General features: G+C 45.7%; 8 protein-coding genes, 3 long non-coding RNA genes, 1 other non-coding gene and 1 pseudogene across 39 annotated transcripts; 5 read left to right on the forward strand and 8 right to left on the reverse strand.

The window, feature by feature from the left end:
• Positions 1 to 4,685: 4,685 nt before the first annotated feature.
• On the reverse strand, positions 4,686 to 37,470 carry CMC2 (C-X9-C motif containing 2). The gene is made up of 4 exons (XM_015126682.3): positions 37,316 to 37,470; positions 27,623 to 27,738; positions 10,712 to 10,783; positions 4,686 to 5,067 (listed from the first exon to the last, which is right to left on the reverse strand). Exons 2-4 carry the CDS (start codon positions 27,701 to 27,703, stop codon positions 4,981 to 4,983), a joined length of 240 nt encoding a protein of 79 aa, XP_014982168.1. The 5' UTR covers positions 27,704 to 27,738; positions 37,316 to 37,470; the 3' UTR covers positions 4,686 to 4,980.
• Positions 17,857 to 26,322, reverse strand: LOC144338252 (uncharacterized). The gene is made up of 2 exons (XR_013412239.1): positions 26,106 to 26,322; positions 17,857 to 19,151 (listed from the first exon to the last, which is right to left on the reverse strand). It is a non-coding gene; the product is annotated as an uncharacterized LOC144338252 (long non-coding RNA).
• Positions 36,855 to 67,127, forward strand: CENPN (centromere protein N). 2 transcript variants are annotated; one of them, XM_001111333.5, is made up of 11 exons: positions 36,855 to 37,852; positions 42,493 to 42,673; positions 44,718 to 44,763; positions 47,832 to 47,891; positions 48,271 to 48,347; positions 50,998 to 51,174; positions 53,491 to 53,592; positions 55,619 to 55,682; positions 57,493 to 57,605; positions 60,973 to 61,099; positions 61,369 to 62,112. In XM_001111333.5, exons 2-11 carry the CDS (start codon positions 42,503 to 42,505, stop codon positions 61,449 to 61,451), a joined length of 1,020 nt encoding a protein of 339 aa, XP_001111333.3. In that variant the 5' UTR covers positions 36,855 to 37,852; positions 42,493 to 42,502; the 3' UTR covers positions 61,452 to 62,112. The 2 variants fall into 2 exon arrangements, with proteins under 2 accessions (XP_001111333.3, XP_014982167.1); XM_015126681.3 differs by lacking the exon at positions 61,369 to 62,112 and adding an exon at positions 66,628 to 67,127 and having other exon boundaries at positions 37,639 to 37,852.
• C20H16orf46 (chromosome 20 C16orf46 homolog) lies at positions 38,947 to 109,883 on the reverse strand. 17 transcript variants are annotated; one of them, XM_001111481.5, is made up of 5 exons: positions 109,269 to 109,394; positions 100,049 to 100,138; positions 97,474 to 97,721; positions 94,651 to 95,568; positions 87,646 to 87,810 (listed from the first exon to the last, which is right to left on the reverse strand). In XM_001111481.5, exons 3-5 carry the CDS (start codon positions 97,681 to 97,683, stop codon positions 87,787 to 87,789), a joined length of 1,152 nt encoding a protein of 383 aa, XP_001111481.3. In that variant the 5' UTR covers positions 97,684 to 97,721; positions 100,049 to 100,138; positions 109,269 to 109,394; the 3' UTR covers positions 87,646 to 87,786. The 17 variants fall into 17 exon arrangements, 6 of the variants coding, with proteins under 6 accessions (XP_077843078.1, XP_001111481.3, XP_077843075.1 ...); XR_013412229.1 differs by lacking the exon at positions 87,646 to 87,810 and adding an exon at positions 89,441 to 90,169 and having other exon boundaries at positions 94,053 to 95,568; positions 109,269 to 109,883; XR_013412228.1 differs by lacking the exons at positions 87,646 to 87,810; positions 109,269 to 109,394 and adding exons at positions 89,441 to 89,610; positions 108,919 to 109,030 and having other exon boundaries at positions 93,910 to 95,568.
• Positions 70,187 to 81,532, forward strand: ATMIN (ATM interactor). Of its 3 annotated transcripts, XM_077986946.1 has the most exons (5): positions 70,187 to 70,218; positions 70,298 to 70,548; positions 75,697 to 75,822; positions 76,621 to 76,820; positions 77,501 to 81,532. In XM_077986946.1, exons 2-5 carry the CDS (start codon positions 70,519 to 70,521, stop codon positions 79,308 to 79,310), a joined length of 2,166 nt encoding a protein of 721 aa, XP_077843072.1. In that variant the 5' UTR covers positions 70,187 to 70,218; positions 70,298 to 70,518; the 3' UTR covers positions 79,311 to 81,532. The 3 variants fall into 3 exon arrangements, with proteins under 3 accessions (XP_077843072.1, XP_014982169.3, XP_014982171.3); XM_015126683.3 differs by having other exon boundaries at positions 70,187 to 70,548; XM_015126685.3 differs by lacking the exons at positions 70,187 to 70,218; positions 70,298 to 70,548 and adding an exon at positions 71,527 to 71,804.
• A 5,063-nt stretch (positions 109,884 to 114,946) lies between the features above and the next one.
• On the reverse strand, positions 114,947 to 128,255 carry GCSH (glycine cleavage system protein H). 3 transcript variants are annotated; one of them, XM_077986954.1, is made up of 7 exons: positions 128,079 to 128,255; positions 126,828 to 126,864; positions 123,746 to 123,825; positions 119,601 to 119,664; positions 117,018 to 117,149; positions 116,325 to 116,500; positions 115,399 to 115,535 (listed from the first exon to the last, which is right to left on the reverse strand). In XM_077986954.1, the coding sequence occupies exons 2-7, from the start codon at positions 126,853 to 126,855 to the stop codon at positions 115,527 to 115,529; spliced, it is 489 nt and encodes a 162-aa protein (XP_077843080.1). In that variant the 5' UTR covers positions 126,856 to 126,864; positions 128,079 to 128,255; the 3' UTR covers positions 115,399 to 115,526. The 3 variants fall into 3 exon arrangements, with proteins under 3 accessions (XP_028696820.1, XP_077843080.1, XP_028696819.2); XM_028840986.2 differs by lacking the exon at positions 126,828 to 126,864; XM_028840987.2 differs by lacking the exons at positions 116,325 to 116,500; positions 126,828 to 126,864 and having other exon boundaries at positions 114,947 to 115,535.
• A 4,873-nt stretch (positions 128,256 to 133,128) lies between these two features.
• LOC717465 (polycystin-1-like protein 2) lies at positions 133,129 to 259,912 on the reverse strand. 6 transcript variants are annotated; one of them, XM_077986940.1, is made up of 43 exons: positions 239,271 to 239,716; positions 235,455 to 235,616; positions 234,273 to 234,458; positions 226,652 to 226,762; positions 225,644 to 225,791; positions 220,655 to 220,875; positions 216,772 to 217,176; positions 213,393 to 213,470; positions 209,673 to 209,722; positions 207,541 to 207,658; positions 206,416 to 206,623; positions 202,317 to 202,437; positions 200,792 to 200,933; positions 198,954 to 199,130; positions 196,750 to 196,895; positions 195,880 to 196,074; positions 192,663 to 192,794; positions 189,699 to 189,881; positions 187,970 to 188,094; positions 186,773 to 186,899; positions 185,724 to 185,855; positions 182,756 to 182,978; positions 181,683 to 181,876; positions 178,917 to 179,147; positions 176,271 to 176,372; positions 175,995 to 176,173; positions 173,792 to 173,938; positions 171,724 to 171,923; positions 169,864 to 170,081; positions 169,038 to 169,254; positions 165,044 to 165,272; positions 163,231 to 163,435; positions 161,172 to 161,268; positions 157,773 to 157,910; positions 154,656 to 154,841; positions 151,437 to 151,764; positions 149,317 to 149,450; positions 146,888 to 147,015; positions 145,063 to 145,223; positions 143,789 to 143,999; positions 140,724 to 140,825; positions 140,093 to 140,224; positions 133,129 to 133,541 (listed from the first exon to the last, which is right to left on the reverse strand). In XM_077986940.1, exons 1-43 carry the CDS (start codon positions 239,569 to 239,571, stop codon positions 133,380 to 133,382), a joined length of 7,392 nt encoding a protein of 2,463 aa, XP_077843066.1. In that variant the 5' UTR covers positions 239,572 to 239,716; the 3' UTR covers positions 133,129 to 133,379. The 6 variants fall into 6 exon arrangements, with proteins under 6 accessions (XP_077843066.1, XP_014982175.3, XP_077843069.1 ...); XM_015126689.3 differs by having other exon boundaries at positions 220,655 to 220,884; XM_077986943.1 differs by lacking the exons at positions 133,129 to 133,541; positions 140,093 to 140,224; positions 140,724 to 140,825; ... (22 more) ...; positions 189,699 to 189,881; positions 239,271 to 239,716 and adding exons at positions 192,009 to 192,525; positions 251,604 to 251,667; positions 254,448 to 254,528; positions 259,348 to 259,912 and having other exon boundaries at positions 220,655 to 220,884.
• LOC114674558 (U6 spliceosomal RNA) lies at positions 137,660 to 137,765 on the reverse strand. The gene has a single exon (XR_003725703.2). It is a non-coding gene; the product is annotated as a U6 spliceosomal RNA (small nuclear RNA).
• BCO1 (beta-carotene oxygenase 1) lies at positions 259,903 to 313,133 on the forward strand. The gene is made up of 11 exons (XM_015126692.3): positions 259,903 to 260,302; positions 267,564 to 267,692; positions 282,393 to 282,522; positions 284,565 to 284,712; positions 287,076 to 287,223; positions 290,459 to 290,682; positions 292,702 to 292,959; positions 303,129 to 303,234; positions 307,684 to 307,778; positions 309,391 to 309,502; positions 312,341 to 313,133. The coding sequence occupies exons 1-11, from the start codon at positions 260,239 to 260,241 to the stop codon at positions 312,568 to 312,570; spliced, it is 1,644 nt and encodes a 547-aa protein (XP_014982178.2). The 5' UTR covers positions 259,903 to 260,238; the 3' UTR covers positions 312,571 to 313,133.
• A 1,414-nt stretch (positions 313,134 to 314,547) lies between these two features.
• Positions 314,548 to 337,290, reverse strand: LOC144338251 (uncharacterized). Its single transcript, XR_013412238.1, has 2 exons — positions 337,252 to 337,290; positions 314,548 to 317,654 (listed from the first exon to the last, which is right to left on the reverse strand). It is a non-coding gene; the product is annotated as an uncharacterized LOC144338251 (long non-coding RNA).
• A 146-nt stretch (positions 337,291 to 337,436) lies between these two features.
• GAN (gigaxonin) lies at positions 337,437 to 402,019 on the forward strand. Of its 2 annotated transcripts, none has more exons than XM_077986947.1 (11): positions 337,437 to 337,750; positions 374,838 to 374,970; positions 377,409 to 377,759; positions 379,800 to 380,017; positions 380,235 to 380,356; positions 384,953 to 385,065; positions 386,554 to 386,703; positions 386,978 to 387,114; positions 387,340 to 387,468; positions 399,059 to 399,168; positions 399,255 to 402,019. In XM_077986947.1, exons 1-11 carry the CDS (start codon positions 337,584 to 337,586, stop codon positions 399,434 to 399,436), a joined length of 1,812 nt encoding a protein of 603 aa, XP_077843073.1. In that variant the 5' UTR covers positions 337,437 to 337,583; the 3' UTR covers positions 399,437 to 402,019. The 2 variants fall into 2 exon arrangements, with proteins under 2 accessions (XP_077843073.1, XP_014982177.1); XM_015126691.3 differs by having other exon boundaries at positions 374,856 to 374,970.
• A 3,323-nt stretch (positions 402,020 to 405,342) lies between these two features.
• LOC144338253 (uncharacterized) lies at positions 405,343 to 408,728 on the forward strand. The gene is made up of 2 exons (XR_013412240.1): positions 405,343 to 407,756; positions 408,542 to 408,728. It is a non-coding gene; the product is annotated as an uncharacterized LOC144338253 (long non-coding RNA).
• A 45,862-nt stretch (positions 408,729 to 454,590) lies between these two features.
• Positions 454,591 to 454,691, reverse strand: LOC114674538 (U2 spliceosomal RNA; annotated as a pseudogene).
• Positions 454,692 to 460,098: the final 5,407 nt, after the last annotated feature.

The following is a 460,098-nucleotide window of genomic DNA, read 5'->3' on the forward strand; positions in this document are numbered from 1 at the left end:
AGGTGGAAGTTGCAGTGAGCCGAGATCACACCACTGCACTCCAGCCTGGGTGACAGGGTGAGACTCTGTCTCAAAAAAAACCAAAAAACGAAAAACAAAAAAACAAAATCATAAAATCTTAAAACCATTTGGGGTGTAATTTAGCAACTTCTAGTAAGTCTGAAAATGCATACCTTACAGCCCAATAATTAAAATCCTAGGTTTATACCTAAAAACACTCTCCGAGATTGCACAAGAAGGTATGTAAGAACTTTCATTGAAGTTTATAATAGCAAAGACTGGATATCTAAGTGACCATCTACGGGGAAACACATAAACCTTGGTATAGTCCTACAACGAAGTGCTATATAGCAGGCAAAACAAATAAACAAAAGCCTCATTTATCAACATATTTTTTTTTTAAAAAAAGGTAAGCTACCAAAGACTACACACATCATGACCTCTCCTAAGTAACATGTCTAAACACGCAAAATAAAATATGGCTATGGATACTGACATATATATATATGTGTATACACATATATGAAATCATACATGGGAATGAAATATATTAAAGTATAGTAGGGTAGTAGTAGTAGTAGTTACCACCAATAAAGAAATAAGTGGAACAGGCTTGGGGTGACAAACACAGGAGGCTTTAGCCAGTTTTGTATTATTATTTTTTTAAACCTGTATTTTTTAAAAGTATGATGAAATATCAATAGACTTAGATAGCATCTATGTGCGTGTTCATATTATTCTGCATAGTTTTCTGTAAACTTGAAACATTTTGTCACAAAAAAGAACGGCATTAATAGCACAAAAAAGGTCCTTTACGGGATTTGGGCAATCTTCCCTTTCCCTCATTTCAGACGTGGTATACACTCAACCAGTTTCTTTTCTCCAAGTGAAACTCAGCCACCTGTCTCTGCTCTCCCCTCCCTACTGTCAACCTTGTCCTCCATCTCCTGTCCTCCCATGTGACCAGCTGCTGGTGAGACCAGACTAGAGCTTAGAGGACAGAAATGGCCCCACAGGTCTCTAGCTCAGGCCACCTGCTTCATCTGACATCAGAGGCAGGAGACCCGTAACAATAAAGCATACCTTTGCTTTCCCTTCACCACTTTCTGCTATGTACTTATCTCCTTTAGTGACCTCTCTAGGGGAGGCAGGAATGTCTACGGATTAAGGTAGATTCCAGCATAGCTGGTTCCCTGAATATGATATCATTTAAGGGGCACCAATTTCAACATCAGGGTGCAGTGAAAGGAGCAACTCCCTTGGGACAGTGAGTTTTTTTTTCCTAAGAACAGAATGATTTGTATGTCCACCAGGCAGGTCAATGGCATAATTTGGTTCAGCCTAAGCCCTTTCTACAGAAAACTAATTGTGCCTGGAGCTAAACACTCCGTGGAGATTAATCTGATTTTAAACCTCATTTATAAAAGGTCAGAAACAGCTCAACGTTCTATCCTCACTCTTAAGTAAAATTGTGTAGTGCTTCCTAAAATAAACCATTAATTCACTGTCACCAGAGCATCAAGGTTCACAGCATTCTGCAAAACTAGATTTCTCAGGAAAACCTTGGCCTAAGCTCTTCAGCTCCCAAGAGATGGTCTCTTGTGACCCAAAGGTGTACTTACCGTCTGCAAGTCAACAGTAACTAAGTATCTTCCTTCACTTGGAATCCTGCACAGACCCTACAATGCCTTCCTGTTGCCCTTAGTGGGAAAGCCAGACTCCCCAAGAGGACACAGATGGTCCTTCGTGATGTGAACCGTCACTAGAACCACATCCATCTTATTCCATGGTATCACCTGCACCCAGCACAATGCCTCATGCTTCATAAAGGCAAGAAGACATGGAACCTCTGCACCTCCCAACCCCATTCTCCCTCTAGCTTCTTGGGTTTCTACTGCATGTGGGAACTTAAAGTATTTGGAAATCCTCAGGAAGAAGTGTGCTTGCTCTAGACAGGAGAAACAGATTTCACTCTGATCTACAGTAGGCTGGGGAAAGTCAACAAGGCTGACGAGATGTAAAGCATGGAATAAGATGCAGCCACCCCTGGGACTGGCTTCCTCTATGGAAAGGCAGGATCTACAGGGAGCCAGAGAATGGGGCCGGCTTGGGATGAGTTATAGAGGCCTGGCCCTTCCTTCTGCCTCATATTAAGCCCCTCACCCCTCGACCCCCTACTCCATCAGCTGGAGCCCCACTCAAATGGTATCACCCCTAGTGATTTGGTGCATTCTACCAAAGTACACGGGAAGTGTTTCCAATACTCCCATTTGGGTGCACTTGAGAGAATAACAATATTGAGGGGGCCCTTACTTTGTGCCAGATAATTCATTACATACGTCTCAACCAATCCTCACAATAACTCTGACAGGTACTGTCACTGGGTTGAACTGGTTTAACCATAACTATTCACTGAATAACCAGAAAGATCTTTATAAAATATAAATAAATGAAATCACAACCAATCCCTAAAACCTTCTAATGGTTTTCCATTACCCTCCAAATAACATGCCAAGTTCCCTGAGGTGGTGTCCAAGGCCCGCGTGTTCTGGCCCTGCCCACCTGTGTCCTCAGCTCATGCTACCCTCTCCCTTGCTCACTGTGCTCCAGCTCACTAGCATTTTATTTCTCAAACTCCCTTCCTAGAGGGAGCTGGAAAGGTAGATCATTGCCATAGCCTTGAGTGTGTACTTTATTCTACAGGGATCAGCAACAGCTGGAATACAGAGTGTAAGATGTAAAAACATTAGGTGGTTTGAATATCCCCAAAAAATGCACTCATATATTACTAATAAAATTTTTAAAAATTCATTTCCAAAGTTTCATCCAGCTCTTATGGTCAATTACTGACACTGGCCTACAGGGCCTTAGCTGGCATCTGCATGCAGACATCTCCCAATTCTGTTCTAATCCAGGCGACTCTAACGAGCTGCAGACCTAAATACCCAGCAGCAACCCGGAAGCCACCTCCCCCTGGATCTTTCACACACACTTCACCTCCCCAGTACTCCCTCCCACACAGGCACAAATCCAATGCCTGAGACATCCTAGATGCTTCTTTAAACCCTATACCTAGTCAGCCATGCTGACTCCTCCATGCTTGACTCGTCATTCCTCTTGATCCCCAAAGCCACATCTTTCATTCAGGCCCTCATTTCTAACTTCAGTTAGGACAAAAATCTAATTGGTCTCCCTGGGCATAATCGTCCTTCCCCTCCAATTTATCCCCCAAATTATAACCAAAAAAATCTTACTAAAATACAAATTGAAATATATCAGCCTTCTAACTAACTCCTCTCCCCAAATCCCTAATCACCATATTAAAATCTGCAACTGGTCATCAAAGCACTGAAAATAAAATTCCAACAGATTTCAAAGCTGTTTGTGATCTTCCTCCACTCTAAGCTCCCATATTCTAGTCATGCTAAATGACTTAAAGTGCGCCTCAGAATGTATCCCATTTTCACTCATTTGTCAAAGGTCATCTTTGCTAAATAGCTTTCTTGGAATAGCTCCTTCTTCATGAAGACTGAACATGAATGTCCTCTGTCTTCTATGACGCCTACCTAATCATGGCACTTTGATGATTACAGGTGACTAAACGTCAACTTACCAGTTTACTACAAGATTCTGAAGGCAAAAACGTCTCATTTCTGTATTTCTACTGCCTGACACTAGGGGCACTGAATAAATATTCATACACTTTGTCTTGGAAGGTACTTCAGAATTAATTCTGGTTCTTTCCCCATCCTTCCACTGAATGTCTGTTATGCTCTGTAATTGACGTACTGAAAGTCCAGCCTCTTGAACACCTCCTGTGATGGGGAAATCACTTATTAAACACCGACACCAACAAGGCCTCATGCTGGACATTATACATAGAACTCCACTAGAAGGAGCCCACAGCTGAGTCTGTTCCCTGACACCTGACAAGATGATCAAGCCCCTGCTGTGGCTGCAGCTAGAAGCTGCTGACTTCCAGATTGTCACAAGTCTCAGAAACACTTGGCAGAAGGAACACTGGTGAGATGACTGCTAGAACTGGGCACGGGAAGAACAGTCCTATACTCAACAGAGAGGAGACACACTGGCCTAAGGTTAACTGGCACCTCGAGTGGGCACATTCAACCAAATAGGAAAGCAAAGTCTGCTAAGACTCAATTCCTGACCAGATGCAACTTTTCAATGTTACATATAAATATTTAATCTTTTAGTCTGGGTACAGTGGCTCACGCCTGTAATCCCAACACTCTGGGAGGCTGAAGTGGGTGGATCATCTGAGCTCAGGAATTTGAGATCAGCCTGGTCAACATGGAGAAACTCTGTCTCTACCAAAAATACAAAAATCAGCTAGGCATGGTAGCCTGTGCCTGTAGCCCCAGCTACTAGGGAGGCTGAGGCAGGAGAATCACTTGAACCCAGGAGGTGGAGGTTACAGTGAACTGAGATCGCACCACTGTACTCCAGCCTGGGCGGCAAAGCAAGACTATGTCTCAAAAAAAAAAAAATCTTTTTTAATCATTTAGAAAATCACTCTTTAAAAACAATAAAGTTGGAACATTTTCAAATAGTTAACACTGATGGTATTTCCCCAGAACTCTTCAGTGTCATGTTGTCAGAAAGAAAAAGCCTAATGGCATCATTTGCCCTAATGCCAGGAGACTCTAAGAGAAAGGAGAAAAAAATTATTTAAATAAATTATTTTATTGAGGGAGATAAGTTACTCAGATATTAACTGGCTGTAGGCAAAGGGAAGAAACACGGTGAAGTCAGGTTTGCTGGTAAAGGGGAGACAGTACTAAACGCCCTGCCCAACAAACACTCAGAATCCAGGGTTTTCATATTTCTCCACGGTTCAATCTCTCACAGGTCACCTTCCATTCAAAGGATTATGGAGACCAAATAAGATAGGATTCTTTCAGGTATCAACCCAGAGTCTTTAGGTCTTCTCTCAGCCAAGGCATCCAGTGAAAATGCAATTTATTTTTCGGATTCCTCTGGAGTATTAAAAAGTTTCTTTCGCATTGCAATGCCATCCTCCCTGCTCTTGATCCTGTTTTGTATGTACTGAAAAATAAAAGGAAGAAGGGGGGAGAAAAGAGACAGCAGATTATGTCACTATTTATAGCAGTATATTATTTAGAAATATTTGCAAAATATAAATGTTCTTTGAGGTTAACAGGGGTTAAATTTTTTAAAAATGTTCTGACAAAATTCTTCTTTTATTGAACTAAATCTGAGATTGGAAATAGTGACCTTAGAGAATATCTCATATCTAGCACAACTTAATTCAATACAGTACAGCATCTACATCCTAATAGGTGCACAATTGTTTGCTCAATTTCCTCCCAAAACATGAATTCAGTAAGTACTGAAGACGAGCAAATTCTGTCCGTGTTCTCCAGGGGCTCACAGTCTAACAAGTCCTCTAACTTCTGCTGAGTACCTCTAGTGGAGGGGCTCACCTCCTTGAAAGGTAGCCTAACTGCTGGTCAATTCTACTCATTCCAGAGATTTTCATTTTAAACCAAAAGTGCTTCCCTGTAAACTCCATGAGAGGTAGTTTGTCTAACTGTTGGACAATTCTACTCGTTCCAAAGTTTTTCATTTTAAACCAAAAGTGCTTCCCTGTAAACTACCACCTTTTATTTCTTCTTGTCTGCTGTAATGTTCAAATATTTGATTACAGATAACCCACTTACTACCTTTTGGGCTGAACACTGCTTGTTTCTACAACTGCTGCACAAAACATAGCCTCTGTCTTTTAATATCGAACCTATAAAATGACTTTTATTGACTTTTTATAAAGCACTTTAATATCAATGCCCCTTACCAAAAAAAAAAAAAAAAAAATCACAACCAAAATTGAATACAGTGCTCCAGTCACAATGACAGACATGGACTACAGTGGGCCTAGATGTTATGACCAACTCACATTGTATTTCTTTAGACATTATCAAAAGAGTAACTGGTTCTTAGCAACCTGTCCTACTGACTCATATAGAAACACATAGCTCAGCTTCCCAAGGTTTCTTCTCATGAACAGTTAACAAACCTGATACTCCTCAAACCCTATGTTTCGTAATCAGCTACATACAACTGCAGTTTTCACCTCAAGAGGTTTTCGGCCTAGTATTCTGATGTGGCCGGCAGGTTAGAAATAACAGCAGACACGAAGCCTGGCACTTAGATTTTCTTAAATAGTTAACCTACGTTTAAAGCAGAGAAACTTAAAAGTGTTTTTATATGTATATATGTACAAGCTTACAATATATATACCAAACCAACACACTTTAAAGGTGAATGACTGTGTTTTCCCCTGGGCAGAAGGGGAAAAGGGTAAAAGTAAATTCCAATAGAAAAAACTGAAAACATGTGAACAGTTAAACATCAAAATCTTCTAGGAGCCACACATCTGGAGAGCAAGGCCACAGAAATTAAAGATTAGTGATACCGAGCTCATCACGGATGAACCCCGCCATCCGAGAGTGTAATGTGGGGATTCATGACTTTGAGTTACTTCACTCTTCTGGGCCAGTAACTTCAAATATAAGCAGGTGGGCTAGACAATCTTTAAGAAGTTTTCTAGATCAAAAGTTTTGACTGAAGGATTCTAACATATCTTCTGGAATGGTAGTTTTCAAACTTTTTATTCCTTCCTTGTCAAAAGGCTACCTCAGGCCAGGTATGGTGGCTCACACCTATAATCCCAACACTTTGGGAGGCCAAAATGGGCAGATGGCCTGAGGTCAGGAGTTCATGACCAGCCTGGCCAACATGATCAAACCCTGTCTCTACTAAAAATATAAAAATTAGCTGGGCCTGGTGGCACGCACCTGTAATCCCAGCTACCCAGGAGGCTGAGGCAGGAGAATCACTTGAACCCAGGAGGAGGAGGTTGCAGTGAGCCAAGATCACACCATTGCACTCCAGCCTGGGTGACAAGAGCGAAATTTCGCCTCAAAAAAAAAAAAAAAAAAAAAAAGGCTACTTCAAATTACACATGAAGCACGAGGTCCCTTCAAAGCCATTCATTTTATCTATCATGCATTCAATCTACTCATAAAATTGTTTGGGAAAAAATCAAAAAACACTATTCTAAAACAAGGAGGGATACCTGCTGAGAAAAAGCTTTCACATCTACCTTTAATCACATCTACTGGATTGCCCCCAGCAATCAGGTTGAGGAGGGTCTTAAGGGAAAGTCTTCAGAATACTTTGTAGCAGGCCAATAAATAACTTACAGGGCAAATCAAAATACAGTGTACATTAAAATATGTTAAGACATCTCCAAAGGAAGTCAAGATCGTCCCTGAATAAAAGGGGGGAAAAGAATGAATATGAAGTTACTCACAAAACTCCATCAAACAATAGACAGAAGGCCAATTAACCCCAAACCAAACAAAACAATTAAGATGGACAAAAGAGGATGCCACAAAAGTATTATTAGTGTTTTTGTTGGTTTGTTTCCAAGAAGAAGAAAAGGCCAGGTGCAGCGGCTCACACCTGTAATCCAAAACTTTCGGAGGCCAAGGTGGGAGAACTGCTTGAGCCCAGGAGTCTGAGACCATCCTGAGCAACACAGCGAAACTCTATCTCCCTAAAAAAAAAGAAAAAAAAAAAGAATAAAAGCAGTGACACAGCAGAGTCCCAACAAGAAATGGCCATATACATATGCTTCATGGAGGCCAGGTGCAGTGACTCACGCCTGTAATCCCAGCACTTTGGGAGGCTGAGGCGGGCACATCACAAGCTCAGGAGATCGAGACCATTCTAGCTAACACGGTAAAACCCCGTCTCTACTAAAAATACAAAAAATTAGCCGGGCATGGTGGTGGGCACCTGTAGTCCCAGCTATTCGGGAGGCTGAGGCAGGAGAATGGCGTGAACCTGGGAGGCGGAGCTTGCAGTGGGCCGAGATCCTGTCACTGCACTCCAGCCTGGGCGACAGAGCAAGATTCTGTCTCAAAAAAACAAAACAAAAAAATGCTTCATGGAATGAAGTAATCAGATGACACATGAAGCAAAGAGTAGCAGGAAAGCATCTGAAGCAAGCATTAAGAGTAGAGAAGAAACACATGAGTGCAGACTCAGAAATTAGTGATGGGCGAGCAGACAGAAAAACATCTACAAATTAGAGAATAAAATAACATACAACTACACAGAGGACTTAGAAAAGAAATCAAGGAGAAAACATAAAACGTATAGGAAAACAAACTCAGACAAAGTAAGAAAAATATCTCCAACAGTCTACTAAAAAGTCACTAACAAATCTCAGGCCAGCTGAGAAGACAATTTCATATGAAGATCTAATTGACAAAGCAGTGGCAAAATTTCTTAACCATGGGGGGAAAACATCTAAAAACGCAAAAAAAAGCTACGTTATACAGCTGAAAGAATGTAAAAAACAAATAGCCATACCAAATAAAATAATATGAGCTATATTTTTCCATAAGCTATCTATTTATCTACCTATTTATTTATTTATTTAGAGACAGAGCCTCATTCTGTCACCCAGGCTAGCTAGAATGCATTCATTTACTTATCTATCTATCTAGAGACAGAGTCTCACTCTATCTATCTATCTATCTATCTAGAGACAGAGTCTCACTCTGTCTATCTATCTATCTAGAGACAGAGTCTCACTCTGTCTGTCTATCTATCTATCTATCTATCTATCTATCTATCTATCTAGAGACAGAGTCTCATCTATCTATCTATCTATCTATCTATCTATCTATCTATCTATCTAGAGACAGAGTCTCACTCTGTCACCCAGGCTAGAATGCAGTAACGTGATCTGGGCTCACCGCAACCTCCGCCTCCCAAGCTCAAGTTATTCTCCTGCCTCAGCCTCAGCCTCCTGAGTAACTGGGACTACAGGTGCCCGCCACCATGCCTGGCTAATTTTTTTGTATTTTTAGTAGAGTCGGGTTTCACCATGTTTCCTAAGCTGGTCTCGAACTCCTGACCCCAGGTGATCTGCCTGTCTTGGCCCCCTAAAATGCTGGGATTATAGGCGTGGGCCACCACACCCGGGCAATACTATTTTTTAGAGACAGGGTCTCACTCTGTCACCCAGGCTGAAGCAGAGTGGTGACCTAGATAGCTCACTGCAGCCATGAACTCCTGGGCTCAGGTGATCCTCCTGCCTCAGCCTCCCAAGTAGCTAGGACCACAGGTATGTGTAACCACACTTGGCTAAATTTTAAGAGATTTCTTACAGACAGGGTCTCACTATGTTGCCCAAGTTAGCCTCAAACTTTTCACCTCAAGGAATCCTCCTGCCTCAGCCTCTCGAATAGCTGGGATTACAGATGCCAGCTCATAAGCTTACTATTAAAACAGAAACATTGTCCTACGTGTAGTTTTCATGTAAACTGGTTTTTTCATATAAAGGACAAATATTCATAATAAATCATTTAAAAACACTAATAAGGCTGGGCATGGTGACTCATGCCTATTGTCCCAGCACTTTGGGAGGCCAAGGTAGGAGGACTGCTTGAGGTTAGGAGTTTGAGACCAGCCTGGGCAACACAGCGAGACTCGCATCTCTACAAAAAAATGTGTAAAACCTTAACCAGGCACGGTGATACGCACCTATAGTCCTAGCTACTCAGGAGGTTGAGGTGGGAGGATCACTTGAGTTTGAGGCTTCAGTGAGCTATGATCACCCTACAGGGTGGCATGTACCTGTGGTCCTAGCTACTCAGGAAGCTGAGGTGGGAGGATCACTTGAGTTTGAGGCTTCCGTGAGTTATGATCACCCTACTGCACTCCAGCTTAGGCGACAGAGAGAGATCCTGTCTCAAAAGAAAAAAAGAAACAAACTATTACTCTTCAGTCAGAACTCCAAACAGTTCTTCAAACAGTAAAGATGAGTGTCACACTGAAAAGGGAATCCAGGAAGGGAAAATCAGCCTGAGCAGAAAACAAAATCAAAAGAAAGATGCTGGACAACTTCAAATATTATATTTAAACTTTTCAATCTGAGGCAAAAAAAAAAAAAAAGTTCAAAAATAACAAAAATGGTATCTGAAACGCAAAATTTTAGCCATCGTATATTTTAAAAAGTTCTGGACAAAAAAATCTGATGTACGACACAAATTGAATCAAATTTCTTTTCAAAAGTTTAAAATGCACTCTGCTTATCTGGCAGTGCCTGGAAAAAGACAATGAACTGTGTACGGTGGCTATTTGCCCAAGTCCAAGTCATGCCCTAAGTTCAGGAGATGAGTGTTCCAAAACAAGTCAAATCAGATCCCTATGGCTTACACAAAGCATAACTACAAAGAAATTCAAAATGTTAAAGCTGAAAAGAGCCTAATTCTAGCCTCCTCAATTTATATACGGAAATTGAGGCCCAGAGAGTTTTAATTACCTGCCTATCAGCTAATAGGTGACTGATATAAGTCTTTCTGCCGGCCAGAGATACAACTTCCTAAACCATTAAATTCATCCAAATGACCTACAGTAATCATCACAAGGAAGTTGTCTTCCTCATTTGTGCTCATGGCCAAAAAGCTATGTTCTAAAACTGTCCCCAGAAAAGCTTTCATTTCTTCCCTTAAACAGAGGAAGGTCATACACATGTAAAGTCAATTTTCTCCATTACACAAAAATTTGGGAAAAATTCAATAATGGCAGTAATATACAATATTCAAATATGTTCTATTGTTCAACCATATCCATCCTTTGACACTTTTCTTACCTCCTTTCTCAGGCATTTTCTCACCTCCCGATCAAAATCGTTACAATAACCAAAAAATTTCAGAATGTTGTGCTAAAAGGAAGAAAAGGAGTAAAATATTTCATCCCATAATATGCCAAGGTTTAGGGAACATACAATTTAAATACTACAGAAATTAGTTTATAGTGTCACTTTGTTAATAAACAAGTAATAGTTAAATCACATGTATGAAGCACAGTTGGTCCTTGAACAACATGGATTTGAACTGCGTGAGTCCACTTACACGTGGATTTTTTTCAATAAATATATTGAAAACATTCTTGAACATTTGCAACAATTTAAAAAAAACTTGCAGATGAACCACCATAGCCTAGAAATACCAAAAAAAAAAAAAAAAAAAAGTACAGCATAAATGCTTAAAACATGTAAATACCGGCGGGGGCACGGTGGCTCATGCCCGTAATCCCAGCACATTGGGAGGCCAAGACAGGTGGGTAGATCACCAGATCAGGCGTCAAGATCAGCCTGGCCAAGATGGTGAAACCCTGTCTCTACTAAAAGTACAAAAAAAATTAGCTGGGCGTGTTGGTGGGCGCCTGTGATCCCAGCTACTCGGGGAGGCTGAGGCAGAGAACTGCTTAAACCCGGGAGGCGGAGGATGCAGTGAGCCGAGATTGCGCCACTGCACTCCAGCCTGAGCGACGGAGTGAAACTTCGTCTTAGGAAAAAAAAAAAAAAACGTAAATACTATTTTGTCATTTACTACCATAAAACATATACAAATTTTAAAACGTTAAAATTTATCAAAACTAACCCACACACAGAACATATATAGCACCATTCAAAGTTGAGAGAAATGTAAGCAAATGTAAAGATGTATCAAATCACAACTACATAAAATTAACTGCGATATATACTGTACTACCGTAATAATTTTGAAGTCACCTCCTATTGCTATTACAGTGGGCTCAAGCGTTACAATTATGCACTTAAAACACCCTGTGATACCAATAACATACACAGGAAGCAAGTCATGTTTACTGCAATAACCATAAACCTTGAATAACACCATGGGACCCATATGAAGCGCCACTAGTAATGCTGGAAGTGCTCCCAAGAAGCAGAGAAAAGTAATCACATTACAGGAAAAAGCTGAACTACTTGAAATGTACTTTAGATTGAGGTCTGCAGCTGGGGTTGCCTACCATTTCAGACTGACATACATCATCTTGTAAACAGATGATGTAAACTTACATATCAATAAATACAATACCATACTATAAATGTATTTTCTCTTCCTTACGATTTTCTTTTCTCTAACTTACTTTATTGTATGAATACAATAAATTATACACATAACATACAAAATGTGTTAATCAACTATTTATGCTGTCAGTAAGGCTTCCAGACAACAGGAAACTCTCGGTCAAGTTTTGGGGTAGTCAAAAAGTTATATGTGGACTTTCAACTGCATGGTGGTTAGTGCCCCGAACTTCCAAGCTGTTCAAGGATCAACTGTATACAAATGAACAAATTATCCTGGTTTTTCTTACAAAGAAGGAATAAACATTCTACAAGTAGAAACAAAGATTTAAAGACTTTTTCTTGATGAAAGGGAAGCCTACTTACTAACTCACCAAAACCTCACAAAGACAGTGTAAATGTTTTATCATAACCTAACAACCTTTTCTTAAGGGAAATGTTAAAATCAGCACAATCCATTCTCTATTACAGGGAGTGGTGTCAAGCTGCAGCGTGGCCACACTGCCATGGGCAGAGTAACTTCACTACCAAACACTGTCCTGTAAGAGTTATCTTATTAATAAATGCTTAGTGCCAGAGCCCTTTTCTCATTAGCCCCCATTCAAAATGTCACCAAAATACATTAAATACATAACACAGCCATAAACGGTGGCTCACACCTATAATCTCAGCACTTTGGGAGGCCAAGGCAGGCGGATCACCTCAGGTCGGGAGTTTGAGACCAGCCTGACCAACATGGAGAAATTCCATCTCTACTAAAAATACAAAATTAGCCAGGCATGGTGGCACATGCCTGTAATCCCAACTACTCCGGAGCTGAGGCAGGAGAATTGCTTGAATCTGGGAGGTGGAGGTTGCGGTGAGCAGAGATCGTGCCATTGCATTCCAGCCTGGGCAACGAGAGCGAAACTCCGTATCGGGGAAAAAAAAAAAAAAATACATAACACTATCATTAGATGCCCTACAAAGATCATATAAACAAGCCACTAATTTACAATACAAGGAAATCTGCCTGAAGTTCAGTTTGATTTAAAAAATAAAATCTCCTAGCTGTTTCTAGTCCTGTGAGTATCATCGTGGCAGAAAGTATGAGTGTTCTCTGAAGCAGGTTAAGCTGAAGCCTGAAGTTAAGAACCTGAATTTCAGTAGGAACATAATTAGTGTGTTTGCACTTCACGATTTTCAAGGGTGGGTCAGATAGCACGGTGATCTGTTTTATAATGACAGGTCATATATGCTGAACTTGGTAGTTGTAATAATAAGCACATCTTTTCCTTTTCGTTCTAATTAAGACTTTCATGGAAACCAGACAACACATAATTAATAAGCTATGCCTCATGCTATTTCTTTTTTTCCTGCTTCACCACCATTTTAAACGTATGTTTCAAGTCCACAGTGAGTAAGTGGTCAGTTTTTCCAGGAAGCATTTAAGATAGACTAAAGTCTCCTGTTTGTTACTTAATGACCTTTCCAGAATAAATTTCTTAATTTAAAAAACTTTCTGTACTTAATTTTTATTTTACTTTTTTCTTTCCTCTATCATTCCCAAAGAATAAGTATTTCCTGTGTATTTTTCCTATACTACTTCCTTGACAACAAATAAACATGACAACGAATTTTCACCCCTTCTAGTCAAGCAGTTTTCAAATGTTAGACAATATTTCAGAGTTGACATTTATTCATATCATTCCATATATGTACATCTTAATTCAAAAATCCATGACAAAAACTAATTTATATGCTTCCTTTTACCTAACTAAGGTAAAATGAGAATTATACTCTTGTGATGTTAACATGAAAAATATGAGACCCAAATGCCTCAGAGAAATTGGTAGAAGAAATTCTCGCAGGCTACAAGTTTCTCATACTTATATAGAGTAAGTCTCTAGTGCCTGGTGTCAATTTCTTAAGAACCAAACCAACCGAGCAATTGATTGAATAAGTGAATCAATAGATATCTGCAAACCTTCTATATAAAGAACAATGTCCCAGGCACCAGGGATGCAGAAGTGAGCAAGGTGGATCTGGGCCCTACTCTCACAGTACATAGAGGGAAAAAGACAAATAAGAAGTGATTGCCATAAAGCAGTGGTTCTCAAAGTGTAGTCCAGAGACACCCAGGGGTTCCTGAGACCTTTGCAGGGAATATAGAAGGTCAAAACTATCTTCTCAATAACACAAAAACATTTGTTTTGTTCATTTTCATCCTCTCACAAGGGTATAGTGGAGTTTTCCCGAGGCTATATGAAGTCTAACATTACAACAGATTGAATGTAGAGGCAGACATGAGAATTCAGGTATATTTTATTAATTCAGACATTAAAAAAATGAAAAGCGATGTCATTCTTTTCCCTTTGTTCTGGTTTGAAAAGTAAGATTTTTGTGAAAAATAACTATGCTAACATGTCATCTGACCATGTAAAATTATAATTTATCATTGTAACTTTAAAATAATTTTTTTAATTTCTCAGTCTTCATTTCTAATCCAATAAATATTGTACATATCACCCACATAAACAATAGCTCCCAAGAGTCCTCAATAATGTTAAAAGAGTGTAAAGGAGTCCTGAGACCAAAAAGTGTGAGAACTGCCACGAAGCAGAAAGGTATTATGTATGATGCTACTCAGAGTGACTGTACCAGGAGAATCTAGGCCAGGAAAGGGAAAAGGAAATGACCAACTAAGCTGAAGAAAACCTGATGGATGATAAAACCTGGTTTAGAAAACAGTAAGTGGAGCCAGAAGGAATGCACTAAGTTCAACAAAGGAAAAAGCAAGTACAAAAATGGAGGCTTGGAAGACAGAAATACCATTCTCCCACGTACCTGCCAAAAAAAAACTACCACAGGAATGAGGGGGAAGGAGCTGTGGGAGAGTGGTGAAGACTAACAGCTACTTAAGGATGAGTTTCATTAAGGACTTGAAACACAAGGCAAGACATTTATAATGCATTCTATAGCCAAAAGGATCTATTAAAAAGATGACAATGAGCCAGGCACAGTGGCTCATGCCTGTAATCCGAGCACTTTGGGCGGATCACCTGAGGTCAGGAGTTTGAGGCCAGCCTAGGCCAACATGGTGAAACCCCGTCTCTACTAAAAATACAAAAATTAGCCAGGCGTAATGGCGGGCGCCTGTAATCCCAGCTACTCGGAAGGCTGAGGCAGGAGAATCGCTTGAATCCGGAAGACAGAGGTTGTACGTGAGCCGAGATCGCGCCACTGCACTCCAGCCTGGGCGACAAAGTGAAACCCTGCATCAAAAATAAAATAAATAAATAAAATGCAGATTCCTAACAGCTGCAGTGAGCTGAGATCCCACCACTGTACTCCAGCCTGGGCGACAGAGTAAGACTCCACCTCGGGGGGAAAAAAAAAAAAGGTAACAATGATTAAACTTATTTTTGAAACATCACTCTACATCCAGGGTGGAAAACTGATTTAGACAAAAAAGAAAACAAAACTGCCAGGAGATTGGACAGAAGTCCTTTACAGGTGGCCCCAATAAAAGTGCTGGCACGGACTATGGCAAGGGCCCTGGCAAACAAGAACAATGGTTCAAGAGAGATTCGGCAGACAACAGCACCTGGTAAAGGCTCACAGGAAGAGGTGAGGCAGATGGAGGAATTAAAGATGACATTGGCTTTCAGCTAAGAATGACAGTGGAGGTTTTAAAAAGAGATAAGATAAATTTGTATCTGGACATGTTGAGTTTACTGGTGGAACACTTAAGTCCACTGTCTAGCTGAGATAAACAGACCCGGAACTCAGAGGAAATCTGAGCCAGAGATACAGATTTGAGAGTTACTGAAACCAGGAAAATGAATGATTTTTTGCAGGAAGGTATGGCCTGGGGTAGCCTGAAGAGTGGCCAAAGAAACTTAAGGAAAACCAGGGAAGAGAAAGTTATGGTAGAAGCCTATGGAAGAGTGTTTTGATAGGGAATCAAATGCTGCTGGGAGAAAAGTGAGGTAACTACTGAAAACATCCACCAAATTTGGCAGCAGGGCAGTCATTAGTGATCTTGGTAGTTCTGGGACCCTAGTGAGGGTAGAACCCAAACTGAAAGAAGAAAGCAGTATTCTTTCAAGAGTCAGCTCTGAAACAGACGCTACCACAAGATACCAGAAGGCTGGGATTATGGGAAGGAATCTTATGTATTTTCTCACGATGGAAAAAATGTGGGCATTTCAAAATGCTAAGAAGAAGAAGAGAAAAAGGCAAAATACAAAAATTTTTAAATGGTGAAAAAATCCAGTTCTTAATGAGTTTATCTCTGGATGGTTGAACAAAAGGTTAATTTTTGTTTGCTTTACACTTTCCTACCTCTTTTATACTATCTAAAATGATATGTATTACTGACATATTACTTTTATAAATCAGAAAAAATACATAAGGAATTCCAAGTAGCTTTGAGGAAATCAGCTGTTCTAAATTCTGTATTTTACCTTCAGATGGAAAGAATATCTAAGTCTTGCTGACAAATGTAGGCAAAATAGGCCAGTAGATCAGAAGTCACCCACAGACACCTGAAAGCTGTGGAAATAACATTTGTCTGCAAAGATCACAGCAGAACTAAAAAAGCACAGAAAGAATGATAAAAGCACAGCAAGGTAGGCTATTTGGAGATAAAACACTCAGGCACTTCAAGCAGACTGGAGAGCACTGCAGCATTCCAGCACAGACAGGGGCATTCAGAAAGACGGACTAATCAACAAAAAAAGACTAAAACAGAATTACACAAACTCAGGGCTAAAAGACATCTTAGGTAATATAATTCACTCAATTTATTAATTAAATAACTGGGATCAGGGCAGGCACAGTGGCTCATGCCTGTAATCCCAGCACTTTGGGAGGCCAAAGTAGGAAGACAACTTGAGGCCAGGAGTTTGAGACCAGCCTGGGCAACACAGGAGAGCCTCTCTCTAAGAGGGGGAAAAAAAAAAAATTGAATTATCCAAGCATGATGGCACACACCTATAGTCCCATCTACTCAGGAGGATGAGGCAGAAGGATCACTTGAGCCCAGGAGTTCAACGCTGCTGTGAACTTTGATAGTGCCACTGCACTCGAGCCTGGGTGACAGAGTGAGACATCCTCCCCATAAACTTTTTTTTTATTTGAGACGGAGTCTTGCTTTGTCGCCCATCCTCCCCATAAACTTTTAATTAACTTTTTTCCCCCCAGATCTGGACCTGCAGAATTACAGCTGTTTTAAGTCACTAGGTGGTGGTGTTGCTGTTGAGAGACACAGTCTGGCTCCATTGCCCAGGCTGAAGTGTCGGAGTGACACCACTGCTCACTATACCCTCAAACTCCTGGGCTCAATTTAACACTTAAAAAGTGCAAGTCTTCAGAAAGATCACTTAGGTAAAACTTGATGACCGGAGATGTCTTTAAAAACAATTGTCTATTTCAAACTTGAAGAAAAGTTGCAAGAACAGTGCAAAAAATTTCCAAATAGTAACATTTCACATTTGCTTTATTCTTCTAGCTCTTACATACACACACGAGCTTTTCTTCTGAACCGATTAAGTTGCAGATACAATGCACATTTCCTAAAAAAACAAGGACTTAAATTTAAGTCCCTATAGGATTACCAAAATTAGAAAATTAACATTAATACTAGTATCTAATTTATAGACCTTATTCAAATTTCACCAATTGGCCTAATAGTATCATTCATGCAAAAGGCAAAAAAGTTGGGTTTTTTTTTTTTCCCGGTCCAGGATTGCTATTGCATTTAGTTGTCATGTCTCTTTCATCTTTTTTTTTTCTTTCAGCTCTTACAGTATTTTTCTTATCTTTTAATCTTTTATTTGAAACAGCTTGTCTCTTTTTTCTTTCATTACCTTGACATTTTAAAGAGTACAGGTCAGTTATTTTGCAAAATGCTCCCCCATTTGGGTTGGTCTGGTGTTTCTTCACAACTTGATTCAGGTCATGACTTTTTGGCAGGAATACCCTAGAAGTGATGTTATGTCTTCGGTGTACCACATCAAGAGGCACATGGCAATTTGTCCCATTATTGATGTTAACTTCTATTACCTAGGTAAGGAGCTACCTGCCAAGTTTCTACACTGTAAAGTTATTCCTTTTTCCTCTGTAATTATTATGGGTACACACTTTGAGACCATTTAACTATCCAATTATTTCCTCAAACTTTTCACCCACTAGTATGAGGATTTATTAATGATTACTGACTAAATCAATTACTATTACAACAGTTAACAAACAGTGATTTTCTAATTCTAGCACTCCTCTTATATTTTAGTTGGCATTCTACTGTAATGGAAACTTTCCCTTTTCATCCATTTATATATTTATATGAGTTTGGACTCATGGATCCTTATTCAATTGATTATATTATTTTCATCACTTTGTTGTTCTGTCCCATTTTTGGCCAGCAGGAATCCCTTCAAGCTGGCCCCTGTCCTTTTAACCGCCCCCATTATTCTTTGATAAATGTCTTACTTTCTGGTACAAGATGTTGCAGGTTCTTCTTGTTTTTTCCCAGCCCTAGCCCTACAATCAGTAATTTCTCCAAGGATCCCTGTTACTGAAGAGTGGTATTCAAAAACAAAATCTGGGCAATACGTATGCTCATTGCTACAGGAAAACATATATTGAACACATGTATGAAACAAACATAGACACACATATCTATCTATTCTACATCTTATATATACTGAAAACCATGAGTTCACACTGATACCTCTAATTCCAATCCAACATCACAGCATACATCCTAGCCTTTCCTCTTCCATATTTATGACAGTAAGAAACCTGTCTCTTATTATCTACAGTATGTTTACTTATTTGCTCAGTCTTGGAATACACAGAATACTCAGAAGCCAGTTTCAGAACTGCCAATCCATGCCACTGCAAAATCCAAACTACTAACAACAGCTCTACCTTGTCTTTAGCACATGTTCAAATTACTTGGGTTAGTTCGTTTTATCCTTTAGTGTAATTAGATGACTCATTTGAAGTAAGTTTGTCTGGTTTTGCTTGTATTCCATTTTTGAGTTTTCTTCCCAACCCTGCTCATCCCTTTTTTATCCTTTTTTTTGGAGTAGATGAAACGTGAACAAAGTTCAAACAACATGAATTATATAAAATATGTAATTTTTTTTGTTTTTTGAGACACAGTCTCACTCTGTCACCCAGGCTAGAGGGCAGTGACAATCTCGGCTCACTGCAACCTCCCTCTCCCAGGTTCAAGTGATTCTCCTGCCTCAGCCTCCTGGGAAGCTGGGATTACAGGGGCCCATCACCACGCCCAGCTAATTTTTTATTTTTGGTAGAGATGAGGTTTTGTGATGTTGGCCAGGCTGGTCTCAAACTCCAGGACTCAAGTGATCCACCCACCTTGGCCTCCCAAAGTGCTGGGATTACAGGCACGAGCCACTGCCCCCAGCCAAAAGATTCTGTAAAAGTGTCACTCCTCCACTCTGCTCCTACCCACCACTCAGAAGGTAATAAATCTCATTAGCTTCCAGTTATCTTGTTTCTTTTTGCACAAATGAGGAGATACAAATACGTTTTGCTTATCTTCTTCTTTATACAAATGCTAGTATACTATAAATACTGTTTTGTCCTTTGATTTCTTCAAGAAATGTATCCTGGAAGTCATTACACGTCAGTTCAAATTTTTTTTCTTCTTCTTTTCAGAGGCAGGGTCTTACTCTGTTACCTAGGCTGGAGAGCAGTGGCACAATCACGACTTACTGCAACCTCGACCTCCCAGGCTCAAGTGATCCTCCCACTGTGTTCGGAATTGGTGGGTTCTTGGTCTTGCTGACTTCAAGAAAGAAGCCGTGGACCCTCGCGGTGAGTTTTACAGCTCTTAAAGGCGGCGCAGCTGGAGTTGTTCGTTCTTCCTGCTTTGTTCCTTCAGATGTGTCCGCACTTTCTTCCTTCTCGTGGGTTCGTGATCTCGCTGGCTTCAGAAGTGAAGTTGCAAACCTTTGCGGTGAGTGTTACAGCTCACAAAGGCAGCGTGGACCCAAAGAGTGAGCAGCAGCAAGATTTATTGCAAAGAGCAAAACAACAAAACTTCCACAGTACTGAAGAGGACCCTACCGGGTTGCGGCTAGCTGGCTCAGGCAGCCTGCTTTTATTCCCTTATCTGGCCCCACTCACATCCTGCTGACTGGCCCATTTTACAGAGAGCTGATTGGTTCATTTTACAGAAAGCTGATTGGTCTGTTTTACAGAGAGCTGATTCGAACGTTTTGACAGGGTGTTGACTGGTGCATTTACAATCCCTGAGCTAGACACAAGAGTGCTGACTGGTGCATTTACAATCCTCCAGCTAGACATAAAAGTTCTCCAAGTTCCCACTAGACTCAGGAACCCAGCTGGCTTTACCTCGTGGATCCCGCGCAGGGCTGCAGAAGCAGCTGCCCACCAGTCCCAAGCCGCGCCTGCACTCCTCAGCCCTTGGGCGGTCAATGGGACCAGGTACCATGGAGCAGGGGGTGGTGCCCATCAGGGAGGCTCATGAAGCAGGGGGCGGTGCCCGTCAGGGAGGCTCGGGCTGCGCAGGAGCCCACCGCGGGGGGGGGGGGGGGGGCACGGACATGGCAGGCTGCAGGTCAAGAGCCCTGTCCAGCGGGGAGGCAGCCGAGGCGCGGCCGTGCGGGGCCGCTGAGCCCGCCCACCCAGAACTCGCACTGGCCCGCGAGAGCCGCGCGCAGCCCCGGTTCCCACCCGCGCCTCTCGCTCCATACCTCCCCACAAGCCGAGGGAGCCGGCTCCAGCCTCAGGCAGCCCAGAGAGGGGCTCCCACAGTGCAGTGGTGGGCTGAAGGGCTCCTCAAGCGCCATCACAGTGGACGCCGAGGCCGAGGAGGCGCTGAGAGCGAGGACTGGTAGCATGTTGTCACCTCTCACCACCTCAACCTCAGCATCCTAAGGAGCTGGGAGGGACTACAGGCATGTGTCATCTAGTGACACAATTTTTTTAAATTTTTTGTAGAAACAGGGGGTCTCACTATGTTGCCCATGTAGGTCTTGAACTCCTGGGCTCAAGCAATCCTCCCACCTCAGACTCCTAAAATGCTGGGATTACAGAACTGAGCCAGCAAGCCTCGCTTTTTTTTTTTTTCTTTAACAGCTGCACTGTTTTTTAAAAAAAGCCAACTGAAAGACTCTCAGGGGCCAAAGCTGGAACAATGTGAAAAACAAAACAAAGTATACTGGATTATAACCTAAGGTATAAAGTAAATATACATGAGTCCATACTGGCATAAGTAAATAAATGGGGGAGAACAAGTAACTCTCTAGAACAGAATTCCAGAAGATTATGTAGACACTCCACCACCTTGGAGAAACAGGGTAACTTCCCAGTCCTTACCTGTAGGTTGCACACAGTGGCTTCCTTCCAAAGAGTTATGAAAAGGGAAGAAAAGAGTAACTTCAAAGTGGAAAAACCTAGCCACGCGCAGTGGCTCACGTCTGTAATACCAGCACTTTGGGAGGCTAAGACAGACAGATTGCTTGAGCTCAGGAGTTCAAGACCAACCTGGGCAACATGGCAAAAACCTGTCTCTACAAATATACAAATACAAAAAATTATTCAAGCATGGTGACATGCCCTGTAGTCCCAGCTACTCGGGAGGTTGAGATGAGAGGATCACCTAGGCCCAGGAGTCTGAAGCTGCAGTGAGCCAAAATGACACCACTGCACTACAGCATGGAAGACACAATGGATCCTGTCTCCTAAAAAAAAAATTGTAGAGAAACCTAACACATACCTCAGCCAGGTGATGAAAGTCAACATCAACAGTGATAAAGTATGTTGGAGTATGTAGCCTTGATGAAAATATAATTTACCTCTGTGGTCTTCTTCCATAAACACATGATCCCAGTCCAACCATGAGGAAAACAAGACAAATTCAAACAGAGGAGCATTCTACCAAATACCTGACCATTATGCCTCAAACCTTTTCGGGTCATCAAAAAAAAAGAAAATGTCACAGATAACAGGAGCCTAAAGAGTCACAAGAACTAAGTGTAATATGCATCCTGGATGAAATCCTGTAACAGAGAAAAGACATTAGGTAAACACTAACCTGTAGCAATCTGAGTAAGCAGGGACTTTAAATAATCGATATTGGTTATTAACTGTAACAAACACCTTATCAATGTAAGATGTTAATAATAAGGGACACTAGATGTGAGGTATATGGGAACTCCCTGTACTGCATTCACAGTTTGTCTGTAAATCTAAAACTGTTCTAAAAAAATGAAGTCTATTTAAAAACAAAAATTACAAAACAGCTATATAGTGTTCCATTGTGTGGATGTACCATAGGTCGTTCAACTACTTTGTTGGGAAAGGGTGTTCTGAACATTTTGCAATTGCAAACAACATTGCAGTAAGTAACTTTGTGCATACATTTTTTCATACTGTTAGAGTTATACTTTTAAGATAAATTCCTACATGTGCCGGGTGCGGTGGCTCAAGCCTGTAATCCCAGCACTTTGGGAGGCCGAGACGGGCGGATCACGAGGTCAGGAGATCGAGACCATCCTGGCTGACATAGTGAAACCCCGTCTCTACTTTAAAAATAAAAAAAACCAGCCGGGCGAGGTGGCGGGTGCCTGTAGTCTCAGCTACTCAGGAGGCTGAGGCAGGAGAATGGCGTGAACCCAGAAGGCGGAGCTTGCAGTGAGCTGAGATCCGGCCACTGCACTCCAGCCCGGGCGACAGAGCGAGACTCCGCCTCAAAAAAAAAAAAAAAAAAAAATTCCTACAAGTGGGACTGATGGATTAAAAATCAAATATACTGCAGTTTTGCTACACGGCAGCAAATTTCTCTATAAAGATTATAACAATTTGCAGTCCCATCAGAAATGTATGAGGGTATACAGCCTTGTCAACAGAATTCCCTGTCACACTGTTTAATTTTGCCTCCCTGCAGACAAGGAATAGTATGTTCAGTATATTTAATTTGTATTTCTCTAATTATTGAGGTTGAACATCTTTTCATGTTTAAAGGCCATCTTTTCTCTTTTTGTAAATTATCTCTCATGCTTTTGCTCATTTTTCTGATTTTTGGCCTCTTACTCCCTTTTTTTTTTTTTTTTTTTTGTAAAGACAGGGTCTCACTCTGTCACACAGGCTGATGTACTGTACTGCAGCCTCAAACAACTGTGTAAGTGATCCTACTGCCTCAACCTTCCAAGTAGCTAGGACTACAGGCATGTGCCATGCCCAGGCAATTTTATTTTTACTTTTTGTAGAGGCAGGGTCTTCCTATGTTGCCCAAGCTGCTCTGGAACTCCAGGCCTCAAACGATCCTTTATCAATATTTTACTTTATTGCCTCTGGAATTCAGGGTCCTTACTTAGGCACACCTTCCCCACATCTAGGTTATATAAGAATTTATCCAGGTTTTCTTAGTATTTGTATGGTTTCATTTTTGACATTTAGATGTCTGCCCTATTAGATGATGATGAAGTTGATTCATACGTATGGTATTTTAACTTTTTCCAAACAGCTATATAATTGTCCCCATGCTATTTACTTAAAAATCTATCTTCCAGACTTCTGCTTCTAGCCATGAAAGAATAAACTGAATATACAAAACAACTATTTTCAGATATTGGGACAACAGACTACGGGAGCGTGACACCTGAAAGAAAGAAACAAAACCAAGTGAACCCTACGTTCACCTAGTTTTCTACCTACAGACAATTTCTAAACCGTGTAGCAGAGAAGAGAACTCAAGACGACAATGGTGGTTTCACCAAGCGGAGGAGGCAAACATCAGCGTTCGGGCAGGTTGGGGCAGCTGGAATTTGTGAGGTAGAGATAAGCAGCAAAAGAACTCCAGACATCTACATGGAGCTGCCTTGAGTCACTGACTGAGTATTCACTACATATGTGTTGGGTGAACTTTCACAATGCCACAACCACTACGAAGAACAATTACAGCAGCTACAAGCTGAAAAACGCAGAGCTCACACAGGGCTGGGAGTCAATGGAGTCCTTATAAGCCAAAGTAGAGATCTCATTGAACACTCAAGTCAATCAGCAAAGAATCCTATTTTAGTAATTAGGCTAAACTAACTCTAGAGTAAAGGCTATGCCAGTCATGCCCTAAAAATACGTAAAAACACGAACTGCCTGCTGATACAAAAGATAAAATCCAAGTCATTAACAATGTTCAGCCTCAAACAAAAACCAGTAAATATGTTGTTTGTAGAAATTGACAAGCTGATTCTAAAATTAATATGGAAATGAAAGTACCTAGAATAGCCAAAACAACTTTGAAAAAGAACAAAATTGGAGGATTTATACTATATGACTGAGACTCACTACAAGGCAACAGTAATTAAGACAGCATGGTACTGGTGTTAAGAATAGACATATAAATCAGTGAAACAGACTAGAGAGCCCAGAAATAGACCCACTCACATATGGTCAATTGATTTTTGACAAAGGGACCATGGTAAAACAGCAGGGATAGAACAGTCTCTTCAACATATGGTGTTGAGACAACTGGCTACCCACAGGCAAAGAAAATCAACTTCAACTCACACCTCATACCATACGCAAAAATTAACTTGAAATATCAGATAAGAATACACAAATATCAAAGGAAAAAAATGAAATTAACTTTAAATGAATCATAGACCTAAATGTAAAGCTAATACTATAGAACTAAAAGAAAACACAAGAGTATCTTTGTGACCACAGAATACACAAAGACACAAAAAGCACAAACCATGAAAGAAAAAAAAAAAGAATTCATCAAATGTACAAGATAGATACTCTTTGAAACACATCCCAAAGGAAGTAAAAAAAAGAAAAGCCACAGAGAAAATATTCACAATACACTTATCAAACTACTTGTATGCCAAATGATAAAGAGAATGCTTATAACTCAGTCATATTTTAAAATATAGGCAAAAAATTTTATATGAATGGCCAAACAAGCACATGAAAAGCACATTAAAATCATTCGTCATCAGGGAAATACAATTTAAAACCAAAAGGAGATACTACTACATATCCACACAATGGCTAAAGTTAAAAAGTTTATAATATTAAGTGCTGGTGATGGAGAGTGGCAAGAATGTAAAGTAGTACAAAATGGAAAACAGTTTGGTGGCCTTTTATGAAGGTAAATATACACTTACCACATGACCTAGTCATTCCATTCCTAGGTATTTACCCAAGAGAAATAAAAAGATGTCCACACAAAGCCTTGCACATGATGGCTGGGCACGGTGGCTCATGCCTATAATCCCAGCACTTTGGGGGGCCATGGCAGGTGGATCACCTGAGATCAGGAGTTTGAGACCAGCCTGACCACCATAATGAAACCCCATCTCTACTAAATATACAAAAATGAGCCAGGCATGGTGACACACGCCTGTAATCCCAGCTCCTCGGGAGGCTGAGGCAGCAGAATTGCTTGAACCCAGGAGGCAGAGGTTGTAGTGAGCCAAGATTGTGCCCCTGCACTACAGCCTGGGCAACAGAGCAAGGCTCTGTCTCAAAAATAAACAACTTGTGCATGAATGTTCATAGCAGCTTTATCCAAAACAGCACAGCTGCAAACTGTTTATTTGCCTAAATGTCCATCAATAGGTAAATAAACTGTGGCATATCCATACAATGAAATACTACTCAGAAATAAAAATAAATGAACTAATGACATGTGCAACAGCATGTATGAACCTCAAAAACATATCATGGTTCAAAATATAGGAATATACAATATAGGCTGGGTGCAGTGGCTCAAGCCTGTAAACCCAGCACTTTGGGAGGCCAAGGCAGGAGGATCATCTGAGGTCAGAAGTTCGAGACCAGACTGCCTAACATGGTGAAACTTATCTCTACGAAAGATTTAAAAAAATTAGCCAGGTGTGGTGGCACACACCTGTAATCCCAGCTACTAGGCAAGCTGAGGCAGGAGAAACACTTGGACCCAGGAGGCGGAGGTTGCAGTGACCCAAGATTGTACCACTGCCCTCCAGCTTGGGTGACAGAATGAAGCTCAATCTCAAAAAATAAAAAAGAATATACAATGCAATGTACATTTCTAACAAATTCTAGAACTGCAAAATTCATCTGTATCAACAAAAAGTAGATCAGTGGTTACCTGGGCAAGAGGTACGGGTTGGGGACTCACTGCAAAGGGGCACACGAAACTCTGATAGAAATGTTTTAGATCTTGACTGTGATGGTGGTTGCATGGGTGTCTATATTTGACAAAACTCATCAAACTGTACACTTAAAATAGATGCATTTCCTTACATGTAAATTACACCTCAATAAAATTAATTTTTTAAAATCCATCTTTAGTTCCAGTGATTCAAGAAGAAATCCATTTGAAAGAAAGAAAAAAATGTTTAAATAGATTTCAATTTAAAATAGTCATGGATCAAAAAGCAACATACAAATATAAACATAAAACAAAGACTACTTAAAAGCAAGGATTGAAAAACTCTGGCCCTTAATTGGATTAACCTAGGAAATAAATATGAAGAGATAATATCCTTATTTATGTCCAGTATTACAGAAAGCACAATATACATCTAAAGGGCTATACTGGCAAAATTCTCAATAGCAAGACTGAAATGTTATTCCACAGAGTCTCTCTCTCCGCTGTGCCTGTTGCCAGATCCCCTCTCCTTTTCTGTCTCTGACTGTAACTGACCAGAGACAAACTGAAATATTCTACTTTAACACAAATAATTAGTTCTTGTTCTGTAAACAGTGAACATTTTATATAGTTTTTACTTTAAAAATCGAAACTTTATGTTTTACTTATGTAGTCTGGCTCATTTTGATCTATATGTATAGTGAAAATAGCCCAAAAAATATTGTCATCGACAACATTCTTTGAACCAGTAAAAATATCTGACTTCACATTTTATAAGTACTACTTACCACCTTACTTTTGGTCTATAAATTTTACTCATTTAAGTGATACTTACTATTATTATAATTTGATATATCTACAGTTTATGGATATCATGAGAAAAACTATGCATCATGCAAGGCTAAAGAAAAAACAAATGCTTCTTGTAACAACGGTGTCATATATCAAACATATAAGGAAAAGCTAAATATTCAACAGCTATAAAAATATCAGCTTGATTTAATGCATTCCAAATATGGATGGGCTCCTTTTCTATTTTGGTTTTAACCATGTAATTTTACTTCCACTCCACTAACTACTAAACACATCAGATTAAGCCAATCATAAATCTAGTTAATGTCTAATTATGTAACACATTTCTATTACCATTAAACAGAATGGTAGCCATCAAAGAGGAGATACTCTTAGAACAATTCCATTATAATCAGAAGAGTCAGCACTGAATATAATTGTTCTAGTGCCCTATAATTAGGAAAGAGAAAGCATTTTATTGTAAGAACATGGATTCCAACTGTTACATACCAGTTCAGACGTTACCTAACAAACTACCATGTTTGATTTTTACTAATCATAAAAGGAGGTAGTTTGTGTAAAAAAAAAAAAAAAAAAAAAAAATTCACACATATCAACTGCTTATCTTGACTAAACTCAGACTCCTTACTAAGACATTATCATTTCCTTCTGTTAACAGAGATAACATTTTACATCAGTGTGTTATACCTAAGTTTCATTTTGGCTGTACAGTCGTTTTTCTGAACTCTTACATTTTTGTGACATTCCTTAAGCAAGTTAATCAAGACGTTGCATTCTTCAGTATGCAAGTGTGGAGATAAGTCAGGATGCATCTTTAGGAGATGATGATGGATCACAGCAGTGCAACCTGTGGATACAAGAGTGTCTTGAATATGCATAAATACATTTGTTATGCCACCTAAAAGTATCTTCAGTAAGAACCTTCAGTGACCTTTATCAGAAAAGTATGTTAACCATTAACCAGCTGTGTGACCTCAGGCAAATTATTAAACTTCAGCCAAAGCTTTCTAAATTCAATGATTTAACATATTCAGCAAGTTATCAGTAGTGTTTAGAGAACCTGCAGGTTCAGGAGAAAAGCAGGAAGCCTCAAGAGACGCAATCCCAGAAATAAGTGCTAAAGCAGAAATAGCTTGCTTATATTAATAAGCATGACTTCAAATATTTTTGCCACATTCCCGAAATTAACAATTCATTTTGTTCAGATTTGTTAAGAGAATTGGCTTATTATTTTAAAATGTATATTATTCTGAGGGTTAAGGGGTCATTAGTCTCATATTAGTGTGAAAATAGATTGCTTTTTCCTTAATAGCTGGCTGAAAAAAAACTTAAACAATGAAATGACACCAGAAGTTGTAAAAAAAAAAAAATTTCAAATTTAACAGATATAGCCATAAAACTAATTATTACACTGAAAACATGAAGCTGAAATCTCTGAACGTAAGCTTAACTGGTTCATTCACAAAGTGGAAAATTAGCAGCCAAGGTCAAAGGAAAAACATTATGGGCAGCTGTTCTTTTTTTTTTTTTTTTGGTAGTCAGAGGTCTTGCTATGTTGCCCAGGCTGGTTCCAAACTCCTGTCCTCAAGTGATCCTCAGCCTCCCAAAGTGTTGGGATAGGCATGAGCTACCGTGCCCCACCTGGGCTTAATCTATTCTTTCTAACTCAAAAATGATTACCAAAAGAAAGAACCTACAAGTTGCTTTCATTTTTTAAAAGCTCCAAATAGAAAACAGGAACCAACTCACATCCATTAGGATGGCTAATGCTGAAAAAACCCAAAAAGTAACAAATGCTAAAGAAGATGTGGAGAAGGCCAGGCGCGGTGGCTCAAGCCTGTAATCCCAGCACTTTGGGAGGCCGAGACGGGCGGATCATGAGGTCAGGAGATTGAGACCATCCTGGCTAACCCGGTGAAACCCCGTCTCTACTAAAAAAAAAATAGAAAAAACTAGCCAGGCGAGGTGGCGGGCGCCTGTAGTCCCAGCTACTCGGGAGGCTGAGGCAGGAGAATGGCGTGAACCCGGGAGGCGGAGCTTGCAATGAGCTGAGATCCGGCCACTGCACTCCAGCCTGGGCGACAGAGCGAGACTCCGTCTCAAAAAAAAAAAAAAAAAAAAAAGAAGATGTGGAGAAACTGCTGTGGAGAAACTGAAATTCTTGTGCACTGTTGGCGGGCATGTAAACTGGGATAGTCACTGTGGAAACCAGTATAGCAGTTCCTCAAAAAATTAAAAATGAAGTTACCATATGATCCAACAATTCCACTTCTGGCTATATGCTCAAAAGAATTAAATGCAGGATTTTGAAGAGATATTTGAACACCCATGTTCACAGCATATTACTCATAATAATTAAAACATGGAAGCAACCCAAGAGCCCAACAGACAAGGGATCAGCACAATGTGGTATACACATACAATGGAATACTATTCAGCCTTAAAACGGAAGGAAATTCTGACATATGCTACAACATGGATGAACCGTGAGGACATTCTGAGTGAAATAAGCCAGTCAAAAAACATATATATAGGGTTCAACATATGCAAAATAAATGTGATTCACCACACAAACAGAATTAAACACAAAAATCACGCGATTATCTCAACAGAGAAAAGCCTTTGATAAAATCCAACATCCCTTCATGATAAAAACCCTCAACAAACTAGGCACTGAAGAGTAAACCTCAAAATAGTAAAAGCCATCTATGACAAACTCACAGCCAAAATCATATGGAACAGGCAAAAGATGGAAGCATTTCCCTTGAGGACCGGAACAAGGGAACAGGATGCCCACTCTCACCACTCCTATTCAACACAGTACTGAAGTCCTAGCCAAGGCAATCAGCCAAGAGAAAAAAAAGGCATCCAAATAAGAAAAGAAGTCATTAACTGTCTCTCTTCACTGATGATATGATTCTATACCCAGAAAACCCTAAAGACTCTGCCAAATGACTTGAGTAGCTTCAGGATACAAGATCAACACAGAAAAATCAGTAGCATGTCTATACACTAATAACTTTCAACCTGAGAGCCAAATCAAGAAAGCAATCCCATTTTCAATTGCCACCAAAAAAATAAAATACCTAGGAATACATCTAACCAAGGAGGTTAAAGATTTCTACAGGAAGAACTACAAAACACTGCCGAAAGAAATCACAGATGACACAAACAAATGGAAAAACATTCCGTGCTCATGGAATGGGGGAATCAGTATCATTAAAATGGCCATATTGCCCAAAGCAATCTACAGATTCAACACTATTCCTATCAAACTACCAATGGCATTTTTTCACAGAATCAGAAAAATCTATCCTAAAATTCATATGGAACCAAAAAGGGGCTCAAATAGCCAAAAGAATCCTAGGCAAAAAGAACAAAAACCAAAGGTATCACATTACCCTACTTCAGACTATAAGGCTACAATAACCAAATCAGCATGCTTCTCCTACAAAAACACACACATGGAACAGAACAGCCCAGAAATAAAGCCATACACCTTCTGATCTTTGACAAAGTCAACAAAAAGAAGCAATGGCAAAAGGACTTCTCATTCAATAAATGGTGCTGAGATAGTTGGCTAGCTATATGCAGAAGAGTAAAAGTGCACCCCTACCTTTCATCGTATATAAAAATTAACTCTAGATAGATTAAAGATTTACATAGAATGCCTCAAACTACAAGAATCCTAGAAGAAAACCCAGGAAACACCATTCTGGACATTCGCCTTAGGAAAGAACTAAGACTAAGTACTCAAAAGCAGTTACAAGAAAAACTGAAACTTAATTAAAGATCTCAAAACAGCAAAAGAAACTATGAATAGAATAAACAACCTACAGAATGGGAGAAAATATTCACAAACTATGCATCCAACAAAGGTCTAATATCCAGAATCTATAAGGAAATTAATTCAACAAGCAAAAAATAAATAATCCCATTAAAAAGAGGGCAAAAGGCTGGGCGCGGTGGCTCACATCTGTAATCTCAGCACTTTGGGAGGCCGAGGCAGGCAGATCACAAGGTCAGGAGTTCGAGACCAGCCTGGCCAATATGGTGAAACCCCATCTCTACTAAAGATACAAAAATTAGCGGGGCATGGTGGCAGGCACCTGTAGTCCCAGTTACTTGGGAGGCTGAGGCAGGAGAATGGTTTGAACCTGGGAGGCAGAGGTTGCAGTGAGCCAAGATGGTACCACTGCACTCCAGCCTAGGCAACAGAGTGAGACTCCATCTCAAAAACCAAAACAAATACAAAAAAAAAAAGTGGGCAAAAGACATGAACAGCCTCTTCTCAAAAAGATATACAAGTGGCCAAAAAACATGAAAAAATGCTCAACATCACTAATCATCAGAGAAATGCAAATCAAAACCATAATGAAATACCACCTCACATCAGTCAGAATGGCTATTACTAAAAGTCAAAAAAAACACAGATGCTGGGGGAGGCTGTGAGAAAAGAGAATGCTTATACGCTGTTGTGGGAATGTCATTTAGTTCACCCACTGTGGAAAGCAGTCTGGAGATTTCTCAAAATAATTTAAAACAGCTACCACTTGATCCAGCAATCCCATTACTGGGTATATAGCCAAAAGAAAATAACCATTCTACAAAAAGAGAAATATGCACTCATATGTTCTTTATAGTTCTATTCACAATAGCAAAGACATGGAACCAACCTAAGTGTCTATCAGCAGTGGACTGGATAAAGAAAATGTGATACATATACACCGTGGAATACTAAACAGCCACAAAAAAGAATGAAATCATGTCCTTTGCAGCAACGTGGATGCAGTTGGAGGCCATTATCATAAGTGAATTAATGCAGCAACGGAAAGCCAAATATGGCATATTCTCACTTATAAGTGGGAGCTAAACACCAGATACTCACAAACATAAAGATGGCAACAAAAGACACTGGCGACTAATAGAGGGTGGAAGGAGGGTAAGGGCTGAAAAACTGTTAGGTACTATGCTCACTTACCTGCATGACGGAATCAACTGTACCCCAAACCTCAGCATCACCCAATGCACCCATGTAAGAAACGTGCACATTACTTACCCCCAAAATCTGAAATAAAAGTTTGAAACTATACATTTTTTAAAAGGCAAGTGTTTTAACATTCCACTTATATGAGGCACCTAAAGTAGTCAAAATCAAAGAGACAGAAAGTGGAATGGTGGTTACCAGAGGGAGGTGGAAGGGCAGGAGGAGAAGAATGGGGAGTTACTGTTTAATGGGCAGAAAGTTTTACAAGATAAAAAATATTATGGAGATGGACAGTGGTGATGGTTGCACAACATTATTAATGTATTTGATACCATTGAACTGTGCATTTAAATGGTTAAGATGGTAAATTTTATGTTATGTGTATTTCACCATACAAATTTTATGGTAGGTAAATTAACACCTCAAGCTGTTAAAAAAAAAAAAAAAATTGTGAGAAATTCAAAACTGTCCATCCACCTCCCACTCAACAAAAACAAAAAATTGGCAGAACAAATAATTCCAAAGGATTACAGCATAGCTACTATTTCAATTGCAACTTATAAAAATGCAGTAGGTCCCTGTTCTATTCAGTAACTACTAAACACACACACAGTTGAAGACCACAAATAAAGCCATTGCACCCAGCTAAGTATTTATTTGCAACGAAAAAAATGCAGCGAAGTTCAAATTGTTTGCCTGCCACTGACCCCAAGATCCTTCCAATGACATCTATTTTTTGCCTTAGAAAAATTAAGTTTCATACAGTTCAACAATTTAAGCCGTCTAATATCATACCAATATTATGCACCTACATTTATGTGAAGTGTTAGTTACCTGGTTTCTGCTTTATTTTTTCCTAAAGAAAACACACTGGTATAGGCCAGGTGCGGTGGCTCACACCTGTAATCTCAGCACTTTGGGAGGCTGAGGCAGATGGATCACCTGAAGTCAGGACTTCAAGACCAACCGGGCCAACATGCCGAAACCCCATCTCTACTAAAAATTTAAACAATTAGCCTGGCATGGTGGTGGGCGCCTGTAATCCCAGCTACTTGGGAGGCTGAGGCAGGAGAATCGCTTGAACCTGGGAGGCAAGGTTGCAGTGAGCCAAGATGGCACCACTGAACTCCAGCCTGGGCAACAGAGCAAGACTCCATCTCAAAAACAACAACAGAAAACAAGCATTGGTTTAATCACTAGAAAATGTCTCTAACATTTTCTAAATGTATTTGACAAAATATTTTTGCACTTTTCTATCAACCGGCACTCAAATATGTGCCTTTACAATTCAGAAACAAGCTTATGATGTACCAAAATGACTTCTTTAATTGACAAATACCTGAGAAGACACTGACTAATATTAATAGATGCAAAGATGTATATAAGCCTAAGTACATAAAATGGTATATATTTTCCTCCCTCTATAACAAGTTTACCTCAAATATGTATGCTATTGTCGATCTCGGTGGTGTACCAGTAAAACGTCTTCCCTTCTAATTCTCATTATTTAGTTTTACTTTTAATTGACAAATAATAATTGTATATATTTACGAGGCTCTTCTGCTTTCTTAGCTTAGATGACTATGTCAAAGAATAAAATCATTTAATTTCATTTCCTTTTCCTACTCTTGGTAAGAAAGTACTACTTAACCTAAAGCTCTGAACACTCACCTTATCCCTTATCCAACAGATTCCTTGCTTTCCCCATCACTCCTTTCTTTCTTCTACCATATATTTTTAGCTGGATAGGCTCTTCCTCCCCCTGCCTTCTATATACCCGTCACCTATGCTCCCTTCCATCCACTTTGTGTTACTTGGCTTTACCTAAATGTTGGTGCATACACAGATGTACTGCTGTATTCTGGGGTGTAATACATGAGGTACAACTGTAAAACAATGGCAATGTTCTCTCCGAACACATGGAATTAAGTGCTGATGTCTTCCAGTACTCACCTTTAAAAGACTATTCTAGTAACACAATTTAACTCAAAATACATTTTACAAACTAAAGAAAAGCTAAATATGTATTCCATACTCTTATTCTTAAAATTTCTTCAAACTCATAAGAAGGTATCATTATTAGTTTAGAAAATAATTTGTTGAACACTTGCCACGTGCTAAGCACAAGTCTTGTAATGCAACAACCCTATGAAACAGGTAGCCTTTTAAATTCAGATGAACCATGAGAAATTGTCTTTTTACAGGTCAAAATATGCACTGCCCACATTTTCATAGAGAAACTAAGCCCCAGGTCACACAGCAGTTAGCTAAAAAGTTACATACAACCCAACATAATCTCTAACCATGACAGATTTTTTAATCCATGTTCAAAATAGGAAAGACATGCCTTCACAGCAGTTTGTGAATGAAATAAATTCAAATGGAAAAAACTATTCCCAAAGAGCTTCTAACTGACTACAAGTTCAACAGGTAGTCATTCTAGGCCCAAGTTCCACAGCAGTCAACATAATATTATTTTGTAAGGGTGGAAATAGTGAGTCTGTCAAGACACACACAAAAAGAGAAGAGTATTCTATTTGTCATTAGTCAGCTACTCACAAGTTATGTCATTTTGGTTACTAATCTGAGACCCGAGTCTCTCTTCCATAAAATGGAATTTGCTCTTGACCTATATCTCAGTGATGGCATGGGTTTAAAATAACTTATGTGAAGCTGGAAGCAGTGGCTCACGCCTGTAATCTCAGAACTTTGGGAGGCCAAATCACTTGAGGTCAGGAGTTCGAGACCAGCCTGGCCAACATGGTGAAACCCAGTCTCCACTAAAAATACAAAAATTTGCTGGGTGTGGTGGTGGGGTCCTGTAATCCCAGCTACTTGAGAGGCTGAGGCAGGGGAATCGCTTGAGCCCTGAAGGCAGAGGTTGCAGTGAGCCGAGATGGCACCACCTTCACTCCAGCCTGGGCGACAGAGTGAGACTCCATCTCAAAAAATAATAATTACGAACATCAGCATGATGGAAACGAGAGTGAAAGAAACATAAGACCTCGTTCTTGGATGTTTCCAGTGAAACAGAGAGAGAGGGATAAATTCCATTCAAACTGTTATTATTTGAATAGAGTAATAATATTTAATTCCAGTGCAGACCCCATGCCAGGCTGCTCCAGGGTGTGACCCCAGGGGCTGCCTGGGGAGAAAGGCTTAACTACTCTGACTTCCACCAAAGAGTTTGTTAGTCTCATCTTTACACTGGCATTTGAGAAAACATCAAAAGGGTAAATGTGTCACGATTTCACCACCTCCCTCCTCAATCCAGCCCCATCCACTGCGTGTATGCACACAATACCAAAGAGTCCACTGAAATCCCTTAAAATTTTCAGCTGTCAAATGTAGTTTGATAGCTAGCTAAGGGGCCCATCAGGGCAATTTTAACTTTTCCTGGGGAGTAAGCTGAGAGGGTAGAAGCGGTAGGGTACTCTTAGTGAAGATATAAAAAATTATAGCTTTATTTCACTCCTTCAACCTTAGTCTACCAACTCTGAGGTACATATTTTCCCCAAGAGCAGTCTAAGACAGAGTTCAACCACCAGGTGGCACAATTTTAGAACTAGAGCGCTGTATTAACTCTAGTATAAAGAAAACGGGTAAGCATTCTAGTAACTCACTTCAGCAAATCTATAATCACAAGGAAGAACCCTGTATTTTAATGCCAGTTGGCTTTTCTTCAGAAAGATTTTCCTACTGTGCGGCTGCCTAGGAAATTTACACTACAGTTGTAATTTCTAATGTTATTGCAAAACATGCAAAAAACAAGGCCAGAAAAGTCTGTTGTTCAGGGTCTGAAGAATCTGTTCTCCAGAAAAAAACTGTAAACACTCCGCTTTCTAAAATACATTTTTTTAGGCTGGGCGCGGTGGCTCACGCCTGTAATCCCAGCACTTTGGGAGGCCGAGGTGGGCAGATCACTTGAGGTCAGGACCAGCCGGGCCAACATGGGTGAATCCCCGTCTCCACTAAAAGTACAAAAATTAGCCGGGCGTGGCCTGTAACCCTAGCTACTCGGGAGGCTAAGGCACGAGAATCACTTGAACCCGGGAGGTGGGGGTTGCAGTGAGCCGAGATCGCGCCACTGCACTCCAGCCTGGGCGACAGAGCAAGACGCCATCTCAAAATAAAATTAAAAAAATAAAAATATATAAAAATAAATAACATTAAACATTTTTAAAGCCTACATTTCGGCCCTGGTATCAGTTAAATAATTATTTTTCAACTTTTCAAACTATGAGCCACACTGCAGCAGAGGTAGCAGACAGTCAGGGACTGCCTCCCCTGCCCACTTCCACTTATCACATCGACTTCTCACAGGACCAATTCTGAACCCATACCACCAAGAACGTGACTGGCGCTAGTACTGTAGACCCCATGCCAGGCTGCTTCTGAGACGGACCCCGGGGACTGCCTGGGGAGAAAGGCTTAACTACTCTGACTTCCACCAAAGAGTTTCTCAGTGAATGCGACCTCGCAGCTTTCCCTGAATAAACATTACCAGGGCTTACAAGGTGCCGAGCACTCTGCCAAAATCACGTGAATTTCAGAGAAAAATACTCGTTTATACAACTCAAGGAACGCACAGGCTCGTGAGGGAGTATTCTTGCAAATGCACGTGGTAAATGCCCAATCCATGTTCGCTAAATGTCGGAAATTGACAACTAGTTCGGGCCTCAACGCAGCAGGAAAAGGATGAAAAAGAAACTCATTTTAAATCAACTAAACAAGTGCAAAAGGCATGCATATACAGGAGAGGAGATACGAATGGCATCACAACACAATTCCTTTGCCATCGAAAACTTCCATGCCTTTAAGGTTTTCAATGAAGACTTCCAAAACTATTTAAGACTCTACATAAAACGCCTGATCTTTAAACCCAAGAAAAGAAAGGTGAGCGTATTACTTTCCTGGGGGAAAAAAAAAAAAAGGTACTAAAGGGGAAAAAAGAGTAAAGTGCACCGACCGGCACAGGGCACTGCAGCTGAGACGTGCTTGAACGGCGCCCGTTTTCTACCTGCAAATTCTCAATTGCTAGATAAACAACAACACTTTATTGGGCGCTCATCGTGTCAAACCCTGTGTTGAGGGCTCCATTCCTCAAGGCCCATTTTACAGGCGAGGAAGCCCCGTCTCTGGGAGGAAAGGAGCGCGCCCAAGGTCACCAGCCAGTGAGTGGCGGGCGGATTCCAACCCCGAGCGACGCCCAAGGCCGCTCCCAGCCACCAGCGTGTTCCAGCTAGCGCCCAGCCATCTCACTCGCAGCCTCCCCAGTGCAGCAGCCCGGCTATCGGCCTGCGGCAGTCGGGTCTTCCGGGTCCCCATCTCCTGGGGCCGACCGGCGGCAGGAAGGGGCTCGGCGGGACGCGCTGTCAGGGGACCTGAGGACGGACAACGGACAGCGCTTGGAACGTCCCGGACTCCCAAGACTCACCGGACTCGCAGCCACACCGGGAGAACTGAAGCGGCAGTCACCGACGGAGACGCCCGACCCGAAGGCCGGCTGCAGGGGACCCGAGAGCTGAACCGCCTGCCAAACACCGAAGGCTAGTGACGCCCTCCACCGCTCCACGGCGGTCCGGGTTCCCCGCCCCCGCTGCCCGCGGGCCCCGAGGCGCATGCACCGCCTGGCCTGGACGGGCCCATTTACGTCCGTCGTGGGGGGAGGCACAGTGAGTCCACTGAGGCACGACAGCGTCTAAGTCACAAGCCGAGCACACAAGCCAGACGCTAACGGAGCCTATGTGTAAATCCACTAGTGGTGCAAGGCTGTACACTTGTAAGAACAGCGGCACGGGGGCTCGGCGACCTTCGCTTCAGTCGCTCCCCCGTGCAATCCCCTGTGCCCAAGACTGTTGCTTGCGCTCCGCTGGGCGGGGCTTGGAGGCGGCGGGAACTGCAATTGGTGGCTTTGAAGGCGCGGCGGGCGGGAACAGCTGCCGAAGAGGGAGACTGAAGGAGATGAGGGCCGGTAAGAGAGCCCCGGGCGGCATTGCATCGGGCCCGGGAGGGTGTGGGGCCTTGAGCAAGCCAGATCCCAGGTCTCGGGGAGCGGCTTTTTCTTAATTGTCGCACGTTGTGAGGCTCAAGATTGGCGCTGGGTCTCGGGCTCGGGGCGGGGAACTACGGTTCGAGCCGAGGTGAGGGGGCGGTGACGCTGTGCCGGACGTGACGTCACCTCGCCCGCGGTGGGGCGGGTCGAGCCGTACGTAGGCACGCGACTGCGTCAGAGGCGGGCCGTGTGGTCATGTGACCAGGGGCTCTGCTCTCCGAGCCTGGGGTTGCTTCCTGGCCCAGAATTGGGGTTTTGCTTTTCTGTCACCTCGGCTTCCGTCGTTTTTCGTCCGTGTAGCTTCTTGCGTTGCTCCTCGGGCTGCCTGTTGGAGCTCTGCAGAGGTGTGTGGCTACGGGAACGTTACTTAAAATGGATCTTTTTGATCATGCGTTCCACAGACCTTGAGTATCTACTGTATGCCAGGCACTAAAGCGCTAGGAAGTACAAAGAAAGTTTAAAAATGGGGCCGGGCGCGGTAGTTTACGCCTGTAATCCCAGCACTTTGGGAGGCCGAGGCGGGTGGATCACGAGGTCAGGAGTTCGAGACCAACCTGGCCAACATGGTGAAACCCCCGTCTCTACTAGAAATAGAAAAATTAGCCGGACGTGGTATCAGGTGTCTGCAATCCCAGCTATTTGGGAGGCTGAGGCAGGAGAAGCGCTTGAACCCAGGAGGCGGAGGTTGCAGTGAGCTGAGATAGCGCCACTGCACTCCAGCCTGGGCGACACAGCGAGACTCTGTCTCAAAAACAACAAAAAAAGGAAAGTTTAAAAATGGTCACAGGGGTAAACTTTTACTAAAGTGATTTCCATCTTAATTGGTGAGATTGAGTGCGGTCTACCAAATTTCTTTAGACTGGCGTTCTGCAAACTTTACCCGGAATTAATCATCTGACGTACTCTTTAAAAGATGCTAAATCTCAAGCCTTCCGTGCGCCCTTCCCTCAGTTTAATTTGATAGGGCCCAGGAATCAATTTTAACAGCCTTGCCTCGCCTGTGTGTGTTTTGGTTTTTTTGGTGTTTTTTTTTTTTTTTTTTTTTTTTTTTTGAGACGAGTCTTGCTATGTCGCCCATGTTGGAGGGCAGTGGCGCGTTCTTGGCTCACTGCAACCTCCTCCTCCCGGATTCAAGCGGTTCTCCTGCCTCAGCCTCCCGAGTAGCTGGGACTACAGGTGTGCGTCACGACATCCAGCTGCTTTTTGTATTTCTCGTAGAGACGGAGTTTCACCATGTTGGCCTGGGTGGTCTCGAACGCCTGACCTCAAGTGCTGTATGGTGCCGGGCGCGCTCCTGGCCCCTCGCCCGTGTTCTTAATGGGAGAGGTGTTGATTTGATGTTTCACTGACTGTTGAATCCCAGTTCGCCCAGGTTGTCTCCTCAGGCATTCATTCCACAAGTATTTATCAAGGACGCTGTAGACTGTTCTTGGCTATAGTGACGCCTTTCTGGTCTAGGAGTATAGCTGTGAATAAAAACATCGTCCTGTCCTGGAGCTCAATTTTAGAAACAAGAAAATTAAAAAGATAATTTCAGATAGTTCCATAAAGACAATTAGCAGTGGATGGCCTGGCGCAGTGGCTCACGCCTGTACTCCCAGCACTTTGGGAGGCCGAGGCGGGAGGATCACTTGAGATTGGGAGTTCAAGACCAGCCTGACCAACATGGTGAAACCCCATCTTTACTAAAAATAGAAAAATTAGTTGGGTGTCATGGTGCACACCTGTAATCCCAGATACTCAGGAGGCTGAGGCAGGAGAATCATTTGAACCCGCGAGGCAGAGGCTGCAGTGAGCAGAAATCACACCACTGCACTCCAGTGTGGGCGACCAAGCAAGACTGCATCTAAAAAAAGGAAAAAAAAAATTAGCAGTGGAGAGTGGGGAAGTAACTTTTGGTTGTGTGGTCAGGATAAGTCTGAGGAGAAACCATTTAAGCTAACACCTGAATGACAAGAAGTCACTGGAGAGAACATGTGCAGGAAGACCCTTCTAGGCAGTCGGAACTGCAGGCACAATGGTCCTTCTCCAAAGAGATTATTTAACTAAGAGACTAGTGTAGCTGGAGCTCAGAAAATCAAGGAGAGGGAAGCGGGGGCCACGCAACACGGGGCCTTGTAGACCATGGTGAAGGCTTTAGATGGTCCAGTAACTACACAAAGAAACAAATCCGACTCCTGTTTCATGATCCTGATTCTGTTCTTACGGCCTTAATTCAGTTATTTTTCTCTTTCTAAACGACTCCTAATCCTTCCTCTTTATCTTTGTTTTACTATCATTTTCAGTATATTTTTAAATACAGTTAACTATATTTCTTTTCAGAAGTAGACAAGGATAATTTTTCAGTTTTCAACAAATAAGCCACAGCCAGGACTCTTGTAGGAAGATACTTCTTTGTCCCTGGAATTCCCAAAGTTGTAAAGGAAACAGATAAGACTACAGGCTTGTGTCTTAAACACAGACACCCAAGGTCTGTGTGTGCCTTCCTAGAAGATACACTGTTAAGGGACATTAAAGTATGCAGGTTGTACCCTGCATTGTTTAAAAATCATGTTTGCAGACCGCACGTTGGCTCACACCTTAATCCCTGCACTTTGGGAGGCCGAGGCGGGCAGATCACTTGAGGTCAGGAGTTTGAGACCAGCCTGGGCAACATGGTGAAACCCTGTCTCTACTAAAGACACAAAAATTAGCCAGGTGTGGTGGTGCACGCCTGTAGTCCCAGCTACTTGGGAGGCTGAGGCAGGAGAATCACTTGAACCAGGCTGGGGAGGTTGCAGTGAGCTGAGGTCGCACCACTGCACTCCAGCCTGGGTGACACAGTGAGACTCTTATCTCGAATGAAAAAAATAAATAAATATCAATGTTTGTTTGCTTTTTTGTTCTGTATTTGAAGAGAGAGAGAGATGCTCACCGGTGTCCCCAAATAAAGTAGCAGAGGTGAGATCAGCTGTCAACATTGGCTCACAACTTCTGCCCAGAGGAAAATAATAAAAGAGCTCAGAATCTTCCTTATTCCTTCAGCCGCTAGGTCATTCCTCTGGAGATTATATCCCTTGCCTATTGATGAGGGAGCCACACTGGATTTGGGGCTCAGGACCTTATAGACAGTTGAGGAATCTCACCTTCAGGCATGGGCAGGAGAAGTGAGGGAGGAAAGAGCTCTTTGTTCACAGGCAGTGCATAAAAGGACTGAGAGACAGCAATCCACTGCACCGCTAGCTCTTAGCATGTCCTGTGGACTCACAGATCCAACTGCTTATTCAGTATCTCCTTTGGACTCTCATCTTTATCTTAATATTAACAGATTGAGAATAGATTTCCAGAATTCCTGAGCTTTCTTCTTTCCCTGTCGCAGTCTTGACCATCTCAGCTAATAGTAACTTTGTCTTTTAGTTCCCTGGTAAAAACCTTGGTTTCATCTTTGGTTCTTTTCTTGATCTAACACCCCACATGTAATCCATCTAGAAACCCCGTGAGTTCCCTCTTAAAAGTGTATCCAGAATCTGACCTCTTCCCCTGCCTCACTAACCTCCAACCTCTGCCCTCGCCTCCTTACAGTGTGTTCTCAGTACAGTAGCCAGATTGATCCTGGCAGAAAAGGCAAACAAGAGCATGTCCTGCCTGTGCTCAGCACCTTGCAGAGTGAAAAAAGCAGTGATCCCTGCAGTGGCTTTCAGGGCCTTCCATGATCACTGACCTCACCTCCTTCTCTATGCCTCCTTCCTGTCTCTGCTGTGCCCTCACTGGAGGCCACCCTTCCCTGTTCCTTGAAGGCCCCAAGCAGGCTCTTGCCTCGGGACTGTTGCACATGCTGTTCCTTCTGCCTGGAAAGCTCTTCCACCACATGACTCCTCCTGCAAGGATTGCCCCAAAGTCATAGTCTCTATGAGGCCTACTCTCTCCAGCACTCCCACCCTCAACTCAGCCTGCCAAAATTATTCCATTTTCTCCAGCACTCCTCACTTTTAACATAGTTTGTGATTCCTCTGTTGTTTCTCTCTCCCCACTAGAATGGATGCACCATACTGGAACAGATGTTTGTCTTTTTGGCCAAAGACATATCTATCCCCAGTGCCTAGAAAAGTGCCTGGCATGCACAGGTCCTCAGTAAGGGGTTACATGAATCAGTGAATGAATGAATGATTTATGTATCGTCGCCATCAAAACATCAAAATACTCTAGCCAGAAAAGGAGAGAGCGCACTAATTTTTAAACTCTAAAACATTTAAATATACATTAAGGAGAAAATAATTAAATGCTTATGCTAAAACACTGCAGAATAGCTGAAAAAGTGTAAACATTTAGGTGTTTGACCTACAAATCAAAATTCCAGCTAAATATGCTGATGGCCAGGCGCGGTGGCTCATGCCTGTAATCTCAGCACTTTGGCAGGTTGAGGTGGGTGGATTGCTTAAGCCTAAGAGTTCAAGACCAACCTGGGCAATGTAGTGAGACCCTGTCTCTATTTTTCATACGTGTGTGTGTATGTGTAAATAAAAACAGACAAGTATTGTATTTGGTTAATACTTTGTTGTGCTGTTTTTGTTTTGTAAAAGCGCCAAAGAGATGGATGAGACTGTTGCTGAGTTCATCAAGAGGACCATCTTGAAAATCCCCCTGAATGAACTGACAACAATCCTGAAGGCCTGGGATTTTTTGTCTGAAAATCAACTGCAGACTGTAAATTTCCGGCAGAGAAAGGAATCTGTAGTTCAGCACTTGATCCATCTGTGTGAGGTAACGGTGTTAGAAATGATGAGTCTTGAACAGAGTGATACCCCTTTGGGTTTTTCTTTCTTCTATTCCTTACCCCAAAAGAGATGTAAGGTAGCTGCTAAACTATTAGTGAAGTGATGAGGTCTATATACAGCTGCAGTGGAAAAAAACCTAATTTTTAATTGACCTTTTCATCTTAAAAGAATGCTTACAAATCAATAAGATGGAAAAAGTAAATATCATAGGAGAAGAAAAAACAGTACAAATTAAAATAACAAGCAGTGTTTTTTGCAGTATTTTTTTAAACCTATCAAATTATCAAGGATGAAAAGACAACAACACCCAAATGTATTGGCAGAGTTGTAAGGAAAGAGACTCTGTCTTTCATGTGTGTTTATCGACTTAATTGCTTATTGTTTTAAAATGTTTTAGTTGCAAATATAGTTCAAATAATTTTCTTATTCCAATATACCCATCCCCCCTTCACTTCTATTTATTTATTTGTTTGTTTATTTTTGAGACAGTCTTACTCTGTCATCCAGGCCAGAGTGCAATGGCACAATCTCAGCTTACTGCAACCTCTGCCTCCCAGGTTCTAGCGATTCTAGTGCCTCAGCCTCCTGAGTAGCTGGGAGTACAGGCACGCACCACCACACTGGCTAATTTTTGTATTTTCAGTAGAGACGAGGTTTTGCCATCTTGGTCAGGTTGGTGTCGAACTCCTGACCTCAGGTGATCCACTCACCTTGGCCTTCCAAAGTGCTGGGATTACAGGTGTGAGCCACCATGCCTGGCCTCCTTCACTTTTAAATAAATATACTTTTTGACCTAGCAATTCTACTTACAGAAATTTATGATGAGAAAATAATAAAAAATGAGGTATGTATAAATATTATAATTGATAAATATTTAGTTATATAAATCAAGATGCATTGTAGCATTGTTTTAAAAACAAAACACGTTCACATAAAAATGTGTGTACTAATGTTCACAGCAACATTATTCATAAAAGCCACAAACTGGAAACAACCCAAATGTCCATCAGCAGGTAAACAGATGAACAGATTGTGATGTATCCATACAGTGGATATACTCAGCAATAAAAAGGAATGAAGTATTCATAGATGCTAACATATGGATGGATATGAAAATAATTGTGCTGAGTAAAAGCCAGACCAAAAAATGAGTACATACTTATGTTAACATTCATAAAAACCTCTAGAAAATGTAAACAAATCTGTAATGACAGAAAGCCGATCAGCGTTTGCCTTAGGACTAAGGCTTGGGAGGTGGAGACATGGGAACCAAGAAGAGTGGAAGGAAGTGGGCGGTGATAAGAAAGGGACACAAGATTGGACTCAGTGGCTCCTGCCTGGAATCCCAGCACTTTGGAAGGCCAAGGCAGGCAGATCATTTGGGGTTAGGAGACCAGCTGGCCATCATGGAGAAACCCCTTCTCTACTAAAGATACAAAAATTAGCTGGGCATAGTGGCACACGCCTGTAGTCCCAACTCCTCAGGAGGCTGAGGCAGGAGCATCACTTGAACCTGGGAGACAAAGGCTGCAGTGAGCTAAGAGTGCACCTTTGTACTCCTGCCTGGGCAATAGAGCAAGACTCTGTCTCAAAAAAAAAAAAGAGACACGAGAAAATTTGGGAGGCAGTGCTGGTGGATATTGTCACTGCCTTCATTGTGGTAATGGTTTTGTGTGTATATTCGTAAGTCAAAATGTATCAAATTGTATACTTTAAATATATTTAAAATATATATTTAAACAGTTTAATGGATGATAATTATACTTCAATAAACTTAATTTTGTAAAAATCAAGAAGTTAACAGTGATGAATGAGGAATAAATTGTGAGAGAAGGTTGTGAATGCCTGGACTAAGACATGAATCAGTCAGAATGTCCATTGGTTAACAGGAGAACAGATTGGAGACAGTTTGTCAGTAAAGTACTGAGAACGTACAAATAGTCTGTTCTAACCAATCCTAAAATGTGTTTTAAATGGGATAGAACCAAATCTATCACCACGGTTACTAAATAATTTGTTTTCTCTTTTAGGAAAAGCGTGCAAGTCTCAATGACGCTGCCCTGTTAGACATCATTTGTAAGTTTTAGTGATTGGCATTTACACTTAACTGATCAGTTTCATCAGAGGCAATTTTGTCGCCCAGGCTGGAGTGCTTTAACGTCATCTCAGCTCACCGCGACCTCTGCCTCCTGGATTCAAGTAATCCTCCAACCTCAGCCTCCCAAGTAGCTGGGGCTATAGGAGTGCACCACTATGTGTGGCTAATTTTTTGTATTTTTTGCCACGAGGTTTTGCCATGTTGCCCAGGCTGGTCTCCAGCTCCTGGGCTCAAGTGTTCCTCCTTCCTCAGCCTCCCAAAGTGCTGGGATTATAGGGGTGAACCGCTGTACTTGTCCCAGAAGCAATTTTGTATATAAGGCCTCAGATTCTAGAGTCGAGGAGACCTTGTTTCAAATCCCAGTATGTCACTCAACCATATGTTGTTTGACAAGCTGCATCACCTTTCTGAGCCTCAGACTTCAAGCAGAGATAATAGTACAGTATCGACTTCACAAGATTCTTGTTAGGATTCAATGAGGTAGAGCCTGAGAAGCTGTTAGCATGGTAACTAGCATAAAGTAAATGTTAGGCTTTGTATTACTCAGGTTGCCAACTTACAAAAGCTCAACTTAAAATTTTTCAACCAGTATGAAAGCAGCAGACATTCAACAGAAACCATACTTTGAGTTCCCATATGACCATTCTTTTCTCACTTTCATATAGTATTTAGTAAATTACATGAAGTATGCAACAGTTTATGATAGAAGACTCTTGGATGATTTTGCTCAACTGTAGGCTATAAGTGCTCTGAGCACACATAAAGTAGGCTAGGCTAAGCTAAGATATAAAGGTTAGGTGAATTATTTTCACCTCAAGGTGGATTTATCAGGCATAGCCCCATCATAAGTCAAGAAGCATCTGTACTATTACTATAGGATTTGAAAATAACTTTCTGAAAATTTGTTCCTATTACAGTATAGCTTCTCACCTCTCCTCCCTTCCATTTCATTGATTTTTGTTTAGCTTGCCTGTCTGTACTTTTTCAAGATGTCTGTTTTTTTAATCAGAAGGCAGCATAATGTAGGGGCTGAGAACACAGGCCCTGGGGCCAGATTTCTTGGGTTCATTTCATGGCTCCATTACTGCCTCCCTGTGAGCCCTGTAGGAAGCTGGTTAACATCTCTGTGGCATACCAACATCTCTGGTATTATCATTTGACCCATCTGTATAATAGTGATAATATCACACAAGGTTATGGTGAGAATTAAATAAGAGTACAAGTTAAATACTTAGAGCCTGGTATTAACTAACTGCAATCATTATGTATTAGCTGTTTTCTGTAAGTGTAACAGAAATTATCTTTAGTAATACTTTGTTCCAACTCATGGCATGCTCCAATTCATGCTATTGCTGAATTTAGAGCATCTGCCTCTGATTTAGTTTATCTCATTTTCAGTGGTTGGATTCTCTCAGGCATAAAAGGTGGATCCACACCATTCCCATTTCTCATACATTCATTCAAAAATTCATTAAGCACCTGGCTAGACACAGTGGCTCACGCCAGCACTTTAGGAGACCAAGGCAGGTGGATCACCTGAGGTCAGAAGTTGGAGACCAGCCTGGCCACTATGGTGAAACCCCATCTCTACTAAAAATACAAAAAATTAGCCAGGCATGGTGGCAGGTGCCTGTAATCTGCTACTCGGGAGGCTGAGGCAGGAGAATCGCTTGAACCCAGGAGACAAGAGGTTGCAGTGAGCCAAGATCGCACCATTGCACTCCAGCCTGGCGACACCAGGAGACTCTGTCTCAAAAAAAAAAAAGAAAGAAAAAGAAAAGAAAACCTGGTCTGAGGTCCAAGAGACACAGACAGGTCAGGGCAGAGAGAGTTTTAAGCCAGAAGGAAGAAGGGATATGGTTGAACTTGCTAACTTCCTAGATCATTTCTACTCCAAGATACTCCAAGTGTGTAACTCCTGAAAGGTGTTTTCTGTCATATACTTAGTCATTCATTCGTTCATCAAACATATACGGAAGCCTGTTGTGGTGGTGTGGGACACCTGGGAGGCTGAGGCAGGAGGATCACTTGAGCCACGAATTCAAGTCTAGCCCAGTTAACATAGTGAGACCCTGCCTCTTAGAAAAACAAAACAAATACTGAGTGCTTGCTTTATGCCACACAATTTAGACCTGGGACTACAACAGTGAACAGGTCCCTCATTTCCATCAGAGTCTAATTGGCAAGACAGGCAGTGTACAAATGAGCATCTAAATAAATAATGTGGCCGGGCACAGTGGCTCATGCCTGTAATCCCAGCACTTTGGGAGGCCGAGGCGGGTGGATCACCTGAAGTCAGGAGTTTGAGACCAGCCTGGCCAACATGGTGAAACCCCATCTGTACTAAAAATACAAAAAATTAGCCGGGTGTTGTGGCAGGCGTGTGTCATCCCAGCTACTCGGGAGGCTGAAGCAGGAGAATCACTTGAACCTGGGAGGCGGAGGTTGCAGTGAGCTGAGATTGCACCATTGCACTCCAGCCTGGGCAACAAAGAGTGAAACTCTGTCTCAAAAAATAATAATAATAATACATACATAATGTGACGTCAGGTAGTGATGAGTCCTCCAACAGGAACTGGGAACTAACACAGAGCGTTTGGGGTAGGGTGATCACGGTGGGGACTACTCTGAGTAGAGAGCAGAATGAGGTGGGGAGTGGGGTGTGTAAGGAGCTAGGAAAAGAGGCTGCAGGCAGAGGAACAGCTGGCTCAAATGTGGGTCCTGTGGGGCACAGCATTCCCTGTCGTGCCAGATTAATGTGATATTCTGTGGGGCAGGCTTATGTGGAAATAGAATAAATGGGCTAACAGAATAAATACCAAAACTGAACTGTATCATCTAAGTCAGTTTAATTGAGTAATTATGATTTGCTTTATTTATATGAAGTAAATTTAATCCATATAAAGTTTATATTTTGAACACAAATCTGTATAATCCAATTTATGAATTACTGTTTTCCCCAGTTTTATAGTATAGAAATATCTATAGGCATATTAGTTCAAAGTTCTATGATATGCTAATAGTAAACCTTTCTTCCCTCTCTCAGATACGCAATTTCATCAGCACCAGAAAGTTTGGGATGTTTTTCAGATGAGTAAAGGACCAGGTAATATTTTCTGTTTACAATTGCACATTTGTATTTGATAGTTTGGCTTGGACTCAGGAGGCAGAGGTTACAGCGAGCTGAGATCGCACCACTGCACTCCAGCCTGGGTGACAGAGCGAGACTCCATATCAAAAAAAAAAAAGAATAGCAGTATGTTCCTCATTTCTTTAAAAATGAGGTGATTATTTATTACTTACTTATGGAAAATGAGAAACATATTTCTTGGTGCCATGTCAGAAGTACTAGCAGCATTTGTTTGATTTAATCATTATTACTCTGGAATTATACAAAATGCTTAGTTTCATGGTACTTTGCAAATGTATTTACTGAAAACATTGTAGCTCTCTTGATTTTTCTTTATTTTTTTTCACTTTGGCAGGTGAAGATGTTGACCTTTTTGATATGAAACAATTCAAAAATTCATTTAAGAAAATTCTTCAGAGAGCATTAAAAAATGTAAGAATAAAATTCATCTTTTACATAAAATTCAATGTCATAACATCTGTGCACTTAAAATTTGCTACTATCTTAGTTTTTTTTTTTTATTTGTAAGAAATTCAGTTAGTAATAGTTCATACTGTTCTACTCCATATCAAAAACACACTGTAAATATTATAAAAACTTCCCTTTCCTCTCTCCTGTCCATTCAGGGCCTGAGGCTGCTTTTTCTGGAGGAGCTCAGTCCAGCAGAGCTCTCTGCAGTGATGGAAATGCTCTGTATTGGCATTGTACAGTTCAGCCACATGTAGCTGCTGAGCACTTGAGGCTAATGTGACTGAGCAGCTGAAATTTTAATCTTTTTGTTGTTGTTTGTTTGTTTGTTTTTTGAGACGGAGTCTCGCTCTGCCTCCTGGGCTGGAGTGCAGTGGCCGGATCTCAGCTCACTGCAAGCTCCGCCTCCCGGGTTCACGCCATTCTCCTGCCTCAGCCTCCCGAGTAGCTGGGACTACAGGCGCCGCCACCTCGCCCGGCTAGTTTTTTTGTATTTTTTAGTAGAGACGGGGTTTCACCATGTTCGCCAGGATGGTCTCGATCTCCTGACCTCGTGATCCACCCGTCTCGGCCTCCCAAAGTGCTGGGATTACAGGCTTGAGCCACCGTGCCCGGCCATGTTGTTGTTGTTGTTGAGACAGAGACTCTGTTGCCCAGGCTGAAGTACAGTGGCGAGATCTCGGCTCACTGCAGCTGCCTCCTGGGTTCAAGCAATTATTCTGCCTCAGCCTCTCCAGTAGCTGGGACTACAGGTGCGCACCACTACACCCAGCTAATTTTTGTATTTTTAGTAGTCATGGAGTTTCTCCATGTTGGCCAGGCTGGTCTTGAACTCCTAACCTCAGGTGATCTCCCTGCCTCGGCCTCCCAAAGTGCTGGGATTACAGGCGTGAGCCACCGCACCCAGCCTGAATTTTTAATCTTATTTAACTTTAATGATTTTACATTAAATAGCCACATGTAACTAGTAGTTCCAGTAATGGTCAGTGAAGACCTGAAGCACCCTTGATTTTACAGATGTTTTTGCTTTTGTAATGTGAAACAAAGAAGCTGTTCAGAATAAGACGATCTTCCATTCAAGCCAGTAGAGGCCCACTGAGCACGTGATTGGGGCCAAGCTCTGTGCTGCTCACTCAGGAAAGTCAGACAGCTCTACGCCACCATACCCTGGACTGGGGAAACTTTATTGTCTCCTGCACTGAGGGAATTTGGAAAAGCTGGTAAAGAATGGGCAGAATTTGCTAGTGCCACCGTAACCACCCACTTTTCCTAGAACAAGATCTCAGAGGGAGGAAACAGAGACTTTGGCAAGCCAAGTGCATCTCACTCAAGTCCCTACTTTCTAGGCTCAAAGCTTTAAAGGGAAGCTGAATCAGAGGGGAGCTGATAATCCAGGAGCAGGCTATTAAATTCCAGACCAATTGGCAACCATATTTAAAAGTTTGGAAAGGCCTGTATTTTATTCATGAAATGGATACAAGGTAGTACTACTTCCTTTGGTCTCGCCATATAACATTCCTTTAGAGGAGTTTTTAGCTTCTGAGCTAAATGCATAAGAGCATTAGGAACAGTATATTTTCAAGCCCATTATGACACAGAAATCTCTTTTCTTCTTTTTTTTTTTTAGACATGGTCTCACTCTGTTGTCCAGGCTAGAATACACTGACATGATCTCGGCTCAGTATAGCCTAGACCTCCCAGGCTCAAGCCATCCTCCCACCTCAGCCTCTTGAGTAGCTGGGACTATAGGCACATGCCACTGCGCCTGCCTTTTCTTTTTTTTGGTAGATAATGAGTTTCACTGTGTTGCCCAGGTTGGTCTCAAACTCCTGGGCTCAAGCGATCCTCGTACCTCAGCCTCCCAAAGTGCTACGATTATGGCTTGAGCCACAACACCCAGCCTAATTACATAGAAATCTTACTGTTAAACTTTATAGTGTGTGCTAGGTCTGGGTTAGATGCTAAGAAGGCTTCATTATAAAACAAGTATCTCATTTGTAAGGCTGCCTTACCTTATAAACTCTTAGAGATGGAAGAACAGTTTTCAGGACAAGTCCAAGAAATTATTGAAAAAACAATCACCTCTACAAAAAAACTTTAAAAAAAATTAGCCAGGCATGATGGCACATGCCTGTGGTCTCAGCTACTAGGGAAGCAAGATGGGATCGCTTGAGCCCAGGAAGTCGAGGCTGCAGTGAGCGAGCTATGATCATGCCACAGCACTCCAGCCTGAGCAACAGAGCAAGACCTAGTCTCAGAAGAAAAAAGAAGAAATGAAAAGGATGTTTTTTAAAAAAAATCACAAAATGTTTTCCCAAAGATTCCCAAAATACTCACGAAAAGCAGAAAAGACTGCCAGGCCTCAGCCTGCATACACGAGCATAGGGACATCATTGTTCACCCCTAAAAAGACTGCCACGTCTCAGCCTGCATACACGAGTGTACGGACATCATTGTTCACCCCTAAAAAGACTGCCAGGTCTCAACCCACATACACAAGCATAGGGACATCATTGTTCACCCCTAAAAAGCACCTGGAGTTGATGCCACAATGAAATTTTAATTAGGAAATTATGCCTTTTTTTTTTTTTTTTTTTTTTTTTTTTTAAATAAGGTGACAGTCAGCTTCAGAGAAACTGAGGAGAATGCAGTCTGGATTCGAATCGCCTGGGGAACTCAGTACACAAAGCCAAACCAGTACAAACCTACCTACGTGGTATACTACTCCCAGACTCCGTATGCCTTCAAGTCCTCCTCCACTCTGAGGCGCAATACACCGCTTCTGGGTCAGGTATGGAACAAATTATTACAAGCTATAATATTTTATTATCCTATCTCAAAGATCTATATAGATTTTAACTGCTCAATAAGTATTTGATAGAGAATGCCAGGCCAGGTGCAGTGGCATGTACCTGTGGTCCCAGCTACTTGGGAAGCTGAAGTGGGAGGATTCCTCGTGCCCACGAGTCCGAGGCTGCCGTGAGCTGTGATCACAAGACAAAGCAACACCCCACCTCTAAAAAAAAAAAAAAGACACAGAAAACCACATGTAATTCTTGTTCTCCTAAAATAAGAAACAGAGGGTGTTGTTATCTGCAGATGGGAACATGGCATAAGATACTAGATTGGAGCTGTACTTTATTGTTTTTTGATCTAGAAATAATGCATACTTAATATAAAAAATGCAACCGATACAGAAGTCTCTAAAGATAAAAAGTCTTCAAAGCTTCATACCCCTTTTCCCTATTCCATTCGTTCAGAATAACTACTGTCAAAGTTTGCTATTGCCTTTGACAAGATAGTTCTCATAAAAGCCAGGGTAGACCAGGCACGGTGCTCACGTCTGTAATCCCAGCACTTTGGGAGGCTGAGGTCGGTGCATCACCTGAGGTCAGGAGTTTGAGACCAGCCTGGGCAACGTGGCAAAACCCTGTCTCTACTAAAAATACAAAAAAAGTAGCCAGGCGTGGTGGCAGGCGCCGTAATCCCAGTTACTTGGGAGGCTGAGGCAGGAGAATTGCTTGAACCCGGGAGGCAGAGGTTACAGTGAGCCCAGATCGCGCCATTGCACTCCAGCCTGGGCAACGAGAAAGAAACTCCATCTCAAAAAAAAAAAAAAAGTAACATTTCCACATGGTTACAAATAAATATACCACATTACTTTTTCATAATTGTATAATTTGCTTATTAATAAACATTATTTTCCTTTGTAACCATTTCTCCCACATTCTATACACAAGGAGACTGCTTCCACATAAGATGTAGCCTCTGTTCAGAGCCTGCTTCTCTTTATGGTTCTGCCTTTACTATCACAGGCTTCCTAGCATCTTTCCCCAAATTAGTTCTCCCTAAATTGGCCTGGCACTTGCTGCTGCCACTATTAGCATTCACAACCACAGTGGCACCTTCAGTTGGTTCCAGAGCTGCCACGTCAGCTGGTTGTAGGGGGCAGCTCTGCCATCCTGGCTGCATCATGTCCTGTCACTCCACAGCAGAGTTGGGTGGAGGTGCGGTGTGGAGTACCAAGGACTCCACTGTTGTGACCAGGCGAGCCCTAGGGTCTCTGTGACTACTTGCTTGTCATTGAAGTTTTTTGGTGGTTTATTGAAATGGCAAAGACTGCTACTCACTTCTATTTCCTTAAAATACTTCTTTACATTTGGGGTCTCCTCCTCCATGATACATAGTGGTCTTTCATCCACTTACAGCCAGGTGAGTACACCTTGCCACAGGTAGTTTAAACATTACCCCAAACGCTAATGTTCTTTTTTTTTTTTCCTGAGATGGAGTCTCACTCTGTCACCCAGGCTTGGGTGTAGTGAGGCAATCTTGGCTCACTGCACCTTCCTCCCCTCAGGTTCAAGCGATTCTCCTGCCTCAGCCTCCCAAGTAGCTGGGACTACAGGCACTCACCACTATGCCTGGCTAATTTACTTTTCTATTTTTAGTGGAGACTGGGTTTCACCATGTTGCCCAGGCTGGTCTCAAACTCCTGACGTCAAGTGATCCACCTGCCGCGGCCTGCCAAAGTGCTGGGATTACAGGCATGAGCCACCGCGTGGACTAATATTCATTTCTATTGTGTATCTTAAGGCGTGCTTGTCTCTATTCTCTAGATCTGGGTAAACATCTTATCCTATCATAGGAATTCTGTTTCAGTCTTCTTTTTCCCTAATGACAGGAAACTCTCATAAGCTATATTCAGTATACACTTTTTTCTTTAGTATTTGTCCTAAAGCATACATATCTGCATTTTTGTATGGCAATATCATTATAGTATTAGATGACTGGTATTCAAAAACAGTAACATTTTGAGTATTTATTGTTTATTCCTAAGTCTGAACTTGATTTATTAGTAACTTCTAACTTTAAACAGGATCACTTTTCTAAAAAATTGATACAACAGACTGCATTTATCAGAATCTTAATGGTATTAACCACTTTGTTTTTGAAGCTCAGTAACAGGCTATCAGATTTTTCTCTAGACTTCTTTTTACATTTATGAGGAAACTATTCACTAATTGCTGCTCTTACATTTTACTTCAACAAATATTACAAACACAGAGACAGTAATCCTAATAATGGTCTTGCAAATTTTCATTTCAAGGCGCTGACAGTTGCTAGCAAACACCATCAGATTGTGAAAATGGACCTGAGAAGTCGGTATCTGGACTCTCTTAAGGCTATTGTTTTTAAACAGTATAATCAGGTGAGCCAATCAGTGACTCTCTTTAAAGGTAAATCTTTATTTTCTCTTTCACACAGGAGTTAGAAGCTACTGGGAAAAGTAGTTACTGGGAAAATCTACCTCTGACAAGAGGAGATCACTTTAGATATTACTGAAATGAAGAAAGCTTACAATTAGTGAACATGAAAGGAAAATAAAAATTCCTCACAGCCATCTTTTTACAATTGTACTGTGTTTTATACCAGTCATTAGTTATTGGAGTCTATGTTGTAGATCTCAGCTTCCAAATCAGCTAATCACACTAGAATTTGTTTTCTCTTTAGAGTAACTTCACATTGTCTTTTGAAGCTAAATATATTATTCTGTCAAACAACAGAAAAGAAGAATTAACTTTTTGTCCCATCAGTCTAGTAGGTTATACAGGCACTGGAATTAAAGAGAAAAGCAGTGGTTTTTTAAGTCCCAAAGTTCATGTGTTAAAATTATTTGAATGTTAATGTTCCCCTCTAATGACAAATACAGATCTGTCCTTATAGATGCAGGGGTGTTTTTTCAAATTATGCATGGCAAATGTCTGCATATGTGTTGACACTCCTGTGAGTGGATTGTTAATGCTCTGTGTATATCTTTGAGCCACTAGAGATGTTATACTTCTGTATTTTCATCTGTTCTAAGCAGAAAGAAGTGATGGCTCTGTGCAAGCAGTCCCTCCTTAAGGAAGAACTAACATTAAGAACTTACATCATGAGGCCAGCCACAGTGGTTCACGCCTATAATCCTAGCACTTTAGGAGGCCAAGTGGGAGGAATGCTTGAGCCCAGGAGTTCGAGACGAGCCTGGGCAACATAGGGAGACCCCGTCTCTACAAAATAAAAGATAAATAATATATATATTTTTTCAAGTTAGATCATGATTTTCTTCTCTAGCCATCCTCTCCTACCTACTACCCTCTCACCAAATTGATATAAACTGTTCTGCTATAATATGACAGTAGTGGCCAAGCACGGTGGCTCATGCCTGTAACCCTAGTTCTTTGGGAGGCTAAGAAGAGCAAATCCCTTGAGCCCAGGAGTTCAAGACCAGCTTGGGCAATATGGCAAAACCCATCTCTACAAAAAATACAATAGCCAGGCATGCCAGGTGCAGTGGCTCACGCCTGTAATCCCAGCACTCTGGGAGGCCGAGGTGGGCAGATCACGAGGTCAGGAGATTAAGACCATCCTCGCTAACACGGCAAAACCCCGTCTCTACTAAAAATACAAAAAAATTAGCCAGGTGTGGTGGTAGGCGCCTGTAGTCCCACCTACTTGGGAGGCTGAGGCAGGAGTATAACGTGAACCCGGGAGGCAGAGCTTGCAGTGAGCTGAGATCGCGCCACTGCCCTCCAGCCTGGGCAACAGAGCGAGACTCCGTCTCAAAAAAAAAAAAAATAGCCAGGCGTGGTGCCACGTGCCTTTAGTCCCAGCTACCTGGGAGGCTGAGTTAGGAGGATCTCCAAAGCCCAGGGAGATTGAGGCTGCAGCAAATCATGATCATGCCACTTACTCCAGCCTGAGCAACAGACTGAGATATTGTCTCAAAAAAAAAACAAAGACAGTGGCATTCTTAGGAAAATCCACGTTGTCAAGCACTAAACTATAAAAACAATGGATTCAGTGGGTGAAGGTAGGAGAAGGGGTTCAAGAGATTCAGACTTAGAGAAGGAAAGTTATTTTTCCAAAAGCAATCTCAGTAAGTTTTTTAGGGTTATGAAGATTCAGCACTGACGACGCTGAAATACCACAGTACAAATGCTTCCATAGATTCCCTGGGCTTTGCACTTGCCAGATCCATTTCTATGATAAAGCACAGAGCTCCTCAAACAGAATGGTCGAGTTGCAGGCTCAGCAGCCTCCTTGTCAGTGTCCTGCTCAGTTGAGCCAGGATATGGCCTTGGACCTTTCCGTTGTAAAAAAATAAGCATTTGGCATACTTTAATATACTAAAAAAAATTAATATGTGTACATCAAGATGTCAAAATTAGTAAAATACTTTTTTTTTTCCCTAGACCTTTGAAACTCACAACTCTGCAACACCTCTACAGGAAAGAAGCCTTGGACTGGATATAAATAGTATGTGTGTGTTAATATAAAACTGAATTTTGGAAATGCATCATTCCCTTATAGATTTCTTTCACTTGGTAAAACGTGTATACTAGGATCCTAATTCACAATTTTCATTGTTTTCAGAAAAATTGAAAATGAAATATCTGTTGAAGGAGGAAAGCTAATCTACCATAGGTCTCCTTTAGGATTTACTAGGATAACAATAAACAACAAAACAATAATGACAAAAACAAAAATTAGCTAATAGTTGTTGAGCATTTCTTGTGTGCCAGGCACACTAAGATGTTTATATGTAGCCTTTCCTTAATCCTCACAAGAAGTCCCATGAATAAGCACTATTCATCAGGAAACTGGGTTTCAGGGAGGTATGGTAACTCTCTAGGCAAAGTCACACAGCTAAGGAGTGGCAAAACCAGGAGTGAAATCCGGGTATGTCTGGATCTTGAGCCCATGCTCTTAATGCACTGGATAAACTTCTAGAACCATCAGAATCATGACTATTGCTACTCACAGATGTCTGAAGTCTCTCACTAGAAAACCCAAGAGAAGAGAGTACACAACTACTAGATTTACAAAAGTGGTGGGGTAAAATATAAATCCATAAAAAAAGAAAACTTGCCTATCTCTTAGTAGAGATTTGGCAATGAAATGTGCCACTGTTACAAACTCAACACTGCTATGGTTTTCCAGTGTCATAGGAACTGCTGTTGATCTCCTTTTAGGTAAAAAAAAGCAGGATATAAAATTGTGTGTCTCTTACAATTCCAGTTTTAAAAAGACATAGGTGAGGCTACGAACAATGGTATGCATCACTGGTCCTGGCTACTTGGGAGGCTAAGGTAGGAAGATCGCTGGAGCCCAAGAGATCCAGTCCAGATGGGGCAACATAGTGAGACCCTGTCTCTTTTTGATTGTTTTGTTTGTTTGTTTGTTTGTTTGTTTTTAAGACAGTCACTCTGTTGCCTAAGCTGAAATGCAGTGGCATGATCCTGGCTCACTGCAACCTCTGCTTCCCAGGTTCAAGCAAGTCTCCTGCCTCAGCCTCCCAACTAGCTAGGATTACAGGTGCCTGCCACCACACTCGGCTAATTTTTGTATTTTTAGTAAAGATGGGATTTCACCATGTTGGCCAGGCTGGTCTCGAACTCATGACCTCAAGCGATCCTCCCGCCTTGGCCTCCCAAAGTGTTGGGATTACAGGCATAAGCCACCATGCCCGGCCGAGACCCCATCTCTTAAAAAAATACATATATAGGCTGGGTGCCATGGATATATAGGTAGATATATGTATATCTACTAGATATGTGTGTATATATATATATACACGCACACACAAGAAATTATTACAGCCAAGAGAAGAAACAGTAAATATTATTTTAAAATTATACAAACAGCCGGGCGCGGTGGCTCAAGCCTGTAATCCCAGCACTTTGGGAGGCCGAGGCGGGCGGATCACGAGGTCAGGAGATCGAGACCATCCTGGCTGACACGGTGAAACCCCGTCTCTACTAAGAAATACAAAAAACTAGCCGGGCGAGGTGGCGGGCGCCTGTAGTCCCAGCTACTGGGGAGGCTGAGGCAGGAGAATGGCGTGAACCCGGGAGGCGGAGCTTGCAGTGAGCTGAGATCCGGCCACTGCACTCCAGCCTGGGCGGCAGAGTGAGACTCCGTCTCAAAAAAAAAAAAAAATAAATAAATAAAAATAAAATAAAATAAAATTATACAAACAATTTGAAGGGTTAGGAATGAAAGGAGAATAATTTAAGGATGAAATATATTCCTAATGGCTGTTTTATTTGAAATCTTCCACCTATAGTGGATTCAAGGATCATACATGAAAACATAGTAGAAAAAGAGAGAGTCCAACGAATAACTCAAGAAACATTTGGAGATTATCCTCAACCACAACTAGAATTTGCACAATATAAGGTAAGACGTCATAATAAATATTAACTACAAGATATCAACATTTTTTAAAAAGAACAAAAACCTTAAGTGGAAGACAAATCTAAGAAACTGTTCCTTTTTCATTTGTCACTTAAATTTCATGTAATAAATTTATGAATTAAATAAACCTCTTTATTGTATTTATAAGTTCCTGTGTGAGCAAAGGAGACTTTTAGAAATTATGAATTTGGGCCAGGCGTAGTGGCTCACACTTGTAATCCCAGCACTTTGGGAGGCCAAGGCAGGCAGATCACCTGAGGTCAGGAGTTCGAGACCAGCCTGGCCAATATGGTAAAACCCTGTCTCTACTAAAAATACAAAAAAATATCTGGATGTGGTGGCACACACCTGTAATCCCAGGTACTCAGGAGGCTGAGGCAGGAGAATCACTTGAACCCAGGAGGCGGAGGTTGCAGTGAGCCAAGATCACGCCATTGTACTCCAGCCTGGGCGAAAGAGCGAGACTCCATCTCAAAAAAGAAAAAAAGAAAGAAATTATGAATTTGCCTTTTCGTTTCATCTTACATATTAATGCAGTTATAACTGGGAGTAATCTGTATATTTGAGGGGGAAAAAATGTAGATTATACCATTCTAGCCCATCCACAACCTAGGACAGTATTTGGCACATAATAGGCACTCATAAATACTTGCTGAATAAAAGAAAGAATAGGTATGTCATTACATATTCCAGCCGGCATCACATGGAGAAAAGCCAGTAACCTAGGCAGTACCACAAATGTGGCTTGTTCCAGAAGTGTGCCTTCCAGACATGTGCTGCTGCCCACCGGGAAGGCCAGGGCAGGGGCTACAGGTGTTTAATGCAAACCCACTGCCACCACTAGGAGAACTTGAGGCTTATATTGTGATCACTCTAATTTCAGTCCATGCTCATACTCAAAACACCTTACTGCCTGCAAGCCTTCCAATAAGTTTTTTTCTCTTTAGCCTTTCTATAGCTACAGGCCACACTTTAAATCTGCCATTGATCTGCTCACTTAGGCCTAAAGCCTGTTTGATATGATTTAGTTTTAGTGGGAAAAATGGATTGACACCTTTCAAGTTGGGTCCCTTAATGGCAGGCTTTACACTAGTTCCTTTAAACAGGCGATAAACTACAACAGTGGTTCTCTAAGCGTAGTCCCTGGATTAGTAGTATCAGCATCACTTGGCAAGGGGAAGGAAATGCCAATTCTTGACCCCACCCTAGTCACTAGGGGAGGTAGGAGCCCGCATTCTGTTTTCACGAGCCCTCCAGCTGAGTCTGCACACGCAAGCATGAGAGCCACGGGTCTAGCATGCAGAAAATGTGCTTTCTAAACTTCCCTTTATACACATCTCAGAATGGCACTATTCTGTATGTCAAGGTACACATTTATTCGTAGCTTCTACTAATTTTTTCCTACCTTTTCTATTTTGAAAAATGTCAAATCCGGCCAGGCGCAGTGGCTCATGCCTGTAATTTCAGCACTTTGGGAGGCTGAGGCGGGCAGATCACCTGAGGCCAGGAGTTCAAGACCAGTCTGGCCAATATGGTGAAACCCCATCTCTACTAAAAATACAAAAATTAGCCAGGCATAGTGGCACACACCTGTAGTCCCAGCTACTCAGGAGGCAGAGGCAAGAGAATAGCTTGAATCCGGGAGGCAGAGGTTGCAGTAAGCCGAGATAACACCACTGTACTCCAGCCTGGACAACAGAGCAAGACTCCTTCTCAACAAAAAGGGTCAAATCTTCAGAAAACTTGCAAGAATATTCCAATGAACATCCATTTTTCTTCGCTTCAGTTCACCAGTTGTTAACAGTTTGGTGCATTTACTTGAACCATTTGAGTTATTCGCAGACATTACTCATCCACCACATAGTTTACTATATTGCCTCTGAAATGTAATGATCACTTTTAAAAAAAACTGAAATTTAGAATTTCATGGATATTTGATGATATCAGATGGTATGGTAATGGTATTGGGGTTCACTTCTTGTTTTTTTTTTGGAGACGGAGTCTCGCTCTGTCACCCAGGCTGGAGTGCAGTGGCACAATCTTGGCTCACTGCAACCTCTGCCTCCCAGGTTCAAGCAGTTCTCCTGCCTCAGCCTCCTGAGTAGCTGGGATTACAGGTGCCTGCCACCACACCCGGCTAATTTTTTGTGTGTATTTTTAGTAGAGACGGGGTTTCACCATGTTGGCCAGGCTGGTCTCGAACTCCTAGCCTCAGGTGATCCGCCTGCCTCGGCCTCCCAAGGTGCTGGGATTACAGGATTGAGCCACCGCGCTCAGCCACAAGTTGATAATTATTTTACTTGGGTGATGTGCACATGGGGCTCATACCATGCTCCTTACTTTTGTATATGTTTAAAATATCCCATAATTAGAAGTTAAAAAGAAATCTCAGCTGGGCACAGTGGCTCACACCTATAATCCCAGCACTTTGGGAGGTGGAGGCAGGCGGATCCCTTGAACCCAGGAGATCGAGACCAGCCTGGGCAACATAGCGAAACCCTGTCTCTACAAAAATTCACAAATACAAGGCGTGATGGCATGTGGCTGTAGTCCCAGCTATTTGTGCTGAGGCAGAAGAATGGCTTGAGCCAGGGAGGTCGAGGCTGCAGTAAGCCATGTTCGTACCGCTCCAACTTGGGCAACAAAATGAGACTCTCAAAAAAGAAAGAAAGAAATCTCCGTGTGTCTCAAAAAAAAATGTGGTATTTTTACATTGAAGTTACAGATTGCAAAAGAGAGCATTAATTTTCCATTAAGAATGCAAACTGTAACGGCACCTGAGGGTGGAACTGACAGTCAACATCTCCCATGTGGCAGGCACTGTGCATGCTGGCATTTTGCCTTGAATGTTGTTAGATATACCAGTTGCCCTCTATGTTTTGTTTTGTTTTGTTTTTTCTGAGATGGAGTTTCACTCTGTCACCCAGGCTGGAGTGCAGTGGCACCATCTATGGCTCACTGCAGCCTCCGACTCCTAGGTTCAAGCAATTCTCATGCCTCAGCCTCTGAGTAGCTGGAATTACAGGTGCCCGCCACCATGCCTGGCTCATTTTTGTATGTTTAGTAGAGACGAGGTTTTACCTTGTTAGCCAGGTTGGTATCAAACTCCTGACCTCAGGTGATCCGCCCACCTCGGCCTCCCAAAGTGCTGAGATTACAAGCATGAGCCACCACGCCTGACCTGCCCTCTGTGTTTGCAGATAGCAGATTAAATGGTTCCCACCCCTGTTAAATCTTTTATTTCTTCAATGACAAGAATTAATGAAATGTTATTCTGATTTCATTATATTTTAGCATTCGTATTTGTACAATACGTTTAATAGTCATTTACAAATATGTTCGTTGACAGCTTGAAACGAAATTCAAAAGTGATTTAAATGGGAGCATCTTGGCTGAGAGGGAAGAACCCCTCCGATGCCTAATAAAGTTCTCTAGCCCACATCTTCTGGAAGCATTGAAATCCTTAGCACCAGCTGGTGAGTGGTCAGCTTACTCTATAAGCTAGAAAAATTAACAACATGCCTCCATTCCGTCCTTATAATCTGCTCATTACTTCGGAGCTCTCCCATCACCCCAGTCTGCTAGCCCATCATGCTGTCTCTTACGTATTCTGCTTCTGTGCTTAATGGGGAAGAGGGGCATCTATGATCTACCTCTAATCTCAGCCATTTTCAAACTGACTCAAATCCCATCCTCCTATGATGACTTTTAATTTTATTTTTTCCTTTTTTGTTGTTAATTTCAGGTATTGCAGATGCACCACTTTCTCCACTGCTCACTTGCATACCCAATAAGAGAAAGAATTATTTTAAAATTAGAGATAAATAAGACGTGCGTGGTTTCATAAGCACAGCTCCTCCTTCTTGATACTGCACATGCACTTCAGTTCATGGCTAGCTGTATAGCTTCTGTCTGTAAACTTGTATTTTCAAGAATCCTTGGTATTGAATTTTTAGAAATGCTCACATAATTGTTGGGAGTGATTCATTCCTCCACGATATGCCTCCTCTCTCCGATATCCTGCTAACTGTAGCCGCTGTAGCATTTGAGATGACAGGACATATATATATATGGCCCCACACTTGACCTTGAGTCTGAATGCTCTGAAATCAAGCATATGGCACAGCGCTTGAGACTTTTGGGTTTGTGTCCTTTCTTCTATGGCTGTCTCTTAATTCTGGAGAGGTCTGTTTCCACTGGCTGGTTTGCAGGGATTGATTCTTAAGCACCGGATCACAGAAAGAAGCAACAAGAAACTATACTGAACTCAAAAGTTTTTAGGAGAATCATGAAATTGGTCCATTCAAAGGATAGAGTTGAGTCCATTGTGTTATTGTTGCAAGAGGTTGCATATTTGGTGAGTCCGTTATATAAAATAATGTTCTTATTGTAAATATGATACTTTTCATAATCTATTTTACCATGTATGTAACATTCAAACTGACAAATATTATACTGACGTATGAATAAAGGTGTCAAAAAACTGGCACATCAGTTACTTTTGATGAAAGTCCTTCAGTGATCGTCACTAAATACCCTATCTTTTTAAAAATTTTTTCCTATTTATTTATTTAGACAGGGTCTCACTCTGTCACCCAAGCTGGAGTGCAGTGGCATGATCACAGCTCACTGCAGCCTTGACCTCCCAGGCTCAAGTGATCCTCCCACCTCAGCCTCCCGAATAGCTGGGATTACAGACATGCTCCATCATGCCCAGCTAATTTTTTTGTTGTTGTTTTTTGTTTTTTGAGACAGAGTCCCCTTCTATCGCCCAGGCTGGAGTGCAATGGCACAATCTTGGCTTCCTGCAACCTCTGCCTCCTGGGTTCAAGCGATTCTCCTGCCTCAGCCTCCGAGTAGCTGAGACCACAGGCATGCACCACCATGCCCAGATAATTTTTGTATCTTTAGTAGAGATAGTTTCTCCATGTTGCCCAGGCTGGTCTTGAACTCCTGGGCCCAAGCAGTCTGCCCATTTTCGCCTCCCAAAATGCTGGGATTATAGGAGTGTATTAATCTGTTCTCATGCTGCTAATAAAGATACCTAAGACTGGGTAATTGACAAAGGAAAGAGACTTAACTGACTCATATTCCCACAAGGCCGGGGAGTCCTCACAATCATGGTGGAAGGCAAATGAGAAGCAAAGCCATGTCTTACATGACGGCAGGCAAGAGAGCTTGTGCAGGGAAACTCCCATTTATAAAACCATCAGAGCTCATGAAACTTATTCACTACCATGAGAATAGTTGGGGGAAATCGCTCCCATGACTCCAGTATCTCCACCTGGCCCTACCCTTAACACATGGCAGTTATTACAATTCAAAGTGAGACTTGTGTGGAGACACAGCCAAACCATATCACAGGCATGAGCCACCATGCCCGTCAGCATGTCTTTTTTAAACATTTTAAAATCGATTCTTTATCTTGTTTCAGAGAGGATTTGGAGTTATAAAAACACATTAGACTGGGCATGGTGGCTCACATTTGTAATCCCAGCACTTCCCAAGGTTTCTCCTAGTGTACTCTCACACTTCTGATACCAGATATGGCAGTGGGGGGGGCAGTTCCCCCACACATTAAGCTAGTATGAAACATGATATACAAAATGACATCACTCTAGGTTGGGTGTAGTGGCTCATGCCTGTAATCCTAGCACTTTGGGAAGCCGAGGTGGGCGGATCACCCAAGGTCAGGAGTTCAAGACCAGCCTGACCAACATGGTGAAGGTGAACCCCGACTCTACTAAAAGTACAAAAATTAGCCGGGCGTGGTGGTGTGTGCCTGAATTCCAGCTACTCAGGAGACTGAGGCAGGTGAATTGCTTGAACCTGGGAGGCAGAGGTTGCAGTGAGCCAAGATTGCGCCACTGCACTCCAGCCTAGGCGACAGAGTGAGACTCCATCTCAAAAAAAATTAATTAATTAAATAAAATAAAATAAATGACATCACTCTGGTTCAGAGCTCTAAAATGGGAGGAAGCCATTCTAAGAAGGACACCCTACATGACCTGCAACTTGAAAAAAATAAAAGCTCAAAAAAAAAAAACAATACAGGAACTTACCTTGAACCTTTGAATTGGGCCAAATTGCAATGACCAGTGCATCCTGGAAAGCTGAATTTCACCAGCACTACAACTCAACAGCACCAACCAATAAACTATGGATTTTTGTACTAAGCCAATCGCCTCTTTCAAAACTTGTCACCTTGTCTAATCACCCTCAGCTTTTTTTAAAAACCCCCTCCTCTACCCTCTCTCTTCAGAACACAAGTGGCTTCTAGCTGAATCTGTCTCCCAAATTGCAATTTCTAAGACCTCAATAAAAACACCTTGTCTTGCAGCTTTGCATTGTGGTCTTTTGCCCCTTGGATGACATTAAATGGTGTCAGAACTGAGTGGGACAAAGAAGCGACTCTCTTCTTTGTTCTGGGGCGGCCACGGATTCAAGCACAGTTCCTGCAGGAGGAACCCCTTGTGTTCTACACGCCTCCCATGGCCACAGACCTGTTGATGAGTTGTCTCATTCCCTAACCCCCTACCTTGGTTGAGGTTCTTTTTCCAATGTCCTTGGTTGCCAGCTGTCCGAAAAGGGATTTTCCCTTTTTAGTGAGAACCTATGGGGACTTTTACTTCTAAGTGTATAGGTGCCGAGTCCCCCTTCCAGAACCCCTGCTGGCTTTATGTACAAAAGTGACAGTCTTTCGTCTTACAGATTTCTTTCTTAGTGAACCAATATCAGTAAAAGTAATCTGGAATTACAGTAGCCAACCCAGAGATGCTTTTATCTCACAAAACATGTTTTTCTTCATGTGCAATTAAAAGGGCTAGGCTGGGTGCGATGACTGGTGCCTATAATCCCAGCACTTTGGGAGGCTGAGGCGGGAATATCCCTTGAGCCCAGGGGTTCGAAACCAGCCTGGGCAACATGGTGAAATCTATCTCTTTTTTTTAATTTATTTATTTGTTTGTTTGTTTATTTTTGAGATAGAGTTTCACTCTTGTTGCCCAGGCTGGAGTGCAATAATGCGATCTCGGCTCACTGCAACCTCCACCTGCCAGGTTCAAGCGATTCTCCTGCCTCATCCTCCCAAGTAGCTGGGATTACAGGTATGCACCACCATGCCTGGCTAATTTTTTGTATTTTCAGTAGAGGTGAGGTTTCCCTATGTTGGCCAGGCTGGTCTTGAACTCCTGACCTCAGGTGATCCACCGGCCTTGGCCTCCGAAAGTGCTGGGTTACAGGCGTGAACCACCGTGCCCAGCCCCCCATCTCTAATAAAAAATGAAAAAATTAGCCAGGTGTAGTGGCAAGTGCCTGTAGTCCCGGCTACTGGGGAGGCTAAGGTGGGAGGATCACTTGAGCCCAGGAGGTCAAGGCCACAGTGAGCCATGATCGCACCACTGTACTCCAGCCTGAGCAACAGAGTAAGACCCTGTCTCAAAAAAACAATAAAAGGGATAAAAGGAAAGATTAAACAGCTCGACGGGGATGTCTACTGTAATTTGGTATCTTGAGGTATCAGAAAGACTCCAGGAATCTAAATTACCATCCCTAAGAACAATGCCAACTCAGAAACTCTAATGAAAAACTCAGAACAAATCAAACCTGGTGACAAGCAGATGTCTGTCTGATTGTGCTTGTCCTGTGTCACCTTTCCTTTGTAGTCCTACTCCTATCCCAATGCCACCTCTGCACCCTATTTTTCTTTTTTTTTTTTTTTTAAGAAACAGGGTCTTACCATGTTGCCCAGGCTGGATGCAAACTCCTAGGCTCAAGCGATCCTCTAACCTCAGCCTCCCAAGTAGCTGGGACCACAAGTACAAGCCACTGTGCTCAGCATTTTGATTAAATATTTAATTTTAAACCTTTGATATTTGACAGGCTTACCAAAATCAAAATTCTTTTTTTTTTTTTTTGAGATGCAGTCTCGCTCTGTCACCCAGGCTGGAGTGCAGTGGCACGATCTTGGCTCACTGCAACCTCTGCCTCCCAGGTTCAAGCGATTCTCCTGCCTCAGCCTCCCAAGTAGCCGGGACTACTGGTGCTTGCCACTACACTCGGCTAATTATGTTTTTAAGATGGAGTCTTGCTCTGTTGCCCAGGCTGGAGTACAATGGCACGATCTTGGCTCACTGCTCAGCCTGCCTCAGCCTCCTGAGTAGCTGGGATTACAGGCACGTGCCACGATGCCCAGCTAATTTTTGTATTTTTAGTAGAGATGGGGTTTCATCATGTTGCTCAGGCTGATCTCGAACTCCTGACCTCAAGGGATCCTCCTGCCTCAGCCTCCCAAAGTGCTGGGATTACAGGTGTGAGCCTCCATACCCAGCCAAAATTCTATTCTATTTAACTTGATTTTTCTCTTCATGGCCAACTCACTATTTCGTTTGTGAAACTTCTAGGGAAATTTCAGACTAGAGAATACTGAAGCACAGAAAATGATGGTACTTGGGCATGCTGGGTGCTTTTGAAAATGGAAAGGCCTGAGAAACAAGCCTGAGAGTCAAGGTCCCTCTAACCTTGTCTTATTCTTGTCTCAACCAAGGGCAGAGAGGAACTCCCTCTGGAATTTCCTTGTCTGACTAAGAAAGCTTCTTACTAAAAGAAACACAGTTGCCTTCTATTCTGTCCTTCAAATCTCGTTATCTATCAAAGAAATGAAGACTGAGAAATACAGCCACACATGGATAGACCTTTTCATAAGGCCTGCCCCTCAGGCTCATTCAGATTCCAAAGAGAATCACTTACAAGTTAATTTCTGTCTCCCTAGTCCTTTTATTCTCCCTGATAATAATTTACTGCTCCTCTTATACACGTTCCCCATCTCCTTATTCCCCTATGAAAAAGGGTATATAAACATCCACACCCCATTGGGGGTTGGGGGATAATCACTGTGATTTCTCCCCTTCCCGCCACCCCCCCGCCAGGCACATTAATAAAACTTGTATGCCTTTTCTCCTATTAATCCATCTTTCATCAGTTGATTTTCAGTGTATTTTTTTAGCACTTTTTAGCAGGATCCAAAAGCTGCTCTGCTATTCTGCAAGCCACAGTCAAGGGACCCAGGACCTGAGCAGCTGTATGTCCCATTGTATACAAGATGTTAAAATCATGATTCACAACATTTAGACATGGTTAATCAAATGTATGCCTCTCCTGATATACAGCTAACTACTATAGACTAATGCAGGCCTCCTTGTTAAAACAGACCCCTTGTTACTCAAATTTGACCAATCTTGGAAGCTTGGATGTGCACCGACTTGACAACCGCTCTTTGTGGGACATGACACTCTAGACACAGGTGTTTCTAGCTCTAAGGGAAATATAACTAGTCTATGGCCAACCAACCAACAAGCTATGCTGCCTCGGATCTTGATCAAAAGAGGGAAATGTGAAAAGTGATACACAAAATGGCGTAACTTTGGTCCAGAGCTCTAAAATGGACTTGCGAAGCCATTCTAAGAAGGACTGCCTGCACAACCTGCAACTTGCAAAACACAAAAACGAAAAATATGAACTTGCCTTGAAGCTTTGAACTGGGCCAAAACTGCAGTAACCACTACTTCCTGGAAAACTGAATTTCACCAGTGCTACAACTCCTGAACAGCGGCAACCAATCAACTATGGATTCGTGTACTAAGCCAGCCACCTCCACCAATGATAATTCTTTCAAAACAACTTGTTTATTAACCCTCTGCTTTCTTTTAAAAACCTCTACTTCTCTCCTTCTTTTCAGAACCCCATTTGGCTTCTAGGTGAATCTGTGTCTCCCAAATTGTAATTTCTTTTTTTTTTTTTTTTTTTTTGAGACGGAGTCTCACTCTGTCACCCAGGCTGGAGTGCAGTGGTGTGATCTCGGCTCACTGCAAGCTCCACTTCCTGGGTTCACGCCATTCTCCTGCCTCAGCCTCCTGAGTAGTTGGGACTACAGGCGCCCGCCACCAGGCCTGCCTAATTTTTTGTATTTTTAGTAGAGACGGGTTTTCATCATGCTAGCCCGGATGGTCTTGATCTCCTGACCTCGTGATCCGCCCGCCTTGGCCTCCCAAAGTGCTGGGATTACAGGCGTGAGCCACCGCGCCTGGCCCCAAATTGTAATTTCTAAGACCCCAATACAAATGTCTTGTTTGGCCAAATGTGGTAGCTTGTGCCTGTAATCCCAGCACTTTCAGAGGCCGAGGCAGGTGGATCACTTGACCCCGAGCTGGCCAACATGGCGAGACCCTGTCTCTTTTTTTTTTTTTTTTTTTTTTTTTTAATACCTTGTCTTACTGCTTTGCAGTGTGGTCTTTCACCTCTTCTTTTTTTTTTTTTTTTTTTTTTTTGAGACGGAGTCTTGCTCTGTCACCAGGCTGGAGTACTGTGGCACGATCTTGGCTCACTACAACCTCCATCTCTCGGGTTCAAGCAATTCTCCTACCTCAGCCTCCTGAGTAGCTGGGATTACAGGTATGCACACCAGACCTGGCTAATTTTTGTATTTTTAGTAGAGACAGGGTTTCACCACGTTGGCCAAGATGGTCTCGATCTCTTGACCTTGTGATCCGCCTGCCTCGGCCTCCCAAAGTGCTGGGATTACAGGTGTGAGCCACCGCGCCTGGCCCTTTCACCTCTTCTTGGTTGACATAAGGAATCAGTTCTACAGCAGATACCAGATGGGTGTACTCCAGTTCAATTCCAACACTACCTGGAGATATCATCAGGCCCTATAGGTTAAGGGCTCAGTCCCATAAAACTACCACCCACTTCTGAGGCCAGTTGCCAGCCCCAGGTTGTTTCACCTGCACTTCTGACTAACCAGCTATAAATTGCATTTCCCACAACCCTTTCTTCATGTTCAATTAATTTGCTAGAGCAGCTCACAGAACTCAGGAAAACACATAGTCTGACTTCGCAAAGGGATGTTACAAAGGATTCAGATGAAAAGATGCATAGGGCAAGTCTTGTGGGAAGGGACATGGAGCTTCCATGCATGCCCTCTTTGAGTGTGCCTCCCTCCAGGAAACTCCATGCGTTCAGCTATCTGGAAGCTCTCTAAACCCAGTTCTTTTGGGATTTTATGGAGCCTTCATTACCTAGAAATGATTGATCAGCTTAAGCTTCAGCCCCTGTCTCCTTCCCAAAGGATGAGGGGGAGGGCTGAAAGTCTCAAGCCTCTAATCCTACCTTGGTCTTTCCAATGACCAGTCCCATCCTAAAGCTACCTAGGGACTGCAAGTCATCAGTCAACTAATTAGCGTAAAAAAGACACTTATCAGTTTGCTGATTCCAAGGATTTTAGGAGTTGCATGCCAGGACAAAGACCAAATATATACTTCACATTATCACAGTTATCTTGCAAGGCAAAGGCACTTGGCAGTTGGAGAAATTATCCTGGATTATTTGAATGGGCCCAATGTCATCACAAGGGGCCTCAAGAATAGAAGAGTCGGATCACTACTGAAGAAATCAGAGTGATGTGATGTGACGAAGACTCAACTCACAGTTACTGATTCTGGAGATGGAGGAAGGGGCCATAAGCCAAGGAATGTAGGCAACCTCTAGAAGCTGGGAAAGGCAAGTGAACAGATTCTCCCCTGGAGCCTCCAGAAGAAATACAGCCCTGTTGACACCTTGATCTTAGCCCAGCAGACTCATTTCTTCTGACCTCCAGAGCTGGAAGATAATAAATTTGTGTTAAGGCAATAAGCATATGGTAATTTGTTAATAGCAAGAGAAAACGAATATAGCTGCTAGTATGTAAAAGCTGGAAGTTTTCACATAAAACTCTAGCCATGCCAAAGATGAGTGGCAGCTGCCCCCTTTTAATAAAGGATGTGTTTCCAATTTCACTGCAGTCCTCACCCCTCCCTTTTGTCTACCCCAGCCTCCTATGTCCATTTACATGACCTACCTAGTCTAAGTATTTAAGTTTTGGAATCATATACTGAACTACAGTGTCTCCCAAACAGTAATCCTAATTTCAGCAACTAAAATAGAAGCAAGCAAATCCTGCTTCCCTAAAATGATTAACCCCATCAATTATAACAATCCTTTCATCTGTATAGTGTGGTCTAGGTCAAGTTAATTTATATAAGCCTAAATGTCATTCTCTGCACACGGTGGGGCAAGTTACAGTACATACCCGCTACAGTCGTTTTGAAGACAAAATGAGACACAGCATGAGAAGTGTATCCACTAGACCTCCCTGGTACCCAGCAAGGCCTAGGTAAAAACGGCGGAAATTACTGTACTTCTGCCTCACCTGCCACTAGATATTTGGGTTGTTTCTAATCTTTGGGAAGTAAACGCATTGCTCAACGTATTGATTTTTCTTTTATCTGACTACTGCCTGAAGCCACGTTCCTAGGAAGAATGGATCGATTAGAGGGGCGGGGCAATACCTTTTACCTGCTGGCAGGTGAAATTTCGCCCCCTGGCGGCCTCACCTAAAGTCCTCTCCATCCAAGGCGCGCCCTCCGCAGCCGGCAGGAGGCGCCGCGGCCTCCTGGGCCCGCCGGATGCTAATGAGCCTGGCGGCCCCGCCCCCTGCCGGAAGTGGCTGCGGCGGGGGCGGGGCCTGCAAGCTGGGCCCCGCGTCCGTGCGGGAACCATGGCGGCCTCGGAGGCGGCGGCGGCGGGGTCAGCGGCTCTGGCGGCGGGTGCCCGGGCCGTCCCGGTGGCCACGAGAGGAGCCGCCGCCGCCGCCTCGGGCCCGTGGGTGCCCCCGGGACCCCGACTGAGGGGCAGCCGGCCGCGGCCCGCGGGGGCGACGCAGCAGCCCGCGGCCCCCGCGCCGCCGGCTGGGGAGCTGATCCAGCCGTCGGTGAGTGAGCTGTCCCGGGCCGTGCGGACCAACATCCTGTGCACCGTGCGCGGCTGCGGCAAGATCCTGCCCAACAGCCCCGCGCTCAACATGCACCTGGTCAAGAGCCACCGCCTGCAGGTGAGCCCGACGCGGCCGGCGGCCGGCGGCCCGGGCAGCTGGGCCTGGCTCCAACAAAGCGCCCGGCGCCGGCGCGCGAACCCGGCCTCGGGGGGACGAGCGCCCTGCGCGCCGCCGCTGCCCCGCCGGCGTCTGCCCGCCCCGGCCGGAGGCGGCTGTCGAACCCTCGCGACTGGCCCCGCAGGTGCGGCCTCTGGCGGGGAGGAGGAGCCGGGAGCCCCGGGTCTGCCACACGCGCCGGTTCCCTGGCCCCGAGGGTTGTGCCGGGCGCCGGCCCAGGCATTTTACACGTTTTTGCCCGTGACTTCTCACTGCAGTTTGGCGACGGACGCGTCGTCTCCATTATATTAATGAGAAACAGATTATGCAACAACCTAGGTGATGCGGGGCTTTAAACCGGGGCCTCTGGTTCTGAAGCCCTGTGCTTGCCACCACACCCACAATTCCGCCCTTAGGTGCTGCCCAGTGGACTGTATGTGCCAAAATAACTAGAAGAGAGGGTTTTAAATGTTCTTACCACCAAGAGACAATACGTTTGAGGTCAAGGACACGTTAAATACTCAGACTTGATCACTGTGCAATGTGTATGTGCATCCATGCTGCACACTGCGCCCCATCAGTAGGAATGATTACTGTGTGTCGATTAAGAATAAAAAAATGTTTTAAAGGGGCGGTAGGTTTGCCTCTAAACACCATCGGTCAGTTTCACGGTGTTGGTAAGATCAGCTCAGGATTGAGACCTAAGGGAAATTGCCCCTGTGGCTCTTCTCTAAGAGGGGGACACAGTAAATACACCATGACAATAGTCTGAACAACCCTCCATGTTATGCAAAACGGGGCTGTAATTTTCAACCCCGGGACACATCTGTGACAAGCTTATTAAAAATCCAGATGTCCAACCCCACCCCAGACCTATTAAGTCATAATCTCTCAGTCATTACAATGGCAAGTTTCCTTCCACCACTCCAGGCCAGCAGTGACGTAATTCAAAAGCGCAAGTCATTGAAAGCAGTTCTGCGAATATGTAGCTTTTGATGATCAGGAGTAAATTTAGAGTACCCAGAGTATTGCATGTTCTGTCTGCGCGTAGTCAGGCTTCTGATAAGAATTTCACAGCAGAAAACTCTGAGGTTGTAGTCTCTAGTAGGACAGATGTGTCGCCAATGAAGGGTGATCTGCTCTTACCACCATCTAAACTGAGGTACAACAACGTTCTCAAATGAAGATCAGGGAGCCAGTCAGGAAATGTACTTGAGGTATGCTGAGGAAGACCCTGCAGGTAGGGCTGAATTGTTGGACTGAAAAGCTCTAGGTTTCTTTCAGCACACAAGTGTAACTCTGGGAATGGCTTTCAACCTATTGTTTTGTTTTCATACTAAATTTTAACTGAATCCTTTTTTTCCCTGTTGTTTTTGTGTTTTTTTTGTTTGTTTTTGAGACAGAGTCTCACTCCATCACCCAGGCTGGAGTGCAATGGCGCCATCTCAGCTCACTGTAACCTCCACCTCCCGGGTACAAGCAGTTCTCCTGCCTCAACCTCCCTAGTAGCTGGGATTACAGGCACCTGCCACCACACCCTGCTAATTTTGTTTTGTATTTTTAGTAGAGACAGGTTTCACCACGATGGCCAGCCTGGTATCGAACTCCTGACCCTCGGGTGATCTACCCATTTCGGCCTCTCAAAGTGCTGGGATTCCAGGTGTGAGCCACCGTGCCCAACCTAAATCCTTTATTTAATCATAACTTAGAATGAACTATTTCTTAATAGTTTCTGTTGTTCCTTTCTGTGGACTTGCTGTTAGGAGCTCTAGCTGTTTAAAAACCCTGGTAAACATCTGTTGAACATAAAGATACCATTTACTTTTCAGGACTGGTTAGTATACAGTAGGTTTGTTTCAATTATGTTGGGTTTTTTGTTTTGTTTTGTTTAGACAGTCTCACTCTGTCGCCCAGGCTGGAGTGCAGTGGCGCGATCTTGGATGACTGCAACCTCCGCCTCCCAGGTTCAAGCGAGTCTCCTGCCTCAGCCTGCCTAGTAGCTGAGATTACAGGTGCATACCACGACGCCCAGCTAATTTTTGTATTTTCAGTAGAGATGGGATTTCACCATGTTGGCCAGGCTGGTCTTGAACTCCTGACCGCAAATGATCCACCCGCGTCAGCCTCCCAAAGGGCTGAGATTACAGGTGTGAGCCGCTGCACCCAGCCAGGGAAAACTTTCTTTTTTAGCAGGAATTATATCTCACCAGATCCATCACTTTTTTTCTTGACAAACAGACTGACTTTCCTGTCTTGTCCTGGCTTTCTAACCACAGTGCCCAGTGGCCCCTGAGCAGCTGCTGTCTTGGTGTCTTCCTTTAATGAAGGTGGTCTGTGTGACACAATAGCCATCTATATGATGGTGCCCAGTATGGTGATCCGTACCCTCAGTCTGGTTACTACATAGAAGGCTCTTGAGGGTCTTGCTCTGTTACCCAGGTTGCTGTCAGACTCTTGAGCTCAAGTGATCCTCCTGCTTTAGCCTCCCCAGTAGCTGAGACTATAGGCTCTGCCACCATACTCTGCCTCAAACATTGTTTTTTGTTGTTGTTGTTTGAGACAGTCTCACTCTGTCACCCAGACTGGAGTGCAGTGGCATGATCTTGGCGCACTGCAACTTCTGCCTCTCAGGTTCAAGCAATTCTCTTGCCTCAGCCTCCTGAGTAGTTGGGACTACAGGCATGCTCCACCACGCCCGACTAATTTTTGTTTTATTAGTAGAGACAGGGTTTCGCCATGTTGCTCAGGCTGGTCTTGAACTTCTGACCTCAAGTGACCCGCCTGCTTCAGCCTCCCAAAGTACTGGGATTACAGGAGTGAGCCGCTGCACCAGGCCTCAAACATTATTGTTGATACCTGTTTTCAAAGTACTGGAAGGAGGGAGAGGTAAGGACAAGGAACCGGGAGGATGCCTGGCTGGGAAGCTATCTTAGGTTTTAAGAGCTGTGTTGACCAGAGACTCCACCTACATTCTGCCCTGAGTATCTCATTGGCAGGTTTTCTTATAGGCAGTGGAAATTTTCAGTCTTGGTTACAGCTGCTTGCATAATTTCTTTCATTGTTTATATATTTTCTAGATTATATTTTCTTCCTCTCCCCACTAGTTGCTGTATGGTTCTTATTTTATTCTAATCTTTCTTCCCAAAACACCCCACCCGCAACCAAATCTTCCCTTCTTAACATAAATGATGAGCAAGCCCTACAGAAAGAGGATGGGTGAGAATGAGGAATTGGATTGCAAGCTGTAGAGTATGTGCCGCCTTCTGGTTTGATGTGGGTGCCTAAGGTATATGGCCATATTCCATGTCTGTAAGGAAATCCAGAAATCTAGCCCAGCCTTGTGTACGGTGGGATTCATGGAGAAATGAAAGCTATGAAGATTCAGGGGCAGGAAGAATAGAAGTAAATGCACATTTTTTTACTACTAGAAATTCTTTTGTTCCTTGCATATGAAAGCAGTGAGTGGACAGGCGGGCACTTAACCTCTTATCAAGCAACATTTCTATTTGTAAAACATGGCTTAGAGGATTTTGTGTTATTTTTAGTTCAGAGGTTTGCTTTTAATGATTTGCCAGAAATTTTTTAAGGAAAGGAAAGGTTCCAAGTTGCTCTATAGACTATATTGTGCAAAGATTTCTAATTTTAAATTTAGAATAAGATGACAAAGCAAACCGTTTCCTTCTTGGATGCTTTCTCGGAAGGCAGTCAGGTGGTGCTAAAGTAGCTAGAAAGACAGTTTTTCCTAGTTTTTGCTATAGTTCTTACAATCCTTTCTCTTCACCCTCTACTCTTCAACTGTGTGTTCCTTTTCCTCTTGTGTGTTTTCTTTCTGTCTTGTTACTGGATTGTTTCCTCTCATAGGTTCTTTATTCAGTTATGCGCACAAAAGATACAGTACAAAAAGTCTAGTGCATTTTAGTCTTGAAAGTATATAGAACTTCAGAATAAAAACACCACTTTCTCACTGAACTTCCATTTTATCATGCCATTGCCATTTCTCATCTCAGCCATCCTACCCTTGAGCTTATTCTCTGAGGACAGAAATGGGAAGAAGGCTCCAAAAGCAGCAGGTGGGGCTGGGAGGAGGCTGCTGTGCTGGCGAGTGGTGGGGTGTTGGCTCTCGGAAAGCAGGAGCATGGGCAGTGTCAGCTTGTTGCCATGACAGTGAGGTTATTAACATCCACTTTGACTGTCTTTAGTGGTCTCTTCCCCAGGCATGATAGTTTTGGCTTAGACGGCCACCTGAAGAGATTCAGTATAATGCTACCAGTTTTTATTGAACATTTATTCTGTTCAAAACATTCCCAAAGGCAACAGAAGATACAGATAAATCCCTGCCCATGAAAAGGTGTGGGGCATTAGAACGCATTCTCTTAGGTGTCATGAAGTAATGAGAGAAGACAAAGTAGTTTGAAGCTCCGGAGTAAGGGACTTCGAGTATCCCAGGCTCAAGAAGTTGGGACTTGAACAGTACGGGGGTGCTGCTGAAAACGTTTGAGGGAGGTAATGACATGATCGAAGCTATACTTGAGAAAGGTGAATCTGATAAAGTATGAGTGAAAAAGAGACTGAAGGTCTAGAAATTAGATTAAGAGGCTAATGACAAAATCCACATAAATAGGAGGACTTGAATGAAGGGGCACTGACAAAGAAGAGGACAGGAGATAGTAAAAGGCATTCAACGATGAGAGCACACACTACGGGGGAGCATGAGGGAGGTTGGAAGGGATAATGAAAGGATTACTGAGCATCACTGACAATGTCTTCAAAATGAGCAGGAATCTTGTAGTGATCCTAATCTGTGGTTTTATGGAGCATTTCACAGCCTAGGAACATACAAGGGGGATATCTCCCTGGAATGTAAATTGACTAAGAGGAGTTCAATAACGGTCAAATGAATGCAGGATTTTAGAGTCTTGCTTAGTATTCTCACCGCATTTCATTTAATCTACTCATAGTCTTTTTCTCTTACCGCTAACACTAGATGGAAAAACTATGTTAATTAAAAGTATTTCACAAAATGTGCTTGTTTTCAGTCATTCTGTTTCCACTCCAGCCTGTTGTATTGGTTTTTTGAAATAATTATTTAAAGTAATTTTCATTTTGCAGGATGGCATAGTCAATCCAACAATAAGAAAAGATTTGAAAACTGTACCGAAATTCTACTGTTGTCCAATCGAAGGCTGCCCCAGAGGCCCTGACAGACCATTTTCTCAGTTTTCTCTCGTAAAACAGGTACTATATACTTCTCTGAGGATGAGATACAGATGCTATAAACCTATTGTGCATTCTGATTACTTAGCAGACATAACTACAGAATCGAGTAGACAGCTGCTTGTGAGAGGAGATGCCTGCGTGTCTCCCAGTTGGTATAAACCTGAGTATGCTGTCACACAAGTGGAAGGAAAAGCGGCTTGGTCTGGAGGGAATATGTCTAGAAGTGAGTTAAAATAGAGAGAGAGAATAAACCAGTTCAGCAAAGAATGAGAACATGTTTGCCCGCAGATTTCCTCTGTGAGTCTGCATACCTCCGAGGGCCGAGAGCAAAGGCACAAAGGAACTCTTCTTCCCAGGGGAATAAGAACCTGCAGAATCCAGGAAAAGAATCGTTTTGGAAGCCACAATCTTAAGAGGAGGGAGGGCCCCAGTGACTGGGACAAGAGGTGATTCAGAACTGGAAGAGATTGGCATCTGAAATGTTCCCCCGCGGGTCTGCTGGTGGGTGTCCGAGAAGAGCATTGGAAAGACATGTTTTTCCTGCCCACAGCACTGACAGATCAGAGTGTAAATGCTGGGGACCATAGTTGTTTCCAGAACAATCCCGTCACTTTTCACAAAGCAAAGCAACAGGAAGAGGCATATATATAATTTTAACTGCAATGTGCCTGCTTTTACATTCTTTTGACTTGGACTGCTGTATTTTCTATGTTTTTATATTAACAGTGTAAAATCATTATTTGGGTGGATGATGGTTTCTGAACTGTTTTGACCAGTTGCTGTTTTTCATCTTAATCCCTTCTGTGTTCTTCCTAGCACTTTATGAAAATACATGCTGAGAAGAAGCACAAATGTAGTAAGTGCAGCAATTCATATGGTACAGAATGGGACCTGAAAAGACACACAGAGGACTGTGGCAAGACCTTTCGGTGCACATGCGGCTGTCCCTACGCCAGTAGAACAGCATTGCAGTCCCACATCTACCGAACGGGCCACGAGATCCCTGCAGAACACAGGTAAAGGGAAAGAAATGATGGCACAAAAGTTAGTAGCTACGCGAAGCATTTCAGATGAAACATCCTGGAGAGCCAGTGGTGTGGGAAGAAAAAAGGAATCCTAGAAAATGTGTGACGTCAAAGAAGGAAGCTTTTGAAAATGGAAGCAGGTCTTGCAAATGACCCATGTCTGGGCCTGAAATTTTGACTCAGTTTTTTCCCGTTTTTTCTGCTAACCCTCTTTGAGGGTCCGTTGTTATTTCCATTTGAAAATCTCGGCTTCTAGAATTTTCTATTAGAGGGAACCAAACTGCCAACAAATAAATTTTATCATGAAACTACTTCATTTAAAGGTCAAATTTTCATTTAGTGTGATAGCTTCCTGCCTTAGAAATGATAAAACTTGCATCATGTAAGTCTTTTAGCTTCTTTTGGCTTAAAGATCTGAGTTGAGTTCTAGTACTTAGATCTTAACAAAAAAAAGGTATGCTTCCCTCTTTTTCTGTTTGCATGTTTCTGAACGTTCACCTGCCATAATAGGACCAACTCCCAGAGTTGCGAAAGAAGGGATTTATCTTGTCTGGGTTGAATATGACCTCTGCTATAGAGGGAGGAAATGACATTTGTCAGTGAGGATAGAGTGTCATGGTCAAAGAAAGTTGTATTTTAAGGTTTTCTTTTTGCTCTGTCATTGTTTTCAGGGACCCACCTAGTAAGAAAAGGAAAATGGAAAACTGTATGCAAAACCAGAAGTTATCCAACAAGACCATTGAATCATTGAACAACCAACCAATCCCTAGACCAGACACTCAAGAACTAGAAGCTTCAGAAATAAAACTAGAACCATCTTTTGAAGACTCTTGTGGCTCTAACACTGACAAGCAGAGTCTTACAACACCACCGAGATATCCTCAGAAGTTGCTTTTACCAAAGCCCAAAGTGGCTTTGGTTAAACTACCCGTGATGCAGTTTTCTCTCATGCCTGTCTTTGTGCCTACAGCCGACTCCTCAGCCCAGCCTGCGGTGTTAGGTGTTGATCAGGGCTCTGCCACAGGAGCTGTGCACTTACTACCCTTGTCAGTAGGAACCCTGATCCTCGGCCTAGATTCAGAGGCTTGCTCTCTTAAGGAGAGCCTACCTCTTTTCAAAATTGCTAATCCTGTTGCTGTTGAGCCAATAAGTACTGGTGTTCAAGTGAACTTGGGTAAAAGTCCATCTAATCCTTTACAAGAACTGGGGAACACATGTCAAAAGAACAGCATTTCTTCAATCAACGTGCAGACAGATCTCTCTTACACCTCACAAAACTTTATACCTTCTGCACAGTGGGCCACCGCTGATTCCTCTGTGTCATCTTGTTCTCAAACTGATTTGTCGTTTGATTCTCAAGTGTCTCTTCCCATTAGTGTTCACACTCAGACATTTTTGCCCAGCTCTAAGGTAACTTCATCTATAGCTGCTCAGACTGATGCATTTATGGACACCTGTTTCCAGTCAGGTGGGGTCTCCAGAGAAACCCAAACCAGTGGGATTCAAAGTCCAACAGATGACCATGTACAGATGGACCAAGCTAGAATGTGCGGAGACATTTTTGAGAGTGTTCATTCATCATATAATGTTGCTCCAGGTAACATTATAAGTAACAATTTAGTAGCAGAGACAGTAACTCATAGTTTGTTACCTCAGAATGAGCCTAAGACTTTAAATCAAGATATTGAGAAATCTGCACCAATTATAAACTTCAGTGCACAGAATAGTATGCTTCCTTCACAGAACATGACAGATAATCAGACCCAAACCATAGATTTATTAAGTGATTTGGAAAACATCTTGTCAAGTAATCTACCTGCTCAGACATTGGATCATCGTAGTCTTTTGTCTGACACAAATCCTGGACCTGACACCCAGCTCCCATCTGGCCCAGCCCAGAACCCTGGAATCGATTTTGATATTGAAGAGTTCTTTTCGGCCTCAAATATCCAGACTCAAACTGAAGAGAGTGAACTTAGCACCATGAACACGGAGCCAGTTTTGGAGTCACTGGACATAGAGACTCAAACGGACTTCTTACTTGCAGATACCTCTGCTCAGTCCTACGGGTGTAGGGGAAATTCTAACTTCTTAGGCCTTGAGATGTTTGACACACAGACACAGACAGACTTAAACTTTTTCTTAGACAGTAGCCCTCATCTGCCTCTAGGAAGTATTCTGAAACACTCCAGCTTTTCCATGAGTACCGATTCATCTGACACAGAGACCCAAACTGAAGGAATTTCTACTGCTAAAAATATACCTGCTCTAGAAAGCAAAGTTCAGTTGAATAGTACAGAAACACAGACCATGAGTTCTGGGTTTGAAACCCTGGGGAGCTTGTTCTTCACCAGCAATGAAACTCAAACAGCAATGGACGACTTTCTTCTGGCCGATCTGGCCTGGAACACAATGGAGTCTCAGTTCAGCTCTGTAGAAACCCAGACTTCTGCGGAACCACACACAGTCTCCGACTTCTAAAACTAACAGTGGAGTCCGTGTGTGAAACAGCATCACTCCTCTGGAGTAAAACTATGGACTAGGGACAACAGTATTAATTCGATTGAATGTAGTTGATGCAGTTGCTTAGCTTCTTTGCGATTCTTTGCCTTTTGAACTTGTAAACAGAAATTTGTGTATAAATGTGAGTATATTATAAAGTTTGAGATGTTGATCTAAATTGTTTTTGTGTTGCCTACATTTGCCTTTTCACAGCTAGTCTTTTCATGTTAAAAAAAAATGTATTTCATACCTTTAAAACCTATAGCCATTTAGCTGAAGCCCAGCTTACCAGGTTGAAGGGTACAAACTTCTCAAATCTTCAAAACATTTTAGTCAAAGTGCAATATACTTAAATTTCACCTAAAATATCTTTGGCGTGCTTGTTAGAAATTCCTGATTCCTGTTACTAATCACTAAAGAAATGGGATGCTGCCACTGTAGGATTTAAGCAGTGGTGCTTCTGTACTCTTAGACTTCTGCTGCCTGCACCTTCGTCAGCTTTGACGCCTCTTTTCTGATTTAAAGACACCAAGGAAAACTACAACTCTCTTTAGCTTTGAAGCAGTTTTCATGTAATCAATGCCACCTCTTCCCTACATGAACTATTGATACCAGCATACAAGTGTATAGCACTTTACACACAAGAGGTTTATTGATGTAAAATTGTCAGCTAGGGAAACAGCAGCGGACCAGGCATGGTGGCTTACCCCTGTAATCCCAGCACTTTGGGAGGCCAAAGCAGAAGGATCACTTGAGCCCAGGAGTTCAACACCAGCTTGGGCAACATAGGGAGACTGTGTCTCTGGAAATTTTTTTTTTTTTTAATTCGCCAGGCATAGTGGCATGTGCCTGTGATCCCAGCTACTTGGGAGGCTGAGGTGAGAGGATCACTTGAGGAGGCTGGGGCTGCCATGAGCCATGATCATGGCACTGTACTCCAACCTGGGTAACAGGGCAAGACCCTGTCTCAAAATTTAACAAACAAAACCCAGCAGCAAGCACCTAGTGTAGTGTTCCTGCGAAATAAGAGTAGGTTATCCAAACCATGAGAACAGGGAGTTACGGAAACAGGCCTATGACCTTATCTTGCCTGTGAAGATCCTTTCTGCTCTCCACAGTAGGCCAGAGTTGGGGGCTCTGGAGCTGTTTCCCAAAGTGCACCCACAGGCTGGATCTGAGTTTTGTCACTCAAAAGCAAGAAGAAAAGTGGGAAAGGGGCATCCCCCATTAGATTTCAATACTTTGCACTTCTACTAAGCTTGATAGGACAGGAGTGCAATCTACAATTATTTTAAAGTGAATTTCCTTCCATCCACCATTCTTTATCTTTTTCTTGAATAAGAAAAGATATCTAGCAAGGATATTACTTGTGCCTTGAGGGTAGCAATTACAGGATAGATTCATATAAAATACGGTATTCTGTATTTTTTTAAGAGAATAATACCAAACAGTCTTCAAAGAAAACAAAGAAGGTGAAGACCTGTTGCTTCAATGATCAAGAATGCTTTCTGTGTTTTGAGGTGGGAGCATGATCAAGTATACTTTGGGGATTTTCTGTATTTAGGAGATCTTGGATTCTTAATTGTTGGCTAAGTTCCAGTCAAATAGGAATCAGTGCAGTCTGTAAGTTCGCCACATTCACACACACACACACACAAATGCTCCTTTCTGTGGTACATGCTTGTGTTACTGAAAGCTAAATCCTCAAAACCTCGTAAGGGGACTAATGATTCATTAAAGTAAATTGATGGTTTTGCTACTAATTCCTATCCCATACATTTGATACAAAAGAAGTGTTGGTAATGGATAAATAACATACCCTGGGCAGATGAACTCAACCTAGTAGGTGAGAGTTTGCTTTGGTCACAGTTGCCTATGAGTGTGGGTTTCAAACAAACATAAAGCCTTAACTTAGAATTTCATTATGTTTTAGAATCATCACTGCCTTAATATTCAAGCTTCTATTTAAGTCCTCCTAATAAAGGAGAAATGCATGTGTATGGCTGTTTTGTAAATATAAATGGAGTGATCTATGGCTTAAAAAATTTTTTGTTTCTGTGATGTTTGTAAATCTAGCCAATAGAGTTATTTACAGAAAAAATTGAGCATGTAATAATACAAGAACTGTTTCCCCTCAAAACCTGAACTTGAATTATTTGTAAAAACTGAAATTTAGTGATTAAAGAGAAGCCAGAATTGTACCTTTTTTGTGAATTCTTGAACCTACTCATAAATATGACTTATTTTATTGCCTTAAGTTTTCACACTCATTGTCTTCTGAAAGCCATATGATAAAATGATTTTATTTCATCATACCCAGTTATTTTCACTATTGTTTTTCTTTTGTTCATGAAAATATGCTAACAATTTTCCTAGAAAAGACATTCCAGGTAATACCAGCCGGATAGCTGACTATAGGTCCCTAATGCTTGTTGCATCCATAGAAAAGGACCAAAAGAATGAATAAAATACATTTTGACTACAGTATCTAAAAGAAAATGAGGCCTGGCACGATGGCTCATGCCTGTAATCCCTGCACTTTAGGAGGCTGAGGTGGATGGATCACCTGAGAACAGGAGATCGAGACCGGCCTGGCCAACATGATGAAACCCCATCTCTACTAAAAATACAATAATTAGCCAGGCGTGATGGTATGCACCTGTAATCCCAGCTACTCGGCTGAGGGAGGAGAATCACCTGAACCTGGGAGGCAGAGGCTGCAGTGAGCCAAGACTGCACCACTGTACTCCATCCTGGGTGGCAAAGTGAGACTGTCTCACAAAAAAAAAATGCTGGAGAAGGCCAGGCACGGTGGCTCACGCCCGTAATCCCAACACTTTGGGAGGCTGAGGTGGGCCGATCACGAGGTCAGGAGATCAAGACCATCCTGGCTAACACAGTGAAACCCCATCTCTACTAAAAATTAAAAAAAATTAGCTGGGCGTGGTGGCGGGCACCTGTAGTCCCAGCTACTCAGGAAGCTGAGGCAGGAGAATGACGTGAACCTGGGAGGTGGAGCTTGCAGTAAGCCAAGATCATGCCACTGGACTCCAGTCTGGGCAACAGAACGAGACTCCATCAAAAAAAAAAAGAAAAGAAAATGCTGGAGTATGTCAGGGGAGTGGTGGAGAACCTGTGGTACGCAGAGACTCAGGATGGCCACAGAGAGAAGGACGTGAAACACCCTGCTCTGCCACCCCGTCTCCCCAGTCAGGATCAGCTCAGAACCAAGACGGATTTCTGTCTGGGGGAAAGAAAGGCAGAAGGTCGCCAACAGGTCCCATTGCCACCACAGACACCTGTAGTCTTTTCTGCTGGGGAATCCTGCAGTTCTCTCAGGCCCTGAGCCCAGTTTAGAGAGCTGCCTCAAATTTACATGGCCGTGTTACTGCAGAGAAGAAGCCCACATTGTGACCCAAGCTGCTACAGCATGGCATCATTTTCAAACTGGACCCACTGCTCTAGGGGACAGTAACCACTGCATCTCTCCATCCCTGAGGCTCTGCTGTCACTGTACCATCTCACACACAGTAGTGCAGCATCCCCCAGCTGAGGTGCTACAGCTCCCTACTCCTTGGGAACAAGCTGCCCAAGAGGTGCTCCATCTTACCCATCCTAGAGGCAGCACAGTCCTGAACTCAACTACTCAGAACCTAGGCCTAGCAGAACAGCCATGACCCTAGCACCCAAGCCCATGCAATGCCCTGCCTCCAAAGGAACAGGAAGTCTTGCTCAGCGGCGAAGCCAAGCTCAAGCCAGTGGACCAGCCCAGCATCCCTCAGCATGCAAAAAGCCTGATACTCCATCCACAAAGGAGCCATACTCAACCCAGTATGCCAGCCACACAGTCTCCTGCAGCCTAGGCCATTGAGGCACTTGCAGGCATTGCTGACATTGATTACAGCTGAAGAATGTGCATGAAGACCACACTACTACTGTACCCATGCAGAACCAAAGCCAATGTGCCTTACTCAACTGATACTTAGGCCCCATCTGCATGTTTAAAGCCTTTCCCTATGAAAGCCACGCTATAGAACTGGAAAAGGCAGCTGATCCATCAGCTGCAAAGGAATCAACATAGGAACACAAGAAGCATGAAAAAGCAAACAAATATGACACCAACAAAGAAACACAATAATTCTCCAATAACTAACCCCAAAGTCAGAGAGAAATGTATGAATTTCTTGAAAAGGAATTCAAAATAATGATCTTGAGGAAGCTCAACAAGACATAAAGAGAATACAGATAAGCAAAATAATTCTTGATCTGAGTGAGAAATTCAAGAGAGATAGATATATTTAAAAAAGAACTAAACAGAAATCTTTGAAGAATTTAACGAATGAAATAAAAAATACAATTGAGAGCTTCAAGAGCAGCCTAGATCAAGCAGGAAAAAAAAAGGAATTTCTTTCTTTTTTTTTTTTTTTTTTTGAGACGGAGTCTCCCTCTGTCACCAAGGCTGCAGTGCAGTGGTGCCATCTCAGTGCACTGCAACTTCCACCTCCTGAGTTGAAGCAGTTCTCATGCCTCAGCCTCCTTAATATCTTGGATTACAGGTGTTTACCACCACACCTGGCTAACTTTTGTATTTTTAGTAGAGAGGAGGTTTCATCATGTTCGCTAGTCTGTTCCTGAACTCCTGACCTCTGGTGATCTGCCTGCCTCAGCCTCCCAAAGTGCTGGGATTACAGGTGTGAGCCACTGCATCCAGTCAAAAAATAAAAAGAATTTGTTAACTTGAAGACAGCACTTTTGAAATAATGCATTCAAAGGAAATAAAGAGAGAATGAAAAAGAGTGAAGAAAGTTGACAGGACTTATGGGGACATCATTAACAGATACACTATGAGATTTTCAGAGGGAGATAGAGAAAGGCACAGAAAGCTTATTTAATGAAATAATAGCTGAAAACTTCCCAAGTCCTAGAAGAGATATATGGACATCCAGATCCATCGGACTCAAAGAATCCCAAATAGATTCAACCCAAAGAAGTCCTCTCAGAGGCACATTGTAATCAAACTGTAAAAATTCAAAGACACCGAGTTTTAAAAGCAGTAAGAGAAAAGCATCAAATCATATATAAGGGAATCTCCATTACACTATCAACAGATTTCTCAGCAGAAACTTTGAAGCCCAGGAAAGAATGGGATGATATAGTCAATGTTCTGAAAGAAAAAAAAAAAAAAAAAAAACTGTCACCCAAGAATGCTATACCCTGTCATTAAGAAATGAAAGTGAAATAAAGTATATTTCAGACAAGCAAAAGCTGAAGGAATTCATCACCACTAGACTGGCCTTACAAGAAATGGTATGGAACTACTTCAACCAAAAGCAAAAGGATGATAATTACTTTCATCATTTTGTGTGTCATAAGAAAACATATGACAGTATAAAACTCACTGGAAGAGGTAAATTCATAATCAAATTCAGAATATACCATTACTCTAATGGTGGCATATGTCTTTCAGATCTCTAGTATGAATAACTACAGCTATAATAAACACTGTTAAGGAAAACACAATATAAAAAGATGTAAATTAAGACAAAAATTTTTTGTGGGAGTATCTGTACGGGACCAAAGTTGTTAATCAGCTTTAAAAAGTCTATTATATGTATAAGATTTTTCGTGTGAGTACCTTAGTAACCACAGAAAGAAAAATTACCTCAAATACACAAATGAGAAAGAGAAAGGAATCAAAGTTTAGCACTGCAGAAAACCACCAAAACAACAAAAGAGGAAGAAAAGAACAAAGGATATATAAATCAGAAAATAATTTTTAAAATAGCAGGAGTAAGTCTTTGCCTATCAATAATAACCTTGGGCTAGGTGTGGTGGCTCACACCTGTAATCCCAGCACTTTGGGAGGCCAAGGGGGCATGGATCACAAGGTCAAGAGATCGAGACCATCCTGGCCAACGTGAAACCCTGTCTCTACTAAACATACAAAAATTAGCTGGGCGTGGTAGCACGTGCCTGTGATCCCAGCTACTCAAGAGGCTGAGGCAGGAGACTCGCTAGAGCCCGGAAGGTGGAGGTTGCAGTGAGCTGGGATTGTGCCACTGCACTCCAGCCTGGCAACAGAGTGAGACTCCTCCTCTAATAATAATAATAATAACCTTGAATGTAAATAGATTAAATTTTCCAGTTAAAGATATAAAGTGGCTGAATGGATTTAGAAAATAAAACCTGCAACACCATCCAACTACATGGTGCCTGCAGGAGACTCACTTAACATGCAAGGTCACACAAAAACTAATGTGGAGGGATGGAAAAAGTTATCCCATGCAAATGGAAACCAAAGGAGAACACGAGTAGCTATACTTAGATAACACAGACTTTAAGTCAAAACTGCAAAAAGGAAGTCATTATATAACAATTAATATAACAATTTTAAATATATATGCAACTAACACCAGAACACCCAAATACATAAAGCAAATATTATTAGATCTATATGGAGAAATAGACTGCAATACAACAATAATAGGGGATTTCAGCACTCCACTTTTGGCAATGGACCAATCATCCAGAAAATCAGCAACATTAAACTGCAAAATAGACCAAATGGACCTAACAGACATTGACAGAATATTCCCCCAAAACACAGCAGAATACACATTTTTCCTCAATAACGCATGAAACACGCTCCCGATCAGGCTAAAGGCTTGCTATTGTTCCCACACAGCTAAGTGCCCAGGTTCATCCTAATCGAGCTGAGCACTAGTCACTGGGTTCCACGGTGACCCACGGCTTCTAATAGAGCTATAACACTCACCGCATGGCCCAAGGTTCCATTCCTTGGAATCCATGAGGCGGAGAACCCCAGGTCAGAGAACTGGAGGTTTGCCACCATGTTGGAAACGGCCCACCACCATTTTGGAAGCTACCGGCCACCATCTTGGGAGCTCTGGAATCAAGGACCCCCAGTAATAACAGTATCACTTTGGGGGGTTTAGGGAGGCAGGCTTTGAAGTACTATGCAGTTTTATTTTCCTTGTCTCTCACAATATATCCATGTGTGTTGTCCTCTGAAGTGTGTTTAAGTGGCATTAATTAGATTCGACAACTAGGAGGGGACAACATATATGCCTTCATACTCTCAACTTCTAAATGGCTCTGATTTGTTAAATGACATGAATTTTATGTATGTATGTATGCATGTATGTATTCATTTATTTTTGAGATGGAGTCTCGCTCTGTTGCCCGGGCTGGAGTGCAGTGGCACAATCTCAGCTCACTGCAACCTCCACCTCCTGGGTTCAAGCAATTCTCCTGCCTCAGCCTCCCGAGTAGCTGGGACTACAGGCATGTGCCACTATGCCAGCTAATTTTTTGTATTTTTAGTAGAGACAGGGTTTTACCATGTTGGCCAGGCTGGTCTTGAACTCCTGGCCTCAGGTGTTCCACCCACATTGGCCTCCCAAAGTGCTGGGATTACAGGTGTGAGCCATCGCGCCTAGCCATGAATTTTAATCTAGTTTCTTCAGCAAAGTGTTAGCCAGTAAAATGTTCTTAAGGCCAAGAAGATAACTACATTGTTTTCAATGTTTAAATCCAAAGGATTCTCTCCGTTGTTGGAACAGTATTTATTAGTAGATATACTGATATTTTAGTTTACATATTCAGAGAAGCAGGCTAAAAAAACAAACAGAGATGGCTCTCTGATTGTCCGTGTTCTTGACGTTTACAGGGGCACTGCGCTTAAAAATCAGCTTGCTTGAAAGGAGCAAGGCCCCAACTATGCGAATAAGTAAAAGCCGAACTGTCTATGCCATACTTGAGCTGGAACACTATCAATATTCAGTTTCTTCAACAAACTCCAGAAAAAATTCTAAATGTTTTATTGCCTCACTAATAAATAACAAAACAAAAACTCATGAATATTAGTAAGATAATGTTATTTATTGCTTTACTAATAAATAACAAAATAAAAACTTTGTTCCAACTCCACGCATTCCAAAATAGTGAAGTTTGATCCATGAGTGACCACAGCCATGGCCCCTCCATTAGCTTTTGATACTTTACTTGGAAGCAAGTTACTATTACAGAACATTAGGCTGCAAAAAAGAAACCACAAAAAATTTAAACAAGTGATACTCTTTTTAGCATCCGTGAAATAGTCCAATATATCTGAAAATGAAAAAGAATTGTTTTGAAATTATCTCCACGGTGACTTTGTTATTCTCAAAAGTACATATATTATATTACCTCTGCATATAACCTTTTTTTGAGGGGCGGGCTGGGGAGACCTAACACAGCGAGCTGATGACTATGGCAGGTTTAAATAAGACCTTGCTCCAAGCGTGGCGTCGTCTTACTGCTTCTGCTTGCGGCGTTTGACTCTTTGCTTTCTGCTGATCCACCGCTTTTCCATGTCCTGGGTGAAACATTTGCTTTTATGATTACATCTCAACCATGTTGCTGCTTAGGACTGAATGTGAAACTGACCCCTCTCCTACTTTATCTTCTTTTTCCTGTGCTGTAACGAGAAATTTAGTGACTTCAGAAAATGGAGAGCCCATGCTGCAATAAAAATGTGGCAGAGTCAATGAATCTGAATTATGACAAAACAATAATCAACCATTAAGACTCCCCTCAGTAACTTTTTCCTTGGTAGATGAAACTAGTCTCTAAAAACCAACAAGCAAACAAAAAAAAACAAAAATAAAAAACTTTTCTTTTTAAAAAGTGAGCCCACCAAAATTAAGATTTTAATTTTGGGAAGTCATCACTTCAGCAAACTATGCTTTAGGAATTTTTTACTCTATATTGTCTTATTTCAGCTCATGGAAATTTTAGTTTTGTTATATTTTAGAGTCAATACTATTAAAGAACTGCAAGCTGGTATCAATTTTTTTGCACCTTCTTTTTGGTAACATGAGATACATATATCTATATACATGTTGGCCAGGCTGGACTCAAACTCCTGACCTCAAGCAATCCACCCACCTTGGCGTCCCAAAGTGCTGGGATTACAGGTGTGAGCCACCACACCTGGCCACATGTGATATATTTTTTTATTTTTTGAGACAGAGTCTCTCTCTGCCACCTAGGCTGAAGTACAGTGGCGTGATCTCAGCTCACAGCAAATTCCACCTCCTGGGTTCAAGCCATTCTTGTGCCTCAGTCACTCGAGTAGCTGGGATTACAGGTACGCACCACCATGCCCAGCTAATTTTTCTCTTTTTAGTACAGACGGGGTTTTGCCATGTTGGCCAGGCTGGTCTTGAACTCCTGACCTCAAGTGATCCACCCGCCTTGGGCTCCCAATGTGTTGGGATTACAGGCATGAGCCACTGTGCCCGGTCAATGCCATTTATTTTTAAAGAAACTCACAGCCAAGATGTGGTATATTTTAAAAGCATTTAAATCACTATTCTGTTACAAGATATGTGCTTAACTAGTAAGAACTCTTCAGAGTTAAAGTTCCCTAACTACCAAAATACCAAGTATTTCTCTGACATCCTACTTTCCTGAAATTTAGGGAAGTCAGTCATGAGGATTTTGTTGAACAGCCAAAGAAATTAAAATAGAGTCATGAACAGTAGTAAGGCCAGTAGTATTTATCCCAAATTCAATATCGGATTTCTTTTTACCTTCAGAGGACATGCGGATTGGAACAAATGAAATCACTAACAGTTCTTTCACGTTTAGAGGTTTAGCGATCATGGTTATTCTCGGGCAGATAAAAAGGAAAAAAAAAAAAAACCAGAGGCTTAGTGAATCGTCAGAACCCTTGTGTGGTGCTGAAAATAAGAAACTATATTATGTTTTCAAGCTAGCTCTCCTCAAGTTTTAGTAAGTGGTGAAACTGGTTGGGCATGGGGGCTCATGCCTGTCATCCCAGCGCTTTGCGAGGCCAAGGCAGGTGGATCACTTGAGTCCAGGAGTTTGAGAGCAACCTGGGCAACATGGCAAAACTCATCTCTTAAAAAAAAAAAATTAGCTGGGCCTGGTGGTGTGTGCCTGTAGTCCCAGCTAAGAAGGCTATGGGAGGAGGATCGCTTGAACGCTGGAGGCTAAGGCTGCAGTGAGCTGTGATGGTACCACTGCACTCCGGCCTAGGTAACAGAGTGAGACCCTGTCTCATAAAATAAGTACAGAAACTGTTTCTTTTTTTTTTTTTTTAATTGTTTCGAGACGGACTCTTGCTCTGTCGCCCAAGCTGGAGTGCAGTGTTGGGATCTCAGCTCACTGCAACCTCTGCCTCCCCAGGTTCAAGCAACTTTCCTGCCTCATCCCCACAAGTAGCTGGGATTACAGGCATGTGCCACCACACCTGGCTAATTTTTGTATTTTTAGTAGAGACAGGGTTTTGCCATGTTGGCCAGGCTGGTCTTGAACTCCTGACCTCAAGTGATCCACCCACCTCAGCCTCCCAAAGTGCTGGGACTATAGGCATGAGCCATCATGCCCGGCCAACTGTTTCATTTTAAAAGAAACACAGGGGAGGAAGATTTGTAGTTTAAGCTAAACAAGAGAGAAAAGCCACTTTGATATATACATATGAAGCACAGATTGCCAGTGCTTGCTAAGTTGTATCCCACATAGTATTGGCTGCCTCTTCATATTTACACCCGTTCAGCCCAAGCAGTGAGTGTGGAAAAGTGAATTGTTAAACATTAGAGAACTCTGAATATTGGCATTAAATGTAAATACATTAACTTAACATCTTCGACTTATCCTGAAAACCTTGCCAAACTGATAATGCACATTCTCCTGAAGACAGGAAAAGAGAACGCCCACAACTCTTCCTGTCACTCAGGGTCCTGGCTGAATGGACCCTCCTGTTATTCTGACTCTTCTCAGAGAAAAGCAGACTTGGCAGGGTGCAGTGGCTCACACCTGTAATCCCAGCACTTTGGGAGGCCGAGGCGGGTGGATCGCTAAAGGTCAGGAGTTCAAGACCAGCCTAGCCAACCTGGTGAAACCCCGTCTCTACTAAAAATACAAAAATTAGTTGGACATGGTGGCGGGCACCTGTAATCTCAGCTACTCAGGAGGCTGAGGCAGGAGAATCACTTGATATCACTTGAACCCAGGAAGGGGAGGTTGCAGTGAGTTGAGATTGTGCCACAGCACTCCAGCCTGCGTGACAGAGGGAGACTCAGTCTCAAAAAAAAAAAAAAAACAGACTTATGGTTGCTTCTTAGCTTCTTTCTAGAAGGGACCTAGGCACGTGCCACCAGGAGACCCTAGAGGACCAGCACAAAATGGAAAGCACATGTGCCTTCTGGGATGCAGCAAGCTGGGCGTTCTCCCAGCTCCCTTCACACTTGTACCAAGGCACCTGCTTGATCTGTAAGTAAAGCTGTCAGAGAAGCTGCAGCAAAGGCGGTGGGCTCCAGATTCCTAATTCCCTAAAGCAGTGGTTCTCAGCTAGGGTATTTTGCCCTGAGGGGGCATGTAGGAAAGTCTGGATACATTTTTGGTTGTCGTGACTGGGGGTGGTATTGGCATCTAATATGTCAAGGCCAGGGATGCTGCTACACATCCCGCAGTGCACATACAGGCCCCACCACAATGATTCAGCCCCAAATAGGGCCAACGTTGAAAAGCCCTGTCCTAAAGATAGTCCAGGTGATGGGGTGGCTTTCAGCATTGCTGTAAATACAGCACGCACCTGGGCCATTCAGTCCTCCCATTCAATCCTCTAAGAAGTTATGTATATTGTTTAGAATGTATTGGGGCTGGGAGTGGTGGCTCACTCTTGTAATCCCAGCACTTTGGGAGGCCAAGGCGGGTGGATCATTTGAGGTCAGGAGTTCGAGACCAGCCTGGCCTACATGGTGAAACCCTGTCTCTACTAAAAATATGAAAATTAGCCAGGCATGGTGGTGCACACCTGTAATCCCAGCTACTTGGGAGGCTGAGGCAGGATAACTGCTTGAACCTGGGAGGCAGAGGTTGCAGTGAGTTCAGATTGTGCCAGCCTGGGCCACAGAGCAAGACCCTGTCTCAAACAAACAAACAAACAAAAAAAGTATGTGTTGATAGAGAAGGTAAGTCCCCATAGTCTTAGGTTAAAAAAAAACTAAAATTTCTTTAGGGTTTTTACCATCATCATCTTTTGAAAGGTATAAACTGAAATTCACTTAGTATTTTTTTTTTAATTTTCACATTAGAAAATCCAGGATCCAGAGCAAGACTGATCAAAACCTAAAACAGAAACAACTGTCCACCATGTTGAGTCTCTATAATAACAACTTTTGCAGGCAAGTTAAATGCATTAAAATGACAGAACTATTAAAAATTTCAGACATCACTCCCTCATTTTATAGGCAAAGGCAGAAATGCTCAGTGGCAAAGTTGGGGTATTAAAAAATATACATCCTAATGGTTCTCAGCTCCTAGGAAAAAGGAAGATGGTTCTTATTTTTACTTATTGCAGTGAATACTGGATTTATCCTGAGAATGTGTCCAAGAAAATATACAGATGCTTTTTGATCTAGGAGATTGAACTTGAAAAGTTTTTTTCCCGGAACACCTCTGTATGCACAAATTTAGTACAAGAGTCAAGCCTTAATCTGCACAGTGATGGTGTTTAGACTGGTACAGTGGAAATACAGGCAAAACCGGATGAGGAAAAAGGCAAGGGAATTATTAAGATGGACTGGACCCAAGCAAGGAGCACCTTAGTTGACAAGTTGCAAAGGTAAGTTCTGAGAACCCATTCAAGAGTAAAGACCCATCATCAAATATCCAAATGCCAGCTCGCAGGCCAAAGGACTTCCATACAATTTTGAATAGTCAGTCATTCATTAGAGGGAAATTATCCAGCTTGTTATATTTGATCCGCTCAGTACATTCAGGAAAAACACAGATCTCTGTTGGAGTTCAACATACATTACCTGGTCATCTGCACCACATCCTGTGTCTGAAAATTGTTCCCGTCTTACAGGAAGAAATGACATTCTTGAGCCCTGCTTCCTGCAAATATCACATGATAATTGCCACCTAGTATTTCAAACGTCCCCAACCTGTGAAATATAGTTTGAGCCTTCAGAAACCCAGGCTACAAACCTTAATGCTGTCCTGAACAAAACCAACCCTCTGTTGAACAATTTCTCCTTGGGTTAGAGGAGGAAAATGATCCCTGATTCCCATGCATACATGCAGGATTAAAAGAGAATGTCTGGGAAGAGGCCTTGGATTCTTATGTTATTTATTTTTTTTAGACAGAGTCTTGTTCTGTTGCCCAGGCTGGAGTACAATGGCATGATTTCGGCTCACTGCAACCTCCGGAAACCCGGTCTCTACTAATAATACAAAAATGAGCTGGGTGTGGTGGTGGGCATCTGTAATACCAGCTACTTGAGAGGCAGGGGCATGAGAATCACTTGAATCCAGGAGGCAGAGGTTACAGTGAGCCAAGATCATTCCACTGCACCCCAGCCTGGGTGACAGAGCGAGACTCTGTCTCAAAAAAATGAAACAAACAAACAAAAACCCCTAGGCAAACAGACAAGACATTACAAAGACCACTATGGAAGCAGATATTTACAAATACAGTCATATATTCTGTCTACTCCATCGTTTAAGAGACGGGAAATCCAGAGCTCAAGTCCAACCTACCTTAAGCAAATTCAAACTATGTCATTACAAAGCAGCTTAATGATTACTCATATCACAGAACGGTTCATCAGGACATGTTGTCTACATAGCAACATCAGTTGGCATTTAAAATATAACTCATTTACAAATGTTATTTAATTTAGATACAATTGTGGGAATATGAGTTGGGGTAAAATGAGGGTAGAGGAAGGACAGAGGGAGAAAGTAACAGCCCCTTTCCAAAAGTGTCTGGGGTTGAGGGTTTCCGAATATTAGATGCAAAGGCCAGAGGAAGCATCTGAGGTGATAATCACAGTGATCTTCTTATTTTTTTCCCAAAAAGTAATGTTTTGTTTTTTTTTTCTGAGACGGAGTCTCGCTCTGTCGCCCAGGCTGGAGTGCAGTGGTGCGATTTCGGCTCACTGCAAGCTCCACCTCCCGGCTTCACACCATTCTCCTGCCTCAGCCTCCCGAGTAACTGGGACTACAGGCGCCCACCATCACGCCCGTCTAATTTTTTGTATTTTTAGTAGAGATGGGGTTTCACCATGTTAGCCAGGATGGTCTCAATCTCCTGACCTCGTGATCCGCCCACCTCGGCCTCCCAAAGGGCTGGGATTACAGGCATGAGCCACCCCTCCCGGCCCCAAAAAGTAATTATTCTTAACCTGCTTCCCAGGCTGGATTTTGTAGCACTGTGGCTAAAACTTCCAGACACAGAGATTAATATGAGGGTGCAATCTGAGGATATAGCAATCTGAACATGCAGGAAACGACAATGTATATGCATGGAAACAATCTGAGGGCGTGACACCCTGGACACACAGGGTCTCTGATGCCTCGGACATCCTAGACACAAGCTGGAGTTTCCTTTTCCTTTTTTTGAGGCGGAGTTTCGCTCTTATTGCCCAGGCTGGAGTACAATGACACAATCTCAACTCACCGCAACCTCTGCCTCCCGGGTTCAAGCGATTCTCCTGCTTCAGCCTCCTGAGTAGCTGGGATTACAGGCATGCGCCACCACGCCCGGCTAATTGTGTATTATTTTAGTAGAGATGGGGTTTCTCCACGTTGGTTAGACTGGTCTCGAACTCCCAACCTCAGGTGATCCACCCGCCTTGGCCTCTCAAAGTGCTGGGATTACAGGCGTGAGCCACCGCACTCGGCCTGGAGTTTTCTATTAAAGCAATTCTTTAGATCTTTGTTGCAAGAGCAAATGAGGCAGCAGATAGCTACCTGCTTCGTTCAAAAGATCAGGAGGCAGTTTGGTCTAAACCAGTCCAGTATACTTAGTTTGAGGCACGGGGGTGGGGCCGAAAGGGCACCTGCCAGACAGCTCTGGGCTGGCCTGGGGCCAGCATGGAGGGAAGGAGGCCCTTTGGATTCCCCACCTTCTGTGTGGCTTCTGCTGGGTGTGGACATGAGGCAGGCAGAGGCCAGGGCTGGCATGATCAATTGGCATTTTGTGAATGGCTAAGTAGCAGAAGCAGGTAACACATGAATATGGTGTTTTAGAGAATAAATCCCAACCCATTCACAGAGGTTCAGTTTTCTTCGGTTGTACTACAAAAAAAAAAAAGGAGGAAAAGAAGAGGAAAAACAGACTGACGGAGAGGAGAGAAAGAAAGAATCGGGGGTGGGTGAGAAGTGAAAGAGAAGAAAGAGAAAGGATGGCTGCATCTCACGCAGCGCTTATTCCCAGGGGTTCTCCCATGACCGCTCAGAGGATCCTGTGGGTAGAGACCGGAATGACAACTCTGCTCACTGTGAGGGATGGCAAGAGAGGTCTTGTGAACACTTTGGTCTCCAGCATCTGGGGCCTGTTTTCCTGCTTGGCCTTTTGGGTTATCACAGGAGGTCTTGGATCCTTGGCTTGGAATTTGGATTTGTAGTTTTGCACTCCCCGTTTCTGCAGAAGCTGCAAGGCAGCAAGATAGCGAACGTTACTGGAGTCTGAAGGGCACGCCAGGTTTTTCTCAGACAGGAGGGACCAGTGCAGACAGCACTGCTCCGGATCGGCCAGCAGGGATGTCCGGGCCGCTGGGGAAGGGGAGGATGGCGTGTCGTTGACCACAGTGTGTTTGGCCAGCTCACTGGGTCTCTTTTCACCTTTCCCATCTGCTGTTTTCAAGCCATATGCACAAGCCAGACACCCATCCTTTTCCACACTCAGCACCTTCTCTTCTGACTGCAAGAAAGAGTTCTTACTCTTCTTACCCAGAACATCCAAGGCATTTGAAAGTGAAGCCTTCAGGGGTGGCAGAACTAGGAGGGCCCTGGAAGTCAGGGGGCCTGGGATGGACAGCCCTCTGTGGGCCCCTCCACTGGGGTTCCGAAGGGCCTTGCTCCTACTACTGTCCGGGATGGCCCAGTCTTCGGTGCACCAAATAAACTCCTTGATTTGCAGACTTTTTTTCTCTGTTCGAAAGTAGGTGGGAAAGCAGATGTTGCTAATCGCCCTGGAAGCGGTGCTGGGGCCCTGGGGGGCTGCCTGAGTCTGGGAGGGGCTGCTCTGATCCTTCTCTGGGCCCCCCTCCGTAGGAGGCTTGGTCTCGAGGCTCCTGTGGGCCAGGTTAAGACACACCAAGCAGTCACTGCAGGCACCTTCCCCTACCCTCGCCTTTTTTGGTAACTTCCTCGGCCAGATGCAGGCAGCTGGAGAAGTCCTTCCCCACCCTTGGACCTGCAAATAAAGCAGCATGTTACTCCCCCAGCCAAGCGGCCCAAACTGTCCCTGCTCCAATTTTGGCCACATTCCTATTTTGGCAGTCTTACGTGAAACAATATTCTTATTTTTATTTTTTTTTTTTACTACCCCTTCCCCTACCAATAACTTTCTTAAAATTCATTCACTTAAAAAAAAATTCTTCAAAGTTTCAAAGCATGAAAAAAAAGTGTAATATCTTACTTTCACCCCTACAAAGTAATAACAGTATTTGTAATAGGATTTGTTAATCCTAAATATTAGCAATGGCATTTGTTAATACGAAAACACTAAGCAATAGTGTTTGTAAATGGCCACTTTGAGGTGCTGACTATATTTCTTTTCAAATGCACATTTAAATTCGAAGCTATTAAAATAAAACGAAAACCGCTCATACTTGGCCCACCAACAAGGATTTCGAGCACCGCCAGTCTCTGCTTCCCATACCTGGGGAACACTGTTGCTTGGAGAGGCTGGAGGGAGACCCGGGAGCAGAGGCAAGTCCTGGAACGCAGAGGAGCCCTGCATACCCAGGGACACCTACTCCCCATCCACGCCCAGAGTCCTCTGGCTGATCTTGTCACAGAGATCACGGTTAAAATAGAGTTGCAGCTGGGCGCGGTGGCTCAAGCCTATAATCCCAGCACTTTGGGAGGCTGAGACGGGCGGATCACAAGGTCAGGAGATCAAGACCATCCTGGCTAACACGGCGAAACCCTGTCTCTACTAAAAAATACAAAAAACTAGCCAGGCGAGGTGGCGGGCGCCTATAGTCCCAGCTACTCGGGAGGCTGAGGCAGGAGAATGGCGTAAACCCGGGAGGCGGAGCTTGCAGTGAGCTGAGATCTGGCCACTGTACTCCAGCCTGGGCGACAAAGCAAGACTCCGTCTCAAAAAAAATATAGGGTTGCCAGATAAAAACACAGGATCACATTTTGGACATACTTATACTGATAAATGAGGTGTTATCTAGTAATCCTATGTTTAATCACTGGATTAGACCAAGTTTTCTTATAGTTTTATGCCCTTTTTTTTTTTTTTTTATTCTTATAGTTTTAAACATAGGATTCTATTATTGATTCTAAGAATTGTTTAAGAGCAAGCCTGCAGACCAGGTGCAGTGGCTCAGGCCTGTAATCCCTGCACTTTGGGAGGCTCAGGTGGGCAGATCACCTACGGTCAAGAGTTCAACACTAGCCTGGCCGATATGGTGAAATCCCGTCTCTACTAAAAATATAAAAATTAGCTGGGCATGGTGGGCACCTAAAATCCCAGCTACTCAGGGGGCTGAGGCAGGAGAATCACTTGAACTCAGGAGGCAGAGCTTGCAGTGAGCCAAGATCGCGCCACTGCACTCCAGCCTGGACGACAGTGAAACTCTATCTCATCGCGGGGGGAAAAAAAAAAGCCTGCAGAGTTCTGAGTAGGAACCATTAGGATAGAACCTCAGTTCTCTCAGGGAGTTCAGCATAGCCGTTAAGAAGTCAGGGTTCTAGAGTTCAGGAGAACTAGATCCAAGCCCTGCCTTGGCCACTTACTAGCCGGGTGATCTCGAGCATGTTACTTTGTCTTCCAGGTGACTCAGTATACTTATCCACAAAGCAAGGCTGGGAATAATATTTGCCTCATATGGCTATTGAGAGGGTAGATGAATTAATGTATCCAAAGCACTTAGTACTGTCCTGTCCACATACTAAGTGGTCATAAATACACACAGTAGGTGCTGCTATTATCATCAGTAATATTTTACCTCGATTCCAGGGTTTCTACATGTCATTGATTCTACATTTTTTGGTAATATTAACTGTTTTCGGAAAAAAGAGGCTTGCACCAAAACACTGATGTGCAAGAGATAGAAAAGCTGTGACTCAGAAAGATACTCACTGCCTCTTCCCATCCCGTTCCAATAATAAACTCTTCGGCTTTTTCATCTTGTTCAAGCGTAATGTCACTGATATCGAGAAGACAATAAACATGATTCTTTTCACTTCTTCCATCTGGACAAGTACAGGTTGGTTCTGTTTCTTCTGTGCTTTGAATTTCATTATTTTCACCATTTTCTAAGTCAGTCTCATTTTTCTGACAGAGATCCATTACTACGATGGTTGCTTAAAGTTTTTAACATCTTCTTGCTGTTTGAAAACATGAATGGAACTTCGTTTTTAATATTAATTTTTTTTAAAAAAAAGCAATTCAATACTCAGGTGAAATATCTTCAAGACACATTCAGGAATATGGCCAGCCGCGGTGGCTCATGCCTGTAATTCCAGGAATTACTTTGGGAAGCCAAAGCAGGCAGATCACTTGAGGTCAGGAGTTTGTGGCCAGTCTGGCCAACATGGTGAAACCCCATTTCTACTAAAAATATGGCGGGCGCCTGTAATCCCAGCTACTAGGGAGGCTGAGGCAGGAGAATCACTTGAACCCAGGAGGCAGAGATTGCAGCGAGCTGAGATCGGGCCACCGCACTCCAGCCTGGGTTAAGAGAGTGAGATTCCGTAAAAAAAAAACAAAAAAGGAAGGGAGGGAGGGAGGGAGGGAGGAAGGAAAGAAGGAAGGAAGGAAGGAAGGAAGGAAGGAAGGAAGGAAGGAAGGAAGGAAGGAAGGAAGGAAGGAAGGACGGACGGAAAGAAGGAAAGAAGGAAGGTAGGTAGGTTGGTTCAGGAAGAGACTGAGAACAAGTATTACAAAACCATCCACTGCCAACCACTGGCACTATGAAAGATAAGGTAGCCAGGAGCAATGGCTCACACTTGTATTCTCAGCACTTTGGAAGGCTGAGGCTGGTGGATCACCTGAGGTCAGGAGTTTGAGGACAGCCTGGCCAGCATGGCGAAACCCCATCTCTACTAAAAATACAAAATTAGCTGGGTGTGGTGGTGCGAACCTGTAATCCCAGCTACTCAGGGGGCTGAGGCAGGAGAATCACTTGAATCTGGGAGGCGGAGGTTGCAGTGAGCCGAGATCGTGCTATTGCACTCCAGCCTGGGCTGCAGAGCAAGACTCTGTCTCAAAAAGAAGAAGATATGAAGAGACATAGGGAGAAGATGGCCATCTATAAGCCAAAGACAGCAGCCTGGAACAGAGCCTCCTCTCACAGCCCTCAGAAGGAACAAACCCCGCCAACACTTTGATTTTGGACTTTGCGAATCCAGACCTATGAGGTAATACATTTCTGTGGCTTAAGCCACTCAGTCTGTAGTACATTGTCATGATGTCCCTAGCAAAGTAAAATAGTAGGTGATGGTGATAATGATGGTGATAACCCTATCTACCATTAATGGATGTTCTTCTGGAAAAGGCACTTGGCATTTAGAATCTAGACAAAGGGTCTGCAAAGTTGTAAACCTGATCAGAGCCAAAGAGCTGAACAGTTCCAGGCCTATTTATTGGCTGTGTCTCTGGAGCAATGACTTACTTTTCTGGGTCTGTTTGCCCATCTATAAAAAGGGCAAAAGTGGCTGGGCGCAGTGGCTCATGCCTGTAATCCCAGCAGTTTGGGAGGCTGAGCTGGGCAGATCATTTGAGGTTAGGTGTTTGAGACCAGCCTGACCAACATGTGAAACCCTGTCTCTACTAAAAATACAAAAAAGTTAGCCAGGTGTGGTGGTGCACACCTGCAGCCCTGGCTACTCAGGAGGCTGCGGCAGGAGAAATGCTTGAACTTGGGAAGCAGAGGTTGCAGTGAGCCAAGATTGCGCCACTGCACTCCAGCCTGGGCGACAAAGTAAGAATCTATCTCAAAAAGAAAAAAAAAAAGGGCAAAAGCATAATACCTTCCTACAGATAGGAGCTCTTCCTGTGGACCCCACAGGCTGCGGAAATTAACTGGAATACATGAGCAGTGACCACCAACGCTCTGGTTTGAGTGCTGATAAGCACCCATTGTCTTCTCAAGAAGTTCCTTGCTTGTGCTGAGAGAGAAGCCACAGGGGACACCCACTCCTTGCTTTCTCTCAGCCGAACATGACCCATGACAGAAAACTAGTTTTTTTCTTTTTCTGTTTAGGAAGAGATCAGTACTTCTTATAACAAATCTGTTTAATTACCATTTTGACTTTTTCACATAGGCTTACAGTAGTTTTTTTGGTTTTTTGTTTTGTTTTGTTTTGTTTTGTTTCTTTGAGACAGAGTCTCACTCTGTTTCCCATGCTGGAGTGCAGTGGTGTGATTTTAGCTCACTGACAAAATGTACAGGAGTAAATTTTGTATAATTTTAGGTTGGAAGTTGTACCTCCGCCTCTCAGGTTCAAGCAATTCTCCTGCCTCAGCCTCCCGAGTAGCTGGAATTACAGGTGTGAGTCACCGTGCCTGGCCAACACTACATTTTTATAAGCACTTTACTTATGTTATGACGGTTCATGAGGAACTGTATGGATTCCTTGTGACTCAAAGCTAAGAATCATCCCTGAGTCAATTAACACAGTACTATTAGTCAAAAGGTCAGATTACTGCATACCGGATCACCAGATGCACCTTCAGAACCCTGGTGTACTTCACGCAGAATCAAGACGCTCCGCTACTAAAAGAGAATGCTGGTGGTCTTTTCCTAATTAAAAAGAAATTCAGTTAGTGGATAGAAAAGCTGTATTTTAAGTTTCCCTTCTCAAAACTTACTACCAAGTTGTTGTCTGTCTCCCTCCGGTCGCCCAGGCTGGAGTGCAGTGGTGTGATCTCAACTCACTGCAACCTCCGCCTCCCGGGTTCAAGCAATTCTCCTGCCTCAGCCTCCCAGGTAGCTAAGACTACAGGCGCCTGCCATCACGCCTGGCTAATTTTTTTGTAACTGTCAAGTTTTATTACCCATTCTTGTCTTCCAGCTCATGTTAGCAGATGACACACAGAAACGTACAAGAATCAATAGAAGATCAAAGAAAAGAGTGGATGTGTGATTCCTTGCAATTTGTATGCAGTTTTACTTTTATGTTGGAATGCAGACATCTATATTCATATAATATTTTCTGGTAGTAAAATTATGCCTGACTTACAGATTTGACGTAAATCAAGAGCTCATGCCATCCCATTTCTTGGCTTTCACTGAACTTTACAACCTGATTCCGTTTGAGAATCACCAGGATAAAGCATACATCAAAGTCCATACTAACGTTTTCCACCACATCAAGAAAACACAAAGATCACAATGAACATGTTGCCATGGAGACGCATTTGCTGATACAACTGTAAAATTGGATTTAGAGTACAAAGCAGGAAAGCTCAAAGATGTAGGCCAGAAGGTATTAAACTCTATTACACAGGCTATTAAAGTGATTAGAACCAACATGTACAAAAGAAATAGTTGACTCAGATCCAAGCCCCCGAAGTGCATGTTTGGATAAACAAGAATAAACCCAAAGAAAGATTGATGAAAGAACTTAATATATTTGGAAATGAAATAAATGAGAGCCTAAAAAATATAGCCTATGGAAATTTACCATAATCCAGAAAATATCTTTTCTAGCAGCATTTAAAGACAGACACGAAAAGGAAATGATCAGCCAAAGAACTGTAAAGTAGTTTATTTTCTTTTACCAATAATATGATTTGCTTCAAAATAATGTGAGGTTGAGGTTAGGGAGGGAATAATGAAACCAAAGTGCCCTTAAGTTCTGTTTGTTGTAGATGGGTATGAGGACATGGAGATTAATCGTACTATTATATTTTTATGTAAGCATGAAATGTCTCATAATAAAACTTTTAAAGCCATGATGTTATCGGAGAGCTTCAAGAAATGAAATGTGGAATAATGATAGAAGCCAGGGTACAATGAATTTTGACCTTAAGCAAACTGAAGTAAATGTGGTTTTTTGTTTGTTTGTTTTGTTTTGTTTTGTTTTGAGACACTTGCTCTGTTGCCCAGGTTGGAGTGCACTGGTGCAGTCTCAGATTACTGCAACCTCTGCCTCCTGGGTTCAAGCGATTCTCCTGTCTCAGCCTCCCGAGTAGCTGGGATTACAGGCATGTGTCACCATGCAGGGCTAATTACTTTTAGTAGATCTATTTTTAGTAGAAACGGAGTTTCACCATGTTGGCCAGGCTGGTCTTGAACTCCTGACCCCAGGTGATCCACCCACCTCAGCCTCCCAAAGAAATGTATCAATGAACGGATAACATGGTTTGTGTAATTTTAAGTTAAAGACCTCGAACAAGGACTTATTGAAAAAAAAAACACAGATGTACAAAAAAGATACATCAGATAATAGGATTTATAAAAGTGATTCAGAGGAACTCCAGAAATATTTGTCCAATTATTCTTAAGTCACAGTACACAAGGCCTTCTCACTGAATTTACTGAACGGCCAAAGGAACAGGTGTAAATGCAGAAAAGAACAGACGTTACTATTTGGATCTGTGACACTATGTTGAGATCGTGTAATTTGTTAATGAACTGAGAAGTACACAGACTATCAAATGCTCCTTTGTTATACATCTGACAAAGTTAACGTAGCTTTAGCACCTTAACCAATCTATAATTCAGAGTACTTACTCCTGAAATGGATAAAGACAACCATTAAGCTAGCACAGTCAACAGTAGAGGCATACCAGTTGAATACAGCAAAAGGACATGTTTTCTGTCATGTGTTGTATAAAAGTTAAAGTTGGAAAAGACGGGGAGAAATCAATGTAAACTGAGAACAATGAACATATCTCCTATTTACAAATAAGTAACACTGCCCAAAGAAAAATCTGTGTGGAAAGAGACCACCCGACCAAGAACATAAAGGAATTTCCAAAGGCCTGGTAGCTGAAAAGAAGTGAAGGGATAGCAGAAGAAATGACCATGCCATGCAGTACAGAAAGGGCCTTTGAATTTCTTTATATATATATTTTTTGAGATGGGGTCTCACTATATTGACCAGGCTGGTCTCAAACTCCTGGCCTCAAGCGATCCTCTCATTTTGGCTTCCCAAAGTGCTGGGATTACAGATGTGAGCCTAGCCTTTCTTTGCATATATATATAAATATACACACACACACACACACACATATATATACACACACACACACACATATATATACACTTTTTTTTTTTTTAGACCAAGTCTCGCTCTGTCACCCAGGCTGGAGTGCAATGGCATGATTCTGCCTCACTGCAACCTCTGCCTCCTGGGTTCAAGTGATTCTCATGCCTCAGCCTCCCAAGCAGCTGGGATTTCAGGCACATGCCACCATGCCCGGCTAATTTTTTTTTCTTTTTTTTTTTTTTGAGACAGAGTCTCGCTCTGTCGCTCAGGCTGGAGTGCAGTGGTGCGATCTTGGCTCACTGCAAGCTCCGCCTCCCGGGTTCACGCCATTCTCCTGCCTCAGCCTCCTGAGTAGCTGGGACTACAGGTGCCCGCCACCACGCCTGGCTAATTTTTTGTATTTTTAGTAGAGATGGAGTTTCACCACGTTGGCCAGGCTGGTCATGAACTCCTGACCGCAGGTGATCACCCTCCTCGGCCTCCCAAAGTGCTGGGATTATAAACATAAGCCACCATGCCTGGCCCTTCATATTGTTTTGATAAAGAAGGTAATAATGTGGCTACTTTATTATTTTAATGAAAATAAGATTAGAAATGAATTTATTAAAAAAAAAACAGAACTCTGATTTTGTGTTTGCTTGTTTTTGATTTACGTCTTTTTTGCCCCAGATAGGACTCAAGCTGCCAGGCTCTTTTTGAAGAAGGCTGCAGTGGGTACACTTTGAGTTAGGAGGAGTACTATCCATCAGTCTTGACTTCCTAGCATTAGTCAAGACAGGCAAGGATGGACTGCAACAACATGCAGCCCTATTTCTTTTCCAGTGGTTAAAAAAACATAGGCTTCTTTCTAACTCATGCTGTAGATTCATTGTATGATGTCTGGGACTCTGTTCCACATTGTCCTCACTCCTGAATGTGAACTGACGGAGGCTGTGCCATCGGAAACCACAGCCCACTGTGATGCCGAGTGTGATGGCAAACATGGCTCTTAGATGTTTCTTCCTGGAAGTCACTCATTTGACTTCAGTTCATATGTCATTAGCCTGGAGTAAATCACGGACATTGCCTAACTTTAAGGAGAAGCAGGGCTAATACTTCCTTCTACATCTCCAGGAGGAGTAAGAAGCCAGATTTTGGTGACTTCACAGAGCCTTGTGACTAGCCTGGTCAACAGACTGTGAGTGGAACTGATGTGTGTCACTTCCTGGATGAGGCAGTGAATAGGTAACATCCTCCTTCAGTTCTCTCTTATCTTCCCACGATGACCTTGGGGGTCACATGTTGAGTTAGCAGCACCACAGAATGGAAGAAGCCTAGATTTTGAGTCACAGCTTTGAGAAATGCCCCCATAAACCCTCATCAGACTGTGCATGGATGAGAAAAAGCTTAATGACTCCAGCCATGAGATTTGAGGAACTGCTTGTTGCTATACCACAGTCTGTCCTATACAGGTAAGTAAAGTTACTGAGATTGTGTCAGAGCTGAGATTACAAGGCCAGGTGGGACTCTGACTGTGAGGGGTTGTTCATGTCATGATTATATCTGATGCAAAAAAAAGAAAAAAGAAAAGCAACTAGCTATAACATACCTTTTATTTACTATTTTTTTTATTTTTATTGAGATGGAGTTTTACTCTTGTTGCCCAGGCTGGAGTGCAAGTGTGCAATCTTGGCTCACTGCAACCTCTGCCTCTGGGTTCAAGTGATTCTCCTGCCTCACCCTCCTAAGCAGCTGGGATTACACACATGTGCCATCATGGCAGGCTAATTTTGTATTTTTAGTAGAGATGGGGTTTCTTCATGTTGGTCAGGCTGGTTTCGAACTCCTGACCTCAGGTGATCTACCCGTCTCAGCCTCCGAAAGTGCTGGGATTACAGGAATGAGCCACCGCGCCCATCCTACTTCTTATTTTTTTATTTCTATGTTTTTGAGACAGAGTCTCACTCTCTTGCCCAGGCTGGAGTGCAATGGCATGATCTCGGCTCACTGCAACCTCTGACTCCCAGGTTCAAGCAATTCTCATGCCTCAGTCTCCTGAGTAGCTGTGATTACAGGCATGTGCCACCATGCCTGGCTAATTTTTGTATATTTTTGTAGAAACGGGGTTTTGGCATGTTGGCCAGGTCGATCTCAAACTCCTGACGTCAAGTGATCCGTCTGCCTCAGCCTCCCAAAGTGCCCAGCCAATTATAACATACTTTAAAAAATAACTGAAGAGTTACATACTAAAGGGAACTAGCTAAATAGATTATTTAGTCCTCTAAATTATAGCTACCATATAGGAAGTCACATGATGCTAGCAGAAAAGGACTAGTTTCAGGTGAAAAAGGAAAATATAGTTGCTGTTTCACAATAGGAAAATATAAAACATAAACTATTTTACCACTATAGAAGGGAACAGATATCTGTAGTTATTACGCTGTGTAAAGCCAGATTGGTATGTACCATAAATTCAGGCTAAAAGGTGACTATTAGAGATTGAAAGTCTCAGGAATACAAGTTCCATGTCTTTGGAGGACTAAAAATATGCTTAATTCAAAGATACAACTCTGATTAGAGGCAGAATAGTATATAAAGTTAATTTATGATCATGGAGAGAAAAATGGGTAAAAATACCTGTTGCAATAAGCTCTTCTAGAATGTTCCTGAAAGATAATGTGGTAGGCAGAATTCTACAAATTCTCTCCCCTCAAGATTTCCCACCCTAATCCCTGGGTGAACAGGATGAAATATAACATCCACAAATATTTTATATTACATGGTAAAAGGGACTTTGCAGATGTAATTATGGTTATTAACCAGTTGACGTGAAGATAGGAGATTATTTTGGATAATCCGGGTAAGCCTAATCAAATAACATAGTCTTCCAAAACAAACTTGTCTTAGCTAGCAGCAGCAGAAGTCAGAGATACAAAGCACAAGAGGAATTCAATGCATTGTTTCTGGCTTTGATGAAGTTGGGGGGTCACATCCCAAGGAATGTGGATGGCATTTAGGAGCTGAGAGAAGACCCTGGTTTACAATGAGGAATTAAACGTGGATCTCAGTTGCACAACTTTAAGAAACTGAATTCAACCAACAGTCTGAATGATCTTGGAAGTGGGTTCATCCAATAAGAGTCCAGACTGGATGACTTAGGAGATCGTAAACAGATAACACAACAACAATAGAAAACTAATACAATAATAATTCAGCTTAAATACTTCTGCTTAAGTACTTTCAATGACTGAGTGCTCATAACTTGACAAGAATTTTTTTCTTTCCATTGGAAGCTCTAAAGATTTGAATGATCTCAAATTAAGTCATCTGCAAATCTGCACATTTTGTTCCTCAGTTCTGGGTATTCTTCTCAAACACAAATCTGAAAACATCTGAAAACAGCTATTATTTTGTCAGATACAAATCTTAAGTTCCTCATTATCTTAAGAATGCAAAATTACCTGTCTCTTAAAATGTGGTGCCTGGAACTGAAAGCAATACCTCAAAAGTGGTCTGACTAGAAATGTCTGCTTTGAAATCTGACTCCTTTTGATCTGAAATCTACATCTATTAATTAAACAAAGTTATTATATTTTTTAAAAAGTATAACCCAATCTTTTTTATTTCCTTTTTTTTTTTTTTTTTTTTTTTGACAGTCTCACTCTGTCACCAGGCTGGAATGCAGTGGTATGATCTCGGCTCCCTGCAACCTCCGCCTCTTGGGTTCATGCAGTTCTCCTGCCTCAGCCTCCTGAGTAGCTGGGACTACAGATGCGCACCATCACACCCAGCTAATTTTTGTATTTTTAGTAGAGACAGGGCTTCATCATGTTGGCCAGGATGGTCTCGATCTCTTGACCTTGTGATCTGCCCGCCTCAGCCTCCCAAAGCGTTGGGATTATGGGCATAAGCCATTGCGCCTGGCCTTTTTTTTTTTTTTCAGACAGTCTTGGCTCTGTCACCCAGGCTGGAGTGGGGTGACACGATCTCTGCTCACTGCAACCTACTGGGTTCAAGCAATTCTCCTGCCTCAGCCTCCCAAGTAGCTGCGATTACAGGTGCCCGCTACCATGCCCAGCTAATTTTTGTATTCTTAGTAGAGACAGGGTTTTGCCATGCTGACCAGGCTGGTCTCAAACTCCTGACCTCAGGTGATGTGCCCGCCTCAGCCTCCCAAAGTGCTGGGATTACAGGCATGAGCCACCACACCCAACCCTATAACCCAATCTTAATTAACACTGAGCTCGAGGTGAACTACAACTTCTAGATTTTTTTTTTTTTTTCACATGAATGGCTAAAAAGTCCTGTCTTCTTTACTCCATAACCATGCTGTTGATTTTCTTTTCTCTTTTTCTTTTTCTTTATTCTTTTTGTGTTAGATGTAGACTCCAAATGCATCAGATCCTTGTAAAATTTCCCCTTTTGTTTTTGGACCATCATTAAACCTGCTCAGATAGTTCACAACCTAACTCTGACTTCCCACAGTTTGACCATTCCTTCTTGCTTGATGACGTCATTAATTTGACGAGGATACCTTCTGTATCTCCATCTACATCACGAATAAAGATGTTGAGAAGGACGGGTAAAGGATACTCCCCTCTGGATATCCCTTTCACTTGGACATTTGCTAATTATTCAAGTGCTGCAAATTCACCTTCACCTTACTCCCTATGCAATGATCTGGCCTATGTTTCTAAATCTTTTCTACAGGATTCTAGATCCATCCATTTAGATAGTTTTTTTTTTTTTTTTTTTTTTAGAGGAACTTACCAAGAGTTATAGAAGTTGATCTCTCTCTCTCTCTCTCTTTTTAAAACACCTATTGTCTAGATCAGGGATAAAGAATACATTCTGGCGGAGTGCGGTGGCTCACACCAGTACTTTGGGAGGCCGAGGCCAGTGGATCACTTGATGTCAGGAGTTCAAGACCAGCCTGGCTAATATGATGAAACCCCATCTCTACTGAAAATACAAAAATTAGCCAGGAATGGTGGCTCATCCCTGTAGTCCCAGCTACTCTGGAGGCAGAGGCAGAAGAATCGCTTGAACGTGAGAGGCGGAGGTTGCAGTGAGCCGAGATCGCACCACTACACTCCAGCTTGGCTAACAGGGTGAGACTGTCTCAAAAAAAAAAAAAAAATTCTGAAATGTCACCTCCAAACGAGTAGTGGCTACCTAGAGCGTTGTATTGAGAAGGATCTTACGATTTGACTACAGCAGGAAAAATTTCTGGGGTTGATTAATTATGTCTACCAGAAAATAAAGAGTGCCACATGTTTGCCAGTCTGTCTATACAATCAGATTACAAATATCTTACTGTAGATTCCTATACCTGGTTGACAGATTCCTAATTCACTAAGGGCGGGGAAATGTTGATGGACCAGAAGAAACCAAGGCCCAGGGTATTAAGTCAAACAAAACTGTTTATATCAAAAGCAGATAGATGGAAATCTTTCAAAACTCCTTATCAGCTTGCCCCAGCTTCTTATTGGCTCTGCACTGTGCCACACACCCTCATCTTCCTAGAAGCTATAGATTTAAAGGAATCTTAAATTCCAACCAGAGAAAGATGAGTTTCTGGCAGCCTCATTTGGAGTTTGAATGAACATTCCTGTGGGTCAGGTCTTTAACGACCTATGTTGAATGAAGGAATAATCATTAGAAATACTGTTAGCCATGGTGGAAGTTAAGTTTCTTAATACAAGACCAATCTTCACTTGTATGAACCAGTTAAATAGGTCCTGAAGACTGACCTGGGCATCCTGATCATGAACAACATAGTTTCTACAGGAAAATGAGGTGGGAGTCGCATTTAGAAACACACTGGAAGAAACCGAAACTTTGTCTCAAAGTTAAGCACCTGCGCCACCCAATTTGCACAATTTGTTTATATTTTCAAGAGCATAAATTTTATCCTCCTTGTTAATTATATATGCCTTCTGCTTATTATATGCCTACAGGTCACAGGAACCTCAAGTATTTCACAGAATGATGCCAAGGAGCGCAGTTTCTACACCATCCCTCCGGATCAGACCACATCTATTCCAATCCCAGTCTCAAACACTTCCCCTTTTTCAACTCCCATTAATGAATTCACTAAGTACCTAGCACTGAGAATAAAAAATTAAAGCAGCACCCGTCTTCTCTGCTCTTACACAGCTTACAGCCCACAGCAAAGCACAAGTCAGCAAACTCACGCGCTCCACCTGCCACCCCTAAAACCCAGGCTCATCACGCTCGGCTCCACCTCTTCATCTAGCTCCGCCCCTTCCTGCAGGCCCCACCCCTTTCCCATCAGGCTCCTCCCCTCATTCCATGAGCCTTTTTTCCTCATTCCATGAGCCTTTTTTCCTCATCCAGCTCTTCCCCTTCCTCCGCCAGTTCCTACCGTGCCACAAAGACGCCAGCCCTTCTTTCAAGCTATCCCATTCAGAAAAGCATTCTCGATTGTCCTTTCGAACTCATCCCTGTCCTCCGTCTACCCGCCCTTAAAGGGATCCGCCCTTAAGGGTCCGCCCCCAACGGCTCCTCCTCAGTCCCCGCCCACCGCCCCAGATCCCGCCCCCTCCCCAGGCCCCGTCCGCTTTGGGGCAGCCCCAGCCCTTAGTGCCTCTGCCTTTCGATTCCCCGCGTCAGAGGGTCGCTTCCTTTCGAACAAGGCAGGGCCTCTCGCTCTGTCGCCTTTGGAGTGGTCCGGGGCCTTGCCCCAGGGATGGAGAAATGGCCGCTCACACCCACCTGTGGGGCCGAGCGGATGGAAGGCCTCGCGACAGCTAGTCCCGGCCCGTGGGCGAGGGCGACTCAGGTCGCTGCCTGCCCGGCCGTTGCCCTGAGTTACGGCCACGCTGGGGGCGGGACCGCGGCGGAAGTGACGTAGCCCAACAAAGCTAAGCACAGGCGGGGCGGCTCGTGGCACCTCCTACCCGCTCTGGAAGCTGCCGCCGGAAGGGCCAACGTATGAGGGTCTGAGAAGGTGGAGGTGGAGGCCTACCCGGGCCCTCGGGCCGGCGAGTTCCGTGGGAGCGCCCTTTTGCCTGCTAGGATGTTTAGTAGATGCCAGGGTCTCCCTCGGCTCCCTGAGGAACCGCCGTGCGCGTTTCCCATGGACACACTTCACAGGCCCAGAACGTCACGGGAGGACGCGTTGTGAACCTCAAAGAGCCCACTTACGTGACAGCGCCGGGCCGACGGACACTCGCTGAACTTCTGGCCCGGAGCAGCACAGCTCTGAAGTGGGCACTGGCATCTTTTATACAAATAAAGGAAAGTGGCCCCACGTCCCTAAAACAACAGCTTGCTGAAGAGAGATCGCAAGGCATCCTTCACTCCAGCTCGGGTCTGACTCCAAAGCCCTCTGCTTTAGAAAGTGTGACTACTTCTGCTGTAGAAAACCGGTATCTAGGCCGGGCGCGGTGGCTCATGCCTGAAATTCCAGCACTTTGGGAGGCCGAGGCGGGTGTATCACCTGAGGTCAGGAGTTCGAGACCAGCCTGGACAACATAGCGAAACCCTGTCTACTAAAAATACAAAAATTAGCCGGGTGTGGTGGCGAGCACCTGTAATCCCAGCTACTTGGGAGCCTGAGGCAGGAGAATGGCTTGAACCCGGGCGGCGGAGGTTGCAGTGAATTGAGAGCATACCACTGCACTCCAGCCTGGAGAGCAAAACTCAGTCTCAAAAAAAAAAAAAAAAATCGGTATCTGAGTTCTCTAGCACCGTGATTGCTCCAGTGAGACGGATTCATATATAATTCTATTCCAATTTTTTTCATACGTGTAAGCTTAGGTACCTTGTCCACATAAATAGGAAGTTGCAACTAAAAGGGGTTTTATTATAGTAGTATCTCAAGCTAGTAAGTATTAACCAAAAACATTTAAATGTTTTATCAGTTGACAATTTGTTTTGGTCTTCCTTCAGATCTATTGAAAACAGCTGGGCACCGTGGCGCACACCTGGAATCCCAGCTGAGGCAGGAGGCTCCCTCGAGCCCAGGAATTGAAGGTTGCAGTAGGCTATGATTGTGTCACTGCACTCCAGCCTGGGAAACAGTACAAGACCTTGCAAATTAGAATAAAGTTTCTGGAAAGTATACCAAAAGTCTTAACTTAAGATTTGCTAAATGAATATTAATTCAGCAACCTAACAGCAAGTACATGGGGGAAGTTGGAGGATCTAGAAACTGACTTCCTTCACACCAACGACTCCTGCATTTAGCAGGTAAAAGCCCAATAGCATGATTGAGTGGAAACATGAAGGGACAAGGGTTAGGCTAGTTATGTTTATAAAAAGTCAACAGAGATTGAGTCAAGATACCAGAAACTCTACTGTAGTAAGATCCCAATTTGCAAAAACAGAGAAAGGAAGCATACGGAACTGTACCTTCTCAATTTTGCTGTGAATGTAAACTTCCTCTAACACATAAAATTTATTTTAAAGAAAAAAAGCCAGGAGTGGTGGCTTGCGCCTGTAGTGCCAGTTACTCACAGGGGAGGCTAAGGCAGGAGAATCACTTGAGACCAACCTGGGAACTGTCACAAGACCCCATATCTATTTTTTTAAATTAAAGGGGGATGGGTGGGTGCGGTGGCTCACACCTGTAATCCTAGCACTTTGGGTGGATGAGGTGGGTGGATCACTTGAGGTCAGAAGTTCAAGACCAGCCTGGCCAACATGGCAAAGCCCCATTACTACTAAAAATAGAAAAATTAGCTGGGCGTGGTAATGGACGCCTGTAATCCCAGCTACTCAGGAGGCTGAGATGGGAGAATCACCTGAACCTGGGAGGGGCAGGTTGCAGTGAGCCGAGATCGTGCCATTGCACTCCAGCCTGGGTGGCAGGAAAGGCCTACTGCAGGGAAGAAAGACGAATTTAATCCTGGTGTAAAGAAGGGCACGTCTCTAAGGATGGGAAGGAAGGTGTGATTTGGTCTGAAAGAATACTGTAAAAAAGACACACTTGTAGTTAGCATAATTCTTTAAATTGTTCTCCTTTTAGTAGCCCCAGAAAATCTACAGAAATTGGAAAAATTCAGAAATTCTGATTTGCTGAGGAACTGATCTGAACGACCAGCCTCATTTTCATAGTAGTATGGCCATGCAGAGCTCCCTAGTGGTTTATTAAAACCTAAAGCTGGCCGGGCGCAGTGACTCACACCTGTACTCCCAGCATTTTGGGAGGCCAAGGCGAGTGGATCATCTGAGGTCACCAGTTCGAGACCAGCCTGGCCAACATGGAGAAACCCCATCTCTACTAAAAATGCAAAAATTAGCCGGGCATGGTTGTGGTCTGGGTGCCTGTATTCCCAGCTATCCTGGAGGCTGAGGCAGGAGAATTGCCTGAACCTGAGAGGTGGAGGTTGCAACGAGCCAATATGCTGTCACTGCACTCTGGCCTGGGCAAAAGAGTGAGACTCTGTCTCAAAAAAAAAAAAACAAACAAACAAACAAAAAAACAAACCCTAAAGTTAACAACTAAACCACCTGGGAGGTGATACCAGAAAAAAAATTTAACACTTCCTGGGTAACCTATTGAGTTTCTCATTTTAGTTACTAGAAAGCTTTCTTCAAAACTTTTATTAATCTGCTCTATTAATGCCAAAACCATTCAAAAGGAATATGAGGTCATGAAAATTAAATTCCCTGGATTCAGTCAATTTGGAGGGCCATTCAAAGCCTGTATTTTTGGCAGGGCTGTGACATAAATGACAGTAGATTTGGCTCTGTGTTCTAAATAGTGGAACAGCAAGTTGCCATATGTTCTACTCTTTGAAAAAGAGTTGTTACAGAGCAAGTATGTGTGTCTTTAGGAGGAAAAAGGAAAATAAACTGCCCACCTTCTTCAGAGACTATAACCACTCATGGACTTTAATACTCTAGAACGGCCACTTTTGCTTCCCACCTTTATTTAGAACATTCATCTTCCCCCTCTACCCAGAGATTCCCATTTAAAAAAAGAATTTTTTTTTTTTTGAGACAGAGTCTCGCTCTGCCCCCCAGGCTGGAGTGCAGTGGCACGATCTCAGCTCACTGCAAGCTCCGCCTCCTGGGCTCATGCCATTCTTCTGCCTCAGCCTCCCGAGTAGCTGGGACTATAGGCGACTGCCACCATGCCTGGCTATTTTGAAACCGTGTGAAACCGTGTTAGCCAGGATGGTCTTGATCTCCTGACCTCATGATCCGCCCGCCTCGGCCTCCCAAAGTGCTGGGATTACAGGCATGAGCCACTGCGCCCGGCCCCATTTAAATATTTTTATAGTAAAATTTGCTAAGGGACTAAGAGTAGACCAGGAAATGTGAAAATCATTACTACGACTACCCAACTATTTAACAAATTTCTTATCCTATCACCTTTCATACCTGTGAAACGATGGTAATAATCGATGTGTCTAGAGAACTTTCAAAACAAAAGGGTAAATCTATGTAATTACTCATCCCCACGTATTTTCTTTTTTTTTTTTTAAGACGAAGTCTCACTCTGTCGCCCAGGCTGGAGTGCAGTGGCGTGATCTCAGCTCACTGCAACCTCCGCCTCCTGGGTTCAAGCGATTCTCCTGCCTCAGCCTCCCAAATAGCTGGCACTACAGGTGCATACCACCATGCCTGGCTAATTTTTTGTATTTTTAGTAGACATAGGGTTTCAGTGTGTTAGCCAGGATGGTCTCGATCTCCTGACCTTGTGATCTGCCCGCCTCGGCCCCAAAGTGCTGGGATTACAGGCGTGAGCCACCGCGCCCGGCCTATTTTCTTTTTTGTTCTTTTTTTTTGAGACGGAGTTTCGCTCTTGTTGCCTCAGCCTCCTGAGCAGCTGGGATTACAGGTCACCACACCCAGCTAATTTTGTATTTTTAGTAGAGACAGGGTTTCTCCATGTTGATCACGGTCGCCTCGAACTCCCAACCTCAAGTGATGCACCCGCCTCAGCTTCCCGAAGTGTTGGGACCGCCCCCAGCCATCCCCATCTATTTTCTAAGCAGACAGATCAATTAACCTGATTGATAATTATACAATATAGATAATCATCCAGGATACCTTGGATACTTTGAGACATGTTCTCACTGTCACCCAGGCTGGAGTACAGTGGTGTGATCACTGCAGCCTTTACCTCCCAGACTGATCCTACCTGCCTCCCAAATAGCTGGGACCACAGGTACATGCCACCATTCCAGGCTAATTTTTGTATTTTTGTAGAGATGGGGTTTCACCATGTTGCCCAGGCTGGTCTCAAACTCCTGGGCTCAAGAGATCCACCGAACTTGGCCTCCCAAAGTGGTAGGATTACAGGCGTGAGCCACCACGCCTGGCCAGTACTTTCTGGATAAGGGTACAAAGATATAGTTCAGCAGTGATATGGCTACTGGCAGAGTCTTAGAACGAACAGTTTCTTCATCTGAGGAGCAGGAAAGATTTGTATGTTATTTACCTACCTACTTTCGCTAGGTCCTTCTATTTGCTGTTTGTTCATCACCAGAAGGTGGTACTATATGAATACTTCTCTTTTCCTCTAGTAACTGAGAAAATGATACAGGAGTTTTTATCTCCTCTCGCTGTGTGTATGTGTATATATATATGTGCATGTTCATATAGACCCCCCCACCCCAATACTGTCAGCATATTACAGTTGGTTAGAGTATGCTACATATTAGCTACTTGGAAATACCTTTTGGCACTCTAAATATGCTTAAGTTGCAAAGAATACTCACTATCAAAGTCCATTATCTGAGCTCATAAAGCTTCAATCTGTGTCCACTTTTATTCCCATGACTTAAGTGGAAACCTGAATGTGGTTTAACTTCTTAAAAATACTATGTGCTGGCCGGGCGCGGTGGCTCAAGCCTGTAATCCCAGCACTTTGGGAGGCCGAGACGGGCGGATCACGAGGTCAGGAGATCGAGACCATCCTGGCTAACACAATGAAACCCCGTCTCCACTAAAAATACAAAAAAATTAGCCGGGCGTGGTGGCGGCGCCTGTAGTCCCAGCTACTCGGGAGGCTGAGGCAGGAGAATGGCGGGAACCCGGGAGGCGGAGCTTGCAGTGAGCCGAGATCGCGCCACTGCACTCCAGCCTGGGCGACAGAGCGAGACTCTGCCTCAAAAAAAAAAAAAAAAAAAAAAAAAGAAACTATGTGCTATACTGATCAAAACTTCCACCTTCCTTTGTCTTTCCTCTTCTTTCTTCGGACCTCACATGATAGAAAATCAAAGTTGGTGATTTATTTTTTATTATGTTAAAGGTGATCTTGGCTTAAGAAAAACCAGATTCGTGACTAAAGGAAACATTTTCTTGGAGCTTTTCATTGTCTGGCCTAAATTTCCTTTAAAAAAAAAAGTAACTTTCCCTAAGTTAAAGTTAGCACTTTCACAAATGCTAGCAGAGTCACTAAATGAAATATTAACATCAAAACAAAAAAAACATGATTAACGAAGAAGTATTTTATTATTTTGCTGCAAAGCTGTTGCTTCACCGTATAAAAATAGCACCAGCAAATGCAGTGTATTGCAAAATCAAGATAGTGGTGTGTCATCTAACACTGTACAAGCAACAAAAACCTCTTCACTCCCAGTTATTTCCAATGGAAAGGTCATTAAGTATTTCATCCCAAATCCAGGCAAGTTACAATATTATATAAGGCTTAAGAATAACAACATTATCTTTGAATTATGTAATTTTTAAAACTAGTTTTTACCATGGATAATTTAATGAATTCTGAACACTAGAGCCTAGTCTAAAATCTATAATCATTACAAAGTTAAAGGACATTTTCCTTCATTAGCAGCGTTAACAGTAGTTTTTTTCTTCCCCACTGGTAATGCTATAAGTTGCTATTCTAAGTCTTCTATCCACCACTAATTTAAGACAATCTGCTGGGTTGTGGTATTTCATACTAGTTTATTTAGGGGTTCCATTTTCACTCCTCAATAGATTTGATGTATTTCTCATATGCTTCTTCACTCATAAGTTCATCTAGTTCTGAAGGGTTACTCAGTGTCATCTTGATCAGCCAACCTGCAACCAAAAAACAACCTTATATTCCACATTAACTTTTTAAAAAGTCAGATTCATCCAAAATGTAAAATAAATTTGAGTGCCTCAATCTCGTATTCTTTACAAAAACTATACATATTTGTTCATGGAACTTTAAATTTTAGCCTTAAGAATTAAAATACTTGTATATAACAAATGAAAATAATTATAGCTAGAATAGATTCCACCATAATAAATTAAGAACTCTTAGGTTGTAATAAGTATCAGACAATGACATTTAAATCTTTAGGGGCTGGGCACGGTGGCTCACGCCTGTAATCCCAGTACTTTGGGAAGCCAAGGCAAGCAAATCACTTGAGGCTAGGAGCTCTGGACCAGCCTGGCCAACACATTGAAACCCCATCTGTACCAAAAACAGAACAATTAGCCGGGCATGGTGGCGGTTCCCTGCAATCCCAGCTACTGGGAAGCTGAGGCAGGAGAAGTGCTTGAACCTGGGGAGGTTTCAGTGCGCCGAGATCATGCCACTGCACTCCAGCCTAGGCGACAGAGGGAGACTGTCTCAAAAAAATAAGTCCTTAAATATATGATCCAAATATAAAAGGCCAGGCATATCTTTAACAAATCGAACACTAACTACTGAGGTTAATGGGATTAGAAAGCAGTAGTAATTAGAAGGACTAGGTGACAGGCAAAAGAGAACTACAATCTAATCCTAACTTTGCCATTTATCAGCCATGTGACCCTGACAGATAAATCCTTTGGAGCCTCTATTCATCTACAAAATAGAGAAAATTGCTGTTAGCTTACCTCATTAGATTGTAAGGATGAAAATGTGAGAAAACCAAAAATTAATGTAGAATATATTATTATTTTGTTATCTCCCATGTCCGTGTCACACAATATGAGTGGCTGCTTTATGTCTGAAAAAGTACTTTGCAGGTGTTTACACCAAACCAAAGAATCTACAACTGATATCAAGAACCCTGCAAAATAAGGTAATGCTTTTATCACCAGAGATCTTTTTTTTTTTTTTTTTTTTTTTTTTGAGATGGTCTCGCTCTGTCATTCAGGCTGGAGTGGAGTGGTGTGATCTTGGCTCACTACAGACTGCAGCCTTGACCTCCCAGGCTCAAGCAATTCTCCCACTTCAGCCTCCCTAGCAACAGAGACTACAGGCACATTCCACCACAACCAGCTAATTTTTGTCTTTCTATAGAGACAGAGTCTCACCATGGTGCCCAGCTGGTCTCCAACTCCTGGACTAAAGCAATCCACCCACCTTGGCCTCCCAAAGTGCTGGGAGCATGGGTGTGAGCCACTGCGCCTAGCCAGAAATCTTAAACATAACTTTATGTATTCAAGTAACCTCTGTTTTCCTTTTAAAGCAGAACATCTCTATTTAGTACCAAGAAGTAGAAAAAGATGAAGTCACAATCAGCTAAGCTTGCTTTAAATTCTAGATAAAATATTAACTGTGAGAAATTTCTAGCAAAAGCTTACCATCTTCATAACAAGATTTGTTTACAAGTCCTGGATTTTCTGCAAGAGCTTCATTAATTTCAGTTACTTCTCCTGATAAAGGAGAATAGAGTTCACTAGCAGCTTTCACACTTTCCAAAGCACCAAACTCATCTAAATGGGGAAAAAAAATAAAGAAAACATGAAATGTTAAAAGTCAGTGACCAGAAAACATAAAATATGGAAAAGTAGATTCCTGTCATATAGCTATGATTTTAAAATTCCAAATTTCTTTTTTTTTTCTTTTTTGAGACGGAGTCTCGCTCTGTCTCCAGGCTACAGTGCAATGGCGCAATCTTGGCTCACTGCCACCTCCGCCTCCCAGGTTCAAGCGATTCTCCTGCCTCAGCCTCTCGAGTAGCTGGGATTACAGGCCCACACCACCACGCCCAGCTAATTTTTATATTTTTAGTAGACAGGGTTTCACTGTGTTGGCCAGGCTGGTCTTGAACTCCTGACCTTGTGATCTACCCTCCTCAGCCTCCCAAAGTGCTGGGATTACAACCGTGAGCCAATACGCCTGGCCTAAATTTCTTTAATTAAAAATAAAACCATACGTTTTGTCAGGCTGTAATAACCCACGAGAAGGGTATGTATTGTCTCAACAAAGTGGACCTATCTGTGTGTCCCGGACACAGTGAATAACAAATGGTGATGTGCCTGAATGCCAGATGTGTGTAGGTTCAGTAAAACTCAATGTTCTTGCAACTTAGCTGTGGCTCAGAAAAAAACAAAATGAAAACTTTAGAATGTTCCAGTGACAGTGAAGTACCTTGTATCAGACCACCTTCCTGCAGATAACAATTATAAGCTCTGGACCGGGCGTGGTGCAGATAACAATTATAAGCTCTGGGCCAGGCATGGTGGCTCATGCCTGAAATTCCAGCACTTTGGGAGCCCTAGGCAGGCAGATCACCTTAGGTCAGTAGTTTGAAACCAGCCTAGCCAACATGGTCTCTACTAAAATACAAAAAAATCAGCTGGACATAGTGGTGGACGCCTGTAATCCCAGCTACTTGGGAGACTGAGGCAGGAGAGTCGCCTGAACCCAGAAGGCGGAGGTTGCAGTGAGCAGAGACCACGCCATTGCACTCCAGCCCGAGTGACAGCATGAGACTCCATCTCAAAAACAAAAAAACACTATTATAAATGTTAAAAGTCAGTGACTTGAAAACATAAAATATAAACATATATGAAAACATAAAATATGATTACAGTTAGTAATCCCAGCACTTTGGGAAGCCAAGGCAGGTAGATCACTTGAGGTCAGGAGTTCAAGACCAGCCTGGCCAACACGGTGAAACCCCGTCTCTATCAAAAACTCAAAAAAAAAAAAAAAAAAAAAAAGTAGCCTGGTGTGGTGGTGTGTGCCTGTAGTCCGGCTACTAGGGAGGCTGAAAAAGGAGAATTGCTTGAACCTGGGAGGCGGAGGTTGCAGTGAGCCTGTATTGCACCACTGCATTCCAGCCTGGGCAACAGAGCAAGTCTCCATCTCAAAAAAAGAAGAAGGAAAAAAAGAACAGTTTAAAAAAAGGCTGAAAAGTTAACAGTCTTAGGGACCTATAGGACAGTATCAAGTGATCTGACGAACACATCTCAAATCAGAGAAGACAAAAGGAATGAAGTGAGAAAAGAAAGAAATCTTGACTAAAAAAAGAAGTCTCCAAATTTAATGGAAAAAAAAATTCAATCTACAGATTCAAGAAGCTCGGTAAACCCCAAAAGCGGCCAAAGGTAACACACACTGTGTGATTCCTTTCAAATAAAGTTAAAGAATAGGGAAAATTAACCTATGGTGTAGAAACGAGAGAAGATGTCATCTATTTGTTGGGAAGGTTTATTCAAGTGTATACATTTGTTAAAACTCACTGAATTGTACATTTCTGGTCCATGCATTTCACTGTATGTAGATTTTACATCAAGTTAAAAAACTACCTTTAGCAGAATGTCTTAAAAGGGTACTCATTAGTTTAAGGACATTATCTAACATATTGATATTAATAGACTTTTTTTCTTTTTCTTTTTTTTGAAGCAGTCTTGCTCTGTCGCCCAGGCTGGAGTGAAGTGATGGGATCTCGGCTCACTGCAACCTCCGCCTCCCAGGTTCCAGCAATTCTCCTGTCTCAGCCTCCTAAGTAGCAATTACTTTTGCACCAGCCTACTACTTGGGTCAAAAGCACTCTAATTGGCTGGGCACGGTGGCTCACACTTGTAATCTCAGCACTTTGGGAGGCCGAGGCAGGTGATCACTCGAGGTCAGGAGTTCGAGACCAGCCTGGCCAACGTGGGGAACCCCCGTCTCTACTAAAAATACAAAAATTAGCTGGGAGTGGTGGCACATGCCTGAGACACAAGAATCGCTTGTACCCGGGAGGCGGAGGTTGCAGTGGGCCGAGATGGTGCCACTGCACTCCAGCCTGGGTAACAAAGTGAGACTGTCTCAAACAAACAAACAAACAAAAACACTCTAATTAATCCAGGGTACAAACAATTTACTATTCAATGTAAAGATGAGGTAAAGAAAATTCATGGCATGGATCATTCCAAGATCCTAACAACACTCACCTTGTTTGTTCAATTTTGTCCCAACTTCAGGTAGACTACAGTAAACGACATCTCCCAATGCTTCCTAAATAAAACAAGACAAAACCAAAAATCTCTAAGAAATTAAAACTAAACCCTCCAGTAAACAGAACAAGCAAAACACTGAATCCCCTATAATTAAGATTTAGTACATATTTTATACTTGAGGGGCTACATTCTTGGGTTTTCCTTAAAATCCTTTAAACATGTAAAAACTACTTGGTCAGGCATGGTAGTTCATGCCTGTAATCCCAGTACTTTGAGAGGCCCAAGGTGGGCATATCACTTGAGGTCAGAAGTATGAGACCAGCCCGGTTAACATGGTGAAACCCAGTCTCTAATAAAAATACAAAAATTAGCTGGGCGTGGTGGTGGGCACATGTAATCCCAGCTACTCAGGAGGCTGAGGTAGGAGAATCACTTAAACCTGGGAGACAGAGGTTGCAGTGAGTTGAGATTGCGCCTCTGTACTCCAGCCTTGGCGACAGAACAAGACTCCATGTCAAGAATAAAAATAAATGGCTGGGTGCGGTGGCTCGTGCCTGTAATCCCAGCTCTCAGGGAGGCAAAGGTGGGAGGATAGCTTGAGCCCAGGAGTTCGAGACCTGCCTGGGCAATATAGCAAGACTGTTCTCCAAAAATAAGTAAAATAAAATGATTTTAAAAACTATTCTCAACTCAGGAGCTGCAAGAGACCAGCCACCAGCCTGATTTGGCTCACAGGCTTTAGCAACATGACAAAAGCCACATGCTCCAGACAACACTGCTAGCTCTTTGTTTTGTTTGGTTTTGAGACAGAGTTTCTCTCTTTTTGCCCAGGCTGGAGTGCAGTGGCCTGATCTCAGCTCACTGCAACCTCTGTCTCCCAGGTTCAAGTGATTCTCCTGCCTCAGTCTCCCAAGTAGCTGGGATTACAGGTGCCCCCCACCATGCCCAACTAATTTTTTAAAATTTTTTGCTAGAGACGCAGTTTCACCATGTTGGCCAGGCAGGTCTTGAACTTCTGACTCAGATGATCCACTTGCCTCGGCCTTCCAAATGCTAGGATTACAGGTGTGAGCCACTGCACCCGGCAAACACTACTAGCTCTTCTGAGCATGAACATATTTGGTGTTCTTCCACCTCTGCAGTTTTATGTACACCATTGCCCCCGATGCACTTGCTGAAATCCTGCTCACTGATTCTACAAATCACAGTCCTCACGCCTTGTACTCCCTGAAGTCCTTGACTCCAGAAAGAAGCGGTCTCTCCATCAGGTAGGTGAATTACAAGCCCACCGTTCCGATGTCACCATGTAATGTGTGCGAGTCATTCCCGTGGAGGTAGGTAAATTACAAGCCCACCGTTCCGATGTCACCATGTAATGTGCGCAAGTCATTCCCGTGGAGGTAGGTAAATTACAAGCCCACCGTTCCGATGTCATCATGTAATGTGTGCGAGTCATTCCCGTGGAGGTAGGTAAATTACAAGCCCACCGTTCCGACGCCATCATGTAATGTGCGCAAGTCATTCCCGTGGAGGTAGGTAAATTACAAGCCCACCGTTCCGATGCCATCATGTAATGTGTGCGAGTCATTCCCGTGGAGGTAGGTGAATTACAAGCCCCCCGCTCCGATGCCATCATGTAATGTGTGCGAGTCATTCCCGTGGAGGTAGGTAAATTACAAGCCCCCCGCTCCGATGCCATCATGTAATGTGTGCGAGTCATTCCCGTGGAGGTAGGTAAATTACAAGCCCACCGCTCCGACGCCATCATGTAATGTGTGCGAGTCATTCCCGTGGAGGTAGGTGAATTACAAGCCCCCCGCTCCGACGCCATCATGTAATGTGTGCGAGTCATTCCCGTGGAGGTAGGTAAATTACAAGCCCCCCGCTCCGACGCCATCATGTAATGTGTGCGAGTCATTCCCGTGGAGGTAGGTAAATTACAAGCCCACCGCTCCGACGCCATCATGTAATGTGTGCGAGTCATTCCCGTGGAGGTAGGTGAATTACAAGCCCCCCGCTCCGATGCCATCATGTAATGTGTGCGAGTCATTCCCGTGGAGGTAGGTAAATTACAAGCCCACCGCTCCGACGCCATCATGTAATGTGTGCGAGTCATTCCCGTGGAGGTAGGTGAATTACAAGCCCCCCGCTCCGATGCCATCATGTAATGTGTGCGAGTCATTCCCGTGGAGGTAATGCCCCTCACAAATACACTCTAGGAGGTAAGGACGACATCTTACACAACAGCTCAAAAAATACCCAATACGGAGCCTCACAGTAGGTATACAGAGATGCCAAGGAAGATAGAATCGTCAGTGATTCTCAACACAGAAGAATCTTACATGTCTGAGGAATTTTGTACAGTCACATGCCGCCTAATGGCGTTTTGGTCAACAACAGACCACATACACGACAGTGGTCCCATGAAATTGTAATATAGTTAGTATCACTTATCCAAAATGCTTGGGACCAGAAGTGTTTTGGATTTCAGATTTTGGAATCCTTGCGTTATACTTAACAGATGAGCACTCCTCATCCAAGATTCTGGATTCCAAAATGCTCCAATGAGCATTTTCTTTGAGAGTCATGTTGGTGCTCAAAAAGTTTCAGATTTGGCCGGGCGCGGTGGCTCAAGCCTGTAATCCCAGCACTTTGGGAGGCCGAGGCGGGCGGATCACAAGGTCAGGAGATCGAGACCACAGTGAAACCCCGTCTCTACTAAAAATACAAAAAATTAGCTGGGCGCGGTGGCGGGCGCCTGTAGTCCCAGCTACTCAGGAGGCTGAGGCAGGAGAATGGCGTGAACCCAGGAGGCGGAGCTTGCAGTGAGCCGAGATCGGGCCACTGCACTCCAGCCTGGGCAACAGCGTGAGACTCCGTCTCAAAAAAAAAAAAAAAAAAAAAAAGTTTCAGATTTTTGGATTATTTCAGGGATTAAAGATGCTCAACCTGTACCATATTTTTACTGCATCTTTTCTATGTTTTGATAGACAATTGTGTTACGATTGACTACAGTATTCAGTACTGTAACATGCTATACAGGTTTGTAGCCCAGGAGCAAAGGCTGTACCATACAGCCAAGGTGTGTAATAGGCTGTACCATCTAGGTGTGTGTAAGGGCACCCAGGAGGCTCACAAGGACGAAATCCCCTAGGAGGCATTTCTCAGAACACAGCTCCATCATTAAGTGACACATGACTATATTCCCATCAGTTAACATCCCCCTTCCCCGCCTCACCCAATACATACATCCAGTTGAAAATCACTGACCACGCTAGTATTTGGCTTCTCATTTTCTCTTAAACATTATCGCCATATGGAATTGAGGGGAATTTACAGAGAAAAGATGGGCTAAATAAAAGCCTTCCCTTTGTGTAATCTGTGCCTATTGAGGTTTTCTTTCTTCCCATCCCGCTGGTCATGTGTGTATCACTGGACCCACAAAATGCTGGTAACACCCTGCTCTTCTTTTTCTTCTTTCCTTAAATGCCCAGTACAAAACACACACATTTCCTTCTTGAATAAGATGTTTCCTACTTTTAGTGTTAAGCTTGCAACATCTCTTAAAATACCACATAATGCCCTAACTACGTTTTACTTAATTCAACTCTGGTTGGTTTTCTTTTTTTTCTTTTTTTTTTTTTTTTCTGAGATGGAGTCTCACTCTGTCACCCGGGCTAGAGTGCAGTAGTGTGATCTCGGCACACTGCAACTTCTGCCTCCCAGGTTCAAGTGATTCTCCTGTCTCAGCCTCCTGAGTGGCTGGGATTACAGGTGTGCACCACCAGGACCAGCTAATTTTTGTAATTTGCAGTGACATGATCATGGTTCACTGCAGCCTCAACCTCCTGGGCTCCAGCAATCCTCTTGCCTTAGCCTCCTGAGTAGCTGGGACCACAGGCATGAGCCACCATGCCAGGCTAATTTTTTTTTAACTTTTGGTAGAGATGGAGTCTTACTATGTTGACTAGGCTGGTCTTGCACTCCTGGCCTCAAGCAATCCTCCTGCCTAAGCCTCCCAAAGTGTTAGGATTACAGGCCTGAGCCATCTCACGCGGCCTAAACACTTTTTTAAACACAGAGATAAAGCAAATTATGCAAGAGCATACTGTCACAAATATTTCAATATAATCCAATACCTGTGCAAAATTGCTGATTCCCACTGTTCCAATACCATTTTCTGTTGTTATCCATTCATGTTTCTCTGTGAATTTACGCACTAAAACAGAAGACCAATATTTCAGAAAAGCAGCAGCATTACTTCTTAAGAAGCACTTTTCATTATCATTCCTTTCAAAAGACTTTCCCAGAATTTGTGTCTGACCTGTTGACACTACCTTTAAATAGTACATGGCCCAGGAAAGAACGAAGATCGTGTATAGATCTGACGCATTGAAACAGCAGTACCATTTAAGCAAAGATGGCTTGATCTGAACGCCGTGTGCATCTTTTGGAGACTGGATTATTTGCTTTAACATTACTTAGCCTAAATCACAAAAGAAAATTTTGGAGCATATTTCAAATGTATACTTAACTATTACTGGTCTGTCTTTCAGAAAAAAAAAAAAATTCTGTCCCTCTGAAGACAGATTTGGGGTGATGAGGTTTAGGGAGACAGCATAAAGATGGCTCATATAAGAATCTATTTAACCGAAGAAATAATAACAATAATAAGGTGCCTCTTTAGGCAGAGTTGACCTAAGAGGCCTTCACTGCAGCTTGGGTTATAAAGTAAAATTTTATAGGAATGAAACTGACCTCCTGAAACAACTATAATATGACTAAGTTCTTAAAATTCTACTTTAATCAAATTCAAGCCTGACCTTGAAGACAGTACTACCATCACTTAAAGAAGAAAACTAACATCAGAACTCAACAGTCTCCTCAGAGCTAAGCCATGAGTTGGTGGAAAGTGAAGCTCTGCTCATCATTCACTGGACAGGTTCAGCCCTTCACTTACTGAGCACTTCTCTAAAGATATGGTCAAACGATTCAGGGAATCCTGAAAGAAAGGCCGCCCAGGCCGGGCGTGGTGGCTCACACCTGTAATCCCAGCACTTTGGGAGGCTGAGGCAGGCAAATCACAAGGTCAGCAGTTCGAGACCAGCCTGGCCAACATGGTGAAACCCCGTCTCTACTAAAAATACAAAAAAATTAGCTGGGTGTGGTGGTGGGCACCTGTAATCCCAGCTACTGAGGCAGACTGAGTAGCTGTAATCCCAGCACTTGGAAGACTGAGGCAGGAGAATCGCTTGAACCTGGGAGGCGGAGGTTGCAGTGAGCCAAGATTGCGCCACTGCACTCCACCCCGGGTGACAGTGCGAGACTCCGTCTCAAAAGTAAAATTAAAAAAAAAAAAAAAAAAAAAGAAAGGCTGCCTAATGTTTAAGAGATGTAAAAAGAGTTATTTAGGATATAAAGTTCAAAGTACTTGCCTTAGAGGATATTTTTTAAAAAGCATATGCTATATTAAATATATTTCATATTCTGACACCAAGTATTTTTCCAAAAACAACGTGACATAAGTTCATAGGAAAATGGTTAACTCAAATACTGTTTTAAAAAGGCCTCACTGGCTCATTTTACCCCTTACCCAAAAGATAGTTGTACTCAAAACAGCATTCAGTTGCTTTGGTTACAGCTTTGATATGCAGCACAACATAAGTAGAGTGTATAATTATTTTTATTTTTTATTTTTGTAGAGATGGGGGGTGGTCTATGTTGTCCAGACCGGTCTCAAATACTGGGCTGAGTAATCCTCCCACCTCAACCTCTCAAAGTGTGTGAGCCACCGTACCTGGCCAAGTATGTAATTTAATATTGCTTTCTTTTCCCCCTAATTATGAAACTTTATTTAAAGTTCATACCCTTCAGTGGAAGAAGTCAAAAAAGGTGTCACTAAGAAATTTACTTTGTTTCATTCCACTTCAAAGAACTGAATGTTTCAGGTCAATCTGATGTTCAGGTAAGAAAGTTTAAGACGTGTACACTGTGTTCTGACTGAAAGACTCTCCCTACCACCTTTACTAACTACTTCAGGTCTAGATTTGGAAGCCCGTTCCTGCCCAAAGGCTTGTCTAACCAAGCCTGGGTTCCTGGGCCAGTCAGCATGCTCTCACAGTACCTTACACCACTATTCCCCACCACACTCACAGTGCTGAACATGCTAGAGAGTTCATCTGTCAGTCTCCCCAGGCAGTAGACTGTGTACCGAGCAAGAAACAGCAGGGTTTATCCTATTTTCATTTGTTTTCCCAATTCTAAATACAGTGCTTGCCACATAGCAAGCACTCAAAAGCTGAGGGAATGAAATAATTTGTTTTCCCTTAAATTATCATGTTGCAGGCCAGGCACAGTGACTCATGCGTGTAATCCCAGCACTTTGGGAGGCCGAGGCGGGCAGATCACCTGAGGTCGGGAGTTTGAGCCCAGCCTGGCCAGCATGATGAAACCCCATCTCTACTTAAAAAATACAAAAATTAGCCAGCTGTGGTGGCACATGCCTGTAATCCCAGCTACTTGGGAGGCTGAGGCACGAGAATTGCTTGAACCCAGGAGGCAGAGGTTGCAGCCAAGATCACGCCATTGCACTCCAGCCTGAGCAACAGAGCAAGACTCGGTCTCAAAAAAAAAAAAAAAAATCGCTGGGCATGGTGGCTCACGCCTGTAATGCCAACACTTTGGGAGAAAAATAATTTTTTTTCCCCTTAAATTATCATGTTGCAGGTCAGGTACAGTGGCTCATGCCTGTAATCCCAGCACTTTGGGAGGCCGAGGCGGGCAGATCACCTGAGGTCAGGAGTTCGAGACCAGCCTGGCCAGCATGGTGAAACCACGTCTCTACTAAAAATACAAAAATCAGCTGGGTGTAGTGGTTCATGCCTATAATCCCAGCTACTTGGAAGGCTGAGGCAGGAGAATCACTTGAACCTGGGAGGCGGAGGTTGCAGTGAGCTGAGATTGCACCACTGCACTCCAGCCCGGACGAAGAGCAAAACTTCGTCTCAAAAAAAAAAAAAAAAAAAAAAATCATGCTGCAGAATAAAATGATCTTTTAAAGTTTATTAAGAGGATTCTGAGCAAAATAGATGGTATACAGTTGTCTATAACACTTAATTCTCTCTGTTACAAGTCTAGAACTCGCCAGTTATATGCCAATTATGAGCAGTCTGAAGCTAATACACCTTTTCAAAGTAAGTGCCAGACCACTATAAATATTACCTGAGACTACCATCTTTGACCTTGCCATCTTGCCCACCTGTGAAGATAATTTTAGGATTAAGGCTGCTGTGACACTCATTTTAGCAACCGAGCAACCCCAAGTTTAGAGGGAGACAGCAACATTACTAAGCTCAATACCCCTCAGTCCTGGCCAGGCGCAGTGGTTCTCGCCTGTAATTCCAGCACTTTGGGAGGCCGAGGCGGGCAGATCACCTGAGATCAGGTGTTCAAGAGCAACCTGGCCAACATGGTGAAACCCCGTTTCTACTAAAAATACAAAAATTGGCCAAGTATGGTGGCGGGCACCTGTAATCCCAGCTACTCGGGAGGCTGAGGCAGGAGAATCACTTGAACCTGGGAGGCAGAAGTTGCAGTGATTCAAAGTCCTAAGTCTTTATTTTAATAAGCATGCTGTTTAGGCTAAAGATAATGATTAGTACAATTCTCCTTTAACCCTTGGCCCGACAGAAAGAAGTGGATAGATTAGGTAAATAATTACTTTCTTTTTTTGAGACAGAGTCTCACTCTGTCGCCCAGGCTGGAGTGCAGTGGCGCGATCTCGGCTCACTGCAACCTCCGCCTCCCAGGTTCAAGTGATTCGGCCTCAAGTAGCTGGGATTACAAGCACATGCCACCACGCCCGGCTAATTTTTTGTATTTTTAGTAGAGATGGGGTTTCACCCTGTTAGCCAGGATGGTCTCGATCTCCTGACCTCGTGATCCGCCCGCCGCGGTCTCCCAAAGTGCTGGGATTACAGGCGTGAGGCATCGCGCCCGGCCTGGTGCTTTAATTTTAATAAGCGCTTCTGCTTTAATTTTACTTCGGAGTTCTCAGTAACGGTCCATTTAGTAAACTAAAGGCCTCCCCATTTGGGGTCTCAACGATGCACGCAGATGGGAGATAAACTAAGGCCACTGAGACGCTTAAGCGACACGTGCCTGGCTTCTGCAGCAAGCGGCCGACCTGCCCGCGGGACCGGCCGGGCCACCCCAGCTTCGGCGTCCCGCAGGCCTCCCCTCCCGGGGGCAGGCAACCCCTAGGGCAAAGGCTGCTCGCGGGACCTCCCGCTACTTAAGAGGGAGAAGCGGCCGCAGAGCCGGGGATCCCAACAGAAGAAAAGGGCAGGGTCCATGCTCGCTCCGCACCGGTGGCTCAGGAGCGGGGCCCAGGCGTCCTCCGAGTCCAGCTGGGCCCGGGACAAGCAGCCCAGGCGGGGAGGGAGCAGCCGCCCACTTGTCCGCCGCGCTTACCCGAGAGCAGAGCGGGTCGCGTGCGCAGTGTCCGGACGGCGCCCGCCCCCAACTGCCAGGGCCTCAGCGGGCAGGGCGCGGCGGGTGACCGGACCGCGCGCAGGGTGCAGAGCAGGTCCCGCACGCTCCGCACCACTCGCAGCGCCATGTTCGCAGGGACGGGGGTCGCAGCGCTACGCCTCGGCCACCCGCGCCGGGAGGCGGGGCGGGGAGGGGCAGTTCGCGGCCGGAGCAAGCCGGCTGGACAGAGGGGCGGAGGCGGTGCCGTGGGGGCGGGACAGAGCCTGATTGGGCAGAGCGCGGAGGGCGGAGACTCCCAGACGAGGGGGCGAGGCAAGGTCTGATTGGCCAGCACGCGGAGGCCGGAGACTCCAGGGCCTGGCGCGACCTCGGATACGGCGACGCACAAGAGGGGCGTAAGAGGGGCGTGGATATGGGGGAATAACCTGAGGCCCGGAAGAGGCAGCACTGAGGGGCGGGGACTAGCGCGGCGGGCCCGGGTATGATTGGGCTCCCCGGAGGAGGGGGCGGGGCCTAGCCCCAGGCGTGGTTTCCTTTCCACATGTGGATCTGTTTCACTGTCTCAGGCATAATTTTGCAAAGGTAGTTTCACCACCACACGAAGGAATTCAAGAACAAGTCGGAAAATCGTGAAAGTACAGAGATTTACTGGAAAGTACACATTCAAGAACGGGCGGACTCAAGAGAGGGCCACACAACGGGGCTTGGGGTTTCCATCTTTATGGGTTTAAGAAATGGATATGCACGAAGGTTTCTGGAATAAGGTGGAGACTTCTCAGAACTGTGGTACCACCTTTTTTTACACCAAATATGGGTGTTCCCGGAATTGTCATGGTGCCAGTGGGTGTGTGACTTAGTATGTTAATGAGTACCAGGTGAAGCCTAGGTCGAAGCCTAGGTCAAAGCCAGCGCCACATTGGGTCCAGTTGGTTTTAGCCAGCTTAGCCCACACCCTGGTTTTTCAGGGTCTTATCAGCCCATAGCTTGTGTAGCTATTTCAACAGTTTCCTTTTGTTAGGTAGAACTGCAGCCTGGAAGTTTCTATTCTCCTGCAACCACTCTGTATCGTTCCTGTCTCAAAGACTCCCAGGGACCCCAAACAGGACCGGCAGAATCCAGAAGCTTACTTAAAGAGGAATAAAGACTTGTCCAAGGGTCAGAAGTGGCTTCTTGGTGGAGACTGGACCCAAGCCAGTCACTAATGCAAAAATATTCAAAACGCAGAGGGCTGAGACCCAGTGTGCACAACTCCTTGTTTCATCAGCCAGCCGTGTGACCAAAGCCTTCCGAGAAAAACCGAAGTCATCATCCCAATCCAAGAAGTCAGAAAAAAATTAGGTTCTGGGAAAGACCTCACCTTTAACACAGATTTTATAGAGTGGCCATGAGTCAGCAAATAAATACTGTTGTGAAAAACACCTTAAGCTCCACACACACCTTTAAGTACTGTTACCAGAAAGGGCTCCCAACCCAGACCCCAAGAGAGGGCTCTGGGACCTCATGCAAGAAAGAATTTGGGGCGAGTCTATAAAGCGAAAGCACGTTTATTAGAGAAGTAAAGAAAAAAAAGAATGGCTTCTCCATAGACAGAGCAGCAGTATGGCTGCTCAACTGAGTATACTTAATAGTTATTTCTTGATTTTATGCTAAACAAGGGGTGGATTATTCAAGAATTCTCCAGAAAAGGGGCAGGGATTTCCTAGAACTAAGGCTTCTTCCACTTTTTAGACTATACGGTAACTTCTGGACGTTGCCATGGCATTTGTAAACTGTATGCTGGTGGGAGTGTTGTTTTAACATGCTAATGTATTATAATTAGCATATACTGAGCAGTGAGGCCTACCAGAGGTCGCCATCTTGGTTTTGGTGAGTTTTGGCCAACTTCTTTACGGCATCCTATTTTATCAGCAGGGCCTTTATGACCTGTATCTTGTGCCAACCCTAGCTCATCCTGTGACTAAGCGAGGCAGGTGAATCACTTGTGATCAGGAGTTTGAGACCAACCTGGCCAACAAGAAGAGACCCCGTCTCTACTACAAATCCAAAATTTAGCCAGGCGTGGTGGCAGGTGCCTGTAATCCCAGCTACTCAGGAGGCTGAGGCACGAGAATCACTTGAGCCTGGGAGGCAGAGGTTGCAGTGAGCTGAGATCACACCACTGCACTCCAGATTGGGTGACAGAGCGAGACTCTTCTTCAGAAAAAAAAGAAAAAGAAAAAGAATGCCTAACCTCCTGGGAATGCAGCCCACCAGGTCTCAGCCTCATTTTGCCCAGCCCATATTCAAGATGGAGTTGTTCTTGTTCAAACACCTCAAACAGTACCACAGGGTGCACATCATGGAGTGTGTGTGTGTGTGTGTGTGTGTTTGGGGAGCCATATGTTGTTGCACTGAGCTTCTGCCCTGCTATGAACTTAGGGTTGCCACCACATCTATGCAGTGGCTTGCAAGGGCCGTCATGCCCACTTTTCTTTGAGCAAATCATTCCCGTCTATTGAGGCTTTGCTATGTGCTTGGCACTATGCAAACATCTTTTTAATCCTCTCCAAACCTCTTTCTGGCAGATGTTATGCTTATTTCATAGATGAGACTCAGAAGTTAAGGCACTTCCCAGCGGTGGGATCACGGAGGCGTTTTGTGGCTTAAGTAGCTCCTAGGTAGCAGTAGTAGACCTTGGCCTCTACGCTGATTAGAAGGCAATTGTTCTCTTTTTTGTTATTTTGAGACGAAGTCTAGCTCTGTGCAGTGGCGTGATCTTGGCTCACTGCAACCTCTGCCTCCCAGGTTCAAGCGATTCTCCTGCCTCAGCCTCCTGAGTGGCTGGGACTACAGGCACGCGCCACCATGCCCGACTAATTTTTGTATTTTTAGTAGAGACAGGGTTTTACTATGTTGGCCAGGCTGTTCTCAAACTCCTGACCTCATGAACCGCCTGCCTCAGCCTCCCAAAGTGCTGGGATTACAGGCGTGACCCACTGCGCCTGGCCTTTTTTTTTATTTTTTGAGATGAGGTCTCGTTCTGTTGCCCAGGCTGGAGGGCAGTGACAATATCACGGCTCACTGCAGCCTCTACCTCTCAGGCTCAGATGATCCTCCCACATTAGCCTCCTGAGTAGCTGGGACTACAGGAGTGCAGCACCATGCTCAGCTAATTTTTTTTAAAAAACTTTGTAGAGACAGGGTCTTGCTGTGTTGCCCAGTGTGGTCTTGAACTCCTGTATTCAAGCGATCTGCCCCCTTGGCCTCCCAAAGTGCTGGGATTACAGGCATGAGCCACTGTGCCCGGCCAGCAACTGCTCTTAAGCTCTGCTCCACTTGCCTTCATTGACTGGATCACACTGGTCTACGCTGCCCTACAGATCTTGGCTATCTTCTCTAATGTCAAGATTTTGTTTTCTATTGTTGTTTCATTACAAGCCAGTGCAGCATCAAGCCACTTACACCCTAACATATTTATTCTCAGCTCCACTAACTCATGATGGAAAGAAAAAGATCACACATCAACATCAACATATGGGCTACAAACAGGCCCTTCCACCAAAAAATACGAGGTGTGCTTTTTTTTGGTAAGAAGCATTGAAGACAGTCAAATTTTTTTTTCCGTTTCAACCTAATAATCTTTGTAACCTCCTGGTTTGAGATTTTAAAGGTCATCTCATTGCCCATTTAGTATAAGCACCGGAAAATTGCAGGTGGTTTTTTTCTTCCAGGTGTTTTGAGAAGGGCTCATTCATCTCTTTGAGCTGATAGACATCTTTTCCTCTTATAACAATACAATAGACTGGGTGCAATTGCTCACGCCTGTAATCCCAGCACTGTGGGAGACCTAGTGGGCAGATCAGGTGAGGCCAGGAGTTCAAGACCAGCCTGGTTAACATGGTGAAACCCCGTCTCTACAAAAAAATGCAAAAATTACCCAGACATGGTTTTGTGTGCCTGTAGTCCCAGATGCTGGGAAGGCTGAGGCACAAGAATCACTTGATCCCGGGAGGCAGAGGTTGCAGTGAGCTGAAATCATGCCACTGCATTTCAGCCTGGGCAACAGAGTGAGACCCTATCTTAAACGAACAAACAAAAACAGAAAACTTTTATAACCCAGTATTCCCCATATTTATTTGACCCAGAGATATTTTTGGAGGAATGACACCTGTTCTGGATTGAATTGTGGCTCCTAAAGAGATATGCCAAAGTCCTAAGTCCCAGTTCTTCAGATGTGACCATATTGGAGAACAGGATCCCTGCAGATGTATTATAATTAGTTCAGATGAGGTCACCCTTGACTAGGATGGGCCCCTAATCCAATATGGCCATTGTCCTGAGAAGAGGAGAAGGAACACAGGCTCTCAGCAAGCTTCTTCCCATCTGGGAGTGATGCATCTAGAAGCCGGGGGATACCAAGGCTTGCTGGCCAACACCAAAAGCTGGAAGAGGCAAGAAGGATTCTTCCCTACAGCCCTCAGAGGGAGCATGGCACTGCCAACATCTTTTTTCCTTCTTTTCTTTCTCTTTTTTTTTTTTTTCTTTTTTTGTGAGACAGAGTCTTGCTCTGTCACCCGGGCTGGAGTACAGCGGTGCCACCTAGACTCACTGCAACCTCCGCCTCCCAGGTTCAAGTGATTTTCCTGCCTCAGCCTCCTGAGTAGCTGGGACTACAGGTGTCTACCACCACACCTGGCTAATTTTTGTATCTTTAGTAGAGACAGGGTTTCACCATGTTGGCCAGGCTGCTCTCAAACTCCTGGCCTCAAGTGATCCGCACGCCTCAGCCTCCTAAAGTGCTGGGATTATAGGCGTGAGCCACGGCGCCCGGCCACTGCTAACATCTTGATTGCAGACTTCCAGTCTCCAGAGCCGGCACAGAATACATTTCTGTTGTTTTAAGCTACTCAGTTTGTGACACTTTGTTCTGGGAAACTAATACAGCATCCATTAGCATCTCTCGGACAGTTTGAGAAGCCCTGAACTAGAATCATTCAAAAGCAATCCCCAATGGACCAAAAAGACGAAATAATTAGTCTGTGGAGGAAACTGTTTTCCCAAACTCCAGGTAATATTTGTTTTATTCCTAATAAGAGGAAATACATTTGAACAAAGAAGCTCTCATAGTATTGGCAATTTTATATATGTCTCTGTTATTCTAATTTTTTTTACTTGCTGGGCTTGGTAATTCTTCAATGGACACAAAAGCTATGACCTAGAAAGACTACAGAGTTACTGGTAAGTGCAGGTCCGAGGCCCTGGGCGTCCCCATTCATAGACGGTGGCGTGTGAACGAACAGCTTAGACCTTGGGCAAAGCTTGTGCTGGTTGAGAGCGGCGAGTCTGGGACAGGGACCCAGGCTGCTCCCTGCTGCTTTCAGGCTCCTCTCTCTTACACTTAATGCCCAGGAAACTGAATATTTTCATCAGCAGCAGATCTACGATCTCCCCTTCCTCCGATAGCTGCAAGAGAGAAAGAACCAAGCAATGTACACAGAACCATCTTCTTTGGGGGTTTTTCTGTCTAAGGCGAAATCACAGTTTTTATTTATTTATTTATTTGTTTGTTTGTTTATTTATGTATTTTTATTTTTGTTTGAGACGGAGTCTGGCTCTGTCACCCAGGCTGGAGTGCAGTAGCGCAATCTGGCTCACTGCAACCTCTGTCTCCCGGGTTCAAGCGATTCTCCTGCTTCAGCCTCCTGAGTAGCTGGGACTACAGGCGCCTGCCACCAAGCCAGGCTAATTTTTATATTTTTAGTAGAGAGAGAGTTTTACCATGTTGGCCAGGCAGGGCTCAAACTCCTGACGTCAAGTGATCCGCCTGCCTCGGCCTCCCAAAGTGCTGGGATGATGACAGGCTTGAGCCATTGCATCGTGCCCAGCTCAAATCAGTTTTATTGTCCAGTTTGGTCCCAACCTAGGTCCCTTCACTGTTCAGAGCTTTTTTAGGGTGGGAAGGCCTCCCTCTAGGAATCCCAAGGGTGTGTGCTCCATCCTTTATCCTCAGAGGGTCCCTCCTCCTCTCTGTTGAGGATGACTGGGTTTTCACGGCAACATTTCAAATTCCCAAGCCAGCGCAGAGTAAGCCTCGGCTGGGCGGCTGACCCTGAAGTTAAACAGCACATGGGCCCCCTTCTGAGATAAGCGTCTCCCCTTTTCCTGTAGGTCAGAGTGTTGGTGGTGGCTCCTTTCATTCTTTTTTTCTTTTTTCTTTTTTTTGATACAGAGTCTGGCTCTGTCACCCAGGCTGGAGTGCAGTTGTTCAATCTCGGCTCACTGCAGCCTCTGCCTCCCGGATTCCAGCGATTCTCCTGCCTCAGCCTCCCGAGTAGCTGGGATTATAGGCACCCACCAACATGCCCAGCTAATTTTTGTATTTTTGGTGGAGACAAGGTTTCACCATGTTGATGGAGCTGGTCTCAAACTCCTGACCTCAGGTGATCCACCCACCTCGGCCTCCCAAAGTGCTAGGATTATAGGTGTGAGCCACCACACCCGGCCCTTTAGTTCCTTATTATTATTCCTTCTGCTTGCTGTGTTTATCCTCTGGCCTGGCTTGGTATGGGAGGAAGTTCTGGGAATGAAAAACTCAATAGGTGTTTCTCTCCGGACACTTCTCAACCATATATACATATTTAAGAGTGACTTAAAGCAAAGAAAGAACAAATTTTAGGAAACAGGAATGGCAGACTTCACATAAGGGATGTAGGTGCCAAACAGGCATGTTCAGTAAACTGGTCAGAAAATGCCCTCTACCACGCCAACAGAGGCTGGGGTGGAATTTATGTACAGGCTGAGCACGGGGGCTTATATCTGTAATCCCAGGATTTTCGGAGGCCAAGATGAGAAGATTACTTGATTCTAGGAATCTGAGTCCATCCTGGGCAATATAGTGAGACCCCACCTCTACAAATAACTTTTTAAATCACAGCCAGGCATGATGGCTCACACCTGTAATCCCAGCATTTTGGGAGGCTGAGGTGGGTGGATCACCTGAGGTCAGGAATTCAAGACCAACCTGGCCAACATGGTGAAACACCGTCTCTACTAAAAATACAAAATTAGCCGGGCGTGCTGGGCACATGCCTGTAATCCCAGCTACTTGGGAGGCTGAGGCAGAAGAATTGCTTGAATCTAGGAGGCAGAGGTTGCAGTGAGCCGAGATTGTGCCATTGCACTCCAGCCTGGCAACAAGAGCAAAATTCCATCTCAAGAAAAAAAAAAAAAAGTTTAAACATCAGGCCAGTGTGATGATTCACACCTGTAATTCCAGCACTGTGGGAGGCTGAGGCAGGCGGGTCGCTTGTGCCCAGGAATTTGAGACCAGGCCAGCCAACACGGGGAAACCCCAACTCTACCAAAAAAAAAAAAAAAAAAAAGGCGTGGTGCAGTCCCAGCTACTGGGAAGGCTGAGGTGGGAGGATGGCTTGAGCCCGGGAGGCCGACATTCCAGTGGGCCGAGATTGCACCACCGCACTCCAGCCTGGGTGAGAGAGCAAGCCCCTTTCTCAAAAGCAAGCGAGCAAACAAACAGAAGAATTTATGTACACAGGTCCTGCGCATTGCTGCTGGGAATCTAAAATGGTACAGCTGCTTCAGAAAACAGTGTGGCAGGTCTTCAAACAATTAAAGAGTTACTGTGTAACCCAAAAATGTCACTTCTAGGTATATGCCCAAGAGAAGTGGAAACATATGTCCATAGGAAATCCTGACCACAAATGTTCATAGCAGCATTGTTTATAAAAGCCAAAATACAGAAACAACCCAAATACCCATCAGCTGAGGAACGGATAAGCACATTGTTGTTATATCCACACAAAGGAATATGACTCAGCCGTAAAAAGGAATGACATGTGGATGCATGCTACGGCATAGATGAATCTTGAAAACATGATGCTAAATGAAATAAGCCAGACACAAAAGGCCACGTATTGTACGAGCCCATTTATATGAATATGAATTTCCAGAATAGGCAAATCCAAAGAAATAGAACGTAGTTTAGTGGTTGCCAGGGGCTGGAGGCATGGATATGGAAGGTGATTATTAATAGGTAGGGGGCTTCTTTGTGGTATTGAAAATGTTCTGGGCCCAGCTGTGGTGGCTCACACCTGTAATCCCAGCACTTTGGGAGGCCGAGGTTAGCAGATTGCCTGAGATGAGGAGTTCGAGACCACCTTGGCCAACATGGTAAGACCCGTCTCTACTAAAAATACAAAAAATTAGCTGGGTGTGGTGGTGGGCACCTATAATCCCAGCTACTCGGGAGGCTGAGGTAGAAGAATCACCTGAACTCGGGAGGCAGAGGTTGCAGTGAGCCAAGATCACGCGACTGCACTCCAGCCTGGGTGACAGAACAAGACTCTGTCTCCAAAAAAAAAAAAAAAAAAAAAAGAAAATATTCTGGAATTAGTGATGATGTTTGCACAACTCTGTGAATATACTAAAAAACATTTAATTGTATGATTTAAAATGGTTAATTTTATGGCATGTGAAATATATCTTCATTGTTAAAAATATAATTTATTTACAATGGATGAGTTGAGTCTTCTGGTAGAAGGAACCCACTCTGGCTACCTAATTGCATCTCCAAATTAAGGTACAGTTGGAGTACCTGGGCATCAGACCTAGCAATGCTCTCTGCTTCCTTGCTAAAATGGAAATATTTCCCCAATGCCACAAAATTGTTTTTGATATATCAAATCTTTTTGCAGGACAAAGGCATTGTGGTATAATATGAACCATATTTGGTCTTTGACCTTGGTTCCTGTCACAGAGCTCCTGAAACCCTTAGAATTTACTAACAGGAGTATCTTTTGCTATTCATAATGAGCCCTCTTTCATGACACCTGAGTTTTTGCTAATGAGTGACTTAGGGCAGGCCCCTAGATAGCTCCAGGAAGGGGCAGGTCACAAGAAAATTCTCAGATGGTCAAGTCTCTGATAAAAAAAAAAAAAAAAAAGCCATAATATTTACATATAATCCACACACATTCTCCTGTGTACTTTAAGTCATCATCTATAAGTACCATTAAGTACTTATAATACTTAACACAACGTAAATGCTATGTAAATAGTTGTTATACAGGTTGAGTATCCCTTATCCAAAATGCTTGGGATGACAAGTGTTTTGTGTTTCAGACTTTTTTCAGATTTTGGAATTTACATAATGAGGTATCTTGGGAATAGGACCTAAGACTAAAGAGGAAATTTATTTATGTTTATATACACCTTATACACATAGCCTGGAGGTCATTTTATACAATGTGTATTTTTAATTCTTATTTGTTTATTTTTTAAAGATAGGGTCTTGCTGTGTCGTGCAGGCTAGAGAGCAGTGGTGTGATCATGGCTTACCTGGGCTCAAGCTGTCCTCCCCAGTAGCTAGAACAAGAGGGACATGCCATCAGGCCCAGCAAATTTTTGTATTTTTTGTACAGATAGGGTCTTGCTATATTGCCCAGGCTGGTCTTGAACTCCTGGCCTCAAGTGATTCTCCTGTCTCAGCTTCCCAAAGTGCTGGGATTGCAGGCGTGAGCCACTGGGCCCAGCCCAGTATATATTTTTTTTATTTTAAAATTTAAAATATGAAACACTTCATAAATTTGCATGACCTCCTTGCGTAGGGGTCACACTGATCTTCTCTGTAGCATTCCAATTTTAGCATATGTGCTGCTGAGTGAACACTGGCTCAGTATTTTCAATAATTTTGTGCATGAAACAAAGTTTGTATTAAGTAGTTATGTGTGGAATTTTCCACGTGTCACCTCATGTGAGCATGCATACAACTTTGGATTTTGGAGCATTCTGGATTTCTGATTTTTGGATTAGGGATGCCCAATCGGTATAAGATACTCAGTTGGTGTCTGCTGGAGAATTGCTTGGTGTGTGGGGAAAATCTCCACACATTTGGTCACAGAAGTGTTCTGTGTTTAGTGAGAGTTTAGTAGAAGTAAAAATTTGTGTTTCCTTTCCAAACACAGATCGGGGACACACATTACAAGTGTACCAGAGACCATTTAGCAACAGAGGAGGGGCAGCATTCTTAGCATTCTTGAATCCTGTGGGCAATAATTTCCTGGTTTCCAGGAAAAATAACTCTTTAAAATGATCCTTTAACATGATGGAGTATGTCACCTTTAAGAAATCTTTTGCAATTTAGAAAAACAACAACAATACCAAATTGCTGCTCTTGTATAGAAATGGAAAAATTCAAAGAAGAGTGTCTTAAGGGTTTCTTTGTTAGACAGGCAGATTTTTCCTTTTTTTTCTTTTGAGACAGGATCTTGCTTTGTCACCCAGGCTGGAGTGCAGTGGCATGATCACAGCTCACTGCAGCCTCCACCTCCTGGGCTCAGGTGATCCTCGCACCTCAGCCTCCTGTGTAGCTAGGACTGCAGGTGTGTGCCACCACACCTGGCTTAGGCATACAGATTGAAAGAACCTTTCAACTGGGATAGGAAGGGTGAGCTGCATAATATGTCACCCTTCACACAGCTATACCTCCAGAAGGGCAGGAAAAAAACAAAACAAAACCATACATCCAAGTCAGACAGACCCAGGTTGAAATTCCACCTTTCCTACTTTCTAGCTCTGTGGTTCTAGGTAAATGATTTCAACTCTGTGAGCCTTGGTTTCTGTCTCTGTAAGTTGTGAATAATTATACCTACTTCACAGAGCTGTTGTGAGGATTAAATAAAATGTGCAAAGCCTTCAGCACAACTTCCATTGTGAAGAGAGTGCTCTGTGGGTGGTGCTGGTGGCTGTTATTAATCTGCAGTCTATGTGCTCATATCCCTCTTCCTGCAGGGAGTTCAGCAGGCCAACTGGAGAATTGCTTGGTGAAAATCTCCACACATTTGGTCAGAAAGTGTTCTGTGTTAGAGAGTTTAGTAGAAATAAAAATTTGTATTTTTTTTCTGTGAAAAAAAAAATGGATGTGAGGTTGACCATGAGTGCCCAGCTTGCTGCCCTCTGAGCCATGAAGACGTGGGTTGAGGTTTTGGAGTGCAGTATACGTTCTCAACCTTGGGTGTTCATTAACATTAAAATTACCCAAAGAGAGGACTGGGTGTGGTGGCTCACGCCTGTAATTCCAGCACTTAGGGAAGCCGAGGTTGGTGGATCACCTGAGGTCAGGAGTTGAAGACCAGCCTAACCAACGTGGTAAAACCCTGTTTCTACTAAATACAAAAAAATTAGCTGAGTGTGGTGGCAGGTGCCTGTAATCCCAGCTACTTGGGAGGCTGAGGCAAGAGAATTGCTTGAACCCAGGAGGTGGAGGTTGCAGTGAGCCAAGATTGTGCCATTGCACTCCAGCCTGGGCAACAAGAGCAAAAACTCCATCTCAAAAAAAAAAAAAAAAAAAAAATTCCCAAAGAGACTTCAAACATACCAAGGGCTGGCTCATTACCCCAGAGGTTCTGTTGGTATTGGTCTCTGTTGGTGTTGGTCTCTGTTGGTGTTGGTCTCAGTTGGTATTGGTCTCTGTTGGTATTGGTCTCCTCTGTTGGTGTTGGTCTCTGCTGGTGTTGGTCTCTGTTGCTATTAGCCTTGGTTGGTGTTGGTCTCTGTTGGTGTTGGTCTCTGTTGGTGTTGGTCTCTGTTGGTATTGGTCTCCTCTGTTGGTGTTGGTCTCTGTTGGTGTTGGTCTCTGTTGGTATTGGTCTCCTCTGTTGGTGTTGGTCTCTGTTGGTGTTGGTCTCTGGTGGGGCAGCCGTTGTTTCCAAAAGGCCCCAGGTGATTCTAAGGTGCACTCAGGGTGGAGGTCGCTGGTGTTGTGAACAGAGTCCCAAACTGGGAATCAGGAGGCCTGGCTCTGACACCAGCCCTGGCCCTCACTTGCTTGTGATTTTGGAGAATTAATGTCCTCCGTCTATGCCTCAGTTTCCCCTCCTGTGAAATGAGGGCTCTGAGCTACAATGATCTCTCAAGTCCTCTAAAGTCTAATGCCGCTCCAGCCTCTTCATAGTTCAGCATCAATGGCTGATCAGGAATAGGACAAAGCGACTCACCTGATAGTATTTTTGCTCCTCACTGAAGGCCACCAGGATGACAGAGACAAACAGGTTCAGCACCACAAATGTCATAAAAACGATGCAGGACCCAATGAGGAAGGAGCCAAGCACTGGGCTATGGTCCAGGACCTGTCAGAAAGAAAGCCAGGGTCATCGAGTGTCCTGGGTCCCAGCAGCCACTTCCCCTACTGGAAACCCTCAGAGGGAAAACGGTCCTCAGAGCTAGGCAGAGCCTGGAGCCAGGAAGGTCCCCTCTGCTTGAGGCTGAGAGAGCTGGGCAAGGAGGGAATGGGCAGCCCTTCACTTTCCACCGCTGCCACCTCCAAAGATGCTGCCCTTTCTGCCCAGGGTAGGGGGTGTTTCCTTTGGGAGACCCCTCTACAGCCCTCCCCTGAGTAGCCAGTGCCCGATGTTCCTCTGTGAGCAGGGGTCCCAAAGGCAAGCTGAGGGCTCTAGCAGGGGTGTCCACCTAGGGGAGGGAAAGCATTTCTGTTTGTCCAAACTTGCCCGATGCTTGCCAGGTCATGGGCCCAAGGGATGGCACGGGGTGGGGTGGGCAGGGAGTGCTTTTTCTCATCTTCATAGAGGCTCAGTGTAGATGGCAGCACCTGTGCCCTCACCCCATTACCTCCTCGTAGTTGAAGATTCCCAGCTGAAGGCTGATCATCGTCTCTGCCGCATCAAAGAGGGTTTTGTAGGAACGGAGTTTCCAACCAAACATTAAGTTCGACTGTCATGGAAAGAATTCTCATGAACAGGGAAGGAGGCTGCCAAGGAGCACAAAACCTGCTGTTTCACAGTGGGGTGGGTAGTCTGTGTCAGCCACAGCCCTGGCCGGGCTGGTCAAGCTACTGTACCTAAAGGGGTGTGCAAGTGGGTGTGCATACACAACTGGTTTTTGTTTGTTTGTGAGACGGAGTCTTGCTCTGTCACCCAGGCTGGAGTACAATGGTTCGATCTCAGCTCACTGCAGCCTCCGCCTCGTGGGTTCAAGCGATTCTCCTGCCTCAGCCTCACAAGTAGCTAGGACTACAGGCACACACCACCACGTCTGGCTAATTTTTATATTTTTCATAGAGACAGGGTTTCTCCACGTTGGTCAGGCTGGCCTCGAACTCAGGACCTCAGGTGATCCACCCGCCTTGGCCTCCCAAAGTGCTAGGATTATGGGCGTGAGCCACCGCACCTGGTCCACAACTGGTTCTATATGGCATGCATGTGTTTCTCTCTGTAGGTCTGTGCGTGCAAGGCCACACATGTGTCTGTGTGACAGTGTACATGTACATGCCTGTGACCATCAATATCTACACATATGCACTTGTGTGTATGTATGTGTATATATGTGTATGTGTGTGCATATGCATGTGTATATGTGTATGTGTGTATCCATGTGTAGTGTTTGTGCGCATATGTATGTGTGTATATTTGTATGTATGTGTTTACGTGTGCGTGTGCATGTGTGTATATATGTGCACGCCTGTGCACATACATGTGTATGTGTATACGTGTGCGTGTGTATGTGTGCACATGTGCATGTGTGTGCATCCATGTGCATGTGTGTGCATGTGTGTGTCATGTTTCTGGAAGTGCTGCCTGGATGACCTTGTCCAGAACCTTTGCTGTGTCCACGGCCTGTTGATGATGCCCATCTTTGTGTGCATCAGGATGAGAGAGTGCCCAGGGTGCCTCTGGGACTCACGCAGGCACCTGCTAAGCCACCTGGCTGTGTTCTCCAGATGTGGCCCAAATACCTGGCAATGAAACTGGGCACTCTGTGGCTCCAAATTCTTCGCTCTGGGGAACTGGGTTGAACGGATGATGGGCTTCTGCCTGGGGGAGGCCCTCCCCTCACCACATTTTCCCTCACCACAACTCCCCACTCCCAAGACTTTCCCAGGGCTGCGGTGTCAGAGGGAGGCCCAGCAGCCCTTGGCTCTGGCTCTGAGTTGGTGACTTTTGGTCCCATGGGACACTGCACTGTCCCTGCAGCCCAGACACTGCATGGAGGGCTAAAGAAATCCACATTAGGGTTTAGACGGGAGCTTTCACCAAAATCACAGACTCCAGCTTTCCAGAACTCACCCCCATCACTCCATCAGTGCACCCCACCTGTTTCCGAGGGTGGGAGAGGAAGATGGGGCGGCGCCGGGGATGGAAGGCGGTCAGGGCTGCGGTGACAGAGAGGCAGAGCTGGGTGAGGGTTGGGGTGGAGTGGGGACTAGGATGTGATGGGCTGGTGGATGGGATGATTGGGAAGGAGTGGAAGGCAAGAGACGGGATGGAGCCAGGGTGAGAATGGGGAAGGCCCTGGGGTAGGGTGTGGGCCAGGATTGTGCTAAAGGCCAGAGATGAGTGGAAGGCCGGGGCTCGCATGGGAACACGGTGGGCAGTACGGGGCGTATTTAGAAGGACATCAGGAGGTGGTGGAGGCCAGGATGTAAGAGCGTCTTTGTTTCTCACATTATCATAAAAAAGAATTGAAAATTTAATGTTTTTGGCTGGGCACGGTGGTTCACGCCTGTAATCCCAGCACTTTGGGTGGCTGAGGTGGGCAGATTACCTGAGGTCAGGAGTTTGAGACCAGCTTGGCCAACATGGTAAAACACTGTTTCTACCAAAAATACAAACATTGGCTGGGTGTCGTGGCACATGCCTGCAGCCCCAGCTACTCGGGAGGCTGAAGCAGGAGAATCACTTGAACCTGGGAGGCAGAGGTTGCAGTGAGCCGAGATCGTGACACTGCACTCCAGCCTGGGCAACAGAGTGAGACTTTGTCTCAAAAAAAATAAATAAATAAAAATAAATAAAATGCCAGGCACAGTCGCTCATGCCTGTAATCCCAGCACTTTGGGAGGCCAAGGTGGGTGGATCACCTGAAGTCAGGAGTTCGAGACCAGCCTGACCAACTTGGTGAAACCCTGCCTCTACTAAAAATACAAAATTAGCCAGGCGTGGTGGTGCACACCTGTAATCCTAGCTACTCAGGAGGCTGAGGCAAGAGAATCGCTTGAACCTGGGAGGTAAAGGTTACAGTGAGCCTAGATCGTGCCACTGCACTCCAACCTGGGCAGCAGAACAAGAATCCGTCTCAAAAAAACAAAATAAAACAAAACAATGTCATGTTTTCATTTATGTTTTTCTGGTCACACAGGGCCATGCTTGTCAATGTGCTCTCACTGTTAAAGTGCTGAGTGAAGTGGCATCGGCCCTCCCAAGTTCACGAGTCACGTCTTGGACAACAAGCACTGGCATGGCCTGTGGATGTATCTACCTTCACGTCCCACCTCTGCCCCAACTCAAGGACGTGGTGGCCCCATCCATCCCCCAGCATGGCAGCAGTGTTCTGTGTGTGTCTAGGAGTTAGCCCTGTGCCTTCTGACCAGCTGGGAAGCCAGGAGAACTGGCACATCCAGGAGGGGTCTAGAAGCAGAAAGGAATTCTTCCTGAACCTGGAGCATTTCAGCACTAGAGCCTATCTATGCCTCCTCACCCTACCCACCTGAGCTCTCCAGCCTTTGCCATTTGAGATGACTGGTGCATGAGCTCACAGCAAAGAGCCCCTGTACTCAAAAGAGCCACCACCTTCCTTGGGTTCCCAGGGTCTCCCTAACCCTAACTGTCCACTTCCCACCACCAATTAGCCTTGGCTTCTGCAGAGACCCGCCCCAAGCTTGTCCCAAAGCAGATACTTACCGCGATGGAATAAGCCAGGAGCATGGTAACAATGACAATGATAAAGCCTGAAATGTCGCCCCAGGCACGGCGTAGGGCTGCCGTGATCATGTTCATTTTGGGATTCAACCTGAGCAGATGCCAAAGCTTCCCTGTGGACAGGAGTACCAGGAAGGCGATGATGTAGCCAAGGGCGGCATCGGCTGCTGCTGTCTCACTGAAGCTGACGGCTCTGTGGGATCAAAATGGGATGGCTGCGTCTCAGAGACCTTGAGCAGTTCAGCTGGAACTCATCTGGATGCCAGATTACACTGATCGGCATTTCAGGAGGTGGGATTAGTTTTATCATCATCTCATAGGCTATCAGTTCCAGAAACAGGTCTGGGAAAGAGAGGCGTCCCAGTTCCCCCAGGGCGGTGATGATGATGATGAGAAGGAGGAGGATGCTGGGAATTACGGTGTACACCTGTAATCCCAGGTACTCGGGAGGCTGAGGCACAAGAATAGCTTGAACCCAGGAGGCAAAGTTTACAGTGAGCTGAGATCACACCACTGCACTCCAGCCTGGATGACAAAGCCAGACTCTGAAAACAAAACACCCTAAGTGCCTGCCCTCAATGTCTTTGTTAAATGAGGCGATGATAACACTGACCTTCATCAATTCTGATGATGCTTCCTCAGGTGCATACATCCTGCCTACCACATAGTGGACATTTAGTGTCCTTCCATTGGTCCTAGGGCTGATCTAGGCTTGCATGATCTCAGCTCACTGCAACCTCTGCCTCCTTGGTTCAAGTCATTCTCCTGCCTCAGCCTCCCCAGTAGCTGGGATTACAGGTGCACACCACCACACCCAGCTAATTTTTGTATTTTTTGTACAGACGGGGTTTCACTATGTTGGCCAGGCTGGTCTCAAACTCCTGACCTCGTGATCCTCCCACCTCGGCCTCCCAAAGTGCTGGGATTACAGGTGAGCTTACTGGGGCCCTAATACTTGCAAAGGGCCTCCCCCAGAGGCCAAGAGGAGCCTAAGCAGGATGCCACATGGCCCTATGTTTTGGGAAGATTTGCACAAGATGTTCTATTTTGTCTGAGTCATCTCCAATCGTACTCACTTGCAGCTGGCCCGACACCTGAATCTAGGTGGCAGCTAGAGTTATGCCTGCTAGGCATGCCCCGTTATCCCCTGAGCGTCCACAGCTTCCCAAAACCTCCTTCTGACCCCGGGCCTCAAACAGAGCTGTAGGAAGAGGGGCCAGTATGGGGAGCCGGGGGCTGAGGAGACAGCCACTTACTCCTCCCTGTGGTTCCGGCAGCGCTGGAGATCCCTTTCAGCCAGGACAGCCCTCTTCACAAACACCGCCAGGGCACTCCAGCTGGCCAGGATGATGGCCAGCTCCAGAAGGTTCCACTTGCTGCGGAAATAGCTCCACGTCTGCTTTCTCATGCGCTTGCCCTGGAAAAGGAACGTGAGGCTGTGGCCATGACTGCCCCCATCCCCAGGGCTGCTCCCTCCCCACCCCAGAGGGCCCTCTGGCGGGAGGCTCCCCCAGCTCTGGCCCCCCATGCACAGAGTGCCCGGGCCTCTCCCCAACCTTGTGCACAGACCCACTGAGGTTGGATAATAGGGCCTGGAGGCAGGGAACATAAGAACAAAATCAAATGGAAACACTTCAGCTGTGACAGGAAATATCCTCTTCATTTACATAGGGTGTACCCCGAGTAAATGACTTTGTAACTCCACTTTAACCTCTTCATTTACATAGGACGTACACCGACTAACCAATGGAAACCTCTAGAAGGTATTTAAACCCCAGGAAATTCTTTTTTTTTTTTTTGAGATGGAATCTCACTCTGCTGCCCAGGCTGGAGTGCAGTGGGCCCCATCTCGGCTCAATGTAACCTCTGCCTCCCAGGTTCAAGCGATTCTCCTGCTTCAGCCCCCTGAGTAGCTGGGATTACAGACGTATGCCACCACATCCAGCTACTTTTTGTATTTTCAGCAGAGATGGGGTTTCACTTTGTTAGCCACGCTGGTCTCGAACTCCTGACCTCAGGTGATCTGCCCGCCTCTGCTTCCCAAAGTGCTGGGATTACAAGTGTGAGCCACCACACCGGGCTGGCTGCAGTTTTGCAACATGAAAAGAGTTCATCCTTCTGGAGACGGACGGTAGTGACAGTTGCACAATGATGTGAGTGGACCTAATGCCACTAAACACTTAAAAGTGGTTAAAATGGTAAATTTTATGTTATGTATATTTCCCACAATTAAAACTAAATAATTTAGGCTGGGCACAGTGGCTCATGCCTGTAATCCCAGCACTTGGGAGGCTGTAGCTGGAGGATCACAAGGTCAAGAGATCCAGACCATTCTGGCCAACATGGCGAAACTCCGTCTCTACTAAAAATATAAAAATTAGTGGTGGCGGGTGCCTGTAGTCCCAGCTACTCAGGAGGCTGAGGCAGGAGAATGGCATGAATCTGGGAGGCGGAGGTTGCAGTGAGCTGAGATCGTACTACTGCACTCCAACCTGGTGACAGAGCAAGACTCTGTGTCAAAAAATAATAAAATAAAATAATAAAAAAATATATAACTAATTTTAAAAATTGCTGAGCGTGGTGGCTCACAACTCCACAACACTTTGGGAGGCTGAGGAGTGACAATCACTTGAGCCCAGGAGTTCGAGACAGCCTGGGCAAAATCACGAAAACAGGCCGGGCACAGTGGCTCACGCCTGTAATCTCAGTACTTTGGGAGACCAAGACAGACAGATCACTTGAGGTCAGGAGTTCGAGACCAGCCTGGCCAACATGGTGAAACCCTATCTCTACTAAAAACACAAAAATTAGCAGGGCATGGTGGTGCATACCTGTAGTCCCAGCTACTCAAGACGCTGAGGCAGGAGCATCATTTGAACCCAGGAGGTGGAGGCTGCAGTGAGCCAAGACTGTGCCACTGCATTCCAGTCTGGTGACAGAGTTAGAATCTGTCTCAAAAAAAAAAAAGAAAGAAAAAATCCCTTTCCTATCCCACTTGCAAGGAAGGAGAGAGGTGTTGGTGAGGCACCAGGCATCCCTGCACCCCAAACCCTGCTCATGAGCTATGAGCATGCTCCTTACCTGCACCACCATGTAGTAGAGGAGGAAGAGGAAGTAGATGAGCTCTGCCGCCACCACGAAGGGGTGCCAGCCGTCGGTGAAGGGGTACAGGCGGAGGCTCTGCAGGGCCGTGTGTGTAAAGAAGGTGCCTGGGGAGCAAAGTGCGTTCTGCTCACTCGGGGCCACCTGCTCTCTCAGAGCCATGGCTTCTGACCAGGAGCCATCAGGTCAGATGACTCAAGCTCAACCCCTTGAGGGCTGGCTGGGGCCAAGGAAAAACCAAAGTTATTTCAGACCCAAAGGACTGAACGTGGACACGTGGTAGACACCGAAGACAGCGGATGCACCAGAAGGGGCGGAGGGGCTGCAGTGGAAGGTCCTCCCCTCCCCTCGGCATTTGGTGTTGGCCTTTGGGCACAGACACCTCTAGATAAAGCACATCCGCCCATATAATGACGATTGACTCCCACTTGGTTCATTTAAAGCCATTTTGGGCCGGGCCCAGTGGCTCATGCCTGTAATCCCAGCACTTTGGGAGGCTGAGGTGGGCAGATCATAAGGTCCGGAGATTGAGACCATCCTGGCTAACGTGGTGAAACCTGTCTCTACTAAAAATACAAAAAATTAGCCGGGCATGGTGGCGGGCACCTGTAGTCCCAGCTACTCGGGAGGCTGAGGCAGGAGAATCGCTTGAACCCAGGAGGCGGAGGTTGCAGTGAGCCGAGATTGCGCCACTGCACTCCAGCCTGGGCGACAGAGTGAGACACCATCTAAAAAAAAAAAAAAAAAAAAAAAAAGCCAGGCGTGGTGGCTTATGCCTATAATGCCAGCACTTTGGGAGGCCAAAGCGTGCAGATAACCTGAGGTTAGCAGTTTGAGACCAGCCTGACCAACATGGAGAAACCCCGTCTCTACTAAAAATATAAAACTTAGCCGGGCATGGTGGCGAATCCCTGTAATCCCAGCTACTCGGGAAGCTGAGGCAACAGAATCTCTTGAACCCAGGAGGTGGAGGCTGCAGTGAGTTGAGATCATGCCATTGCACTCTAGCCTAGGTGACAGAGAAGGACTGCATCTCCAAAAAAAAAAAAAAATAATAATAATAATAATAAAATTTTTAAAAAGATACACAAATAAACCCAAAAAGGATTTGGAAGAAACTATTAGCAATGGGGAATGACAACAGAAATTGAATGCCCTTCACTTTTCACAGTTCTGAATTAAAAAAAAAAAAAAAAACACACATACACACAGACACACAAATATATATTCCTTTTTTTTTTTTTTTTTTTTTTGAGATGCAGTCTTACTCTTGTCACCCAGGCTGCAGTGCAATAGCATGATCTCGGCTCACTGCAACCTCCACCTCCTGGGTTCACATAATTCTCCTGCCTCAGCCTCCCGAGTAGCTGGGATTACAGGTGCCCACCAGCATGCCCAGCTAATTTTTGTATTTTTAGTAGAGACGGGGTTTCACCATGTTGGCCAGGCTGGTCTTGAACTCCTAACCTGGTGATCTGCCCCCTTCCCTCCACCGGCAATGGCCTCCCAAAGTGCTGGGATTACAGGCATGAGCCACCACTCCCAGCCTATATTACTTTCATAATTAAAAGTGTAATCTAATATTTTCTTAAAGTTTGGTATTCAATGGAGAGGAGGTTGGCTGTTAGGTAAATCGACCATTAGCTGAACAGACTATAAATTGGTTTTTAGTAGATTGTGATCAGCATTTTAAAGGGGGGGAAGGAGGCATGAAGAAGAATAAATAGAATAGAAGACAAAATATGAGAGCCCATCACATGTAGTTTTTTGTTTTTTAAATTTTGTAGAGACCAGGTCTCACCATGTTGCCCAGGCTGGTCTTGGACTCCTGGGCTCAAGGAGTCCTTCCACCTTGACCTCCCAAAGTGCTGGGATCATGGGTGCGAGCCACCACGCCCGGCCTCATGGAGTTAAAGTACATGTTATTTGTGAACATTTCATCTTGGTTGCATGTGTGCTGGATTATGATGTAAAATGTACTTTGTGCTGTGTGCTGATGTATGGTGAAATATTATATTAGTTGATATGATCTGTTACCAGGTCACATTCTCCCTTGCCCATCACTGCCAGCTCGCCACCGCCAACCCCAGCAGACTGGGAAGCTCGGGATTAGGCAATGGATAAGCTGCCTTTGGACTCTCAATAAGCTCTTTTAGGATAACTTGGGCAACAGGCCAGAAAGATGGGGAAAATTAGGGTGGAGGACCCTAATGCTTTGCCTTCGGGGACCCCAGGACTCATGGCTGCAAGGATAACCAAGACCCACACCTAGATTCACTAAACAACTATTTGCTCTGGAGCTGTGGCCCTGGGGTGGCTGCACCCAGGTAGGTCAGGAACCCCAGCCCAGGGGAAGGAGTGTCTGTCTTCTGGAGCCCCGCAGAGGGTTCCCAGGCGAGGCTGCCCACCCAGGGCGCTGGTCTCTAGCGTCAGCGTGACAATGCAGAACAGGTTGACGTTGGCGTTGTAGACAGTGAACTCCACAAACACAGCTCTGGTCAGGGCGTCCAGCCAGGTGTTGTCAAAGAGATAGCGGAGAATTCTGCGGAAAAGAGTGGCATTGCGGCACTTCTACCCTGCAGGGGCTCCATGTTCCCGCAGCCCCTTGACCGAGGCCAGAGCTTCCTGTCTCAACTTCTCCCTCTGCTTCTGCTCTGCTCCCTGGGCCACCAGGCCACCAGGGCTGCTCCTGGGAGTGGTCACATTTTGTAGCCCATGCTGTGATGTGGTGGCACCCCTCATCTCCTGTCCATGAGAGCAGAGATTCTCGAAGTGTGGTCCCCACACCAACAGCATCAGCATCACCTGGGAACTTGTTGGAAATACAGATTCTCAGACCCGCCCTAGACCTGCTGAGTCAGAAACTCTCAGGGGAGCCCAGAATGCGTGTTTTGATGAGCCCGCCAGCATTCAGATGCTTTTTATGGTTTGAGAGCCATGGTGTTAGAAGAAACATAGTTCAGGTGCAGTGGCTCATGTCTGTAATCTCAGCACTTTGGGAGGCCAAGGTGGGTGGATCCCCTGAGGTCAGGAGTTTGAAACCAGCCTGGCCAACATGGTGAAACCCCGTCTCCGCTAAAGACACAAAAATACAAAAATTAGCCAGGCATGGCCAGGTGCGGTGGCTCACGCCTGTAATCTCAGCACTTTGGGAGGCCGAGGTGGGTGGATTATCTGAGGTCAGGAGTTCGAGACCAGCCTGACCAACATGGTGAAACCCCATCTCTACTAAAAATACAAAAATTCGCTGGGCATGGTGGCGCATGCCTGTCATTCCAGCTTCTCAGGAGGCTGAGATGGGAAGTGCTTGAACCCAGGAGGCAGAGGTTGCAGTGTGTCAAGATCATGCCACTGCACTCCAGCCTGGGTGACAGTGTGAGACTATCTCAAAAAAAGAAATAAAGGGCCAGGCATGGTGGCTCATGCCTATAATCTCATCACTTTAGGAGGCTGAGGCAGGCAGATCACCTGAGGTCAGGAGTTTGAGACCAGCCTGGCCAACTTGGTAAAACTCTGTCTCTACTAAAAATACAAAAAATTTAGCCAGGCGTGGTGGCACGTGCCTGTAATCCCAGCTACTCAGGAGGCTGGGGCAGGAGAATTGCTTGAACCTGAGAGGTGGAGGTTGCAGTAAGCCGAGATCACGCCAATGCACTCCAGCCCAGGCAACAGAGCAAGACTCTGTCTCAAAAAAAAAAAAAAAAAACCAAGAAAAAAAGAAGGCCAGGCACGATGGCCCACGCTTGTAATCCAGCAGTGCCAGGGTTTCAAATCTAGGTCTCTTGTGTCAAGGGCATGTTGAGTCAGACTGCATGGACCCTGAGCATCCCTGCACGTTCTTACTGGGTATTCTTGGAATGCAAGACTGTGCTTGTGCTTTAGCCAAGTCACTTCTTAGGGCTGTATTTGCAGTGTGCAACCTTGTGGGATGAGGTGATGCCTTCCTTTGGACAAAGAGCAGGCTTCTTTCTGCTGCTGCAAAAGCATCAAATGCCCCAGGCTCAGTATTGCAGGCACAAGCAGGCATCTTTCATGGCCCTTTGTTGCGAACTGACTCAAACCAATGTAATGTTCTGCTATGACTTTTGCTGTAACAAAATCCTTTGTCTCTGACCCAGGAATCTTGTGTCTTCTGCCAGCATCCATGAAACAGTTAACAGGTTAGCTTGTTGGCTTACAACTAGGGTAAAACCTCAGACTTTGCAGAATTCTTGACAGATCCTTAACTACTTCCCTCTTGCCTAAGGGCGGACTGCTTTGAGTGGTAGTGAGCTCCCCATCTCTGGACTGGCTCTAGCAGAGGCAACCAGGCTGTGAATGCTAGAGAGAGACTTTCCTTCCAATTCTGAGATGGCTCAGTTCCCAGGTACCTGAAAATACAACCTGCATGATTCTGAATTCACCAGGCCCTCCCACAAGGACCTGAATGAACTTGGTCCAGCGCTGTTTTGAAGACTACATTCCCCAAGCAGATGTGGACTCTAGCAAAAGACTTTACTCAGCTACAAATAAATCAAGTCAACCTTACCTTGACGTGCTTTGGCGATCAGTCCCCAAGGGGACCACGTAGCCTCCTCCCCGATACACAGTGAGTTTTCCCCAGATGGGATACCCTTGACGTTGGTCCTGGCTCTGGTACTGCCAAGCGTGGGGAAAGCTACTGCCATTACCGAGGGCGGTGGCATTCCAGCCTTCCCCGTAATCTGCCAGGTCTTCAGCATCCAGGGAATATGGCGCACGGCATCCGTTGAGAGATGCCTGCAGCTGCTGGGCAAGAGGGCAAGAGCTTTCCCGGACCCTCACTTGACGAATTTGGGCACTGCCAACCAACTTGGAGTTCCCATCAGTGATAAAGCCTAAAAAGAAAAACCAGGTGGGTAAATCTAGCAGTCAAAATAATCTTAACACATTCCAAGCTCCCTGGCCCGAGGCTAATGTGAACTTCAGCATACCCATTATAGAGACAGCCGAGAGAAGTTTATGGCCAACTATAGGCTACATTTATCCAAATAACCTCACCATCTCTCCAACTGGAAACTACTGTGCGTCCTGCGCAACTTCTCTTAGGGAATGGAACCCCACCACCCCATCATCAGTCTGGACATGCCTGTGCCCTTTCTCCTCAATCCTCTATCCCGTGGTTACTACATCCTATCCATCCTACTGTTTCCATGTCTTATGTACCCATCCCTTTCTCTCCATCACCACTGTCCCTAGTCCCTACACCAGCCCTCATCCTGTGTTCTCAGCATCCTAACTTGCCCACCCCCTCCCCCCACCTTTTTTTTTTTTGAGACAGAGTTTCACTCTTGTTGCCCAGGCTAGAGTACAATGGCGCGACCTTGGCTCACTGCAACCTTCGCCTTCTGGGTTCAAGCGACTCTCCTGCCTCCACCTCCCAAGTAGCTGGGATTACAGGCACATGCCACCACACCTGGCTAATTTTTTGTATTTTTAGTAGAAATGAGGTTTCTCCATGTTGACCAGGCTGGTCTCAAACTCTTGACCTCAGGTGATCCACCCACCTCGGCCTCCCAAACTGCTGGGATTACATGTGTGAGCCACTGTGCCCAGCCAACTTGCCCACCCTTTATTCCAACTTCCAGATGCTTCCAGAGTGATCCTTCTATACCACAGATTTATGCCACAGCTTCATGTAGAAATTCAATGGCGCCTCATTTCCTCGAGGATGAGATACTCACTCCTGAGATCCTTCACGATGTGGCCTGTTCATCTCTCCTGGTTTGCTTCTCACTGATCCTTAACTCACACCCTACACGAGAGTCACAACACGCTGCGGTTCCAAGAACGTGTATCCCATGGCGTGAGAGGCTGGGCTTTTCTCATGTTGTTCATTCTGCCTGGCACACTGTTTTTGCCTAGCTGGTTCAAGCTCTGTTATTACTCACTTAGGAGGTTCTCCACTCTTCATCGGAGGAAGGGAGGTGGAGAGTCCCTGCTTGTGTACACCCAGCCTTCTGAGAGTCTCTCCTTCATAGCATCTGATACTGTGGTTATTGATTGGTTTCCTTCCTTCCTTCCTTCCTTGCTTCCTTCCTTCCTTGCTTCCTTCCTTCCTTCTTCTTCTTCTCCTCCCTCCTCCTCCTCTTCTTCTTCTCTTCCTCCTCCTCCATCTTCTGCTTTTCCTTCCTTCTTTCTTTCTCTCTCTCTTTCTTTTTCTTTCTTCTTCCTTCCTTCTCTCCCTCTCTCCTCCTTTCCTTCCTTCCTGTTTCTCTCTCTCTCTCTCTCTCTCTCTCTCTCTCTCTCTCTCTGTCTCTCTTTCTTGACAGAGTTTCACTCTTGTCACCCAGGCTGGAATGCAAGGGCACAATGTCAACTCACTACAATCTCTGCTTCCCAGGTTTAAACGATTCTCCTGCCTCAACCTCCTGAGTAGCTGGGACTACAGGCATGCACAAACACACCCAGCTAATTTTGTATTTTTAGTAGAGATGGGGTTTCACCATGTTAGTCAGGCTGGTCTGAAACTCCTGACCTCAAATGATCCACCTGTCTCGGCTTCCCAAAGTGCTGGGATTACAGTTGTAAGCCACTCCTCCTGCGGTGTTTACGTTTTCTTTTCTTTTCTCCTTCCTTCCTTCCTTCCTTCCTTCCTTCCTTCCTTCCTTCCTTCCTTCCTTCCTTCCCTCCCTCCCTCCCTCCCTCCCTCCCTCCCTCCCTCCTTCCTTCCTATCTTTGTTTGTTTGTTTGTTTGTTTAAGACGGAGTCTCACTTCTTCATCCAGGCTGGAGTGCAATGTCATGATCTCAGCTCACTGCAACCCCTGCCTCCCAGGTTCAAGCAATTTTCCTGCCCCAGTCGCTCAAGTAGCTGAGACTATAGATACGCGACAACACACCCGGCTAATTTTTGTATTTTTAGTAGAGACGGGGTTTCACCAGGTTTGCCAGGCTGCTCTCAAACTCCCGACCTCAAGTGATCTGCCCACCTCGGCCTCCCAAGTGCTGGGATTACAGGCGTGAGCCACTGCGCCCAGCCTCTCTCTCTCTCTCTGTTTTTTGTTGTTGTTGTTGTTGTTGTTTTTTAAGACAGAGTCTTGCTGTGTCTCCCTGGCTGGAGTGCAGTGGCGCAGTTTTGGCTCACTGCAGGCTCTGCCTCCTGGGCTTAAGCAATCCTTCCACCTCAGCCTCCTGAGTTGCTGGGATTACAGACATGAGGCATCACACGCGGCTAATTTTTTTTTTTTTTTTTTTTTTTTTTGAGACAGAGTCTCGCTCTGTAGCCCAGGCTGGAGTGCAGTGGCCAGATCTCAGCTCACTGCAAGCTCCGCCTCCCGGGTTTACGCCATTCTCCTGCCTCAGCCTCCCGAGTAGCTGGGACTACAGGCGCCCGCCACCTCGCCCGGCTAGTTTATTGTAATTTTTAGTAGAGACGGGGTTTCATCGTGTTAACCAGGATGGTCTCGATCTCCTGACCTTGTGATCCGCCCGTCTCGGCCTCCCAAAGTGCTGGGATTACAGGCTTGAGCCACCGCGCCCGGCCACATGCGGCTAATTTTTATATTTTTCGTAGAGGTAGGGTCTCGCCATGTTGCCAGGCTGGTCTTGAATTCCTGGCCTCAAGCAATCCTCCCGCCTCAGCCTCCCAAAGGGCTGGGATTACAGGTGTGAGCCACCACACTCGGCCTGGTTTTCTTACGACGCTGATGCTGACAGTGCTCTACGTCTGTTCCTAGCCGGGAGAAGGCACAAGGAGGCTGACACAGCCCCAGGGCTGCAGGACTTACCTGGGGGGTGACCATACAGGTTGCTCACGAAGGTGGTGTTGGCCCACTCGAAGAACTCTCGGAAGCCCAACACACCTGAGAAGCCCCTGGTGAAGCTGTGCTCGAGGTGCCTGTTGAGGTGGTAGGCGCTGGGGTCCCTCTGCCCATAGGCCACGAGCAGTAGCATCCACAGGAAGCCCAGGTATGCTGGGGAGGGAGGCACAGCCCCTGGTCAGGCAGGATCCACAACTCCCACCCAGTCCAGTTCAAGAAGTGGAAAGGCTTCCTAGACCAGCCCCTTGCCCCTGTGGTGACAATGGAACCAATCTTTATAGAGGCAGCAGAGAGGAGTAAAGTCACAGACCATGGGATCTCCTGCCTGGGTCCAAATCCCAGCTCTGCCACATCTCATCCAGGTGCCCTTCACAAGTGACTCTACCCCTCCATGCCTCGCTCTCCCCATCTATGAAATGGGAATAACAATTCTGTGATGAGGGGATCAGTTACTATTAGAAAGCACTGGCCGGTGTGGTCGCTTGTGCCTATAATCCCAGCACTTTGGTAGGCCCAGGCGGGTGGATCACTTGAGGCCAGGAGTTCAAGACCAGCCTGGCCAACATGGTGAAACCCTGTTTCTACTAAAAATACAAAAATGAGCTGGGCATTGTGGTACATGCCTGTAATTCCAGCTACTCAGGAGGCTGAGGCAGAAGAATCGCTTGAACCTGGGAGGCAGTTGTTGCAGTGAGCTGAGATCACGCCACGGCACTCCAGCCTGGGTGGCAGAACAAGACTCCATCTCAGAAAAAAGAAAAAAAAATAGAAGGCACATAAAGCTGTGTCTGCAGGCCGGGCACTGTGGCTCATGCCTGTAATCCCAGCACTTTGGAAGGCCGAGACTGGTAGATCACCTGAGGTCAGAAGTTCGTGACCAGCCTGGCCAACATGGTGAAACCCCATCTCTACCAAAAATGTAAAAATTAGCCGGGTATGGTGGCACACGCCTGTAGTCTCAGCTACCTGGGAGGCTGAGTCAGGAGAATTGCTCGAACCCAGGAGGCAGAGGTTGCAGTGAGCTGAGATCGCGCCATTGCACTCCAGCCTGGGCGACAGAGCAAGACTCCGTCTCAAAAAAACCACACACACACACACAAAAAAAACAGTGTTTGCTACATTATTTCTTAAATAGCATTTTTTAAAATGGGGCACTTGCCACTTTGCATGGCTAAGGGTATGATGGTGAAGACAAACACGTTCCTGCCCCTCATGGTGCTCACCTGTCTTGCTGGAGACAGGTGAGTGTGACGTAGAGGATCTTTTGGGTGCAAATATTTAGCGTGGGAGGCTGGACATCACAATCACATGAGGGATCAGGTTCCTAGTGAACCAGAACCTCTGGTTCCCAGGCCTGGGAATCTGCATTCCAAGACCCTCCCCCTTTACTCCAACTGTCTCAGAAGACTTGAATGGACACCAATGAGTAGGACACCGTAGGGGCATGCACTACACGCTCTCTCCAAGGTCCCAGTGGGACTGAATCCCAGCGGCCCACCTAAAACCCACCTGTCAGGCACCCTCTGTCGGCTTCCTTCCCTCTCCACTGCCCTCTCTCCTCCAACCAGTACTTTCCAGGACCACCTCCCAATTCAGCTACTTGCACCCAAATCTGCTCTGGGAAATCCAGACTCAGAGGCTCCCTGAGGTGTGAAGGCTTTTGACCAGAGGGGCCGGGGAAGCCACACTGCAGACACAGTGCTTAGGCTGAGATTTAAAGAATACGAGGAATTAGGCCAGGTGCGGTGGCTCACACATGTAATCCCAGCACTTTGGGAGGCCAAGGAGGGCAGATCACTTGAGGTCAGGAGTTCAAGATCAGCCTGACCATCATGGCAAAACCCCATCTCTACCAAAAAAACAAAAATTATCTGGGCATGGTGGTGTGCGTTTGTGATCCCAGCTGCTCGGGAGGCTGAGGCAGGAGAATCGCTTGAACCTGGGAGGCGGAGGTTACAGTGAGCCAGGATTGTGGCACTGCACTCAAGTCTGAATGACAGAGTAAAACTGTATCACAAAAAATAAAATTAAAAATTAAATGAAAAATTTAAAAATCTTAGGCCGGGTGCGGTGGCTCACGCCAGTAATTCCAGCACTTTGGGAGGACGAGGCGAGTGGATCACCTGAGGTCGGGAGTTTGAAACTGGCCTGACCAACACGGAGAAACCCCGTCTCTACTAAAAAAAAAATACAAAATTAGCTGGGCATGGTGGTGCATGCCTGTACTACCAGCTACTTGGGAGGCTGAGGCAGGAGAATTGCCTGAACCCAGAAGGCGGAGGTTGCGGTGAGCTGAGATCACGCCATTGCACTCCAGCCCAGGTAACAAGAGAGAAACTCCGTCTCAAAACAAACAAAACAAAACAAAACAAAATTTAAAAATCTTTAAAAAGGCTGAACATGGTGGCTCACACCTGTAATCCCAGCATTTTGGGAGGTCAAGGCGGGCAGATCACCTGAGGTCAGGAGTTCGAGACCAGCCTGGCCAACATGGTAAAACCCTGTCTCTATTAAAAACACAAAATTTAGCTGGGTGTGGTGGCGCACACTTGTAATCCCAGCTGCTCAGGAGGCTGAAGTGAGAGAATGGCTTGAACCCCGGAGGCAGAGGTTGCAGTGAGCCGAGATTGTGCCACTGCCCTCCAGCCTAGGTGACAGAGTGAAACTCTGTCTCCAATAAATAAATAAATAAGAAGAATAAAAGGAATTAGCCAGAAGAAAAGCTGGGGAGGAGGACTGAGCAGACTCCAGGCTGATGAGATGGAACTGCCTAGGCAGAAGCCTGGGGCAAGGACGGGGTGCAGGTCCCAGGTGCTACAGAAGCCAATGTGAGGACAAGGTGGGGCACTGGAGCCGGCAGCAGGCACTTGAAGCGGGTAGAGCCACAGGAGGGGGTTTGGGTTTTGTCCTAAGGGTCATGAGGGGCCACTGAAGGATTTTAAGAGTAGGGGAGAAGCTGGAGTGTGCAGATTTCCAGGGAAACTGAGGCCCAAAAGACAAGCGGGACTTATCAAAAATAGCACCGTAACGGTGTCTGTCTGTTTCAGGCTGTGCTGAGAGCCAGCGAATTGGAAGGTTGCCTACCCAGGATTTCTCTGATGAGGGCAAATGCTTTCTGTTCCTTGAGGTGGGTGGTTTTCATCTTCTCAATGGCAGCGGTGAGAGGTGGCTGGTAGACGTCCCTGCTGCTGTTTCTTCGTGCTCGGAACAAGGCATAGGGGTCTGTGGAGGGAAGGACACCAGGACAGCCCCCAGGTGGGCAGAGGACAGGCTCTGCGTTCGCAACCATAAGGCCCGTCTCTCACCCACGGCAATGGGCTCCGCATTCCTCTTCCTCCGGAGTCGTTTCCCAGCCTACCCTCCACACCTCCGTCCAGGCTTCCCCAGGGCCTAGCGTCCCACGCCTCCTCCGTCTGGAGGATTCTCCACAGGGAGAGCACGGAGGCGCCTTCCCCGCCCTGAAATCTTTCTGGCCCCTGCACTGCCTTCCGCGACACTCCAAAATTGATGGATTCGAGGATGAGGGTAACAAATATCTCAAAGTCCTGTCATGTCTGTTACCTAGTATCTTCATTTTTTAAAATTTAATTTTAATTTTAATTTTTTTTTTTTTTTTGAGACACATTTTCACTCTGTTGCCCAGGCTGGAGTGCAGGGGCACAATCTCGGCTCACTGCAACCTCCACCTCCCAGGTTCAAACAATTCTCCTGCCCCAGCCTGCCGAGTAGCTGGGATTACAGGTACGTGCCATCATGCATGGCTAATTTTTATATTTTTAGTAGAGATGGGGTTTCGGCATGTTTGCCAGTCTGGTCTCGAACTTCTGATCTCAAGTGATCTGCCTGCCTCAGCCTCCCAAAGTGCTGTGATTACAGGCATGAGCCACCGTGTCCAGCCTCATCAATTTAAATTAAATTTTTAAATTTTTATTTATTTTTCATTTTAAGGCCAGGCATGGCCACTCAAGTCTGTAATCCCAGCGTTTTGGGAGGCTAAGGCAGGCGGATCACCTGAGGTCAGGAGTTTGAGACCAGCCTCACCAACACGGTGAAACCCCATCTCTCCTAAAAATACAAAAATTAGCCAGATGTGGTGGTGCACACCTGTAATCCCAGCTACCCAGGAGGCTGAGACAGGAGAATCATTTTAACCCAGGAGGTGGAGGTTGCAGGGAGCTGAGACCATACATACCACTACACTCCAGCCTGGGTAACAGAGCGAGACTCTGTCTCAAAAAATAAAAAATAAAATAAAGTAAATTTAAAAAATAAAAATAAAATGTTTTTCATTTTACTTTTTTTGTAGAGACAGGGTCTTGCTGTTTGGCCCAGGCTGGAGCACAGTGGTGCAATCACAGCTCACTGCAGCCTTGACCTCCTCGGGCTCAGGCAATCCTCCCACATCAGCCTCTTGAGTAGCTGGGATTGCAGGCATGCACCACCATGTCTGGCTATTTTTTGTATTTTTTGTAGAGAAGGGGTTTCCTCATGTTGCCCAGGCTAGTCTCAAACTCCTGAATTCGAGTAATCTGTCCACGTCAGTCTCCCGAAGTGCTGGGATTACAGGCATGAGTCCCTGGGCCTTGCCTCCTGTTCTTTCGAAACAGGCTGGGCACAGTGGCTCATGTCTGTAATCTCAGCACTTTGGGAGGCCGAGGCGGGAGGATCACTTGAGGTCAGAAGTTTGAGACCAGCCTGGCCAACATGGCAAAACCCCGTCTTTATTAAAACTACAAAAAGTAGCCAGGCATGGCGGTGGGTGCCTGTAAGCCCAGCTACTCGGGAGGCTGAGGCAGGAAAATCGCTTGAACCCGGGAAGTGGAGGTTGTAGTGAGCTGAGATCACGTCATTGCACTCCAGCCTGGGCAACAGAGCGAGACTCCATTACACACACACACACACACACACACACACACACACACACACACACACATCATAAAACAGATCATCATTCTCCTATGTAAAGCCCTCCCACATCCCAGCCTTGCCCCAGCTCCTATAAGGCCCTGTCAACCTGCTGCCAACCTCCTCTACCCTCATCTCTAACCATTCTCCCCCACCCCCAACTCAACATGCTCCAGACACACTGTCAATGGTTGTTATAAAATGATTGCAATAAAATGACACCACTGTCCCACCTCAGGGCCTTCGCAGGTGCTCAGTGTGCAGTCCTTCCCTTCCCCCATTCTCAGCAGAGAGGCTAGGCACCACTGCAGCAGAGAGGCCTGCCCTCTCTTGATCTTCCCCAGCCCTCCGTCTCCCCATAATTCACACTTATATGTCTACTTGTGCATTTACGTGGTTGATGCCGTCTCCCCAAATGGCCTGTTCATTCCAAAGGCAGCAACCTGTCCCCTGCAATCACTGCTGTGTTGGCAGGGACTGGGGTTGGAAGTGGGGATTGACTTTAAATGGGCAAGAAAGAACCTTTTGGGGTGACAAAGCTGTTCTAAATGTGAATTGCAGTGATGGTTACATAACCCTATACATTTACTGAAATCAACAAATTGTGCACTTACATTGGGTGAATTTTATGTAAATTATATTCCCAAGCCATCACAAGGCCTGGCCAGCAGCCAGTGCTCCTGAGGACTTGCCAAAGGGTTGACTGAATGAATATTTAATGGTCTGGAGCCTGGCATCTCTGTGGAGAATTGAGAAGATTTTAATGGACCTCTTGGATCTGCAAATCTAAAACGCTGTCCTGGAATGGAACAATATTGGCCCTGAAGAGGCAGCCGCACTGCACTATGAGGCACCTGCATGGCATTTGGTTTGTTTGTTTCTATTTTATTTTCCCTGAAAGTCAAGACCATTGCCTCAATGATTCCACACTGATTCAGTTTCATTTGCATGTTTGTTTTGTAATTATTGTCACCACCCTTGGGAAATTTGGTTCAGAAGTGAGAAGTCAAGCTGGGAGGTTGGGGACTGGCCAGTGGCCTCCTAGAGCAGGGGTCAGTATCTGTATTCCAACAAACCTCTATTTACAAAAACAGGCAGCAGGTGAGATATGCCCCGCTGGCTGCAGTTTGCAGAGTTTTGTCCTAAAATTCTTAATTTACGGCTACTTTCTGCAGCCCATCTGTAAACCGATTCTTGTTTTAGTTTTTGTTCTAAAGCTCAGGGCCCTGAGTCTCGGAGAAGAAAGCTGCTTGCTTGGAATTACACAGAGAAGGACCGCCCATGTGTCCAGCTTTGTCCCTGAGGCACGTCTTCTAGGTGGCAGGTCATACTTGGGTGTCAGGGAGAAATGCCAGGGAAGGAAGAAACAAAGATACTCAGGAGACAATGGAGTCACTTTTTTCCTGGCTCTTTTGGGGATGACTCACAAACTGGGGGTGAAAGGCTGATGGGGAACAAAGGTCTGGTGAGCTGGCCCAAGGCCCAGGACCCCCGACAGGCTGCAATTTGCAGGGCTCGCTGAGCCTCATCAGGGCCACAGCTAGCCAGACCCTGCCTCCAGCCACTGAGGCAGGTTACCTGGGCCCAACAGATGTCCTGGCAGCAGGGCCACAGTATCCTCCTCGTCGTCCACTCTCTTCAAGACCAGTGCAAAGAAAGCAGCAAATCCCAGCACCTGAAAAATACCCAGGGAGATCCTCAAGCCCACACTGGTAACTCTCAACCCCTCATCTGCAAGGGCGCAGGGCTTGGGGCCATGTTTGTGTGTCGGGGAGGGCCCTGCACTTTGGGGGAGTGCAGCTCCCTTCTCCAGAGACGGGAGATGATCATGAAGCTGGAGCGCAAGGCCTTGGCTCCCAGACCAGACAGGGGACTGGTCAGTCCTAGAACTCCCCTGAGCCTTCCCACCTGCTGCTGCTCACCTGCCCGAGGGGTCTCTGATCTCTCTGCAAGGAGAATTGCTCTCCCCCTGGGCTTCACCTGCTCCTTCCCTTTCCTCCAATATTAAGTAATGTGCTCAGGTGCATGGTCTCAGCTGCAAGGCCTCAGCCACGTGATCTCTGCATCTGCTCTGCGCAAACACAGGAGGATCCTGTGGTTCGGTTGGGGAACAGAAAGGCTCAGGATGCACCCCTGTTTTTAGCAGCCTGCGAACCTAGTGCTGAGGGTAGGTATCGGACGTTTTTGAGTCTTATGATAAAGGCTGTTCAGGGAAGAATGGGGGACCAGCAGGGATTTGGCAACGTCCCAAAGGGGTAGAGATTAACTTTTTTTTTTTTTTTTTTTGAGATGGAGTCTCGCTCTGCTGCCCCAGCTGGAGTGCAATGGCTCACTGCAACCTCCACCTCCCGGGTATAAGCGATTCTCCTGCCTCAGCCTCCCTAGTGGTTGGGATTACAGGCACCCACCACCATGCTTGACTAATTTTGTAATTTCTTTCTTTCTTTCTTTTTTTTTTTTTGAGATGGAGTTTCGCTCTTGTTGCCCAGACTGGAGTGCAATGGTGCGATCTCAGCTCACTGCAACCTCTGCCTCCCAGGTTCAAGTGATTCTCCTGCCTCAGCCTCCCGAGTAGCTGGGATTACAGGCATGCACCACCACACCTGGCTAGCTTTGTATTTTTAGTAGAGACGGGGTTTCTCCATGTTGGTCAGGTTGGTCTTGAACTCCTGACCTCAGGTGATCCACCCACCTCGGCCTCCCAAAGTGCTGGGATTACAGGCGTGAGCCACCGCGCCCGACCAAGATTCATTTTAAGTATCTCCTCCTTTCTGTGGCTTCCCCTACACCCCAACCCAGTATCTCTTCCCCCTAGGGGTTCCCCAGGGATTGCCTACTGCCCGACTTCTTCCAAGGGAAACCGTGCCCCTGGCCTCCTCTGCTCCATGCCTGGATTTAGGATTTCTTTCTTTCTTTCTTTTTTCTTTCCACCATACCAGGCTGACAGATCGCCAGGAGCTGGTCTCATGGGAGTTGCCTGACCAAGGATTTTTTTTTTTCTTTTTTCTTTTTTTTTTTTTTTTGAAACAGGGTCTTGCTCTGTCGCCCAGGCTGGAGTTCAGTGGCGCAATCACAGCTCACTGCAGCCTGAAACTCCTGGCCTCAAGCGATCCTACCACCTCAGCCTCCCAAAGTACTAGGATTACAGGTGTTGAACCACCATGCCGAGCCAGAATTTCTTCAACTCTAACATGTTCTTTTGTCTAATTTTACATCTCAGGAATAGGAGTGTAGCTTCTAACTGAGGCACATATATAATGACTTGGTGTTTTTTCCAAAGGGAAAGTTCCTTTAAATTGCTGTCTTTTCCTTGCAAGCAGAGTCAGAAAAAGAAAGAGAAAAAAAAAATGAATAACTAACTACATAAATTGTTGTTGTCTTGTCTCAAGATCAAATGGATCTTAACATTGAGGAAATAGGGTCTTATTTATATGTATACATGTGGTCTAGGGCAAGTGTAGCCTAGGGTAATATGAAAGGGTTATTTTTCCTGCCCTGGGCCTGCACAGAGGGGGTGCTCCAGGTTCATTTGTTGAATATATAAATACAGGAATGGAAGCCCAGGGACAAGACTGCTGGTGGAAGGCAAAGGATGGGGGAAGAGGAGGAGGGCAGGTACCTGGGGCAGGGTCCTTACCTTCAGGGGCTGGGTGACGAACACGCTCTCCACGAAGGAGACGGCTATGGAGATGAGCCACCTGAGGGAGCTGGCCCTCCCGTAGTGCAGGCCATACAGCATGGTGAAGAAAGCTGCCACGCCACTGGTGGCCGCCACCAAGAGCCAGCCCACCAGGATGCACCACCAGGGCAGGCCTTGAGGGGGTTTGCTCACCCGTAGAGCGCTGCAAAGGAGGTGGACGTACATAGTTAGGGTGGCCACACCCCCAGGCAAACTCAAGGTCACACCCCACACTACCCCCATCAGCATGACCTTGGCCAAGTTCCTGGACCTCTCAGACCCTCTGTTTCCTTCTCTAATCTATACCTATCTCAAAGGGCTATGCCATAGTCTATGGAGTAAAAGCAGTTACATTTATTCAGTGCTTAGTAGGGGCAAGTCCCCGCACTAAAGGCTATACACAGATTTGCTCTGTTATTGCTCAGGGCAAGCCTAACCATATAATTTTGTTTTAAGTTTTTATTAAGAAAATTTCTCGGCTGGGCACAGTGGCTCATGTTTGTAATCCCAGCACGTTGGGAGGCCAAGTAGGGCGGATCACAAGGTCAGGAGTTCAAGACCAGCCTGGCCAACATGGCAAAACCCCGTCTCTACTAAAAATACAAAAATTAGCTGGGCGTGGTGGTGGGCACCTGTAATCCCAGCTACTTGGGAGGCTGAGGCAGGAGAATTGCTTGAGCCCGGGAGGCAGAGGTTGCAGTGAGCTGAGATCTTGCCATTGTAATCCAGTCCGGGTGACAAGAGCAAGACTCTGTCTCAAAAAAAAAAAAAAAGAAAGAAAGAAAGAAAAAAAATTTTCTCATCATACAAAAATTAGTGAGCACAGTAAACATCCAGGTGCTTATTAGCTGGCAACCACCATCACCCCTTGTCATACTTATTTCATCTGCCCCCAGCCCTGTTTTGTTTTTGTTTTTGGCTGGAAAATTTCAACATAAATTCCAGACATAATACAAAATAATTCCTAATCACTTCAGAATGCATCTCAAAAGTGGCATTTTTGCCAGGCGTGGTGGCTCACGCCTGTAATCCCAGCACTTTGGGAGGCTGAGGCAGGTGGATCACTTGAGGTCAGGAGTTCGAGACCAGCCTGGCCAAAGCAGTGAAACCCCATCTGTACTAAAAGTACAAACTTTAGTTGGGCATGGTGGTGTGCACCCGTAATCCCAGGTACTCAGGGAGGCTGAGGCAGGAGAATCGCTTGAACCCGGGGGGCAGAGGTTGCAGTGAGCCGAGATCACGCCATTGCATTCCAGCCTGGGTGACAGAGCAAGACTCTGTCTCAAAAAAAAAAAAAAAAGAAAAGAAGCCATTTTTCTTACTGAATTATGATACTGTTTTCACACAACAAAATTAACAGTAATTTTTAAATGTCATCTAGTAACCTGTCTGTATTCAAAGTTCACTGGTTATCTTAAAAAATGCATTTTAAGTTTGAATCAAGAGATAGGCATTATCATTCCCATTTTACAGATGAGGAAACTAAGTCTGAGAAGTTGAGGAGCTGGTCCAAGAGTGAAGTGCACAGATAGGAAATAGCCCATATGAACACTGTTGTAACTGTGAAGTGTGGTACAAAGGGCCCTGAGTGCCTTCCAGCAAATAGCCCTGTTCAAACCCGGCCTCCCTGAATGTGTGCAGGAATCCTGCATTGTTTCTGCCTGGGGACGTCTGGGTGGACATCCTTCCAAGGTTGTTCCGAATGCCCTTTCCAGAGGGCCCCAGGCTGGGGCAGGCAGGCACCCACTCGTCACCCAGGGAAGTGGATTACCTGGCATGTGCAGGGGTCCAGGTGCCCGGCTGTACCCCCAGGCAGCCCTTCAGGGTCTGCAGCTGCCTGAGGGCCCGGGCATGGCTGTGGTGCTGAGGGAAGCCTCGGGGCCCCACCAGCTGCAGCCCTTGCTCCACGTGTTCCAGCTGAAGGTACAGATACTGCCTGTAGGCGCTGTCGTTCCAGGGGCCACTCCATGCCGCCTTGGGCTTGGGACACTGCGTTTTCTCTGGAGGACAAAGGAGAAAGCAATCAGCTCGTGCTGAGTCAAGAGCAAACCAGCTGTAATACAAACAACAGCTAGGTGTGGCAGCATGTGCAGGTGGGCCCGGCTACTCAGGAGGCTGAGGCAGGAGGATCGCTGGAGCCCAGGAGGTCGAGGCTGTGTATTAAAAATGGTAGTAAAAAAAAAGTGAGCTATGATGGCACCACTTCACTCCAGCCTGTGCAACAAAGCCAGACCCTGCCTCTCAACAAAACAAACACACCTCCCGCCACAAAACGCAACAGTAATAGTACCAGCTTCTGAGTATGAAAGACTTGCTACGTGCCAAGCCCTGAGAAATCTGAGGTTCAAAGAGACAGAGTAAGGTTTTAGGGTCACACAGCCAGTTAGGATTTGATGTTTCTCTTTTAGATTTTTTATCAGAGACATTCTGAAAATTTTCCTACACATCAAGAGAACAGAGGAGAATCCCACACTCATCACTCCAGCTACCACAATGACCAACATTTGGCCAATCTTGGTCATCTCTTTTCTTCCCCTGGGTTTTTGTTTTTTTTTTTTTTTTTTTTTTGCAATGAAGTCTCACTCTGTCTCCCCAGCTGGAGTGCGGCAGTGTTATCTCAGCTCACTGCAACCTCCGCTTCCCGGCTTCAAGAGGCAATTCTCTTGCCTCAGCCTCCTGAGTAGCTGGGACTACAGGCGCCTGCCACCACACCTGGCTAATTTTTGTATTTTTAGTAGAGATGGGGTTTCATCACATTTCCCAGGTTGGTTCTAAATTTCTGACCTCAGGTGATCCGCCCGCCCCAGCCTCCCAAAGTGCTGGGATTACAGGCGTGATCCACAGTGCCCGCCCTCACCCCTCCACTCCCCCACCCCCTGGCCCAGAGCATTTTAAAGCAAATACTTTAATATGGTAAGACTTGAATGTAAACCCTGTTTTGTCTAGTGCCAAATATAGTGTAATCCTGTCCTGTTGTTGTTGTTGTTGTTGAGATGGAGTTTTGCTCTTGTCGCACAGGCTGGAGTGCAGTGGCACAATCTCAGCTCACTGCAACCTCCACCTCCTAGGTTCCTGACTTGGCCTCCCGAGTAACTGGGATTACAGGCACCCACCACTATACCCAGCTAAAAAAGTCACTTTTTAAATATCAGATCTCACTCTGATTAATTGGACTCTGCAAGTGGCAAGCAGCTAAAACTGCATTTTGGTTACAGTCGGGTATATGCATCTCCAGCACTGACTCAGATTAGGGGTATTGGGTAAATGGCTATGGTGAGGTCAACTCCTACCTTCCTCTGACTCACAGCCTCCTCTCTCACCCTTCTGACCTGGGGCTCCCTCACTGAAGCCTCAGCTGAAGATTCCAAGTCAACACTTATTTTGCAAGGCTTCTGCTAATGTTTCTGAAAGACAACATCACTGCCAATCATAACACCACTTACTGAATACCTGCTTTGTGTCAGGCTGGGATCTAAACAGTTTACATGTCTTATGATCTTACTCAGCCCTCACAATAAGCCAACGAGCTAGGTGGATCAATACCCCTATTTTATTTTTTATTTTTTTTACTTTGAGACACGGTCTCACTCTGTCTACCCAGGCTGGAATGCAGTGGTGCGACACTGGCTTACTGCAACCTCTGCCTCCCAGGCTCAGGCAATCCTCCCATCTCAGCCTCCCAAGTAGCTAGAATTACAGGCATGTGCCACCATGCCCAGCTAATTTTTAACACTCCCTCCTTTTTTTTTTTTAATTTTTTTTTTTTTTTTTTTTGAGACAGGAGTCTTGCTCTGTCACCCAGGCTAGAGTGCAGTGGTGCAATCTCAGATCACTGTAACCTCCACCTCCCAGGTTCAAGTGATTCTCCTGCCTCAGCCTCCCGAGTAGCTGGGACTACCAGCATGTGCCACCACACCCAGCTAATTTTTGTATTTTTAGTAGAGATGGGGTTTTGTCATGTTGACCAGGCTGGTCTTGAACTCCTGACCCCAGGTGATCTGCTCACCTCAGCCTCCCAAAGTGCTGGGATTACTGGCGTGAGCCACCGCACCCGGCCAACACTCCTATTTTCTAAGGGAAGAAATGAAGTCTCAGAGAGGTTGAGCAACTTGTTTAAAGTTGCACTGCTGCTACCGCAGCTGGGAGATCCCAAGGTTCTGGCCGACTCCAAAGTTCACGTTCTTAAGGTCCAGTGTGTCCAGCTGTGAATGTCAAAACCCCCAAACTCAAGGTCAGGCATCTAGTGGAAGTAGAGTCCTGCAGGGATGACCTCCATAAGCAGCCCAAACCCAGCTCTCTGGGGCAAATTCTTTTTTTTTTTTTTTGAGATAGAGTCTTGCTCTGTCACCCAGGCTGGGGTGCAGTGATGCGATCTCAGCTCACTGTTGCCTACACCTCCCAGGTTCAAGTGATTCTCTGCCTCAGCCTCTCGAGTAGCTGGGACTACAGGTGCATGTCACTCTATCGGGGTGGGGCCAAGAATTATGAATTCAAATTGCTTCTTCTATAAGCCACACTTTTGTGTTCTAAACAAGGTTTAGATAGTGGCCACCCTTGTGTATTAAAAATGGTAGCATTCTAAACCGGCACAACTATCCTCCATGTTCCAGAGAACATTTCCATCAGTGTAGAAAGTTCTGTCGTATGGCACTGGTCTAAATGGGAGGATGGACAGGAAAGAGGCAGGGAGGGAACAAGGAGACTAGTTGAAACTGGAATAATATGCCATGCATACATTTGTTTGGTGAAAACAAAACAATGTTACTGGGTTCTAGCTGGATATTGTTGCCAAAAGCTCTGAATTTGAGATCTGTTATCTCTGCCAAACAGACTAAGGAGTGTTAGAGAGGCATTAAAGACACAGTCACACAAAACTGAGACTTTCTCCCATTTTTTAGAGCTAGGGTCTTGCTCTGTCACCCAAGCTGGGGTGCAGTGACACTTGTAACCTCAAACCAGCTCGCTGTAACCTCCAACTCCTGGGATCAAGGGATCCTCCTACCTCAGCCTTCCAAATAGCTGGGACTACAGGTGCCCATTGAGATGGAGTCTTGCTCTGTTGCCCAGGCTGGAATGCAATGCTGCGATCTTGGCTCACTGCAACCTCCACCTCCTGGGTTCAAGTGATTCTTCTGCCTCAACCTCCCAAGTAGCTAGGCTTACAAACGTGCACCATCACGCCCAGCTAATTTTTGTATTTTTAGTAGAGATGAGGTTTCATCATGTTGGGCAGGCTGGTCTCGAACTCCTGACCTCAAGTGATCTGCCCACCTTGGTCTCCCAAAGTGCTGGGAATACAGGCGTGAGCCACCATGCTTGGCTAACACCTAGTTAATTTTTAAACTTTTTGTAGAGACACGTCTCCCTATGTTGCCAAGGCCGGTCTCAAATTCCTGGCCTCAAGCAATACGCCCGCCTCAGCCTCCTAAAGTGCTGGGATCAGAGGCATGAGCCAGTGCTCCCAGCCCTTGATTTAATTAGGAGGACTGAAAACGAATAGAGAAAGGAATAACTTTTCCAGTCTGCACTTCCATGTTCTTTAATGGTTTTTGCTGCCCCGTCCGTGGTCTTGTGTCCTGCCCCACACATTCAGGCAAGGATCGAGTTCAGCTTTGCACCCCAGCACTCTACAGAAGAAGGCACCGAGGTGTCAAGAACGGAGGTCACCTGTCCATGGCCACACAACCGGCTAGTGGCCCCTTTGCTGTGTCTCTGCCCAGCTCTAAAATGCGGCTTCTCTTGGCACAGACATGTCCAGGGCTTACCTTTCATTTGTGATGACCCCACAGTGAGTGTTACGGGGTCCTCTCTCATTTTGGCTTCCTCCCAGAACACCTGCCCTGATGTGTTCTGTGGACAAATGACATCTTCCACCAAGGCCAGGAGACTGTTGATGTCCATCAAGTTCACTGAGTCCCAGCCCGAGGAGGGGGATGGCAGCTTGAGGGCTTTGAAGAGGGAGCTGACAATCCTTGACACATCCTGGTGGGGAAAGGGGTCACGAGCCAAGGTGAGGGGTGCAGCACAGGAGTCAAGAGCACACGCCCTGGGCCTGGCAACCTGTGTAGGGAGCCCTGCTCTGCCCACTGAGATGTGAGAGTGACCTCCCTGAGCTTCCATTTGTCAGCTCTTAAATCCCCCTTCTACAGTTTGAACTCATTCCAGGCTGTACTCCAAAGCGAGGCAGACATTAGGTGCTCAATGAAAGCTTATTGAATGCATGAATGCAGAGCAGGGAGTTCTGTCCATGGGCTTCCAGCCTGGGAGTCTACCATGAAGGCATAATTCTTTGCACATAGTAGATACTCAAAAAGTGTGTGTGTATGCGTGTGTGCACATGTGTATGTACGTGTCTGTGTGTCTGTGTGTGTGTGCATGTATGCATATGTGCCCCTGTGTGTTTGTGTGTGCATGTGTGTACAGATGCACGGGTGCATGCATGTTGCATGTGTATGTGTGTTTTCAGTTGATGAATTTTGGCATCTCATGCTGCCGGGCAACACAGGGCTGCTGGGCCTCAAGCCCCAGGCCTCACCCCGACTTCCGCTGAGGCTAGAGCACCCCCCACACTAGCTGAGGTTGAGGACCTGCCTTGGTCACTGCCTCAGGTGTCAGAAGGCCGTCCTCCACGGGCTGTGGGGAGGGAGTCAGGTTGGGGGACCCCTGGTCCCGTTTCTCAGTGTTCTGCTCCTTAGTGACCCGGGGACGGGCGTTCCGAAAGATCTGAACAATCAGGAGGTTGATGGGGAACATGAGGATAGAGCTCTCCAGGCCAATCATCACCTCCTGCCAGGTGAATTCAATTTTACCTGGGGAAAGGGAAGGAACAGGTCAAAGGGAGAGGCCACCACCCAGAGCCCAGTCCCGTCTGCCCTTTGTGGAAGGTGGCTGTACAGTGAAGGGTTAACCCTGCCCAACGCCAGGGAGGTCACCGCTCAGCCCTTGGAAGGTCCTGACTGCTAAGAATGTCTTTGTTTCCCTGGGGTCTTGGGACACACCGGATGGTTTGTGCTAACGATGAGATTTATGGTGGGGGCCTAGACCATATGGTGTCAGCTTGACCTCTAGAGGGGCTGGAGGTAGAGGCCAGCAATGTGGGTGTCAGTCATGCCTATATGTTGGAGCCCCAGTAAAAGTTCCAAATAGTGGCTGGGCATGGCGGCTCATGCCTGTAATCCCAGCACTTTGGGAGTCCGGGGTGGGTGGATTAACTGAGGGCAGGAGTTTGAGACCAGCCTGGCCAACATGGTGAAATCCTGTCTCTATTAAAAATACAAAAATTGGCCAGGCGCGGTGGCTCAAGCCTGTAATCCCAGCACTTTGGGAGGCCGAGATGGGCGGATCACTAGGTCAGGAGATCGAGACCATCCTGGCTAACACAGTGAAACCCTGTCTCTACTAAAAAATACAAAAAAATACCCGGGCGAGGTTGCGGGCACCTGTAGTCCCAGCTACTCGGGAAGCTGAGGCAAGAGAATGGCGTAAATCTGGGAGGCGGAGCTTGCAGTAAAGCTGAGATCCGGCCACTGCACTCCAGCCCAGGCGGCAGAGCGAGACTCCATCTCAAAAAAAAAAAAAAAAAAAAAAAAATTAGCTGGGCATGGTGGTGGGCTCCTGTAATCCCAGATACTCGGGAGGCTGAGGCAGGAGAATTGCTTGAACTCGGGAGGCGGAGGTTGCAGTGAGCCGAGATTGTACCACTGCATTCCAGCTTGGATGACAAGAGCAAAACTCTGTCTCAAAAAAAAAAAAATTCTGAATCGCAAGGCTGGAGTGAGTCCCCCTGGTTGGCAATACTCCATGTGCACTGTCACACATCGTCAGGAGAAGTCAGCACCATCCACAACACCACTGGGAGAGGATGCTGGAAGTTCTGTGCCTGTTCTCTCCTGGCCCCTGTTCCATGTGTCCTTTCCCTTTGCTGGTTTTAATCTGTATCCTTTCTGTGCTTTTTTGTTTGTTTGTTTGTTTTGTTTTGTTTTTGAGATAGAGTTTTGCATTTCTTTGCCAAGGCTGGAGGGCAATGGCGAGCTCTCAGCTCACTGCAATCTCTGCCTCCCAGGTTTAAGTGATTTTCCTGCCTCGGCCTCCTGAACAGCTGGAACCACAGGTGTGCGCCACCACACCTGGCTAATTTTGTATTTTTAGTGGAGACGGGGTTTCACCATGTTGGCCAGGCTGGTCTCAAACTCCTGACCTCAGTTGATTCACCTGCCTTGGCCTCCCAGAGTGCTGGGATTACAGGCGAGAGCTACTGCACCCAGCTGTATCGTTTCGCTGCCTGTCCAGTAAACCATAACTATAAGGACGATGGGTTCTGTGAGTCCTGCTAGTGGATCACTGAACTGGAGGGTGGTCTTGGGGACTCTGGAATGGCAGTGGCATTGCTGGAGCAGTGAAGGCTCAGGTCCACCAGCCACTAGCCCTGACCTCCGTGACACTGGGAATTACCCAAGTCCATCTTTTGCTCAGCCGGGTCCTTGGGGACCCCCCAGAACATGATGCTGGTCAGCATGGTGCACAGCAGCAGGGAGAAGCAGCAGGACGCCCTCTGGACGCGGGTGAAGCTGCTGCGAGCACAGCGGCTGAAGATGGAATACCAGATGTGTCCATCCTGGAAGCCCGCGGAAGTGTTCATGAAAAACAGGTGACTGCAGGCAGGCAGGGAGAGAAGGACAGGCGTTTAGGGAGACAGGAATGGGGGAAACCGGTCTCTGTGGCTCATTCGTGGGATGAGAAGGAGGAAGAGAGGCAGAGATTTGTTTCTAAGATTATTCACACTTTTTTTTTTTTTTGAGATGCTGTCTTGCTCTGTCACCCAGGCTGGAGTGCAATGGCGCGGTCTCGGCTCACTGCAACCTCTGCCTCCCAGATTCAAGTGATTCTCCTGCCTCAGCCTCCCAGGTAGCTGGGATTACAGGTGTCCACCACCACGCCTGGCTAATTTTTATATTTTTAGTAGAGACGGGATTTCTCCATATTGGTCAGACTGGTCTCGCACTCCTGACCTTAAGTGATCTGCCTGCCTTGGCCTCCCAAAGTGCTGGGATTACAGGTGTGAGCCACCATGCCTGGCCACATTTTTTTTAGATGGAATCTTGCTCTGTTGCCAGGCAGGAGTGCAGTGGCACGGTCTTGGCTCACTGCAACCTCCGCCTCTGGGGTTCAAGCAATTCTCCTGCCTCATCCTCCCGAGTATCTGGGACTACAGGTGTGTGTCACCATACCCAGCTAATTTATTTATTTATTTATTTTTTGTATTTTTAGTAGAGACAGGGTACCTACTACTATGTTGGCCAGGAAGGTCTTGATCTCTTGACCTCATGATCCGCCCACCTCGGCCTCCCAAAGTCCTGGTATTACAGGCATGTGCCACTGAGCCTGGCCCCCTGGTTTTTTTTTTTAGTAGAAGAAACACAGCACCATAGCAGCATCACTTAGAGTTAACAAGGAAGGCTCTGGAAGTTAGATTAGAATCCCAGACAGCCCTCTTCCCAGCTGTGTGACCTCGGGCAAGTTACTTTGTTTTTCCTACCTTAGATGACTTGTCTATAAATTAGGGCAAGTAATAACAGAAGCTACCTCACTGGATTATTGAAAGGATTAAAAGTGATAATTTTGTAAAGCGTTCAATCAGTGTTAGCATTGTTATTTTTGCTATAATTTTAATATAATAATATAGCTAAAATACTATTAGTTTTGTTACAGTTAGATCATTGGAGTACAGTGGTTAAAAGTCCCAGGCATGACAGAGTGCAGTGGCTCATGTCTGTAATCCCAGGACTTTAGCAGGGCAAGGAGAGAGGGTTGTTTGTGGTCAGGAGTTTGAGAATAGCCTGGCCAATGTGGTGAAACCATCTCTAATAAAAGTACAAAAATTAGCTAGGCGTGGTGGCATGTGCCTGTAATCTCAGCTACTTGAGTGACCGAAGCAGGAGAATCGCTTGAACTTAGGAGGCAGAGGTCACAGTGAGCCAATATTGTGCCACTGTACTCCAGCCTGGGTGACAGAGTAAGACTCTGCTAAAAAAAAAAAATATATATATATATATATATATATATATATATCCCAGGCACAGCCAAGCACAGTGGCTCACGACTGTAACCCCAAAAGTTTGGGAGGCTGATACAGGAGGATCCCTTGAGCCCAGGAGTTTGAGACCAGTCTGGGCAATATGGTGAAACCCCATCTCTACAAAAACAGTTGGGCATGGTGGTGTATTTCTATAGTTTCAGCTATTCAGGAGGCTGAGGTGGGGGGATCTCTTGAGCCCAGAAGGCCAAGACCAGCCTAGGCAACATAGCAAGGACTTGTCTCTACTTAAAAAAAAAAAAGCAAGGCACCGTGGTGCATGCCTGTAGTCCCAGCTGCTCGAGAGGCTGAGGTGAGAGGATCGCTTGATCCAGGGGGGTCGAGGTTGCAGTGAGCTGTGATCGTGCCACTGCACTCCAGCCTGGGTGGCGGAACGAGACCTTATCTCAAAAATAAAGAAAATAAACATAAAGAAAAATAAAGTACCTGAATTGTTTTCTGTCTTGCTCCGTGGCCACAGGAAACACCTTGTCGAGGACACAATCTCCAACATTGATGGACAGCCAGGAGTTGCAGAGGAAATACCACTTCCGGTCCATCGCCAGGTCATAGACCAGCACCCGGCTCACATACCTGGAAAAGGGACCCATGGTTTTTAGGATAAGGTGGAGCAGGGGAGGAGGCTTCCTTGGACATCACCAAGGTAACAGCTTTGCAAACATGAACCCAAAGAACAAGAGCTCCTCAAAAAAAGAAACCATATTTTTCTTTGTTCTTGGTGCCTTAATCAAAATTGGCCTCGCCTGAGGAGTTCAGCTACTGTAGAGAGTCAACTCTGGGAAGCTGCCATGTTTCCACAAAGATGCTGCAAAAGGGTGCATTTGGAGACCATTAACCTGTACACATGGCACCAAGCTCAGGGCCAGCATCCAGGCATGAGCAAGTAAAGCCAAATTGTCTAAAGTGTATGTATGTATGTGTTCAGGCAGGTGCAGGCTGGAGTACGCAGAACATGGTCCTCTCTGGCGTTTCTTTCTTTCTTTTTTTAAATTTTAGGCAGAATCTGGCTCTGTCACCCAGGCTGGAGTGCAATGCAGTGATTTCGGCTCACCATAACTTCCACCTCCCAGGTTCAAGTGATTCTCCTGCCTCAGCCTCCCGGATAGCTGGGATTACAGTTATACACCACCACACCCGGCTAATTTTGTATTTTTATTAGAGATGGGGTTTCTCCATGATGGTCATGCTGGTGTAAAACTCCTGACCTCAGGTGATCCACTCACCTCGGCCTCCCAAAGTGCTGGGATTACAGGCATGAGCCACCGTGCCCAGCCTCCTCTCTTGCGTTTCTAACCAAAGAACCACCATCTATCTTGGGCTGAGGACTTTGTGGGTATCTAACCTGATTTAGGTCTTTGAGGTATGGGGAAGAATTGAAATTATCTTGCCTGTCCTGTGATGTCAGATCGAGCAGCGGTTTTCCCTGTTGCTACATAGCCAACAAGAACAGCAATGATGGCTGGGCGTAGTGACTCACGTCTGTCATCCCAGTACTCTGGGAGGCCAAGGCGGGCTGATCACTTGAGGTCAAGAGTTCGAAACCAGCCTGGCCAACATGGGGAAACCTCATGTCTACTAAAAATACAAAAAATAAATAAATAAAAATTAGCTGGGCGTGGTGGCGCACGCCTGTAATCCCAGCTACTCGGGAGGCAGAGACAGGAGAATGACTTGAACCCAGGAAGCAGAGGCTGTGGTGAGCGGAGATTGTGCCACTCTACTACCAGCCTGGGTGACAGAGTGAGACTCTGCCTCAAAACAAAACAAAACAAAACAAAACTGTAATGATAGCAACAGCCACTCTTCACTGAGCATTTACTATATAGTGGGGGCTATGCTAAGATGCTCTCGACATGCATTTTCTCATTTCAGGAAGGGCAGCCCTGTAAGAATGCAAAAGCCACCTCTGTCAAGGTCACAGGCTCTTCTGTGGCAGCTGGCATCCAGTGATGCAGTACCTACAGAGATGAAGACCTGGGTGTTCCAACCCAGCGTGGGACAGCCCCAGAGCTGCCCAGTGGCGGACCGCACTGCTGTTGGGCTGCATCACAGCTCGACTTTTCTGCCATTCTGCCTCCTTCCCTCTTTCCCAGGTGCTGGTCCCAGGGCCCTGTAATAAATACCCTGCATATGCAACTCCATCTCAGAGCCTACTTCCCGGGAGCAACCTACAGCGGCCGCACTTAAGATATTAATGCTTAGTCCCGTAGGTGAATTCAAGTGCTATTGTTTTTCTAAAGCCGCCAGCTACTGACGGGTGGTCAGACTGGACACCACTCATCTGGGTCTCTCATTTTGGCCTCAGAATGGGGAGAACCTTGCTCCAAACTTGCCAGCTGTGTGACCTTGGGCAAGTCACAGGTTGATGCTGCAAAAGGGACAAGGGTGGGGCTAGCACTGAAGGTGAGGCTGGCTGTAGCTTCCAGTCCTTCTCCTAGCTACTGATCCAGTTTGTGTGGACCATGAACCAGTGGGCTTTTCTGACCCTGGGTTTCCTTGTCTATGAAACAGAGATCATTCTATGTGTCTTGCAGAGGCTTGTGAAGATCAGGAAGGAGGCAAATGTCCAGTGCTCAGCCCTGGGCCTGGCACTTGGTAGGTTCTCATGGTTTGTCTGCCCCCAACTCACCAGGATGGCCGGTCCCCTGAGTTGTCATGCCACAGCCGGAGGCTCCGCAGTTCCCCCAGGGGGAACAGGGTGGAGAGAAGGAAGGCATCCACTGCTCCTCGCTCAAAAACTGGAGTGTCGGGATCAGACAGGTGGTGGGGTTCACTCTCTCCATCCAGGCCATACAGGGTGACAGTCACCTGAAATCCAGAGACCAGGAGTGGGCAACTCCACAGTGGCATAGCAGGGCTGGGTGGGACGTGCTGATCAATCAGTGGATCTTGCATGGGCAGGTACCTTTGAGGACGTGGCTGCCCCTCGTCGGTGTCCTGTGTAGACTGTCACCAGGTAGTGGTACTGAGCAAAGGGATCATTGTCTTCCAGCACTGTGACCTTCACCTGAAGAGAAGGGCAGCATTAGGAAGGCCTTGCTCAGTGGGTTCCTGCATCACCCACCAGCCAAGAAGGAGCTGACGATTCGTGACAATCATGAGTTGGGCAAAGCAAAATTACATGTGCCATTTATTCATCCCCTCGGGTGAGAACTGTTCTTCATAAAAGCAGGGTTTCAAGTGCAAAACACTGGGAAAATAAAAACGTGAAGTACGTTCTTTTCTTCCTCCTGTTTTGTTTTGTTTTGTTTTGAGACAGCATCTCGCTATGTTGCCCAGGCTGGAGTACAGTGGCATGATCTTAGTCACTGCAACCTCCGGCTCCCAGGTTCAAGTGATTCTCCTGCCTCAGCCTCCAGAGTAGCTGGAACTACAGGCGTGCACCACCATGCCTGGCTAATTTTTGTATTGTAGTTAGAGACAGGTTTCACCATGTTGGCCAGGCTGGTCTGAAACTTCTGACCTCAAGTGATCCGCCTGCCTAAGCCTCCCAAAGTGCTGGGATTACAGGCGTGAGCCACCACGTCCGGCCCCAAAGTACATTCTTTATAAGATATGACCCCCATGTAGTTAAATTGGAAATGAACTTGATAAGCTGAGAATATTGAATGTTTGACCTGGTGAACCGTACAAACTCTGTACACAATGTATGATTTCTCATAACATTTGTAACCAGGTGGTGTTTCTGAGGGAATTTTAAAGAAATGAAACGTTAAGATAGTTTAGCAACAAATGAACTCATGGAGATAGAGAGTAGAATGATGGTCACCAGAGGCTGGGAAAGGTAGCGGGGGCTGGAATCAGGGGAAAGACGAGGTGGTTAATGGGTACAAAAATTAGAAAGAATGAATACGATGTAGGCCAGGTGCAGTGGCTTATGCTTGTAATCCCAGCACTTTGGGAGGCTGAGGCAGGTGGATCACTTGAGGTTAGGAGTTAGAGACCAGCCTGACCAATGTGGTGAAACCCTAAACACAAACCCTCTACCAAAACACAAAATTTAGCTGGACATGGTGGCTGGTGCCTGTAGTCCCAGCTACTCGGGAGGCTGAGGCAGGAAATTGCTTGAATCCGGGAGGCGGAAGTTGCAGTGAGCAGAGATCACGCCACTGCACTCCAGCCTAGGTGACAGAGCAAGACTCCCTCTCAGAAAAAAAAAAAAAAAAAAAAAAAAAGAATGAATAAGATGAATAAGATCTAGTATTTGATAGCACAACAGGGTGACTGCAGTCAATAATAACTGTACATTTAAAAATAACTAAAAGAGTATAATTGGGTTGTTTGTAACACAAAGGATAAATGCTCAAGGACATGGATACCCCAATTACCCCAATGTGATTATGACACACTGCATGCCTGTATCAAAATGTCCCATATACCTCATACATATATATATGCCTACCATGTACCCATAAGAATTAAAAAAATTTTTTTAAGAATTTGGCAAAAAGAAAATAAAAAGAAATTAGCCAGAGTTGGCCAGAGGCTATAGTCAACTCCAAGATTCGCTGTCCAGATCCCCTCCCACGGAGGGTTCACTGCCTCAGTTGATGGGGTCAAAAATGCAACAGCTACCTCTGTTGAGATTGTGCCCCCTTGGGGCAGCCAGCACCCAATGACCAATTGGCAGAGTGTCTGGGTGTGGTCAAGACCTGGGCATCTCAACTCGACTTGGGACAGCTCTGGTGCTCCCCAGGAGCTGGGCCGCGCTGTCACTGGGCTGCATCACAGCTCAGCTTCTTTCTCTGCCCATGCTGCCTCCTTCCCTCCCTTCCCAGGTGCAGGTCCCAAGCCCCCTTACTACACACCCTGCACACTCTGCATGCTCAACTTTGACTCGGAGTCTGCTTCCCGGGAACCAACCTACAGCAGAGGCACTTCAAGTATTAATGCTTAATCCCTTGGGTGAATCAAAGACAGCAGTATCAATGCTGAAACTATTATCTTATTAAATTTAACCCACATGAAATTCTGAGTGATGCTGCTTCACGGGAAGGGGTGGGAACGGAGAGACTTTCAGAGCTCTGTGACAATGCAACCTTGCATTCATTCATTACCTCTTCTTCAGATAGCCATAAATATTGGCTGAAGTCCTACTATGTATGTGTCAGGCATACTGCATATATTGGAATTTTTTTTTTTTTTTTTTTTTTTTTGAGATGAAGTCTTGTTCTGTTGTCCAGACTGGAGTGCAGTAGCATAATCTCGGCTCACTGCAACCTCCACCTCCCGGTTTCAAGCGATTCTCCTGCCTCAGCCTCCTGAGTAGCTGGGACTACAGGTGCCCACTACCACGCCCGACTAATTTTTGTATTTTTAGTAGAGATGGGGTTTCACCATGTTGGCCAGCCTGGTCTTGAACACCTGACCACAGATGATCTGTCTGCCTTGGCTTCCCAAAGTGCTGGGATTACAGGTGTAAGCCACCATGCCCGGCTGGAAAAAATCTTAAGTAGACAAATACACTCTTCCCGTGACGCCTAATATTATTTGAAAACAATGGAGTTTTCCCCAGGATGGTGTACACAGTACCAGTGGTTCCCAGCCTCACCTTGGCCTGATCCTGAGCGTCCTTCCTCCTCGCCCAGATCACCACCAGCACGTAGACCAGGCACAGGCAGCCCACAGTGGTCACGATCACAGGGTTGTCCTCGAAGGTGGCAAAGAGCTCAGCAGTCTGGTGGATGTCGATGGCATTGGGCATCACCAGGAATGTGCTTCCGAAGAAGGTGAGGTGGTTGCAGAGGCAGTGTGTCTGGTAGGAGCTGGTCCGAGGCCCCACCTGCAACCCATAAAGGGGCCATCAGTGGAGACACTCGGGAAGCTCAACCCCGGCTTGCTGGAGCTCAAGGGAGAACGGTATTCCCTTTGAAGGGTGCACACTATATTGGTGTGTGGAGTGGGAAGACCGCTGGGAGACCAGCTTCAAAAGCCTCTTTTGATCTTTTTTTTTCTTTTTCTTTTCTTTTTTTTTTTTTTTTTTGAGACAGGTCTCACTCTGTCGCCAGGCTGGAGTGTAGTGGAGAGATCTTGGCTCACTGCAATTTCTGCCTCCTGGGTTGAAGCAATTCTCCTGCCTTAGCCTCCCAAGTAGCTGGGATTACAGGCATGCACCACCACACCCAGCTAATTTTTTTCATATTTTTAGTAGACACGGGGTTTCACCATGTTAGCCAGGATGGTCTCAATCTCCTGATCCCGTGATCTGCCTGCCTCAGCCTCCTAAAGTGCTGGGATTACAGGAGTGAGCCACCGTGCCTGGACAATATTTTCTGTTTAATTAAAATATGCAAATAATATTATTTATAATATTTTTGTATCTATCATTCTCAGTGGACAACTGTGTATATGCTGCCAGTCTGCTTTGCCTTTTTTTTTTTCTTCTTCTTCTAAGACAGTATCTCATTCTGTCGCCCAGGCTGGAGTGCAGTGACACAATCTCGGCTCACTGCTGCAACCTCTGCCTCCTGGCTTCAAGCAATTCTCATGCCTCAGCCTCCCAAAAAGCTGAGATTGCAGGCATGTACCACCACACCTGGTTAATTTTGGTATTTTTAGTAGAGATGGGGTTTCGCCATGTTGGTCAGGATGGTCTCAATCTCCTGATCTCAAGTGATCTGCCTGCCTCCGCCTCCCAAAGTGCTGGGATTGCAGGCTTGCACCACAGCGCGGTTCACATCTGCAATACGAGCTTCTTGGGAGGCTGAAGCACAAGAATTGCTTGAACCCCAGAGGCAAAGGTTGCAATGAGCTGAGATCACACCACTGCACTCCAGCCTGGGCGACAGAGTGAGACCGTGTCTCAAAAAAATACATACATATTGCAAGTAAATTTGAGATCCCCTTTGTCCCTCATCCCCTATAGGCAACCATGATCACAAATTTGGCATTCACCCCTATGGTCTACCTGATGCTCATTCACAGGACAAATATTTGTGGGGTGCTAATTCTACGTCCAGCAACAGGCTAGCTGCTGAGAGGACACTGGTGTGACTAACTCATCCAGTTTGCCAGGGCCTTTCCCGTTTTTCACACGAAAGTCCTGAGTCCCAGGAGCTCCTGCAGTCCTGGGCAAGCTGGGACCGTTGGTCAGCTTATGCCGAAAAGCAAAATAACCTGGCGGAACCACAGGAAGAGAAAGAGAAGGATGCAGGTTTGAGTCCTAAGCTGGCATCTCGGCACCGGGAAGGTGTGATGACACTTGGGCAGGTGGTGCCAGACAACATGGCCGGGCAGGAAGAGGAGGGGAGTGAACCAGGGCAGGGGCTGCCATCTGTGCCCGTGCTTCACACCCACGTGGCCACCCCCAATCCCCCGGGAGCTCTCAATCACCCCCTAGGGGCATCTGGTGGGTAAAGAAGATGTTTGGTTTGTTTGTTTGTGACAGTCTTGCTCTGTCGCCCAGGCTGGAGTGCAGTGGCATTATCTAGGCTCACTGCAACCTCTGCCTCCTGGGTTCAAGCAAGTCTCCTGCCTCAGCCTCCTGAGTAGCTGGGACTACAGGTGCCCACCAACACACCTGGCTAACTTCTGTATCTTTAGTAGAAATGGGGTTTCACCACGTTGGCCAGGCTGCTCTTAAACTCCTGACCTCAGGCGATCTGCCTGCCTCAGCCCCCCAAAGTACTGGGATTATAGGCTTGAGCCACTGCACCTGGCCCTAGATGTAAGATTTGGGACTAGTCAGTTGAGTTTCCTGAGCCTTTGTTTTGTCCCCTGTAAAATGAGAGTCACAACTATCTTGCAGATGATTGTGCAGATTTGATAAGCCGATGCAAGCAAAGCATGGAGCCCTGCACCTGGCACAGAACTAAGGGCTGAGCTATGAGTTCATTCCCTCGGAAATGACACCCCGGCCTCCCTTAACAACCTAGAGGCAGCAGGGAGTCCTGAGTCATTCATCGCCTGGGTCAGTGACCATTTGTTCTCAGTGGTGAACAAAGCACATTGTTTCTGTCGCATTGGGGGCTCCCAGTGGACGGAGGGAGACAGACGTCATTTAAATGATCTCATGCGTAGAGGTGAAATGACCTCTCTGTTAAGTGCTATGGATGAAAAGCACTGGGGTTAGATGCTATGGATGTGTGTGCTCTGGGGTTCACAATAGGAAATCAGACTCAGGGAGTTAAGAACAGTTTTCTCCAGGAAACAATGCTTAGGCTGAAGCAAGGATGAGGGAGGTATCCCAGGCACCAGGAACAGCAAAGGCCCCATGGAGAGGCACAAGATGCTGCGCCAGAGGCGGCAAAAGGGGACCCTGCATGAGCTGGGCACAGCCCACCAAGCCGCACCATCTCCTTCACTTCTCTCTCCTTACCTGGCACCCTGAGCCGTCCCAAGCCTCCTGGACCTCATCCCAGAACACACAGTGAGACAGGAAGGTGGTGATGCCCACTGTGAGGTCCCTGCCGGGGACTGGCTCCAGGTCAGACTCAGGGACCACAGTCAAATAGTAGACCCCTTCTCCAAAACGCAGGTCCTGTGGGCTCAGGATCCACGTGGGCAGCTCATCTGTAGGACAGGGGGTTCCAGGTCAGCCTGAAGCCTCCTTGAGATGGGTGTTAAGATCATGGGAGAGGGTGACTGAGGCCACTTGGCAGGAAAGCAGACCCGGCTGGTTTTGCCCCACCCCCGATGTCCTAGGAGCACTTTCTCCTCCTGAGACCAGGAGCATAGAAGAAGGGGCACTCCCCAATCGGGGTGCATGGCTGACTCAGACAGACAACGGCTCAAACACAGATTCTGCTCCTTATTGGCTGTATGATCTCAGACCAGTTCCTTTTCCTTAACCTCTTTGTTCTTATCTGGAAGTAGAGTTTTTGTTTTGTTTTGTTTTGTTTTGTTTTCAGACAGAGTCTTGCTTTGTCATCCAGGCTGGAGTGCAGTGGCATGATCTCAGCTCACTGTAAACTTTGCCTCCTGGGTTCAAGCTATTCTTGTGCCTCAGCCTCCCACGTACCTGGGATTACAGGTGTACGCCACCTCACCCAGCTACTTTTTGTATTTGCAGTAGATACGGGGTTTCGCCATGTTGGCCAGGCTGGTCCTGAACTCCTGACCTCAAGTGATCTGCCTGGCTCGGCCTCCCAAAGTGCTAGGATTATAGGCGTGAGCCACCACACCTTGCTGAAAGTGGAAATTTCGATAATTCCCTCTCCCAAGGGTTGTCATGAGGATTGCAATGAGGTCAGTTCCATATGAGCTTGTAAACTTCCTCGGGGCATATAGTAAGTGCTCACCTAATGTTGGCAAATAGTAACACCAACAAAAAATAAGCCACTGAATGTGTGGGGTGGTTTTTTTTCTTTGCTTTTCTTCCTATGGCTTCTGATTCCCAAGTGAAGCTGATCATACCCCAGGCAGCAGCTCAGGAAATGGTCACAGGCCTACCTGAAGCCGCCGTTGGTACGAGGTAAGTTTGGGCATCGTAGCTGCTCTTGTTGGGGTGGTAGCCGTAGCCTAGGCTGAGCGTGAGCGCGATGTCCGGTCTCCAGTGCAGCTGAATCCCCAAGGTTGCCTCCCCTGAAGTCACGTTCACCCACAAAGCTTCAGGACTGGTCAGGTTCAACACGGTTGGCTGGCTGTGTCCTTGTGAATGCCGGGGCAGCAGGATCTGTGCTCAGAAACAATCCTATTGAAGGGATGCCAGGAAGGCAATGCCAGCCCGTGGGCATCAGGGCTGCTGTGCAGAGCTGTGTGGCCTGAGCACCTGGGAACCGAAATCCAGGCCGGGCTTTGCTCATTGTATTAGTTTCCTATGGCTGCTATCACAAATGACCATTGTGGGAAGCTTAAGACAATACACAGTTGTTATCTTAGAGTTCTAAAGGCTGGAAGTGCAAAATCAGTTTCCCAGGGCTAGGGGAGAACCTGCTTCCCTGCCTTTTACGGCTTCTGGTGGCTGCCTGCATTCCTTAGCTCACAGCCCCTTCCTCGCATCACTCCAGCCTCTTGCTTCTGTCATCAAGTCACTTTTTTGTCTTCTGGAGTCACCTCCCTTTCTGCCTCCCTTTTATAAGGACCCTTGGGATGACACGGAACCCACCGGATAACCCAGGATAATCTCCCCATCTGAGGATGGGCAAGACTCAAGCACATCTGCAAAATCCCTTCGGCAGTTTTGTTTTGTTTTTGTTTTTAGACAGGGCCTGGCTCTGTTGCCCAGGCTGGAGGGCAATGGCATGACCACAGCTCACTATAACCTTGAACTCCTGGACTCAAGTGATCCTCCCACTTTAGCCTCCCAAAGTCCTGGGATTACAGGTGTGAGCTACCGCACCTGACCTTCCTTTTGCATTTAAGGTGACATATCCACAGGTTCCAGGGATGATAACATAGAGATCATTAAAAATTGTTATTGAATTAGGCATTGATGAGAAAATTGTAGAAGACTAGAATAAAATCATTAAAATTTTGAAAAACATGAACTTATATTGTAACATGGCATGTTTATGTTTTTGTTTAACTTTAAAGAAAATCTAACTGGATATTTTATTTTATTATTTATTTATTATTTTTTTTTTTTGAGATGGAGTCTTGCTCTGTTGCCCAGGCTAGAGTGCAGTGGTGCAATCTCGGCTCACTGCAACCTCTGCCTCCCAAGTTTAAGTGATTCTCCAGCCTCAGCCTCCTGAGTAGCTGGGACTACAGGCGCCCGCCAGCACGCCCAGCTTTTTGTATTTTTAGTAGAGACGGAGTTTTACTAAACAGAAATGAGCTAATGCATGTCAAAGTGCTCTGCAAACTGTTTTACTGTTGGCCAGACTGGTCTCAAACTCCTGATCTCAGGTGATCCACTCGCCTTGGCCTCCCAAAGTGTTGGCATTGCAGGTGTGAGCCCTCGCGCCCAGCCTAACTGGACATTTTAGAGGCTGTGTAATGGGAGTGGTTTCTGGAATGAAGATAACTAAAATTCCAAACAACATGTATATATAACCAGGAAAACTCTGGTTATCCAAGGATTGGTGAATGAACATACATTTATAGTTTTAAGTTAAGTACAATGATTAAGCTAGGGTAAGGACCTTTTTTTGTTTGCTGTTTTTTGTTTTGTTTTGTTTGTTTGTTTTGTTTTGTTTTGTTTTGTTTTTGAGATGGTGTCTTGTTCTGTCACCAGGCTGGCAGGCTGGAGTGCGGTGGCATGATAACTGCAAGCTCTGCCTCCCGGGTTCAAGCCATTCTCCTGCCTCAGCCTCCCGAGTAGCTGCGATTACAGGCACACGCCATCACATTCAGCTAATTTTTGTATTTTTTTTTAGTAGAGACGGCATTTCACCACATTGGTCAGGACAGTCTTGCTCTTCTGACCTCATGATCCACCCGCCTCAGCCTCCCAAAGTGCTGGGATTACAGGCATGCACCAGCGCGCCCGGCCTGGTGCTGTTATTTTTTAAACCAATCTTGGTTCACTGCAGCCTCAACCTCCTGGGCATAAGCAATCCTTCTGCCTCATCCTCCTGAGTAGCTGGGACCACAGATGCATGCCACCACAACTGACTAATTTTTGTGTTCTTTGTACAGATGGTATCTCACATTGTTGCTGAGGCTGGTCTTGAACTCCTGGCCTCTAGTGATTCTCCCACCTTGACCTCTCAAAGTGCTGGGATTACAGGTGTGAACTACCATGACTGGCTGGTAAGGATCATTTTGAATGATTCTCTTCTTTAACCATTTTTTTAAAAAAAATTGGCCAACTTTCAATTTCAACCAAGTTTAAAAAGAAGACAGAGGCCGGGCATGGTGGCTCACGCCTGTAATCCCAGCACTCTGGGAGGCCGAGGCAGGTGGATCACCTGAGGTCAGGAGTTCAAGACCAGTCTGACCAACATGGTGAATCCCCGTCCCTACTAAAAATACAAAAAATTAGCCTGGCGTCGTGGCAAGTGCCTATAATCCAGCTACTTGGGAGGCTGAGGCAGAAGAATCACTTGAACCCAGGAGGCAGAGGTTGCAGTGAGCTGAGATCTCGCCATTGCACTCTAATCTGGGCAACGAGAGCAAAACTCCACCTCAAAAACAAAAAAAAAAAAAAGAAGAAGAAGAAGAAGACAGAAATGCGGCCAGGCGCAGTGGCTCATGCCTGTAATCCTGGCACTTTGGGAAGCCAAGGAGGGAGGATTGCTTGAGCCCAAGAGTTGAAGACCAGCCTGGGCAATATAGTGAGAACTTGTCGCTACCAAAACTTTAAAAAAAAAAATCAGCTGGGTGTGGTGGCTTGCACCTGTTGTCCCAGCTATTTGGGAGGCTAAGTTGGAAGGATCATTTATGCCCTGGAGGCAGAGGTTTCGGTGAGCTGAGATCATGCCACTGAACTCCACTGAACTCCCACCTGACTTCTGACGACACCCCAAACTTCTACCTCCATATTCTCCGACAGATTCTTCATAGGTATGAGCTGACCGCTAGGGCTGGTCACACGGAGGCCACCGACAGTCCCGCTGACATCGAAGTGGCTTCGGGCTGGAAAGGGGCTCTTTGGGAAACTCATCATCTGAAACCGAGAGCAAGGAGTGTTGGCCAAGGCCCCTGAGAAGCTGGCGGGTGAAAGGCAAGGTCCTCAGACTCAAGGAGCAGTAGCCCTGGCGTGTGGTGCAGGTGGGGCCTACCTTCCGCTGCCGCTGCTTCCCCTGGCATGTTTCCAGCGTCAGGGCTGAGGCCGCAGAGAGCCTGCCCTAGAGGACCCAGATCAGATTTGCTTTGGCTGAGCAATGACTGGACTGTAAAACCATCCAAGTCTTTTTTTTTTTTTTTTCTTTTTTACACAGAGTCTCGCTCTGTCACCCTGGCTGGAGTGTAATGGCACAATCTCTGCTCACTGCAACCTCCGCCTTCCGGGTTCAAGTGATTCCCCTGCCTCAGCCTCCTGACTAGCTGGGATTACAGGTGTGCACCACCACACCCGGCTAATTTTGTATTTTTAGTAGAGATGGGGTTTCATCATGTTGACTAGGCTGGTCTCGAACTCCTGACCTCAGGTGATCTGCCCTCCTCAGCCTCCCCATCCCAGTCTTTCTTCCCCAAAAGCCAGTAAGTCTTTAAGAGAAACACATTTGCTTTCATTAGGGCTCAGGGAGTACACGGTCAGATGTGCTTTAATTTGCGGATGGAAAAGAGCCTGGGTTGGCCATTTCCAAGTTATGGCACTAAGCTGGAAGAGCTTTATTTCCAGTGACTACCTGAATCAAGGCTGTTGGAGAATTTTGCAACACAATGGAAAGAGGGTGAATCTGGGAGCCCAGAGGTCTGGGTCTGAAGCCCGGCAGAGCCACTTACTTGTGGCTTTGCGAAAATCATTGAAGCTCACCGGCACAGTGGGCACCATCATACTCAACACAAATGAGCAAATGCCTGTGAAAGTGCTCTGCAAACTGTAAAGGCTGTCCCCAAGGACGCTACTGCTGTTGTTACCTTTATATCCACAGGCTCCTGGCCATCCTCCAGAGAGCCGAGCAAGGAGGCAGTGGGCAGCATGAAGGTTGCAGAGTCTGCAGTATCTGTGCGCAGGGAGGAGCCTTGCCAACTCCAGGGTTGTATTCTGGCCACAAGGTGAGAACAGAAGTGGCAGGGGAGGGAGGAGAAAGTCAGTGTCGAGGAAGACCCCACACCTCCTGCACAACTGGGAGCCCAGCTTCACCATCAGAGTGGGGGTGTGTTTGGATCCCTATAGGTGGTTCAGCATGTTTGTTTCAGCAGAAGCAGCACAAGAGGCAGCTAGACTGGAGGCTCCTTGAGAGTGGGGCTTTGCCAGCCTTGTTTACTGCTATACCTCCAATGTCTACAGCAGCGCCTGGCATATAACAGGTAGTCCATCAATATTTTCATTGAATGAATAAATGAGCTTGGACGCAGATTTTTCTCCAGGGTTATCTTCCCTTCCTACCTTGACCTCTGATGCCATGTCTTGACCCAGCCCCATCTTTTCTGGTCTTTGACTTTGCCCCTTTCTGATCGTGTTGGGGACCCCATTTCAGATCGTTCCTCTAATCAGGATACTGCTTCGGGAAACTGTCTCTGAGATCTAAGAGAGAAACCCTGGCAGGAGGAACCGAGGCTTGGGGCACGGGGTCCCAGTGTTGCCAGCAGCATTGTCCAGCTCCTGCTTGTCAGGTGGAAGAATGGATGGTGTGGAGCATCCCAGGTATGGCGTCAGTGCTCGATGAGCCCTGTGTGTGTGTGTGTGTGTGTGTGTACAAGCCCAAGGTAAGTGGATCTTGAATTCCTACAGGCCCAAGGAGCAGCGGCTGGCCAGACACACGCAGGGCATGGTTAACAGAAGGCTGGTCCTATTCATTCAGTCCCCTCGCCTGCACAGCTGCCATGTGACCATCTCTCAGGACTCCTTCAGGTGGATCTAACACTGGGCTTGGCCCCAGGCATGGAGGCAACTCCATGCCTCCCTTCCTGTGCTGTGCAAACACTCAACATGGTGACAAGGGGACCTTCTCTCGGTGGAAAGCCCTTCCCAGCTCTAGGTCCCATCACTTCTCCTTCTCCAAGTCTGGTCTCCTGAGCTCTGCCTAGCACAAGGTTTTGGAGTGCGGGTGTGGAATGAGCCAGGTTAGGGGATGAGCTTTCTTGGGGACCCATGGTGTAGCTGGTTTGTACCTGTTTGTGTACACAGAGATGGAGGGGGTGGCCAGCACGGCTGGAAGGCCCCCCGGCAGTTTTCCCAGCAGGAGGGCGGTCTGCACATGCTCCACGACTCCAAGCAGCCGCAGCACTGTGGCACTCTGGAAAAGCAGGCAGGAGGATATTGCTACGGACCTGCTCCCATATGCCATCTTTGGTTACTGTCACCAGGCCAATGTGGCACCTTCAGGAGGGATTGGGAGAGGACAGAGAGGAGGGAGAAAGACAGCCTCGGAGGTGGCCCAAAAGCAGCACTCATAAAGTTTCCAGACTGGCTTCTGTGAGCCCATTCCGTCCTCACGGTAACTTGGTGTGGCAGGGGCTTCACTAGCTCCATTGGACAGAAGGGGGATGGAGGCACAGAGAGGACAGGAGACTGTGGGAGGTCACACACTGATAAGGGGAAGAGCTGGGACTCACGGCGAAGCATATGGCTACAGAGCCTGTGTGCTGAGCCATCAGGCAATGTGGCTGTCTGGGCTGCTGACATCTGCCAGCACCCTATGGCTTGTTCCAGGGGAAATGGACAGCTGAGAGCGAGGCCATTTCACCAGGTCTCCTGGGCTTCAAATCTGCTCCCCACCCATCCCAACTCCCAGATGAGGTGCATCCTGACACCACGGCTGGTGCGGGGACCCAGGAAGGGCGGGATATTTGCACAGAATCCCTACTGGGGCACAAATCGTGTGTGTGTGTGCATGTGTGCACGCACATGAACACACAAGTGTGAGGGTGATGTCACTGCATGTGAATGGCAGTGTTTGAGCGTGTGTATGTCTGCGTGAATGTGAGCGTGGTCCTGAGCGTGTATGTGCATACGGTGTTTGAGTGTGCATAGGTGATTGCATGATTATGGAGCGTGCAACCATATGTGGCAGTCTGTGAGTACATGTGACTGCATGGCCCTGTGTGAAGATGTGTGCGTGTAAATGTGCACCTGTGTGCAAAAGTGTGTTCTTCAGGCCATGTGAGAGTGTGAGGCCTCTCAGTGTGCGTGTGAGCTTGCACGTGAGTGTGAGCGTGGCCCTGTGTTTTTGTGTGTGAGTGTGTTTGTAGAGATTGAGTGTGTCTGAGTATGTGTGTGTGTGCATCCAAGCATCTTTGTGTGTTGTGTGTCTTTCACTTCTTCCTGAATAGAGGTGATGGCCCCATGTGACAAAGAACTGTGCAACAGCAAGAAATGGGTTTTGTGGCTCTGTCATTATGCCATCTAGGAGGCTATGTCCCCACCAGGATGCTGGGGCCACGTGAGACAGTGCTACAACCTGTTCTTACTCTGGCAGCTGCCTCTCTTCTGTGTTCTTGGTAAAATGAGCCAGGGTTTTACCCAGACCTCCTAGGGGGTCCATATGATCTCTCCATTTGGCAGCTTATTTGGGGTGAAGCAGAGTGCCTTGATTTACACATGAGGAAAAGAGGCTTAGGTAAACTCTGTATCTTGCCCAGGTCACAAGCCTCCTAAGTGACAGAAGCAGGATTCAAACTCAGGCTGTCTCATTCCAGAGCCTGTGATTTGCCCACCACTCCACACTGCCTCCCGGAAGCCCTGCTCTCTGGAAATTTTCTTACAGCTCTCAGGGCAACACCTTAACCTCTGTGCCTCAGTTTCCTCATCTGCAAGATGGGGGGAAAGCTCCACCTAGAAAAGCTGATGTAAGTTAAGCATTCAGAGTGTATGAGGTCTGCATCTGGCCTGGACACCCACCTGGCTGCCGCTGGCCTCGGCAAGTTCTTCTGGTCTGTCACTCAGGGAAGCTTCCAGCACACTGCCCACAGCCTGAAACAGGTCCCTGGTGGCTGCCTGGCGCCTCTGGTCCTCAGGGCGGGCCTTGGCACTCACTGTCAACAGGGACTCACTGGCATGCTGTAGAGCCCAGCTGGCCTCCCACTGGGTTCACCCAAATAAGGAAAAGCAGTATGAGCCCCCGCTTAAGATAAACCATTCCTGTGTCATTCAAGGGACAAGGGAAGCAAGGAGGGGAACAAGCCAGGAAAGAGCTGAGCTAGACCTGGCATACAAGCTCCCTGTATCTCTGGTTTGAGACCAGGTCCTCCCACCTTACAGTCCTCTAAGATCCTTCAGAAAAGTAGCCTGGTCTGCCTCTGAATCCTTCCCAGAGTGCCCTGCACAGTGCCCAGCACACAGTAGGTCTTCAGGAGCATTCAATGACTAGGGGATGGATGGATGGATGGACAAATGAAGGATGGATAGGCAATTGGATAAATGGATGTATGGATGATAGGTGGATGGATGGAGGATGAATGAATGGGTGGATGGAGGATGAATGGGTGATGAATGGACGGATGGATGGGTGGGTGGATGGATGGTAGATGGATGGATGGGTGGATGGTGGGTGGATGGATGAATGGTGTGTGGATGGATGGATAGATGGAGAATAGAGGATGGATAAGTGGGTGGGTGGATAGATGGATGGATGATAGGTGGATGGATGAATGGGTGGAAGATAAATGGATGGAGGATGGATGAATGATGGATGAATAGATGGGTGGATGGTAGATGAATGAATAGGTGGATGGTTGTGTGGGTGGATGGGTGGATGGATGCAGTACATATTCAAATTTTGTAGTTTTATATGTATTTGTGAAATTATTTGTCTAATGTCTGGCTGTCTCAGTAGTCTGAAAGGACCTTAATGGCAGATGCCATGTCTACATGATTGCTGCTGAATTCTCAACGAGTTGCACATTGGCACGTACTTGACACCTGGCACGTACTTGACATTCAGGAAGCATTTGTTAAATGAATGATGAAATTAATGCATGCATGAATGGATAGAAGGATAGAGTGGAGGATGTGTACAGGTACATGTGTATACAGTGTATATGCATGTAAATAGATGGATTAGCAAATGGATGTGTAAATGGAAAGTGTGATATCATGAATAAGCCCCAGAATCAAGACCAGCCTTGTTGGCTTCAGGCTGGAAGATTTTAGGGGCACAACCTGCCACCAGAGTGGGTGGGTCAAAGCCAGGACAGTTCTCTCCTCTTCTGTTTTTTTGTTTGTTTGTTTGTTTTTGAGACAGAGTCTTACTCTGTTGCCCAGGCTGGAGTGCAGTAGCGCAAGCATGGCTCACTGTAACCTCGAACTCCTGGGCTCAAGTGATCCTTATGCCTCAGCCTCCTGAGTAGCTGGGACTACAGGTATATGCCAGTATTTAGGCTTTTTTTTTTTTTTTCTTTTTTTGGTAGAGATATGGTTTCCCTATGTTGCACAGACTGGGCTTGAACTCTAGGGATCAAGTGATCCTACTGCCTCAGGCTCCCAAAGTGCTGACCCACTTTCCCTGTTTTTAGGGCTTCTTTTTATTGTTATTTTTTTCATGGAGTTTTGCTTTGTCATCCATGCTGGAGTGCAGTGGCACAATCACGGCTCACTGCAGCCTTGACCTACTGGGCTCAATTGATCCTCCCACCTCAACCTCCCGAGTAGCTAGAACTACAGGTGTACACCATGATGCCCAACCAATTTTGTTTTGCTTTGTTTTTGTTTGTTTGTTTTTTGAGACTGAGTCTCTATCACCCAGGCTGGAGTGCAGTGGCACGATCTCAGCTCACAACCTCCACCTCCCGGGTTGAAGCGATACTCCTGCCTCAACCTCCCAAGTAGCTGGGACTACAGGCGCACACCACCACGCCCAGCTAATTTTTGTATTTTTAATAGAAATGGGGTTTCACTATGTTGGCCAGGCTGGTCTCAAACTCCTGACCTCAGGCAATCCACCTGCCTCGGCCTCCCAAAGTGCTGGGATTACAGGCATGAGCCACCGTGCCTGGCCTTTGTTTTGTTTTTGAAGGGATGAGGTCTCACTATGTTGCTCAGACTGGTCTCAAATTCCTGGCCTCAAGCAATCCTCCTGCCTCTGCCTCCCAAAATGCTGGAATTACAGGCATCAGCCACCACACCTGGCCTATGGTTTCTATTGGCTGTCAGAACCCTGAGAACATGGTGTTTTAATTTGAGTTCTCCAAGAAGCAGATCCTGGAGCAAGGATTTGAGAGCAAGTCATTTATTTGGAGATAATCCCAAGAAACATTTGTGGGGAGTAGGAGGTGTGACACAGGGAAGGGTGGAAGCCAGTACAGAAGTGTGATCAAGCCCATTACCTGGGATTCACTCCTGCTTGGGATTATCCATCAAGAGGGGTGAGGGAGCTGGGGTATTTATACACCAGCTCTATTAGTTGCTGAACACTGCATGAATTCGCAGCCATATGGGCAGGTAGAGTAGGCTCTGAGGGTCAGAGAAGACCCCCAGAAGGATAAGGAAGGGCAGGAGCTCGCAGCCAGATGTCAGGTTGGCATGCACTGAAGTTGAGAACATGAGCAGTCAGTAGCAGTGACTGGACTCACACTTGGCCACCCAAATATTAATGAGATTCAGTTACTCCCTCAAGTTGCTCACCAGCAGATGGAGGAGTGAGAGTCTGGGCAAACAGGCCCTCTCACCCAGCGTGAGATACATGGGCTGCAGGAGGGGCACCTTCCCATGAATCACTCATGCAGGACCCCTGGAAAGAAGATGGCAGAGGTCTTGGCAGCCCCAGGAGAGCCCTGTGACCAAGGGACCCCTTCAACCTATGCTGATCACCCACCTGCCATGGAGGAGCGTGTCCCACGGTAGCCTCAGTAGATGGAAGCTACTCACCTGGGCCGAGGGTGTGAGTTCCCTACTCCGGCGGGTCACCTCTCTCAGCACCTCGGCCAGCTCCTGCACCCTCTGCATGTCCTCCAAGCTGGCGGTGACTGTTGACAGCGACCCCAGCACATGCTCCCTGACCTTGGCATGCGGGAGAAAGGCAGGGAGAGGAAATGTAATTCCATGGCTCCATGAAGTAGTGTCAGGAAGATGCAGGGTCAGGAGTGGCCAGGCTTATTAGGGGGTTCTGTTTCTTTTCTTTTCTTCTCTTCTTCTTTTTTTTTTTTTTTTTTTTTTTTTTTTTTTTTTTTTGAGTCAGAGTCTCTCTCTGTCACCCAGGCTGGAGTACAGTGGCATGATCTTGACTCACTGCAACCTCCGCCTCCTGGGTTCAAGCGATTCTCAGATCTCAGCCTCCTGAGTAGCTGAGATTACAGGTGCACACCACCACGCCCAGCTAATTTTTTGTGATTTTAGTAGGGACAGGGTTTTGCCATGTTGGCCAGGCTGGTCTTGAACCTCTTTTTTTTTTTTTTTTTTTTTTTGAGACAGAGTCTCGCTCTGTCACCCAGGCTGGAGTGCGGTGGCCGGATCTCAGCTCACTGCAAGCTCCGCCTCCCGGGTTCACGCCATTCTCCTGCCTCAGCCTCCCGAGTAGCTGGGACTACAGGCGCCCGCCACCTCGCCTGGCTAGTTTTTTTGTATTTTTTAGTAGAGACGGGGTTTCACCGTGTTAGCCAGGATGGTCTCAATCTCCTGACCTCGTGATCCGCCCGTCTCGGCCTCCCAAAGTGCTGGGATTACAGGCGTGAGCCACCGCGCCCGGCCTGGTCTTGAACTTCTGACCTCAAGTGATCCGCCTGCCTCAGCCTCCCAAAGGACAGGGATTACAGGCGTAAATCACCACACCTGGCCTCACTGGGGGGTTGTAAAGCCCTGCAGACCTCTGTCTGCCTTGTATGATGTGTGATTAGGCAGATAACAGCCTCCTCAAGATGCCCACATTCACATCCCTGAAACCTGTGAATATGTTACTGCATGTGGCAAAAGGCACTTTAGCTAAGTCATTTTGGAGATGCAATTAAGTTAAGGAATCTGAGATGGAGAGATTATCCCAGATAAACAGGTGGGACCAACGTCATCACACGATCCTTCTAAGAGGAAGGCAGGAGCGTCAATCAGAAAAGGAGATGGGTGATGGAGGTAGGGGTAGCGGGAAGAGAAAGAGAGGGAAAGAGGATGAGGAAAGGGTGGGGAGAGAGAGAGGGAAAGGAGAGGGCTTTGGAGATGCTGCATGGCTGGCTTTGAAGGTAGGAGTCAAGGAGTGCAGGTGGCCTCTAGAACCTGGAAAAGGCAAGGAATGCCTTCTCCCCTGGAGCCTCCAGGTTTGCAGCTCTGCCAACACCTTAATTTTGGCCCAGTGGATCCTGCTCACGGCAGGCCGGGCCCCTGGGGTCCTCCATGCTGTCTAGTTTGTTCCCTAAGCCCTGCGCACACCTCTCTCAACAGAGCCCTTGTTAACATCTTCTCAGCTGCCCAGTGAGAGTTTGACATCTGTCTTGTGCCAGGCCCCGGGCATTGCATGGAGAGACCGTGGGTTAGGCTGTGTGGTCTGCGTGCTTGGGGACCACAGGATGTCCAGGGGAAGTTTACCACTGATACTTCTCAGAGTGAATGCGACCAGGAATGAGAGCTGTGTGTGTGTGAAAGTGTGTGAGTGTGAGTGTGTGTATGTGTGTGTGAGAGCATAAATGTGTGTAGGTGTAAGTATGTGTGTGTATGAATGTGTGAGTGTGTCAGTGTATGTGTGTGAGCATGTGTGTGAGTTTGTATGTGCATGTGTATGTGTGTATATGTGAGTGTGACTGTGTGTGAGCCCCTGTCAGTGTGTGTATGAGTTTGTGAGTGTCAGCCTGTGTCAATATGAGTGAGTGCATGTATGTGTGTATGAGTGTGTGAGCATCTGTGTGGGTATGTGTGAGTGGGAGTGTGTGAATGTGTGTGTGAGTGTGCGAGCATATGTGAGTGTGTGTATGTGTGTGTGTGCATAAGAGTGTGTGTGAAAGTGTGTGTATGTATGTGTGAGAGTTAACGTGTATGTATGTGGCAGAGGGGATGGGGTAGGGAATGTGGAACAAAGGTCTGGGGTAAGAGGGCTAGAGGTGGAGGGGGATCCTCTAACCTGGGTTTGAACCCCGGCTTCACCACTTACCAGACATAGGGACCCAGGGAGGCACCTCTGATTCTCCTACCCTCTGTTTCCTCAGCTGTAACATAGATGGAGGCCTCACCATTTACCTCCCAGGGTTGTAGTGGGGATTACAGATCCATGAAGCCCTCAGTCAGAGCCTGGCAGCTCATAGCAGGTGCTTGATACATGTTAGTTTCTCTGTGTAAGCGATCACAATGACAATCCTGCTTTGTGTATTAAGTACCTACTGGGCCTCCAGCACCACACTCAGTACTTTCCTGCAAACATTTCCGGGGGCCAAAAGAAGTCTTTCTTCTCTTCTCCGTGCCCACAGGGGTGTGTGTGTGTGTGTGTTTGTATGCACACACACATGCAAACTCATGCGGCACGCGCTGGGAGTGGACACAATCGTATGTTCTGCAATAGTTTATCATACTAGGTTGTAACATGGACCGGCCGTTTTTGTGGATTAAAAATGGTTGAATGTTGGCGATCTTATCTAGTTTTTTAGTTGCAGTGATTGTAATTCTTATTTAACTCTTACCACAATTGTATGAGGAGACTAGTATTCTTATTCCTCTTTTCCATATGGGGAAACTGAGGCTTATAAACTGAAACTGTCCCTGGCCTGTGACAATGCAAATGGTAAGTGACAAAGCTGGGACACCATCTGAGGTCCAACCCCAAACCGCTACCCATAGGACCGAGGGCAGTCCCCTTTCTCCTCAGGGGCTCTGCCTTGTCATCTGAAACATGAAGGGGAGAGGGTGATGGGTTCTAAACTCCCCCCATCCCAGAGGCCTGTGCCTCCATGAGGGCCAGCCGAAAAAACAGGTTACCAAGGGAGAAGGCATTTTCTTCGCTTTATGTCACTCACCCAAAAGACCAGAGAGGGAGGTGGTGTCAGCCGCTTGGGAGACACCACAGGTTTCTCCCCGATCCATGAACCTTGATGCACAGCCCAAATGGCCACATGCAGACCCTGGAGCCCCAGAGGAAGGGAATGAAAGGAGCCCCCCCTCTTCCCATGGGCACCTTCTGTCTGACGTCCATGCTCAGTGGCTGTCCTGAGCCCTGGCTTTTGTGCTCTTGGTTCAGCACGGAGGACACGGCCTTGGCCAGCTGGAGGAGCTGCTTGGGGCCACCCTTGCCTTGCAGAGATGTGGAGATTTTCTCTGACACTGCAGCCTGGAATGCTACATCCTCAACCCATGTGTCTCCGAGTGCCACCTGTTGGGAAATCAGAAATGTGCTCAGAACCTGCTAGGAAGAACCTGGCCTCTGAAGTCACATGGGGCCAGAGCAGGCTTGGACGCCTTTGGCCTCACCTGGGAGTCCTTGGGCACTTCCTGAGGCTAGAGGGCACCCAGACCTGCTTGCACCAGGCAGCTGACAGCCACCCAAACCAAGCCTTGGTCAGCTCCAGGCTGGCGCAAGTCATTGCTCTACCACTGGCTACCCTCCTCCTCTTGGTCTCAACCTCTTCCAACTCCACCTGGCCTATGATGCTTGAAATCTTGGGATCTTATCCAGGCCCTTCCTTGAGTCCTTGTTGGCTAATTTTGGTCCTACTTCCTCTGAGCCCTTTGAAGGTGCTGGCCTAACTCATGCCAGAGGCATTCTCCAACCCCCCTCACCCACCAGCTCCCAGGACCCTCCCCCAATTCTAGCCACTAAATCATAAGATCTACAAAGGTAGAGACCATGTCTGTTGTGTCCCTGGCTGTACCCCCAGGACATGGCCCATGGTAGATGCTCTGTAAATATTTGTGGAAGGAATGGATGAAACAGTGACTCATCTGGCTATGCCCCTGGCTATCTTCCATCCAGCCATCCTTTTGGTGAAGTTCATAAGGGTGGAGAATTTTTCTCAGTAAAGAAACAGTGGCCACTGCCACCACCCACCTTAGCCACAGCCTGGGTCTGCTGTGTGTCCCCTGCACGATTGGTGGCAGAAATAACTACTGTCAGCACGAAGTCATTGTTCTCCTTTCCAAGTGGCAGATACACTGATGGGAGGACAGGTTCAGGGCCACAGTGTAGGCAGGAACCTGGCAAGACCAGAAATTGACCAATGAGGGGGCATCTCTAAGCCCCAGGTAGACTGCAACCCACTCAGGGAGAGCCTGATCACAGGGACACAAAAGTCACAGCTCTTGAAGGCATAGTAGGCTCTTGGGATTCCACACTTTCATGTAAGAGACAGTCACATATGCTGATTTGCTGTCTTCTCTAAGCAACTGCAGGTTGCTGTAACTTTGGAATAATTTTACTAAAATCCATAAAAATTGCAGGAAAAATATCCCATTTACAGGTTTGTTTTGTTTTGTTTTGTTTTTTTAAGTCAAGGTGGTAAACCAAATTATAAGAGGAAGAAAAAGAAGGAGGAGGGGGAGGAGGAGCAACAATGACAACTTAAAAATTAGCTCAGGGGTGAGGAGTTCAAGACCAGCCTGGGCAACTTAGGAAGACCTTGTTTCTACAAAAAAAAAAAAATGTAAAAATTAGGTCTCGAACTCCTGACCTCAGGTGATCCAGCCACCTTGGCCTCCCGAAGTGCTGGGATTATGGGCATGAGCCACGATGCCTAGCCTAGGACTCGTTTTTCTGTAGCCACACTTTCCTGCCTCCGTGCTCACTTGGATGAGGCGGGAGAGGTACTACAGCGGAATAGCCTATTGGAATTAGAGCAGCTGTCCTGGCCTTTCCCTCTGGCAGGACGCAGGTTTGAAATAAAATCCACTTACCTTGCTTGAACTTTTTTCTTTCAGACTCAGCCCCATTCACAGCCCTCTTAACAGCGGTGTGTTTCCACATCTATGAGACAGGGCACTGTGAAAACTACACTCCCTTGGGTGTTACAGTAGCTGATGTGCCCTTTCCCTAATCAAGGTGCAATGTTTATGCCATTGTGATGTTTGACGCTGGATTTGGGGGAGCATCCTGGCAACACTCCTGGTACCTGACTTTGGAGGAAAATTACAACCTGACTAGAGCATTTTCAGAGCACAAAATGCCAAAGCCCTCCTGGGCACATGGCTTACATCTGTAATCCCAGCACTTTGGGAGGCTGAGGCGGATGGATCACCGGAGGTCAGGAGTTTGAGACCAGCCTGGCCAACATAGTGAAACCCCATCTCTACTAAAAATACAAAAATTAGCTGGGTGTGGTGGCAGGCGCCTGTAATCTCAGCTGCTCGGGAGGATGAGGCAAGAGAATCGCTTGAACCCGGGAGGCAGAGATTGCAGTGAGCCAAGATTGTGCCACTGCACTCCAGCCTGGGCAACAAGAGCAAAACTGTCTCAAAAAAAAAAAAAAAAAAAAAAAAGACGAACTAAAAAAAGAAGCCAAAGCCCACCAGGTGGAGATAAGGGCTCAGATGAGCCCTCCAAGGACCAATCACTCCCCAAACGGAAGAATAAATGCAATGCGAGTGGCTCCCCCATCTCTCCTGCTAATGCCCTGTGGCTGTCCCTGGATGTGGGTGGTTAGGGTGACAGCAGGGAGACTGTGCAGGGTTTTATGCCTTGTGGATGGGGTCTTCCATGTTTGTCACCTGTATACCTTTGCAAAAACGTTCTTTCAGCTCAGCTCGTCCTGCAGTATCACCCATTCCCTGGGGCTGCCTGCAAAGCAGCATCAGTGAAATTGTTGAAGATTCTGTTAACCAGACCCATCTCTGTCTTCTTGAGTAGCTCCAGGTTTCTTGGAGTCTCAGCTACTCCGAGTGTGTGTGTGCATGTGTGTGTGTGTGTCTGTGTGTGTGGTGAGCGGGGCTTGGGGGATGGTGTCTTGGTGGCCACCCTACATGGTCATAGTTTTGGGTATCCTTGTTCATTTCACTCCATCAATGTCCTCCATGCGAGGACAATGCATTTTGGCTTCTAGTTGTGGAGGAGGTACTGATGAGACCTTCTTCTCATGTCTCGGTGGAATGATGGCTGGGTCAGTGTTTTGGGGCTGGGGTTAAGCTTTAGGGAAGCCCTCATCCTGGCAACCTCTTTCACACACAGAACACATTCTTTGCAGCTTCCATAGAGAACAGGCCCCTGTTCCGCAAGAAGATGAGCCCAGGAGCTGAGGGAAGAGCACAGTCCTCAGCCGGTACCTGATTCCAGACAGAAGCAGAACTCCAAGGGTCCCAGGGCTGTGGAGGCGTTGCAGAAGATGGCGAAGCTCGTCAGAACAGTACCCTCCTCCGGGGCAACAGTGCAGGCAGGCACCTCGGCGGGAGGCAGAGCGCTGATCACGTAGGTGTCCTCCCCATAGGCGTGCCTGGTCAGTGCTGAGAGTGAGGACACATCATGCTCAGGCGGCCATATGGGGCCCACAAACTCCATCCTGCCGTTAGATCTCCCTGTGAGCTCGTTAACACAAAGATTCCTGGGCCCTACTTCAAACCCAGAACCTCGGATGCCTCTGGAGATTCTGGGGAGAGCCCAGAAACGTACATATCTAACAACTCAACAATTAAACCCCCAAACAACTCTCCCTGATGCAAGAGATCGCAGGGCCTCACTTTGAGAAACTCAGCAGAGATAGGGGAAGATCATCAGACAGACCTGAGCTTGAATTTTAGTTCTGCCATTTGCTAACCAAGTGATCCTGGACTTGACCTTTTCTTTTCCAATTTTGTTTTCCTATTTTTTTTTCTTTTTAGCGAGAGGGTCTGGCTCTGTTGCCTAGGCTAGAGTCCAGTGGTACAATCATAGCTTACTGTAGCCTTGAACTCCTAGGCTTCAGTGATTCTACTGCCTTAGCCTCTTGAGTCAGCTAGAGCCACAAGAGTGCACCATTATGGCTGGCTAACTTTCTAATTTTTGTAGAGACAGGGTCTCGCTCTGTCGCCAGGGCTGGTCTTGAACTCCTGGCCTCAAGGGATCCTCCCGCCTCAGCCTCCCAAAGTGCTGGGATTACAGGCATGAGCCACCAGACCTGGGCTGAGAACTTGACCTTTTCGAGAGTCAGTTCCTCATCTGTAGAGTGAGCTGATGATGACGGCTTCCCCACAGAGACCTCACGAGGCAGGAGTATGCTGGGAAAATGCTCAAGACCGTGGAGCCAGGAAAAACCAGAACCAGGATCCGGAAACAGGCTGAGCCCACCCCGAAGCCCACACTCTTCCCAGGCCCCCAGATCGCTGTAAAGAGCCACGAGTGGACCTGCAGTCACATCCCACATCACCTGGAGTAGCCACCTAGGTTTTCAGAGAGTGCATGCCTGGAAGAGCTGGGCGTAAAGAGAATTTTAACCCATAAAAACTCATGCTTTGGCCTAGACCCAATTCAGAAAGTTTGGGGTGGACCCAAAAGCATGCATTTTTAACTAATACTCTAGTTTCTCCTGACGTGCATGGTCTGTGGCCACTTCGGGAAATACGGAAGCAAAGCGATCCTAGAAAGAATCATCACCTCCATTGTTTGTGTGTTTGAGAATCTGTTTCCCACACTGGGCTTGTTTTAAACAAAAAGCCCTGAACAATGCCGGCAGGGCATGCAGGTTGCATGACCCCAGAATGACCTGCTTGTAACATTGGGGTTATCTCATTCATCCTGCAAAATAACCATTCTGAGGCAGGCATTTCGATTACCCCAGTTTACATGTGAGGAAACTGAGGCACAGAAAGGTGAAATCCTCTGCCTAGAGTCTCGCATGTAGAAAGTGGCAGTGGTGCGATTCACACCAGAGCCTGCGCTGTGGCCTCTGCGCTAAGCTGATGCCCTGGCTGGGTGTGGTGATTCACACCTGCCATCCCGGCACTTTAGGAGGCTGAGGCAGGAGGATCGTTTGACCCCAGGAGTTCAAGACCAGCCTGGGCAACATAGTGAGATCCCATCTCTCTATTTCCGTATTTAAAAGAGAAAAGAAAAATAAACTCATGCCCAATATCTGAGTGTTTCTGGGTTTATCTGGGTTCCCTGAGGAGATAAAAGGGAGGCTTCGCACCTGTGGCTCTGATTCGGATGACCTCTCCCCAGGACCGCAGAAAGGAGCTGTTCAGCAACAACGTGGAGGTGTTGCTTTGGAGGAGGGTTAAGGAACTTGGCCAAAATCCTCTGAGTCCGCAGGCATCCGGGAGCGGCTCGGCCTGAAAGAGAGGATCGCCCAGGGCTCCTGACGCTATAGCCAGGCCCCTGGACTGCAGCAGGACAGTGGCTTCTGGGAGCTAGACAGCCTTTCAGATCTATTACTGATGCATGGAGGGCAGGCAGCCCTAGCTCCCCAAGAAATCACCTGGAATATCCACTTTCCAGCCTCATTGGGGTGTTTGTCTTAGGTTAGGCTCCCCAGAAGCAGAGCCTCAGATGGGGATTTGTGTGCAGGTTATTTATTTATTTATTTTTGAGCCAGGCACAGTGGCTCACACCTGTAATCCCAGCACTTTGGGAGGCCGAAGTGGGAGGATTACCTGAGCTCAGGAGTTCGAGACCAGCCTGGCCGAACTCTGTCTCTACTAAACTCTGTAGTTTAATGAAACTGTGTCTCTACTAAAAATACAAAAATTAGCTGGGCATGGTGGTATGCGCCTGTAATCCTAGCTACTTGTGAGGCTGAGGCAGGAGAATCGCTTGTACCCAGGAGGCAGAGGTTGCAGTGAGCTGAGATCGTGCCACTGTACTCCAGCCTGGGTGACAGAGTGAGACTCTATCTCAAAAAAAAAAAAAAAAAAAAAAAGATAAAGAAAAAGAAAATATTTTTGAGACAGAGTCTTACTCTGCTGCCCAGGCTAGAGTGCAGTGGATGATCTCAGCTCACTGCAACCTCTGCCTCCCGGGTTCAAGTGATTCTCCTGCCTCAGCCTCCCGAGTAGGTAGAATTACAGGCGCGCATCACCATACTCCGCTAATGTTTTTGTATTTTTAGTAGAGACAGGGTTTCACCATGTTGGCCAGGCCGGTCTCAAACCGCTGACCTCAGGTGATCTGCCTGCCTCGGCCTCCCAAAGTGCTGGGATTACAGGCGTGAGCACCATATCCAGCCTTGTGTGCAGGTTATTTATTGAAGGAGGGTTCCCAGGGAAAAGCAGTGGAGAGAGAGAAACAGCAGAGAACAAAACAAGGCAAAAAACAGTTACTGGAGGCGTCCAGCCTCAGCCTGGTCGCACGGAGAGCCCTGAAGTGAAATCACCCTACCTGGGGACAGACAGGCTGGTCTATTAGACCCTCCATCCATCAATTGTTGACCAATGGCCAGTCCACGAAAGCTGGAGTTAGGATTCTCCGTCTGGCAAGCGGGACTTTGCTGAGATGCCAAGAGCACTGCTGCAAAGTTTCTCCAGAGCTTTTTACCCTTGTGCCCATTTGCCCTGCTGTCAATTCTCTGATTTTCTCCCCAGCCCAATACCCTGAGTCCCACACCACACGCTCTGAATGGAGTTGACCCAACCCTGGCCCAGTACTGGCCATGTGACACGGGTGTCCTGAAAGTACAAGGGAGATTTCCACTCTGGAGTGATTGTCACTGTGCTCACCTGCTCTGCTGAGGTGTTGTCCAAATACCAGCTGAACATAGCCACTGGGGAGTCCTCCCCCATGGTGACCCTGAGCAGAATGTCTTCACTGGCATTAACTGGCCTGCAGTTTCTCTCACAGCTGAAAGGCAGACAGAGGACAGAGTGAGGAAGCTCCCCCAGGCGTTGCTATCATCTGGATGTTTGTCCCCCGAAACCTCATGTTGAAATGTGATCCCCAATGTTGGAGGTGGGGCTTAATGGGAGGTGTTTGGGTCATGGGGGCAGATTCCTCATGAATGGATGAATGCCCTCCCTGGGGAGTGAGTTCTCGCTCTATTAGTCACCCCCAGAGCTGGTTGTTAAAAAGACGGCCAGGCGTGGTGGCTCACACCTGTAATCCCAGCACTTTGAGAGGCCAAGGAGGGCGGATCAACTGAGGTCAGGAGTTTGAGAGCAGCCTGGCCAACATGGTGAAACCCCATCTCTACTAAAAATACAAAAATTAGCCGGGCACGGTGGTGGGTGCCCGTAGTCCCAGCTACTCGGGAGTCTGAGGCAGGAGAATCACTTGAACCAGGGAGGTGGAGGTTGCAGTGAGCCAAGATCACACCACTGCACTCCAACCTGGGTGACAGATTGACACTCCATCTCCAAAAAAAAAAAAAAGAGCCCAGGGAAAAGCAGTGGACACACTCCCTTCTCTGCACACACCAGGTCTCCTTCATCTTCCACGGCAAATGGAAGCAGCCTGAGGTCCTCATCAGATACAGATGTCCAGTCTTGGATTTTCCAACCGTAAGAATCATGAGCCAAATGAACCTTTTTTCTTCTTTCTTTTCTTTTTCCTTTCTTTCTTTCTTTTTCTTTTTTTTTTTCTTTTTTCTTTTTTTTTGAGACAGAGTCTGGCTCTGTCACCCAGCCTGGAGTGCAGTGGCATGATCTTGGCTCACTGCAACCTCTGCCTCCCAGATTCAAGCAATTCTCCTGTCTCAGCCTCCCGAATAGCTGGGATTACAGGCATGAACCACCATACCCAGCTAATTTATATTTTCAGTAGAGACAGCATTTTGCTCTGTTGGCCTGGCTGGTCTCAAACTCTTGGCCTCAAGTGATCCACCCGCCTCAACCTCCCAAAGTGCTGGGATTACAGGCATGAGCCACTGCGCCCAGCCAACCTTTTTTCTTTATAAATTACCTAGCCTCAGATATTCCTTTATAACAGTGCAAAATGGACTCAGACAGGTATTGTGACCACTGGCCGGGTTTTTTGTCCAGTTCTTCTCAAGTCCTTTGAGAGGGTAGGGAATGGCCCTTTTTCAAATTAAAGACGGAATAAAAGCCGTCCCTGCCCCAACCAACGCCGGGACATAGCCTTGGTTGTGAAGATGGACCGAGCCATGGCCTGACTGAATTCCCATTTCATTCACTGCACAGCGTAATGATATGGAAGGTGAATGAGGCTGAGACAGGACCTCGGTTCTAATCCCGTCCTTGTCGCTTATGAATGGTTACCTTGTGTGCATCACTTAAACTCTTTTTTTTTTTTTTTTTTTTGAGACAGACTCTATCGCCCAGGCTGGAGTACAGTGGTACAATCTCGGCTCACTGCAACCTCTGCCTCCTGGTGCAAGCAATTCTCCTGCCTCAGACTCCCAAGTAGCTGGGATTACAGGCGCTCACCAACACACCCAGCTAATGTTTGTATTTTTTTAGTAGAGACAGGGTTTCACCATGTTGGCCAGGCTGGTCTCAAACTCCTGACCTCAGGTGATCCACCCTCCTCGACCTCCCAAAGTGCTGGGATTACAGGTATGAGCCACCACGCCTGGCCAAATCACTTAAACTCTCTAAGTCTCAGTTTCCTCACCTGCAAAATGAGGGGATAGCCCAGATAATTTCTGTGATTCTTTTTAGTTCTGATAATAGTAAACTAATGCTGTGGTTTGACAGTGTGCCTGCCATGCACACGTTACTCCCATTGTCTTTAGCTTGTCCAATGCTCACAATAGCCCCTATGATTGACATATTAGCATCCCCACATCACAGATGAGCAAACCAGGTCCCGAAAGCTTATGCCATGTAACTTCTAAGTGGGCAGATAGAACCTGAACCATTGTGTCTGGATCCAAATTCTTGGTCTTCTCTATAAAGTCTCTATGAAGGCCAAAGCAACTCCATCTTGGATGCTAATCTGCCATGTTGACTACTGATTAATTCCAATTCCAGGAATCCCTCTAAGATTTCTATTCTCTCTACAGTTCTTTGTGCAAGAGCATGTACTTACTGTGAGTACTGCCCTTAAAGGGATTCACATAGTATTCTTGCCTTTCCCTACAACTGTCCTACACATTCCTTCCCTGTGGTATATAAGCCCTGGTTCTGGGGGGTAATGGTGCCAGCATTCACCATCTTGTCTTGCAGCCACCCTGGACATCATGGTTTCTGTTCACAAGTCTCAATTAAATGTTCCTTTCTGAGAAACTAAACATGTCAGCTTCTTTCTTCGGCCTCTCTGCTTCCTCAGACTTTGGGGGAAAGTTTGCATAGACCTGCCCTCCACAGGACGGTCTCCCAGTTTCCCCTTTGGTCTGAACTTGACGATAGCTCTTGAATCTTCCTGCTTCTTTCCTCATGTCTGTCCTAGTCCAAGTGTGCGGGACATCCTCTATCTGCCTCTCTGTTCCAGTCTCCTCCCACTTGCGGCTCTGACCTGGGAGACTGAGCTTTCTAGACTTGGGTGACTGCATCACCCAAGCTGCCACACCCTCCAGCTTCTGACTGGGTCCAGCCAACGGGAAGCATTGACAGAGGACTGGAGGGTAAGAGGAGAGAGTCTGGGGAATTTATTCATGGCTTTCCCTGCTCTTTTCCCCGATGGGCTGCAGGTGGGAGAGGCTGTGCTTCTCCAACTAAGGCCACATCTCCCATTGGGAGGTCCCTCTCCCACAGCGACAGCTCCCAGGACTTCTAGTGATGCCATCCCGTTATCTTACCTCTGCATTCCTGGGGGTGATAATGGCTTCCCTTGGTTGTATTCTTGCCTTGTTGCCCCTGGTTCATTCCCTTATCCCTGCCCTCACCTGCAAACGGTCCCTTCATCCAGCTCTCTTCCATTTATTCCTGGTTTGGCTGAGCCATTGCTTCCTGCAGGGACTGGCTGATAGGCCAAGTAACCTTGACCTTCTACTTTGACTCCTGCAAGAGCCTGGGCAATCTCCCTGAGTCTTCCCTGGCCCTCTTCCAAGTCATTCTCCACCGAGCCGCCAGAGCATATTGAAGTAACATGCTTAGAACTCTTGGATGCTTGGCTGGGCACGGTGGCTCATTTCCTGTAATCCCAGCAATCTGGGAGGCCGAGGCAGGTGGATCACCTAAGGTCAGGAGTTCGAGACCAGCCTATCCAACGTGGTGAAACCCCGCTTCTACAAAAAACATAAAAATTAGCTGGGCACGGTAGCACGCGTGCCTGTAATCCCAGCTACTCGGGGGTCTGAGGCAGGAGAAAGGCTTGAACCTGGGAGGCGGAGGCTGCAGTGAGCTGCAGTGGCGCCACTGCACTCCAGCCTGGGTGACAGAGCGAGACTCCATTTCAAAAAAATAAAAATAAAAATAAAAATAAAAATAGAAATAAAGAACTCTCGGGTGATTTCTCTGTATCACTCTTAGGAAAAAGGGTAAAATCTTGATATGACCGGCAAGGCCCCACTTGAGCCCTGCCTACACTACCAGCTCCTTCCCACCCTTCTCTTCTCCATCCTCAGGACACCGGCCTCTTTCACTCCCTGATGATTCTCTGCTCCCTCCCTGTGCCCTCTCTGTTCCTGCTCCAGCTGCCCCTTCCCTGCCCTGTGAGTTTCTCCTGAACATCTCTGCTGAGCTTCAGTTCCTGAGAGAAGCCTCTCTGATCCCCAGTCAGGGCAGTTTTCATAGACGTGCGCTGTCTCCCTTCTTCATTCACGCCAGCAGTGCTGATCACCAGGTGGTAGCTAACCCCTAAGAGAACAGAGACCCCCACAGCCAGCCCTGCCCCAAGGCAGCCCCGGCCTTAGTGGGTCCTCGGTAAGTGTCGGCTGAATGAATGAATCAGGACCCTGGAGGAACTGCCCACGCGCCCCACCTGACTCGAGGCCTGAGTTCCCAGGGCGCAGACACGTAGAGGCACCGCTCTGCCCTGTTCTCCAGCTCCTGACCTCTCAGAACAGCCAGGCGCAGGGTGACAGCGGAGTCAGGCGGCGGCAGGCAGGATGCTGGAACCACCAGCTCCCTCTGGTCTGTGTGTAGCAGCTGCCTCTCAACACAGCCGCTCCACTGAGCCCAGCAACGCCCTGAGAGAAATGGACAGACACTGTTATCCATCAGGGGCCCTGAACGTGGCACAGACTGGTTTTGAAAGGGGTCATGAATAATAACATCAGCTCTAAATAAACATTTTAATTTTTTTTAACGTCACTTTTATTATTTATTTATTTATTTATTTATTTATTTGAGATGGAGTTTTGCCCTTGTTGCCGAGACTGGAGTGCGATGGCGCGATCTTGGCTCACTGCAACCTCTGCCTCCTGGGTTCAAACGATTCTCCTGCCTCAGCCTCCAGAGTAGCTAGGATTACAGGCATGCAACACCACACCTGGCTAATTTTTCTATTTTTAGTAGAGATGGGGTTTCACCAAGTTGACCAGGCTGGTCTTGAACTCCTGACCTCCAGTGATCCACCTGCCTCAGCCTCCCAAAGTGCTGGGATTACAGGCACAAGCAACTAGGCTCAGCCCCACCTGCTATTTCCATGGAATTTGCAAGGTCTGGCATGTACAAGTTACACAAAATGTCGGCCATAGGAAAAGCTGGTGTGAAGACTAAGAAAAAGAACAGCAAAGTCTGACCGCTGCTCACCACTTCTTAATGAAACAGGACAATTCAAGAAATCTATCGTCGGCAGTGCGCGGTGGCTTATGTCTGTAATTCCAGCACTTTGGGAGGCCAAGGCAGGTGGATCGCCTGAGGTCAGGAGTTCGAGATCAGCCCGGCCAACATAGTGAAACCCTATCTCTACTAAAAATACAAAAATTAGCTGGGTGTGGTGGTAGGCACCTATAATCCCAGCTACTCAGGAGGCTGAGGCAGGAGAATGGCTTGAACCCAGGAGGCGGAGGTTGCAGTGAGCCGAGATCGCGCCATTGCACTCCAGGCTGGGCAGCGAAACTCTGTCTCAAAAAAAAAAAAAAAGAACTCTATCATCACCTACCACATGACCATTGGAAGCGTAATTCCTTGTCATTGTCCGGCCAGTCCAGGGTCACTGTCGTGAAAGGATCCACGTATGGACCAGGTTGGATAGACACCTCCATATCGCCTTTATCTTTCTGCAAAAAAATGCAGCCAGCTGGTGAGACTCCCACTACAGTTAGCTCAGGCTCACTGTGGGGTGCTGTTGGCATCCCCCTTTCACCCTAGAGCAGTCTGCACCAAAAGCAGCCTCAGTGTAAGGCGTGGAGTGGAGACAGACCCTGGCCAATCCCCCGGCTTCCTTCCCCTCATGGGGCATGGAATCAGTTGCTCAGGATCCCTGGCTAAGTAATGTGATTCTGAGTGTGGGCTCCAGAAACACGGGGTGTTCCTGGAGTAAGTTCTGGTGGGACTTGTTAAACAGCTCAGGCTGTAGAGCTTCTTGCTCAAGCCTCGAAGTCCTGACCTGAAATAACACGGGGCTACAGTGGAACTCCACACCCAGTGGCCTCCCATGGCCTGAGAATAAAATCCAAACTTCTTGCCTTGGCACCTAAGGCTCCGCGTGATCTGGCCTCTGTGTCCATAATCTCCTACATCCCTCTCCTCCACCAGGCTCCAGCCATGCTGGCTTCAGGCCATCGCCTGCCTCTGAGATCTGCCCGCTCAGAAAGCTCTTGTTCTGCTTTCCAGCATGGCTAGCTGGCTGATCTTCACGTGTCCACTTACACGTCACCTCTGGAGAGGCCGTGTCTGACCACATCAGCCAGACCACACTGTACATTGCTATCACTGCACCCTATTGGTTCTTATTCGGTACTTATCACAATTCCTAATTCTATGATAATTTGTTTGCTGGAGTTTTTTTTTTGGGGGGGGGGGTTGGTTTTTTTTTTTTTGGTTTTTTTTTTTGAGACAGGGTCTTACTCTATTACCCAGGCTGGAGTGCAGTGGCACAGCCATGGCTCACTGCGGCCTCAACCTCTCAGGCCCAAACTATCCTCCCACCTCAGCCTCCCAAGTAGCTGGGACCACAGGCATGCACCTTAATGACTGGCTAATTTTTAATTTTTTTTTTTTTGAGAGATGAGGGTCTCACTTTGTTGTTCGAACTCCTGGGCTCAAGTGATCCTCCCATCTGGGCCTCCCAAAGTGCTGGGATTACAGGCATGAGTCACCGTACCTGGCCAATATATTCATTAGTATTACTCAGTAAGCTTCATGAAGGCGGGGACTATATGTGCTTATTCACTATTGCATTTCCAGCCCCTAATACCTAGCCTTGAACACTGTAGATGCACAATAAATCTTCATTATAGAATAAATGCATGCCTGAACGACGTCAACAGCAAGGAGTTGAACTCAGTCTTTGTTATAAAAACTAAAGAGCTTGGGCCAGTTTTCTTTTTTGTCCTGCTTTCTAATATAAGCATTAAAAGTGATAAATTTCCCTCTGAGCACTGCTTTAGCTGTATTCCACAAATTTGCATAGGTCGTGCTGTCATTATCATGTAGTTAGATATACTTTCTAATTTCCCTTGTGATTTCTTCTTGAGCTATTGATTTTTTTACAAGTGTGCTGTTTAATTGCCAAGATATCTAACAGATATCTACATATCCTAGATAGCTTATTATCGATTTACAACCTAACTCTGTTGTGATTAGACAACTTGCTTTGTTTGAATTCAGTCATTTTAGGCCTCTTTTCAAATGGAAGACGCCTCAGGGATTCCTAGTGCTCTGGCCATTGGTACCAACACACCAAAACTCAAAACGAAAACAGAGTGCTTGGACATCTTTTCCTTGTGAGGTTAAACTTTTTTTTTTCTTTTGTTTTCTGAGACCGAGTCTTGCCGTGTTGCCCAGGCTGGAGTGTAGTGGCGCGATCTCGGCTCACGGCAAGCTCCTCCTCCCAGGTTCCCGCCATTCTCCTGCCTCAGCTTCCTGACTAGCTGGGACTACAGGCTCCCGCCACAACGCCTGGCTAATTTTTTGTATTTTTAGTAGAGATGGGGTTTCACTGTGTTAGCCAGGATGGTCTCAATCTCTTGACCTCGTGATCTGCCCACCTCGGCCTCCCCAAGTGCTGGGATTACAGGTGTAAGCCACCGCGCCTGGCCAGGTTAAATGTTTTTTGAAGACAATACTCACATTCTTTCCTTCAGCATTCATCCCAGATGGTTCTTGGAGACTGGAAGGGGCTGTGAACACAGTGGGAAGGGGTATCAAGCTTTGGTTGGAAACCTTATAAAAGGTTGCCAAAAGATAGAGTCAGAGAGTCATGTGGAAAATGCCACCAGGAGCATCAGCCTGTCTTTGAAAATGGTTTAAGGAGGCCGGGCGCGGTGGCTCAAGCCTGTAATCCCAGCACTTTGGGAGGCCGAGACGGGCGGATCACGAGGTCAGGAGATCGAGACCATCCTGGCTAACACGGTGAAACCCCGTCTCTACTAAAAAATACAAAAAAAACTAGCCGGGCGAGGTGGCGGGCGCCTGTAGTCCCAGCTACTCGGGAGGCTGAGGCAGGAGAATGGCGGGAACCTGGGAGGCGGAGCTTGCAGTGAGCTGAGATCCGGCCACAGCACTCCAGCCTGGGCGACAGAGCGAGACTCCGCCTCAAAAAAAAAAAAAAAAAAAAAAGAAAAAAGAAAATGGTTTAAGGGAACATAGCAAATGTTCAGGTCATAGGGAAATGGATTAAAAGTGAGCCATCATGTCCACCGCTGGACTGAAGACACCTCTTTGATAGTTGAGATAGAGGCAGCTGCCAGGGCAGATAAAACACAAGATTTAGAGTCAGACAGATGCAGTTATACACTGCTAATGTGTTGTTGTTGTTGTTGTTGTTGTTGTTGTTGTTGTTGTTGTTTTCAAGACACAGTCTCCCTCTCTCTCTCAGGCTGGAGTGCAGTGGCATGATCTCGGCTCACTGCAACCTCTGTCTCCCGGGTTCAAGCCATTCTCCTGCCTCAGCCTCCTGAGTAGCTGGGATTACAGGTGCCCGCCACCACACCCAGCTAATTTTTTGTATTTTTGGTAAAGACAGCATTTCACCTTGTTGGCCAGGCTGGGCTTAAACTCCTGACCTCAGGTGATCCGCTCATCTCGACCTCCCAAAGTGCTGGGATTAGAGGCATGATCCACTGGGCCCAGCCTGCACTGCTAATGTTTAACTACCAGTAAAGGAGGTGGGAGTGAGGAGCCCTGATTTGTAGCGTTTGTCAATTTCCATGGTATAAATATTCCCACCAAGCTATAAACCTGATGCTACTGAATATGGAGTGAGGAGAGATGGGCACGCTCACCTCTGGCAAGTGGGTGGAGTCGGCACCACACACTATGCTGCTGTCAGATTCTCTTACTGGCCTCCTATTGGCTATGTGAACTGGGCAGGTGAGTCATCCTCTCTGAGTCTTGGTTTCCTCATTTGTAAAAATGCCTGGAGGCCATCCCTTTTTCTTAGGGCTCCAGGAAGACTGAATGTAGTGCTGTTTATAGAATTACTTTGTAAACTATACATCTAGAAAGAATGCTAGCGTGTCAAGTTTAAACAATGGGAAAAGGTACAATCAATTGATGTCTCTGAAAAAATATATATTTTTGAGATGGAGTCTAGCTCTGTTGCCCAGGCTGTAGTGTAGTGGCATGATCTTGGTTCACTGCAACCTGCACCTCCCGGGTTCAAGCGATTCTCCTGCCTCAGCCTGCTAAGTGGCTGGGATTATAGGTGTGCACCACCATACCCAACTAATTTTTGTATTTTTAGTAGAGACAGGGTTTCACCATGTTGCCCAGGTTGATCTTGAACCTCTGACCCCCAGTGATCCACCCGCTTCGACCTCCCAAAGTGTTGGGATTACAGGCGTGAGCCATTGTGCCCGGCCTACTGAAAATATTGAAATATTAATGATTAATGTCTAATTAAAGTATAGTGATTAAGATAGGAACTTACAGTTATTTTGTGTGATTCACTAAGGCCCTGGATATATATATAAGGATATATATAAAGATCAGTAGCACTGATCTTTAAAAAAGTCTCTCTCAGTGAATTCTCATTCACACAACTATAATTCCACAGGCATGTAAAACTATACAAATCAAGGCTAAGATGCCAGATAAAGGGGGCTTTCTTAACCTTAAGAAGGAAGGCAGTCCAATCACCCCGAATGAAAAAATTAGGAGAAATATTTGCTGCCTTTGATCCTGCCATGAATCAGCCGTGTGACTTCTGCAAAGTCAATTAAACTTTCTGGGCCTCAAATCCCGTATCTGGCTGTCGAATTTCCAGGCATCTATGCCTCGCTCCCTTGGTAGCAGCATCTTGGGTGATATTTTCCCTAAGAACCATCCCTCCCCAACTCTCAGGCCTTGGTTTGGGTGAAGCTGACCCTACATTGTACTCCAGGGTGGGCATGAGACTGTGACCTGCCAAACTGACTGCCACTTCCCCGGTCTCAGCAGCTGGTCCAGGAGAAACCATGAACTGAGCTTCAGCCAGCAAGACGCAGCCTCAGGACTTCTACTAGGAATCTCCATCAAGAGGTGCTCTTTCTCCTCTGGGGTTAAGGATCAAAGCCTGGGGCCATCTTACTACTGCCAGAAAGAGAGAATCCAAAAGAAGCCATCGCTGAACCAGAGAGAGAGAGAGGCAGGTTTCTGAAAACATTGTCTGAGCAACGCATCCAGCTGTGTTTAAGAACAGGTCCACTCCCTGGGCTTTTCATTTTCATTTTCTTTTTTCTTTTCGGGGGGGACACCATTGCACATTGTCACCCAGGCTGGAGTGCAGTGGCATGATCTTGGCTCACTGCAACCTCTGCCTCCTAGGCTCAAACGATTCTCCTTGCCTCAGCCTCCCCAGTAGCTGGGACTACAGGTGTGTGCCGCCACGCCCAGCTAATTTTCATATTTTTAGTAGAGACAGGTTTTCGTCACATTGGCCAGGCTGGTCTCGAACTTCTGATCTCAAGTGATCCACCACCTCGGCCTCCCAAAGTGCTGGGATTGTAGGCACGAGCCACGGTGACCAGCCAGCTTTTCATTTTCTGAGCTGATAAAATTTCCTTTTGACTCAAGCCAGTTCGAGCTTCTTTTCTGTCCCTTGCTACTTGAACTGTCCTAGCAAACACATTCAAGTGATCTCTACCTCTGTGATGGCTACTGTCAGCTAGTTCCCCGACAGCCATTACCCCAGCCTTCCTCCTGGCAGCCAGAATCCACCTTCTCCCACAGAACCTGAAAACGCTGGGTATCTGCTTTTCCAGTGCACTTTATAGCTGCAGACATGACCCTACTTTGGTCATGGTATCTGAGGTGATGATTATGTAGAGTGGGAAAGATTTTTCCCCTAATAAAAAGAAGTACACACAAGGAAACCCCTTCTCCCGCTGCTGGATAATGCTGGGTTGACACACAATATCTGGAACTGCAGCAGTCACTTTGATTCCCTGAGCAGCAAGCCTAAGGCAGCCCCAAAGCTCTAAGGATGGCAGAGGAGAAAGATAGACTGAGCCTGGTTTCTTGCTGGCATCGCTGAGCCACCGAACCAACCCTGGAAGTGCTTACCTCCAACTTCTTATGTGAGATGAGAAAGCCCTGAATCTGAAGCTACTTAGGTTGGACTTTCTGTTACTTGCAGCTTAAAGCATCATAATGAATGCAAACTCTCGTTTTAGAATTCTGTATCAGTGGTTAAATGTTTTACTGTAAACATCATTGCCTCCTTAGAATAACTAGAGGATTCTAACCATCTGTAGAACAAGATACATATTCAGAGCCGTGTTTGGAAAGGCCCCTCACTAGAGCCTAAGCAGTTGCAATGCCCTGGACTCCTGGTAAAAGGTTTTATGCCCCCTTGCAGAAACACCTTGCCTGTGATAGTGATGTTCCCGATTTCCAAACTCAGGTTGGAGAAGGCATTCTTCACCAGCATGGTGACCAGAAAGGTACCTGCAATACAAAGGACCCAGAGTCACAGCCGTTGTCATGAATTTGACCAAGAAAACTCTCCCAGCTTGCTTCCCTAGTCCACTGATGCCTCTAACGAAATATTTCACCTCTGAGCATTTAATGAATCCCTGCTGTATGTCAGGCACGGTGCAAGCCTCTGGGGACACAGAGAAAGGAGCTTGGTTCTTGTCCTCAGGGGCCTTATGATGTGTAGACACACAGGACAGTGAACGCCAAACCATGGGAGGAATCGGCATGGGGCACTGTGGGCAGTGGGTGGGGCCGCTTCAACCTCAGGAGAGAAAGAAATGGTTCACAGGATGGAGCCAAGGCTGGAGCTAAATTCCAAAGGAGAAGTAGGTTTTCAATAGATAAGACTGGGGATTCCCAAGAGGGAGAGACATAGCAGTATTGTGAGAAGGGTGGAGAGAGTGGAGAAGGAATTTTTTATTTTATTTTATTTTATTTTTGAGACAGGATCTTACTCTGTCATCCAGACTAGAGTGCAGTGGCACGATCTCAGCTCACCACAACCTCCACCTACCTCCCAGGCTCAAGTAATTCTCCCGCCTCAGCCTCCCGAGTAGCTGGGATTACAGGCTCATGCCACCACGCATGGGGTGGAAGGCGTCAGGAGGAAGGGGCTGCATTTCTACATCTGGGAAAGAACTGCATCTGGCTGGGAGTCAGCCAAGAAATGGGTCAGAATGTTCTGTGGACCAGATGTGTGCCTTGGGGAGAGGGGTGCTGACGAGGGCAGGGAGAATGAGGAGAGTCCAACAGAGAGGGGAGGTGGCCAAGGAGAAGGAGCCAGGGCATGTGGCCAGCTAACGGGGAGGCATCCCCCACCACCCGAGGAGCAAAGGCCTATAAGGCCCAGCTGGGGGCCCCAAGAACCCAGAGAAGCTCCTCAAGAAAAAGGCAGCTTCAAACATTTGCTCAACCTCAAGAACCAGGCCGGCACCACCAAGTGCAAATGTCCCTGCCCTGTCCTGTTCCCCTTCCATCCTTCCACCCACCGCCAGCCCTGGCATCATCCAAATCTGTTGGCCTCAGGGGCAGGAGAAGTCTGTTCATCATCTAACAGAGAGGGAAAGTCACAAGGCATGCGGAGATTTTATCAGACCGAGATCAACTTCCCCTGCAAAGCGACCTTTACAGCCGTGACTTTCAGGGGAGGAGTAATTTTTATAGGTGACAAAGCAAAATCTGCATCTGGCTTATAACCCATGCATGGTGTGATTTTCCAGCTGCAGCAGCCTCTAGATTTTCCCTCTTCCAAGTTGGACCCTTGGTATCTGGCAAAGCCCCGGTGGTTTTCTTCTCAAAGCTATGGTCCCTTCTGCTATCTGGTTTGTGGAGTTGCTTGCGGAGGGCGTTGTAACCCCACACCTGCATAGTGTCACCTGTTTTCTAGCGCACCTCTGAGATCCAGGGGGAGCTGCGGGCAGGTCCTGGATGGGCTGGAGACTCTGCCATTCTCATCACATTTCTGCCTGCTGATCTCATCAGGCCCTCAAGGACTCTCTGTTCCTTACAGATTAAATGCAAATGGGTGCTGTGGCCACCTCCCCTGGCTGGTGCCAGCCAGTCTGTCCTCCCATCAGCATCATTGCAAATACTTCTGAGGTAGACCAGAGATGGGACTTGGACCCCTGCCCTGCCTCATCGAGGACTCTACTTCAAGCTGGTTGGGGAGAGTGGCCCACGGCAGGCACAGACCCCAGTCAGATCATCCAGAGGTTGCACCGTAAATCTTGCTCAAGGTACCTTGCCCACTGATTGCAGACCTCGAGGAAACGAAAATAAACAGCTCCCACCTTAAATCTTACTCAAGGGAGTTAACCCTATAGCCTGCATGCACTGAAGTCTAGAAAAATGACCAATTTTACCCTTTGCCTCCTTATAATACTAAAAATCATGCCCAGGGCAGAGCTTTAACATGCTAATGAGATATACCACACATCAAGAAGCACGTGACCAGACTGCACAGGCGCTGAACATTCCCCACCTCCACATGCTTAAATGTCACCCTTTTCCCACCCCACCTCCTTTAAGAATGCCAGACGCGGTGGCTCACGCTTGTAATCCCAGCACTTTGGGAGGTTGAGGCAGGCAGATCATGTGAGGTCAGGAGTTCAAGACCAGCCTGGCCAACTTGGTTAAACCCCATATCCACTAAAAATAAAATAATTAGTCAGGCATGGTGGTACATGCCTGTAGTCTCAGCTACTGGGGAGGCTGAGGCAGGAGAATCTCTTGAACCTGGGAGGTGAAGGTTGCAGTGAGCTGAGATCAAGCCACTGCACTCCAGCCTGAGTGACAGAGAGAGACTCCATTTCAAAAAAAAAGATAGGCTGGGCGCAAGGGCTCACGCCTGTAATCCCAGCATTTTGGGAGGCCAAGGCGGGTGGATCACCTGAGGTTGGGAGTTCGAGACCAGCCTGGCCAACATGGTGAAACTCCTCTCTACTAAAAATACAAAAAAAAATTATCTGGGCATGGTGGTGCACGTCTGTAATCCCAGCTGCTTGGGAGGCTGAGGCATGAGAATTGCTTGAACCCAGGAGGCAGAGGTTGCAGCGAGTCAAGATTGAGCCACTGACTACACTCCAGCCTGGGAGACAGAGCAAGACGCCGTCTCCAAAAAAAAAAAAGAATGCCTTCCGGACTCTCTGCAGAGTCAACCCCTGAACCTCCACTCCAGTGCTGCCTCCTTTATGTTTGAACACAGCCTCGTCCGTGAGCGTTTCAGTACATCAGAGCCTAAGACCCTGCGGTCGGCAACACTTCCTCTCTCCATCCCCGTCTCTGCCATTCTGATTTTTACCTCTTTCCCCCAGGGCATCACCTGCAGTTCCCCAAACCACACTCTGCTCTAGAGATGTTTGAGGAAATCTGAATATGCCTGGTCTCTTACAGGGGCCCTAAATGGGGGTGATTTTTCCCCCAGGGGACATTTGGCAATGTCTGACATTTTTATCATCATGACTTGGGGTGCTGGTGCTACTAGCATCTAGTGAACAAAAGCCAGGGATGCTGCCAAAACTCCTTCAGTACCAGCCCCCAACTGTAACAAGGAATGATCCAGCCCCAAATGTCAGAAGTGCCAAAGTTGAGAACCGATAACTCGATGATGGCAGATTACACCTGGCTGTTCCTTATCTTGTGACCCAGGCAGGGTGCTGTGAGCTACATCTATGTCCAGGACACACTGGAAAACTGGCTGGCAGGACCCCGGGCACCAAGTCAGAAAGGGAAGAGGAGGGGCACCAGAAGGCGAGCCACTAACCCCATGTACCTTCAACTGGAATAGCCAAGCGGTAAATCCCAAATGGCTCTCCAAAGCTCACTTGCTCGTGGGAGAAGGTTGCATTGAGTCCTGCCACCTCAAAGGTCAGCTCTTCTGGGGTGCCCTGAGCCACTGAGATGTTGATCAATAGGTCCTGTCCAAGTTCCAAATGGTCAGAAGCCCAGGAGGCTTGCAGCCCTGACAGCAGCTCCACCAAGTGGACTGTGATGTTCCCGGAGAGTGCGGAGGAGGTGGTGCTGCTGGTGGCTTGGATCTCCAGGCGGTGCCTCCCAGGGCCCATCAGTTTCTGGGTTTCTGTGTCCAGGGTCAGATTGTATGGTAGCGAGCCCCTTTGGGCGGTGGACTCGGCCAGGGTTATGTCACCCGAAAGCACAGTGTAAGTCACTCCTGTTCCTAGGTGGGGTAAGAAAAATTTAAGAATGTTGGTAACAACCATGCAGTTGATAATACTATGGCAGCTCAGACTCAGTCTCTGAAGCCTGATTCTGATATAGACATGGATACAGACACAGATACAAAGCAATATGTAAGGATGTGCCACTTTCTTCAAATATTAATGGTGATTATCCCTGAGTATTAGGTTAATAACTGATTTTGTCTTTTTTTTTTTTTTTTTAAAAGACAGAGTCTGGCACCGTTGCCTGGGCTGAAGTGCAGTGGTGCGATCTTGGCTTACTGCAACCTCTGCCTCCTGGGTTCAAGCAATTCTCCTGCCTCAGCTTCTCGAGTAGCTAGGATTACAGGCACCTGCCACAACATCCAGCTAATTTTTTGCATATTTAGTAGAGATGGGATTTCACCATGTTGCCAGGATGGTCTCAAACTCCTGACCTTGTGATTTGCCCACCTCAGCCTCCCAAAGTACCAGGATTACAGGCGTGAGTCACCACGCCCAGCCATGATTTTGTCATTTGGGGGTCCTCTCTGTTCATCTGCATATTCTAACTTATTTATACTACGCATGTCTTACCCGAGAACCTAAATATTTGTAATTTAAAAATTACCACATTTAGTTGCCAGAGATGTCCTGGTTGGGGGAGGAGGAGGACTAAAAGGGAGCATCTCTTAAGAGTGGGGGCTAATTTTTACACATAAGAATTAGCTTTGGGTCTTGTTTTAAGCAGGAGCAAGTGAAGCCATTCCTTCAACCTACACTGGTAACTGCCCGGAACCCTGCACACCAACATGAGAACTCAGCCCATTCACGGCAAGATGGGGGCTCCCTTGCAGTTTGCAGATGGTTGTTCTACTGGATGCTAAATATTGTGGTTGACTCTTAAAATCTGACTTAAATCAACAAATGAGGATTCTTTCCAGTGAAAACCAAGCTAGCATAGTTCTTGTCTGGATGATGATGATGATGATGACTACGACGTAAGCCCTATGAGAATGGGAACCCTGACTTTCATATTTACTGCTGCCTCCCCCACAGCCGGCAGAGTAGGCACTCAATTATATTAGTAGGATGAGTAAATAAATGAAAGATTATTTTGTTTCCTCAGGTGCACATATGAGCCGTCTTCATCCAATAAGCACACAAGAACTGAAGGGGTTTCCTGAGCGCTGTGTTAAAGCTCCATTTTTGGCTTCCATAGCTATTGCTATGACAGGGCTCCAGGTGGGATGTGAGGTCAAACCGAGCCACGTGCTCACTGCACTAGCTCTGTGCTGCCGTGTTTACATCAACAGGCCTCTATTCTGATCTCAAATTGGGCCTGGGCTTCAGGAAAAATGCTGCCTTGGGTGAGGATGAGTCTTAGCCAAGAGGGTCTCTATTGAGAGAAGGGGTGATAATTTAAAATATTTAACAACCAACACTGCATAGGCGCCAACCAATTAGAATGGATGCTCTGATAAATCAGAATAGACACTGCGACCAACAAATAGATGCCATGACCAATCAGAATAGACACTGTGACCAATCAGAATGGACACCTTGACCAATCAAAATAGACATGACAACCAATCACAGCAGTCTCTGTGACCAATCAGAAAACACAGGCCGGGCGCCGTGGCTCATTCCTGTAATCCCAGCACTTTGGGAGGCCAAGGCAGGTGGATCATGAGGTCAGGAGTTCCAGATCAGCTTGGCCAATATGGTGAAACCCTGTCTCTACTAAAAATACAAAAATTAGCTGGGTGTGGTGGTGGGTGCCTGTAATCCCAGCTCCTAGGGAGACTGAGGCAGGAGAATCACTTGAATCCGGGAGGCGGAGGTTGCATTGAGCTAAGATCATGCCCCTGCACTCCAGCCTGGGACACAGCGAGACTCCATCTCAAAACAAAAAACAAACAAACAAAACAAAACAAAAACCAAACGACAACAACAACAACAAAAAAAAACCACTGTGGCCAGGCGCAGTGGCTCACGCCTGCAATTCTAACCTTTTGGGAGGCAGATGAGGGCAACTTAACTCAGGTCAGGAGTTCGAGACCAGCCTGGCCAATATGCGAAATCCCATCTCTACTAAAATACAAAAAAATACAAAAAAATAAAATAAAATAACTAGGCATGGTGGCACACACCTGTAGTCCCAGCTACCCAGGAGGCTGAGTCACTTCAACCTGGGTGGTGGAAGTTGCAGTGAGCCGAGATCACACCACTGCACTCCAGCCTGGATGACAGAGCAAGACTCTATCTCAAAAAAAAAAAATAGACACTGTGACCAATCAGAACGGACATGACAATCAATTAGAGCAGTCTCTGTGACCAATCAAAAAACACACTGTGACCAGTCAGAATGGACCCCAGCCATAACAGCTGGCATGGCTATACCAGTGGGTGCAGCTGAATACTGGCCTTGGCCAGGGGCAACTTGATTGTGTGCCCAGCTAGTTGATGCTGGCTGCACCGAGATGGGCTCAGGCCCAGTTGGTAGTAGTCCCAGTGCCACCTCATCCTAATCAAATGCCCAACAGGAAGTGACTTGGAAGTTCGGTTCTACAGGGATGCAAAGAAGGGCCTTTGGAAGGCTGGGAGCGCTCACTAGCTTACTAGCCTTCCGACTCTGGGCAAATGTTTTAACCTTTCTGTGTCTTCATTTCTTCATCTGTAAAATGAAGATAATACTAGTATGTAATGAGTAGGCAAGTTTATGCAAAGCACTGAGAACAGTGCCTGGCACACACTAGGTGCTAAATAAATGAATAAATGCTAGTTTAAAAATGAACTCGGCCAGGCATAGTGGTTCACGCCTATAATCCCAGCACCTTGGGAGGCCAAGGCAGGTGGATCATCTGAGGTCAGGAGTTTGAGATCAGCCTGACCAACATGGTGAAACCCCGTCTCTAGTAAATACAAAAAATTAGCCAGGTGTGGTGGCGCATGCTTGTAATCCCAGCTACTTGGGAGGCTGAGGCAGGGGAATCACTTGAACCCAGGAGGTGGAGGTTGCAGTGAGCTGAGATTGCGCCATTGCACTCCACCTGGGCAATAAGAGCAAAACTCCTCAAAAAAAAGAACTCAGTAGGTGATCCTTGTTACTCTTTAATTTTTTTTAAACAGGGTCTCACTCTGATGTCCTGGCTGGCGTGCAGTGGCATGATCTCAGCTCACTGCAGCCTCGACCTCCCGGATTCAAGCCATCCTCCCACCTGAGCCACCCAAGTAGCTGGGACTACAGTCATGTGCGACCAAACCTGACTAATTTTTGTACTTTTTATAGAAATGGGATCTCACCCTGTTGCCCAGGCTGGTTCTAAACTTCTGGGCTCAAGCAGTTCGCCCGCCTCAGCCTCCCAAAGTGTTGGAATTACAGGTTTGAGCCACTGCACCTGGCCCACTACTTATTAAGGCCTGGGAGTTGGACAGATTTGGAGGAAATCAGTGATTTTATAACTTGCCTTGATGTGCCCAGTTCTGCAGACTCACCTCCATCAAGCTCCACCTGAATCCACAGAGGATCCCCAAAGACAGCCTGGCAGAGGGGGCCGGCTCCAGACTGGGACAGGCCGGAGCATGCAGTCACACTGAGCCTCTCCATCTTGTCTCGCACGGTCACTTGCCTGTGGGCTGTCACATGCCACTCACTGGTTGTGCATTCAGCAAACACGGTGAATTCCCCAGGAGATGTGAACTGGTGGGTCACATTGCTGGACACACTGCCGGCCACAGTCAGGGACGTGACCAGCGTTGGGGAAACACAAAGACACGCATTTACACATGCACTGACAGGGTTTAGATCTGTGCTCCTGCCCAAATCTCACGTTGAATTGTAATCCCCAGTGTTGGAGGTGGGGCCTGGTGGAAGGTGATTGGCTCATAGGGGCGTTTTCTCATGAATGGCTTGGCACCATCCCCCTGGTGCTGCTCTCTTGGTAGTGAGTGGGTTCTCACAAGATCTGGTTGTTTAAAAGTGCATGGCTGGCCGGGCGTGGTGGCTCACGCCTGTAATCCCAGCACTTCAGGAGGCTGAGGAGGGTAGATCGCTTGAGGTCAGCAGTTTCAGACCAGCCTGGCCAACATGGCGAAACCCCATCTCTACTAAAAACACAAGGTGTGGTGGTGCACACCTGTAATCCCAGGTACTAGGGAGGCTGAGGCAGGAGGATTGCTTGAACCCAGAAGGTGGAGGTTGCAGTGAGCTGAGATCGCACTACTGCATTCCAGCCTGGGCGACAGAGTAAGACCCTGTCTCAAAAAGAAAAAAAAAAAAAAATCCAGTGAGTACTAGCAGTAATGGTAACAACTTAGACCATGTAGTTCCTGACCTGAAAACCCTCCTGTTATCCTCTGTAGTGGGTGCTGTCGGGAATCCTCCAGATTCCACCCTTCAAGCCTGAGGCATGCATCCCCCAGTACACCTGTGAGCTGTGGCTGAGGGCTCACAGCTGAATCCATGTACAGGAGTCCCTTTTAGCCAAAGGGAGCTGCCTCGCTCAAGCCTACCTCCCATCCCACGGACATCCTGCACCCAACGAGTACTCAATGCCGATTATAATGGTCTGGCTCTCTGGCCTCAATTGGAAACAACTCTGAGGGCCATGCCAGCTCAGAGGTTTCTGCAGGATTAGCAAGGCCTCTGTGGCCCCTGAATCCCAGTCCAACTCTCCTCTTGCCCATCTTACTACTCCCTTCCCGTGCTCCACATCAGAGTCTATTTCCTGGTTCCTGTGAGACAAAGTAGCAAACTCAAGGAGACACCTGTGCTATTTCTGTTTGCCAGCATCATCACAGGAAGCTCCTGACTTTGCAGTGACAGGCAGCCCTCCAGAACACTTTGAGGACAAAACAGAATAGAGTGCTCTGCTTCCACGTCTCTAGCCTGAGTCACTATATCCCTAAAAAGATAAATGACTGGTCCTTTTCTTACATATAAGATATTGTCTGGCTGGGCGGAGTGGCTCACGCCTGTAATCCCAGCACTTTGGGAGGCTGAGGCGGGAGGATCACGAGGTCAGGAGATCGAGACCATCCTGGCTAACACGGTGAAACCCCGTCTCTACTAAAAATCCAAAATAAAACAAAGTAAAAATTAGCCGAGCATGGTGGCAGGTGGCTGTAGTCCCAGCTATTCGGGAGACTGTGGCAGGAGAATGGCGTGAACCTGGGAGGCGGAGCTTGCAGTGAGCCAATATCGTGCCACTGCACTCCAGCCTGGGTGACAGAGTGAAACCCTGTCTCAAAACAAAAACAAAAACAAAAACAAAAAGGTAATGTCTGAGATGGCTAGTGATTATGCTTCTGCAATCTACAACAAGTTTCTTCTTCTTTCTTTCCTTCTTTTTTTTTTTTTTTTTTTTTAGACAGTCTTCCTCTGTTGCCTAGGCTGGAGAACAGTGAAACGATCTCGGCTCACTGCAACCACCGCCTCCCAGGTTCAAGCGATTCTCCTCCATCAGCCTCCTGCATAGCTGGGAATACAGGCATGCACCACCACGTCCAGCTATTTTTTTTTTTTTTTTTTTTTAGTAGAGATGGGGTTTCACCATGTTGACCGGGCTGGTCTTGAACTCCTGACCCCAAGTGATCCACTCACCTTGGCCTCCCAAACTGCTGGGATTACAGGCATGAGCCACTGAAGCCGGCCAACAAGATACACTTTAGTCATCTAGAGGCAGATGTACTCTTGCACCCAAACTTTGATGTGATTTTCTGTGGACTGAACCTCCACAACCCATACAGAAGTCGTGAACTGAAACACCGTTTTGGAGCAGTCTGGCAGAACCTCTTTGAAAGACTCCTCCTGGGCTGCAGTCCTCAGTCTATGGTCCTCAGTAAGACTTCTGAATAAAACTAACTTTATTTTAAAAGCTTGATTTTTCTTTAGTTTTCTTTAGTTGACAGACCCCACCTACGTTAGACTGTCTAGCATCAACAGCTCTTCAGGACCCGGCTCCTGCTGAGTTTTTCAGCATCTTTCATTTTTCCACAGAGCCCTGAACTCCAGGCATGGCGAGGTGCTTGCAGTTATTTGAATATGCCACACACTTTCGGGTCCGTGCTACTCTCTCTTCTCTAGATCCATTGCTCCTGTCTTATCATTCTGGTTCCCCCAGAGAGGACTTTAGCTCTAGGTCATTCTAAGGCTTGTGTTGTTTTGTGGATTATTGGTTTCCCACAAATCTCTGCACTCCCAACATCAGCTGTGTGCAGAAGCGGCCGATTAATAACAGAAGAACAATGTCAATCCCTAGATTTGCCAGTAGGTGGCGCTTAGCTAACCAACGCTGGATTCGCACAGATTTCACCACATGCAAATTGTTCTGTAAGGCCTATAATACAATTTCAGAGATGTGGAAAATTTTCCATGACAAACAGAGAAACAAAAAAACCCTCCATGCAAACGAATATAAGGCAAGGTGAAAAGGAGCTTCTAAGAGAGAAGTCTTTTGACTTCTATACAATGCAATTCTTCCCAGAAGCTCTTATTATTTATCTACAATGCATACGAAAGGTTTGATTTTAAAATCTCACCTCTTAGACTACTGAGGAGTTAAGAAAAAGTAGGAGGCCGTACTAACACATAAGAGAAAAGCACAGTGATATTTACACCAAAAAATGAGGCTTCTGTATATTCAAAAATCAAAATTCGTGCTATTTTCCATATCATAAACTGAGTTCTGTGGCTGCTAGTATTGATAAGAAGGCGTCAGACAGGCATTTCCCAGTGTTTATAAAAATGATTTTTAAAAGGTGGGTGATGACTAGGCGCAGTGGGTCATGCCTGTAATCCCAGCACTTTGAAAAGCCAAGGTGGGCAGATCACCTGAGGTCAGGAGTTCAAGACCAGCCTGGACAACATGGCAAAATCCCGTCTCTACTAAAAATACAAAAAATTAGCTGGGCGTGGTGGTATGTGCCTGTTGTCCTAGCTACTTGGGAGGCTGAGGCAGGAGAATCGCTTGAACCTGGGAGGCGGAGGTTGCAGTGAGCCGAGATCATCCCACTGCACTCCAGCCTGGGTGACAGAGCGAGACTCCGCCCACCTGCCCCCCAAAAAAGTGGGTGGGTAGTTTCAAGGTCCAATTAATCTTTAATGTAAAGGAAAATGGACTATTTTGGTGGGGCAATGGTGGAGGGGATGCCACCATCTATTTCCTTTGAAAGAGAAAAAAATACCAGTGATTCTTGCTTAGAGTTAATGCCCAGAGAGATTGCAAATGTAAAACAGTGCTCATTGTGCCTTAGATTTTAATCGCACAAAAACTTTCAGAGAGTAATACAACCACCATCCATGGATTCTCCATCCAGACTTAACGAACTTTCACATTTGGTCCCATTTGCTTCTGTTCTAAGCCACTATTTATCACTGAAAAGTCCTATGTAGCTGTGAGTCATAGTGGGGCTGCATGTAGGCAATTTTGACTTATGCTAAATTCAAGTTGTACAAGATTTAGGGACTGAAAGACTGTGTAACTTACAATCTGTTGTTTTCTTTCTAAACTCGTAGCAATCAGGAAGAAACCCACAGAACAATGGCATAGGTATTTGTATCACCCAGACATTTGCCCCCAAAGCATCACTGTGTATGGTTTCTCATTTGACACCACAAAACATTCAAGGCAGCCACGAACATAAATGTGACAGGGGGCTGGCTGCGGTGGCTCACACCTGTACTACCAGCACTTTGGGAGGCCAAGGCAGGTAGATCACCTGTGGTTAGAGGTTCGAGACCAACCTAGCCAACATGGTGAAAACCCTGAACCTACTAAAACTACAAATATTAGCCAGGCATGGTGGCACGTGCTTGTAGTTCTAGCTACTTGGGAGGCTGAGGCAGGAGAATCGCTTGAACCCGGGAGGTGGAGGTTGCAGTGAGCCGATATTGAGCCACTGCACTCCAGCCTGGCGATGGAGCAAGACCCTGTCTCAAAAAAAAAAAAAAAAAAGAAAAAAAAAAAGAAAATCTATGAGGTAGAGTGATTGCAAAAGGAGCAGCAACACTTCCTCCCATCCCTGTATGGCAGCACCTTGCAGTGCGGCTCCAGCTCCTTCTATCAGGTGGGGTCTACTCCTCCACCTCTTCAATCTGGTCTTGGCCATGGAACATGCTTTGGCCAACGGTATCTTAGAAAATGTAACACAAGCAGAGATTTGAAAAAACATTTGCGCATCAGGCTCTGCTGCTAGGAACTCTTTGCCACCGTGTGAATGAGCCCAGGCTAACCTGTTGGGTGATGAACAGCACATGCTTCTAGCTGACATCCGGCTGACCACTAGGCATGTGAGTGAGTGAGGTCTACCTAGACAGCCCACCCCAGCCGACTCCACTCAGACAAGAAAAGCCACCCAGCTCTCCAAAGAACCGTAAGAAATGGTAACTATTGTTTTAAGCCACCAAGTTTTGGGTTGGTTTGTTATGAGGCAGAAAACTGATGATACATACAACCTGGCTCAAGGCTCAGAGATTTCTCTTACCTCGGCGGGTTGTAGGGATCGAAAATGTGGCCGTCTCCTGTACTAATTATACAGGACAGGTTTCCTATGTAGGGTGAGAGAAGCCACGTCAGGGAGATGGTGACATTGTCAAAGATGAAACTCTCACTGGACACCATCAGGTGCAGGGCTGTGGATTAAAACACAAAATGCTGCATGCCCTTGTGAAGCACAATTGCACATTTCTGTTTATAACTGACTCTCTTCTGGCTACCTGTCCAGTATTTTTATGTGGGTCTCTTTTTTTTTTTTTTTTTTTTTTTTTTTCTCACAGGGTGTTGCTCTTTCACCCAGGCTGGAATGCAGTGGTGCAGTCATGGCTCACTGCAGCCTCGACCTCCCCAGGCTCAGATGATCCTCCCACCTCAGTAGAGGCTGAGTAGCTGGGACAAGGGCATGTACTACTACACCCGCTAATTTTTATTTTTATTTTTTGAGACAGGGTTTCACTCTGTCACCCAGGCTGGAGGGCAGTAGCGTGATCTCTGCTCACTGCAACCTCTGCCTTGTAGGTTCAAGCATTTCTCCCACCTCAGCCTCCCAAGTAGCTGAGACTACAGGTGTATGCCACTACGGCTGGCTAATTTTTGTATTTTTTTGGTAGAGACAGGGTTTCACCATGTCGGCCACTGGTTTCGAACTGCTGACTTCAAGTGATCCACCCCCCTCAGCCTCCCAAAGTGCTGGGATTACAGGCGTGAGCCACCACACCCAGCCTAATTTTTATATTTTTTGTGGAGACGGGGTTTCTCCGTATTGCGCAGGCTGGTCTCCAACTCCTGGGCTCAGACTATCCTCCTGCCTCCCAAAGTGCTGGGATTACAGGTGTAAGCCACCGTGCCCAGCCAAGGGGAGCAATTTTGAATGAGGGAGTCTCTTAGAACACAGAGATGAGCCCACGTGGGTGGCTGCTGTCTCTGTTTTCAGGGGAAGCTGGACATGCCGTGAAATAGAGGGAAATTTCTAAGCTTAAGCAAGTTGGGGACTCACCTTCCCAGCACTGGTACTGCACCCACAGGTAGCTGCCCTGAGTCGGACACAGGTTTCCAAAGTAGGTCTCATCTGCTGCCACCTGGCATGCCTGTAGCCCCTGGCACTGGCCTGGGAAGCACCCACATCCCAACGGAAGCAGGAATGGAGTGCAAGACAAAAGAGGATACACTCAACAGAGATGCGCAGAGATGCATGGCCTCTCATCCACTCATCCGTTTACCCACCACCCGCCCAACAAATAGCTTTTGATATCTCCTGAAGACCAGCACTGGGCTAGGTACTCAGGGGACAGAGAAGTAGGATTTCTGTCCTCAAGTAGTTCAGAGTCTAGCATCCTGGTCTCAAACTTCAGCTTGCGCCAGATCCCCCTGTGGGTCCTGTGAAGACACCTCATTCCAGACCTCACCCTCAGCGATTCTGATTCAGTAGGTACGGAGTACAGCTGGAGAATATGCATTTCGAACCAGCTCCTATGGGATGCTGATCCTGACACTGCTAGCCCAGGGACCCCATGTGGAGAACCACTGGTCCAGTAGCATCTAGTCAGATGGCCCCAAATAGAAATCCACACCCAGAGAACCAGCAGAGGGGGCAAGGTTAGGAATCCTGTGCCAATCAGGGTGCCATGTGCCCACAGAAGGAGGAGCAGGGACAGCCCATTCCAGAAACTTCAGGATCATCCAGCACCTCTCCCTCCTGCCCAGTGAGATGTGTTAGATGCCCGCGGGGAAGCCTGGGAGAAAGAAACAGGTCCAGAACACCCACCTGTGCTTTTCCCAGTTACCTGCTAGGTCCCACTTCTTCCGGGCAGTTGGACCTGGGCCCACAGAGCCACCCTCTCACCCTGCCCTGCTTGTGTCACAGGGACCTACACTTTCCAAACTCCCTTGGCCACTGGCTCCCAGGGAGGCTTGGCCAATGGCCGGTACTGGTGAAAGATTGAGTCAGGTGGATCACTTGAAGTCAGAAGTGTGAGGCCAGCCTGGCCAAAATGAGGAAACTCTGTGTCTACCAAAAATACAAAAATTAGCCGGGTGTGGTGGCATGTGCCTGTAGTCCCAGCTACTTAGGAGGCTGAGGCAGGAGAATCACTTGAACCAGGGGGGTGGAGGTTGCAGTGAGCTGAGATTGCACCACTGCACTCCAGCCTGGTCACCAGAGCGAGACTTTGTCTCAAAAATAAAATAAATTAAAAAAAATAAAACTGCACAGATTTTTAAATCTCACAATTCTGTGTGGAGGTCAGAAGTCTGGGTGGGCTCAGCTGGCCTCTGCTCATATCACAGGGCTGACACCAAGGTGTCAGGGCTGTGTTTTTCTTGCTTTCCTTTTTTTTTTTTTTTTTTTTTTTTTGATGGAGTTTCACTCTTGTTGCCCAGGCTGGAGTGTAGTGGTGTGATCTCGGCTCACTGCAATCTCTGCCTGCCAGGTTCAAGTAATTCTTTTGCCTCAGCCTACTGAGTAGCTGGGATTACAGGCATGTGCCACCACATCTGGCTAATTTTGTATTTTTAGTAGAGATGGGTTTTCTGCGTGTTGGTCAGCCTGGTCTCGAACTCCTGACCTCAGGTGATCCACCTGCCTCAGCCTCCCAAAGTGCTGAGATTACAGGTGTGAGCCACTGCTCCTGGCCTTTTTTTTTTTTTTTTTTTTTTTTTTGAGACAGAGTCTCACCATGTCACCCAGGCTGGAGTACAGTGGTGGAATCTTGGCTCACTGCAACCTCTCCCTCTCGGATTCAAGCGATTCTCCTGCCTCAGCCTCCTGAGTAGCTGGGACTACAGGTGCGCACCACCACACCCAGCTAAGTTTTGTATTTTTTAGTAGAGACGAAGTTTCGCCATGTTAGCCAGGCTGGTTTGGAACTTCTGACCTCAGGTGATCCACCCACCTCAGTCTCCCAAAGTGCTGGGATTACAGGCGTGAGCCACCATGCCCAGCTGGCTGTGTTTCTTTCTGGAGGCTCTAGGGAAGGATCTGCTGCCAATCTCATTCTTGTTGGCAGAATTCAGCCCTTAATTCCTAGAGGCCTCTCTTCTGTCCTTCCATGTGACCACTGCATCTCAGAGCCAGCAACAGGGCATCAAACCTGTCAAACACCTGGAATCTCTCTGACTTCTCCTTTTCCCATATCTATCTTCTGCTTCTAGCCAGAGAAAGTTCTCTGCTTTTAAGGGCTTATGTATTTAGACTGTGCACAATTGCATATTCCAGCATAATCTTTGTATCCTAAAACCAACTGATTAGCAACCATAATTATATCTACAAAGTATCTCTTGTTACAGACGTTAACATAGCCGCAGGCATGGTGTCTCATCATACCCACAGCTCCATGGATTAGGATGAGAAATCATGAGGGCCATAATTTTGCCTATGCCAGACAGAAAGAGGTTGGAAGCCAGTGTACTTCTCATCCTGCCTCTCACAGCAGCTCCCCTGTAGCTCCAGCTCCCTCTGGACGGGCCCTCTGCACACGGTCCTATCTCCTACCGGCAAGCTCTGCCATGGCTCTAGTATCTACTGGATGATCCTGACTTCCAATTTTGGTAAAAACATCCCTTCCAGTTATCCTGCCAGCCTTTAGGGGTGGCAGCAGCTTTCCATGGCTGCCAATCTCAGGTCTGCAGCAGCATCCTTTGTTTGGCTCCTCAGCACATTCATGACTTGGGAAACCAATTCCCTGCATTAAATTCCTTCTATTGAAAGACCTAGTTGGATGCTCCCCTCAATTTGAGTTACTCCCATTATGTGTATCCACAGCACTGAACTATAATCTCCAAAAGAGTGTGAGGGTTCATTTTCTTCTTGTTTTATTTGTTTGTTTTTTGTTTTTTGAGACAGGGTCTGGCTGTGTTGCCCAGGCTGGAGTGCAGTGACATGATCTCGGCTCACTGCAACCTCTGCCTCTGGGTTCAAGCGATTCTCCTGCCTCAGCATCCCAAGTAGCAGGGATTACAGGCACATGCCACCACACCTTGCTAATTTTTGTATTTTTGGTAGAGATGGAGTTTCACCATGTTGGCCAGGCTGGTCTTGAACACCTGATATCACGTGATCTGCCCACCTTGGCCTCCCAAAACGCCGGGATTACAGGCGTGAGCCACTGTGCCCAGCGTCTTTGTTTTTTTTAAGCATCTCTTCTCCCCTGCCCCAGCAGTTCCCCCAATGGAAGCTCCGATTAACAGGCAGCTGTCAGCATTTAACTAGATTCAGACCCCGCCCCCCAGGATTCTGATTCAGTCGGTATGGGGTGCAGCTGGACAGTGTGCGTGTCTAACAAGCTCCCAGGGGATGCTGATCCCGCTACTGCTGGCTCAGAGCCAGCTGGAACAGAGCCTGCAGGAATGTCCACTCCACTTGCAGAGTGCGTACAAGGTGCTACACTGTTCCCCCAGGTTCTCCTGACCCTCACAGGAGCCCCATGAAACAGATTCTGCAACTTGCCTAGGCAGCAGGGGCTGAGCTGGAATTTGAACCCCAACTTGCCACCCTCTTGCCATGTACCCTGCTGCCCACATCCCAGGGGGTTCTGCCCCATCCTTGGACTTGATCTAAGCAGTCTGCAGCAGGGCTCACCTTCCAGCTCACAAAATATTCAATATCCACTTGGAATGGGTAAACTGCCTTAAGACGCAGAGGCCACGTCCCTGCTGAGGTTTTTTTCTAACACTGTTGTTATCCAGCGAAACCATCCTGGGCTCTCTCTCCACCATCACCGTTCATACTGCAGTCCACACCTGAGCCTGCCACCTCATGTCCTCACCACCTTGTCCCCCAGCCTTTCTCCTGGCCGGATTCTGCACTTCCTTCACAGCCAGGCTCCTGACGCTGCCCCCGTAAAGCTTTCCTGAGCCCCACCTCCACCCCGTGATCCAGGGAACCCCTGTGATCAAACGGGAACACAAGCCACCACCACATCTCTGTTCTCAGATTAAATAGACTCAAAGAGAGGTCTAATTCCAGAACCTGAGGACAGAGTTTTTTCTGACTCTTCGTAGCCACATAAAATCCACGTAAAAAAAAAAAGAAAAAAGTAAACTAAATCTGATCTAATTCCAGGATTTAGCACACCTTGCAGACAAACTTTAAAACCCCTTCAGGTCCCCAGATGCCTTGCGGCTCAGAATGTGGCCCAAAGACACTTGGGATCCTAAGTGGCATCACTTGGAAGCGAGTTTGAAATTAATTGGGAGGTTTTTAAAATTTTTTGGCTCACTGCTACATCTCCAGCACATAGAACAGTACCTGGCACATAGTAGGTACAAAATAAGTTTGGCATGACTAAATAGAGAGTGTTTGCTCTTCTGGGTTGCAGCATTTATCACAGCATTAGTTAATTGCCTGTGTATTACTGTCTCCCCACTGCGTTGCGAGCTCTTTGAAAAACAGAGTTTGGGCCGGGCGTGGTGGCTCACGCCTGTAATCCCAGCACTTTGGGAGGCCGAGGCGGGCGGATCACAAGGTCAGGAGATCGAGACCACGGTGAAATCCCGTTTCTACTAAAAATACAAAAAATTAGCCAGGCGCAGTGGCGGGCGCCTGTAGTCCCAGCTACTCAGGAGGCTGAGGCAGGAGAATGGCGTGAACCCGGGAGGCGGAGCTTGCAGTGAGCCGAGATTGCGCCACTGCACTCCAGCCTGGGCGACAGAGCGAGACTCTGTCTCAAAAAAAAAAAAAAGAAAGAAAAACAGAGTTTGGGTCAGGCGCAGTAGCTCATGCCTATATTCCCAGCACTTTGGGAGGCCAAGGTGGGCGGATCACTGGAGGCCAGCAGTTAAAGCCAAGCCTGAGCAACATGGTGAAACCCTGTCTCTACAAAAAATTCAAAAATTAGCTGGGTGTGGTGGTGCTCACCTATAATTCCAGCTACTTGGGAGGCTGAGGCAGGAGAATCGCTCAAGCCCGGGAGGTAGAGGTTGCAGTGAGCCAAGACTGTGCCACTGCACTCCAGCCTGGGGAACAGAGCAAGACTCTGTCTCAAAAAAGAAAAAACAAGTGTTTATTGGCTAACTGAATGAATGAGGGACCAGGGCGCTTAGATACAGACCCCGTGGGATCCTCCCTGCGCTCCTCCTCTGACTCCCTCAACAGGGTGCAGGGCTCCCCTCTAACGTGCTCTCTGAGCTGTGGGTGCCACATTTCAGGAACCTGCAGCTGAGCCTTTGAGGAAACAGCCCACCAAGCCCCAGCAGTGCCTTGGTGAGGGAGGTACATCCATCCTCCTGTCCGGGGCCCTTTCTCCTTGCAGGGGCCACAGCCTCAGGAACGCCGGAGTAAGAAGAGTCAGTGAAAACCAGCCAGCCGATTTTTAGCATTTCCCTTCCCCACGCCTGCTGCAAAAGGCAGGAGGTCAGAGGAGCCATTCTCATTTCCCCCAGGCAGGAGGAAGTTCCGGGAGTACTGGCATCCCTCCCTGAATCTTCAAAGGGTCTTTGGGCAGAAGCAGAGGTTCAGAGGAGACTGCCAAGAGGCACAACTGGGAAGGCTGACTCCCAGGACCCAGGGCTCGCAGCCTGGCCACAGGGGGCTGTGTCCTCACTTAGCCAAGAAGCAGCAGACCACCTGCCTTCCTGGACCCTCCAGCGGGGAGAGTGGTGACTGCAGCAGAAAGAAGAGGGTTCCCAGATATCCTGGACCAGGGAGGCCTCTGAGGAGTTTTCGCCTCCCGGCAGGGTGCAAGAAACCCCCATAATCCCGGAAATTGAATCCTGGTCACTGGGTGAGCGCAGCTCAGAAGGAGATTTAATCCGATTTAGAAAAACAAAGCCCTAGAGTAACTCTCCCATGTGAACGAGAGCTACCATCCATCGGGAGCTCGGCTTCAGCGTCATTCACAGTCACAAAGATTAAGAACCAACCTTTCTCAACAGGAGAAGAGACAAATGACGGCACAGTTACACAATCGATGAAACAAATAAAGCAGCACGACATGTATCAAGATGGATAATACATCTCAAAAACATGATGTTGAGCAAAACGCAAGCACCAAAACGAAAAGAAAAACGCATTCTGTAGAATGACACACAATATGATATCATTTACGTAAACGTTAAGACCCTGCAAATATGGTACCATTAATATAAACATTAAAACCCTGCAAAGCGGCCGGGCACAGTGGCTCACGCTTGTAATCCCAGGGAGGCTGAGGTGGGAGGATCGCCTGAGGTCAGGAGTTTGAGACCAGCCTGGCAAACACGGTGAAACGCCGTCTCTACTAAAAATATAAAAAATTAACTGGGTGTGGTGGCGCACACCTGTAGTCCCAGCTACTTGGGAGGCTGAGGCACAAGAATCGCTTGAACCCAGGAGGCAGAGGTGGCAGTGAGAAGAAATTGTGCCACTGAATACCAGCCTGGGTGACAAAGCGAGATTCTGTCTCTAAATAAATAAATAAATAAATAAATAAATAAATAAATTAGTTTTTTAAAAAGCCCTGCAAAAGCAACACTCTGTAGTGTTTAGGAATACGTGCATAGAAGGTGGAAATAAAGTAGGCGTAGTGGCTTACACCCGTAATCCCAGCATTTTGGGAGGCCAGGGCAGGCAGATTGCCTAAGCTCAGGAGTTCGAGATCAGCTTGGTCAACACGGTGAAACCCCATCTCTATTAAGAATACAAAAATTAGCCAGGAGTGGTGGCACACGCCTGTAATCCCAGCTACTCGGGAGGCTGAGGCAGGAGAATCGCTTGAACCCAGGAAGCAGAGATTGCAGTGAGCTAAGATTGGGCCACAGCACTCTAGCCTGGGCAAGAGAGAGAGACTGTCTCAAAAAAAGAAAGAAACTAGAGAAGCACGAAGCATGCATGTGATTAAGAAACACTGAATTCGTAACAGGAACAGGACTGTGGAGGCATCCACAGAAGTCTCCTAGTGTTGTATTCATTTTTCCTTTTCTTTTTTCTTTTCTTTTTTTTTGAGACAGAGTCTGGCTCCATCACCCAGGCTGGAATGTGATGGCCTGATCTCGGCTCACTGAAACTTCCGCCTCCAGGGCTCAAGTAATTCTCCTGCCTCAGCCTCCCAAATGCCTGGGATTACAGGCGTGTACCACCAGCCTGGCTAATTTTTGTATATTCAGTAGAGATGGGGGTTTCACCATGTTGGCCAGGCTGGTCTTGAACTCCCGACCTCAGGTGATCCACCCGCCTCGGCCTCCCAAAGTGCTGAGATTACAGGTGTGAGCCACCATGCCCAACTGTATTCATTTTTCTAATGAGGGATTCTTAAGCAAATGCGGCATGGTGTTCAGATCTGATAAAGGTGGGTAGCAGATTTGTGGGAGTTCATTACAGTATTTTCTATTCTTGTCTATACGTTTGGAGTATTTCAAAACTTTAAAAATTAAGTTAAAAAAGTGGTGTTTCCTGTACCCAGCAGGGATTGAGGCACACCGTGCCCACCAGATCCATGACAGGGTTTGAAGTCGGGGTGGGTGGGCCACAGCCCTCTGCTTCCCTGCTCCGTGCCATGGGCAGGGACTGGCCAGTTTTCCCACATGTTGGAGGCCCACGGTCAGAGATGAAGATTATCAGAGGCTTCTGGAACCCTTTGCTGAGCACAGAATACCAGCAACTGCCCTCTGCTGGCAACCAGAGCTGCAGAGCCCTTGGGCCCTACCTGCCACCTCATCCTTGACATTGGCCCAGCTGCATCCCTGCTCCAGATCTGAGGGATGCCCGGCATCCTGGGTGCAGAAATAGGGGTTCTGGCGTCCGTAGACGGCATCCTGGACCTGGATGACCTGCCCCGAGCCGCAGTGCATGGTGGCATTGAGTCCCTTGCAGGCCAGGCTCTGGCCAAGTCCTGTGGCAAAGGGAAGGCAAGACATTAGGGGGGCTCACGGTTACAGACAGGCAAGTGCTGGGTCACCGGAAGGGGACAGTCCCGAGGGTTAGGCTGAGATGCAAGAACTCAGGAGCTGTTTGGCAGGGGTAAGAAACAGAATATGGTCGTTGGCAGCATTGTGCTGAGCCAGGTTCCCTGGGATCAGATCCAGCCCAGCCACACACTGCTGTGTGACCTTCAGCAAGTTAGTTAGCTTCTCTGTGCCCCCACTGTAATACTAAACCTCATGCAAGCCAGGCTCCGTGGCTCACCACTGTAATCTTGGCACTTTAGGAGGCCAAAACAGGCAGATCACTTGAGGTCTAAAATAATACAAAAATTATCCAGGGGCGTTGGCTCGCAATGTAATCCCAGCTACTCGGGAGGTTGAGGCAGGAGAATCACTTGAACCCAGGAAGCGGAGGTTGCAGTGAGCCAAGATCACACCACTGCACTCCAGCCTGGGTGACAGAGCAAGACTCCATCTCAAAAAAAAAAAAAAGAGAGTGGGAAAGACAGAAACAGAGACATGACAGGTAGGCAGGCAGGACGGCGGGCAGGTGGATGGGGAGACGGCAGGGATGGGCGACGGAGCATCACGTGGCCAGAGAGAGATGCATAGAGACAGGGAGAGAAAGCCGCAGACAGAGGTGAGCTCAGAAAAACACATACAGGTCAGCACTTCAGCAGGGAGACAGAGACAGACACCGGCAGGCCCTGAAGAGCCAGAGGGAGATGGAGAGAACACAGGCAGGAAGAAAGTCAGAGACCAAGGGAGAGAAACAGAAAGAGTTGGAGAAAAAGAGAAGGGGAAGAAAGACCCAGAGAAAACTGAGACAGAGGAGGGGGCAAGAGAAAGAGAGGGTCAGAGAGATGGAGGCAGAAACAGGAGGGATAGGGGAGCCCGGAGAGAGGCCCACAGGTGGGCAGGGAGACAGGGTGGGAGGTGGGGACTCCGGGGCAGGGGCCACTCACGGAACTCGCACACGAAGGCGAAGGTCTGGGCGCAGTCCGAGGCCACCCACTCGGAGGAAGGGCCTCTCCCGATGTGGCCGCAGGTGTCAGGGGCAGCGGTGGCCTGCCCCCCGCGCCAGTTGCTGTAGGTCACATTGGAGGTGTCCAACCAAATACCCGGTCCTGGAAGGACAACACAACCACCAGGCCTCAGCAACTGTCTTCACATTCCATTTATACAAATGCAGGGCTCACCCCTGCTCTGCCGCTGGTGTGCAGCAGGTGAGCAGTTAATGTTGACGGGCTGGAGATCTCTCTCCAGGAGCAGTAAAAGTCTCTTCCTCACTGTCATCTTCAAACACTCAATAGAAGAACTGGAACACCAAATTGGAGAGCTTGCAGAAGGTGTTTTGATTAAATAAATGAGGCTGCCAGCTCCGTCTAACCATAATTGATAATTTACTTATTTTGAGATGGGGTCTTGCTCTGTCACCCAGGTTGGAGCGCAGTGGTGCATTTCAGCTCACTGCAACTTCCGCCTCCCAGGCTCAAGTGATCCTCCCAACTTAGCCTCCTGAGTAGCTGAGACCACAGGTGCAAGCCACTATGACTGGCTGATTTTTTTGTATTTCTGGTAGAGACAGGGATTTTGCCATGTTTCCCAGGCTGGCCTCCAGCTCCTAAACTCAAACTCCATCCGCCTCGGCCTCCCAAAGTTCTGGGATTACAGGCATGAGCCACCGCACCTGGCCCTGACCACAGTCTAAGGAAGAGCCAGGGGCCAGGCCCGGTGGCTCACGCCTGTAATCCCAACATCCCAGAGGTGGGAGGATCGCTTGCACCCAGGAGTTTAAGACCAGCCTGGGCAACCTAGAGAGACCTTGTCTCTACAAAAAAAAAAAAAAAAATTTCAGTCACGCATGGTGCCTGTGGTCCTAGCTACTCGGGAGGCTGAGTTGGGAGGACTGCTTGAGCTGAGGTTGGGGCTACAGTGAGCCATGATCATGCCCCTATACTCCAGCCTGGGAGACAGAGCAAGACCCTGTCTCAAAATAATAATAATAATACAGTTCAGAAGTGGGCCATGGGATGTTTTAACATATCATCTTCTTCATAAGCCAAGTATACCTGGGCAGTGCTGAGTTAAAACATAAGCAGTTATTGTTACTTTGGGCCTCTTCAGATCCTTGAAAATACTGATGTAACTCTTGAAGAGGAGTGTGTGTGTGTGTGTGTGTGTGTGTGTGTGTGTGTGTGTGTGTGTAAAACAGAACCATGCTGAGGACACCAGAGAGCTAGAAAACACTAAATATAAAAATTTACTGTGGGTTGGGCGTGGAGGCTCATACCTGGAATCCCAGCACTTTGGGAGGCCAAGGTGGATGGATCACTTGAAGCCAGGAGTTCAAGACCAGCCTGGCCAACATGGTAAAACCCTGTCTCTATTAAAAGTACAAAAATTAGCCATAATTCCAGCTACTAGGGAGGCTGAGGCAGGGGAATCGCTTGAACCTGGGAGGCAGAGGTTGCAGTGAGCCAAGATGGTGCCACTGCACTCCAGCCTGGGAAACAGAGTGAGACTCTGTCTCAAAAAACAAAAATTTATTATGGGTACTCAAAAATATAATTATTAATTTATTGAAAGAAATTCATGCAAATGAAATGGTTTTTAAAAATCCAAATGGCACAAAGGGTATAAAATGAAAGTATCTTCCCCCTCTAACCTATGGGCTTCTCCATCATTGTTATGTTTCTCATAAATCGTTCCAGGCTGAATTGAATTGTATCCACACATCAGCATTTACTAGTGCCTGAAATCTATTTACACAAATGCCATCTGATTGCACACAGTGTCTGGCCCTTGTTTCTTAAACGACATTAAATATTGGAGGTTGTTACCTATCAGCCTAGTTAGAACTACATTTTCTGCAATAACCACACAGTATCCCTTGAGAGGTTTTAATAGGCACAGCTCCTCTAGCTGGATGTGAATGGATGTTCAATACACAGAACTCGGCAACTGTTGCATCTACACCTCACAAAACCATTCAGGAGACACTGCCTGCAGGGGCGTCTTAAGAATTCAAATCCCCTTGGCTGTGGGTTTTCTTAAATGAGCTTCCCAGTGGCTCATTTATTAAAACACTTCCATCCACTCTGGCGTTGTTCTGTGGCTGTTCAGCACGTACCATGTCACATTTCTCAAACCCAGTAGCTTATATAGGGGCAAAGAGAACCTCTGGGTACCAAGGTGCCCAGTAGGAAAGTCAGGCTTAGCATTGCTCTGACTGGTAGAGACCCCACTGTGCGCCACCAGCTGTGTCATACTGAGCACATCTTTTCTCTCCAGACTTCATTTTCCTCCTCCGTGAAAGGAGAGCAGCTACGCTTACCTCGTGGGGTCCATGTGAGCATGTGAGGCTTGAATGCAAATGTTTTCTTGTCCATTCTCTCTTTCTTTCTTTCTTTTTTTTTTTTTCTTTTTTTCTTTTTTTTTTTTTTTTTTTGAGATAGTGTCTCACTGTGTTTTCCAGGCTGGAGTGCAATGGCACAATCTTGGCTCACTGGAACCTCTGTCTCCTGGGTTCAAGGGATTCTCCTGCCTCAGCCTCCTGAGTAGCTGGGATCACAAGTGTGTGCTACCACGCCCAGCTAATTTTTGTATGTTTAGTAGAGATGAGATTTCACCATGTTGGCCAGTCTGGTCTCGAACTCCTAACCTCAAGTGATCCACCTGCCTCGGCCTCCCAAAGTGCTGGGATTACAGGCGTGAGCCACTGCGCCCAGCCTCCTTTTCCATTCTCAATTGTGTCTAGGTACTGGGAAAACAAAAATGTCCAGAGTATGGTTCTTTCTTTGAAGGGCTGATGGTATAGGCGGGAGACAGACAACTAAGCCATTTAAGCCACACCAAAAGCACTGCCTTGGAATTGTGAACAGGGCTCTGCAGATTCATAGAGAATGACTCACCTGACTGCACTGGGTGGGGGAAGGAGCCTTCAGAGAATAAAGGAGGACAAAGACTTTCAGGACCATTAAAATTAGACTGTTAATGGAACTATGCTAAGCACTTGGTCTGCTTTAGTCTCACAGAAAGTGAGGAAAGACAGGTGGGACACTAAAAAATAGCTTAGTCATTATTTTCTGAGACTCAGTTTTCTCATCTGTAAAATGGGGACATAAGGCCAGGCGCAGTGGCTCCCACCTGTAATCCCAGCACTTTGGGAGGCTGAGGCAGGTGGATCACAAGCTCAGGAGATCGAGACCATCCTGGCTAACATGGTGAAACCCCTTCTCTATTAAAAATACAAAAAATTAGCCAAGCATAGTGGCATGTGCCTGTAATCCCAGATACTTGGGAGGCTGAAGCAGAAGAATCACTTGAACCTGGGAGGCGGAGGTTGCAGTGAGCCGAGATTGCGCCACTGCACTCCAGCCTGGGAAACAGAGAGAGACTCTGCCAAAAAAAAAAAAAAAAAAGTAGAGACATAATAATTTTTCTCATTGTTATTGTAAGAATTCAACATGATAGTGACCATGAAGCACTCAGGATAGTGCCTGGCACTATTCTAGCAAGAACCAAAGCAGTCAGAGTATTATAATTAGGAACAGGCAAAGAAGTGAGCATTTGTAGAGCGTCAGTGATGTGCCAGATTCTGTGCTAGGCGGCATTAGACATGAATTATTTTATTTAATCCACAACACAACCAGAGGCAAGGGTATCCATACCATAAGAATTAGGACATATTAATTTGTTCCATGTTGCTTTAGGTGAGAAGTGATGGCAAGAATTGCAAGCACAAGTTTCTCATAAAACACAGCGATCACGGCACCTACCTTCCATGGTTCCATTCCGTGCCAAGTTCCACATGAGTCCAATCCACCATTCCCTGTCCTGGGAGATGTGCTTCTGCAGAAACCGCTGGGTGTCTTCATCCTGAATGAAGACCAAATGGCCTCCTTGCCCCTCGCACCAGCTCTGGGCATCACGGAAGGTGCGTCCAATTGGCACAAATTCATAGCAAGCATCTCTGAAGGCCACCTGGCTCTTAGAGCAAAAGCTGCCCTCCTCTGGCTTAGCAGTGGCGACCCTAAGCCTCAAAGCAAGCACCAGGAGTACCAAGCCCACTGCACTCATGCTTGAACCACTGCTGGGGCCTCTGGATGGAGCTCGTTCTTGGGACTTTCATATGCGAGTGCCCTCACATCCACCCATCATCCGTCTTCCCTTCTGTCTGTGCATCAAATAACGGCAGCTACCTTTTGTTGAAGAAACAAAAGGCTCAGCGTGACAGTGTCTACAGTTTTGCGTCACCCAGCTCTTTGTTCAACGCCTGCTCCAATGCCTATTAATTTGTCAAATGGTCTTCTCAGGAAAGATAAAGTTGCTATATCACCTGTCTGGTTATCTTTCAGTCAACTGTTAGCGGTGGATAAAAAGTCCTTGCTATTGGTTTTATGTCATTACCCTGAGGGCTGTATGTTTCGTGCAAAGCCATCAGCATGTGGAAAGTGTGTGATAAAAGAAAAATGGCAGGAAGGTTAGAGAATGGCAGGAAGGCAGGAAGATGGTAAAGAAACCAAGTTGCTTTTATATCCAAGCCCATTGTGCCGAGTGGCAGCTGTGCCCAAATGATACCCATTCTCTCCCCAGCATGGCTGAAATACTAATGGATATCTGGTCCCCTCCCTGATTCATCACACTATTCATCACGCATGCCTTCTGGAGAATAAAAATCCCCTAAAAAATTTATTGGATGTCATCACGAAAATCAGCTTTCACTCAAAGCTCAGAACTGACCATCCTTATCCAGTACTTACACCCTCCCGTGGGTTTCCACGGATCAAGTTCAAATTTCTTAACTTTGTATACAAGGCTTAGTATGGTCTGGCCTCTGAGAGTATTTCCAAACACATCCCCCCCAATGTGGGGAAACAGGCTTTCTCTCTGCTTGCTGATGGTAAATTGGTACCATCTCTATTGTGGGCAATGTGATAATATCTAGAAAAAATTTAAAAGCACAAACTCTATAATGTAGCAGTGGCACATCGAGGAATTATACCAACAGGTAAATTCATACATGTGTGAAATGTCCTGTGAATAAGGTTATTCTTGGCAGAATTTGATAAACAGGAAAAATTAGAAGCAATCTAGAAGTCCATTGATAGGAAATGGGTTCACAAAACATGATCTATCATATATAACCACTTTCAAAATGAACAAATTCTTCCTCTACAAATTTGGAAGGACCCCTAAGATGTTTGTTTGTTTGTTTTGAGACAGAGATCTCGCTCTGTTGCCCAGGCTGGAGTACAATAGTGCAATCTCGGCTCACTGCAACCTCTGCCTCCTGGGTTCAAGCAATTCTCGTGCCTCAGCCTCCCGGGTAGCTGGGATGACAGATGCGCACCACCAACCCCTGCTAATTTTTTGTATTTTAGTAGAGATGGGGTTTCACCAAGTTGCCCAGGATAGCCTTGAACTCCTGAACTAAGGTAATCCACCCACCTCGGCCTCCCAAAGTGCTAGGATTACAGGCATGAGCCACTGCACCTGGAGAGATTTTTGTTAATATTAAAAGCAAAGTATGAGATATTGTATATAGTTCAATCCCATTTGCATGAAAACATATCTAAAATTTATTTGTATGTGTATAATGTAGCTCATAAAAATCACATAAGAGGCTGGGCGCAGTGGCTCACGCCTGCGATCCCAGCACTTTGGGAGGCCGAGGCGGACGGATCACTTGAGCTCAGGAGTTCAAAACCAGCCTGGCCAACATGGTGAAAACTGGTCTCTACTCAAAACACAAAAAATTAGTTTGGCATGGTTGTGCATGCCTGTAATGCCAACTACTTGGGCAGCTGAGGCAGGAGAATTGTTTGAACCTGGGAGGCGGAGGTTGCAGTGAGCTGAGATCACGCCATTGCACTCCAGCCTGGGCAACAAGAGTGAAACTCCATCTGAAAAAAACAAAACAAAAACAAAACAACAACAACAGCCAAAAAAAAAAAAAAAAAAAAAAAACACATTTTATACAAGAGCTGGGTGAGATGACTCACACCTATAATCCCAACACCCTGGGAGGCCAAGACAGGTGGATCACCCTGAGGTCAGGAGTTCAAGACCAGCCTGGCCAACATGGCGAAATCCCATCTCTACTAAAAATACAAAAAATTAACTAGGCATGGTTGCATGTGCCTGTGATCCCAGCTACTAGGGAGGCTGAGGCAGGAGAATCGCTTGAACCTGGGAGGTGGAGGTTGCAGTGAGCCGAGATCACGCCACTGAACTCCAACCTGGGTGACAGAATGACACTTTGTCAAAAAAAGGAAAAAAAAGAAAAAAAAAAAAGCCCAGAGTTGTGGTCTGCATAAGAAATTAGTAATCTGAGGTTACAGAGGGAGCCTTACAATGTGGGGAGACCCTGGAGTGTTCAGAAAAGGTGTCAGGTATATCATTCCTCCAGCCAGAGATGTTAGAGAATGCAGTTGTCTAATATTTGGCTTTAAGTTGTTAACCGGCTCTGACATAAGTCACTATTTCTTTCTCCCCATTGTCCCTCCTCTATCCCCTGACTACTTCTAACCTCTAATCTTTTTTTTTTTTTTTTGAGGCAGAGTCTTGCTCTGTCATCCAGGTTGGAGTGCAGTGGCTCGATCTCGGTTCACTGCAACCTCCACCTCCTGGATTCAAGTGATTCTCGAGCCTCAGCCTCCCAAGTAGCTGAGATTACAGGTGCGTGCCACCACGCCTGGCTAGTTTTTGTATCTCTAATCTATTTTCTGACTCTATGGATTTGCCTATTCTGGACGTTTCACCTAAATAGAGTCATACAATACGTGGACTTTTGTGTTTGGCTACTTGCACTTAGCATCATGTTTTCAAGGTTCATCCACATTGTAGCATGTACTTCACTCCTTTTATGGCTGAATTATATCCCATCCTATGGATAAACCACATTTTATCTATCATCAGTTGATAGACATTTGGGTTGTTTTACTCTGTGAATTTCTTTTTTTTTTTTTTTTTTTTTGAGATGGAGTCTCGCTCTGTCGCCCAGGCTGGAGTGCAGTGGCGCGATCTCGGCTCACTGCAAGCTCCGCCTCCCGGGTTCACGCCATTCTCCTGCCTCAGCCTCCCGAGTAGCTGGGACTACAGGCGCCCACAACCGCGCCCGGCTAATTTTTTGTATTTTTAGTAGAGACGGGGTTTCACCGTGGTCTCGATCTCCTGACCTTGTGATCCGCCTGCCTCGGCCTCCCAAAGTGCTGGGATTACAGGCGTGAGCCACCGCGCCCGGCTACTCTGTGAATTTCTTAGAGAAAGGACATCTCTTAATCTCTGTCTATTGCATGTCTGGCTCATAATAAGACTCAAGGAACATTTGCCAACCTGGCCCCATCTCCCAGGTCCCTGGAGATTACCCTGGGACCTCTGTCGTTTTCCTCTGTCTTTTGCCTCTGTCGTTTTCCTAGAAACCACGCAATCCTTCTGGAGTGACCTGCCAGACAGATAATGGTGAAGAGCTAGAGCCCGGGATGGGAGGCAGGATTATTGCTGAGTCAGGCTGGAACACAGGCTGAGCAGAACAGGCCTGTTATCTCTAGAGGTCAACCTTCTAATAACTTTCCTTCGAAAACTATGTGGAAAGTCACACGCAGTGATAATGTAAAGGGTAAAGGCTTAATTTATGTCCCTAATGGAACTTGCTTGGGGACCTTTGATAACAAATGCAAATCTGCAGGCTAAATTCCATGTTCACATTCTTTACATTCTGATAAATTGCAGGCTCCCGGGCAAGTGTTCTTGTTGATGTCAGCTCTCAATGTCCCTTAACCTCTGTGTGCGCATGAAGCTCCACTGAAAGTAGTCAGGACATGGCTGGACCCTGTGAGCATATTTCCAATGATCTGATCCAGCTGCCTGAGCCTCCAAGTGGGATCAACAACATGAAAACAGAAAGACAGCAAGTTTGGTTTAAATAAGGCATTGAGGCTGGGCGCGGTGGCTCACGCCTGTAATCCCAGCACTTTGGGAGGCCAAGGCGGGCGGATCACCTGAGATCAGGAGTTTGAGACTCAGCCTGACCAACGTGGAGAAACCCCATCTCTACTAAAAATACAAAATTAGCCAGGCATGGTGGCGGACGCCTGTAATCCCAGCTACTTGGAAGGCTGAGGCAGGAGAATTGCTTGAACTGGGAGGTGGAGGTTGCAGTAAACCAAGATCGCACCATTGCACTCCAGTGTGGGCAACAAGAGCAAAACTCCATGTCAAAAAATAAAAAAATAAAAATAAGGCATTGAGTCCATCAAAAGAACCATAAAGATAATTATGCCTTGCGGCCCAGACATTCCAATCTGGGGAACAGTCCCATCTTACTTTGGTTCCCTCAGAAGCCAACTGGGACCAAGATTAAGAGCAAGCAGTGCATTTGTTTTTGGGTTTTGTTTGTTTGTTTGTTTTTGAGACAGTCTCACTCTGTCACCCAGGCTGGATTGCAGTGTTGTTTTTGGGTTTTGTTTGTTTGTTTGTTTTTGAGACAGAGTCTCACTCTGTCACCCAGACTGGATTGCAGTGTCACCAACTTGGCTCATTACAGCCTCCATCTCCTGGGTTCAAGCAATTATCCTGCCTCAACCTCCTGAGTAGCTGGGATTACAGGCACACGCCACCACGTCCGGCTAATTTTTGTATTTTTAGTAGAGATGGAGTTTCACCATGTTAACTAGGCCGGTCTTGAACTCCTGGCCTCAAATGATCTGCCTGCCTCAGTCCCCCAAAGTGCTGGGATTACAGGTGTGAGCCATCATGCTTGGCCTCAAGGAGTCTATTTGGGACGGAATCCAGGAAGCCCTGGCAGGAGAAGGGGAGTATATTTCTCTGTAGGAATTGGCAGCTTTATCAATCATATTTAATCTTGGTTCTCCCTTAGATCGTAAAGAGGACATAGCAAAAGAATTCTCATGGTTCCATTACCCCAACACATTTTTATTTCTTCAGGGTTCCTTCATACACCTTGTTCCCTTGAAGACAGGTGTTTTCCCAGGCACAACTGTAGTGTCTGTGATTAGTTCATAAGCATTTCCTGCTTAGCATTAGACAGGAAGGCTTTTCCATGTTGCTAATGGGCTTTGAAATTGACACAGTGGTGGCAGAGCCTCCTTTGACTGACTGGACATTGCTAAATCATTCCCATCTTGCTGGACACATGTGGTTTTTAGTCATCTGTTTCTTATGTGTTTGGTTTTGCTATTCTAGTCAACACAACTTTGAACATCTTCTTGCATGCATGCTTTAGCCTGGGCTGAGTCATCTTTTGAGGACTGTAGCAGACACTGTCAGTGCTCGCCCTAACCCACAAACCTGCCATGCAGGCACCTGTGGCTCTGCCTCCCTCTGCATATGTGGGACAGGATGGAAGTGCCTGGAAGTTAGCATCTGCCAGGAGAAACTCTCAACTGTGACTGAGAAGAATTGGTGAATCAATACCCCGACTCCTGAAGATAACTCTGAGGCGTGTTCCCACCAGCTCCAGGAGACCCCCAGCCAGACTGAGTTTCAGTTGCTCATGATGGTGATAGGCTTGAGAATATATTGTTAACATCTTCTCTCCTCCCTTGTCTTACGTCCCCATTCCCCTGCTATTATTTCCTAGGTTCAAATCTTAGGTTTCTCCAGAGAGACAGGATCAACAGGAGACAGATAGATCAAAAGACACAGATAGATAGATAGATGCATAGATACGCAGACAGACACATAGATGAATAGATAGATGGATATTATAATAATAAAAAAAGAAAAGAAAGAAAAAAAAAAAAACAGGGCCGGGCACATTGGCTCACACCTGTAATCCCAGTACTTTGGGAGGCCGAGTCAGGTGGATCACTTGAGACCAGGAGTTCAAGACCATCCTGGTCTACATAGGAAATCCCTTCTCTACTAAAAATAAAAAAATTAGTTGAGTGTGGCTGTGCGCCCCTGTAATCCCAGCTACTTGGGAGGCTGAGGCAGGAGAATTGCTTGAACCCAGGAGGCAGAGGCTGCAGTGTGGGGAAAAGAAAGATCAGACTGTTACTGCGTCTATATAGAAAGAAGTAGACATAAGAGACTCCATTTTGTTTGTATTTGAGATGCTGTTAATCTGTGACCCTACTCCCAACCTTGTCCTTGCAAGAGACATGTGCTGTGGTGACTCAAGGTTTAAAGGATTTCGGGCTGTGCAGGGTGTGCTTTGTTAAACAAGTGCCTGAAGGCGGTATGCTGGTTAAAAGTCATCACCATTCTTTTAATCTCAAGTACCCAGGGACAGGTACACTGCCAAAGGTCACAGGGACCTCTGCCTAGGAAAGCTAGGTATTGTCCAAGGTTTCTCCCCATGTGATAGTCTGAAATATGGCCTCGTGGGAAGGGAAAGACCTGATTGTCCCCCAGCCTGACACTCGTGAAGGGTCTGTGCAGAGGAGGATTAGTATAAGAGAAAGAAGGCCTTTTGGCAGTTGAGATAGAGAAAAGCATCTGTCTCCTGCCCGTCCCTGGGCAATGGAACATCTCGGTGTTTTGGTGTAAAACCCGATTGTATGTTCTGTTTACTGAGAAAGGAGAAAACTGCCTTAGGGCTGAAGGTGGGACTTGCTAGCGCAAGCTGCTCTTTATGCACTAAAAAGGTTTATGGAGATGTTTGCATATGCATATCAAGGCACAGCACTTTTCCTTAAACTTATGTCACAGAGATCTTTATTCACATGTGTTACTGCTGACCTTCTCCCTATGATAATCCTGTTATCCTGCCAGTTCCCTTTTTCTAAGATGGTAAAGATAATGATCAATAAATACTGAGGGAACTCAGAGACCCATAGGGCGTGGGTCCTCTGTATGCTGAGCGTGGGTCCCCTGGGCCCACTTTTTCTTTCTCTATACTTTGTCTCTGTGTCTCATTTCTTTTCTCAAGTCTCTCGTTCCACCTGATGAGAAACGCCCACAGGTGTGGAGGGGCAGGCCACCCCTTCACTGCAGTGAGCCAAGATCGCACCATTGCACTCTGGCCTGAGTGACAGATGAGACTCTGTCTCAAAAAATTAATTAATTAATTAAAAACAACAATAATAACAACAACAAAAAGAAAAAAGATAGATCATAGATATAGTAATAAAAGAAAAAATTAAAACAATAAACAACAAAAAGAAATTTAAAAAGTAAATATATGATAGATAGATAGATAGATAGATAGATAGATAGATAGATAGATAGATAGATAGATAGATGATAGATACATGAGGAGATTTATGATGGGAATTGGCTCACGTGATTATGATCCCACAATCTGCTGTCTGCAACCTGGAGAACCGGAAAAGCCGCTGATCTAACTCCCCCTCCAAGTCTCAAGGCCCAGGAACCAGGAGCTCTGATGTCCGAAGGCAGGAGAAACAGATGTCCCAGCTCATTTTTTGTTCCATGATGCCCACCCACATTGGGGAGGGTGGGTCTGCCTTTCTCAGTCCACTGATCCAAATGCCAATCTTTTCTGGAAACTTCCTCACAGACACATCCAGACATACTGTTTTAGCAGCTCTCTGGAGAATCCCTTAGCCCAGGCAAGTTGACATGTAAAATTAACCATTACAACCTCCCAAATAAACTTCTTGTGCTTGAATCCTACTTCTGGGGGAACCCAGGCCTAGACAGACATATTTCCAGGACGAGGGCACCTGGACCACAGGGGTGAATGTCTTCATGATTCTTGTTGTAGACTCAATGCCCTATTTAAACCAAAGTAATTATCTTTCCATTGCTCATGTGACAGATTCCTCCTGAAGACTAAGGCTGGTAGATGAAATCCTAGGACGTACCCTCGCACAGCCAAATGGGGTCCTGGGGTCCTGGCTGCTGTCCTGATGGCTTCAATTCTGTACTTGGAGACCATCTTTGAGCAACTGATAGCAACCTCAGTCGTTGGAATGATGAATTCTTGATTATTTATTGATTTATTTTTATTACTTTTAAATGTCATTTTGTTTTTATTTTTGTAGAGATGGGTTCTCACACTCACACCCAAGCTGAAGGGCAGTGGCATGATCATAGCACACTGCGGTGATCACATGTGTGATGTTTTGATAGGGCATGCAATTACAAACAATCCAATTATACCCTTTTATTTTAAGATGTACAGTTAAGTTATTTCAGCCACCCTATGAAAGCAACCAACTAACATACATGAAATGACTTAACTGTACATCTTAAAATAAAAGGGTATAATCGGATTGTTTGTAATTCACATGATAAATGCTTGGGACGGATACACCATTCACTATGATGTGCTTATTTCACATTGCATGCCCTATCAAAACGTCTCATGTACCCCATAAATATACACACCTACTATGTGCCCACAAAAATTAAAAATTAAAATAAATGAAGAAATATACGTGAGCTAACCTGTAGGGTTCATCTACACACGTTTTGAAAAATCAAGAGAAGGGCCGGGCGCGGTGGCTCAAGCCTGTAATCCCAGCACTTTGGGAGGCCGAGACGGGCGGATCACGAGGTCAGGAGATCGAGACCATCCTGGCTAACACCGTGAAACCCCGTCTCTACTAAAAAAATACAAAAAACTAGCCGGGCGAGGTGGCGGGCGCCTGTAGTCCCAGCTACTCGGGAGGCTGAGGCAGGAGAATGGCGTGAACCCGGGAGGCGGAGCTTGCAGTGAGCTGAGATCCGGCCACTGCACTCCAGTCTGGGCGACAGAGCGAGACTCCGTCTCAAAAAAAAAAAAAAAAAAAAAAAAAAAAAAAGAAAAATCAAGAGAAGGGCCAGGCGTGGTGCCTCACCCCTGGAATCCCAGTGCTGGGAGGATCGCTTGAGCCCAGGAGTTTGAAACTAGCCTGGGCAACACAGTGAGACTCCCGTCTCTAAAAAATAAATTTTTTGAAATTAGCTCGGTGTGGTGGCACATGCCTGTAGTCCCAGCTACTCAGGAGGCTGAGGCAGAAGGGTCACTTGAGTCCAGGAGTTTGAGGCTGCAGTGTGCTATGATCATGCCACTGCCCTCCAGCTTGGGTGTGAGAAGTAGGATTCTTTGAAGGCTTCTCGTGTCTTACTGCAGTTAATTGCCACGTCTTCTGTGCCCTAATAGCAGTTTAATGTACTTCCATTTTAGTACCATTTAAAGGTGACAGCAAGCTTTAAAAAAAAGCAAGTCATAGAGAGTACAAGAGAAATGATAAGAACTTGGCTGTAAAAATAAATTCACTTCTAGCCTTTTCTGTTCCCATTTCAAAAGTATGTTGCTTGATGACAATTGGTTTAACATTAATCTCAGAAAGACACATTAAAGTCCTAATCCCTGGTACCTTTGAATGTGACTTCATTTGGAAATAGGGTCTTTGTAGAAACAACCAAGTTAAGATGAGTTCATTAGGGTGGGCCCTAACGCAGTGTCTGGTGTCCTTACAGGAAGAGGAAAATCTGGACACAGAGAACAGGGGGCAGCAGGGGATGTTATGTGAAGATGGAGACAAAGGTTGGAGTGATAAGCAAGTCAAGGGACATGGCTCCAAGTCGAGTGGCAGCCACAAGAAACTGGAAGAGGCAAGGAAGGATCCTCCCCTCAAAACCTCAGAGGACCCAGGACCCAGCAGTACTTTGCTATGGCAGCCCTAGCACATGAATGCCCTGCCTGTATAGCACAATGAAGCCACATGCCATGCCTTTGTTCACTTATTCATTCCATAAATATTTGTTAAACATCTGTTCTCTGAAAGGCACTATGCTAATCTGGATTTCAACAGGAAAATGACATGATCAGGTTCCAATTTTAGCCAGGTCACCTAGTAGCAGCAAAGGTGGATTGGAGGAGACTAGAGGTAGGGAGCCTCACAGGCCTGTTCCCGGAGGTTAAAAATAATGACAGTGGCTGGTGGCTGGAGGAGAGTGGACCAATCTGAAAGATTATTTAGGAGGTAGAAATATCAGGACCTGATAGTTTGGTTTTCTGTTTTGTTTTGTTTCGTTTTGAGATAGGGTTTTGCTCTGTTGCCCAGAGCAAACGTGGAGTGCAGTGGTGTGATCACAGCTCACTGCAGCCTCAAACTCCTGGGCTCAAACAATCCTCCCACCTCCGCCTCCCAAGTAGCAGGGACTACAGGCATGTGTCACCATACCCAGCTAATTTTTTTTTTTTTTTTTTTTTTTTGAGACGGTCTCACTCTGTTGCCCAGGCTGGAGTGCAATGGCATGATCTTGTCTGACTGCATCCTCCACCTCCCAGGTTCAAGCAATTCTCTGACTCAGTCTCCCAAGTAGCTGGGACTATAGGTGCATACTACCACGCCTGGTTAATTTTTGCATTTTTTAAAGAGGCGGGGTTTCACCATGTTGGCCAGGCTGGTCTCAAACTCCTGGCCTCAAGTGATCTGTCCACTTCTGCCTCCCAAAGTGCTGGGACTACAGGCATGAGCCACCACACCAGACCCAGCTAATTTTTTTTTTCTTTTTTTTTTTTTGAGACAGAGTCACTCTGTCGCCCAGGCTGCAGTGCAGTGGTACTCCGCCTCCCGGGTTCATGCCATTCTCCTGCCTCAATCTCCTAAGTAGCTGGGACTACAGGTGCCCGCCACCACACCCGGCTAATTTTGTGTAGTTTTAGTAGAGATAGAGTTTCACCATGTTAGCCAGGATGTTCTCAATCTCCTGACCTCATGATCTGCCTGTCTCGGCCTCCCAAAGTGCTGGGATTACAGGTGTGAGCCACCACACCCAGCCAGCCCCAGCCAATATTTTTTTTAAAGTTTTTGTAGAAATGGAGGTCTTGGTGTATTGCTCAGGCTGATCTTGAACTCCTGGGCTCAAGCAATCCTCTTGTCTCTGCCTCACAGAGTGCTGGGATTAAAGCTGTGAGTGACTGCACCCAGCCTCGATAGTTATTTTTTAAATTGAATTTTTGTCAAGCATCCTTGATTGAACCCTAATTACATACATGGTGGAAATTTGGTTTTCCAGCTCACACATCAGGATAACTTATTTTTATGTATTTATTTATTTATCAGCAATGCCTTCTGTATTTCAGTCTTATCAATTCTTCCTCCTACCCATGGGATATTAGTGTCATATAAGTTATAGCACTTATAATTGTTATTTGCCTTCTTATCTTCCTTGTTAGACTTTGAACTCACTGAGGTCAGGAGATAAGATTCTCCAGTTTTCTGTCTTTAATACTCCACATGACACTAGTGTTAACTGCTCTGTAGAATTGCACAATTAATGAATCTTCTTAAATATTGATGGCATAATTTGTGGTCTTTTGTTAGGTGGTGAAGGTTTTGTTGTTGTTGTTGTTGTTGTTGTTTGTTGTTATTGTTGGTTGAGATGGAGTTTTGCTCTTGTCGCCCAGGCTGGAGTGCAATGGCAAGATCTTGGCTCACTACAACCTCTGCCTCCCAGGTTCAAGCAATTATCCTGCCTCAGCCTCCCAAGTAGCTGAGATTACAGGTGCCCGCCACCACACCCAGCTAATTTTTGTATTTTTAGTAGATACAGGGTTTCACCACGTTATCCAGGCTGGTCTCGAACTCCTGACCTCAGGTGATCTGCCTGTCTCACCCTCCCAAAGTGCTGGGATTACAGGCGTGAGCCGCTGCACCCAATGAAGTTTTTCCTCCAGGAGCCTGAGGAAGGCTGTCTGGTTCTCCGTACTGTTTTCCCTTTGTGGGGACAGCAGCTGCCACCTTTGTGGGGACTTTGGCTGTCACTATGGACACTGCTACCTAAGATTTCAAAGATCTCAGTGTTATCTGGTCAACTTATCACCCTGGCTAATTAGAGGTACCATTTAGAAGTGAACTTAATTGGATAATTGCAAAGTAATTTAAATATGATAATATTATCTCCAAAAGGTTAATATTAACTAATTTTAGGTAATCATTTTGTAACCAGAGATATAGAATTGCAAAATAAGGCTGTTGTGTTTTTAATAGCATGAAAACTTTTTGAACTCAGCTTTTATTTCTTAACCTTATGACTGTTCTATAGGCTCCACCCATCCTGTGGGTGGGACAAGTGTCCTCAAGGAAGGACAGACACCTCTTCCCTGCCCCTTCCCAAAATCACTCAAGGAAGAGGATCCCATGGTCAAATCTCCCACCCTCGCCACATATCACACGGTCTCTCACCTCACCAAGCTTCTGCTGCTTCGTCCATAAGATGGGGATAATAACGGCTCCTGCCAAACAGTGCCTGTGCAAGGATTAGAAGATTCGATGGGTGCAAAATGCAGAGAAGGGGGCACACTCTATGTGAACTCCTTTCCTTCTCCAGCCCCGAAGTTCATGTTCTTCTTCTCCCCAAAAGGAGGAGGTGAAAGCATTCTACTTCCTCTGAGAGTATCTTAGAGCCTCCCAAGGGCTGACTGTGTGTGATTCACCACCCAGCCTTCTGCCCTCCCGATGCAAATCCAATTCTGCCATCTCTGGATTGCTACAGAAGCAGCACTGTCAACTTGTGCAAACATGTGTGCCTTGTGAGGAAGCCAGGAGATCTCCAACCCAACACCAAGGCCAGGAGGGGTCTGTTGGTAAAGGCCTCCATGCAATGCAGACCTCCTTGCAACGTAGACCTCCTTGCTCTGTGTTTCTTCCCAAGGCCTCTGTGCAGTGCAGACTTCCTCCCTCTATGCTCTAATTTTCTTCCCAGTTTCCTCTCAGCAACTCACACCTCCACTCCCACCAATCTGTTGGAAAGTTTCCTGTTCCCTCCCTCCCTCTCTCTTCTGCTCTCACCTTTCTTGCTTCTCTCCCACCACAGCCCTACACAACGCACACCTCTCCCTCCCACAATCCAGAGCAATTTGTGTAGCGGCCACCCCATGTGATATCTTGAGTCTGGGCACAAGCAGTTCCTGCTAGTAGGAATGCTCTTCTTGTCTTCTCCACATGGCCAATGCCTACCAATCCTTCAGGTCTTGGAGCAAACATTAGTCTTTCTGTGATGTCCACTCTCCATTACGCTCCTCCAGCCTTGTACGATGTCCCATACCTTCCTCTGTTGCCAAGCATGCTGTGTTCCATATTTGTGGAACAGATGAATGAAGATGCATGGACTAATTTACATTTTTACCATAGTCAGCCATGGGCTTCCCTGACATTGCACCCTCTCAACTAGCTTTCCATCCAGCCATAACTGCCTCGGCCTCCCTTGGTCACCTATAAGTGCCATCTTAGCAGTTCTGGTAACTCAGCACTGCCAAAAGAACTTTCTGTGATTATGGAAATGTTCTGTGATGGCACTGTCCAATATAACAGCCACCAACCATACAGGGTCACAGAGCCCTTGAAATGTGGCTACTGTGAATGAGGAACTCACTTTTTCATTTAACTTCATTGCAATTAACGTACATTTAAATGCAAATAGCCGAGTGTGCTTAGCAGCTACTGTGTTGAACAGCACAGCTAAACTGTCACATGAATAGCTTCATTGAACATCTTCTCCTAGGATGTTATTGCCTGCAGTATAAAGGTCATATTCTTAGAAACGCTGCACAGTGCAATCCTTAAACCACCTACCAGCCCCAGGTAGTGGAGATGAACATGGCTGCAAGTACAGATTCTAGAGCCAGGCTACTGTGATTCAAAGCCCAGCTCGGGGATACTGAGCAAGTTTCTTAGCTTCTCTGTGCCTCACTTTCCTTATTTTTAAAATGGGGCAAAATCACCTAAACTCAGGATTATTGTGAGGAGGACATGGATTCATATGTGTAAAAGAGTTAGAAGAGGGTCTGGCATATACAAAGCTCTCAATAAATGGTCAATGGTCCTCCTGCCTGGAGAGGCCACAACCTCCTCCGTCCCCATCCAAATACTTCCCACTCTCAAGGGCTCAGCTGTGCACCCCCTCCTCCAGGAAGCCTTCTTTCCTAATCCTCCCCAGCATCACCAAGCTTTCCTTCCTCAGAACTCCTATGATACTTCCTATCTGTGCCTCTTGTTGAACAGCTATTCTAGGCAACTAATTATTACTTACTGTGTGTGTACATGACTTCACAGCCAGGCTAAAGGAGACTTAAATTCCAACGTTCCTATGTACTGGTGTCTATTTTTCAACTGCATGCAAGTAACTCAAAATTAGTATGTTTGAGTATTATATTGACCGGCCATTCCAGTTTTTCTGTCTTTCCCAAGAAAAGAAAGGGGGAAAGAATGCTCTAAGTGTCTACTGTATTTTAAGCACTGTGTGACATACACACTTTTACATTGTTTAATTTAAACTTTGTAGCCACTCAGTGAGGCAGATGTTATCATTTCCATTTCAGAGATCAGGAAACTGAGGGTCTGAGATTTAAGTACGTGGTTCAGACATTTAGTTTGTAAGTGGAAGAACTGAAACCCAAATGCAAATGTGATTGTCGGGGTAGCTAGTTTCCAAAGATGGCCTCAAAGGGACCACATAGCCCAGACCCTATAGTCACAACCTTGAGTGGTTCCTCCTCATGGAATTTTTGCCGGCCCTGTGATTGGCTCTAACCAATAGAGACCCTGTCTCAAAAAAAAGTGTTGCATGCACTGCCTGCAGCGGACACTGTCAGTTGCCTACCCCAGGCCATTCCCTCCTTTTGCCTTGCTAATGGAATTTTGACAAGATGCAGGTGGCAATGATGCCACTCCAGGGGTGACTCAGAGGAAATTAAAGTTCATTGGAGGCAATTAAAGTTCATCAGAGGAAATTAAATTAAGGTTCGTTGAAGGCAATTAAAGAGTTCCTGTTCCTCTTTGCCGGGGATTGGTTAGGGGTGGTCATGTGACACAGTTTGATTCAGCCAATGAGGCACAAGAGAAAATCTGCTCAGAGGATTCTGGGAAAGGTTTCCCTCCAGCATAAAATGAGAGGTCTACAAAGAAAATGCTTCCTCTGTCCCTACCTTATCTTCCTGCTTTTGCATATCTCTATGTGAGGCCATAATTTGCAGGGTGATGGCAATCATTCATAACCAGAACTGAACAAGCCAAGAATGAGAAGCCAACCTTCTGAGTCTGGAAGTGTGGAAGCCCTCACCAGGCGAGCTTCTGAGTCACCCAGCACGCCACCTCTTGATGGCTTGATGTCTGCAATAAATGAGCATCTTTAGAGTTTCAGCAGATGTTCTGTTACCTGCAGCCAAAGTGTCTTCCCTTACTCATTGTGACTTAATGATATTGTTACGAGTTGAATTGTGTTCTGTAAAATTCATACATTGAAGCCCTAACACCCCATATGGCAGAATGTGACTGTATTTGGAAATAGGGTCGTTAAAAAGGTGATTACATTAAAATGAGGCCATTAGGTTGACCCCTGATCCAATTTAACTGGTCTCCTTATAAGAGGAAATTTGATTGGTTACAGTGGCTTGTGCCTGCAGTCCTAGCTACTCAGGAGGCTGAGGCAGGAGCATCGCTTGAGCCCAAGTGTTAGACTACAGTGAGCTATGATTGCACCACAGAACTCCAGCCTGGGCAACAGAGTGAGACCCTGTCTCTTAAATAAATAAATAAAATTTAAAAATAAAAGAAGAGGAAATTTAGACACACCAAGAGACAGCAAGGATGTGTGCACACAGAGAAAGATTATATGAAGACACAGCAAGAAATCAAACCCGCTACCTTGATCGTCCAAAGAACCTGATCCCCCCTTTTTTTTTAATGCCACCATGCCTGGCTAATTTTGTATGTTTAGTAAAGATGGGGTTTCACCATGTTGGCCAGGCTGGTCTTGAACTCCTGACCTCAGGCGATCCTCCGTCTAGGCCTCCCAAAGTGCTGGGATTACATGTGTGAGCCACTGCGCCCAGCGAAAACCTGATACCTTAATCTCAGACTTCTAGTCCCTAGAACTGTGAGAAAAAAAAATTTCTGTTGTTTAAGTCATCTAGTCTGTGGCATTTGTTATGGTAGCCCTAGGAAACTTATACAGATATCTGTTGTTATGCTTAATTTATTACCACCAGTAGGTTTTTTGTGGGTTTTTTTGTTGTTGTTTCTTTGTTTGTTTTTGAGACAGGGTCTCTGTCGTCCAGGCTAGAGTGCAGTGGTGCAATCATGGCTCACTGCAAGGTCAAACTCCCCGGGCTCAGGCGACCCTCCCACTTCAGCCTCCCAAATAGCTGGGACCACAGGTGTTTGCCACCATCACCACGACCAGCTAATTTTTCTATTTTTTATAGAGGCAAGGTCTCGCCATGTTGCCCAGGCTGGTCTCAGACTTCTGACCTCAAGTGATCCACCAGCCTCAGCCTCCCAAAGTGCTGGAATTACAGTCATGAGCCACCGCGCGTGGACTCCATTCGTAATTAAAAAACCTTTATCTCATTATCTGTCCCTTGGGTGCAGTTGGGACCTGGATCAAAGAACTTGCCCTTGCTCTTATATAAGAATGCAGTGACACTAACTCAAGACCCAAGACTGGCCCTCTCAGGGCCCATCCACCCATTGACACATCCACCCTTTACTTCATTCAGTAAAAATCCAGCAAACAGCCATCGTGCATTGGAGCTGTGTAGAATTGTCACGGTAAGTACTTTGAAGTCGGGCTGCCTGGCTGTGCTCCTAATTTGACTGGCTCCTCACTGTGAGATTGAGGGCAAGCCGGTTATCTTCCCTGTGCTCTCTGACCTTGAGAATGGTTGTAGGAACACACATCTCATAGGACTGTGTAAGGCCAGGGCGAACCGGTGCAGGAAACTGCTCAGTTGCTTTTCTGAATATGCAAAGATTGACAAGAAGGGAGAGCACAGTCATGTTTTGACTCATATAATTTTTTTTTTTTTTTTTGGAGACAGATTCTTGCTCTGTTGCCCAGGCTGGAGTGCAGTGGTGGGATCTCAGCTCACTGCAACCTTCACCTGCTGGGTTCAAGCGATTCGCCTGCCTCAGCCTCCGAGTGGCTGGGATTATAGGTGCACACCACCATACCAGGCTAATTTTTGTATTTTTAGTAGAGACAGGGGTTTTACCATATTTGCCAGGCTGGTCTCAAACTCCTGACCTCAAGTGATCTGCCCGTCTCAGCCTCCCAAAGTGCTGGGATTACAGACTTGAGCCACCGCACCTGGCATGTTTTCACTCATATGGTTTTATTGTAACCCTTCTAACAAGCCCTGTGACATAAATACTGCCATCCCCATTTTGCTGAACGAAGTTCAGAGAGGTCACGTGACAATAGCTGCAGAGTTGCTGAATCTCAGAGCTGAGGTCCCTACCCTGGTCTTCTGACCTCTAAGCCCTGAGCACTTTCTTGCACCCTGGTGGTGTCGGTTTTTTCCCTGAGACTTTAGTGTATGCCAGACATTCTCATGTAATCCTCACAAGAACGCAGCTTTCACAAGCTAGGAATAAAGAACTCTGACATGGATACACATGTTTAGACCACACAGTGGGATAAACTGGCAAGTTATTGGAGGTCTTACTGGAAAGGTGGATCAAAGGGAAATGCCCTGTAAGAGAATGGGAGGAAAAGGTAAAGGCATTGATTGGTAACTGTCTGAGACAAAGTGCTTTCGTTAGACCCTTTACAGTAGGCTTGAGGTGCTAATATCATTATGCCTCACTTTATAGTTGAAAAAAGAGAGGCTCAAAGAGGGTAGAATGGCCCAGGCACACAGAAAATGGACGAGCTGGCCAGGCACGGTGGCTCACGCCTGTAATCCCAGCACTTTGGGAGGCCAAGTGGGGCAGATCACTTGAGGTCAGGGGTTTCAGACCAGCCTGGCCAATATGGTTAAACCCCATCTCTACTAAAAATACAAAAATTAGCCGGGGGTAGTGGCGGGCACCTGTAACCCCAGCTACTCGGGAGGATAAGGCAGAAGAATCGCTTGAACCCAGAAGGCAGAGGCTGCAGTGAGCCAAGATCACACCACTGCACTCCAGCCTGAGCGACAGAGTGAGACTCCATCTCAAAAAAAAAAAAAAAGAAGAAAAGAAAAAAGGATGAACTGTAATTTTTTTTTTTTGGGGGGGGGGATGGAGTCTCACTCTGTCACCCAGGCTGGAGTGCAGTGGCACCATCTCGGCTTACTGCAACCTCCACCTCCTAGGTTCAAGTGATTCTCCTGCCTCAGCCTCCCGAGTAGCTGCAATTACAGGTGCTCATCACCATGCCTGGCTAATTTTTGTATTGTATTTTTAGTAGAAACGAGGTTTCACCATGTTGACCAGGCTAGTCTTGAACTCCTGACCTCAGGTGATCTGCCCACCTTGGCCTCCCAAAGTGCTGGGATTACAGGCATGAGCCACCATGCCCAGCCAATGAGCTGTAATTTGAATTTAGTTTCAACTCAGGCATGTAGCATCTTTCCTCAGGGTCAGGTCTTTGCAACTCCTGCTGCACACATGTAGGCACTTATTATTATTATTATTATTATTTTTTTTTTTTTTTTTTGAGACAGAGTCTCGCTCTGTCGCCCAGGCTGGAGTGCAGTGGCGAGATCTCAGCTCACTGCAAGCTCTGCCTCCTGGGTTCACGCCATTCTCCTGCCTCAGCCTCCCGAGTAGCTGGGACTATAGGCTCCGGCCACCACGCCCGGCTAATTTTTTATATTTTTAGTAGAGACGGGATTTTACGGTGTTAGCCAGGATGGTCTCGATCTCCTGACCTCGTGATCCACCCGCCTCAACCTCCCTATTTTTTATTTTTGAGATAAGGACTTGCTTTGTTGCCCAGGCTAGAGTTCAGTGCTTCTATCACAGTTCACTGCAGCCTCAACCTCCCAGATTCAAGTGATCCTTCCACCTCAGCCTCCCAAGTAGTTGGGACTACAGGCGTGCACCATCATGCCCAGCTAATTATTATTATTATTATTTTTTTTGGTAGAGACAGAGCCTCATTATGTTGCCTAGGCTGGTCTTAAATTCCTGGGCTCAAGTGATCCTCCCGCCTTGGCCTCTGAAAGTGCTAGGATTACAGGTGTGAGTCACTATGCCCAGCCAATATAAAAAAACTGATGGCTGAGATCCACCTTCAGAGATTGTGCGTCAGTGGGTCTGGAGTGAGGCCCAGCACCGGTACAGTTAGTGCCGCCAACCAGGTGATTCCATGTGTGCCAGGGCAGAAGCACAACCAGAACACACAGCTGTCCGGAATGAATGGCCCAAGGTGCTGGCATGTGGTCTCAGCCCAGACCAGACATCATTATTCTCAGCTGGGTTGCATAAAAGCCAATGCCACTGCCTTTTCTTACTCTACCCACAGAGCAAATGACTGGTTCTTTCTTTAAGCAAAATACATTAAGATGAGTTCATTAACTTCAATCAGTGCATATAGCAAGTTGAATATGAATTTCAGGCAATGGCAACACGCCAAGATACACCAATAATAGGGAAGCTCAGATCAAATTCAGGCATCGTTTTGCCCTCTTGATAGACCAGGAAGTTGAAATGAAGTTTCTTTTTTATTCTGTTTACTTATTTATTTTTTGAGACAGAGTCTCACTGTGTGGCCCAGCTGGAGTGCAGTGGTGCCATCTCAGCCTACTGCAATGTCTGCCTCATGGGTTCAAGAGATTCTCCTGCCTCAGCCTCCTGAACATCTGGGATTGCAGGCGTCCACCACCATGCCAGGATAATTTTTGTATTTTTAGTAGAGACAGGATTTCGCCATGTTGGCCAGGCTGGTCTCGAACTCCTGACCTCAAGTGATCCACCCACCATGGCCTCCCAAAGTGCTGGGATTACAGGCATGAGCCACTGCTCCTGGCCCGTCTTTTTTACTATTCTTTATAGTTTCTGAGAAAAGTCTCTGGTTCCCGTTCATTATTTTTTAAATGGGTACATGAAACATTTTATGTCTCCTTCTTCCAAAAAGAAAATAATGAATTAAGTTCCTCTTTATGATTATTAGAGGGGAGCATCAGGGTCTTTATTAAAAACAAAACAAAACATAAAACCTTACCTGTCTCTGCTGAAGGGGTTCCCTGCTGTGCACCAGACATTCGCATGATCACAGAGCTCACCTCAAAGCTCTCCTAATTCCCAGCATCTCTTATGGCCCCGACTGCCTCTCTTCTTCTTCTGATCATAAACATCTCCAGCTCTTGGATTACGTCGGGCAACATAACAGGAGGCACTGAATTCTCTCTGCTTTTTAGAACCTAGCCCAAAGCAAGATTTTTTTTTTTTTTTTTTTTTTTTTTTGAGACGGAGTCTCGCTCTGTCGCCCAGCCCAGGCTGGAGTGCAGTGGCGCGATCTCGGCTCACTGCAAGCTCCGCCTCCCGGGTTCACGCCATTCTCCTGCCTCAGCCTCCCGAGTAGCTGGGACTACAGGCGCCCACAACCGCGCCCGGCTAATTTTTTGTATTTTTAGTAGAGACGGGGTTTCACCGTGGTCTCGATCTCCTGACCTTGTGATCCGCCCGCCTCGGCCTCCCAAAGTGCTGGGATTACAGGCGTGAGCCACCGCGCCCGGCCTCCAAAGCAAGATTTTTTTTTGGTTAAGCCAAAAGTGAAACTGGAGAGGGAAAGCTGAGGGTACAATAAGAGGATTAAAGATTAGCTATGACACATGCCTTGGAAATTAACCTTTAACCAAACATCTTATAAATAACGCCAGCGCAGCTTCTCCTGTGAATGTAAAGAGATCCTGGGCTCTCGGAGAGGGAGAAGTCACAGCCAGCCAAAAAGGAAAAAACAAAGGCAGAAACGGCTTCAGGAGAGACAGAGATGTGAAGGAAGTGAGGAGCAGGAGAGCAGGAAGGAAACGCAGGAGGAGGGAGCAGCAGCTCCTTTGAACACAGAGGAGCATCTGTTTGCTGTTAAAATCAGTCTCCCTCGGCACCTTGAACGATGGATATAATATTTGGCAGGAATAGGAAAGAACAGCTGGAGCCTGTGAGGGCCAAAGTGACAGGTGAGCATTCTGATAAACACTGGGCTCTTTCTTCTGTTTATTTTATTTTGTTTATTATTTTTTTGAGGCGGAGTCTCACTCTGTCGCCCAGGCTGGAGTCCAGTGGGGTGGTCTCGGTGCACTGCAACCTCTGCCTCCTGGGTTCAAACCATCCTCCCACCTCAGCCTCCCGAGTAGCTGAGATCACAAGTGCCCACCACCAAGCCCGGCTAATCTGTGTATTTTTAGTAGCGATGGGGTTTCAGCATGTTGGCTCCTAGCCTCAAGTGATCCGCCTCCCTCTGCCTCCAAAAGTGCTAGGATTACAGGGGTGAGCCACTGCACCTGGCTTCTTCCTTATGTTTAGATGGACACTTTTTTTCCTGATTATATAAGTAATACTAATTGTAAATTACTTTTGGAAAGTCCAGAGAACAGTACAGAGAGGGGACACATTTTCTGTGAAAATGGTGTGCTTTTACACATTATAACTCCGTTTCCAAAGGGAGGAGAGTCAGTCTCACTGTTCCCAGGAAAAAAGTGTCGGAATGCCCCAGTGGGTACACGTACAATGGGATTAATCTGCATACTGGTGCCTGTCTCAGATGCATGATGTATTTGTGCAAACGTATGCATTCTAAATTAGTTTCAAAATGCTTAGGGGGCGTGCATGAGCTCCCACGCGTGCACATCCACCACGCACACTTGCAGGGGATTGCAGTCTGATGTGATTGTCTGTCAGAACTCACAGGTGTCAGCACCTGTAGAGCCTATAGGAGTAGGACTTTCTATCCTTTAGAGGCCCTGTGGCTCACTTCATCTTTTATATCTCTTGCTTTTTCCTCCTCTTTTGGGTTGCCACTTTCCTCGAACCATCTTGTTTGGTCTCCAAAGGGCAGTTCCTGGTTCTGGACTCCCGGAGTGGTACTCGCTCAGTTTTAAGAACAGCTGAGTCAGCTCAGGCCCGCAGACATTTTCATCTGCTAGATGGACTTCAGTTGTTCATAAGGAGAGGACAACTGTGAGTGATTTTTGTGAGAACATCAGATTGAAGCTTTTCAACTGAGCAATTGCCTTGGGAGTCTTTTGAAAGAAAAAAAAATAGCTTTTATGTATATTTTTTCCTGGTTACAAAGGTAAGGCACAATCTATAGCTATCAATCTGTATATACATATATAGCTGTATGTATATTATATATAAATTAATTAGGAGTGCAATTGAAAACATGGAAGGAAATAAAATCAGCTGTATTTCCAAATCTCTTAAACACTTAATATTTGGGTATATTTCCTTTAACTTTTTAAAACATAGGTAGATGAATCAATAGATAACTTTACTATATTTGTAAATAGTTTTTGGAAAAGCAAATGTATACCGTTAAATTTATTTTTCTCAATCTGACTGTTCATCTGTGCATTTTTTATTTTTTAAAAGGACACCCAAGGCCAGGCGCAGTGGCTCATGCCTGTAGTCCCAGTACTTTGGGAGGCCAAGGAGGGTGGATCACTTGAAACCAGGAGTTTGAGACCAGCCTGGCTAATATGGCGAAACCCCTCTCTACTAAAAATACACAAATTAGCCAGGCATAGTGGCACGCACCTGTAGTCCCAGCTACTCAGGAGGCTGAGGCAGGAGAATTGCTTGAACCCCAGAGGCAGAGGTTGCAGTGAGCTGAGATAGTGCCACAGCACTAGGGTCTTGGCAACAGAGTGAGACCCTGTCTCAAAAAAAAAATAAAAATAAATAAATAAGTAAATAACAGGCACCCCAGCGGGTGAAACCCTGTCTCTACTATTTGGTTGATGCAAAAATAATCATGGTTTTTGCCATTACTTTCAATGTATTTTATTTGAAATTTTGTTTTAAATAAAAGCACAAAAATTAGCCAGGCATGGTGGTGCATATCTATAAACCCAGCTCCTCAGGAGACTGGGCATAAGAATCGCTTGAACCCAGGAGGCGGAGTTTGCAGTGAGCCAAGATCACGCCACTGCACTCTAGCCTGGGTGAGAGAGTGAGACTCTGTCTCAAAAAAAAAAAAAAAGGCACCTATGATACCTACCTTTCCCTGCCCTGGAATGTTATGAATATTTTGTGCCCTTTACACCTCATGTTTAATGACTGCATGAAATCATTGGAAATGTTAGAAAACACGAATTCTAGAACATGAGAGGCTGAATGAACCCCAAAGATCGGCAGCGGTTCTCAAAGGTGTGTCCCCGGACCTGCAGCGTAAGCACCACCTGGGTACTGGGTAGAAATAAACATCCTTGGGCCCCACCCAGACCCATGGCATCAGACACTCTGGGGGTGGAGCTCAGCAAGCTGTGTGTTCACAAGCCCTCTGGTGATTCCAAGGGTGAGAACCATTCCTCTACATCAAGCCTCCCTATTGACAGATGGGAAACTGAGGCAGAAGAGCAGTGACTTGCCAAGGCCAGACAGCCTGCAGAGAACGGACCTCCTCACCCTCCGTCCAGGCCTGGGTTGAGCCTAATCAGTTGGTAACATCCATGGGCAGGCAGCTAGCTAAAACCTGTGCCTGGGTTGACGCATCCATGCAGGGAACACATGCAAAGGTTCTGGCTTTGTAACTGGCTGTGCCAGCACATGTGTGTTCTGAGACCTCTTTGGCAACTTAAGCATTTCCTGCCTCAGTGTTCTTTTCTGTCTGATGAATGTAGCCTGGCACCTCCCACACAGCGTTGCTGCAATGATTAAGTGGTTTAATCCGCCTAGAACACAGTGGCTGGTGTGTGAATGTGCATGAATTTTCTTGTCCTATCTAGGGTTTTAATTATATTCTCAGATGCCTCTCTCCCTGCTCTGTCTCAAGCCTGCCCCCTCTCCTGTGCCCTGGGTGCCTGTGCCTGGCGCCATGATTATGTAGGTGCCCAAGGCAAGAGACTTGACTGTCTTTTTTTTTTTTTTGAGACGGAGTTTCACTCTTGTCACCCAGGCTGGAGTGCAATGGCGCAATCTCGGCTCACTGCAATCTCCACCTCTTGGGTTCAAGCGATTCTTCTGCCTCAGCCTCCCAAGTAGTTGGGATTACAGGTGCCCGCCACCACGCCCAGCTAATTTTCGTATTTTTAGTAGAGACGGGGTTTCGTCATGTTGGCCAGGCTAGTCTCAAACTCCTGACCTCAAGTGATACACCCGCCTTGGCCTCTCCTCATGCTGGGATTACAGGCGTGAGCCACCGCGCTGGCCTCGGCTGTCATTTTTCAGTGTTCCACTCCACATCCCCCCATATTTAATCAAATAGAGGCCCATCAGTTCTGTGTCTTCCATGTATCTTTGTTCATCCATTTCTCTCCATCCCTGTGGAATCCCCGGATCCTCTCTCTGGTCTTCCTGCCTTTCTCAGAGGATTTCCCAGTCCACACCACGTGCAGAGAGAACTTTGGAAGCTCCAGGATCCTATTCCATTTATATCAGGGGTCCCGGACCCTCGAGCCATGGACCAGTATCAGTCTGTAGCCTGTTAGGAACCGGGCCGCACAGCATTACCGCCTGAGTTCTGCCTCCTCTCAGATCGGTGGCATTAGATGCTCATAGGAGTGCAAACCCTACTGTGAGCGTGAACCTGGTTGTGAACGCGCATGTGAGGGATCTAGGTTGTGCGCTCCATATGAGAATTGACCCCTAAACCCCACTGTCCATGGAAAAATTACCTTCCACAAAACCAGTCCCTGGTGCCAAAAAGTTTGGGGACCACTGATCTATATGGAATCCAGAACAGACAAATCCATAGGAAAATAGATGGTGCCTGCCAGGGGCTGGGGGTAAGGGGAGAAGAGGCTAATGCATAAGGGGGATGTCTTTTTGGAGTGATGGAATGTTCTGGAATTAGGTGATGGTTGCACAACATTGTGAATTCACTAGAACCCCCAGAGCTGTACACTTTAAAATGATGAGTTTTATCTCAATTTTTTTTTTAATTGCAGAAAAAAATCTGGTCCTGTCCTTGCCTATTATAACCATCAAATGTGCCCCATTCTTCTGAGGATTAGATCAGGACCCTTAGTGTGATCCTGTTGACCTTCATCCTCTGGACCCTGTTACTTCTGCAGTTTCATTGCTCACAATTTTCTTGCTTGAAAATGATGGTCCTGGCCGGGCGCGGTGGCTCACGCTTGTAATCCCTGCACTTTGGGAGGCCGAGGCGGGCGGATCACGAGGTCAGGATATCGAGACCATCCTGGCTAACACGGTGAAACCCCGTCTCTACTAAAATACAAAAAATTAGCCGGGCGCGGTGGCGGGCGCCTGTAGTCCCAGCTACTCGGGAGGCTGGGGCAGGAGAATGGCGCGAACCCGGGAGGCGGAGCTTGCAGTGAGCCGAGATGGTGCCACTGCACTCCAGCCTGGGCGACAAAGTGAAGACTCCGCCTCAAAAAAAAAAAAAAAAAAAAAAAAAAAAAAAAAAAAAAAAAAGAAAATGATGGTCCTGGCCGGGCGCGGTGGCTCATGCCTGTAATCCCAGCACTTTGGGAGGCCGAGGCGGGTGGATCACGAGGTCAGGAGATCGAGACCATCCTGGCTAACACGGTGAAACCCCGTCTCTACTAAAAATACAAAAAACTAGCCGGGCGTGGTGGCGGGCGCCTGTAGTCCCAGCTACTTGGGAGGCTGAGGCGGGAGAATGGCGTGAACCCGGGAGGCGGAGCTTGCAGTGAGCCGAGATCACGCCACTGCACTCCAGCCTGGGAGACACAGCGAGACTCCGTCTCAAAAAAAAAAAAAAAAAGAAAATGATGGTCCAGTCTTACTAAACAGCTTGCCCGTCTCCTGGTCTTGATCATTCATTCATTCATTCATTCATTCGTTTATTTATGAGACGGAGGCTTGCTCTGTCACCCAGACTGGAGTGCAGTGGCGTGATCTCAGCTCACTGCAACCTTCCACTTCCGCGTTTAAGCGATTCTCCTGCCTCAGCCTCCAGAGTGGTTGGGATTACAGGCACCTGTCATCACACCTGGCTAATTTTTGTATTTTTGGTGTAGGCGGGGTTCCTGACCTCAGCCTCACCTCCCAAAGTACTGGGATTACAGGCATGCCTCAGAGTGTCCGGCCTCCTGGTTTTCATCTTCTTTTTCGGGGTTCCTCCAGAGGCAAGAATTCAAGGCTAAGTGGTTTATTTGGCACGTGATCCCAAGAAACATCAGGAGGAACTCAGGGAAAAAGAGAGAAGGAAACCAATAAATGGGGCATTGTTGAGCCATTGGCTGCTGAGGCCATTGGAGCTAAATCCCCTGGGCGTGGTGTAAAACACGCCTCTTGTGTTCCCAACTGAGGGCAAGGCAACAGTGGGATTTGTCCCCGAATTCTGCATCCATCACCGGGTGAGAGCAGCTTCCAGGGGCATTACCTCTCCGAGGTGCTTCCCACTGTTCCTGCCTGTAAGCACAGCCTGCCCCACCCGCAGTCAGAACCAAGAACGCAGGCAGGGAGCTGCAGGCATTGGCAGAAAGCCGCCCGCAGGAAGAGATGAATTCTGAGACTTGGGTGGAGGCACCAACAGCTTCAGCTGCAGCACCCTGTCTCTAGAGCAGGGCTGTACCCTAGAAAGAGAACCCATGCCACACCCGCACTTTAAAATTTTCTAGTAGAAACATTGGAAAAAGTCAAAAGAAACAGGTGAAATTATTTCAATGGTATATTTTATTTAACACAACAAATCCAAGATATTATCAGTTCAACATGAAATCAGTATTTTAAAAATTGCTGGCCAGGCGCGGTGGCTCACGCCTGTAATCCCAGCACTTTGGGAGGTCGAGACGGGCGGATCACGAGGTCAGGAGATCGAGACCATCCTGGCTAACATGGTGAAACCCCGTCTCTACTAAAAATACAAAAAATTAGCTGAGTGCGGTGGCGGGCGCCTGTAGTCCCAGCTACTCGGGAGGCTGAGGCAGGAGAATGACGTGAACCCGGGAGGCGGAGATTGTAATGAGTGGAGATCGCGCCACTGCACTCCAGCCTGGGCGACAGAGCGAGACTCCGTCTCAAAAATAAAAAAATAAAAAATAAAAATAAAAATAAAAATTGCTAATGAGATGGTTCACTTTTGTTCATACTAAGTCTTAGAAATCTGGTGTATATTTCATTCTTATAGCACATGTCATTTCAGACCAACCACATTTCAAGTGCTGATAGATACCATATTGGACAGAACAGCTCTAGAATGTTCTTTCCTTTTGCCTTTGTGAGGCAAATACCTACTCTCCCTCAAGACTTAACCAGGTTGCCTCCTTCAGGAAGCTGACCTCACCCTCCTGCTCTTAGCCCACCCCAGGGTGGGATTCTGTTTCACACAGAACCTTTTGCTATGTCTGTAGCATTGCCGCTTTTTTTTTTTTTTTTTTTTTTTTTTTTAAATTTTTTGAGACGAGGTCTTGCTCTGTTGTCCAGGCTGGAGTGGAGTGGTGTGATCACTGCAGCCTCGAGCTCCCAGGTTCAAGTGATCCTCCCACCTCAACCTCCCAAGCAGCTGGGACTACAGGCATATGCCACCACAATGAGCTATGTTTTTTGTTTTTTATTTTTCGTTTTTTTTTTGGTGTGGGGAGGGGGGCATTTTTTGTTTTTTTTTTTGAGATAGAGTTTCACTCTTGTTGCCCAGGTTGGAGTGCAGTGGCGCAATCTCGCTGCAACCTCTGCCTCCCGGGTTCAAGTGATTCTCCTGCTTCAGCCTCCTGAGTAGCTGGGATTACAGGCACCCACCATGACCACTAGCTAATTTTTTGTATTTTTAGTACAGGTGGGATTTCATCATGTTGGCCAGGCTGGTCTTGAACTCCTGACCTCAGGTGATCCACCCACCTAGGCCTCACAAAGTGCTGGGATTACAGGCGTGAGCCACTGCATCCAACTCTGAGCTACATTTTTTATTTTTTGCAGAGACAGTGTCTCCCTTTGTTGCCCAGGCTAGTCTTGAGCTCCTGGCTTCAAGTGATACTCCTATCTCAGCCTCCCAAGGTGCAGGGATTACAGGTGTGAGCCAACGCACAACCAGCATTGCCTTGACCACAGTGGATCTTGGGTGTCTGTTTATTCATCTGTCTCCTTAATGGTCAGTGGGCAATTTGAGGACAGGGACAGTGTCTCCATCTGCCCGACATATTATACATTTTCTGGAAACGATTGTAGAGTAAATGAACAGATGCAAGGAGTGGTACTGGGACTACAAGTCTCCAATTCCTTTCCTTGAACATTTCTTCCAGCATTTTGGTTTGCAGGTGGAAATAGGAAACTAAACATTCTCTCTTTTCACAGGCAAGATTCCAGCATGGCTGCAGGGAACCCTGCTCCGCAACGGGCCTGGGATGCACACGGTGGGGGAGTCCAGATACAACCATTGGTTCGACGGCCTTGCCCTCCTGCACAGCTTCACAATCAGAGACGGTGAGAATACCCAGGAGTGTGCTGCCACTGCTGCAGCAAAGGACCGCAAATGCAGTGCCTTAAAACAGCACACATTTATTCTTCTAGGGATTGGAGGTCAGAAGTCTAAATCGGGTCTCGCTGAACTGAAATCAAGGTGTTCACTGGTCCACATTCAGTCCTAGAGGCTCTAGGAAAAAAATCCATGTTCTTCCCTTTTCTACCTTCTAGAAGCTGCATTCCTTGGCCTGTGGCTCCATCTCTCTTTTTTTTTTTTTTCTTCCTGGGATGGTGTTTTCCTCTTGCTGCCCAAGCTGGAGTGCAATGGTACAATCTCGACTCACTGCAACCTCCGTTTCCTGGGTTCAAGTGATTCTCCTGCCTCAGCCTCCTGAATAGCTGGGATTACAGGCATGTGCCACCACACCCAGCTAATTTTTGTATTTTTAGTAGAGATGGGATTTCGCCATGTTGGCCAGGCTGGTCTCGAACTCCTGACATCCGATGATCCACTCACCTCGGCCTCCCAAAGTGCTGGGATTACAGGCGTGAGCCACTGCGCCCGGCCTCCATCTCTATCTTTCAAGTAGCAGCAGAGCATCTTGTCTTGCAATTTCTCTCACTCCTTCCACCCTCACACCTCCTCCTCTGACTGACTTTCCTTCCTCCCTCTTATAAGGACCCTTGTGATTACACTGAATCCACTCAGATAATCCCAGGATAATCTCCCATCTCAAAATCCTTAATCACATCTACAGAGTCCATTTTGCTATGTCAAGTCACATATTCAACAGGTTCTAGGGATTTGGATGTGGAGATCTTTGTGGTGGGTACATTATTCAGCCAACCACAAGCACAGACTTTCCTAAAAAGAAGGCCAAGGTTCTTTTTCAAATAGTTAATCTTGCAAAATAATATACATCCTCAATCAGGTAGGCAAGAGCAGGTGGAAGAGTACAGGAATCAGACATGCCTAAAGTCGAAACAGGAAATGGACAGAGCTGGTGGCCCAGCGCGGTGGCTCATGCCTATAATTCCAGCACTTTGGGAGGCTGAGGCAGCCAGATCACTCAAGGTCAGGAGTTTGAGACCAACCAGGCCAACATAGCGAAATCCCATCTCTACTAAAAATACAAAAATTAGCTGGTCATAGTGGCACACATCTGTAATCCCAGCTACTAGAGAGGCTGAGGCACGAGAATCGCTTTAACCCAGGAAGCAGAGGTTGCAGTGAGCTGAAATTGTGCCACTGCACTCCAGCCTGGGAGACAGAGTCAGACTTTGTCTCAAAAAAAAAAAAAAAGAAGAGTACAGAGCTGGAAAGAGCAAAGCTTCATATACTGCCCATTAAGCAAGAGAGAGCCAGACCACTTATACAACAAGCCAAGGGGTCTCCCTGAGTGGAAAGGGAAATGGCTAAATATAGGGCATCACATAAGGCAAATTCTGAGTTCAGGTGTCTGGCTCATGGGTGGAATGTAAATTCTTTGCTGTTGACCATTGAGCCAGTTTATGCCATAAAATCATGAACTGAGTTCTTACAGAGGTCCAGGATGGATTTAGAGGGCTCTGGGTCACACAGTGGACAGATTTGTGTCCAAACGGTCCAGACTTTGCAAAATTTTTCTTTAATTTCTGTGTTCTAATGTGGGCAAACTGTGATCATGTTAAGTCTCTCAGCCTCAGTTTCTTCGTCAGTAAAATGAGCTTGTTCATCCTTCCCTGGAGAACTGTTGGGATCACTGGAAGTACTGGACATTCTAGCAAGGGCCTGACACCTGGTAGATGCTTAATAGATTAAACACCACCATTGAACAGGCACAGTGGCTCATGCCTGTAATACCAACACCTTGAGAGGCGGAGGCAGGAGTGTCACTTGAGCCCAGGAGTTCCAGGCCAATCTGCGCAACCTAGTGAGACCCCATTTCTATTTTATTTTATTTTTTATTTTTATTTTTATTTATGTTTTTGAGACAAGAGTTTTGTTCTTGTTGCCCAGGCTGGTGTGCAATGGTGCAATCTCCGCTCACCACAGCCTCCACCTCCTGGATTCAAGCAATTCTGCTGCCTAAGCCTCCCAAGTAGCTAGGATTACAGGGATGCGCCACCACACCCAGCTAATTTTGTATTTTTAGTAGACAGGGTTTCTCCATGTTGGTCAGGCTGTTCTCGAACTTCCAACCTCAGGTGATCCGCCTACCTTGGCCTCCCAAAGTGCTGGGGTTACAGGCATGAGCCACTGCACCCGTCCGATCCCATTTCTATTTTAATTTATAAAAAAAAGAATAATCGATTAAACATAAAAATAAAACCCACCATCACCATCTCCGGGTTTGAATCCTAGCTCCACCATCGTAGCTAACATGGATCTAAACTGTATAACTTTGGCCAACGTACTGACCCTGTCTGTGTCTCAGTCTCCTCCTCTGTAAAATGGACACATCAGTAGCATACCTCATAAAGTCGCTATGAGATCCAAATGAATGTGTAAAGAGCTCTGTATTATGTCTTGCACACAGTACCTGCTCAATAAGCATTTGCTCTTAATTTCATGTAACTACTGGCCAGGCACGATGGCTCATACCTGTACTCCCAGCACTTTGGGAGGCTGAGGCGGGTGGATCACCTGAGGTCAGGAGTTCGAGACCAGCCTGGCCAACATGGTGAAACCCCATCTCTACTAAAAATACAAAAAATTAGCTGAGTGTGGTGGTGAGTGCCTGTAATCCCAGCTACTCGGGAGGCTGAGACAGCAGAATCACTTGAACCCGGGAGGCAGAGGTTGCAGTGAGCTGAGATCGCGCCATTGCACTCCAGCCTGGGCAACAAGAGTGAGGCTTCCTCTCAAAAAAAAAAAAAAAAAAAAAAAAAAAAAAATTTATATAACTATTAATTTCTTTTGAGCTAGTCAGCAATTATTTTTTGAATGTGTATTCTATGCCAGTGAGTTGCTCTAACATTTACACATGAATAGAGACACCATGGATGAAAGGCGCGCGCTCCAAGTTTGCAATACCTTGCAGATTTTACTGTGACTCAGCTACAGAATGGGTGGGTCCATATTTTGCTGACAGCACTAAACCTTAACGATTCCTTTCTTTTCGAAACAGAAGTTCCCAATGATTCTTGGAAATAAATACTGTTCTGGATGAGGAACACAGAAGGTAAATGCACCAGTGGTGGCCGGGCGCGGTGGCTCACGCCTGGAATCCCAGCACTTTGGGAGGCCGAGGTGGGCAGATCACCTGAAGTCAGGAGTTCAAGACCGGCCTGGCCAACATGGTGAAACCTTATATCTACTAAAAATATAAAAATTAGCCAGATGTGGTGGCGGGCACCTGTAATCCCAGCTGCTCGGGAGGCTGAGACAGGATAATTGTTTGAACTTGGGAGGCAGAGGCTGCAATGAGCTGAGTTCACGCCACTGCACTCCAGACCGGGTGACACAATGAGACTCCGTCTCAAAAAAAAAAGCACCAGTGGCTTTCCTTCCATGAGGCATTGCTTCTCCAGGCTGCCAGCTTCTCCAGGCTGCCAGCTCCTCCGTGGTCTCTTTCTTTCTTTCTTTCTTTTTTTTTTTTTTTTTTTTTTTTGAGACAGAGTCTTGCTCTGTCGCCCAGGCTGGAGTGCAGTGGCGCGATCTCGGCTCACTGCAACCTCCACCTCCCAGGTTCACACCATTCTCCTGCCTCAGCCTCCTGAGTAGCTGGGACTATAGGCACCCACCACCACACCCAGCTAATTTTTTTGTATTTTTAGTAGAAATGGGTTTTCATCACGTTAGCCAGGATGGTCTCGATCTCCTGACCTTGTGATCCGCCAGCCTTGGCCTCCCAAAGTGCTGGGATTACAGGCGTGAGCCACTGCACCAGGCCCCGGCGAGGTTTTTTTGTGTTTTTACTAGAGACGAAGTTTCATCATGTTGGCCAGGCTGGTCTCGAACTCCTAACCTCAGGTGATTCATCAGCCTGGGCCTCCCAAAGTGCTGGAATTACAGGCGTGAGTCACCACTGTACCAGGCCGAGTCAGTTTTATTAATAATCTGGAATTAGCTGGGAAAATAGGAAACCCAGGAATTATGCCCAATGATTTGCTTTCCCTCCATCTTTCTCTTAGACCTAGGCCGGCGTCTGAGGGTTCATGCCCCGTTCTGCTTGGCAGGCATCACTTTACCAATCTCTGGCATAGGGTGGGAAGGCCCAGAGTCTGGGGAGCCTGCCTGAATTGTTGTATCTTCATCGTCTAGCATGGGGCCTGGCCCAGAGGGGCACTTAGAAACTGTATATGGAGCTGAGATGGTACAGCGAGGCAGTCGTTGTTTCTGTAGACAGAGGCAATACTTTCCCAATAAAACTCTTCAATATTTACTACAAAGAGGGTTTGCTGGGCCCTGCCCCAAGTGTTTCATGCCCATCCACAACTCAGCCCTCCCTATCACTCCTGAGGAGGACAGCCTGGGGACTACCACAGTTTTACAGATGAGGAACTAAGTCCCAGAGAGGCCAAGTCACTTACCCAGAAGCACACAGCTAAGAGTTGGTAAAGGTCGGATATAAACGCAATACTCTCTAACTTCAGAATCCCAAGTCCTAACCCTTGTGCAATTCAGCCCTGTTCCCCCTTCCCACCAGCTCCTGCCTCCCCGTCTCTCCAGCCCAATCCTCTCAGTGCTGCCAGCTTGCCAATGCTGGTGTGGCACAGCCTGGCCTCATCTGTCCTCTCCTCTAGGACTGTCCGTGGCACCCCATTATCTAACAGTGGGAAGATACATCAGAAATATTCAGTTCCACTCTAGCGGGTTCAGAAGAGAACACATGGGGAAGCTGGGGTCCCTGATATGCTGAAAACACAAAGCCAATAAATCTCAGAAGTTGGTTTGTGTGCCTCCTTTCTCAATGAAGCTTTTTTTTTCTTTTGTTTTGTTTTGGTTTTTTTTGAGATGGAGTCTCACTCTGTTGCCTAGGCTGGAGTACAGTGGCGCAATCTCAGCTCACTGCAGCCTCTGCCTCCCAGGTTCAAGCGATTCTCATGCCTCAGCCTCCCGAGTAGCTGGGATTACAGGCATGAGCCACCATGCCCGGCTAATTTTTGTGTTTTTAGTAGAGATACGGTCTTGCCATGTTGGCCAGGTTGGTCTCAAATTCCTGACCTCAGATGATCCACTCGCCTGGGCCTTCCGAAGTGCTGGGATGACAAGTGTGAACCACCGCGCCGGACCGTTCAGTAAAGCTTTGAATCCTGAAAGCTGCACAGGGCTTGAGTGCGTCATAGTCCTAAAAGATAGAGACAGTGTTGGTGTTTGTAACACTCTTCCCAGGTGACCCCAAGCCCTCTGAGGTTTGACAATCCCTCCACAATGGGCCTCCAGCCTGGCTGCCCAGGTCTAACCAAGACCATGTTATTAATACTCATAATCAGAAGAACCATGGGTAGTGAACAGCCTTCGGTAATTTTTTTAAAGCACCCAGGTGATTCCAGTGTAGATGCGGTTTAGGTGCTTAAGACCAAACCTCTAACTTAGAGAAAAGACTTTGGAGCAAGAAACAAAAAGACAGAAAATCGCTTGTGGCCTTCAGCAGAGGCCACCAGAAGTTAATGCTCTCAAAACAAAGAGGGGACCAGAGGTTGTGGTTCACGCCTATAATCCAAGCACTTTGGGAGGCTGAGGTGGGAGGATCCCTTGAGCCCAGGAGGTCAAGACAAGCCTGGGTAACATAGAGACCTGGTCTCTACCAAAAAATCAAAAAATTGGCCAGGCATGGCGGTGCACACCTATAGTCCCAGCGTCTCAGGAGACTGAGACAGGAGGATCATTTAAGCCTTGGAGGCAGAGGCTGCAGTGAGCTGAGATCACACCACTGCACTCCATCCTGGGTGACAGAGTGAGACCTTATCCAAAAAAGAATTTTAAATAAAAACATTTTAAAAATATCAAAGATGTGAACCAAAAAAGCAGAGTACAGAGGGAGAAGCTGGGTGAAGGGTACAAGAACACTACTTTCTGTACATCTAAAATTATTTCAAAGAAAAAAGTTCTTATAAAGCAGGCATAGAGATTTATAAAGCAGGCATAGAGTGATTTCAAGTCTCCCTCATTTATGATATTTGTTAATTTTCCAATAAAATTAATGGGCAAAGTAATTGTCCCATCAGGATTGGAACATTGGAAAGTTTGCTTTTATATATATACACACATGTGTGTGTGCGTGTGTATGTATATATATATCTTCCCTTCTTCCCCAAAATATCAAACTTGACCTAGTTCTAGAAGATCCCAGGCAGGAACACGTCTGTTTGCGTATGTTCCTTCAGAAGGAATGTGGCTAATTGGGCTCTCCCGAAAGCAGGCTGCTGGGGAATGCATGCAGGCTCCTTCTTTAATCTCAGCCTCAAAGTCCAGGGTCAGCCTTGAGTAATTCCAGACACACATTTTCCTGTGGTCACCAGGCACTCCATGCCCTGGGGCTGGATGTTGATAGGAAATGGGCAGCCTGTCCACCAACCAGCCTGGGTGCTTTGCTTTGCTTTGCTTTTCTCTTTCTTCTTCTTTCTTCTCCTTCCTTCCTTCCTTCCTTCCTTCCTTCCTTCCTTCCTTCCTTCCTTCCTTCCTTCCTTCCTTCCTTCTCTCCCTCCCTCCTTCCTTCTTTCTTTCTTTTTTTTTTCTTGAGATGGAGTCTCGCTCTGTCACCCAGGCTGGATTGCAGTGGTGTGATCTCAGCTCACTGTATCCTCTACCTCCCAGGCTCAATTCTCCTGCCTCAGCCTCCCAAGCGGCTGGGATTGCAGACGTTCGCCACCATGCCCAGCTAATTTTTATATTTTCAGTAGAGACGGGGTTTCACCATGTTGGTCAGTCTGGTCTTGAACTCCTGACCTCAGGTGATCCACCTGCCTCGGCCTCCTAAAGTGCTGGGATTATAGGCGTGAGCCACAGCACCCAGTCAATATTTCAAGTGAACAGAATTCAACATTTCGGGTGAAGCACCTTAGCCAATGCCTTGTGGGTGGTGACGCCCAGCAAGAGTAACCAGTGAAAGGCAGGCTGGCTCAAGGGGAAGATTAGGGTGTCCTTAAGTGGGCCTGTATCTCCGTGCAGCATGTAGCTGAGGACCAGTGAGTATGTGTGGCCTTGCTCACCCGCAGGTGAGTCCGCCTGCCACCCGGGTTTTCTTGGACAATGCAGTTTCTTTTTTTTTTTTTTTTTTTTTTTTGAGACGGAGTCTCGCTCTGTCGCCCAGCCCAGGCTGGAGTGCAGTGGCGCGATCTCAGCTCACTGAAAGCTCCGCCTCCCGGGTTCACGCCATTCTCCTGCCTCAGCCTCCCGAGTAGCTGGGACTACAGGCGCCCACAACCGCGCCCGGCTAATTTTTTGTATTTTTAGTAGAGACGGGGTTTCACCGTGGTCTCGATCTCCTGACCTTGTGATCCGCCCGCCTCGGCCTCCCAAAGTGCTGGGATTACAGGCGTGAGCCACCGCGCCCGGCCAACAATGCAGTTTCAACAGCCTTTGTTTACCAAGTGCATGCTGTGAGTCAATGCGCAGAACACCTTACATCACCTCATCTCATTTAAAACTGCCCACCTCACCACTTGAGGTCAGGAGTTCAAGACCCTCCTGCCCAACATGGTGGAACTCCATCTCTACTAAACATACGAATATTAGGCAGGCATGGCAGCAGGCACCTGTAATCCCAGCTACTCAGGATACTGAAGCAGGAGAATTGCTTGAACCCAGGAGGCAGAGGTTGCAGTGAGCCAAGATTGCACTACTGCACTCCAGCCTGGGTGACGGAGCAAGATGTCGTCTCAAAAATAAAAAATAGGCCGGGCGCGGTGGCTCAAGCCTGTAATCCCAGCACTTTGGGAGGCCGAGACGGGCGGATCACGAGGTCAGGAGATGGAGACCATCCTGGCTAACACGGTGAAACCCTGTCTCTACTAAGAAATACAAAAAACTAGCTGGGCGAGGTGGCGGGCGCCTGTAGTCCCAGCTACTCAGGAGGCTGAGAATGGCGTAAAACCAGGAGGCGGAGCTTGCAGTGAGCTGAGATCCCGCCACTGCACTCCAGCCCGGGCGACAGAGCGAGACTCCGTCTCAAAAAAAAATAAATAAAAATAAAAATTAAAATTAAAATTAAAAAATAAAAAATAAAAACGATAAAACTGCCCATCTAGAAGGGGAGGACTATGTGATTCCCAACTTCCAGCCAAGGAGACTGAGGCTCAATGAGATTAAGAGACTTGTCCAAGGTCACCCAACCTGGATGAGATGAAATGTAGAGCCGAAGCCTTGATCACTCTGTCTACTGCATCTCAATACCCTACACAGCTTTTCTTGAGCACCTACTCTGTGCACAGTGCTTTGCAAGCCTCAAATGTCACACGACTCTGCAAGGAATGTGTCACGATCCTCATGTCACAGTGGAGGGGACAGATTCTTGACTCTGACCAAGGTCAAGTGCATGGTTGGTACCTGATGAAGCCAGGATTCATATCCATGTGGAGACTGAGCCTCCTTAGCAGCAGGAATCCTGGCCGTTCTGCTCATTGTTATATTTTCACTCCTGGCCCATCAGGGCACTTAGTAAGTAATGGCTGAAAACATGAACTCAGGGTCTAGTCAGCCGCAAAGCTCGGGCTCCTAACCGTTCCTCCATATTTCTTTCTGCTGCCCAGGAATAAATCTCCCCCTACAGAAATATCTCAGAGAGGATGGGCATGGTGACTTACGCTTGTAATCCCAGCACTTCGGGATGCCAAGGCAAGAGGATCACTTGAGTCCAGGAGTTCAAGACCAGCCTGGGCAATATAGCAAGATCCCATCTCTACAAAAAATTAAAAATTAGCCAGGCATGGTAGCACGTGCCTGCAGTCCCAGTTACTTGGGAAACTGAGGTGGAAGGATCACTCGAGCCTGGGAGATTGAGGCTACAGTGATCTGTCATTGCACCACTGCACTTAGCCTGGTGACAGAGCAAGACCCTGTCTCACAAAGAAAGAAGAAAGAAATATCTTAGTAACAATTATTCACACAGTAACTATCCCTGGAAAGATGTTTGCGTAAAGGGTAGATGATTGTCTGTCTCTTAGGAACACAGATAACCTCCTGAAGACTGGAGGAGGAACTAGCAGGTCTTTCATGATGTCCCTCAATTTATTTTATTGTATTTTTTTTCCTTCTTTGAGATGGAGTCTCCCTCTGCCACCCCGGCAGTAGTGCAATGGTGCAATCTTGGCTCACTGCAGCCTCTGCCTCCAGGGTTCAAGCAATTCTCCTGTCTCAGCCTCCCAAGTAGCTGGGACTACAGGTGCGTGCCACCACGTCCGGCTAATTTTTTCTTTTTTTTTGTATTTTTAGTAGAGACAGGGTTTCGCCATGTTGACCAGGCTGGTCTCGAACCCCTGACTTCAGGTAATCCGCCCGTCTCTGCCTCCCAAAGTGCTGGGATTACAGGCATGAGCCACTACACCCAGCATTTTTTTTTTTTTAATAGATGAAGGCTTCCTACATTGCCCAGGCTGGTCTCGAACACCTAGCCTCACCTTCTTATGTGCCAGGACAACAGGCCTGAGCCACCACTGCCTCCCCTCAATTTTCTTATAATTAGTGTTACTATTATTGTCATTGTGTCCATCCGAGTGCACAGGTGGGAGTCATTGCCACTGGAATGTACATTCAAATCCTTTGGCAGTGGACATGGAAACACAACCCCAAGAACAAAACAAATTGAAACTCTTTAAAGTCAAGATAGCGGTTACCCTGGAGAGGGAAGAGGTTAGTGACCAGGTGGATATATGAGGCTAGCGTTCAGGGGCCTGCTGTGGTCCTGTTTCTTTTCTTGAGGCAGGGTCTTGCCCTGTTGCCCAGGCTGAAGTACAGTGGTGCAATCTTGGCTTACTGTAGCCTTGACCTCCCAGGCTAAGTGATCCTTCCGCCCCAGCCTCCTGAGCAGCTGGGACTACCACGCCCAGCTGATTTTTGTATTGTTTGTAGAGATGAGGTCTCGCCATGCTGCCCAAGTTAGTCTTGAACTCCTGGGCTCAAGTGATCCTCCCCCCCGGGCCTCTCAGACTGCTGGGATTACAGGCATGAGCCACTGCACCCGGCCCCAGGTCCTGTTTCTTGATCAGGATGTAGTTTGGGTGGGTAGGTCCCTTTTGTGAAACAGAAGCAGGCTGGACCTCATCGAGCTGCACGTTTCTGCAGGAGTGATTTCAATTGCAAGGTGCCGACAGAATAGTCAAACTGATTGTTCTTGCTGTGTTAGGATCTTGGTTAAGAGGGCCAGCTTTAGATGCTCATTTCTGGCCTTCGAATCCAGATTACCATTTGCTAGCTGTGTGGCTTAAGACAAGCTGCTTAACCTCTCTGTGCCTCAATTTTATTAGCTGGGAAATGAGTCTGCAGGGCTGTGAGTACCCAAGCCCTTTGTACTTCATTTGGTAAAAAAGTTGGAACCTGTAAGCACTGTTTAGATCGTGCTTTATTTTGCTGCTAATTAACAAATGACTTTATGTTATTTATTTATTTAATTTTATTTTTATTTATTTATTTATTTTTGAGATGGAGTCTCACTGTCGCCCAGGCTGGAGTGCAGTGGCGTGATCTCAGCTCACTGCAACCTCTGCCTCCTGGGTTTGAGCGATTCTCCTGCCTCAGCTTCCCAAGTAGCTGGTAGCTGGGACTACAGGTGCCCGCCACCATGCCCAGCTAATTTTTGTATTTTTAGTAGAGACAGGGTTTCACCATATAGGCCAGGCTGGTCTCGAACTCCTGACCTTGTGATCTGCCTGCCTCAGACTCCCAGAGTGCTAGGATTACAGGATTTATTAAATAAATGAATAAAGGCTGAGCCACCATGCCTTTATTTATTTATTTATTTATTTATTTATTTATTTATTTATCTTTGAGATTGAGTCTCACTCTGTTGCCCAGGCTGGTGTTCAGTGGCACGATCTTGGCTCACTGTAAACTCCATCTCCCAGGTTCAAGCCATTGTCCTGCCTCAGCCTCCTGAGTAGCTGGGACCACAGGTGCCCACTGCCACAGCTAATTTTTTTTGTATTTTCAGTAGAGACGGAGTTTCCCCATGTTGGCCAGGCTGGTCTTGAACTCCTGACTTCAAGTGATCCACCTGCCTCTACCTCCCAAATTGCTAGGATTACGGGCATAAGACACTGCGCATGGTCGATTTTTTTGTTCCCAGTGAATGCAATTCTAGTTGGAGTATTCTACTTGCTTCCAGTGTTGAGTATGAAACCAGATAACACACATAGAGTGCCCAGCAGTGTTTAGCATACCGGTGCTCAACCAATGGTGGCTCTTAGTACTAGTTTCCTTTTCCTAAAATATCAAAAGGCACTGAGCGAGAATTTCTTGGAAACATGTTGTTTCGTCTAAACCCATCCCGTGGCAGTCCATATATGATGCGCATTTCTGAGGTCAACGTTTTGCTTATTGGAATGCAATGTCACTATGTCCCAGGCTTGGCTTTTCCGTGTGTTGTAATTGTACCAACACTGGAAGCACATATTGTACCACGAGAAAGAAATGTGTTCTGTAAAAGAAAAAATCATAATGTCATTTGCTAATTAACAGCAAAAGACAATAAAACACTGCCTCCTTTAGACCCCACCCTGAGGTTTCAAACTGCCCACCAAATAAAGTTCTCAGGGCTGGTGCGGTGGTTCATGCCTGTAATCCCAGCACTTTGGGAGGCCGAGGGGGGCAGTTCACCTGAGCTCAGGAGTTCGAGACCAGCCCGGCCAACAGGGTGAAACCCTGTCTCTACTAAAAATATAACAATTAGTCGGGCATGGTGGCACATGCCTGTCATCCCAGCTACTCGGGAGGCTGAGGCAGCAGAATCGCTCGAACCTGAGAGGTGAAGGTTACGGTGAGCCAAGATCGTACCACTGTACTCCAGCCTGGGCAACAGAGTGACTCATCTCAAAAAAGAAAAAAAAAAAAAGTTACCAGGCCTGCAAATCCAGTAGGACCCCCAAACCCATTTCCTAATTTCATTTCACTCGTGTCCTCCAAATCCCTCTCGAATGTTCCAGCCCAGCTGGACTCAGTGCCTGCAAGAAGGGTCTGCATTTTCCCAACTCTGGGCCTGTGCTTACGGACCTCTTAGCGGGTGAACGGGACAGCTCTGCCCTCTCTCCCCAGCATACTGCAGTCAAATTCTCATCCTTTAAGAGCTATTTAATGCACCACCTCCTCCCTGAAACTTCTCCTGACCGATTCCCAGCCGGGAAGGACCTCCTCTCACCCCTGCCCCAGGAGGAATCCATGGATGTGGGTTTGTTGTTGTTGTTGTTGAGACGGGGTCTCTCTCTGGTGTCCAGGCTGTAGTGCAGTGGTGCAATCTCGGCTCACTGCAGCCCCCGCCTCTTGGGTTCAGGTAATTCTCCTGCCTCAGCCTCCTGAGTAGCTGGGATTACAAGGGTGTGCCACCACGCCCAGCTAATTTTTGCATTTATAGTAGAGATGGGGTTTCACCATGTTAGCCAGGCTGGTCTGAAGCTCCTGACCTCAGGTGATCCGCCTGCCTCGGCCTCCTACAGTGGTGGGATTACAGGCGTGAGCCACCGCACCCGGCCTAGATGTGTTATTTTACATAGCAAAAGAAACTTTGCAGGCCAGGCAAACGCCTGTAATCCCAGCACTTTGGGAGGCCGGGCAGGTGGGTCACCTGAGGTCAGGAGTTTGAGACCAGCCTGACCAACATGGCAAAACCCTGTCTCTACTAAAAATATTTTTTAAATTGGCTGGGCGTGGTGGCACATGCCTATAACAGCAGCAAATCGGGGAGGCTGAGGCAGGAGAATCACTTGAATCAGAGAAGCTGAGCTTGCAGTGAGCCGAGATTCCACCATTGCACTCCAGCCTGGGTAACAGAGTGAGACTCCATCTCAAAAAAAAAAAAAAAAAAAAAGAGAGAGAGATACTTTGCAGATGTGATTAGGTGAAGCATCTTGAGATGGGGGAGGTGATCTGACATTAGGGATGGACCCAATGTAATCCCAAGAGAGAAGCAGGAGGGTCAGCCTCAGAGGAGATGTGATACTGGGACAGGGGACAGGGGTCACAGTGATGCAGCCATGAGCCAGGGAAGGCAGCAGCTTCTCAAAGCTAGAAAAAGCGAGGAACAGACCTCTCCTGGAGCCTCGAGAAGGAACTAGCCCTGTGGACATCTTGATTTTAGCTCTGTAATTTTCATTTCAGACTTTCTTCCAAACTCTGAGATAACGAATATGTGTTGTGTAAAGCCACCAAGTGAGGGGTAAGTCATTACAGTAGCAACAGAAAACTAACACAGGTCTAGAACCATCTGGTATATTTTCAGATTGGTCTCAATGGACTGGTCAAGAGATTTATGCCATGAGTTAGACTCTCTGAAGAATCTGGATGAATTACACATTGAACACAGGTCTGACCCTCTATTGGTATGCAGGATTGGGCATTAGGTCGCCTCCTGGTTGCCTTCACTATCAAACGTTACTCCAGAGAGACTGAAGTGATCAACTAGGCTTCTGGAGGCAGGGCTCCCAGGACTGAATGGGGCCCTGAGGAAACCCACCCCACATATGCAGCCTTCTAGATTAGTCCTCCAGCTCTGCCCCTTCCCTGGAGGGACACAAACAGGGTGGAAGGGATGAATGATTCCTGGTCAGCACTCTCTGACGGGTGACCCTGGGCAAGGCGATAGAATGTTTCCGAGCCTCAGTTCTCTCCTATGGAAAATGGAACTAAGAACAGGTATATTTTGCATTAGCACATTTTGCATTGCTATAAAGGAATACCTGAGACTGGGTAATTTATAAAGGAAAGAGGTTTATTTGGCTCGCAGTTCTGCAGGTTGTACAGGAAGTAAGGCACCAGCATCTGTTTGGCTTCCGGCAAGGGTCTCAAGGGCCTCAAGAAGCTTTGGTTCATGGTGGAAGGCAAAGGGGGAGCAGGCACATCACATGGTGAAAGAGAAAGAGAGAGAGGAGGGAGGGATCTTTTAAACAACCAGATCTTCCATGAACTAACAGAGTGAGAACTCACTCATCACCACGACAGCACTAAGCCATTCATGAGGGACCCACCCCATCACCCAAACACCTCCCCCTAGGCCCACCTCCAACATCAGAGGCTTCAACATGAGATTTGGAAGGAACAAAACATCGAAACCGTAACGCTTACCTATCAGGCCATACTGTTGTGAGTCAGGAGTGAGAAAATGTATGTCTAAAATTATATTCCAGGCCAGGCACGGTGGCTCATGCTTGTAATCTCAGCACTTTGGGAGGCTGAGGTGGGCGGATCACCTGAAGTCACGAGTTCGAGACTAACCTGGCCAACATGGTGAAACCCCATCTCTACTAAAAATACAAAAATTTGCTGGGTGTGGTGGCACGTGCCTATAATCCCAACTACTTGGGAGGCTGAGTCAGGAGAATCACTTGAACCCAGGAGGCGGAGGTTGCAGTGAGCCGAGATTGCACTATTGTACTCCAGCCTGGACGACAAGAGCGAAACTCAAAAAAATAATAATAATAATTAAATTAAATTAAATTATATTTCAAATGCTAATTGTATCAGCCCTGTGTACTAAGTGAGCTTGTCCTGGTGAAATAACCACCTCCTTCCCCCAATAAAACCCCTAACTGACATTGATTTCAAAGCCCTGTAAAGCTGTCAGACTGAGTATGCTGGTTCTTCTCTTGCAGGTGAAATCTATTACAGGAGCAAATACCTGAGAAGCGATACCTACAACGCCAATATTGAGGCAAACAGGATTGTGGTGTCTGAGTTTGGAACAATGGCCTATCCGGACCCCTGCAAAAACATATTTTCCAAGTAACTGCCTGTTTTAAATCTGAGCAAATTTCATGCCTTTTGCTCTCCTTGATGGCTGAAATAACCAGCATTTGCTCCTCTAACAATTCTCGTTAGGGTGTACGAAAATGCCACATGACTGCCCTTTAACCAGAGGTGCTACACAGTTCTTGATCACTGACTGCCAGAGAGGCTAAGAGCATTTGACAGATTATTAGAAGCCCTCCCACATGGCTGGTGGGAAAGGAATTTGGAATCATCTGTCAAAATTACAAAGGCACATTCCCTTCAGCCTAGAGATCTATTGCTTGCATACAAAATGACACATGCAGCAGGTATTTGTCATTTATGGCTGCATCTTTTGTTATAACACGTAGCTGAAAACAACCCAAATGTTCATTAAAAGAGGAGTGGTTAAATCCGTAACAGTAAAACTGTACAAGAAAATGCCATGTAGAAGTAAAAAGGAAGGGGAACGTTCTCTTTGTGCTCTACGGAAACATTTCCAAGATAGACTAAGTGAAAAAAAAAAAAAAAAAAAAGGAAGGTGTAGAAAGAGCACGTTATAAGACGTATTTTGTGTGAAAAAGCAGGAAGAAATCTAGATTAAATTTTGCTTGTACATGCATAAAGAAACTACGAAAGGATGCGTAGGGGACGTGGGGCAGATGGGTGGTGAGGAGAGGGAGAGATTTTTTGCTGTATATATTTTATTTCATTTTATTCATTTATTTATTTATTTAAGATGGAGTTTCACTCTTGTTGTCCAAGCTGGGTGCAATGGTGCAATCTCAGTTCACCATCACCTCCGCCCCCCCAGGTTCAAGTGATTCTCCTGCCTCAGCCTTCCAAATAGCTGGGATTATAGGCACCCACCACCACGCCAGGCTAATTTTTATATTTTCAGTAGAGATGGGGTTTCACCATGTTGATCAGGCTGCTCTTGAACTCCTGATCTTAGGTGATCCACCCACCTTGGCCTCCCAAAGTGCTGGGATTACAGGCATGAGCCACTGCACCTGGCCACTGCATACATTTTAAATAATCTGGGTTAGGATCCATAAGAATGTGTTACATATTTGACAATTAAATTATTGGCCAGGGAATCAGGCCTGCCATCAGTATCTTCTTTCTGAAACTCTCTAGACATAGAAGAGTTATGAAAGAGTTGAAGGGTAGACTGGCCCAGAGATGGAAGATTGCTTCTGCTTTTTTGAGAACTGAAGTCAACTCTCCCATTCCAGTATCCAGCTGTAGGGCTGGCTCAGAGCAAGCACTGAATTCACATTTGCAAATAGGAAGTGTGGGGCAGGAGCCAGTGGGAAAGGAGGAGGAAGGAGTAAACGAATTTAAAACAACCATACTTACCTGGTAGGGGAGATACCATAATCAGGAATTTAAAACCATGACCTGGAGGTCCTGGAACTAATCCTCCTTGTTGTTCCAGTATTTGCCAGTAGAAGGAGCACTCCCCAGTAAAACGATCCAGGATTTGCCAATTTCACCACCGATAAACCCCTCTGGTTTTTCTTTCTTCTTGCTTCGAGTGTACCTTCTAAGCAAATGAGCTATGTGTTCTTAACTCATAATTAGTTTGTTTTCCTTTTTAAATTAAAAACTAATTTCCTGGATAAATTCGAGATAACCAGTGTGGACTCACGTTCCTGGCAAAGCCGTTATCAGCTGCCTTGTTAGGCTTTGGGAGCCATTATGGGTTCATGTATGATTTCCGTAGCACTTCTTGACATACTTTGGAACAGTATGTCTTGCTGGCTCTGATGTCGGAGACCTTTGGGTTTTAGGGAACCCGAGAGGGATCAGCGGGTGACCATGGCATTCTGGCTGACTCACTTCTTAGCTGACTCAACCTGGGGGTGTCTTTGGGGAACTTGATATCTGAGTTCTTAGGATTCCTCAAGTGACCCATTGGGACCCAGTTGCTTTTTCTTTCTTAGTTGAAGTAAAGCATTTTTACGTTTTAGGAAAACGAAAGCCATCAAGGACAGACTCCTCTGGCTGGGTGGACACAGCCACTGACTCTGTTGATTTGCTTTTCTCCCCAGAGCTTTCACCTACTTGTCTCACACCATCCCCGATTTCACAGACAACTGCCTGATCAACATCATGAAGTGCGGAGAAGACTTCTATGCGACCTCAGAGACCAATTACATCAGGAAAATCAACCCACAGACTCTGGAAACCCTGGAGAAGGTATCAACACATAAGTAACCCAGCATCACTTCCTGACTCAAGAAAGGGAGGGTCGGGGACGGCCAGGGTGAAGCTGCTCAGCCTGCAAGGAGCTCACCAGAGGGGTCCCTCCTCTAACACGTTTGGATCCCGTGCCCTAGCGCCACACTTAGTGCTAGGTGCTAGGCAGGGACTGTGTTGTTTTTATCTTTGTGTCTGTTTCAGTTTCCTGGGGCTGCTGTAACCAAGTCCTACAAAAAAGTTTGCTTTAAACAACAGAGATTGGCCGGGCATGGTGACCTACACCTGTAATCCCAACACTTTGGGAGGCCAAAATGGGCGGATCACCTGAGATCAGGAGTTCAAGACCAGCCTGGCCAACATGGTGAAACTCCGTCTCTACCAAAAATACAAAAATTAGACAGGCGTGGTGGCATGTGCCTGTAATCCCAGCTACTCTGAGGCTGAGGCAGGAGAATCGCTTGAACTCGGGAGGCGGAGGATGCAGTGAGCCCAGATTGCACCACTGCACTCCAGCCTGCATGACCTAGTGGGACTGTCTCAAAACAAAAACAAAAAACAACAACCAAAAAAAAAAACAAAAAACAGAAATTTGCTGTGCCACAATTCTGAAGGCTAAAAGTCTGAAACCAAGGTGTCAGCAGGGCCATGCTCTCTGTGAAGGCTGTAGAGGAGGATTCTCCCTGGCCCCTTCCTGGTTTCTAGTGGTTGCCAGCAACCCCCGGTGTTCCTCAGCTTGTAGATGCATCCCTCCAGCCTCTGCCTCAGTCTTCACACTGCCTCTCCTTACAGGTCTATGTGTCCAAATGTTCTGCCTTTTCTTTTTTTTTCTTTTTTTTTTTTTGAGACAGTGTCTCGCTCTGTTGCCCAGGCTGGAGTGCAATGGCATGATCTCAGCTCACTGCACCCTCCTTCTCCCGGGTTCAAGTGATTCTCCTGCCTCAGCCTCCTGAGTAGCTGGGACTACAGGCACCCACCACCACACTCGGCTAATTTTTTGGATTTTTAGTAGACACGGGGTTTCACCATGTTAGCCAGGATGGTCTTGATCTCCTTACCTCATGATCAGCCCGCCTTGGCCTCCCAAAGTGCTGGGATTACAGGTGTGAGCCACCGTGCCCAACCATGTTCTGCCTTTTACAGAGACACAAGTCATTGCATTAGGGCCTACCCCACTGCAGTATGACCTCATCTTAACTTAGTGACATCTATAAAGACCTTATTTCCAAGTAAGGTCACATTCGCAGATACCTAGGGTGAGGACTTCAATCTGTCTTTTTGCAAGACACAATTCAACCCATAACTGTGTTCATAATTCTTGGTACTGAGGGAGTTTAGTGAGAATTTGAATGAACGACTCTGTTGAAACACCTGCGATTCTCAGCGAAATCCTACCTTCTTTGACCTGAAGAGGGAGGCATTAGGCAAAAAGCGAGGGCACAAAAATAAGTGCCCAAGCACATACGTTTCCTGGGAAGAACCAAGTCAACATTTTGGTGAAAATCAATAGACCCACTTTCAATTTTCTCCAACTGGCTGTTCAAAAGTCCGATGTCTCCGCAATACGTTTTAACGATCTGTTGAAGAGATGAGGCTTTTCTTAGCTGTGAAATTATGTCCAGCTGCTTTTAAGCTAGATGGCATCAGTCCAACTGATGACACTTTCCACAAGGCTACAGAGAGGAAATGCTGGAAGAGAATGGGGTTATCTGACTCTGGGCTGGAGGTTGTGTATTTCTAGGGAAGGAAGGGCAGACGGTTGGTCTGCGGCTGCTCCATCATTCTGCAGCTGTGGATTGCAGAGTGAGGGTGATTATTCAGCTCGTTCATGGAGCTTCACTTTGACCAAGTGTTTTTGTAACCTTTCCATTCCCAGAATAATCCTCTAAGAGAGGCCTAGAGATTTATGCTTCTATGCAATGCAAAACGGCAGAATTTAAGCCAGAATGACAGAGCTGTGGCCAAGATTAGCTCGAAGGCTACCTCTCTGCCCAGGTCATTGCTCAGATCTTTCTGCAGTGAGGAATCTTGTTTCCATGTTGAGGATTCCAGCAAGGTCAAGCAGCAGGATTGCAATGATAGCCCCAGAAGCATACCAGCTCCCTAACTCCCCTGCAACCTGTTAACTGTCTGAGCCCCTCAAATCCCCATGTGAAGTCGTATCAGGTCACGAGAGTGAAAGTCTTTAAAAGCAAATTCTGTAACGTTTTCAGATGTGCAAAAATATCCCTCATCTCTCTGAAGCTAGAATCGTCACGTTTTCACAGGGTTTCAACCTTTCTCCTTTGAAAAACCAGTTGATGTCATATCTTGCAGATTGATTATCGTAAATACTTAAAAACAGGAGGTGTCATATCTTGCAGGTCGATTATCGTAAATACGTGGCGGTAAATCTGGCAACGTCACATCCCCATTATGATGAGGCTGGAAATGTTCTCAACATGGGCACATCCATTGTGGAAAAGGGGAAGACAAAATATGTGATTTTTAAGATCCCTGCCACAGTACCAGGTAGGCCACTCTGGGGAATCGAATAAAACACAAACAGCCAAGGCTGGCTCCTTCTGAAGAGTTCTGTTTTTCGTTGATGACACAAGACTCAGTGTGGTACTTTCTCCCATGGATTATTCAGATGACCATGATCTCAGTACTTTCCTTTAGAAGAAAAGAGGAGTTGCTGGGATTCCTCCTGGAAGAAATAAATCCCTTTACTATTCTAATTTCCTTTTATTTAGGCTCCAGGTTATTATTTTATTAGTTTATCCACCCATCTACCATCCATCCATCGTCTACTTACCATCTAATCATTCATTCATCTACCATCCATCCATTCATGCATCTACTCACCATCCATCTATCCATCATTCATTCATCTACTCACTATCCATCCACCCATCTACCCACCATTCATCCATCTATCCATCACCCATCCGCCATCTGTCCACCCCACCCATTCACCACTTACCTAGCCAGCCACCCACCATCCATCCATCCACCACCCGTCCATCCATCCACCCACCATCCATCTACCCACCCATCTGCCCACCCATCATGAATCCATTTATCCATCTACCCATTCTCCCATCCATCCCCCCATCTACTTACCCACTATCCATCCATCCATTGAGCTACCCACCCACCCACCCTTCCGTCCATCATCCATCCATCCACCCACCCATCCACCATCCATCCATCCACCCACCTACCCATTCACCCATACGCTATCCCTCCCTCCATCCATCTACCCACCAGCCATCCACCATCCATATACCCACCCATCCGCCCACCTATCATGAATCCATTTATCCATCTACCCATTCTCCAATCCATCCCCCCATCTACTTACCCACCATCCATCCATTCATTGAGATACCCACCCACCCACCCTTCCATCCATCATCCATCGAGATACCCACCCACCCACCCTTCCATCCATCATCCATCCATCCACCCACCCATTCACCCTCCATCCATTCATCCATCCACCCACACACCATCTACCCATCCATCCATCCACCCACCATCCATCCACCATCCATTTACCCATCCATTCACCCACCCATCATGAATCCATTTATCCATCTACCCATTCTCCCATCCATCGACCCATCCACTTACCCACCATCCATCCATTTAGCCACCCACCTGCCCATCCATCCATCATTCATCCATCTACCCACTATCTATACACCCACCATCCATCCATCTATCTATCCACCATCTATCCATCCACCCACCCAACATCCATCTACCATCTGCATCTACCCATCTATTCACTCACCATCCTTCCATCCACCATCTATCCATCCACCCACCATCCATCCATCTATCTACTATCCACCCATTCATGCACCCACCTACCCACTTATCGATTCATTCATCCATCCATCCATTCAGTTTTTCAGTCTCCTGACAAACCTTTCTATGGTAAGGTTATGCTACCTACTTTCATTCCCAGCCCCTGCAGCCAGGGTTCCAGGGCTGTTTAGGGAGCTCAGCCCTGCTGGGATCCACTCCAGATCCCTGTCCTATTCTCTAGGCCTTCTGGACCTCTTCCATGTGGGGCTGGGATCTTGGAGCAAAGCCCAGACTGACTGTGATTGCATGATCCTGAGGGGGAGGAGGCGGAGGTTCTTATCCCATGTTTGTCCAGGACCCTCCTGGGAACCACACCCAGGAGACTTAGGCCTGTGAAGACAGCTGACAGGACTCAGGAGACAGTGCAGAACTACAACAGTGCTTCCTCTGACCTTCTAGTTTAGGAAAAACTAGTTTCTGCCTGTGATCCTTGCTGCTCCCCCATCCCCCATAGTCTTATAGAGCCCCCTGAGCAAATTACCAGGCTCTGCCTGGAGAGGTGAGCCTCCGAGGTCAGAAGGTACATGGAGTGTACTTGTTAAATAGAACTCTCATTAATTAAGCCAGTAAAGGGATATAGGGGTCAAGCTCAGAATCCTAGAATGCCATACCTGGGGATTGTCTAGGCATTTTCGATTGCGACCTTGTATTACAGAGAAGGACTGTGAGGCTCAGGGGATCAGGTGAGACACCCCAGTCACATAGCTCCCAGGAGCCACTGACATCCTGCAAGCAGAGATCCTCTGAGCACCTGCTCCATGCTGGCGGTGGCACTGGGACTCGCCGTAACCCGCTCCTCCCAGGCCACAGTGCTTTTCGTTTCAGTTTGCACTGTGTTCCATTTGTTTTATAAAGAAAATAACTATCCCACAACCCCACAGCATCCCTCCCACCAGCCAGCTGTTTACAGGGTGCACAGGTGGCCACAAGAGAGGTGGGGAAGTTTGCAGATAACTCATTATAAGCCAGCCGCAGGCCTGGGTGGGGAGGCCTTTTGACCAGTGAGTGACTCATGCTTGCAGAGGAATAAGAAAACTGAACATGTATTGAGCACCTTCCGTGTTTGGGTGCAGGGTGAGGCACATGGATGAGTGCTTTATTTTATTCTGTTTTCTACCTTCACTCTATGAGAGTCATAATCCCGGATAAAAGAGGAGGAAGGCGAAGGGAGCTGTGTTTTCTTGGCTTAACCCTGTGACTCTGACCATAATGACAGCCCATTCCACTAAGCCTAAGTTTCTCATCTATAAAATGGCCATCCTACAGCCTAGCTTGACTATCTGCATTTATATAAAACCCCTAATCATGGCTGGGCGCAGTGGCTCACACATGTAATCCCAGCACTAATCCCCAAGGCAGGCAGATCACCTGAGGTCAGGAGTTCCAGACCAGCCTGGCCAACATGGCGAAACCCCGTCTGTACTAAAAATGCAAAAATTAGCCAAGCGTGGTGGCGTGAGCCTGTAATACCAGCTATTCGGGAGGCTGAGGCAGGAGAATCACTTGAACCTGGGAGGCAGAGATTGAATTGAGCTGAGATTGTGCCACTGCACTCCAGTCTGGGCAACAGAGGGAGACTCTATCTAAAACAAACAAACAGGTGGAGGCAGGATTTAGCCCCCAAGCTATAGTTGAAGACCCCTGACCTGGAGGGCTCCCTCTTGGTTCGGTGGTTTTCAGATTGTATATGGGATGGGTGCTGAGTGGAAGGTCTCAGCCTGGCCCTCTGCAGCAGCCGCAGCAACAACCTCACTATCTGTCTACGTGTTGCTATTTAATGTAAAGGTTCTTTTCAGCAATCAAGTCAGTTTGTAGGTGATGGTGGTGTGGTCTTAGGGGGCCAGCCATATCCTGCACAATTCCTGAGGCTTGCTTTTTGTCTTGCTAGAGGGCAAGAAGCAGGAGAAGAGCCCCTGGAAGCACACGGAGGTGTTCTGCTCCATCCCGTCCCGCTCCCTGCTCTCCCCAAGCTACTACCACAGCTTTGGAGTCACCGAGAACTATGTCATCTTCCTTGAGCAGCCTTTCAGGTTGGATATTCTCAAGATGGCAACCGCGTACATCCGGAGAATGAGCTGGGCCTCCTGCCTGGCTTTCCACAGGGAGGAGAAGGTGAGGTCTGGCTGGACTCTAGCCCAGTGGGTGCTGGCTGCCCGTGGAGGGAGGCCGGTCTGCAGGAGGGTGAAGGTTAAGGGGAGGAAGTGGCATGGAAAAGGGAGGAGGCTGCCAGAGGCGTCTACCCACCTTCCAGCGAGTTCTGGATGGTCCTTCAGAATGACCCCCAGGCCTTTGTACCCCCACGGTGATGAGTCATTGATGTGGCTGTCCAGGCAAGGGGGTGCCACCTTGGGCAAACGTGGAAGCCGTGGCAGTCCCCCTATGCCCAGCAGCAAAAGGAGTGAGTCCTCAGTCCTGATGGAGAACTGGGCTCCTCCCAGCCTCCGCCCCGCTGTAGCGTTAGGGTGGTAGCTGCCAGAGGTTTAGACATTGTAATGACAGTATGTTCCACCAGACGGTTCAATAGAAACCTCTCCTTCCATTCAGGTATACCTGAGTGCTCAAAGTATGTATGCATGTATTGCATGCTTGTATATGCACGTATGCATGTATATGTGTACATGTATATGTGCATGTATGTGCATATGTGTGTGAATATATGTATATATGCATGTGTGTATGTATGTATTACCAGTATTTATTTATTTGTTGGGTATTTTTTTCGGGGGGGTTGTTGTTTTTCAGACAGAGTCTTGCTCTGTCACCCAGGCTGGAGTGCAGTGGTACGATCACAGCTCACTGCAGCCTCAACCTCCTGGGCTCAAGCAATCTTCCCACCTCAGTCCCCCAAGTAGCTGGAACCAGAGGCACATGTCTCTATGCCTGGCTAATTTTTTGTTGATTTGTAGAGATTGGGGTCTTGCTATGTTGCCCAGGTTAGCCTCAAACTCTGGGCTCAAGTGATCCTCCTCCCTTCCCCTCCCAAAGTGCTGGGATTACATGTGTGAGCCATTGCACTTGGTCTTTTTTTTTTTTTTTTTTTTTTTGCTGTTGTCACTTCACTTTTGTAAAATATCCAGTAGTTCTCAGTGTTACCTATTCGAAGAATATACAAGTATAGAAAGCCATGTATAAAATCCTCCCCAATTCACTTCCCCCTACCCTGCCTCCCGTCCACCCCATGTCTGAAGGGAGCCACCACTACCCACTGGCACAGTGTTACTCCACCTTCTCTGCCTTCACGTGCACTTTTAGTTTTTCTTTTCTTTTCTTTTCTTTTTTTTTTTTTTTTTTTGAGGTAGAGTCTCACTCTGTCACCCAGGCTGGAGTGCAATGGTGCGGTATCAGTTCACTGCAACCTCCGCCTCCTGGTTCAAGCTTTTCTCTTCTCTCAGCCTCCTGAGTAGTTGGGATTATAGGCATGCGCCACAATGTCTGGCAAATTTTTTTTTTTTTTTTTTTTTGAGACAGAGTTCTGCTCTTGTCGCCTAGGCTGGAGTGCAGTGGCACATTCTTGGCTCACTGCACCCTCCACCTCCTGGGTTCTAGCGATTCTCCTGCCTCCGCCTCCTGAGTAGCTGGGATTACAGGCATGCGCCATCATGCCTGGCTAATTTTTTGTGTTTTTAGTAGAGATGGGGTTTTGCCATGTTGGCCAGGCTAGTCTCGAACTCCTGGCCTCAAGTGATCTGCCCGCACAGCCTCCCAAAGTGCTGGGATTACAGCATGAGCCACTGTACCCTGCCAAGGCTCCAGTCTTAGATGGGACCTGGCACCTGGCAGATTCTCCCCAACTTGGTCATAGCCAGGGAGCTGGGATGTCAGCACAATGGAACAAGGGGACATGCACACTGGAGAGTCTCTCCAAACACTGTCCTAGTGACTGCAAAGACTCTGGCAGCAAAGCGTCCCTTCTCTCCATGTGAAAGATACACTCATGGAAATACAATAAACAGCTCTCATTTTGGGGGGCACTTTTGCCTGTCTGGTGTTGTGGAGTAGACACAGAACGCAGAATGGGGACACAGTCCCGAGCCTAGTGCCTGGTGGAGCTGGGTTTTGTTCAGTCCCCAGATGCCACAGTGCCAGGCTGAGAGAGGGTGAGCTGAGCCCTTGGTGTGTGTCCTTTTTCAGACCTATATCCACATCATCGACCAAAGGACCAGGCAGCCTGTGCAGACCAAGTTTTACACAGACGCCATGGTGGTCTTCCATCACGTCAACGCGTATGAAGAGGACGGCTGCATCGTGTTTGACGTTATTGCCTACGAGGACAACAGCCTCTACCAGCTCTTCTACCTGGCCAACCTGAACCAGGACTTCAAGGAGAACTCCAGGCTCACCTCGGTCCCCACCCTCAGGAGGTTTGCCGTGCCCCTCCACGCGGACAAGGTAATGGCTTCCAAGGAGGTCCCTTTTCTTTCTAGAGAGATGTGGGCCCAGGTGGGAAGTTACTTTGGCCCTTATTTGATTGACATTGAAATCGAAAACGAACTGTTCTTGAAAAAGAAAAAAAAAAGGTTTCCTTATTTTTCCCAAAGTAGTACCGATTCATAATAAAAACTTTAAAAAATATAGATAAGTAAAAAGGAAAAAAAATCCCTGTAAACCCACCACCTGAGATGATCATTGTGGATATGTATGTTTGTCTCCCAGTCTCTCTCTCTCTGTCTTTGTGTGTGTGTGTGTGTGTGTGTGTGTGTGTGTGTGTATGACTCTTCCTTTTAATCATATTGTACATAATTTTTAACAGCTTTATTGAGATGTAATCGACACAGCATACTATTTGTCCTTTTATTTATTTATTATTATTATTATTATTATTTATTTTTTTTTTTTTTGAGACAGGGTCTCACTCTGTAGCCCAGGCTGCAGTGCACTGGCATGATCTAAGCTCACTGCAACCTCCACCTTCGGGGTTCAAGCAATTCTCTTGCCTCAGCCTCCCAAGTAGCTGGGATTACATAGGTGCCTGCCACCACGTCCAGCTATTTTTGTATTTTTAGAAGAGATGGAGTTTCACCGTGTTGGTCAGGTTGGGTTCGAACTCCTGACCTCAGGTGATCCACCCACCTTGGCCTCCCAAAGTGCTGAGATTACAGTCGTGAGCCACTGTGCCCAGCCTAATTTGCCCATTTAAACTGTTCGACGGCCTTTGGTATATTTTCACAGTTGTGCATCCACCACCACAATAAATTTTAGAACATTTTCATCACCTCCAAAACACACCCCATACCCCTTAGCCATCACCTCCTAGTCCTCCCCTCCCCGTCCCAGGCAACCTGTCATCTCCTCTCTGTCTCTGCGGACTTGCCCTTTCTAGACATCACATATAAATGGAGTCTTAGAATACATGGTGTTTTGTGTCTGACTTCTTTCACATAGCACAGTGTTGTCAAGGCTCATCTGTGTTGGAGTCCGTATCAATGCTTCATTTCTTTTTGTTGTTGTTGTGGTTTTTGCTTGTTTTGAGACAGAGTCTCACTCTGCCACCCAGGTTGGAGTGCAGTGGTGTAATCTCGGCTCACTGCAACCTCTGCCACTGAGGTTCAAGCAATTCTTGTGCCTCAGCCTCCCAAGTAGCTGGGATTACAGGTGGCTGCCACCATGCTTGACTATGTTTTTGTATTTTTAGTAGAGATAACGTTTCGCCATGTTGCCCAGGCTGGTCTTGAACTCCTGAGCTCAGGCAATCTGCCTGCCTCCGTCTCCCAAAGTGCTGGGATTACAGGTGTAAGCCACTGTGCTTCATTTCTTTTTATTGCTGAATAGGTACATACTATCTTACAGACTGCCTTCCTTCCTTCCTTCCTTCCTTCCTTCCTTCCTTCCTTTTCTTTCTTTCTTTTCTTCTTTCTTTCTTTCTTTCTGATGGAGTCTCACTCTGTTGCCCAGGCTGGAGTGCACTGGCACAGTCTCGGCTCACTGCAAGCTCTGCCTCCTGAGTTCACACCATTCTCTGGCCTCAGCCTCCCGAGTAGCTGGGACTACAGGCACCCGCCACCACACCTGGCTAATTTTTTGTATTTTTAGTAGAGATGGGGGAATTCACCGTGTTAGACAGGATGCTCCTGACCTCATGATCCGCCTGCCTCGGCCTCCCAAAGTGCTGGGATTACAGGCGTGAGCCACCGTGCCCGGCCCAGACTGCTTTTCTACCTATTTATGTGTCTAAACATCTCTCCATGACATTAAATATTCTTTGAAACATCATTCTAAACATTTGCCTAATTGTTCATGGCAGGGATTCATCACCATTTGCTTACACAATTCCCTGATGTTGAAAAGCTCTGTTCTTGTGCTAAGAATGACCACCAGGCCAGACATTATCCCCAATTAGGGTGATGTGGCCAAGGCTCTGGGCTTGACTTACAGAGACTTACAAAGTCTCTGGCTCCAGAACTCACTGACTTCACGACTTAATTAATTTAAATGAAACCAAATTCAATTCAATTAAATGTTGATGGCTTACATTGACTAAATACACATTATGTGCCAGGTACTTTGCTAAGCATTTTGTTTTTCTTACCTCACTTATGATCAAAACAACCTGTGGGAAACGTTCCTGTAGAAGCCTCATTTTGGCGATGGACAAACTGAGGCTCAGAGAAGTTAAGAAATGTGGGCAAGGTCACACAGCCCAGAGTGGCAGAGCCAAGACTGGAACCTGCCCCCCTCTGTCTCTAAACCCCCTTTTCTTTTTTGAGATGGAGTCTCGCTCTGTCACCCAGGCTGGAGTGCAGTTGTTTAATCTTGGCTCACTGCAACCTCCGCCTCCCGGGTTCAAGTGATTCTCCTGTCTCAGTTTCCCAAGAAGCTGGGATTACAGGCACGTGCCAGCACACCCAGCTAATTTTTTGTTTGTTTGTATTTTTAGTAGAGATGAGGTTTCACCATGTTGGCCAGGCTGGTCTTGAACTCCTGACCTCAAGTGACCCACCCACCTCGGTCTTCCAAAGTGCTGGGATTACAGGCATGAGCCACCATGGCCAGCCCTAAACTCCTGTTTGTAACTACAAAGGAGTAGGAACTCTGCTCTTCTCCCCAGTAGCTCTAACTCCTAGGAAAGAGCCTTAGATGGTGCACACTTGGGGCTCTGCAGGCCTGGCAGATGGTCCTACAGTATCCAGGGAGCCTTCTCCCACCCTTACAACCCAGTTTCTCAGGTGGCAGGAATTCAGCCACCCTCCCAGCCAGCAGGCAGGGGAGCTGGCATTTGAACCTAGGTTTGTCTGACTCCAGAGCTGGGGTCCTCCCCCATCTCTCCAGTGTTTTCCCACCCATAGCCATTTGTGTATCTCTACCATGGTTTTTGTCATATTTTATATCACCTCTACTTAACATTTAAAAATCCATTTTTTTTTCATTTCAATCAATTCACTCTCTACTTAACTCATTTGGAAAGAAACACATCACTACCCAGTAGAAAGCTGGCAATGCTTGCTGCACAGAGAAGACAAGCATGAGAATAAAATAATGGAAATAAAGCAGAGGTCTTGAGCTCCAGCCAGAGGGCTGTGGCTTGCCAAGACCTGATCTCTCTGTGAAAAAGCAAAGTTTTAAAAGTATTAGGCATTAAAGACATCGTGGCACCTCATTGAGACTCTCCTTGACCTAGTCAGAATGACTGGAAGAGAAAATGGCATTGATTTTCTCCCCCATGTGACTCAGGGCTATTGGATGAACAGCCATGTCCCATGAAATCAGCACATGAGCCCTGGACCCCTGCACCGCTTGCTCCCGGAAGCAGCACAATGCAGCCCCTCAGACTGTCTCCTGGTTCCAGGAAGTACTGAGGGATAACAAGGCACAAAGCTAGTAAGTCTCAAGGCTGACCTCAGCCCAGGGATGGTACACAGAGAGGAACACGCTCCCTCCCACTGCCACACCCTGCAAGATTTTATAACCTTTTATCACACTCGAGAGTGCTTTGCTTCCTTGGAACCAAGCTAAGAATGTTAGCTTGTGTATCTTTAAAAGCCATCATGTGGTCAGGCACAGTGGCTCATGCCTGTAATCCCAACACTTTGGGAGGCCCGGGCAGGTGATCACCTGAGGTCAGGAGTTTAACACCAGCCTGGCCAACAAGGTGAAACCCTGTCTCTGCTAAAAATGCAAAAATTAGCCCGGCGTGGTGGCCCCTGCCTATAATCTTAGCTACTCGGGAGGTTGAGGCAGGAGAATCACTTGAATCCAGGAGGTGGAGGCTGCAGTGAGCTGAGATCCCACCACTGCACTCCAGCCAGGGCGACAGAGTGAGACTCCATCTCAAAAAAAAAAAAAAAAAAGCTGTCGTGTGAACCATCTGCTGCTTTGAAACTAGCAAAGGAAAGCAAGCCCCGGGATGGGTAGCTCCTGCCACGCTTTTTAATTGCTACTTATTGTCCCTTAAATATGTCTTCTTATTGCACTTTCAAGTGGCTCCGCCTGCATATTGAAATCAGAAAGTCAGGCAGGTGGACCGAGCCTTACATGCTCTGATCCAGCGGCTCTGGCTCCATCCCATCCAAAGGTTTATTGGAGAAGCAACTTCAGGAAGATGCTGCCTTTACTCAGATGTCCTCTGGGCCTGAGGCCTTTGCAGGACATTGCTGTCCTCTCTGTCTGCAACTCTGTCCTCCTGGGCTGACACTCCTGCTCCCCCTGGCTGGCTGCACATTGGGTTCCCCTGGAGAGCCCTGAGACCCCCATGTCTGGGCCTTGGCTTCGGCCCAGACCAAGGAAGCCCAGGCCTGGGTGTGGTCTCAGAAATCCCCGGTTCTGCCATGCAGCCATGGGAGAGAACCTCCAAGGTCAGGGCTCGGCAGCATGACCCGGCAGGTGAGTCCGTATCCTCTAACTGCGCCTTGTAGCCCTTTGTCAACATTTATGTCAAGTGTAAGTAACTTGTTCATTTCCCTCTTCCTGTTCAAGCCTAAGTTCTGGGAGGACAGGGACTCTGTCTCATCAGCAGCTCATCCGCTGCACTCCGAGGATGCTCTTAAATACTTGAAATGAATGAATGAATGATGAATACATGAAAAATGGGAAGCAAGGTCTCCAAAAGGGCGCAGCATCTTCCTTTAGCCTTTGGAACCCGTCCCAAGTGAAAAGTACTTCCCACATAGAACAGGCAATAGCAAATTCTATTTAAAAGGCCAGGAGGTCCTGAATATCCCAGATTCTCTTGCTTTGGGGCCAGCTGGGGTCAAAGGAAGGTGGGGCCAGCAGGGCCTGTGGGCACCGTGGGCACCGTGGGCCTGTTTACACAGGGAGGTGTGGGGGTGCCTGAGGCAGGGCTCAGGTGTGGGAGGGGCTCAGGTGTGGGGGTGCCTGAGGCAGGGCTCAGGTGTGGGAGTGGCTGGGAGGGGTATGGGCAGGGCGGGTCGTCTGGACCTTGGCCCTGCCCTGGTCCTGAAGAGCACTGTGTGAGGCCCTAGGTTCGTGTGCACCTGCGCCTAAGGGGCATTGACACGAGGAAACACTTTGGACCTGGAAGGGGTAGCTTTGACGACTGGATCAGTGGGTTTGATTTCTATCTCCAAATGCACAAATGCAGACACTCAAATAAGAGAAGCCACCATTCATGGAGGACTCCCTAGGTGCCAGGCTCTGTGTTCAATGCCTTTTCTGCTCTTAGATCCTGGCAAGAGGGGCCCCTGCTCTGGGTTTGGCACTTAGGAGGTCTGTGGGCCAGCCTTTCTTTCTCCAGCAGGACCCCTACTCCACAGGGTGAGTTCACAGGGCCAAGGCATTCTGCCTACCCAGAGGGGTGCCTCCACCCCCACCCCAACCATACGCTGGACACCTGGGATCCCAGAAGCCCCTGAAGGTCCTAGCCTTGCTTCCAATACCCGTCTTCCGAAGGGCAGACTGTGCCACTCTGCTGTTACTGCCACAGGCCCACGAGGTGGCCAGGCTGACTGTTGCCTTGGTTGTGCTGGCTAGGGTACCCATGCAGTGAGGGATGGAGCCTGGGATAAGGCAGGAAGGAGCCAGGGGCCAGAGACTGCCTCATTCCAGCTCAGAACTCTAAGGAGTCCTGGGTTCTCAATTCACAGTCATCCTTTCAGACCAGCACGGTGCATTGCTGGAACATTCTGTCTATCCAGCACAGTAGCTACTAACCACGAGTTGTTATTGTACACTTGAAATGTGGCTGGCGCAGCTAAGGAATTGAATTTTTAATTTTACTTAAGCTTATTTTTAAATTAAATTTAAGGCTTGGCACAGTGGCTCACGCCTATAATCCCAGCACTTTGGGAGGCTAAGCCAGGCGGTGGATCACTTAAGGTCAGGAGTTCAAGACCGGCTTGGCCAACATGATGAAACCCTATCTCTACTAAAAATACAAAAATTAGCCAGGCATTGTAGCGCATGCCTGTAATCTCAGCTACTCAGGAGGCTGAGACAGGGGAATTGCTTGAACCCGGGAGGCAGAGGTTGCAGTGAGCCGAGATCGTGCCACTGTACTCCAGCCTGGATGACAGAGCGAGACTCAGTCTCAGAAAAAAAAAGTAAAATTAAATTTAATTTAATTTAAATCGCTACATATGGCTAGCGGTTGCCATTTGGGACAGCCAGCTCCACACCATCATGACGGGCTGTGTGTCAAGACAGGGACAGAGATGGTGTTTGACTTAATTTGCTTGGTGTATTTAGACAGAAGGTTGGTGGGCCTCCACTTGTACGTTCCTTCTGGCTCCTGCGAAATTTAGGGGCTGTTAAACGCTTTGCTAATCTGCATCACAACGTTCTAAGTTATTTATGATCCCCCACATCTACGGATGAGAAAGTAACTTGCCCAACTTTGTAGAATTATTCCTGGGATTTGAGCTGCAACTGGAATGTATGCCCGTCTGGCTCACGACGTGTCTGGCCCTGGATCAGCCTGTTTTTCACAACCATTATTTAATTTAATCCTAACATCATGCTCAGATGCAGGTGGAAGCCACCTCACTTATACCCAGCACTACTCTAAAATATGAACCACTCCCCCGAGTTTACACAGACGGAGAAGCTGGCTCTGAGGAAGAGAGGTCTGCTCGAATCTGCATGGAAAACCACAGCGCTGAATTTCATAGGGCAGGCAGCATTCTAGGGGATGATGGTGATGGCTGCTTCTCGTGGGATTTCCCTTAAGTGTAGGGATTTCAGTGCAAGCTTGCAAGATGGTGCTGAATTCTGGCTGGAAAGTGATGTCTTCCTAAAACCGAGCATGCTGGCCACCGAAAGCAGCCAAGTCATGTTTGTTATTGCTGTGGATGGAAAAATTCACGGTTTATTCCTCAACCAGTCCGACCAGTTTGGGGCTGGAGTTATAAGATGTCTGTGCAGACCAACTCCCTAAGAATTAAGGCTGGAACGTGCCCAGAGGCCTGTTGCCGTCACATGCTTAGCAAGGTACCAGAAAGGGCCTCCCACCAGCTTGCAGAGCCATGCAGGTAGAGGCATTGAATGTTTGGTTTTTGTTGTTGTTGTTTGGTTTGTTTTGTTTTGTTTGAGACAGAGTCTCACTCTGTCGCCCAGGCTGGAGTGCAGTGACGCGTTCTCGGCTCACTGCAACCTCGGCCTCCCAAGTTCAAGCGATTCTCCTGCCTCAGTCTCCTGAGTAGCTGAGACTATAGGCACGTGCCACCACGCCCAGATAATTTTTATATTTTTAGTAGAGACGGGGTTTCACCATGTTAGCCAGGGTGGTCTCGAACTCCTGACCTCAGGTGATCCACCCACCTCGGCCTCCCAAAGTGCTGGGATTACAGGCATGAGCCACTGCGCTCAACCAAATGTTTCTAAGATGCCACCAATGGGCCAGGTGCTGGGCTCCTTTGTCTCTGCATTTCCTCTCATTTGATGCTTACAGTCACCCTGCAAAACACATGTCTTGCCCCTTGACAGCCCAAAGAAAAGCTGACTGAGTTGTGCATTCACTCATTAATTCAGCAGTTACTTCCTGGGCACTAGGTGCCAGGCACTGAGCAAAATCTGGTCCCTGGCTTCTTGGGGCAGACAAGCTAAAAGAAGGAAAAGAGTTTCATAAAGAAGATAATTACAGCTCGGGGCCAGTGCCTTGGAGACACTGCAGATTCCGATGGAGTTGTTAGGGAAGGCGTGTTTCTTCCTAGACCTTCGGGGATGGGGAAGAGTCAGCCTCAGGGCCTTTGCACTGCCTTCACCCTCTACCAGCAATGCTCTTGTTTCTGGGCCAAAGAATCAATACAAAGGCCCCAGGCATAGGCTCTGCTTCTCTCCCTGTGACTTTGGACCAGTTCCTTTCCTTCTCTAGGCCTCAGTTACTTCTACAAATCGAGACTGAATTAAACTAATTTCTGAGGACCCTTGCAGTTCAGCTGCTAAGTTGCAGTAAACTTCTCATGCTCTCCAACACAAATGCTGCTATCCCTAAAATAGGTTGGTTTTAATTATAAAAGCCATTTTGAGCCAGGTGTACTGGCTCATGCCTGTAATCCCAGCACTTCGGGAGATCAAGAGAGGGGGATCACTTGAGCCCAGGAGTTCCAGACCAAGTTGGGCAACATAGTGAGACCCTGTCTCTACAAAAAACACAACAATTAACCAAGGATGGTGACGCATGCCTGTAGTCCTCCAGCTACTCAGGAGGCTGAGATGGAAGGATCACTTGAGCCTGGGAGTTTAAGGCTACAGTGAGCTATAATCACACTACTCTACTCAGCCTGGGTGACAGAGCAAGACCCTGTCCCAAAATAAAATACAAGCCATCTTGGAAAATGCAGAAAGTAGAGAAAAGTTTAAATGAGAAGTCAGCCATAACAATAATTTTCCGTTGTCTCGTTCCTCAGTATCTTCTAGAGCCTAACCTGTACTCACCTCCAGTAGTGGTGGCAGCTATAGAATAATAATAAGTGATAGTAGTAGTAGTATGGTAATGATAGTAATAATAATATAACAACAACAATGTCATCAACAGAAGCAGCTGACATTTATCTAGCACCTACTGTTAAGCAGGCATTCTTGTGAATCATTTGTACAGATGATGTCATTTAATCTGCACAATAACTCAAAGATGCATATGCTATTAATATACACATAAGGAAACAGAACTATAGAGAGGCCACGTGACTTGCTCAAGGTCCCATGGTTAGTACATGAGGGAAACAGGGAGTAGTAGATGCTCGATAAATATTTAATCATGCTAAATCCCTCTCCTCGCTTATACTGATGACAGCAAGATACTGAACACAGCAACATCTGATTGTAAATTGAAACCAAGAAATGTCCTTGAAGGTTGTTTTTCCACCGAATAATTTTTATTGCATGTTTGTTTTCATTTCTGTGTGGTAACTTTTCCTAGGAGAAAATACTGAAAATACAGAGAGGCATATAAAAAAGGAACTGAAGTCCCCCATAATCCTCATCATCTGTTGTATTTTTAATATTTGGTATATTTCAGGCCGGGCATGGTGGCTCATGCCTGAAATCCCAGCACTTTGGGAGGCTGATGGGGGTGGATCACTTGAGGTCAGGAGTTTGAGACCAGCCTGGCCAACATGATGAAACCCCGTCTCCACTAAAAAATACAAAAATTAGCCAGGCATGGTGGCATGTGCCTGTAATCCCAGCTACTTGGGAGGCTGAGGCAGGTGAATCGCTTGAACCCAGGAGGCAGAGGTTGCAGTGAGCCGAGATCACACCACTGCACTCCAGACTCCAGTCTGGGCAACAGAGCAAGACTCTATCTCAAAAAAAAAAAAAAAAAAAATTGTACTCACACACACACAGACACACACACATATTTAGTATATTTCTCTGCCTCTTCTCTTTTTTTTTTTTTTTTTTTTTTGAGACGGAGTCTCGCTCTGTCGCCCAGGCTGGAGTGCAGTGGCGCGATCTCGGCTCACTGCAAGCTCCGCCTCCCGGGTTCACGCCATTCTCCTGCCTCAGCCTCCCGAGTAGCTGGGACTACAGGCGCCCACAACCGCGCCCAGCTAATTTTTTGTATTTTTAGTAGAGACGGGGTTTCACCGTGGTCTCGATCTCCTGACCTTGTGATCTGCCCGCCTTGGCCTCCCAAAGTGCTGAGATTACAGGCGTGAGCCACCGCGCCCGGCATGCCTCTTCTCAATGTAACTTTTTTAATGCAGTTGAGCTCAGACTGCATATGCAATTTGTCCTGATGCTGCTTTTACTCAGTGTTGTGTGATAAGCATTTCCCGTGTTGTTGTAAAGTCTTCAGAAGCATCCTTTTAATGACTGCTGCAGCTTTATATAGGTGAATCATCTAGTACTTTAAAAGTGAGAACTTACTCTTAGAAGCACATTAATTTTCCCTGTGAGGAATAAGGCAGGCTCAGAGTAAGAGAAAGGAGTCCTATCACCTTCCAGGTATGTGACCTTGGAGGAGTCACCTTAAATGGCCAATCCTCATTTTTTAAACTGAGACTAAGAATAACAATAGAAAAAGAGCTGCTTCCTATGATTAATGTGAGGCTAAACCAAGATGACATGTATTCAAGCATTTTTAAAAAATATATACACTAAAGCAAATGTTTGCTCTGGATGACACGTTTTTGTTTTACTCTTTGAAAACTGAATTTTTTCAGAATGCAGAAGTGGGCTCAAATTTAATCAAAGTGGCATCTACAACAGCCACGGCCCTGAAGGAAGAAGATGGCCAAGTCTACTGCCAGCCGGAATTTCTTTATGAAGGTAAAATGCATCCTCTGGTCCTGAGATTAGGAAAGGGGCAGATTTTCGTGGGGACCCCAGAGGCCTCTTTACATAATACTTCCCTCCTGTGCACGTACAAGGGCCAAAAAGGAAAGGCTCTTGGGATGCCCCGATGAGAAGCATCTGGGGACATTTCTCTTTCCTCTATCTTCAGCAATGGGTAAGGCCAGCCATGGTGGCTCATACCTGTAGTCTCAGCACTTTGGGAAGCTGAGGCAGGCAGATCATTTGAGGCCAGGAGTTCGAGACCAGCCTGAGCAACATGGTGAAACCCCATCTCTACTAAAAATACAAAAATGAGCTGGGTATAGTGGCACATGCCTGTAGTCTCAGCTACTCAAGAGGCTGAGGCATGAGAATCGCTTGAGCCCAGGAGGCAGAGATTGCAGTAAGCTGAGATTGTGCTATTGCACTCCAGCCTGGGCAGCAGAGCAAGACACTGTCTCAAAAAAATAAAAATAAAAATAGGAAGGCAGTGGGTGGTTGCTGGGCCAGATGACTTCTGCAAATGCTGTCCCTTACTGAACACGGGCTTATTGAACAGGCACAATACCTTTCCATTTCTACCTCTCAACATCCACAATATCCTGCAAAATAGCTGTTATCAGCTGCATAATATGAAGGAGAAAACTAGGCCTGAGAGACCTGGAGCTACACACAGAACGCAGACCCTCTAGAACAGGAGTCACACCCATGGAGCAGGGCTCCCCAGTCTGGGCACCGTCGCCATCTGGGGCTGGGTCATTCTTTGCAGTGGGTGCTGTCCAGGGAATTGTAAGATGTTTAGCAACATTCCTGGCTTCTACCCACTAGAAGCCCGGAGGACCCCTATCCTGAATTGGAGCAGCCAAACATGTCTCCAGACATTGCCAGCATCCCATGGGGGCACCATTGCCATGATGGAGAACCACTGCCCCAGAATATAAACCCATGAGGTGAGGATTGTGTCGCTGTGCTCACAGGGTATCAGCAGCACATGACACAAAGGCTGGCATACAGAGGTCTGTGTTCAATACGTCAAAGTACAGAATGAATGGACTTGTCCAAGGAGACTCAGCTAGAGAGTGGCGCGGTGTGCATTTAAACTGAGCGCATTGGCTGGGTGCGGTAGCTCGCGCCTGTAATCCCAGCACTTTGGGAGGTCAAGGTGGCCGGATCACTTGAGGCCAGGAGTTTGAGACCAGCCTGGCCAAGTTGGCGAAACCACATCTCTACCGAAAATACAAAAATTAACCGGTGTGGTGGTGCATGCCTGTAATCCATAATCCCAGCTACTCGGGAGGCTGAGGCAGGAGAATTGCTTGAACCCTGAAGGCAGAGCAGTAAGCTGAGATTTCGCCACTGCACTCCAGCCTGGGCAACAGAGACTTTGCCTAAAAAAAAAAGACTGAGAGCCTTGTTCCATCAGCTGCCCCATGCCAGGAAGTTTGGGTATCTGGAAGAGCACATCGACTTGGGGACTCTTTTAGGATGACCCTTGGATTTGACCTAAGAATCCACTTCTGTAAAAGGCATCCCATACATCCCATAACCAGTTCTGTGAGGGAACTCATACGCTTGGAGTCTTTAGAAATGAATCAATAGGTGATGCCAGGTTTGAAGGCATCCACCCCCATCCTTGCTCACCCACCACACCACATTTTTTTTCTTTCCTGAGAAGATCATGCTTATTTATTGTTGCAATATTGTGCACACTAAAAAGTGTAACAATAAACAAACTACCCATAATCCCTGCACCTGTGACAGCCCTTTGGGATACCCATCCAGTCCTCCCATCATGCGTGGATTGTGTGACATAGGCCGGGTCCCTTCCGGCGAATTCTCAGACTGCTCTCATTTCATCCCAGCAGTGTCATTCTGTTATTGTTGACATTAGATTTGTTCATGCACATCAAGGCCTTAGTGTGGGGTCTGGCCTATAGGGAGAGTCCGGCCAATGGCAGCAATATTAGAACAGCCCTAAGAAGCAGGTTCAGACAATTGCAAAATTTGCCAAAAGGCAGGCAGCAGAGCCAGGTTTTGACCCCAGCCTTCTCTTATCCCAAAGCCCATTGCCTCTGTATTTGTACTTTTGCAAAATACATTCCATATCATCTAGAATGTTCTGAAGCTGCCTTTTGCACTTAATGAATGTAACCTGAGTATTTTCCCACATCCTGAGGATTCTTCAAAGGACATGGCTATTAAGGACCAGGCACGGTGGCTCACACTTATAATCCCAGCACTTTGGGAGGCCGAGCCTTAATTTCATGTAACTATGTGCCAGGCACAATGGCAATTACAGGCATTACTCATTCCTGTAATGCCAGCACTTTGGGAAGCTGAGGCGGGTGGAGCACCTGAGGTCAAGAGTTTGAGACCAGCCTGGATAACATGGCAAAACCCCATTTCTACTTTTTAAAAAATACAAAAATTAGCAGGGGGTAGTGGGGCACACCTGTAGTCCTAGCTACTTGGGAGGCTGAGGCAGGAGAATCGCTGGTTTGAGAGGGGCCCAGGAACATCTTGGAAATCTCAGGCCTACTTTGAGGTCAAGGGCACACAACTTCTTCTTATTTAAGTATGGGAGTGTTCCATCTGCCTCACCTTCATCTGGGCCTGTCCCCTTGGAAGTTTCACGCTTCCTCATATGTGGGATTGGACATCTCCTTCCCACCTCAATAGTTCTTTCCCCTTCCTGCCCCACTGAACCTAATCAGCATTTATCCGTGGATGTATCTCTACTTCCTCTTCTCTTGGACATTGTATCTTCACCAGCAGCTGGTGGCAACTACCAGGAATATTTCCTAAGAGTTGAACATCCATTTCAGTATTCAGACTTAGAAATTCAATTTGATGCAATAGGCATATATACATATATACACATGTACGGCCAAGCGTACATATATACACATGTACGGCCAAGCTCATGTCTGTAATCCCAGCACTTTGGCAAGCCAAGGGGGTGGATCATGAGGTCAGGAGACCGAGACCATCCTGGCTAACATGGTGAAACCCTGTCTCTGCTAAAAATACAAAAAATACAAAAAAAAAAAAAAAATTTGCCGGATGTGGTGGCAGGCACCTGTAGTCCTAGCTACTCAGGAGGCTGAGGCAGGAGAATTGCTTGAACCCAGGAGAGGGCGGTTGCAGTGAGCTGAGATGGTGCCACTGCACTCTAGTCCAGGCAACACAGCGAGACTCCATCTCAAAAAACAACAACGACAAAAAAAAAACCATATATATATATATACACACACACACACAGAGAAAAAAATAAGATTTTTGATTATGTAAAAATAAGATGATGAAAATTTCTCATAATGAGAAACTTAGATTCTATCGTAGAAAGTGTAAACTATAAGGCAGTTATAACCCCAGCAATGCTTCCAAATTTTTTCTCTTCATTTGTAACCTAGTGGAGATACAGTAATTCTATAGTCAGCATTTTACACTTAACCTTATGGTATGGACACTTGCCCATGTTATTAAAATCATTATTAAATGTTATTTTTCCATAATGTTATTATATAATTCACCAGATTTAATTAACTATTCTCCGTTGACACCATTTTCCACAGCTTCCCATTCTGTTTTAGTTTTTAGTTTTTAATTTTAGAGATGGGGGTTCTTGCCATGTTGAGCAGGTTGGTCTTGAACTCCTGGCGTCAAGCGATCCTCCCATCTCAGCTTCCCAAAGAGCTGGGATTACAGGCATGAGCCACTATGCCTGGCACAGCTTCCTATTTCTTTCTTTTTTTTTTTTTTTTTTTAGACAGAGTTTTACTCTGTGGCCCAGGCTGGAGTGCAGTGGCACGATCTCGGCTCACTGCAACCTCTGCCTCCTGGGTTCACGTGATTCTCCTGCCTCAGCCTCCTGAGTTGCTGGAATTACAGGCATGCATCACCATGCCTGGCTAATTTTCTTTGTACTTTCAGTAGAGGGAGGGTTTTGCCATGTTGGCCAGCCTGGTCTCAAACTCCTGACCTCAAATGATCTGCCCGCCTCAGCCTCCCAAAGTGCTGCGATTATAAGCATGAGCCACTGCACCCAGCCAGCTTCCCATTTCTCATCACACATATGCACATGCATGCACACATACACACATCAGCACTTTTTTGAAAAGAGCTTTAAGAAATTGCAGTAGCCTCTGATTTTAATCATGCAATTCTCTTTGATTTCTATCTTGGATAATTAAAGATGTTTATACACTTAAAACCTAGGTCTGTGGTATGTTGCTCCAGGCCTTTCTGATAGAGCTGGGGTAATTATCAGAGGCTCCGTCCCCTGTCTTTGACCACCTTTGATCCAATCCAGGCTCTAAATCAAGCTCAGGGATCTTGGTGTGGGAACGAATTCTGAGGAAAGGCTACCCAGTCTGACAGGAAAGGTGGATGCTCCCAGCCCCCAGTGATGGGGGCTTCATCCGCCTTCTAATTTCCTTGTAGGCTTAGAGCTTCCACGGGTCAATTATGCGTACAATGGAAAGCGATACCGGTATGTCTTTGCTGCAGGAGTTCAATGGAGTCCAATCCCAACCAAGGTACTGGTCTCTGTGTGTTCACAGGCTTTTCCTACAGTGATTGCGTCTATATGCAATGCTGAATTCTAAGGTTCTGAGACATTGATTAGAAAAGAGGAGGTCAGAGGGAGGTAAGTGTAGGATAAGATAAATTTGAAGTAAGGATGGAAAGCTGGGAGAGGGAGTGGCACCTAATGGGCTAAGGTTTGGGTAAGAGGTTATGGCTGGAGTTTATTCACTGATTTCTTTATTCAATACTTATTTATTGAGCACCAACTATGGGCTACAATGTGGTAGGCACTGAGGGTAAGGAAGTCAGCAGGGGGATGCCCAATCCCTGACCTAAGGAACTCACCCTCTCCAGCAGAGAGGGTGCAGCTGAAACTTAGAGGATTAATTTTGCTTCTTTTTTTTGTTTTGATTTGTTTTTTCCTTTTCATTTAAAAAAATATACAGAAGAGACAGGGTCTCACTGTGTTGTCCATGCTGGTCTTGAACTCCTAGGTTCGAGGGATCCCCCTGCGTCAGCCACCAAAAGTGCTGGATTACAGCCATGAGCCACGATGCCTGGCCCATTGTGCTTCTTAAGCTACCATTTGTGAAACACTTACTGTGTGCTGGTCACTGTGCTAAGTGCTGTGCAGGGATCACTTTTTTAAAACATCTTCGTTTTTCATAACAAAATGGAAAATCTTTTTTTTATTGCAAACAGAGCAGAAATGTCCACAGCCAAAAATTAAGCCTCCACCCCTCCATACCCCAAGCCACTCTCCACTAATACCAAACCTAGAGGGAAATAGGCCTGTTGGGAGATTAAGAGAGATTCAGGGAATTGCACTCTTAAAGCAACAAAGGGGTTGTATTATACTTTAAATGTTTGCATTGAATGTATTCATTTATTTAACTCATATAATATTGCAGTGCAATGCCAAATATAAGATATAGTCAATATTTTAATTTTTAGACGGGGTGTGATGGCTCACACCTATAATCCTAGCACTTTGGGGAGCTGAGGATTGCTTGAGGCCAGGAGTTCGAGACCAGCTTGGTAAACAATAGCAAGACCCTGTCTCTATATTAAAAAATAATAATAAATTTAAAAATATTTTAATTTTTAAAAGAATTCCTTATGCAGTATCAGCTACATGGCGGCCGGAGGACCCATGTTTAAAACTGGGGGAGGAGGCTGGGTGCGGTGGCTCAGGCCTGTAATTCCAGCATTCTGGGAGGCTGAGGCAGGCAGATCACCTGAGGTCAAGAGTTCAAGACCAACCTGGCCATGGTGAAACCCCGTCTCTACTAAAAATACAAAAAATTTGCCAGGTGTGGTGGTACATGCCTGTAATCCCAGGTACTCGAGAGGCCGAGGCAGGAAAATTGCTTGAACCCAGGAGGTGGAGGTTGCAGTGAGACAAGATCACACCATTGCACTCCAGCCTGGGTGACAAGAGTGAAACTCTATCTCAAAAAAAACCAAAACCCAAAAAACAACAACAAAAAAACCTTGGGGAGGAGAGTTAGCTCCTGTCCTTTCTTGGCTGTGCTCACCAGAGGTAGCTGTCATTGGGTGATTATGTCAAAAGTCTATATCTGATGGGCTTCATTTCTGTGTTTCTCCTCGTTGGATGTACAGATAATAAAATATGACATTCTCACAAAGTCATCCTTGAAATGGAGAGAGGACGACTGCTGGCCAGCGGAACCCCTGTTTGTGCCCGCACCAGGTGCCAAGGATGAGGATGACGGTAAGACTCTAAGAAGCCAAGCCTAGTTGCTGCATGCTGCTGATGATCCCCCTTCCCACAGAGACACCATCTAGGGGCAGCTGACCCCCCAGCTCATAAAGGGGGTGGACTGGTGCTTTGAAGTCTACATCTGTCTGGGTCAAAGCTAAAAGGTTAGGGAGTCCCCAAGGCTACCTTTACTTCTTATACCAATTGCAAAGTTTGAGGGTCCCCAAGATACCCTTCGGCTTCAATAATTCATTAGAATCACCAACCTCACTGCAAGCGCTTATGCTCACAGTTCTGGTTTGCAGCAGTGAAAAGATACAGACTAAAATTAGCAAAGGGAAGAGGTGCACAAGACAGAGCCCAGCAGGGACCCACAGGAGCTTCCAGCTGCACTCTCCCAGAAGAGTCACAGATAGCACTGACTTCTCCTGACAATGCTGTGTGATAGTGCTCACAGAATATTATTGCCAGCCAGGAAGCTCCCCGAGACTCTGTATGGAGTGTTTATACTGAGGCCCAGCCATGTAAACATGGTTGCCCGCCTGTGTGTCTGACCTTTATTTAGTCTTCAGTCCTCCTGGAGATCAAGCTCATACCATGTGGCCCAAGGCCCCACCATAAATCCCACTGTAAGGGTAGACTGCCTGGTGTGGCCCAAGGCCCCCATGTATACAAAGATACTTGTACCAAGCAGGACATTTCACCAGTATAGAGGTGACCTCCCAGAAACTGAGGACAAAAGCCAGTCTCCTTTTTAGACAAGTTTAAGTTTTTTACTGCACAAAGTCCATCTCCTTTCCAGTCAGTGACACTAAGCTCTCTCAGAATGCAGAATCTTGGTTTTAAAATTGATTACAGTGGCTAGATCCAAAAGAAATGTTTTTAAGAAATGGAGTCTTGCTCTGTTGCCCAGGCTGGAGTGTAGTGGCATAATCGTAGCTCACTGCAGCCTCAAACTCCTGGGTTCAAGTGATTCTCCTGCCTCAGCCTACCAAGTAGCTGGAGCTACAGGGGCACGCCACCATGCCTAGCTCATTCTTTGTATTTGTTATAGAGAAAGGGTCTCACTGTGTTTCCCAGGCTGGTCTCTAACTCCTGGGCTCAAGCAATCCTCCCATCTTAGCCTCCCAAAGTGCTGGGATTACAGGTGTCAGTCACTGCACCTGGCCTGGATCCAAATTTTTAACAATGCATAAGCACGTAAATGTTTCACGGCGCCCCTGGAAATGTGTATTTGTGGCCCACCTCTATTTTCTAGGTTTCCACTTGACTGAATGATCCTTCCCCTTTCATTCTCAGAAATGCTTCAGAAATGCCCTGCCCACAGCCCTGAGGAGGCTAAGGAGGGTAACTAGAACCATAGGTGGGGATGTCACCTGGCCACGCTGGCAATGGGGCTGCCACACCTGCAAGGAGGGCAGGCTGCCCCACTTGAGCCTGCCAGCTTCTTCCCTCAGGTGACAAGGGAGTGGTTTTCCACCTGGGTCTTGTCTTCCTACTGATCACGGCATGGCACGTCAGGCCAGCAACCCTGTGTCACTGTCATCTCCGAGGCGGGGGACCACTGGCATTGCCTCCTGCTCAGGCCGTTCTCCCACTCAGCGGTGTGGACACTTCCTTTACATTCTCTGTGAGGAGGGAGTATCATTATCTTCATTTTACCAATGGGATGCTCAGAGAGTGACCTTGTTGCCCAAGGTCACACATCCCATACATTCAGAGGTAAGATGTAAATCCAGGCCAATCTGACTTCAACGATGCTCCACTGCTCTTCAACCTGGGACCCTCTGGGGGCATTGAGAGTATTTGCAGGAAGATCATATGCATTATTTCGTTTAACCATTGAAATGCCATTCTTCAAGCCAGGTGCAGTGGTTTCTGCCTGTAATCCCAGCACTTGGGAGGTCAAGGTGGGCAGATTGCTTGAGCCCAGGGGTTCAAGACCAGCATGGGCAATATAGGGAGACCGCATCTGACAAAAAATACAAAAATAAGCCAGATGTCATGTCATGTGCCTGTAGTCCCAGCTACTTGGAGGGCTGAGGTGGGAGGATAGCTTGGGCCCAAGAGATCGAGATTGCAGTGAGCTATGATCACGCCACTGCATTCTAGTCTGGGCAACAGAGTAAGAACCCATCTCAAAAAAGCAAAACAAACAAACAAAACAAATGCCATTCTTCAATGCCTGCAATAATTTAGTGTGCTTTCAAAATCCATCATGCAGGAGATACTCTCGGCAACCCTGTGAGTGTAGGTGAGATTATCCCACCTCTACTGATGAAGAGACTGAGGCTCCGAGAGGTCAAGGGACTGGCCCAGCCAGGGCTAGAACCAGGTTTTCTGGTTTCTTTGTTTGTTTGTTTTGAGATGGTGTTTCACTCCGTCACCCAGGCTGGAGTGCAATGGTGCGATCTCAGCTCACTGCAAACTCCACTCCCAGTTCAAGTGATTCTTCTGCTTCAGTCTCATGATTCTCCTGCTTCAGTCTCCTGAGTAGCTGAGATTACAAGCACCCACCACCACACCCAGCTAATTTTTGTATTTTTAGTAGAGACGGGGTTTCACCATGTTGGCCAGGCTGGTCTCGAACTCCTGATCGGAAGTGATCTGCCCACCTCTGCTCCCAAAGTGCCGGGATTACAGGCGTGAGCCACCGCGCCCGGCCTACAGCCAAATTTTCTGATTCCTAGTTTCCAGGCCTTTCCCTTCTATTACAGTGTCTCCAATTCACTTCCCTCCTGTTTTGGTTAGATACATACGTCTAAAGAGGGCGGAGAGACACGCTGAGAAACTCATCCCTCCGACTGAAGCCTGCACTTTTACAAAGTGTTTCTTTCTGTTTCCCCAAAGGAGTCATCCTATCAGCCATTGTCTCTACTGATCCCCAGAAGCCGCCTTTTCTGCTCATTCTGGATGCCAAAAGCTTTACAGAATTGGCCCGTGCCTCCATTGATGTCGATATGCACATGGATCTCCATGGATTATTCATCGCAGACATGGATGGGGACGCAAAAAAGCAGGCCGCTTCTGAGGAACAGCGGGACAGGGCTTCCAACTGCCACGGGGCTCCTCCAACCTGATGGTGTTGAGGTTTGGACAGGGGAGGGAAGCTTGGCTGTCAGAACTCCATGGATACATTTCTTTGGATAGAGGGGAGGGCCTTGGTTACCTTTTGTACTTATTCTTTCTGTGGGTGCTTTCACAAGGGCATGGCAAGAGAGTTTGTCAATATCATTTCTTTCACTTTATTTTGGCCGTAAAAATTTTGTTTGAAAGTCAAATATTTGAAGATCAAATATATATTGATTAGATCCAGTTCTTCTAAGAAAGCTCCTTTCCTTTAACATAAAGACCTTGACCATGAATCGGAAATTATATTCAATGACATTATCATCATTTTTAGAATGAGCCACTAACCTGTTAGAGAAGAGACAGATAGTTATTTATCATTGTGCCTTCCTCTGTCTCTTTCTCTTTCCTTTGCTCCCTCCCGTCTTTCTAGTGGATTAAATTGTGTATCTGGGAGTTCTTGCTTTCTAGCCAGGCCTGATGAGTTAAGTTATGTGACCAGGAAGGCATGCCACTTTGTGGTCATTCCATGCAAGTCATGGCATAATAGAAAATAATAAAAACTTTACTCAGACTTTTATTTTTTCATGGCTTCTCCCCCTGAAGGTCTTCTAAGGCAATAAAATAGTTGCAGAGCTTGGTGGTTCACAGCTAGCACGATGCCTCATTGTACAGGCAATGGGACTAACAGTTTGGTGTGGGACTCCTCTTTGCAGGAGGGGATTAATAGGTACTGGACATTGACCTGACTAGCCACAGCCAAGGGGCTCGAACCCAAGATTGAGTCCCAGGGCCTGGGCTGGCATGAGACTTCTTCCCTACTGCTGAGAACTAGAGCAGTGAGCCGTGCCCATGTGCATAGGTAAAAGGAGTTTCTCCAAGCTTGTACGTGCTGCCGAGATAAACCAGGCATTTGGGGCAGCGTGGAAGGAGGCTGAAGGCCCCTGAGCCAGGTAGTGATGGGGATGGAGAAAGTGGGGAACAAGACAAGTGGGATACCACACCACTACCGGGAGCCCCAGAGTCATCTGAGTCTACAGTCAAGTGGGTACCTGATGCATGGTGTAAAGAAACAGGCAGGCTGGATAATTCCCAGGTCATGGGATCGGGGAAGCTGGCCTTCACAGCCTTATTCCACACTTACCTCCTCTCCTGAATCTGGATTTCCTTCAGTCACCAATGGGGATTCGATGACATATCTGGAGGATGGGAAGGACTCTCTAGTGGCACGGCATGGAATCCCCCAGAGGGGCAGATCCCTTCAGGATGGTCTTAGCTTTTGCCCTGCAACCACCATGAAGCCATACTTAGCTTCTACCAAAATGTAGGCTCCATGAGGCCAGGGAGTTAGGCTTTTACTTTTCTTTCTTTCTTTCTTTCTTTTGAGACAGGGTCTTGCTCTGTCACCCCGGCTAGAATGCAATGGTGCAATCTTGGCTCACAACCTCCCAGGCTTAAGTGACCCTCCCACCTCAGCCTCCCGAGTAGTGGGGACTACAGCCATGTCCCACCACATCCAGCTAAGTTTTGTATTTTTTGTAGAGACAGGGTTTCATCATGTTGCCCAGGCTAGTCTCGAACTCCTGGGCTCAAGTGATCCTCCCGCCTTGGCCTTTCAAAGGGCTAGGATTACAGGCACGTCCCACCTTGCCCAGTCTTTTTTTTCTTTTTTCCTTTTTTTTTTTTTTAATTTTTTTTGAGACAGAGTCTCACTCTGTCACCCAGGCTGGAGTACAGTGGCACAATCTCGATTCACTGCAACCTCCGTCTCTGGGATTCAAGCTATTCTCCTGCCTCAGTCTCCCTAGTAGCTGGTAAACAAGCACGTGCCACCACGCCCAGTAATCTTTGTATTTTTTTTTAGTAAAGACGGGTTTTCACCATGTTGGCCAGGCTGGTCTTGAACTCCTGACCTCAGGTGATCTGCCACCTCAGCCTCCCAAAGTGCTGGGATTACAGGCGTGAGCTACCATGCCCAGCCAAGCCCCTTTTTTTTTTCCTTCATTGAAATTTTTATTGAGATAATTGTACATGCACATGCAGTGTTGAGAAATTATACAGAAAGATCTCATGTAGACTTTACCCAGCTCCCCCATTTGTAACATTTTGCTAATTTATATAGTATAATATCACAACCAGGATATTGATATTATCCACCAATCTTATTTAGATTTCCCAGTTTTACTTGTACTCATTTGTGTGTATGTGTATATAGTTCTAGACAAATTCTAGACTGCATCCACCATCACAGGCAAGATACCAAATAGCACGTCGGCATGAGGATCCCTCATGTCACTTTTTTATCACCAAACCTACCTCCCGCCCTCCTCGCCTCCCATCCCTAACCCCTGGCAACCACCATAAAATGGTGTCCTTTCAAAAATGTTATGTAAATGGCATAATGTGGTATTAACCTTTTGGGATTGGCTTTTCTCACACAGCAGAATTCTTTGAAGATTCATCCAGTCATGGTGGGTATTCATCTAAGTCATTAGGCATTGGGTGTGTCTGACTCACTATTTTATCCTCAACACTTGTAACACTGCCTCGTGTAATGTAGGCACTCGACACATACTTGTTGAATGAAGGAATGCACCAGTTCTCCCAACAGATTCAACTCGTCAATGCGTCAACAAGAAATGGATGTCTTACGGGAGAGCTCCCGGGAGATGGGGAAGCAAATCCACATGGAGCCCAATGACAACACACGCAGTTCCCTGCTAAGGTTCCTCACTCCTGTTGTCCCTGACCACTCCCCTCTCTCCTCTCCTCCCTGTTGGTCCTGCAAAACCCCTCCTATCGTTCTCAGCATTTTCATTTTTGCCCTAAGCTTACATACCCTGTTCAACAAAAATGCAAGCCATGGAAATGGCAGGACAAAGACCATCTGCTCTTCCTCAGAAGCGCTTTTGGGAACCTCAGTGCCTCCAGCATTGATAAAATGGACAAAGGGGGACCAGGCGTGGTGGCCCACATCTGTAATCCCAGAATGCTGGGAGGCCAGTGCAGGCAGATCACGAGGTTAGGAGTTTGAGACCAGTCTGGCCAACATGGTGAAACCTTGTCTCTACTAAAAATACAAAAATTAGCCGGGCATGGTGGTGGGCACATGTAATCTCAGCTACTTGGGAGGTTGAGGCAGGAGAATCACTTGAACACAGGAGATGGAGGTTGCAGTGAGCTGAGATCGTGCCACTGCACTCCAGCCTGGGTGACAGAGTGAGACTCTGTCTCAAAATAATAAAATAAAACAAAACAAAACAAAACAAAATGGACAAAGGAGAAATGCCAACTCTAGTGACCTGAGAAAAACCTGATTAAGGGCTGCGTTTGGGTGGCAGGAATGGAAAAGAATTGAAAAATGTGACAAGCCCTCGCCCACTCATTCTTCCACTTTAAATATTTGAGAAGAGGGTAGAATTAAAAAATGCTTCCCCACCTCCTTTCTACTAGATTCCTATTGCCTAACAGTACCCAGAACTAGTCATGAAAAAGGGTGCAGTTCTGCGGGGAAGAAAAATATGTCCGTGGTTTGTTTATCTTGTTGAAGATGACAGGTAGAATACCAGACTGATGAGGGAGGCTGGCACGCCAAATCTTTCTTTCTCAGTTTCAAAAACACCAAAGGTTGATGCCAAGATATTCAATTTATCTGGGTCCTTAATTCTGACACATTTCGTATACAGACCAGGGTAATTAGCTCAAAACTCCACAAGAGCTATGATGCATGCTCCATTCTTGAAGGACCCACAAGACACTCCATCTTACCCTCTTAGCCTTTCTTGCTATGTTTCATGTGGGTGGAATATATGACCAGGAAGTTCTGCAGGAAAAATCACTCTGGATTTCTTTATTGCTTTGATAAAGCCACAGCATTTCTCAAGTGCTCTGTGCTGCAAGCGTCCGGTACACAGTAGGAAACCCAAATGTTTGCTGACCCACTAACTTTTTCCACCAAAGCTTTCTCTAATTTAATCCCAATTCTGGAATAAGCTGGATAGACACTTGGGCAATCAACTCACAAAAAATCTAAGTGTGTTGGCGCGACGTCTACAATATTTGCTCAAACACTTCCTCCAGAACAAAGTTCAGCCTGACTCCTTTAAGTAGGTTGCTGGTCCAGGTTAAGTATAAACACCTTTGATGGCTTCTTAAAAACTGTTTAAAAGACTGGGTGGTTTTTAAATGGCCAGGAGATGTCTTTCTCATGACAAATCAGGACATGCAGACCAAAAAGTCATCACCACCATTCTCAACATCCAACAATGATGAGATGTGTGGCCTCAGTACTTGAACTTCTTCCAGTGAGTTTAGACTCAGAGTTCCTGCCCAGAAAAACAGCGCCGACTGCCCCAGCTCCTGTGCCACATCGAAAAGCATCCTTTGAGGTCCAGTCGCAGCTAAGAGGCAGATTTTCTTGGACACAACCAGCAAAGAGAGATGTGGCGGCACTGTATTCAGCCTGGGTGGGGAAGAGGACAGCTTCTTTCTTTCTCATAATTAAGAAAGGCTTTCCCAAGGCCGGGCGCGGTGGCTCACGCCTGTAATCCCAGCACATCGGGAGGACGAGGTGGGCAGATCACGAGGTCAGGAGATCAAGACCATCCTGGCTAACACAGTAAAACCCCGTCTCTACTAAAAATACAAAAAATTATATTGTGTTTTTATACAATATAATTTTTGGGGGGCATGGTGGCGGGCGCCTGTAGTCCCAGCTACTCAGGAGGCTGAGGCAGGAGAATGGTGTGACTCTGGGAGGCAGAGCTTGCAGCGAGCTGAGATCACGCCACTGCACTCCAGGCTGGGCGACAGAGTAAGACAACGTCTCAAACAAAAAAAAAAAAAAAAGAAAGAAAAGAAAAAGAAAGGCTTCCTGATGGGCCGGGACTTGAGGACCTGCCTGAGTGGCCAGAGGGAACTGGCAAGGGGCTGGTCCTGCCAGGCTGGGAGTGCAGGGCAAGGATTTGGAGACAGATGTGGTTGCCTGAACAAAGCAGGTGCTGAGAGTCTTTCCCAAGAAAGAGCAGTGGAAAGAATCAGGCTTAGGGTTTTTTGTTTTTCCTGTGTTAAGTCTTATCTGTTCATTGTAGCACATCTGGATAAAGAAATAAATGAGAAAGACACCACAGTTACATTACCAAAAGGAAACCACTGAAATCATTTTGATATGTTTTTCTCCAGGTGTTTTTGAGTGTGTGTGTGTGGGCAGCGTTTACATATTAGTGATCACCAGTTTATAACCTACTCCTTTTCACTTAACATATGATGCAAGCATTTTCCCAGGTCACTAAATTCTTTTAATGGGTGCATATTATTCCTTCTTGGGGGCATGGCATAATGTAGACTACCCTACTGTTGGACATTTAGGTTATTTCCAATTTTTGACTATTACAGATAAGGCCCTGATAAGTAATGTCCTGCACAAAATTCTAGAGTTCATCCCCTACCCTGTATTTGGGTGGCTATTACTGTTATTTTCTTCAGCTAGATTCCTGATTCAAAATTTCTGAGCCAAAGAGTAGAAAAACAAGGTAATGGGTGTTTTCTTGAAAGGCCAAAGGTTTGGCTTGATTCATAAGACTGAAACTGAGAAGACAATTTTGGATATTTGAGGCTCAAATGGTCAAAATGGTGGCAGGACTGAGAAAACCCATCTCTGAGGAAACTGAGAAAACATGGGTACATGGTAATATCATTTTAGTTCAAATCCTCCCTCCTTCCTTTTCCACAGTCTTTCTAATTCTCCATATTCTTCCACTCCATACAAATGCATGGTTTTTGTTTGGTTGGTTGGTTTTTGAGACGGAGTCTCACTTTGTCACCCAGGCTGGAGTGCAGTGGCACGATCTCGGCTCACTGCAACCTCCACCTCCCGGGTTCAAGCGATTCTCCTGCCTCAGCCTCCCAAGTAGCTGGGACTACAGGCATGTGCCACCACGCCTGGCTAATTTTTTTGTATTTTTAGTAGAGATGGAATTTCACCATGTTGGCCAGGCTGATCTCCAACTCCTGACCTCAGGTGATCCACCTGCCTCGGCCTCCCAAAGTCCTGGGATTACAGGCGTGAGTCACCGCGCCCGGCCACAAATACACATTCTTTTTCACGCATACATTCACACATTCGTTCACTTATTCAGTGATAAGACTGTGCTCACAGATAGTGCTGGAAAAAACCAGTGCCTCAGTGTGCTCAGGGAGTGTATGGCTTTGTGAAAAACCAACACAATACAATGGAATGGAGGTGAAAAATGGGTGTACCCTCTGCAGCCTTAGCCAGGGATGGCCACAAGGGGAAGGATGGTAGCAGTTGGCAAGGTGAAACAGGTGATCCAAATTTAAAAAGGAGCGTGTGCCTGGCCCTGGAGTCAGGGAAGCATATGAGAATCTTGAAAACCTGAACTGTTGGGCAGAAGCAGGGGCCACAGCAAAAGACAGCCTCAAGCAGACCCCCACTTTATCTGCACTCAGGTCAGAAATGAAACTGGCATTAACTAAAGGGAATTTTCCAAAGGTGGCTTCAAGGACAATCAAGGACTGACAGTCATTTTTATATATATATATATATATATATATATATATATATATATATATATATATATATATATAGCTTTTTGGAGATCTAAGTCACATACCAAAAAACTCACTCACTTAAAATGTACAACTCAGCAGGGCATGGTGGTTCATGTTTGTAATCCCAGCACTTTGGGAGGCCAAGCTGGGAGTATCGCTTGAGCCCAGAAGTTTGAGACCAGCCGGGTATACATATATAATGTACAACTCAATGATTTTAGTTTAGTATATTGTGAGTTGTGTAACCATCGCTACTACCTAATTTTAGAACTTTTATCACTCCAAAAAAAAACCCCTGTATTCATTGGCATTACTCCTCATTCTGCACCCCCCAGTCCTAGGCAACCACAAATCTACCTTCTGTTTCTGTGGATTTGCTTATTCTGGACATTTCATATAAATGGAATTACATGTGGGCTTTTTGTGACCCTCCTTTTACTAATTCTGTTTCAAGGTTCATCTATGTCGTTGCACAAATTGCGACTACTTTGTACTGCTGAATAACATTCATTGCACAAATATACTACAGTTTGCTTATCCATTTATTTATCAATTGGTAAGCATTTAGGTTCTTCTTTTCTTTCTTTGCCTTTTTTTTTTTTGAGACAGGGTCTCACTCTGTCGCCCAGGCTGGAGTGCAGAGGCACAATCATGGCTCACTGCAACCTCCGCTCCCCATCTGTTGGGATACTCCTGACTCAGCCTCCCAAGTAGCTGGGACTACAGGTGCCCACCACGTCCAGCCAATTTTTTATTTTGGTAGAGACAGGGTCTCACTATGTTGCCCAGGGTGATCTCAAACACCTGGTCTCAAGCGATCCTCCCATCTCAGCCTGCCAAAGTGCTGGGATTACAGGTGTGAGCCACCATGCCCGGCTATTTCTTCTTTTTGGCTGTCATGAACAGTGTTGCTATGAACATTTATGAAGAAGTTGTTGTGTGGACATGTTTTCATTCTCTTGAGTATATACCTAGGAGTGGAATTGCTGGGTCACATGGTGACTCTCTGTTTAACATTTTGATGAACTGCCTGTTTTACAAGGTGGTTGTGACATTTTACAATCCCACCAGCAATGTAAGACAGTTCAGTATGTCCACATTCTCCCTAACATTTGGCAATGTCTGCTTTTCCTAGTTTAGCCAGCGTAGTGGGACTGAAGTGGCACCTCACTGTGGTTTTCATTTGCACTTCCCTCATGACTAATGACGTTGAGCATCTTTGCATGTGTTTATTGGCCATTGTATATCTTCTTTGGAGAAATGTCTACTGAAATCCTTTTTTTTTTTTTTTTTTTTTTGAGATGGAGTCTCGCTCTGTCCCTCAGGCTATAGTGCAGTAGTGTGATCTCAGCTCACTGCAACCTCCACCTCCTGAGTTCAAGTGATTCTCCTCCCTCAGCCTCCCGAGTAGCTGGGACTACAGGCGTGCGCCACCACTCCTGGCTAATTTTTGTATTTTAGTAGAGATTTTGTCATGTTGCCCAGGCTGGTCTTGAACTCCTGATCTCAACTGATCCATCTGCCTCACCCTCCCAAAGTGTTGGGATTACAGGTGTGAGCCACCCCGCCTGGCCTCAAATTCTTTTTTAATCAGGGTACTTGTTATTTTATTGTTGAGTTGCAAGAGTTCTTTATATCTGATATATGTAAACCTTCTATCAAACATATGATTTTCATATATCTTCTCCCATTCTGTAGCTAGTCTTTTCACTTTCTTGATGAAGTACAAAAGTTTTTAAGTTTTGATGAAGTGCAATTTATCTAATTTTTCTTTGATCACTTGCACTTCTGGTGTCGCATCTAGGAAATGGTCATAAAGAATTACTCCTATGTTTTCTTCAAATAATTTTACAGTTTTGGCACTTACAATTATGTCTATGATCCATTTTGAGTTAATCTTTGTATGCAGTGTGAGGTAGGGGTCCAACTTTGTTCTTGTATACATGGATATCTAGTTGTGCCAACAAAAAAGTCACCATTTGGGGTTGAAACATCTTCCAGACAGGGCAAAAAAAAAGTTGCCCCTTTCCCTCCTATATTTCCTAGATTTTTCCTTCATTCCAAGAGAAGCAGTTGTAGGGCAGCTCTCTGCTGGCCCCAGCAAGGCTTAGTTCAAGACCAGAAAACCCAGATGGATGCGTCAGTGGTGGGTCCCACAGCTCTTTCTGCAGTGGAGATTTAAACGACTTCCTCTGTCTTCATCGCAGGGTCCTGGTGAGGTTCAGGTTAGTCCAGCATATCTGTGCTCCATTCAGAGTCACATGTCCTGGCGTGATTCACCAGTATTTTATTTAGGTGAGTACATCCACTGTGTTCCAGAAGGACTGAAGGGGACTGATGTCCTGGAGTAGGTGGGAAATCTTGGGGGGTGGCTTTGGGATTGGTGGAAGGCCTGGATTGCCTGAAGGTCACCTTGGCATTGTGACTTTGTCTTCAGTCTGCCATTTGGTTGGGGAAAGCAAGAAGCCATGGTCTAGTTCAGAGTTCTTTGCATTACCATTGGAATTAGTGTAAGAGGGATAGCGATGTCCATGTTGTTTGTGCATCCTCTCTAGGTAAGGGCAGGAACTGAGCTTATTTATTATAATAATTACAACACCAATAACCGCTAAAGTCTATTGACAGTTCATGCTGGCCTGAGCACTATGCTTCAGCACTTCACACATGAACACAAGTCTCCTATTTATGCAAAAATTACTGCAAACTTGGTAATGCCTTAAAACAACATCAATTGATTTTTTCTTACACTTCTGGGGGTCAGAAATCCAAAATGAGTCTCACAAGGATGAAAACCCAGGTCTTAGCAGGGCTATTTCTTCTGGAGCCTCTATAGGTGAATCCATTTCCTTGACTTTTCCAGCTTCCTCCGTTTTTAGCTTGTGGCCCCATTACTTCACCCTCTCTCCCCCTGCTTCCATGGTCACACCCAGATAATCCAGGAGACTCTTCCCATATCAAGATCCTTACCTTGACTACATCTGCAAAGTCCCTTTTGCCCTATAAAGCAGCATTCACAGGTTCCAGGGATTAGAACCTGGGTATCTTTGGGGGTCACTATTTAGATGACCACAAGCACCCAGTTCTTAATGCACTCAATAAATATTTGTTGAGTGCATGAATGAATTTTAACTGTTTAGCATCGTTGTTGGCAGTCTCTTGGCTCAGTCCTTTCAGGAATGTGTGTTCTCCCTTCCATCAAGTTTGTTCGAATCTCTTCAGTGAGGATTTCCTGACCATAATTTAACATCACAGCTTGCCCCTCCATCACACACACTCCCAATCCCCTTATCCTACTTAAGTTTTCTTCTTCCCCATAGCTTTTTGTCATTTAATATATTGTATAATTTACTTAAGATGTTTGTTGGTATTTGTCCACCTTTCTCACTAGGATGTATGTTTCGTGGGGCAAGGAGTTTTCCATGTTTTAGTCTCAGATGTATTCTAGGCATCTGGAACAGTGTCTGGCACATGGCAGGTACTCAGTACATGTGTGTGGAATGAACGTGTGAGCTGGATGGCCTCCCCAAGCCTCATTCAGCGGCAAATCTGGTTCTTTATCTACGGTGGCCAATCTTGGCTTTCATGGCGATGAAGCCATGGCCTGTTGTGAAGCTAATCAATTGCTGAGTAACCTATGGATTATCCTGTTTACTGGGCTCCACCCCATTCCATTAACACACCGGCAATTTTGATCTCTAAAACACAGATAACCTCAATTCTCATCTCCACCAAGACTTGCGAAAGTCTGGGAGGGAAATGAATGGTTTGGCTTTGAATAGTTCTTGAAGGATAAATGTTTTAGAATTAAAATGATTGCAGAGTTGAGATAGTGAGTTGTCCCTGGCTGAAGTTGCCAGAATTTGTGATGTTGGGTGTTACTGTTTCCACCAGTGTGCCTGCAGGTAATGAGTTTGTGGTTTCTGGGGTTGGTTAGTCTCAGTTTGTTCACTGTAGAGGGGTCATGAGTACCTGAAGAGGTGTGGTGGAGGGGCTTCAGGGTGCCCGTTGGCTTCCTGAAACTGCATGTGAGTTTCTGTGTGCATGCGTGTTCTCAAGGAGAGTAGAATCCACAGCTAGCCTCGGATTCTCAATAGGGAAGTGAAGCACTTCTGCACTGCCCCAGCTCTGAGGATTCAGTGGTTCTGTGTCTGGGGATTTATAGCTGAAATTCACAGGCCGCACACAGCTCAGAAACGAAAGTCAGTCATGTGAAAGGTGTGTACCTTCTCCTTGTTCCTACGCCCAGACTAACCAATTGTGCTAAAGATGCCAAACCAGGTGCTGGTTCAAATCTCAAGTGGACTAATGTCATTTTTAAAAGACGGTGGGCATTTCTTGAGGCCTCTATTTTTCTCATAGGTGAAATACAGATACTTCTAATTTCTTTATTTTTTGTGTAAATATAAAAGTACTGGCCGGGTGTGGTGGCTCACGCCTGTAATCCCAGCACTTTGGGAGGCCGAGGCGGGCGGATCACGAGGTCAGGAGATCGAGACCATCCTGGCTAACACGGTGAAACCCCGTCTCTATTAAAAATGCAAAAAATTAGCCGGGCGAGGCGGCGGGCGCCTGTAGTCCCAGCTACTCGGGAGGCTGAGGCAGGAGAATGGCGTGAACCCGGGAGGCGGAGCTTGCAGTGAGCCGAGATCGCGCCATTGCACTCCAGCCTGGGCGACTAAGCGAGACTCTGTCTCAAAAAAAAAAAAAAAAAAAAAAAAAAAAAGTACTTTGAGGGTACAGAATACTATAGAATTGCAAATAATCATAAAGGGAATATATGCCGTTTTTTGTTATGTGGCAACAGACTGTCTTGTTCCCAACTCCATCCGTCCATCCATCCACTCTGTGAACATTCATTTCCTCACAGTAAGTATGAAAGCTACCATATGTGTGACCAAAGCTTTATATGCGACACTTATCCTGGCGGGGCACAGTGGCATGCCCCTGTAATCCCAGCATTTTGGGAGGCTTAGGTGGGAGAATTGCTTGAGGCCAGGAGTTCAAGATCAGTCTGGGCAACACAGTGAGACCCCATCTCTAAAATTAAAATTAAAAAAGAACACTTATTCTCACAAAAATCGTGACTAGACTGAGGTTCAGAGAACACAGACCACTTGTTCAGTCACACAAAACAGCCAGGAAGTGACTATGCAGACCTTGAACTGAAAATCTAATTCTATCTGATGCCAATGGCAATGTCTGTTAATATTACCCACCAAAATACTCCTAATGGTGGAGAACAGGGAAGTCACCTACGAGGGAAATGGAGGGAGAAGTCTTAATATAGCATCTTCAAATCTGTGTTTTACCTTAAAATGCATGCAGGGGTGCAGTGTACTCCATATTAGACCCACGCTTGTTTTCACATCAAAGAATTTCCCACCAATCTTTAAGTACAAATGATGCTTTTGAGAATGGGTGTAGCCTAGCATAGCTCTCCGTCACACTCCCCACCACACACACCATTTTTCCATGTCAGACTTTGGTGTTTCAGTCTTACGTCCTGTTGGATTGGAGGCTCCTAGAGGACAAGATCTCAATCTGATTCCTCCTTTCTCCTTCCCAAGACCTAGCCCAGTGTCCAGCATGAAACAAGTACACAGATAACGAATGTGGCAAAGACTTATTGCATCTCTGCCTGAGTCAGGTGTCATGAGAGATACAGATGGTTACAACGTGGTCCCTGCTCTCAAGACATTTACAATTGAGCTAGAGAGGCCAAGCTTCCATTAATGAAAACGGTCTTCCCAAGACTCTTGGTACACCATTTTAAAAGCTTAGAACTGGCCGGGCGCGGTGGCTCAAGCCTGTAATCCCAGCACTTTGGGAGGCCGAGACGGGTGGATCACGAGGTCAGGAGATTGAGACCATCCTAGCTAACATGGTGAAACCCCGTCTCTACCAAAAAAATACAAAAAAACTAGCCGGGCGTGGTGGCGGGGGCCTGTAGTCCCAGCTACTCGGGAGGCTGAGGCAGGAGAATGGCGTGAATCCGGGAGGCGGACCTTGCAGTGAGCTGAGATCCGGCCACTGCACTCCAGCCTGGGCGACAGAGTGAGACTCCGTCTCCAAAAAAAAAAAAGCTTAGAACTGTCGGCCCGGCGCGGTGGCTCACTCCTGTAATCCCAGCACTTTGGGAGGCCGAGGCAGGCAGATCTCAGGGTCAGGAGATCGAGACCATCCTAGCTTTTCACCTCGTCTCTACTAAAAATACAAAAAATTAGCCAGGCATGGTGGCGGGCACCTGTAGTCCCAGCTACTCAAGAGGCTGAGGCAGGAGAACGGCCTGCACTCCAGCCTGGGCAACGAGCGAGGCTCTGTGTCCAAAAAAAAAAAAAAAAAAAAAAAGCGTAGAACTGTCATAAAGCAAGAGAAGAAATGATAGGTAATTAGACACCAGACAAAGTTCCATTAAATAGGACAAATTTTGTGAAAAGTGACAACCTGTTCCTCTGGAAATGCAGCATTGTGTCAATTAAAGAGCACACCTTGAAGTCGCAAAGTACAAATTAACGATGTTGAAACCATTGTTTCCCAAGAGGGAAAAGTTGAAAATACAGTCAGCTGCACTAGATGCTATCTGCTTTGCCAGAGATTCTCAGTCTTGGATTGATTAGGCTTGGAGGGTCACATTGAACCCATGATACATTTTGAAACACTGGGTAGGCTCTGGGCTTATCAAATGGAATTCCATTCATCAAATACTTCCCGAGTTCATTGTGTAGGCACTGGGGACGCACAGAGGGACAACGATATATGATGAATGGCTCATATACTTTGCAATGAAGCAAAGATTCAAAACCCTGGCTATACCATGAATTAGTTGAGGACGTTAGCACAGGACAGGGGTTCATGTCTCTGAGCCTCCATCTTTTTGTTTTTGAGACAGAATCTCACTGTCACTCAGGCTGCAGTCCAGTGGTGCAATCTCGGCTCACTACAACCTCTGCCTCCTGGGTTCAAGCATTTCTGCCTCAGCCTCCCAAGTAGCTGGGATTATAGGCGTGCACCACCACACCTAGCTAATTTTTGTATTTTAGTAGAGATGGGTTTTCACCATGTTAGCCAGGCTGGTCTCAAACTCCTAACCTCTGGTGATCTGCCCACCTTGGCTTCCCAGAGTGCTGGGATTACAGGTATGAACCACCATACCCAGCAAGCCTCCATCTTTTAAACCATAACATGGAGACCCTAATTCTTATCTTGTAGGTGGTTGCAAGGATTGAGGGTAATAAACATAAAGCTCCCTGCACAGGAAATTGCACTGAATAAGAACTTCCCAAAGGGGTACTAGGGGAAGTGACATCCTAGAAGAATTAAGAAAAAGAGCTCTGATTTCAAGAAACTCCCAGGCTGAGGTGGGAGGATTGTTTGAGCCCAGGAGTCCAGCCTGGGCAAAATGGTGAGACCCTATTTTGAATTTAAAAAACAAATAATAACTAAATGTTAAAAACAAGAAACTCCCAGTCTGGTGTAAGGACCAAAATGTTAACAAATGTCATTAGTGTGATGGGTGTGACTTTTTTTTAGACTAACACACACTGAGAATTTACTGCGTGCCAGACACTGTGCTACCCAGTTGTATCTGGATAAACTTGTTCGCTTTTTTTTTTTTTTTTTTGACAGCGTCTCACTCTGTTGTCACAGGCTGGAGTGCAGTGGTGCAATCTTGGCTCACTGCAACCTCTGCCTCCTGGGTTCAAATGATTCTCCTGCCTCAGCCTCCCAAGTAGGTGGGATTATAGGCACCTGCCACCATGCCCAGCTAATTTGTGTATTTTTAGTAGAGACGGGGTTTCACCACATTGGCCAGGCTGGTCTCAAACTCCTGACCTCAGGTGATGTGCCTGCCTCGGCCTCCCAAAGTGCAGGGACTACAGGTGTGAGCCACCACACCCAGCCACACTTGTCCATTCTGTGCAAAACCATATAGAGCAGGAATTACAATTATGCCCAGTGAGGAAGCTGAGGCTTGGGCAGCTTAAGTAACATGCCCAGGGTTGCAGAGCTGGAAAGTGATAGAAGCTGGATTTGCATCTTGCAATCTGCCTCCTGAGGTAGATTTCAACGCGCAAGCAAGCCGGAAGAGGCTTCACACAGGTAATGCAGGAGCGGCAAGAGGTTTTTCAGGCATCAAAGTCATAGCAGAGAAGTTCAGGCAGGAGGGAAAAGCAGAGACAAAGAGCTGGCAGGATGAATCAGCTGATTCTGTTCAGGAATTCAGGTGGGTCCGTGTGGAGGGTTTGGATGAAGGATAATGAACATTCAGAAAATGAGGGTGAGGAAGGAGAGAGGGGCCAGATGGTGGACACCTCAAGCGCCAGGCACAAAGACCTGCACTTTTACCTGAGTAAAGGGTACCAGTAAAGGGTGTTGAAGACACGATCACTGGCATTTAGGGAATGGATTCCACCTGCCTATGTTAATAAAGGAGGTGACTCCACGCAGCATATTTGAATGATCAGGGCACATCAGATTTTCCAACTAAAGGACTACTTTTCAGTTATTGTTCATGTGCAAATCTCACTCCCTCCCCTGCTAGCCAATATGTTTCTTAAATCAAATGTTGATTCTAATTGCCTTTGGTTTCCCCTAAGTGCCTGGCGTAAGGTAGGTGCTTAATTTTTTTTTTTTTTTAAATGAATGAGTGATTAAAAGCAAGAGTGAATTTACATTTAGGTCTATGAGCCTCTGAAAAGAGATAAATTCTGAGCTGGATTCAAGAAAATGCATGTTTTTGAGGTGGAGCATAGACCTAATTGTGAAAAGGAAAACAAAAAAAGCTTCTAGAATAAAGCAAAGGAGAATCTCACGATTGCCAAGATTTCTTAAACAGATTATGAAAAGCACCAGCCATAAAAGAAAATATTGATACACTGAACTTCATGAAAACTAAGACCATCTCTTCATCAAAGGTACCATTTACAGGGTAGAAAGGCAAGCCACAGATTGGGAGAAGAAATCTGTCTTTATTTATATATAATTATATATACATAATAAAGAACACCTAAATATTAACTTAAAAATCCAACTGTTGGCCGGGCGCAGTGGCTCATGCCTGTAATCCCAGCACTTTAGGAGGCTGAGGCGGGCAGATCACTTGAGGTTGGGAGTTCGAGACCAGCCTGACCAACATGGCGAAACCCTGTCTCTACTAAAAATACAAAATTAGCCGGGCGTGGTGGTGCATGCCTGCAATCCCAGTTATTCGGGAGGCTGAGGCAGGAGAATTGCTTGAACCCAGGAGGTGGAGGTTGCAGTGAGCCAAGGCTGTGGTGAGCTGAAACTGCGCCACTGCACTCCAGCCTGGTAAACAAGAGTGAAACTCCATCTCAAAAAAAAAAAAAAAACCAACTATTAAAAATGAGACAAAACTTCAGTAATCACCTAACCCCAAAAAGTCACCAAGTGGTCAAAATGCATATAGAAAGGTGCTCAACATCATTATTCATTAGAGAAATACAAATTAAAATAAGACGCCCACCAGGCCACCTATATTCCCACCAGGACAGGCATAATTAAAAGACCACCAATTACTGGAGCATGTGAAGCTACTGGAACTCTCAGACATTACTGTGGGAGTATAATTTGGTACAACCACTCTGGAAAACTGTTTGGCAGCATCTACTCAAGCTGAACATATGTGCCTACCCTACAGCCCAGCAGCTGAACTCTTCACCATATCCGCCTGAGGAAAAAAGTGCATCTATTCAACCATATAGCTTTATTTTATTTATTTATTTGAGATTTATTTATTTATTTATTTATTTAAGATTGAGCCTCGCTCTGTTGCCCAGGCTGGAGTGCAGTGGTGCAATCTCGGCTCATTGCAACCTCTGTCTTCCGGGTTCAAGGGATTTTTCCTGCCTCAGCCTTCCAAGCAGTTGGGATTACAGATGCCCACCACCACACATGGCTAATTTTTGTATTTTTAGGAGAGACGCCATGTTGGCTAGCCTGGTCTCGAACTCCTGGCCTCAAGTGATCTGCCCACCTCAGCCTCCAAAAGTGCCAACCATATATTTTTTAATGTTCATAACAGCTTTATTACAATAGCCCTGAAGTGGAAATAATTATCTATCCATCAATAGGAAAATGGATAAGTATATTGTGGAGTAGTCACACAATGATATACTCACAGCAATAAAGAACCAACTATTATGCTACAAGCAACAAAACGAAAGAATTTTGAAGACATCATATTTGAGTGAAAGAAACCAAATGCAAAAGTTCAAGAACAGGAAAAACAAATCAATAGTGATAGAAACCGTAACAGCGTTTTCTTTTTTTTTTTTTTTTCTTTTGAGATGGAGTTTCACTCTTGTTGCCCAGGCTGGAGTGCAGTGGTGTGATCTCGGCTCACTGAAACCTCTGCCTTCCGGCTTCTGGTTTCAAGTGATTCTTCTGCTTCAGCCTCCCAAGTAGCTGGGATTACAGGAACCCTCCACCCCGCCTGGCTAATTTTTTTTGTATTTTAGTAGAGATGGGGTTTCACTATGTTGGCCAGGCTGGCCTCGAACTCCTGACCTTGTGATCCGCCCGCCTCGGCCTCCCAAAGTGCTGGGATTACAGAAGTGAGCCACCACGCCTGGCCAGTTTCTTTTGGATAGTACTGACTGGAAACGGGCCTGAGGGAGCCTCTGGGTTGCTGGAAATGTTCTATATTTTGATGTGGCTAGGGATTTCACATGTGTGAAATGTTTCCACTTCACACGGAAACATTCATTCAGCCATACGCTTAAGATTGCACTTTACTGTGTGTTATACCTCAATAAAGACATTTTAAAAAGCTAAATGTATTAAAGTATTAATTAGTTTCAAAACTTACTGGTTAAAGAAGAGGTCTGACATATTTCAGAAAACATAAGGATGGATTTAAACATTAAAAAAATAAATTAAAGGCAAGGAACTTCAATAAAAGCAGTAGACTGGGATGTTTAAAGCCCTGGAGTAGAAAATGAAGATATCAGGTGGAGTTAGAAAATAGATGAAATTCACCAAAAACCCAGCATTAATGTTAGGGAGAAACAAGCAGTGAGGCTGTCGACCAGAACTTGAGGCGGTATCGCTGGTGGGCCCTGACTGGGAGGTGAAGAGACTAGATTTCGACTTGAAAGTCAACTAGAAGCTAATCATTTTTGAGCTGGGCGTCAGGCATGATGGTGGTGACAGTAATGACACGTGTAACAGCTCTTAGCATTCACTGAACACCTGCTACAGGCCGGATCTTCTTGTCAGCACTTCATCACTGCCGTCTCATTTAAGCCTCATAACCGCTCTGTGAGGACTGCTACGATTACCCCAATTTTACAGAGGGAGAAATTGAAGAAGCAACTTCTAAGTCAGGGAGAACAGACCAAGAGGGAGGTTGTTAGGAAATCCCTTGAGTTAAATGAATTTAAATGACTTCACAGATATTTAAACAAATCTAAGGCACAGGCAAATTACTTATGCGATGTAAATTCTGTAGAATAATCCAGCTCATCGTACACCCAGCAGTACTCTGGCTAGAATTCTAGGGAGAAGACCAGCACCTCTTATATGCTTTCAGGTGTATAAAGTACATACAATACAAAACTAAATTTAAAGGGTGAAAAGTGCAAAGTGGTGTACCTTGACAGGGGAGAATAAAGGTTCTTGCATGGGACCTAGCTTGAAAGAAGTTATTGGGGCAACCTATGCCCAGAGCTGCTATATTGTGAACTTCTAAGCTTTTCAAGTTTTATTTCAGGTCCTTTGAATCACTCTTGATAATTCATCTTCCTCCAAGTTGGCAATGTCAGGTTAGGCAGCAAGAGATGAAAAGGTCCAGGAAAATATTCATTCATTCATTCATTCAATAAGTAAATATTTATCGAGCACATACTATATGCCAGGCATTGCTTTAGAGGTTAAGAATACATTGATATATAAAATAAGAATCCTTGCCAGGCCTCATGAAACCTTATAATCAGAGGAGATACATAATACACTAATAAACATATATAATTTTAGGTAGTGATTACACGCAGTGAAGAAAGATGAAGCCGGTTAAGGGGAGGCATTTATACAGGAGTGTGAGCCAAAGCCTTTATGAGGAGCTGACATGGCAGCTCTGATGTAAGAAGAATGAAAGAGCAAGCTATGAGAATCCGAGGAAAGAGAGTTCCAGGCTGAGCAATTAGCCGGTGCAAAAGCCCTGAGGTGGGAATATACTCGGCTTGTTCAAGAAAGAGCAAAGAAGGCCATTTTGGTTGGTGCACACTGAGGGGGGAATGGCAGGAAAGGAGGCCATGGAGGGAGCCAGATCACGCAGGGCTTTTTAGACCACCGTAAGGGCTTTGGGTTTTTTTCCTAAGTTTGAAGGAAAGCCATGGGAGAGCTCTGAACCGGGAAGTGACTTGATCTGATTACCTTAGGAGGAGAAAACAGTTCATAAGAGGGCAAGAGAAAAAGCAAGGGGAGCAGTTAGGAGGCTGTTGCAGGAGAGCTGAATGGTACCTGGATCAGCGTGGTCTTGGAGGAGGTGGGGAGAACTGGCTGGATTCAGAAGTTAGTCTGCAGGGCCGGGCATGGTGGCTCACACCTGTAATCCCACCACTTTGGGAGGCCGAGGTGGGCGGATCACCTGAGGTCAGGAGTTCAAGACCAGCCTGACCAACATAGTGAAATGCCATCTCTACTAAAAATACAAAAATTAGCCAGGTGTGGTGGTGGGCGCCTGTAATCCCAGCTACTCAGGAGCCTGAGGAAGGAGAATCACTTGAACCTCAGAGTTGGAGGTTGCAGTAAGCCACTACACTCCAGTCTGGGCGACAGAGCAAGACTCCATCTCAAAAAAAAAAATAAATAAATAAAAGAAAAAGAAAAAAATGTAGTCTGCAGGAAGAGCTGCAGGATTCACTGGAGAAGTGGATGAAGAGTATGAGAGACAGAGGTCAAGAATGACCCGAAGTTTCTGCCCCTAGGTAAATGAATGGTGCTGCCATTTACTTGGAAAATGATTAGGTTTAGGGGTAAAATCAGGAGCTTTTGGTTTTGTTTGTTTTTTGAAACAGGGCCTCACTTTATCTCCCAGGCTGCAGTGCGGTGGCATGATCATGGCTCACTGCAGCCTCGACCTCTTGGGCTCAACTGATCCTGCTGGGACTACAGGTGGATGTCACCACACCCAGCGAATTTTTTTTAAGTAGAAGCTTACTTTCTGAGGTGTTAAATTCTAGGTTTCTATTATTCAAATGGCAATGTCAAGCAGGCTGGTGAATATTTCCATTTTGAGTTCATTGGGGAAATATGAAAAACAACATGTGAAATAATCCCTTGTACACAGAAAAATCTCAATTCTATTAGAATTCATTCCTTCAGCAAATATTTATTGGGCACCTACTGTGTGTCAGGCACTGCACTGGGTGCTGGGGTAGGGTACACGATGAATTTGGATAGGAACAGTTACTACCTTCATGGAGTTTCATTACAATTTAATTAGTTCACTGGTTTCTGAGACACATCTCTGAGTACTGTGTAAATATATAGAACCAACTCTCAAGCATTATAAATACTGAGATGTTCTCTGACTCAGCAATTTGGAAGAGCCTAGACTTTTTTTGGAAAGAAAAGAGCTATATATAGATTTGGACAAATGAAAGATTTACCCAATAAAATGTCTGAAGACTACCTTCAAATGAATCAGAAGAGACTGTCTCAAACAAATGAATGTTTATGACAAGTCGACTTGGTGTAATGGAAAAGCTTACAGGGCTGGAAAGCAGAAGATCTAGACCTCAGTCTGTTCTGTCCTGACTGGGTCACACCTATGACCTAGACTGAGTCATTTGCTCATCTGTACTTTGGTTTTCTCTTCAATAAGATGAATCAGTTGGACTTGATATTTGCTAAAGAATTTTCAGTGTTAATATTTTCTTTGCATTATTTCTCTTACTGGACTCTTTAGGTAGTTTTTAGAAAATAAAAGCCCAAATCCCCAAGTGGATTCCTCTCTTGAGGGCTCATTTTTCAAAGCAAAAGAAAGCTCTTTTTTTCCTTTTTTTGCAAAAAGAAATTGCTTTCTTGTTTTTTTAATGATTGTAAAAAAATTATGCACGATCAGTACAGAAAATATAAATCGAGGAAGCACAAAGTAAAAGCTTCTAAAATAACACTGAGCTAACTGTGCTTTCACCATCACTGTATCTGTAGCAGTTATCATATAGCAGGTGCTTTAAAAACAGCTGCTAAATGAATTATTACTGTTAATATCTTGTAAACATCCTTTTTGGTCTTCAGACCAAAAACGAATACATAAATAAATCCTTTCTCTGGGTTGTTTCACCTCTAAACCAGAAGAGCTCAGTATAGCCACCAGAGACTAACACTGTTAGGACAATATCAAATCTCTTACATTGTAATATGTTTCACAATGACAGTTGATATCTGATGCCTATGGAATGCAAGGAAACAATAACATTTAATCCATCATTCTGAGAGGCACAATATCAAGGGTGGCTCAGTTTGAGCAATACCAGGAAAGGCTGCAAAAGAGTCCACAGTACTTCAGCTCAAGCAAGAGTGGCTCCGGCAGCACTGAGAGAGTAGGCTCTGCCTCCTGAATCCTTCTTCCCACACTTGGGCCCTTTTCCTGGCCCACAGCACCAGGACGAGCTTTCTGGGGCATGTGAATTCCACTCAACACGTTTTATTGGCAACCTAGCATCCATCTGATTGTCAACTACATTTTCAGTCAACTAATCGTTTCCTGATTACCTCTGAACATGAATTATAGCCAGATCTTATCTGCAGACCCATGCTACATTTTTTCCCCCAAATGGAATTAGTTGCTAATGTTGAAAATCTGGAATATTCAAGTCAGTCTGAATTTTCAGAATCTCTTAAAAAGTTGTTAGATCCACCACCACTGGGCCCCTATCACACAGAGCAATCAACTAGAGGTGAGGCGCATGTGCTCTTCAGCTCCCATAAGCCCACCTACCCCTATTGTCTGACATCCTGCATCCCATAGGTTGCTTTGCTAATTTACCTGATATGCTCCTTCTAATTATATTAAACATTCAGGGGGTACCTCCTACACATCAGGCACTGTGTAAGTCCTGGGAGCATAGGTAGATATGGCAAAGCTCCTGCCTTGGAGGAGCTCACAACCCAGCAGCGGAACTGACTTATAAACCAGTAAATTACAGTAGAGTGTGGTGAGTACAGCACAGCAGCAGGAGCATGCAGAGGACAGACCCACTCTGTCCTGGGAAGCCAGCTGAAGATTTCCTGAAGGTCATGTTTAAGCTGGGTTTTGAAGGATGAGGAAGAGTTCACTAGGCCGATGGAGTGGCGGGGAATAATAGGAACAGTGTGGGTGGTATCAAAAGTATTTATAAGGTCTTCTTCTGATTAGCTGCCTGTTGCACAGATGATCCTTTCAAGCCAGCAACTACCTTTCTCTTGATGGTCATTCCATTTCCTCCTTCTGTCAAAACAACAGGGAAGGTTCACCTCTACCTGGAAGAGCCTGCCTGACAAATCCCCATTCACCTCCAGTTACTTCAACTAAGGCAACCTTCCTACTCGGATAATTGGTTACCTGACTGTGATCCTATTACTGAAGCTCTTTGTTTTGGAACCTCTGTTATTTAAAGAATAGACTAGCACACCAAGCAATTAATAAGTACTTATCAAATATCTACATTGTGTAGAGAACTCTCCTTGGTTTTTTATCTTAAAAATGGCAAACACAAATTAACTATGAAGCAACAGAGAATACAGTTCAGAAAACATTTATTTATTTTATTTTTTATTTTTTTGAGACAGAGTCTTGCTCTGTCTCCCAGGCTGGAGTGGAATGTCGCGGTATCAGCTCACTGCAACCTCTGCCTCCCAGGCTTAAGCGATTCTCCTGCCCCAGCCTCCTGAGCAGCTGGGATTACAGGTGCCCGCCACCACGCCTGGCTAATTTTGTATTTTTAGGAGAGATGAGGTTTTTCTGTGTTGGCCAGGCTGGTCTTGAACTTCTGACCTTGTGATCTGCCCACCTTGGCCTCCCAAGAAACATTTATTAAGTGTCTGGTATTTAGGTGTTTTTCTTTTTTTTTTAATCCCTCCATCCATCCAACATTGAGTTAGCACTGTTACACACCAAGTACTGTGCTTGGCACCTGGAAATCATGCTGAGCCACGATAAACATAATATAGCAGGTGACATGGATAAATAAACCCATTACAATAAGTTTCTTGCTGGAGCAATGTTCAAAATACAGCAACTGCTTGGAGAAAGGAATGTCAGCTGCCCTGGGAGGTATTGCAGGACTCCCAGGGCAGCTGACATTCCTGGGCAGGTATCATGGAGAAGATAAATCCAAGCTGCTTGTCTTGTGTGTTTCTTACCTTTTTAAATATATTTTTTGGCCGGGTGTCGTGGCTCACACCTGTAATTCCGGCACTTTGGGAGGCCGAGACCGAGGCAAGCAGATCACAAGCTCAGGAGTTCAAGACCAGCCTGGCCAACATGGTAAAAGCCCATCTCTACTGAAAATACAAAAATTAGTCAGGCATGGTGGCACACGCCTGTAGTCCCAGCTACTTGGGAGGCTGAGGCAGGAGAATCACTTGAACCCGGGAGGCAGAGGTTGCAGTGAACAGAGATTGTGCCACTGCACTCCAGCCTGGGCAATAGAGCGAGACTCCATCTCAAAAAAAAAAAAAAGAAAAAGAAAATATTTTTCAACATCCACAAAAATATAGAAACAGTACAATGAATCTCCACATCCCCATTAAACATCCACAAAAATATAGAGACAGTACGACGAATCTCCACATCCCCATTACGTGGCTTTAACAATTAGTAACTTGTGGCCACTTTTGACTCATCTACACTCCCATCTGCTTCCCCATCCCTTTGTTGTGTTTTGAAGCAAATCCTAGACATCATTGCATCCGGGAGTACTGAGCTGCATTTACAGAAGGAAGTGGAAATGCATGTGTCTTCCACAGCCGTTCCCTTCCCACCTATTCTTCTGCTCTGAAAACAGTTAGATACCCAGATTCCTGCCAGTGACTCCAAAGCCTTGGCTGGTCTGGGTAAATACCCAAGACTTTATTGGAGCCTCTCAGTTGGTTGAAGGAAAAGACTGGGCTGCTTCAGTGAAAATCCTATCCTGTCTTGACTGGAATGCTGGCCACATTCTTCTGGTCCGAGGTCCTCATAAAATTGCTAATTTTTTAGAGGCTTATGGAGTACCTAACGTTTGCACAAAATGGTAGCTACATTCCACACTCCCATGTGCCCTGAGCAGCCTCCAGGGAAACTTCAGATACTGTGGGGCTTGGCCTGCCAGCTGAGCTGGCCCAGAGATCCTTTCTGTCACAGCTTTGATCTTCACTGGGTTGGGAGCCTGTCTGAATCTAAACATCTGCTTCTCTACTGCCCACCCCTTCAGCATTTCCTAGCTCTCCCTGAAAGGTACAAACATGCATGCAGTTACTCAACCAGAATATTTATCCTTGACTCCCTCTCCCTCATAATTTCTTTTAAAACAATCCACCCTTGTCCACCTCCTATCACCCTTTCATCCAGGTGCCCATTCCCTTCTCTTAAGTCCTGCAATACCTAAACATCGATCGCCTTTAGCACATTCATCCCCGCCTTATTCTCCACGCAGGAGCTGAGTGATCTGCACAAAACCCTCTGCTAAATACCCTTGCATGGTTCTTCACCCCTGCAGAAACTAACCTCCTTCCCACACCAAGGAGGCCCTACAAAACTTAAGGACTCCTTCGGACTTCTCCAGCTTCATCTGCCACGTCTCCTTCCTAGCCCGCAACCAAAACCATCTTTTCTGGGTCTGTTTTCTCGGGTCTTTGTGCTCTCACCTGGGCAGCTCCTTTTCTCTCATAAATAAAGCAAGCTACAGCGACTGCGCCCTTGCTTCCATGCGTCATCTCATGGGTCCACAACACCACTAAAAAGTCGTTTTCATTTTGCAGACGGAGAAACTGAGGATGGGCACCTTATCCATGGCCACACAGCTAGTAAGTGGAAGAGCTGCAACCAGGATTCAAACTCGCGGCCCCAGAGGCCGCAGGTTCAACCACAGAATCCTAGCCCGCCCGCACATCCCTCCACCGCCGCAGGGACCTACCTCATCCCTCTACACCTTCCGCTGCACCCAGGCGGAGCTGGTCACGCGGGCGGAGGAAGGAGGCTTCTGATTGGCTGCCTCCAGCGGCAGGGGAGAGAGGGCGGGGAGCGACGGTGCGGGGGCGTCGCGGAGAAATGACTTCATGACGCGGCTTCTTAAAGGCGCCGGCCCAGCGCGCCGCGGATGGCACAGGCGCGTTCCGGGGGCTCCAGCTTCTGTTCAGAGCGCGGAGAGCCGGGCCGGGCGGGCGCGCGCGCGGGACTCGGCGGCTCGAGTGGTCCGGCCGGGCGGTGTCGGGAGCCGGACCCGCTGGCAGAGGAGCGGGCGCCGCGATGGCTGAGGGCAGTGCCGTGTCTGACCCTCAGCACGCCGCGCGTCTGCTGCGAGCGCTCAGCTCTTTCCGTGAGGAGTCCCGCTTCTGCGACGCGCACCTGGTCCTCGACGGGGAGGAGATCCCGGTGCAGAAGAACATCCTGGCGGCGGCCAGTCCCTATATCAGGTGGGGAGGGGGCCGCGGCGGGCGGGCGGGTGCGGCGTTGCTGCCCGGAGCCGGAGGCGGGGCGGCCGGGCCGGGCGTGGCCCCCAGACCCTGTCTCCTGTCCCCGGCGCAGGGGTCCCCGCGTCACTGTTGGCGTGGCTTCCCTCCCGGCACGCGCCGGAACCCGGCCCCGCTGACCGCGTCCCCCGGGCGGCCTCTGTGCCTTCCGGGCCCGCGCTCCCCATGGGACCCCCGCGCCCCTCGGAGTTGTCCCCGGACCCAGGCCGCGATCCCCCGCCCTGTCCCTCCCGGTTCCCAATGCGCCAGCGGGCGCCCGGCCTCGGAGACCCGGAAGCCCCCAGATCCCGTCCTGGGCCGGCCGGGACCCGCACCTGCGAGCTGGGCGAGGCAGCCCTGGGGAAGAGTCGCCCCCTCGCCCTGGCCGGGCCCGCGGTCCCAGCTGAAGTTCGCCGGCCGGTCGCCTCCGAATTCACGCTCGGGGGCTGGGCCGGCGCCGCCAACCCGGCCGGGAGCGCCCTGCCCGCTGGGAGGCCGGACCGACAGCGCCTCGCGGGGTGCTGGCAGAGAAAACCCTCTCGAAGTTCTCCTTGGGTTGGTAGTCAGATCCCCCGGGCGAAATTCTTCTCCTTGCCAAACGTGTCTTTTCCGCTCCTTTCTGGTAACTGTTTAAAAGAAGAGTTACACGTTGAAGTAAACTGTGGCGAATTCTCAGGATGCTGTTACAACCCGAGGACCGTGAGAGCCTTGCGACTAAGGGCATTTTAATACTTTAGTAAAGCAAAACTTAACCTGATTTGCCAATTCAACTAACCAGGTTAATTAAAAGGTTGATAAGACAGTGCTTATACAAGTATATCAGATCTTGCAGAAGGCTATCTTTTCTTTTAGCAACCTTCTTGCAAACTAGGTTGCTGTTTTAATAAAAGGGAAGGGGGGAATGCTAAAAACTGGAGAAACTGCCCAGTAAGCTGGTTAAATATAGGCTAATGGTAGAGAATATCACTACAATTGACAGGTCAGAAAAAGCAAAATGATGTGTATTCTTAGCGCTTTGTCCCAGCAAAACCACCACAAACGCTGCACTTTAACCTTTGAACTGGGGAGACATTTGTGCTAACTTAGAAGCAGTTCAAGCGCTCTTGTAACTTCTGGTTTCTCCTGGATTTGTTTTATAAATCCATTTGCGCTCTTTGGCGGTGAGGGGTGTGGAGTGGTGGGGGGGCGGGAGTGGGGGCCGAGGTATCATCGTTAGTACAGAATTGGGATTGCTAATGTGACAGACAGCTTCTAGCTGGCAGTTCAGAGGTTTGAGCAACCAATCTCAAATTGGAATCAGCAGGCCATCTTCCCTGTTTGGGAAAATGCTGAAGAAAACTACTTTAGATGCGTTATTGTTACAGTTCTTTAAATGGCATCCGTTTGGCTTAAAAGAAGTACATTGCAAATCGCCTTGTCCTTGCTTGCTATCCTTGTTCATTTTTCTCCGTAGCACTTACCACTATGATGTACCCCGTATTTTACACATTTACGTTGATGGTCTTTCCCAACCACAGTGTGAGCTCTATGAGGTCGTGGTGTTTTGTTTTGTTTTTTGAAACGGCGTTTCATTCTTTCGCCCAGGCTGGAGTGCGGTGGTGTGATCTCGGCTCACTGCAACCTCCGCCTTCCAGTTTCAAGCGATTCTCCTGCCTCAGCCTCCCAAGTAGCTGGGATTATAAACACCCACTACCACGCCCGGATAATTTTTGTATTTTTAGTAGAGACGGGGTTTTACCATGTTGGCCAGTCTGGTCTCGAACTCCTGACCTCGTGATCTGCCCTCCTCGGCCTTCCAAAGTGCTGGGATTACAGGCGTGAGCCATGGCACCCGGCGGTGTTTTCTTTTATCCACTGCTTTACTCTTTGCACCCAGAAAGAACAGTGCCTATCAGTTAATGTATTGAATGAATGACTGCCTTTCTTTCTACCACAGCAAATTCGGACATTAGCAAATTGACTCCATTACATTTTCATAGTAGATAGACACTGAGTTATACCTAATTGAGAAACGCACTGGGTTCAGAGTTTGAAGACCAGCTTTGTGCTTCCAGCTTTTACTCATGTTAGCTGTGAGTTGCTGGTAGATGACAAGGCTTCAGCTCACTAATCTGATGAGTGAGGGATAAAAATGAGTCTTCTCATTTAATCACTGACCCACCTGTGAAGAAATATGTAATAGTGTTTTGACACATCATAGGTCTGTTCCCAGGTTTTCAAAGGTAGTACCCATTGAATTAGGAAGTATCTCTAGTCCAGTTCTTTCACTTTCTAAATAAGAAAATAGGGGCTCAGTGGACTTTAGTGACTTGTGTTATGAGGTTATTAGTACTTAATGGTTGAACTAGGATTAGACTCCGAATTAATTGCACCTAGCCTTCTAACTACTCTTACCCTACCAAGTTAGAGCATCACTTGTATTTCACTGTTCTCTCTGTGTAAACTCTGTTAGCTGGCTTACAGTATCTTATAATTAAAATGCTTATCAAGCACTTTTATATACTGTCTCATTTTGGTTTCCATTTTCAACCATCTTTAAAGGCAAGGCAGATTTTTTTTTTACATTTTGTAGGTAAACATGAATCAGTCAATACGTGTTTCATCAGTGACAGATTAATTGCTTAAAGTTTATTTGGCTTTTGAAGTGATAGAATGTCTTGAGATTTTTAAAAAATTATCAATTTCAAAGCTGTTTCATAGTAATTTGATGAATCTGTATTACTGACTAGAAATAAATTTGTTAATTTTTTATTTTTACTGGTAATTTTAATACCAGTAATATTAGGCTTTTATAATGTATTTGTTTTGTTTGAATAGCCCTTTAGAGAATTATATTGAAACAAAATGTATATATGTATTCTAGAACTTGATGTTTCTTATCTTTCCCTTTTGAAACTTAAGCATTTAGATCTGTGATGTCATTAATCTGTGAATTGGATGTTCAAAAGTTCGGTGATCTCTGAAGTTTTATGAAATTCTGATTTTGTTTAATGTCTGTGTTTGGCCTAGTGTTGGTAACTGACATAAGTGCTGGTGTGATTCTATGGTTTAGAAGCAATGTTATGACCTGGCATGGTAGCTCACACCTGTAATCCTAGCATTATGAGAGGTGGAGGTGGGAGGATCATTTGAGGCCAGGAGTTCCAGACTAGCCTGGGCAACATAGACCCAGTGTGTACAGTAATAAATCATATACATAAAAAAATAGGAGCAGTATTATCTGTTGCTTAATATGTGCCCAACGAAGGGAGCCAGTCCAACTCTGTCACACTGGGAATTAAAGTAACTTTGTTTGGCATACTATCTACTTAATATGGAAAAGTCTTTTGACTTACTGGTTTAATCTTTTACTCTACTTTATCTTTGATCTAGCTTTTGTTTTTCCTGCTGACTCCCTCAACAATCATACCATATTAGAAAGATTTTAAATATAAAAGGAAAAAGCCAGAAAACTCAACTTTGGCAGTACACCCTCATGATCAGCTCACAGAGGACTGGCATTCCCAGGTTATGTAGAGAGCATGTGTCATGCAGCCCTAGGGTGCAGCTGCTCCAGGAAGGAGGCAGTACCTCCTGGGGTCCCTCAGCTCAGTAAATGGCATGCATGCCCCTTTCCCAGCATGCTCCTTTCCCAAAGCTTTTCCTCCTTTTGGTTCCTGGGTGAGATTTTCTCTTTGGTTTGTTGGGGAAACTAAACCAAAAGTAGTTGACAGGCTGGGCACAGTGGCTCATGGCTGTAATTACAGCACTTTGGGAGGCTAAGGCAGGAGGATCCCTTGACCCCAGGAGTTCCAGGATGCAGTGAGTTATGACTGCCACTGCACTGCAGCGTGTCTGGGCGACAGAGTGAGACCCTGTCTCTTAGGTTAAAAAAAAAAAAAGTAGCTAACAACCTTTATAAGAATGGCAAAACTGAATTCGTAGTCATAAGCACCCACAGAGTCTTTCCTTTCTCAGCAACTCTGAGACCTTCCGGGGAAAGCTCCCTGGCGCTTGCAGGAAATTTATTTTTCTTTTGAGTATTACAGTTTGCTCTGCTTCATGTCTGAGGCTCTTCCGATTCTGGCACAGTCCCATTGATCTGATGCAAAGTTCAGACCCATTTCTCTCCAGAGCTGTGGTTCTTGGGGAGTAATGTGTGTGAAAAGGATTTGAAAGTGAACTGCTATGACATTGTGGTGGCTCTGTACAGGTTCCCAGTCCTGTGGTCACTTGTAAAATTTAGGGTTTTCTTGAAACCTATTGCAACAAAAGTTTGTTTAGCTTTCAGTCCTGGAGAGAAAAAGAAAAAAAGATTCCTAAGATTTTTAGATCCTATGATGAGTCAGCTAAGAATGTAAATGGCTTTTTTTCCCCCTCTTATTTTTTGAGGTCTAGTGAGGATAGAGTGAGACGTTGGGCCTCAAATCCAGCCTAGGTCATCGTGAGCAAATTTTCTGGGCTCTAGCTTCCTTATCTGTCAATTGAGGTGGTTGGGCTACATGGACAGCAAATCCCCTTTAAGTCTAAGTTATGTAGCTCTGTGCTATTTTTGTTTTGCCTCTCGTGTATGTGTTGTGAGGAGGAGGACCTGTTTCTGTTTTTATAGCTTTATTGTATCATTTAAAGTTTTGTTTTATGTTAATGTTAAAGCATTTCTCTTCCCCTGTCATATAGAACTTTATTGGGTATTCCGTTGTATAAATCCAGGCCTGTAGAGTTGTATCGCAACAAGCATTTGTTTTATGCTGTTAATCTGAGTATGTTCCAAGGCTTAATTATTGATGAGCCTGTTTTGCCATTTAAATATGAAGTTTGACTCATAGATGATGCTGATGAAACTACTTAAGGAAACCAATATGATCTCTGTAGGAGGTCCAAGTTTCATAGTAACATGGACATTATTATTATTATTATTTTGAATATCTGAAACATACCCTGTAGTTTAATGTCACATGGGCACTAAAGTCCATGAGTACTATGTGGTGTGTGCAGAGGCTGCTTTTCATTCCCAGTTTACTTTTCTTGATTAATTTATATGAATAACTGCACAGCCTCTTTTTAGATTCTTTGCTTCCCTGTTAATGCTGAAAATACACTACCGAGGCAGCAGCATCTACTAAGCGTTCCCTGGTAATGAAAGTCTGGCTGTGAAGCAAAGTGATTTCGCAGTAATGCTCAGTTAATAATGTTTTGCTTACTTTACAATATTTTCATAATCTTTTCTCCGCTTGTGCTTCGAGTTGATAGTCTTCCATAGCAGCTCCCGAATGATTGTTATAAGGATCTTGAATAGTGATTGTAGCCTATGAAGTTTCTTAGTGCTCAGGGGTTAGAAGCTCCAATTTCTGAGTCTCTTTTCAAATCCTGAGCCCTCTTAAAATCAAATTGACATTACCTATTTCTTGTACTCTTACGGTGATGGAAAATAAGCTGGGCCTGAGTCTCTTTTAAGGGATCTAGACTTCGTTTTTATCTACTTATTATAAGGCATTCCTAACAACTACTCAGAAGATGAAATTTGTCCAGAAGGTCTTGATAGTTAAATGGTTCTCAATGATTTTCCTTTTCTTTTTTTCCTTTTTTCTTTTTTGTAATCACAACCTTGTTTGATTAAACCCTATTCTTACTGAGTTTTTCAAAAGTGATAATAACTATGTTCAGTTTCAGAAGATCAAAGACATATTTTATCCAGGCTTCTAAGGAAACTGAGCACTTGTAAATTTCAGTTTAACACAGATTACTCATGTCAGTTTAAAGATGTTTGTTTATTTTATATAACACAGTGGTTGTCACTATTGGTAGTAGTAGATGTTCTAATTGTGGGAGGTTTTTGGAAGGTTTCAAATGATGAAACAAATCAATAAAATTCTTGTTAGACTAATGACTCTAGCATAAAGGGAAGTGTGGGGTGTTCAGATTTATCATAGAACTTTCCCGAGGATTGTTACTGTGAGTAATAGTAATGTAATAGAAGTAAAACCTAGCTCTGGTTAATTTCTCTAGTGGGTAAGTCCTCACTCGTTTACCTATACTGTTTTTACTTCTGCCTCTTATTATAGTTTGCATTTTCTCCTGTGACGTCTCCTTCAATGTTCTTAAATTAGTTTTTGTTATATAATTTAGGATTGAAGTAAAATGCTCTTCCACATAGAAATTCTGGTTCCTGGCCGGGCGCGGTGGCTCAAGCCTGTAATCCCAGCACTTTGGGAGGCTGAGGCGGGCGGATCACGAGGTCAGGAGATCGAGACCATCCTGGCTGACACGGTGAAACCCCGTCTCTACTAAAAAATACAAAAAACTAGCCGGGCGAGGTGACGGGCGCCTGTAGTCCCAGCTACTGGGGAGGCTGAGGCAGGAGAATGGCGTGAACCCGGGAGGCGGAGCTTGCAGTGAGCTGAGATCCGGCCACTGCACTCCAGCCTGGGCGGCAGAGCAAGACTCCGTCTCAAAAAAAAAAAAAAAAAAAAAGAAAGAAATTCTGGTTCCTTAGGATTTATATTTGGATGATATAGACTAAGCATCCAGTTTATAAAACCGCCTTATCCATTGTTTAAAGTGTTAACGAGTTCTTATGATATCAAAGTGGGACTTAAAATCTATTTATAATTTGTAAAGAAAACATAATTAGGACAAATAAGGGTTCCTTTGGCCTATGAGTGCCATGCAGTAAGTTCTTCACAGGGTTGCATCATCCTTCTGAAAGATACAAGACTATCATTTTGTGTACTAAAGCTGTAATATAAATGAATGATTTGTGAGTTTGAATTCTGGATTAAGGGTGGAGATGCGGGGGTGTGGGGTGTGACAAGTGGCAGACTATGGTTGCGACCTTGCATTTGAGTGCTTCCCGTGGGTTCTCTGCCTCCTAAGCCACAATGAATCCAAAGAAGGAAGAAAATCAAAGGCTCAGGTAAAGGTGGCAGCTCTGGCTCTGTGGAGCATAAAGATTCTATGTGCATCTAGATGCCTGGACACTCTGCCAGAGTTCCTGATCCTGGTGCTCGGAAAAGCAGAGTTAAATCATCTTCCTAAGTACTTAGGGCCAAAGAGTGACTTAGCCATAGAATGATGGTCAGATGTTTGCTGCATCCATTTCTCTCTGGGAATAAATGGTGAATGCCCTAATTTCTCATAAAATTGTTACAGAAATACTGCGAAATAGAAATACGTAGTGCTTTGCCATTTGCTATTATAGTGAAGGGATTTGGACTTTTCCTCTGTTCAAATAAATTAGAAAAATGGGATACTTAGGGAAAATAAGATATTGGCGAAATGTTTTGTTAGTTATCTCCAGTGTTCACCACATACACAGGAGATAAGACATCTTAGCAGCGGGTAGGTACCAGCAAGATGATGGCAACCAACTGGCAAGGCCACTGCCCTCCATTTCAGTAGAGTAAAGCCTAGAGGGCTTTCTGCCAGTAAAGCCCTAGATATGCCAATGCATATCATAAATGGAAGATGGGAGGACTAGTTTTTAAAAGGTGACTGTTAAATAATGGAATATAGACCAATTAAATATCTTTGGGGTTTTTTTGAAGTTGAGTTTTTATAGAAACTTAAATGTATATTTTTGCTCGTAGATATTTTGTGGTTCTCTCAACTACAAAGTGTTTCTGTTTTTAAGAACAATTTTAAAGACCATTTGATGCTTGTGATTTTTATGGTAACATATTAATATGAGTAGATATATTTTGAAACGTAGTTTTATGGTCATATTAGCATTCATCAGTAACAACTGCGTACGCCTCTGAATAATATTAAATTGTTTAATTACTGAGCTCAAAATATTTGCACTTTTGTTACTTAAATTGTTTATATTGATCAGTCCCTGAATTGTAAGACACTTCATACTGAAACCTCACATTTAGGCTGTGAGTTTGATATGAGTCTTCTAACCCACAGAGAACATTCGCTAGAAGTGAAGCCAGAAGTTTAAGGACAGTGGGATTTTGAAGGACGATGAAAATCCTTAGAAAGGCCCCTGATATTCGTGTTTGCCATTCTCCTCTCCATGCCACAGCGCCTAGTCTACTTCAGTGATGGAGCTAGAAGCCAGCAGGACCCATTGGCTAATTATATAGTCTTCCATTTGGTTAGTCAAGGGAATAGTTTCCCACAACTTCTAGCTTCTCTTCCTTACATGAAAGTTGGTACAGGGATTTGACACTTACTATAACAGATGAGAGACTTCTCTCGGGATTTTTGGTGGGTTGGTTTGTTCTTCTGCTTGGGCTCCTTAACAGCTACTGTCTTGTGCTACCAAAGCTATCAACTTTATTTCCCGCCTAAAAATTGTAACCCCAGCTGTTGGTAGGAAAGGAATGGACATCTCATTTTTATCACCCGCTGAGTGGGGGGCGTGAGCAAAATAAGTTACCATTTCCTTTATTTACAGGCTTCTTTCATAGTGATTAGAAAAGGGGTTATGAAAATATTCACCGTCATCACAGGTCTTGGGACATCCTTAAGAAATGTCCTCAGTGCCTTAACCCATATGCTGTGGGGATGTGTTTACCAACAGTAGATTACAGTTCAAGAATTAGCATTGTCTAAGCTTACTGAGATATACTGTGCATTGTTTCTTCACAGTAAAGGGGCCTTATATATAATTAGGGTGTTGTTTAGGGAGTTGATTACAGGTGTAGTCGTTCAACACATGCAGAGGAGATAACTGGAGACATCTCAGCAGTGGCTGTGTACTAGCAAGATAGCAGCAACCAACTGGCAAGGCCACTGCCCTCCTGGAGCCTCCATTTCAGTCACTTACAGAGGATTGCGCCTTCCGGGATTCCATCCTCTTGTACTGCCTGCCACTGGAGCATGTATTCAGTGATCTCCCACAAAGAGTATCAAAACTAACACAGTATGTGGAGACCTATGTCAGTCTATTTATTTTTCTATCTCTGTGGGGCCGGAGAAGGAAATAAACATAAAACTAAAGATTTAAAGATTATGTTCGATTGCACTTATTTTTTTTTAGAACATCCCTGTGTTATGGGTAGTTTCAGAATCTCAAAAATGAGCAGAGAATAGATTTGCTGTGTTTATCAGAGTAGATACTTCTGATAGTCTGCCCTAAAAGAATTTAATTGGCTGATTTGACCATTTACTATTATAGTAGTTACCGCAATTAATCACATTTACAGAAACGACTTTCTTTAAGTAGAGAACATCAGTTCTTGGCTAAGCCTCTCTAATAAGCTCATTTGTTCATTGACCTTTCTAGATGGGGTGCCAGCATCCATGGGGGCTACCTGGGAAGGTGAGTGGTAAAGAGATCTAATTACAAAGCCATATGAGTGCACTGAAGGAAGTCCACAGAGGATGGGCATGGCTGCCGCTGTGGCCTGGGTGACGGGATCCCTGCTCCGAGGTGGTGCCATTGAAGCTGAGATCTGAGGAAGGAAGAGGCCTAGGCACGAGAAGAGCAGGGGGAGGCACCAGGACCAGGGGTGGCACCAGGACCAGGTCAGGCCTCTCTGGGAACAGAGCATCACATACCTGGGAGTGGTGAGGAAAGGGTGGGATGGCATCGACACAGATGAGAGGCTGGGAAGGCCTGTGGTCCCTGAGTTAGAGCTGGCATTTAGACTGCTTCCAAAGAAGATGAAACTTCTGCTGCCGTGTGGAGCTGGCTGGGGAGGTGGTGGGGTGTGAGAAAGGGACAAAAATGCAATTTATGGCATAGTTGAGTCTGATAGAGAATTTAGGCTTTTTCTAAATCCAGGGGCTATGGATGGGCAGTGATGTATTCTAAAAGAGGAATATAGCATCTTGTTTGTACATTGTTTTAAAGTCACTCCAATGTATTGCTGCTGGGTGTGCTCTATAAAAGCCAAGAGTGGAATCAGTGGCCATTTCAGCGGGCACTGCAGTTGTTCAGATGGAAAGTGGGATGGCCTAGGCCAGGGTTTGGCAGTGGAGGTGGACACAGCAGCTGGATTACAGACATTTGGCACCAAGACATGTTGGTGAGGAAAAGGGCAGACCAGGGATGGCTCACAGCCAAGGATGGCTCCCAGGCATGCTGTCGCCTTCTTCATCGTCACCAACAGATGATGTTCATCACACTTACTGTGGGCATTAAAGTCAGGACAGTGTAGAAAGATTAGTGAAATACAGAGTCTGCTCTCAAGTTTTACAGCTTAGTTGTGAAAAAACAGAGTATAGAACAAAAGCTATTTTAATTATACAGATACTTCTAGCTGTAGGAATTGTGAAGGGAAGAACTACTTGGACGATCACATATGGAGGAAATGGTATTTGAACACAGCCTTGGAGAGGATGAGTAGGAGTAGGGTGGGTGAAAGGGGACAGCAGGGCCATTGAGGCAGAACAAAGGATAAATGTAGGAACATCAGGCACATGTTCAGGGTAGTGAATAGAAACAGTGGCTGGGAGGAAGGTAAGACATATTCTAGCATGCCGGGTTATTGGTTTAGATTTTTACTTTATCATCAGTTGGTGATCATGAAAGACTAGTACTATGCTGAAGCCCTACTTTAAGAAGGTATTTAGTTGCTGTGTATCTACAGGACCAGGAAGGGATGAACATGGAGCTACTAGACCGATTGAGAGCAGCACACTGGGACAGTGTCCTAGGCACCAAGGTGGCAGTGGGTCTCCAGAATTAGGGAGGAAATCAACTGAATGCTAATTGAACATGAGAACTAAGAATGAAGAAAAAAGAGACAACAGGTTTTGAGCCTGGCTGCCTAGGGAAAGTCGCAGAGATAACAGTCTGTCTTAGATGTGTTGAATTTGAGTTAACATTGCTGTTTAAACACCTTAATTATATTCTTCTAGTCCTTGACAGCTCTGCAGAGTACTTCACCTGTCTGTGAATGTGTTTTGCTTTCTGCATGTGTTTCTTGTCTCTCTGCCTTCCTTGACTTCCTACTCTTGCTTGGCAGATAATTTCATATTCATCCTTCAAGGCCCGGTTCAAGTATCTCTTTCTCTGTAAGATTTTTCCAACTCTGCCAAATAATCACTCCCTCCAGCAGGCTCCTTTAGTTCATGGTGTGTGCCTCCAGCAAGGCGTGCATCATTGCCTTTCATTTAGTGTGGAAAACCAGTAGACATATGGACTGGGTAATTTTCAAGCCCATCATCTTTTATGCCCAGGGCCTGGGGCACTCAGTCCGTAAGCAGAACTTTCATATGTAAGATAATTGAGTTGGCCGGTCGCCGTGGCTGACGCCTATAATCCCAGCACTTTGGGAGGCCAAGGCGGGCGGATCACCTGAGGTCAGGAGTTCGAGACCAGCCTGACCAACATGGAGAAACACCATCTCTACTAAAAATACAAAAAAGAAATTAGCCGGGCGTGGTGGCACATGCCTGTAATCCCAGCTACTCGGGAGGCTGAGGCAGGAGAAGTGTTTGAACCCGGGAGGCGGAGGTTGCAGTGAGCCGAGATCGCACTGTTGCATTCTAGCCTGGGCAACAAGAGTGAAACTCCGTCTCAAAAAAAAAAAAAAAGATAATTGAGTTGTCTGTGATACGTATGTAGAGTCAGCATTGCTTAATGGCACCAATACATTCTGAGAAATACATCATGGGGCAATTTTGTCACTGTTCGAACATCACAGAGTGTACAAACCTAGAGGGCATAGCCTACTACATGCCTGGACTATCTGGTGTAGTCTGTTGCTCCCAGGCCACAGACCTATACAGCATATGACTGTACTGAACACTGTAGGCAGTTTTAACACAGCAGTAAGTATATTTTGTGTATCTAAACATAGAAAAACCACAGTAAAAATACGGCACGATAATCTTACGGGTCCACTGTTGTATATGCTATCCATCAGGGACTGAAACGTCATTACATGGTGCATGACTGTCCTGCCGAAAAAAGTAAAAGGTCAGAGTTCAGGATGCTGAATATACTACTTCCAAGTAAAGTTGAACTTTCTGCCATAACATTTTAGTATGTAGCTGAATACGTTTGTGGGGTAGGGCAAAGGGACAGAATAAACCGTTTTACAACAGAGTTTAGAGTCTTAATTCTGGACTGTTTTGGATGGCATGGTCAGCTCCCACGATTGCAATTTCTGATGCCAAGAAAGCTGCGAGAAGAAGAGACCGAATTCTTTATTCAGAAAGAGTAGCTCCGATGAGAGAGCGTTTTGTCTCAACATGACTAAAGAATTAATTGAGAAGCATTCATTTCCTTGACAACATTTTGGAAGGCATTTTCAGCTTCAAGTTGTTTGGAGAAGTTATAGCAGTGGATTATAAATTAAGGAGGCGCCAGAAGCAAAAAGGTGGTTTTCAGACGGAGCTTAAAGATGCTAACGGGAAGTTCATCCTGGAGCTGCCTCTCTTTTATTAAAGGGAACTGGAGGGGTGTGTTGGGGGCTGTAGTTTTTGTTTCCCCTACGCCCACTATCTGCTTTCTAAAAAAGGAAAAAGGAGGCAGTCTCTTAACACTCACTTAATGCCTCGGTTTGAACTACACAAAAAGGACGAGTACAAAGACAATGATAAATTCACATGAATTCTGCCTTCCTTTTGGATTCATTTAGGAGGTCTACTTTCTTCGAAAAGGCACAACATTTTATCTTCCTTGTAACTCTCTACATTGGGCAAGAGAAAATGGAAAGTGAGTAGAAACGTGAACTCACTTCTGAAATATGGAGCTCTTATGGTATCTAAAGTGCTGCTTGTGTACTGTAGCAAAAAAAAAAAAAAGATGAGCCTGTTTTTAATTAGATAGGGGAGACTTATAAGAGTACCCCCCAGAGTGAAGGGGCTTGTTCTTGAGATGCTCATTTGCATGGGGTCTTAAGGTTAGGTAGAAAGAGCCTCTGAATAGCCTCTGAAATAGAACACCAAAGTAGAAAATCTAGAACTATTTGACAGGTTGTGGCATGAATGCCTTTCTTTTATGTACCTTTCCAAAAGGTCAGGGTGTGACCAGAACAAGGAACCAGGCTTGTTTCATTCAAGCAGAATTTCTTGGCTTCACAAGTTGCTGCATCATCATTTTAATCGTCTTTGAACTCTTAAAATTTTAACATGCATTTTCAAAACTTGTCTTATAAGAGAAAAATTTTATTGACTGCTTCACTTTCAAAATTACATGAACTGGATTTACATTTTAAAAATCTATTTTATACACACAAAAAAATGGGAAATTACACTGGAGCTTAGTTTATGTTGCCCTCAATTTCTGAACAGTGTACTTAATGTATAGTTACAGTTGAAGTAGTTGAAATCTATATTTACATATTATTTACGGTTCATCTTTTTACTTGAATTCATTTTACATCTCTCTCGTATCTCAGTGTAATGCCCGTAGTTGTCATTTTTAATAGCTGTTATTATGTCATATTACTGTTTCATATTATATGCTTCAGAAATGTCATTCCATTTGCCATTTAATTTGTAGGGTTTTTTCCTTCTGAATCATGACACCATAAACAAATCAGAAAAAGAGTTTGGGTTCTTTTTGTATTTTTTGTGAGTACAGGTAAACCTACTTTGGAGACTATATCCCAGGTCTGAAGATAGAAACAGATTTGTTGTTTGTTACATGAAGCCAGGTTCCTGTCCAGGAAAACTGTCTTATCATATAAAGACCCTAACAGTGTGTGTCTTACTTATGTTTTTTTTTTTAGATCTGTCACCATTTTTTAAGATCTATCAGCATTACTTCATCACTTTTGGAAATGATTTCTCAAAAATTGTTATTTCACATATCTGTTAGACTGGATTTTTAAATGTTGTGTGTTTGCTATTGTAAAAACATTCAGAGCAGGGATTGGCAGACTTTTTCTCTGAAGGGTCAGAAATAATTTTGTGCTTTGCAAGCCCCGTGGTCTTGGTCACATATTCTTCTTTGTTTTTGTTTTAACATCCTTTTAAAAATATAACAACCATTTCTATCTCCATGGCTAAACAGGCAGCAGGTTGTAATTTGTCACCCTTTCATCTACAGTATTAGATTTTTTAAAATCTGGGCATAAAATCTTGTAACTCTGAAGATCATGTTTAAAACGCTAATTAGACCTAATGATGATTTATATGCCAGTCTTCTGTAGAGCAAAGATTGATAGTCAAGGCCTATCCTCCCTGACTCTCTCATCTCCTCTTCCTCCACCCTTTTTCTCCTGTTGTTTATTCTCTTCCTTCTCCTCTATATTTTTTCCTTCTCTCCTGGATTCTTTGCCCCAGCAGAAAAGTCTGCTCATCTTTCCCAATGCCTGGCATGTAGGAGATGTGCAAATGTTGAACAAACGCATCTGTTAAAAGCAAACAGAGGAAGCATAGATTCATTCAGGGCAACTGGAATCGGTGTTCCTGGGTTGCAGCCCTCAAATGTGGCCAGATAAACTCTCTACTTATATTGGAAAAAAAAGAAAAAAGCAAACATCCTCTTCTAACAAGTGCATAATTTCCCTGACCTTGCAGCCAGGCTTCTTGAAAGAATAATATCTCTATCTTGTGCACAGTCTCGGTTCCTGGTTTTTGTTCAATCTGCAGTTAGGCTTATGTCTTACGACTCCATTAAAACTGTTCTTTAAAAAATTACTATGTATAATTGCCAAATCAAGTGAAAACGTATTTATCTTGACCTGTCTGCTGTATTTATCACTGTTAGATCTTTTTATGAATACGTTTTGTTGATACTCAGTCTCTCAAGGCTTCTATGGCACCTTTTGTCCCATGTTGCCCACAGCTTGCTTTTCTAGCTCTCCTCCTCATCTGTTCCTATTCCTTGATTAGGCATAAGATTCCATCCTCACCCTGCACTCTCCCATGGTGATCTCATCCACCCCAGAGATGCTACTGCCTTGACCTGTCTCCTGAGCTCCACACCCGCTGATACCAAGCCCGCTACATGGCCACCTTAAACCCAGTCAGCCTAGCTCCCTTCCCCCGCCAGTGGGCTGTCCTCCATTGACTTTGTGGGTTAATATACTACCAGACTCCCCAGGAGAAATCTAGGAGGCAACAGAGATACCACCAGCTCCCTCACTCTCAGCATCTAATTGATGCCCATGCCTCTCGTTTCTACCTCTCACATCTCTGGAATCTGTCTCCTCTTCACCATTGCCACTGGCCCTGCCCATGCCCAAGTGCCAGCTTCCATCAGTTCTGACTTGTGGCAGGACCTCTCACTGGTCCGTCTGCCTCCCTGCTCAGCCCCCATCAGTCTCCACACTGCTGCCGCCAGAGTGGTGTTTCTAGAATGTAATTGGATAATGTTTAAAACTCTAATCTCCAGAGACGTGGCTGATTCAGTGCTGGGGCAGGAAAAAGACACAAAGAGGCTGGAGCATTTTGTGCCGGAAAGCACTGAGGAACTCAGAAGACAGAGGCTTTGTGCAGGGCACAGGAGCCACCCGGAAGGGACTCCCGGAGGCCAGTGCTTCAGCAATGTGAGCAAGAAAATAAATAACAATAGAACATTGCATTCTACTCCAGAGAATAAGATAAACACCCATGTGCCTGTGCATGGATAAATGAATAAATGGATGAATAAACTAATAAATGGAGGAGAGGAGATGGGTCTTTCTTATAAAAGAATTTCAATGTGTATATGTAGAGGGAATAGAGGATAGAAATCATCATTGAAGTACCACAGTTATTGTAGCAGACAAGATCTACTGATGGCTACAAAAAGGGTGAGATTTTGAGGAGAAAAAGATATTTATATATTCTCAAATTATCTCCTTTTGTATACTTATTACAAAGGGAAAAATTATAACTTAACAGTGGAGAAACCCGACAGGCACCACTTTAACCAAGTGACAAAGTTCAACATCACTAGTAACAAGACATAGCAATATCATGTTCTCCCTGATATGATACAGACAAGGATATAAGGTCATTTTTGTAGTGTGTCTGCTAAAAATGCATAACCTCAGTGGAATTATGAGAAGTTAAACAGAACAAGCATGGTGGCTCAAGCCTGTAATCCTGGCAGGTATGCGGCTGAAGCAGGAGGATTGCTGAAGCCCAGGAGTCTAGACCAACCTGGGTAACATAGCAAGACCCCATCTTTACAAAAACTTTAAAAATTAGTCAGGCATGGTGGCGCATACCTGTAGTCCCAGCTACTCAGAAGGCTGAGGGAGGAGGAGCACTTGAACCTGAAAGTTTGAGGCTGCAGTGAGCTGTGCTCGTATCACTGCACTCTACCCTGGGCAACAGAGACCATGTCTCCAAAAAAGAAGAAAGACAAATCCCAGTTGAGGAACGAGATGCGAAGTAATTGACCAGTGCACATCAAAGTGTTAAGGTCATCAAAGACAAGGAAGGAAGGACAAACTGTCACCAATTAGAGACATGACAGCTAACTGCAGGTTGGGACTAGATTGGATCCCAGAACAGAGAAAGGACACTGCGGGGGAGAAAGTGGTGATACTCGAATAAAGCATATAGTGTAATTAGTAGTTCTGTAACAATATTTATTTCTGAGTTTGGATAATTGTAGGGTGCGAAGGAACTCAGCACAATTTTTTAAAACTTTTTTTAGAATCTAAAATTGTTTCAAAATCAATAGGTGAAAAAAAGAAAACCAGATTCTGAAGGAGCGGCTCCATTTCCCTCAAGGCGAAGTCCAAGTTTGTTTGTGGGAAGTCCTTCAGGAACAGCTCTTCCCCACATCCCACCCTGTCCCCTCATACACATGGCTGCATTCCGCTTTCTAGCTTTGCCAAATTCCTTGCATTCTCTCATTCCTTTGTTGAAGTCGTATACAATATAGAGCAAATCTCTAAATTTAAAACGGTTTATTTGGGAAGCAACAATTACATTTTGGGACATATGCCCAGACTGGGTGGTCTTCAATATGTCAGAAGAACAAAGAGAAGACTGGGACATATTCTGAAAGAAAACCCTTGGAAGGCTGGGCGCGGTGGCTCATGCCTGTAATCCGAGCACTTTGGGAGGTCAAGGTGGGTGGATCACCTGAGGCGGGAGTTTGAGACCAGCCTGACCAACATGGAGGAACCTGTCTCTACTAAAAATACAAAATTAGCCGGGCATGGTGGCGCATGCCTGTAATCTCAGCTACTTGGAAGGTTGAGGCAGAAGAATCTCTTGAACCTGGGAGGCGGAGGTTGCTGTGAGCCAAGATCATGCCATTGCATTTCAGTCTGGGCAACAAGAGTGAAAATCTGTCTCCAAAAAAAAAAAAAAAAAAAAAGACAAAAGAAAAAGAAAAAAAAGAAAACTCATGAACTCTAGAGAAGCTTTCAGGAACTGGCAAGCAACAGTGGTGGATAAACCAGGTGGAGACGTGGCAAGTCATTTCAGCAAGCTACCAGGTCAGACTGGCTGTGGGGTTGCAGCAGGCTGTTTCAGCAGCTGGTCTTGTGGAAAAGTTAGTTCCTGGAGCAGGAGCTATGTGCCCTAAATGCTTTTTACCCTGGTCCTTGACTCAGATTTAATTGGGTGTGACTAGAATGACCCCAGTTTGTATGATCAACTTTCACACCTGGGATGTAGTCTTTTACTCTAATGCTTTTGCTGTCCCCCTTCCTTGGTGTACTTGCTCTCCCTCCAAGTATGCCTGCAAGTGCTCAGCCAACCCGAGTTGGGTGCCATCTCTGTGAAGCCTCCTGTGACCACTCTCCCGAGAGCTGATTCTGCCCTCTCTTGTACATGGCACACGCCTGCTCCACAGTGCTTACAACTGTCTTGTCTCCTTGGTCTCCAATCTGTGGTGGTTCCTCAGTCTTTCCTTGTCTTTCATGACCATAGCTCTTCTGGTGGGTACTGATCAGTTTTTTTATAGAATATCCCTTGTCTTGGGTTTGCTTGGTTTCTTATGATTAAGTTGGGTGGGAGGGGTGCATTTTTGGCAAGAACGCCACGGAATTGATACCATGTCCTCTTCGGTGCATCATATCAGGAGACCCGTGATGTTCGTTTGTCCCAACATGGGTAGTGTTCAGTTTGATCACGTGATTTAAGAGGTATCCTCTAGGTTTAGGGCCAAGCGCAGTGGCTTACTCCTGTAATCCCAGCACTTTGGGAGGCTGAGGCAGGCGGATCACAAGGTCAGAAGATCGAGATCATCCTGGCTAACACGGTGAAACCCCATCTCTACCAAAAATACAAAAAAAATAAGCCGGGCATGGTGGCATGTGCCTGTAGTCCCAGCTACTTGGGAGGCTGAGGTAGGAGAATCGCTTGAACCCAAGAGGCAGAGATTGCAGTGAGCCGAGATCACACTCCACTCCACTCCGCTCCGCTCCAGCCTGGGCAACAGAGCAAGACTCCATCCGCCCCCCCCCCCCCGCCAAAAAAAAGGACTCCACTAGGTTAATCTATTTTTCTTTTTATAATTAATAATTTGTGGGAGCAACACTTTGAGATTATGTAAATATCCCATTCTTCACCAACCTGCATTCACCAGTTTTAGTATCCACTTTTATTTTATAACTCAGTCATTCCTTCTGTATTTAATAGGTGGACTCTGAAATTTTAGACTTAAGCAGGTGGGTAGAAAATAGTACCATTTACTAATTAGGGACAACTGGGGAGGAATAGGCTATGAGCAGCCTGGGGGGAAAAGGATTTATGGAACACAGTGGATACTTTATATCATGAAACATAATGCTAGAGGCTTACATGACTGGATTAAAATCCAAACCAGAAATGATTCATAGCATTTCATTTCATTGACATTAAGTCTATGGTTAGAAGTAAAAGTTTGTCAGCTCCTCAAGGGCGGAGACTACCAACTAGTTGAGATCTTATTTCCGAATCCATACTTAGTACCTAATATCTCACTTGGTGCAGTGAGGAGGCTAGCTACACAAAACAAACCACCTATCCACCAATCCAGTTTTCACTGGTTTGGTTACACTTTGTAGCTCTCCCTCTAGGGGTGGCTGCGTTCCTCCCTGGTCCAGTTGTGACTTATAGTTGTGCACGTCTACAGTCCCGGGGTGCTCTGTGACTGCTGTCTTCCTGCTTCCTGTCCCCCAAACACATGCACACTCTGCAGAAGTTTCATTGCACTGTCTTCCCATTTCATTTGTAAGTCACACTTGCTATGTTCTCTTTTCAGAAAACTTAACCTTCCTTGAGATAAATTTCTCCTTTCTTCAAATCACATGACTCTCAAAGATACATAATTGCTATTCTCATATTTCTTCCAGATACAGATGTAATTGGACATGGTTACGCAGAGCAAAGCTAAATACAAAATGCTACATTATATTTCCTCTTCAAAGTGGATGATGTGATATCAAGAGGGGAATGGAAAGGTTTCTGTGGATCTGCCTGTGTTGTATAGTTGGGGGAAGGGAGGCTGTCGGCGAAGGATAGGACTGTGGCTGTGGCCTCCTGGGAGTTGCTTCTGCACCTCCCTTGTGAAGGTGGGTCTCCGTCACCTTCGTTACTGTGTTGTTGGTTGGTGGGATGAAGATACCTGGACAGTAAACCCTTGATTTTCCTGAAACCTTTCCTGACTTTTCACTACATTGCATCTCCGAATCTTCCCAGGCAGGGCATGTGTGATGTTGAGTAGAGAGCAGAGAAGTGGGCTGAGATGGTGTGCGACTATTTTATTCCCAAATGAAAGCCTCCTCCTATAGCCAGCCCTAGAGTCCAGTTCCCATTCGGATTATTGCACTGGGGACATTCAGGCAGCTGTGGATAGTGGAACATTTGAGCATTGAATTGAACTGCTGACTGTCCAGCACACCCTGGGTTGATATGGAGAGAAAGAATCCCCTTCTCATGGAGGACAAAGCAGCGGGATGGAGTGCGGAAAAGCTCACAACCGCTCAGCCAGTTCATGATGCCATTCTAAACAGTGTGGCCATTTGACTACAGAGCCACATGAGAATAGTCACCAACATCACGATATTAAAATCTACTGGTTCTTTAAGCTGGCTCTGTGCTCATTTATCAAGTCAATTCATATTTATCAAGTGCCCGTTCAGTACCATTTTATTTGGTATGGGGATAGAGCAGGAAACAAAACAAAGTTCCTATTTTCATGGATATTGACATTAAACAAATGCATCATACTAGATGGTGATAAATTCTATGGAAAAATAAAGCAAGGGAAGGGGTTGGAAGCTTGTTGTTTTAGACATGGCGGGTACCTTGGCTGCTCTTTGGAGGTATTATTGGAGCAGAGACCTGGATCCAGGGAAGGATTAAACTGTGTGACTATGGGGTGGTGGTGGTGGTGGGTGGAGGGATGGTGTTCCAGGCATGGAGGAGGTCAGGACAAGCTGGGAACTTTTTTAACATGCACATGCTTGGACTGGATTTGATTGGCCTAGTTTGGAACCTAGGAATCTGTTTTTTTATAAAGCTCTCCTGAACATTCTGAGAAGGCAGACTGGGGAACTACTCTTAAAATCCATTCAAATGGCCGGGCACAGTGGCTCACGCCTGTAATCCCAGCACTTTCGGAGGCTGAGTCAGGCAGATCACCTGAGGTCAGGAGTTCAAGACCAGCCTGGACAACATGGTGAAATCTTGTGTCTACTAAAAATACGTGGCCGGGCATGGTAGTTCACCCCTGTAATCCCAGCCCTTTGGGAGACCCAGGTGGGCGGATCACTTGAGGTCGAGAGTTCGAGATGAGCCTGCCCGACATGGTGAAATCCCCTCTCTACTAAAAATACAAAAATTAGCTGGGTGTGGTGGTGCACACTTGCAATCCCAGCTACTCATGAGGCTGAGGCAGGAGAATCGCTTGAACCCGGGAGACAGAGGTTGCAGTGAGCCAAGATCACGCCACTGCACTCCAGCCTGGGCAACAGAATGAGACTCTGTCTCAAAAAAAAAAGTCCATTCAAATGATTCTAAGATCTGTATGAGGAAAAAGTGTTTATGGTGAGTAAAAACCATAATCTAGGTAAAAAGAATTAGTGGCAGAGAGAAATGAATAGAGGGAAATGAAAGGAAATAGTAAAGAGTCCAGCTCTGAGCTCAGTGAGAGGAGGTGCCCCCTGCAGGTTCCTGCATTTCCTCCCCTTCCCCTGCCTTATCCCCTTTGCTCTCAGTGCTCCAGTGTGAGGCTGATGGCGGTTCCCAGGCAGGTCACCAAGACCATCCTGTGTGGTGTTGTTCTCTCCTCCCCTCAGCACTCCACTAACGTGGCTTTGTCCAGTGGGAGAGCACCTTGGTATTAGCCTGCGTAGCTCATGGAGCTGTACAGAGGGCAGCTCACCTCTAGGCCCCTGACACCCAGTCCACACCCCACTGCCTGATGAGGGGCTTCCTTGGGTTTCCCTCTGAGACCTCTGGTTGTGTCTCAGACATCTGTGAAAATGCTCTTCTTCCATGTAGATGGAATTCTTGGATGGCAGGAACTGTGAGATAGAGGGGTTGATGTTTTCCCACCCACAAAAGTGGGCTATAAACGCTTGTGTGAGACAAGGCCATCTGTTAATGGAAACATTAACTGCAAATTGATATTTCGTTTAAGTTGAATGGGTACTAAAAAGATCCTTTTTTTATTTTTATGTGTTTATTTATTTTGAGATAGGGTCTCACTCTGTTGCCCAGGCTGAAGTGCAGTGGCATGATCACAGCTCACTGCAGCGTCGACCTCCTGGGCTCAAGTGATCCTCCTACCTCAGCCTCTTAAGTAGCTTGGACCACAGATGTGCACACCACCCCAACTGGCTAATTTATTTTATTTTATTTTATTTGTAGAGAGGAGGTCTCACTCTGTTGTCCAGGCTGGTCTCAAACTCCTGGGCTCAAGCAATTCTCCCACTTTGACCTCCAAAAGTGTTGGGATTGGTAGGTGTGAGCCACCATGCCAAAAGCTTTATTTTTCAGAGCAACTTTACGTTCACAGCAAAACTGAGAGGAAGATACAAATATATCCCATGTACCCCCATCCCTACCCATGCACAGCCTCCCCCATTATCAATATCCCACACGAGGGTGGTATACATTTGTTACAATTCCTGAACCTACATTGGCACATCGTTGTCACTCAAAGATTGTAGTCGACATCAGGGTTCACTCTTGGTGGTATGCCTTCTGTGGGTTTGGACAAATGTGTCATGACACGGATCCACTATTACAGTATCACCCAGAGTGGTTTCACTGCCCTAAAAATCCTCTTCCCTGAATGTCTATTTTCAGGAGCTCCTGAAGACAAAAAAGCAGTTGGAAGGCATCTGTGAAACAAATTCCCCATGGGAATATGAATTATTAGTTTGGTGTAAGTGGGTACAGGAAGAAGCTACACAGGCCCGTCTTCAAATATCTCAGAGTCCGTTCCTGGTAGCGACACAATCCAAGGTGACATGATGACATGATTCATTTGAAATTGTATGAGTAATGCCCATGAATCACCCGCAAATTTCTGCAAATCTTGACTTCTTCAACATTACATTCTCTTGTTTTCTATTTAAATATGTTTCTTTGCTTCTATTGGAGACAAGCTTTTACATCAGAGGGGAAGAAAAGTCACGAAGACTTATTCTCTATCACTGTTACGTCACACCCCATTCAGTCACGTCTAAAATGATTCTTAGAAGACAATGACCAGGCCTATTACCTGGGTGGTTTGTTGTGGCATTTAGACACATTGAACTTTTCCAGCAGTTTGGAAGCAAGAAGAGGACTGTATGTACCCAGTGGATGACTTTGGCTCAATTTTAGTTACTTACAAGTTGTAGACCCCTTTCATGGATGTAAAACTTTGGAATTTTTTTTTTTTGGTATCTACTGGAACATGGATACCAACTTCTTTTTTAGCTGGTAGTCAGTGACTTTTCTTATGTCCTTTTTTTCCATATTGTCAAGAAAATAAAATGAATATTGTTTTATTTTCTGTTCTACTGTAATAGAACAGAAAATTTTTTTAAAAAGTTTGGACAGAGGATGGGTGCTTGGGAGAAAAATAAATTTGGACCACATGATGTGCAAGAAGTATATTATAAATCCTCTAGTACTGATTGATTTGGCCAGAGTTAAGCCTCGAAGACTTACTAGGGTAGGTCTCGGGGCTGAGTCTCTGCAGTAATTCTATATAGCTCGTTTCAGCAGCTCAGTCAAGAAATGTTCAGGGACGGAAGAGACTGCAAATCACCTTAATCTCTTCTGTTTACAGTTGAGCAACAGGGCAGAGAGGGGAAATGTCTTCCCCTAGAAACGGAAAGCTGGGAACAATGTGTCATGCATGGTATTTGTATTTGAACACCTGAGACCCATTTTTATAATACTCTCAATTGTTTCTAATTTTTTTAAGAGTGTTGTAAGATTGTCAAGGTGGTATTTTAAGGTTGCTGCATTTTCTAGGAGAGTTTGTAAATTGAAATCATGTAATAATAAAAGAATATTAAGACTTCCAACAAATTTACATGTCTGATCCTGTAGCCTTCTGAGATGGGGACGGAGAACATAGAAAAGGCCTGTTGATTTGTAGGCTCACTCAAGGAAAAAATGATCAGTTATTAACCCTTTAGCTTAGCTCTTTTTAAATGATTATTATTCATTACTCATTCAGTACAGTTCATTGACTTCTCAGTTATATGTGGCAGAGATAAAAACAAAGTGCAAGATGAGAAAATTCTAGATAAAAAAGGGAAATCTAAGGCGAAAATGTTTTGGTAGGTATTAGAAAAATGAAAGTATATGGAAGGAAAGAAATGCAAAACAATGGAATAAAACAAAAGGTATATAGAGATTTAAGTTGGGGAGTTGGGGGAAAAGTGAAGACAGTAAGAATAAGAACAAGTTTGTGTAGTTACAAAATTAGAAAGGAATGGTGACTGTCCCAGAAATGCGGAAGAGAAATGGCTGTGAATGGCAGAAGGCTGTGGAGCAAGACTGCTTCCCAGTAGGTTTGAGTGACTCTTACAATCCACGACTGGAAGGAAGGGCTTTTAGAGGCCCTGATTTCCAACTTTCACTTCATTCTTGGCAGACAGATAGATGATCATCCAGCCTGATGCTACTAAGATGTCATGTGCAGGCTGGTGATGGTCTGCAAATTGTTACCTGCCCGTGGTCATAGAAGCACAAGAGTTTAGAGACTCTGTTAGCAGTCTGACAGAGTAATTTATGTCTGTTGAATTTTATTTATCTAGGAATTAAGTCATTATGTTTTACAAAATATTCATCTGGGATTAATTGGAAATACAAAAAACATAGCACAGATAATTGGAGAAGCACATATTAACCCCTTGCTACTCAAAGAGTGGTTTGAAGACCGACAGAATCCTCATCACCCAAGAGCTCATTACAAAGGCAGGCACTCAGGCCACATCGCCAACCTTCTGAATCAGAAAAACCTTGTTTTGACAAGTTGCCAGTTGATTTGTATGAGCATCAAAGTTTGAGAAGCACTGGGCCTTAATCCTTTCAGTGTTGTACAGATACAGTTATTAAAAGTTCTTCCTAATTTTTGGTCTGGTTCAGCTTTGTCGTACCTGAGGTCTTCAGAAAAAGTCATATGTGACAGCGCTTCACATTTAAAGACTTGAGTGTTTAAAGACCACTGTCAGCTCCAAGTTTATTGTACATGTGATCATTGAACATCATCTTCACTTTGTAAACTGCTGGGCTGATTGTAAGCATACAGTGATAAAGAGGGCTCCAGCCTTAAGGAACTTGGAGTTTAGTAAAAGAAATACAGAAATACCATAATGTAGGCCAGAACTTGATATCCCATATGTCATAATAAAGTTACTGATAAAGTGCTGGGGAAATTTATAACAGGAATTTATTTTTACCTGCAAAGAGGTAAGGGCAGAGGTGCAGCCTGTGGCATGATGGAATGATCTAGGAAAAACCTGTAGGACAGCTGGCATTAGAACCGATCTTTCAAAGACGGGTAGGAATTGGGCAGGCAGAAATGGTATTGAGGGACGTTAAGGGCAGGATAGGATGATGGGAAAGTGTCAGGGGCAGATGTAAGTATCTGAATTTAAACCATAATTAAAGTTTTGTTATTTAACCTTCAGATGTTTGGAGACTTTGTACAGCAATTCATTTTTTCATGGGCTTTGGAAAGGATCACATTTTATGGAAGTCTGAAATGTTCCATGCTTATATTTCAGAAAGTCTCTTTTTCTGTCCTCTTAGCCATTGTGTATCCTCTGCCACCTGCTGAGAAAAACCTGTATTCTTTATATTTGTTCGTTTTTTGTTGTTGTTGTTGTTGTTGTTTTAAATAGAGATGAGGTCTCACTATATTGCCCAGAATGGTCTTGAACTCCTGGGCTCCAGCAGTCCTCTCACCTCAGCCTTACAAAGTCCCGGGATTACAGGCATGAGCCACTGTGCCCAGCCAAAATCTGTACTCTTTAAAAATGATCCTCTTTCATTGTGGAAACATATGACAGTAGAATAATCTTTAAAAAATAATAACAATAAAACCCATCCAGTCACATGAGTCAAAAATAAAAATAATAGAAAACAATAAAAGGGCTCCTTGTCCGACAGACATCTCATACAGGCAGGTGCCAATCTGGGATGAAGCTTTCAGAGGAGGGATCAGGCAGCAATATTTGCTGTTCTGCAGCCTCCACTGGTGATAGGGTCTGGAGTGGAACTCCGGCAAACTCCAACAGACCTGCAGCTGAGGGGCCTCTCTGTTAGAAGGAAAACTAACGAACAGAAAGGAATAGCATCAACATAAACAAAAAGGACATCCAAACCAAAATCCCATTCGTAGGTCACCAACATCAAAGACCAAAGGTAGATAAAACCACAAAGATGGGGAGAAACCAGAGCAGAAAGGCTGAAAATTCTTTGGAACCCAACTCCTCGCCAGCAAGGGAACAAACCTGGGCAGAGAATGAGTTTGACGAGTTGATGGAAGTAGGCTTCAGAAGGTCAGTAACAACAAAATTCTCCGAGCTAATGAAGCATGTTCTAACCCATCACAAGGAACCAAAAAACCTTGAAAAGAGGTTAGACAAATGGCTAACTACAATGACCAGTGTAGAGAAGAGCTTAAATGACCTGATGGAGCTGAAAACCACAGTATGAGAACTTCGTGAAGCATACACAAGCTTCAGTAGCTGATTTGATCAAGCGGAAGAAAGGATATCAGTGATCAAAGATCAAATTAATGAAATAAAGCAAGAAGACAACATTAGAGAAAAAAAAGAGTGAAAGGAAATGAACAAAAACTCCAAGAAATATGGGACTATGTGAAAAGACCAAATCTGTGTTTGATTGGTGTACCTGAAAGTGACGGGGAGAATGGAACCAACTTAGAAAACACTTTTCAGGATATTATCCAGGAGAACTTCCCCAACCTAGCAAGGCAGGCCAGCATTCAAATTCAGGAAACACAGAGAACACCACAAAGATACTTCTTGAGAAGAGCAACCCCAAGACCCATAATTTTCAGATTCACCAAGGTTGAAATGAAGGAAAAAATATTAAGGGCAGCCAGAGAGAAAGGTCGGGTTACCCACAAAGGGAACCCGTCAAACTAACAGTGGATCTCTCTGCAGAAACCCTACAAGCCAAAAGAGAGTGGGGGCCAATATTCAACATTCTTAAAGAAAGGAATTTTCAACCCAGAATTTCATATCCAGCCAAACTAAGCTTCGTAAGTGAAGGAGAAATAAAATCCTTTACAGACAAACAAATGCTGAGAGATTTTGTCACCACCAGGCCTGCCTTACGAGAGCTCCTGAAGGAAGCACTAAACATGGATAGGAACAACTGGTACCAGCCACTGCAAAAACATGCCAAATTGTAAAGACCATTGATGCTATGAAGAAACTGCATCAATTAACAGGCGAGATAACCAGCTAGCATCATAATGACAGGATCAAATTCACACATAACAATATTAACCTTAAATGTAAATGGGCTGAATACCCCGATTAAAAGACACAGACTGGCAAATTGGATAGAGTCAAGACCCATCAGTGTGCTGTATTTGGGAGACCCATCTCATGTGCAAAGGCACATATAGGCTCAAAGTAAAGGGATGGAGGAAGATCTACCAAGCAAATGGAAAGCAAAAAAAAGCAGCAGTTGCAATCCTGGTCTCTGATAAAACAGACTTTAAACCAACAAAGATCAAAAGAGGCAAGGAAGGCCATTACATAATGGTAAAGGGATTCAACAAGAGGAGCTAACTATCCTAAATATATATGCATCCAATACAGGAGCACCCAGATTCATAAAGCAAGTTCTTGGAGACCTACAAAGAGAGTTAGACTCCCACACAATAATAATGGGAGACTTTAACACCCCACTGTCAATATTAGACAGATCAATGAGACAGGAAATTAACAAGGTTATGCAGGACTTGAACTCAGCTCTGGACCAAGCGGACCAAATAGACGTCTACAGAACTCTCCACCCCAAATCAACAGAATATACATTCTTCTCAGCACCACATTGCACTTATTCTAAAATTGACCACATAATTGGAAGTAAAGCACTTCTCAGCAAATGTAAAAGAACAGAAATCACAACAAACTGTCTCTCAGACCACAGTGCAGTCGAATTAGAACTCAGGATTAAGAATCCTACTTAAAATCGCACAACTACGCGGAAGCTGAACAACCTGCTCCTGAATGATTACTGGGTAAATAACGAAATGAAGGCAGAAATAAAGATGTTCTTTGCAACCAATGAGAACAAACACACAATGTACCAGAATCTTTGGGACACATTTAAAGCAGTGTGTAGAGGGAAATTTATAGCACTAAATGCCTACAAGAGAAAGCAGGAGAGATCTAAAATCGACACCCTAACATCACAATTAAAAGAACTAGAGAAGCAAGATTAAACAAATTTAAAAGCTAGCAGAAGACAAGAAATAACTAAGATCAGAGCAGAACTGAAGGAGATAGAGACACAAAAAACTCTTCAAAAAGTCAGTGAATCCAGGAAGTGGTTTTTTGAAAAGATCAACAAAATGGATAGACTGCTTGCAAGACTAATAAAGAAGAAAAGAGAGAAGAATCAAATAGATGTAGTAAAAAATGATAAAGGGGTTATCACCACCGATTCCACAGAAATACAAACTACCATCAGAGAATACTATAAACACCTCTACTCAAGTAAACTAGAACATCTAGAAGAAATGGATAAATTCCTGGACACATAGAGCCTCCCAAAACTAAACCAGGAAGAAGTTGAATCTCTGAATAGGCCAATAACAGGTTCTGAAATTGAGGCAATAATTAATAGCCTACCAACCAAAAAAAAGTCCAGGACCAGACGGATTCACAGCTGAGTTCTGCAAAGAGGAGCTGGCACCATTCCTTCTGAAACTATTCCCATCAATAGAAAAAGAGGGAATCCTCACTAACTCATTTTATGAAGCCAGCATCATCCTGATACCAAAACCTGGTGGAAACACAACAAAAAAAAGATAATTTTAGGCCAATATCCCTGATGTGAAAATCCTCATCAATGCGAAAATCCTCAATAAAATACTGGCAAGCCAAATCCAACAGCACATCTAAAAGCTTATCCACCACAGTCAAGTTGGCTTCATCCCTGGGATGCAAGACTGGTTCAACATACGCAAATCAATAAATGTAATCCATCACATAAACAGAACCAGCGACAAAAACCACGATTATCTCAATAGATGCAGAAAAGGCCTTCAACAAAATTCAGCAGCCTTTCATGATAAAAACTCTCAGTAAACTAGGTATCAGTGGAATGTATCTCAACATAGTAAGACCTATTCGTGACAAACCCAGAGCCAATATCATCCTGAATGGGCAAAAATTGGAAGTATTCCCTTTGAAAACTGGCACAAGACAAGGATGCCCTCTGTCACCACTCCTATTCAACGTAGTATTGGAAGTTCTGGCCAGGGCTATCAGGCAAGAGAAAGCAATAAAGGGTATTCAAATAGAAAGAGAGGAAGTCAAATTGTCTCTGTTTGCGGATGACATGATTATATATTTAGAAAACCCCATCATCTCAGCCCAGAATCTCCTTAAGCTGATAAGCAACTCCAGCAAAGTCTCAGGATACAAAATCAATGTACAAAAATCACAAGCATTCCTGTATTCCAATAACAGACAAACAGCCAAATCATGAGTGAACTCACATTCACAATTGCTACTAAGAGAATAAAATACACAGGAATACAACTTACAAGGGATGTGAAGGACCTCTTCAAGGAGAACTACAAACCACTGCTCAAGGAAATAAGAGAGGACACAAACAATGGAAAAATATCCCATGCTCATGGATAGGAAGAATCAATATTGTGAATATGGCCTTACTGCCCAAAGTAATTTATAGATTCAATGCTATCCCCATCAAGCTACCACTGACTTTCTTCACAGAATTGGGAAAAACTACTTTAAACTTCATATGGAACCAAAAAAGAGCCCGCATAGCCAAGACAATCCTGGGCAAGAAGAACAAAGAACAAAGTCAGGAGGCATCATGCTACCTGACTTCAAACTTTACCACAAGGCTACAGTAACCAAAACAGCATGGTACTGGTACCAAACATACATAGACCAATGGAACAGAACGGAGGCCTCAGAAATAACACCACACATCTACCACCATCTGATGTTTGGCAAACCTGACACACACAAGCAATAGGGAACAGATTCCCTGTTTAATAAGTGGTGTTGGGAAAACTGGCTAGCCATATGCAGAAAACTGAAACTGGACCTCCTTACATCTTATACACAGATCAACTCAAGATGGATCGAAGACTTAAACGTAAGACCTAGGGCCATAAAAATCCTAGAAGAAAACCTGGGCAGTACCATTCAGGACATAGGCATGGGCAAAGACTTCATGTCTAAAACACCAAAAGCAATGGCAACAAAAGCCAAAATTGACAAATGGGATCTAATTAAAGAAATTCCGCACTGCAAAATAAACTATCATCAGAGTGAACAGGCAACCTACAGAATGGGAGAAAATTTTTGCAATGTATCCATCAGACAAGGGGCTAATATCCAGAATCTATAAAGAACTTAAATAAATTTACAAGAAAAAAGCAAACAACCCTATCAAAAAATGGGCAAAGGGTATGAACAGACACTTTTCAAAAGAAGACATTCATGCAGCCAGCAGACATATGAAAAAACGCCCATTGTCACTGGTCATTAGAGAAATGCAAATCAGAACCCCAATGAGATACCATCTCACACCAGTTAGAATGGCAGTCATTAAAAAGTCAGGAAACAACAGATGCTGGAGAAGTTGTGGAAAAGTAAGAACACTTTTACACTGTTGGTGGGAGTGTAAATTAGTTGAACCATTGTGGAAGACAGTGTGGTGATTCCTCGAGGATCTAGAACTAGAAATACCATTTGACCCAGCAATCCCATTACTGGGCATATACGAAGGATTATAAATCATTCTATAAAGACACATATACACATATGTTTAGTGTGGCAGTATTCACAATAGCAAAGACTTGGAACCAACTAAATGTCCATCAGTGATACACTAAGAAAATGTGGCGCATATACACCATGGAATACTATGCAGCCATAAAAATTGGTGAGTTCATGTCTTTTGCAGGGACATGGATGAAGCTGGAAACCATCATTCTCAGCAAACTATCACAAGATCAGAAAACCAAACAACACATGTTCTCACTCATAAGTGGGAGCTCAACAATGAGAACACATGGACATAGGGAGGGGAACATCACACACCAGGGCCTGTTGTGGGTGGGGGTCTAGGGGAAGGATAACATTAGGAGAAATATCTAATATAGATGACGGGTTAATAGGTTCAGCAAACCACCATGGCACTTGTATACCTATGTAACAAAACTGCACATTCTGCACATGTAACCCAGAACTTTAATAATAATAATAATAAAAGGGGCTTCTTGTAACCTTTTCCTTGATAGCCTAGTTTCCCCATCCTAGTACTGTCTGTAAGACACATGCAAGTTTTCCACCAACAGGAGTTCTGGGGATGGTTTCAGGGTGTCACTGTTCCACCTCAGATCGTCAGGCATTAGATTCTCACAAGGAACGTGCAACCTAGATCCCTCACATGCCCAGTTCACAATAGGGTTTGCGCTCCTATGAGAATCTAATGCCACAGACGCAAACAAGTACAGCTAGCTCTTGTTTGAACCTGGGTTACTTTAAAATAAGAACTCTAATTTTAGCCTGAAGCTCCTCTATCCAAACATGTTTTGGAGATACCTCCTCTAAATTCGTTAGTGACTGTTAGTGTCCATCTGGGTCTAGTCAGGAGAGAGAAACCACAGAGCAGTTTGAACAAAGAAAATTTAATATAAAGAGTTAACTACAACAGGAGATTAGAGTAATGAGGGATTGGCCAGTAAGAAGTAAAGAAAACTCTTAAAAAATACAGGAATAGATATATGGAGCATCTGCTACCCCAGAGCTGACTTTCTAGGACACACCCATGGCTCACTGTGTGGCAGAAAAGCCACATTGTGGAACTTGCTGGAAATCTGTCTTCTAAGGCACCAGTCCATGTCCTTAGGACTGGGCCACACGGAGGTATGTGATCGAGCTTTCCCGCCTGAGCTCCTGTCAGATCAGCGGTGGCATTAGATTCTCATAGGAGCGTGAACCCTATTGTGAACTGGGCATGTGAGGGATCTAGGTTGCACATTCCTTTTGAGAAGCTAATGCCTGATGATTTGAGATGGAACAGTTTCACCCTGAAACTATCCCCACAACTCCCGTCTGTGGAAAAATTGTCTTCCATGAAAGCAGTCCCTGGTGCCAGAAAGGTTGGGGACTGCTGCTCTAAGATGCCTGAGAAAGCTATTCATGGGAAGGTGCTTGAAGGAGGCTCTGGGGAAAACTTCAGGGTGTGGTTGCAGCTGTGCACTGTGGGAGCCTGGTGCTGGGGAGAAGACTGCCTGGCAGGAGGCAGGTCTCTTCACCAGAACCAGCAAGCAAAACTCTCACTTCCTGCAGTGTCTCTCCAGTGCCTTTAACTGAAGCTTAGCATCATGCCATTTGACAAAGGAAAATGATTTAAAAGGATCAGATCCATTTTTCCAAAGCAAGCAAAAAAGGGTGAATTTGGAGCTGGGAAGCTATATATGTTGATAATCAGTTCAGTGACTGAGAAATACAAATGGTCATGACATCCTAAGTGAAGACATGTCTGCTACCAAAAAGATTATATGATGCATTTCAAAGCCAGATACTTCGGTATTTTGTTCTTACCACTTACACTGTTTTCTCTCTTGATGGAGAATTGACTCAGATTCTTTCCTTCACTTTTAATAAAAGCATCAGGCAAATAGATACACCTAGAGGACAGCCAGTGGCAATGAAGTACCTTTTGAGTAAAATCATTAGTTCACTAGAAACTGTATGGGCAGGAATAGTAGATAGCAAATACAGGGAGGAAAGAAAGTTGTCTAAGTATCCTCTGTATACTGTCATACACATTACATATTTGGTGTTAAAGACCTACGAGGGCCTTCTGTCACCAGAATGGACTGGCTTCCTTCTGCTGGTACATAGCTGTCATACCAGGATCATCCTTCACCATTACTCTGCATTCCTTTCACTTCCTTCCTGTTTGGATTACATCTTGTTAATATCCAGAATGTTCCACTTTCTTGATACATTCCTTTGTTTTGTTGGGGCACATTTTCTAACACCATCCGGAGAAAGGCTGCATGGGAAGTAAATTGTTTTGTGACTTCATATAGCCGAAAATGTCTTTGTTCCCTCCTGCCACTTGATTGATAGTTTGGCTGGTTATAAAAATCTAGGTCTGGGCCGGGCGCGGTGGCTCAAGCCTGTAATCCCAGCACTTTGGGAGGCCGAGACGGGCGGATCACGAGGTCAGGAGATCGAGACCATCCTGGCTAACACGGTGAAACCCCGTCTCTACTAAAAAAAATACAAAAAAGTAGCCGGGTGAGGTGGCGGGCGCCTGTAGTCCCAGCTACTCGGGAGGCTGAGGCAGGAGAATGGCGTAAACCTGGGAGGCGGAGCTTGCAGTGAGCTGAGATCCGGCCACTGCACCCCAGCCTGGGCGGCAGAGCAAGACTCTGTCTCAAAAAAAAAAAAAAAAAAAAAAAAATCTAGGTCTGAAATAATTTTCTTTCAGAATTTTAAAGTAATTTATTTTTTGTTATTTAGCTTCCATTTACAAGTATGAAGCCATTCTGATTCTTGATCCTTTCCATATAGCCTATTTTTCTTTCTGAAAGCTTGTAAGACTTTTTTCTTTATTTCCAGTGTCCTGAATTATTATGATGATGTGCTCTGGAGTGGGTGTGTTTTCATCTGTTGTTGAGAGTACTTCCTTAGTAGTCTTATCTTTTTTGGTGGGGTGACATTCCTTTTTTTCAGATGTTGAATCTTCTGGACTGATCTTCCAGCTTTCTTAACTTACCTCTCCTATTTTCTTTTTTAAAAAACTATTTAATAAATTTTTTTAAAATAGAGTGAAGTCTTGCTGTGTTGTCCAGTCTGGTCTTGAACACCTGGGCTCAAGCCGTCCTTCCAAAGCGCTGGGGTTATAGGCGTAAGCCATGTGTTCAGCCATCTCTTGTATTTTCTGCCTTTGTCTTTTTGCTCTTTTCTGGGAGATTTCCTCAACTTTTTATCTTGACCCTACATTAAAAGAAAAAACAAACTTTTTTTTGCAATCATTAACATGTTTTGCTGGCTTATGAATGTTCCTTTTTATATCATCCTACTCTTGTTTTATATACACAATATCCTGTCTTTTCCCTCTGGGAAGATTAAGATGAATTTTTCTTTTTTCTTGAACTTTTCATTTTAGCACAATCCTTACTTCCTTTAAGTTACTTTTTTTCTTATCAGTTTTGGTCCTGTCTTTTATCTTTGTTAAATATCTAGTGAGTCCTGTTTGCTCAATTTTAATAGCAGTGCTCTAAAACAGTTTCTTAACCCATGTGCCAAAAAAATATGTTGCAAGTGTGTGAAGATACTGATGGCGTCAGTCTTCAGAGTAGCTGAGCAGCATATCCAGAGGCTGAGCCTACAGGCCGCCTCTATTTAGCCCAGAGTAATATTACGTTTTCTGTGTGTAATGTGACATGAGAATGTTTTAGAAGTACCAGAGTCCTATAGGTAAGACTTGTTGAACACAGGTTTCGCTATTGTGTGATCAAACTGGGTCATTTTCTTAGGGCAGATTGATGTTCATGCCCTTGGGTCTGTACCCTTGGGCAGATCAAGTCCTCCAGAAGTCTTTGTCTCTTGCTTGGAAGATATGTTCTGGCTTTCAGTATTTTAGGAGCAGAGTTGGGAGAAAAAGACTAATGGTCCAGCATTCAGTATGTAAACATTCTGTTAACTCTCAGTTACAATACACCTACCCTCAAATGTGCCTGGTGCTCCACTGTCCAGAGACCCTCAGTTGTATATTATTCAAAATATAAGTCATTTGTTTTTCACTGGAGCTAGGGAGAGTCTTACTAAGCTCTGAAGGGAAGAAGTGTATACACATGGAGGGAGAATCCGGAAATTCAGCTATTTCCTAAGACTTTGTTAATAGTTCTCTTTTTAGCTTATCTTTTACCCCCTGCCCCACCCCAACCCCGTCGTCACCTACCCTGTATTACCAGTTCCTGGAGCCTTTCGGGAGTCTTCAGTCCAATTTAGGTTGAATCTCAGCTTTGCTTACTGCTAAATTAGGATTAAGCTTCCTCAGATACTCCAAGTCAGTTACCCTTGTCTGTTTTCTAGCATATGAAATTTCAGTGACCGGGTGCGGTGGCTCATTCCTGTAATCGCAGCACTTTGGGAGGCTGAGGTAGGCAGATCAGTTTAGGAGTTCGAAACTAGCCCGGGCAAGATGACGAAACCCTGTCTCTACAAAAAGTACAAAAATTAGTTGGATGTGGTGGTGGGTGCCTGTCGTCCCAGCTACTTGGGGGGCTGAGGCAGGAGAATCACTTGTACCTGGGAAGAGGAGGTTGCAGTGAGCCATGATCGCGCCACTGCACTCCAGACTGGGTAACAGAGTGAGACCCTGTCTCAAAAACAAAAAAAAATGAAATTTTGTTAATATTATTTCCTATTCTCTTTGTATTCAGTCTACCAAAAGTCTGATTCTTTATTGACTTTATTATAGAAGTCTGAATGCAAATAATGAATTTAAATATTTGTTTCTAAGAAGTTCTCCCTGTAACTCACTATTTGGATTACCAGTATTTGAAGGTGTACTTTTCTTTTCTTAGAAAACATGGTTATTAGGTAGCAGGTAACACAGTGTCAATCCTGAGATTTAACAGAGTTATATTTCATGCCAGCAGCATGTTTCAAAGCTATTTTTAAATTTCACTTGAATTTTTTTTAAAAACCTCAAATTTTCTTAGTAAAATATCAAGAATATCTGGGTATAAGTTCTTAAAACACAGAAAGCATTGACTGAAAAATTGTTCTTCAAATTCTGTATCACTTTGTTTAAGAAGTCTTTTTTTCACTTTGGGAGGCCGAGGCGGGCGGATCACGAGGTCAGGAGATCGAGACCATCCCGGCTAACACGGTGAAACCCCGTCTCTACTAAAAATACAAAAGATTAGCCGGATGTGGTGGTGGGCGCCTGTAGTCCCAGCTACTGGGGAGGCTGAGGCAGGAGAATGGCGTGAACCCAGGAGGCGGAGCTTGTAGTGAGCCGAGATTGCGCCACTGCACTCCAGCCTGGGCAACAGAGTGAGACTCCGTCTCAAAAAAAAAAAAGGAAGAAGTCTTTTTTTAAGTTTTTTGAAAGGCACCTTTTAAAAAGTTCATCTGTTAAACGATTAGTATCACAAATACATAAAGAACTCCTCCACCTCGATATGTGAAGGACAGTTAGTAAAAAATGAACACGAGAGACATGAACGAATGTTTTGCGTAAGGGGAAACATGTGGCCACAAACATACAAAGAGATGTTCAGCACGTGGCTAGTAAGAGAATGCAGATGACAACCACAGTGAGATACCATATTTCACTTATTCAGTTGACAAAACTTAAGAAGTGTGACAGACTCAAATGTTGTGGAGTTTATGAATCAACAGATGCTCTTACACATGCATAGTATATGAGGCTGTAAACTGCGCCACCTACTACAGAGAATAAGTTAGCATAATTCTACTCCCCGGAGTAGACCCAAGAGACATTTTTTTTTTGAGGCAGAGTCTTGCTCTGTCACCTAGGCTGGAGTGCAGCGGCGTTATCTCAGCTTACTGCAACCTCTTGTAAGGTTGCAGGTCCCAGGTTCAAGCTATCCTCGTGCCTCAGCCTCCTGAGTAGCTGGGATTACAGGCGTGTGCCACCACTGCTCCCAGTCGATTTTTGCATTTTTAGTAGAGATGGGATTTCACCATGTTGGCTAGGCTGGCCTCGATCTCCTGGCCTCAAGTGATCCACCCACCTCAGCCTCCCAAAGTGCTGGGATTACAGGCGTGAGCCACTGCACCCAGCCAAAAAAGTATTTATCATAGTACAAAAGAGTCATATGCAGTAATAGTCGAAGCATCACGGTTCACAGTATCAAAAACCTGGAGACAACCCCAGATGCCCATTAACAGGAAAGTGGAGTATTGCACGGCAGAAAGAACAGAAGAACCAGTGTGATATGCACACCTCTATAAACTAAGTCATCTTTATAAAACAACAGTAAAAAATGGATGATTAATAAATTATAAAACACCTTAAAATTTAAAATATGTATTTCATGGATGCAGTAATAAAGCAAGGAAAAATTGAGCATAGGATTTAGGATAATGGTTACTTCCGATGGTGGAAGCAGAGGAGTGGATTGGTGGGGAAGACCATCTGGTTAGAAGCGGGCTATTGACAAGGTCTTAGCTTTTGTTTTGGATGGCAGGTTTTTGGAGTCCTTGTTACATTATTGAAGATTAATTAGGTAATTCAGTCCATTAGAAAATAAGCCTAAAGAGACTGAGATTTCCAAGGTGAAATACAGATTAATGGTCATGTGGATCTTAGTTCTTTGCTCATCTGTTTTGTTTTTGTTTTTTAAGAAGTAGTATTTGGGATCCTGGGACCAATGTTTTGTAGTTGAAAGTTATAAAAATACATAGACCTAAAGTTAACGAACTAAATTTTCTAGGTGGGGATGCATGTACTGATAAGTATCTTATACGTTATAGAGTATTGAGTACATAAATATTTATAGCTATTTCTGTTCTTTCATAGAAATTTTACATTTTTTTCCCTTTCTTAGGACAAAGTTAAACTATAATCCTCCAAAAGATGATGGATCAACTTATAAGATTGAACTTGAAGGGATATCGGTAATGGTTATGAGAGAGATCCTGGATTACATCTTCAGTGGGCAGGTATGATGAGAAACAAAGGAAGGAAGACCTAAGTAGAGGCTTCTCAAGCTCAGGGTGAGGGTCTCCTTTCATCCATTATATGACAAAGTAGCACTGTCATCTTCATCTTCTGTCACTGTGTGCATTGACTGACATCTCCTACTGGTAATGGCATCCCGCGTGTGTTCTTCCATGGCTCTGCTCCTAGAGAAGCAGATGAAGTAAGATCTTAGACCCAAATCCCAGTTTGTTGCTACCATTCTGAGCTCCACCTTCTCATATGAGATATTAAAGAACATGGGATGCTGCCCTGACTGCTGTCTTTTTGGTTTTTGCTTTGGAATCCCAAATCCAATCTTGCTTTGTATCCACACGACTGGGGATACAAAACTTGTTTTGTCTCCATAGCATGGAAATAGGAACTTCCTGGGGCATTGTGGATTATTTGGTAGAGACAGAGAGTTCCTTGTAGATCGTTCCCAGAGAAAGAGGACTGACAGAAACGACAAGCAGCTTATTCACGATGCCCTGGTCCTGTTGCCTCAGTAGTACCCACATCCCTGCCCCATCCTCATTCTCTCTTCCTGATGTCCCTTTCCTCTCCATGTCCACGTGAACTTCTGGAGGCTTTGTGATACCCAGGGAGGAAAATGATAAGCGATCAGACTTCTTTCTTTTCCTTTGCCCTCCTCCGACTACCCATTCCCCATGATGTGATTTCAAGCATAGCATGAGGACTCAAGAAAAATCTTCCATGTGAATCAGGGCTAGTTATTTTTTTTGTCTTTTGGTTTTTGGGTTTTTTTTTTAACCGAAGGAAGAGGTCAGTGCATCTTACCTTTGCTGTGTGAGAATGCATTTCATCTTTATTCTTTCTGAGATCTTGTTCCCTACTCTCTCCTTTATTCCTTCTTCATCCCTCTTGTTTTCCTTTCTGTAGGGGCTGTTTCTCCTACATATTTTCTAAGTATTCTGAATGTATTGCTTTCTTTGTCTAAATATATTCATTCTGTCCAGAGTTAAACGCAGTGATTCTCATCCTTTTTGAAGCTTTTGGTTTGATTTCATGCTTTCTCTCTTCTCTCAACACTAGGGGGTGGGTATGTACATGGATGATTGTTAAAAGTAAATGAATTTAAGTTAATTTGGGGACAGCCCGGAGATACTCTGTAGCATCACAAAACCAGGCCTAAGACCAACCTCTGGTCCAACTTGTAAAGTCAGTCCAGCAGCAGTTATTAGTGTAACGAGTTATAAGCCAGTAAGAGCCTATTCATGTTCAGGCTTGGATTTGAAACTTGAAACCTTATTTACGGATTGACTTCTGTGATTTGTTTCCAATTTAAATTTAAAATGATAGTTGCAGTGTAAGTTATAACAAACTCCTGAATTGGCAGTTTTGTTTTATTGAAATGCAATTCAGTGTTTTTTTCACGTGCCTATATTTGAAGAGTCTACAGCTGCCTGCTGTCTTGTGGCTAAATGTAATGTCATATAAATGGAACATTTTCGCCTACTTGTGGCTTACTCAACATACTACTTTCCACATTTTTGTTGTTCAGTTTCTAAGACGATTGGCAATTATAGTTTTTAAGAAATCTGTGGTACAAAAAGTGTAAAATATAAAAATGTGTCTTGCTGTACTCTTCATGAAGTCTTCCTTGCATGTGCGAATGTGGGTGAAGTGCCCATGCTTTGGGGTCGTCCACTTAGGACTGTGGCAATATTTTGGAGAACTGTTTCTTTCCTGATGCTTTGGAACACTGTGAAGTGGGTGGAGAAAGAAGCATTAGTCAGAAAATTGAAGAAAATTAAGGAAAAGTAGATGTTCATAATGAGAAGAAAAAAAACTAAAAACACCCTTGTGTTAGGGATTTATTCCAAAAAGTAGTTTTGAGGCCTAAATGTATCTGTCTGTGAACCAAATTGCACTGCGTACAGTGTTTTGGGATGTGGAATGAGGCTTCTGAAACACTGTAAACCCTTCTCCCTTCAAGGGATTAGCATTCAGGTTAGCATGCCATTTAGCAGAATGGTGAACTTCATAGGTTAGGAGGCAAGATTTTCATCAGTTCTGATGCTGGTACTTAATCATATTGACTTTACCATAGAATGTAGAACTTTCCATTTCCCAAGCATTTGAGTCATTAAGGTTTTTCTCTGAATTACAGAAGTGAGCAACATGGACGGTTTACCCTAGAAGGGTGATTGGTGGTTGACATTGGTACAGCAAGGGCAGAGCTGGGAAAAGTTAACCAAGCACACATTTGCTTGTGTTGGTGCCTTCCAACTCTTGGGGAAAAAAAAAAAATGCTGGGTTAAACCATATGAAATTGCCAATATTCGATTATCTCTGATCTAAAATAAATGGAAATTTCATGTGGCCCAAACTAATAGATGAGTGGTTTGGGTTTTAAATGTACACATTCAAATATAAGATAATTATGCTACTTTTTTAGATCAGGCTAAATGAAGATACAATCCAAGATGTTGTTCAGGCAGCAGACCTGCTACTACTGACAGACCTTAAAACCCTGTGCTGTGAGTTTTTGGAAGGCTGCATTGCTGCTGAGAACTGTATCGGTATCCGTGACTTTGCACTACATTACTGCCTCCATCACGTTCATTACCTTGCCACAGAATACCTGGAGACTCATTTCCGAGATGTCAGCAGCACGGAAGAATTCTTAGAACTGAGTCCTCAAAAGCTTAAAGAAGTGATTTCTCTTGAGAAGTTAAACGTTGGCAATGAAAGATACGTCTTTGAAGCAGTAATTCGATGGATAGCACATGATACAGAAATAAGAAAGGTACCTGTCATTTATAACATGGTCAAATTTGCCTTTTTATTTCTTTTTAATTACAGTTATAGTTGTTTTATTTTTCTTCTTCAACGTGAAAGACTTACAAAGCAGCAATCTAAAAGATACCTGTAAAACATGTTTTCCTATATCATGAAAGCAGGTGGTTTTTGAGACCAGTCTGCAAAAGCCCATGCCACACAATAGATCAGTGAAAATATTAACCCTTGTAAGGAGTGTAATATCCTTTGCATGTTGTTTTTAATGGGAAAATGCATTTCAAGCTCAAGCTGGAGATTATAGAATTGCAGTATCCCCACCCTGGCTCTCAGCTTCCTGACCTACTACATCACTAGGCTAACCTCTGCCAGGCCTCAGGTGCCTGCAGCAGGCAGGGGGGTGACACGTGGAGCGCTGGCAGGGGTGGAGGGGCATGGGCCTGAGGAGCTTCAGGTGTGATTGACACCACGCGGGAGAAAGCAGGCAAGCTCTGGAGTTTGTGTGGCAGTGCAGTTTCGAGAGGGAAGGTCCTGGGAGTGACAGCCTGGAAAGAGGGTCTTAAAGAATATCAGCCGCTAGATCCAAATTATGAATACCTTGGAGGAAGGAGCAAAATCACAGGACTTGAGGGTTTTGGGGGGCAGAGAGTCTCAGTCTGTCTCCCAGGCTGAAGTATAGCAGCCAGAGTGGCACGATCATAGCTCACTGCAATCCCAACCTTCCCGGCAGAAGCGATCTTCTCACCTCAGCCTCCAAGTAGCTAGGACCATAGGTGTGTGCCACCATGCCTAGCTAATTGTTTGATATTTGTAGAGACAGGGTCTCGCTGTGTTGCCCAGGCTGGTCTCAAACTCCTGTGCTCAAGCAATCCTCCCTCTCCAGCTTCCCGAAGTGCTGGGATTACAAGTGTGAGCCTCCATGCCCAGCCAGGACGTTAAGTCTGATTATTATAAATAAGACAGTAGCTCCAATTACTGTTTTCAAAATAAGAAATATATTAGGTGTTAGAGAATGGATCTCAAAATGTATAATTGTACTGTTAATTGTTCTTGTAAGTTAAAACTCGACTATTAAGTTTTGATGATGATTAACATAATTTTTTGAATTCTGTAAGCCCGGAAGTATGTATATTTAGAAACCATATTTGTAGTATTAGTTTTAATTGGGACAGGTAAGGACAGGTAGTGTTCTGTTCTCCATGTGAGTTGGGGAAATTGGTAAAGGAGGTAGAAAAATTAGAAAAATTTCCAATGTGCTCCTACTCACCAAGATCACAGTGGGACATGCTGCTCCTCACCAGCTTCCGTCCTGCCCTCTTCTTGCCTTAAAGCAAGGGACATGCTTAAGGTTGGCTGGTTGCTGGGGAAATGAGGCAGTTCTTTGTCCTTTGGTCAGTTTAAACTTCATGCTGTAAAGACAGTTGATTTTTAAAACTCACAGTTTTATTTTACATTTGTAAAGTACTTTAGTCGGTTGGTTCAAATTTAGTGATTGAGCAGTAAAAGGATATAATTCATATTAGTCGTGTTAGATATTTTTGAATAGTAATTACTGCAGAAATGATTATATAGTACTCAGGATTTTTTTTAAATTTGGCTTTTGTATATTTTTCTTGTAATATTAATGTTGATATGTTATCTAAGTTTACCATATTGTATCGAGCTATTACTGTATATAATATTTGTATAAACATGATTTAACTCATGGCACATCCAAATGTGTGAAAGAAAGCAAATTATAGCTGGTATTTTCGCTCTCTTTTCCTATTGAAATGGGACTTCTTTAAGGTGTAAAGGAAGCTGCTTGAAACTTTACAGTGATACCTCAAACTGATGATTTTTAAAAATTAAACTTTTACTTATCAAGACTCTGGGCAGTAGACAGTCAGGGCCAGGAGAAGATGTTCAAGCAGGACCGATGTGTCTCACTTGCCTGGTAATAACCTGAGTGTTAACCGTTTGTTTTCCATGAGGTGGAAAATGTAGATTCTAAAAATGATGCGTTGCATTTTCCATTGTTTTCGCCCCATCTTTCTTCCCTCTTCTGCAGGTCCACATGAAGGATGTTATGTCAGCTCTGTGGGTTTCAGGGTTGGACTCCAGTTATTTACGGGAACAGATGCTGAATGAACCTTTAGTACGAGAAATTGTCAAAGAGTGTAGCAATATACCGCTCAGCCAGCCACAGCAAGGAGAGGCGATGCTGGCCAACTTCAAACCCCGGGGCTACTCCGAGTGCATCGTGACTGTTGGTGGAGAAGAGAGGGTGTAAGTATGAGGTGGGAGTTGTTTGAAAAGTGGTATATGGGAAGAGGTAGTTCCATGTAAACAAGAATTCATAATGTTTTTCAGTATCTAAAGCATAATTACATTCAGTTTTTTAAATGTGTTAAATATTCTTTAGTGCACTAAAACTAGTGATGGTTACTTATAAAAAGAACTGTACGAAGCATATTAACTAGTGATCAATGATTTACTTCCTTAGTTCCCGGAAACCCACAGCAGCGATGCGATGCATGTGCCCTCTCTATGACCCTAACAGGCAGCTTTGGATCGAACTGGCCCCTTTAAGCATGCCGAGAATTAACCATGGAGTTCTCTCAGCAGGTACCGTTCTGTGGCAAATTTTCCTTAAACACCAGATCAAGTAATGTGTAATCTCAAGGTTTTACAGAATGACTCAGAGCCTTTTAAAGATACAACTTTATTATCTCTACATGATATTTTTAGTGTAGTTCTAGCTTTTGAGACCGTGGTTAGGAAAACCGTATCTTCTGTCAGTCCTTATTTTCCACAGATCCTCAGCACATAGCTGCTTTTCAGAGCTAGTGGAGGAGCAATTACTTGATGACTTAATGTCAGGAGAGCAGACTTCAGTGAGGCTTACCACTAAGTAGCTGGAGGGCCGCACCTGGAACACAGCATTTCTTTGCACCATGGTAGTCCCATCTTTGAAATTCATGCAGCTTAGAATTACAATATGTAATTATATGAAATATGTTGTATAAGGCCGGGCACAGTGGCTCACACCCGTAATCCCAGCAGTTTAGGAGGCTAAAGTGAGAGGATCACTTGAACCCAGGAGTTCAAGACCAGCCTGGACAACGTAGGAGAGACAACTGTCCTTAATAAAAATCAAAAAAATTAGCCAGGAATGGTGGCCATGCACTTGTGGTCCCAACTACTCGGGAGGCTGAGGTGGGAGAATCTCTTGAGCCCAGGAGATTGAGACTGCTGTGAGCTGTGATCACACCACTGCATTCTAGCCTGGGTGATAGAATAAGACCCTGTCTCAAAAAAAAAAAAAAAAAAAAAAAAAAGAAGTTATGAGACTTTAGGAAATGCTACTTAAATAGGCAATAGCTTAAAGTTATTTACTACAGAAAATGTTTTACTTGACCTTTACAAGTTTGAAAACTGTACTTTATCCAAAGCTCTCCCTTAAGGAGGTGATAGAAAAGATAGCCATTGAGGCATTGCCTTTGCTGGCTGCCTTTCTTTTCGCCATGGTCCTGCCCCCTTGTCCACCTGAGAAGTGTCATCTCACATCATTCTAATTATGGTCAGCAGCCCTCCTGCAGTCTTTATTTAATTGTCTTTCCCCAGCAACATTATCTTTAAAAATTTATTTTTTATTTTTCTTTTTAGAGATGGGATCTTGCTATGTTGCCCAGGCTATAACATTTTTAAAGCTATACTTTACCATTCTGTATCATACAAATGGCCAAGGCTCTACCATAGTATAGAAGTGGAGTCTTTTTATGAGTCCCGAAATTATTAAAGTTATTGTCAATAGTGAAGAGCTGGACAGAGTAGCCTGCAGGATGTAGGTCTAGTGTCCCTGTTGCATCATCTCAGAATTAGCTCCCTTACATTTCCCTCCAAAATATATACACATATTCCTAATTTTCACTCATACACACCTATCACAAAGGCTCCTATATCACTAATTTTTTAAAGTATCCCAGAGGGATTAGTGTTTCAGAAACCCAGCAATGGAAGGAGCAACTGTGTACAGTGGAATTGACGGAAACGGAAATGAGTGAATGAAGAGGTCCTCCCATTTGTCCAGCCTGCATTGTTTCTTTTTTTTTTTTTTTTTTTTGGCCTTTTAAAAATTGATTTTGACTGTTTCTTGTCGTTCAGTTTTTCTTCTCTACCAGTTTGAAGTTTACATTCTTGTTGATAGTCCTTTAGGAAGATTACCTTAGAAATTATAGCCTGTCTTAAATTAGCAAAGTCCAAAGTTAGTCAGTACCTGTGTTCTCTTCAGAAGTTTTTCTTCATTTTCCATGTTCTACACTCTTGTAGTATTAAAATACATTATTACTAATAAATATGTATAGTAGATCGCCCTTATCCATGAGGGGTGCGTTCCAAGACCCCCCCAGTGGATGCCTGAGACCATAGATAGTGCTGAACCCTGTACATACTATGTGTTTTTACTGTACATGCATACCCATGATAAAGTTTAAGTTCGGCACAGTAAAAGATTAACAACAATAACTAATAATAAAACAACGATAACAGTATACTGTAATAAAAGTTATGTGAATGTGGTCTCTCTCTCAAAATGTCTTACTTTACTGAACTTACCTATTTTCGGACTGAGTTGATCATGGGTGATAAAACCACAGAAACCAAAACTTCACATAAGGGGGAGCTACTATATACGCAATATGTGTTTTTTTGATATATGTTGGATGGATGGATGGATGGATGGATGGATGGATGGATGGATGGATGGGTGGGTGGATGGACAGACAGACAGGTAGGTAGATAGATGATTGATTGATTGATAGATAGGAAGGCAGGCAGGTAGTTAGATAGATAGTGTTCATTTGGATTTGCCACTTTCCTTGTTCCTCCTCCTTAACTCCTCAGACTTTCCACCTGGGATCATCTCCCTTCTCTCTGCAGTTCATCCTTTTGAATTTCCTTTAATATGGGTCTTTTAGTGGACAACACTCAGATTTGATTGCCTGCAAATGTCATTATTTTGTCTTCATTCGTAAAGAATATTTTTGCTGAGTATAGCATTTCAGCTTGGTATTTATTATTTTTCAGCACATTGAAGTCATTCCCCTGACTTCTGGCTTCCATTGTTGTTAAGTCAGTGGCGAGTCTAAAAAATCTTTTCTCTGGTGTGTATTTAAAATTTTCTTACTATTTTCCATCTTTTTGTCTCACTGTGCTGTTCTCTTCATTATTATCTTTTGATTATCTTCTACTCAATGACTTTTCTCCTTAACTGTGATGAATCTGCTATTAAATTTATCCATTGATTTTTTTTTTAATTTCTACAAGTTCTTGTCTTTTTAACAGGAGAATAACTTAATTACCTTCAAATCCACTCTTATTTCTATAGTTCCTGTTACTGGAGTTATCTTCAAGTTAATTTTTATTTTTTAAACATGATAAGCATTTGTTTAAATTATCTTTCTTTTTTAAATAAATATTAGACTTTATTCTTCATCATCCAACTTGAAAAAATCATCTTTCTGGTTACTATAATATTTGAAATCTTTGCAAGACTATTTCCTATGATCTACTTCTGCTGGTCTTTTCTTAGAGTCTAATATTTGTTATGTCCGATATCTGTGGCTGGATGCTGCTCATTTTATTAAACATTATACGTAGCAGCTGGGCGCAGCTCACGCCTATAATCCCAGCACTTTTGGAGGCTGAGGCGGGTGGATCACTTGAGGTCAGGAGTTTGAAATCAGCTGACCAACATGGTGAAACCCCATCTCTACTAAAAGTACAAAAAGTAGCTGGGTGTGTGGTGGCATGTGCCTGTAATCCCAGATACTCAGGAACCCTGGAGGCAGAAGTTGCAGTGAGCTGTGATCACACCACTGCCCTCCAGCCTGGGCAACAGAGCGAGACTGTCTGGAAAAAAAAAAATCGAAAAAAATTATTTGTAGCCGTAACTTTCTGCCTTAGATGTCCTGGGATGTTAGAATCTAAGGCTTAGATTAAGGTCCTTTCTTCTACAGAAGTTTTGCATTTGTCTCTGCCAGTTGCCTGAAAACATTACTAATTTGGTATTAACTGTAAATTAAATTCAAGGCTTATAATTTCCCAGATAGCAAGGAGGTTTAAATCTGAATACGAATTCTGGTTGGCCTTCATCCTGACAGTGTAGAACTTTGGAGAGGATCTCCTGCCAGAAGCCACATTTTCTGTGGACCTGGAGCTTAAACGTCTGTCTTTTTCATCCCGAGGACAAAAGATTTAGATTTTCCTAGATTGGAAATGCCCTCAGAGTAAAATGGTTTTCATGCTTGGTAACCTCTGTAGGTCCCAATTTTCCCCTCAGTTTTGCCTTGTTATTTTGTTGGCTTCTCCTCTTCTAAGAAAATTATTATTGTTACTATTTTTGAGACAAGATCTCACTCTGTTACCCAGGCTGGAGTGCAGTGGCATGATCATGGCCCACTTCAGCCTCACACTCCTGGGCTCAAGTGGTCCTCCCATTTCAGCCTCCTAAGTAGTTGAGACTATAGGCAAATACCACAATGCCTGGCTAATTTCATTACTTTTTGTAGAGATGAGGTCTTACTGTGTTGCCCAGGCTGGTCTTGAACCTCCTGGGGTCAAGCAGTCCATGTACCTTGGCTTCCAAAAGTGCTGAGATTACAGATGTGAGCCACCACCACCCAGCTAAGATTATTTTTTAAATGTTTTATCCAGCAAATTAAGTGTTTTTTTGCGGAAGAATAACCTAATACACCATTACATGAAATCGGAAGTTCAGTTGCTCTTAGATCTTGTTTTGAATAGAAAGTGCACACAGGTGCTTCAGATCTGAGTATTCCTGGGGTTTTGAATGAACAGATGTGCGCTGTGGTGCGGACGTTGTATGAGAATCCCAGAGGCTGGGAGGGAGTGGAAGAGATGAACTGACATGGCCCAGAGCTGGCTGGTGACTGAATGGGTGACGTCAGGCTTCCTTTTTCATCATAGGGTGGTGAAAATCCACTCAAAGACAGTAATGAGTAAAGCGAAATGGTCAAAGTGAGTCACAGGTTGGGCTCCATCACCAAGGATCCAATGGGATGTAATAAAAGTCCTGAATCCAAAGAGAACATTGTTGTCGTCAGAGAGTTTCTTCAGATGCTGTTTCTATATATTCTATGGCATTTATGGGTGTTGAAGGCTCACATTTCATATTTCTTGTGTTTCCTTTGATCTTTGCAGAAGGATTTTTGTTTGTATTCGGGGGCCAAGATGAAAATAAGCAGACTCTTAGCTCGGGAGAAAAGTATGATCCAGATGCAAATACCTGGACAGCATTGCCGCCCATGAACGAGGTAAAACACTGGTTCGGTTTGTTTGATGTGTTTCTCTTTCCCCTTAGCACTTCTGTTTGTTTTGTGTCTGAGTTCAGGGAAGAAATAGCAGCCCTGCCAAGCCCCCGCCTCGTTTGCTCCATCCTCTCCTTCTAGTGCCCGTCTCTCCTCGCCTTCCTGGCCCTCACTCATTCTGGCCTCCTTCAGTTTCTGAAATCTTCCAGGAATGCTCTCGCGCCGGCCTTCCCGTTTGTCCTGCCCTGTGCAGATGCCAGCGTGGCCTGCCCCCTCCTCGCAGCACCTTCTCAGCGGGCCTCCCTCCTGCCTCTTAGCTCTCCTGTCCCTGTCTTCATACCACGTCTAACCATCTCATGGACCAGGCATTTTGAAGTTTTTCACAAAAGCTCTTTGATGGCAGAGAATTATGTGTGTTCTGGTCAGTGTTTCATTTTCAGCGCTAGAATCGTGCTTGGCACATAGGGTTCACTACGTAAATATTCGTTGACAAACGGACATGAAACACCTAGGGCTTCTGTGATCCCAAATAGCCTTGGCCTGACCCTGTCCTCCACAGCCCTTTCTGCCCTGGTCAATACTAACCTTTCCCACGTCAACCTGAAAATACTGCCCATTGTTATGCAAAAATAATTGTATTGAATCAGAGGTAACAGTTCATTTTCTTTTTGTGAGCTATTATGGGTTAAAAAGTGAGGATTTTCTGAGGAACTCACCATGTATTTCATAACCTTGTTTTGAGAAATGACTTTGGCCTCTCTGGCTGCTGTGCTGGAAGAGGGGCTGCTAGGGAAGCCAGAAATCTTTAAGAAGCATTACCGGGGCGGGGCGCGGTGGCTCACGCCTGTAATCCCAGCACTTTGGGAGGCCGAGACGGGCGGATCACAAGGTCAGGAGATCGAGACCACGGTGAAACCCCGTCTCTACTAAAAATACAAAAAATTAGCCGGGCGCGGTGGCGAGTGCCTGTAGTCCCAGCTACTCAGGAGGCTGAGGCAGGAGAATGGCGTGAACCCGGGAGGCGGAGCTTGCAGTGAGCCGAGATCACGCCACTGCATTCCAGCCTGGGCGACAGAGCGAGACTTCGTCTCAAAAAAAAAAAAAAAAAGACGCATTACCGGAGAAATGGTTTTGAACGTGTTACTTCCAGCTGGAACGCTGGGAAAAAGAGATGTCTCTAATTTTTAAAAATAATTCCAACTTTTATTTTATACTCGGGGTAGGTATAAACCTACATGTGTAGGTTTGTTACGTGTGTATATTGCATCATGCTGAGGTTTGCAGTAAGATTAATCCAGTCTCCCAGGTACTGAGCATCGTACCCAATAGTTAGTTTTTCAGCCTTTGCTCCCCTCCCTGCCTCCCTGCTCTAGGAGTCCCCAGTGGCTATTGTTGCCATCTTTATGTCTCTCTAATTTTTATGAAGTATATGAATATTAGCTTTTAGTATGATCCTTGGCCTTGTGTGTTCAGAGATCGCTGATGTCGTTTCAGGCAAGACATAACTTCGGAATTGTGGAGATAGATGGGATGCTGTACATTTTGGGAGGAGAGGATGGTGAAAAGGAGCTGATTTCCATGGAGTGTTACGATATTTATTCTAAAACCTGGACAAAGCAACCTGATTTGACCATGGTCAGAAAGGTGAGGACCGCATTTTGTGGTAACTAGTTTGTGTACACATTGGATTTTAAACTTAATGTGTCTTCATATCCTGAATAAACCTTTAATATAACTGATAGTGTTAAAAGAATTAACTTTATAGAAGTCTGCCTTTATTGGTAGTTTGCTTTCCCTGTCATCAGCCACACACCAAGATAGGAAGGTGGGCGTGTGTGAGAGTTTACCCTGGTGGTGGGCACCACCTGACCTGAATGAGAAAAGTTGCCTCTCCCCCACCATTGTTTTCTACTTTCAGATCGGCTGCTATGCAGCTATGAAAAAGAAAATCTACGCCATGGGTGGAGGCTCCTATGGAAAGCTTTTTGAGTCTGTGGAGTGTTATGATCCCAGGACCCAGCAGTGGACTGCCATATGTCCCCTGAAAGAGAGGAGGTACACGGATGTGGGTGAACTCTTCACTGGGTCTGGAGCCCTTACCCTTACCCTGCCTGGGTTTTGTTCTTTTCTTTCAGAGTAACCTTTTCTTTGACTTGGCATTTCCTGAGAAAGGAAGGCCTACATAGTAATGCTGCAGAGTTAAGCCAGCATAAGAGGAACGAGGGAGTGAGATCTCGCGTTGTACTGCTTGTGCCTGATACGCTGTGTGTGGCCTTTCAGGTTTGGAGCAGTGGCCTGTGGAGTTGCTATGGAGCTGTATGTGTTTGGGGGAGTCCGAAGTCGTGAGGACGCCCAGGGTAGCGAGATGGTAACTTGCAAGTCCGAGTTCTACCATGACGAGTTTAAAAGGTAACTAAGAATGGTTTCACGTAGCTACTGCAACTTTTTCTTTGTGCTTTCAAAGTTGTATTTTAGCTTTGTTTAGTTTTGTTTTCAGTCACTTGATTAAATTATGGGTTTAGGAGATATGTCTAATGCATACTAGGTATTTATTCAGTGACTTCACAAGTGCTAGTGACTTAAAATGTCTCTAAATAGAAAATGTTTCTAATATGTAGATCAGATCTTGACAGTTGCTTAAAATCATTATTGGCTCCCTATAGCTTTTAGGAAAGAGTTTAAAACTCCTTACCTTGTTGGGCGTGGTGGCTCACACCCGTAATCTCAACATTTAGGGAAGTAGAAACTGAAGATTGCTTGAGCCCAGGAGTTGGAGATTTGCCTGGGCCACATAACAAGACCCTGTGTTCTCCAAAGAAAAATAAATAAACTCCTTAACTTAGCATATGTGGCCTTTTGTGATATGGCCTTTGCTTTTTCTGCTACTAACCTGGATACTTTACACTGAGCCACTTTCCCCTGCGAAATCAAGTATGATTGTCTCAGCTCTGTGTTCATATGCTGCTTCTTGCCTAAAAGCTTCCTTCCCGCTGAGCATCCAGTTAGCTTGGCCTTTTTCAAAACTGCTTAGTTATCAAAACCTGGAGAAAGCCTTCTCACACCTTCTCCTCTGATTTAAATCCCTTCATCTGTGATCCCATGCACTCCAGACAGGTCTCTCTCTGGGGTTGTAACTGTTAACTGCAAGCAACTTCAGGGCAAGGTCCACCTTCGTCAGCTCTGTATCCTGGCTTCCAACATCCTACCTGCTTGTATCAGATACTTAGTAAAATGTTGATTAAGTGGCTAAAGCGTGGTGTCCGAGATTCTTAAAACCTCTGAAAAGTGCCACATATGTCTTGTAGAGTCGATAACATCCTTCTCGATGTCTTCTCTCTTTCCTCACGCATTTTATTGTTGTAACCACTGAACAGTATTTTTATTGCGGTAATATGTTTAAATCCTAAGGGGAAATGGGTATGCTAACCATAATTTTATTTGAGTAGTTCAGTTATGTTACCAGAAGAGGGTGCCATAACATAATGTTTAATTTCATGCTGTTTTAGATTAAGGCAGTCAGTGAGCAGTTACAAAGATGCTGGAAATGCATGTAAATGCTACCTAACTTGTATTTTAAATTTAGGATATTTGCGTAGCCTTTTTTTCTAATTATAGGAATAGACTATCTTAGGAAAGTTTATTAGAGAGCAGTTTAGAGGATACTTGCTGTAGTGGGGCCGATTTTCAGACTTCTCTACATTTTTCCTTCCTTGTTACATGACTGGGAGGGCTGACGGCCCAAGGGATGAAGGCCGTTTTTTTTTTGTTTGTTTGTTTGTTTTTGAGACGGAGTTTCGCTCTGTCGCCCGGGCTAGAGTGCAGTGCCATGATCTCAGCGTACTGCAAGCTCCGCCTCCCAGGTTCAAGCAATTCTTCCCCCTCGGCCTCCCGAGTAGGTGGGACTACAGGCACGCACCACCATACCCGGCTAATTTTTGTGTTTTCAGTAGAGACAGGGTTTCACTATGTTGGCCAGGTTGGTCTCGAACTCCTGACCTCATAATCCACCCGCCTCAGCCTCTCAAAGTGCTGAGATTACAGGCACGAGCCACCACACCTGGCCTATCAGGTTGTTACATATTTGTAGTGGATAAGCTTTTAATACAACTATTACTTGCTTTAAGTTCATAATAATTAAACATAAGACTGTTGTTCCTTCTTTGCTATTTAAAAGCACTTCCAGGCCAGGCACAGTGGCTCAAGCCTATATTCCCAACACTTTGGGAGGCCAAGGCAGGCGGATCACTTGAGGCCAGGAGTTCAAAACCAGCCTGGCCGACATGGTGAAACCCTGTCTCTAACTAAAAGTACAAAAAAAAAAAAAATTATCCAGGCCTAGTGGCACACGCCTGTAGTCCTGGCTGCTCAGAAGGCTGAGGCATGAGAATTGGTTGAAACCAGGAGGTGGAGGGTGCAGTGAGTCGAGATTGTGCCACAGCACTCTAGCCTGGGCAACAAAGTAAGACCCTGTCTATAAATAAATAAATAAATAAAAGCACTTCCAAATAAAATTCATGTATGTTTGGTTCCTTATTCCTAAGCTCTCCAATGTTTGTAAATAGAATAAAGAAAGCTGTTAATTTATCTTATCAGTGTAAGATTCTAACATGTTTAGATAACATTAAACACACATACAACACCAAATGCCATGTATTTATTTAATCTTCAAAACAGTACTCTGAAGTGTATGTAGGTACTGTTACTATTCCTATTTTCCATATGAGGAAATCACAGCACAGAAAGGGTGAGCGATGTGCCCACAGACAAACAAGGAGCAAGGAGCTGAGGCGGGATCTGAACTCAGGCATTCTGGCCCCAGAGTCCACCTTTTCAACTACCACACTAGGTTGACTTTAAAATGTAGGCTTTCCTATATTGATAGAACAAAACAACATGGAGGAGTAGTTTATTTCTTAAAAGATCAGATGCAGATGTGTTACATTGGCAGAGCGTGGAAACTGTAGTTGCCGGATGAGCAGTCCATATTCGATTGGAGACCGTGTCGATTGTTTTTAAGTAATCTCTTGTCTTTCCTGTCTTTGTTCCCTATTTTTAGGTTAAAACTTTCCGGGAAAAAAAGGCCATATCTTATTCTTTTCTGTTTTTCTGAATAAAAGCAAAACTGCTTGAAAGGGAAGCAAAGAAACTGCCATAAAGCGTTACCAAGTCAGAGCAACAGCGTCATATACCCAGAATAACAGTTTCTCTATTTCTGTTCCTTGTGTCCCTATTCTGTTAGTAACACTACTATCCTCCCAGTCATCCATGTTCAAAAAAGGGTCATCTTGGCCGGGCACAGTGACTGACACCTATAATCCCAGAACTCTGGGAGACCCAGGTGGGAGGAGCCCTTGAGCCCAGGAGTTCAAGACAACCCTGAGTAACATAGTGAGACCTTGTCTCTACAAAAGATTCAGAAATGAGCTGAGCATGGTGGTCCGTGCCTATGGTCCCAGCTACTCGGGAGGCTGAGGCAGAAGGATCACTTGAACCTGGGAAGTGGTGAAAGCTGCAGTGGACCATGATCATGCCACTACACTCCAACCTGAGTGCCAGAGCAAGACCCTGTCTCAAAAAAGGGAGTCATCTTGAATTCTGTCTTGTACTTTGCAACTCATCAGTTGCCAGGTCTGGTCCTTTTTTAAATCTCAGTAGCACTTTTCACATTTCCCACCTTCTCTGCCCCGCTGCGCTCCTCACAGTCACTCCTTCATCTGTGTAGTGTCTTTAGCCTCTGGCCAGCCTTGCCTGTGCAGTTACTCATTTGTGGTTTTGAAAGACGAACCTGACAAAAACTTTTTGCTCAGAGTTTTTGATTGCCCTTCTCAAAGTTCTTGACTGTTTCCCATTGCTTACCAAGTAAAGATAATAGTACTTAGCCACCTGCTCAGGGTTCTCCATGATTTGAAGTTAAGAAAAAGCTTCACCCTTTTTTAGTATCTTTCTTTCACATGTCCTATACTCCAGCTCACTTTTTAAACCCTCTTGTCTTTTACTGCCTCCATGCATTTGCTTAGCCTGGATGCCCCTCTACTTCATTTTTTACAGTATATGAGTTATATTAACTGTTCTTTGAAGTTGAGGTCTGTCAGTTTCCTCTTTTGATTCCTGAATATATAACTAGAATAGACATACTTGACAACTGCCAGAATCACCATACTGGTTCTCTGACACATGGATTGGGGGCCACTGTGACAACAAGGGCTAAGTGGAAGTCCCTGGAACTTTCCTTCTCTACCAAAATAGAAAACCAGAAGCAATACTGCATCCTGGGGGAATCTGCAAACATTATGCCACCATCAAAGACTAGAAAATGCAGGAGAGGCGATGCCTATCACATCCCCACTTAATTCACCTAGAAAAAGTAGAAAAGTAAAATGGATCTCGGAAAATCTTAGAAATTTTTTATTTCAAACTATGTTATCAATTTTTAAATGTTTGTGTAGTTTGTTTTTAGGTTTTCCTTTTACTTGGGGTTTCTTTTACTCTTTTCTAGCTTCTTCAGGTAGAATTCTAGATTACTCATGGTAGATCTTTTGCTTTTTTAATGCACACAGCAAAAGCGTTCATAAACTTAATCAGGTGATCATACTGATCCCAGATTCTGTCTCAGACGTAATATCCTCACACAAATGTTGTATCTTTATGAGGCACAGTTCCCAGCCTTAGTATGGCAGCGATTGACATAGCTAATGTATTTTCTTCATACCAATTTGCAAGGGTCACCAGAAGCAGTTTGCTTTTACTTGTCAGGGGCAACAGTACACCTGCACAGCCTTGCCTCGGGGCTGTGTCAACTAATATATAATGGGCTAATGTCTGCTGTGTAGTAGTCCACAGATACTTTAATCATCATGATGTTCCACAAAACATCTCATTGGTCTACCCCATTGACCACATTGTGCTGTTTGTATCTGATGGTTGGGAAGAAACAGGTACTTTCAGATGCCTTAGTAAGACTTGTGAACTAGAGGATAAGAGATGAACCCTACCCTGACCACATCTATTTCAGTCATGGTCCAGTCAAGAGGCAAAAACCACACCAGTCATTTGAATAGGGAAAATGTAATTATCACTAGTAAGAGACAGTCAGCTACTAAAAGACTCTGAAAACCGCAGAAATAGCTAACATAGGAAGTACAGCTGCTACCTTTAGGGCAGAGGAAAAACACCTGAGGAGGGAACAAATTAGAAAGTATCTTCCCCACCCCACCGGGCCGAGATTCATCCCATTGGAAGTGTGTGTGCTGAGGCCACTGGAGAGCAGAGCACCAGGGTGCCAGGGGCCAGAGAAACAAGCTGGAGAGTGTGCACCCCTGGTCTCCTGCAGGCTGGTAGGAGCACACACAGGAGGAGTGAGAGGAGGGCAGCCGACAGCGGCAGAGCGGCCCTTTCGCCCCCAGCCTTGCCGCAGTCTGCAGCCTCTGTGGACAGAAGACCAGCTTCTACACATGGTTCATTTCTCCATAGTATTTTCTGTTTCATTGATTTCTACTGTATTACTTCCATCCTTTTACTTTGGGTTTCTTTTACTCTTTTCTAGCTTCTTCAGGTAGAATTCTAGATTACTTATGGTAGATCTTTTGCTTTTCTAAGGCAAACAGTGAAAACCTTCAGCTTTCCACAGAGCACACTTTAGCTGGACATACTGATATGTTTTATTTTCATGACCATTCAGTCTGCAGTATCGTTTTTCCTTCTTCAGATTGGATGGTTTCTGTTTCTCTGTCTTGTTTGCTGCTGCTTTCTTTTGTTATCTCCATCCAATGAATTTTTTTATTTCAAGTATTATGTTAGCAATTCTAAAATGTTTGTGTAGTTTGTTTTTAGGTTTCTGAATTTTCTGTGCTGAAATTTCCTATCTTTCCATCACAAGCATATTTTTCTTTCTCATATTGAGCATCATTGTGGTCGTTGTGTTCAAGTCCTTGCCTGTTAATTCCAGTATCTGAGTCATCTCAAGAGTTGGTGTCTATTGATTGTTTGCTCCCTTGAGAAATGGGTTCTCATTTTTCCGGCCTTCTTTTGTTGAGAAACTCTAGACTGGATCCTGGATGTGGTTACTATTATGTTGTTGAGGCCTTGAATTTTCTTATATTGCTTTAGAGTGTTGCTCTGAGTTTTAGTCAGCAATTGACTTCGTTAGACATAAATTGCAAGCCGTGCCACCTGCCATGGGTGGCAGCTGAAATCTCAACCCAGTTCTCGAAGCCTCAGTCATAAGCATACATGGTTCCAGGGTTAGTTGAAGACTTGAGATGAGTGGATGCGCACAAATTGAGGGGTGCTTCTCTACCTCTCTTCTTTCTCAGGTTCTCCACTCACACTTTGGAGATCCTGGTTGCCCCAAGACCCCTTTTCCTGATTGCTGAGTCCTGTAGCCAGAAAGATGGCTATCTTTTCTGTAGGGGTTTAGCTACCCAGAGCTGCCCCCATGAGGCTGCCTTCAGAGAAAGCTACCAAGAAGCAGGGAACTTAGTCCATACGGGTTGCTTGCTCAATCAACTTTCCATTGCTTTCCGGAATCTACCTGCTTTTCTTCAGTTTCCAGAGCGCTCAGGTAGTTGTATTTTGTCCAGAGTTTACAGCTGACACTTGCAGCAGCTGAGGAGCCATTTGAAGAGTTTCTTCTGCCATACTGGAAGCAGATGCCTCACGATAGCTCTCTTTTTCTTTCCTCCTCTCCTTTCTCCTCAATTGATTGCCCTCTTTTCCTCTGTAGCTCTCTTCCTCTCTCCTTTCCTGTCATTCCCCTTCTACTTCCCTGTCTCTGAAGTTCACTGTTGTAATCCATGCTGTATTTTAAAGCTTCAGTCTCAGAGCAGTCTTAATTCTGAGTTACCAGAGGGTGCATCATTATAGCCCCCAAGTACTGACAACCCCACGTTTGAAAACATTGTAACTGAAGACACGATATTGCCTTGTTCATTGCAAAAATTACTATCGTTTAATGATACCTTCTAAGTACTAGAAACTATGCAAAATACTTTACATTGGTATTTCATTTCATCCTCACAACAATCATTTGAGGTTGGTGACGGTATCTGGTATCTCACTGGACAGATGAGAAGACAGGCTGGGACAGCTAAACTGTTCAGGTCAGTGAGAGGATGAGTGGCATGTAAAACCTCATGGCCCTTTATACCTGTTTTATAAGCAGCCACACCTGAAGATGCAATTCAATTAAATTTTCAAATTAGTTCTGTTTAATTTGAAGCCTCATCTTTACCTAAAATAGATCACCTAGGCTTATTTTTCTGAAACCCAGGAACTGAATCATTGATGTGCTTGGGAGAAAACCTGGTAGATCATCTATGTAATCCAGTTTCTTTAGCTTAATACAATCATTCCAGGGATGAACTAAGTTGGTTTGATTCAGAATCTGGGAAGAACTTAAATGCTGAGGTGTAGTTATTTATGTTTACGCCTAAAGACGTGAAATGTGAATAAACCAGCATTGTAGTTTGATGTTTTTCAAACATTTTCTTTCAAAGTTGTGTTCAGGGCCTCCATTTTCACTTTCAGCACAAGCTTTTAGATTTTTTTCCCTTTTCCATTTTATTGGAGGCATTTGGGAGGCAGGGGTCAAAATCTATATCCCAGTCCCAGCAAACTACCTGACACCTATCAACATTCACATGTTAGTTGAATCAAATATTAGATGAATGGCATTAGAAGCATGGTGCTTAGCTTTGTTTCTGAGTTGTTCTGTGATCATTAGGCTTCTGTGTTTATTGGAATTCTAAATGTGGAAGCTACCTGCTGTAGAAGAGTCTAGGAAGAGTGTTCATTGAAATAAAAGTAGTGCTGTTTGGGAAATAATTGTACATTTCTATTTGACATTGAGATGCCCTGGCTGCTTCACAGCATAGAGTTAGAGATGATGGAGTGATGACCATATGACTGTGGCCTCCAGTGAGGGTAGGCCTGGACCTTGGTTACTCTTAAGACCATTTAGATGCGTTCCCAGGGTCCTACTGAAGTCCGCTGTGACCTAGCTATGCCTTTTAGCTGTTAACAGATGATTGTTCCCTGAGAGAACATTATTATTACCTAGCAGGGTCTAGATTTACTCTTTAAGAAAAAGAAATAAAAAACTTTTATTTTCGAATACTATTATACACTTGTGGAAAAGTTGTAAAGTCAAAGAGTTCTCATTTCCAATAAGTCATTCACTCAGCTTCTCCTAGTGTTAACATCTTACATGACTGTAGTACAAGCATCAAAACCAGGATATTTACATTGTCCAGAATTATTAGGTAAACTACAGACTTACTGGAGTTTCACCAGCTTGTCCTTTAATGTCTTTTTTCTCAGTTTCCAGATCCAATCCAGGATTCTACATTGCATTCAGATACTATGTTTGCTTAGACTCCTTTAATCTGTGATAGTTCTTCATTCTTTTTTTTAATTTTTTTTATTTTATTTATTTATTTATTTATTTTTGAGACGGAGTCTTGCTCTGTCGCCAGGCTGGAGTGCAATGGCACCATCTCAGCTCACTGCAACCTCCACCTCCTGGATTCAAGTGATTTTCCTGCCTCAGCCTCCTGAGTAGCTGGGACTACAGGTGCGTGCCACCACTCCCAGCTAATTTTTGTGTTTTTAGGAGAGACGAGGTTTCACCATGTTGGCCAGGATGGTCTCGATCTCTTGACCTTGTGATCCACCCGCCTCAGCCTCCCAAAGTGCTGGGATTACAGACGTGAGCCACCACACCCAGCAGGTTCTTCATTCTTTCCTTGAGTCTCACGACCTTCCTCCTCTTGAAGGTTATTGGTTCGTGGTTTTTTTTTTGTTTTTTGTTTTTGTAGGATCTCTTAATTTGGATTGATCTAATGATTTCTTGCAATTAGACTGAGGTTATACAGTTTGGCAATACCACAGAAGTCATATTATGCACTTCTCTGCATCATATCAGGGAGAACACATTGATGTGCCTTGTTGCTGGTAACGTTAACCTTGATGACTTGGTTAAGGTGGTATGTGTTAAAGTTCTCCACTGGAAAGTTAACTGATTTTCTTGTTGTGATTAATAAATATCTTAGTGGAGATAATCTGAGAATTTGCAAAACCATTTTCTCCTGAAACTCTCAAGCACTCATTTGAGCATCCACTGGTAGACCTGGCCTGCAGAAGTCATTACGGTGGTGTTTGCCTGATGTTGATTTTGTTTCCGTCACTCCCCTGCATTTATGAATTGGAATTTTTCAGTAAAGGAAACCTGTCCCTTTTTCCTGTTAATGTTTTCAAATTATTTATTGTATGTGGATTCATGGATATTTATTTTACTCCCTGAGTTATAAATCCAGCACCATCATTACTGATTTTCATGCTCACATAGTTCCAGCCTCGGCTGTCAGGAGCCGCTTCACCGTGGCTTCCTTGTCCTTTGACACACCCCCATCCTTTTTTAAGCACTTCCTATCTGGCACGACAGGATGCCCCAGACCCCTCTTATATTTTCTCTGCCTCAGCTCTGGGACCAACTTCTTCATAGAGCCTTAAATCTTTTCAGTGGTTATTAAATTGATTTTCAACAGAGGTGCCAAGACAATGTAGTAGGGGAAAGAAAAGCCTTTAGCAAATGGTGCTGGAACAGCTAGCTATCTATATGGAAGAAAGTGAACTGTGATTCTTGCCAGACACAAAAAAATAACTTGAAATGTATCATAGACCTAAATGTAAAAGAGAAAACTGCAAAATTTCCAGAAGAGAGCATAGGAGAAAAATCTTCGTATTGGGGTAGGCAAAGATTTTTTAGAATGACGCAGAAACTGTGACTGTAAAAGAAGAAAAGGATATATTGGAGGCCGGGCGCGGTGGCTCAAGCCTGTAATCCCAGCACTTTGGGAGGCCGAGATAGGCGGATCACGAGGTCAGGAGATCGAGACCATCCTGGCTAACACGATGAAACCCCGTCTCTACTAAAAAAAAATACAAAAACCTAGCCGGGCGAGGTGGCGGGCGCCTGTAGTCCCAGCTACTCGGGAGGCTGAGGCAGGAGAATGGCGTAAACCCGGGAGGCGGAGCTTGCAGTGAGCTGAGATCCGGCCACTGCGCTCCAGCCTGAGCGACGGAACGAGACTCGGTCTCAAAAAAAAAAAAAAAAAAGAAAAGGATATATTGGAATTCATCAAAGTTAAAAACTTATGTTCTTCAAAAGGTTCCATTAGGAAAATGAAAAGGCAACCTACATGCTGGGAAAAAGATTCATAATACATGTATCTAACAAAGTATCTGTATCCACAGGATATAAAGAATCTGACAATTCAATAAGAAGACAGTAAACCCAATTTTTAAAAAATTTAGAGACAGTCTTGCTACGTCCTTTTTGTTTGTTTGTTTTGAGACAGGGTCTCACTTTTGCCCAGGCTGGAGTGCAGTGATGTGATCTCAACTCATTGCGGCCTTGACCTCCTTACCTCAAGCGATCCTCCCACCTCAGCCTGAGTAGCTGGGACTACAGACAGATGCCACCACACTTGGCTAATTGTTGTAATTTTTGTAAAGACAAGGTTTCACCATGTTGCCCAGCTGGTCTTGAACTCCTGGGCTCAAGTGATCCACCTGCCTCAGCCTCGCAAAGTATTGGGATTACAGACATGAGCCACCACATCTGGCCCCCAGTTTTAAAATGAGCAAACCTTTTAACAGACATTTTATAACAGAACATAGGGCTGGGTATGGTGGCTCACACCTGCAATCCCAACACTTTAGGAGGCCAAGGCAGAAGGATCACTTGAGGCCTGGAACCTGAGATTAGCCTGGGTAGCATGGTGAGATCTCATCTCTGAAAAAAAAAATTGTTTTCATTAGCTGGGTGTGGTGGTGTGCACCTATGGTCCCAACTACTTGGGAGGGTGGGGTGAGAGGATCACTAGAGCCCAAGAGGTTGAGACTGCAGTGAGCTGTGATTGCGCCACAGCACTCCAACCTGGATGAGTGACAGTGAGACCCTGTCTCAAAAAAAAATCTGTAAAATGACCAATAAGCACATGCAAAAATGCTCAACATCATTAGTCTTCAGGGAAGTGTATGCCATTAAAATAGCTAAAATTAAAAATATAATACTGAGATCTCACAGTAATACTGAGCAGTTGGAATTCTCACACATTGCTAATTGGAATGCAAAATTATGACATACCATGTTGAAAAGCAGTGGGGCACTTTTTTTTTTCCAGTAGAAAATACCCTTACCATATAGCACAGCAATTTCATCAGTCCACAAAAACAACTTGGCTCTCTAATGTTCCTGACAGCCTTATTCGTAATAGCCAAAAACTGGAACATCAACAGGTGAATGAATAAGAAAGTCTGGGGCTGGGCTCTGTGGCTTATGCCTGTAATACAGCATTTTGGGAGGCTGAGGTGGGCAGATCACCTGAGCCCAGGAGCTCGATACCAGCCTGGGCAACATGGCAAAATCCCATCTTTATGAATACATATACACACACACACACACACACACACACACACACACACACAGGAATTAGCTGAGTGTGGTGGTGCACACCTGTAATATCAGCTGCTTGGAAGGCTGGGGTGGGAGGATCACCTGAACTGGTAGGTTGAGGCTGCAGTGAACCATAGTTGCATCACTGCTTTCTAGCCTGGGGCAACAGAGGGAGAGCCTGTCTGAAAAACCAACAAATTCTGGTACATCCGTATGATGGAATACTGCTTAGAAATAAACAGAAATGAATGACAGATGTAAACAACAGCATGGATGAATCTCAGAAACCTTGTGCTGAGCAGAAGCAGGTTGGAAAGCACATGCTGTTTATGACTCAATACATGCTTCATTCTAGCACAGACAAAACTCCTATCTGTAGCAACTGGCAGCATGTCGGCGATTACCTGGCAGTGGAACATGGGGTCGAGATTGGCGCAGTGCCTGATACTGCTGATGACTCACCAAGTTTGCTGTGTCAGTCTTCCAAGACGTTGTTGTCATCCTTTTGATTTCTTTAATTTTGTGCATCGGCTTTGTTTTCAGGTGGATCTATCTTAACGACCAGAATTTATGCATCCCCGCCAGTTCCTCTTTTGTTTATGGAGCTGTACCTATAGGAGCCAGTATTTATGTTATTGGAGATCTTGATACAGGTAAGAGTGTTACAGTGATTTTCTTGGAACTGTTTCCTGGTGATTCTGGGTACGTTTTCTCACCCTTGCTTATTTCCGTGGCTTAGGTACCAATTATGACTACGTGCGTGAGTTTAAAAGAAGCACAGGAACCTGGCACCACACTAAACCACTCCTTCCATCCGACCTTCGCCGCACAGGGTGTGCAGCCTTACGCATTGCGAATTGCAAGCTTTTCCGCCTGCAGCTTCAGCAAGGCTTATTCCGTATTCGTGTTCATTCCCCGTGAGGGGAATGAGGAAGCAGAGCAGAGAGCGAGATCCTGACCCAAGGGCACCATAACATAGCTACGAAAGGGAGAGCAGAGATGGCAGCTGAACTCACTCTGTGCTGGGCTTTGGTATGGTAACTCTTTGATGGCTTTATGATGCTTACAAACTTGAGCTTCAGCTCTTGTTTGGGCGAACACGTAACTGTTGAAAAACTACCTGGGAGGAGTGAGTTCCTCCAGTTAGATGCGGCTGTAGACAATGGAGGCTAGTAAATATCAAAAGGAAAAGGGAGTGGGAATTGGTATCATGTAAAATATCAAAGTTAAAATACTAAGGTGCATTTTCCCTGAAGGGAACTCATGTCTGACTGCTGTGTTCAAATACGTAGCTTTGGTAACAAACAAAATCCATATATGCAAATCAACATATCCAAACATGCCAAGACTGCTTTTCCACTGCACTTGGAAGGATATATTATGCCTAACCCTGCCCAACAAATTAAGGTTTGTGCCTAAAATGTTAGATCGGACCGTATGCCAGTTAGTCTCCATTTATTCCTAGTACTCTGTCCTAAGAATCTTTTTAAAGCTATATCATAATGAATTGAAATGAAGAGAAAATTGCTCTTTTATAACTTTATCTTAGTAATGTAAAGCTTCAGTAAATTGATGAGTCAGGTTGCAGCCCTCATGTGAACTGAAAGAAGTTGCTCACTTCTGTGTTGACTTAGATCAAGACACGTCACGCATCCTTTCTGGGGTAGTACCTGTGGCGCTGGGAAGGGTCTCCTGCAGTGCCATTCTGCCTTCTCAATGAACAAAACCATTTTCTAAGTATGAGGATATTAGTGAGTAGGAGATTTTATAAAAGAAAGACCTGAGTCAGACAAGTAATAAAGGTCTGCTATGGCTAAAAAAACACAAACAAAAAAGCTCTCCAGACAATATATAGGGATCAAAAACTTTTTCACATAACCTGTCTGAAAGCACACAAAGTCTTGTTTACTACTGTTTAGGGTTTGAAAGCTTGTCTTAGAATGCGAATCTGTGTTAAGAATCTAGTCTTTGTAATAGAAGTTTCCCAGTGGCATTCGCTAGTGAGAGTTTTAGATAAATTGTGTTACGAGTAAAGTTTGGCTGGTAGAATAAACTACCTCAACTTAATTTCATTCTGTTCACAGTAGAGCAAATTAATCTTTTCCTCCTTCCCTCCTTTCCTGTCTCTCATTCCCACCTCAACTCAGTTTACCCCACTTCTCATTGGGGGGAAAACGTCTTTTGTTCGTGGAACGTATCTTGTAAGATATTTTGTTTTCCACTTGAATTACACCACCCTAGTGTGAAATCGGGGACTTCAAAGTGCTTGATTACTTCCTAAATTAAATTTTATGCAATGTCAAATTTCTAATCAATTTACTATACAGTACTTCATTTTTAATTGTTTTCTACAGCTTTTTTTTTCCTCTTGGAATATGGCTGTAAGAAGCAGCATTTTGTCTTATTAACACATGTATAAAGGTATCCTTTGGTTGTAAATCGAGAACAGGAATTTCTTCCAGAAACTTCCTATATGGAACATTTGTATGCAATTAACATGCATGTGAAAAACATGACTTATGTTCTCCCACCCATAGACATGAAAAAGGGTGACCTAACTGTGATTTTTTTTCTTATACCTGCCGGAAGTCAGTACGATGCTACAAAAGTTGCTGAAAGATGCTATGCCTGTGGGGTTCTAGAGAGTGCTGGGTGTGGTACATTAACTCTCCATTTTAACCAGAAGATACCTGATAAGAGGAGGTGTAAGGTTTTTATCTTATGTACCAGAGGCACCAGGCCAGGTGTGCCGCAGAGTCATGTAATTCGATAATGTTTAATATGTCAGTCAAAACCAAGTTCAGAATTGTTTTGTGTACCAGTCAGCTGTTGTCTGCACATTTTCTTAGTGACACTGTGGAGATCTTTTAATGAAAGCAAACTATGTGGCCTCTGCAAAGAAAGGAAGATTTTTCTTTTTTACAACTAGACATTAGTTTTAGAGGAAGCAAATAGCTGAAAAACTAAATTTGCTTTGGTGAAATATCCTGTACAAAACAATACCTTGGCATTCAGCAGCTGCAATTGGGGAACATTAAAACAGTAACTGACATGCAGTTAAAGCCATGATCGTCAGCAATTCTCTTTTTTTAATTTCTGACATTTAAAGTTTTTTTTCCAGTCTACGCCAGGCCTCTCCAAGGAGACAGTTCATTATTTAGGAGTGAATGTGTTCCTCTTGCAATATTATCAGTACCTGCATGACTTGGTAAATTCATTTTATAAAAATAGTGTTGTTTTTTTTTTTAATTTCGGTTCATTGACACTGTAACTGCAGAAATTAGATCATGTTTTATAAAATAAATTTGCCACATAATATGGGATGCAATAACCAACAAAAGCTGCTAAGTGCCAAACTGTCACTTTACTCTATATCAGCATTCAAATACTGTGTTGAAGTAAAGGGTTGTATTTAATTTTACTATGCTCCAAAATTAATCATGACTCTTTTGTAAATTATAGTTATTTCAGTATTGTAAAATAAATTTTGACTCATTTCATGCAGGTTTGTGTTTTAACATTCCACTTATGCCTTGAAACATCATTTCTTGATAACTTTTTGATACTTCTTTCTTGATAAGTCACTTTTACCAGGTGTGTGTTGGGATTGGTGGCTCAGGATAGGTCTTAAATTTTACATACAAATATCTTTGGGGGAAGTGCAATTTATTTTCGGAAGGAAAGTTGTCTCAGGTTAGAATAAGTGAATATTTAAAGAATCTCTCCTAGGCTGCAGTCTAAAATAGGTAGTTTCTTTCTTTGTTTAACACATCCAAATTTAGATTTTTCAAAGATTTAAGTGTTTAATTTAAAGTGTTTTTTGTTTTGTTTTTGATAGTGCTTATATCCTGTGAGAAGAAAAAGTGTGAGAGAGGAGTGAGTGAGTGTGCGTGTGTGTGTGTGATACTATTTGACCTGATAAATGTATTGGTATGTGTTTACTTTTTGAATTGTAGTTCTAAACTACATATATTACTGTCTCCTGGTGCTTCAGATAAATTCTTGAACCTGTTGACCTTCAGTTTATACTACGGTGTCAAACTCATATTGAGTGTAAATATTGAAATATTTATAGTTTATAATAAGTTTTACTTGGTGTTCGCATTTCTCTTCTTTAGAAGGATCAAAAACAGTGTTACCAACTCGTAGTTGGTATACTGTCAAGATTTGGCTAAGAACTTTCTAAATTCATTGTTTAGCTTAATATTTCATTGCTGTAAGGAATTGATAGCTAACCGTAGGCTTTTTTCAAACTGTATAACAACCAAAAAAGAGCACTTGGGGGTATGTTGGATGTTGTTTTGTTTGTAAACACTTTGTTATATTGCACTACCACTTTAATGATGATACTTTCTTCATTGATGGTTTGGAAGTGTCATTTTTATAATTTATGAGTTGGGGGGATTCCCTAGTCAATGTATAGGAAATACATCCTTTGTACAAACATGGTAAAGAGAGGACTGTCTTTGCTATGGCACCTAAGCTACTCATGGGTAGTTAAGTTTCATTTCTAGAGAAATGTCTTAGCTACTGTGGCCCATTAGAGTTCCATTTGGTACATTCCTACCTCAGTGTACCAAACCAGGAATTCCAAAAACCTTCCAAGGAATTCTAGAAACACCGCAGTATTCCCTTCCAGAATGTTGGCATTCATGATTCAAGAGGCCTCCCGTGGTCAGATGAAGACCTTTGGTTAAATGGGGGAAGAGTGAGGTGGCGCTTTGACTGTTTCAATTTAAAGATGCCGGAACCCCGTGAAAAACACCTGGTAGAAGGGAAAGGTGAGGCAGCGCTTTTCCACTGGCGGCTTACTGAGCACTGGAGTCCAGGAAGTCAGTGAGAAGAGACCAGCTGAGTGTAGCAAAACCCGCCTGGGGTCCGCCAACACCTGTCTGATGAGCACCCACTAGAAACTATGCTTGCCGTCCTGGGAGTTGAACAGTGAGACAGATGTCACACCACCCTCCCACTCAAGGTCATAAACCCACTATAGGATGGGCAAGGGCCCTGTCTTTGTCATCTGCCAATTTCAGTGCCTGCACAGAGTAGGTAGTCAGTAAACATTTGACAAATAAATAGAAGATTCTTGTGATCAAAGTAATCTTCTTCTGTTGAAAAGGGCACTCCAAGAGTGACTGATTTTACTGGGTTTTCAGTGAGAAACTTTATATCCGGATGGGCCAGCCTCCTATACGGAGCTGAAAGTAGGATAGCATAAACAATGCCACGTGCCTCACGTACATGATGTACAATCCTGTGATCTCCGTGTGTTCTGCAGGTTTTTGAGACCCTCTGTAGACTCAGCACAGCTTGTAATATTGATCATGTTTAATACTGGGCTTTATTGACTTCTTTTTATGTGGGTCTCAAAATCTTTCCAGGACATACCCCTTTGATCCTCACACCTCTGGGACAGGCAGGGCACTCTCCCCGTTGTACCAGGATAATCTTGGAGGCCTGATAGATACGGCTTCATTTCTCACTTTAGGGAGGAGCAAGAACCACAAGCAAAAGCCAGGTCTTCGGATGATCAGCTTACCAGTCAGCCAGCGAGGCTAGAATGTGATTTTTCTAGGCATACAAGTATTTTTAATAATAGGATAATCATTTTTAGTATTAATACAATTTAAGCTCCCAAACATGTCCTTTGCTGGTTGCACAGGCATGAGCTGAAAGATCTTTGATTTTCTTTGTTAGTTAGCTGTAGGAAGGTTAAGAATTTACTAAGGGCGTAAGAACAGAAGAAAATGTGTTTGAAAGAGAAACTTTTTTATTTCAAAGAGCTTCATGTATACTTCCCTCTCTTATTCCTTGTAATTAGTAAGGGAAAATAAACTATGTCTTAGAATGTTGAGGAAAATATATTGCTAGCTTTTAATAATTCTTGAAATACTCTTTCCTCTTTCTGTAGTTTTGTAGAAATTACAGAGATTTATAGTGTTAGGATGAGAAGGGACCCATTTGCCCATATTCGAGAACACGAACTTGGATTGGGTGTCTGTCGTGCCTGCTGGCAGTGAAGGCTCAATGGTATTGACTGCTAGGCATTTCCTATATTTTTTGCAAGTTAGCTGGTAAAACTTGCTAAGGTTTTGTGTTTTTCAGAAGTAATCCTGTTATTATTTCCATTTTAAACATAGTTCAATATTGTCTCATTATAATAGTCCCATTTATGTGACATCTAAGGAATTGAGTCATACTTCCAAATGACTTGGTCTAATGCATACAGTTTAGGAAAGTTTGTTCTTTTTTATTTATTTATTTATTTTTAATTTCTTTTAGAAACAGGGTTTTGCTCTGTTGCCCGGGCTGATCTCAGACTCCTGGCCTCAGACGTGGAGACCTAGCTGGGACTACAGGCATGAGCCGCCATGCTCAGTAGAAAGTTTGTTCTTTTTTAGTTCTGTCATTGAAATTCTCTAAGTGATTGGATTTTTAAACTCCTTCCCTTTCTCATGAAATTAAACATCTAATAAATAAAACTGCATTATATAATTATTTAGTCAGAAATGTCTGTTGCCCTCTCTTTTTTTTTTTTTTTTTTCTGAGACGGAGTCTCGCTCTGTCGCCCAGGCTGGAGTGCAATGGCGAGATCTCGGCTCACTGCAGCCTCCGCCTCCTGGGTTCAAGCAGTTCTCCTGCCTCAGTCTCCCCAGTACCTGGGATTACAGGTGCTTATCACCATGCTTGGCGAATTTTTTGTATTTTTAATAGAGATGGGGTTTCACCGTGTTAGCCAGGATGGTCTCCATCTCCTAAACCTCATGATCCGCCCGCCTCGGCCTCCCAAAATGCTGGATTACAGGTGTGAGCCACCTCGCCCAGCCTCTTTTTTTTTTTTTTTTTTTTTTTTTGGTTTTGAGATGAGATTAAAACTAATTCTTTTAAAGTCACTACTCAACTGAAGTTTGGCCTGATTATAAATGTTGATATTAATTTCTTCCTGGGTCAACAAAGTTGTTGAGCTTCCTTCCCTGCAGACATTGAAAGAAAACCAGAAATTGTACATTCGTGATTTGAATTAGAGAAGGAACAGGTGGAAAAGGATGGCAATCCACAGAGTCCGCGGGACCCACTGCCTTAAGATAAAGTGAACAATTAGACACTGAATAGGATCCACGTAAATGAGCGGCCATTTCAAATCATTCACATCCCAAACGTAGGTTCTTCTGTCTTCTGGTTGGTGAATTATATTTATTAGGATCTTATTTTTAGCATTTCAGTACAAATAGTAGGTTTGGGTACCTTATTTTTATTGTTTTTACTCATCAGTTACGAATAAGGCATACCTTAGAACCTTGGGTTAAATTTTTTCAAGTTATACCAGTGAACTTGGTTTAAATACAACTGTAGTAACTTGCTTTATCATGTTTCCTGTTTAATTGGATGAGAATTACATGCACTCATTCACTTGTTCTTTGTGTTTGTAGGAAAAACTCTGTTCTCAGCTACCTCATTATGTCGTGTTGTGCTTGATCCCCTGCCAACTTAGAAGAATTCAACACATTCTGTTCTTTAACAAAAGCTTGGAAGCAGGCAGTCAGCGGCCTTGAGGAATACAATTCTCTAAGGCCTCTTCCATTTTACTACTTAAAAAACAAACAAACAAAAACAAAAAAAAAGAAAAAAGCACTTACAACCAGGAGGAACAATAATTCTCCTAGAGTTGCTGCAAAATGATTACTTGAAACTCAACTTGAACTTTAAAGAGTCTTTAAAAGGCTGTGTTTTCATAATGCAGAAAAGTAGTATATTTAAATGCCACTGCTGTGTAAAACAGAGGGCTTGATTTCCATTCTTGTTAGCATCAGACAAGAAAATGTGTCCATCTGTCATCTGACCCAGTATTTGGGATTTGGGTGCTTGAGGATACTGTTTTTTTCGTTTTCTATAAGGTGCTATTGCTTCCCAAAAATCTTTAATTTTGATGAAAATCTGCTCATTGCTAAGTTCCTCCTCACTCAAAGTGTTCCCTAAGTGCAGAGTTGAGGTTGGCAGAACTATATAGAGTTGGATGATACTTAAAATCATGAATGATGTGATTTGTTCCATGTGTCCATGGAACATCCCTCAACTTCCTCCAGTATGCGCCGTCTGCACCCCGCACGTGGTGGCCTCCATCCTCCCTACTGTCTGTCAGCTTGCCTGGTCCCCAAGTCAGGAGGAGGGAACTGAGGAGGCTCACCAGTGGTAGGCAAGACTCCTCCTCCCAGGAGATCTTGTAATGCCCAGTTTCAGGGCACAGTTGTACACAGCCCTACTTAAATGGAGGACTTCAGTGATGCCGTGGCCGAAAGAGTTATGCCCATTTCTAAAAGCCTGGCATACTTGGTATATTTTTCCTGGTGCTTAAGTTGTACCACGTATAGCCAAGTTTAACTGTCCTTAAGCATTAATAAGATTTAATTTTTATGTTTGTGCTTTTCAGAGTAAAGGGCTTGCTTTCAATAGTAGAATGGCAAAGCTTCTCCTCCAATGACAATCTGTTAGCACCCTGTTGACTTAGCTCAGGACATGAGACTGACTTAGCTCAGGACATGAGACATTTCCTGGAAGTGATTTCCATGAGAACAAAGGCTTATTCCTTTAACTTAACCCAGACTTTGTTATTTTAATTATTTTCAGGCAATCATCTTTATATACTTCCCTTGCAAACCCAGTGGTTGAGAGCGTAGGCCTTGGTGTCAGGTGCATCTGGGGTTGGGGGCTTCTGCCACACTTATTGCTCTGTGACTTGAGAAGCTCTTTAACCCCAAGGCTGTATTTCTTATGCGGAAGAAGAATAGCAGGAGGATTTACCTCTGTGGGTCGTTGGGAGGATTAACTGGGTGATGACTGTAAGCACTTGGGAGAGCGCCTGGCATGCAGTGACCGCTGTTGCTGCCACCATGATTATGTCACCTCTCAACATGGGGTGGTAGGAGGCCCTGTGGGTGAGGCCAAGGCTGCCTGCACTGAGTGTCCCGGGCCTTATAGCTTTCTGCATTCTCACATCTGCTGCCACATGATATACAAGTAAATGTATTATATGCTTGTGTTCATAAAATACTTTCTTATTTTTATTATTATTTTTTTTTTGAAACAGAGTCTCGCTCTGTTACCCAGGCTGGAGTGCAGTGGCGTGATCTCCCAAGTTCAAGGGATCCTCCTGCCTCCGCCTCCCGAGTAGCTGGGACTACAGGTGCGCACCACTATGCCCAGCTGATTTTTTGTATTTTTTTAACAGATGTGTTTTCACCATGTTGCCCAGGCTGGTCTCGAGCTCCTGAGCTCAGGCAGTCCGCCTGCCCCAGCCTCCCAAAGTGCTGGGATTACAGGTGTGAGCTTCCAGCCAGAAAATGATTTACTTTCTAGACCCGTGCCACCTCTCTCCTACATCTCTCATACTTAAATTCAAGACAATTCTAGATAGCTGAAACAGCCCAAAATACATGTTTAGAATACATAGAATTATAAATAACCCTCTGTTTAGACTATGCCCAGTGAAATTCTCCAGTAATACTTAAAACTCTTTAAGTTGAATTTTTCTTTTTTTCATTGAAATAGCAAAGGTAGTAATCTATATTGGTCAAAGAAATTAGATATTTCCTCTATCTCTGTTTTAGATCAGTAGACCTAAACTATGCTTTCTTAACTTGGATGTGACATGAAATTTAAAAACAAATATGTGTTACAAGTACTTGTGTGTAAGTGCATGTGTGTGTGTGCATGTGTCTGTGCGTGTGGAACTTTGGTACCTTTGCATAAAGAAGGTTATTTAACAAAGTCGTACAAAAAGTGAACTACTTAATCATTCTATCATATCATACACATCTTTTCCTGGTTAGGTTATGAGACTGGCAGAGGTAGGAGTATATGATGTGCTCAGCTTGTCTCGATTTCAATAAGACATTTGATAAAGTCATTCTTGATCTCTGAATATGAAAAGGAAGTAGAACAGCCGGGCGCGGTGGCTCACGCCTATAATCCCAGCACTTTGGGAGGCCGAGGCGGGCAGATCACCTGAGGTCAGGAGTTTGTGACCAGCCTGACCAACATGGAGATTAGCCGGGCATGATGGCACATGCCTATAATCCCAGCTACTTGGGAGACTGAGGCAGGATAATCTCTTGAACCCAGGAGGTGGAGGTTGCGGTGAACCAAGATGGTGCCATTGCACTCCAGCCTTGGCAACAAGGGCAAAGCTCCATCTGAAAAGAAAAAAAAAAGAAAAGGAAGTAGAACTAGGATTTAACAAGGGACCAAAAAGTCGGTTGAACAGCCGTATTCAGACAGTGTTGGTAAGAACGGTTCTTTGGCAAGATCACTAAGGTGAGCTACTCTAGCAGCATCCTGTTTGACATTTTTATCCATAACTTGTATAAAAATAGAGAAGGCAAAGAAGAGTGCTGGGCGAGACGTGTTGGGTGTTAGATCTGCAATACTCGTCACAGTCTAATGGCTAAATGTAAAGTCTTATGTCTTGGTTCAAGAAAGAACATTGCTATATGAAATTTCAGGAAAACGTTGTGGCGGGGTGGGTGGGATATTGAGCGTTTGAACGTGAGCCAGCCCCTGTTTCTCCTGCCCTAGGGGAGGTTGGTGCGGCGACCTTCCCACTGTCCAGATCGGTAGCCTTGCTGACGGGGCACGTCGTCACCAAGGGACCTGATTGTTGTCATGGTTTTGTCTTGTCCTCCTCTCTGGTGAAAATCTACTGCAGTTTTACTCTCGGCTCCGGAGGAGAGGGCACGAGCCTCTGCCCGTGGGTCCTGACCCCTCTTGCCTTCTAAAAGATCTGCTCAGGCCGGGTGCAGTGGCTCACGCCTGTAATCCCAGCACTTTGGGAGGCAAAGGCAGGTGGATCTCTTGATGTAGGAGTTCGAGACTAGCCTGGCCAACAAGGTGAAACCCTGTCTCTACTAAGAATACAAAAATTAGCTGAGTGTGGTGGTGGACCCATGTAATCCCAGCTACTTGGGAGGTTGAGGGAGGAGAATCACTTGACCCCGGGAGGTGGAGGTTGTAGTAAGCCAGGAATGTGCCACTCCACTCCAGCCTGAGCGACAGAGGAGGTCTCTGTCTCACAAAAATAAAAAATTTAAAAAAAAATTAAAAAAACAGATCTGCTCAGAAATAGGGGAAACACGGGATCGTGATCATAAGAGGTTTATAGGCTGAGGTACAAGCCACGTCTTCAGAGCTTGCCGGCTGTGTCTTCTCCCCGTTTCCTTCACTGGTGAATGAGCTTTCGTTCGAACCAGCGTTGGTTTTTCTCTCCATGTTCCGCTGTGGCTCCCCACAGACCCTGCTAGGTGGAATCTCTGAGAAAATAGGCACTTCGCAGTCAGCCTATCTTTCTCTGCCGGCTTAGGGATTGCCGTCAAGGTGGAGGAAGGGTGCTTTGGCCGTGTTTGGAGTCATTGCTTTTACTCACTCTTCTTGGGATAGCTTTCCCACCCTGCCCTCTGCTCCTCTATCCCAACCCTCTTCCAGCCTGCTTTTTTAACTGCTTGAGTTATGTAACCAAAATAAAAAGGAAAAGAAAGGTGTGGTTGGGGCAGGTTGCGGGGGTTGAGAAGAGTAGCTCTTCTGGTTCCTCGGACCACATAATGCCCAAAGCAGGAGCCTCAGAGATCCCTAAGCAGACCTTCATACTAGCACTTTCCACAACCAGCTGGCCCTGGCTGTGAGAGTCAGATCTGTCCCCAAAGGTCCAGGTCAGAACTCAGGCCCAGGGCCTCTCCCTTCGGAAGCACCACTAAGGACACATCCCAGCCCCTTAGGCACCTGTAGGCTAGAATGACACCTTCCAGGCCGGCCCCAGAGGCCCTCAGGGCTCCCCTCCAAGCTGGGAGAGCAGGCAGGCAGAGGCCGCACTCACTACCTCAGCACCCTGCGCAACCCCGCGCTCCCAGACGTGCTCTACCCGGGTGGCCTCTTACGTGACAGGCCCTCTGCCACGTCCGTTCGCAGAGCCATGTGGGGAGCCTCCGTGTGGGTTCTCCTCTGTCCCTTTCCAGCTCGCATTTGCCAGAGCGGAGCGCGGCCCTTGTTTCCTTCTCTCCTCTTCAGCTCTGACTTTAAAACACACTGTGTTCCAAATCGTGGATGGGATCGGAAACTAGAACTGCTTGCTTACGAGAGAGGCCACCTTTTCACATTCTTTTTAAAAGGAATTTGTGCTTCAAAAGAAACTTCAGAAAATAAATGTTAGTCTAGCATATGCTCATTGAAATTGACTTACGTTTTGTTTTAAAAAATCATGTAGGATCTGGTACATGGGGCAGGCAAAAGGATATCATCAGCTTAAGAAAAAAGAAGTAAGCCTTCCATTTGTGTGGGTGATAACATCTTTTTCCTAGATCGTACCTCAAAATTCAAGCTCTCCATGAGAACAAAGATAATCTGAATAAAAATTTTATGTTGGGAGATTTATCAAGTGGCCTTTAGTTAAGAAAAGCACAGGCTATTTATTAGCACAACTTGCTTAATTAAATAATTCGTGGCTTTTTCTGCCATTGGGGTTCTTTTCGTTTTGAATTCAGCTTTTGTTCAGTTCCTCTATCTTGTACCCCTTCAGTTCGCCGGCGACATAATGGTGATATCCCTTTGTTTTTTGTGTCGTACCTTCTGTGAATTGTGACAACCATCCAGTAATCACTGTGGCTTCAGCAGAAGTTTTGAGCAAGCTTTGCAGCCACTGTTGGGGTGTGTACCAGCAGCCTGGAAGTGATCAGCAGAGCTGACAAAAGCACCCCTCGCTCTGCCCACCTCCGCACAGTCCCGTCCTCATCAGAAACGGTATCGCAGATGCTCCTCAGGTAGGCACGGGCAGACTCCCTGCTGTGTTACTAGTGACGGTGATGTCTGTACCGATCTGCGATCTGCGAGTGAAGTCCATTTATGACACACTAGAAGTGTGTACATTGTTTCATTTTCCATCACGGGTGTGGGTCTTCTGCCATGAAAGAGAACAGTCAAGGAAATTCTGAAAACAAGATTCGTAAATTCAATTTGACCCTCCCTAATTCAGGGCTGCTGTTTGCAGTGGTCCCTGGCCCAGCAGGTGGCTGGCATGGCTCCTGTTGGCTCATGCCAGTGTTGTGCTGGACCCTCGAATATGTGACTGTCACCTTTGTCCAAGACTGGTTTTAGCAGTCGTGGTTTGTCATTTTGATGCTTTGAATACTATAAGGAAAATGCCATGAATACCATATAAATACCACACCAAAACTCATCTTGTTCAACACAAACCTGTTGGACATATCTGTGTTTTCCGACATGGGACCTGCAGAATAGTATTTCCTTTAAATCCTGCAACTTGATTATCTAGTAGAATTCCAAATAGGTCTACCTAGACAGATATTCAGTTAAGATTATATTGTGTGTGATATTATCCTATCTTTAATAAAGTCCTACTCCTGAAAAACAGGGATTTGCAATGAAAATAATAGCTAAATGGAAGGCAGGTTTAGAAAGGTCAAAATACTGGAAGTGCTAGAAGGCTGCGACTTATAAAATTGTACTCCCCAAGTTCAGTAGGATAGTAGAGAAGTTGTGCTAAGTTGATTTCATTGAAATGTCACGTCTCACATCCTGTGGTCCAAAGGTATTAGTTTGTTTTGTGGAATAATTTTCTATTCACTTGCTGGTAAGAAATTTAGCAGTCAGAAGTAATTTTTAATTAATGACCTTTCTTTTAAAAAGTTGCTTTATGGTTTACAAGTAATACTGATGCAAAAAGCATTTGTTAACCTAACTGAAGTGGCACGCACTTTGTTTCCATGCTTCAGTATATTGTGGGGTTGGTCCCTTTTCATGAACCCAGGACCTGTGCTTGGGGAACGTTTTGCCATCATGCTGTTCTCTTGTACCAAGGATCAGTGAAAGTGTTTTATCTTTTTTATGTAGTTTGTATTGACTGGATTTTATAACTGTAAGAAAACAGAAACAGAGTGTTGTATTTTGATCTGAAATTTGTGTATATGCTAAACTAATTTTGTTTTATGTATTGGAAGTTCATTTAAAAACTTGAAATATTTTCTAGAAGGGTACCACACAAAATGAATCATCTTTAAGCTGTTTAATTAACCTAATAAAATAATTCGATGGGGAAGGCATTCTAATTGTTTCTGATTTTTAGAGTGGTTCCTGCTAAATCAGCATTATCAATACAGCTTGATTTAAGAATGGAACGTTGTCGTTTCTGTCATTTACACGGTGTGGGTGTCAGCTCCTAGACCCTGGCTTGTGATGTTAGATCCGTCCCTTGGCAGCACACCCCAGTCACTGCCTGAGCCTCCTCCATCGCTGACTGCCTGAGCCTCTCCACCGCTGTCAGCGTAAATCTCCTTGCTGTCTTCCCTGGAAAATGGTTTCAAATTGGCTTTCCTCAGAAGAGAGAAAGAAAGTAGATTTCAGCGGACTAGAGGACCTTGATATTAAGGGCTTAGTAACATGAGGCAGAATTCCATCTGCAGAAAGCAGAATTCTCGGTCGCTCCCTCTTCCTGCACTGTCCGGAGACAATAAACCTACGAAGACTGGTAGTACTTAAAAAAAGATAATTCAAATACAGATCTGCACTGAGGGCAAGGGGTAAAGAGCTTAGCAACTCTGCCGTAACGTCCAGGTTAGGTAAGGACAGGCAAGTGCACAGGCCGCCTACAGACTCCCCCTGAAATCACATGAAAAGAGGCAGTATATTAATCTTTGGTCCCACAGCATGGCAGAGCGTAGGTGTGGCAAGTGGGTTTAAATTTTTTTCCACCTTTCATAACAAGGTCATGTGGTCCAGTGGCCTGTAGCCCTTTAAATTTTCATTTAACTTTGAGACAGGGTCTGGCTCTCTTGCCCGGACTGGAGTGCAGCGGCGCGATCTCAGCTCACTGCAACCTTCACCTCCTGAGTTCGAGTGATTCTCCTGCTTCAGCCTCCCAAGTAGCTAAGATGACTGGCACATGCCACCACGCCTGGCTGATTTTTGTATTTTTAGTAGAAATGGGGTTTCACCATGTTGGCCAGGCTGGTCTTGAACTCCTGGCCTCAAATGATCTGCTCGCCTCAGCTTTGCAAAGTGCTGGGATTACAGGCGTGAGCCGCTGTGCCCTGGCCTGTAGCCCTTTTATCTTTGGGGTGAGGGCGAGTTGCTAACAGAGTCTCCACCAAAAACCAGTGCCTGAGGCAGAGGGACGCTCTGTCTATGGAGGAAGGCACTTTGCAAGTGGAGAGGTGAGGGGTTGACTGTCACCATCCTTAACCGTGTTGACTGCTCCCAATGGTAATAACAGATCTCCTATTGAAAAACTACATGACGGAGCCCATCTTCAGCACCTCACATGTTAACTCACTTCATCCTTGCAATAGCCCTAAGAAGAAGGCACTATCATTGTGTCCATTTTACAGCACAGAAAACTGAGGCATTGAGAAGTCACTTTGCCAAACTCATGGCCCATGCGGAGAGCAGAGCTGGGATTCAAGGCCAGTTCCAGTGTGCACACCCATAATGAATGATGTCATAGTCCGGCCTGTCTCTCTGGAGACGGGACAGACCTTTTTTGAAACTGGCTCAGTTGTTGAACAGCCATGGGTGGAAAGTCAGACAGTATGTGGTAAAGGGGTCAGGAAATCCTGCTGGGGGCTGAGTCAGGACCACTGTCCTTCAGCTGGAATAGGAGCTGATGGAAGCAAAGATTTTTTTTTTTTAATACCAAGTTTGAGTGACTTCTTAGAGAAACCTGTATGTGTCTGGAGAACTTGAGGGAGTCCATCCATGTGAATTCTGCCCACTCTGGAGTTGGGGTGTGAGCAGGTCATGCTTGGGGTTGTCTCCATGGTTACTGGGCCAAGGGGAAGATTGGGTTTCCTCTGAAGATTGGGTCAGCTGGTTCCACTGGCCCCAGTCCACTGACACCAATGATCCTTCTCTACCAAGGGCACTGGACTTGAAAAACCCATTTCCTTAACTGGCTATGCAGAGGTGGGGCCAAGTGGTATCTTAGCTCTGCTTTTAAAAGTGAGGGATAAGCCCAGACACAGTGGCTCACGGCTGTAAATCCCAGCATTTGAAAGGCTGGGGCAGAAGGATCGCTCGAATCCAAGAGTTCCAGACCAGCCTAGGCAACAGAACGTGACCATGCACCTCCCCCGAACCTCCACCAGTCTGTACAAAACATTTAAAAATTAGCCAGGTGTGGTGGCACATGCATGTAGTCCCAGCTACCTGTGAGGCTGAGGTGGGAGGATTGCTTGAGGCCAGGAGGTCAAGGCTACAGAGAGCCGTGATCACACCACTGCATTTCAGCCTGGGCAATAGAGCAAGACCCTGTCAAAAAAAAAAAAAAAAAAAAAAAAAAAACATAAACACTCTCTACTGTCTTCTCTACTCTAGCATGGCTATAACTTTTTTAAATTTTAATAAAGCAGAAAATAGATGTTGGCAAGGATATGGAGAAACAGGGACCTCGTGCACTGCTGGTGGAAATGTAAATGGTGCAGCCACTGTGGAAAACAGCTTGGTGGCGTTACCATATGACCCAGGAGTTCCACCCCTGGACCTATAGACCCAAGAGAAGTGAAGACTCAAATAAATACTTGTCTCGAATGCTCATAGCAGCGCTATTCACAAGCCAAATGTGCCCACACAACCAGAATGTGCATCAGTGGATGAATGGGTAAACAGAACGCAGTCTGCCCACTCAGTGGAGTATTATTCAGCCGTATGAAGGAATGGGGTGCTGACCCATGTTACAATAGGAATAAACCTGCAGCGTACCATGGGAGGTGAGAGAAGACCATCACAAAAGGCCGCGTACTGCATGGCTTCATTTATGTAAGTGTCCAGAACTGGCAGATTGCTAGAGACGAACCGCAGGTTACTGGCTGCCAAGGGCTGGGGAGACGGGGGGATTGAGAGTGACTATTCATGGGCACAGGGTTTCCTTTGAGGGTGACGAAAATGTTTTGAAACTGAATAGATGAATGCCCAACGTGGTGAGTGTGCTAAATGCCACAGAATTGCTCTCTCAAAAATGACTGACATTTGGTCAATTTTACCCCAATTTTTAAAAAGAGAATATAGGGGGCAAATAAGAAAAGTGATTAATATTCCAGTAGCTGCGTCGCTGGTGATATGAGGAAATGGAAATCCACTCTTTTTTTTCTGTCTTTATTTTTTTTTTATTTTTTGAGAGAAGATCTTGCTCTGTTGCCTAGGCTGGAGTGCCGTGGTGCAATCTCCACTCACTGCAACCTTCACCTCCTGAGTTCAAGCGATTCTCATGCCTCAGCCTCCCATGTAGCTGGGATCACAGGCATGCACCACCACGCCCACCTAATTTTTGTATTTTTAGTAGAGATGGGGTTTCACCATGTTCAAGACCAGGCTGGTCTTGAACTCCTGACCTCAAGCAATCTACCCGCCTCAGCCTCCCAAAGTGCTGGGATTACAGGGGTGAGCCACCACACCAGGCCAGGAGTCTACTTTTATACCTGCATTAGTCCGTTTTCACACCGCTATAAAGAACTACCTGAGAATGAGTAATTTATAAAGAAAAGTTTAATTGGCTCAAGTTCACATGGCTGGGGAGGCCTCAGGAAACTTACAGTCATGGACAGAAGGAGAAGTAAGGCATGTCTTACATGGCAGCAGAGGAGAGAGAAGGGGGAAGAGCTGTACACTTACCAGACAACCAGATCTTGTGGGACTCTAGCATGAAAGCAGCTTGGGAAACCGCCCTCATGATCCAGCCACCTCCCACCGGCTCCCTCCCTTGACATATGGGGATTACAATTCAGATTACAATTGAGATAAGATTTGGTGGGGACACAGAGCCCCACCATATTAATACCCAAAGTGCTGTTTCCTGTAGATGGTCCGGGGTGGCCCAGACTCCGGCTGGAGAGAGGTGGGTTAACAGCACCCGGAGGAGCCCACCCACGTGTGTACCAACCAGTGTTCCCCAGTGATCCCCCATCTCGCCCCAGCATCAGGGAATTGGGAGGAACCTGGGAAGGCAAGTCTCCTACAGCCTTTAAACTCATATTTCTGAATCAAATTCCGTAGGAGCCAACCTTCCAGTTAAAAGCTCAGGCCCTGGAGCTAACCTTGGGTTTAAATCCATTCTCCGGCACTAACTCGTTTTGTCAGCTGGGTCCCTACTCTCTCTGCCTCAAGTTCCCTGGGGACAGTGAGTGGCAAGGACCCACAGACTCAGAGCTGTGCCAGAACTCGGTGAGTTAATGCGTGGTAGTGCTGAGAACAGTGGCTGGTGCAGTCGAGACCTCCTCCTGCTGGCCGTTAAGCCTTGGGCGCTGAGCCCCAGCGATACTGATAGCTACAAACTACCCACTTGTGCACAGTCGCCACTTCCGCACGGTCTCCACTGCCAGCCCAGCCTACATCTCCCCAGCTGCATCCCAGAACATGGATCCTGGAGGTGGGAAGACTCCTCACCCATCCACAGTGTGTACTCCTGAACTATTTATGGGGAAAAGGCAGTGCACACTCCCTTGGGTTAGAGGTGGGGTGCTCAGATTTCCCAGCCTGGGACTCTTGCCATAAGGGTGGATGTATTTGTATCAAGCAGGATATACTTATCAGCTGTGACCAGGAAAGGAGACACTCACAATTCCAGCACGGCCAGAGAGCAGTTGCCACAGCCGCCCCGTGTGTGTCCAGCACAGCTGTGGGGCAGGGCGGAATAGGAAGAGGGAAGTGCAGCTTGCCTTGGCCTCCCTCCCCTCCCGTCCTCTGCACTCCCCAGCGATTGTCTAGGGCCAGCATTCATCAAACACCTCCCCTACCAGATCCCGTGGAGGGGTTGCTAAACTTAGTCATTACACTCAGAATATTCCTGAGATGAGACGAGATGGTCAGAAGCTATTAAGAAACTTGTTCCATGGCTGGGTACGGTGGCTCGTGCCTGTAATCCCAGCACTTTGGGAGGCCGAAGTGGGCAGATCACTTGACGTCAGGAGTTCGAGACCAGCCTGGCCAACGTGATGAAACCCTATCTCTACTAAAATACAAAAATTAGCCAGGCATGGTGGCACATGCCTGTAATCCCAGCTTGGGAGGCTGAGGCAGGAGAATCACTCGAACCCGGGGGATGGAGGTCTTGTTGAGCTGAGATCGTACCACTGCACTCCAGCCTGGACAACAGAGTGAGACTCTGTCTCAAATAAAAAGAAAAACAAACTTGCTCCAAGTCTCATGGCTTGTCTGAGGCAGAGCCAGGATTTGGACCCACATCTGTGTGATACCCAGGCCTGTATTCTCTCTCTGACTGTCCTTTGTCCTTTGTGCCATCTCTGTGTCATTATACACAGTACAATGAGGCTGGCACCAACAAATCTTCCTCTGCTCCAACGGGCCCCAGAGATGCAGCCAGAAGAACCTGGCCACGTTCAGGGGCCTCCCTTTCAGAGTTCTCACCTCTGCAGGAAAAAAACCTTGAGATTCCTGATCTTTGCCACCCCCCCCCCGACCCAATTACATCTACACCCTACTCCTAGAGCCAGTGAATATGTCACCTGACACGGCAAAAAGGGCTTTGCAGGTGTGATTAAGGACTCTGAGATGAGGCAGTTATTCTTGATTTTCAAAGTGGGCCTGCATTAGTCCGTTCTGCATTGCTATAAAGGAATCCCTGCGACTGAGGAATGTATGCAGAAAAGAGATCTGTTGGCTCACGGTTCTGCAGGCCATACAAGCATGGCACCAGCATCGGCTCGAGAGTCTCAGGGAGCTGGTGGTCATGGCGAGAGGTGAAGGGGGAGCAGGTGCATCACACGGCGTCACATGGCAAGAGAGGGAGCAAGGAGAGGGAGAGGGGAGGTGGGAGGTGCAGGCTTTTTTTTTTTTTTTTTTAAGATGGAATCTTGCTCTGTTGCCCAGGCTGGAGTGCGTGGCATGATCTCGGCTCACTGCAACCTCTGCCTGTCAGGTTCAAGCAATTCTTCTGCCTCAGCCTCCTGAGTAGCTGGGACCACAGGTGCAAACCACCCTGGCTAATTTTTGTATTTTCAGTAGAGACGGGGTCTCACCATGTTGGCCAGGATGGTCTCGACCTCTTGACCTCATGATGGAATCTCAGCTGACTACAACCTCCACCTCCCAGTGATTCTCCTGCCTCAGCCTCCTGAGTAGCTGGGATTACAGGCACCCACCACCATGCCCAGGTACCTGTTGTATTTTTAGTAGAGACAGGGTTTCACTATGTTGGCCAGGCTGATCTCGAACTCCTGGCCTCAAGTGATCCACCCCACTTGGCCTCCCAAAGTGCTGGGATTACAGGTGTGAGCCACCATGCCCAGCCATGTGCCAGGCTCTTTGAATAATCAACTCTCGCGTGAACTCACTACCATGGAGAGGGCACCAAGCCATTCATGAGGGATCTGCCTCCATGACCCCAACACCTCCCACCGGCCCCATCTCCAACACTGGGGATCACATTTCAACATGAGATTTGGAGGAACAAACATCCACACGCTCTCAGGGCCCACTGCAATCACAAAGGTCCTTATCAAGGAGGCAGGAGGGCCAGAGAGAGGAGATGTGACAACCAGCACGGAGGCTGGAGCAGGGCACAGGGCTGAAGGCCTAGGATGCGGCAGCGCCAGAAGCTGCAAAGAGCAAGGAAAAGATTCTCCCGAGAGCCTCCAGGAGGAACCAGCCTTGCTGACGCCTTAATTCGAGTCCAGTGAGACCAGCGTTGGACACCAGACCTCCTGGACGGTGAGATAACACATCCATGTTGCTTTAGGCCACTGCGTGTGTGGGACTTTGTTACAGCAGCTGCAGGAAACCGACACAACCCACCCTCTAAGTTAGAATCTGATGAGTCCAGAGGGGAGGGACCCCGGAATAGGACCCTTCTCAGGACATCTTGGAAATGACCTATCTGCTGCCAGAGTTGGCCGGACATTGCCGTAGCTTTCCTTGGTCAGAGCCTGCTGGTCCTCTTCTCCCTAGATCTGAGCCACTCAAATGTCCTGCTCCACAGACACCACAGCTGGAGTCCCTGGGCCCACTTGAGCTGCTGGAGGCCCCTCCTTACCCAGGCTCTCTTGTTAGACAGCAGAGAGCGCAGGGAGTCCCGACAGACGCACCCTCCTGCCTTCACCAGCAATTCCTGCTCATCCTGCTCACCTTCTGTAAACTGCCCGCCCAATCCCGCCCCCTGCCTCTGCAGTCTGTTCCTCAGTCATCAGTGTCTTTGGGAGGCCCACCTTGTCACCCCCCAGCTCCAGGCCCTGGGCTTTTAACTAGAAAGCTGCCTCCCATTGAATCCAATTCAGAAATGTGGGTTTAAGGGCTGTAGGAGACTTGCCTGACCAGGTTCCCTCCAGTTCCCTGATGCTGGGGCAAGATTGGGGGGGAACCAGGAAAGCTGGCAGGTGCACACGTGGGTGGACCCCTCCTGATGCTGCTAACCCACCCCTCTCCAGCCAGAGTCTTGCACACCCCTGGATCATCTACGGGAAACACCGCTTTGGGCATGAAAATGGATTCCCCATTTCCTCAATACTGCCAGCGACGTAGCTAGTGGAGTGTTGATTGCTTGTCTTATTTGTTCCCTATTTTCTATTCCTTTTTTTGTTTGTTTTTTGTTTTGTTTTTTGAGACAGAGTCTTGCTTTTTTGTCCCGGCTGAAGTGCAGTGGCATGATACCACCTCACTGCAACCTCCACCTCAAGTGATTCTCCTGCCTTAGCCTCCCGTGTAGCTGGGATTACAGACACACTTGGCTAATTTTTCTTTTGTATTTTTAGTAGAGACAGGGTTTCACCATGTTGGACAGGCTGGTCTCGAACTCCCAACTTTCAGTGATCTGCCTGCCTCGGCCTCCCAAAGTGCTGGGATTACAGGTGTGAGCCACTGCACCTGGTCTCATTTTTTCTTTTTTTAAATTGAGGTAAAATTGCCCAAATGTCAGCCATTCTAGAGAGAACAATTCAGTGACATTTTGCACATTCATGGTGTTGGGCATTCATCGATTGAATTCCGAAACATTTTTGTTACCCTCGGGGAAACCCCGTACCCATGCAACCCCGTACACTCTCATTCCCCACTCTCCCCAGCCTTTGGCAACCAATAACCTGCTGTTTGTCTCTAGGAATTTGCCAGTTCTGGACACTTATATAAATGAAGCCACGCAGTAAGTAGCCTTTTGTCGCGGTCTTCTCTCACTTCCCACGGTATTTTGCAGGTTTATCCCTATTGTCACCTGGGCCAGCTCCCCATTCCTTCACATGGCTGAATAATATTCCATTGTACGGCTAGAGCGCATTGTGTTTATCCATTCCTCCTTCATTGATGGACATTTGGGTTGCTTCCCCTTTTGGCTAATGTGAATAGCATTGCTGTGAGCATTTGAGTACAAGTATTTGAGTCCTTGTTTTTACTTCTCTTGGGTCTATACACCCAGGGGTGGAATTGCTGGATCATATGGTAACTCCATGTTTAACAGGAGGAACCACCAAGCTGTTTTCCACGGCAGCTGCACCATTTAACCTTCTGCTGCTGTCTCACTGCATTGAGAATGAAACCCAAACTTTGCACGTGCCATCTAAGACCCTGCAAGAAGTCCCTCACCTCCAGCTCCAGCCACGGGGCTCTCTCAGGATATTGGTAATGCATCTCCCCCTAACACTATTCTCAGCTACCAACTTCTCATCCTTCAGAGCACAGCATCAAAGTCACCTGTTTACAGAAGACTTCTCTGCCCCTCTCCTCCCACTGTGTATCAGAAGGGTTAAAATGCTGCAAAGGCCAAAGTGGTTACAAAAGTGAAGCAAAGGTGGAGAGAAATAACAAATACAAATAATCAAAAGCAGGCTCTTCTCAGCCCATTTTCACTTTCCGCTGTGATTAGAGCCATGGGTTGGAGAGAGGTGTCACTTTCCTCTCGGCTCTACAGTCAGAACAACAATCACTGAGGGATTTTAATGGCAGTGGATGCACAGGCTCAGAGTTAGAAATCTGCAGAGAGAAGCCAGGGCTGTGGGAACCTGGGGAGCAATGCCCCATCTCCTGGGGACAGCTACTGCCCAGCACATGCTCTGCTGCCATGCAGAAATGTGGGCTCAGGATGGCCACACCTTCTGATTTTTCCAAAGAAGCTGGAGGTTTATGTGAAATGCTTTGGTTTCTGCATTTAAAGTTAATTCAACTTAAAAAAAATCTAAGTCTAATTGTTAAGACTAGTCCCTCTCAAGCCACCTGATGACAGAGAACTGAGGCTATGAATGACTTCAGAAAAGACCAGCAAAAGAACCACCCAGCTGAGCCCAGCCCACATTGCAGAATTGTGAGGAAATAAATGGAGGTTGTGTTAAGCGACAAATTGTTGGGTGTTTGTTATACAACAATAGATAACTGATACTCAGCCCTTATTATGGTCTTTCATCATCTTTACTTGTTTACTTTTTTGTCTCTCTTCCCTGCCCACCCCTTTCCCCACACACTCACTGGAATGTCAGCTCCATCAGCCCATGGACCTTGTCAGTCTTGTTTCTTTTCCAGTTCCCAGTGTTCATACAATGCCCAGTAGGCGCTCAATACATATCTGCTGAAGAGTGAATAAATAAATGCTTAGGTCAACAAACATTTCCAGTGCCAACCTCTTGTCACAAGACACCAGGCTGGAGATGAGGGTGATCCAATCTCTCCATGAGGAAACACGTAGCTTCCCAGACTTGTTCCTCATCTTCCATCATGTTATTTTATTTTACTTTATTTTTTATTATTTGTAGAAACAGGGTGTTGCTTTATTGCCCAGGCTGGTGTTGATCTCCTGGCCTCAAGTGATCCTCCAATCTTGGCCTCTCAAAGTGCTAGGATTACTGGCATGAGCTACCTCACCTAGCCAGTCATGGTTTTTTTGTTTGTTTGTTTGAGATAGGGTCTCACTTTGTTACCCAGGTTGGAGTGCAGTGGCATGAATATGGCTCACTGCAGCCTTGACTTCTCAAGCTCAAGAGATTCTTCCCACTCAGCACCCCAAGTAGCCGGGACTACAGGCACGTGCCTAGCTAGTAATAATTTTTGTACATTTTGTAGAGATGGGTTTTTGCCTTGTTGCCCAGGATGGAAATCATGTTCTTTTAAAGAGACAACTTAAGAACGTCTCTTAGGCCCCTGGCTGATGTTTCAGCCGCATCTTATTCTGCCATATTTCTAGTCTAGACAGACTAGAAAAGGTATGGATACCTTCACACTCCAACAAATTGTGCTTGGATTCTGGAGCACTTAACCCCGCCAAGCCACAGCTGTCTTTAAGTGGGGACCGGCTGATCCTGGAAGAGCTGCCAGGAGGCTCACACAGCAGCCTGCATGACTGTTGTGTGGTAGCCCCACCCCATGCAGCCCAGCCCCGTGTCATCATTCCAATCCTGAACCTACAGGGCATTTTCGGATGAGGAAATGAAGACACATTTATCATCCTTTCCGGGAGAGGGATTCGAGAAATTTGGCACAGGTGAGCCTGGACCCAAGCCCCAGGCAGGAGCTCAATGACCTCTGCTCAACCCCATGTCCTTGCTAGACCCAAATTTCCCCTTCGGGTGTTTTCCTGGGAATCCAGAGCCCCGCAGCCTGCAACTTTAGAAGGAAACAGGCGGGCTCCTTCTCAGCTCAGCCTTGAGTGGAACTTCCAAAGGCAGGGCTGGGATGACTTCATGTTTGGATTAGGGAATTTCAGAATGGGACAAAGCCCATCTTTATTTCAAGGCTGATGACCTAGGTCTGAGTGGGTGACCTCCCTCCTAACTGATGGGAGATGAGATCCAAACTCTCGATGCTGAGTAACAAGCAATGTAGACACCAAGGGCGACAAAGCAGCCCTTCAGCATTTCCTGACACCTGCCAGCTGCCACCCACTGTCCTGCGCACCCAGGACGCCAGCCCTGTGGTGGAGGCTCTCGCCTGGCACTTCACACCTTTGCTTGAACATGAGAAACACCTGGGGAGCTCCCACAAACACCCGTGTTTGGGCTTCACCTGAGACCAATTAGAGGAGGTCCTGCTCTAATTGGTCAATTAAAATCAATCTTCCAGGTGGATTTGCAGCCAGGGCTGAGAGTACTAGGCTGGTAGGTAGTAAAATCCCACATTTTTGTTTGGTTGGTTGGTTGATTTTTTTTTTTTTTTTTTTTGAGACAGAGTCTTGCTCTGTCGCCCAGGCTGGAGTGCAGTGGCACAATCTCGGCTCACTGCAACCTCCACTTCCCAGGTTCAAGCAACTCTCCTGCCTCAGCCTCCCAAGTAGCTGGGATTACAGATGCCCGCCACCATGGCTGGCTAAGTTTTTGTATTTTTAGTAGAGACAGGGTTTCACCATGTTGTCCAGGCTGGTCTCTAACTCCTGACCTCAGGTGGTCTGCCCACCTCAGTCTCCCAAAGTGCCAGGATTACAGGCGTGAGCCACCATGTCCAGCCCCCACATTTGCTGATAAGTCATCTTGTGCTAGGCTTTAAGGATTTTATTTTTATATATGTATTTTAATGCTTATTCTTTTCTTTTGAGACAGGGTCTTGCTGTGTCACCCAGGCTGGAGTGCAGTGGCACGATCATGGCTCACTACAGCCTTGACCTCCTGGGCAGCGATCCTCCCTCCTCAGCTCCCTGAGTAGCTAGGACTACAGGGGCATGCAACCACACCTGGCTAATTTGTAAATTGTTTGTAGAGACGGCCTCACTACATTGCCCACGCTGGTCTGAAACTCCTGGGCTCAATGGATCCTTTGGCCTCCCAAAGTGCTGAGATTACAGGCGTGAGCCACCATGCTTGGCCAAGAATGTTATATATGTAAATATTAGTTCCTTTCCTCTTCACATGCTCCCTCTGAGGTAAGTGCTGTTATCATTATCTTATTTTACAGAGGAGGAAACTGAGGTGTAGCAGGCACAAGTGGGGGGGTCCCTGTGTGTTAGCCAGGGCCTACTATAGCTTTGCCAGGAGGGCTGGCAAGGCAAAAGAGAGCACTGGCCTCGGAATCTAGCCCAGTGTTGATCGAGGGCCTTGGACACGGGACTTAATCTTTGCCAGGGCCTCAGTTTTCTCATCTGAATAATGGGTTTGATGATAGATTTGGCTGGGTACAGTGGCTCACACTTGTTATCCCAGCACTTTGGGAGGCTGAGGCGGGAAGCTCACTTGAAGTCAGGAGTTCAAGACCAGACTGGCCAACATGGAGAAACCCCATCTCTACTAAAAATACAAAAATTAGTCAGGCATGGTGGTGGGTGTCTGTAATCCCAGCTGCTCAGGCAGCTGAGACAGAGAATCGCTTGAACCCGGGAGGCATAGGTTGTAGTGAGCTGAGATCATACCCCTCCACTCCAGCCTGGGCGACAGCGCGAGACTCTGTCTCAAACAAAAATAAAAATAAAAAAAATAGAAGTGAAGATTAAACTGGGTGATGGAGAATGGGGCATACCATGGCCACTCCAGGGGGAGCTGTTAGCAGGAGTAGTTCTGTCCATCCAAATACTAGTCAATATATCAATACATAAGCGGGAATAACCCGCTTTATAACCATTAAAATAATTTGAATGATATTTGAATAATTTGAATACATAATATTATTTGAATTGATTATTGTGGGATCAATGAATCCTAAATAAAAAATGCACTAAAAGTCTGTAGTGGGTGATGGGGTAGGAGATTTAGGGGTTCCGACAGGGTAGACCCCTATTGAAAGGGGCACAAAAACTGGGAGACGAAAAGCATAGGTTCGTCTGCCCTGTGTCTTCTTTCTCACGGCAGGGGATCGGCCGGCCCTGTGACTTCCTCCCAGTCCCTGCACCAAACCCCTGAGGCCATCCTGGCATCAGACCGCAGGCCCTGAAAGCGTCCAGCAGAGGGCGCCCCAAACCCACGAGGGCCGCGGGGAGGAAGAAGGTAGCGGCCGCTGTCCTCTCCCATCCCAGGCAGGTCCGGTGCAGAAGGGACCACTGACACGGCGATGGTGGAGAGGCACGGCCGGCCGGGCCCCCTACACCCTTCATGGCCTTGACTCAGGGCTGCCCATGACCTTCAGCGTCAGAGCTCGGTCTGGTCCATGCCTGCCTTGAGAAGCTGCGCCGCCTCTGCACCCACCCAGTTCAGGGCCACCTTCCCTCCATTTGCAGCATGAGCAGGTCTGAGGTGGCGGTTCCAGGCTGAACAGAAGGACCTGAGTTCTTTGTCCACATGTGAGGTTGGGCAGCCCCTGAACAGTCCACCCAGACACAAGTTCCCCTGTCCCCGAGCCGGAATCCAGCCCTGAGACCCCACAGTGCTGCCTCTGAAAGAGCGCTGGGACGTCTCTCTGAGCCGGAGCTCAGACTTTGGCGTCCTGCTGCTGAGGCTGGGGTCCCGCCGATGTGACCGTGGCAAGGGTTAGCTCTTTGTTCACCTGTGCCCTTACCTGTAAAATGCTGACTGTAATCACAGTGGAGCTACCCTAGAGGTTTGCTAGGAGGGTTACCTGAGTGGCGCCTGGCACGGGCCACAGAGGGTGGGTTGTACATGACTATTTTCCCCACTGCCCAGTTATTAATCCAGGTCATAGTTACTTCTTCCCCCAGCCCCACAGAAGATGGGGGCCACCCTAAACCCCACCCCATTCCAGATGAATCAAGCCATCACCATACCCCCCAAATGATCCATGCCACCATAATATGCCCTCTGGATGACTCAGACTGCCACTGCTCCCTCCCCAACACACACGTACGCCCTGATGGCCCCAGCAGTCTCCTAACTGGCCTCCCTGGCTCCAGCCTTGCCCCCTCCCGTCCACCATCCACTCTGCAGCCAGACTGATCTTTCTAAAATGCAAATCTGATCACATTACTTCCTACTTAACATCCATCAACAATTTCCCAATAACTCGGGATGAAATTCAAGCTTCTTAATGTTTGTTCTGAGGCCTTTCCTTATCTGACTGGAGCCTGGCACTCCAGCCTCATCCCTCTGAGTGACAGCCGGAGCCCAACCACGGGGGGCCCAGGCAGGAATTTTGACAGCCCCAAATTCCACTTTTAAAAATGTTATTTTATTATATTTTTAGTTTGAGGCTACATGTGTAGAATGTTCAGGTTTATTACATAGGTAAACGTATGCTGTGGTGGTTTCCTGCACTTACCAACCCGTCACCTAGGTATTGAGCCCCCCACATGCATTAGCTGTTTATCCTGATTCTCTCCGTCACCTCACACCCCGCTGCTGACAGGCCCCAGTGTGTGTCGTTCCCCTCCCTGTGTCCACGTGTTCTCAATGTTCAGCTCCCGCTTATAAGCGAGAACATGTATGTTTGGTTTTCTGTTCATGTGCTAGTGTGCTGAGGATAATGGCATCCAACTCCATCCACGTTCCTGCAAAGGACGCGATCTCTTTCCTTTTTATGGCTGCGTAGTATTCCATGTTGTATATGTACCACATTTGCTTTATCCAGCCTGTGACTGACAGACATTTGGGTTGATTCCATGTCTGTGCTATGGTGAATAGTGCTGCAGTGAACAAACGTGTGTATATATCTTTATAACAGAATGATTGATATTCCTTTGAGCATCTACCCAGTAATGGGATTGCTGGGTCAAATGGTATTTCTGGTTCTAGGTCTTTGAGGAATCGCCCCATTGTCTTCCAGAATGGTTGAACTAATTTACACTCCTACCAACAGTATAAAAGCGTTCCTATTTCTCCACAGCCTTAAATATTTGCACATTTATCAAACAGGGAAACTACTTTTTATTATTAACATAGAAGATATTCCTCTCTATGGGTGAAAACAAGGGCTTTCGAACGTGCATACTATGAAAGTAACCTGTTAACTTACCAGAAAATGTCTTTTATCTGACATTTTCCTGCCCTCATCCATGGATGACGTTAGTCACATTCCTTGAAGGATGACTGGAGCTTACGTGGACCCAGGTTCAAAGTCTTAGTCTCTTTGAAGAGCCTCAACTTTTCCAGCCTGACTCTGGGTTGGAACCTGCGTGCCTGAGGTTCCTCTCAGGATCAGCGTCTCCACCGCCAGACATTCTTACGAGAATACAGGTGGGTTGGTGCTGGGCAAAGGTGCTCGCTAAGTTTCCACCTGGTGGAGGTGGTATGACTTGCGATTCCCGTCTCCTGATTCATCGCCAAGTCACTGATTCATTTCCAGAGAATCTGGACTGCTTATGGCCATCCCCCCAGCTGCTGCTGGGCTAGCTGGGCGCTCCAGTCGGCCCTGGCTCACACAACACATTCCTGGGCTCCTGATGCAGGGCCTTGCGAGCGTTCAGACCCAATGCTTCTTGCATAAACACATACACACACACACACACACACACACACACACACATATGTATGTGTGTGTATATATGTGTGTGTATATATTTATTTTATATATAAATATATAATAAAATATAAATATAAAATATATAAATATATAATAAAAATAAATACACACACACATATATGTGTGTGTGTGTATATATATATATATATATATTTTTTTTTTTTTGAGACGGAGTCTCGCTCTGTCGCCCAGGCTGGAGTGCAGTGGCTTAATCTTGGCTCACTCCAAGCTCTTCCTCCCAGGTTCATGCCATTCTCCTGCCTCAGCCTCCTGAGTAGCTGGAACTACAGGCGCCCGCCACCATGCCTGTCTTTTTTTATATTTTTAGTAGAGACGGAATTTCACCGTGTTAGCCAGGATGGTCTTGATCTCCTGACCTCATGATCCCCCCACCTGGGCTTCCCAAAGTGCTAGGATTACAGGTGTGAGCCACCACGCCTGGCCAAAAATATATATATATTTTATATATATGGGTCAGATCCTGCCCCCATCCTGCCAAAATATATTTTTCCAAAAAAAAATATATATATATAATTAATCTGTTACTGTCACCCAGGCTGCAGTGCAGTGGCACGATCACAGCTCTCCTTATAACCTCAGACTCCCAGGCTCAAGCAATTCTCCTGCCTCAACCTCCCAAGTAGCTGGGATTCCAGGCACATGTCACCATATGCAGCTAATTTTTGTATTTTTCACCAAGATGGGTCCTTGCTATGTTGCCCAGGCTTGTCTCAAACTCCTGGCCTCAAGCCATCCTCCCACCTTGGCCTTCCAAAGTGCTGGGATTATAGGCGTGAGCCCCCACACCTAGCTAAAACTAATATTTCAAATGTTTCTTTCTATCCTGAAGTTGAATTCCCAGGTATACAATTTAGCTATTCGTGTGATTTCAGATACATCAATATCATGCCCTATTTATAATATAAAGGAGGATTAAAAGGAAGTTAATTTGACATAACATTGTATGTGGGGACATTAGACCCCCCTCTACCCCAGAGACATAAAGAAGTAGTGAGCCACTTGTTCCTGCTCAGGAATCCCCGGGAAGGCTACAGCCACAGCACAGACGGCCACAGGTGTGCCTGTGGGTGACTCAAACATCACAGGCCGGCAGGCTCTCGGTGACGTGATTTTCCAAAATGGTGAGCAACTCTTGGTTAACGTCCAAATGAAACAAAGAACAACCTTGCCTCCATTTACGCTGTGGTTGTGCTCCTGGGAAATGCAGGGACTATGAAAACTGAGCAGGAAAAAAACGGCCTTTTTATGTAAAGTGAAGTTAGATTCCAGACACAGATAATTTCAAGCAGGGTTTTCGCCTACGTGAATGTCCTGAGAGACGGCAGCCCATCCTGGGGGATGAGGACCCATTCTTGTCATCAGGGGCTGTCCATCTAGCCTTTCTGCCCGCTGCCACCACCAAATGCCAGTAGTTCCCACACTCACGTTTTGGAGACAAATTTCCAGCCCCAGTAGGGACAACCCCGTCCCCAGGAGAGCAACCCGGCTAGTGGGTCAGGTCCTGCCCCCACCCTGCCAGGTTTTCCCTCCCTCCCTCCCTCCCCTCCCTCTGTCCCTCCCCTCCCTCCGTCCCTCCCTCCTTCCCTCCCTCCTTCCCTCCTTCCTTCTTTCCTTCCTTCCCTCCCTCCGTCCCTCCCTCCCTCCCTCCCCTCCCTCCGTCCCTCCCTCCCTCCCCTCCCTCCGTCCCTCCCCTCCCTCCGTCCCTCCCTCCCTCCCCTCCCTCCGTCCCTCCCCTCCCTCCGTCCCTCCCTCCCTCCCCTCCCTCCCTCCCCTCCCTCCGTCCCTCCCTCCTTCCCTCCTTCCTTCTTTCCTTCCTTCCCTCCCTCCGTCCCTCCGTCCCTCCCTCCCTCCCTCCCCTCCCTCTGTCCCTCCCTCCTTCCCTCCCTCCTTCCCTCCTTCCTTCTTTCCTTCCTCCCCTCCCTCCGTCCCTCCCTCCCTCCCCTCCCTCCGTCCCTCCCTCCCTCCCTCCCCTGCCTCCGTCCCTCCCCTCCCTCCGTCCCTCCCTCCCTCCCTCCCCTGCCTCCGTCCCTCCCTCCTTCCCTCCTTCCTTCCTTCTTTCCTTCCTTCCTTCCTTCCTTCCTTCCTTCCTTCCTTCCTTCCTTCCTTCCTTCCTTCCTTCCATCTCTCCCCTTCTCTCTCTCCCTTCTCTCTTTCTCTTTCTTTCTTGAGTTTCACTCTTGTTGCCGAGGCTGGAGTGCAATGGCACGATCTCGGCTCACTGTAACCTCTGCCTCCTGGGTTCAAGCAATTCTCATGCCTCAGCCTCCCCAGATTGCTGGGATTACAGGCGTGAGCAACGGTGCCCGGACCCTTCCTCTCTTTTTCATCCAGGAGGCTTCTCTTTCTTCAAGTCTCTATGTGTTATTCCTTTTTCCAGAAAACCCGCCTGACCCCTGCAGGCTGGGGAAATATCCCTTCCTGCCACCGCGGCCCCATTCACCCTCCTTCCAGAACCCGAGAACCTAGTTACCTTGTCATCTTTGTACTCACACCTGCCCCTGGGAAGCCAGGAGCCTTGACCCTTCACCATCAACCCCCACTTCAGCCTCAGTGCCTGGTATTCAGCAGGTGCTCAATAAATGTCAAGTACATGAATCCCAGCAGTGGCTCCCCTTTCTGTGCTGGGCTCACTCCGTTCTCACAGGCATCCCATTAATTAGGACTATTCTCAGTCCCATTTTTCAGATGGGGAGACTGAGGCTCAGAGAGGTCAGGTGACACGCCCAAGGTCACAGACGGGACACAGATACCAATCTAGCACTTCAAATTCTCTAGAGAGTCTGTGACTGCCCCACTCAACACCCCCAGCAACTTTCCTTAAAAGACTCAAACCGCACACCTTCCCCCAACACCACCACCAGCCTCTTCAATCATCCAGCCCTTTCGGATGTACAGCCTCTGGGCTTCCGCAGACCTGCTCCCTGATTCCTGAGCACAGCCGCCTCCCTGCCTTTGCCTCTCCTCCCCCCACTGTCTCTAGCTTACCTGTCCTGCAAGGCCTATCTCAGTGCAACTCTCCCCATCCCAGTCCCCTCTGCAAGCTGTGATGTTTGAACCTGTGTCCCAGCCTTTGACATCAGCATCTCCCAGGCAGGGCTCAGGCCTTCCTCACCCCTGACTGCCTCCCTAGGGCACCTAGCTCAGGGCCTGGCCTATAGCCCATGATCACATGCCTGATCCCCCGACCTTTGCTGAGCTCCGTGTGAGCCGAGCAACTACAGATGCGAGGAGGGAACAGAGAGCAGGTGGGCGCTCAGGTGCACATGGGCCACCCTCTTCTTCCTCACCTCGCCATTGCTGCCAAGGCCATGGGCATCTGGTAGGGCTGGAGGCCAGAAGAGACTCCATGTCCAGTGGCCACCACCGAGCTGGCCCTGGTCCAGCTCACCCAGGACAGGGTCTGATTCTATTGACTTCAGCTCCTTTCTAGCCCCAAGCAGATTTGGAGTTGCCCTGCATTGGTTGCCACAGATGAGGATCAAGAGGGGGCACTGGGAGAAGCAGGGGGCCCAGGCATCTCCTTCCCAGGTCACTCAATGGCTACAAGCCAAAGTTTAGCCTCTCTGAGCCTCAGTTTCCCACCTGTAAACTGAACGTTTGGAAGGAAATGATCTTCAAGGTCTCCTGCGATTTTGATATTTTAAGATTCATCCAACAACTGTGTTTTTGAGCATCTTTGTGCCTCAAAGGCGAGATGCCTTTGGGGATGATGGAAACCAGCCAATCTCAGATTACAACCTCTCACTCCCTATCCTCCATTTCCATTTAAGCTTTCTCCTTAGTATTTAGCAACACCTAATAGACTTGTGATTTTATCTATTTGATTTGATGTGTGTCTCTGTGAGCTCTAACCCAGCATGTAGAGCAGGGCTTGGCACATAGTAGGTGCTCAATAAATATTTGTTGAGTGAATGAAAAAAAAAGAAATGTTTTTTGAATCAAATGAGCTCCATGACATCCAGTGTCTTTATCAAACCCCAACAAGATTCCAAGAACAATCACAATAAAAACAATCTTTTGGGCCAGGCATGGCGGCTTACGCCTGTAATTCCGGCACTTTGGGAGGCCAAGACAGGAAGACTGAGTGAGCCCAGGAGTTCGAGGACAGCCTGAGCAACACAGTGAGACCTGTCTTTACAAAAACAAACAAACAACAGCAACAAAATTAGCCAGACCTGGTGGCACACACCTGTAGTCCCAGCTACTCAGGAGGCTAAGCCAGGAGGATCACTTGAGCCACTGCACTTCAGGCTGGGCAACAGAGTGAGACCCCAACTCTTAAAAAACCAAACAAGAATAATCCTTTGAGGCCGAGCTTGGTGGCTCACACCTGCAATTCCAGCACTTTGGGAGGCCAAGGCAGGTAGATCACTTGAGGTCAGGAGTTTGAGACCAGCCTGGCCAACATGGGGAAACCCCATCTCTACTAAAAATACAAAAATTAGCTGAGCATGGTGGCGTGCACCTGTAATCCCAGCTACTCGGGAGGCTGAGGCAGAATAATCGCTTGAACCCAGCAGGCAGAGGTTGCCATGAGCCAAGATCGCACCATTGCACTCCAGCCTGGGCAACAGAGCGAGACTCTGTCTCAAAAAAAAAAACAAACTGTTGGGAGTGGGTTGCAATTAACAAGACATTCCTGTCATCTCTTTTGAGCTTCTGAGCACCTGCTCGAGGTTGTAGGCAGACCACAGTAGTGGTCTTTTAGATCCCTTTTAGTGGGGAGAGCACCCAGATGATGAGTGGGTGGCTAGGGCTCTGCAGGTGGCCAGGATGATGTTCACATTCTTCAGCTGCCACTATCCCACCCTCCCCCACCCTCCCAGCCACAGCCAGTAACTCCCTGGATATTCTATACCTCCTTTCCCCCATATTTCTCTGCCTGTGCACGTGCGGTTCCCTTCACCTAGAAAAGCCTTTCCTCTTCCCCTTCCTCTCTGCCAGGTCCATCCCTGCTCTTCCTTCCAGACCCAGCAGATTGTGGCACAGGCCGAAAGCAAACCAAGTTCAGGGTCAGTGCTGGTGCCTGTGGCAGCCATGGAGGATGCATGCTCCATCCCCACCCCCACCCCGCCAGGCAGGCAGGCATGCGTGATCCCTGCCAAAATCCCAACTGCTGCTGGAAAGTTCCTGGGAATTCCTGTGTACCAGCTTTTTTTGTGCTAAACACAAAAGTCTTTTTTTGGTCATTGCACATCAAAGCATTTTTTAAAATGAGATTTCCCTAGCTCTTGGTAGGGGAATCTGCTGTCCCACCGTTATTTTTTAATGTTTGATTTTTAATTTGTAAAACTTTGGGTTTTTTTTTTTTTTTTTTTTTTTTTTTTTTTTTTTTTTTCAGATGGAGTCTCCCTCTGTTGCCCAGGCTGGAGTGCAGTGGCATGATCATGGCTCACTGCGATCCTCCTGCCTCAGCCTCCAGGGTGCACCTGGTACCACAGGTGTGCACGACCACATCCGCTAATTTTAAAGTTATTTTGTAGAGATGAGGTCTCACTATATTGCTCAGGCTGGTCTCAAACTTCTGAGTTCAAACAGTCCTCCTGCCTCAGCCTCCCAAAGTGCTGGAAGGTGAGAGCCACCGCGCCCAGCCACTACTTATAACTTTTAAAAATCTTCCTTTATGCACATGACACCTCCCATTCAGCATAATCCATTCCAGCCTCGCCTTCAATCAGAAGCATTTTGCAAAGATGCAGGCACCCAAGGCACACATCATTCTTATTCTGTTCCATAAGATACTGCTTCTATCCTAAGAGTGTTCCATGTGGCTACACAGTCATCAAAGTGACATTTTCACAACAGCTGTGTAACCATGTAGGCAGAGGGCTCATGCGGTATGGAGCCATTGCCCTACATGGGCCCTTAACATTTCTTTCTTTTTTTTTTTTTTTTTTTTCTGAGATGGAGTCTCGCTCTGTCACCCAGGCTGGAGTGCAGTGGCCGGATCTCAGCTCACTGCAAGCTCCGCCTCTTGGGTTTACGCCATTCTCCTGCCTCAGCCTCCCGAGTAGCTGGGACTACAGGTGCCCGCCACATCACCTGGCTAGTTCTTTTTTGTATTTTTTTTAGTAGAGACGGGGTTTCACCGTGTTAGCCAGGATGGTCTCGATCTCCTGACCTCGTGATCCACCCGTCTTGGCCTCCCAAAGTGCTGGGATTACAGGCTTGAGCCACCGCGCCCGGCCAACATTTCTTTTCTTTTTTTTTTTTTTTTTTTTGAGATGGAGTCTCACTCCGTTGCCCAGGCTGGAGTGCGGTGGCACCATCTCGGCTCACTGCAGCCTCTACCTCCTGGGCTCAGGCGATCCTCCTGCCTCAGCCTCCCAAGTAGCTGGGATGATAGGCACACACTACCACGCCTGGCTAATTCTTTAATATTTTTAGTGGAGATGGGGTTTCACCATGTTGGCCAGGCTGGTCTCGAATCCTAACCTCAAGTGATGTGCCTGCCTCAGCCTCCCTAAGTGCTGGGATTACAGGTGTGAACCATCATGTCTGGCCTCTGATAGCTTTTTGAGAAGAAAGAAAAGGATAATTTCATTAGAATTGGTGTCCAAGCATACTCTTATTCAGCCAAAGAGTATGAACAATTTCACAGCATTAATACAAGTTGCCAAATTGCTTTTCCAAGGAGACAGTCTGCTCGATACTGACACAGGGGCTGCCTGGTCCTGCCTCACTCAGCAGTCCTGACCAGCACTGATCATCAGCTACTTTCATCAAAAAGAACACGCTGGGGGCTTCCTTGAGGTGGCTGCATGGTCTTCGATTTGTCTATCTTCCCCTCCCAGGCCACTACAAAACCCGACGGCCTGGCTTGCAACCCTTGCTCAGCAAGTTAGCCTTGGTCTAATCCCTTTACCTCCCTAACCTTGTTTCCTCATCTGGAAAATGCAGAGTGACCAGCTGTCCCTGTTTTCTCAGGTTAAGGGGGTCCCCAGCATGTGGGACTTTCTGTGCTAAAACCAGGCAAGATCCAGGCAAATCAGAACGAGCTGGTCTTCCTAGTAAAAGGCAGAGAATGCTGCCTCTCCCCAGACTTGTTGTGCGTGGAAAAGGAGCCGAATGGATTAAAGGGCAGCTGCACAGACCCTCGGCCCCCTGCTTTGTATCCACGGCTGCTAAAAGCAAGTGGCAAATCAGAGGCTGCCAAATACCAGGGACCCGGACGCCCCGCACATGGACACCACGTGCGCCCTTCATCACACAGCTCCCTCATGCCTGGCATCGGGCTGGCACATAGTAGGTGCTCACTAAACTGATGCTGAGTGAATTAAAGGATGGTTAGCTCCTGCTTGCATGTAAACTTTCATCGTCCAGTTCTACTGCATCTTCCTAGCCTTGGGTATTATTCAAAAAATTGCAAATAGATTTGGGAGGCCGAGGCAGGCAGATTGCTTGAGCTTAGGAGTTTGAGACCAGTCTGGGCAACATGGTGAAACCCTGTCTCTACAAAAAATACAAAAAATTAACCAGGTCTGGTGGTGCAGGCCTGTAGTCCCAGCTACTTCAGAGGCTGAAGCAGGAGAATCGCTTGAACCTGGGAGGTGGAGGCTGCAGTGAGCCGAGATCACGCCACTGCACTTGAGCCTCGGTGACAGTGAGATTGTTTAAAAAAAAAAAAAAAGAAGAAAAAGAAACTCACGCCTGTAATCACAGCATTTTGGGAGGCTGAGGCAGGTGGATCACGAGGTCAGGAGATCGAGACCATCCTGGCTAACATGGTGAAACCCTGTCTCCACTAAAAATACAAAAATATTAGCCGGGTGTGGTGGCGGGCACCTGTTGTCCCAGCTACTCGGGAGGCTGAGGCAGGAGAATGGCGTGAACCTGAGAGGCAGAGCTTGCAGTGAGCCGAGATCGTGCCACGGCATCCCAGCCTGGGCGACAGAGCAAGACTCTGTCTCAAAGAAAGGGAAGGGGAGGGGAGGGAAGGGGAGAAGAGAGAAAGAAAGAAATTACAAATATAAACAAATAGAATAAAATGGTGCTTGAAACTGAGAATAAAACAAATGGAATAAAATGGTGCTTGAAACTGAGAATAAAATCTCAGTTTCATTGCTAGTCAACCGCCTCATTGCTGGGCACTCACAAATGGTCTGTGTCTGAGACCACCACAGGGAAACCCTGGGAAACTCCTTCTGCCTGGTCTCACACCCACACCCCAGCCTCCTGGCCTCTGACGGTTACCTGCTCCATAGAGCAAGTGCAGTTTCTCAGGGCTTTTCTCTTTCTTGGCTTTCTGAGCTGACAGCTCAGGCAGGGACCCCCAGAGCCCTCTTCAGCTCCCCAGAAGCAACCCTGCCCTGGTTCTCTTGGTATATGTTGGGGTGGGGATCCTGGCCACACTCATTGAATGTTTTCCCATGAATTTGTTTATTCTTTGCATTTCCTCGTGGGCCTTCAGGGTCTGCAGGTTCCAGGATTTGCATATCTTGTCCGGTGGAAACGGCCTGGTTGTCTTGCTATCAGCTTCTTTCTTTGGTGTGTTTTTGTTCTTTTCTATTACCACGAAGCGAAAGAGGGATCTGAATTGTCTGCTTCTTTATGGAAAAAAAAAAAAAAAAGTGAGGAGAGAAAATTGCTTTGTTGTGTTGTTCTTTTTGAAGTGTGTGTGTGTGTGTGTGTGTATGTGTGCGCTCGCAAACATGAGTAGATTGCTATTTTCTGAAATTCACCTTATGTGTGGAGAAACACAATGTTTGGAGAGGAGAAGGCAGTGGTATGTTCCCAAAGAGGGACCTTGAATTGAGAAGCGTTTGCTGGCCTGGCGCCGTTGCTTATACCTGTCATCTCAGCATTTTGGGAGACCCAGGCAGGAGGATCGTTTGAACCCAGGAGTCTAGTAGGCACATAGTAGGTGCTCCCTATGGGCCGGGGGGAGGGTGGGCAGGGGGAGGCAGGCAAGTGGCAGGGTGGGGGAGCGGTGCGTGGGAAAGTGGTAGGGGAGTGTCAAGGCTGCAGTGAGCTGTGATCACATCACTACACTCCAGCCTGGGCAACAGAGCAAAACCCTGGATTCTTGGATGCAATTGTGCATGGGGCTAAGCCCTGCCCCGACTCAGTAAACACTCAAATAGTATTTGTTAATCAAATGAATTCTAATTCTTTTCAATCCTTTCCAAGAAACACATTATAGAATACAGCTGAAACCCCTGAATTCAGGGGGTTCTTTTACATCCAGGTTTTCTCTCTCCAGGGATGTGTCACCACTCTCCAGATAAAACCTGGCATTTCTCTTCCCATGCAGGTTTTTGTTTATTTATTTATTTATTTTTATTATACTTTAAGTTCTGAGGTACATGTGCAGAACGTTCAGGTTTGTTACATAGGTGTATACACGTGCCATGGTGGTTTGCTGCACCCATCAACCCCGTCATCTACATTAGGTATTTCTCCTAATGCTCTCCCTCCCCTAGTCCCCCACTCCCGGATAGGCCCTGCTGTGTGATGTTCCCCTCCCTGTGTGTGTGTTTTCATATTGTTAATACTCACTCATGTTTGCAGTAACCAGATAGAGCATTATGTAAGTGGTATCATCGTGCCTGGGTCACCCTGCATCTTGCCTCTGTGGGTCACTTCCAGTCTCCTAGGGTATTCCATGGGGTGGGTTGTGCCATAATTAACGAGCCATTCATTGGGAGATGGCTGTGTTGGTTTCCCAGGGCAACCGTAACAGCCTACCACACACTGGGTGGCCCGAGCAACAACGGCGTACTGCCTCGCAGTTCTGGAGGCTGAAGACTGCAGTCAGGTGTTGGCAGCATTGGTTCTTTCTGTGGGCAGGGAGAAAGGATCTGTTTTACGCCTCGCCCTGGGTTCCAGTAGGTAGCCTCGGTCATTCCTTGGCCTGGAAACGGCATTCCCCCTGAGCCTGTCAGTCATTTCCTTCTATGCATTTCTGTCTCTCTGTCCAAAATTTCCCTTTTTATGAGGACACCAGGCATATGGAATCAGGGCCCACTGTAATGACTCAACTTGGTCACCTCCAAAGACCCTATTGCCTTTTTTATTTTTTTATTTTTTTTATTTTTGTTTTGAGACAGTTTCACTCTGTTGCCCAGGCTGGAGTACCGTGGTGCAGTCTCGGCTCACTACAAGCTCCGCCTCCCGAGTTCAAGCGATTCTCATACCTCAGCCTTCTGAGTAGCTGAAATTACAGGCACCTGCCACCATGCTAGGCTAATTTTGTTTTTGGTTGGTGTTTTTTTTTGTTGTTGTTTGTTTGTTTTTAAGATGGAGTTTTCCTCTGTCACCCAAGCTGGAGCACAGTGGCGGGATTTCAACTCACTGCAGCCTCCACCTCCTGGGTTCCAGCAATTCTCCTGCCTCAGCCTCCTGGGTAGCTGGGATTACAGGCACGCATCAGCACACCTGGCTAATTTTTTGTATTTTTTTTTTAATAGAGAGAGGGTTTCACCACCTAGCACTGTGTGTTTCTTGAACTCCTGACATCAGGTGATCTGCCTGCCTCGGTCTCCCAAAGTGCTGGGATTACAAGTGCGAGCCACTGCATCCAGCCCCCTATTTCCAAATAAGATCACATTCACAGATACTTTGCTTAGGACTTCCATGTCTTTTGTTGGGTGGGACACCATTCAACCCAAAATAATGGCCAAATGGATGATTCCTCACTTTGTAACATTCAAAAACGCTTCCGTGAGTGTTTTAAACAGTCTCTTCGGGCCCTGACTCAGGCGGCATCCTAGAGCTTGTTCCCAGAGTGTGGTCCAGGGGCCAGCAGCATCAACAGCAGCTAGGATTTTGTTAGCAAAGCACATTTCTGGGCCCCAGCTCAGACCTGCTGACACTGTGGGGCAGGGCCTGGCGATCTGTGTTTTCCGGGGTCCTCCAGGGGATTCTGACGGAAGCTCAAGTTTGAGAAGCACTGCACTAGAGTGGCTCTCAAAAGCCGTGGCAGCGGGAGGGCGCATGGGTTCATCTGGGAACTAGGTGAAACGACAAAGGCCATGTCCCAAGGTGCCCGAGCCCCTGTGAGCTTTGAGGGCCTCCCAGGGGACTCACGGCTCTAAGACTACTTCCCAATCTCAGCAGCCCTTTAGAATCTTCTGAGAGCTTTTAAAAAATGCCAAAGCCCAGGCCCCAACCTGGGGAGTCTCATTTAATTAGGCTTCGGGAGGGCCCAGGTACAGTCCTCCATCAAGCATGCAGTCTGGGCTGGGTGGAGGATGGTGGCTTGGTTCCTTGTGCCTCCAAGTGTATTTCTCAGGCCAAAAGTCCCAGGAGCTTTTGAGAAATACCCAGTCTTAGCCCGAGCTCAGAACTTCCAGACCAGAATCTGAATTTTGTTTATTTCTTTTTTCCCTTCCAACTTTTTTTTTTTTTTTTTTTTTTTTTGAGATGGAGTCTTGCTCTGTTGCCCAGGCTGGAGTGCAGTGGTACAATCTTGGCTCACTGCAACCTCCACCTCCCAGGTTCAAGGGATTCTCCTACCTCAGCCTCCTGAGTACCTGGGACTACAGGTGTGCACCTCTACGCCCAGCTAATTTTTGTATTTTTAAATAGAGACAGGGTTTTGCCATGTTGATCAGGCTGATCTTGAACTCCTGACTGCAGGTAATCTGCCCGCCTCAGCCTCCCAACATGCTGGGATTACAGTCTTGAGCCACCGAGCCCAGCCTTCTTTCCAACTTTTATTTTAGATTCAAGGGGTACACATGCGAGTTTGTTACATGGGTAAGTTGTGTGTCTTGGAGGTTTGGTGTAGAGATAACTTTTTGTCACCCAGGTAATTAGCATAATAAGTGACAGGTAGTTTTTCAATCCTCACCCTCCTCCCACCTTCCACCCTCAAGTAGGCCCTGGTGTCTGTTGTTCCCTTCCTTATGTCCATGTTCTTACTTATAGTTCTTACTTATAGCTCCCACTTATAAGTAAGAACATGCAGTATTTGATTTTCTACTTCTGTATTAATTCGCTTAGGATAATGGCCACCAGCTCTATCCACATTGCTGTAAAGGACATGATTTTGTTCTTTTTTTTTTTTTTTTTTTTTTTGACAGAGTCTTACTCTGTCGCCCAGACTGGAGTGCAGTGGTGCGATCTCGGCTCACTGCAAACTCCACCTCCCGCGTTCACATCATTCTCCTGCGTCACCCTCCGGAGCAGCTAGGACTACAGGTGCCCAACACCATGCCCAGCTAATTGTTTGTATTTTTAGTAGAGGCAGGGTTTCACCACGTTAGCCAGGATGATCTCAATCTCCTGACCTCGTGATCCGCCCGCCTCAGCCTCCCAAAGTGCTGGGATTACAGGTGTGAGCCACTGGACCCGGCCTGATTTTGTTCTTTTTTATGGCTGTATAGTATTCCATGGTGTATGTGCACCACATTTTCTTTTTCTTTTTTTTTTTCTTCTGAGACAGAGTTTCACTCTTGTTGCCCAGGCTGGAGTGCAATGGCACCATCTCGGCTCACTGCAACCTCTGCCTCCTGGGTTCAAGCAATTCTCCAGCCTCAGCCTCCAGAATAGCTGAGATTACAGGCATGTACCACCACACCTGGCTAATTTTGTATTTTTAGCAGAGACAAGGTTTCTCCATGTTGGTCCAGCTGGTCTTGAACTCCCGACCTCAGGTGATCTGCCTGCCTCGGCCTTCTAAAGTGTTGGGATTACAGGCATGAGCCACCGTGCCCAGCCCACATTTTCTTTATTTAGTCACTGTTGATGGGCATCTAGGTTGATTCCATGTCTATGCTATTATGAATAGTGCTTTGACAGAATCTGTGTTTTAACAAGACCCCCAGGTGATGCGTGTGAATATTAAAGTTTGAGAAAAGGCCTGGTGCAGTGACTCACATCTGTAATCCTTAGGAGGGCTGAGTTGGGCTGATCGCCTTGAGCTCAGGAGTTTGAGACGAGCCTGGGCAACATAGTGACACCCCATCTCTACAAAAAAATACAGAAATGAACTGGGCATGGTGGCTCACACTTGTGGTCCCAGCTACCTGGGGAGACTGAGGCTGGAGGATGGCTTGAGGCAGGAAGTGGAGGTTGCAGCGGGCCGAGATTGATCCTACCACTGCACTCCAGCCAAGGGGGACAGAGTGAGACTCTGTCTCACTAAATAAATAAATAATAAATAAATAAATAAATAAATAAATAAATAAACTTTGAGAAAAAGACTCACTGGCTAAAAGTCACAGTTAGGTTGAGGTGGGAAGATTGCTTGAGCCAAGGAATTCGAGGCTGTAGAGCTCAATGACCACACCTGTGAATAGCCACTGCCCTCCAGACTGGCAGCCCGGGCTACACAGCAAGACTTCATCTCTTTAAAAAAAAAAAAAAAATAGGCCTGGCACGGTGGCTCACGCCTGTAATCCCAGCACTTTGGGAGGCCAAGGGAGGCAGATCATGAAGTCAGGAGATCAAGACCATCCTGGCTAACACGGTGAAACCCCGTCTCTACTAAGAAATACAAAAAACTAGCCGGGCGAGGTGGCGGGCGCCTGTAGTCCCAGCTACTCGGGAGGCTGAGGCAGGAGAATGGCGTAAACCCGGGAGGCGGAGCTTGCAGTGAGCTGAGATCCGGCCACTGCACTCCAGCCCGGGCTACAGAGCAAGACTCCGTCTCAAAAAAAAAAAAAAAACAAAGTTGTCAGCAGGTTTGGTTTCTTCTGGAGGCACTGAGGGAGAAGCCGTTCAACACCTCTCTCACAGCTTCTGGGGGCCTTGGATTCCTTGGCTGTGGACGCATCACTCCTGGCTCTGCCTCTGTCTTCCTTTGCCTTCTTCCCTGGGTCTTGGTGTTGTTTCCCCTGCTCTTCTAAGAACTTGTCATCAGATTTAGAGTCTATCTAAAGATGATCTTTTCTTGAGGTCCTTCACTTAATTCCACTTGCTCAGACCCTGTTCCCAAACAAGGTCACAATCACAGATTCTGAGTGGACATATCTTTTGAGGGGGAAACCAACATTCAACCCACTGTAGGAACTGTTTGTGAAATGGGAAGGAAAGTTCCTGGTGACAATGGTGGGAGAGCACTCCATCAGCAGCCACGTTCCCTTGACACCATGCACTTCCTTCCAGCTCCTTTACTGGATAAATCTTGCCCAGTCTGCCATTTTCTTTCATTTCCTCCTGCTCCCCCAAGTGCAGTGATTTCTCCCACTCTCAGAAATTTGTCTTAAGAAAATGATTCATCAGTATAGGGGAAAAAAATTCCCTCTCTTTGTTGTTGCATTGTTACTTATATTAAGAAGTTGGAAACAGGCCGGGCGAGGTGGCTCAAGCCTGTAATCCCAGCACTTTGGGAGGCCGAGACGGGCGGATCACGAGGTCAGGAGATCGAGACCATCCTGGCTAACACAGTGAAACCCCGTCTCTACTAAAAATACAAAAACTTAGCCGGGCGAGGTGGCAGGCGCCTGTACTCCCAGCTACTCAGGAGGCTGAGGCAGGAGAATGGCGTGAACCCGGGAGGCGGAGCTTGCAGTGAGCTGAGATCCGGCCACTGCACTCCAGCCTGGGTGACAGAGCGAGACTCCGTCTCAAAAAAAAAAAAAAAAAAGAAGTTGGAAACAACTCCCAGGAGAGGAAGTAATTACTTAATTACTTCGATGACATTTATTCATGCAACATTAGTGAGAGAATGTGAAATAGACAGGGAAGGAGAGAGCAGAGAGCAAGAGACAGAAGTTGCTGAGCATGGTGGCTCACGTCTGTAATGCCAACACTTTGGGAGGCCAAGGTGGGAAGATTCCTTGAGGCCAGGAGTTCAAGACTAGCCTGGGCAACATAGGGAGACCCTGTCTCTACAAAAAAAAAATTTACAAATTATCTGGGCATTGTGGCACACACCTATAATCCCAGCTGCTTGGGAGGCTGAGGTGGGAGGATCACTTGAGCTTGAGAGGTTGAGGCTGCGATCAGCCATGATCACACCACTGCACTCCAGCCCAGGTGACAAAGTAAAAAAAAAAAGGGGCGGGGCAGGGGACAGAAGCTGTTGTCCTCCCTGGAAAGGGAACATTCAACATGTGATGGCCCAAACCATTGAGTAATGTCAATCAGGAAGTGGGCAGGAAGGGGAATCCCAAGTGTTACCCAGAAGTCTCAGCTAGTCCTTGGAGTAATGAAGGATGAGTTGAGTCCCTGAAGCAGGACTCACCACCAGGGACAGACAGGAAGGAGGTTCCCAGAGAAAGGGCAGCTTCCACAAAGACTCCAGGAACCATTCAACCTCCTGAGACCCATGTGTGGTCGTCAAAATGACAAAAAACATGGCAACAGAGAAGCTATAGTTAGGCAAAAAATACAGAATAAAAATTAATTCAGGCTGGGTGAGGTGGCTCATGCCTGTAATCGCAGCATTTTGGGAGACTGAAGCAGGAAGATCACTTGAGCCCAGGAGTTTGAGACCAGCTTAGGCAACAACCTCACCTCTACAAAAAATAAAAATAAAACTAGCCGGGCGTGGTGGTATACACCTGTACTCCCAGGCACTTGAAGGTCTGAAATGGGAGGATCACTTGAGGTCGAGGCTGTAGTGAGCCATGATTGTGCCACTGTACTTCAGCCTGGGTGACAGAATGAGAGCCCCCCCCAAAAAATAAAATTAATTCAAAGAAGTGCCTAGAAAAATAGAAGTGCCATATGATCCAGCAATCCCCTTCTGGATATATAACAACAAGAATTGCAAACAGAGACTCCAAGACATATTTGTACACCCATGTTCACAGCAGCAGCATTTGCAATAAGCCAAAAGGTGAAAACAACCCAACTATCCATTGAGGGACAAATGGATAAACAAATTCTGGTCTATTCATACAGTGGGATAGTCTGCAGCCATAAAAAGGAAGGAAATTCAGACCCATGCTACATCACAAGTGAATCTTGAGAACATTGTGCTAAGGGAAATACGCCAGTCGCAAAAAGGTATGTACTGTATGATTCCATTGACATGAGGTATGCAGTGTAATCAAATTCACGGAGGCTGGGTGCGGTGGCTCACACCCACAATCCCAGCACTTTGGGAGGCCGAGGTGGGTAGATCACTTGAGGTCAGGAGTTCGAGACCAGCCTGGTTAACATGGTGAAACCCCATCTCTACTAAAAATATAAAAATTATGGCCAGGCGCGGTAGCTCACGCCTGTAATCCCAGCACTTTGGGAGACCGATGCGGGCGGATCACGAAATCAGGAGATGGAGACCATCCTGGCTAACATGGTTAAACCCATCTCTACTAAAAAAAAAATACAAAAAATTAGCCAGGCGTGGTGACACGTGCCTGTAGCCCCAGCTACTCAGGGGGCTGAGGCAAGAGAATTGCTTGAACCCAGGAGGCAGAGGTTGCAGTGGGCTGAGATCGCACCACTGCACTCCAGCCTGGACGACAGAGGAAGACTCCATTTCAAAAACAAAACAAAACAAAAAAAAATTAGCCAGGCATGGTGTAATCCCAGGGCACCTGTAATCCCAGCTACTCAGGAGGCCGAAGCAGGAGAATTGCTTGAACCCGGGAGGCAGAGGTTGCATTGAGCCGAGATTGTGTCACTGCACTCCAGCCTGGATGACAGAGCGAAACTCTCTCTTATTTAAAGAAAAATTTTTTTTTTTTTTTGGAGACAGAGTTTCACTCTTTTTGCCCAGGCTGGAGTGCAATGGCGCGATCTCGGCTCACCGCAACCTCCGCCTCCTGGGTTCAAGCAATTCTCCTGCCTCAGCCTCCCGAGTAGCTGGGATTACAGGCATGTGCCACCACCCCGGCTAATTTTGTATTTTTAGTAGAGACGGGGTTTCTCCATGTTGGTCAGGCTGGTCTTGAACTCCCGACCTCAGGTGATCCACCTGCCTCGGCCTCCCAAAGTGCTGGGATTACAAGCGTGAGCCACTGCGCCCGGCCTAAGAAAAAAAATTAATGGAGACAGAAAGTAGAATGGTGGTTGCCAGGGGCTAGAGGATGGGCTAACGGAGAGTTATTGTTTCACGGGCATGGAATTTCAGTTTTACAAGATGAGAAAGTTCTGGAGATGGAAGGTACTTATGGTTGCATGACGGTGTGAATGTACCTAATACCACTGAAGCCTACACCTAAAATGCTCAAGATGGTACATTTTCTTATGTGTGTTTTCCTGCAATTCTTTAGAAAGGACGCCTAGTATGCTAGCTGATAGGAGGAAGGATGTTCAAATCCCAGCTATAGCTCTTTTTTAGTTCCTTTGTTCATTCAAAGAACTTTTTTTTTTTTTTTTTGAGACATAGTCTCGCTCTCTTGCCCAGGCTGGAGTGCAGTGGCCCGATCTGGGCTCACTGCAAGCTCTGCCTCCCCGGTTTACACCATTCTCCTGCCTCAGCCTCCCGAGTTGCTGGGACTACAGGCGCCGCCACCATGCCTGGCTAATTTTTTGTATTTTTAGTAGAGACGGGGTTTCACCATGTTAGCCAGGATGGCCTCAATCTCCTGACCGCGTGATCCCCCGCCTCGGTCTCCCAAAGTGCTGGGATTACAGGCGTGAGCCACCGTGGCCAGCCAAGAATCTTTATTAATCCTGTTCGGTCTCCAGGACAACAGGCCCAAGAAAGCAGATAAGATGGCCGCCTTCCTGAAGGTTACAGTCAAGAGGGGAAGCAGGTGTTTAATAAAGTCAAGTCCCATCACCAACCCTTGACTTTACATCCGTTATTAGCGCTGTGACCTTGGCAAGGCAGTTCTCCTTTCTGAGTTTGCTTCCTTCTCTGTAAAAATGAGGACCGTGATGCTTACCTGCCAGAGTTGCTGGAGAATTAATGAGGCTCCTGTAAGTCATGCAGTGAGAGTGCTTAGCTCAGAACAGGCGCTCCGCATGCGTTACTTCCTTTCCGTAGCTCTACATCAGAAATTTATGCTCAAGGACACACTAGCGTCATTGGTGGTGCACAAGGATAGACTCATGCTGTATGTACATTTTTTAGTCATTCAAAGTCCTTTTATATGCAGAGATCTAGAAGGATCTCCATCAAGATGTTAAGAGGAGGTGGTGGGATTACAGGCAGGAATTTTTTTTTGTTTTTAATCTACATTCAGGGATGTGGTGACTAGGGGACTCTTGGGCAAATTACTTGACATCTCTAGACCTCATTTCAGTGTCCTCTTCAGTGTCCTCGGCTGCAAAATAATAGCGCCTACCTCATAGTTGTTTTTTGTTGTTGTTGTTGTTGTTTGTTTTTTTGAGACAGGGTCTCATTCTGTCACTGGAGCATAGTGGCATGATCATAGCTTGATGACAACTCACTGTAGCCTCTACCTTCCAGGCTCAAGTGATCCCCCCACGGCAGCCCCCAGAGCAGCTGGGACTCCAGGCACACACCACCATGCCCCACTAATTTTTGTATTTTTTGTAGAGACAGGGTTTTGCCATGTTGCCCAGCTTTTAATTTTTTATTATCAGAATTTTCAGCTGTTGACAAAAGAAGAAGGAATAGTTAATGAACCTCCATTATCCAGCGCCCATCTTCAACAATTATCAATGAATTGCCAATCTTGTTTCGTCTCTACCTCCCCAGCCCCATCCCTGCTGGTTATTTTCAAGCAAATCCCAAACCTGGAGACTCTGTTAAAAATTTAAAAATTTCTATGATATCATTAATACACGTACCATTTTTCTAAACAATTTCCTAATAACATCTAATATCTAATCACTGTTCATTCATCCTCCATTATCCCATAAATGTCCTTTTACACGTGATTTGTTTCAGTCAAGATCCACAAAGCCCTCATATTATGTTCGGCTGATAGATCCTCCTCCAAACGCCAGCATTTTATTAGGTCAATTTTCAACCTACAGCAAACGGGAATGAATTCTACAGTGAGCATCTGAATAAGCCCCTAGACGCAGCCATGAACCCATTACTGCACCTGCTCTGTCCTGTCCATCCATCTACCTATCTCTCTACAGTCCATAATCCTTGTAACTCTCTTTTCATCCAAAATACTATCCCCCCCTCACATTTTTTTCTTTGTCATTTATTTGTTGAAGAAACTGTGTCATTGCCCTGTAGAATTTCTCTTATTTTGAGGATCAAATAAGCTAGTATGTACTTGGTGTTTCGACTATAGTAGGTACCTAATTAATATTCATTAACTGATTATTATTGGCTTTTTAATTTTTCTGTATCTTCTTATTTTTCCAAGTAAAAAAATATCTCTCTCTTTTTTCTTGTTGAGACGGAATCTTGCTCTGTCACCAGGCTGGAGTGCAGTTGCACCATCTCCGCTCACTGCAATCTCTGACTCCTGGGTTCAAGCAATTCCCTTACCTTAGCCTCCTGAGTAGCTGGGATTATAGGCGCTCACCACCACACCTGGATAATTTCTATATTTTTAGTACAGACAGGGTTTGTCCATGTTGTCCAGGCTGGTCTTGAACTCCTGACCTCAAGTGATGTGTCTGCCTCGGCTCCCCAAAGTGCTGGGGTTACAGGCGTGACAGCCTGGCCAAAAATATATCATATTTGAAAAAAAAAATTTTTTTAAAGAGTTCCTGGACTTGTCACAGCCACATTGGTTTGTGGCCACCAGGGGATCTGTCTGCACTCTTTGCTGGGCTTGCCCCAGGCAATTGGCCCATGGGAAGGTTTGCCAGCATCGGGCAGCTGAAGGTGGCAGAGCAAGAGGGAAGGGAGTGCGAACCTGAGCCGGAGGGGCTGCGGTGGAACCAGGGCAAGGGGCAAGGCTCAGAGCCTTCTCTAGGGCTGAGGATGGTGACGCCAGCAGGGAGGCCCAGAGGAAGCACCTGAAAAGGTGTGGAAAGCTGCAGAACTCCCAAGAGCTGGTGGAAGCAACAGCACACATCATTAGGGAGCAAGGCGGGTTTTAAGGGGCTGGGGCAGATGGAACAGGAGGAAAATGAACCTCCCCAGGGACTTGTCACCACGAACTTGGATGATAAGCAGATGGGTGAGAAATACACAGGACTTTGGCAGGCTCCATAAGAGGCCAGAGGAAAAAAGGAGGAGATCGGTTGGGGGAGGTCTGAGCTGGGGGCCAGGAATGCGGAACCTGGTTTTGCCATCTGTCACCTGTGTGGTCTTGGGGAAGGCTGCTTCTTCCCTTCTCTGAGCCTCAGTTCTCCCTACCTGCAAAATAGGCAAGGTGGGGCTGGGCACAGTGGCTCATGCCTGTAATCCCAGCACTTTGGGAAGCTGAAGTGGGCGGATCACGAGGTCAAAAGATTGAGACCATGGTGGCCAACATGGTGAAACCCTGTCTCCACTAAAAATACAAAAATTAGCTGGGCATGGCGGCAGGTGCCTGTAGTCTCAGCTATTCGGGAGGCTGAGGCAGGCGAATCACTTGAACCCGGGAGGCAGAGGTTGCAATGAGCCGAGATTATGCCACTGCACTCTGGCCTGGCGACAGAGTGAGACTCCATCTAAAAAAAAAAAAAAATAGGGGTGGGCCAGAAGACCCCTATAGATTTAAAAAAATTTTTTTCTAGCCTTGGCAGGAAAACTGTTCTAGCTTTCTGATCTCTTGCTGGGGATGAGTAAGACTGACATGGCTGCTGGGATTGCGATGTATTGATGGCCCCTTTAGCACTTCTCCTTCCAAGGAGGTAAATACCAAGTACAGACTCAAAGCTGCAAGTTGCCTCCGTTCTCAGGCTAGGCATGGTGGCTCACACCTATAATTCCAGCACACTGGGAGGCTGAGGCAGGGGGATCTCTCTTTTTTTTTTTTTTTTTTTTGAGATGGAGTTTAACTCTGTCGCCTAGGCTGGGGTGCCTTGGCATGATCTCTGCACGCTGCAACCTCCGCCTCCTGGGTTCAACCAGTTCTCCCACCTCAGCCTCCTGAGTAGCTGGGATTACAGGCACCCGACACCATGCCTGGCTAGGTTTTTTGTATTTTTAGTAGAGACAGGGTTTCACCATGTTGTCCAGGCTGGTCTTGAACTCCTGACCTTGAGAAATCCACCCGCTTCGGCCTCCCAAATTGTTGGGAAAAAAATTGGGGAGGCCACTGCACCCAGCAAGGAGGATCTCTTGAGCCCAAGAGTTTAAGACCAGCCTGAGCAACACAGTGAAGCTCCATCTCTACTAAAAAACAAACAAAAAATGTTAGAGAAACAAAAAACATTTGTTTGTTAGACAAACAAAAAATGTTAGCCCAGACTAGTGCTGCAAGCCTATAGTCTCAGCTACTTGGGAGGCCAAGGCAGGAAGATTGCTTGAGTTTGGGAGTTTGAGGCTGCAGTGAGCCATGATCGCACCACTGCACTCCAGCCAGGGCAACAGGGCAAGACCCTGTCTCAAAAAAAAAGAAAGAAACAAAGGCCGGGCACCGTGGCTCACGCCTCTAATCCTAGCACTTTGGGAGGCCGAGGCAGGTAGATCACTTGAGCTCAGGAGTTCGAGACCAGCCTGGCCAATATAGTGAAACCCCGTCTCTACTAAAAATACAAAAATTAGCCAGGTGTGGTGGTGCACCTCTGTAATCCCAGCTACTTGGGAGGCTGAGGCAGGAGAATTGCTTGAACCTGGGAGGCCGAGGCTGCTGTGAGCCAAGATGGTGCCACTGCGCTCCAGCCTGGGCAACAGAGCAAGAATCTGTCTCAAAAAAAAAAAAAAAAAAATCCTGCAGGTCACCAAATCATGGTATGAAATGAACAGAGAATCTAATGTACACAGGCATGGATTCCAGTCCCCTGTGGCCTTCAGGGTTGAGTCCACGATTGATTGGTGGTGTCTGTCATGGTCGAAGAAATGAGAGTTAGCTTTCCCGCTTTCATACAGATCCAGGGTTTCTCAGCTGCAACTAACCTTTGAGAGAGATTCGCCTAGTTAACCCCTGAGTAAAATCTGCTTAAGATTTTTAGCCAAACAAAATAGAAAAAAAATTAACGAGGAGAGAAATAAACCACTTGCCTGAATCCCTGGCCTAGGACCCAGCCACCTGTCAACCGCTGCTATTGTGAAACCACTCGGGCAGAGGGGACACTGGCCAGCTTAGATTCACGGGTCATTGTCATCCACGCTGAATGAAACTCATTAGTCCATTGTGAGCTGTTCAGGTTTAATGCCTCTAAAATTGCCTGATGAAACTGGAGCGTGGTTGGGAAACAGACAATGGTCGGTCCGTCTGAACAAAGCCGTCCTAAGTGCTCAGCCCAGAGTCAAGTCAGGTCCCGCCCATGGCACCCGGCGTGGAGCCTCAGAAATCATGACTGCTCCCTGTGAATGTTCTAGTGTGAGCTGGAGGACAGTAGGGCAGACTTGGGTCCATGCCTGTCCCAGATAAAATCGGGTGAGCGACGCCCTCGGGGCTGAATGGAGGCCCGGTGAGCAGGGCGTGCTTTGGGAGAACAAGCTGGGCTAGGGGCAGAACACATGCACTGCTGTGGTGGGCTTTGGGCTCTGCTGTGGATTGGATTGTGTGCTCCCAACATACAAGTCCTACCCCTCAGCATGTGACCTTTTTTGGAAATAAGGTTTTTACAGATATAATAAGTGAAGATGAGGTCATACTGGAGCAGGGTGGGCCCTGATCCGATGACTATGTCCTTATAAAAAGGGGAAGTTTGGACACAGACACACAGGGAGAACGCCTTGAACACGAAGGCAGAGATCGCGGTGATGTGTCTGTCTATAAGCCAAGGAGTGCCAAAGATCCCCAGCACAGAGAGGCATGGAACAGACACTTCCCCCACAGCCCGCAGAAGGAACCAACCTGCCACCATCTTGATCTTGGACTTCTGGCCCCCAGAACTATGAGAAAATACATTTCTTGTAGTTGTTTAAAGCCCCCCTAGTTGGCAGCAGTTCCATGGAACTGATTCAGAAACCTGGCTTTGAGGCCGTCTCCCTGGAAGACTTTGGGCAAATGACTTTCCTCTTTGAGCCTGGAGTTGGGAACCTGAGACTGGGGAGGCCTGGCTGTATAGAGATCACAGGCCCTTCGGACCCCTTACCCCTGACACTTAGAGGTGGAAAACTAGCAGATGGTGACCATTTCACCCTGGGCAACTGGGCTGAAGTGACTGTTTGGGGCCAAGGGCCAGACACAGAAGCAGAGGCAGCCCATCAGGAAGGCGAGGAGCTGGACAGGCTCACAGAGAGGGCAGGAAAAAATACAGGAGAGAGGAGGCTGTCCGCTGATTCCGCGGTTCCTCCTCCAGTGAGGCCTGGTTATTCAGCTTTTGCGGGGCTCCCTAGTGTGAATTCCTTCCATCAATTACCTTCTTGAAGGTTTCATAGGGATGATATTTTAACTGATCTCTTTCCCTGTCTTTGGAAGAACTTTGAAAACTGTAGTGCGAGATACACATTTTCTCAGCAACCACAAACGGTATTAGCATTAGCGCCTGCTGTATGCAGATGCAGGGTAACAGCCTAGCAGCTCCTGATCTCGGCCCCAGGTGGTCGGCCCCAGGTGGTCGCAGGCCAGTGGGAGTGTCCCGGGGCTGCAGGAGACCCTGAGAGGCCCTGAGAACATGGCAGTGCCTCCTCCCTCAACTCTGCGTAAAAACAAAAACAGGGAGATGGCCAGCAAAGTGCCTCTGTGTTCCGTTGTTGGCTGTTAAATGCTTTGGTGAAATGTCACATCTCAGATTCTTCCCCTTCCTCATGTTTTTTTATTTTGAGAGACATGGGCTAACAGATGAATTGTAAAAAATATGACTGAGGCTAAAATAGGCAATATGGCATGGTGGCTGAGAGAGCAGGCCTGGTATCAGATTGGCCCAGTTCAAGTGTGATTTTGGGTCAGTCATTTAACCTCTCTGTGCCTCAGTTTCCTCATCTGTACAATGCACATGATAAACTTCATCAAGTTTTTATAAGGATTAATTTAAATGATTAAGTTAATCATTTTGTAGGATTAATTTAAATACATGCAAGGTGCTTACTAAAGTGGCTGGCCCATGGTGAGCCCTATATGGGTCTTAGCTATTGTTATTATTTTTTTCTTTTTTGAGACAGAGTTTTGTTCTTGTTGCCCAGGCTGGAGTGCAGTGGCATGATTTTGGCTCACTGCAACCTCCACCTCCTGGATTCAAGTGATTCTCCTGCCTCAGCCTCCTGAGTAGCTGCAATTACAGGCATGCATCACCACACCCAGTTAATGTTTGTATTTTTAGTAGAGACGGGGTTTCACCATGTTGGCCATGCTGGTCTTGAACTCCTGGCCTCAGGTGATCCAGCCACCTCAGCCTCCCAAAGTGCTGGGATTACAGACGTGAGCCACCATGCCTGGTCATTGTTATTATTATTATTTTATTTTATTTTATTTTATTTTAGAGACAGAGTCTCATTCTGTCGCTCAGGCTGGAGTGCAGTGGCGCGATCTCTGCTCACTGCAAGCTCTGCCTCCCGGGTTCACGCCATTTTCCTGACTCAGCCTCCCAAGTAGCTGGAATTACAGCACCTGCCACCACGCCTGGCTAATTTTTTGTATTTTTAGTAGAGACGGGGTTTCACCATGTTAGCCAGGATGGTCTCGATCTCCTGACCTCGTGATTCATCTGCCTTGGCCTCCCAAAGTGCTGGGAATTACGGGCGTGAGCCACTGTGCCTGGCCACCCTGCCATTATTTTTATTAATAAAAGGAAGAAATGCCCTGCCCAGTTCACAATGACCCACTTGACTGTCGTGTTCACCTGTAGGGGTTGATCACCAGCAACCATATTTGTCCAAGTTGGCTCAGATAGTGGCTGAGGTGGAGTATCTGGCCCAAGCCAAGTCCTTCCCTCAGAACTGGACTGAACAGATCCTAGTTCAATCTGGGATGCCCTCTCCAATGGCCACCTCCTGTCATGCAAAAGTAACATAGCAAATAAAGCCAGCCTAACCTAGAGATAAGCAGAAACATGAAGTACAGAGAAGGTCCATGGGTCCTTGGATCTTTGGCCCCTGTTGGGTCTGGCTATCTTCACACCACTGGGGCCCTGGGAGGCGCCCTTGACTCCTAACAACCCATGTCTATTCTTTCTTTAGTCCACTCTGATTAGTTACTATTGCAACAGAGACGTCTGGAGGCTTTGGCCTGCCTTCTCCTCGCTTCATTACATCTGTGAAGCTCTGCTCCCTGGAACTACAAGAAAATATCCACTCCTTTTTCCACAGCCCAGGCAGGCTGGAGTCAGTTCCGACTTCATGCTGTAGTTCAAGAAAGTAGACCAAGGGTTGAGAAGCCATTTCCCCCTACCATTATATTGAGAACTGACTTCTTCCTATATCTTGTCCTGAGCACCTTCATGCATTACCTACTTAGCTCATTGTATCACCATTCAATCTCTACTTCACAGATAGGAGTCTGAGGTTCAGAGAGATTAAGATATTTGGTTGGCAGAACCCAGCTGAAGACAATGGAGTCCTGGGTTTCAAATCTATGGTCTGTCCTCTTGATGTCTTTGCTTTTCTACCTGGAGTCCCTGGTTGGAGTTTCCGGCACCCCCCAACCCCCCGCTCTTGCTGTGGGGTTTTAGATGAACCCTTGACCTTGCCTCAGCTTCCTAATCTGCAAAATGGGGTGATATCATCACCCATCCCGATCTGAGGATTGTCTAGACTGACCCATGCAAATGGGGGTGTGGGTGAGTTTTGGAAGATCAGTACCTGCTCCACAAGTGTAAACCACTTCTCCTCCCTAGTTCCTTCTTTTCATTGGTTCTTGGCAACTGACTCAGAGATGATGGAGAGGAAAGAAAGGCAATCACATTTAAATTGGTAAATTTGAGCAGTCTCACTGCTAAAACTGGTGTGGGAGACAGATGTAATTAATCTGAAAAACACAGTGGATTTTTGTTATTTTTTTTTTTTGAGACAGGATCTCGCTCTGTCGCCTGGGCTGGAGTGCAGTGATGCAATCTTGGCTCACTGCAACCTCTGCCTCCTGGGTTGCAGTGATTCTTGTACCTCAGCCTCCTGAGTAGCTGGGATTTCAGGCGTGTGTGACCATGCCTGGCTAATTTTTCTTTTTAGTAGAGATGGGGTCTCCCTATGTTGCCTAGGCTGGTCTCAAACTCCTAGACACAAGTGATCATCTCACCTTGGCCTCCCAAAGTGCTGGGATTATAGGCGTGAGCCACTGTGCCCAGCCCCCCAGTGTTTTTTATTTTTAAAAATATGATCCATGGCCTTCCCTTCTGTGTAGCCAAGCCCCAGGTCCACGAGTCAACGGCAGCCTGGCATTTGAACTCTTCATAAAGTCTCTGTGAGTTTCCTTAAAAAATAAATGGCATTAAAAAAATTAAAATGAATTGAAAGCAAAACTTACTCATAAGGGGGATATCTGTGTCATGGATATATTAGTCAGCAACAAAACAGAACAGACAACGATATAAGCACCAATGTGGACAAATCTCAAATCCTTCTCTACCGAGCCAAAGAAGTCAGAAGAAAAGGAGTGCATACTTTTTTTTTTTTTTTTTTTTTTTTTGAGATGGAGTCTCACGCTCTTGCCCAGGCTGGAGTGCAGTGGCGCGATCTCGGCTCACTGCAAGCTCCGCCTCCCGGGTTCCCGCCATTCTCCTGCCTCAGCCTCCTGAGTAGCTGGGACTACAGGCGCCCGCCACCGCGCCCGGCTAATTTTTTGTATTTTTAGTAGAGACGGGGTTTCACTGTGGTCTCGATCTCCTGACCTTGTGATCCGCCCGCCTCGGCCTCCCAAAGTGCTGGGATTACAGGCTTGAGCCACCGCGCCCGGCCCATACTTTTTGATTCTATGTATGTGACGTTCAATAAAAGGTAAAACTATCTACAGTGACTGAGGGCAGATCGAGGATTGCCTGGGGCTGGCGGTGGGTGACTGAGATTGACTACAAAGGAGCAGGAAGACATTTTTTAAACTGATCAGAACAGATACTACACTTGATCTTAGCCAAAAGGCTGAGAAGCGATAGGAAGACATTTTTTGAGTCTGTGGGAAAGTTCCAGGTTCATGTCTTGATTGAGGTGATGGTCACATGTGTGTATATATGTGTCAAAACTTGTCAATCTGTTCTTTTAAAACGAGGTGGGTTTTTTTGTGTCTTTTGGTAGAGACAGGGTCTCACTACATTGCCCAGGCTGGTCATGAACTCCTGGGCTCAAGCAATCTTCCTACCTCAACCTCCCAAAGTGCTAGGATTATAGGCAGGAGCCACTGTGCCTGGCAAAATGGGTGCAGTTTGTTACATGCAAAGTATACTCCAAACATCGATTTGACTGGGTGTGGTAGGCTCACACCTATAATCTCAGCACTTTGGGAGGCTGAGGTGGGAGGGTTGCTTGGGCCCAGGAGGTAGAGGCTGAAATGAGCCATGATCACACCACTGCAGATAAGAGTTTTGCTATATCACCAGCCTGGGCAATATAGCAAGACTGTCTCAAAAAAATCCCCCAATGCCGGCGCGGTGGCTCACACCTGTAATCCCAGCACTCTGGGAGGCCAAGGTGGGCGGATCACAAGGTCAGGAGAACGAGACCATCCTGGCTAACATGGTGAAACCCTGTCTCTACTAAAAATGCAAAAAATTAGCCAGGCGTGGCGGCGGGCGCCTGTAGTCCCAGCTACTTGGGAGGCTGAGGCAGGAGAATAGTGTGAACCCGGGAGGAGGAGCTTGCAGTGAGCCGAGATCATGCCACTGCACTCCAGCCTGGGCGACTGAGCGAGACTCTGTCTCAAAAAAAAAAAAAACAAAAAACAAAAAACAAACCAAACAAAAATAACATTGATTTCAAAGGAAAAGAGGCTGGGCACAGTGGCTTATATCTATCTGTAATCCTAGCACTTTGGGAGGCCAAGGGGGGTAGATCATTTGAAGTCAAGAGTTTGAGACCAGTCTGGTCAACATGGTGAAACCTAATCTCTACTAAAAATACAAAAACTAGCTGGGTGTGATGGCGAGTGTCTGTAATCCCAGCTATTCGGGAGGCTGAGGTAGGAGAATTGCTTGTACCTGGGAGGTGGAGGTTGCAGTGAGTTGAGATCGCGTCACTGCACTCCAGCCTGGGCAACAAGCGAGATTCTGTCTCTAAATAAATAAATAGACAACATGTTGCCCATAATCCCATCTCTCCGGAGATAACTACTATTATTTTGGTGTATGTAGGCAAAGCAATGAATCAACTGATTGTAAGAAATATTAGTTCTAGGAAAGCACTGAGTCCTCTGTAGTACTTTCTCAGCAACTCCAGAGTTAATTATTTGGTGACAGTGAGAAGGGAAGGGGGAGAGGCTGGCACTTCATGTTCCCTTGTTGCCCTCCCTCGTCTCCTAAAAGCAGAGAGGGTGGGGAGCTATCATTCGGCTCCCCAGCATCACAGGCGGCTGAATGTGAATCACCTTCCCCTCTCCTCCCTTCCCACTGCTGGAGCTAGAGAATGGGCTGGCTTCACATCAGCCCAGAAGAGGGAGGAGAATGTTCACCAACTTCACAAAACACGACTCCTCTTTTTACACCGGGAGAATGAGCACATTTTATTATTTGATCAGCACATTAAATGCCATCAGTACGGAGTGTCTGTTCTCTTATGCTAGTACCTGATGCCTGTTATAAATGAGACTCAGGAATGCTTTCCTGGCTGATGTAATTTTGAGACAGAATTTTCAGACGAAACTTCCGAAGAACCCCCCAAAAGCAATAGCATCATGGGTAGCTACGAAATTGGGACTGCTTAGGAACAATTTTGCTGCCTGCTTTTGGTGCTTAACATTTTATTACACACGCAGCCTCACGCCATTAAACGGACTCCAAAACCATGACTTAATACAAGTTGCATCTCATTCCATCCTGTGGGGCCCTATGTTCCTTGATGGTCTGATAAAGTTGGCTGGGAATGAGTTTGCTACTAGACCCTGTAAGTGGCATCTGAGGAGGAACGTGTCAGGGTACGAGTGTGGACAATAGAATCTCCCCGAGACTGTGACCCACAGGACAACTGATGAGGAGGTGGCTAACACCACAGCATCCTCTGCCAGCTGAGAGGGAGAAGTAAACATATTCCTTGAAACCAGGGGTGATTTTGCCTCCTAGGTGACATTTGGCAAGGTTCAGAGAAATGTTTGGTTGTTATGACTTGAGGATGCTACTAGCATCCAACAGGTGGAGGCCAGGGATGCTGCAGAACATCTCAGAGTGCACGGGACAGCTGCCTGCCACAAAGTGTCATCCATCCTAAATGTGAATATGGCCCAAGTTGGAAACCCTGCTTCCAATCCTGCAGAGATGCTGTGTCTAGAGGGTCTATACCCACTTGCTGGGCAAATGGGAACGACTCAGAACAGTGGTCTAGATGGAGGGCCCATTGCAAGGGTCGTGACAACCACTGTTATTCTAAAATAACAGTTATTCTAAAATAACAGTGGTGATGTGAAATAGCTAACACTATTGCGAGTGCTTACTCTGGGTTCGGCTTGATCATCTCATTGAATTTCTGCGACCTGGGAGGAAGGTACTGTGACGACTCCACTTCACAGTAAATAAATCAAAGATACATACAGCTGGTAAGCGAAAGAGCAGAGAGCTTGTTTTTTTCTTGGCATACTTTTTTGGGGGGCGGTTGTGATTATTTTTTTGTGGGGGCGTCTGGCTTTCCCACATGACTGTGAGCTCCCATGAGGGCAGCATCATATGTGTGATGGACCTGTAACACCCAGCAAAGTCCTTGCCACTCAAATCGGTGTTAATAAACAGGTGTTTAATGGAATCAAAGAAAAGAAATAAAGAACGAAGCAGGGTAATGTAGTTTGGGAGTTAGGACATTGGCATCTCAGCTAGATCCAGCCATTCAACAGATAATCATGGTGCATTTACTTTGTGCAATGCCCTGGAGAAACAAGCAGCGGTGTCCTGAAGCCGACCTGTAATGGCTCATGACAGCTGATTGTTAATTTTTCAGAAATTTTGCAATCTGGTTGCCAAACAGCCAGTAAAAAAAAAAAAAAAAAAAAAAAAAAAAAAAAAAAAAAAAATTAAGTTATGTAAACTTACAATTAAATATCTTAAAAACTAATACAACTCATCACTTCCTAAGTATTTTACTACATTTTGCTGGTATCTCTCTTCTTGAAGTTATTTATGTCGATTGTAGGGGTCGCCAGACTTTTTCTGTAAAGGGGCCAGAGAATGAATATTTTAGGCTTTGGAGTCCATGGGCTGAATCTGGCCGCTTGCTGGTGTATTGTATCTGTGTGGTGAAAACTCTGCTGTGGGGTGCATGTCTTCCTAACTCCATGTCAAAGGACACATGTTGATAGCTTGTATAATAATTGGTTACGGTGGTTGTATCTGCACCAGGGAAATTGTCCAACTTTATAGATCAGGCTTTTCTTTTTTCCGCAGGCTGACTGTTGAACACGACACTGGATACAGTGTTGAGCAAAACCAGAATGAACCCTGCTCGCTTGGAGGGTACAGTGCAGTGCACTGGGGTTTGTGCACCATTCCATGGTGGGGTGGGGCAAGGAGAGAGAGAGCTGTACAGCGGCTGGGGTGGATCTTCATTGGAGACCACTGGTTGTTAAACAGCCAGTTAAAAAAAAATATTTAGTTATGTAAAGTTACAATTAAATGAATAATATGTTTTAAAAGGTAATAAAACCCATCATTTCCTAATTATTTCAGTACATTTTGCTGTATCTCTCTTCTTGAAGTTATTTATGTCTATTGTAGGGGTTGCCAAACTTTTTCTGAAAAGGGGCCAGAGAGTGAATATTTTAGGCTTTGGAGTCCATGGGCTGAATCTGGCCCCTTGACTATAGTTGCTGATCCCCCAGGACAATAGTTGCTGAGGTCCCATGAGGGCAGCGTTTTATGTGCAATGGATCTGTAGTATCCAACACCATCCCCGGCTCTCAAATAGGTGCTAATAAACCAGGTGTTTAATGGAATCAAATAAAAGAAAGAAAGAATGAATGAAGCAGGGTCATGTAGCTCGGAGTGAGGACATTGGCATTGCAGCTAGATCTAGCCATTCAACAGATAATCATGATGCATTTACTTTGCCCTGCTTCATTCATTCTTTCTTTTATTTGATTCCATTAAATATCTGTTTATTAGCACCCATTAGCACCTATTTGAGGGCCGGGGACCTTGTTGGGTACTACAGATCCATAGCACATAAAATGCTGCCCTCACGGGAACAGGGGAACATCCACTTACTTGTGCGGCTGCTGGAAGGCGCCTCAGCTCCACCTCTCCTAGGCTGCACCTCAGCTCCGTTGCTCTCCTCCCCAACAGGGACTTTGCCACCTCATCAAATTCCTTAATGGCAGCCTGGGTAACAGGTGTGTCTTTCCCTTCTGAGTTGGCTACAGGGGACACCTCAGAGAACTGGAGTTGAGACTGTGCCCACGAAGGCACTTTACTGCCTGTTCAGTATGGCATCCCAGCTCCCAGCACTGAGCTTGACCGAGTGAGTCCTCCACCAGTGTGGCCCGGGGTGACCCCACAGTGCGCTGTTGAACGAAAGTGGTAGTTCAGGTGAGGGCAGACGTCATCCTTTGGAACCTGGCTCACACAAGGAGACACCGCCAGCAAAGAATGCAGAAAATGACAGGTTTGTCTGGTGAACTGGCCTTTGGTTAGTGAACGAGCCCGCGAGAGCCCAAGGGGAGTGAAGGGTGCATGAACCGCCGTGCCCTTCCTGCTACTCCATAAGCTTCTCAAGTTCAGTGTTAGAAGGCGAGACTCTTAGGGGCTCAGACCATTCTTTGGAGGGAGTTCTGGGGCATTGAGCATGACTCGGGGACATGGTCCATTCACAGGAGCTCGATGGACTTGTGTCTCCTATAATTTGGGGAGCTCCAGGGATGCGGCTCTGATGGAGTCTGATGGCTGGATTAAGATTCCTTTCTAGGTTGGGAATCTGGGATACTGGAAGGTGGAGGGGCCCTGCAATGAGTTACCCAAGTCCCAGTCTAGGAGGCTGTGGACTCGACTGTCACACTGTCACAGACTGAGTACTAATGCCATCCCATCTCATCCCCCGCAACTTACTGACCTGATCCTGTGGCTGGACCTTTGCTAAGTACCAAGGAGTATGTGTTTGACAATCCATCGCTGTGTATTTGCTGTACCCTAGCTCTGTCCAGGCACTGAGCTAGTGCTGTTGCCAGACACGCGATTCTGGCTCCTGCCCTTAGGAACTTTCTTTGCAGTGTCTTGGGGGCTCCATTTCCCTGATTTGAAACTATATTCAAGAAATACTGTTATTTAAAGATGACATTGATTGAATTCAATACTTTTTTCCTGAATGCCTGCTCAGGACAACATTACAAAGATAGACATTTGTAATGTCTTCCTAAATTCCCAGAGGAGTGGGA

This window comes from Macaca mulatta, chromosome 20 (genome assembly GCF_049350105.2).
Source record: "Macaca mulatta isolate MMU2019108-1 chromosome 20, T2T-MMU8v2.0, whole genome shotgun sequence".
NCBI lineage: Eukaryota > Metazoa > Chordata > Mammalia > Primates > Cercopithecidae > Macaca > Macaca mulatta.

Bases quoted from the DNA above. Each gene is read 5' to 3' on its own strand.
- CMC2 (XM_015126682.3), bottom strand. From the start codon at position 27,703: ATGCATCCTGACTTATCTCCACACTTGCATACTGAAGAATGCAACGTC. The intron at 10,784-27,622 runs GTAAGAGTTCAG...TCTTCCTTTTAG, and splicing joins TTAAGGAATGTCACAAAAAT to CACAACATTCTGAAATTTTT. The intron at 5,068-10,711 runs GTAAGAAAAGTG...TTTATTTTTCAG, and splicing joins GAAAATGCCTGAGAAAGGAG to TACATACAAAACAGGATCAA.
- CENPN (XM_015126681.3), top strand. From the start codon at position 42,503: ATGGATGAGACTGTTGCTGAGTTCATCAAGAGGACCATCTTGAAAATC. The intron at 44,764-47,831 runs GTAAGTTTTAGT...TCCCTCTCTCAG, and splicing joins TGCCCTGTTAGACATCATTT to ATACGCAATTTCATCAGCAC. The intron at 51,175-53,490 runs GTATGGAACAAA...TTTCATTTCAAG, and splicing joins ATACACCGCTTCTGGGTCAG to GCGCTGACAGTTGCTAGCAA.
- ATMIN (XM_015126683.3), top strand. From the start codon at position 70,216: ATGGCGGCCTCGGAGGCGGCGGCGGCGGGGTCAGCGGCTCTGGCGGCG. The intron at 75,823-76,620 runs GTACTATATACT...TGTTCTTCCTAG, and splicing joins AGTTTTCTCTCGTAAAACAG to CACTTTATGAAAATACATGC. The intron at 76,821-77,500 runs GTAAAGGGAAAG...CATTGTTTTCAG, and splicing joins GAGATCCCTGCAGAACACAG to GGACCCACCTAGTAAGAAAA.
- C20H16orf46 (XM_077986949.1), bottom strand. From the start codon at position 97,683: ATGGATCTCTGTCAGAAAAATGAGACTGACTTAGAAAATGGTGAAAAT. The intron at 95,569-97,473 runs GTGAGTATCTTT...CTTTATTTGCAG, and splicing joins GAACGGGATGGGAAGAGGCA to GTCCAAGGGTGGGGAAGGAC.
- GCSH (XM_028840986.2), bottom strand. From the start codon at position 128,226: ATGGCGCTGCGAGTGGTGCGGAGCGTGCGGGACCTGCTCTGCACCCTG. The intron at 123,826-128,078 runs GTAAGCGCGGCG...CTTCTGTTTTAG, and splicing joins GCGACCCGCTCTGCTCTCGG to TGCGTAAATTCACAGAGAAA. The intron at 116,501-117,017 runs GTAAGCTTTTGC...CTTATTTTGCAG, and splicing joins CAAATCTTGTTATGAAGATG to GGTTCTTGATATCAGTTGTA.
- LOC717465 (XM_015126689.3), bottom strand. From the start codon at position 239,571: ATGAGTGCAGTGGGCTTGGTACTCCTGGTGCTTGCTTTGAGGCTTAGG. The intron at 176,373-178,916 runs GTGAGGCTGGGA...CCTTCTCTTCAG, and splicing joins ACGCTCAGGATCAGGCCAAG to GTGAAGGTCACAGTGCTGGA. The intron at 145,224-146,887 runs GTAAGGAGCATG...TTCCTTTTCCAG, and splicing joins TCTACTACATGGTGGTGCAG to GGCAAGCGCATGAGAAAGCA.
- BCO1 (XM_015126692.3), top strand. From the start codon at position 260,239: ATGGATATAATATTTGGCAGGAATAGGAAAGAACAGCTGGAGCCTGTG. The intron at 260,303-267,563 runs GTGAGCATTCTG...CTCTTTTCACAG, and splicing joins TGTGAGGGCCAAAGTGACAG to GCAAGATTCCAGCATGGCTG. The intron at 303,235-307,683 runs GTAAAATGCATC...ATTTCCTTGTAG, and splicing joins GCCGGAATTTCTTTATGAAG to GCTTAGAGCTTCCACGGGTC.
- GAN (XM_077986947.1), top strand. From the start codon at position 337,584: ATGGCTGAGGGCAGTGCCGTGTCTGACCCTCAGCACGCCGCGCGTCTG. The intron at 337,751-374,837 runs GTGGGGAGGGGG...AGAAATTTTACA, and splicing joins GCGGCCAGTCCCTATATCAG to TTTTTTTCCCTTTCTTAGGA. The intron at 387,469-399,058 runs GTAACTAAGAAT...CTTTGTTTTCAG, and splicing joins TACCATGACGAGTTTAAAAG to GTGGATCTATCTTAACGACC.